A 512,850-nucleotide genomic window follows, 5' to 3' on the forward strand; every position below is an offset into this window, starting at 1 on the left:
TTTACTGCGGTTGTTAAGCAAATCTAATTTCCCCAATTGACTTGCTTGTCAGAAGCCAGCTGAGAATGTCACAGATCACAATCAAGTGACCCTGGGATGCTGCACCCATCATAAATCTGAGCTGATTGCCAAGTGCCCAAATTGTGAACATATGACTGCAGGAGAGGTGCAACAATCTTAACTTCAAGGATAGCGTGTAAGTCACTTTTTCCAAGGCTGTCATAACTTCAAGCTGTCATTAAACGAATGGTCGTAAGTCCAGGACTACCTGCACATTAATAGGAAGTATGGGGGAATAATTGCTTAAAGGAATGATGATGTGAAAGTAGCAGTGGAGGAGAAAACATGCACAGAAATGAGGCCAAAATAAAGATGTTATCTGATGAAGAGAAAAAGATGATTGCAAAGAATGTAATAAAACAAGGAACTCTGGAAGTCCAGAGAAGCAAACAAAAATGAAGAATGATTTTGACTGCTTATCTTAATAAAAGTTTTATTAAATACATGAATGTTAAAACAATCAAATGCTGGTCAAAAGATAATGGACAGCAACTAAAATGGCTGTGCAGAGGAGTCTGTGTCTATCCACTGTATTATATAGAAGTGACGATTGGGTGTGTCAAGAAAAAAAAATAAGTGGAATGAAGTGGGATTGTTAAGTAGTGGGTGTGGTGAAATGAGGAGAGACCAGGAAAAATGAGGGAGATGAATTAATGTGGATTGAATTAACAATGGCCAAGTTGGGGTGGTGAAACCACTGGTGTGATTTGGTTCAATTGAGAAAAGGAGCATTGGATTTCCAATCTTTCGAATAAAAGAAAAATTAATGGGAGAGGAGGAAGGAATGAAAATCAGGGTTGATGGAGTTTGTGAGTTGGTTGAAAGGACAGAAGTCTAAAGAACAAAACTCAATGTATGAAGAACTGTACGATTGATTTCTGGAAAAAAGGAGAGAGAGAGGTGAAGAGATACAGTGACCCCAGCCTAGTTGAAAATTACAGACCAATCTCATTATGTTGTGTCACCTGCAAAGTCATTGAATCAATCATAAACCAATCCATTACCCTCCACTTAGAGACAAACAACCTATTCTCCAACAAGCAGTCTGGTTTCAGAAAAAAAATGTCCTGCAATCTGCAACTCTTACACTTCAAAAACATATGGACTACACAACTCAACCAGGGTAAAGCAATAAACACAATTTACATAGACTTCTGTAAAGCCTTTGATTCAGTGATTACACGACATGACAAACTACTTCTAAAACTCAAATCTTATGGCATTTCCGTAGCCCTGCATAAGTGGACAGCTGCATTCCTGTCAAACGGGCAACAGGTAGCCAAAATAGGGAGCACCCTATCAAACCTTGTACCTGTTAATAGCGGTGTCCCCCAAGGCAGCGTTCTAGGTCCCACACTCTTTCTACTTTACATAAATGACCTTTGCAATCATATTATAAGCAACTGCATTCTCTTTGCTGACGATGTAAAACTATTCAACACCACCGACAATGCTGCTACCCTACAAAGAGACCTTAACTATGTGTCAGAGATCTTGGAATACTCATGTTGTGACCCAGGCCCATGTAGTTAATATTAAATGCAAAACAGTTCCAAAAACAAACAGATTTTATTAAAACAGCTGAGAATTAACTCATTCTCAGCTTATTCCAAATTAAATGAAAGCAAAGTTCTCAAAACACCTTCAGTTTATCTCTGATCTTGGGATAATTAGGCAAACTGCCAAAGGCTTTTCTTGGCAACAGTTCAGGAACAGAAGACACTGACAAGAAAGAAATACATCCAAACATGAAGCAAATCTCTCAACGGTTGTTTTCCGGCAAAGAGGCCAAGAGCCGTTGCTGGTCTTTTAAGCCTTATGGGAGGGGCCAATCATCTCTTGGCCCTACTCCAAGTCGTCCTCTCTGTTTTAGCTGCTCCTGCCTTCTGGCAGCTCTTCTCATATGTGCACTAGGAACAGGCTCCTCCTGTTCCTCTGCCTTTCTACTGTCAGCCTCTGGAGGCTCCGAAGTCCCTGCATCACTCCCAGATGGCCCTGGCTCCATCTCTGCCTCCAACACAGAGCCCTCATCCGGGCCTTCCCCGGCCTCCAGGACTGGCCCATGTTCTTCCTCAGCCTCATCGCTGTCCAACTCCGCTGCCAGCTCCGCAGGCTGCTGGTGGACCACAACAACTCATCTCAAATGATCTAAGTGCCAGAGCTCACTGCAACAACATTGCCAAAAAGGCATTAAGAGTTGTTAACCTAATATTGCAAAGCTTCTTCTCTGGTAATATTGTACGGCAAACTAGGACATGCAAAACCTTTGCTAGACCAGTTCTCGAATACAGCTCATTTGCCTGGAACCCGCACTGTATATCTGACATTAATACAATTGAGTGAGTCCAGAGATATTTCACGAGAAGAGTATTCCACTCCTCTGTTCACAACAGAGGCTTGAAATTTTGGGCTTAGACAACTTAGAACTACGCCACCTTCGGTCTGACCTAAGCATAGTACACAAAATTATCTGCTACAATGTCCTACCTGTCAATGACTTCAGTTTCAACCGCAACAGTACAGGAGCACACAATAGATACAAACTCAAGGTAAACCGCTCCAAACTCGATTGCAGAAAATACGACTTCAGCAACAGAGGGGTCAATGTCTGGAATGCACTACCTGACTCTGTAGTTTCTTTCCCAAATCCTCAAAACTTTAACCTCAGACTGTCTACTGTCAACCTCACCCCATTCCTAAAAGGTCTTTAAGGGGCATGCATAAGCGCACCAATGTGCCTATCGTCCCTGTCCTACTGTCCCCATTTATTTGTATCCATTTCCTGTACTCATAATCATGTTTATACTTATATCTGTTATCTTACGTGTTTGACAAATAAATAAATAAATAAATAAATAAATAAAAAATAAACAGTGTATGGTGGAGGAAGAATTGAAAAGTCCACAAGGCAGTCATGGCTGTTTAATCGAAGCCTTAGCCTTTGATCGCAGGCATCATCCTGGCCTTTTTAACCCTTCCTCTGAACACATTGAGAGAAAAAGAGAGAGAGGTGGGGGGGGATATATATATATATATATATATATATATATGCTTAAATCAACATTTTGGTTCATTTGATTCACAAATGTATGTGTATGCATTGTATATATGTATGTCAATTCTGAGTTTTGGACAAACTTTTTGTAATCAAACTTAACTGCAGACCCAGAATTTTCACAAAATCATCATTTTATAGGATAAATAAAATGCTTTGTCCTTAAAGAACTCAGAGTGATCCATTATTTTATCCTCCCAACAACTATGGGAAGTAGGATGGACTGCAAGAGATTTAATCCAAATCATCCAGTGAGACTCGTGAAGATGGAAGGACTTGAACCCGATTCCCCCAATCCAACACTTTAGCCGCCCCATTAGCTCTTTGTGGCCTTCATCAGTGGTGAGTTTCTAACTCATAAAAGAAAAAAGAATGCTGTCTCTTATAGTAGTGGGTGGCCTCCAAATTAAAAGTTGAAACAGCATCCTGGAAAAATCCAATGGCAAACCGCTCCCATATTATCATCTAATAAAATGATTCTTAAATGCTACATTAACTTTAGATTTCTCATACCATAACGGAGCCACCCAAATATCAATTCATGACCTTCTAATTCCAATTGCCTTTTATTTTTTAAAGTTACCCACTTTTTCATCAAGGAACTATGGACAAAGTCACCCCAGGTTCAGAGAGGAGGAGGAGGACGAGGAGGAGGAGGAGGAGGAGGAGGAGGAGGAGGAGAAAAATACTATAAAGAAAAGGGAAGAGAGACAAACTGGGTTAAAATATCCTCTCGTGAAGAAGTGCAAATCTGGGAAAGTACTTAGGTTTTTTTTTTCACTTCCTTTTCATATCTCCCTTTACTCCCAAAATGCCAAACGCGTGCCTCTAAATTTGTTTGAATTAAATAGTCAGAAGAAAGCTGTAGCTCCCACATCAACCAGGCTGATTCATCAGTGACTCCGTTCACAGAGCTGCTTTCAGTGAAGTAACACCCTTTTGTTGCACAGACTGGGTGGCTACAACACATTTGACTAATGGGCCAAGCAGAAGTAAACGGCTTGTAACATTGCTGTAATTACACTGGAGTTGAGAAAAGCTGTTTACAGCTCTGGTTTTCAGTCTTTCCATTCCTACTGGTCACTTTCTGTGAAAGCACGTGGGGTCCCACAGTGAGGAAATTAAAAAAAAACCCTTCCCCTCCCAGGACATTTGTATGGTACACTGATATTATAATTGTCTGTGGGTTAAAAGATTTCATTGAATTCCACATGATTTATTTAACAGATTAACAGAATTGGAAGGGACCTTGTAGGTCATCTAGTCCAACCCCCTGCCCAAGCAGGAGACCCTACACCATTTCTCACAGATGGCAGTCCAGTCTCTTCTTGAAAGTCTCCAGTGATGAAGCTCCCACAATTTCTGAAGGCAAGCTGTTCCATTGGTTGATTGCTCTCACTGTCAGAAAATTTCTCCTTATTTCCAAGTTGAATCTCTCCTTGTTTAGTTTCCATCTTGTGTCTCACATAGATTACTTCTGAGACTCACCGATAAAAAACTTGTTACCAGTTGAGAACTATTGTTTCATGGCACGAGGCTGCCCTAAAGACATGATTGCAATTGCATGTAGAAATCTCCAGCATTCACAGATTAGGCTGGTTCCTTCTAACTCATCAATAGAGGAAGAACATTCCCAAGGAAAGTGAAACAGTCGTGATAGCAGCCAATTTTTATTTTATTGTTGTACTAGATTGGGCAATGAGCCATCACATGTCTTTATATCAGCAAATCAAATAGTCTAACCATTTCAAAACATAGGAACATCCTTTCTTTGAAGCACTTTTTTTTTTAATGGGGTGCTTGGTGCCCTTTGAGCTTGGTTGTTTTCTCTCAGACATTTCATTATCCAACTAGGTAACATCATCAGAGCACTGATGATGTTAGCTAGTTGGGGGAAATGCCTGCAAGAAAGCAAGAAAGCTCAGAGACCATTAAGGACTCCATAAAAGCTTCCATAAAGCTCCATGAAGAAGCTTCTTGGATGAGAAGTGAAACGTCTTCAAAGCAAAACCAGAAAGCCCAGTTGCTTCTTGAAAAAGCACCTTTGGGGACAACCATGACCTGGATGACTGAGAATCTCCATAGACAAGGACTCCATAGTTCACTCCTGAGCTGCAAATATTTTCTTCTATTGATATTCTTTTCTCCTACTTACTTCTTCTTCTTCCAGTCTCTGCTGACTCTTCTCAACTCTGCCTTGTTTGCAAAGGGGGAAACAAGCTGTCATGGAACAGCAGCCACAATTTGATTTCTGGTAAATCAATGTTTTGTGGCTGCCTAAATAATTATTTAAAGGCACACATGATATGCCCTGAGAATTTCCAATATGCTCAAAGATCATCTCCTTTTTAAAAAAAGTTGCACAGAACACCTTTTTCATTCTGATGTGATGTAGAAACACAGGGTAGACCTTGTATTGGCATAGTTACTGCAATATTTAATCTTTTTCTTAACAGCCAGCATAGCTACTTTTTTTTGTTACTGAAGAAAAAATTGGCAGCAGCAGTGCGGTGTGTGTTCTCTATTATTTTTGTTAATGATTTAAGCCAGTCAGTTTGATGACTCAAACCAGTCATGTGATGGATTCATATTGCTGTTGGAGTATCTTCAATTAATCACTCATCATTTGATGCTCAAAGCAATCACGTTACTATTGGAAGTGGAATCCCCAAGGAATAAGTGTTTGAAAAACGTATTACTATTGAATAACCTTAATCGGTGACCTTAGTAATCTCCCTCTCTCCCTTTTAATGTGTATTGTTTTGCCATCAGAAATGGCAACCTAGTTTTCTGCTTATGACAGAAGGTATTCTGCTAACTCTATTTAGAGGAATTTTGGAACTTCTGCTCTATAGTCCTGCCTTGATGACATCTCTAGTAGAGATGCCCAACATTTGCTGACTCTTTGGAGGAATCCATGTGACTGCAGCGGCACTGTTTCAAGTCATAATCACACAATTTTTAGTTCTGCATAAACGGTTCCCAGATGTAGCTAACCCAACAGATTCTCCACTTCATTACAGTTTGGTTTCAACCCAAGCAACATCCAGGTTCATTCCTGCGTAGTTTATGTAGAATTCGCTGTAAAGTTCTCAGAGAAGCTGCAGTCCAGAATGTGCTTTTCAAATATAGCATTTTCCACTTGCTACAGACTGTTACTATATGGTATTTTCTGCTGCACGTTATTCTCACAATTTATCCTGTGTAAAAGGAAAATGTGGATTTAAAATTAAAATTACTAATTTGCAGCTGTTGTCATGGGGTCTTCCATCAGGTAAATTATATAGTGCTTATTGATCTTTAGGTCCTTTATGTGACTCGCAAAATGTAGACAGTCAAGTAATGGGGGCAAGTTTTAGAAGATCTTCAGATCTCACACAGGCACTTTTTTTTCAGGTTCCTGCACCTAGATTGGTTTAATCAAAGGTAGACAAGCACTGGGCTTGTGCCTGGTCCAAAATAATGATTCCATATAATTTTCAAAGGGTGTACAGGCCTAATTTTTAACACATTACTCAAAATCTATAATGTCTGAAGGGTTTTCCTTCCTAGAGGCAAGGGCATTGCATATTGTCCGATGTCAAATATTGTAAGAAAAACATACGTCAACCTACAGAGAAATAGAAATTTATTATTTGTTTTAAAGTGTGAGAAATGGGAAGTACCTTAAAGTTAGCAATAGAATTTGTCAAAGTGTAGAATGTTCGTTGGTAATCTGTTCAATCATTCGTGAAACTTTATCAGAGCCCCTAGGATGGATGGATGCCGGACGGATATATGTATTCTTCTATTTATACTTAGAGAAAATAAATCATTGGTTTATATTTTTTTTATTATAAATGCAGACCTACAACAAGATCAAACCACTAATATCTTTTTAATACAAGGTGTAACTGCAATTTTATGGAAACCTAAGCTAAGAGTAAATTTACCTAAATTCACTAAGGCTTTATTTATTCTTACTTCATAAATTCATCTGTCAGAACACACAGAAGAATTTCAGCCAATTTTAACATTGTATTATTTATGTAAAATTTGTGAAATGGTACCATTTAAGTTAGAATCTGGCAAACACGTCACAAAGAAAAAGAAATATCCAAGCTCTGCTTCCTTATGGGCTGCACTCTTGGATTTCCCCCCTTCTTCCCCCACGCCCCCCTTTCCCCCTCTTGTGACAAATGCATCTTGAAAGCTTTTCTACTAGTTTATTCGCTTGCTAGCACAAAGAGAAACTATTACCCTACTGATTTGGGAGATAACATCAACCTGCTTTGAAAAATGTCCTAAAGCTTTGTTGCCCTCCCACTTCACTCTATTTTAAGAACCTGAAGATGGATCTTGTTCATGGCACCCCATACTGTACCGCTTTACAAAAGTATGAAAGAGCTACCTAAATCCACAGGGTGAGATTTTTCTGAACCTCGTTTTGTTTCTGCATACTTGGATGTCATCTCCTAGCATTAGGAACTATTGTCAAGCTTAAGCTAGGAGAGCAGACAGGTGATGGTAATAATCTAAATCTAATAATACAATCCTATGTATATCTAATCAGAACTAAGTCCTATTTTGTTACCTGGCTTATTTCCAAATAGACATTGTTGGGCTGTTGCAACACCCTTTTCATAGGACTGCCATTCAGAGATTTCAGCTGTAGAAACTGTAGCCAGCAAGAATATGGCAGCAAAAATCAGAACTGTAAATCTATGTCTGTAATATGTATTACAATGAATTTCTCCCAATGTACTTTAGCTATAAGTGCAATTCATAGTAATTCTTACTGCAGTTAGTATAGATGTAGGATACCTAATGAGTTATCTCCGCCATGGTGGCGCAGTGATTAGAAGGCAGTATTGCAGGCTAATTCACTGCTCATTGCCAGGAGTTTGATCCTGACCGGCTCAAGGTTGACTCAGCCTTCCATCCTTCCGAGGTTTATAAAATGAGGACCCAGATTATTGAGGGCAATATGCTGATTGTTCAAACTGCTTTGAGAGGGGTTGTAAAGCACTGTGAAGTGGTGCCTAAGTGCTATTGCTTCTGGACCCTATTATTCCTTTAAATCTATGTCTTTCAAAGTCGGCAACTTGAGGATATGTGGCTGGGGAATTCTGGGAGTTGAAGTCGGCATGTTTTCAAGTTGCTAACTTTGAAAAATATTGCTTTAAATTAAGTATGGGAAATTATTTTATACATTCTGCTGATAATCACAACATAATTGTTTGTTGCACAAATCTGGGCGAATTATTCTCTTTAGCTGCACCTGATTACAGAATGGAATTTGCTTCCTGGGAAATTCAACACAAACACACCCCAATCGATGCTATTGTTCTAGCAGGCATTTTCTTTGATGAGCTGAATAGTTTCAATAGGCAAATGTCATTTCTTAAAACCCAGGTTTCCTTTTCCAGGATGATACATAGTATTGTCTGTTGTGGTATTTTATTAATTTGGCATTTGTGCATTTTTTTAAACTGTTGAAAGCCACTTGGACTGTTCTGACAAGAAGATTGAATTTTTATACAATAAAAAGTATATTTGAGCCTAATTAGCAAAGAATGCTAAAGTACTGGTTACAGTATTAGTGTTCTGTATCTGAAGCAAAGAGGATTGCTATTAAATCAAAAATAGAACTGGAGACACGCTATTAAAAAAAATTACCATCAATCATTATTAATTATTTAAATTAATTATAGCTGCCCGCACCCATAGACTCTGGGTGGCTTACAAATACAAGACAATAAAAACAGTTAAAAACATACAATCTTACAGGCAGCCAAGACTAAAACAATCAAACGATAACAAATCAAACTAAATCAAGGATCCCACAAACTCATGACCTGGGACCAAGGCCAGATTTTAAGAGCTTTCCAGAACTGTAGGAGAGAGGAGGTGTTTCAATCTTGGGGGAAGGGAAATGATGTTGTTCCAGAGAGCAAAGACTGTGGTAGATAAGGCACACACTTCCTTGGTACCACAAAATAACTGCATTTAATAGGAAGGGCCTGCACATACTCCCTCTGCCAGAACATACTGGGCAGGCAGAAACAATTGGAGATCAGTGGTCCCTCAGGTATCCAGGGTTCAGAATGCAGTGCAGGTAGTCCTCGACATACAACAGTCGAGGTCGCTTAGTGACCGTTCAAAATTACAATGGCACTGAAAAAAGTGACTTATGACCATTTTCACACTTATGACCATTGCAGCATCCCCGTGGTCATGTGATTTATATTTGGATGCTTGACAGCTGATTTTATTTATGATGGTTGCAGTGTCCCAGGGCCCTATGATCACCTTTTGCAACAAGCAAAGTCAACGGGGAATCCAGATTCACTTAATAACCGTGTTACTAATTTAACAACTGATTCATTTAACAAATGTGGCAAGAAAAGTCAAAAAATGGGGCAAAACCAGTGGTGGGATTCAGCCAGTTCGCACCACTTCGGGAGAACCTGTTGTTAACTTTCTGAGCAGTTTGGTAAACTGGTTGTTGGAAGAAATCATTAGGCCAGAGAACTGGTTGTTAAATTATTTGAATCCCACCACTGGGCAAAACTCACTTAACAAATTTCTCACTTAGCAACAGAAATGTTGGGCTCAATTGTGGCGATGAGGATTACCTGTATAACAAAGTTGGAAGGGATCCTTAGAGGTCTTCTGGTCCAATATCCTGCCCAAGTAGGAGCCCCTATATGATTCCAGACAAATGGTTGTCCTGTCATCCTTTTTTCCCCCACCCACTTCTAACCTAATGTAAATGGATAAGATCTGTCATACTCAGTTTCCTTATCAGCCTCACTGTGATCCTCATTACTCAGTGCTTTCCAGAGAGGTTGAGGCGGAAGCAGAGCACAGGGTGACAAAGAAGGAAACAAAAATACAAGAAATTGTGAAACAGAAATAAACTGCTGATTCCAATTGAAGAGTATATATGTAGCTCGGGGTTGAATTGTCAAGTCCTTGTTGCTTTCTGAGTTTGGTTGTTCACTTGCAGACATTTCATTACTTGAGTAGGTGACTGTGAGTGTGCACTCCTTATTTATATACAACAGCTTGTGCTGTTGGTGAGGGATTAGTTTTCTACTTGGTAGTTCCTTAATTAGAGTATTGTTTTCTGCTTGATTGTTAATCCCAGTTTATTTGGCTATAGGCTGCTGAAGCAGATGTATTTTTGTCTGCTTCCTTCTTAGCTTTTTTATTGTTTCTTTTGAAGAGTGTGTAAATGTAATTTATCTCTATGTGTCTATTAATGGCTGATTTGTCAGAATACTGCATTCCCAAGTATTCTCTAGTGGTTTTGAATTTGGCTTGCTCTAGGATGCTCACAGTTTCCGAGACGAAATTATGGTTGAGTCTGCCCATGTGTTGTAACTTTTCATTGTGTCTTGTGACTGTTAGTTGGTATTCATTGTTGTGCTCTGCTATCTTCTGCCTTCTATCACACATAGTGGATATTACAGTCTTTACACTTTATGTTGCAGATAACTTCTGGTTTTTTTTTTGTTTGTTTTTTTGTTTATCATTTTTGTTTAATTGCCCACCTCACATAAAAGTGATTCTGGGCAGTGTTGTTCTTGAGTGACTGGGTCTACACTGTGGTTTACTAGAGATGTTTTGAAGGGCTTTACTTGATTCATGTGCTATGGCATGTGGTTGTTTCTAAAATGTCTTTGTTGTACGGCAGTGTTATTCTTTTCATGACTTGTATTAATTGTGTCACAGTGAGTTAAATACCTAGTCAGGCACACGTTGATAATGTTGCATGGTGATCCATTCTGTTGGAAGATGCATAGGCAGTCTGTTTCCTTTTTCTGGTGTTCTAGGTTTATGCAGTGTATTTATACTCATCTGAATGATGTTCGTATATAGCTTCTCTTGTGGGAGGTTGGGTTGTTACGTTGTCAATAGAGCATTTGGTTAGTATGGGTTGTTTTTCAATTGGTTTGTTTTTCTAATTTGCTGTCATTTCTTCTGCTGGTGAAGATATGTAGGGAGGGCAGTGAATTGTTGCTTTTATTCATTTGATTGCTGTTGATTGCTTCATGTATCTTTTTCACTTGTTCCTTTTTTATTATGATAGAGATGTTGTCTACATACTGGATCCATACTTTTAGTTGCACATGTTGGAGTGCTCTGGTCTTAGACGTTGGATTATGGCCTCTACTGAGCCCTAAGTATGGTGATCCCATGGATGTTGCTCTGATTTGTTGGTCTATTTGTCCGTCAAACTGAAAATTGGTAGAGAGTCAGAGATCGATGAGGCTTATGATTCTGGTTATTTCAATCTTAGTGTATTGGACTAGGTTGGTGTTGTATAGTTGTGCTGCTGTGGACCTTTCTCTTCTTTTAGAATCTAGATCTATGGGTGTAAAGAACTCTGTGATATCAAATGAAACCATACTTTCATTTTCTATTTTTATCTCTTTGATTTTTTTTGGAGCCACTAAAGTGGGGAGTCGATAGAATATTTGCTCCCCTATATGAGATGTCCAAGTTTTGGATATGTCCAAACTGCTTATTCTGCATTTGGGAAGAGAACAAAGAATGCTAATCTGAATACAAACAGAAAAGTAGTTTATTTTTTTTTAGAGTTATTATTTAGAGCCTCACACCTTACCCCCAGGTGATTCCACTTTTAGCTGCTTGAGAAATACAGCTCCACCTCAGCATAATGTGAAGTGGACTTAAAACATCTGGTATTCTAGGCTCATATAAATAAAATCAGTCTCCTTAACTTCTGGGCCTTTCACAGGTACGTGGAATGTATGAAGTTTTCTTGGCCTCAAATAGAAGTGGTTTGCTACTGACTTCTTCTGGATATTTTTTCCACTTAAAACCTGATCCCCAGAAAGGTTATGCGTTACTATGTACTATTACTCTGCCTTTTATTTGTAATTTAATTAATAAAATGCTGAATGCTCGAACTGAGATCAATTGCTTAAGAAGTGTGGCACTTTTTATTTGTAAACCCTGGATTGTTTACACCAAAATACAAGGACTAAAAAAAAGTTTTAGTTTTGTATACTGGATATTAAACTTCTCCAGCATCCCAAAAAGAATACAACAAACTGCTTGGACCAGGACTGGTTCAAGATAAGCAGTAGAAGAAACAGAATTGACTCCCTGTAGTTCCAAAATAAAGTTGTATCTGTCATTAAATACACCCCATTTTTCAAAAGGAGGTAAGCAATTAAACATGTCTATACAATTAGCTAAAAGTTAATATTGTATCTCAGAAGCAGGGTGGAGTTTAAGTTGAAATGGTAAGGTCCAGGAAAACCAAATTTGAACTTATAGTAGTCCAGTATTACAAGTTTAACTTGAATAGTGTAGTAAAATAAAAACTAGGCATGACCACTGTTCCACACTTATTTTAGAACCTTAAAATTCTACACTAAGAAGAAGCTACTTAGGCCATGGAACCTAACCCTTCTTCAATTTAAGAAACCAAGAGAAAAAATTCTAACAGAAACTAAAACAGAATAAGAGAGAACAAAGAAGGGGGAAAAAAAGAAAAGCCAATATACAAAAAGAAAGAAGCTTCCAATTTCCTTCTTAGCAAATGAGTACAAAGCTGTATCTTACCTAATGATTACAAAAAAACCTACCCTTTTCTATTATTCACTTTTTTCTAATCATCAAAATGGCAAATCAAGAGTGCATTTTTTGTTTTATGCAAAAAAATTATGAGAGATTTTCAGTCAGCCATAAATGTAGATAAATGTATTTTCTCTAATCAAAAAAAGTTAATTTAACTGTCTCTGCAAGTTCTACCAGCTTCACCAACCATTGTGGGTAATGTTGAATCCTTCCATATGATAATCTTGCTGCAAGTGTCATATATAAGAACAAAGATTCATGGCTTTATTCCAGTTGCCTATTAATTCCAAAAGAAAGCCTCTGGTTTCAATCGTACTTTAATCTTTAAAACGTTCTTAATTAATGTACTGTTATGAATTTTGTATCCATTTTTTTTAGCTTTTTTACATGATAAAATGTCCCTTCCTGTTCTTCTCTCTACTAGCTCTTTGTACAGTATATCCAATTCTACTGTCACTGATTTATTAGGATACTTCTTCTAGAATTCAATGGTTATCTGCCTTTCTATCACTTAAATTGTTGTTCCAGGTCTTATATGATGGAATAAGAGAGAACTGGTCTTTTATTTTCTTATGTGTGGCATTCTTTCAGTATTTGAAAACTCCCCTCAGCCTTTCTTTAACCCTATGGCTCTAAGTTTATTTTATCTTTTGACAGGATTCTGTTCTTAGTCCTCTGATAATCCTCACTGCCCTTCTCTGCACCGATCCAATTCATCTAAAACAGGGGTTGGCAACCGTAAACACTCAAAAAGCCACAAGGTCCTAACCGGAAGCCCCCATTCAATTCTGGATCTGACCAGAAGTCCGGTTCCCCCATCATAGTCTCCTCCTAGCGCGGCGTCCTTTTTCTTCTCCTGACCGGAAGTCCGGTTCCCCCACTATAGTTTCCTCCTAGCACGGCATCCTTTTTCCTCTGCCAACTGGAAGTCGGTTCCCCCACCATAGTCTCCTCCTAGTGTAGCATCCTTTTTCCTCTACCTGTCCTAACGGAAAGCCCTATCAATCGTGGAGCTGACCAGCAACAGGGAGCCACACAGAGGGATGAAAGAGTCATATGTGCTCCAGAGCCGCAGGTTGTTGACCCCTGATCTAAAACCTTCTTTGAAACAAGGCATCCAGAACAGAGGGGCTGGGGCTGGGGCTGGGGCTCTGACCAAATACAGAATAAGTGGATTACTTCTTATGACTAAGAAACAGCTCTTCTGTTGATGCAGCCTAAAACTACATTTGCTGCTTTGGCAATCTCTGTTCACTCACATTCAGTTTGTAATCAACTAATATTCCAAGTTCTTCAAAAGTATCATTAGGAAGTGAGATATCCCTGATCCTCTCTCAAGTACATTTGATTTGACTCTCCTCCCCAAGACAAACAAACAAGAAAAAAATCCTTTATCTTTCAATGTTATGGGAATGAGACTGAAATTGTTCAGAGAATCAGATTGAAAAATCGGAAGCTGCCTCTGCAATTTGAGACAAGGCATCGTAAAAAATGGCCGTCTGTTTCATTAGATTCAGATTTATTTTTAATTTCCAAAAAGGTAAGATTTCAATATATCAAGTTTTATTTTTTGCAGTAATAAATACACTTCAATGAAAAAAATATTATAGAAGTATATAAAGAAAATATTATCTATATTGCTTATATTATACAATATAAATAAATGTATGAACATTTTACAACATCCTTGATATTGCACAGTAAAAAACAAACTTTGGTAGTCAGGTCTCATCTTTTCTACAATTTACCTGATGAATGGATATGCAAGATTCAGTTCAAACCAGGGATGAAATGCTCCCGGTTCGGACCGGATCGCCCAATCCGGTAGCGATGGTGGCGGGTGGTTCAGAAAACTGGTAGCAAAAATCCCTGCGCCCCCCCCAATGCCCAGCTGAGCCGCACGATCATCAGAGGCTTTTTTTTTAACTTTTAAAAGCATTTTTTCTGCAACCTCTTCTGACGAAAAAATGCTTTTAAAAGTAAAAAAAAAAGAAAAGCCTCTGATAATCGCGCGGCTCAGCTGGGATTGTCAGAGGCTTTTCAAAGCATTTTTTTCTGCAACCTCTTGCAACCGAAGAGGTGGCCAAAAAAGATGCTTTGAAAAGTCTCTAATGATCACAGCTGAGTTGCCTGATCGGCAGAGAGGTATTTTTTAAAAAGCCTCTCTGACGATCCCAGCTGAGTTGCCTGATCTGCAGAGGCTTTTCAAAGCATTAGAAAAAATGCTTTGAAAAGTTAAAAAAAAAAAAGTTGGGCACGCCCACCCAGTCACATTAACCCACCACCACCAAGCCACACCCACAGAACCGGTAGTAACAAATTTTACATTTCACCCCTGGTTCAAACATATTACTCATCCAACAAATTCATCTTAAACTCAGTTTGTATGAATCACAAACTCAAAAGTTTCCCAAACTGGATGTTTAGGAAACGGGGTCTTCCCAGTATTATAGGCATTTTGCGGAAAACTGTTGTTTAACAAACTGGTTCATCTTTTACAAAACAAAGACTGCTAAGCAGGAGAGACCTGAGAAAACAGAGGTAGTATTCAAACTCATCACTGATTTTTTTCCTTCACAAAGCTTGGTTGTTAGATTGGGCATTTGATTTCTGACTTCCTAAATATAAACTAATTGCAGATAGGATGTATCTAAACTTGATGATTTCCATGGAATTAGTGAGATGCAGCATGAAACTTGCATGGATTATTTTTGGTTACTATAGGCCTTCATTACAATAGTCACTGGTCTTACGACTTTTCACTTTTTTTGGACTTTGAATATTCTGGACTTCATATGCAATTTGGAATGAAACAGTTTATGTTCTATTGTAGATACTTCTTCATGGATGAGATAGGGCTGAACTCTCAAGAGGAAGGAAAACAGATCTAGCACAAACCGATAGGTATGGGGGAAATCCGATTCATTGTACCGTCCATGAGGACTGCGAGTCCTAACAAAGGAAGAAATAATATTGTAAGAAAAGTAGCACAAATGTATTCTAAAATTAAAATGTTCAAAAAAAAAGAGACCAAATCACAAATACTAATCATCTTGCGGGCTTAAAATAAAGAAAGACCCAAGTCAATTTCCTTGGAGGAAAAGCAAGATATGAATACAAATAAATAACATATAAGATAAATTAATTAAGACTGAGCTATTTATTTGGTTCTTAGTTTTAATGTGGGAGTGGGTTAGGAGTTGTTTGAAATGCAAACCACAAGGTATATACTACATATAATTAGCAATATTCAGCTGCTTTTGTGTAGAAGTTTTCATTCTCATTCTGGTACTGGGAAGTGTAATCTATCATTATCTCTAATGGCAAAATTAAAGGAAACAAAACTACACAATTCTCCTTAAAAATTGAGTTTAATGCCTAAGTGGGTTGACGAAGCTGTCTTAGTCCGATTGATTTTCAACAGCCACAATACTATATTCATGTAGATATATCACAGGCATGGCATTTATATAGGACTGTTCTAACCAGGCAACCCTGTAAATTTCTCAAACTCAAGAGCTGGTACAATAACTGTTTTTCCAATATTTTGAGACAGTTAAAAGTCAGAGCAGGCAAAATGATGCCATCAGAACATTAAGATTGTCATGTTAGTTTATTAGAGTTTATTAGATATGCTATTTGAGTCTATTTGATTGTTTATATGCCATTTTTGTTTGGTTTTTCCATTGAAAACTGGTGGGAAACCTCTACTGTTTATCATTTGCCACCATTTTTGCTTGCCGCATTTAACATCTATAGTATTTAAAAAGTAGATTTGGTGGCCATATGGAGTCCAAATTTCATTATTAAGTTCATAATATAATTGGTCTGATGTTTGTGGAAAATGTCTCTAAGAGTTTCTATAGCCTTACTGGAGCTTACTTTAGGAGAAGGAGTGGCAGAACCTGGGGGGCTGAGTCAAAAGAGGAATCAGCCTAGAGCCATGATGGCGAACCTATGGCACGCATGCCACAGGTGACACACGGAGCCATATCGGTGGGTACGCGAGCATTGCCCTAGCTCAGCTCCGGCCAGCTGATTTTTGGGCCTTCCAGTCCCACCAGAAGTTGGCAAACAGGCCATTTCCAGCCTCTGGAGGGCCTCCGGGGGGGAAGGCTGTTTTTGCGCTCCCCAGGCTCCTAGAAAGGCTCTGGAGCCTGGGGAGAACGAAAAACAGGCCTTCCGGTCCGACCGGAAGTCGGCAAATGGGTTGTTTCCAGCCTCCAGAGGGCCTCTGGGGTGGGTAGGGAAGGCTGTTTTGTCTCTCCCCAGGCTCCAAGAAAGCCTCTGGAGCCTGGGGAAGGAGAAAAAGGCACCGTGTGCCAAAAGCGGGAGGGCAGGGCGCACTGAATTATGGGTGTGGGCACACGCGGGCACGACCCCCTGCGCTCCCCCGGCTTTTAGCACACGAGGGCAAAAAGGTTAGTCATCACTGGCCTAGAGTCTCTATGTGGCCACAAATAGACTAAGTTCAACCCCTCTTGAATTCCATTAACCCTTATTGAGAGCCAAAATAGCGTTAACCATTAGCTGAATAGATTCCTGCGCCATAAGCATGTTGTCAGTTTAACTGGAACTTCACACCTGACACAACTTTTGGAAATCTCTCTATTGTCTCACCAACCGCACTAGGACTTCAGTTTGTGTACTGGTGCTCTAATATAGGCAATTTAATTCAGCCATTTTAAAATATAACATACATTTTCAACAAAAGCATTAAATATTTACCTCTTGCACTTTTTAACTGAACACAACCAATAGTCTCTGTTCAGAGGGGTAAAGATATCCCCTTTTTGTTGCAAAAATGCTCCAAGGCTATGACCATGGAAACAGTTTTTTTTTGTGCTTTCTCCAGTCCAGTTGAACTGGAAAAGGGAAGGTTTTCGCTTCTCAGTTAGTTCCAGGCAGCCTGTCAGGGTACGAAACTGTCTCTGAAGATCCATTACCATCTCTGTACAAAACAAAATACTACAATAATAAAGTACAACCGTTCAAGATTGTTTTAGGTACACCCAAACATTTCAGGCTGTATGAAGGAAACAACACATTCAAATCCTTTGTAAAAGTTGCCTTGAAATTCAGAAGAGATAGCGGAGGTTAAAGCATTATTAAAACCTGCAAGACTATGGGCGTCTCACAATGTGCATTTTAATTTAATGTCAATTCACACAAATAGTTCTCACAAATAGCTGAGTGGATGCAAACAAACTTGGAAAATCTCATCCTTTTAAGAAAGGATGACATACATTTCCTCCTCGTGAATTTCTATTCCTGGAGTCTCATAAGTAACTTCAAGAGGGTAGCTCCAGGAGCAAGCGAGGAAGGATACAATTTCTAATTTTGTCTCATTTGTTTATGGGTTTCAATTTAGGTACTATCTGACTCTAAACCAACCATGGGCAGCTAGTAAAATTATAAACAATAAAAACAAAATACAACACAAAACAAATGGGAACTAATTGGTCTACACAAGGACTATCCCTGTCTAAAAAAAAAAAATCTCAAGGGGAGCCATCATCTCAATTCTTAGATCAGACAAAAAGAACAGTGCAGTAGCTCAACCCAGCACTAACGTATGTCTGAAATGGAAAGCTCTAACAACTGGAGCTGTCAACAAACTAGAAGAGTTAAGCAATATAAGAAAAAAAATGCAAAACAGGAATTTCCAAGAATGCTGTTTAATGTTAATTTGTTGTTAAATTTGTGGTCCTTTGTTGTTATAACTTTCTGGTCTTAGAAAAAAAAAAGATGGCCAAATCCTTTTCATGGCATTTAAGAGAATAGAAATTGACAGTAAGGAAATTATGTATGCCTCCAGCACCCGTCTCCTCCCCCCCCCCCCCGCTTCAAAAGGAGCACTTGCAATCTCGGGATTTAAGAAAGCATTAGAAAGAAGTCTTCCAATTATCAAAAATTTCTGCACCACTACTCTCAGCCAAAACAGCTGTAGCCAGGCTAAAAAGGTTAGTAAAGAGGGTCATAATAAAACTCAAGCCCTGGTCTGCATAGCTACTATGAGGGAAGCTTAAACCACATCTAATCTATCTAGAAATGGAAATGCAAAATCTTAGTAGCCAGGGACCTCCCATGAATAACCACCAAAATACGTGGCACAATTCTTTCTGGAAGAATCCAAGTGATCTATGCAATTGTTGCCAACACTATATTTATCTTGAGGAGGAAAAGAATGCAGGCAAAGTTAAGAGTACTTTTTTGTGCATGGAGGAATTATACTGAGGATAACATAGTAGACCTCAGCAAGCAAGTATCAACTGAGAAATTTCAGTTGGAAGCCTAGTTTCTGGCCAAGGAGATGGTCAGGTGATTTCAATTACAGATGATACAGGGAAACTTCACAAGCCTATTTCTAAGGCTGCGTTGGCAACCCTACAAACGTAAAAGGTAAAGGCTGAAAAAAAAAAGAATTTTAATTCAGTGTGACAGAACATAGATAGTAAATAAAACTAAATGATCTAATCTGAATAAATGGGTGGATAAAAGGAAAAACCTACTCGGTAGAAGCTATTCACTGCTAGTTCTGATATCTTAAGGAATTAGAAGTGAAATCTTTTAACAAATCTGGCCTACAGATTATTACAAAAACCATTTCCTGAGTTCAGAGATTTTCTTAAGTGAACACCACCGAAGAAAGCTGTTCATTAGAAATTTTGGAGCGCCTACAGTAAAACGTCTCTTTGATTCTAACAACATTCAAAGCGATGAATTCTTGGGGAATTCTATTCCACTCAGCTCACAAAGTAGGACTAGTGTGGGGATCAGGATGGCTCCTTTTTTCTGTTGAGTTAAAACGAGAAATTACACTTTGTTCTTTCTGGAAGGAGATACTCTTCTAAGGTCTTCTTATTAGGGCACAGAATGGGAAAGAGAGCCTGGAAATGGATTCCCTGGAAGGAATAGTTCTAGGAAATGCTTAAAATTATCTACTCAGAAAGATTAGGGCAAGTGATCTGGCTAGAGGGGATCTGCTCCTGTAATCTTGATATGTTGCACATACTCTGGTAAATCACCTCGTAAGTCACCTGTGTAAGATGGGCAGTCATATAAATCATATAAACAAATAGTCAAATGAATAAAATTGATTTTATAATTGTAGAGCAAGTTATTTTGGCCTCTCATTCTCTGAACAAAAAAGAATATGATGTATATTTTAGGAAAGGGAAGTAACAGTAAGTTTACTCACGTTTCTTCTTGAGGACAACGTACTTTTCAGAGGCTGAATATAATAGTGGCTTCTCACATCGCCATAAACGCCTAAAAATGAAATAATGGCTGTGGGTGCATGGAGGAAACATCCCCAAATGGTCATGTTACAATCAAACCCATATACAAGTCCCCCTTCCCTTAAGTTCTGAGAGCTGAGACACACACAGAGGTTACATTATGTCATGCTCCCCACATTTTTATATGACAGTCACAGTTTTACATGACTTCTAACTTTATCATTATCTTTTTAGTATCACTATTCTTTCCTCAAATGGAAAATGTTCCAACTTGACCAGTTGACCAGTACTGGCCTTAACTGTTAGCAGGGAATATTGCATGCAGACTGGATGCAACTGAAGCTTCTAACTTAGGCTACACTTTTCCAAATCACTGGAAAACATTTGGGGAAAGTTTAATTGACCTCTAGATGGTAGAGGTGAGTACTTAATGGTTTACCTGGTGACTATGGAAAATGGAAGGCTATCACATAGAGCAGGGGTCCACAGTACCCGGCCCACTGCCCACTATCGGGCCGTGAGCTCTTCAGAACAGGGCTTCCCAAAGCAGTGTGCGAGCGCATGCACATCCCCACTTGCGCAAGCAGTGGGTGAGCGTGTGCATGTGTGTTCCATTTGCACAAGCAACAGGCGCGTCTGCCTGCCACTTGCACAAATGGAGCTATGCGTGCGGGTGCTTGCCCATCGCTCACGCAGTTACTCCCTCCCCCGGTCCGCAAAACCAAAAAGGTTGGGGAACTCTGACATAGAGAATAAGTGGACTCAATGATAGATACCATGAATTAATAATAATAATAATAACTTTATTGTCATTGTACGTATATAAACAGTATACCCATACAACAAAATTTACTTAATATCCAAAGACCAGGTCCAACACACATAACAATCCCCAAACACCCCCTCACCCACAAATTACCCGCCCCTAAACATCCACACAACAGACCAAGTAATGCTGTCCAACAGCTCACTGATGGTGGCCCTTTAGTTCATTGTTGAGTGCAATCATAGCTCTGGGATAAAAACTATTCAGAAAACGTGTGGTCCGAGTTTTAATTTTTCTGTATCTTCTGCCAGAAGGCAACAGTCCGAAAAGATTTGATATGTTGTATGTATACGAAACTAAGGGAAACCGGAAGAATGTCGATCTGAATGAGCCTTGGTGGCGCAGCAGACTAAAGCACTGTTAAGTAACACCAACTGCCTGCAATTACTGCAAGTTCAAATCTCACCAGGCTCAAGGTTGACTCAGCCTTCCATCCTTTCGAGGTAGGTAAAATGAGGACCCGGTTTGTGGGGGCAATAAGCTGACTTTGTATAAAGAAAAGAACACCGCTTAGGGGGGCCCGAAAGCCCTACTAAGCAGGTATATACAAAAGTATGAAGGCTATTGCTTTAATGCATTGTAAGCCGCCCTGAGTCTCCGGAGAAGGGCGGCATATAAATTGAACCAATAAATAAATAAATGATCTTGATATTATAGATCAAAGTTGATAAAAACAGACATGAAAGCAAAAGTATAGGTTTGATTATGAATGAAATGGCTAACCTGTGGTTTAGAGTAAAACTCCAGAAGATGAGAAAAGCTGTACATGTTAGGACATTTATTTTATTAGATTATATGAATGAGTGGGTGTGAAGAAAATGAGGAAGTACAAAACAAATTGCTTTTGGCCATTCAGAGACTCCAAAATGAATACCAATGGTGAGTATTTGATGAGCATCTGCTTGAAAAAGTCATCTTTAATAGCAATAGCAGTAACACTTAGATCTATATACCGCTTCACAGTGCTCTACAGCCCTCTCTAAGTGGTTTAGAGTCAGTATATTGCCCCCAACAATCTGGCTCCTCATTTTACCAACCTAGGAAGGATGGAAGGCTGACTCAACCTAGAGCCAGTGAGAATCAAACCGCTGGCAGTCAGCAGAATTAGTCTGCATTAATGCATTCTAACCATTGCACCACCATGGCTCATGTCTGTTTAATTGTATGTATAGTCAATAAATAAGTGTATTAAAAAAGACTGAGTGCATTAATGAACGATACGAGAACAATGAGAGTTTGAAATGTGGGATCATTAGTTGATACAGAGGGGACCTTGGGGAAAAAGGAAAAAAGAAATGGGAACCCCACCCCCACCCCCAAAATGAAAGTTGAAAGCCTGCAGGAAGATAAAATATTAACTCCATATGATAATTTCCCAACACAATAAATAGAAAATAAATAGATGAAAAGATGTGGAAACCCTTTGGAATACCCCGAAACAAATTGTAATACAGAATACCATAGAAGAGTATGGAGCTATAGATATGAAAAAGAATACTAGGCAGAATGACTAAATGTATGAGTCTTTGTGAATGAGGAATAGAACAGAACAGAATAGAATCAGTGAGAGAAATTTGTGAACTTTTTAGAATTATCTATAATGCTGTATAATATTATGGCATGCAGTGTGATCTCGGCTTCATCCAATTCCTGCTAATAGATATTCTGTTTAAATAAACCTCACAGAAACTAGTGCATTTCATTGTTTGTTTAAGCAGACTCTCTTTACTGCGAATCAGATAACCTCTGACACAGTAGTACAATATTACGTATAGTTCTGAAGAATTTACACTACAGTATATTAGCTAATGATTGTTGCAAAAATGATAAAAGAAGCATACAATATAATGTGAAATAAAGAAAGTTGCAATGAACAAAAACAAACAGAGCAAGAATTAGTTAAACAAGCTAATGCTTAAAGGAGACTGGGTAATGAAAAACAATTTAGCTTATAATAAAACATAGTTCTTCAAATGAATGAAAATAGGCAATAAGGAACCTCTAGTAGAATGAGTTGAATTAAAAATAAAAATCACAAAATAATTTGGGATAAAACTGACATGAACCAATATTTGGAATATTTTTGACATCCATAGGGGATAGTGATTTGCCAAAGAATGGGACCAAAATGCACATCCAAGCAATACACTGATGAAAAGGAAATCATAAATATACTGGGAATGTTGAAAAATCAGAAGACTACATGTGTAGAATATATATTAAAGAAATGTGAAAATACAGACATGGTTGTGAAGTGGCTGGTTAACATGTGAGTATAAAGACTGCCTGAAAATTGAAATATAACACCAACAATATCTGATAGGGAACTTAAAGTTAGAGAACAGCAGCAATGGCAAAACTAATAGCATATATCCACATCAGAAGTCTAACATGAATCCATATATACAATTTATCATGCAACTAGGCAAATACAACCATTTACAGTATGGCTTCTAAGGAACTCTAAATGTTTATACTCACTGCAAATTGGTCTGAGTACAAAAAAAGGGGAGGTTAGGGGGAGGAAAATCGCAGCATACAGAGTAGTAGTGTAGCTTGAAATAATGTTTTAGAATATGTATTAAAGATAGAAAATGAAGACATTTTAAGATGAGCCAATGATATTATGTGATTTGTTGCAAAGAATAAACATTTGTTTAAAAAGTGAAATGGCTACATTTAAGAGAAGGCTTCTGTTCAATTTGTTACCAGGAAGTGAGAGTTGGGTGTATCAGGGAAACAAGTAGAATGTCATAGAAAGCGGGTATTTAAGAAGTCTGACGTGAAAAATAAGAAATAAAAATAATGACTGAAGAAGATGGACCAAATATTAAAGTGAATGATGTATACTAAGCTGGTTTGGTCGTTTAAACAGAATAATGAGGATCGAGTTCCAAAAGAAATATATGAAGGATGAATAGGTTGAGAAGAACAAGAAAACAGATAAAACTATTTATCATTGACTGAAGTTGATGAGAAACTGAAAAAAAGGGAAGATTAAAGGATTAAAAGAATGGATGAAGCAGTGTATACATGTGAGGGAAGCAGACTGGTTCATATGGATATAAAGATAATGGGGAGATGCAATGATTGGTATTAGTGTAAACTACATTAAGCTGTATTTTCTTTTCTTATAATGCCCTATTTTCATTTTTTTTTTGGCTCACTATTTCTTACTTCTTTGCTTTGTTTTGCATAATCTAAAGGGAGTATCACAATAAATAAGAGTATGTATTTAAGAAATATACCTGATCCTTTCTTCATTATATTTCTTCTGCTCTACATCCAGGATATTCTTTACAACCATGTACCATTTTCTAATATCAAAAATTGGACAACCTGTAGAACAAAACAACTTGTAACTCTTCTCATAAAAGCATTCAATAGAGAAGCAAACTCAGAAATAGAGACAAGCCTTATTACACAAACAAACCATGCTAACTCTCTCCACTTTGTAATTAAAAGTACTACACTGATTTTCCGATATCCTAAGATTAAGAGCATATATTACCTAATATAAATAAGTCTACTTCCTAATGCAGATTTCTAAAGATAATGATTTAATCCCAAACAACCTACACCAAAGCCTATAAAATGATTTCACCAGCTTTGTCACCCTGTGACAAAACAATCTTCATTAAACCATAATAGCTCTGGGACACACAGCATTCCCCTGACCAAAACACGTAGGTCAGCAAAAGAGTTTAATACTAATCACAGCTATGAACAGCAGGAACATTTGAGGGAAACTGCATCAAAAAAGTGAGAGATTGTGAGAAAGAAAAGCATAAATTTGCAGCCAGTCTGTGAATGCCTGTGACTGAAAAACTAGTTGATTCACATAACCTCTGAACTCATTGACTCAAAACTTATATCCTATAAGTAGCATAGATACACAACTCTAAAATTCAGGCAACCCCTTGAATATTCTTAAAATAATCTGCCAACATATTCCAACTATGCAGAGTTTTTTGTTTTCTCTTTCCTAATTTCAAATATTTTTCAGATGAGTCTTCACAATTATGACAGACACTTTAAGAGGAATGGTTGAAATTACAAAACTTAATCTATATTGTTATTTTTAAAAAGCTTGGTTACCTTCTTCATTTTTTTTGTTTCTTTCCTCCGCGTAGTTTGCTAGCAGCCTGAAAGTACAAAATACTAATCAGATTGTGTTTAAACTTATCAAATGTATTTAATATTTGAATTACTACCACTGGACTGTTTAAAATTTTAACAATCCAGAAATCAACTGTAGTCTATCAGCCTTATATATACACTATGTACACATTAGCACATACTGCCATCAAAGGGGGGCATCGCTAAATTTTCACATGTTGAAATTCAGGTTGCCAGCACAGCCCAAATATTAAACTTCACTGCATCAAAACAATTTTTATCTGCCTCCACATAAGATAAATAATACTTTGATTAATGTTAGGTTCAATAAATTCTGATACTATTAAAGCTTCAATGAACACAATCTGTCATAGGAAAATGGCAAAAGAAAATGCAAGTTGCAATTTATTTTTTATTTATTAGGTTTACGTATTGTCTCTTGTACAGGAGCTCAAGATTGTACATAGTGCTGACTCCTTTTTTCCCTACAACAACAATCTGGTGAAGTAGGCTGGGCTGAGAGAAACTGCCTCACCCAAAGGTATCCAGCGAGAATCATGGTTGAAAATTAATATTAACCAAGCAAGAAGCTATTTTTTATCTAAACCAATTTCAATTTTTAAAAAGATTTTTATAATTAAGAACATTTGACTACTAATTTTGCAATTCAGAGTTGCAAAGTTAAATATTCTTTTTTTTATAAAGCAAAGGACACTTACCATTCATATTCATCATCTAACAAGAATAAAATTTTCAGCACTACTATAATAATAGCTACAGCAAGTATATCATATTTCACTTTCCAAGTGGATTTATTGCCAGGATGAAGCGTCAGAAAGTCTGTTTCACCAACACCAATTTTTTTTATCACTCTACCAGTCCATTTATTCATATCATCTGAATGGGAAAAAAAGATTGAGAGTAGCCTCAAATGTTACAGAATACAACATTCTGAAATAGTCACACCAACCAATGAGTTACATATTGTCTCTCTGAAATAGTTACATAGTTGCAAGTAAACATGTTTAGCCTTTAGGAATTAGTATTTCAGATAAAATGGAAAATCATATTATAATATCTCCCAGCACAAAGTAGACCAGGTCAGTAAAAATAAAACTCTTTAACAACTAGTTATTTTGGCATTACATAACCAAAGTAAAACTCCATAAATCTCCATCGATTTTGTTAGAAAATGTAAGTAATCAGAAACTTAATACACTAAGTAAAATTAAATTATAGTTCATGGTCATGTCTTCATATACTTCAAAAATTAAATTTAAAAAATGTATGTGTTGAGGTTTTATAACTTGATAGTATGATAGCATCAGTTGTTCTTGTTTTTTTTTTTAAATTATTACACTAAATTTAGAGCATAATATAAGAATATTTCTGACTTTTCAAACTAGCAAGGATATCACAAACCTTCACTAGATCCAGTGATGGTCTGAATAGATGTGATAGATGATAGACAGACAGACAGACAGACAGAGATCTTTATTTTTGTTTTGTGAGGGTCCAATTGGTGGTTCATTGTACCCATTATCTTGTTTTACTATAGGAGCCCGTTTCAAAAAATAAGATTTTCACCAAGAACATATAAGCAACTAGAAGATACTAAAGTAGACTACTAAATATTCCCTTACCAGGCAAGTTGATTTCCAGCATATATTTCATGCAAAGAATATTTGGATGAAGGAAGCTGCCCTCTGTTATATCTGGAAAACAAGGCAGGTCGATGAATTCTGCAAGGGCATGCATTTTTTTATAAACACCATCATACTTAGGCCAAGACTGAAAAACAAAATATGTAAATAAGTATTAGAAGATGTTGTGGGTTATGAATGTGTGTGAATGAACAAACTCATTTTCTACAGGATCATTATCCTCATCTTGCTCAAAACACACACCTATATTTTCTTAGCTACCCTACAGAGCCCCAAGTATTATGCAGAATTTCTCCAGCATCAACTTTAATCAGTCATGTTCTTTTGAACATAGACAAAACATAAATCTCACAGGAACAAATTAAATAACTTTAATTTTAAATTATTTGTTCACAATAATTTCAGACTATATAATCATTATTATCATGCACTGTAGAAACATACATACATACATTTACACACAGACACACATTATATATATAGATAGATAGATGGGGGGGGGAGAATATATAAAAAAGCAGGATAAATGTAATATTATTGTTCACCACGCAGATGTTTAAACTGGATTTCACATTTTTGTCTACTTGTCCAGGGAAAGGAAACTCTATAGGATAGATCCAGATTACCTTAATTTTACAAAGGTAAAAGAGTGAAACTAGAATAGGAAAAATATCCCATGGTTCTTCACAAATGTTGCCTTTGCTTTTTTAGACAGTTATTTTTTGTGGTGTCACACCATTTCTCCTTTTTTCTCTGACATCTCTAGAGCACTTGGGACACACAAACAACCTGTTATTATAGTTGTGTTGGGAACTAGTGGTCAGCAGACATGATGAAAACTCCTTAATTTCACAATACATGGACGGACTTAACATACTTTCCACTGGGAAACTCTGAGCATCCTAGGCCAAGCCAAGTTTCAAAATGCTAGAGAATTTCTGGAAACCTGGAAACTCAGACAAATTGGCCAGCAACAAGCACATAGATCTACATACCATTCAAAAGAGGCAATCTAAAAGCTAAAAAGGAAACAAAGACCAAAACACTTCCTCACTAGCAATCAATATTCAGATAAACAAACATTAACACCGAGATTAACACTAGACAACAATCAAAAAGTAATACCCCAATCCAGGAAGCACAAAGTAGAAAATAACATATCCAGCAACACTGACAATTAACACCTAGTAGTACATAAAATAAGAGCAAACTCCATTCCCTTCTTGTACTGATGATGTTACCCAGCATGATAATGAAACATCTACAAGGAAACAACCAAGTCTCAGCTCCTTATCTTGCATAGCACGCAGACAGCAAGAAAATGCAGCAGGACACATCAAGACGAGATTCAATGCTGGTTTAATGCTTTCGTCAGTTATGAGTTAACACCGAGCTACAAACCATTTCAAAGTTGGCGCTACGAGCGTCCGCCTTGTAGCACCTTTTATCTCGTTGCCCCACCCCTCCCTTATTGATCGAGCGGCCGCCCGTCAGCTGTAGAGGCGTCTCCCGGAAGCTCCCTCTCGTTTCCTGTTGGGTTGACTCCATCTTAGGCTTGGAGCTCCGTGGACTGATAGTGTTTCTCAGCGTGAACCTATTCCCAACACCCCACCACCTGGATCCATCCCGCCTGCACCCAGTGCCACCACCACCAGTCTCGTGTATTATTGCGTCTCCCAGGGTTTCTTTGTGCTTCATATCCAGCACCGTTCCTCCTTCCCGTCCCATTAGTGTCGAGTACACCAGGCTCGACACCAAGCTCAGAGAACACCAAGGACCTTATAAGAGCCAGCTTCCCCTGGTCTTTTCCTGCTGAAGAGGAAGTATAACACATGTGTTGGTGTAGGATAAGCAGCAACGGAAGAGAAGACATTTCACTAAAGAAACTTCCATGTGCTGAAGATTCTCCATTCCTGTTTTACAAATTATGGGATTGAACAAAATACTTGTATTACTAAATTGGACAAAAAAGGGGAAACAATGCATAAATGGGAGGAGGGGAACATTGTTATCTATGTCATAACAGTTTTTCTTCCCTTGTTTTTATTTAAAAGGCTGGTGATACAACATTCACACAAAACATTTCAAGCTTTACCGCTCATTAAATATGCTCAAGATTCTGGAGCTCAAAAACACACAATGTGTATAATTTAAAGAAAAGTTTTGTACATAAATAGAAGCTGTATTACTATAGTCATGAATGTTCAGATCAGCATTTTTTTTCAAAGTATCTTTCCTACCTGGAGGTTTTTCTTGAAAAACCAGTAATATTTGTATTACCAGACTTTTGTGCATTGGGTTTATGCTGGCCTTCAGACACTTCGGGACATTAGTCTAAAAGCAGGATTTAACCATGGGAATTACAAGCTGGAAGCAACATCCTTTCCTAATATCTATGACATCTCTGTGCATAAGCTCTCCAAAATTTTAAAAACTATAAAATAAGATTTTAATAACATAAAATGAACCAAACGTGTAGGTTTTATTCTAAAACATATGAATTGAAATAGCAATTTTTTTCAACTGTAAACAATAATGAGGCATATAAAGATTCATGTGTATATTGAAACAAATTGTTTAAGGAAGATGAAAACTTTTTTAATAGAGAACATTATACGGTCATTTTCATGACTATAAAAGTTTCTAGGCTCAGGCAAAACTGCAAGTAGTCTATTGCTTTTAAGTGACAATCCCTGGAGTAAAAGTGACACCACTATACTGTAGGAAACCAAAATTGCCACCAAATTAATTTGTGCATATTGTAGGGAAGGCATATTTCATTTCACCATATTCCACCACTGGTGGAATAAGACAGTGCACATGAAAAATGTAGCCACTTAGTAGTCATTCACAGCACCAGTCTGATCTCATAGACATTCAATGTGAAAGAGTCTATACCAGTGATGGCTAACTTTTTCCGGACCGAGTGCCCAAAGCGTGTGTGTGCCCGAACCCCCAAAATGCATTGCATGCACCCCCCGGACATGCGCTCCCCCACATGAATGTGTGTGCAGCCCCCTGCCTGGACCCCCCGCACATATGCACAAGGGCCCCCTGCATGTGCCTCACCCCCCTGCACGTGTGCCTTCTCCCCCCCACTTGTGCACAGCCACCCCACACACCCCACGCGAATGTGCAGCAGAGACCCGAAGACCAGTTGGCTGGCAGGAGGCGTGCATGCATGCACAGCAGAGCTGAACTGCAGCAACAGATCACGTGCCATTGGAGAGAGCACTGCGTGCCACCTCTGGCACGCGTGCCATAGGTTCGCCATCACGCGTCTATACTCTATAGCAAACCGTAATAGGCCTCTCTCTACACACACACATACATACCACATATATTCAGAAATACAATTTCTTACATTCAGCTTGTCTTAATGTGAGAGAACTAGAGCAACATAAAGTACATGAAAGTTCTGAGATTTTGCTTTTATAGGCAGCTTAAATATACTTTAAAGAAATAACTATCAACCTGCCTCCAGAACAAAATTTCAGAAAAATATACAATGTCACTAAGATAACTATACTATAATTATCTAAAGGTTTTAAAGAAACATTTAATATAATTTTTAGGCACTGAACAATTATATTGGGATAGAGCCATTCATTTTAAAAAAGCCAACTAACTAAAAGCCATCATGAAGCATTTAAACATATACCAAGCCATATATATATATTTGAAAAACCTGGAATATACAGGAAATGGTGACGACCACATTCTCTCCACTCAAGGCTATGTGAATGCTTTTTCTGTCACATCTATAATACTGACATTTTCACTGTATTAGCAAAAATTAGTCACATTTATAACGCGGATACAGACCTCCACAAAGACGAGAGGCAAATCAGAGATTTCTGTCAACCATATAATTTTTCTGCAGCTATTTAGCTGCCAAGTCTTTCCCTTCAAAAACAACATAAGCAGTTTGGCCATCCAGCAGGACAAATGAATAAACCTGTTCAGGCAAAGAACGCATTTATACAAATTTGGATATGCCAAATATATGCACACTAAGATGAAGATCAGAACAGAAGAACTTTAAAGCCCAATATTAACATTTAGAGCAACATAAAACAAATTGATTAGCCTATTACAAGCATGGAACTGTGATCTATTGGTAAATGTGTTAGACTAGGAGCTGGAAGAGCCAAGTTCTAGTCCATCTTCAAACAAGGAAAAATCACCAGATGACTCTAAAACCAATCTCAGGCCCACCCTCCCCCTGAATGTGTATTTTTACAAATACCAAAATACTACTGACCAGACACATCACTAGAAGCCTATCATAAGACTACATCTGATTTATTTTGGCCATGTCATGCATGCAAATTCATTGGAGAATCAATGATGCTAGGAAGAAGAGGCAAGCAAACATACTTTTGTTCAAAGTACAGCATACAGTATGTTCAAAGTACAACATACAGTATGTTCAAGCCAGAACATACTGGCTTGATAACATCAAATCTGATATAAAGGTGAACATCCAACAACTGAAAGAAGCTGCACTTGACAGGGTAGCAGGGAGAGTCCTTGTCTATAAAATCACCAAGAGTCAGACACAACTGAATGGTTAAAACAACAACAAACTAACTAAATGTGAACAGTCATTGTACCATTTCAGTACAGGCAAAAGATTATGTGTCATTTTTTTTGACTCTTCGCAATCACATAAAATAGATTTTCTCTGCAACAACCTAGGCTTAATCAGTTCTTTCAGGTCTCCCAACATTGCACTCATTGCCCCCTTGGTCCTGGCCATCCTCTTCTCTTTCCTTCCACCTTTCCCAGCATTAAAGCTTTTTCTAAAGAGCTAGGTCTTTGCGTAATGTGTCCCAAGATGAATAATTTGTCATTTGTGCTGCAAACTGCATTGTTTTGTTTAATGATACCCTGCTTTGTTTTCTTGCCGGCCACAATATTGTCAAGGAGTCTTTTCCAATACCCAAGTTTAAAAATGTCAATATTCTTCCTATCCTACCTCTATAAAATCTAACTTTCACTTTCTATAGAGTGTCATAAGGAAAACCATGGTTGCAAGATTCTGATCTTTGTAGATATGGACACATCACAACACTTGAGTATCTTTTTTAAAGACCTTCAGGTTTGCTCTACCAAATGCTAATCTGCAGTATATTTCTTGACTCCTTGTTCCTTTAATATTGATGATTGGTCCCTAAAAGCCAGAAAACGGCCAAGAAACTTCCACATCTTTGTTGCCAAATCTTAAGACCGGCTGTTCTATCTGTATTCATTGGTTTGGTCTTCAGAGTTTCAGAGTCATGTGATCCTCTTTTGCGACTTTCTGACAAGCAGTCAATGGGAAACAGATTCACTTAACAACCATGTTACTAATTTAACAACTACAGTGATTCACTTAACAAATGTGGCAAGAAAAGATGGAAAATGGGGCAAAACTCACTTAACAAATTTCTCAATAAGCAACATAAATTTTGGGCTCAATTGTGGTCGTGAGTTGAGGACTACCTATATATGAAGAAGCAACATTTCCAGGCTTCTCTTCAAAAGTAAACCAACCTTCATTGCTAGCAGTTAAAAAATTCTAATTTTCATACTTTTCAAGTAACCCTTGGCTATGTGTATCAACTTTATGGAAATAACTCATAATTTGGGAGGGGATTTCTACAGGTCTGCATTATCTCCATTTCCAACTTCTCTAGTGAGCAAAATACTGATGATTGTGTTACGTGGGTATAACTTCACCTTTTTAGACATACTATACAGGTGAAACTCAAAAAATTAGAATATTGTGCAAAAGTTCATGAGCTGTAAGTCATAATCATCAAAATTATGACAAATCAAGGCTTGAATTATCTCGCTTTGCGTGTAATGAGTCTATCTCATATATTAGTTTCACCTTTTAAGTTGCATTACTGAAATAAATGAACTTTTGCATGATATTCTAATTTTTTGAGTTTCACCTGTACTACTATGGGAAAATGCCAGGGTCTTGGCTCAAAGGAAAGTATTCTATTTCCTTGTGCCTTGAACCATGTTTATTTTTTTTCTTACAGAAACATCACTTTAGAAGCATTATTTGTCCCCTATGAATGTTTCTTTGTTTTTATTCTTTTGTGCCTTTGAATCAGTGTTGACTTGTGGCAACTGCCTGCACTAATCCTTATAGTTCCCTTGGCAAGATTTTAGAAGTACATTGCTATTGCCTCCTTTCTAGGACTGAGAGAAAGTGACTGTCCAATATCACCCAGCTGACTTTGTGCCCGAGGCAGGACCAGAACTCCCAGTTTCTAGTGTGGTACCTTGATCACTACACCAAACTGGCCCTTGGATGATATTATTATTATTATTATTATTATTATTATTATTATTATTATTATTATTATTATTATTATTATTATTTAATCTTTAGTGAGATTCACAGCCTTTGAGGCTGGTTAATAGCTCAGCAGCTCGAGTCCTAACCAAGGACCTAGGAACTGTTAAGTATCGTCGGAGGATGTAAGCTGTTCCGAGTAAGGTGGTTTTTTGTAGAGTCAAAATGTTCAAGTCCGGTAAATTTAGAATTTCTAAATAGCGGCGTAGCCCTTTAGGTATTGCTCCAAGGGCCCCAATTACAATCGGGACAACACACAATTTCTTTTTCCACAGTCGCTCAACTTCAATTTGCAAGTCCCGGTACTTTGTGATTTTTTCTTGCTGCTTATCTTCAATCCGTGCATCACCAGGTATTGCAATGTCAATGAACCATACTTTTTTCTTTTCAACTATTGTTATATCAGGTGTGTTGTGGACCAAGTGCCTGTCAGTCTGAATCCTAAAGTCCCACAAGATCTTGAGTTTCTCATTCTCTAAAACTTTCTCAACCTGATGTTCCCAATGGTTTTTGCTGTACTCAAATCCAAACTTTTGGCACAATTTCCATTGAATGATTTTAGCAACACGGTCATGGCATTGTAGGTAGTCAGTTTGTGAGATTTTGCTGCACCCACTAATCAGGTGGTCAACTGTTTCATCTTTCTCATTACAGAGGCGGCATTTGCTGTTGGTGATAACATGTTGAATTTTTGCCTTCATACAGTTTGTGGCTAGGGCTTGTTCTTGAGCTGCCAAAATAAAGCTTTCTGTTTCTTTTTTCAGTACTCCTGATCTTAACTAGTTCCAAGTTAGTTTCTGGTCAGCTTTGCCTTCAATACTTTTCAAGTATTGGCCATGCAGAGCTTTGCTTTTCCAATTTTCAGCTCGCTGCTCGATTTCTTCTTTCTTATATTCTGCTTTTGTTTTAGTTATCTTTAAAAGGCCTCCTTTATTTACTTCCTTAATCATTGGTTCTTCACTTTTCTGGATGTAATCATTCAAGCTGCGTTTTTCTTCTTCCACAGTCTGCTTTACTTGTAGGAGTCCTTGACCACCCTCTGCTCTTGGTAAATATAATCAGTCAACATCACTTTTAGGGTGCAAGGCATGATTCATTGTCATAAGCTTCCTTGTTTTTCTGTCCAAATTGTCTAACTCCATCTGGGTCCAGTCAATTATTCCTGCAGAGTATCGAATCACATGTATAGCCCAGGTATTTATGGCTTTTATGATGTTTCCTCCACTCAGTTTGGACATTAATATCTTATGAATTCGCTGAATGTATTTGGCTGAAGTTAATTCCTTGACTTTATTATGCATTAAGTCAGAGACCTCTAAAATCCCCAAGTACTTGTAGCCTTCTTCTGATTTTACTGCCTTTATCATTTCTTCATTCTCTAGTTCTATTCCATCCTCTTCTATGATCTTTCTATTATTATTATTATTATTATTATTATTATTATTATTATTATTATTATTATTATTATTATTATTATTATTATTATTATAGTACTGGAGAACTCCATTTACAGAAAGCTGTGAAGCAATGGCTTCTAGTGCAGTCAGCTGACAATTATGCAAAAGTGTATTGATAATATCATCAATGATTACACCAGACTTAACACTTATACCCAAAATAATAAATGACTTTGTGATATAACACTTTGCAAGCTTACACTGTAAAATATAGATCAGATTAAAATTCCATTCCTGATTATTCCTTTGTTATGCATTTCATTTTGGTCTTATTTTTCTGTAGCTCATGAACTTGGTGAACTAGAATGCAGCTCGTACTGCATGAACTAGGTAACATCAAAAGTCAGAATTGCTCAAATGATACACTGCTGTTTTGTAATTAGGTATATCGATCCTTTTAAGAAGCATCTTTTCTTTACAGTTGACTCTTCATTTACTTTCAATGTCTATGGCAGCAATTTTGTTTAATTGGCAGTAAAACTTATTAGTATTCCTATATTTTATATGGGAATATGCCATTTTTCCTCATTACATTCAATCCCGGAATGGTTAACCAGGTAATATTTTAATTTCTCTCTAATATGGATATTTCTGGAGGTTTTCTTTCAACTGATATATTGATTATTGATGAGGGGGTTTTAATTATTTCTCCTTGGCCAAAACAGCAGAGTACTGCAGGAGGCCGTCCAGACCGAACAGAGCGCAGGGGAGATGCACGCAGTCCCCCATGCCCTAGTTTGGCCAGCAGGGTGCTATAGGAGGCATCCATCCCGTCCCCAGTCGGCCCGCAGAGAACTACAATGCTGATCCGGCCTCAATGAAATCTAATTTGACAACCCTGTTCTAGGATGTTCTGAAGTTGCATCTCCACTACAGTTCTGACAACCTTCCCTAAAAAAAGATAGGGAACAAAACAAGGGCTATCTAATACAGCTTGATACAAGGAAGTCTTTAAAAAGGAGGCCTCTCTGAAGGTTGCAGGAAATCTGCAGAACATCACCTCCCAGATTCACCTGACCACAATCTCTTGATTCTTTAAAAGCCAGGAGAGATTCAGTCCATGTGAGGTGAATAATATACTAGCAAGTAATCTATTCACTTCATTGGAATCCATAAACCTGAAGACATCCTAATTAACATGGCAAGATATTATCCCAGTCCCTACCATAGACTCCATCCATACAGAGTCAAGACTGAGGGTGACTTTATTAGCAAAATTCTCATAAGGTGGCAGATGATATTTTCCTGCCCCAAATACAAGGTAACCAACTAACCTTGATGCCATAAGGCAGGGGTGGGGGACTTCAACTCCCAGAATTCCTGAGCCAGCCAATGGAAAAGTAGAGATACCATACTTGTTTCCTTTACCACCAAGGTGTAGACTCAACAATAAACCAATGGTTGGTTAGATTCACTTGCCAGATCTCTAGGCATCACTTCTACTACTTCATCTCCTAGAGGTCAATAAACCAAGGAGGGATAACTAGGATTGACAAGCAGAGGCTACTCTAAAGTCTGGATTGCCTCTTGTTGCCAGCAGCTAACCAGATATTTGATGGATCTACTAACCAGTTTGTAAAGAAAATCCCTATGTACCCAATGGAATCTACCATGATCTACAACAAGGGTGTCAAACTCGTGGTGTCACATTGTTGCGTGACGTATGGCGACTTTCCCCCCCTTCGCTAACCCGAGGGTGGGCGTGGCCAGCGCATAACATATCTGGCCCTTGGGCAGCGAGTTTGACACCGCTGATCTACAAAGTGCCTGGGGTGAGTTATAGGAATGGCCCCATAGTGTTTACAGCCAATATCATTAAGACGTGGAAGTGATCTAAACATGGATCAGATACTTCATTATTGGGTAATGAAAAATCAGAAACAACTGAATGACTAAACAAGAAGCCATTAGATTTGATATCAGGGACACTCCCTGAGAAGGTTCCATACATGGAGGATTACAGCTGGTATTGAATACTGAAAAGTCTCAGAAAATGGGCCTTTCACCAGAAGGATATATTTTATTTTAACCTGCAGTCTCATACAAACAACTCAAATCTGCTCTGAAGTATTGCAAAATTCCCAAGATGAGATGTGTGAGTGCAGAGATAGTTCGTTCCATGGTTTGTAAGAGGTTAATAATACCTAGTAGCCTTAGCCCAGAGGTGTCAAATTGGTGGCCCGCGAGCTGGATGTGTCACCTGCAGGGTACGCCCACCCCAGCTCTGCAAATGGGAAAATCATGAAGCGTCATGTGACGCCACAAGTTTGACACCCGTGCCTTAGCCTGACAAGCAGCCCATGTCAAAATCCAAGGGGAGAAAAAACACTAAATATGGGAAGAGGAAAAAAGAGCACTGTTGCCCACAATGTAGCCAAATTCTGCCAAGTCTGGCTACTATGAGAATGAGGCCACTAATATTGTCTACCACAACTGAATTCCTCCAATATCACTAACGTTAATTTTAATCTCAACTCTAATTCACTCTCCTTTTATTCTTTATTGTTACTTTTACGGGGATTATATGTGTATTTTATGTATACAGGTTGGTATAAGATTGTAATAAACCTTATGCTAGCTTCCTATCTCCTTTTCCTCACTGGCAATATTTGGAATAGGAGAATAGACTTCTCCCACATCATTTATATTTTTTTTAACATATACTGTAGAGGTCTGCGTAGATTAAAGTGGTCTTTCAGTAACCTAGACCCCAAGCCATAGAAGGCTTTATAGATTCAAGCCAACACTTTGGAGGTGTCCTTAAAAACCAGGAAACAGTGACATTCTTTTAGGAATTCCTTAAATCTATGGCATTATTCTCTTTTTCCATTCATCAGCATAGTTACTATATGTTGGAAACTGTAACTTAAGTACAGGTAGTCCTTGACTTACAACCACAATTGAGTCCAAAAGTTCTATTGTTAATGAAACATTTGTTAAATGAATTTTGCCCCATTTTACAATCTTTCTTGCCACAGTTGTTAAGTGAATCATTACAGTTGTTAAGTTAGTAACACGGCGGTTAAGTGAACCTGCCTTCCCTATTAACTTTGCTTATAAGGAGGTTGCGTAAGTGGATCACAGGGCACTGCAACCGTCATAAATAGGAGTCAGTTGCCAAGCATCCAAATGTTGATCATGTGACCATGGGGATGTTGCAATGGTTGTAAGTATGAAAAGTGGTCGTAAGTCACTTTTTTCACTGCTGTTGTAACATTGAATGATCATTAAATGAACTGTTGTAAGTCAAGGACTACCTCCTTGACTTAAAAGCAATTCCTAGTTCAACACAATGCTATCAGGAAGGGAGGTATTGAACATAACACATGAATGTAGCTTTTAAACAAATGACGAATTTGCACCTTCCCATTCTTAAGTTGTACTCCCTCCACTCCAAAAACAAGCAAAAAAAGAAGGGGGACGACTGTGCAGAGACAAAATTGAGCTTTATGACACCACCTTCAGTGCTTAGAAAATACTGTAATACAGCCAGTCAGAGCTACGTTTGGTATGTGTACATTTTTTCATGTCATACAATTTAATCTGGCCAAACAGGTTTGGCAGATATTTGTAAGGCTTCACAAATGTGGTTCATTAGCAATGACAGTGGAAGAAGAGAAATGAGCAGATGTAATTATTGCAAAAATAGCCTATCATACCACCTACAATGTACTTGAGAAAAAAGAACCCAAAAGTGCTACAAACCCAAAAGTGCTACAAAAGTGAGTGTAAGAACAGTGTAGTATTTCATGATCTTACATTATATTAAAACTAATTACATCTTTATTTTGATTTGATAAAAAGACTGAACATAAAACATTAATATTGCCTTACCCTGTCAATGTGATTAGTGATCCTTTCAAAATGCCTTACAATGAATACTGACGAAATAATTTTGATTGACCTATTTTATTTATGATATGTCATGTCTCTATAGTTGGCTTTTATTTCCCTTCTTCCTAAAAACCAATGCTGTTTACAACAACTACCAAAACAAACCACAATAATATGCTATGGCCATTGGCACGGGAATTAATTCCTCCCTCGGTGGAACTGTGAATATTTTTTTTAAAAAAGACTGCTCGTCTGAAATGTTGCATCTATTGTGATTCATCTACTGGCAAAACAAAACTCACTGGCAGAACAATTCTACCTTATTTCCCTATATAACCTAAACACCAAAAATGAATCCACCCACTTTTTAAAATATCTGATGAAAAAAAAATGTATACAAAACCAGACAAAACGATGTGAATAAACTGATTTACTATTTTTTTTTATTTTGTGTCACATTTGGCTCAATATTGAAAACTCCTGTAGTTTTTCCATCTTCCAATATTATTGTTTTAAAAGTGCTAAATACAGAGCAGGTATGAATTACTTAAGAAATACAGAGCAGTAAAGAAAGGGAAGACCCGTACCTTCTTAAGACTTATGAGGCACATGCTCATACGATGTAACAATTTAGGGTGTGCCATGGATTATTAAAGGACAACTGAGAGTAGAAAAGAACTATGTAGGCGAAACACCTACTGCTTAACTTGGAGAACTGCTTAATATCCTGAATCGCTCCAAGGAATAAACAATATATAGTACAAAGAGCTACAAAAGTAGCTCAGTGACAATGGAAAAATTCCAAAATTTTCTCAATGTCACAAATTACCAGGCCTGGCAATACCAGTGAAATGCAACTGTCTTGAGAGGGAGGGAGAAGAAGAAAAACAAGAGAGAGAAGGTGACAGTGGGAGAAGCAAACATAATTCATATAGATCAAGGCTTAACAAAGGAAAGCAACATTTGGGGGAGGGAGGGAAATGTTGAACTTAAAAGCAATTCAGTTGTGTTGAGCATGATAATTTTAATGGCTCAGTCTGCTCTCTCTCCCCACTTTTAACCCATTCTTATTTTAATCTGGAGCAGATACTACATCCTAATTGGGATGCTTCATCAATCATGAAAGGTATCAAAAGACTATCAGGTTCCAATTCACACTATGAAAATATAACTGCTCTGTTTTAGTCTCATTGTGTCTCTCATATGCTAAGCTTCTTTGTTGCATTCAATTCTGCAATCCAAATCGCAGATCCACTTAGGCAATCTGCACCATTAGGAAAGAAATGATGTATAGGGGCATCAGTTATGCCATGCAACTCTAAATTACCACCACAACTATTTATGAATTCTAGTGAGCAGAGGAAACATGTAAATTCTACATGGATGTTTAGAGTAGCAGCCACTGTATACTGCTATTGACAATGCTCAGATTAACGTTATTTTAACTAGCAAATATATTGGGAAGCCAATAAAGCCACAACAGTTTAAGGCAATAATGTAGCGTCACTCCCTCAGAGACACAAAGATAGATATTAAAGGACACACGTCTCAAGTCAACCCATTTTCCTTCTCTATTAAGCAATGCTTCAACAGGTAAGGACAAGCAAGAGTTTCTGTTACACAACAGCAGATTCCAATGATAAACCTGATTAAAATAAATGTCAGAAGCAAACTTCCTCCTCAGCTCTTTTTAAAAAGCCTCACCCTTGCTTACTGTCATTTTTGAAGTTGTTTCAAGAGAGAGACAATAAAATGCTACCTGCCCACCTTCTGATTTCATGATTGTAAATATTAGAAGATAAAGGATCTTTCCTTTCATTACTGGTCTATATTTCTTAAATACAACAATAGAAAATTTGAAAATACATACGAAAAAGTGCTTCCAGTTCCAAAATATTAACCGGACAGATGAGAAAGTTATTAAATGGCATGAAAGGAGGGGGAAAAAAGCCAAAATTCTGATTATTTGACGTGCTAGTTCATATAGGCATTACAAGAAAATAGCACTGGCCAAAATGTAGACAGTCTCAAGTCGCATAAGTGCCTCATTAAAATGAGCACAGTATGTCATGTTAGAGAGAACTTTAAACATTTAAAATGACAAACACCTGCATCCGGAACTTCCTGTTTATCTCCATATAGCCACCCCACATTGAGCTGGTAATCATGCTCTATTGACCAACTTGCTAAATGCTATTGACTCGAAGCAGGAGGAAGGTACTTGCAAAAACTCAACTAGATGCTGACAAACTGGACTCTAAAATTGGGCCTATGATCTGACCATTTTTATAGCCCATCAAAATCAAAAGACTCTAGATAGATAGATCGTTAACACATTAAGAATTACTTCCAAAAGTAATTCAATACACACCCACACACACACACATCACCAAGGGTCAATGTCAACTTTGAAGTCCCAGTGGAAAGTCAAATACCACTGCAAAAACAGCTTAATCAACCTTTGGAGCTACAGAGTGCCAAAGCCAGAGTTTGCCCCAGAAAATGTGTATCATCTCATCCATGCCGAGTCACTTCTGCTGAGATTGGCAACTATACAAGATGATAGATAGATAGATAGATAGATAGATAGATAGATAGATAGATAGATAGATAGATAGAGGCAGGCAGGCAGGCAGGCAGGCAGGCAAACAGGCAAACTTTCAATGGAGAGGGAGGTCTTAACAACTCTTACCAAGATGCTTTCATTGGACAGGGAGATTCAGTTTTGGAAGGGGTGCAAAGGAATTGACTTTTTTGGGGGGGGGGGGAGCTGCTTTCTTATAATTTTCAAACAATTCTTTTTTTCTCAAAACTCAGCTCTGATAAGGACCTGTGACACAAAATGATTTTGACAGAAAGGAGTAGCATGGAAGGTTGAGCCAGTTATAGAATTGTTATAAAAAATAAAATAAATGAGATGGTGCTTTACTGGAAGACAAAGAATAAACCAAGAAATGTGGATGGAAATTAGATAATAGTCTGTACAGACTCAGCTAATCATTTTGTTGAAGAATTGATGGGCAGAATGTTGTACATATAGCCCTTGTTAAGCAACTGTCTCGTTTAGCAACCATTTGGAGTTACAATGAGGATGAAAATGAAACTGTATGACCAATCCTTGCAGAGGATTGTCAATTTACAACCACAACTGGGACTGGAAAATTCAACATTAAACAGTGTGGTCAGTAAATGAGGCATTACGTTCTGCAACCTCTTTTGTTATACAAGACATCACGTCATCATGATTTGCAATCTTCCCTGTTGGCTTCCCCATTGACTTTGCTTATTGAACACCGGCTGGGAAAGTTGCAAATGGCGATCAGGTAACCCCAGGATGCTGCATCATAATCATGTGATTGTGAGGATACTGCAACAGTGTGAGTGTGAGGACTGATCGCAAGTCATTTTTTTTAGTACTGTTGTAACTTCAGACAATTGCTAAACGTTGAAGACTACCTGTAGAGCAAAGTTGAAGGAAGATTGTGAGTACAGTGGCAGTTTCATTTAATGACTGCTTTGCTTAATGACTTGAGTTGCCAGGCTCAACCCAAAAAAAGACTACCTGTAGTTTTACAAAAACCACATGAACAAAGTTGTAATGAATTGACTTCTTGTATGCACCATGGCAAGAGAATAGCAGTTGGCAATAGCACTTAAAACTTATATACCACTTCACAGTGCTTTACAACTCTAAACAGTTTACAGAGTTAGCATGTTGCTGCCAACAATCTGAGACCTCATTTTACCAGCCTCGGAAGGATGGAAGGCTGAGTCAACTTGGAGCCTGTCAGGATTAAACTCTGCAATACTGCATTCTAACCACTGTGCCACCTTTGCTTTGCTGGCTTTTGTTGGTTAGTCATACAGTTTTGCAAATGGAATAGCCACTGGATGCTGGATCCAAGTTGGTGTAATCTTGCCAGAACAAAGGAGAGATCATTGAGATTATTCATGTTATTTTGGATAGCTGCTCGTCACGAATAGACCACAGAAAGTTTTTTTTTACAGTTGGCTTATGAGTGGAGTAACTGAGAGTTACATCAACTTCCAAGTTTCAACTTGCAACGTAGTCTTTATGGATACTAGGCTTGACCTTAATCACTTTTTTGGATTATTTTCTGTATTATTTGCATTTTGCAATTTAAGATCCTTCAGCCTGGCAATGTTCTATTGCATTCATTGGATGAGTTTCCTTCTCCTTAAAAGATTATGATGCAAATTTGATTTTGATGCAGAGATTTCACAATACATCTTCTTTTGTGGTGAAATATCATCATTTTTCCCCTCCTGCCTTGTTTTCAGTATATAAATTGCAACACATACTGATTTATGTAAACCTGACTCAGCAGAAGCAATTGTGAGTAGGGCTCCTAGTAGACAAAATCATTTAAGTATAAGCCAGCAGTGTGTTGCAGCCACCAAAAAAGCCAATGCAATCCTAGGCTTCATTAACAGAGGGATAGAATCAAGATCACGTGTTACTACTGCTTTATAATGTCTTGATAAGACCATAGAATAGAATATTGCATCCAGTTTTGGTCACCACAATATAAAAAAGATGTTGAGACTCTGGAAAGAGTGCAAAGAAGAGCAACAAAGATGATTAAGGGAGGTGGAGGCTAAAACATATGAAGAATGGTTACAGGTATTGGGTACGTCTTGTCTAATGAAAAGAAGAACTAGGAGTGATATAACAGTGTTCCAATATTTGAGGTGCTGCCACAAAGAGGGGTGAACCTATTTTCCAAAACACCAGAAGACAGGACAAGAAACAATGGATGGCAACTGATCAAGGAAAGAATCAACCTAGAACTAAGGATAAATTCCCTTAGAACGATTAACTAGTGGAAAGGCTTGTCTTCAGAAGTTGTGGGTGCTCCTTCACTGGAGGTTTTTAAGAAGAGATCTGACAGCCATTTGTCTGAAATGGTATAGGGTTTCCTGCTTGAGCAGGGGGTTGGACTAGAAGACCTCCAAGGTCCTTCCAACTCTGTTAATTCTGTTATATAACCAGTATACACTTCAGTAAGAGTTGGATATATATAAAAACCTAATACAAATAATTCACATAGAAGAACACTGAAAGATTATCATTGTTAACAAAACTGCATGACCAGTTGTTGACGGTTGTAAAGAGGGTGATCAAATAATTAGATTGAATTTTATGACCTTTTTTGTGGTGGTCATAAAATGAATGTCATGGTCATTAAGTGAACTCATTGTTTGCTAAAGGCTGGTTTTTGCAGAACCAGAAATAAACGTCTGCTTCCAGCAAAACTACCATAAATCGCGCTCATGTGACTGTGGGGCACTGCAAATGGCTGTAAATAAATCCCAGTTGCCAAGTGCCCTACCAGCAATAGCATTCATATCGTCCTTTACAGCACTCTCTGAGATGTTTAAAATGTCAGCCTATTGTCCCCAACAATCTAGGTCTTCATTCTATCAACCTCGGAAGGATGGGAGGCTGAGTCAACCTTGAGCCAGTCAGGATCGAACTCCAGGCGGTGGGCAGAGTTAGCTTGCAGTTTTGCATTCTAACCACTGTGCCACCATGGCTCTTTACCTAACCTGTAAAAAGATGACTATGCAGCACTTTTAATTCAATCTCAAATCAGCTATTTTAACATGTGAAAGACATACCCCCGTGCACTCTGAAATGCCACCTAGAAATTGAATCCAAAATGCAGTAGACAAACAAATACTCATATATTACGTATCAGTAATAGTCACCTGCACATGAAAGATCTTAAAGTCAGATCCATACATCTTCATCTCCTCTGGGAACTCTTTAAAAGCATTCAAGTAAGGAATGTGACCATCCATTACCAACCTGGGTTAAGGAGATTAAAGTAAAATCAATACATGTATTACAGTTTCATTCACAACACAGAACTAATGTTAGTTTTATAAACTTTTTAAAGATGTGCTCATTTCTGACATTCCCTAATCCATGATAAATATTATATTAAAGTATCCTAACTTATCAGGGTTAGTCTTTCTGGCTGCATTCTACTAGCTGAGATAACTCTACATTCCAACATAGGCATGTTTAATAGGATAGGATAGGATAGGATAGGATAGGATAGGATAGGATAGGATAGGATAGGATAGGATAGGATAGGATAGGATAGGATAAGGTAGGGTAGGGTAGGGTAGGGTAGGGTAGGGTAGAGTAGAGTAGAGTAGAGTAGAGTAGAGTAGAGTAGAGTAGGGTAGAGTAGAGTAGAGTAGAGTAGAATAGAATAGAATAGAATAGAATTCTTTATTGGCCAAGGGTGATTGGACATAAAAGGAATTTGTCTTTGGTACATATGCTCTCAGTGTACATAAAAAGAAGATACATACGTCAAGAATCATAAGGTACAACACTTAATGATAATCATAGGGTACAAATAAGCAATCAAATCATACTAGGAAACAATATAAATCGTAAGGATACAAGCAACAAAGTTACAGTCATACAGTCATAAGTGGGAGGAGATGGGTGATAGATCATGCAGCACGGACTGAGTATTTGGAGACAGACAAATGCAGAAATGTGAATTAGTTCAATGACCCCTTTTCAAAGATAAATTAAGGCACTTCTATCCTGCTTTGGGTTTGCAATTAATGACCGGTACTAGTTCAAACTATTTTGTTTGACTAGCACATATATGTATTTGTAATTGATCCTGTAAGTTAAAAAGGCAATCAACAAATATTTTAAGTATGTACTGTAAATCTACTAATTCATAGCTGAATAAAAAAGTGACATGTTTTACTTGGTGCAACTAATGATAACTTTTCGCCCTGACGCATAAATTCAATGCAGAAGTAGAAGTAGGATTATAACCCAAATATTTATTAGACGTTATTTTTATTACCTTAAAAGATCTGATAATGTAATGGATTCCCTCAGCCATAGTAATGCCAGAGAACAGAAAGCCAGAGTCATCGGCATGGACAAGCTCAGATCCCCTTTCCTTTTTTTCTGTAAATATGAACTGCCGTCCACTGATCCGGACCAGCCAGATTTTGCTACAAAAAGAGTTCCGTAAGGTAAAGAAAGTTAACCTTTCTACAGTGCATCCAGATTGAAAAAAGCTGCAGAAATAACAAACCATGCCTGTTTAAAAGGAGTACATTAGCATCCCTCCACTGGTTTAATTTTTCAGCCTAGCAAGTAGGATAGCAAAGGGACATACATAAACTTCAAAGATTAACACAAATAATTAAGCCTACATGGCTTCACTTGAAGCTTGCATATTACCAATTAAACTGATTTATACAGTTAAAAGTAAGGAACAGAAGTATTTATTCCTCAAAAAAAAAAATTGCTACAGCTACAATCATTTAATATACATACAATGGAGGAAATATTACATCAATGAAATATGAGCATTCAATCGCAAGATCAGTAGGAGGAAAAACAGTAATTCTTTCTTGCCTCTGCACCCACATATAAAAGGCACTATAAAATTAGCATCTGTTCCACCTCAGGAACTCCTATTTAAAACTGCAGAGATTTATTGGACAGTCAATCAACAAGACACAAATTACACGAATGTTTCAGAATTATACCTGTCCACAGCTTTTATAATAAATGTACAGATTATAACATATCCATATGTGAATTAATTTACATATAGAAAGAGCGTGCTGAGAATTCAAGACAACTTCCAGATACCACAGGGGTGTCAAACTCGGGTTGTCACAGAGTCACCACGTGACATAGTATCACAACTTTCCCCCCTTCCCTAAACTGGGCATGGAAGTGGTCAGCACATCCGGCCTGTGGGCCACAAATCTGACACCCTTGAGATAGCGCAACAGTCTTGAGAAGGATGCTACCTCATCCAAGACCAGAAATAATGGAATTTTAGTTTAAAACAGCTGGAAGATATCCTATTGCCAAATTTAGCAAGTTAGCTATAAAGACTTATGATTTTTTTTGATGTATACATTTAACCTCTACCCTAAATAGTTTGAACATATATTTTATGTATTTTATAAAATATTTTTTAATCACACTGAGAGCCACTGCAATTTAGTAGGTAATAAGATTAAGGGTGGGAAGACCCATGTTCTAGTCCATCTTCAACCATGGAATCAATGGATTACTCTTACAGTTCAAAGTACCTGACAGCGTTATGGTGGGGTGATGGTGGTAAAAAACAGGAGGAGGAAACATTATGCCTTATGCTATTGAATAAAAGGCAGGACACAAATATAATAGATTAAGAGCTAGCAATATCTTACCCAGAAACATATTACAAAATCTCAATGGGACTGTAGTATAGTTTCCCATCTTTTCCAAAATCTAGCAAGGTATTCATATTTCTTATTGATCATATTTTATTTTCAATGTATATACTTAATTAAATCCATTAATAGCAGCATTCTACCACACTCAGTTTCAAGCTGCCTTTACTGTCTCTGTTTAAAGACAAAGTCCCTTTGTTTAGATTGAATATAGTTACTAAGGAAATACTCTCTAGATCATGACTTCTAAAAACTAGAAGGAACCATAAGAATTGTTTTGGGTATGATGCATATATAACTCACAAAAGAAAAACTATGAAGCTCAGTTAATCTTTTCAGGGATCTGTTCTGCCTTTTTTAACACACAGGCTGTGTCTTAAAAATATCGCTGATATAAATTCTATCACTAACTCCAGATTAAGTTCAAAATGCAATTCTTTGTGCTCTGTTTGTAGCCATCATGTTAAAAACATCACGCTAGCAGTCTTTCATTTTATTTGTTCTAGTTTATATAAAACAGATTGGACAGTCAGCACTAAATCTAATTCACCATATTATATGTCTTGACAAGCCACAAATTTAATGTGCTTCCCAACAATGTCTATGCACCTGCATCAAGTGGAAAATTTCAACTTGCCATTTTTGTTAACTAAACTAATGTTAGTTTTGTTAATTAATTAGTTAACTAATGTTAACTAATTTTAGTTAACAAACATTTTAAAACTCCAAGATCCCATAATACCTACAGTAATTAGTAAAGAAATCTCCCAACCACAAGAACAATATTAGGATTCAGATTTAATTTTCCCTGCATTATATTTACTCATATAATTTACTTTTAGACCTAGATTCTAATTTATTCAATGTACACAGTAAAAAGAAAGACTACATAGTGTTGATGGTCTTCCAGATTATATTGTTAGAACTTCTACAGTAATAATTAGATGGTTTACATGTATTTTTATACTATTTGTTAATTCTATAGGACAGCCTACATAATTTATCAACGCATATTAAATGAACCCTCAAGAAAAAAGACACATTTTGGGACAGCTGGTAGCAGTGTAATAGACTACACCTTCAGGTGGCAGCATGACCTATAAAACCTATGATTCAGTCTTCTCCCTGGTATTTGCTTTAGCCACAAAATGAGACACAAAACTCATTTTGTGTTCAAGCAGTACTCACGTTCCTTCCAAATGGGTTGGAATACATCTTCCTTCATATTGACCATACTTTGAATTGTGTACCTAAATCTACTGAGAGAATTCTAAATGGGAAATATTGCTCAAGAAAACTTCCTTGGAGCTTTCTGCAATGTACAGGAATTCCCAGTCTGGCAATCAAAAAATTGTTTCTGTATAATTTGTTTATTCCCCCATTATTCTTAGGGTTAATTCTTAGACCATGTTTTCTATAATTTTTCTACACAGACATGAAGATTGCATGCTTAAATCTCCAAAGTAATCAAATAGAAATATATTTTCATATCTCAAGTAACTACACAAAGAACTAAACAAGGTATATTTGCTCTTACCTGATGATTTACTAACAGAAGAAGCAGCAGCAGTGCTAAATTCTGATATCACATCTATATCACTTGTTGAACAAGTCAAATTAATCGGGCTAGTACTTTCAACTTCTGTTTCAGTGTCTGTGTGCTATTAAAAATAGTTTAATAATAATAATAATAACAACGTTAATCTAGAATTCAAGGGGATTCTTTCTTCTTTATTAAATCAAGCCTTATTATTCAAAAACTTTAATTTGCTAAGCAAGATATCAAACAGAACACATTTTTAGAAAGGGAGCATTTTGCCCAGTTAATGCAAAATTATTTCTGTAAAAACTAAAATTTTCAATGAATTGCTTGCTTTTTACTGATTTTCTTACAAGATGCAAGTAGAAATAAAACAAAAACAACTAAAATGTACTATCAGCAATTCAATCAAAACTATGTATTAGGAAAACTAAAGACATCAAAATAATAAGATACCAAAAAAATAAATAAATGGAATAAACATTTTATACATAGAAAGTGTAAATTAGTTGCAGATATTTTAAGACACTTTACATTTATACCAACTGATACATAGTAGATGTGAGTAAAAAAAGACACATTGTTTTCTTTGAGTTATTAAGTTCATGTCAATACAGGTAGTCCTTGCTTAACGACCCTAATTGGGACCAGCCACTCTGTCACTAACCAAAGTGGTCATTAAGTAGGAAATCATGTGACGTCCCATTGTGCTTTTGGATGGAAGGAGATAAGACTAGTCAGTTTCATATCTTCTGCTTTTGTTTGCCTCCTAACTCCTCCCTCCCTTTTGGAATGCTCCAGTGCCTGCTTATTGTCTTGTACATCAAAAGCAACTCAATCATGCCACAGCCTGGGATTGGAAGCCATTGCCATGCTATACAAATAGCCTCTTATTCTTTTGAAATACCTTGATTTCCAATCTCTGTTTCATATGGCAGCAAGAGAGAAAAAAGCAAGTAATTTCTCTCCTTTGTCTGACTTTCTCACTGCCAGCACAATTTTCATGCGTAGAAGAAACATCTTACTCTCTCAAAATTCCTTCCTTTCCTTTCCAATTTCTCTACTGTGTGTAGTGTGTGTGTGTGTGTGTGTGTGTGTGTGTGTGTGTGTGTGTGTGTGTGTGTGTCAGGCAAAACAGAGATTGCCTAGAGAAATGGCTCTACCTCCTCCCCCCCCCCCCCCCGAGCAGAGAGATTAGAGATAAAGGGATTTCAAGAGAGTACTGTAAACTGTTTGCATAGCGTGCCAATGGTTCCCAGTCCCAGTCTGCTGGCTGAATTGCATTGTTTTTGAGAAGAGCAAACAGCTTACTTTTCTGCAATCCCTTTCTCCAAGATTGCTGCTTTGAAAGGGAGAAAAGGAAGAAAAAACCCAAAGATCAGGCACAGGACATTATATACTGACTCTAATGGTGATCATGTGATTTTGAAGGTTGCAAATTTCAATAGTGTTGTAACTTCGAAGAGTGGCTAAATGAATCATCAGTAAGCAAGGGCTACTTGCACTCTCACGCAGTCACAATTATAAGCATTTATATATAATCTATGCTTAAATTACTGAATTACAGCAAGTGTGTGTATACTCTTCCAAGGCGATACTCTTCCCATCTACAGGTAGTCACTGACTTATAACCAGTCAAGGTTATAACCATTCAGTTGTAATAGCCATGGAATGGCTGTTTTATCCCAGATGTCATAAAATATTGTGTTGCCCTCCCCCAATAATGTCACTGCATTTTGGGTGCTTGGCAACCTCTCTGCATTTATAATTGGTTGCCAAGTGCCCTGTGATCACGTGATCACCATTTGCAAAATTCTCTGCCTGCTTCCCCAGAAGGTTAATGATAAAGTTCCACGTGGGAAGTGTGCATGAATAAGCATGGGAGGGTGGCTGCATCACACAAGTGTGGGAGTGTGTATGTTACAGAGTGTAGGTGGGTGGGCACATGCTATGGAGTGCAAGATTCCTGAGGGCCTCCTCCGGAGGAAAAGCAAGAGAAGCGGTTTACAGGTGTGACCTGTGACTTTCCCTGCCAGCTTCCCATTGGCTTTGTGGGAAGCTGGCAAAGGTCACAAATGCAAACCATGTAACTGCAGGACACTGCAATCATTGTTTAAGTGTGAGTTGATTCCAAGCACCTGGACCACCATCACATGAACACGAGGGAGCTGGAACAGCCAGAACTTTGAGGACTGATTATAAATCCCCCCCACATTCAGTACCATCACAAGTTTAGTTGCTGAACAAGTGGTAATTAACTGAGGACTACCTCATCATTGTACCTTTCATCACTGAAGTACCAATGCATTTAAAAAGCAATACCAAGCAGTGTGGAATCTTAAAGGATGATAAGCTATGCAACAATGTAAGTTTTCATGGACTTCAACCCGCCCATGAATTACATCGGATAATGTACAAAAAAGGTTGTGCTTCAATACCTGTCAATACTTGAGAAATCACAAGCACTGCTGTTTTTGCTACATCAAACTAATAGCCACCTTCTGGAAACACGTATCTTAGCTATTATTCAATAAGATTTAAGAAAATGTTATGGAAACCAGAAAATTTAAGAATTGTTAAAAATTACTATAAAATTAGCTTATTTTGTCAAAGATAGTAGCAAATGCATATTTTCAAGGAACTGCAAGGCAAGTGTGATTTGTACCATTTAAGTTTTGGTGTAATATGTTTATATAGCAATAGGACTTACTTAAGAGTTATATACCGCTTCACAGGGCTTTACAGCCCTCTGTAAGCAGTTTACAGAGTCACCATATTGCCCCCAACAATCTGGGTGCTCATTTTACTGACCTCAGAAGGATGGAAGGCTGAATCAACCTTGAGCAGAATTCAAACTGCCAAACTGCTGGCAGTCTTAGCGTGCAATACTGCTTTTTAATCACTGCTCCATTACGGCTCTTATATAAATGCTATATAACTGTATAGATGTAAAGAAGGTAGTTATTATTTCTCTTGAACACTATACTTACGGATGAAATATCATGAGTAACATCACCGAGAGTCTTGTCACTATAAGCCTCTTTGCTCTTGTGAAGATATCGTCTCCAAAAATTATACAGAACTTCATCCTGATAAGAACCAGCATATTATTCATTAATATTAGTACACAAGAGGCTTTGTCATTCATCCATTTTGATGAGGTTATCTATATGGTGGAACTCACATTAAACGATGGATTTTAATATTTTAATATAGAAAGGGGAAAAAAGGAAAATATAAAAAGGAAAAAAGTAGATATACAGTATTGCTGGTTTGCAATATTCCTCACTCATTCATTCAAATTGGTTAAAAATATTGATGGGTAATAAGTTCACCTTAAGCATTAATATCTCTGTTTTTAGTTTTATTGCCCAGAGTAGCTCTGTAAATGAGATGGGTGATCTCTAAGTTTGGTAAATAAATATTAGCCCATGAATTTAAAAAGGTTTACACAGTTGAGTGGGAGGTCCTTAGTTACTCATGTCCTAACCATCTCTCAACAACTCTATCACTAAAAAGATTACTCTATATGGGGCTGCCCTTGAACACCACTTGGAAGTTACAGAATGTGATGGCACAGACAGCAATGGACATGTCATGTTCTGGTTATATATCAACTCTGCTTCATGTACAGCACTGGTTGCCAGTTTGCTTCCGGGTTCAATTCATGGGCCTGGTCACTACCAGGGTCTCTTTATTTGAGGGTCCATGTGTCAGATAATTTCTGATTGCCCAGTGAGCTCAAGCGGAGTACATAGGTCCAATTAATTAAACTGAGTCTTATCAGGACCTGGGCAGTACCTCCTTTCTGTTCCAGCGCTTGCCCTCTAGAAGAGCATCCCCTGAAGATTTGTACAGCTCCAACTCTACAACTGTTTTTCAAGTACTTAAAAAGGTGATTCTGCTCCCGGGCCTGGGCTTAACTAGGGTAGGTGCCTAGCCTTTGTTAGTTTATTAATCTATGTTTTGTCCCTAATAAATTCCCTGAGAGGTCAGATAAATTTTATGTGTACCTTCTTTTTCAGGATCTAAAATAATTTACTATGCATGCAGTAGCTAAACTGTGTTGCTATGATGAACATAAGACATAATAGATTAAAAATGTATTACCTTTGTTTTAAACTTTTTTTTGTTTTATACATTGTAACTAATAAATTGTTATGGGATATATGGTTTTTAATTTTATAGCTATTAGTGTTTTAGATGTGTACCACTGGATAATAAATGCATTGATACAGTAAGAGGAATGAATGTTACATTATGTGATTATTATTTTTTTGGCCAGTTATTAGCATATCATTGTATCTACTTGTTTCATTGTTTTCATTCTTTTATATTTTGCTGGTCACTGACCAAATAAATATTATTGTATTGTATTGTCTGTTTGGTGTATGCTTAGTTATTTATTTTTTCAGGCATGGATGCTTTTTTATTGACTGATCTTTCTGTTTTTATTGTAAGCCACCCACAGTTTTCTGTGAGTTGGACAGTCTCCAAATCTAATAATAGATAAATGCTATTACATCCCAAACATCAAATAATAATTATAATACAAAGAACTTTTAGGAAAACTTTATCCTTCACATATCACTTACTTGAAATGTGCATAACAGATATTTGGGAGGTTTTTCCTTATTCTAAATCAAGATTCCAGATTATATATAAAAAAAACCCACAAAGCCATTATGTGGGCTTTTTATGTTTTGGTTTGCTTAGTGTATGTTGCAGGAACCTAACCATAGTCTAGCAGACTGTGTAAACACAGAAAAGTGCTTTATTTTTCAAATGCTTAAAAAAACTGTGATTAACTTCATTAGGAAAAAAGCAAAATACCTTCATCTGAGAAGAAACTCCTAAAGATTGCAGAGCTTCAGCTTGTTTTCGAAGAATATACTGAAAACCTTCACATATAAACCATTCCCAGCCTTTATCTGAAAATTAAGAAAAAGTGAAATCTTATGAGTAGCTTATATTTGTCAGGGATCAAATTATATCAGTTAGAAACTTTTAAGAATAGGTTGTTAAACATTATTAGGGAGCAAATATTGAAAACAGACAAATATAAATTGCACAATCAACATCTACCTACCAGATAGATCTAAAAGATGACAATGACAAACCACCTTTGTATCATCCTACATGATATGTATTATCAGCATACTGGTTATACCCAATCCCAAAATGACAGATGACCTTATCCAGGAGATTCATACTGATTTCAAACAGAAGGGTCAAGAGTATCTAGCCTTGTGGCACTCTACTTCTCAGGGGCGTTAAGCTCAATTTCTGCCTTTCAACAACAACATCTAAATGCAACCATGAAGAAAGGAGAACCCATGTACAAGTGTCTCCTACACCTCATTCCTGCAGGTGCTCCAGAAGGATACCTTGATCAATAGTTAAAGCCCTTGAAGAGTCTTCAGCAATCAAGAATTAAGGTCCTCGCACCAGCCCCTTCCCAGCTCCAATAGAAATAACTGAAAAGCATGATCTGTGCTGTTTCAGCTAACACAGGTGGTCCTTAGCTTACAACCGCTTATTCAGTGACTTTTCAAACTTGCACAAGGGAGACTTATAATAGGTCCTGAGTTCTGGTTGTTGTAGTAAGCTGCCATGATGTGATCATGACTACCAACATTCCCTGCATCACTTAAGAGATGATTATTCCAGGCCCTATCGCTATCGTAACTCGAGAACTACCTGTACTGAAGAGATTTGAGATAATCCATTTTCTCCAGGATACTTTTTTATAACTCACTATGTACCCATGTGTCTGCAAGGCTAATTTTTTAAAAACTGAATCTTAAATTTTAACACTGCGTGCTGGCCAGCTACTCCTTACACACACATGCGCACCAGAAACTGGAAGACCAGGTGACCGGCACGCATGCTGGAAAATTGCTCTTCTAGTTTCCAGTGCTCCTCTGTGCGCGCGCGCTCCCGTTTCGGCACTCGGTGCCGAAAAGGTTCACCAACACTGCCCTAGATGTTAGAGATTGAAAAAAATGGCAAAAGTTGCAGCATTGTTCTTGTTTTTAAGATGCAAGGGTAGAGAAAACTATTTAGATCCAAAAGCCAAATCAGCGCTCTGTCTCATCATCTGGAGGAGTCATAATCAATTTACATGTTTTGTTTGAATACGTTTGGCATGCTTGAATCTATTATTACTCTATATACACCACTATATATAGTTGTTTTTAATAAATACCAGTCCTAATGCACTTTTAACAGTACTGATTGTGAAACACATATCCTCAATTTTGAGTATTAAAAAAAAGATTCCGAAATGTAGTCTTGCAAAAGAAGATTTTTAGAAAACACAATAAAATTATCTCGATATAAGTTAATGACTTCAGATTCTTACCACAGTGTAACCATGTGTCTAGAGAACATTTCTGGCTCTGCAGACTGGCTGTGGGAGGGGGGATTGTTTTCTGCACACACCTGCTTATGAAAAACACCCCCCCCACACACACACACTACTTGCACAGCCTGGTTCTCAATGGGCCACAGCCTAGTACCCCTGGTCCAGAGGATTAGTTTCATAAGATGATGCTAAAACTCCAGCTATGAATAAACCTATAACCCACAGATTATATTTATTATAAACCTATAACCCACAAATTGTATTTATTACCCCCACTGAAGAACTGATATAAACAAGCACACCATATTGGATGAGAAGGCTGTAAACTTGTTCAGCATTAGCTGTATATGATGGGAAAATTATATTTTACACTTTTATAATAGACTGATAAAAAAATAAATCTTACCAAATTTATTCTTCCTTTTTCTTAATCCTCTAGAGATAGACTGTGCCCTTGCATTAGTAATAACATCACCAGTTTGAACTTCTCTAGTCTTCTGCAAGTTTTGAAAACATGTATTGTTAATACACATGCCCAAAATTATTCAGCTAAAACAATTAGATCAGATGTACAACTATTTAAGAAGTTCATAGATTGCATTCATGTATTTGATGTTAATAATTAATATTTAAAGATTTACACTTACACTTAAGGTGAATTTTAAAATTGGGAAGTAAATAACAGCAACCTTACTTCTATGACGGTGTGGCAAGATGTGCAGTAAAATCTGCCTTCTTCTGTAATGCTCCAGCTGACAGCAGAACAATATCCACAAGGTTCATTGTAGTCTCTCTAAAACAATGTGAAAATGTCCATACTTTTCATTCTATCCAAATGCACAATGCAATAAATATTTAAGGGGAAAAAAATCAGCATATAACAACAAGCACCCTATTTAGACCTAATATACCATCTGCATGTAACATGGCTTTTTAAAACTACTACTGTCCTGCATATCTGCAAATAAATTCAGGGCCGTTTCCTTCAACTAAGCATGAATATAATTGCACTTGAATTTTTGACATACAGTCCTATGTATGTTTACTAGACAAAAGCCCCTTCATTGCAGTGAAGTTTATTTTATAAAAACAAAGCGCTACCACCACTATTATGCAACTAAATATTTACTCTCACAACTGTGCTTCTTGGCTTTGCAACTCAAATCCACAAACCCTGGTAGCACAATTGGGGGAGGGCATAAAACAGTAGAGAAGGAATAGCGGATAGATACAGTCAATTCTACTCCACTATTAAGATGCATGACTTCATACACGGTTTTGAATGTTGCAAATTTTATTCCCTTTTCCCTTGCATCCAAACCATGCAAGGAACAGCAGCATAGGAAGAGGTTTGGCAACCCCAACACACCTTACAAAGGGATGAAAATTCAAGCAACACATTCAAGAAACGATGAAATTTAGTGACACAAGATCCAGACTATCATTACTAGATGGCCGTTAAAAAAGCATTCGGTGCCTCTTTACTGCTGCAACTTGGTCTTCCACAATTTTACATCCAGATCGTAGCTCCTAGAATAGATTAAATATGTCCTCAAGCTGTGTTTTTCCTCTCTCAAAAGGATCCTGAATTCAACCAATTAAACTTTCTCCAGCTTGGCGGTGAAATAAAATAAAAATTTTTAAAAAAGCAAACAGCCTCCAATAGCTACCGACGGGCTGTTACAGAGTCGTGCTTTTTTAAAAAACAAAAAACAAAACAACAGATCCCTCCTACGGGACGACATTATTTGTCTGCAAATGAATAAATTATTTTCCCGCCTTTTTCCCCTCTAATGTCCGTTGCTGAAATGCCGCCACCTCCTCCCCCCCCCTCCACCAGGTACACCCCAACCTCACCGCGTCCTCTTCCTCCATCGCGCGCACCCCGTTTTACGCGGCAGCGATCATCGCGACTGCGCCATAGCAACCAAACTCGGGATGCCGGGGAGCAACGGAAACAGCTGCCGGCCGGGAAACGAGGCGTCTTCGTCTTGGGTTCCGAGGTTGGTCATAAGAGTGTCCGCTTTCTTGCTTGAAGATTTTAAACTTGCTGTGGCTCTTAAATCGAAGTCCAACCTATCTCCGAGGGATGATGGCTGGAAATGAAAAGTAGAAATGTTTATTTTGAGTGAAAGAATGAAAGAATGGATGAATAACTATTGGACGCGTGTCATTTAGCGAAAGCCACCGCAACAAACGTTCCAGGATATATATATTGGTTATATAACTTGGTTACGTAGGAGAAACCTGGCTGAAAGAAAAACATATATATATATATATATATATATATATATATATATATATATATATATGTTATGGATTATGGATTTATCAATAACAGTGGTGTATTATTTGGCTTTCTTGGAAAAATGCAAAGTAATAAACTGAGTTTAATTTAAAATAAACATACTTCCAATCACCTCCTTGCAGCAATATTGTAAGCAAGGAAGAGTACAATGGCTCATTAGTATTTTACAGCTACAGTCCAAACATTGCTGTCTCTCTACATTGGGCTAAATTTTATTTACATTCATTTAGCCCATTTATAATCTGCATTTCTGGCAAGCAGTGAATATTCAAGACAGCTAAAAACATTAAGATAAGGAATAATCTGAAAAAATACAAATGTAATTTGATCCTAAAGGTAACTAGCAATTAAAGGCCAGGGAAGGAGGCATATCTTTAACTAAACTGTTTCACTATGAGATACTGGTGCATTTTTTTCAAACAATTATTGTTGTGAAAGTTTATAGCACTGTGTATTATAGAAATTAAATAGAAGAGTATGTCTTTTTATGTTTCTTTTCTTCCTTTTATGATTTTACTTCGAAGAGCAAAAATTGATTTCATCAGTTCAAAGATAATATAAAATGTACAGTTACTTTTTTATCTATCTGATATTTTAGGCCTCTGTAGTACTTTTAACATGCAGCATCATTTTATAATTAGTAATCAGTTTTTACCTTTTGTTGGAAGAAAAATCCAGGTCCAGGTCCAAGCCGAGAATAAAATGGAGGCTGCTTAAGAAAGAAGGTCCGTTTATTTATTTTATTTTATTTTATTTTATTTTATTTTATTTTATTTTATTTTATTTTATTTATTTTATTTTATTTATTTATTTCATCAAGCATGTATTTTATGACAGATACAAGTGTAAACATAATTATAAATACATGAAAAGGATACGAATGAAAGAAAACATTAGGACAGGGACGGTAGGCATGCTGGTGTGTTTATGTATGCCCCTTACAGACCTCTTAGGAATGGGGTGAGGTCTACAGTAGACAGTCTAAGGTTAAAGTTTTGGGGATTTGGGGAAGAAATCACAGAGTCAGGTAGTGTATTCCAGGCGTTGACAACTCTGTTACTGAAATCGTATTTTCTGCAGTCTAGTTTGGATCGGTTTACCATGACTTTATATCTATTGTGTGCTCTTGTATTGTTTTGGTTGAAGTTGAAGTATTCATTGGCTGGTAGGCCATTGTAGCAGATGATTTTATGTACTATTCTTAGATCAGACTGAAGACAGCGAAGTTCTAAGTTGTTTAAGCCCAAAATTTCAAGTCTGGTGGCATAAGGTATTTTGCTGCAAGCAGAGGAGTGGAGGAGGACTCTTCTTGTGAAATATCTCTGGACTCGTTCATTGTATTAATGTCCGATATGCAGTGCGGACTGTCCCAGAATCACAGGCTGATTCTGTTCATCAATAAACAGAATCTTTCTTTCCAATCAGCCTCCATTTTATTTCCAGCCCCTTTCTCCCAGCTTGGAACTGAACCAACACTTTAATGCATATTAATATTTTACAGATACAATTAAAATCAGTATATTTATTTTAAAAATAAAATTACAATTTTGTTTCCTTTTCCTAGTAAAGAAGTCAAAAATATGCATTTGCTGTTGGAAATGTGAATGTTCTCAGAATTACATTCTGTAATATACTACATTTTGTGCATTTGCTTCATATATTGTCAGCTTTATCAAATAAAAAGTTCAAGTCATAGATATTAACTATGAAACCTTTCTCCTGCACTTAACAATATAAAATTAGTTTTTCTAAATCCTGGTGTTTATACTGCAGACCTATTTTTATTTCTTAGACATGCTGTTTGGGATTTTACAAATTAACTGACTTAGTAGCAGGCAAAATGCATTGCTTATTGCCCACCTTGGTCATTGTACCAGAATTTGAATTACTAAACTACTGCATTCCCTGCACATTGTTTAAAATTCTCATTTATTTTAGCAAGGTTATCTGGAGTCTCAACTATTGCACAATCTGTAGCTTGGCTGGCTGGTTCCTCTTACATATGTAAAAAAATTACATATTTTTAAAGGGGGATCAGAATAACAGACTTTGAAGAGACCTTGGAAGTCTTCTAGTCCAACCAGTGGTGGGATTCAGCCAGGTCAGGCCCAAAATGGGGCACGGGGAAGACAGTGCATCCCCCTCCACATCCGGTTTTTGCTCCCAGGGAGGGTGAAGGAGGCCAAGTGCTGCCTGTCACACACCCTGGCCACGCCCATCAAGCCACGCCCACAGAACCAGTAGTAAAAAATTTTTAATCCCACCACTGAGTCCAATCCCCTGCTCAGGCAGGAAACCCTATAACCATTTCAGACAAATGGTTGTCCAATCTCTTCTTAAAAACTTGCAGTGTTGGAGCATTCACAACTTCTGGAGGCAAGTTGTTCCACTGATTAATTGTCTTAACTGTCAAGAAATTTCTCCTTTAGTTCTAGTTGTTGTTTTTTCCTTGATTAGTTTCCCTCCATTGCTGCTTGTCCTGCCTTCAGGTACTTTGGAGAAGAGGTTGACTCCCCTTCTGTGGGGCCCTTAGATATTGGAACATTGCTATCATGTCACCACTAGTCCTTCTTTTCATTAAACTAGACATACCTGGTTCCAGCAACTATTCTTTTTAACCTATGTTGATATACTGTTTTAATTCTTTTACAGCAATTAATACAGTCAGGTCCAGAAATATTGGGACATCGACACAATTCTAACATCTTTGGCTCTATACACCACCACAATGGAGTTGGAATGAAACAAACACAATGTGCGTTAACTGCAGACCGTCAGCTTTAATTTGAGGGTATATACATCCAACTCAGGTGAACGGTGTAGGACTTACAGCAGTTTGCATATGTGCCTCCCACTTGTTAAGGGACCAAAAATAATGGGACAGAATAATAATCATAAATCAAACTTTCCCTTCTTAATACTTGGTTGCAAATCTTTTGCAGTCAATCACAGCCTGAAGTCTGGAACGCATAGACATCACCAGACGCTGGGTTTCATCCCTGGTGATGCTCTGCCAGGCCTCTACTGCAACTGTCTTCAGTTCCTGCTTGTTCTTGGGGCATTTTCCCTTCAGTTTTGTCTTCAGCAAGTGAAATGCATGCTCAATGGGATTCAGGTCAGGTGATTGACTTGGCCATTGCATAACATTCCACTTCTGTCCCTTCAAAAACTCTTTGGTTGCTTTTGCAGTATGCTTTGGGTCATTGTCCATCTGCAGTGAAGTGCTGTCCAATGAGTTCTGCAGCATTTGGCTGAATGTGACCAGATAATATTGCCCAAAACACTTCAGAATTCATCCTGCTGCTTTTGTCAACAGTCACATCATCAATAAATACAAGAGAACCAGTTCCATTGGCAGCCATACATGCCCACGCCATGACACTACCACCACCATGCTTCACTGATGAGGTGGTATGCTTAGGATCATGAGCAATTCCTTTCCTTCTCCATACTCTTCTCTTCCCATCACTCTGGTACAAGTTGATCTTGGTCTCATCTGTCCATAGGATCTTGTTCCAGAACTGTGAAGGCTTTGTTAGATGTTGTTTGGCAAACTCTAATCTGGCCTTCCTGTTTTTGAAGCTCACCAATGGTTTACATCTTGTGGTGAACCCTCTATTCACTCTGGTGAAGTCTTCTCTTGATTGTTGACTTTGACACACATACACCTATGTCCTGGAGAGTGTTCTTGATCTGGCCAACTGTTGTGAAAGGTGTTTTCTTCACCAGGGAAAGAATTCTTCGGTCATCCACCACACTTGTTTTCCATGGTCTCCCAGGTCTTTTGGTGTTGCTGAGCTCACCAGTGCATTCCTTCTTTTTGAGAATGTTTCAAACAGTTGTTTTGGCCACGCCTAATGTTCTTGCTATCTCTCTGATGGGTTTGTTTTGTTTCTTCAGCCTAATGATGGCTTGCTTCACTGATAGTGACAGCTCTTTGGATCTCATCTTGAGAGTTGACAGCAACAGATTCCAAATGCAAATAGCACACTTGAAATGAACTCTGGGCCTTTTATCTGCACATTGTAATTGGGGTAATGAGGGAATATCACACACCTGGCCATGGAACAGCTGAGAAGCCAATTGTCCCATTACTTTTGGTCCCTTAACAAGTGGGAGGCACATATACAAACTGCTGTAAGTCCTACATCGTTCACCTGAGTTGGATGTACATACCCTCAAATTAAAGCTGACAGTCTGCAGTTAATGCACATTGTGTTTGTTTCATTCCAACTCCATTGTGGTGGTGTATAGAGCCAAAGATGTTAGAATTGTGTCGATGTCCCAATATTTCTGGACCTGACTGTATATCAAAACTTAAAACCTGCCATCCTGGGCCGAACATTTGGGAAACCAGGCTCTGCCTGTCACAAGCCAGGACAAAGGGTGAGTGATGGAGGAGTAACACCTCTTTAAAAAACCTTGGTCCAGCTGGCCCGGCTGGTAGCACCTTGTAAGGGCCCCTTTCCAGGGTTACAGAAGATGGTCAACGGTTTTGAAGGTAGAAGAGGACCCTATGTCCTAACAGCAGAAAAAGGACCAGAACTATCTTCACTTAGCAGCATCTGTACTTCAGTGAGCAGCTGCAAAAGGCATCTTCTCCAGTAGAGCGGCCTCTTATTAATACCTAGCAGTAGGTATAAAATGCCTTCCACGATAGATAGAGTGACACATCGGTTAGCGTTGGAGTACCTCAGTCGTATCAGTGGTAATATCTAGTCAAATTCTGGATCTGAGGGTGCAGCCTCAGCAATTTAGGCAACTAGCACTACGGTACCAATTTGGAAGGGCAAGGGTGACATGGCAGAATGCTTGAATTATTGGCTGATTCGGCTCCTGTCTCACACCATGAAAATATTTGAATGTATTATTGATGCCAGGCTCTGCAAGATTGTCTCCATCACTCTGAATCAATGTGGCTTTCTGAAAAGGAGTGGAACGATGGACGCCACACTGCTCAGTTGCTTTTGGAGAAGCACTGTGAGAAGACAAAGCCCGTCCACATGGAATTCCTTGACCTGGAAATGGCCTTCAATCACATCCCATACAACACTAATTTGGCATGCCCTATGATCTCACAATGTTCCTGAAGCCTACATTCAATGGATTCAACTATTGTACTGTGGCGTCACTATCATGGTCCGATGTGCAGTAGGAACATTGCCTCCCTTCTCCATCAACATCGGAGTACATTAGATGTTGGCACTTTCACCTCTGCTATTTGTCCTTTGCATGGATACTATGACGCTTGACCTCCAATCACCCCATCCATGGTCACTTCTCTATGCCAACAACATCTTGATGAATAAGCAACGTGAAGACTTCTGAGAGAAAACATGGCAATGGAATGAATGGCTCAGCGAATTTGGCCTTTGACTGAACATCAAGAAAACGGAATATAGCCCCCCAAACCGATGGAACTATCAAATTTGGTGGAGAAGATCTGAAAAAAGTAGAGCAATTCAAGTACCTTGAATTCTTCATAGGCAATGACAGTGATAGTTTTCCATATGGCCATGCCCATGTCAGTGCCGCCTGGATGAAGTGGCCCCAGATGATTGGAGTCCTGTGTGATGCCTCTATGCCTCAAGTCAAAGATTTACATAAGAATAGTGTGCCCAGTCGCTCTCTACAGCAACATCAAAGCATGAGCTGGCCCTACACATGATGGAAATGCAAAGGCTCCAATGGTATCTTGGACTAATGTAATTTGACACCATGAACGATGACATCTGATGTCAACTGGGAGTCACACCAGTTGTAGAAAAACTGCTGTAAGAAAGACTTAGATGGTATGGAATACATCATATGCAGTAAAGAAGACTCCGTGGCAAAGACAGCCAGTGTCTGGACCCTGGTGGTCAGTGACTCTTTGGGAAACCAAAGTATCAGTGGATGGATCGCATCAAGGAGGACATGAAATGCATGGGTGAAGATGCCATGGATTGACTCAAATGGAGATGAATATCCTGACTCAAATGGAGATGAATATGCTGACACACAGACCCTGCCATAGAGCAGGAATGCTAAGATATATCAAAACTTAACAGTATGTAATTTATCAACATACATAATTACTTTTCATAGAGAAGTTTCACACAACATAGTAACTAGTTTTGCTCACAAACTAGCCTACCATATTTTAGTCTGTTGTGTTGCATGAATATAGCCTGTGTAATAAGTTATGGTTTAATGGGTTCTGTATACAGTACCCAAGTTTAACTGAGTAAACCACTGGTTAATACAACCATGCAAACATTTGTCATGGAAATACAATCTTTTGAGTAGCAAACTAGCTAATTACATATCAGCTGGTGATATGTGAGTATAAATGTGCCGCAGAAGATCTGTATCGTATTGTCTAGTGTTTCTTCCTTTGGATGAAAGCTGGGCCAGATAATTTGGTTAAAAAGTAGACACCTATGTAATATCCACCCTTTTTATCTATTTGCTTAATTGCATCTTCAAGGAAGCATTTAAACTGTGAAAATAATACGGAGGAAGTGTTTGGTCCTGGTTTAATATGCATGGAAGTATCCAGGGCATAAAGCCAGTCTCACAAGTCAACAATTATAAACTTCCAAGCATTCAAATGTCAAGTAAACAATGTGCATCTTGAAAAAAAGGGTATTTGTATTATCAATTGATAACCATAGAGATATCTATATTACCGGGGATGGAGAATAAGCTGGTACAGTTGATTTCATGCTGACATTTTCCCCTCCCTCAAAAACAACAACAACAGACATAGTTAATTTCAGGTTGAAAAGTGCTTATGAGTGAAGAGACATTGAAATAGTTGAAAATATTTGTCAAACTGAAAAAATAAAATATTCAAATTTGGAATGCAAAATAAATGCATACTGAAAAAAATATTAATCCTGAAACAGTTATATAATTATTGGAAGTCAAATTAATCATTTCAGTTCCACCTCCATTTACTCATCTGACCTAATATGAGTAGAGACTTTCTTACGTACTCATAAGGCTGCTGGGGAAAGCAAGGCCTGCCTTTGAATAATGGCACGAATATAACTGGTTATTCAACATATAAAATTATGTGTTAACCTTTGTCCCTAATTATAGGTTACCCAAGCATACTGAGGCCCTGATAGGAATATGATAATTTTGGAGTTAGGAGACAGCCTGTCTTCTCGCTTCAGTTCAGTTTCTAATTAAAAGGATTGCAGGCAGCATATTCAAGTTGATGCACACTCTGATAAATATATGCCCGGTGGATTCTAACTAGCTACATTTCTAATGAGCAAGGTTCCATGGCTAATATTAAATTCTGATCTTTGTTTTCCCAAAGCTGCAAAACTGAATAAAGCTTATATACAGTAACTTGAATACAAACCCATTTATCTCAGAGGTGGGCGGCACATGAATTAACAACCAGTTCGCCCAGCACCGAAAATGTGAGTGCGCATGCATGTACGCGGCTTAAAAAACACAGCTAAATAGGACGGCATAGCGCTGGGGCAGGTGGGCTCACACACCCACCCCCGCAGGTCCCAACTTCTATTTCCCCCAAACCGGTCCGAACCAGCAGCAGCCCACCACTGATTTATCTCCTTCAGTGTAACGAAAGTCTGCTTTTCAGCCATATTGTTAAACGTAGCATTTGCTTTCAGAATACCGTCAGGCTCCCTCAGATAAAGCTTCAAAGCAGAATTTCAGGGAAGAGTCCCTAAGGAGCATACCAATTATTTCTTGCAAGACCCTGACAAAGAAGGGTTACAGATAATTGCTTCTCATCATAGACTTCTGAGTTCTGTATGTCTTTCTGATATACGGAGATGCCATTTTTTTTGCCTCGCAAAGCAGGCTGTATTTTTCACTTTATAGATCGCATAACACGGAGCAGAAATACTTCTCTTGCATGCTGGGTTTCTTATTTCTGGCTGCTAAGTAGGAATTGCTGTCACTACAGACTACTGCAAACTTGTTGAATGGAATGCCAATATGGGGTATCCCAAATACTGTATGTGTTTAGCAACTGAGTGTGAACCTTGAGTTTCTGGCAAAAAAACAACAACAGGCATTGAAGAAAGCTCATAATATTATCAATATCAATATATACAATGTAGGCTGGTGACCCCCAGGGGGAGGGCCTTCTCTGTAGGGGCACCTACCCTCTGGAATCAGCTGCCCCCAGAGATAAGGAGAATCCAAGACCTCAATGCCTTCCGCCGTGCCCTTAAAACCCACTTTTTCCAGCAAGCCGGGCTGGCTTAGGAAGAAATTTTTTAAAATTTTTAAATGTTTAATTGGTTTGTGGCTTTTTTAAATTTTGGGCCAAATTTATATAGATTTTAATTGTTTTTAATATTTGTATTTCATGTTTTTAATTCTGGCTGTGCACCGCCCTGAGTCCTCAGGGAGAAGGGCGGTATATAAATTGAAAATAAATAAAATAAATAAATAAAATATTATTTTTTTAAAAAAAAATTGGCAGGAAACAACAAACCAGCCATTAAGAATACTATTAAAAACATAGGAAACACTGTTAAAAGCATCAGTAACAGAGACTACACCCATCCAATTTAAGCCTGATTCAGGTCCCAACCTTGCTTACTCACCAAAGGCTGACCAGATTTTTAAAAAAACAACAAAAAAACCCAACAGGATTTTCTTGCTATTGAGTGGATAACAGGGAGGGAACTTGCCTGATCTCCATCACAGGGAATTGTAAAGCTTGAAGCAACCACTGAAAAGGCTAGTTTTGAGGTGTGGGTGTTTGGCCTACCCACCGCCAGAGACTTCACATCATAAACCCTGAATGGGATCACACTTCCCTGTTCAGGAAAGGCGTGCAATTTGAAGAGCAAATGGCAAATATGGGCAGAAGGGCTTCATCCTCTGAACCAGTTATGCCTGTTTCTGGACCATGAGGATCCCCAGATAGCTGTTCATACCATGGTCATCGTGGATGGACTATTGGAGTGTAATAGTCCGGGAGGATTTTTCATCAGGTTCGCCTGATCCGCCAGTTGCGTCCCTATCTAGATCGGGACTCCCTACACACAGTCACTCATGCCCTCGTTACTTCTCGTCTGGATTACTGCAATGCTCTCTACATGGGGCTCCCCTTGAGGTGCACTCGGAGGCTCCAACTGGCGCAGAGTGCGGCCGCGCGGGTGGTGATGGGAGTGACATGGAGTTCCCATGTGACACCTCTCCTGCGCGAGCTGCACTGGCTCCCGGTGGTCTTCCGAGTGCGCTTCAAGGTTCTGGTTATCACCTTTAAAGCGCTCCATGGCTTAGGACCTGGTTATTTACGGGACCGCCTGCTACCACCAATAGCCTCCCACCGGCCAGTACGCTCCCATAGAGAGGGGCTCCTCCGGGTGCCGTCGGCCAAACAATGTCGGCTGTCGGCCCCTAGGGGGAGAGCCTTCTCTGTGGGGGCACCTACGATTTGGAACGAGCTCCCCCCGGAGATACGTAGGATCCCGGATCTGCGCACCTTCCGCCGCGCACTTAAGACTTTTCTATTTTATCAAGCTGGCCTGGCCTAAATCTTCCCCCTTTTTAAATGTGGAAATTTTAAATTTTTAAATTTTAAATTCGTCTTTTTATAGGGGTATGGGTAAGGCATTTTAAATTGGGGAGCCATCTTAGATTTAATTCTGTTTTAAACGTATTTTAATTGTTTATATTGTATGTTTTTAACTTTGGCTGTGCACCGCCCCGAGTCCTTCGGGAGAGGGGGCGGTATAAAAATCTAATAAATAAATAAATAAATAAATAAATATTACAGCACATTCTTCATGGTACTCTTATTGAGGTCCACTTGAAAGTTGCAGCCAGTCTAGTATACTTTAGCAGTACAGGCAATTATGGTAATGCTGTGGTTTGCCCATGTTACATTTCTGCTTTGCGAGTGTACTACCGATTGTCTATAAAAGTGAAAACCAGGGGTGAGGAAATTTTGATAGTTCAGAGAACCAGCAAATACCACCTCTGGCTGGTCCCAGAGTGGGGTGGGAATGGAGATTTTGCAATATCCTTCCCCCAGGAGTGGGGAGGGAATGGGGATTTTTGTATTATGTCGGCTGGCAACACCCAGGGGGAGGGCCTTCTCTGTGGGAGCCCCTGCCCTTTGGAATGATCTGCCCCCAGAAATTCGTAAAATCTCTGATCTCCGTGTGTTTCGCTGTGCCCTCAAAACCATGTTGTTCCGCCAGGCTGGGCTATCAATGTAAAGATTTTTAATTGGTTTTAAATGGGATTTTAAATTTGGGGTTTTACAAATTGGGCCTATTATTTAATAATTTTAATTATTTTTAAATTTTGTCTATCTTTATGTTTTTAATTAGGCTGTACACCGCCCTGAGTCCTTCGGGAGAAGGGCGGTATAGAAATAAAATTAATAAATTAATAAATAAAAATAGTATCCTTCCCCTGGAGTGGGGTGGGAATGGAGATTTTGCAGTACCCTTCCCCTGCCACGCCCACCAAGCCACACCCACAGAACTGGTAGTAAAAAAATTTAGATTTCACCACTGGTGAAAACCAACATTGGACCCGTGAATAAATTCTTGAAAAATTATTTCCAATCTATCAGTCAGAATCATTGTGAACAATTTGTAGTCATTATTCAATAATGATATATAGACCATAGTTTCTTGTTAAAGTCAAATCTTGTCTCTCTTTAGGTATTAGTCCTAGATTGGCATCTTTCTTTCCTGTAAGATAGAGTTCATCATATTTTGTAAAGGTTGTAAAAGTTCATCCTCCAAACATCTATAATAAGAACCTGTAATCCATTTGGTTCAGGAACCTTAACTGGTTTAATCTTCTTTATAGCTTCAGAAATTTCATTTATAGTTATAAATCCATTCATAATCTGTTTCTGTTTCTGTTCCTTTATAATCCTCGGTAAATTTTGTTTCTTTAGATGTTCATCTATCTTCTCCAAAGAGTTGTCACTTGTTTTATACAGGTTAGAATAATATTGATGAAATACTTTTTGCATAACCACACTATCCGTTAGTACAATATCTCCCTCTTGCTGTGTCAATATAATTTTATTTTCATTTTCCTTTCTTAATTTATATGCCAACCATTTCTCTGGTTTATTTAGCAAACTCAATGTTTTATTCCTTTATATAGTTCTTTCATTTTTGTAATTTTTAATGTGGATAACTATCAATGTAAAAGCTTAATTTGTTGAGAAGTACTTATTTTCTCTGGAAATTTCTTTAATTTTTCTTTTCTCTTTATCTCAGTCAAAATAGCTTGTGTTTTCTCTTGCCTGTTCTTTTTTGAGTTCACTATTATGTTATTCAAAATAACTTCTGATAAAAGGTTTTCTTGCATCTCAACTCATTTTTAAATCAGTATTTTGTTTACCTTATTTTCAAAAAATTATTTCAATTTCTTTTCTGCTTTCTGTAATTTTTTCTTTGATCTCATATAAAAGAACCGGATTTCATTTAAATAATCAAACTTAAAGGATTATGACCTGAAAAAGTAAAAGTAATATCTCTACCTTAGAAAACTTGGTAGATAAAATTATTTGAAATCCATATCATATTTCTTGTTGAAAGGTATCTATGTCTTTTAGAAAAGAAAGTATACCCTCTTGAATTGCCATTTTTCTGTCTTCATACATTCACTAGCCCTAAATTGTCCATCAAATAAAAGAAATATTTTAGTAACTTGCCTTAAGTGACTTTAATATTTTTCTTAGAAGTTGTATTCAGTTGTGGGGAGATCACTTCCAATCCCCTGTCAAGCTCCAATTTCCATAAGAGAAATCTGTTAGTCTTTCCATAAATCCTTTATAGAGCAGTACTTTTTCTTGGGGCATAGAGTCCCAGTATCAGCCTTTTAGTCCCATGCAAATTAACATCCACTCCAATAAATCTACTGTGGTCATCAGTCAATACAAGTTCTGGTTTTACTTTGGGATTAATATAGAAAACAACTCCATTTCTTTTCTTTTCTTTGTTCCTGATGAAATAATTTTTATAAATGAAATAGTTATGCCCTTTTTTCAAATACAGTATGTGTTACTTTCATGCAAATCATATTTTATTTAATGTTTTCAAATCATTATTTTTTTTTCTCTTTTGGGGATTATTTGCTCCACTTAGATTCAGTGTTAAACATTTGTATTCCACAAACAAGCCAAAAATTCAGCGTTGGTATTTGATCAAAATTTAGATGCTTAGCAACTAGCTCATATTTATGATGGTTGCAGGGTCATGTGATCACCTTTTGGGACCTTCTAACAAGCAAAGTCAAAGGGGGAGCCAGATTCACTTAACAACCATGTTACTAACTTAACAACTGCAGTGATTCACTCAACAGTGGGAAGAAAGGTTGTAAAATGGGACAAAACTCACTTAGCAACTGTCTTGCTTAGCAACATAAGTTTTGGGCTCAATTGTCATAAATCAAGGACTATTTGTAGTGAAAACAAACCCTTAGAACAGTGATGGTGAACCTTTTAGACACCAAGCGCCCAAACTGTGCATGCGCATGCCCAAACTGAAAGATGCAAACTCATGAATGCGTGCACGTGGACATGCAGACATTTGTGAGCGTGCGCATGTGTTGACATGCATGGATGCGCAGACATGTATGGACATGCGTGAGCATGCTCAGGCATGCACATGCGCAGCAGAGACCCAAATACCAGCTGGTCAGCGGGAGGTGGGACATCCCAACACCAGCAGCGCAGCAAGAGATAAGATCTTTTTCTTTTGTGAGCTTCTGTTTTGTCATTTGCAGGGAAACAGAAGCTCACGAAAGAAACACCATGGAGATCTGACCTGGGGCGATGGCGCACATCCCAGCAGAGAGGGCTCTGTGTGCCACCTCTGGCACGCATGCCATAGGTTCGCCATCACGGCCTTAGAACATTGCTAAGAGGCATTTTGTTCTTTAGCTTTACCTGTTCAGCCTTTATATTGTAATTGGGTTTCATAGGAGCATCTCACTAGACTAGATTGTGGATGCCTAAAGTTCCCTCACACTTGGTTCAGAAACTGTTGGCAATAAATCAGTAAATTGGGTTGTTGTTGCTTTTCTGAAAAGGGAGGTGTTGCCACCTTGTGGAAATAGATTATATTACAGTAACATGCGCTGTGGGTAAGAGCTCAGTAATCCTTATTGTAGAACAGACTGACAATTTTATTTGTTTTATAATGCAGTTCATAATGGAGTATTGGAGGTATAGTTCTGTTTGTTTAATTCATTAAATGGATATTTCCAATTTTCAATTCCAGGGAGGAAAGAACGGTTTAGTGATTACATTTGATAATGTCATAATAGTGTACGTATTTCCATTCTGTTGATTGATTAGCATTAAAACTGCAAAAACTTTAATTTAGTAAAGTTGTTCTTTTCCTTTTGCTAACAGTTCTAACAAAAATTACTTTTAGTAAAAAGTAATATTTAACTTTATGATAATAGCTAGCTGACCAAATTGTCAGGGCTGTACAAACTATCAATTATTATAAAACACCCAACATTCTCTCTTAGAATTGTAAAGTATATCTAGTGTTCAAAACTGAGAAAGTCTTTCCAAATTATACACAATTACCAATATGCCTGATAACAATTGAAACAATGGAAATCTGATGGAAAGATCAAATCTGATGGAAAGCAAACAGACTTCAATTATAAAAACCTCATTATTATTAAAATAATAATAAAATGAGGTTTTTATGATATAGGTTTTTATTATTGAAGTTCGTTTCATTCCTTCAGATTTAACACTTATTTTTTTACCAATCTTTCACATTTTTTAAAAAAAAATATCTGAAAGGTGATCCAGATTTTGGGGGAGTGGGAGTAAAAATTGAAATGAGCATCAATGTTCTTCTTAGTGGCCAGTGGTTCTCACTGACTACTCTCCTGCAAATCCCATTTTTACCATGCAAGTATCTTTGTATATTTATAGAAAATCAGGCATTTTTCCCACAAAGCATTCTATTAAAAAAAAAACAATGTCAAGGAGGAATATTCACTTAGTGTTGACAATTATTCATGGAAATAATTTTCTCTGCAGACAAATCAGCTTGTTTTCAAAAATTGGTTTTTGTTGCTCTCCTGCTGTTAAACCTATCTGCATTCTCACCACTCATTTATATATTTATAAGAGATAATAATAGGGATCCGTCAACTTCCATTCTTTAAGTCAACTGTTCTCAGTCTAAATCATTTAGTGTCGTCCAAGTTCAACACTAATGTGTTCTACTATATAATTTACTATACTTTGAGTGAACATTTGCTAAATATTATTGTAGCTAGCTATTGTAACTTTCTTAATTTCTAGAGAACATTGTGCTATTGTTATGAAGTTCATGGATAAATTATATGTTCTCATTCTTATTCATATTTCTGGGATCTAGAGTTTGCATAAACAGAACAAAGGATAGCAACTATGCAACTTCCCATCTTGATGGGAAGCTCCACCATAAGTCATATTTGTTTTAAAAAAGTTTGAGTCTTGTATTATGGTGCCAAAGATTATTTGGATCAAGTGCAAATATATAACAGAAATATATGTTCTAAAGTAAGTATAACCACATACTAAAATAATAAAAATTAAGAAAAATGAGGGGCTTCCAAGGAAGTAATGGCGAACTGATGATCACTGTGGCAGAATGAAGAGCTGCTGAGTATGAAAACCAGCTCTTCATATTTGCCCTCCAGACAAGGAGAGGACCTGAGATTGCCCTCAAGTTGCTCTAGAAAGTTGCTCCTTTTGAAGGGACTGCAAGACAGCAGTCTTTGGTGGGTTTAGAGCTCTGGGAGATGAGGAAATAGCTATTTTGCTCAAAATACAGTCAGTGTCTTTAATTGATTTTGCATGTTTTCTTTTCTAACCACTTTTTAAAATGGCTTGTTAATTGTTTTTCAGCTAGTAAGAAGCTGATTTGATAAACTGGAATATTGAGTGAGTATTCTTCAGTCCTAAGCAAAAGAAAATTTAAGTATAAGGTTAGAATGCAAAACATTTTAAAAAAATAAACAGCAAAAGGGTGAAAGAGAGAATCCTTCCCATGGGGAAATGCTTTTGTTTTGAATTCTTTTTTAAAAATCATGGTAGGATGAGACTTTGAAGGTTGGACACTAGATGGAACCAGAAGGAACTAAAGATTAAAATAAAAGAAGACTTAAACTTACAAATACAGAATGAAGCAAAATACTTTAACATTGGACATATTGAAAAGTATTTTTTAATAATGGACTCAGAAGTTAATTTTAAGAATGTCTGAACAGTATTTTAAAAAATCCAAATTCCATCAAATATGAATTAGGAAGAAAATCTTACATCTTGATATACTTTTGTGATCCTTTGCTTCCAGAGTTCTGACTCATAACTCCTAAAGACAAAAGCCTTCTTCTTCCTGAATATGGAAGGGTTGGGGAAAATCTCTTACTCTCTATGTAAGCAGCACAGGTCACTCTCAAGGCCATGGGAAATTGCTGATAGTCTGGAACACTGTGAAGGTAAGCTGGTTCCCCAATACCACCTTCAACTGTACCATTACTTTCAGCCATTTTGCCTCCATGCTTTGGTATCACAATTTAAGGGTACTGGTGGAACACAAATAGGCAACTGGAGGCCATATGTGACCCATGATTTGTTAATCCTTGCTGTGCAGCCATCAAAATAGCAAAGGTTGCAATAAAAGACTTTTTAGTATCCCGGTGCATTGTATTGTGCTTTGCATGTTGGCATTTCAGAAAACAGTTCCCAAAGAACTGGGTAGAGCTGAGGATTTTGGACAATACCTGCATGATAAAATCGCCCAGATTCGGGGCGGCCTGGACTCTGATTGGATAGCCTCGGACGGGATGATGGAGGTGAGTCTTGAGAGCGTTATCTGGGAGGAGTTTGACCATGTGACTCCTGAGGACGTGGACAGGATTTTGGGGAGGCTTAATGCTACCACATGTTTACTGGACCCGTGTCCCTCCTGGTTGGTGCTGTCCTCCTGGGAGGTTACACGAGGCTGGTTTCAGGAGATTACCAACGCTCCGCTGAGTGAGGGTGTCTTCCCATCCACCCTGAAAGAGGCAGTGGTGAGGCCCCTCCTCAAGAAGCCTTCCCTGGACCCAGCTGTATTAGCTAATTATCGTCCTGTCTCCAACCTCCGCTTCGCAGCGAAGGTTGTTGAGAGTGTGGTGGCAAGACAACTTCCTCGATTCCTGGATGAAGCTGTCTATCTAGATCCGTGCCAGTTGGGCTTCAGGACGGGTTACAGCACGGAAACGGCATTGATCGCATTGGTTGATGATCTCTGGAGGGCTCGGGACAGGGATTGCTCCTCTGTTCTGGTCCTCCTAGATCTCTCAGCGGCTTTTGATACCATCGATCATGTTATCATGCTGCGTCGGCTAGAGGAGTTGGGAGTGGGGGGCACTGAGCTACGGTGGTTCTCCTTCCTCTCTGACTGTATGCAGTCTGTGTTGCCGCAAGGGTCAGTCCTCTCGCCCTCCTGTTTAACATTTATGTAAAGCCACTGGGTGAGATCATCCGTGGCTTTGGGGTAAAGTGTCAACTGTATGCTGATGACACGCAGTTGTACATTTCAACCCCAGGCCACCCTTGACGTGATGTCCTGCTGCCTGGAGGCCGTGCGGATCTGGATGGGGAGGAACAGGCTCAGACTCAACCCCTCCAAGACTGAGTGGCTGTGGCTTCCGACGGCCCGATATAGTTAGTTAACACCATCGCTGGCTATTGGGGATGAGATCTTACCCCCCTCAAAGAGGGCTCACAACTTGGGCGTCCTCCTGGACTCACGGCTGTCTTTGGATGATCATATGACGGCTGTTAGGATATGGTATAAGTCTAACAAGTTGTCCAGGCAATATATGTGTTCTATCACTTTAAATGTATTCTGTAACTCTAAGATGTAATGCTGAGTAATTGTACTGCTGAGTCATTGTAATGACTAATGACTGCTGACTGAATGCTGACTGCAATTATCATAATTGTACTGTTGAGTCATTGCACTGCTGACTTCACTTATCTTAAGTGGATAATTACTAGTGTAAACTGTATATAAGGAGGAAGCCGAGCTATAGTCATTGTTGGACCTGCTCTCATCATTGCTTGACTTGCTGCTTGAAACTGTTACTGTCGTGTGTGAAGAAGTGGATGGATCTGCTATCATCATGATTTGTTACCAGCATTGAATTGCTGTTTATTACCTACTGTTGTTTGTCTGGTAAGAAGATATCTGTAACTTCAGACTGATTTGAATGGCTAAAGACTTGGATTGACTAAAAGACTATGCAATTGTTTTTCACTACAAAGTAAAAACTTTGTTAAACCAGTTTGTATGTATTGTATTCATTGCTCTCAGTACCGTTTCTCTGTGCACTTACTCTGCTGGTTGGTAACACAACAATATCCTTAACAACGGCTGTGGCCAGGGAGGCTTTTTATCAGGTTCGCCTAATCTCCCAGTTGCGTCCATTTCTGGATCGGGACGCCGTGCACACAGTCACTCACACCCTCGTCACTTCCTGTCTGGACTATTGTAATGCTCTCTACATGGGGCTCCCCTTGAGGAGCACCCGGAGGCTCCAGCTGGTCCAGAATGCAGCCGCGCGAGTAATAATGGGGGCAACTCGTCGTTCCCATGTAACACCCCTCTTGCGCGAGCTGCACTGGCTCCCGGTGGTCTTCCGGGTGCGTTTCAAGGTGTTGGTTACCACCTTTAAAGCGCTCCATGGCTTAGGACCTGGTTATCTATAGGACCGCATTCTGCCATCGATTGCCTCCCACTGACCAGTACGCTCCCACAGAGAGGGTCTCCTCAGGGTGCCATCGGCCAAACAATGTAGGCTGGTGACCCCCAGGGGGAGAGCCTTCTCTGTGGGGGCCCCGGCCCTATGGAATGAATTGCCCCCGGACATACGAAGGATCCCCAACCTCCGCGCCTTCCGTCGTGCCCTGAAGACCCTATTATTCCAGCAAGCCGGTCTGATGGGATAAAGGATTTTAATTGGGTTTTGATAGGGGTTTTAAATAATAATTTTAGCTGGGTGTTTTAAATTTGGCCAGTGATTGAATTATTTTAATAAGTTTTTAAATTTTTTGTCTTGTATACTGTTTTTACCATGGCTGTTCACCGCCCTGAGTCCTTCGCGAGAAGGGTGGTATATAAATATAATAAAAGTAAAGTAAAGAGAACTTAAAAACATTTGGTTAACACGATTGAAATCAACAGAAGGGGGAGGGGGAGAAAAAGTCTTAAATAAACAGCAGTACATTGGAAAAATGCTATAATACTTATGTGGGGGTCCTTAGTGGTCTCTGAGCTTGACTGTTTTCTTGCAGGCATTTCATTACGCAACTAGTAATATCATCAGTGCTAGAAGGGAGGATGGGTTTGCTTTCTGTTTATATATTAGTGCCTTGCGCTGTCAGTGTTGGTTTATTTATTTAGCAATGGAAATTATGGTCGCAATTGTAGTCGTAAGTCAAGGACAAAGCATAGCACCGTGATGGTGAACCTATGGCACATATGCCACAGGTGGCATGCAGAGCCATATCTGTGGGCATGCAAGCATTGCCCTAGCTCAGCTCCACCGTGCATGCACGTGCCAGCCAGCTGATTTTCGGGCCTTCCGGGCCCACCAGAAGTCAGGAAACAGTCCGTTTCTGGCCTCCGGGGGGGGAGGCTGTTTTTGCCCTCCCCAGGCTCCAAGAAAGCCTCTGGAGCCTGGGGAGGGCGAAAAAAAACGGGCCTACTGGGCCCACCAGTAACCTTTTTGCCATCACGTGCCAAAAGCGAGGGGAGTGCGGGGGGGTCACACACACATGTGCGGGGCACAGGGGGGCATTGAATTATGGGTGTGGGCCCGCACGCGCGTGATCCCCTCACACTCCCCTTGCTTTTGGCACATGACGGCAAAAAAGTTAGCCATCACTGGCATAGCATGTCCTTGACTTACAACATCGCATCATATAGTATTTTACTGACTCAGTTTCTGAATCATATTTCACAAATAAATTGTGCCTAACAAAATGTTACGAATTATAAGATTTCCAAATTCATTTAATTTTCTCAATAACCCCCCTTGTTTCCATAATTCTTTTTTCATTGTGCTGCTTATTAGGAAGTATCAAAATCAATTCAATACATAAGAACACCCATGCAGTATGATTTTAAAAACAGGCAATTACAGTACTGCAAAATATTGTGAGCTTCTACCTTCTTTATAGCATGCTAGTTTGGTGGAAGGCAGTTAATAAGAGTTGTAGAGTGGTCATAAGGGATCAGTTGCACAAAACGTGGAATCTGGATGAACTGACTGTATATGCTGATTTATTGGTAGAATTCACTTGCAGATAGAAATTTTAATGTAGATCTAGACACATGCACAATCTCATGTGTGTCAAATTATAGCGCTATCAAAAGAATGCCACGCATACAGTGATATTGTCATCCAAGTGACACCATTGCTGTATGTACTTGCATCCCAACATTTGACACAAGTAAGTTCAGTCATGGCCATTTGCCTATTCTCTCTGGATCCATGCAGACTTCTGTCTCCAGCACTTTCAGGTCTATTATAAACACAGGAGAATCTACATTGAGCATACTGGCTAGGAATTTAGGAAGTTTACACTTCTGGGGGTGCTGAAATGGGAAAGGCAGCTCTAGGGCCTCATCGAGGGACTGATGTTTCTGACAACACTGAGGATCAAAACAGAGGTGGTGAAGCCCCAAATGCCTGGAATACGTTCTTTGTCAAGGCTCTTCAAATTAAAATCTGATTATGAAAACATTTGTTTAAAATATACAGTACAAGTTGGGTTTTTACTGTCAAACAAATCACTGGATTTGCTAAAAGCATTGTAGGAATTTGAAAAAACAAACAGCCCTTATCATATTTATCAATGTTTTTAAAAAAAAAAAAAAAAAAGACTGATTTTTTTTTTTACATTATGTCAAAAAGAAAGCCAAGTTAAAGTTATGTGTAAAAAGAGTAAAGTCTTTTTCAAGTGAAGCTTGACTTCTGGTGACTTTGTTGACACGCCCATGCAGTTTTCTTAACAACAGCACTGAAGCGGCTTACCACTGCTTTCTTTGGGGATGTTTTTCAACTTTCAACTAGACTACCAACACTCTGGTATTTCCTAGAGATTTCCCATTCAAACACTAGCCAGGCACAACCCTATTTAGTTTCCAGGCCCAGAAAAGGTACTTGTGGCTACTGAGATTATGCCTTAAAGGGGAAAAAAACTACCTTAACACAAAATTCAGTTTTTCATTCTGTGCAAAGTCCTTTGACATTCAGGATTGTTACATAGGGGCAGGTATTGGGTGGATGTTTGGCAGTAAATGTAGCAGAGAATTACTGAACCATCAAAGAGGTAGGCAGGAAAACAGATTTTGTAACCTGGCAACAATGCAAGGTTTCTGTAAGATAAGAGAAAAAAAGATAATTGGGGAGACATTTTTTGGGGAAAAATTGGCTGTTGATTATAGCTAAAGAAAAAAACTCTAGGAGGGCTACAATCATTAAAAGAATGAAAGAATGTTTGCAATCAAGTTTTTCAAATGTTAAATGCAGATACAGCTTTTTAAGTGTTACAGATAAAAACAGATGTTTCAGAAAGCTTTTACAAACACCCACACACTGTATACTTGGAGTTAGGAAAAGGAAAATCACACATACTAGACCCATCCCATATGTTGACACTGGATATTAATATAAACAGGTCTGGTGCCATACAATCACTGTTATGTTTTAAATCAATGTAGCAGTATCGTGTGCCTCTAGAATTGAGAGTTAAAACAGTTTTACAACAGCATATAAATTTGATTTTAGGGCATGTCTGAAATATCAATATATCATTGGTCTGGGTGCTGTGGAGATGATAGAAGCTGCATTCCCACACATGCTTAACTTGGATTCTGAATTAACCCATTTTCTGGATTCAAACAATATATCAAAACATAAGCTAGCCAAACATTATTGAGTCTGTACAACACAGTAAGTATTTTTTAGAAACCTAACTGAAGTTAACAGTGACCAAGCTTATGACTGTTGTCTGCAGACCAAGTTTATGACTGTTGACTGTTGAATTTTTAAACAAAATATTGTGAAAAATGTGTCACTGGCAGATAAACTGATCCATATTTTTATGGTATTTTGGTTAAAAGTTCAAGGGGCTGCTTAATGGGGATAGGCTTATACGTGAGTATATAAGGGAAATATGGGTACTTATTACCATGTTTACTTTGGGGGATACATATCCATGGCTAAACCAAACCCAATCTTTGCAGTGCATTTTGACACCTAGAATTCTTGGCTTATCCAGAAGTAAATAGGTTATATTAGGCAAATATACATGATAGGTGTAATTTATCTGATGTGCATGTTTTTGAATGCAACTGAATTGTTGGGGATCCTGCTATATATTGCTTTGATTTCGTGATAAAAATAATATTCTTTCTCACTTAAAATTTCATAATAAATATTGAAGGGGATTTAAATAATATAAAACATTGTTTCTTTTTATTTGTCCCCTGGAGGTTGAAGAGAATTTTGTACCAAAGAAGATTTGTATATTGATTGTGTTAATGTTCTAACTTTGGTCTGTCCATATGGCTAAGATGCAAAGCTGACAACACTAGAAATTTGTATTTCTCGCATGTGCTGTTTGTTTTACTCTTTGCCAGAAAGACTCCACCATTGAAAACTTGTTTAAAACTAAGTCAATACAACTTTTGAAACTCTAAATTATTATGGCTGGGCATGCTCTGAACATAACACAGAAGCAGCATTTCTAATTAAACCACCCATGTTTTTTCTTTTTCTTTTCAGATTTCCATATGGGTCAGAAAAAAAGAGGAAACTGCTTTACAGCGATGACTCATTAAAGTGATAATAGCATCTTTTTCGGATTTCTCTGAAAAGTAATAGGCTGCTTTAATCAATAGCAGCAGTGGCACTCATAGAAAGTTCAAAGTATGTTCTCCAAGACAGTTTGGAAACATGCCTCCCCCGATAAATATATATAATAACTTTTCTTTTAAAAATAGTACTTTCTATGTATCATGCTATGTACGTGTAAATTTTATTAGAAAAAGATAGCAATTACCATATTTTTCGCACTATAAGATGCACCGGACCATAAGATGCACATTAGCTTTAGAGGAGGAAAACAAGGAAAAAAATCTGCCTCTGCCTCCCAGCATCCATCTGGTATTCATCTGACAAGCATCGTTGCAGGAAACAGCAAACAGCCTGGTCAGCTTTAGCACGTTATTGCAGCCCCAGCACATGGCTTGTCAGGGCTCCGCTCCGTTGCGCCCACCACCGGTCAATTAAGATGAGCTGATGCCACTGCCGAGGAATGCTGGAGCTTTCACTGCTGAGCAGCTGATTGGTAGTTGGATTGGCCTCCTGGAATACTGCCAATCAGCTGTTCTAGGCGGCGAGGATTGCTGCTGCCTATTGCTGCCATTCGCTGCTACCGTTTGCAGTTCACCATTGATCGCTGTTTGCTGCCATCGCCAATCACCGCCATCATTTGACAATTGCCTTCGCCGATCGCTGCTGCCAAATGAAGGTTATCAGCAAATGATGGTGGCAAACAGCAATCGACAGCGAATGGCAAACAGCAGCAGCAAACAGCAGCAGTAGGCGGTGGCAATCCCCGCCGCCTAGAACAGCTGATCAATAGTATTTCGGGAGACCGATCCAACCACCAATCAGCTGCTCGGCAGCGAAGGTTCAAGTGTTACCTGCCGGTGGTGAACAGTGGCAGCAGTGACAGGTGGCAGCGGTGACCAACCCCCTCCTCCGACCTCAATATTCGCTCTATAAGACGCACAGACATTTCCACCCACTTTTTGGGGGAGAAGGAAGTGCGCCTTATAATGCGAAAAATACGGTATTTTTTGTTTTCCATTATATACTGTGTGTCAATATTTCTTCCCTGCAGCTTATACCCAGTGGAATATAAACACTATTGGGATATTAATAAGAAAGAACATTAATTTATGTTGAAAGGATATTATTTCCTGGATGTATGAATAGAAAGAAACTGCTCTCCAGTTTATAGATGATATCTTACATAAAAAGCAAACTAGTTGACCATTTTAAAAAAGAAAATCCAAAATTCCTATTAGGGTGATTGTTTTCATCACTGTAATTTATGAAATGACAGTATAATTATTTCTAATTCATTTCTAATAAAGGCTTTCAACTCTGTTTTTGGAAATCCTGCTATTTTGGTTTCTGGTGTGTTATTATGAATAAACAACAATAATTTTCTTCTGTCTTCTGAAATACACATTTCTTTCTATTTTATATAAACTGTAATCGGCTGTAGATCCATCAGACTGCATGGATATATAACAATGCAATCAATTTTGCTTTTAAAATCTGGTAACAACTTTTCCCGCTCATACCAAGTATCCCCAAATAGTCCAAATACACAAGGTTTTTTTCTTTTTTTAACCCATACATACTCTCAGTTTACAGGCATCATGATTGCACCCTGTCCAATTCTTTACAACCAGTTCAAGAATTGCCAGTAATGGAGAAATTCTATCAATTCCCGCACCCCATTCAAGCATACATTTCTAACATTTTTCCAATTAACTAGTATATAACTCATCTATCTGTTTGAATGTTTATAAACTGAATTGCAATGTGACTTTAATAAAACACAGTTATTGTTCGCTTTGTGTCAGGAAGAAGATAAAGTTAAATTAGTGTTTTATTCCTTTTTATAATAAATATTTAACCTTGAGGTAAGATTTATAAGAGGCTGGAAATAAGGATACATGTGTTTAAGTAAATCATCACTTTCTTTCCCTAAATTATTTTCAAAAGTTTAGTAGTTCTGAAGCATTGTTTGAACATAGTTCCTCAGAAGTGGAATTAAAAGCATTTATTCTAGCCATATATTATCAGCAGTATATTTCCTCACAAGGCTCTTTTATTAACTCACAAGTCATTTACAAACAACAGTTAAAATGATATTATCTGCTATTTTGTTCTCACTTACTGATGTCTTCTAGTTTCACTAACTGGATATTAGTGATACATTATCCATTATTTTTTTAATCTCTTAATTACGGCACAATGCAAGTCAGCTCCCTCTCTGCTAGTTTCCTGGGTGACCTTTGATCAGATACTCTTTCAGAATTTCTCTGTGTTGTTGTAAAAGTAAAAGGTAGATAGCAATACTCACAAAGCATGCAGGATAAAAGTATAACATTTCAAAAGGACCTCTGGGTGTTGGTATTTATATAAGTATAATATAGGTAAATTACATCTATTTACCTATCTTTTTATAAAAAAAATAGATACAGCAGTTGCTACTCCAAAGATCTTACAGTGTAAAAAGACATGGAAGAGAGAAAATGTGCCAAAACAAGAAATACATGATTGTTTCAGTTATTAGTGTTTTGGCTTTGTATCCTGAATTATAGCGCCCACATAATAATCTAAGACTTTCTAAGGCAGGGGTCCCCGGGCCATGGACCAGCACCGGACCGTGTTAGCATGCGAAACCACGGGCCCTCGGATCCACAGAAAAACCTTTCTCCACAGAATCGGTCCCTGGTGTCTAAAAGGTTGGAGGCCATTGTTCTAAGGAACAGTGATTTTGGAGGCCCTACAGCTTTACAGCAATCCTTCCCTGGTTTGGGTAAAGATAAAGGGATCCAAAATAGTGGCCATTTGAGTTTGGGAAAAGTGCTAAGTGTGAAATCTTAGAATGGCCCTGAAAGAGAGGGCACAGTGATATGACTACTAACTGACTTCTTGCAGATCATGTGCTAAGAATGCAACCCACTTTTTGCAAGTTAGTTTGTCTCCCTAGGCCCGTGATGGCGAACCTATGGCCCATGTGCCCAAAGTGGCATGTGAAGCCATGTCGCCCGGCATGCGCGACCTTGCCTGTTTGTCTTCTGGGTTTCTGGCGTACGTGCGTGCATGACGATCAGTTGTCCTTTGTGTGTGCGGCATGCCAAAAAACGGTGTGCGCATGAACGCTGGCCAGCAGATTGTTGGATGCGCCTGCATGCTAGAACCCGGAAGTTCAGCTTTTCTGGAGCATGGCTGTGATGAGCCTAAAAGGCTCGCCATCACAGGCACAGGGTGTTTTGACCTAGGCCCAAGTAGGTATTATCAGACGCAATCAGTACTAAACAGATTTTATTAGAACAGCTGAGAATTAACTCATTCTCAGCATAGTCCAAACTAATTCAAAACAAAATTCTTCATAACACAATTCTTCAGCCTTATCACCAACTTTTAGCTACTCTTGCCTTCTGGCAGCTCTTCTCATGCGTGCACTAGGAACAGGCTCCTCCTGTTCCTTTGCTTCTCTGCTGTCAGCCTCTGGAAGCTCCGGAGTCCGCACATCACTCCCAGATGGCCCTGGCCCCATCTCTGCCTCTGACGCAGAGCCTGCATCCAGGCCTTCCCCAGCCTCCAGGACTGGTCCATGTTCTTCCTCAGCCTCCTCACTGTCTGACTCTGCTGCCAGCTCTTGCCCACAACACAGGGCAAGAAGACTATTTAATGCTATCAGTCAAAGCACATTTATTTATTTGATTTTAATTCTGCTTTTATTAATTTACAAGTGACTCAAAACTGCAAATCTGCTTCTACATACCTACTCCTCCTTTCTTCTATTTTGCCCAAAGCAAGGCTATGAGGTGGTTGGGCTGAGAGAGAGCGACTGGCTCAAAGTCACCCAACTGGCATTCATGCCTAAGGTGGATCTAGAACTCTCCTGGTTTCTAGGCCAGCACCTTAACCTTAATGAATGGATGATCTACAGCATGGATGTCAAACTCAATCGCATCACATGACATATCATGACGTTTTTTGCCTTTGTGGAGCCAGGGTGGGCCTTCATGTGATGCTTCCGGCCTGTGGGCCGCCAGTTTGACAGGCCTGATCTACAGTATCTTACAGTTCAACTGATGGAGCTTTCTGGGAAATGCCAACAGCACTCACATATGATTACGTCCATCCACATCTGAGGTTCAACCAGGGTTGTTCAGTTTACCTACTGGCAAAATAAAGATTTGATGACGAGGGTACATACATTAAAGTTTTGAAAACGGGGGAAAAAACCCTGGACAGGAAGATTATTTATAAATGTAAGAACAGAGATTTCAAAGGAACAAAGGAAGGGAAATAGGAAGGGATGGGGGGAAAGCAATGGGAATGAGAGTTGGAGAAAGGATAAGCGATACCAAAATATTAAAGCACACTTTTTAGGCTGATCAAAAATACATAATTACGTATATAAAGATGTACTGACAGATTTTTATGTGTTAATAGTTAATTTATTTTTCTCTGACCAAAGGCTGGTCTTTCTTAAGAAACTTGTGAGAATCAGGATTTCTTAGTTGGCTCTAGAAACAAAGCAGGATCCAATTCAACCTGTAATTGCATGATTGCTACCAATAAACATCTGAATAATGGATGGGTTCTTATGGTAACTATGGTTTATGGGAGGAAGCCCATTTTCTGAATCCAAATGGCATACAACTATACATTTGGATCATAGAGCAAAATAGGCAAAAATATGACGGATTTGATTGTGGTTCAGTGTCTTTTGTGAACTCAACAAATCTGAATGCCTACAAATAAACACAAGTCCTCTGGAACAAGATCAGGTCATGAGAGCGCTGCTTAGCCAGGAACACTTTCAGAGAAGCCAGAGGTCTAGTTTGTGGACAAAGAGACCTTTGTAACTGAATTTACCGAATCACAGGGGCAGAACTCTGAGTAGTGTGGGTTGGCTGTGTCTAGACATCCTTGCATTTTCCCAGGACAAGCTACGTGAGGGGCTTTGTGGAAAATTAAAAGATAGCTAAATTTAGTTTAGCAAGTGGTGTTCAGAGTACCAAGCCAAAAAAAGGGGGGAATCTTCCTAGAATAGGTCTTAATTCATGGGCACGTAAAACATAGATTTATCTTGATCTGTCGTGTATGGCTATAGATCAAGATCTACCTATTGGGTCAAATGACAGCCTCTATATTCCTCGTCAGTAAAAGAGATACATCTCTACAGGTGTGTGCACATGTAGTTTTTTTAATAACTCGATTGGGCTTATAAACTTGTTACCAGCTTATTTCTTCTTTCTTTTTCAAAGAATGGTACCCAAGTAGTGTTCTGGATGAGAAACTGAAAATATGACATTATACATGATATAGCTTTGTGGCAATTAATTAGCATCTTATTGTCATTTGCCTCTGTCTGGAAAAATTCTCTGAATAGTTTCAAAAAAAAAAAAAAACTCCTAGGAAAAGGTGAAGTTCCTTCTGAGTAAAGTTCAAATCAGTGGTGGGATTCAGCCAGTTCGCACCACTTCGGGAGAACCGGTTGTTAACTTTCTGAGCAGTTTGGCAAACTGGTTGTTGGAAGAAATCATTAGGGCCGAGAACCGATTGTTAAATTACTTGAATCCCACCACTGGTTCAAATCCCAATTGCATAAAAATGTCCACATTACCAATAGAGGAGAATATTTGTAGCTCAGGGTTAAACTCTGGGGTCTTTGGAGCTCTCTGAGCTTGGTTGTTTCGTTGCAGACATTTCATTACCCAACTAAGTAACATCATTAGTCCACTGATGAAACATCTGCAAGAAAACAACCAAGCTCAGAGAGCACAAGGGCCCCACACTGTTGATGCTTTTATTTGTTTTACTTCTAAATTTAGCCTACAATCCTCCTATTTCCTGATGCTCTTGTCTCCAAATATTAATGATGTTGCTATTTAGCTTTACCCAGCAACTTTACCCCCAAGATCATTTGAGTGTTTACCACACAAAGTATTTATCACACACATTTACACCCCACTTATTTGACAGAGTTCTGAGGATGGCCAGAATGATAGAAAACCGCACCCAGTTTGCAACAATTTAATGAAGGCTCAGTGGTGAAATCCAAAAATTTTCTCTAGGGGTTCTGTGGGCGTGGCTTGGTGGGCATGGCTTGGTGGGGATGTGATTGAGTGGGCATGGCCAACTTGACATCACTGACGTCACTCACTGTTAGAGCCAGGAGCTGCACATTCTGAAGCCCATTCTGCTCTTCTGAAGTCCCCAATGCTTTGAGTTTCCCTCCGCCATCTGGCTTGACTGCCCAAGCGAACCTCTTGCCCCACTCTCCATCCTGGAGGACCATGCATCCCCCCGCCAATCCTCCGTACAAATCACCCTCCCCATTTCTGCAAAGGCAGAGCCCCCCCACCCCGCAGGGTGATCCAAAGAGAGGAGGGGGATGCTGCAGAAAAGGCTACCTTCCACCTGGGCCTGCCTGCCACCCGTGCCAGCTCCATGGGGCTTGGGGCTCCGAAGCAACCCATTGACTTCCCTCCTGGCCACCTGATTGCTCTCTTTGACTGCCGGTGCCACTCCAAGAACTCAGCCCATGGAGTCTGGTGCTCTGGGGGAAGGAGGCTCAGCCACAGCACCACTTCCCGCCGGCAAAGAAGTGGAGCAAGAGGTGCAGAAGCAGCCAGCAGGGCCACAACTCCCTGCGCGGAGAGTGGGCCAGGCCAGACTGCGACACCATGGAGCCCGCAACACTTTCCCTTTGGCCTGGGAAGCAGCACTTACCCAGGCGGGCCAGTGTGGGTATCCCTTCATCTTGGCACTTCTTTGCCCGCTGCCTTGTGCACTGCACTTGGAAGGGGCCACCGCTGCCCCTCTCGCCACCCTCCCTCCCCGCCACCCTCCCTCCCCGCCTGGCTGCAGACATCCGTTTGCCTGAAGCAACCTCCCGAAGCAACCCTGCCACCGTTTGCTTTCATTTTGCAGCGGGAGAAGGAAGAAAGTGGAGGGCAGTGGCATGGCACATGCACATGTGCAGCAACTCTGGGATGTCCGTGGCCCATCTGCCCTGCCGGAGCACCACTGCACTGCCGCCTTTTGCTTTCTTCCTTCTCCCGCCATGAAACAAAAGTGAACAGTGGCGGAGTTGCTTTGGAAGGTTGCTTCGGGCAGGCGGACATTTACATCCAGGTGGGGAGGGAGGGTGGAGAGAGTGGCGGCAGCGGCCCCTTCCATGTGCAGCACATGGAGGCAGCAGAGGCAGGCAAGGTGGCCCCGGCACGCCTGTTGCTGGGAAGATGCAGTGATCACTCGGCCAGGCCTCGGCGTGGGCTGCATCGGCCTCTCTGCCCGTGCCATGTTCCGCTCTGGCCGGCTGCAGAACTACAAGTGCGGCAACCTGATCTTCGGCAAGTTGAAGGGGTATCCTCACTGGCCCGCCTAGGTAAACACCAATGCCCAGGCCGAAGGGAAAGCACTGTTGGCTCCACGGTGGTGCAGTTGGGTCTGGCCCTCTCCCCGTGCAGGGGGCTGCTGTGCTGCTGACTGCCACCGGCTTCAACGCCTCTCGCTTCACTTCTTCGCTGGCAGGAAGCAGGACTGCAGCTGAGTCTCCTTCTCCTGGAGCATCGGACTCTGCGGGCTGAGTTCCTGGAGTGGTGCTGGTGGTCAAAGAGAGCAGGCAGGTGGCCGGGTGGGAAGCCAGTGGTCTGCTTTGGAGCCCCAAGCCCCGTGGAGCCGGCATGGGAGGCAGGCAGGCCTGGGTGGAAGGAGGCCTTTTCTGCAGCATCCCCCTCCCCTCTTTGGATTGCCCTGCAGTGGGGGGCCTTCTGCCTTTGCAGAAATGGGGCAGGGCAGGGCAGGGCGGGGCAAGCAAGCAGCAACTGAGGGACCAGTTCAGGGGCATGGCCAGCCAGCAATCGCTACCAATTCAGCAACCCAGGCCATATGTCTGCTACCGGTTAACCCAAATCAGTCCAAACCAGTAGCATTTCACCCATGTGAAGGCTTCTATGTCTGTTTGAGACACCATTTGTCTCAAATTGTATAGGGTGTCCTGCTTGAGAAGAGATTTGGACTAGAAGACCTCCAAGGTCCCTACCAGCTCTATTGTGATTGATTGATTGATTGATTTTGATTGATTGATTGACTGATGTACAATCACGAAGTTGGCTTCATTTTCTTCAGTGGGACATATTTGGGCATTTGTCAGCAATCTTGGAGAACTAGAATTTTTCACCTTATTTGTGTTTTATACTGAAGTTGCTATATCTTAAACAGAGTATTCCGAAGCACTTGAAAATTACTCAACCTTCACTGTACCTGACTTTGGTCACATAAAAATAGCATATGTTGAGAATTAGGGCAGAAAAATAATATTTCCTAATATTTGGAAGAAATTTCAGAGGTCAGCTAAGCTTCAACTATATTGATGCAACATATAAACAAAGTTTCCTGTCTTTCAAAGGTTATGCAATATATCTGCCTTATTCCAGTTCTTTGGTTTATTTCAGAAAAAGAAATAGATTACATTTTGCAATGCCAGAGTGCATCAGTTTTGACATTCTTTTTTAGGCCTTCCTTCCTCTAGTTTACCTCTTTCTATTCATGCCGCAAATTTCTTATTGGCAGTGCACTTTTTCCAATCTTCATGAATGCAAGTCACTGCTTGAAAATGGACTTATAACCGTTTTTCCCTCCCACTCATATACAATGTTTTTCCATAAATACAGTTTCTTCATTACTATAGAAACCATTGTCTTGCCAGGCTAAGCAAGTCTGACTGTTAAAATTATCTATTTGTCAAGCTCATTCCGATTAGCCATGTTGTCAATATTTTAATCCTTAGGATTTCTTTATACATGATATTTTATGTTCTTTAAGTTCTTTAAAGATACATTTTTGGTGAGGGGAAGAGATTCCCAGATGACTATAACTTATGGATGGATGGATAAATAGATAGATAGATAGATAGATAGATAGATAGATAGATAGATAGATAGATAGATAGATAGATAAATGTGCTTGACTACTACAATATAGTCCACATGGTCTATGCTTGAAGTCTCCAGAAGGTGTAATTGGTGCAAAATGCAGCAACAAGCCTGCTAATCAATATAAGGCATAGTGATTGTGAATGAAAGGATCAAAGTATAAACACCATATGATGCCTATATCAAAAAAGCTGCACTGGATTTCCTCTGCTCACCAGCTACAGTCAGATACAAAGTGTTGGCATAACCCTTCATACTCTAAATGGGTTAGAGCTTGACTATGGCCACCTCTCCTATTAGACACCCATCCAATTGTTAAGATCTGCTTTTTTGAAGATACTTCTGCTGTCCAAAGCACATTTTTCCATATGGGGACAGGGCTGCTTTCAAAAGCCTGTCCTAGGAGTGTTCATTACAGTTTGCCAAAGTCCAAATCCTGAGTGAGTAATAGATTTTCAGTTAACTGGATTGAGAAAGATCAATGGTAACTTGCTGCATTAAAACTCTAGATTTTTATCAAGGACTACTATTGATTTCTCTAGAACTCAGGCATATATCAAAGAGCAGCGCTGCCTATTAAAAATTAAAGTTGCCGTTTCACCATTTTTAATGAAAGTGGGGAAGAGATGGCAAGGGAGCATTTGATTCAGTGATTTGAGGATGAGAGACATTTTGAATTGTGCTATTAGCTCTACCTCATTGTTATGAGGTAACATAACACCTCAGGAAGTGTAACCTCACTTCCTGAGTGGTTGAAGAGCTATTTTAACTGAACTGGATATAAAGGAAACAAAAGCCGGCTCCTGGACGTTCAAGAAGAATTAGGGAAATCCCTTTCCTCTGAAGGAAATTCCCTCAAATTTGTCTGAAATTTGTCATTGGTAGCCCCAACGACATGAAATCACATCACAGTTCATCTGTAACAACGTTTTGAATGGAGCTATGAAACTCAGACACTCATGTATTGATTCTATATAATGATTCATTTTTAATTTTTTCATTTATTTATGGTGAGTCAGGTTTTTTTTAGCTCTAGGGACTGCCTGCAGTTTTCTTGACAAAGTTTTTCAGAAGTAGCTTGTCCTTGCCTTGATCCTGAAAAGGAGTGCCTGGCCCAAGGTCATCCAGCTGTCTGTGTGCCTAAGGTGAGACGAAACAGCCTTCAGTTTCTGGCCTGATGTCTTAACCACTGCACCAAACTGGCTTTCTTAATTATTCATGCTATAATAAATATCTGGTATGTCTGCAATTTAATAGTATTTGGTTGTCGGGTGGAATTACATGTTTTCCCATAGTAAGAAAGGAGTCCAATACACAGTTTTCCTCAAACTTGTCTGGATCCCAAAACTGACTATCTGGACTAGATCAACTTATTTTTGAGAATCAGATAATGTATACACTCTATATGTGAAGTTTAATAATACATTTCAAGAGTTTGCTCAAAATCATCTTAAATACATTCTTGTTCTCTTCTTGAAGAGGCTTCTTTTCTGTCTACTGATGTGTTATTTCCCTTATTTTTTTAAAAAACATAGTAATATGGGAAATATCTACATGTTGGCATAAGTTCAAATGTTTAACTTAAGTGCAAAGATTTAACAATGTCAGTGTGTCCAAGTTATTTATGTTGGTCTGGTCCCAAGAATTGGATGATATAACTGAATTCCATTGGGGAAAATAATAAATTTTAGCTCCTCTTTGTACAAGCATGGAATATTTTTTCTGGAGAAAACAAATCTATATTGTGTAAAACAATATAAAATTCAAGAGTCATACTGCATGGAACATAAGCAACTGCAATTCTTTATTATATATTTGAATATTGCAAACTTTAGGACCAATTTTAAGAAAGGCACAAAGAGTCACTTGCAAGGAAAAACTTTAAATAGAAAGGTTGCCCCTACAATAAAAATATAATAATAAATAACAAATTGGGTCTGGAGCAAGACAGCAGAACGTTTATAAAAATTGTGGAAAAACAGACTGAGAACAGCTAATTTTGGATTGTCCTTAAAATTGGTGGAATGAATTGCATCAGTTTGGGAAAAAATGTAAAAGTTGCCCATCTGAAAAATAGTTCTTCCTATTGCAGAACTCAGCATTCCGAGTAACGCATCCAAGGAAATCAGAACTCCAAGACAGGAATGTTCCTCAGAGAACTTTTTTATTGGAGACATCATATTGGCATAGCTAATGAAAACCAACTCTAAAAAGTTTCCCATATAATTAAAAAAGCAAAGTTTCCCTCCCCAGGTGTCACAGGTCACATTGTCCAATCAAAGAAGGTGGGGGGGCTCCCTTGATCACTTCTGCTTCTCCTCCAACTGCTACCTGTTGGGATGACCTTGGTTCCTTTAGCTCTTTATTTTATCTACGAGACGGTCTGGCTATTTTCCCCTCATCCTCCCCCCATAGTGCATGGCAACTGTGAACTACACAAGTTGGCTTCAGCCAGATTCGATTCAGAGTTGACAGCAGACTAACTTACTGTAGGTGTGTACATACAGATGTTATGGGCAGAAGTTTCCATTAATTAACTTTTAATATGCAGTCATAAAACAAGCCAGTATAAGTTAAGTGCTCTGCATTGTGCTATAAGGCAGTGTCTATATATGGGAGCCATACCTACACAATTATATCTTTGGTATTATTATGCAGTCCTGCACTGACATAGAAGCTCATGTGGACAAGCCATTCCCATTTGCGGAAAGGCCTGAAAATCCAAAATTATATTTATACTGATAGAGAAAGTTTGTGGTTCAGGGTTGGAATGAGGGACACTTGTTGCTCTCTGGACTTGTTTTTCTTTTCTTTAAGATGTTTCATTACCCAAAATAACATCATCAGCACTGATGACATTACCAAGTTGGATTATGAAACGCCTGCAAGAAAACAACCAAGCCCAGAGACCACCAAGTTTCCCTTATATTTATACTATTTTTTAAAAATTAATTAACCCAGAGACTTGCAAGTTCCTTTCGGATCAGTTTTGGCGCAGTGGTGAAATTCAAATTTTTTTACTACTGGTTCTGTGGGCATGAATTGGTGGGCGTGGTGTGGTTTGGTGGGCATGGGAGGGGAAGGATGCTGCAAAATCTCCATTCCCACCCCACTCCAGGGGAAGGATACCGCAAAATCTCCATTCCCACCTCACTCCTGGGGGAAGGATATTGCAAAATCTCAATTCCCACCCCACTCCAGGGAAAGGATACTACAAAATCTCCATTCCCATCCCACTTCAGGGGAAGGATACTGCAAAATCCCCAATCCCTCCCGACTCCTGGGGGAAGGATATTGCAAAATCTCCATTCCCACCCCACTCTGGGACCAGCCAGAGGTGGTATTTGCCGGTTCTCCGAACTACTCAAAATTTCCACTACCGGTTCTCCAGAACCTGTCAGAACCTACTGGATTTCATCCCTGTTTTGGGGTTGACTTTAAAACAAATATCTGAAAGGAATTAATTTCAAATTTAGCCATATTCCAATACCCTCCTTGGAATACGCCTTTTTTAAAAATTCCCAAGCTGAAGCAACACTATTGTCTTTGTGTAAGGAAAACCTGCTTAGCCCAGCAGTCTGACAGCCTACACATGCTAGGCCTTTGGCACTCCCTCCTTCCTTCTCTGTCTGTGTCATGCTGACTCACTCTGCAGTGACATTATAATAAATGATTTGAGAGCATTGTGTCTTGATACAGCATGCCCTTTGGAAGGAAAGTGCCGGTATTCACAGCCAGCAAAGCCTCCTCTTGGTAGTGCTGGCAGATTACAGTACTGCCCTGCCCTAATTAAGGGTTTATTGCCCAACAGTCAGCGACGTTGTAATATACTCCGTTTCCCTTGCGGTTATTTGTTTTAAGCAGCCAGTTGAGAAGATTCTCAGCTTCCACTTCATAAATGCTTGGACATAGTTTGATATTCGATGTCAGGGAACATGTGCTATCCACCCAAACTCAGACAACAAATAACTATATTGGCATAAAGTGTACAGTATTTTCCCTATTAATAATTTCTAAATTGTCAAAGACTTTCAATGGTGATGTCCTTATGTACTCTAAATTGAAGGTGGGGAATGATAGCCCCTTTATGACTTGTGGACTTCAACTCCCAGAATTCCTGAGCCAGCATGGAATTCCATGCATGGCTGACTCAGAAATTGTGGGAGTTGAAGTCCACAAGTCATAAAGGGGCCATCGTTCCCTAACCCTGCTCTAAATAGGCCATGTTAGGGAAAGCAACTGGTAGATTCTAATGATTTTCTTTGTTCTCCTTCTTGCCACAGCTCAGGAACTGTTTAGAAGAGAAGAGAAAGAATTAGACAAAATTGCAAAATATAAAGACCTGAAAATAGAAATAGAACAACTCTTTCAAAAGAAAGCAAAGATAGTACCATAATAATAGTGCACAGTCCCAAAACAACTGGAGCACCTCTTGAATGCCTTTGGCATTGACAAAATTGTTATTAGTCAATTGCAAAAGACAGCTTTACATGGAACAGTTTACATCCTGAGATGATATATTTAACGCCCTCAAACAAAAACATCTGCCTGTCCAGGTCCTTGGGAAGGACTCAATAGGTTGATAAAAATGCCAAATTCAGTTTAACATGTGGCTGGTTGTGTAAACTATAACAATAATATCCAATAATGAGAGACAGTTTGGGAGTAAGGTACTACCCTGTTTCCCCCAAATAAAACATCCCCGATAATAAGCCCAATTGGGCTTTTAATTGCATGGCAATAAGGCCAAGCTTATTTCAGGGTTCAAAAAAATGTAAGACAAGTCTTATTTTCGGGGAAACACGGTTGGACTAGGATGCAAAACAGAAGACTGTGAATCCTATTTCTCCCCCAGGTATGAAAACCATCTGGGTAACTTTATGCCATTCACTGTCTCTCAGCATAACCCAATTCTTAGGGTTGTTGTGAAGAAAATAGGATGCAGGGACACTGGGTATGTATGTATTTGCCTTGAGTCAACTGAAAATAAAGGTAGGCTGAAAAAAAATCTAATAAATAATATTTTTTTTCTGCCTAGGTTCCCATCAGTGGTGGGTTGCTACCGGTTTGGACCGATTCTTGCCAACCAGTAGTAACGGCAGCGGGAGGCTCCGCCCACCTGCCCAGACATCATCACGAACGATCTGCGCATGTGCAAAAGCTCCCATTGCAAACCGGTAGCGAAGGTAAGTGGAACCCACCCCTAGTTCCCATGATGTTGCCTTCATTCCATCCTCAGTCCATATGCACTGGAAGAAAAGATCCTATTTCTATCAGCAGAGGTCCCATTACCTTCTGTGCCTTTAAGTGTTTGCCAAGGGTTTTTTTTTTTTGGTGGAAATTGGAGTAACTTAGAACTATTTACCAGATTGCATCTATAAGCATCTACCTATCTTTTAGTTTGATTAATGTCATGGGTCAGAGATGCATTTAACATTTCCTGGATTCTGTGTAATGGATAAAAGCCCAGTGCTTACTAAATAAGGACATAAAACCTATTCTATCAGCATAAGAATAGATATTATATTAACCTTTTAAAAAATCCTTATTCATCCTATACCTTTCTCACATTCATAGTCTGGAGTGATTTCATTTATGCTGATCAAAAATTGACAGTGTCTGACTTTGCTAAAAAAAAAAAAAAGCTTGTCTTTCAACAGCCATCCACTATATATTTTGAAAACAACAACAGTCCCCCAAAAAACCTATTGGCTATGTAACCATTATTTAATTAAAGACACATGCCTTTTTAAAAAAGAAACCTATTCTTGAGCTAGCTCTACCTTTAACCATTTTCTATGGTTATCTATTTTGTGATCTATTTAAATTCAGTATTGGCTGTTGACATTCTCCTGAAGCAAAACATAGCAGTGAATGGTGCACTGTGCAGTTCTTAAAATAAAATTGCCGTAACCCTCCATTTTTCTAATAGTCAGCATTCTTTAAAGGGATGAAAAATGAATCATTCTTCAGCCTAACAATGCGCTCTGTAAGAAAGCTGTCAATTCTCACATAAATGACTAGAACGCTTTGAATACCCCGTAGATATCACAGGAAGCTGCAATTATTTTAATACAAAATAAATAGCACTCTCTGATTGGTTTTTTCAATGTTGAATTTATCCTGCTGTGTATATTTCATTTTATAGCACATTTTCACCAATGTGTCTATGTTCTTGGCCCTTTTCTGAAATGCAGTACTAATGATGGTTAGATTTGACAGGTTTGCATGATGAAATGGCTTATTGATGTGACTCTCCTCGTGACGGGAGACGACTGGAGTTTCACACAACATACTAATGATCACAATATTTATTCAGAATGCATGAGAGCATTGGCTGCACTGCTAAATCAGACATCAGAGGCTAGAGACAAACGGCAATGCACTCTACTGAGGGCCATGAAAAAAACATACAAGCTGGAAAGATCATAGTTAATACTGAAAAATTACAATTAAAAGGATTATAGTTAATAGTTGCTTTGTTTATTTTCACTTCACTGACATCAGGAAATATGTGCACCATACCATAGGTGAAAATTACAGATTTAAAAAAGAAATTAAATGAGAATCTATTGTAATTACCAGACAAAACATACCTGCATATTCTTTTCACTTGATCATATGCATTTTTGTACATTGTTTTCTTTAAAGCTATAGAAAAATAATCCCTTATTCCAACCAAACTGTGATTCTACTGATATTAGTCAAAGTGTAAGGGAAGCTGAAATGAGATATAGACTGAACAGCAGAATATAGACAGAATCTTAGGTAACCAACTCTGTCATACTAAAATTGAAAGGTAAATCCCAGCAACTTGAATAGAATTTATTTCTTAATAGGGAAAGATAAATCTGACCATTTTAGTTCTTCATTTCCCCTCCAGATATTTCCATTTTACTTTCTCTTGATTATTCATCTTCTATTTGTAACAGTTCTCTACTTAAACAAACAACCTCCCCAACCCCCCAAAAAAACCCTTTATAGTAAAACAGGTCTGGCCTTTGGTCCCTTTTATCCAGACATTTACTGCTTTGCCTCATCTATAATCTTAGCACTGACTAGCACTGATGATTTATCTAGTAATGAAACATTTGCAAGAAAACAATCAAGCTCAGAGAGCACCAAAGAACCCTAATTTATTATCTTATGTTAACATTTTTCCTAATATAATCATTTTTAGATGTTATATTAATTATACCTAGCTTTTACAATTTTGCATAACAGTAAAGTTTGCAACAGCAAAAATTGCAAAATTTGGAGAAATGCTAATTTTGAATCTTAATATTTTCAGTACTGGTTCCAAAATGCAAACTGGACGATTATCTCCTTCTTCTTCCCTTTCTTTGGGAAGGAGGTTTAATTTAGCAACTTTAATAGATAAATGTTGAGATTTTGATGATATAATTGGGGTAAATTGGCCAGGGGTGAAATCTAAATTTTTTTGCTACCGGTTCTGTGGGCGTGGCTTAATTAGTGGGCAGGGCTTCGTGGTAAAGTGACTGGGTGGGCATGGCCAAGTCAATGTCACTTCTTTGCCCTTTTTTAACCTACAAAACACAACACAACACAACTGGCTCACCCACAATGTAAAAGCAGCTGTGCTAGACTCAAAATGGCCCTGCAACAAGCAGGAACCTCACACAGCCACAAAAAGCCCAAAAAAACAACTTTCACACTTTACACACAACACAACACAACACAACACCCACTAAAGTGTGAAACCAACTTTCACACTTTACACACACAAAATTCCACATACAGCTTTGTGAGATTTTGTGTGTTTGTGTAGTTAGAGTGAAACACTACAGAAACACACTAAATCTCAGAAAGCTGCACAAATATTATTTTATTTTATTTTATTTTTATTTTTATATAAAAGCAGCTAAATTTAAAACTTCCTAAACTTTAAATGGCTAGGTCTAAAAAAAGAACAACTAAAAAAAACCCCAATTAACTATTTTTTTTAAAGCTCCCAAAGGGGAAAAAAACTTACCCAATAGAACAGGGGTTTCCAACCTTGGCAACTTTAAGACTTGTGGACTTCAACTCCCAGAATTCCTCAGCCAGCTTTGCTGGGAGTTGAAGTCCATAAGTCTAGGCAGGAAGGCAGGCAGGCAGGCAGAAAGAGCTGCTCACCGATGAGCTTGATTGCAGGCAGGGCGATTCAGTTGCTTGCTGATGCATGGATGGCGATCGTCATGCGATCAGCAGCTAAGGTAAGCAAGCTGGAGGCTGGGAAGGTGGGGGGAGAAAAAAAGAAACTTTTTTCTTTTACATGGCTCTGGCGATCCAAGCTGAGTTGCCTGATTAGCAGGCAACTCATCTGGGATGTCAGAGCTTGGCTGGTCAGAGCCATTTAAAAGGAAAAAAAGGCTCTGATGATCGCGGAGCTCAGCTGGGCATGGGGGGCGGGGGCAGGGATTTTTGCTACCGGTTCTCCGAACTGCCCGCCGCCATCGCTACCTACTCGCCAGACCTGGTCCAAACCAGGAGCATTTCACCCCTGAAATTGGGGTAAATTACTGAAACTGCAAGAATTAATCTTCCAGAGCCCAGAAGCGGATATATGCACAGTCCTAGGATATAAATCTCAGAAAGACTTCAGATTAGAATCTCAGCATCTGAAATGGATTTTTGCAGATGTGTTGCACCATAATTCTTATGGTTGGCCATACCAGCTGGGAGATGTGCGTTATAATGAGATGGTATCAGAAATATGGCCCCAAGATAAGCAAACATGTCTTAATATAAACACTGGTGCCAAATTGCTAATTCCTTTCTTACCTTGCTAGTGTTCTAGAGCAGCGGTTCTCAACCTGGGGGTCGCGACCCCTTTGGGGGTCGAACGGCCATTTCACAGGGGTCGCCAAAGCCCTCTCTCGCCCCCCCACGCCTTCACTCACTCTCACTTTCTGCTCTGTTGGATCGCCGGCCGTTCGCTTACCCCGCCCACTCCCAATCTATTGCTGCCTCCTGAGTCCCAGCTGATGGCTAGAGGAAAAAAAACTGTTAAAATTCTTGCCGCGGGGCTTCAAAGCCCGCCCCTTGCCCCACCCCTCTGCACCACTATTTATTGCCAATAAATAGTGGTGGGCGAGGGGCGGGCGAGCCAGCAATTTAACAAATGGTTCGCTGTTTTTTTGTAATTTTATTGGCCAGCGGAGCTTCAGCATAGGCTAATTAGCCCTTGATTAGATTGGCTCCTGACTCTCAGCTGATTTGCTCTCAGCTGTTTTGCTCAGGGCTCTGCTGCTTGCTGGAGCAGATTTTTTTTTCCCTAGCTATGCGGAAAAACGAAACTGAAAGTAAAGCAGGCTGTTGGCTTTGCTGTTGCTGCAATGTTGGAAAATTAGGCAGGCAGATTTCTTTTCTTTTTCCTCACCAAAAAAGGTAGGTGCAAACAATGGGAAATTTAGGGAAAAAGAGGAGAGTTCAAGATTTTAAAACACAAAAGAAAAAAAGCTCTATTTAACTAGGGAATTGTAATAATTGAGATACTATTAATTGTATATTGTGTTGAAAGCAGAAATGGTTAAGTTGTGGTTTGGAGGAATATATGGGGGAAATTATTTGGTTTATTATTATTGGTAAATATAATTAATTGATTTGTAAGAAATTGGATTGCATGGAAATAATTGGAATATTCATGTTCATATTGATTAATATACAAAAAAGGTAGTTATATAACTAATTGATTTATATTAAAATGTTGAATTTATATTAAACAACTGTAAAATTACATAATTAACCAATGTGAGGATGGATATAAAAATAGATGACAATGGGAAGGGGTATAATATAGAATAGAAAGGAAAAATTGAATTTGATTAAGATTAGAGATGAGGATGAAGGGTAATATTGGTTTTTTATGAAAATAGATGAGGAATAAATATGGCAAAAAGGAAATATAGAAATTGTAAATTTAATTGAAATGACTAAACACTGTTTAAATTTGTGAACCGGCCAAATACTCTGTTCAAAGAAAATACATTTTATGTTTGTATGTGTGTTTCTAATTATTGTTATTTATTCATATTTGTTCTCTTTTATTCTTTAAAGTAACAATTCATCTTTATCTTAATATCTTTATATTTGTTTGGGGTTGGCTTTCTTCCCTTTCATCTTTTTTATTGTACAGCAATCTTTCTTCTCAAACCTACCACCTCTCTCTTTTCTTTCCTTCTTACTTTCTCTTCCTCCCCCTCTTCTTCTCCTCCCTACTTCCTCTTCCTTTCTCCTTCTCCTCGTCTCTTCCTCCCTCTCTTACCCCCACTCCTACTCTAATTTCCCTTCCCTTCCTTCATCCCTCTCTATTGCTGTATCCTTTTATGCATATGGACTACTCAGAGAGCTGAAAAACTTATTTCTGACTGGTCCTCGCACTTTTGACCAGTCCTCGAACTTACGACTGTCCTCACATTTTATGTTTTTGCCCTATCTTGTCACCATGGTGAAGAGAAGCAGTTGTGAAATGAGTGACATGGTTGTTAAGAATGCTACAATGGGCATAAATGATGACCAGTCATAAGTGCAAAGACCGGTCAAAAGTGCGAGGACCTGTCAGAAATCACTTTTTCAGCCCTCTGGGTAGTCCTTTTGTGCACATGGACTACTCAGAGGGCTGAAAAAGTTATTTCTGACTGGTCCTCGCACTTTTGACCAGATCTCGAATTTACAACTATCCTCACATTTTACGTTTTTTGCCCTATCTTATACCATGTTGAAGAGAAGCAGTTGTGAAATGAGTGACATGGTTGTTAAGAATGCTGCATGGGCATAAATGTGAGGATGGTCATAACTATGAGGACCAGTCAAAAGTGCGAGGACCTGTCAGAAATGACTTTTTCCAGCCCTCTGAATAGTCCCTATACACATAGCCATGCCCACCCAGTCACATGACCTCCAAGCCATGCCCACAAAATAAGCCACGCCCACAGAACCGGTAGTAAAAAAATTTAGAACCCACCCCTGGTTGGGGGTCACCACAACATGAGGAACTGTATTAAAGGGTCGCGGCATTAGGAAGGTTGAGAACCACTATTCTAGAGTGATCTCTGCTTTCTGAAAGATAATCCAGCCTTCCTCTGGTTGTAGGTATATCCTCTGTAAATTGCATGCCAGGTGATTGGCTTCTATTTGCAACCCATCCAACGTCAGGGATCATTTTGTAATTTTACAAATACTATATTGATTTGACGATGAGACCCATTTTCCCCAATAGTTATCTAACTTATATTTTCTGAAGATATGATAATAAAAGAAATTGTTATTAAAAGCAAACAAATGGAGGTACAATAACTAAAACTGCTGTTTTTAGCAAGATGAGCAAGTATACTACCCTGCCTGTCCTCTTCTTATCATTCTCATCTATCCATGGAGGCTTTCTATATTAATGAAAAATCACGATCCTGAATTGCTTGACAGTTACTTATCCTGAAAATATGGATAACAAAAGGACTAAATGTCTTCAACATACTGAGACTAAGAACCATTAAGCTGACTGATATTTACTACAAGGTAAACATGCATAGACTTTTCTGGTTGCTTGTAATCCAGCAACAATACCTTTGTTCCCTAAAACAGTGATGGCTAACCTTTTCGGCACCGAGTGCCGAAAGCTTGTGCGCGCGTGCATGAAAGTGCACGTGCACGTGCACATACCCATAATGCAATGTGTGTGACCCCATGTGTGTCCCCTGCACATGCGTGCTCAACCCCCACATATTCGCCCTGCACATGCACATGCATCTCCCACATGCGTTCCGCCCCTGCGCATGCACAGCAGAGACCCAAAAACCAGCTGGCTGGCGGGAGGTGCATGCATGCATGCGTGGCAGAGCTGAGCTGGGGCGACGGCTGGCATGCCCACAGAGAGGGCTCTGTGTGCCACCTGTGGCACGCGTGCCATAGGTTCGCCATCACGGCCCTAGAGAGTTGCATAATAGGTAAAAAATGTTCTTTTCCAAAAATTCTAAAATGCAAAGTATTAGAAGACTGGTATTGCTCATCCATATATATGTTTTCTTACATTTTTGGGAAAAAATCATATTCCATAATAATATCTTTAAAATAAACTTTAATTATTCCCTTTGAATTCTTTTTTTTTTTAGCATGAGGATAAACTTATCCATAAATCATTATTACTACTGGTTCTAGACAACTGTCTTTAACTATTACAAGCCTGGATGTTTATTGGATCAATTATTCTAATAAATAAGGCTTGCTTCACCACCTTGCCTCTTGGATGGTAAGATCTGAATAACACTCTTTTTGCAGTTCTTTCATTGCTTCCATAATAATTTAAAAACCCCTTTTTTAAACCCTCTAAACATATCTGTTTATACAGAGGGTGTGATGGATGAGGAGACCACACAACGGGATAATGTTAAACTGATATGAATATAAGTATTATACAAACATATCACATATGGAAGCAATTAAGTATGCATAGATTCATTGCACAAGATCACATATGAGCGTCCTTGAAATAATCTTTCTTGTTCTAGAAAATTGGCGGTGACAAGAGAGAACAGATGAAACAAAATACCAGGAAAAGTTTTCACACTAGAAATCTGAAGCAGCTTTGCATGAGTCTATGAGATAAATCCTGGTCTAAAATGTCAATATGAACTTGTTTTTCTTTTCTTTTTTTTGCTTTCTTTCATTTTTCCATCTTAAGACAATATATTTTTATTTATAGTACTGAGATGCGGTCAAGAAAGCATCCTACTGAATGTCTGGCTATAATCCAGATTTTAGAAAAAAAGAGCTTTGTTCCAAAACGTTGACATCAAAATGTCTAAAGTAGTTTGTAGTGAATTTCCTGCAGGTGAACAAAGTATAGCATTGTAGCAATCATTTCTGTTGGCTTTTGGCTAATATTTGCAGAATTTTCTCTTGAATCAGCTCCAGTAGATGATAAATTCAAGGTGCCCAAAAACCAGCCTCTATTTCAAACATGCGTATAGACAAAGTGCTTCAGATGGGAAACCCTTATACAACAGTCTGCATGCTTTCCATCTATTGGCTGGTACATGAACTGAAATCAGACAGACTCCCAATCCGTGGTCCTCCCCCTAGATAAGCCCCATAGGATGCTGACTGGACATCAGTAAGGCCTTCCTGATATCTTAATTCTCTTTCAAGAGAAGAAGTGCAATTGACTTCCATACCGTCAAATGAGAAATAATGTTGCTTTAAATCTATTGTTATACTCCTACTGACTGTTTAATGTATTGGATTGTTAAAACTTTTACTGGAAGCTTTTTGTACAGCAGTGTTATAGTTGTATTATTTTGATATACCATCCAGGACAACTCTGAGAGAAAAATGCAGGAATAATAATTTAATCATTATTTACTTATTTTGTTCATATATTCCCCACATTTACTGTATTTTTCAAAGTGTAAGATGCACCTTTTTACCCCCCAAAAGGGGGTGAAAATTTAGGTATGTCTTGTACATGAAATGTAGCTCTGCCCACCCACTGGCCACCCTTTGGCCTGTGCCTCGCAGCAGTTACCTCCTTGCAAGCAAACAGCAAGAAAAAACAGCTCCTTTCAGCTTCAGCATAGACTAATTAGCACAAGTTGATTAGATCGGCCTCTGGACTCTCAGCTGATTTGCTCTCAGCTGTTTTGCGCAGGGCTCTGCTGCTTGCTGCCAAGAGCTAAATTGCTGGAGCAGATTTTTTTTTCCTTGTGCTAATCAAGCTACGCTGAAAACGAAACTGAAAGTAAAGCAGGCTGTTTGCTGCAGCGAGGCAAAATTAGGCAGAGGCAGAGGGAGATTTCTTTTTCTTCTTTTTCCTCACCAAAAAAGGAAGGTACAAACAATGGGAAATTTAGGGCAAGATTTTAAACACAAAAGAAAAAAAGGAGAAAAAAAAAGGCAAAAATAAAAATGGAAAGGAAGAAAAAGAAATGAAAGAGAAAAATGTTATACATATTTAGAATTAAAATATGAATAGTAGTAAGAAATAAATGGGAAATCATGATTGTAAAAATGAAATGAATAATAATTGGAATATTTGTCTTTGTATTTTTGAAATCTAGACAATGTTAAGGTTTTTTTTTTTTAGAAATATGAATAAGTATAAACTGTAACAATTGAAATACCTTTAATGTTATATGGTGGTGAAAGTAAAAAAGGATTAAATTGTACCTTGGATAACAGCTAGAACATTTTTAAATTTAATTAGGGAAATTGTAATGATTGAAATATTTTTAATTACATATTGTGATGAAAGTAGAAATGATTAAGTTGTGATTTGGAGGATTATATGGGCAAAACTATGTGGGATATTGGGAGAATTTAAGATGTGAAAATGAGTAACATAAGAGGGGAAATTATTTGGTTTATTATTATTGGTAAATATAACTAATTGATTGTAAGAAATTGGATTGCATGGAAATAATTGGAATATTCATGTTCATATTGATTAATATACAAAAAAGATAGTTATATAACTAATTGATTTATATTAAAATGTTGAATTTGTATTAAACAATTGTAAAATTACATAATTAACCAATGTGAGGATGGATATAAAAATAGATGACAATGGGAAGGGGTATAATATAGAATAGAAGGGAAAAATTGAATTTGATTAAGATTAGAGATGAGGATGAAGGGTAATATTGGTTTTTTAAAAAAAATAGATAAGGAATACATATGGCAAAAAGGAAATATAGAAATTGTAAATTTAATTGAAATGACTAAACACTGTTTAAATTTGTGAACCAGCCAAATACTCTGTTCAAAGAAAATACATTGTATGTTTGTATGTGTGTTTGTCTAAAAAAAACCAAAAACCTTTTTTTTAAAAAAAAAAACCCAAAAAAGGTAGGTACATCTTATACTCCGGGGTGTCTTATACTCTGAAAAATATGGTATATAGCCGACCATCTCACAAAAGTGGCTCTGAGTGACCATAAAACCAAAATCAAAACATTTCACAATAAGAACATCGGTATTGTTAACAAAGACTAGAAGAGAGTATCCTTGGTGTTTCAAAAACTCAAACATGGATTGTAAAAGATTTACATAGCCTTCAGTGAGGTTACCAGTATATGAAATAAAAATGGAGGCACTATTGGCCTTTTGGGGGGGGAGCCGCCCTTCTTGATTTCTACAAAGCATATATTTAAGAAAGACATTATAGCATTTTGATCGCCTTATCTATATACATTACTGCCCCTTAACCCTGAGACAAATGGCTCAAGTTCATAAAGAAGGAATAAAGAAACCTGAAGGGGGTTGGTAATGCAGCTCTTTTGCTCACTGAGTGGAGAACAAAAATTCACATAAAGCCGTTAGTATTTGATAGTAAACAAGTTAAGGCAACTGCTTGCAGTGCAGGATTACTGCCATCAGGACATGGAAAAATGTCAGTGTTCATGAGTGATGCCAAACCTTCTGACAAAACACGTCAACTGCTCTTGACTCATTGTGGGTGGTTTATTGCAAATCCGAAGACAGAATATCAGTTGCCCATATTCTTGTCCTCTCCACCCGTCACTTCTCCTCTTGCTTTATCAACATCACTCTCTCTTAAATAATTACCTGTTCTATATTTGAAATGTTCTCTAATGTAACAGAAGCTCTGTGGTTTCTTTCCTGTCTGTCTCCAAAATCATAAGCTTTGCACCAATGCTACCTTCACCTGAAACAACCTTAGGGTACGCACAGTAGCCTTTACTGCTGTTTTTCTTTCTCATTCCTTTCTTCCTGATATTATTCTTTTCAACCACCCTGGGCAGTCTAAACATAGATTAATACTTCTTTAAGGAAAAAATTCATACATTACGTACCAAAGCACTCTGCCATGCATGTTGATACAAAATGTCTCAAAGTCTACAGGTTGTTAAAACTTCAAGGTTTAAGTTCCTAAGCTTGTTATCATTGTTGTTCATTATTATACAAATAACTGCATTTTTAACATTTTTCTTCCTCCAAAAGGAGCTCAAAAATGCCCCTCCTCCAATAAAAACAACCAAATATAATTTAAACTCTCTTAAATCAAGGCAGTACCATTAGTTCATGAGGTAAGGCCTTTTCGCACCATTGAGCTGAAGTGCTATTCATTATACATAAGCCAGCTGAAAATTATATCAGTAAAAAATTGGTTGTCCTGATTGCAGATCCCTATCCACACAAAGGGATTTCAAGTCAGTGAAACAGGAGTAGAATTCAAAGCACTAAACATGTATTTCATGCTACCTGTACACAAGAATCTGTTCTACTAACAGTCAAGCCAAATTGGTGCTAGATAAGAGTCTATGGGATTCACAGGGGCTAGATTTAAGTCTCTTGTGGGAATGACTCTACACTGATGATGCATTTGACTCAGCGGTGAAATCCAAATTTTTTTACTACGGGTTCTGTGGGCGTGGCTTGGTGGGTGTGGTGTGGCTTGGTGAGGATGGCTTGGTGGGCATGGCAGGGGAAGGATACTGCAAAATCCCCATTCCCATCCCACTCCTAGGAGAAGGATACTGCAAAATCTCCATTCCTATCCCACTCCAGGGGAAGGATACTGCAAAATTCCCATTCCCTCCCCACTCCTGGGGGAAGGATATTGCAAAATCTCCATTCCCACCCCACTCTGGGGCCAGCTAGAGGTGGTATTTGCCAGTTCTCCGAACTACTCAAAATTTCCGCTACCGGTTCTCCAGAACCTATCAGAACCTGCTGGATTTCACCCCTGGTTTGATCCCAGCCGTTGGGCTCTGCCTGGTTATCTCCTACAGATGGTTTTGTAATAAGGAAGAAAACACAACTTGAACATGAATATAGCTAAGGATAACTTAAAGCTGTCTTGCTCATTGGCTGGGCAAGTTGAGGGCGTTTGGCTGCCCTTGAAGACTTCTAAAAACTTCAAGGAGTGCAAAATACAGCAACATGTTTATTTAAGGAATAGTTTTTTGGCTAATGTAGAACATTGCTGCTGGCACAAGAACTGCATCATCTCTCAATATGTTTCCTAGTGTAATTCAAGATACTGGTAATTAATCAATACAGCCCTATGTTTCTCTGACCTTAGGTATCTGTGAGGCTACCTATCCCAGATAGATTCTGCCTCTCCAATCAGAGTCAGCTTGCCAAAACTCCTAGCTTGTCAAGTTGGCATGCTCTGCAGGAGCATCTCCACTTTCAAACCGCTTGACCCCTGAAAGAAGAGTAGCCTCCAGCCTAGAATGTTCTGAAAGCTTTGAAATGTCTGGCTGTTTTAGAAGGCCTTTGGAGTTCCATTGCTTTTTAGCTCAGATATTTCACAGAATAACAGAGTTGTAGATCATCTAGTCCAACCCCCTGCTCAAGCAGGAGACCCTATATAATTTCTGGCAGATGGCAGTCCCGTCTCTTCTTGAAAGCTTCCAGTGATGAAGCAACAGCTTCTGAAGGCAAGCTGTTCCATTGGTTGATTATTCTCACTGTCAGAAAATTTCTCCTTATTTCTAGGTTGAATCTCTCTTTGATCAGTTTCTATCCATTATTCCTTGTCTGGCCTTCGGGTGCCTTGGAAAACAAATTGAGCCCTCCTCTCTGTGGCAGCCCTTCAAATATTGGAATATTGCTATCATGTCTCCCCTGGTCCTTCTCTTCACTAGACTAGCCATGTCCAGTTCCTGTAACCGTTCTTCAAGTCCCCTAATCATCTTTGTTGCTCTTCTCTGCACTTTCTAGATTCTCAACCATATGTTGCTTACAGCCATTCAGACTATGCTGTAAGCTATGCTGTATGTAAACCCTTCAAATAAATAGACATCCTGGGACATGCAGAAAAAATGTTTTGAGAATATATTTGCACCATGATTAAAGGCAAATGGGGAAAACCCCTTCGAAGAGATATCAGCAGGGAGATATTTCCAATGTTGACTCTAATCTTCCTTCCCAGAAATCAGTATGCATTATATACTCTCAGATGACGTGATCTTGCTGGAACTCTAGAAACACTTCGCCCATAAATGCCAATAGAGTAAAGGTCTTCTCTATGTCAGAAAGGGGGAAAAGGCTGGGTTTCAAATTGTTGCGCTTTAATAGAAACTTATGACCATGGCCATATTTGGCATGGCTGCCAAACTTTGCCAACTTTGTCATTGGAAGCTTTATTTTTTGCTCTCTCTCCCAGTTTTAGAATAGAATAGAATTCTTTATTGGCCAAGTGTGATTGGACACACAAGGAATATGTCTTGGTGCATACGCTCTCGGAGTATATAAAAGAAAAGGTACATTCGTCAAGAATCATAAGGTACAATACTTAATGATAATCATAGTCCTTTTGCCAAGGAGATGACAGAAAAGTTTCCTGGAATCCTTGGGAGCAGTGAGAAGATGAGGCAAGTTGACTCTTGCCCTTCCCTTTACCTAATGAAATAAGAAATTAAGCTTTGCCTTCCCTTTGCTGGATGGAATTGGAATTCCTTTGCTTAAGCTAAAAGGACAGTTTGCAAACTCACTATTTAACATGTTAACAGAGTCGGAAGGGACCTTGCAGCTCATCGAGTCCAAACCCCCTACCCAAGCAGGAGACCCTACATCTGCCCCTACGAAGGATCGAACTCACAACCTCCTTTTTGACCTGGTCTTGGAATTGTCCTTGTGTATTGCCTTTTGTGATTGAAGAATTTAGAAACATTGAAAACCAATGCCCAAATCAATGGCCCTATGGCTAATTGTAAAATTAGGAGGAGGCAGATAATGTTTTATTAGTGCCAAGCCTTTTCCCACAGCCTCTCTAATCCAGTTCCCACCCTCACTTTTTCCAAATAAGGTTTACAAAAAAGGTGCGGTTTCACAATGACTCATGGGTGGATTCCTGCCAAATAACAGAATGTAAAGCAACAGCGTTCTGCTTCCTCCTAGTAAAATGAGATTGTTCAAATCTCCAAAGCATGTGTTATCTGTGCGCAAATTGTATTCCTTTGTTATCACATCCTTCCTTTGAAGAACAAGGGTTGGTGTAAAAGGCTTGCCCCATTTTATCACCAGAATAGCTAGGCTGGAATGTCAATCATCAAAATCATCTCTGAAGGGATCTGAACTCAGATTTACCTTCGAAACAAGCTTATAGCAATTAGCTTTCATAAACCTTTGGGTCCTTAGAAAGTATTTTTGCAGGAGTGAAAGGTGGAAAAACAGCTTTAAGACAAATAATGTCTATACGGGTATACCTATTATTATTTTCAGGTGCCGGTCATACAATCCTTTTTCTTGTTTTGCATCCTGAAAAGTATGAATGGATCTGAAGGGTTTTTTTGATACCAATTATAGAGCATAGTTTAGTTTAGTTTACTTTATTGTCATTGCACCTTGTACAATGAAATTAAATGCCATCTTCAGTGTACATTGTAACTATAAAAATAAAACACAAGCACACATCCTTCACATTCTATACAATTGAATTGAAAACCCGATATTGCATTAAAATTGCATTATACAGTAGAATTCAAAATAGCTACTGCCCTGGGATAGAAGCTGTTTTTCAGCCTATTTGTCCTTGTTTTTATTATCCTGTACTGTCTCCCAGATGGTAATAGTTCAAAAAAAGGATGCCCAGGATGAGATGGATCTTTAAGAATGTTTTGAACTTTCTTAAAGCAGCGGGAACTATAAAGCTCTTCCAAAGAGGGGAGATGGTAACTAATCATCCTCTGGGCAATGACATTAACCCTCTGGAGTGCTGTCCTATCTGCTACTGTGCAATTGGCAAACCATACACAGATGCAGTAAGTTAAAATACTTTCTATGGTGCAGCGGTAGAAGGCCACCAGCAGTTTTTCATTCAGTTCTTGTTTCCTGAGAAGTCTCAGGTAGTATAATCTCTGATGGGCCCTTTTGACCAGTGCTGCAATGTGAGTGCCCCAGGTCAGGTCCTCTTTTATGATCACAGAAACTTAAAACTGGCCACTTGCTCCACTCGGTCTCCATAGTCTTTTTGAAACATCATTTTGTAATACTGATAATATTCAAATTTAGTCAGGATATCTCAAGAAAGACACAACACTGCCTAATACAATGCAGAAATAGCACTGTACTCTAGATTTGTCCTCTTTACTAAAGAGCACACTTTGAACCTTTTACCTCCTGTGAGAAATGATAAAGTGATCATTCTCCACATCATAGTCTGATGTTACCATCCCAACCTACTCTTCCAACATGGCTTAATTCAGCCTTTGCTTAATATTTCAAGACTCGGAGCACAGACTCGGAGACTCGGAGCATGTGCAAGATGGTGGCAGCGTTGCAAAGTGCTGCGTGATGATGGGATGGCTTCGGGACTCCAGGGGGGTACTACAGGGGCACTCGATCATCAGCGACCCCGGGTTTGGCCGGATGAGCTTGGGGTGAGGATTTTGAGACCTTCCTCGCCCCTGCGCGAGGTTACAGAAAGCTGTAGCCGCGCCAGCTCCTGGCTGAACGCGGCTGAGCCGGGAGAGCTTGGGAGAGAGGTGGAATGCTGGCTTGTCAGCCGCTCGTTGGCTGTGGTTTCCGACGTCCCGATATAGTCAGTTGACACCATCGCTGACTATTGGGGATGAATTGCTGGCCCCCACGGAGAGGGCTCACAACTTGGGCATCCTCCTGGATTCACGGCTGTCTTTAGAAGAGCATTTGACGGCCCTGACCGGGAGGGTTTTTCATCAGGTTCGCCTGATTCCCTTTCTGGACTCCTTACACACAGTCACTCATACCCTCGTCACTTCCCGCCTGAACTATTGCAACGCTCTCTACATGGGGCTCCCCTTGAGGAGCACCCAGAGGCTCCAACCGGTGCAGAGTGCAGCCGCGCGGGTGGTTATGGGAGCGACATGGTGCTCCCATGTAACACCTCTCCTGCACAAGCTGCACAGGCTCCCGGTGGTCTTCCGGGTGCGCTTCAAGGTTTTGGTTACCACCTTTAGAGTGCTCCATGGCTTATGACCTGGCTACTTACGGGACCGCCTACTACCACAAATAGCCTCCCACCACCTGGTACGCTCTCATAGAGAGGGGCTCCTCCGGGTGCCGTTGGCCAAACAGTGTTGACTGGCAGCCCCCAGGGGGAGGGCCTTCTCTGTGGGGGCACCCACTATCTGGAACGAGCTCCCCCCGGAGATATGGAGGATCCCGGATCTGCGCACTTTCCGCCACGCTCTTAAGACCTTCCTATTCCAGCAAGCTGGCCTGGCCTAACCTTTTTCCCCCTTTTCTTTTAAATTGAAATTTTTAAATCTGTTTTTAAATTATTGGGATGTTTTAAATTTGTCTCCGGCTAAATTGTTTAATCTGGTTTTATTTTTGCTTTTAAATTTTTGTATTTATGTATTTTATTTTTGTGCCTGTTCACCGCCCTGAGTCCTTCAGGAACAGGGCGGTATATAAATCTAATAAAAGAAAGAATATCTACTATGCAGCCACATTTTGCTGAATATATTGATGCATTACGTTGTGACTCACTTTTAAGGGGGCTTTAAAAACTACCTAACTTTTTTCACTGAGTAATTATTTCCCTTGCCAAATTTATTTTTATTTTTCCTGCTGTATAATGCAGAATGTCTATTAAGGATGTCCTGGCCTGTCCACAGAAATGGTCTTAGCTATATTTTAGCAATAGTTATGTATTATAAAAATGATCTGTGGGTTTGAATGTGAGATGTGAATTATGAGTGGAATGAAGATATGAAAAGCCGCAGCTATGAAGGTTTTGCAAAATATATTTAGATATTGTGATGTATTGTTAGCCTTCCCAAATTAACCAGACAGGAAATAGAACTAGGGGAATTAATTCTACTTTATTGTAAGGCTATATCACAGAATTTTGCAAATCTGAAGGCACAAATTTCCTGTTACCACATTTAACTGGTTAATCCATTAGGGTGGGTCCTTCTTAGGTTTATTTCACTTGACTGTTAAGCCACCGGAAGCTCCTGCCTGTCTTGTCCGATTGCTTCTTAGGCAGCTTCCTTTCGTCATTCCCAAAGGCCATTCACACATTCTGTGTGTCTATACCTTCAGAGATCAGAATACTGGAAGAAACAGTATTCCATGTGATACCCTATGGAAGCAAAACTTGGATTTTGAAGAAGCAGGATAGAAAAAGTTTTGGTATTTTTGCAATTTGATATTGGGGGGGATACTCCTGAGAATACCATGGACAAGAAAATAAAACAATGGATTACTGATCAACCCAGAGATCTCACTCGAGGCAAAAATGACTATACTTATTATGCAATAAATTTATTTGGACACAACTCTAATGCTGGGAAAAGGGGAAGGAATAGAAGAAGACAACTAGCAGTAAAGTGGATGGACTCAGTTATAGTGGCAATTGGTATAATATAGGAAAATTTGAAGGGCTAAGGCTACGTTAAGGATAGATCATAGTGGAGAAAATCCATCTATATGGTTCCTAAGAGTCAGCAACAACTTGATGGCACATAATCAATCAATCAAACAAACAATGGAAATGGGATGAAGTGGCAGTTACTTCTCTTCTCAAATCTCCCAAGATTATTTTCTTCATACACCTTCCAAACCTGTATTTTAAATTCTCCTATTCCACCCATTCCCGATTTGTGCCATGCAGATATTGTTGAACTAAAAATGTAATGGTCATTGATTGCGAGGATCCTTCTTGATCATAGTCCAAAACAGCTGGGGCAATCTAGCTGAAAGAATGATATTGTGTAAATATCAGCAATTATGTTCTTTTTGATAGGACATATGGTGGTTAGTAAATAAAGAAAACAAACACCAAACCCCTATCTTCTACATCAGAGGTGTGAAACTGGCAGCCCACTGGCTGGATGCATCATGCACAGGCCACGCCCACCCCAGCTCCATGAAGGGAGAAAACACCAGGAAATGTCACGTGATGGCAATGTGATGCCACGAGTTTGACACCCGTGTTCTACATATAAGAGCCATGGTGGCACAGTGGTTAGAATGCAGTATTGCAGTATGAGCCATGGTGGCGCAGTGGTTAGAGTGCAGTACTGCAGGCTATTTCTGCTGACTGTCAGCTGCCTGCAATTTAGCAGTTTGAATCTCACCAGGCTCAAGGTTGACTCAGCCTTCCATTCTTCCGAGGTGGGTAAAATGAGGACCCAGATTGTTGGGGGCAATATGCTGACTTTGTAAACTGCTTAGAAGGGGTTGTAAAGCACTGTAAAGCAGTATATAAGTCTAAGTGCTATTGCTATAAGTCTACTGACTGCCATGAGTTTGATTCTGATCAGCTCAAGCTTGACTCAGCCTTCCATCCTTTCAAGGTCAGTAAAATGACGACTCAGATTGTTGGGGGCAATAGGCTGACTATGTAAAGCACTTAGAGAGGGCTGTAAAGCGATATATAAATCTAAGTGCTATTGCTATTGCTATATCCTTCCCCATCATCAATTCAGTTCTAATGAACAGGTCAAATTTTGCATCCAAAGGTCTTTTCTATCTTTTCTCTTTTATAGCAGGTGAAGCAGAGTCAGTAAATTCCAGAGAGATAGCCAATTGGGGGTGTTGCAGGCTTTCAAGGTACCTGAAATCCAATCTCCTGGGGTGTCTTTGCCTTAATAAATGTGTTTATCATTAGACTTCTGGAGTTTTTTATTTCAAAATAACTAAATAGCCAAGAAGTTGAGGAAACCACAGTTGTCATCTCCATATGTCTTCCATGAAATTTAAATGTCAAAATCCCAGCCACCTTTTCTTCCAGCCACTTTGGAAGGAGACTGTTACCGAAAGGCCTGAGCATCAATTTAAATATCTTGACAACTTTGCAAGTGCAACCTAATATGGCCAGTAAAATGAATGACCCATCTCGTGGCATATCATTATGCATTTTGCACAAGTCATTGTGATATCTCATGCTTCTAGGTTTCTGTCTGGGATTGGATGGTGTGAGAGAGCAAAGTTGAGCTCACTGTCTGCTCTTTTCAAAAGTAGCTGCAGTCATGCAGATAAGTCACCCCCGCCTTCCCTCAGGCATTCATTCATCCATTCCCCAAGAACCGCACTCACAGGCATCCAAACCGGTGTCCTAGCCGCCTGGCTAACTGAGCCAACCCTGGTGTTTTCAAGGACATGCTGACCTGAACAGAGGCAGCGTCACCCAACTCAGTCCTTTGAGTGTACAGAAGCAAATGCAAAGACCGAGTGGGAGGAGAGGGTTGTGTGGAGCAGGAAAAGTGAAAGCACACGAGGCTTACAGATGAGGAAGCTAGGAAGTGGAGGCCACGTCTTGAGATTGGCAGCTCTCACAAGCAGGCAAGAGGACCTTCACTCAACTGCCAGGACCATAAGTATGGTGAGCAGCATATCCTGCAAAAACTGGGAAAGGAGCAGCCATAGTGACACCGCAGCTCGTCCCAACTAGTGTAAGAACACTTGAGAAAAGGCAAAGGTTGTATGTTGCTTTCAGGTCTTTGAGTCTGGTCTGAACTGCATATTAAAATAATAAGGATTAAAGGAGAGGGTGTTAAAGATGTATTTGCATAGCAATGTCACCTTGCAAAGTCCTAGAAGGGTGAAGTTGACCATGAGCAATGGCTTGTTGTTGCGGAAGGTGTGTGCTGCAATAAAGTATTGGGTACAGATTTGCTACACTGTCCAGTCCTTAGAGAGCAAAGAACCCTCATGGGTGTGTGCCTGTGGGGTGCAGTTTTCATTATTTTATTTGTTCCTAATTAGGATTTACAGCAGGAAATAATGTGCTAGACCATTACTGTTGTTTATGACTCCATATATTTGCAGCTGCTAACTAGACATCCAATCTCCTCCAATAACTTCCTTCCTCTATACTGGAATCCTCTGGCTGCCCAAACGCCTGTTATTTATTCCTGTCTCCCTTTAGAATCAAACCCTTTGTTTTTCCATTACAGTACTTCTTCCTCTTCCTGTTCATTAACAAATATTAGGAAAAAAAAGAAAGAATTTACCCCGGTTTGCTGTTGTTGTTGTTGCTGCAGCAACAACAACAATCTTGATTTATAAAAATTGAATGATTCTTCTGCATGATACTGGCTGAAGAGTTCTACTGCAAGCATTTTGCCGTTTATGCAATACATCAAACTCTGCGGTCAGAAAGAACATAAAAGAGAGCTTTCTCTCCAGGCTTTCAGTTTTGGGCAGCAAAAATCCAGATTACCAAAATAGTTGAGAGGTTTTTATCTCTTTGCTGCCGTTTGGCCATTGACCGGTTTTTTTTTCACAATCTAAACTTAACCAGTATTTTACAGGTAGTCCTCGAGTTACGACCACAATTGAGCCCAAAAATTTATGTTGTTAAGTGAGACATTTGCTAAGTGAGCTTGTCCCATTTTACCACTCTTCTTGCCACGGTTGTTGAGTGAATCACTGCAGTTGTTAAGTTAGTAACATGGTTGTTAAATGAATCTGGCTTCCCCATTGACTTTGCTTGTCAGAAGGTTCCAAAAAGTAATCACATGATCCCGGGACACTGCAACCGTCATAAATATGAGTCAGTTGCCAAGCATCTGAATTTTGATCATGTGACCATAGGGATGCTGCAACGGCTGTATTTTGGTCTTTTCCATTATGCAGCAAAGGTGTGAAGGACATTATTGTCTATGGCTGCTGGCCATACGACTTAGAAGCCTTCTCCATTATCAATCCATAATCATCACCCCAAAGGGATAAAACATCAGAGCTATAATGTCAACAAGAACTTCTTTTGAATTAGACCATACTAATTTGGGGACAAATCTCTGGGAAAGAGATAAATGCCAGTAACATGTTTACCCACAGGTTCACTTTCCCTTTGCCCCTTTCCCTATATTCACACATACTGACAAGAAGAGACTAAAGCAGCAGCATCTGAAAAAAGTCCTCTGTCTTGAGGCAAGCTCGATTTCGGATAACCGTGGCAACAGTATAGAACTGATTTGCCATTGCCCACTTTCATATTTTCTTATCTTCCTAGCTTCATCTGCAAACCTAAGATTCCCTGGTGTTCCCCATCCAAGTATTGACCAAGCCAACCTTGTTTAGCTTTTTTGGGGGGGAGGGTCAGCCAAGATCCCCTAGATGTTGTCACCAACTAGAGGTCATTAGTATTGTGAAGATTTGGAACCATAATCTACTTCGTGTGATGCACAGATCTGTTAATTTTAAGGTGCCACAACTCTCTTTGTATTTTTGCAGCCATTAGGAAATACATAACAGACTTATTTCCGAAATCTTACTGGAGAGGAGATTACAAAGAGGAGGCCCAGCATTTCTTGAGGAGACTAATTCCTCATTGCCCAGGAAGAAATCAATTTCCAGCCTAAAAATGATCCATTGGATCTGATAGAGAAATGTTAACAATTTTATCAAACCAGAAGCTGGTAACTGTGCTTATCTACAAGCAGCTATTCTTAAAACACTGGGGCCTGGGTGATGGGAACGGAGCTAATCAAGGAATCCCCGGAGGCTGCATTTGGCTCGAATGCTATTTTAGCATAAACAACTGTATTAAAAATAATTATATGCCTTTTTGTTTAAAGGATGGGGAGAGGTAAGTTGCTAGTCTATTACAGGATTATCCTGGATACGGTCCCGTCACAAACCTTGTGGCCTTCACAATTCACTCCAAAAATACTGTCAACTGACTATTTTCCCAGTGGGGAAAAATGGTAGATTTTGTGCCATGAATAGGATTTTCTTCACAACAAAGCAGTGGTTTGACAAGGCATCTGGGTTTCAAATAACAATAAGCAACTTTTGGGTATTTACTGCATATACAAAGACACACATAAATTGACAATCTGAAGCTAACGCCAAGGTAGGCAGGTAGCTTAGCATCTTTATAACTGCAAGTTGTCAGTGTGCTAATTCTAATCATTCCTGTGGTTCCTTGCCATGTCAACAGCTCATATACAGGATCACAACATCGTGTTTAGAGTCTGTGTCAAAAATAGGTCTGAATATACATAGGTTTCTGTACAAATACTGTATCATCCTCTAAAGAATTGGGCCCACCTTCTGTTCGGATTGAGGCTGTGCAACCTCAATGGAGCCTTTCAGAACAGAAAGAAAAGGGTTGTTTCATCAAAGGCAGAGGCTTCTAAATAGGGTGTGAACTCCTTTGTGGAGATACCATCATGGACATCAGGGAGTGGTGCCTTGGGAATTACAGGAGGAATATGTCTGTGCTTGTTTTGGTTTCTATGGCCTCAGGAATAAAAGGAAGCCATATAAAAAACAGAGAGCAAATCTGCAATTACACTATCCATAAATAGATACCTGAGAGAGTCTTCTCCCACCCCTGCCAACTTTTATAATTTTTTTTTAAAAGGTAGATTTTTATCATTCAAATCTTTATTTTTTAGGAGGCATGACTCTTAGAAGTTGAACTGTTTGTATCTTCAGTGATCTTATGTAAAGGCAGTGTTTATGGTTTGCAGGGGGAAAGCTCTTTTACATGGGCATTTGCTACATGCCCATGATCTGCCTTAATCATAGTTCAGAGGAGCGCTTTTGTTAATTCAACAAATAGGCCCAGCTGCACAACTGGCCTCAACTCTATGGTGTCTGTCTCTCTCCCCCATCTGTTAATAGTATCTCCCTTTTTAATACTATCATACTTGTGCCCATCCAGACACTAAGCTGTTACAGGAGAGTATCTGGAAATGACTGCTGTTGCTTTAAATCATTCTATTTTACCACAGAAATACGATTCCTGGCTTCTGCTAATCCATCCCTCAGAGTTTCAAATGTTGCGCAACAAAAGTAATAGCTTCTTCCTCTCAGAGACTTTTCAGATATTTAATGACTTCTGGCTCAACAGGTTTAAAATTCCCCTTTTACGGATGGTACACAATAATACAAACCAATACAGGTAGTCCTCGACTTACGACCGCAATTGAGCCCAAAATTTCTGTTGCTAAGTGAAACATTTGTTAAGTGAATTTTGTCCCATTTTATGACCTTTCTTGTCACAGTTGTTAAGTGAATCACTGCAGTTGTTAAGTTAGTAACATGGTTGTTAAATGAATCTGGTTTCCCCTTTGACTTTGCTTGTCAGAAGGTCGCAGAAGCTGATCACATGCCCCCCTCCAAGGCACTACAACTGTCATAAGTCAAACCAGTTGCCAAGCATCTGAATTTTGATCACATGACCATGGGGATGCTGCAACGGTCGGAAGTGTGAAAAATGGTCATAAGTCACTTTTTTCAGTGTAATCGTAACTTCGAACAGTCACTAAATGAAGTGTTGTAAGTTGAGGACCAGCTGTACAGTTCTTAGAGCAGGCAGGTGGCTAACTATTCTCCCACTTTTCCCCAGAAAACGATGTAAACGGATTACAGAGATGTGAGACTGCAAGGAAATAGGGAATGCCACAAAGAATGAATTTATCTACAAACCTTATGTTGAGCAAATGGACTAAAAAGTCTGAACTGCTATAAAGAAGATAGAAATTTGCCACTAAATAAACTGATAAATGGATCATTATTCTCAGGAGTCATCAGAGCATCCTGCTCACCGTCAGTTTATCATTTTGAAAGATTCCACCTGCGTGCAAAGTCATTTCTTTCTGTCTTTCCCATTTTCTCTTAAAATCCAGAGTTTAGTGCCTTCAAGTGAACCCACAGAGGCAAACTGTGTGTGTTTAATAAAAATGTACTTCCAAGTAAACAGTAATGACAGAATGTCTTTCCTAAAGAAATGGATGATCTCCTACCTAAGCTGAAAGTAAACTTGACATTTCCTGTTGGAGATTTTTTTTTTTTTTAGTGCCTTTCAAAAGCAAAGGCTTCATCGGTCACTTTTCAAAGGTATCGTCCCACTAAAAATCTTGTATTTTGAGAATTTAGGAAACAATGAAAAGACATTACTTATAATGTAAGCATTGTGCTTCGTCTGCAGCCTTCCCCAACTCTGTTTTGAACTACAACTTCATTTTTCTTATTCAGCATCTCTGTCTACGGCAGTCAGCACCTCTTGTGGTATCAGGCTGAAATTATGAGGGGGTAATTGTTTGATCAAATGGTGTACGGAGAAAGGAAAGAGTCAGTGAGAGATTTCAGTCCATTGGAGCTTAAGTAGGACTGAATAATGCAGTCGTGGAAGGAGATTCAGTGTTTACTTTTGAAAGGTAACATCAATCTCTTCTCTTCACTACATTGTCCTACCCTGCTCAACCTCATAGGGACTGAAATTCAACTTTTTACAGATACAGTATTTGATAGATTTTTACCCGAGGCTGAAAGTGGTTCTTATTTCCATAGTTTGGCTATATGACTATAAAATAGTTATATAGGGACTGGAAGCTAAAACTTATAAAGAACGCTTGCTGGAATTGGGCATGTCTAGTTTGATGAAAAGAAGGACTGGGGTGACATGATAGCAGTGTTCCAATATCTCAGGGATTGCCATAAAGAAGAGGGAGTCAAGCTATTCTCCAAAGCACCTGTGGGCAGGACAAGAAGCAATGGATGGAAACTATGGTAATCAAGGAGAGAAGCCACCTAGAACTAAGGAGAAATTTCCTGACAGTTAGAACAATTAATCAGTGGAACAACTTGCCTCCAGAAGTTGTAAATGCTCCAACACAGGAAGTTTAAAAGAAGAGATTGGATAACCATTTGTCTGAAATCTCTATTGTCAAGAATGATAAGATTTATATAAACCTCTCTTCTACTGTCTTTTCACCAATCCCAAATAGCAAATTGGCAGCTAATGACTACAACATCATAACCCAAACCTACCCAGAAATAAGCCTCTTTTAATTTAGTGGATGTTTTACTGTTGCTTCATCGTATCCCCCTACGATTTTTAACTGGTGAGTTCAGAATTGCCATTTTCAGATTCATAAGAGATAGAAAGTGGCAACCCCAGTTCTGGCCTTCCTATTCAAAAGAATCATTTTGCATCCTTTATGATAAATCCAGCTTTGTTTGACCAATCCTCTCTCTACAGAACCTATTCAAACTCAAGATGCTCCAGTGTGATCAAACAGGTATTTCCTGATTTTTTTAAAAATCCAGGAACATTTCCAATAGAGAGCTTACAAAATAGCCCTGTCATCTGTGTGCAAGGATGAATACTTTTTAAACAAATGATCTGAAATATAACTGGATTTTTTAAAAAAAGCTCTTCCAGGGAAGAGATGAATAAATGTCTTCTTGGCAAGCAAAAAGACATCAGAACAAAAAGTTTGTTAGATGCTTTTTTCGAAGAAACACTGGCATTTTCACATTATATTTGTTGGCAGAACAACTTCACGCAACTATAAATATTTTATAGGCAATCACTATGTTTTGCTGTTATGTTCCAGCACTACAATTGGACTCTGGGCCCTAGTTCTAATTGCTGCTTAAAGCTTCATGAATAGGCTTTCACGTATCCCTCAGTGGAATCCCACTCATAAGACAACACAAGAAAAGCAGGAAAACAGCTTTTCCTATTCCCTCTGTCCACACAGTCTCTTTTCTCCCTTTCCAGAGCTCTGAAACAGTGGAATGGGGAGATTAAAAAGGGTGTATAAAGAAACTCAATGAAAAGCATGTCTCCTCTAAACAGAAATGTCTGCTAGCTTGAAGGCCCTTCTGCGGATAGAAATAGCAATTCTTTTCATAAATTGCTGGGATCCAGGTTTGCAACACAAGTAAGCCAGATCATTTAAAATCATGATTAAAATCATTGTGCTTTGCATATATCACACAATAAGACCAGGGTAGGCAGCCTATGGCCTGCAGGTTGGTGAACACCTACCCCAGTCTAATTTTTGCAATCCTTTTGTAATGAAAGACTATGCCCTCTGTTCTCCCTCCCTCCAAACTCAGTGGCAAAACCATGAAAAAATTGCAATGTAATTTTGAGGGAGTTTGGCAACTACGATGCAAAATAATCTTGGTGTAAGTCTCCAAATCCATAATGCAAAGGTATCAATCAGCTCCTTTGGCTCTTTCTCAGCATCAAACTTTTCAGTTTTACACTAGTACTACTATGTGACTGTAATTTGGTTGTTTTACTAATATTTTCATTAAAGGGCACTCTAACTTACAGCATAGTTTCATCAGCTGCAAAAGAGAGTTTCAGTTTTGTTCGCTTTGTTATGCTTGATGCTACTCATACATCATGCATATTAAATACACTGCACAAAGCAAGCCATTCAACTATCCATAGCTATAGAACATTATCTGGACACAATCTAAGGCAAATTCTACTATGATTTCAACCATCTATGAACAATCCTCCTTGACTTTGGAGTTTGCAGTAGTATCTCCCACACAGTGTCTATGGAGATTCTCAGTCATCCAGGTCACAGTTGTCCCAAAGGTGCTTTTTTTTCAAGAGGCAACTGGACTTTCTGGGTTTTTTTTTCTTTGAAGACGTTTTGCTTCTCATCCAAGAGCTGAAGAAGCTACTTGGATGAGAAGCAAAACATTTTCAAAGAAAAAAAAATCAGAAAGGCCAGTTGCCTCTTGAAAAAAAAGCATCTTTGGGATCTCCCACACAGATGACCCAAGATGAATTGTGGTGGTGGTGGTGGTAGAGGAGGAGGAAAAGGAAGAAAGGCAGTTATGAGCTGGCTGCTCCAGTAGCCTGCATGGAAGCTTCTTGATTGCCACCATGCAGGTAATTCAGAGGTGGTATTCAGCAGGTTCTGACCAGTTCTGGAGAACTGGTAGCGGAAATTTTGAGTAGTTTGGAGAACTGGTAAATACAACCTCTGACTGGCCCCGCCCCCATCTATTCTCTGCCTCCTGAGTCCCAGCTGATCGGGAGGAAATGGGGATTTTGCAGTAACCTTCCCCTGGAGTGGGACGGGAACGGAGATTTTACAGTATCCTTCCCCTGCCAAGCCCTCCAAGCCACGCCCACAGAACCAGTAGTAAAAAAAATTGAATCCCACCACTGAGGTAATTGTTGTATATTAGTGGAGCCAGTAGGGAAAGCAGCCAAGTTCTGTATGTGAATAACAGGCACTTGTCTATATTTATGGATATTGCTGACTAATGACTCACTTTTCCTTGGAAGATCTCAGCCAGAGCCTTTGGAGCAGAAGAGTCACTGAAGACAAGAGTTCTAGGTTAACACCTTATATGGGATGAGTGGGTATTAATGCCATGGCAATGTTTATCTCCCCTTATACATAGATAAAAAGGTAACGGTTCCCCTCGCACATATGTGCTAGTCGTTCCTGACTCTAGGGGGTGGTGCTCATCTCTGTTTCAAAGCCGAAGCCGCTGTCCGAAGATGTCTCCGTGGTCATATGGCCGGCATGACTAAACACCAAAGGCGCACAGAACGCTGTTACCTTCCCACCAGAGGTGGTCCCTATTTTTCTATTTGCATTTTTATGTGCTTTTGAACGGCTAAGTTTGCAGATGCTGGGACAAGTAATGGGAGCTCACCCTGTTACATGTCTCTAGGGATTTGAACTGCTGAACTGCTGACCTTTTGATTGACAAGCTCAGTGTCTTAGCCACTGAGCCACCACATTCCCTATACATAGGCAGACAGTGGCTATTCATTATGATAGACACCACAGGGTGTTACAGACATTTGGAGCTGCAATGAATAAAAGAGCAGTCCAAATGTTCAATACATGAACAAGGATTATCCTCAAGTCATCCTACCACAGGTTGCTTTAAGGAATTTGCTGTCTGATCTCAGACTTGCTTGTTCTTCCATGCTCGGATTGTTAAATGCTTAAACAGCTTTGTCAGTGACTGGGTTGACATGTCCCAAGACTTATATGGTTTTAGTTTATCATGTTATATCACTCTACTCACTAACTTCAAAAGTGTCCTCCTTAAAACGAAAAGGAACCTCTGGAATCTTCCTTAGAATTCAGATAAGAACTAGATCCAAAGGCTGTGTTCACACTACATTCTTCTTCACTGTTAAATGTTTCATCCAGTTAATCCAATCTGTGGAGCTTGTAATCACACCAAACCACGCACTATCTACAGCCGAGGCAAGAATAACTGAGTGCATAGCTCAGTGTGTAGTCTGAACCAGCCCAAAAATGTCATGCTAGACAGTATATTTTTGGTGCATACACTTCACCTCTGTATTATTTCTATTAAATAATGAAAAAATTAAAAACCGAATACTTAAGCTATCCTATAGGAAGATCTTAGCTAGACTAACCTAATTTCTTTCTTTCATTGATAGCCTTGTTTTCTGTCAACAATTAGCTGGAAGACTCATTTGCTGTCAGTTCCTCCTGTTCTAGTTTCTTGGCAGATACATTTCCTGTTTCTTAATGTGCTGTACAAATTATATTTGCTTTTGGGTCAACAAGTCCGGAAGTCTGATGAGTGCTATTTTTGCACACCCAGCCTCCTTGTTTTCTTTTGCTAGAGACTAGCCGTGTCTTTTCCTGTAGTGAGAGCTGCCACTCTAATTCTGCCTAGTAAGAGAAGAGAAATCTCACCAGGCTCAAGGTTGACTCAGCCTTCCATCCTTTCAAAGGTAGGGTTGCCAGGTCTGCTTCCAAAAAATAGCGGACAAGCGGGGGGGGGGGTGTTAAGTAGTAAAAAAATATTTAAAAATTACAATTAAATTATATATTTCTTACAAACATTTTAACACGTATTAAAATAATCACTTCAAAACTTTACTTAAAATTCAAAACATCAAATATATTATAATAATATGTAAAATATTGAATTACATTTTACTTCGCTGTCGTGTGTATTTTTTATTTGACTGCGCAGCTTTGATCAATTCTTTGTGTTTAAAGAATAATTCTTTAATTTCAGTACAATGTTGAGAAATATTAAAAAATATACAAAGTTCACTTCGAACTGGTGGTACAAGCAGTCGGTTACGTTCGTCAGTCCACAAATTTCCCATGACGCTGAAAATTCGTTCAATGTTTGCATTTGATACCGGAATTGATGCACAATACTGGAACAGTTTCAGTAAACTCGGAGCTGGCTCTTTCTTGAAAAAGTACGTCCACTTATCAAGGGATGAATCGCCCTGCAGATGAACATAAACTTCTTCTAAGGCAGAAATTTCATCGAAGAGAGTGTTGGATGGAAGTTCTTCTCGCCATGGTGATAATAACCAGATGTTCGTCATTTCTTCTAAAGTTGGAGGATTATTGCGATCAATTACATTGAAACAACTTACCATCTCATATACTGAATCGGTGAAATTATACCACTTTTCTAGGTACGCAATGGCTCTTTGATACACGTTAATGGCTTCTTTCTTGAACTTTTGCATGGTATTCTCAGGCAAATGTTTTTTACGTAAGGCAAATAAAACTTTCATTCCTTTCAAACTGCTCTTCGTATTTTTTTTGCAAAGAATCACGCAGCTTACACATGATAATGTGAAGATCACATGCAAGAATTTTCTTGCTTTCCAGCTTCAGTAGAGTGTCTTGCATTATTGACATGAAGAAGTGCGTGAAATATAAATACAATTCTGAAATTGTTGGTTCATCATCCTTTGCAAGTTCATTTTCCTGATCTGAAATAAGGTTCCAGATAACCTTATGGCACTCATCAGATCCAAGAGAAATAAAATACAATTTTAGAGGTATCCAATTTAAAATAAGTCTTTCGACCGCTTTAAACAAACTTAACCAACGTGTTGGAACATGGCGCAAAACTTCATGGAATTCTGACTCGCAAAACTTACCAAAACTCATAAAGCTTTTGAATAAAAAAAATGTCCACTATTTTGTGAAAAAAAATAGTGAACATAATGTGAAAAAAGTGGACTGTCCGCTCAAATAGTGGACACCTGGCAACCATATAAAGGTAGGTAAAATGAGGACCCAGATTGTGGGGGCAATAAGCTAACTTTGTATAAATATACAAAAGTATGAAGGCTATTGCTTAACGCATTGTAAGCCGCCCTGAGTCTCCGCAGAAGGGCGGCATATAAATTAAAGCAAAAAAAAAAAAAAAAAGAGCACCCAGGCTGCTGGCAACAATGTAGATTACAACAAGCGTTGAGCAGTATGAACAACAGAATTTTATAACATTTATTTTTCATTGCAATATTCACTTTTGTTTTCCACTTCATAATCTTTCATCCTTTTTGGGAAAGGCACCATTGAAGGTAGCAGAACTGAGGTTTAGAGGCTGCCTGGCAGGCCCCAAACCAAGATTGTCATGTGGTGATTCTTCTAAGCTGTGTTATTTATTATAATTTTACACCAATAGAGAGAACCTTGCCAGACTGAGCACTCTTGTGTCTGCATCTATCACTTACTCTGTGAACTATTAGGGAGGGGCTGTCTTCACCCTCTTTCTCACACACAAAATATCTGAACTGAATGGTCTCATACTCCTCTGGAATGCACCCCCTCCTTCCTAGGAGTCCAGCCTACTATAGTCCTTTCAGCAGCCATAGTGGTGAAATCTGAACTGGTTTACTACTGGTTCGCTGGCTGCGCATATGCAGTGCACACCACACACCAAATGCGAGGTACGTGCGTGCAGTGCACGCCAAAAGCAGGCATGTGCTAAGTAGAACAGCGCGCGAGAGGGGGTGATCAGCTGTGGCACGCAATCTTTTTTTTACTTTTAATTAAAAGCATTGCTTTTAAAAGTAAAAAAAAAAAGCCTCTGACAATCTGGCAACTCAGCTGGGATCGTCAGAGCCTTTTAAAAGCATTTTTTTAACAACCTCTTCGGCCGAAGAGGTTGTAGAAAAAATGCTTTTAAAAGTAAAAAAAAAAAGCCTCTGACAATCTGGCAACTCAGCTGGGATCGTCAGAGCCTTTTAAAAGCATTTTTTTAACAACCTCTTCGGCTGAAGAGGTTGTAGAAAAAATGCTTTTAAAAGTAAAAAGAAGCCTCTGATGACCATGTGGCTCAGCTGGGCATGGGCGGGGGGGGAGGGATTTTTGCTACTCGTTCTCCGAACCACCCGCTGCCATCACTACCTGATCGGGTGATCCGATCTGAACTGGGAGCATTTCACCCCTGACCAGTCGCCATTTTATTTCATTGGAAGGTCCAGGACACTTCATGTTGTTCTAGTGCGTACAATGAGAGGAAACCACAGCCTCTTCTTTCTTCCCTCATACAGCTCCTGTATCATGAAGTTTATTAAAATACAAATATTAATGAAACATGAAGCTTTTCTTCTGGGTATTATGGACAAAACAAATGAAAAACAGTTTGGGATGTTTTTTCTTGGCATGGCGACCGCTGCGAGGATTGTTTATGCTAAGCTTTGGAAGGAACAGAGCACACTGATTGTTGAAGAGTAGATTTTAAAATTGACTGAATTGAGAGAGATGGAACAATTAACTGCATTGATTAGAGACAATCGATTGGACAAATTTATAAGAGACTGGAAGCCGTTTGTGGACTTTCTGTCTGTGTGTGTGTGTATCTATAGATAGATAGATAGATAGATAGATAGATAGATAGATAGATAGATAGATAGACAGACAGACAGACAGACAGACAGACAGACAGACAGACAGACAGACAGACAGATAGATAGATAGATTTCCATATCAGGGATATCTTTTATGTAATATAGTATTTTTGTTAAAATATACATGGGAGAGTTTATACCGTATTTTTTGGAGTATAAGATGTACCTTAGTTTTCGGGGAGGAAAATAGGAAAAAAAACCAATCTGCCTACCAGGTATTCGTCTGGCTATCGTCCTTAGTCTGGTCAGCTTCAGCACATTAGTTTGTTGGTTTTTTATCCTCTGCTTCTAAGGCACATCTGAGAGGAAGCAGCAATGAGAAAATCAGGCAAAGATCGCTTCAGTTAGGGCTGAAAAAAAGCTTCTAAAGAACAGCTGAGAATTGGAGCAAAGCATGGAGATCGCTTGGCTCGCTAGCGCCTTGTTAAAGCACAGAGGAGAGTCCAGCAGAGAATAGAGGTGGCAGGCAAAGCTGAGCAGGCAAAGCTGGGAAGATCACTTGCTAGTGCCTCGTTAGCGCCTCATTAGGGCTGAAAAAAAGCTTCGAAAAAGCTACATTCGGAGTATAAGACGCACCCAAATTTTCAGCTTCTTTTAGTGGGGAAAAAGATGCATCTTATCCTCTGAAAAATACGGTAATTATTTGTAGACCTATTATGGTGAGTGGAGAATACGTTAGATTTCTGATATATTTGTCAGCATTCAGCCAAGGCAGAGCACTCAGGCAACCACAGGCACCCCCCAACATGAGTGACATCATGCTGGCCACGCCCACACTGGCACTCCAAGGTCAAACACAACCCTGAGGCAGTCCTCAATGAAATCGAGTTTGACACCCCTGCTCTAGAGAATTTTGGCTTATAATGTCTATGGAGATTCTCAGTCGTCCAGGTCATGGTTCTCCCAAAGGTGGTTTTTCAAAAGGCAACTGGACTTTGTTTTTTCTTTGAAGATGTTTCGTTCCTCATCCAAGAAGCTTCTTCAGTTCTGACTGAATGGTGGGGAATGGAAGGATTTATATTCCTTGCAGTCATTTGGTTGTTAGCCTCTTTCTGAGAGTTGTTGGAACTGCTGAAAGGACTGTCTCTAATCTCCAACTACTGTAGGCATATACTGTCTCTCAACACATTTTCCTCAGCTTCTGTTGCTTTAAACACATATTCTGCAAAATATGGAAAAGGAAGCTGAACATCACAATATTAGCACAGGATTTCATAGGGCTATATAAAGCAATCTTCTCAACACAAAGGGTTTCCTTTCTGCCAAGGTTTAACTGTTAACATCGGAGCAGTTCAGACTTTCTTTTTTAAAATGTGGCAAGATGCCTAATATTTTCTATTTTAAGCAGCCTATATATACTGCACTATTCCTAGGGACATTTGCTGATTGTGAATGAAGGCCAGCAAACTCATTTTAAAAAGCAATATCCATGGAGGAACAATTTTTTTTTTGTTAGTTTCTGTAATATTAATTAGTATTAATTCCTTCCAGTCCAGGTGATTACTTGATCAGGAAACAGCATAAGACCTGTTAGAAATGACAAAAGAATATGTACATATATGTACACACACATACACCACACATTATGTATCTCATTACACAGAAAACATGAACTCCCAGCTATAAAATCCCTGGTCATAAAAAATTCTATTTCAGACAAGACTGTTTACCTTGTGTGCAACTACTGTGCTTATCCTTCCACCATCTAAAGCAGTGATGGTGAACCTTTTCTTTCTCGGGTGACAAAAGCACAAACGTGCGTGCCAACACCCATAATTCAATGCCCCTCGCAAGCCCCACCCTCCGCGCATGCACGCATGTGTGCGCAAGACCCCCCGTGCTCCCCCCACCCCTGCGCAAGCATGCATGACCTCCAGCACTCCCCCCACCCCTGTGCATGCATGTGTAACCCCCATTTTTGTGCTAGCAGGCCTCCCTGAAGCCTCCTGGAACCAAAAACATGACGTGGGGAGGTGCCATCCCCCCCACATGCACACGTGACCCCCACACCCCCATGTATGCACCAGTGGTGGGTTGTCCCCGGTTTGCACCAGTTCTATAGAACCGGTAGTAAAACTGGCGGGAGGCTCCACCCGACCCCGATGTCATCAAAACGCTTCTGTGCATGCACACGCTTCTGTTCTACGCTTGTGCAGAAGAGTGTGTGTGCAGCCCCACTGCTAACCAGTAGTAAAGGTAAGTAGAACCCACCCCTGGTATGCGCGTGCGACCACCACCCCAGCCCCCGCGCATGCACGCACGTCTCTTGGCAGAAACCCGAAAATCAGCTGGCCGGCAGGAGGTGCGCGGGCATGTGCGGTGGAGCTGACCTGGGCGTCAGTTCGCGTGCCTGCAGAGATGGCTCTGTGTGCGACCTGTGACACGCGTGCCATAGGTTCGCCATCACGGATCTAAAGTTTGGTAAAGATTAATCTCTTCAAGTAGAATTTGACTAATGGTATCTATATCAGCACAGCCATATAATTTTTCTGGTAACAGTAAAGATGTTTTTGCCACTGTGTTTTTATGAGATACGTTGTTGACTTTCTAATCCAACCTACAGTCCTGGTGTTTCCTAATCTCATTCAGATATTAGCCAGGCCTAATCCTGTTTATCTTTTCAAGATAAAAATTACCCCGAGTATTTTAATTTTGGCAGTGGTGAAGAACTACCCCACTAAGCCCTTGAGGAAATGAGGTGCCCTCCATTCACCTTGTTCTACTGTTGAAAATTATGCCTGCCTGCAGCATTTCTATGCAAAAAGCTGGAAAGCAGTTTTGGAATAACATCAGAGTAAATAGCCTGTGCAAGTGTGTGTGCAGTTAGCGCTGTTGTTAACTTAAAGACAGTTTATTACAATGTTATTAAAAGGGTATGACAACACATGTAAGGAATTATTTACATTTGATTACAGCTTTTCCCAATTTGGGATCCTCCAAATAAGTTGAACTTTGTCACATAGTCTCCATCTGATGTGATGAGAAACAGAATACATCTGAAAGAAGTATGTTTGGGAAAGCAATTTCCATTTTCATGATTTCTTAATTTGACACAAATTCAACCATTTGCAGTATCTAAAATGAGAGTGTTGAATGGTACAACCATCCCTCTGAACAGTTGAGTGGTAATTAGAAGCAGTACGTGGGAATTTGTATTAATGGAAAAGTTTGTTAATTAGACTGTTAACTGAAAAACATTCTATCTAATCCACTAGATATGTATAGAAATTTGCTTCCGGATAGAAGTATAAAACTGAAACACTAAGTTCCATCATTCTGCCTGCCTAATTCATATATTAGAAGAGCTGAAGTCATCCTGTTATAATTACAGATAGTCCTCGACTTACAACCACAATTGAGTCCAGAATTTATGTTGCTAAGTGAGAAATTTGTTAAGGGAGTTTTGCCACATTTTATGACTTTTCTTGCTGCATTTGTTACGTGAATCACTGCGGTTGTTAAATTAGTAACACGGTTGTTAAGTGAATCTGGCTTTTCTGTTGACTTTGCTTGTCAGAAGGTTGCAGGAGATGGCCACATGACTCCGGGGCCCTGCAACCGTTATAAATATGAATCAGTTGTCAAGCATCTGAATGTAAATCATATGACAGTGCAGCAACAGTCGTAAGTGTGCAAAATGGTCATAAGTCACTTTTTTCAGTGCCATTGTAACTTCGAACAGTCACTAAATGAACTGTTGTAAGTTGAGGACTATCCTGCAATAACAAAATAAAAGCAACAACAGTAAATAGCAAAGCAGCAAAAAATACCACTGAAATACGTCAGACAGAAATCAGAGCATTACCACAGAAATCAATATTTATTAGCATTCTAGTATTTCTCTTCCCGTCTTCGCATGGCATACTTTGTTTTCTTTTCAATTCTAGAGGTGTTTAATACCAAATTAAATATGATCCCCTAAATATGAGTCCCAAAGAATAGTATGGACAATATGCTTGTAACTAAAAATATGTGTGCTTGCTGTGTAAAGTTTACTATGCTTGCTGTGTAATTCTACTATGAGGGGAAAGGAGAGAAAGTAACTGTTAGGATCATAATATGATCTTGTGCTCAAGATTCCCAATAGATTTGGACGCTGATCAGTTATCAGTGTATAAGTCATCACATCAATCCACAATAACAACAGAGATCCATATTTATCAGCAGCAGGTGCGGTATCACATTACACTTTTCCACAAGAAAAATTAAGCCAATACCAAAGTGGATATGCGCAATAAAAGCACTCACCAGGCACATTCGTTTTGTTACCTTCCCAATCTTGCATCTTCAATGAGGCACATTTCAGTTTACTGGGGGAAAAATTGTTTAGGTCAGCAAGATTAGTTATCTCCAGGAGATTGCCTTACACAGAAGTTGGAAAGTTTAGATTGTCTATTTGTTTCTGGGTGAAATATGAAGTGTTAGTTACTATTTTTAAAACCTCCTGCATTAGGGCTGTGTTTTGATATACTGTATAAGGGAGACTCACGGGGTGCATGTTTTGAACTTGTGAAAGCCACTTTCCCTGGAATCATGTGACTATCCTTGGCAACTGTATATGATTCTGAGAAATGACGCATGGAGTTTTAAGAAGATACTGGCAGGTATTACGTGCATGTCTATGCACTGTTCTGGCACCTTGTTCTCTTTGACTCTGAAGTGCTGTACAGCCTTTACATAGCTAGAGTCCAAGCTACTTGAGAATATGCTTCTTTTATGTGATTTCATTGAAATCATCTGAGGTAGTTCAAGATTGGCTGAGGGCAATTCAGGGCTTCTCAGTCTTGGGCATATGGTCTTCAATATGTTGAGAGAACTGGTGCCTTTGTTAGCTTTAAGAAAGGTCTTCATACTCATCTTTTAAAAGCATTGTTTATAATATTGATTTTAATATTGATTTTGATGGTTGTTTCATACAGTATATAACAGGGGTCCCCAACACCCAGGCTGCGGCCCATTACTGGGCCATGGCCCATTCAGAACCAGGCCTTGGAAGCAGTGGGTTCACTTGTGCGTGCACTGTGCCGGCACACACGCAGCTCCATTTCTGCGAGCCGTAGGTACGCATGTCCGTCGCTTGCACAACTGCAGCTGCACATACCCGCATGCTCATCCACTGCTTGCATGGAACCATCTCCTCTCCCCTCCACACCAAGTTGCAAAGATTGGAGACCACTGGTATAAGAGTACAATCAGCAAAACAAGACAACTAAATCTTCACCTTCCTTCATCTTTGTCAAGTAGTCTTTCTCGGCAAATCCCTTCGTCATTTGGCTGGATTGTATGTGTTTAGATATTCCACTGCTATCTAGAATAATTTTTAATGGAAATTCAAACATTGAACTGAAAATGATTTTACTGCAACTATTATACAAGTCTCCCCAAATGTTGTGCCTACCAATTTTCTCAACCGAACAGAGCTGAAGAGCCCCTGAATTATACCACTGGCATTGCCTTGGAGAACGTTGAAATGTCCTGTATGCATTTACTAAGCACGTTACATGTGCTAAAGTATAGTTTGATCAGCCATAAGTGTTGAAGAAACTCCATTTGGTCAACTGGTTAACACAACTGGTTAAACCATAGACAAATATATAAAGTTAAGTTGGAGGAGCCAAGTAGAATCAGTTAAGCAGGAGAAGTTTCTGTGCAGGTAGGAAGAGAAAAACTCTTTTGAGGATAAACTCAGATCCTAATACGCTAGTGAGCTTAGCCAACATCTGCAGCCCCATTGGCAAAATATTTTTCTGGATTTCCTCCAGCATTAGGAGTTGACCGCCATTTGCTTTTTCCTGGAAAGTCGGTGGCACCTGAAGGCTGCTTATCCCATCCCTCAGGACTGCCCTATAGGGTGTTTCTGAGGGCAATTTTCCCTTCTGGGCTTCTGAACATCTACATATGAACTTGCTTAGTGACATTGTGCCAGAAACATGGAGCATAATGTCATAACGTTGTTTTTGGCTTTTATCTAGTTCAGCTGCTAGGATGTTAAAGTAGTCGCCCGAAACTGAAAATGCTCGAGATCAATTGTCCAAGTGCCAGGAAAATCAGGAGATTCAGGCAATTCAAATGAATATAAAGTTTTATTGGAAGCTTAAACTCTCCATAAGAATCCGACCAACTGGCAGTCAAGGGAAATGAGCGGGAGATAAGGAAGCATTCAAGGTGGGCTGGACTTAGATCTCTTGTGATTGCACAGGGACTCATGACTTATGATGCATTTGACCTCTCCCTTGGGCTTACGCTGGTCATGTCCTACACACCAATATGCTATATAGCATGGGAAGATCTAATACTAAAAAATAATGCTAAATCCGGCTCGGGCAAACTGGTAGCGCCGGTGGCAGGAGGCTCCGCCCACCCACCCGGACATCATCATGTCCCATTTTTGACCCTCTGTGCATGCGCAGAAGGCTCTGTGCATGCGTAGAGGCGTGCACACTCACATTTGCGAATCAGTAGTGAAGGTAAGTAAATTTCACCCCTGGTTTGGATGCTAAATATTGCTGTATGGTATAAAAGAAAAGAAAAAGAATTAATACTTTTCCCATGGACTATATTCAAGAGGCAATTAACTGGCAGTTCACCAGTAATCTCCCAGCTATGTTGAGTAATCTCCCAGGCACGTTCAACACAAAGCAATAAAACAGTGAGAACTATTAATATGCTAAAGGACCTTCTGAATACATTTTTAATAGGCAGGGGGCCTCTTAAAAGTAAGCCAGGTCAGGCTCAATTTTTGTGATTGCATCCTTCCTTTTCTTTGGCAGAGTTACAGAAGTTAATTCCCCTTGCCTTTAAAAAAAAAAAAGATTCCTTTTTTCCAGGTCCAAATCAGCATAAATTTTAGGGTCAGCTAGGTACTCTTTTCTGACAAAGTGGATATAGAACCTGGATGGCCTCATCTTTGTCTAATATGCCACAACAGGAAGTAAGTGACTATCATTTTATTTTAATGCACAGGCTCAGAGAATATGTTATTTAGATTGAGAAATCCAACCCAATCTGGCACACGTGACAAATTCTTCATCTTCATTCAATATATCCAGTAGACAGCTCCTGATCTTCCTTAGTATCTTAGATCCAGTCAAGCCCCTTTCCGTCACTTTAGAATCAAGAAAAGCAGGGTTCTCATGGATTCAGAGTTGCAATTTTATTGTAACGAGCATGTGGTTAGGCTTCAGAATTTTAAGAAGGGGATGGGTACTTATATACTTTGGTATTCATTTATGACTACACTAGGACTGGTCTTCTCTACTGCCTTTGATCTTCCTTCTACAAGAGTAATTGATCTATAATTCTACATCCTGCACCTTGGGATAACAGAGAATAAGAATTGGGTTTTGCATGACAAGTACCTTTCTTAAAGTACTTGAAAAATGCAAGGATATGTCTGCCTTTATTGTTTTTTTTCCAAAGCTAAACATGCTGGGTAAACTTAGTTTCTATTCCTGTAAACATTCATACTGTCCTTCTCTGCTTTTTAGTTTCACAGAATTTTTCTTTAAATGTGGTGCCTGGAACTAGACATGTTCATGCTTCTCTTATTCTGGGTTCCCACTGCAATTTTGCCTCTGCAGTTTTGGATTGTCTATTCCTATATGGCAACATCAGTAATGCAGCCACATAAAAAATACTATTAGTACTCTGAACGATCCTCAATGAGTCCTCAGTACCATGTGGAATGTCATCTAGCCTGAAGAATCAAGCATCTGGCGCTTCCGGTCGTACCGCAGGCGCTGACAGACGCTCCTTTTTGATCGTCAGCCCCGCGATTTTGTTAAAACCGCCAAGGCAGCGCAAATCAGCTGTCTGGTGGCTTGAAAACCTTCCCCTCGGGAGAAGAGAGGAAGGCGAGCAGCCGGACAAAGGTAGAGCTCCCCAAAAGCCCTAGGAGCAATTCAGGGGCTTGGAGGGTGAGAGCTCCCTGGTAGTTCGACTGAGCTCCGAATCCGAGGCTTTTCTGCTTCAAGCAGAACAAGACGCTGCGACCACCCCTGCAATCAACATTCAGATTCAAAATAAGCTTAAAGCAGGCAGAACAAAAACAGGAGTCCTAGCAATTACAAGTACTGAACTTTAACTCTGTGTCTATACTTCTTCCTTCTAAGACTTTTAAAACGAAAGCAAAAATGGCGCCTGAACTGTAACAGGGCGTGAAAGTGAAAGTTATAGTGAAAGTGATAGTTAACATCGTTAGCGCTTCTAAGGCTGTTTAAGATTACTGGGTTCTACAACAAAGAAAGAAAGATTTAAAGTGAAAAGACTACAGTTTGGACTTTAAATAAACTATAATACTTTAAAAAGATTTTAAAACATTTGGATTTATTGATTTGGTTGCTGTAGGAAGTATAAATTGAAAGCTAAAAATGGCTTCTAAGGAAATAAAATCTGGCTTTAAAAGTGCTGGAGGATCGCCAGCACAACCATCAAAACTACAATCTTTGTCTACTTCAAACACACAAATATTGACTTTGGAAGTTCTACAGGAATCTCTGCAGGAAGCTTTGAAGCAACAAACTTCTTTTTTAGAGGGGAAAATTAAGGGAGTGTCTGAAGAGATGGCTGAAATTAAAGAAGTCATACAAATTCGGAATAAGGAAATAAGAGAAGATATAGTAATGGCATTTCAGGGTCTGGCAAAACACATTGAACTGTTGAATGAAAGAGTAGAAGAAATTAATTAGTCTAATCTGAATTTGGAAAATAAAATGGATGAAGTTCAGTCCAAGGTGGATAGGGCAGATGATGAAGTGGTGATGTTACAGTATAGAGCGATGGAATTTGCCCTGAGAGTAAGAGCTCTGAGAGAACACAATCGAGAGAACTTGAGAGAGATCTTTGCAGAGGCTTTTGCAAAGATAACTTTGCCATCAAAACATTTCTTTTCCAGCAGGCCGGCCTGGCCTAACCTCTCTTTTAAACTTTTTAAAATTTTAAAATTCTTCAATTTTAAATTTGTTTTATGAATTTGGGGTGTTTTAAATTTTGTTTTCCGGGCCAATTATTTAATTGTGTTTTAATGCTTTTTTAACATTTGTATTATATGTATTTTATTTGGCTGTTCACCGCCCTGAGTCCTTCGGGAGTAGGGCAGTATACAAATTCAATAAATAATAATAATAATAATAACTGGGGAGCAACAAGCAGATCTCTCATTGCAAATTGACAAAACATATCGTGTTAATTCCTGGTTTGCTAGACAGAATCAATTGCCAAGAGACATTGTGATTTACTTTACAACGAGGAGGACCCGAAATGAAATTTTACAAGCTTTCTATAAAAATAAACTTTAAATTGCAGGACAAGAGGTTTTAGTGCTGAAAGAAATTCCCCCAAAAATGTTGAGAAGCAGAAAGGAGTTTGTTTTCTTGGTGGATGAACTTAGAAATCGACAGATTCAGTTTAGATGGGATGTTCCAGCTGGACTGGTGGTGAATTATAAGGGAGAAAGGTATCGTCTTAACACAATTTGGAAGGCAAGAGATTTTTATACTAATGTATTAAAGGTCAGATGCCCACCATCTCAGGAAATGAGGAGAAGAAAAGAAGAGCTGGCGATACAGGGACAGAAGGAAAGTAAACAGCCACAAGCTGCAGGAGAGACCTCACTTATTGAAGAAAATTTATTACAATTTTTTGGTACTGATCAACCTTTGGAAGTAGTAGAAAAAAGAGAAGAACCAAAAGATCAAAGGCAGACTCGCGCTGCAGCAAAGCAAAAAGAACAAGATTTAAAATTACAGCAAACCCAAACAAAAGCTCAAGAAGCTACAAAAACAGAAGCAGTGGGAGGAGCAAGGCCGAAGAGAAAGGTGAAGAAGGATCTTCAGCTGGCGCACTTAAAACTTCAAGGTGCCAAGAATGGTAACTAAATTTTTGACCTGGAATGTCAACCACAAAAGAGAAAGAAAATATTTCATTATTTGAAACAGTTTAAAAACGATGAAATTTGCCTACAAGAAACACATATTAGAGTGACAGATCAAAAATACTTGATAAATTCAAGATTGGGGACACATTTTGTTGCATCTGCTCCAGAGAAGAAAAATGGTATAGTTATATACCTAAGGACAGATTTAACAGCCAAATTAATTGAGGCAGATGCTCAAGGAAGATATATTGCAATTGAATTTCTAATAGAAGGGAAGAAAACACTTTTAATTGGAGTATATGCTCCTAACCAACAGCAAGAAAATTTTTATAAGCTTTTGCATACTAAAATAATACAATGGGATTATAAATCGTGTATATTAATGGGTGACTGGAATGGAGTATTGGATACCCAAAAGGACAAAAAAGGATTACTTCAAAATACCCAAAATTGTGCAAGATTGCCTAAATCTTTTTTTGATATAATGGATGATATGGAGTTGAGAGATATCTGGCGGGAATGAAATGTTGAAGAAAAGGATTTTACTTTTTTTTCTGATAGACATCAATCCTTTTCTAGGATTGATTTTATATTAATTATTAATGATTTCTTTTCTAGGGTAATGAAGACGAAGATATGTTCAAGAATTTTATCTGATCATAGTCCTGTGTGGATGGAATTAGAGCAGGAAAAGGGAGCCAGAAGGTCTTGGAGGCTAAATGAAAATTTGTTTAGATATGAGGAAAATGTGAAAGAATGTAAAAAACAAATGATTTTTTTTTTTTACTATGAATATGTACAAGGGTACGCCTATGGAAACGGTTTGGGATGCAAGTAAAGCATATATGAGAGGAACCTTAATATATTTGAATAATATAGACGTAGACAAGAAAAGAAACGGAGGGACTTAGAAGAGGAAATAAAAAAGAAAGAGCAGGCACTTATATTAAATCCAACAGATAAGAAAATAAAGGAAACAATAAATTTGTTGCGAGGGCAGTTTAATATGTTGATGGCAGACCAAGTGGCAACTAACTTACAATATGCTAAACATAACACTTTTTGTAATGCAAATAAACCAGGTAGATGGTTAGCCTACTTGTTAAGGAAAGAACAAAAGCTACGTACTATAGAAAAAATAGAATACAAAGGTAAAGAGGTATATCAACAAAATATGATTTAAAAAGCTTTTTTAGAATTCTATACAAAGTTATATGCTAGTAATACAATTCAAGGCAAAGATATAGATAGATATTTACAGGAGGAGAATATCCCTGTAATTACACCAGAGCAAAGGGAAGGACTGAACTAACCAATAACTTCGGAAGAAATTATTTTAGCAATTAAACAGTTAAAGGGGGGTAAAGCTCCAGGCACAGATGGACTGACAGCTGTTTATTATAAAAATTTGCAGTTAGAAATGGTAGAACCGCTTAAGGAACTATTTTGCAAGATTCAAGCTGGAGGAGATGTACCCCCTTCCTGGAGAACAGCTTTTATTTCATTGATTCCAAAGGAGGATCAAGACCGTAGTCAACCCAAGAATTATAGGCCAATATCGCTTTTAAATACTGATTATAAGATTTTTGCTAAAATATGAGCAAATAGGTTAATGGTAATCATGCAACAAATGATTCATAATGACCAATCTGGATTTATAAGTGGGAGACAAATGAAATGTAATATAAGACAAATTGTAAACTTATTGGAATATTTGGAAAGGAACAGCCAAGTCCCTGCAGTGCTTATCTTTTTGGATGCGGAGAAGGCATTTGATCGATTGAATTGGCAATTTTTATTGAAAATAATAGAAAAGATGCAGTTTGGAGAATATTTTACACAATCTATTGGAGCGATATATCAAAGACAAACAGCACAAAATAATTAATGGTGGTTTAACAGAAACTTTTAAAATTGAAAAAGGAACAAGACAGGGATGCCCTTTATCACCATTATTGTTTATTTTAACTTTGGAACCTTTATTAAATAAAATATGAGGGTCAAATAAAATAAAGGGAATTAAAATTAGACATCATGAGTATAGATTAAGAGCATTTGCAGATGACTTGGTTGTTACTTTAACTCAACCAGTACAATCAGTTACAGGTTTAATGGATATAATTAGCCAATATGGACAAATGTCTGGATTTAAAATAAACAAACAAAAAACAAAGATAATAACTAAAAACATGACGGTAAAGCAAAAAGAAGAACTAGAAAGTCTAACAGGATTTGAAATAGTAAAAAAGGTTAAATATCTAGGGGTATATATCACAGCCTCAAATGTAAAATTATATAAAAATAATTATGAATTGTTACGGCAAAAAATACAGAAAGAGATGGAGAATTGGGGAAAACTACAATTATCTCTGTTGGGAAGGATAGCAGCAATAAAAATGAATGTTCTACCTAAGTTTCTATTTTTGTTCCAAATGATACCAATAAACAAAAAAGATGAAAATTTGAGGGAATGGCAGAAGGGTATTAATAATTTTGTTTGGGCAGGGAAAAGACCGAGAATAAAGTTAAAAATAATGCAATATATACGTGAAAGAGGTGGTCTTAAAATGCCTAATCTAAGATTATACTATGAAGCAGCTGTCCTAACAATAATTAGTGATTGGATTAACTCAACAGAAGAAAGAATATTGAACATTGAAGGATATGATTTGTTATATGGCTGGCATGCTTACTTATATGATAAAAAGGTGGACAAGACCTTTAAAAGCCATATATTAAGGAATGCCTTGTTATGAGTTTGGAAAAAGTATCAATATAAGTTAAATTATAAGATACCTATATGGGCAATACCCAGACATGCAATAGAAAATATAAGTGTAGAACAAAAGCAAGAGTTGATTACTTATAAAGAGCTTCTTAAAAAGGAAGGGGGTGTATTGCAGTTAAAATCTTTAAATGCATTAAAAGAAGAAAGAATAATTCAAACTTGGTTTCAGTATGGTCAGTTGCAAGCTAGATGGAAAGAAGATCAGAGAATTGGTATCATGCAGAACGAGGAAAATTTGGTAAAACAAATTAGAGACCAAGGTCAAATGCATATAAAAAGATTATATAATGTATTGATAGAAATAGATTCAGAAACGGAATTAGTTAAGGATTGTATGATAAAATGGGCACAAAACATTCAGGAACCAATAATGATGGAAACTTGGGAAAAAAATGGGTTAGAAATGTAAAATTTACGCAAGCACAAAATTTAAGAGAAAATTTTTATAAAATGTTCTATAGATGGCATTTAGATCCTAAAAAGTTGGCTTGTATGTATCCAAATTTACAATCTAAGTGTTGGAGATGTGATTGTGATTATGCCACTTACTATCATATATGGTGGACTTGTAAAAAAGTTAAAGCATTTTGAATTAAAATATGGTGGATTATCCAAAATATTCTTAAAAAGATGATAAAGTTTACTCCACAATTGTTTTTGCTGGGTATAATTACAGATTGTACGGTTATAGAGACTAAATTGATTTTAAACTTAATAACTGCAGCTAGACTTTTGGTGGCACAATATTGGAAGAAGGAAGATTTGCTTACTATTGAAGAATGGACATTAAAAGAAGCGAATCTGGCAGAAATGGCGAAGATTTCAGCATATTTGAAAGATCACTCACAAGAAAGATATATATCGGAATGGAGAAGATGGATTGACTATATTCAAAACAAATATCGGACTAAAAAGTATCAAATAGCTTATGAATGAATAGAAAAATTAAGAGTATTTATATTTAGTTAAGTAAAAGGGGAGTTAAAGTGTGAAGGGGGGGATAGGAATCCTTAGTTAATTAGCTAAGTTTAGCATATGATTGTTAATTGTTATACCCTGTATTTTGTTCTGGGAAGTTCGGGGTGGGGGTGGGGGAGGGTAAGGAAGGGGGGCATGGGGAAATACTTGTAAAAAATTTTTTTTCTCTTTTTGTAAAACTTTAATTAAAAAAAAGAATCAATCATCTGGCAGTATATTATCAATCATTTTATCTTTATTATCCATGGGGTTTTACCATACCTTCTTTTTCATAGTATGACATGGTCCCTCAACAGTGGTGGGATTCATCCGGTTTGGGAGAAATCAGTAGTTAAATTGCTGGCTGCACCCTCCCCTTCCAGGAGTCCCCCTGTGCCCCACTTTGGCTCCTAGGTAAGTGCAGGGAGGCCTACTAGGCCCAAAAGGGGATGCGGGGGGGGAATGACGGTGCCCCCGTGGCCTGTTTTCACTCCCAGGGGGGTGCAGCAGGCCGAGTACTGCCTGTCACACCCCCTGGCCACGCCCACCATGGCCACGCCCACCAGCCGGTCATTAGGGCAGAGAACCGGTTGTTAAATTATTTGAATCCCATCACTGTCCCTCAATCAATTTCTTATATCATTATAACTCCAAGTAGGTGCTAGCTTTCTTTAGCTCGGCAGGAGGGAGAGCTTCATATATTAGGAAACCCTGCTGGAAGTACCGGTATATACACCCCAAGAACCCTCTTGGCGGTCCTCACATATCCTTCCAAAGAACAGCCTCCTACCACAATGAGGCAGCATAACAGGATTTGGTATATATGGAATAACAGGCCTAAACTTAATTTTAATGGATTAATTGGGGAAAAGAGATCTATTGGACAGCATATGAAACAAATTGCTTCATTTGCATGACATTGCCCAACTGAAATAAATTGATGCATAATGACATATATGATATAACCCCCCTTCATGTAAAATGCACTGGAATTTAGACTGCTGCATATAAAACCTGTTACATCATTGTCCAGGAAACTGGGGTTTCACTGTATCATTTCCATAATATTTAAAATATATTTTTGCTAAGGTAAATATTTCAAGCAATGCAAGCCAATACTATTAATACAAATTATAAAGAAGAAAGTTTAATGCTAGTAAAACTACTAATGTATCAAATATGTGGAATATTATTTTTAACTCCCTTCAATTAGTAACAGAAACACAATGTTTTGGGGGAGGTAAAGACTCTAGTACTGATAGGTAGCAAACTCCTTTTTGCACAAATAACACTATTACCATCCTCCAACAGAATTCTGCATTTATAACAGTTATTGAGAAACATTCATCTGCAATATCATCAGCTATGTTTGCACAACTTTCTAACCTATTGTTTACTGAGTTATTCCAACTGCTCATTTTACACAACACACTGAATCATAAACTAATCACAGTTAATAAATCTGTATCAGGTCAGATTAAAAATTATTTTAAAATCAAAATGTCAAAATGCTTTTAAATTTGAATCATTTTCTTAAAATGTCAATAAACTGTCATAGTTATTCTCATTTTCATTGGCATTTTAAGTACAGGTAAATGCTCGACTTACAACCTTAATTGAGCCCAAAATTTCTGTTGAGTGAATCACTGAAGCTGTTATGTTAGTAACACAGTTGTTAAGTGAATCTGGTTTAATTTTGCTTGTCAGAAGGTTGCAAAAGGTGATCATATGACCCCAGAATACTGCAACCATCATAAATATGAACTAGTTACCAACCATCTGAATTTTGATCACATGACCATGGAGATGCTGCAACGGTCATAAGTGTGAAAAATGGTCATAAGTGACTTTTTCGGTGCCGTTGTAACTTTGAATGGTCACTAAATGTAATCATGAATTTAATACTATTTCAGCTTGTCAATATGAACATGAGAAGTAACTCATCTGATATAGTAAATAAGATCCCTATAAAAGTGCAAAGAAAAAAATTATATTATGAATTATAGTGATGGGGTAGGTCTGTATAAGGGAGAAGAAATATTGGAGGGAAATTACTGAAGGAAGTTGTTAGGTGTTTAAGGAGAAGTGTGCAACCAAATGAGAGGCACTATATGTGTACATGCTTAACAGAAAAAGAGAGATTAAGAAATGTCCACATTGATAAATATTTACAAGAACAGCAGTAAAAATGATAAGAAACTGTCAAAAGAATGCATGCTATTCTATGCAGTTTTTCTCAGTAGGTAAAAAACAAAACAAAACAGAAAAACTGTAGCATAATTTTCATTACTTCTTTAATGCATCCTTTGTAAAACATTTAATATTTCAGATTAAAGACAGATTACTGTATGAAATATTGCAAAATTTTCACAATCAATACGGGAACAGCTGCTTGGAAAAAATTAAGTGCAATCAAATAAATTTACCAACAACACATCCAATAATGAGAAATATGAAACAGTTATAATTATTTTAAAGCCTGTTTTTGTAGCCAAAAGCGTAGAAAAGTAATTGCTTGATGTCTGAATCTGGGGAAATTTGGAAAGAATTGAGTATAACCCAAAAGACAAATAGGCAGTGACAAGAGTAAAAAAAAGAAAGGACAAGCACTGTCTTCAGTTTGATTTATTGCTAATATTTATAATACTTAGTATCAGAATTAATCTTTAATACCTCTAGTTGAAAGAAGTCAGCTGTGACATGAACATCCAACAATCCCCCCTCCATAATACCATTTATAATGTATTTTAGACAAAGGGCGACCCATTGAAGAATTTCTTGCAGGTACAGTATTTTAAGGAAAGTCACATTGTGAAATTGGGAGAAGATGCTATTAAACATTTGGATTTAGAAATCGCTTTAACAATACTCCAACTTTTATTAGCGGTATACGAGCTACTTTTGCTACAGTAGAAAAGTTCATTCAGAACTGAGAAATCTAGAAACTGGGAAAGCAGGAATACTTACCTTTCCTTGAAGACTGACTAAAGAAGTTGAATAAAGATATAAATTGAATTCCCCAGCTTCCCTTATTTTAGGTTTCCTCAGCTGACTTGGCTGAAATTGCTTGTTTTTAAATATATAAACTAATAAAATGACATGTTTTTTTGTTAAAATACTTTATTTTTACCGTTTGTTGGCAAATAGGAAATTCACATCTAATCTACTGATCTAATTAATTAGATTTAATAATCTAATTAAATCTAAATTAATTCTAATGTTTGTTCTTTTGGAACATCTTAAGAAAGGTATTCTCCAAACATCCACTAAAAGTGTACTGCAGCTGGTTCCATTGTTAATGATTTCATAAGGAAAAGTCTAATTAGTTGACGCTGATCATTTCAATTTAAATGTAAATTATTCCGAAAAAAATCTGATTAAATAACGATATTGTATACCCCCATCTGTAAAAGTGAAATTCTACAGCGTTCCGAGTGCTGAAAATGCCCATCCAGTAGGATGCATCAAATAACCCCAGTGCACTTTTACTAAAAATAATTAAACAATGTTATTGACTGGCGAATAAGTAACTATTCAACCGAGTTTTCCTGAATCGTGATTTCAATCGAATCCATCCCGGTTGGCATAACAATAGACCAAAATCCAGCCATCGCAAAAAGTTGCTGTACAAAGCGTGAAAGTGAGATAACTTTCCTGCGTCAGTCATCATCAGTGCGCTAGCCGCTTTTCCCCTGCAGCGCTCTATATAAGCCTGCAACTCGGAATTCCTTTCTCTTGGCTCGCTTGGGAGGAGCCGATCCACCCCAAACCCCCAACCGATCTCTCTGCGTCCGCCCGCCCTACAGAAACGCGGAGCGGTCGGGTCGCAGACACCGCAGCGGCACGAGACCGAGTCCGCTCGCCTCGCTTCCGCACCGTCTCGTGCCTCACCCGGCCCACCCTTCCAAAGGGCTGGAAAAGGGAACGTGTGAGGGGAAAAAAAGATGGGCGGGGCAAAAAAGGAGGAGAGGGGGGGCTGTAGCAGCATTTCCATGGCGACGATGACGTCACCTCACCCTGGATCTAATTGGAGGAAACCCCGTGCCTTAGCTGCGGCGGCCCACAGACCAACCGAACTTGTGCCCTGATTCGGTCCGCCTTCGCGGCGGCGCCCAGAAGCCGGATTGGCCGTATGAAAGTGGGAGGCGGAGTCAGGGCCCCGAGAGTGCTTCTTGATAGGTGCAGCCGCACGAGCGCGGGCCTAGCAGTGAAGAGGCTCGCTTTGTGCCAACGCCCTTTAGCAACGCTGCTTCTTTCGCTGAAAACGGAGCTGCTTTTTTCTCTTCTTCTCCCTCTCTTCCTCCTCCTTCCCCGCCTCGCCAGCCCAGTCCCGGAGCGTAGTGAGCGCAGCCGACCCAAGCAGGCGCCAGCCGGCCGGCCTAGCGCCTCAGCGGAGCCCGGTGAGAGCGAAGTGGGGGGGGGGTCTCGGCCCGGGAAAGAGCGGGGACGTCCTCGCCTCGGGCGTCTTTCCTGCTTCGCGAATCTCTGCCGCGTCGTCCATTTTGTGGAGGCGGCGCGGGACTGGGAGTCCCCTGCCGGGGAGGGGAGGCCAAGCAGTCGCGGGGGGAGAGAGAGAGAGAGAGAGAGACGCCGCCATTTCGCACCGGCCCTGCAGCCGCCGCGGCGTTTTCCGTGGGGCGGCGGGAGAGGGAAGGCAGGGCCCGGGGGATGGGAGGGGACTAGACGGTGGGTGCCCTTTTGCCTCACCGCCTCCGTCTCGGGCTTGGTCCCTTCTCCGGGGACAAAGGCCCTTCAGCTGCTGCCTTCCTGGGGGCTCCTCCGAGGGAGGAGCCGGGGGGAAAAAGGACGTTCCGATGCGGATTCCTTTTCTTCCCTCCCTTCCTTCCCACCACGTTTTTTTCCCCCCTCTGCCTGCCTTACGGTCCTACGGTTTCCGTCGCAGGCTTTCTACGGGCCTCTCCGTTGAGCCTCCGGGGCCGGGCAAGGAACCTTTTGTGTGCCTTTCGCTTCCGTCTCCCACCCCTACCCCCCCCCGCCGCCCCGGTTCGTCTCCGGGCTATTCCGCGACCCGGCCTGCGCCAAGCTGGCGCCCTCCGGGACTCTTTTAGCTTTATGGCTGCTTCACTTCGCGGGCAGCACCTACCGCTGGGCGGCGGGAGGGGTGGTGGATGTGTATGGTAGTCTCGAAAGATCTTCTGGAAGGTGCCAGTCTGTGAGCGGTTCCGTAATCTCTCCTGGGCTCTAGAGCACCAACCGCCCCGTTCCTCCTCCATTCCTCTTAGATCATCTTCCGGCCGATCCTGCTGCTCTCTCTGGCAGGTTCTGTGGCAAGATTCCTAATCGCGCTTATTCGGGTTTCTCTCTGGATGTTTCCCCATAAAATGACACTTCAAAGGCTTCTTTTTTCGAGTGGGGGCGGGGGGAAGGGAAGAAGAAACCTTGTGGGAAAGAATTTCCAGGTGGTTGAATATTATGTCACTTGGTGTTCAAACTAAGGAGTCTTTTTATTTCTGACCACCATTTCTGGTGTCTCGTTCACATAGCCCTCATCTTTGGAATAGGAGGAGCAAGCAATCAAGTTATTTTTTAGGTTTTTTTTTTTTTTTTTTTTTTTTGCTTTTGTCTCTGCTATTTTCTGGTAGACAAAAGGCATTTTTTTCTTGCTAGATTGGGTGGTTTGCAAGTTGGAAACTTACATGGTTTATTTCTTACTTAGTCTCATTAAACCCATTGCCTTTTCTATTGGTCTGACTTCCTAAATCCATGTTGGATATTGTACTTAACATTAGGTCTTTTGTCCTAGAAAAAAAATCCACAGACTTAAGAGTGTTTCTTTGGTGTTTCAGGTTTTGAGCAACTGTACTTCGATACAGTTCATCTTTCGTCCTAAATCAGTTGCCTTACCGCTCAGACCACTGCAGTCTAATATGGAAAAGACGGAGATGATCCAGAAAGCCAAGCTGGCTGAGCAGGCAGAGCGCTATGATGATATGGCAACCTGCATGAAGGCAGTGACAGAGCAAGGTGCTGAATTATCCAATGAAGAACGCAACCTTCTCTCTGTAGCCTATAAGAATGTTGTTGGGGGGCGGCGCTCTGCTTGGCGGGTGATCTCCAGCATTGAACAGAAAACGGATGGCAATGATAAGAAAATGCAACTTGTCAAGGATTATCGAGAGAAAGTAGAATCTGAGCTTAAGTCCATCTGTACTACTGTTTTGGTGAGTTGGCTATGGTCATTTTGGTTTCAAATTTTATGTGATAAAATTTTAATTAGATTAGAGGCTGATGTCTAGTGGAAGAATGAATTGCATTTCTCTTGAGATACTAATAAAAATTGTAGCATAAATCTAAGAATTTGATGACCAAAACTAGGTTTTCACTGAGGAGTCTTTAGATTCTGAAAAGTTACTGTAGGAAAAACATTGATTAAATTATACTTAAGTAATCCTATTCACAATTAAGAGCCTGCTAATAGGTAAATAAATAAAGAAATGGTTTTCTTTTGATAAATTTGAAAATGAACCAGCTGTTTTATTATTGCAGATAACATTTCTTATATCTAGAATTGAGTGAATATGGAAACTTTAATGCTAAGTGTAGTAGCAAGTGATGAAAGAAAAGATGTATACTTTCTCAAGCTGGCCAAAGCTTGAGAATTGATGTTCTGTAGCTACTGTATTTGTGACTAACTAAGCACTTTGATAAATTGTAATAGAGATGAATCAGGTAAATCACTTTAAAATATTTAAATAGTGTATAAGTTTTAACCTGCTTGTATGGCAATTAACTAGAGCCAATTTGGTGTAGTGGATTAAAGCGCCAGGTTAAAAATAAGAATATTTTGTTGTAGTCTAGTCTTAGGCATGGAAGCCAGCTGGGTGACTTTGGGCTAGTCACTGGTAATGTGGTAATGGCAAACCACTTCCAAAAATAATGCCAAGAAGATTACATGGACCTGTCAGGACAATTAACAGGAGCAGAGACTGACTTGGAGGCACACACACACATAAAGTAGTAAGTGCTTTGGTTAAGCCTGGGCAATCTGAATATTTTTGAGAGACAAACAGCTTTACCTAAACTTCCCATAATTTGGGTGTGATTTGTTCTTGAAATTCTATTAAATCTATTGTGTTTGTGCTACCTTTTAATTATGTTCCTACCTCAATATGATAAAAAAAATTGTACCACTAGTTTTCAATGATAATGTCAAAGGGTTCTTGGGAATTATTCTTTGTTTAAAAAACATAGGGGCTAACCTATATGTTTGGTGCTTCAGATGGAAAATACCTTGCATTTTATTGAAATTTCTAGTTGAATATGTTTTCAGTTAAGGTAATTTCTATACATTTTTGTTTTATTGAAATGTATTTAATTTCTAATTAAATACAATGGAAATTAAATGTATTTAATTTCCACTTGGTGGTCTGATTGATAGAATTCAGTCAGTCAACACAAATGCTTTTCTCCTTAAATGTGCAAAAATGTTTTTGTGATCCTGTTCAGCATACCATATTTTTCGGACTATAAAACGCACCAGACTATAAGACACACCTAAATTTACAGGAGGAAAACAAATAGTTTTTGGCCTCTGCGCATTGCATTTTCGCCCTCCAAGGCCCCCAGAAGAACTCTGCAGTGCTCCACACGATCTGTTTTCATCAAAAACTAGCCTGTTTTTGGGCTTCCAAGCCCTCCGTGTGTTGCGTTTTCGCCCTCCCCAGCCCCCAGAAGCACTCTGTAGGCCAAAAAGGGCACATTTTTGGTGAAAACATGCCCCTTTTTGACCTGCAGAGTGCTTCTGGGGACCTGGGAGAGCGAAAATGCAATGCACTGAGGGCTTGGAAGTCCAAAAGCGGGCCCATTTTTGGCAAAAATGAGCCTGTTTTTGATGAAAATGGGCCGTGCGCAGCACTGCAGAGGGCTTCTAGCGATTGGGGAGGGTGAAAACACAGCACATGGAGGGTTCAGGAGGCCAAAAACACCCATATTCAGTCTATAAGACACCTAAATTTTCATCCACTTTTAGGGGGAGAAAAGGTATACTCCGAAAAATACGGTATATTGTTTGTAATGCACATGTAATTTTGTGGCAGCAACAAAAATGCATGCTCTTGACACATGCCCCAAAATGACTTTTCCCCCAAAACAGCATTTCATACCATTTAGGAAAACATTTCAGAAATAAGTTTATTTTAAAAATAGTTTGATTATGGTATTTAATCTGCTTTAGAAAGAAAATGAAAAATTTACAGGCAAAGTTTATGCTCCTGGGTGTATCTTTGAAGCTTTCTGAATCCTAGCCAATCCTTAGTCATCTCTGTTATGTGCCATTAACTTCTTTAATACAAGCATGTTTCTAATTTTTTTTCAGCTTGAAATAACTAGCTTAAGAGGTAGTTATCTGACATTTTTAATCATTAGGTCATTTTTAGGAATATAACAGTCTGACTCAAATGTTTTGCCACTGTTTTCTTCTAGGATACTTTTAAAATTCCCAGTATATAGTCTACAATCCTGAAATTTCTTGGTGGTCTTCCATTCAAATCCTATCCAGTTGATTCTACTTATCGTGTTAAATCAGCCAGGATCAGCTAAGTACCACTTAGCTGGATTTCTATAAACTGCTCAGGAAGTCTAAGCGTTAGAAAAGAAGTCATTCACACTAATGTACTTAGTCTACCTTTGCCTAATGACAGATTACAATTATAGTTAGCAATACATTTTGTACAAGTCATATAGGATTGTCCAGGTTTGTAGAACATATCAAATAATATAATTCAGTTCAATATGATCTGTCTTAAATGTTCATGTATTTAAACAAAATTAATTAATCTTACAGTGATGGGATGGAATGAAATAGAATAGAGTAGAATTGAATTCTTTATTGGTCAAGAGGAAATGGACACACAAGGAATTTGTCTATAAATTTGTCCACAAATTTAATTTGTAAAACTATTCCAAAAAAGAAAGAATAGCTTATAAACCATTATGGATAACTGCTTAACATGATCAGCTCCAATAAATATTTAGTTTTGAGATACAATACACATGAATGCTTTGTTCTTTGATATCATAATGAATTTTGGTTGAAACAGCCTAGTTACTTAATATAAAATACAGTAGTAGGACATATGAGTTGAATTTTTGAAGCATAGATTCCTGTGTTAGTACTGCTAGACATTTGCTCAAATTTTGTATTGCAAAAGAATGCTAAAACATAGATGTTTGGGTTTAAACATTTGATAAGATCCAGACTGACCAGAAGGAATATTTCACAGCAAGCTTTGCAGATGATTTATAGAACAATCAAATCTTTTGAAGCTTTTCTGGGAGGTAGGAGTGCAGGACAGTATTTGCTTATCTACCTTCCTCACAGTCTTTCATATTATTTCTTGTATTCTGAGCTTTCAGTGACGATTTTCAGGAGTTAAGAAATAAATCATATAATACTATCTTTGTCCAGCATTGTTTCAGATAAATGTAATTTCAATCTACATCTGACATCTGAGGGATAGTTATTATTTCTGCTGCTTGCAGAATAATGAACACATTTCCAGTTTGTCCCCAACCTGGTAAATAAACTTAACCAGTTCAGTTTTTTAAAAAAAAATAACTTCACAAAATCCTGGAACTTGAAATATAGCAGTACCATGTATTTTATAAACTGAAACTTACTTTGGCCTTTGTATAATGTCCAAGGCACTGAAATTCAAGAGTTGATGAGGCTAGATAAAAAACTAAATTCAATTTAATTGAAATTAAGTTGAATACAGACTATTATTTCCTATGTATTTTATTCCTTTTTCTGTACATTCAAATTTACAATTCATAGGCTAATGTTTGGAGGCACTCTGGGACTATATCCCAGATTTTGATAGGATACACGTAACAGACAAGACATAATAGATAGAAGCAAATAGAAACAAAGTTTCTATAGTATATTATGCCCTGGCGAGTTATATTTAGATCACCCTTGTACCCATCCAGAACACTATTAATTTTTTTCCTATTCTGGGTAATGTACTTGAATTGCATGAACCAATCCTGATGCTCAGAGTTGCATCATGGGGTGCATTCTGGGGAATACATGGAGAAATTCTGGAAGAAAAACAATGTTCTCTTTCCTGACTAGTACATTTAGATTGTCTCTGCTACTTTTTGTGTATGTAAGTGATATATAACCTTGGATAGATCTCTAAAGGGTTAAGCTGAATAATGGTAGCAAGACATTTTGTTGTAATGAATATACTTTTATCTCAAATCTTCTCTGTTTTTGAATACGCTAACTGGGTCTCATGGGAGTTGATGTTCAAAGCATCTGGAAGCACTAAATTGCCTGTCTGCTCTATAAGATTTGAGCCATGGAGGCCAATGTGTTTTTTTTTCTTAATAGGCATTTTTGAAATTGTTTCCATTTCCCAGAATTATATGTGTCTTCATTTTATTATGAATTCTGAGCAGCCAATGTACCTATTATCCCCAAACAAAACAATAAGAATAGACAAAACAAGTATCATAAAAAGATTGTTGTTGTTGCTGAATCATTGAGTACTTAATCCCTTGAGTGGAGGGGTAGACATTCTTTTATTAACATTTGTATGAAGTATTGGAAGGCAAAAATGTTTCCCTATCCAATAGAAACAACTTTGATTATCCAGTGGTATTTCCCACATGAACCTAATTGTGAAAATTAGATTTGAGTATGGGAAGTGTTTTTGTTTTTTGTATTTATTTGTTTTTTTGTTTTTTTTGCTAAAAGCATCAAAATTGCTTTTTAGATTCAGAAACACTGTGCTAACATGGTTAGATCCCCCCAAAGTATTACCAATATCAGAATTTATAATTGGACTAATTTGGTCATTGCATGATTTGTAACTAATCTGTATGTTTCCTCTTTGCATTATCTGCCCATAAGCTTACATTACTTAAATGTATACATAAAGTTAAAAATAATGTAGAGCATTGTGTATGGACATTTATGTATGACATTTAAAGTAGTGGCATTAGCTCTAATTTGATGAGTGATTTGTCTTAGCAATAATATTTCAGGCTTCAACTTGAAATAAATTAGTATGCATTAAAGATTCTGCAAGATAATGGTATGAATTAATTGAATCTCCATTTCTTGCTTTCTTGGAATGTATCAGTGAGACTATCTTATGGGGAGCCTGGCCTTACAAATATGTTTTATTTGTAAAAAAATTTAAAAATGACAATGTGTGATCTGTGCCCTTTGAAATTTAGGGTTCAATTATGTAGCTGTTCGAAGTTAGAAGGGGCTATATAAGCATTTCAAGGTTCCTTGTTCTCCCTTGATTAATAAAATAAAATAAAATATTAAATGGTGTAAATGGTACATGATACAGTGTTGGTTAGTACAAAATTTGAATGCCAAATAGTTTGCTCTAGATGAAGATACACAGCCGTCCAAATATTGTAGCAATGTCTCCCTGAACTTGTTTACCTGGAAGGAAGTCTTGCTGCATATTCTTTATTTCAAAGGAGTAAATTAGAAAGTAAACTGTACAATTGGATTGTTAGAGTACGTATTGTTTGTTTAATCTGATTCATCTGTCTGAGAGTTTTCTGATGAAGATTATTGAGATCTTGGGTATAATTTTAAGCAATTAACAAAGGATGATGCTAATAATCTGGTTTATAGTAGGTATATAGAATTACAATTTGTGGCATAGTTAAAGTTCAAAGCCTTTGTTGTCATTGTACATCATGTATACGACGAAATTGGTTTAGCCTCTACTGGTGCAGTCCATACAAGAATACAAGTCAACATGAATAATATAAAGAATAATCCTTATACAAGTAGTTATGAAAAAAAACCTAGTCATACGTTTCCATATGTACGTCATAGTCTGTGCAACATGTATATTATTCTGGTGTATATCATGGTATATACATATTACACACTACACTGGCACCAGTGAAATTCGGCATATTAATCTTTTTGTGGTGCTATATTGTGTTTAGGACTCTGACAGCCCTTGGATAGAAGCTGTTTTTAGTACATATAGTAAGCAAATACCAAAAATTTAACAACATAGAAACTTATATAAAAAAATAAATGTTCATCAGTATGAAGACAACCGCATACTGTTCATGAATTTACAAAATGGTTGCGATTTCCCATATTTCATAATGGTGTAATGAAATTTGATACTTAGAGATTATATCACTAGCTCCTGAGCATGACTTGAGAAGGATAGATTTCACTTTTTTTTCCCTTCAATGTAAGTATTTTACTTACCTAAAAGACTTGATGACAAGTCATAGTCCAAGAGATTTAATTCCTAATGGTGACAGATCAAACCTGCAGTGTTATTGAGATAAGACAATTGGTGTTTTCAGACTTTATATTGTAAATAATAAAAGAGGATATTTCTAGTTCTATAACTGTTTATTTTTTCATTAAAAAAATGGAGCATGTAGACAGATTACAAGAGTGTTTCAGATATCAGGTTACTGGGAATAAGTTGCTGCTACAGCTGTATGAATTACTGTTATAGAGATACTAAAAGGAAAATGGGAGATGGTGCTTAAATATATGTAAGGCTCAAGAGAGGCCCACAAATAGACATTTTGATATCTCAATAGAGCATTTCATAGTTGAACATAGTGTTTCAGAATGCACAATGTTGGCAGAAATGCTTCATTGTATATCAGAGTTGTATGAATTTTCAGTTCAAAAGAATTCAATGAAGAGAATGGTGTAAGGCAGTGATGGCAAACCTTTTTGGCACAGAGTGCCCAAACTGGAAAGCGTGCGCATCACAGTGCTGGAAACCTGATGACCAGTTGGGCGGCGCACATGTCAGAAACCTGTTGACCAGCTGGCATGTGCGCTAGTCAGCTGGTTGTTGGGTTTCCGAGGCGCGCATGCACACCAGCGGGCTGGTTGCTTGGTTTCCAACATGTGCATACGCACCGGCCAGATCAAAACCCACTGGTGCCTCGGAAACCCGACAACCAGTTTGCTGGCACACATGCACACCTCGGAAACCCAACAACCAGCTGGCTGAGCTGGGCCGACTGCACGTGTGCCCAAAGAGAAGGCTCTGCGTGCCACCTCTGGCAAGTGTGCCATAGGTTTGCCATCCTGGGTATAAGGCTTCTCAGATAGCTAAATTTAAGACATTTAAACCAAATGTATGAAACTATAGAAATGTTGAAAGTAATCACTGATTGTTGAGAGAAATCATTACATAAAATGGAAAGTTAAAAGATCTTCTGGAACATTGCAAAATAAACTGGCTACTCTTCTGTATTTTCTTGCCTGGAAAGATCTGCACATAGCTTTTGCATTGAGCAGCATGGTGCTTCTACACTATTAAAGAGAATGATTTAAGTCAAAATTAGAAAAGTGAAGATAGAAATTCTGATAGAAGTTTCATTTTACCAGCAAAAAACAAACAAACAAACAAAACTGTAGGCATTATGTATCTTTATTCCTTTTGCATATTCAGTTGGGAAGGGATTCTACAGCTTGCCACACTACAGAAATACAAGTGATCACACACAATCTATTGTTTTTCAGGCTTGGATAGTTTTACAGATTAGAACAGCATATAAACATGTACAGAATGATATTAATATAATGTTCAAATGACTTTGCAAACCATTACAAAGAACCACCTATTGCCATTCAAGAATCTTTGTTGCAAAATAGTTTTTTTATTGGGCAATCTGCTTCAGTTGACACAAAATTTTCATTTAAGATACAAAATTTTCATTTAACATCAAACTCTAGACATAAATATATAAAGGGTAATTATCAAAAGATAATGCTTTTTAAAATTAATATTAGTTTTTTGATGACTCCTTTGTAAACATGAAGATGAGTTTTCAGAATAGATTGGCTAAGAATACAAGTCATGCCACCATTACAGATAGTTCTTGACTTATGACCACAATTGAGCCCAAATTTTCATTTAAATTGAATTTGCCCCCATTTTACGACTTTTCTTGCCACAGTTAAGTGAATGACTGGAGTTGATAAGTTAGCAATATGGTTGATAAGTAAATCTGGCTTCCCTGGAACTTTTTTTTAAAAGAAAGTCGCAAAAGGTGATCACATGACCCTGGGACACAGCTGTGGTCACAAATACGGACCAATTCCCAAGCATGAAAAAGGTCATATGTCACATTTTTCAATGCCATTGTAACTTTGAACAGTCACTAAATGAACTGTTGTAAGTGGAGAACTATCCGTACCTATTTATTTTATTTCAGGATTTCATTTTTAGCTTATTTATACCTTGTATTGATTTTAAGGAAGCCCACCTTGTGTTAGTTTTCATGTTCAAATCCCTGGCATTTAGATTCACCTGTTGTTACCATTCTTGTCTTTTACCTATACATCCCCTTGTAAATTAAGTCAGCTATGTTCTCTTCCTACCCAGAAGTAGATACTTCAGTCTGATCTATCCTTCTCTGGCCATTTAGAGAGGGAGGGAGAAAAAACAATGCTGAGAGAAATTTTGGGAAAATAACTCTGTTCCACCCACCTTTAGAATCATCCCTCTAGCCATATTCTTCAGAAACGCTTATTTTTATATTGTGAACACAGGGGAGACACTTATTAATTAAATTAGAAAGCAAAGTAATGTATATATTACACAGTGCTGAAAGAATAAGACAGAAAAAGAGGGTTGAGTGAACAAAAACAACAAAAGAGGATTGAGGAAGGAAAACGGGAAGGGCCAACATCTCAACTGAACCAAAGGTACTGATTCACTGCTTGATAGCTTTTTTTTTTTTTTTTTTTTTTAATCATCCTGGGTGAGCAGGCGAATAGGATTCCTGGCCCATGAATATTTCAGATCAGTTGTATTAATATTTATAATGATTAAATTTATAACCTCTAGAATGGTATAGTAATTAAGGCATTTGATTAGGAATTGGAAAATCTAGGTTCCTGTCTCAAAGTGTTCTGAGGGAAAATAGCAGGGAGAGCTATGCAGGTTGCCTTGAAACATTGAATGAAATATGGGGCAAATTTTCAATTAAATAAATGTATGATGAGTTAAATACCCTCCTAGCCTTCTGAAAAATACTTAAAAGACCTTGCTTTTTCGCCAAAAACTGGAATCGGGTGAGGTGGATGAGAGGATTTAATGAAGATATTGGAAGCCTAACTGCCAAGTTTTTAATGTTTATGGTTTTAATAGGTATAAGTATTATGCTGTTTTTTATTGATTGGAACCTGTCCAGAATTTGTTATAAGAGGGACAGCTATATAATTAATACATAGTGCGTTTATTTTGTGTTTATTTATTTTATATTTATGTGCTTTTCCTTCACTTTAAAGTGCCAGATAATAAAAGTTAATGGATATGTGTCCTCAATTTCTTGTTAATAATTTGTATAGGTGTTGCCTAGATACAATAGGCAATAGTGGGCCACGGCCTACTAGCGGACTGTGGTCTATTTGCAACTGGGCCGCATGCCCATTGCTCGCACAAATGAAACTGTACGCGCGCATGCACGCCTGCCCCTCACATAAAACCATCCCCTTTCACTCTCTCACCACACGCCAGGCTGGAAAGCTTGGCCTAGATATTGTGTATTGCACAACTAGCACAGTAACCCTAGAACATTCCTTTTATTAAAGGCATTTTCTTACCCAAAGTGCAACTGTACCCAGTTACAACATAGTACAGTAGTTTAAATGTTTTTAATGTGATCATGTAATTGAATGTGGTACCCTTTTATGGTGTTAAAATTTTATCTGAATCCAAGCAAGGTGATACATAACCAAATGGTCACTTTTATGTTCATTTTTATTGTGATAGGAACTGCTGGACAAATACTTAATAGCTAATGCAACTAATCCAGAAAGCAAGGTCTTTTATCTGAAGATGAAAGGAGACTATTTCCGTTATCTTGCAGAAGTTGCAAGTGGAGACGACAGGAAACGTGAGTACTGTGTTCATTTAAATCTCTAGTTTTCAGTTAGAACAAATGTGTATGAAGCCATTATAAAAGGCAGAGGCATTATGTATATGTCCTACTTCTGTGGATAATAGTAGTCCTAGCTAATTTTTAGGCTTTTAGGCTTTCACTTATTTTTCCTTTTTCTTCACAGAAACAATAGAAAATTCACAGGCAGCTTATCAAGAAGCATTTGACATCAGCAAGAAAGAGATGCAACCTACACATCCAATTCGTTTGGGGCTAGCGCTTAACTTTTCCGTGTTTTATTATGAGATCCTCAACAATCCAGAATTGGCCTGCACATTGGCCAAGACAGTAAGTTGTTTTTTGTATGTGTGCATTTGTAGTCCCCATCTGCTTATTTTCTTAAATGAGAATTGCATGTAGAGAACATAGTGTTTTTGTAAAATATAGTCTACAGTGATGTATATTCTCCCATGATTTGCTGTTACGTGCTAAAACATGAGACACCCATTAACAGTGAAGTGTACAAAAGGGCACTTAATTGTTCTTCAAAGTTTTTCACTTAGTGATTTCAGGATGCAGTTGCCACTATATAAGGTTGCATCTTTGCCTTTATTGATCCCAGTGAAACTTAATTGGAGGGAACAGTGTTTAGGACTGATTGCTCTCTTTTGCCTTGTTATCTAAAGTATGTATGATAAATCTTGTTCACCAGATGAAAACATTGTGGCTAAGTATCCCCCTTTTTTTGCTTGAAAGCTTCACCAAATAGATTTTGTATTAATAATTATTAGTTCCTAAATATAATTCCGAGCAGTTTTTATTAAAGAAATAAGATACACTTATGAAGAAAGCTGATTAAGCTTTCTAACTAAATGTTTACTTTGGGGAGACCTTCCTGAAATGAGTTAAGACTGGTCTTTGTGTCTCTTATAGGCTTTTGATGAAGCCATTGCTGAACTTGATACACTGAATGAAGACTCATACAAAGATAGCACACTCATCATGCAGTTGCTTAGAGACAACCTCACAGTAAGATATGCCTTTTAATTTTCTTAGAATAACTGTTTAAAGTCTAAGTTTGCAACTCTTAATTGTGAATCTTTGGCAAATACCTTTAGGAATAATAGTTGCAAGCCAGGGCTGTTTGTTATAGGAATAAGAGTAGACATACATTCTTGATGTTGTCTTTCTACGACTATTTCCCTTGGCTAAACGTAAATAGAAATGCATATAAGACATAAATTATACAAGTAATGTTAACAGTTTCACATGATGTAGGTAAAGCTATTTAAAGGAGTATGAATTCATCATTTAAAAAGCTAGTTACCTTTGTCATTACTTATTTGCCATTTAGAAGATTTCAATATATGTGGGGAGGGGGGAAGGAAGGAGTCAGGTTGTTCCAGCAGCTATTCAGGACTGAAAGGCAGAATGAGTGTATATTTAAACTGAAGGTGCTGAACTTTAGTCTGGTTGTTCTTCTTTCTAGTTATGGACATCAGACAGCGCAGGCGAAGAATGTGATGCTGCGGAAGGTGCAGAAAATTAAGCTGCACCTGGAGTGTCATTCTCCTTCTCAAGAAATCTTTTTACACGTCTCATTCCTTATAGCTCCACTTGGATTTCCTATAGCAAAGAGAACCCATCCATATGTATGGAAATCAATTTATAGTCTTTTCACACTGCAGCTTTGGGAAAAATCCATTCCTTGATTTGTGTTTGTCTTGGCCTTCCTGGTGTGCGGTTACTGCTGTAGAAAAGTATTAATACTGGCTTAAATTTCATATAAACATAAATAATTTCCAAACACTTAAGTAGCAGACTAAAGTTATTTGGTATTTTTTTAAAGAAATCTGAACCAGGTCCTTCAAGCAATTGTTTTGGTATTACAGAAAAGACACAAATGTTTGAGTAATGCAACTAAAGAGTTTTGTGCAGTACAATTCTTCACATTCCCTTATTATAATTCCCTTATTATTCAGGGGTTACTTGGTTTGATTTTTACATGCTATTGTTAATTCCTTTCTGTAGGATATGGGAGTATTGGGCTACATAGAAAGCATAGTAGTGTGGCTTCCTACATATGTGTACAGCAGGAGCTATTGAGTGTTTAAATACAGGGACTCTTCTTACTCTTCAGTTGCTGCTGTCCAATTGCTATCCCCTCCCAATAAAATATCACACTCCTGCCTTTGTAGTTCTGGTATTCACTTGATTATGTCTTAGAAGCAGCATGTTACTGCCAGAAAACAGGGAGTGCCTTTTTGGCAGACTAGATTGCATGTCATTTCTTAACACTGGAATGGGGAAAGTGGTCACATGTCCAAGTATAAAACTTTTCCATGCAGATTTGTGCACATGTATGAAGGTGTCAAGTTCGTCCAGTGATTTGTTCTGTAGGTAGATGGACCACTATTGTGTGTTGCTAATCATTGATTGTAGTCCCAAAAAAGCCTTGTGAAAATGTTAATGCCCTATGTAACAAAATAACATTAAATAAAATTACATTTTATAAACCATAAAATGTTGCTTTGTAACATTTGCATGCAGCTTCTCTAAAAATACAACTGTTAATAAGCTGGACTGCTGAATTGAAAGTAAAGACAAATTATCTATACTGAATCCTTTTCATAAACTCTGGGGACAAAATAATTCAACAGCCCCTAAGTTCAATGATCTCAATTTTTGTTAATCTCAATATTTTGAGAATGTTCTTGGGAATATTTGTTGTATCCGTTTTCCCTTTATTTATTTCAAACATTTTTATAGCCATTCATTTTATAATCCGTTCTGAATGGCTCCCAACCAAAAGTTGAAAGAACATGCAAAACCACATTAAAACTAAAACCAAGACATTAAAAACAAAAACAAAAAAAAATGGCACCAAGTGAAGCTTATGCTGTACAGTCACCTAATAGTACCTTAGCACTTGGGGAAAGAAAAACCAGGCCTTCAAAGCTTTATAGAAGTCTGGAGGATAGAGGCCTGGCCTAACTTCAATGGTGTAGAGTGTTCCATAAGGCAGGTGCTGCCACGGAAAAGGCATGCCAACCAATATGGCTGTGGCCAATGCCAAACTCGCTAACACGAGGGCTGGCAGGGTGGGAATGGGATCCGGGAGGAGGGTACGATGGAAAGGGAGATAGGCCTGCAGCTGAGGAGCGAGCACGAGCCGCGGTGGCGGCCTCCCTGAAGACCCTTCTCACACAACCCCCTAGTCGGCTGTTGTGGGGCCGGGAGGGCGTACACAAGCAGGGATATTCCCAAGGGAGTGGCCAGGCTCGTCCAAAGCGCAGCGAAGGTGCACTGAGCGGGCAGGTTGACCAGCTGACGGGTGAGTGTTTTTGGTGAGGCTTTCTCCGAGCCTGATCCCCGGGGTGGGCATGCGAGGTTCGGCGAGGCCAGATCCCTTTTCCCGCTGCCCTGATCTTTACTCCTCCAGCTGAGTGGTACCCCCAGCAGCATTGATTGAAAAGCGTCCTCTGGGCGCCCCTTGCAAGATTTAAAGCCACCAGGAGGATGCTTTTTAATCAGTGCCGCTGCCGGTGGCATCACGAGGGTATCCCCACTTGTGCATGCACACACGCATGAGAGAAATGGGAAAAAGAGAAATGAGAATGATGGAGAGAATGAGGATTTCAATTATGAAATTACAGTTGTAGGTGCTAGCGAAAAGTATGTTGAGGAATCCTACTGTCACTAATACTGACAGTATGTAGCCTGTCTCATATAAGATTTTCTATCTCTTTAAAGTTGAATACTCGTATCTCCCTTTTTCTCCAAATTAAAAAGGCCACTTTCACTGGGGAGTATGTCACTGAACATTGGATTAGGTGTAGCAAAATGATGGGTCATATTTAAGGGACAAATGTTATTGGTAGTGAAATACGATTCAAACTTAGATTTACAAATTAGAAATAGATCTATTTAGTTACCTTTATAAATAGAAGGGTACATAATTGGGTAGAAATAGTGGTAGTTCTCAACTTATGAGACTACAATTGAGCCCAAAATTTATGTCGCTAACTCAGAGATTTGTTAAGTGAGTTTTGCCTCGTTTTACAACCTTTCTTGCCACATTTGTTAAGTGAAACACTGCAGTTGTTAAATCAGTAACACGGATGTTAAGTGAATCTGGCTTCCCTATTGACTGCTTGTCAGAAGCTTGTAAAAGGTGATCACATGACCTGAATACTATAGCCATCGTAAATAAGAACCAGTTGTCAAGCATCTGAATTTAACTGTATGACCATAGAGATACTGCAGTGGTGGTAAGTGTGAAAAATGATTGTAAGTCACTTTTTTCAGTGCTGTTTATAACTGAGTAGTCACTAAAGGAACAGTTGTAAGTCAAGGACTAGCTGTACTGCAGTCCTTAAAATGCCACATTATTCCAGGCCAGATTATTCTGACATATTAAATAATTTGAAGTCAATATTATTTTTTTCTAACCTCTGCTCTCCATTAAATTAATTTACACCAAAAATTCCTAGTACAACAGATTTCTTTTGCAAAATGCTAGCCCAGGTTAGACGTTTCATATCTGCTTCATGATTGCTATTTCCTATATGCTGATAATTCAGTATTCTGGTACAGAATAGGGACTGTATAGTACTCGAACCTGTTTCCTAAAATACAATACTGATAGTGACTTGAACCTTTAGGCCTGCTTTTTTTGCTTCCTTGTAACTCCTTTGTAATTAGATTTTGAATGCTATACATCAATGATTGCAACTTTTATTTAACTTCCTGCCATACATCAAGAGTATCTCAGAAACCAAACAATTTTTGATGAGTTACTCTACTTATTACTCCACTGCATTTACTTAAAAGACATTCTGTTGAACTTAGTGTAGCTTATTTTTGAGCAGACATAAAAAAAATATTTGTGATACTATTTTTCTATTCTAGCCCTTATGAAGATTTCTCAACAACACAGAAGATGGAAGGCTTTTGGTATATAAATCTGAAGATATTAAGGATATCTCACGATTACAATCCCCCAAAATATGTGGTTATGTCAAACTAGAAGAAGAGAGTCTTTGGGGAGGAGGGCCAGAAACCATCAACAGACTACTACAAGCACATGAAATCAGCGGAGCACACAAGCCAACTATAGCCCTTCAAAACATCCTAAGCAAATCAAAAGACCCAGCAACCCCAGAAGAAAAAAACAGGAATCATCTATAAGATAGAATGTAAGAACTGCAACTACCACCATGTAGGACAAACAGGTAGAAGACCTGCAGAATACATCCATGAACAACTAGCAGTCAGAAGACATGATGAACATTCTTTAATTTCACAACATATAGACATATTTATCCAAAGTTTCAATTGGGAAAATGTGATAATTCTAGACCAGGCCAAGTCCAAAAATGCCAGGGAATTTCTAGAAGCTTGGCACTGACGAATTAGCTGTCAATAAACACATAGACATTAACATCTATATAAAAGACAATCAACCAGGCCAAAAGGGAACAAAAAGACTCGACCCCTCTCCACCAGAATCAGCACCCAGATCAGCACAGATTAACTTCAAGGTTAACTTCAGACCAACAAATCAAGTAAACAATACCCCAAATCAAGAAATTGCCAAACAGCCACTAATAAAATAGCCCAACCAAAGGATCTCTCTGACCACCCCCACCAACACTGACAGGCAAGTCACCAGAATATAAACTGACAGCAAACAGCCCTGCTAACTAGCGCTGAGGATGTTACCTAGTTTGGGTAATGAAACATCTGCAAGAAAACAAGCAAGCTCAGAGACCACCAAAGACCCCTTATTCAGGTTCCTTTCCAACCAGTCCTCCATTGCTGAATCTTACTCCAGAATTTGAGAAGAAGAAAAATCCTTTAATATTTTTAATCCTAAAGCCAAACAGAGTGATAATTGATGGGAAAGGGAACCCTCATAGGATTTCAAAACCTGTTCTCCAATAAATCCATTATATAGTAATAGAAGGCAGAATAAGGACACAATTTCAGGACATCTATGGAGATTCTCAGTCATCCAGGTCATGGTTGTCCCAAAAGTACTTTTTCAAGAGGCATCTGGACTTTCTGGTTTTTCTTTGAAGACGTTTTGCTTCAGCTGAAGAAGCTTCTTGGATGAGAAGCAAAACGTCTTCAAAGAAAAACCAGAAAGTCCAGTTGCTTCTTGAAAAAGCATCTTTGGGACAATTTCAGGACTGAAAAACACACATCAGTGCCAATGAATGCAGAGCTTTCAATTTCTGAGGAAATGCTTTAGCGAGGGCCAGGCTGCCATTGTGGTCCGTCGGCGGCCTGCGGAGCTGGCAGCAGTCGGACAGTGAAGAGGCTGGGGAGGAACATGGGCCAGTCCTGGAGTCTGGGGAAGGCTCAGACGAGGGCTCTGCATTGGAGGCAGAGATGGGGCCAGGGCCATCTGGGAGTTATGTGCAGACGTCAGAGCCTCAAATCAGACATCAGCGAGGCAGAGGAACAGGGGAGCCTGTTTCCAGTGCACACATGCACAGAGCTGCCAGAAACAAGAACAGTTAAAACAAAAGGGTCAACTCTGGAGTAGGGCTTGGAGATTATTGGTCCCTCCCATAAGACATAAAGGATGAGCAAAGGCACATGAGCCCTTTGCAGGAAGCAACTTGTTCGTGCTGGCTGGTTTCAAGACTGCAGCTCTGTGTTCACTCTGTGTTCCATGTGGCTTTGCAAAGTTAATTGCCAATTAGGTCTTGGATAAAGGTGGGTGTTTATCACAGGGGTGAAATCCAGCAGGTTCTGACAGGTTCTGGAGAACCGGTAGCGGAAATTTTGAGTAATTTGGAGAACCAGCAAATGCTACCTCTGGCTGGCCTCAGGAGTGGGGAGAGAATGGGGATTTTGCAGTATCCTTCCCCTGGAGTGGGGTGGGAATGCAGATTTTGCAGTATCCTTCCCCTGCCACGCCCACCAAGCCACGCCCACAGAACCGGTAATAAAAAAAATTGGATTTCGCCCCTGGTTTTCACCATTATCCCGAAGAACTGTGGCAGATTTCTGTCGGACTCTTTACAATTATTTGGGACTCCTCTGTGAATGAACAGATTGGGAAATGAACAGGATCTGAAACAGCAGAATTCACAGCCGTGGAAATAAAAAGAGGGTTTTGGGGACTCATTGTGTGCTTTTATTGTATCAGGAAGCCTAGGTCAGAACAGCCATCCAGATCTCAGGGTAAGAATCCCCCTGACAGTTTCAACACTCTGACCAAGGACTTGTCTTTTACAGCTAGGGGACAAGCTAAGAGACAGCTCCCTAGTGGAGTCCTTTTTCAGTAGCCCCAAATGGAAAACAAAGTCTCCTTCCAAATAAGCTCCATTCCATGTAACTTCATTAGAGACACCTCCATGAAGCTTTTCTTTCTTTTTAATTCTTCTTCAGGTTTGTAGCCCTTCCGGTCTATAGTCTGCAACTCTTACCACTCCAGATAGTCCTTGTATGGGTAGTCTTCGACTTAAAACAATTCCTTTAGTGACTGTCCAAAGTAACAGTGGCCCTGTAAAACCGTGACTTATGACTGTTTTCCAGTTACGGCCTTTGCAGCATCCCCATGATCGGGTGATCAAAACTCAAGACGCTTGGCAACTGGTTCATATTTATGACCGTTGCTGTTTCCCAGGGTCATGCGATCTCCCTTTTCTGACCTTCTGACAAGCCAAGTCAATGGGGAAGCCAGATTCATTTAACAACTGGGTTACTAACTCATCAACTGCAGTGATACACTTAATAACTGTGGCAATAAAGGTCATAAAATGGGGGGAAACTCAACAAATGTCTCAATTTTGGGCTGAATTGTCGTAAGTCGAGGACTATTTTTTATTTTTTTTTAATTAATTTTATTTTTTTTAAATTAATTTTATTTCTTCTCCCGAAGGACTCAGGGCGGTGTACAGCCTAATTAAAAACACAAAGACAGACAAAATTTAAAAATAATTAAAATTATTAAATAATAGGCCCAATTTATAAAACCCCAAATTTAAAATCCCATTTAAAACCAATTAAAATCTTTACATTGATAGCCCAGCCTGGCGGAACAACATGGTTTTGAGGGTTTTGAGACTACCTGTAATAGTCAGGGATGGCCAACTTAACTTGCCCGCCTTAGTCAAGCTGGGCGGGCTGCTGCCACCGAGCTAACAGACATCTAGGAAACCTTCGCCTGCCAAACGCTGAATTAAGCCCCAGCAGAAAGGTTTTTTTAAAAAAAAAAGCATTTATTTTTTATTCCCCAGAGACCAGAGCTAACTCTCGCGGCTCAATGGCTACGACCCTGAGCTTGTCGATCAGAAAGGTCGGCGGTTCGAATCCCTCGTATAGGTCTCCTGCGTGGGTTGGACTAGATGACCTCCAAGGTCCCTTCCAACTCTGAGAGGCTGCTTAACAAGCAGGACCGAAACCAAAAGGGAGCCGCTTTTTTTTTTTTTTTTCCCCTTTGGCGTCGCCGGGAGACGCTCCTCCCTTTCCCGAGCGGAACAAGATGGCGCCCGCTCTGCCGGCCCATCATGCTCCGCGGGAGGCCGGCTAGTCTTCCGTGTGTGGGAGAGAGCGAGAGAGAGCCGCCCTGGGGCCGGAGGAGGAAGGTTGGACGGTCGGCTGATGTGAGCGCGAAGGAAGGAAGGAAGGAGGAGAAGGAGTTCTGGCGGCGCCGCCCGGGGACCATGCCGCCTCAGTGCCGCTCCGGTCGGCCGCTGCTTCTCGCTTTGGTGCTGCTGCCAGTAGCGCTCGGGGTTTCAGCCCAGCGACCCCGGGGCGGGCATCGGGAGTCGCGATTCGGTGAGTGCTTGGAAAAAGAGGCGGAGGGCGGGGGAGAGCTTGCTTCGCTGCCCACCCCACCCCCGACGGAAACCCGAGCGGTCTTGGCCAGACGGGCTCTTTTCGTTGCGCAAAACCGGGACGAATCCTCGGCTGGATCCGACCGGGGTCTCCGGGAGGTTTCCTCCCGGCTCGAAGCCTTCATCTGGGGCTGGTGCAGTGTAAGGGGAGGCGGTTGGGTGGGGTTGGGGGAGCAAAGCGTTGGCCGTCGCGGAGACTTTCTGGAAAGAAGCTGAGCTGTTTTCTCCATCCGGGAAAAGGCCGGGCGCACCCCTGCAGTGGCGGTCGTTTTGCGAGTCTTAACGGGAGGGACGTCTGGGATCAGCCGCGGAGGTTGCCTGGGAAGAGACAATTTTGGGGGAACTTTTGAAGCGGGGGTGGGGTGGGGGACTCGTTGGCCAGGGAGGGGGCTGCTCATAGTTGTAAACCGGTTGAAGGGAGTATGTAAAAATAAAGGAGGAAGTCCTCTTCTCCTTTATGGGTGGGAGGATTATGAGTGCTGGAATTGCTCTGCTTACAAAATACACCAGTTCCACATACAGATAGTCCTCGATTTACGGCCACAATCGAACCTAAGATATTGTGAAGTGAGACGTTTGTTGAGTGAGTTTTGCCCCATGTTACGACCTTATAAATAGAAGTGGGGTACAGAATTGGGTAGAAATACAGTTAGTCCTTGACTTATGATTGCAATTGAGCCCAAGATTTATGTTGCTAAGTGAGAAATTTGTTAAGTGAGTTTTGCCCCGTTTTATGACCTTTCTTGCCACAATTGTTAGGTGAATCACTGCAGTTGTTAAGTTAATAACTCAGTTATTTATTTATTTATTTATTAGTTCGATTTATATGCTGCCCTTCTCCAGAGACTCAGGGCGGCTTACAATGCTTTAAGCAATAGCCTTCATACTTTTGTATATACCTGCTTAGTAGGGCTTTCGTGGTGTTCTTTTTTATACAAAGTCAGCTTATTGCCCCCACAATCCGGGTTCTCATTTTACCTACCTCGGAAGGATGGAAGGCTGAGTCAACCTTGAGTTGTTGAGTGAATCTGGCTTCCCCATTGACTTTGCTTGTCAGAAGGTTAATCACATGACCTCCTGGACATTGCAACTGCTCTAAATACATCATTTACCAAATGTCTCAATTTTGATCACATGACCATGGAGATGCTCTAACAGTCATAAGTGTGAAAAATGGTCATAAGTCACTTTTTTCAGTGCCATTGTAACTTTGAATGGACACTAAATGAATTGTAAGTCAAGGACTACCTGTATTGTTCCAATGCTGAGATTAATACTGTAAACAAAGCTATAGGTGATTTCATGCACAGCTAAATGTTGAAAAGTTGTAAAAACTATCCTTATGGCAGGTGAGATATATCTTTATTATAGGGAGCTTAGGGCTCCCTTTACAGTATAAGAATCACACATATAAATTAAGAGTTTTCACCTGAGGTATTATTGAACAGTATTGTATGGATAGGCACAAAATAGCTACGGATGCTCATAAAAGATCTTTTTAAAGATCTTAAATGTGTACTATTTTTTCTGGTACAAGAAACAAGTAGTTGTAACTCTTAAGAAATATCTCTGGAATGGGGTGTGGAGTTTTGAGTTTCAGTTCCTGATTCTGTTATAGTTTTCCAGTATAACAATTTATTCATGCTCCATGTCATTTCCAAAGAGTTCTTGAGAGGATATAATTACGGGTATATACATTTCATATTGGCACTTTCTTGTGAGACATTAAAAGGGAACAATATTCCACATAACAAAAACTAAATATTTTCAGGGGCATGAGTGACGAACATGGTACAGTTTTCTAAACTAAATCACAAAAGTCCAAATTAGTGAGACTGAGGCATATGACTTACATCGTGCAGCTTCAGTGAAATATATACTTGGATACTCCTTTTTAACAGTGCATCTTGTTCCATTTGGTTATAGGCCAATACTTCACTCTATCCTTCACTTTCTTTTTTCCCCCAGGGAGATTGGAGTCTGTTCTTTCAGACTATGATATTCTTTCAGTGTCCAGCATCCAACAACATTCACTAAGACGAAGAGATCTCCAACCTGAATCCCATATAGAGAAGCTTGTTAGTTTTTCAGCATTGCATAGGTATGATTTTTTTTTCTAACTAAATGCACAATTTGACTGGATCAGCCTTGTTTATGTATTGCTGCAGTCAAGTGTTATTTGACTAGTAGGGAACATTCTGTCTATTAGGAATGAAAGGGAAATTATTTTAGACCCTTTATAATGTAAGATAATAAATATGTCATTGGCTTTCACCTACAAGGTAAATGTATTGGCAAGCATGATAGTTCAGTATCTAAAGCTCAAATATATATGCAAGGTTTTAAATCTCTTTTAATAATGTATTGATGTATGTTCTTAAACATTTATCTCAGGTTTGAAAATTGAAAAACAGTTTATGCTCAAACTGTTAGTAAACATTCTTGATGCTGTTTGTCATCAATTCCATAGAGAGCCATATGCAACAATTCCTAATATTTTGTGCATTAAAAAATCATTTTAGATATATCTGAAATTAATTTTTTACAGGCATTTTAAGTTATATTTAACATCAACAGCAGACCATTTTTCAAAAAACTTTCAAGCACTTATTCTTGATGGCCAAGGCAATGAAAGAGAGTATCATGTACAATGGCAAGAATTTTTCACAGGCCATATTGTTGGTAAGTGCGTACAAGTAAGTGTTGCTTGCTAGCATTGTTCAGTTGCTAAGATGTGTACAACTCTTCACAACCCCATGGACCATAGTACACCAGACTCTCCTGTGCTCCACTGTCTCCTGGAGTTTGCCCAAATTCATGTTTGTTGTGTCGATGACATTATCCAACCATTTCATCCTCTGCAGTCTCCTTCTCCCTTTGCCTTCAATCTTTCTCAGCATCAGGGTGTTTTCCAATGAGTCCTCTCTTCTCATTAGGTGGTATTTGAGCTTCATCTGCAATATCTGCAGTCCTTCCAAAGAATATCCTGGGTTGCTTTCCTTTAGGATTAGTAGTATATGAAAAGTCATATTGGATTTTTTAAAAATGGGCAAACTGCCATGATCTGGAATACCGTAAACATCTTTCTGTTCTGGAAAAATTAATCTCAGAACACAAGGAACTGCTATTAGAACAGTCTGCAGATTTTACAGACAGCTACTGGGAAAGCATAAATAGACCTGTTACTAGAGTCTGTTGGTATAATAAATCTTTATTTCTTATATTCAAAAATGTTTTCATTAGATACCTTATGACACATTATGTCATAATTCTTAGAGGCTAAGATGACTAAGACTACATATACAGTAGAAACCTAAGTAAACTCATTACAACTTTTGATTTCAGCATATACCTTTTAAATATTAAGGTAATGAAAGGAGAGTGGAGAGAAAGAACATGGCTTACTGGTGCCTCAAAGGCAAAATTATAAGCATGCCTTATTGCATTGTCACTTATAGCATCTGAATTTGGGAAAGCATTTGGAGCAGAAGCTCCACCAACAGGTAGGAACAAATGGGCATGTGATATGGATGGTATAGTCCCCAGTAATGACGAGTTTTATAGGCTAATTTAGACTGATAGAGCTTGATTTTGGTCCAAAAATGAACTGGGAGACCATAAATATCATATAAAAATGATATAGGATGGTTATAATCCTTGAGTCCAGTTAGCAGTCTTGCTGTTATACAGGTAGTCCTTGGGTTATGACAGTGGTGCTGTACAATGGGGATTTACAATAGGTCCTCAGAGTTCCAGCCATCACAGTGTCTCTGATCCTGTGACTCTGCCTGGCTCAAAATTATGATGTTGCAGCAAGTCATGATCAGATGATTACAGCTTCCAATACTCCCTGCTAGCTTCCCAGAAGCAAAGTCAATGGAGAAGCTGACGAAATCGGACGTCATGGTAATGTGAAGTCATCATTTAACAATGGCACCTGGGACTGCGGAAATGCCATTGTTAAACGATGCAGTCCCGTGATGTTACACTTTAGAACCTTGTCGCTTAGCAACAGAATTCCCAGTCCCAATTGCCATTGTAACCCAAGGACTACCTGTATGATGGCAAGAGTGTTAATGTACCCGTAGTACAAAGTACTAAAGCAAAGTTGTTAAAACGTGGAAGGTAGTATAAATTTTAAAGAAGCTGATCATATTGTTTACAATAATAAAGTCATTGGAAATAGGTAATATTATATTACTTTATATGGCTCCCATCTCACAAGTGAGACTTTCAGGAGTTAACAAATGCTAAAACAATAAAAATACTAGCAAAGAAGAAAAAACACTACAGTGGTCACCAAGCATAAACTCAACTCAAACTGAGAAAGACTTCTCAGTGGTCCATTTTGCCTTCCAAGCCCCGAAGCATGTCTTTTGATATAGTCATTCAATATACCCCAAAGATTTTCCTTGAATTTCATGACATAACCTCAAATTCATAATATGTAACTTCTTTGCAAATGGGTCCTGACATATTACAATCTAATATGTTTGGCTTTAAATAACTCATGTAGGATATGTTGTGTATGTTTCAGTATAAAGTAGCTGCTGACTAAATTAATAGATTTTTTCCCTCATATCCAGGTCAGAGTAATTCCAAAGTTATAGCTCACATAGGTGAAGATGATTTCACAGTGAGGATCAATACAGATGAAGAAGAATATAATGTTGAGGTACATTCCATTACAAAAATCTACATGTAGCCAAATAATTGCTTAACTTTCTTTTAATAGATTGTAATATTAAATTTTGATATAAATAGTCTTATCAAGAAGTAGCCTGAATGGACTTCCTGTCTGGTTTCCGGTGCCGCCAGACGGTCCTCTGCGACCGCCGCCCCGTTGCCTGTAAAAGAGCCGCCTTTACATCTGAAAGGCGGCTCGAAAAACTCCATTTCCTGATGGAAATGTGAGTCTGAGCGGGTGGGGGTGGGTAGAGCCCTCTGTGAAGTCCCCAGAGTCTTTTTAAACTCTTGGGGACGAGCAGGTTGGCGCTCCCCCTTTTTTCCCTCGCCGCCGCTCCAGGCATCGGGTGCACTATGCACTTTTGCATAGCCAGGCGCTGGAACCGGACTAATCAATGAACTTAACAGATGGATCTACTAAAAAAAAAATATGAGATTTGGATTTGGATTTGGGACCCTAAACCGCAAGTATTCTTAATGAATTTACAAGCATTTTAAAGTGAAGAGAAGGAAAAAAAAAAAAAAGTTTTAAAATGGCCGCGGAGGCTTGGGAAGTAGAAGAAAGAAGAGTTTTTTTATAACAGATACAAAGTTGCGGAATATACAGTGCTGGCTACAATTTGAAACAACAATAGTTATTTTAGGTTCCTCTCTTCCTGGTGATTACTTGATCTTGTTTGGGGGGTAAAAGAGAAAAGTCTGCTGGAAGGATGGCGTTAATAAAAGCTGACAGACAAGAAAGGGGGGGTGCTCCCCCACTCTCTGAGCCTACAGACCCTGCAGAATGGTTGTAATTTAAAAGAATTTATTCAGGAGGAAATGGCAAAATATTATGAAACTGTGAATCAGAAATTTGAAAATTTAAGGCAGGAAATTAAAGAAATGATACAACTAAAGTATGATAATTTGCAACAAAAGATTGTAACAGTGACTAATGGTTTTTCAGAAATTGCGATAAAGTTGGATACAAATATTAAATTGCTAGAGTCTAAAATGGAGAAAATTGATAACTTGGACAATAAAATATTAAGAATTGAAAAGGACTTAGCAAATATTCGAGATAATAGCTTAGAAGTAAAGTCTAAAGAAGAAGCTGGTCACGAGACTTATAATCTAGAAGATATAAAGCAAGGAATTGAAAGAGAGGCTGTAATGTTGCAATACAGGATCACAGAATTTGCGATCAGAATTAGAGGCTTACAGGAAAATAATAGTGATGACTTAAGAAAAACATCTGCTCAAGTTTTGGCTGGGATCTTAAAGGTTCATCACGGGGACGTAATCAGTAAAATTGATAAGGCTTACAGAGTGGATTCCTGGATTGCCAAGCAAAGGCAATTGCCTAGAGATGTGGTAATTTACTTTACAGAAAAAGAGATAAGAAATGATATTCTGCAAAAATCCTTTAACTCTACTTTACAACTGAATGGGAGAAAAATTTGGATATATAAGGAATTGCCGCCCAAGATCTTAAGAGATAGAAAGAAATTTGGGCCCTTGGTGACTGAGTTAAGAAGACAGAATATCTTATACAGGTGGGATGTCCCAGTGGGTATAATATTGAGATATCAAGGAGTAAGATATCAGTTAAATACTCTTGAAAAAGCGGAAGAATTCTATTATAAGGTACTTAAAAAGCAAAATCAACAAGAGATAGAAACTCAAGAAAAGCAGAAGGAGATGGAAATAACGAAGAAACAACAAATTAAAAAGGTCTCCATAGATGAGCCGCTTTTGGATCCTCTTTCAGAGGCCTCAGCTGGATTATCTAATATAAGAGAGGCGGTTCCGGACCCTAATGCAATGATTTGTCAAGCCACAAACGAGCATGTAAGTCAATCAGCTGATATACAATTTACAGAACCAGAAAGATCTCAGCCACAGATGCAAACCCAACAGGATCAAGCTACTCTTCAGCAAAACCAAATAGTTGATACACAATCTACAGAAAGGAGTTTAGGATGGAGATCCAACCCACGAGAAGTTAAGAAAAGAAGAAGTAGGTCTCACAAACATAAAAACTTTTAAATTAAACAACAGTGTAATGCCAGTTACTTATGAGAGGACTGAATATATAAAAAGATAATGGGCAAAATATTGGCTTATTTTATCCTGAGGAGAGTGGCAGATCTCTGCAGTGCTGAATTATTGGGTGTGAAAAAGGCCTTAAACCAAATGGTTGGAAATATCTTGTTTGTTTTTTGGAGTTCCGGATAAATACGTGTATGCTGAGCTATATGGCAAGAGACTTATTGGATTGGGGCACGCAGAAGATCTGGTTGTTACCCTATTATGATGGTTGGAACCAATTATCTGGATCAAAGACACCTCCATAAACATTATATGGAATATAATTATAAAGTCACTCGGGTGGTTGTCGGGGTTTTTTCTTTTCCAATATGAAGATATTTGTTGCTGATGGGGGCAGATGGTAACTGAAGATATCGAAAATACTGTTGGAATAAGGATGCGATGTTACCCTAACATGGGTGGAGTTCATCATCCAGTTGAAAGATATTCCAGAAGATGCTATATGGATCATAAGCTTAAAGTTTTTTTTTTTTTCTTTTAGGATCTTATTTACATAAGGGAATATTTTTCTAGGGGATGGGGTAGAAGAATAAAGATATTAAGAATAATTATGGTAATTCTGTAGGAAAGTGGGTGGAGAAAGGTTAGGTTATGGATTGTCTATTTTAAAGAAATGTTTAGATGTGAATATTTGTAACGAAGGGGGGAAACGAAATGGCTACTGGAACTGAATAAGTGTTAAATTAGGACTTTTTGAATACTTAGAATAGAAGTATGTTTTGAAATATTATATTGTCTGAGGGGTAGTAAAAGGGTAGACTACGAGTAGAAATTGTTAAATTGGGAGATATAATAATATTATTATTTTAAATTAGGAGTTATTAGATAATGTTATAATAGAATGTCACTTTGAAATGCTTATTATAGCATAGTATACGGGGGGGTATGATAATCTTATTAAAATGAAAGGGTTAGTATATGGAGATTGAGTATGTGGATAGTAAAGTATGATATAATCTGTTATGAACTTGGGTTTTACTATGAGGAAGTCAAGGGGAGGGGGGTGGGGGGGAGGAGGGGGGGGGGAAAGGGGGAAAAATCTGTATTTGAAAAACTTTTTCAATAAAAAGAAGTAGCCTGAATGGAAATTATGCATATAGGTAAAATTCTTCCTGACTTTGGAATATGATGCTTATGCAAATTATAAGAAAAACAAATTACACCATACTGGTTTTCTCTCTTGCTGTAGCTATTCATCTGCTATAGGATCAGCCTTGCTAATTTTTGGCCTCTACGGCCTCTTGCAGCACTATCCGTGCCGAAAATGGGCCACGCGGAAGCCCTGGGCAGCCAGTTTTCAGCCTCTGCAGCCTCCTGCAGCACTCTGCTGGCTGAAAACAGGCCGCAGGGGTGCCGCGCACAGTCCCCCACAGCCCATTTTGGCTGGCAGAGGAACTGTGGCCCGTTTCTTTGATATTTCCAGGCCAGCCCCACAGGCCAGATATAAGCATCCCGCAGGCCGGATTCGGCCCGCAGGCCTTGAGTTTGACACCCCTGGCTTAGAAAATATTTGTTTAAAAACTGCCATAAATTTGTTTTAGCCTACAAGCTACCTGAAAAAGGGGACGTATGATCCAGATCCAAAGTTCTGACTGTCAGCCACCACCTTGCTGCCTATGGTCACATAACTGAACTTCAGGTTCTTTGCAACATTTGATTGCTTGCAGAATCCTGTGGTCATGTGACTGCATTTTAAGCCAGTTTTGGTGAGAATTGATAGGGTAGCTATTTAGCTAGATTGACTAGAAATGAAGATAATTTTACCTAATGTGAAAAAAACCTAAATCTATTGTATACTTACAAAATCCCATAAGGTGGTTTGCAACAGAATTAGATATATTCACAATCATAAATAATTATTTTGAAGAATATTAGGGTTTAGCATATTTAGATTTACAGACTTCTGAAGCAACAATTTTTGATGAGTTACTCCACTTAATACTCCACTGCATTTACTTAAAAGGTATTCTGTTGAACTTAGTGTAGCTTATTTTTGAGCAGACATAAAAAAATATCTGTGATACAATTTTTCTATTCTAGCCCTTATGGAGATTTCTCAACAACACAGAAGATGGAAGGCTTTTGGTATATAGATCTGAAGATATTAAGGATATCTCACGATTACAATCCCCCAAAATATGTGGTTATGTCAAACTAGAAGAAGAGAGTCTTTGGGGAGGAGGGCTCAAGGATAATCATGTAAATAAAGGTAAGCATCCAATTATTTGCAGTTTTTTTTCAAAATTATGTAAGATTCTTCTGTAACACCATAGGGTAGTACAGGTAATCCTCAAGTTACAACCATTTGTTCAGAGGCTGTTCAAAATTACAATAATGCTAAAAAAAAAGGACTTTTAACCCATGTCCTTGTTATGGTTATTGCAGTACACTCATCGCCATGTGATCAAAATTTGGACAGTTGGCAGCCCCCTTGCACTCAACACCTAAGAGGCCATCGTTTCTTACCCATGGCTAAAGTGCTGTCTTTATGAAGAGATTTACGAAGATAGTGTAGCTTTAGCCGTGTGTAAAAAATGGTCACTGGAAAAGCTGGATCCAAAAAGGAGACAGCAAAAGTAGTGAAAAGGGTTCAAAAAGAGGCAGCAATGTGAGGTGAGGTGTTCTTCTGCTTCAGTCAGTGGCTGGGAACAAAAGGTGAACAAAAGGTGAACGTGCGGGGAACTGGAGAGAAGGCAGCTGAGTGAATTTTGTGGTTCCGGGGCTGCTTGCCATCCCACAAAGTAAGTGAGTGGGGTGAGTTGGAAGTAGTCCATTATCTTACTGGGGGTCTGGGCTGTAGGGACCAAGCCTGGGATACTTAGATAAGGTAACCTTTATTGTCACTTTTTTCTGTGAACAAATTGGCACACATTAAAAAATGAAACACTGATTTAATTTAATTTAATTTATCACATTTCTATGCCACCCAATTCCCAAGGGACTCTGATGACCACTTTCAAAAGAAAATGTATACGTATGTATAAGTGTGTGTATATATGTGGGTATGTACCTATACCTATACATATGCTATACACGCACACACATTAATCACAGACCACACAGGTGGCACACAGAGCCATATCGGTGGGCACGTGAGCTCGGGTCCTTGATTTTCGGGTCTTCTGGGACCACCGGCAGTAGGGAAACAGGCTGTTTCCTGCCTCCAGAGGGTCTGAGGGGGGGGGAGGATAGTTTTTTGCTCTCCCCAGGCTCCAGAGCCTTTCTAGGAGCCTGGGGAGAGCAAAAATGGCCTTCCCCACCCCCCCAGAGGCAAATGGGCCATTTCCGGCCTTCGGAGAACCTCCGCGGGGGGGGGTCGCCCTCCCCAAGCTCCTAGAAAGGCTCTGGAGCCTGGGGAGAGGAAAAATTGAGCCTACTATGCCCACCATGCCATTGTGTGCCAAAAGCGGGGGGAGCGCGGGGGGTTGCGCACTCGTGTGGAGTGCATAGAATTATGGGTGATGGCGCGCGTGCGACCCCCGTGCGCTCCCCCCGCTTTTGGCACGCAATGGCAAAAAGGTTAGTCATCACTGCTATATAGTATAAAGCCATTACAAAATTTTGGTGAGCGACTTGCAATTCTTGGTTAATAACTGCAACAGAGAATGCCAGATAGCCATCATAAGTTGGTGCAGTTACATGGTACATGCAGTATGATGCAGCTTTACAACTGCATTGATTTATGACATAAATTCCGGTCCCAATTGTGGTAGTAAGTTGAGAATTACCTGTACTTAACGGCTTCACGTTGTGACATTCATGCAACAGAATGGTGTCTCTTTTTAGTACCCTGGAAGTTTATAGGAAGTTTGTGTTACAATAAAGATCAGGCTATTAGCATACAGTAGCTCATGGATAATATGCTTTCTGCCTGGAATAATACCTGACCTGTTCTCACTTTATTGGAAGAAGGCAGCACATGTATGGCTTCCACATAGTAGTAGTTGTCGTACTCTTTTATTATTTTTTTGTTTGGTTTAACATAGTATTTGTATTAATCCCCATGGTCTCTTTAACAGTCTATTATTTTTAAAATTGGCTTAGCACTATGTGCTAACACTGTCTATCTGGCATGAAGAAATGGTGTAAGAAAGATTTAAGCAAAAGATTTCTGTAAATGAATGTTCTGCTTCTGCTTTCCTTATTGTATGGGGGTGGGGAGAGAGAGAGAGAAACACTGTTAAAATAATTGCTCTTTTCACAGTCTCATTCTCTGCATAAGTCACACAGTTATGACTGTGGAGATAAAATTGAGGAAGTTGTCTTGTAAGCCCACTTGATTCTTTAAAAATGTGGGTGGGTGGTTAACAAATGAATAAATAACCATAAGCAATTTCTGCGATTCCCTAAGTTTTTCTGTTACACTTGCGCTAAACAGACAGATAGTTTTATGATTAATATGTTCACATGTTATGGAAATTCTTGATATAATAACTGTAAATAAGTTACCTAATGATATTCCAATTATCATGATAGAAAATATTCCTCGGAGGAGAAGAGCTATTCCAGACCCTTTGAAAAATACTTGCAAGATGTTAGTAGTGGCAGATCATCGTTTCTTTAAGAATATGGGCCGTGGGGAAGAAAGCACTACCATTAACTACTTAGTAAGTGTAATTATTTGCTGTCAGATGGCTGATAAAGTATGCCCAATTATTTTGCTACATTTCAGATTTGGCAGGGTTGAGCAAAAGGCATAACTAAATATTTAAGTAGTATTCAGCAGATATGATTAAGGATGTACATATGAAAAATGCTTGGAATAAACAGTATTAACATACAGATAGTCCTTAACTTACAACAGTTCATTTAACGACCATTCAAAGTTACAACGAAATTACTAAGTTACATTGAAAAATGTGACTTATGACTGTTTTTCACATTTGGGACACATTGCAGCATCCCCATGGTCACATCAGAATTCAGATCCTTGGCAACTGACTCATATTTATGACGGTTGCAGCATCCTAGGGTCATGTGATTTCCTTTTGCGATCTTCTGACAAGCAAAATCAATAGGGAAGCCAGATTCACTTAATGAATGTAGTTTTTAAATTGACTTAATTTAAAAACTACAGCGATCCACTTAACAATTGTGGCAAGAAAGGTCATAAAATGGGACAAAATTCACTTTACTACCTCACTTATCAACATAAATTTTGGGCTCAATTGTGGTCATAAATCGATGGTTACCTGTGTGTTTCTTGTAAACGGCACAAACTCACCTGTTTGTGAATTTGTGCCACTTACATTCTTTAGTCCCGTGATGGTGAACCTATGACGCGTACCACAGGTGGCATGCAGAGCCATATCTGTGGGCACGTAAGCGTTTCCCTAGCTCAGCTCCAGCGCGCCTGTGCACACCGGCCAGCTGATTTTCAGGCCTTCCGGTCCCACCGGAAGTTGGGAAACACACCATTTCCAGCCTCTGGAGGGCCTCCGGGAGGATGGGGAAGGCTGTTTTTGCCCTCCCCAGGCTCCAAGAAAGCTTCTGGAGCCTGGGGAGGGTGAAAAACGGGCCTACCGGGCCTACTGCTAAAAGCGGAGGGAGCGGGGGGGGTTGCATATGCATGTGGGGGGGGCAGGGTGCATTAAATTATGGATGTGGGCACACGCGTGCGTGATCCACCCACGCTCCCCTCACTTTTGGCACATGACAGCAAAAAGGTTAGTCATCACTGCTTTAGTTCAACGTACCTCCATTTTTATAAAGAAAAATGATGTGAAAGAAACAGTACTATTCTTTTATTTTATTTCACAGATTTTATATACTACTGAAGGCAGCAAACATACTAATACTCCTGCCTCCTCTTTTTTCCCACAACAACAATTTGTCCCATAGTCACCCGGCAATTTTTATAAGGGAGGCCTAGGATTTATAGTCTCTTGGTTTTGGGCCTACACCTTCACCATTACACCAAACTCGACTTTCATACATGAATGCTGCTTTGAACTCCTTGATTAGTGTAATACAAATGTAACCAATTCAATGACTTAAATTAGTAGAATACTAGTATTCCTTACTCATGCACAGAATGTGCATTTATGTATAAATAGCCCACAATATTAGGTTCTAATGACATGGAATCCCATGTTTTCCTTTCCACATTTAGATTGAATTAATAGACAGAGTGGATGACATCTATCGCAATACCTCGTGGGACAACGCCCAGTTCAAAGGATATGGCATACAGATAGAGCAGGTATTAAAATACCTCCCGGAAGGAATGTGAACACTTTTGCTGGATGCCAGAGTGCATTCAATTCAATATTTTATTGAATAATTTAACTGTACTGTGTGATACATGCAAAACATGGGATGAATTATGATGATCCTGAAGGTTATCGTTCTTTTTTGTTCTCCTTCCCCTTTTTCTTTCTAATAGAAATGCAGATAGAGGAAGTAGCCAGGTAGTAACTTTACACAAGAAGAAGAGAGGCAGCTATAGGCATTATTAGTGAGGAAAATATTTCTTGATATATTTTTAAAAAACAATTGGTGCTTCTACTTACTTTAAAAACATATTCAGAAAACTTTCCTTAACTTTAAATTTACATGTTAAGTTGTTAAAGAAAAGCATTAGTTGTTTTTAAAAAATTACAGCATAAACAATAAGAGACTAAGAGTAAGCATAAATTACTACCCTGCAATAAATTAGAAAAATTAAAATTGGAGCTTGCGTGTGAAGAGGGCATTATACCTCTGTTGTAATATCTCCCCAAAATTCAGCAATGTTTGTTTTATCATATTTTTCCAAATCTTCATATTTAGTAGAGACAAAGCCATGTGAGAGGATATTACAACAGACCTGGTGAGCTGGGAGTATTTCAGTCAAAAAAAAAATTGACTACAGCAATAATCATGAAGGCAAAACTCATTACAGTTGTCTTCCTTACTAACACCTCCACCCTCTCATAACAGCAAATCTTGCTTAAATTGGGAAACTAACCAGGAAAAAGTGTCCTTCAGGCATTCCTCTTTTTCTTGGTATGCGGTTCTAATTTAGTTTTAATTTTGAAACTCTCTTTTTGTTTATAGCACTAACTATATTTGTGTGAAGTAATGAATGCATATGCCTCAGTGAATTATGCTGTTCATATTAAACTTCTGCATCAAATATATTTCTTTTCATTAATAAAGATAGCAAAGAGCAGTGTCACCCATTTTTTCATTGTGAAGCAAAATCCTGACCAGATATTCAATATTTGATATGTAAAAATCAATTGTTTCCCATATAAAATAATAAAGGTAGCATATGCCTGGCAATGTTCTGATTATTTTCTTGCCACTGTTACTCCAAGAATGTTTTCTCTTTAAAATCAGACTTACTGGATATAGTTGCAAATTCTATTCAACCTTCTAAAAGTATTTATTTACCAAATTTAGAATTGTTGAGATTTAGGTGAAGCTACTGAAATTTAAAAGCTTGATATGGGCTTGCTATGCTGAAGGATTTGTTTGGATAGGCTTATTTTACCCAAGAAACAGAAATATGTTTTCTTTCACCAGATAAATCATTTTAGAAACTTTCTGTTTGAGTGATAGCTTGCTGGAGGGAAAAGTGTTTCATAATTGTAAGCATATGAGTTGCTATGAGCCTTTGCTAATGAGTAATGGTATTTTCTCTTCATTAAAAAGCATTATTTTGAACCCTTTTTTTGTTTTTTTTACAAAGTTTCTAAATATTTTATTTCTGTTTAATAAAGATTATTGTTCATAGTGAGCCAGAGAAGTCTAAAGAAAAACACTATAACATGGCAAAAAGTCAGCCTGATGAAGAGAAGGATGCCTGGGAAGTCAAGCAGCTGCTAGAGGTAGGTTTTCGTGTGTGTATGTGTGTGTGTGTGCGCGTGCATTTTAAATGATAAAATTAGGTATAAATAATTTCTTGAGACTCACTTCTCACTTAAGATTTGGGGGCATCTCCAAATTACAACATATTTTAAGGAAGTTGATAACTGAATAGTTCAGGAATAAATATATAATGTTACATCATGAAAGAACATTTTTTTAAAAACCCAAAGGAAACAGCTTTAAAATATGGCTCATGATTTAAAATAAACTAAATGCTTATCTAAGCTCTCAGAACTGTGGCAAAAATGTTGATGCAGCATGCTTTATCAAGTATATCTTAACTGTTTTACAATCCTCATTATGCAGAAATTCTATTATAGGGTGTTTACTTCCTTTCTGGAATACTTCACTATGTGATGCTGAGTAATTTATGACAGAAAAACAATCTTAGGCAAAATATTGTCTTGGGCAAGGAAAACGGATCAGAGAAAAGTGTTGTTTGGTGATGCTAGAAGTGGAATCTCTTATTTATTAATCTCCTAATTTATTGAACAAACATCTCTAAACTAAAAAAGTGTTTGTTTTATTTGTCCCCCAAAGCAATTCAGTTATGACATAGCTGAAAAAGCTGCTAAAGTGTGCCTTGCTCATCTGTTTACATACCAAGATTTTGATATGGGTACTCTCGGATTAGCTTACGTGGCATCTCAAAAACCAAACAGCCATGGTGGCATCTGTCCAAAAGGTAAGTCCCTTTCTACTTTGGATTTGGTTTTTCTTCTAGGAAATGAATGTAAATGAAGAAAAAAAAGTATGTATCTACTGTAGGCAGTTAAGTGTTGTTGGGGACCTATAGCAAAGGTCTCCGATCCTTTTTGGCCAGGAGGAACGTTTGAAATGTTTGAGGCTGTGTTCTGGCACTTGCACAAAAGGCCTGCTTGGAGATGGGCCTGCTTCTTTACAAAGTGACTGTCATGGGAAACATAAACTCATCCCACAAGCATTGCTCTATTAGAATGCTACCTGCTACCTCAATTTCTTATTAACCCTGCTTAATTTTTTCCGGGAAGATATATACATGTCCAAACATGCACTAGATTATATTTTCCCATCATTTTCATTTTTCAGGCTTATGGGCCAAAAGGCATTATTGGAAATAAAATTTATGGTAAAAGCTAGTAATTTATTTTCTAGTATTAACTTAATGCAAGTTCAGGCAGGACAGAAACATGGTAGGTGTCAAAAGACTTTCTCTTAAAAGTCAAAGCTGAAAAGAGACTTGAACTTTCCAGAATATCTAGTTTCTTTAGATTTAAATTGGTATTAAGCATTAACTCCTAAAAAACAAGTCAACAAAGAGTGGCATGTTTGCACGCTAGGAACACTCCAGTGTATGTTCCCTTCCCTGGTGAGATAGCATAATTGTGAGAAGCATCAGTCAAAGAGACTTGCCAAGATGTGTTCCTAAAATTGTGAATCCTCCTGTGTGTATCCACAATGGTCTAGCAGTGTCGAATGACTCTTGATATTTTTATCTTCTCTTCCCTAGCTTATTCTAATTCGGTACCAGGAAAAGCTGTCTATCTTAACAGTGGCTTAACCAGCACAAAAAACTATGGCAAAACAATCCTTACAAAGGTATTGCAAATTATGGATACCATTTTAAGGAAATCAATAATATTGTTTTTCTGGCTTAATTTTCTGATGATTCTTACTGTTGAAGATGATCTTTCCTACCAACTATGGTGACCGAGCTGCTAAACTGGGAAAAATGGGTCAGGCTGATTGAACCCTTCTGAACATTTTGGAACCAGGCTCCCTTTCTTCTAATTTGCACATTTTTGCCCAATTTGGTGCTTAAAAACTTAATCATGATGATATTCACTGTCAATTACATTTTGTTGGATCAGAGTATAACAATTAAGTAGTTGGGTGTTTGGAGCATTTTGTTATTTTAAAACTTAAAAGAATGCCTAAAGCAAATATAACCTGAATTGTATGTGCATGAACCAAATAAAAGCTTGCTTTTGTTTAATTCTGGTTGCCAAAACTTGGAACAGGATTCACATTGTGGTAATGCTGATTCTGTATTCTTTAAAGTTATTGGATTGTTCAGTAATTATATTTCATGGGAAAGTACTGATAGTACTCGACTTACAATTGAGCCCAAAATTTACATTGCTAAGTGAGAAATTTATGTGAATTTTGCCCCATTTTATGACTTTTCTTGCCACGTTTGTTAACTGAATCACTGCAGTTGTTAAGTTAGTAACAATGTTGTTAAGTGAATTCGGTTTCCCCATTGACTTCGCTTGTCAGAAGGTTGCAAAAAGTGATCACATCACTATGTAAATAGTATGCATTCAGATTTGTGGAAAGATGTTGTGTTTAGCTTTATTCCTTGTAGAAGTTGTGCTAGCTTCTATTCACTTAGGCATTTATTGAAATGTACAACCAAGTGTGCTTAAAATTTTGCAAACAACTCTATAATAACAGAAGTCTTTGGAGCATTGTTGGTCCTATTGTCAGCATTAGAAGTCAGCTGAATGAATAAAATTATAATGCAGTCTTCTTTTCTAATACAAGGTAATATGTCACAGTTCAGGATTGAACTGTGGTGTTCTTGGTGCTCTCTGACATCTTGCTTGCAGATGTTTCATTATCTAAGTAAGTACTGATGTAAGTAACATCAGTGCAAATGAGTGTGGATTTTGCTTCCTATTTCTATATAGTAGCTTGCTCTGCCAGTTTTGGTGGGGTGTGTTTTTCTCCTTGTTAATTCCTAGATTAAAGTATTGTTTTCAGTCTGACGGATGTTAATTCTTATTTACCTGGGAGTTGTCTGCTGAAAAGTATGTTTCAACAGCTTTTGTATTGCCTGTTTTGAATGATATATAACTATGGTTCATTTCTTGTGTCTATTGATGGCAAATCAATGCCAGCTTCCAAGAATTCGGTAGCATTTTTAGATTTAGCTTGGTCTAGGATGGGGCGGCACAATGGCTCAGTGGTTAAGATGCTGTGTTTTTCAGCTGGAAAGCTGTCAATCCAGGTTCAAGATCTGAGCTCCATGTGACGGGGTGAGCTCCCATTCATGCCCCAACTCCTGCCAATCTAGTAGTTGGAAAACGTACAAATGTGAGTAGATAAATACCTGTGTTTTCCCCAAAGACCCAGTCTTATTTTCTTTGGCTCTGAAATAAGCACTAGGGCTTATTTTTGGGATGACTTATTTTTTTTCCATGTACAGGAGGTCCATTTCTCCTTGCTCACAGTGGGGAGGGGGGTGTAGAGCTGCCACATGTGCCCCGCACCAGCTTACCTCAGGGTTCCTGTAGTCTCTGGATTGTTTCTTGGTTAATGGAGCACTTGGTTATTGTGGGTTGGTTAGACTTGAATTTCTAATTTGCTGTTGATTCCTTTGCTGATGAGGATATCCAGGAAGGGTAGTATGTTGTTTGTTTCCCTTGTGAATTGTATTCATTTGAAAATGCTTGTTGTTCCTTGCATGTATCTTCTCTAGTTCATTTTTCAATGTGACAAATAAATGTGGGAGTGCTGTAGTTTCTAGACCTTGCATTACAGTCTGTGTTATGAGTCATCAGAGTGGTGATCCCACAGGTGTTCCTCTGATTTTTCCATCAAACTGAAATTAGGTAATGAGGTTTATGATTCTAGATATTTCCATAATTGCATCTTCTTCTATATTTAGGTCTTTAACTCTCTGAAGACACTGTAGTGAAGAGTTGATGGAATATTCGCTATCCTCTGTGAGATGTACAAGCTTGTTCTAGGTTTTTTGGGGCTATGTTGTATGTTGACCTCTTTAGTAATGATGTAGTTGGATGAAGAAGTATGCTGGGCTTGTGTATTTTGGGTGTCCACAAAACCATGGCAGAACAGGTCCACAGTTTTTCATCTTCCACTGTTTTTTTTTTTTTTATGATTTGACCTTTCTTGGTTAGGTCACTGTGGGTTCTCTTGATCAGGTTGTCCACTTTCTATTATTAGGTTGATGTTTACTGGAATGTAGATTTCTTTGTCCTTGAGTAATTCTTTGGATTACACAACTAGATAACATCATCATTTTGTTTTCATTTAACAGGAAGCTGACTTAGTTACTACTCATGAGTTGGGACATAATTTTGGGGCAGAGCACGATCCTGATAGCATGCCACAATGTGCTCCCACCGAAGATCAAGGAGGAAAATACGTTATGTACCCTATTGCTGTGAGCGGGGACCATGAAAACAACAAGGTTGTTTTTTTTTTAATGTCCACGTTGTTCCATGTATAAATAATGTCTATGTGGGGAAAGATCTTTTAAGTTTTACACTTCAGTTTAATTTACCATTGCAAATATTTCAGTGTTTTATTTTTTAAAATACGGACTGATTTGAGGAAGGGTATCAAAAGAAAGGAAAGGAAAAATGTAAAATCAGGAATAAAGCAATAGAAATCAAGATGGATGCTAGAAATACCCACTCTGGTTCTGAACTGTGACAAGAGATCTAATTGATTATGTAATGGGGGGCTGACAGAGGCCTCAGGTGGGTGAATTCTATACCAAAGTTTGTAACTACCCACATTTGCAAATGACAGCATTTTACAGCTATTATTTTCCCTACTTTCTGTAACGTTTTTAGATGTTTTCGAACTGCAGTAAAGCATCCATTCTTCAGACCATACAAAGCAAGGCTCCAGAATGCTTCAAAGAACGGACCAACAAAGTATGTGGCAATTCCAGAGTGGATGAAGGGGAGGAATGTGATCCTGGCCTCCTACATCTTCAGAATGATCTTTGCTGCACATCCGACTGCAAGCTGAAGCTGAATGCAAAATGCAGGTGAGGCAGTAAACTAAACTACAGAAGAAACAAAATAAAATAATTGGCTACAGAAGGAACAAAACTGAAGATGGGTGTGTGTGTGTCACTTGAGTCTTTGTTTTCTTATATTAAAGTCAACAAATACCAGTTCTTCAAACAGGAGTTGCAACTCCAGAAAAATTCCCCTATTATGTCCACCGATTCTTGGTATGGCAGTAGAACCCCATTGAGAAAATTTGGATTTCATGGGAGGGGGCCTAAAATGTGTGGTGAGTTGAAACCTGGTCTTCCCCATCCAGTCTCCCATAGCCTCCAGGCACTCAGGAAGCACCTCAACAGCACTGCTTGTTGGCCCTAAGGTAGACATCTATAGTGTCAGCAATGTACTTAGGGCATCTAATGTCATGCCAGTGAATAATGTTACCCATTGACTTCATATACAAATGGTAAATAGGAACAGAGGATGAACAGAGCTCTGAAAGAGCCCATGGGAAAGCTTGGAGACAGGATGAAAATTGTCTAACGCAGTTTCTGTAAAAAAAAAACAAAACAGATTTTAAAAAAAGTATACAATCTTTATGGCAATCTTTGCTATTTCTTGGAGTTTATCAATCTAGATATTTTATTATTTTTTGCCCATCTGCTTAGTGATCGAAACAGCCCCTGCTGTAAAGGATGCCAATTTGAAAGTGCAGATAAGAAGTGCCAAGAAGCTATCAATGCAACCTGTAAAGGGGAATCCTATTGCACAGGTAAGTCCTTTATTTTTCTATCTAATAATAGTCCTAAACTATTTTTGCTTTTAATTTCAATTTTTCAATAGTGCACCCTGTATATTTTGGAGTGGTGCAGTGGCCTAGAGGTGGAGCTCTCGCCTCACAATCAGGAGGCTGTGAATTCGATCCTAGGTAGAGGCAGATATTTCTCTCTCTGGGCACAATGAGAATATATCTGCTGAACAGATCTCTGCATTGGTGTCAGGAAGGGCATCCGACCAGTAAACACTCCGCTAGCTCCATCCAGTTGCCCAGACTCCACCCTGCAAGGAATTATGGGATCATTAAATGAAGATGATGATACCCTGTATATTTTAGTTTGGAAAGAAAGTTATATTGTTTAAGATAATAAACAGTTTTATTAATAAATTATGAATTTTGCATTCCAAGACAAATGTGTTTCCAAAACAGAAATTGCTTGAAAAATATATTCCCAGAGTTACCTTGATGATAAGGTGGGCAGCCAATAAAGTTTATAAATAAATAAATAAATAAAATAAAATGTGCTTATGTGCTTTCTTCTCCTTGCCAGGGTTATGAACTGAACATCCTACCCAACTCTAAATCTGAGTTTATAATCTTTAACTCTTTAAAAAAAAAAAACTGAGATAAGATGTAATTCAAGGTTCTGGTAATTACCTATAAAGCCCTTCATGGTATGAAGCCTGATTATCTGTATCTTAACCCTCATAATTCTAACTCTCAAAAAAACTGAGATACACACAAAAATATTAAAGCATATTTTCAGGCTAATTTTCTTACTTATTTGTAAAATGTATAGGTTGTCCCAATTAGCAACCCTGAGGGTTGCTTATAGAATACTCAGTAAAAATGCAATAAAATACACACAAACAGAATATCTAAAATCCATAAAACAAACAAATCATTTAGAAAAACCAGAACATTACCAAAAAGTCTATCACTTGTAAGCAAGGCCTGGGGATAGTGCCAGTTTTTAAGGATTAGTTTAAATAAGGCCAGGATGGGGGCTGTACAAATCTCAGGGGAAATAGTATTTCAGGGGGGCGGGTGCCCTGATAGAGAATTTCCTCACTTTCTAGCTCTTACCAGATGGCATTGTGTAATTGATAGGACTGGGAGCAAGCCAACTTTGTCAGACAGTGTGGGATGGATAGCAATTATAAGGGTTAGGATACAGACAATCCGGCTTCATACCATGAAGAGCTTTATAAGTAATTACACCAGAACCTTGAATTGCATCTGGAAGTCTACTGGCAAGCATTGTAGTTCATGGAGCAAAAATGTCACACAGGCAGGCCATGGCATGCCCATAACTGCCTAGGCTGCTACATTCTAGACCAGCTGCAGCTTCCAAGTGGCTTTCAGGGAAGTGTAGTGTGCACTGTTGTAGTCATAAGGTAACCAACACATGAGTGAATGGGAGATACAGAGGTGGGCTGTTGGGGGTTTGCAGGGGTTCAGGAGAACCTTTAGCTAAGATTCTGTGCAGTTCGGAGAACCCCCAAATCCCACTCCTGGCTGGCCCCACCCACCCCGCTCCTCCCAGGAGTTCCCACACGGCCCGTTTTGGATGCAGGTAAGTGCAGGGTGTGCGCAGAGGCTCAGGGAGGATGAAAAATAGGGTTACCGGAAGTTTGGGAAGGCCAGAAATGGGCCCGTTTCCAGTGTCCGGAGCCTGGGAGGCTGTTTTCGCCCTCCCGGAGGCTCGAGGAAAGCTTCTGGAGCCCAGGGAGGGCAAAAACGCCCCCGGCCATGGTGCAGGAGGCCAACTAGCCATGCCTACCATAACCATGCCCACCAAGCAACCGGGCAGAGAACCCCTTGCTAAAATTTTTGAAGCCCACTCCTGGGGAGATACAGTGTTCCAGTGGTCCTCCTTTTTCTTTGGATGGGTCCAGTCAATGATGATGGGTGTGTGTGTGAGAAATTGAGCCAGAGATGCCTCCTATGTAGGACACTTCAGAACTTTTGTCCCTCTTTAAATGTCTATATGAAGCCACTAGGTGTGGTCATCTGTTGGTTTGGCGTCCAGTATCATCAGCATGTTGCCTTCTGTTGTAGGTTTTTGGAGAGGGATATTGAGCAATGCAGACTGCTTACGCATGGATATAATTGCAGCTGATCCATTTGTAGATTCACAAGTGCACTTATTAACATTCTGGAATGAAAGCAGCTTTAGTATAAAGTTTTTGTTCTGATAAATGATTTAGGAGCAAACACTGCACTTCATGCTTGATCCCTGAGATCCTTCATCTCATTCTTCGATGTTATCTATTAAAATAGTTTCACCAAAATCAGAGGTACAGGGGAAAGGAGAAAATGCTAATTGTGAGGTTTGTTTGTTCTATACAAACAAAGATTGTGCAGTAGTATCTCATGAAGAAACTTTTATATTTATAAAAATATAAAGCAAAAGGAAGTTTCCCCTCAGGTTACTGACAGAATAATAAAGCTGAACAAATGTTGGTCTGCTTAGATTTTTCAGTCATTTTGGTGGAAAAGAGAAAATTTAATCTGGTGGTAAACAAGTGATGAAAAAGTGTCCAAAGCTCAGCCTATAACATCATTTACATTATACTTTCATTTGGCAGTTGTTTACCTCAGCTCTTCCTTTTAGTAGTATGGTAGAAGTTTCTGAGATAAACCTCAAACTCAATCCATTTTCACTCCCTAGAAAATCATACAAAGTGATGTGTATTTTTCCCCAAATATGCCTATTCTGATGTCTGCCACCATTTTGTCAAATCCACTTACAGGGAATAGTAGTGATTGTCCTCCCCCTGGGAATGCCTTGGATGACACCGTCTGCGTGGATTCGGGAAAATGCAAAAGTGGTGAATGCATCCCTTTCTGTGAGTGGAGGAAGAACCTCAGTTCGTGTGCTTGCAATGGTGAGTTCAGCCTTCTTGTCTGCTTCCTTTGGACCAATGCTTCCTTTGGTCCCTGAGTGAGAGCTCTTCTTTTAGGATTTTCTCCTCAACCAGGACCTTGACCATTGAAGATGGATTCCTGGAGCTACAGGACAAAGGATAGTTTACCAAGAAATATTGGGCATAAATATGGGTGCAGCAGTTAGGGAGAGTGCCTCAGTGTACTGACAGCCCGCTGTCCGCTGAGCTTGAAGTTTTCCTTGACCTTCCTCTCAAGAAACATCTTACCCAAAATTGAAGACAGAATTAAGGACAAAAGGCAAACAGTCCCTGTTTTTCTTGGAATAAGTTTTCTGGTCCTAGATTAGAATAAAGGTAGTTTTATTTGTTCGGTGGGCCCTCTTACAGCATTTATTTCATTCAAAGGCATTTCCCCTCCCCCTTCCTTCTCTTCATATCCCATTTGGGCAACTACTTCAAGACCTCTTTCTTGGCTCTCTTCCTTGTCCTTTATCAGGATTCCTTGCTTAGCAACAAAGCAAAAATAGTGAAATCTCTTCGGTATTCTGTAGACTCCTTTGGATGTTCAGAAAACTAGCAACTCTTCCATTGTGGATCCAGATTTCCCAAGTTCTCCCTTGCAGGGAAAGCTTCCAGGCATAGAAGCAGCTCTTTTCTTCAGAGCCTGGGGTCAGGCTTTCTAGGTCAGGAAATGGGAGCGGCTGAGAGTCTTGGAAAGTCTAGGAAGATGCTGAGAGGCTTGTAACTCCATTACAAGCCTGTCAGAGGCCTTCTCTATTTCCATTCATCTCAAATCAGTCCAAAGCGGACATATGGAGTTTTTTCCCCTCAGGTTTTCTACTTTCCCACTGTATCACAGCTCCACATTCTCCTAAAATCCCATCCCGCTTGTCCTCTGTATGTGTAAGAAACCATGAAAATAGCAGGATTAGCACAGACATCCCCGTTCTTATTGAATGCCATTTTTTAATAATGCCTGCTCTCTTTGGGACTCCTTTCTGCTAAGAATCTCTCCCTGTGTGGAAGAATCACATTGTTCCCTCCTCACACCTTGAAATATCTTTTGATTTCTAATACAGATAGTCCTCGATTTATAACTGGCCACTTAGTGACTATTCGAAGTTACAACAGAACACCATCACCCCCAAAAAATACTTAAAACTTGGATTTAAAGTTCTAATGGCCATGTCCCCCAGTCACATGATCACACTTGGGGTGCTTGGCAATCACCTGCATCCATGGCCATTTGCAGTGTCCAGCAGTCATCTGATTGTGATTTACATTTTTTTGCCAGATACGTCTGGTTTCTGGTTAAAAAAAGCACCCATTGTGAGCAAGGGATTCATTTAATGACTACTGTGTTCACTTTACGACCTCTACATTCACTTAAGGACCATTGGAAAAAATTAAAATTAGGTCAATTGTGCAAGTGCCTCGACTTATGACCATCATGACATACGACAGAAAATGAAGAAGTTAACCTATCCCTAACTATGCATGATAACTACTTTAGAATTGACAAAAGGCCAGTAACCAGCAATGTGTGAGAATGATTTGAAGATTAGTGGAAACTTTTGAAGAATGATCTGTTTCCTGTTACAAACATTTCTTTACTGATTATTTATGTATCCTGTTGTTTGTGTGACAAAGCTGGTTTGTTGTGGGTCCTAGTTTTTGAGACCAATGTAATGCAACACTGTTTTAGTTGGGTTTAATTACAAAAGGAAGCCTTTGTATGACATCAAATTGTGCTTCATTTTGCTCTAGGATTTAATGAAATTCCATAGTTATTCTTGCTCTATTGGATGGGCTGCACTCCGTATTTTAAGTTTATGAAAATATTAGTTGTGATGCTCAAATACTTCATCTTTATGATCTGGATAAGTATAACCAGAGAGAGATATGATTAACAATAGAAAATGATTTGCTGTTAAGAGCCAAATAACCTTCCCTTACCACTTTTTTTAAAAAAATGAATTTCAGAAACGGATAACTCCTGCAAAATCTGTTGTCGAGATAAGTCTAAGAAATGCATCCCTTACCGTCATGATATCACCCAGGACTTCTTCTATTTGAGGAAGGGAAAGCCCTGCACTGTGGGATTCTGTGACACAAATGTGAGTATGCATACGAGATCAGAGTGTATTCTCTTTTTATCTATCCCTGGATATTGGTCCCACATTCTGTAGATTGCTTTATTCCTCTTTTTTGATCATTGTTGGTGTGTTCTAAAATACACCACCGGTAGTTGTCAGTTTAATGACCATTCTTTTCAGCAATTGTTCGAAGTTATAATGACACCGAACAAAGAAAGTTATGGCTGGTCTTCCAAATTGTGAACATTGCAGCATTCCTAGTGTCATGCGAATGTGATTTGGGTGCTAGGCCAAAATGGTCACGTGATCGCTATTTTGCCAGGCAATGGCAACAAGCAAAGCCGGTGGGGAACCCAGCAGGAGGCTGTAAATGGTAATCATGGAACATCATACCTAAAAATCTTGTGGGATTCATTGTACAACCACAAGTGCAACTGTTGTCAGTGGTCAGTGCCGTCACGTGACATTGCGCTTTATGACCGCTTCACTTAATGATGCATCTCTCAGTTCTAATTACCATTGTTAGCTGAGGATACCTGTATTAGTAGCTGTTCTAGAACCACATATCCTGTAGCTTTTGTTACGTTTTTGCTGATCATTGCATTTTCTTTTTATCCGTTTTATTTGTTTGTTAATGCCCATTTTTCTGGTGGTAGCTATATTTAGCCCAAGGAGCAAATAATTTCTTCTCTACCTCTACCTAGATCTCCTTTGTAAGGGCTGCTCCCTGCTGGGATCAAAACAATCATCCAATTAATTTGATCTATAATGAAAATAAGGTATTTTCCATGTTACATGGAAAATGTGTGTGGGTGTATGAAAGAGGGAGAGAGAGAGAGAAAGAAAGAAAGAATGAGAAGAAAGAGGGGGGGAGAGAGAAATTTGGTACAGGATGTTGCCAAGATAATTAAATTTGTAAAGGATAATTAAATTTGGCCATACCAAGCAGTTCTTTGCATTGGAAACAAAGTCTTCCAGCTAAATAGTCCACTGTGCATAAAGATGTCTAAATAACTGATTAAGCCAGTATCAGCCCTCTGTCCCTATCCTTTCCTTTCCTCTATTCTGTCATATTTTGAGGTGTTGTTATGGGAAAGAAAACCCAACAACAAAGCCTGTTTTGTAATGAAATTGCAAAGCCACCAATAGTCCTTAGTTTTTCTTATTTCAAATTGATTAATGGTATAGTTTTCTAGGAAATTAACTCACTACCAACTTTTGTTGCACTTAACCTGCCTTTTCTGTTTCTCACTATTCTTTAGATAGGTTGTTCTGTCACTAGGATGGAAACCTGGTTTTCTAAGCCAGCATTGTGTTTTACAGGGCAAATGTGATAAGCGTGTACAGGATGTGATTGAACGACTTTGGGTTTTCATTGATCAGCTTAGCATCAATACATTTGGTAAGATATGCATCTTCCACTGCTTGAAATCTTACTTTCAGCCCATCTTTTCTATTTCATGCAGTGTTCTGTTTGCTTTTTGAAATGTGATAGTTAAAAAGCAGTTTTGTCAATAAATTTGGTAGCATTAATATATCTAATATTGATCTGATTATTTAAATCATGGGTGTCCAACCTTTTGGCTTGCCTGGGCCACATTGAGTGAAGAGCAATTGTCTTGGGCTGCATATAAAATATATAATATAATTAATGTATATAAATAATTTTAAAAGTCACATAATGTTAAAAGTTTACGATCTTGTGAGGCTACACTACTAGCTGTCCAGGGCTGCATGGATGGGCCATGGGCCATGATTTGGACACACCTGATTTAAATATTTGTATTAACTAATGCACCTAAGGTTTTAATAAAACAAACAATGTCTTTCCTCCATCCAATCGTGAATAATTCTGGATTTATAATCCAATCATGGAAATTCTGGCTATGATAATAGATTCATAATTGGCATCAATCCTACTGTTATGCAGGGCTATGCAAATTGAAGGAACAGGTTTGTATGTAATTTCCAAGGGGAGTAGGAGAACTTTTTAAATGTTATGTAAAAAAAAAAGAAGTCATATAATTTGTGTAACTATTTACCCAGCAAAGGTAAAGTTGGCTTGTATTTCATTTCCAAGTTTTGCTGATTCTTCTTAATTTATTAAATTGACATATAAGAAGATGGGACGCAGTGGCTCAGTGGCTAAGACGCTGAGCTTGTTGATCGAAAGGTCGGCAGGTCAGCGGTTCGAATCCCTAGTGCCGTGTAATGGGGTGAGCTCCCGTTACTTGTCCCAGCTTCTGCCAACCTAACAGTTCAAAAGCAAAAAAGGCAAGTAGAAAAATAGGGACCTTTGGTGGGAAGGTAACAGCATTCTGTGTGTCTTTGGCATTTAGTCATGCTGGCCACATGGCCACAGAGATGTCTTCAGACAGGGCTGGCTTTTCGGCCTTGAAACTGAGATGAGCACCGCCCCCTAGAGTCGGGAACGACTAGCACATATGTGTGAGGGGAACCTTTACCTTTACCTGGGAAGACAGTATTAAATGCATACCCTGGAGAAATGTCTAGCTTCCCATTTTCTATTCTTTACTGGTAGAAAAATCTCTTTAAAGTTGATAATTTATTTCCTGATGTTTAAGGTACTTCAGTTATTTCAACATAATACGTTCCTATTTTGTCACATTGCACTAATCAATTGGTAAAAAGACATATAAAATTTTACCTATTGTATTTGTTTTTGCACTCTTTTCCATATGATTTATTTCTAAGATAGCTAGAATGTGGTGTCTTTTCTCTTTTAAACAGGGAAATTTTTAGCAGACAACATAGTAGGATCTGTAGTTGTATTCTCCTTGCTATTTTGGATTCCTCTCAGTATTCTAGTACACTGTGTGGTAAGTTTTCATTTAAACAGGTGCCTTAAATTCAAGTGCGATTTTATGAATGATCAGTCAACAGTAGATGTTTAAGAAAATTTAATTGTCTACAAAGTTTATAGTAAATTTATAGTAAAAGACATTGAGTCCATAATTACGAAAATCAGTGCTGAGTATTACACATTTGATACTTAGATCTTTTCACAGTAAGAGTATTCCCTGTTTATTCATTCCACTCCTTCCTCCCCCATCTCCAGTAATTTGGGAATGTTTTGATTCCTCGAAATTGGCTTCCTTTTCAGAACTTGAGGTTTTTAAAGAAATCATTATTTAAAAACACCTTTATTTTTTTAAAAGCAGGAAGAAGCATATTGGCTAGGTAATTTGAAACTGTTTCCAAAGTTATAATAACTTGCTTAGTGATTGACGTAACTACCCATGAGTTCTGATTATTTGTAAAATAATGATTTGTTTATAGAAATAAAGATGTGATTTCCCCCTTTTTTAACAGGACAAGAAATTGGACAGGCAATATGAAGAAAACACCAAATCTCTGTTTGGTCCAAGTGTAAGTTTGCTTGAATTAATACTTTTAGTACTGCATTTTATTGACAACAAACCTCTGCTGGATAAAGTTTTCATCAGGTAGTTCTCAACTTATGACCAGTTATTTAACAACAATTCAAAGTTACAAGAGACTCAAAAAAAGTTACTTATGACCCATCCATGAATTACAACTGCCATACCATCCCTGCAGTCATGTTATAATCACATTTTGGGCACTTTAGCAACTGGTTTGCATTTACCACCAGCTGCAGCATCCCGCAGTCAGATGATAGCGGTTTGTGACTTGTGACTAGTTTACCTAAAAAAATACCCACTGAATAAACTGGGTTCAGATTTATGACCATGTGATTTGCTTAACAACAGGTGATTCGCTTAATGACCATCATAAGAACAATCATAAAATTGAGTCCGGTTATGTGGTAACTCAATTTATGCCTACAATGAGTTACAACGAAAAGTCCCTGAATTCAATTGTCCTAATTCAAGGACTACCAGTAAAATGTATATTCAGCTGAACAAAAAAGTCAATCTATATTGGACAGGAAACTTCAAAGTTTAAATAAATCATGTACGTATAATGTCATGTTTTTGAATTGTGTTTTTAAAAAGCTACAAGGTTGGGTTACAACAGGGGTATCAAACTCCAGGCCTGTGGGCCGGATCTGGCCCGTGGGGTCCTAAGATCTGGCCCATGGGGCTACCCTGGAAACAGCGAAGGACTGGCCCACGGTGCCTCTGCCAGCGAAAAGGGAGCTCAGGAGAGCCACGCTGGGTGCTTGCCTTCTGCTGCCTAGGGCTGTGGATAGCTTGTGCCGCTGTCTCAGGGTTGTCCGTGTGGCCTGAGAGGGATGGCGAGGCTCCTCTGGAGGACAAGGGTTTGGTGCTCTCCCTGGTCTTGTCTTCCTCCGCTGGAGAGAATGGATCCTCCAGCCCCGCCCAGGCCACCACAGGTGCCGCCAACACGAGTGACGTTGAGCTGGCCATGCCCACTCCAGCCATGCTCCCCACCCCCCCTGTGGTCAAACGCAACCCTCATGCGGCCCTCAATGAAATTGAGTTTGACACCCTTGGGTTATAAGAACCCAATCCAGTTCTGAAAGATATTATTTCCAGGAAAAACTTGTTCATGCCAAACTATCAAATTCTCTCTACCGTTTCTGAGTTACTTGAGATTATATGTACCTTGTGTTTCCTGCATGAGCATAGGCTCCAGATATCCTTTCTTAATTTCATTCAACTATATTTTAGCTTAAATTAGTTTCAATTTATCCTACGGTAGTTGTAACTTTATCATACCTCCCTGTTTAAAAGTAACGTTGTAGAAATTAAGCAGTTTCATACAACTTTCCTACAGCCCATTGTAGCGAAGCTTTTAAATGGTCATCTTTCATTAAAAGTCCAGAGGTTTGTATGGGCCAGAATTCTCACAAGACTTGCCCTCTTACCACCTGTACAGGATATGTGTTAGCGGCCCTTAGAGGCAGGCCTTCTGTGAACACTTTCCTTGGATGATGTAATAAAGCAAGGAAGACGTTTAGCATCCTCTTCCGATTAATGTACCACCCGCTTGTGTCTTGCAGAACGTCGAGATGTTGAGCAGCATGGATTCAGCCTCCATCAGAATCATCAAGCCTTTCCCTGTTGTGCCCCCGGCAAGTCGGCACCAGCCTTTGCAGCCCATCGTACCCGTGTCTGTGGCAGCAGGGCCCCCAAAACTGGATCACCAAAGAATGGACACTATCCAAGAGGATCCAAGCACAGACTCGCATATGGAGGAGGATTGCTTTGAGAAAGATCCTTTTCCAAACAACAGTACAGCTGCCAAATCCTTTGAAGACCTCACAGATCATCCGGTCACCAGAAGTGAGAAAAGCTCTTTTAAACTGCAGCGCCAGCATAGAGTAGACAGCAAAGAAACCGAGTGCTAGTCTCTGCCTTCTCAGCTGCTGATTCTTCTGCACAAAACCAAGTTCAGCTAGTTGATCTAAAGCCATTTCATTATATTCTCTGCCTCTCTGTGTGTTTGTGTGTGTGTGTGTATGCATTTATACATGCATATGCATATATATGTATACTGAGAAAAAAGCAAGGAAGTGACCAACTGCAGATGCTGGCCATATGTATGATCTTCCTGATATCAGTGTGAAAGAGTACTGCCTAAAAGCATAAAAACTGATGTCAGATATATTGAGTTTTTCTGACTCTCTTCTGTATTCTCAAATTGAACCTACCTTTCAGTGGATGGAATCAAGCCATAATCTCTCTGACCCAAGATTTGTATATCGTAGTATTTTTATATTGTGCCTTCTTGGTATTAAACGGCACTGCTAAAGGAGATTTCTTTTTCCCCTCCAGAATACAGTCCTTCCAAATAAATGAAGTCGTCTTTTATTAGAGACTTCAGGAATGCTGCTGAACAGTATTGTTTTTTTTTAATGAAAGATGAAGGGAACCTTTCAATTTAATTGGTATTCAGGAAAGGCAGAGATTTCAGCTAAATTTGAAGGGAGTATCATAGCAGCTAATTATTTCAATGCAAATCTTGGAATCCAAGTAATGTTTTCCAAATAAAATATAGTGTGGCTTTAATTACGCCATTCTGATCGAACCCGACAGGAAATTAATCAAAATCCAATTGAGATAGAAGCAATGTTTTCACTGATTTTCAGATTTCTATGCACATAGGGTGCTGGGTATTAATCTCTGATGCAAAACGAACATCTTAAATGTGTAATTGTCATTTCACTTTTTTCACTTTGTGAGGAAAGAATGTAAGTCTAGAAAGGGGACTTCATAAAACTGTATTTCAAACCATGCCAGTGTACAGCATCCAGGGCATCTGCATGTTGTTTCGTCTGTGGCGTATTTCACATTGCATTTTTACGGCTGATCTGCTTCTGTGAGGAAGCAAAAGTTGTGGTTGCAATGAGGAAAAAGACCTGAGCGTCTTGTTGTGCAGGGCTCCTCTGCCACTAGCCTGGCTTATCTCAGTCCTGATCTCCGTCAAGTGCCAATTGCTGCCTTTGTGGCTTTCTCCAGGCCTTTTGCTGAGTGAGCAAAAGCAGAAACGGCACAGCCCTCTCCTTTTAATGGGAAGGGATCTCAGGAGGGATCGCCTGATCTCAGGAGTTGAGGCAGTGCATATAGAAGCGGTTGGCTCACGATCCAAAGGGTAGCATTATTTCCAATTGCACATCTAATCATGTCCTGAGTTATGCTTTATATAAAACACAACAGCTTGGGAGCTGGTCCACATATCAGAAAAAATGACTGATGAAAAATTTGTATTTTGTAGCATCTAATTAACAAACCTGTACATTTTTCATGGATATTTGTTACACTACTTGAATTTGTGTCCCTGAGGTATTTTTACCGATATTCTGTTAATTTTTTAGATTTCATGCCCAGCTGTAAAGTAACCTTTGTATGAGGAGTAAGAGCTCCCATTGCCATGTAATAAAATGATTTTCTAAAATATAAATAGTTGGTGGTAATTAAAGCTTCAAGTTTTTCAGGCCCTGGATATGTCAACCCTGGCTGGGCTCCTAAAGCTAAGTAAGATCAGGCCCGGTTAGTACCTGGATAGGACAGATTCAGCAAGAATCCCTAAACTGTAGGCTAGATTAGACATTCCAAAAACATTCTAGAAGGAGCAGGAAGAAACCACTGTCCGTATTATTGCAAAGCTACTTGAATGATTGTGTCCATTGGGTCACAAGTTAAGCTTGTATCAAGGACAACTTATAAAAGTTTTTCATGAGATGCATCTTGGCATTCATTGAATAGTTGTAAATATTGATACACAAGTCCCTTTTTCTGTGACAATTTAAAAGCTTCAATAACCCGTTAAACATTGTACTTCGATGTGTGTCGTAGTAACCAAGGCAATTAAATGCTGCAGTTGTCTATTCTATCTTGCATTCCAGAAACAGCTATGCGGGAGACTTGTAGACTGATAAGTAGTCTAAAATATTTACTTTGCCCGTTTATTTTCAATTGTATATGGAGGATGTGACTGTAACTGATAATAGGTGCAATAGCAGCAATCAAAAATAGAACATGAATGCTTGTTCTTTAAAAACTGATCAGCTCATCTTAATATGGTATTGTCAACTGCTGAACATTGGATAAAAAGGAATCTGTTGGCATACTGGTTGAGTTATTTGACTGATGATGATAGGCAGAGTTGCCCATCCTTGTTCTATTCTTTTAGCAAGGTGAGTACCATAGAAATCAGACAATGGAAGTAATCAGTAATGTAACTACTGCCTGGTGAAATATCTAAGGAGGAAGCTTGAAATGGCCTATGTCACACTTGAAGCAGAAGCTGATATTAGGAAATTGCAGAAAGCACATTTGGCTGCATTCGGGTTTGGGCCTTTGCATTTAAACTGCCTTCTTTTGGCAGCTCCAATGCATTTCCAAAGAGCTGCCTGCTCACTTCCTTCCAGCCAGCAAATGCTAGCTGCAAAGCAAATTTTTTTAGACTAAGCGCCCACATCAGCAAAGATTAATTAGCCAAAGGATCCTTTGCTTGTATTGTTATAATTGTGGTTCTTGTTTACCAAATTATCACTCATTCCAAGACCAATGCTATACATTATCAGCTTGGATTACATGTACTGTAGTTTAGAGGTAGTTTTAAACACCTTAGCTTTTTTCCAAAAAGACTTTGTGGTTCAGTATGTTTCTTACCACAATTATCTGAACGGCTCTTCCCCCTATTGTGTCTCTGCTTCCCTGCAATCAGAACATCACTTTAGTGGTAACCTACCAACCAGGTTAAGCCTTTATTGCATCTCTAAAACATTTGATTTTTTTTCTAACACTTCTCTTAGCAGGACTTCATTACTTTCTCCAGAGTGCCCGAAGACAACTTTTGCTATTATTTCATTCACATTGTTGATTGTCTCAGTCAAGGTTATCACCACCCACATTCTCAAGATTTGGTCAAGCTTGATTCAGAATTATCAATTATTGTAATCGTCTTGGATTATGATTACTATATTGTTGCATTAACTATTGTCCCGCTTTCTTTTAATTCCATATTTTAATCCCTATGCCATATGATTCTGTATCTCTTGACTGCTAATGTCCACTACAGAAATCATTAACATTTGCCAACCTATCTAAATAAGTCACTTAACTACTTACTGTATGCATGATCCTGGGCTACTTAACCGATTTGTTATTGCTAGAGGAGAAAGATTTCTTAGGGCAACAGTGAAGCCATCTAAAAGTGGACATACAACCCACTGGCATCCTTGAATGTCAATTCTAGGGTTGAGGAAATAAAATGTAGCCTTTTTTCCCTTTTGCATTTTGGAAAATCTAGAGGATGTGGAAAGCAGTTCCCCTTTAAAATCCCTCCTGAAATAGTCTTAACCCTTAAGCCAATAGTCTTTTGGAGTGCAGCCTACAAAATGCTATCCAAAATCTGGTGATCCTTCCTAACAACCCAAGTTAGACAACCAGCCCTGTTCTGAGCTTGAAATATAGTCTACAGTTCTGTAGCAATGTGGGATTGTCTGATCCATCAGGCAATCCCACATTGCCTGTTTGTCTGTTTTTTGCTTGTGTTGACAATTTTCTTATGCGTACAATGTGCATTGAAATTTTAAACAGGTAATTGCCCTACCTATGCCGGTCACGACATAATTAGAAAACTCAGCAATTCTGAGTGAATATTTATAGAGGTCTAATAATTGAGAATGCAAGTTCATATCAGTATATTCTCTTAAGAATTGGTATTGCTGATTGTGGAAAAAAAAGGAAATTTTATTTTGTATCTACATCTACAAAACCTACGGATGTTCTTCTTTTTATTGCTTCTTAGCAATGGGGATGCCCAGGAGACTAGCTTCAGGGTAGAGATGATCTACATCACGCCAATAGGGAAGCAATTGAGGAAGGCTTGACAATTTTTTTTCTAGGAGTGTCCAAAGCTGGTTTGCTAGAAAAGTATTTCCTTTTTCTGATAAATGGAGTCCATCTGACAGGTAACAGTTGAAGTCCTAAACCAGAGATTTCACAAAATATAAAATGTTGTAAATTGTTCAGATGACTTTACAGAAAGAAACTTAAGCCAAAAATACAGGCAGTCTTCAACCTACGCCCACAATTGAACCCAAAATTTCTGTTCCTAAGTGAGACATTTGTTAAATGAGTTTGCCCAGTAATGAAATTCATTTTTTTTTACTACCGGTTCTGTGGGCATGGTGTGGCTTGGTGGGCGTAGCTTGGTGGATATGGCAGGGGAAGGATACTGCAAAATCTCCATTCCCACCCCACTCTAGAGAAAGGATACTGCAAAATCTCCATTCCCATCCCACTCCTGGGGCCAGCCTGAGGTGGTATTTGCTGGTTCTCTGAACTACTCAAAATTTCCACTACCAGTTCTCCAGAACCTGTCAGAACCTGCTGGATTTCACCCCTGAGTTTGCTCCATTTTACAACCTTTCTTGCCACAGTTTTTAAGTAAATCATTGCAGTTGTTAAGTTAGTAACACGGTTGTTAAGTGAATCTGGTTTCACCATTGACTTGACTTGTCAGAAGGTTGCAAAAGCTGATCACAAGACCCCGGGACACTGCAACTGTCATAAATATGAGTTGCTAAGCATTTGAATTTTGATCACATGACCATGGAGATGCTGCCATGGCCATCAGGGTGAAAAATGGTTGTAAATCACTCTTTTCATGCCATTGTAATTTTGAACAGTCACTAAATGAACTGTTGTAAGCCGAGGACTACCTGTGTTAATCATTGCTCAACTAATCCGCCAGTCTGCAAAATAGAACATGATGAGCTTCTAAGGGAGACTTTGCACCCAGTAAGGAAATTAGCTTCACTTTGCTGCGTACACTGCTATGACAATCTCAGAAATCACACCTGGTCTCCTTTTTGCATAAGTGTCCACAGGTCGATGACATCAGCGCCACATTCTTCAGCTACTTTAACACAAGCCTTTGCATATTCCCCAGTGACAGAATTTAGCCGATTTAATTTTTCACCTGTTGAGAATTAGGGGGAAAAAATACATCAAACTTAAAAACTGAGTTCAGGTTTTGCTTTTTGAGTAACAAACATGAATCACAAATGGATCCAGATGATGAAACTCATCACCCTTAGGCTTTAATGGTGTACAGAATGTCCTCATTAAAGGACCCCAACTGTAATGGGCAACTTGGTTGTCAAGCTAAGCAGTTGCTAAATGGAACTACGAAGATACTTCAGCATTCCTTTGCTTTATAGATCTGTGAAGGTCATAAATGTGGGGATTGTTCATAAATCACTGTCACAACTGAAAACAATTGCTATGCGAGACAATCGCTAATCAAGGAGGCTCTGTAGCTATCTAAGAGGGTGAACGTGGACAAACAGAAGAACAATATAATTTCTTCATGGAGGAACTCATACGGCTCCGGCTCCAGTCCCATCCAGATGTTGACATGGGCAATTTTTGGAATTTAAGCTTGGTTTAATTTAGATCCAGAGTTAATTTTTGCTATTCTCATTACATCCAACCTATTGATCCGTTGGAACAAAAGCATGTAAAAATCAGAATTGTCCTTTCCAAAACCCTAATAAAATGGAATTAAATTTAGTGTTAGGAGAAATGTCACAGAAGAAAGATCAAAGGTAAAAATGGGTTGGTTCCAACTAGCGGCTGCAGAAAACAAAAACTGAAAAAATTCCCCCAAATGCATCTTTCCAGGAGAGGCAGCTGGATAATGAATTGGAAAACTGTGATTGGGCCAGCCTAGACTCACCTCCATTCTACTACGATCATGTGTCTTAGTGCAGTGCAGTACTCAGCCCGCCCTCTACTTCCCACTGCACACATACACAAAGAGGTGTAACATGAGGACAGAGTTGAAGTATACTTATACAGAAGAAACTCATTATTACAGAGGAGGAAACGAACATGGTCTCTGGCCATTGCTGGTAAAGAGACTGAAATGCATTCTGGAATCCATGCTCTGTGCATTCTTCCTTGCTCGCTTGCTGTATTTTGAATTTTTGCATATGAATTCATAATGGAAGGGATGTTGAGTGTGCCACATATGAATGAAAAACCAAGTTCTGTAATACCAGGACTCCTGTCTTGACTGGATTCTGTGGTGACATTACAATCCAGGAACATCCACATGTTTTGCTAACCAAATTAGATCTGATACCCATTTTTCTTTTTCCTAGCAAGAGCTATAGAACAGACAAGACTGAATGTAAATATATGTATAGTGTAGAACCAGTGTGGGGTACAGAGAATCCTTTTGCTGACCACAATATCACATGCAGTAAAGGTTAGAAGCTAATTTTGCCCTCATAGCTTCACTGCAGATTATTTTGAGCTGCTGCGTTTTGTTTTTGCTTTTTTTTAAAAAGCTATTTCCATACAGTTGTATACTTTGATTCTAATTTTAAGATGGGAATAAATAAAACATGCCAACGGTCATTTTATTTTGCAAAAAAAAAAAAAAAGACGCTAACAGGACAAATTTGGCAGAACTAATGGAAAAAGGCTAGGCCAAACATTCCTGGTATAACTTAACTAGAACATGGAATAAATCATGCAGGGAAGTTTGCTAATTCTATTCAAAAAGGAATTTAAAAAATCCTCACCTTTAGCCACACACTCTTTTTCCCAACTAGCTTCATGAAGGGGTGGTGGAGTCACTAATATAATGTCCTGTTTGGAAATGTCCACAGAGTTGAGGTAGCATATCATACTTTTCAAATTGTCAGCATATTCCTTCAGTGGAATGTGCTGTCTGGGGTTCTCATCTGTTTAACAAGATACAGGAGTTAAACTTTCTGGCAGTTGTTGTGCTCTGTTCATGTTCTGTTTCTTACACAGCTCTTCTCAAACTGGGAAAAGGTAGGACAGTTAAGTAAAATTGGGAGGCAGAAAGCAAAAAGCCCTCATTCTAAATACATTTTCACAAAGCAAAGGAAGTGCTAACTTGGCTACAAAATCAATTAGACACAAGGAACACTTAGAAAGACAGTAGGGTTCCTGTTTCCTTGAAAGATGCTCACCCCTCCCAGCATGGACTTTTTGAAGGAAAATACAGTCAGCTGCTGGCTCAGCCATACAGCCCTGGAGACCAAGAATGCTGATTCAGCAGCCTGGGAAGCAATGAAACAGCATCTCAGTAACACACATTCTAAGAGCCTTTGTTGAAATTCAAGCAAGCCATTGTATCCCCCCCCACATTACCTCAACAGTCTGACGCACTAACATGTGTTTTGCCATAACCCAAGAAAGTGGCTGGCGTGTCTGCTGATTAAACGTATCTGGACCAGTGTGTGAAGGCTTTAAAATATTTGAAGTAACATACTTTTCAATCCCAGCCTAACAAAACATTAAATTAGAAGAGTAGGATGAAGAATCCAAATTTTCTGTACCTTTCAAAGCGCTGTCATTTGCCCCGAAGAAGACAGTTACCGCCAGGGTGTTTCCAGCATTATGGTCTTTGTTGATTAATCGTGGAAGAACAATTTTAGCCCACCTGGTGTTGTAGCCAGAGAGTCCACGATTCAAGACATCGCATTTTCTAAAATGAGTATACACATAAAATTGAGTGTCTCTCTGTGTATCTCATTATGTAGTCAATCTACATCTTGAAATGGTAAAGATTGGTCAGGGAATTATTCAGTGTTGTATTCCACATAGGATATTCATAATTTTAGTCCCAAAGAATTCACAATTCATACATACTACCAGTCAAATTGGTTCAGCATTTAGCATGAATCCGACTTTCTCTTCCTCTCCTCTCCATAATGTACTATATTCCACGTTGAAAAGAAGCTTTTTGTATCTTTCATCATTTCTACCCAGAATTCTTACACATTTTCTTATTGTCAAACCTTATTTACAATGCAGAACAAATCATGAGGTTTATGTTTTCAATCCATTTCCAATGTATTTCCAGGCATTACGCATCATTATAGATGTGAAGAGCCTGAACTACTACAGAGGTCAAGTAGAGGTTTTAGAAATTGTTTAAAAATTGGTGGGAGAATTGTAGACTATAAGGAAGATAACCTTGAGGAAGATAGGCAGGAACTGTTGCCGAAGCAAAAGTGGAAGGAACACTGTTTAAGTTCAGAGGAACGAGATCCCATTCAGAAGTGGCTTAAACAGACCCCCTCCCTAATTCACTGAACCAAGAAGATAGGGAAGATATAGCGCAGCCACACTTGCACAATTCTGTTATTCTAGCAATCTCAATAAAAGTGGGTTTTGCCCTGCCATGCAGTTGATTTCATGGTCTGGTCTACCTGGTGGGGCTGGCAATGCAATAACAACAAAGTGGGATGCCAAAAGAGCCACCAAACACAGTTAGATTAATAACAGTAAAAATAAAATAAAAAATAAAAAAAGGAAGGAGTCTCCCATTTACATTAAGAGAAATTTTAATTTCACTGGTTCCATAGTGATCTCTTGTGATTTCCTATGTGTCAGATGAGAACATCATCAAGAATGCAGCCTGGAGAGATGTATCATTTGAATATTCTGACGGTGTGTTTCCTCTCAATGTGACAAAAGAACTGACAAGATGAGAGGTAAAACAAAATAAATAAAATGCTAGTATTTCTTACCTAGCTAATCTATTAGCAAGTGATGCGCCCCATCCCTTATCTTGGAAGGAAAACTAGAAGAAAGACAATTAACAATTTATGTAAATGCAGAGATCCCAATAAATGTACTCATTCTTACAGTTCAGCCTAGTGTCTCCAACATTATTGTATATTTTAAGCATCATACACAGTGACTCACTGCAATCAAGTACAGTACCAAATTTAGGGCTACCAGTTCTGAGTTGCAAAGTCCCAAGTAGATGGCAGTAAAGAAGCATAGATAATTCTCTGTCAGCATTTGACAGCCCCATATCTGGTAGCACTTGCGTAATTTCTCCGTTAGTAAAAGCCAATGCACATCAGACAACTTTATGAATTATTTACTTTGAAGAGTGACAAAATACCTGCAAGGCAGAACAGGGCATTTCCCAATCCAGAATCTAGGACTACAAAGCCCCATGTCTACTCAGAGAACTGCTTCCTCTGTTCACAGGAACGCTGGAAGTGATCACCATCATCCTCCATTTGAGCAGGAAGTTTGGCTCCTTTCTTTTCCAAAGTACACATGTAAGAAATGTTGTGGGGGGGACGTGGAATTTGGCCCTTGGATCAATTCTTCAACTTTACCTTGAGATGGATGTCATTTGAAACACTGTTGGGTGTGCAAGTACATAATAATGTAGCCTTGTACTGTACAAGTAATCCTGTACTTAGGACTGTTCATTTAAGGACAGTTTAAAATTATAACAATCTTGGAAAAATTCAGTGATGAGGTGGATGTGATGTGCCGGTGCCTGGAGGCTGTGAGGGTCTGGATGGGAGTCAATAGGCTCCCATCCAGGCTTAACCCAGACAAGACTGAGTAGCTGTGGGTATTGCCTCCTAAAGACTATGTTGATTGTCCATCCTTGGTTCTGGGGGGGGGGGGGGAATTGTCCTCCTCAGAACGGGCTCGCAATTTGGGTGTCTTCCTAGACTCACAGCTAAGACTAGAGCAACATCTGATAGCTGTGGCTAGGGGGACCTTTGCACAGGTTCGCCTTGTGCACCAATTGCGACCCTACTTGGATCAGGAGGCTCTCCTCACAGTCACTCATGCCCTTATCACCTCACGGTTAGATTATTGCAATGCGCTCTACATAGGGCTACCCTTGAAAAGTGTTTGGAGACTACAGTTGGTCCAGAACGCAGCCGCGCAAGCTGTCGTGGGGGCACCTAGGTACACCCACATTACACCAATTCTCCGCGAGCTGCACTGGCTCCCTATTGGTCTCCAGTCACAATTCAAGGTGTTGGTTATTACCTTTAAAGCCCTACATGGCTTAGGGCCAGGTTATCTTCGAGACCGCCTTCTGCCGCATAGCTCCGAGCGACCGGTAAGATCCCACAGAGTTGGTCTCCTCCGGGTCCCGTCAGCTAAACAATGCCGGCTGGCAGGCCCGCGGGGGAGGCCCTTCTCTGTGGCTGCCTCAGCTCTCTGGAACCAGTTACCTTCTGAGGTCCGGACCATCCCCACCCTATTGGCCTTCCGGAAAGTGGTGAAGACCTGGCTTTTCCGGCAGGCCTGGGGCGTTGATCTCGCTCTTGTGATCTGGCGAGATCCGGTCATGAATGGCGTGAATGAGTTTTTAATGTGTTTAATTTTTTAAAATGTATTGTGAGCCGCCCTGAGTCTTCGGAGAGGGGCAGCATATAAATTGAATTAATTAAATTAAATTAAATTAAAAGTGATTTATAACCTGTCCTCGCACTGATGACCATTGCATCACTCCTACAGTCATATGATTGCAATCTTCCCAGCCTGTTTCCTACAAAAAACAGCAATTGGGAAGATAGATTTGCTTAATGGTCATGTTTTATTTAACAACTGCAGTGATTTGTGCTAAAAATGGCTGTAAAATCAGGTCCAGTTACATGATGACTCACTTTATGACCACACTGATGATGAAATTTTGATCCCAGTTGTGGTTGTAATCAAGGACTACCTGTATAAAACATGTAGTTTATTGTATCTGATCAAGAGTTGGTTGGGAATCCTTCTGTACGAGGTGTTTTTATTTAGACCACTGGAAATGACATGTAGCCAAAATAAAGAGGTTAAAAATATCAGTGTATATCAGGGTGGATAAAAATCAATGGTTTTTTTTAAAAAAATCAGATTTTTTTGATTTAAATCGGATATTTTTTTGATTTAAATTGGATTTTTTTGATTTTATCCAATTTATTTTAATAAAAAACTTTTGGGGTAAAAATCTATCGTAAAATAGTTTTCTATTTAAGATACATAAATAATTTAGTTTATTCAGCATGAAATGGAACTTAGTTATGCAGCATGAGGCTGTATATTCTGCAACACTAGGACTATTGGTGAGTCAACAGTGGGTCAAAGGAGTAGCAGAGATGACAGTTGCTCTTTAAAAATTATGATTTAAATCGAGTTGATTTAAATTGTGATTTAAATCAACTCGATTTAAATCAAATCCACCCTGGTGTATATTAAGTCCCAAAGGTGCTTTTTCAAGAAGTAACCAGACTTTTCTTTGAAGACGTTTCACTTCTCAGAGCTGAAGAAGCTTCTTAAATAAGAAGCGAAATGTCTTCCAAAAAAAAAAAAAAAACAACCACCCACACAAGGAAGTTCAGTTGCCTCTTGAAAAAGCACCTTTGACCTGGATGACTAGAAACCTCCATAGGGCATATTAAGGTTTTCTGCAATCTGACTATACCTACAAATATTCTGACTGAATGAAAAAGCAATGTGTAAATAAAGTCATTTAAGTATGGCTATATCAAAGGTGCTATTGTCATGGACTATTATGAAATAGGGATGGATAGGCTCTTAGATCATTATGAGCAACTTCTGTTTAAGGGCAAAACAGACATGAGTTGAAAGTCCCAGCTGGAATCCTGAAAGAAGAGATATTCCTTTCCCTGTTCCCACATTCTAAGGACTATTTTAAAATGGATTAAAAAATAATAATCCAGTCTTGACATTTCAGATTAAGCATGACAATCTTGAGAGGCAGGCCAGGTTAGAGGTCATTTTTTACTTTCCCAACTATTTCAGCAAAATTAGTGACACTCCTGGCTGTATTTTCAATTACAGTCATTGTATTTTCAATTACTGGAGTGTATGCTGTCCGGTTGATGAGTGGGGCTTGCTACAGAGGGGAAGCCCATTTCCAAACTTCTCCTATCAACTTAAATTTTAAGTCAGATGTAATCACCTCCTCTTTCCCGGTATTTTTAGTTTGGCTCCAAGCCTGGCAACCAGCTGTGATCGCATTAGACTAGCACAGAGGTCTTCAAACTTGGCAGCTTTAAGACTTGTGGACTTCAACTCCCAGAATTCTCCAGCTAGCTATGCTGGAGTTGAAGTCTGGGAGTTGAAGTCCACAAGTCCTAAAGCTGCCAAGTTTGAAGACCTCTGATAGCAACCCCAATTGGCAGCCACGCTCCCCTCCCAACTCCAAAGCTACTCCTTAAAAGCTGCGCAGAAAAGCCAATTCACGTTACGCAAAGGAAGTCGTCTTTTTTTTTTTTTCCCCTCCGAGCCTCTTTGGGCAGCTCAAAAGAAAACTCCACCTGGTGAATTTCTACCTAAGAAGGGGGGGGGGAATCTGAAGTAGAATTTTTTTCTAAGAGAAAAAATTTTAGGTAGAAAAAATTTCTAAGCATTTCTACTTAAGAAGAGACTTGTCTTCAGCCACTTGTCTGAAATGGCCAGGGTTTCCTGCCTGAGCAGGGGGAGAGGGTTGGACTAGAAGACCTCCAAGGTCCCTTTCAGCTCTATTCTGAATTGAATACCTCTTCAATTCTTCAATACCTCGAGGCTGCAGGTGATTGGGAGGCGACCACTGGCTTGCGGGGGGGGGGGGCGATTGAAGTAAGTAAGTAAGACGAAAAAGGAGAACAAGTAGAATAAAAGCAAGACGTGTGAAAATCAATGGGAGGCGGGGAAGGGGAGGGAGAAGGGACACAGGGCCTTTGCGTCTGTTTTGGGGCCATGTTGTCCCACTCACCACCAACATCACCACCACCCTGAAGTACCTCAGTAATGGAGTCTCCGAAAAGCACGATCCGAGGCAGCAGAAGGAACCCCCGGGCAGCCGCCGTTTCCGACAAAGCCATGCTTTCGGTTTTGCAGAAGCGGTTGCAGGCAGAACGGCTCCACCGGGCGTGTGTGTGTTTGTGTGTTTATGTGTGCGCTGTGTGAGTGTGCAAAGGGGGCGGGGCAGCTGTGCCTGCCTATGTGCTTGAAACCAAAAAACCGCGGATCTTGCAGCGTTGAAACGCTTAGGGGACCCTGAACTGGAGAGTCTTTCGGCTCCTCCTCGGGCTCATTTGACCTCAGAGGCGGAGAGCGATGGAAGAAAATCAAAAATAGACTCGATCTTCAAAGACCGATCGGAGAGGCCCGATCTCTTTCAGGGATCCGTTTTGCACAATAGCCAGACCTTTTTTTCCCCTTCTTTGGGGTGGGCAGCCTTGCCCTTTGCAGACTTGGAAGTTCCCAACAGATCAAGACAATGGATCTTCCTTGAGCCCTTTCTTCCTTTCTGGGTCCCCAGACTGCCTGATTCAGACAATTAAAGCTCCTTTTGCAAGGAGGCAAGAGAGGCCGGTGAAAAATCACAAACTTCATTTTTGCTAACTAGAGCATGAGACATCAAAAGGAACAGAAGTAGCCCAATCGTCAGAAATAGCCCAATCGTTAGGTTTAATCGGGTGAAATCCAGCAGGTTCTGGAGAACCTGTAGCGGAAATTTTGAGTAGTTTGAAGAACCGGCAAATACCATCTCTGGTTGGCCCCAAAGTGGGGTGGGAATGAAGATTTTGCAATATACTTTCCCCAGGAGTGGGGAGGGAACGGGGATTTTGCAGTAACCTTCCTCGAGTGGGGTGGGAATGGAGATTTTGCAATATCCTTCCCCAGGAGTTGGGAGGGAATGGCGATTTTGTAGTAACCTTCCACTGCCACGCCCACCAAGCCACAGCCACGGAACTGGTAGTAAAAAAATTTGGATTTCACCACTGGGTTTAACATAACACTCAAGTTTTATGTGGAAGAAAGTTGGTGGAGATTCTCAGTCATCCAGGTCATAGTTGTCTCAAAGTTGCTTTTTTCTTTAAAAGGCAACTGGACTGTTTTTCCCTGAGGAAGAAGAAGAAAATGTTTAACTTCTCATCCAAGAAGCTTCATTAGTTATGATGGTGGGAGGGATGGAAGGACAGGTTCTGATGGGATGGTGGAAAGGGGGATGGAAGGATTGTGTTTGCGTTAGTGGCGAATATCTGTAGCTTGGGTGTAGGGTGAGGGTGGAGGTTGGTTCTCCAAGCTTGTGGGTTGGTTTCTAGACGTTTCCTTAGTAGGCTAATGTTGGATGAAAATTCATCTGATTCAGTTCCAGGCCAGGGGAATGGTGTTGGAAACAAAATGGAGGCTGATTGGAAATAAAGTTTATTGATGAACAGAACCCACAGTGTGCTGTTCTGGGACAGCTGACAAAATGGAGTTGAGAGTAGGGTGGGTTTTTATACCTTTTTGATTTCTATGGGATCATGTAGGGGTCATGGCTGGCTCTATAGGCAAAAGGGGAAATGCAAATCCTAGGTGTTTGTCTAAGCTAATCTTGTCTTGCCTAATTGCTTATCTGGAGTTTCTGTCTGACCCAGTCTGAATGGATTACCAAATCTACTAAAAGCTGGCCTCCTCAGTTTCTGCTTGGGGCAGGAAGACTGGTACTGATTTTTACCTCTCTTAAGATTTTTTTCCCATTTTTCCTTTAGCGGAAATATTCTATCCTGCCATTTTAATATTCTCCAAAATATTTCATTCTCTAGGAGGGTGAGTGGGTGCTGACTTTCTATACTAACTAATATCTTCAGCGGAATTTAGGGAATGTCAGAGTTGGCGTTCTGTTTATATGGGCTTCTGTGGTCAGTAGGTCTTGTGATGAGAGGGTCACATCAAGTGAGGGTCTTGTGAGGGGGTCAGGTGTGGGTCAGGATTGTATTTATTTGCAGTCATTGGTAGTTAACACTCTGAGAGCTGATGAGGCCACTTGGGGGTTTAACTGCTTTATCTGTTTATCTGGGTTTGATGTCCTATGTTGTACCATGCGCTTGTGAAGTGGTTGTTTTATTTCACCAATGTACAGCTCTGCACATGTCTCACTGGATTGTATTGCATATATCATCAGTTTGTGTCTGGGTATTTTATCCTTGGGGTGGACAAGCTTCTGCCTTAGTGCATTCTTGAGTTAAAAGTGTACATGTATGTTTATGTCGGTTGAAAATCTTCCTGAGGTTTTCAGATATTCCTACAACATGTGGAATAACAATGTTGCTACATTTGTTGTTCTCTTTTTTGTCTGTAATGGAGGAGCTTCTGCTGTGTCTTTTTTTAATTATTATTTAATGGATAATAACAACTTCTGAGGGATTCCTTGACATGTTTTATTTCTTTTTCTTTTCCTTCTTTAGTGGTAGGCAAACTTTCAACCCAGTCATGTAGGGTTCTAATCAGTCCCATTTTGTGCTCCAGTGGATGGTGAGAATCAAAATGTAAATACTGATGGGTGTGCAGTTTTCTGTAAGTTTCAATGTCAAAATTTCTGTCTTCCTTAATGTGCACTGTACAGTCCAGGAAAGCCAGATTGTTTCCCTTAGCAATCTATCCCATGTGAATGTAATGTATCTGTCCATAGAGTTGATGAAGGCGAGAGGCTCCCCATCTCATCCAAACCACTCTAAGTAGCTGATCAAGCGACCACTTGGAGATGCCAGACTGTTCCTTCCTTAGCTCCCCACCATCACTGCTCACCCTGCTCTCTCAATTCACCTGTATAGCACCTGGCCTAGCCAGCCCATTCTATCCATGCCAGCCATCTCTCTCCTCACACACACACACACACACACACACACACACACACACACACACACACACACAGCCACTGTGAAGCCCCAGTTCTGCAGGCGAAAAGGTGAAGGGAGCAAATGTGCCACTCAGGAGCCAAGCAGAAGATGCCTCTTTTCGGGGCAAAGCTGGAACCCTTGATGGCCTCTTCCAGCTTTGCTCTTTTGCTCAGACTAGGGCAGTGATGGCTAACCTTTTTGCTGTCGCGTGCCAAAAGTGGAGATCATGTGGGGGGATTTTGCACACGTGCCCATATCCATAATTCAATGCGCCCCACCCCTGTGCATGCGTGTGTGACCCCCCCGCACTACCCCCGCTTTTGGCATGTGATGGCACAGTGGGCCCAGTAGGCCCGTTTTTCACCCTCCCCCCTGCGGGAGGCCCTCCGGAGGCTGGAAACAGCCCATTTCCCGACTTCAGGTGGACCCAGAGTAGGGCAACACTCTCATGCCCACAGATATGGCTCCATGTGCCACCTGTGGCACCCGTGCCATAGGTTCGCCATCACAGGACTAGGGAAATGAGCCTGCAGGACTCTTTCCGTTATTTTGAAAAATTCCTTTTATATTTTATATTTTTTAGAAACTCTTTAAATACCTATTCTTTTTTGTTTTTGCTTTGTTTGTATGCCTTAGCCAATAATATATATATAATAATAATAATAATAATCATTATTATCATTATTATTATTATTATTATTATATATATTACTTATTGAAATACATATGTCTGTAAGTATATTTTTGTTTCTTCTTTTTTACTTTTTTCTCCCTTTTATAATTTTGTTTTTTGTTTTTGCATTCAGTTAGATTTTAAAAAGCTGTTCAGGCTATCATTGATTATCCAGACTTCCCTAGTTTGGTATAGGTTGGGTACCATTTTTATTTTTATTGTGCGGTCTCACCACAATGAACATGCATTAGATGCTGTCCTGGATTAGAAACTAGCTAATGAACCACAAGTCTAGATTGTTACATAAGCCCATGCTGTGTAATTTAAGATTCAGTATTTTGTATGAATTAAATAATGGCATCATCATGACTCAGCTTATCATATAAATACAGCTAGTAACAGCTAGTAATATGGGCACCAAAGTGTTTTCATGAAATACATACAGTATGTCACAGAAATGAGTACACCCCCTCACATTTTGTAAATATTTAAGTATATCTTTTCATGTGACAACACTGAAGAAATGACACCTGGTTACAATGTAAAATAGTGAGTATATAGCTTGTATAACAGTGTAAATGTGCTGTCCCCTCAAAATAACGCAACACACAGCCATTAATATCTAAACTGTTGGCAACAAAAGTGAGTGCACCCCTAAATTATAATGTCCAAATGAGGCCCAAAGGCCACCGAGGTAGCATCCATGAGTGCCACGAGGCACCATGCCTAGGTGGATGTTGTCAATCTTACCAGGGGCATGGGCGCCTTCCTTGGCACACGGAGCCCAGGCGGCATATGCCCTCCTATCCCTGTGTTCGTCTTTGGCTCGTGGCCTCTCATTGGCTGACGGGGAAGTTGGGGGCAGAGGGGGGGAAGGGCACGGAATTTTTGACAGTCGTTTGCTGGTGATGGGAATTATTCTCACCTCAGAGAAGGGAGGAACTGAAAGTCCTGGGGAAGAAAAGGAGGCAGGGCATATTCACCAGGCTAGTTTTGTTGCTTCTGGGTGGTTCCTCTAAAAGCGAAGAAAATTGCAAGTAAGGACGCCAATCAAGAAGCAATATGGAAATACCTTACATAACAGTTTTATTGTTTTCTGTCGGGTATTATTTAATATTTTTTTCATTAATATTTTAAAACTCTTTCGTATAACATAATCTAGTTTTGTGTACCTCTTTTATTGTTCTTATTTAAGTATTAAATGCATGAAATAATAAACTACCTTTTGGTATATCGTTTTTTTATACTTAAAACAATCATTAGGGCAGAGAACCGGTTTTTAAATTATTTGATTATTTGAAATTATCCCACTACTGAGCAAACTCCACTCCCTTCTACCAAGGAAGAAGTTACCTAGTGGAGTAAGGAACCGTCTGTAACCAAGTTCAAAGAGTACCAAGAACTCCACTACTCAACTTTGAGCTATATATATTGTCATCTATTACCATCATGACCAGGTGTGACCAGTTGATAAGTAGCAGACTTAATATTCAGAGTAACTGTTCCCCAGCTATTCAAGGTCAACAGGAAAAATAAGCAAAAAAACAAAATCAAACCAAAAAGCAGGGCGCAGGCTTACAATATACTATAATGAGATAAAAAAAGAATGGAGTAGAAAGGGAAAAAGAAAGGAAAATGTCACGAGTGTTTCCAGGATTGCTGTGGCTATCTGCCTACTCACAAACAGTATGGTTTTAATCAAGCCATCTGCTGTTGGCAATTACCTGCAAGCCTTCCCCGCCCTAGTTAATTGCAGGTTAACTCCCTATATAAGCAAGGACCTTTTGCTTGCTACTCGGGCCTAGTCTGATCTAGGCCTAAATGCACAGCTCCTGCAGGAAGCTTGTTGCAACGCCGCAGATGGGAGAAGAATGCAGATAAGGACTCCAGATGCCGCTACAGAGAGACTCCCACGGATGCTTGCCTTTTGCTGTTTTGTAGCACGCAAGCTATCATCGGGACTGCTGTTGCTGGACCTTCTTCCTCCCACAAGCTTCAAGCAATGTTTGCTTTTTGAACTGTTTTTACTTCAGGTGACTTTCAGCTGTGAAGCTCGTGCTGCTCCCACCATGATGGCCTTGATGATGTATCGACGCCGAAGCTGCTTACCTTCATGCTAGCTTTATTCTTTCGTGAACTGTTTTGGTATTGTGGAGAGGGATCTAGGGAGATAGCCTTGTTTCACATACCCAGATAAGACTTTGTTTTTAATGTGTTTTCTTAAAGACATAGTGCTTTTTAAATGTTTTAAAGTAAATTATATTTTTACACAAGACGCCTCTGTCAGAATCATTTCAGTCTCAGTGTGTTTACTCATGAGCTGGTTCACGGTCCGGGGTACCCCTCAACCCCATTTCGTCACAGTTGGTAGCAGAGGATGGTTTAACGAACTTACGCTCATGTGGTAACGCGCTAGACTGGAATATCTGCAGTTGAATAGATGTTGACTAGGGCAGCAGCAGCAGCACAAAGTATGAAGTCACAAACTGGACTGTCTGGGGCTCAGGCCAAAAATGTTTTGGCTGAAAAACCCCAAACTCTAATTGACTTAGAGAATAGTGGAGCTATAAGTTTTGGAGCAGAGGCCTCAACTCCTGAAGGGCCTAAGATAGTGAATAAACCATCATCACCAAAAGAAGTAGAGACTGGAAGAACGCCACTTCAGGTCTTGAAAACAAATACAGAGGTGGATGATGAGTTTAGGAAGGCAATCCTTCAGTTTTTAGGTTTGCCCACAGTAAGTCAGAACCCGACTGCTGATTCTAGTGAATTATTAAAGAATTCAGCCGTGAAAGGAAAGAAGATCGAAGTCCTACAAAACACCGGATCGGTAAGAGACTTCCAATCTTTTCCTAAAACCCCCACCTCAGACCATAAGTGGGTAAAGGGGGATTTGCCTGATTCAAATGTTCCTGCTTCTTTGTTAAACCAGCATGGCCAAGTTGACATTGCGCCACCTGCTGTTGAAGCCATCATAGATCAGGCTATAAAGACTTTAGCTCCCTTGATGACATCAGTGACTTCTGCTAAAAATTTAAGAGACTCTCATGTTGAGCGTAAGGTTGCAAGTGTGATAGAGACTTTGGCAACCATTTTAGGCGATGGTTTGCAGGCACCATCGGCTCAACAAATAGGAGCTGCGCATCCCAAAGCCCCCCTGATGTCTGCGACTAATTCAGCGCACGCCACGAGTGGGATATATCCATCCGTGACGACATCGACATCCAGGACGGTTCCGGAGGCTACCTCAACTGAAGATAGGAATTTGGGAGCGCGTCCAAAAATTCCTAGAGATGTGCACCAGAGAGGACCCTCGAGTTTTTGTGATCAAGCCAGGATGAGTTTTGCATCCGCACAACGTGAAGTTTTAATCCCTCCCATTGGGGAGGAACGATCGTCAGAATGCCAGATGGAAGACACTGTGCTGTGTGCTTCCATTCCAATGCCTTATTGCCCGTTCCAGGACGGACCACATTTTGAACATCAATTAATGTCTATTTCCATGTTTAATAATGTACAGGTCCTTCCTCCTAATTTTAAAAGTTTAAGTGTGGGTGGAGGAAATTTTAAGGAATGGGTTAAAAGTATTCAAGTAATTTTAATGAAAGAAAATGTTTTATCGTTGCTGTTAAAACCCCCACCTAGACCATGGTCCTTAGAAGTTGATATTTTACACCATAAGGCCTTTTGTATTTTATTGATGTCCATTAACCCTGCACTATATCCCAGTATACCTAGTAACCTGACTGTAACAGAAGTTTGGGTGAAACTACATAAGCTATTTTGTTCAAAAAGCTCCCATGTTACAAACAGAGTTTATAGGGAGTTCTATTCCGCAAGGTTGAAGGTGGGAGTAGATATTAATGAACACTTATGTGAGTTAAACAGGTTAAGGCAGGAATTGATGTTGAGGGGGGAAACAGTGTCTGAACAAACCCTCATTACTGTTATACTCAATTCCCTTGACCCTAGCTGGGATAATTTTATATCGCAACTGGATAATGTTAGTTGTAATAACTTATCTTTAGAAGTGTTATCTGGCAGACTGATTGCTGAAGATAACTTGCGAAAATGCAGGGCGGCTTTTCACAAAAAGGAAAAACCTTTAAGAAGGCCCGATAGTTCAGGTAGAGCATATACTATCGGAGAATGCTTCAATTGTGGTTCAAGAGAACATTATAGAAGGGATTGCCCACAAAATGTGAATGCTAGGGCATGTTCAAAGGCACCTTCTGATAATAAATGTAAAAGGAGGCCATTGCCTCCTGGCAGAAAGCCAAGTATAGATGTTCCTAACCACAGAAGGGGTAAAAAGCCAAATGGAGGCAACAAAGGGAACAATCCCAGGTTTAATGATAGCTCTGTAGGTATAGTGGAAACTACTGAGTCAGAGCTTACAAGGGAACAGCGAGAGCAACTATGGTTAATGGACAGTGGAGCCAGTAACCATGTTGTCAGTGACCGAAGGTTGTTTGCTAATATGAGAAGGCATCAATCCATGGTCAAAGTTGGAAACGGTAAAAAGGTGAATGTTGTTGGCATTGGAGATGTTTATATCCCTGGGATAGGGGAGATTCACGGAGCATTGTATGTACCAGAGATAGATCATAATCTGCTAAGCCTGATGAGGATATGCGAGAACCCTAGAGTGGAGATTCTGTTCTCAGGAGGAACAGCTGTGATCAAAAACAACAAATGTGTGATTGGGGAGGTTTTGAAGATAGGTGGCTTGCCTTATTATTCCCCCAATACGAATGCTGAGTCCTGCAGTGATAGCAATTATGCTATCTCATTTGGTAGTAACAATGAATCACAGTTAGAACTAGGTGATGAGGATCAAGACTTTCACCAGAGGAAGCCTTGTAAAGACAAATGTAAAGTTAATAAAAAGTTTTTAAATTTTAACTTAGAGTCAAATAGTAGGAAACCTGAAAATGCTAATGCAATTGCTACAGATGAGCCGTTGCACAATGAATGCGCTCACTTGATGCATCGTAGATTAGGTCACGTGAGTTTTCCTGTAGTAAAGAAGGTAACCGAACACTCAAGGGGAACCAAGATCAATGATTGTAACACATTCCTAGACTGTTCAATTTGTAGGAGTGCAAAGTTGAAGGTGAAATCTGCGCCCAAGAAGTCTCAGAGGTACTCTGAACACCCGTTTCAGCTCGTCCACATGGATTTGGTGGGTCCATTTGCACCTTCCGTGGGTAAGAGACGGTACTTTCTTACCATAGTAGACGACCATAGCAGATTTGGATTCGTTTTTCCCCTAATGTCCAAGAGTGAAACGTTGACTAAGTTTAAGGAATTTTGTAACTTAGTCCAGAACCAGCACAAGATCAGAGTTAAGAAGATCTTGACTGACAGAGGAACTGAATTTAATTTGAATCAGTTCTCCAGCTGGTTAAGGAGTAAGGGTATAGTCCACTTACGCACCGCGCCTTACTCTGCGTTTCAAAATGGCGTCGCAGAACGACGCAATGGCGTGTTACAAACTATGATGCGGTGCGCCCTAGAGGATTCCGGATTAAACTTCGCGTATTGGGTAGAAGCAGTTAGATACGCGAATTACACCTTGAACCGAGTGTGGTCTAGTGTAGTGCAGAAGACCCCATACGAGGTGCTATACGGCCATAAGCCTAGCTTGGCACACCTCCACGTTTTCGGGGTGATGGCCGATGTTCATGTCCCGAAGGAGCTCAGGAGAAAGGGAGACCCAATCTCTGTTAAACTGAGATTTGTTGGTTATGAGCAGGGCTCCAAGGCATTTAGGTTTGCCTACCCTAACGGGAAATTAATGATATCAAGGTCTGCCACTTTTCACGAAGGGGCCAACTGGAGTAAGATCCATGCCAATGAGATTCTTACTCGGAACCCTTCCCGTAGTCGTCATAGGCAATCGGAGGATGTATCGGAAAACCTACCCGAGGATAGGGATACATCTGGTTCTGGGAAGCGTGCATCCCAGGCACCCTTGAAAGGGGTATTGAAGCGCAAGATGGGGGTAGCCAGGAAGGATAGGCGCCCAGCTTCTGAGACGCATAGTGATAGTCACGAGGTAGATGACTCATCGGACGACTCTGATGTAAGTGACTCCCCTAAAGGCAGACCAGTTAGGGTTACCAGGGGCAATAAGCCTAAGAGGTACGACGACTTTGTTACCTCAGTCGACCAGGTTTTGGCCACCCCTCAGAGATATGAGGATGTGTTGGCCTTACCTGACCATGAACGACAGAAGTGGCTGGCCGCCATGGATACAGAATTAGACAGCCTGAGAAGGCTCGATGTATTCATGCCAACAAGATTGCCCAAGGACAAGAGGGTGATCGGCACCAGGTGGCTTTTCAAGCAAAAGCCCATTGAAGGTGGGGGCTTTATCTATAAGGCGAGACTAGTGGCGCAGGGATTTTCGCAGAGATTCCCTGATGATTATGAGGACACCTTCTCGCCCACGGTGCGCCCTGAGAGCGTGAGAACAGCTCTCACCATCGCTACCATGCGAGGCGAACATGTATATCAGTTCGATATTCAGACCGCGTACCTGCACGCCCAGTTAGACAAAGAGCTGTACGTGAGGATTCCTCAGGGAGTAAGCCATCGGGAAGATGATGTGTGGTTGTTGAACAAGAGCCTATACGGCTTAAAACAATCTGGTAAACGATGGTACGAGTGTCTCACAAAAAGCCTGAGAGAGATGGGCTTTTTACCATCGTCGGCTGACGAGTGTGTTTTTGTCAAGGAAGATCAGGGCATTAGGGAAACAGTACTGTTGTACGTCGATGACATACTATATATTTGTAGATCAGAGAACAGGCTTAAGAAGTTCTCTGAGGACCTAAGTAAGAGTTTCGCCCTAAAACCATTAGGTCACATTAGCAAATTTTTAGGGGTGCAATTCGTAAAAACCGAGAAGGGGTTTCGGCTCTCTCAGGAAGATAAGATTCAGGAATTGCTTAAAAAGTGTAGCATGGTAGAGGCGAAGCCATGTGATACCCCTATGGCAACAGACTTCCTTAAGAATATGTACACTGAGAGCATGGAGTTTGAGGATAAGACCCTTTACAAGTCCGTGATTGGGTCGTTGTTGTACATTGCAAATTGGACTAGACCGGACATCAGTCTAAGTGTAAATGTGTTATCTAGACATTCTGAACATCCCACACAGTACCATTGGAGCGGAATCAAACGACTCCTGAGATATTTAAAAGGTACTGTGAACTATTCATTGTTATTGGAACCAGAAGCAACTAGAGAATTAAGATTGAGTTGTTTTTCGGATGCCGATTGGGCAGGGGATGTTAGATCTAGAAAAAGTACCTCGGGGTACATTGTATATCTAAATAGTAGCCCCGTGTATTGGTACTCTGGGAAGCAGAAGTTAATTGCAACCTCCACAGCGGAAGCTGAGTATGTGAGTTTGTCCAAAGCTTCCAATAACCTAGTTTGGTTTGACGATCTTCTGGTAAGCTTATGGAGGCAGCCCATGCAACCTATAAAAGTTTATGAGAATAACATGGCTGCCATTAACATATCGGAAGCCGATGCTGTAGGCCAGAGATCGCGCCATATTGATATTAAAATCAAACATGTGAGGCAATTGATGGAAACAGGTTTCATTAAGACTGTGTATTGTGAAACCAAGGAACAGGTAGCGGACGTGTTTACCAAACCGCTGCCCCGTGACCAACACCTCTATCTTCTGGGAAAAATGTCGATGGCTATGTGAATGTACTTACCATTGATGTATATATGTACCCAATGTAGAATGTATGTTTGTTAACCAGTCAAATAGCCGCAGAGAAGGGGATTGTCACGAGTGTTTCCAGGATTGCTGTGGCTATCTGCCTACTCACAAACAGTATGGTTTTAATCAAGCCATCTGCTGTTGGCAATTACCTGCAAGCCTTCCCCGCCCTAGTTAATTGCAGGTTAACTCCCTATATAAGCAAGGACCTTTTGCTTGCTACTCGGGCCTAGTCTGATCTAGGCCTAAATGCACAGCTCCTGCAGGAAGCTTGTTGCAACGCCGCAGATGGGAGAAGAATGCAGATAAGGACTCCAGACGCCGCTACAGAGAGACTCCCACGGATGCTTGCCTTTTGCTGTTTTGTAGCACGCAAGCTATCATCGGGACTGCTGTTGCTGGACCTTCTTCCTCCCACAAGCTTCAAGCAATGTTTGCTTTTTGAACTGTTTTTACTTCAGGTGACTTTCAGCTGTGAAGCTCGTGCTGCTCCCACCATGATGGCCTTGATGATGTATCGACGCCGAAGCTGCTTACCTTCATGCTAGCTTTATTCTTTCGTGAACTGTTTTGGTATTGTGGAGGGATCTAGGGAGATAGCCTTGTTTCACATACCCAGATAAGACTTTGTTTTTAATGTGTTTTCTTAAAGACATAGTGCTTTTTAAATGTTTTAAAGTAAATTATATTTTTACACAAGACGCCTCTGTCAGAATCATTTCAGTCTCAGTGTGTTTACTCATGAGCTGGTTCACGGTCCGGGGTACCCCTCAACCCCATTTCGTCACAGAAAAACTAACTTATATGGGGCTTCAAGTGATATAAACTATTTATTTACCTATTTACTTATTTAACAATAAATATATAGCTGTCTGTCTCACCCAAAGTGATGCACAAAAGATTTAAAAAAAAGAATATAAAAATAGCAAATAAAAGACCTTAATTATAAATAACCTAAAAAACTGGCAACCACGTAATTGAAGAAATAAAAATTCCCCCTCTCCCCATAAAGAGGCCATCTAGATAGGTCTGGGTTCCAAAGAAACCCTAGTATCAGGCGAAAGCCCAGAAAAGACACAGGGAAATCCAATTAAATTCAATCTTTTATTATCTTTTATTATATATTTTTCTGTGAAAACTCTGTGCTGCCCAAACTCTCCCCTACTGCTCCTTCAGGTGTACATGCCATCAGACTCAGTCCTGGTCACCTAACCTGTCCTTAAGGCTTTTTCAAAAATCAAAAGGGATGGGGCTGAATTAACCTTGGGAAGAATATTCTGTACTGACAATCACAATTGAGAAGGTACATGTCTTAGATCCACCAAATATAGATTCGTAGCCTTCCTAAAGTTCTGTCAAGAGAAACAGGCAAGTACAGTGTGGTGGAGCAAGAGCCATACTGTAATTTACTCTGTCAAACACAGCTATCTCTCCAATTCTGCTCACTCTGCACCTCTTTTTCAGCCTAAATTCTGCATATTTCTCCAGAGATCTCCCTGCTTTTGTCAGTGGCACTCATTTTTCCTATGGTATTTTTCCTGTTAGCTCATCCTCTGTTTCCACCTAATGGATCAAAAGGATTTTGTACTTACATTTCTCCCAATATGGGAAAATAGATAAAACTCTTAAGTAGCATTCATTCAGTCAATCAGATGGCTTTGCTTTTCCTTTATGAGGTCATCCTTCATAATAGGGCTGAGAGGTAGATGAGCTCACAAAGGAGAGGGAAATAAAACTTTTTGATGGGCTGAATAAAAGCCATTCACTCAGAGTTTTTTCTCTGTGTGCTGAGTGTACTCCATACTCATTGAGGACTAGCAGTTTAGATTTGGTTTTGTTTTTTTAACTGCATTTATTAGCTTCAGTTTAGTTTACAATATTTATTTGTTTGCTTAGTTGCTAATTTATCTTATTTAATATCACACTTGTCTACTTAGTGCAGTTTAGTTTACGCACACTATTTGTTTATTTTATCATATTTAATAGATTTGTTCAGTTTAGTTTAGGAATTGAATTCGTTATGGAGACATTCCTATATTATGCTGCGAAAGCTCTTTTTGAGGTAAGAGATTCTCTGTTTTATTTATTTATTTGCTTGTCAACTTTCATGTCTGACTCTAGGATTTAGGATTCATAGAGGTAACTTGGCAGGTAGCATCAAATGAATAATAATAATAATGAAATCAAAGAGGAATCAAAGGAATCTAGGAACAGGCAAAAATTGTTTTAGAATAATTTTTAGAATAATTTTTGTACCTGAATATTTTAAAAATATTTGTTACTGCTTCTTTCAGGCCTTTCCTTGGTGAAGTGTGTTAATATCTTCAATTGAAACACATCCACAGGACAGCCTTCCAGAAAGTCTGGGAAACATGACTCTGCGGCCTTGCTTGGGGTACATAGAAAAACATACAGTGGTGGGGCCCTCAAATTAGAGCCCTCAAATCCCTCTTCCTAATTAATTTTTAACATTGCTTGCCTCTATTAAATTTTATACGTGGGGCTTATTTTTTTAATACTTGTAGAGCTCCTATAGTCTCTCTGGGAGAGAGATGGGCAGTTCTTAAATATGATAAGTAAACAAATAAAAAGGGTGTGTTCTATTCTCATGATACGCTAAACTGCATTGGCCATTAGTTGTGGTTAAGGGTCATAGGGATGAAATACCCTGCAGACAGCAGTTAGTGAACATTGTTGCTTCACAAGCCCATGTCTTGTTTAGCACTGGAGAAGGTTCAGTGCATTCATTCTTCACCCCTTTTTCAATTCACCAGGTGGATGGCCCAAAGTAGTAGCGGAGGGGCGAGAACCCCCCTTCCTACTGTTTTTGGCTGTGACAGGTAGTTACAGCCTCCAACATATACCTGCTCCCATGACAAACAACCCATTTGTTTACATCAGCGGTGTCAAACTCAAGGCCTGTGGGCCAAATCTGGCCCATGGGGTGCTTAAATCCGGCCCATAAGGCCGGCCTGGAAATATCAAAGGACCGGCCCACAGTGCCTCTACTGGCCAAAATGGGTTGCGTGCAGCCTTCCGCAGACCGTTTTGGCCATTAAAGTGCTGCAGGAGACGTCTCCCCCCCATAATCCCCCCCCCCCGGGATGGCTCATGGAGGAGAACTACAATGCTGATCCGGCCCTCAAAGAAATCCAGTTTGACAACCCTGGTTTACATCAGCTTTGTGCAAAAAAAGATATAGTTCCCTCTGCACAAATAAAACTATGATTATTTCTAGGCAGAAATATTTCCAGAAATTTAATTAATAACTAATTAATTAATTTTTTAACATTGCTTGCCTCTGTTAAATTTTATACGTGGGGCTTTTGTTTTTAAGATATAATCCTTACAATCCTGTTTAAAGCTTCTCTTTTTGCCTGTTTATTTGTATTCTATGAGTTGCCAAGGGCGAATAGGCGGCAGTATAAATCAAATAAATAAATATTTCATTTGTAGAGCTCTATAGTCTCTCTGGGAGGGAGATGGGCAGTTGAAACAACCCATTTGTGCACAAAGAGATAAGAGTTCCCTCTTCACAAACAAAACTATGATCATTTCTAAGCAGCAATATTTCCAGAAATTTATGTCTATTAAGAATTCAAATCAAATTTTAATATAGTTCTTCCATATTCCAGTTTCGAGATAAAATAGTTTCTTAGAAGGAAAGATCAAGATTGTTTTTTAAAAAAAACAACAAAAAAACATTAGAGCTAGAGGATTAAATTTTTATTCCTGACAGATTTTACATATAGAGCAAAATAATTATTCTCAACAGCTTCATTTGTAATCAGTCTGTTTAAGGATTGCTGCTAAAAATCTTAATTCACCATACTTTGTCCCACCTAACAAATATCAACATTTTGGTTTGAGAAGGCATACAGTATGTACATTATTTTGAAAACTAGGATAACTAAATTTCCCTCCTCCAGTTGGTTTGCCTTCAATGTTCAAGATGTCTTCTTCTTCTTTTTTTTTTTTGCAGTATTGTCTCCAGAAATACAAAAAACGTCAAAGAGACAAAGGTGAGCAACCAAACATATTGTCTGTGTGGTACGTGTAGCAGGAGTAGGGATAGAAGGGAAGCCCTTCCTTTGCACCCTGGAGGGAAAAAACCTTCCTTCAGAACTATCGTCTTTGGGAGAGACTCTGACCTCCCTTTAAGCCAAAGGGAAACAGATAGAAAAAGATCTGCACTAATAACACACCCTGACATTGCATTTTAAATGGACTGTGCCACTTGTAATGGCCAGGCTTAAATTGCTGTGTTGTTGGTTGTTTAATATGCAACATCTTTCATAAATATTGTGTAATAGCACAAGCAATTTTTTCATTAAAATATAGAACAAGTGGAGACAAAAGAACTGAGAGAAAACACCTGGAGAAGATGGCTAAGAAAAAAGCCGTGATAAGAGAGGTAAGTAATACATTTCCCTTACAATCCTGTTTAAAGCTTCCTTTTCTCTCTGTTTGTATTTGTATTCTATGATTGCTGAATGTTTCTTGTAATTTCTGCATTTTAGCTGGAGGAAGAAAACAACTTTTTAGCAAGTGAAGTCGCAAGCCTCGTGAAAGAAAACAAACTCTTGAAAAAGAAATTTAGAGAAAGTCAAGGCAGTACAAAAGAAGACAAGGAATGTAAGAAACTAAAAGAGGAAATCCAGAGGTTCCCCAAGGAAATAGATGAACTGAAAATCATAAGTATCTTACATGGTAGTAAGAAATTAGAACAACCTCAGTAAGTAAAATTATACAATGTATTCAAAGTTAAATTTTCTAGGCAAAAATATTTCCAGAAATTTAATTAATAACTAATTAATTAATTTTTAACATTGCTTGCCTCTGTTAAATTTTATACGTGGGGCTTTTGTTTTTAATATACAATCCTTACAATCCTGTTTAAATCTTCTCTTTTTGTCTGTTTATTTGTATTCTATGAGTTGCCAAGGGCGAATAGGCGGCAGTATAAATTAAATAAATAAATAAATAAATATTTCATTTGTAGAGCTCTATAGTCTCTCTGGGAGGGAGATGGGCTGTTGAAACAACCCATTTGCTTACATCATCGTTGTGCACAAAGAGATAAGAGTCTCCTCTGCACAAACAAAACTGATTATTTCTAAGCAGCAATATTTCCAGAAATTTATGTCTATTAAGAATTCAAATCAAATTTTAATATAATTCTTCCATATTCCAGTTTTGAGATAAAATAATTTCTTAGAAGGAAAGCTCAAGATTGTTTTTTTAAAAAAAAAAACATTAGAGCTAGAGGATTAAATTTTTATTCCTGACAGATTTTTACATATAGAGCAAAATAATTATTTTCAACAGCTTCATTTGTAATCAGTTTGTTTAAGGATTGCTGCTAAAAATCTTACTTCACCATACTTTGTCCCAGCTAACAAATATCAACGTTTTGGTTTGAGAAGGCATACAGTATGTACATTATTTTGAAAACTAGGATAACTAAATTTCCCAGCTCCAGTTGGTTTACCTTCAATGTTCAAGATGTCTTTCTTTTTTTTTGCAGTATTGTCCCCAGAAATACAAAAAACATCAAAGAGACAAAGGTGAGCAACCAAACATATTGTCTGTGTGGTATGTGTAGCAGGAGTAGGGATAGAAGGGAAGTCCTTCCTTTGCACTCTGGAGGGAAAAAAACCTTCCTTCAGAACTATCGTTTTTGGGAGAGACTCTGACTTCCCTTTAAGGTAAAGGGAAACAGATGGAAAAAGATCTGCACTAATAACACACCCTGACATTGCATTTTAAATGGACTGTGCCACTTGTAGTGGCCAGGCTTAAATTGCTGTGTTGTTGGTTGCTTAATATGCAACATCTTTCATGAATACAGAACAAGTGGAAACAAAAGAACTGAGAGAAAAACACCAGGAGAAGATGGCTAAGAAAAATGCCGTGATAAGAGAGGTAAGTAATTTTTTAGACAAAATTTTTTTCAGCGAATTTAATGCCACTATTAGGAAATTTATTTGGGGAGGAAAAAAACCAAGAATAGCAATCAGGAGTTTACAAGATAAAAAAAATAGAGGAGGGCTTGGATTACCTATATGGGAAACATATTATAAAGCAGCAATTCTTGTTTGGCTAAAAGAATGGGCGACCCTAGCGAACAAAAGAATCCTAATGCTAGAAGGGCATGATCTCCAGATGGGTTGGCATGCCTATTTATGGGAAACGGGGAAAAAAACCAAAACACATTTCAATAAACATAAATTGAGGGATATATTGAAGTCAACGTGGGAAGAAATAGGATGAAAATATTGCTGTAAAATTCCCTGCTGGCTTTCAACCATGGAGGCGATAATTTACCCAAACGTTGTTGGGTAAATTATCTTGTAATGGCCAGGCTTAAATTGCTATGTTGTTGGTTGCTTAATATGCAACATCTTTCATGAATATTGTGTAATAGCACAAGCAATTTTTCCATTAAAATATAGAACAAGTGGAGACGAAAGAACTGAGAGAAAAACACCAGAAGAAGATGGCTAAGAAAAATGCCGTGAACACATCTCCACCTGCAATCAACACTCAGATGAGCATAGATTAATACTAAGATTAATATCAATCCAGAAGTAAACAATGCTTGATGGCAGCAAGACTACTTCATACACAAAAATGGAAGATCATCTCGATCATTGATAGAGTTAGCAGCGATGGCTAAATTGACTATTTTGATCAAAGAAAAAAGAAATATAAATACTATTACTTCTACTTGGAAACCGCTTCTGCACTTTGTGCTTGAGGTGAGAAAAATTGAACTTTGATTTTTGGTTTTATAGTTTAGATAGATTTGTTGTTATAGAAATGGCTAGTTTATATTATTATGTAAAAGTAAAAAGTTGAGGTTTGATGTTAATGCCTTCTTCTACTGCACCAAAGTAAGTTGGAAGTCAATGCCTTTTTTTTCTTTTCCCCCTTTTCTTTCCCACCCTTTTCCCTTCCCTATTTTCCCTACTATTTATTTTTGTATTTTCATTGTATGCTATATTATAAACTAATAAAAAACTGTTTTTAAAAAAGGAAGTAAACAATGCCCCAATCAAGGAACTGCCAAACAACCTAGCAGTAAACAGCCCAACCAAAGAATCACCAAGATCACTCCCACTAACACTGACAGGGCAGGCCACTAGAATATAAATTGAGAGCAAACCCCACTCCTTACTAGCACTGATGATGTTACCTAGTTTGGGCAACGAAAGTTCTGCAGGAAAACCACCAAGCTCAGAGGGCACCAAGGACCCCTCATTTCAACCCTGAGCTACAAATTTTCTTTTTTATTATTACTGTCCTTTCTGCTCAAGGATGTTTCTAATATAGCGTTCAGTAGCAGTGTAGTTATTTATAAACAAATAGGATTGTGAAAGTACTTAGAACAGGGATGTCAAACTCAAGGCCAGAAAGGCACTTAAGTACCCTGGCCTTGAGTTTGACACCCCTATTCTAAATACTCTAAGTACAGGGGCATCAGCACAGGTGAGGGTCAAAAAAAAGAAAAGGTGACTTCCAGGTGAGGAATGGTGAGCTAACACATCTCTAGATAAACAAAGATGGCATCATCCTTTTTATACATTTGTGCCCCCGCCCCCCCAGATACCACTGCCAGGCCTCTAAATGCCCTTTGGTTATGTCTCCTCCCATGGAAAGAAGCTTCATGGTCAATTTGTTCTTTTGAAATTAAATTACATTGCATTAGGTCTGAACTTTTTACTTCAAATGGTTCCAGTTTCTAATGAGAATGAAGTAATAAGCAGCTGGCCCAGATAAGCAATATATTAGATATATAATGTAATAAAAAATCAAAAGTTAAATTCAATACTTAAGTACCTAAATACTCAAGGTACTTAGATTTGGCCTGTGAGGCCGCCCTGGAAACAGCAAAGGATTGACCCACGGTGCCTCTGACATCGAAAATGGGACTCCCGGGGGCTGCGCGTAACACAAGCTGGCCACGCCCACCCTGGCCACTCTTACCCCGGCCACACCCACCCCAGGCCCCTGAGGTCAAATACAACCCTGGTGCGGCCCTCAATGAAATCGAGTTTGACACCCCTGACTTAGAATGACTACAAGGCCAAACTTCTCATGACACCTCTTTTGAAAACTGGGCTGCCTGTGTGTATTTCGTATTTCCTCAGAAGTACAGGCCAGAGGCAGAAGGTCTGTTCGGGTCATCGTTGTCACAAAGGTGCTTTTTGAAAAGGCAACTGATTGTTTTTCCTTAAGGAAGAAGAAGAAAACATTTTGCTTCTCATTGAAGAAGCTTTATCAGTTGTGATGGTGGTGGGATGGAAGAATAGGTTCTGATGGGTTGGTGGGAGGGTTATGTGCTGTCTTGTAGCAGACGTTTCTTCATTATCACGACAGCTTCAGTTGTTGGAATGCAGATGAAGAGTGAAGTCACATCATAAGAAACCATAGTTTCATCCAGATCCAATTTTGGATTCCAAACGTTGGCAGACAAAGCCCTGTGAATTGTTGATGGTGGTGGTTAGGTGGTGTTGCCAACCAGAAGAGCTAATAGGGTGATTAAATATTTTGCAATGTTATAGGTGACAGAGTTGTTGCTGCTAACAATTGGTCTGAGTGGAGTTCCCTCTTTGTGGATTTTGGGAAGTCCCTATTTGCATGGAGTGGCTTTCCCAGGGTAAAGACTTGTCAGTGGCATTGTCCTTCAGTAATTGTTGCAGAAAATTGATGACCTTTTTCTTATAACTGCTGATAGGATCTTTCTTCAGAGTCTCATATGTAGCAGTGTCCTTCAGAAAAGTATCTATCTTGGCATTGTAGTCATCTGTTCAGGATCTGATCTTCCTTTATCAGCTGCCAAGATGGTGATGTTTGGGTCTCTTCCTAGGGAAATCACTGCTCTCCATTTTTTAATTGTGAGGTTGGAAAGGGGTGTTTTGGCATTGGGGAGGGTTGTCAGATACCGTCATCCATAATTGTTCTGCCCTTGGTTCTGCCAATTTATTGTCCTTCATAGCTGATTCTGTGAGGAGATCTACATTTGGTAGTTGTTCTGGTGTTAACTGCAAAATTCAATCCTTGATAAAACATTATTTTCTGTTTGAGTAAGCTCTCTATCAGACAGATTTTGTCGGTCAGTTCTCTGAGACATGTCACTGTCCTCTCTCATCTGGACTGATTCTTCTGTTTTGTGTGCTTTTTCTTATCTAAACTACAGGGTGAAACATTTGCTTTCTGTCTTTCTTTGCCCTTGTTACATTGTGCTAGAGTTGTGCCTTCTTCCTAAATTCTGTGACCTTCGCCAATACTTCTGTTGAAAGAAGTGATTTCAGCTCTTGAAGTTTGTGTTCCACTCTCTTTCAAAACCTCAATTGTAAAATTAATTTGTCTTATTCTTTCGATGAGAAGTTGGAGCTGTGCTTTCTGTAGGAGGTTTTCTGTCCCATAACCTTTCGTTGTTGAACACAGGCACAGGCTGATGGGATTGAGGCTGTTTCGTCTGCATCTCAAATTGAAGCGCAAATGGTTCCTGTAGTCTGCACGTTTTCTGGGAATCTGTTCATACTCCTGCACCATTCGAAGGGCGTTTATCCCAAAGTGTAGGGCTAAATGTCTGTGGAGATTCTCGGTCATCCAGATCATAGTTGTCTCAAAGCTGCTTTTTTTTTTCCTTCAAAAGAGGCAACTGGATTGTTTTTCCTTGAGGAGGAAGAAGAAAATATTTCGCTTCTCATCCAGGAAGCTTCATCAGTTGTGATGGTGGGAGGGAGGAATGGAAGGACAGGTTCTGACAGTTGAGACTGGAGGGGGGTGGAATGGAAGGAGAAATACTGACAGTTGAGACTGGAGGGGGGGGGTGGAAGGAGAAATACTGACAGTTGAGACTGGAGGGGGGGGTGGAAGGAGAAATACTGACAGTTGAGACTGGAGGGAGGGGGGATGGAAGGATAGGTTCTGACAGGATGGTGGGAGTGGGGGATGGAAGGATTGTATTTCTTTGCAGTCACTGGCTAGCACTGGGGTCATGTGATCACCTATTGTGGCCTGACAAGCAAAGTTAATGGGAAAGCCAGATTCACTTAACAACTACGTTACAAACTTAACAGCTGCAGTGGTTCACTTAACAACCGTGGCAAGAAATGTTGTAAAATGAGGCAAAACTCAATAATTGTCACACTTAGTAACATAAATCTTGGTCTCAATTGTCATAAATTGAGGACTACCTGTATAACGGGTCCTATGGAGGGCCCTTGCTTCTGACTAGCATTGATGATGTTACCTATTTTGGGTAATGAAATGCCTGCAAGAAAACAACCAAGCTCAGAGTGCCAGGGATCCCTTGCTTCTTGCCTACACTATTTACACAACATCTGGGGTTCACAAGGGCAATGAAACCCTTTTCTTGGGAAAAAGGGCCCAGGTGCCAGTGTATGGTTTAGTGAGGTTTAATGTGATGTAATCTCTTCATTATATTTCCAGCATTTTGTGGAAAAAGAATTAGTCATTTTAGCAATCAAGATTGAAGTTCTGATCAAAGATAAAACACTTTGTACCAACTCAAAGTATATTTGAAGTAAATTTAATTTTCCACAGCAATTCCCATTGTTCCTTCTCTATAATTGTATTCACATTGATTTAACTCATGCTCTCAATCACTTTTATAATGAATTATGAATTGTGTCCAACAAATATTCGGTATTTCTTACTGAATATAACAAATATAACATTTTCAAATTCAGCCAAGTCTGTTTTCTCATTTCCATAATTCTCTTGTTGCGATGTTATTGGAAAATAAGTGCCAGTCCTGAGGCTTATATATCATAATCATAAGTTTATTTTGTCAAGCATATATAAGATAACAGGTAAATTATAATTATAATATAAACATAATTTGAATACATGAAAAGAGTAAGTAAAAAGGAATATTAGGACAGGGACGGTAAGCACGCTGGTGTGCTTATGCACGCCCCTTACAGACCTCTTAGGAATGGGGTGAGATCAACAGTAGACAGTTTAAGGTTAACGTTTTGGGGGTTTGGGGAATATGTCACACATGTAATAGGACGTCCCAGTTTCTAAGGCAAATGGATCTGATATTGTCTACTGGTAACAATAAACAATCATGCTGTGGGATGATCCTCTTATGTTGGTTATTTGTATACAGGCTGGTTGCAATTAGTGCAAGTTCAAACAATATAATATTTGATTTAGTGCAAGTTGTAAATTGATACCAGGTCATGTTTAATGGGATCCCAAATTCAGTTAACATGAGGCTAGTGTGTGTGCAATTGAAGATAATACATGCACAGTCGCATTTGGGGTTTAAGATGCTGCTAATCTTCATGTGTGCAAAATGGAGAAAAGAAAGATTCCATCAGAGGAAAACAGTACAATTTTAAAATAGAAGATACTTGTTATTACATTAGAGCAAAAACTTAATGTTACTGTAATATTTAATAAAGAAAATTTGTTTTTTAAAAAGGAAAATACTGAAACCAATTAAATCTAAAAGAGACAGAGCTTAACTTTGCGATGATGATGATGATAATAATAAAAAATCTTGCAATCTGAACAAGTCTCAACTGATAAGTGTCTTCTTCCTCTTGTAAAAATAGGCATTTAATAATGAATTGGGGGTGGGGTGTGGAAGTCTGGACTTACTCTTTTCCTATACCTATTTTGGTATGGCTCCACCTTCCATCCTTTCTAAGGTAGGTAAAATGAGGACCCGGTTTGTGGGGGCAATAAGATGACTTTGTATAAAATATACAAAAGTATGAAGGCTATTGCTTAACGCATTGTAAGCCGCCCTGAGTGTCCGGAGAAGGGCGGCATATAAATCAAATAAATCAATAAATAAATAAATAAATAAATCAATAAATAAATTTTCCTATTCCCATTGTATCAAATATTCAATAAATTGCTTGGTATAGTCTTCAAAACTGTGTATTTCCTGTGTACATACAGCTTGATATAGCTATGCAGCATTTTTAGATGAGTGGCTTCCTTCTATTAAGAGATGGAACCGTAGGGAAATATGCATAATAGTGCAATTTGAAATCTGGTGCTACTTGACCACCTCCTCCTTTTGAAGTCCTTGAATTTAAATTTTGGCTTTGTATTACATTATATATATAATGTATTGCTTGTCTGGGCCAGCTGTTTAATACCTCATTCTCATTAGAAACTGGAACCATTTGAAGTAGAGTTCAGACCTAATGCAATGTAGCAATTTAATTTCAAAAGAGTTGACCGTGAAGTTTCTTTCCATGGGAGGAGGCATAACCAAAGGGCATTTAGAGGCCTGGCAGGGGGCATAAGTGTATAAAATAGGGTGGGGGGGCACAGGTATATAAAAAGGATGATGCCATCTTTGTTTATCCAGAGATGCGTTAGCTCACCATTCCTCACCTGGAAGTCACCTTTTCATTTTTTTGACCCTCACCTGTGCTGATGCCCCTGTGGCCTGGCATATCTAAGGACAGTTTCTGACACCTTACTGCCAGACCCCAAAGGCAGACTTACAGAACCCTTAATTTTCTCAACTCTAAATACAAGTGCAAATGATATTCTCTAGAGCAGTGATGGCTAACCTTTTTGTCGTCACATGCCAAAAGCGGGGGGAATGGGGGGGTTGTTTATGCACACATGCCCACACCCATAATTTCATTTCCCCCATGCCCCACCCCGTACATGCGCATGCGACCCCTGTGCATGCGCGCACAATCCCCCGTGCCCCGTTTTGGGCCTAGCAGGCCTCCCTGAAGCCTCCAGAGGCCGGAAACAGTCCATTTCCAACTTCCGGTAGGCCCATTTTTTGCCCTCCCTAGGCTCCAGAGGCTTCTTGGAGCCTGGGGAGGGTGAAAACGGCCTCCCCCATCCCCCCGGAGGCCCTCCAGAGTCTAAAAACGCCCTCCCAGAGAGCCCTGTACTTACCTGGTATCCAAAACAGGCTGTGTGCAGATTCCTGGGAGGGGAGGGGCAGGAGCGCACACATACACACTGGAGCTGAGGTAGGGCAACGGCTTGCGTGCCCACAGATATGGCTCCGCGTGCCATAGGTTTTATATATCGGTTGTGAAGTGAATTTGGTTTCCTCATTGACCTTGCTTGTCAGATGGTCTCAAAAGGTGATCACATGATCCTGGGACACTGGAGCCGTCATAAATATGAACCAGTTGCCAGTCATCTGAATTTTGATCACATGACCATGGGGATGCTGCAACAGTCGTAAATGTGAAAAATGGTTATATGTCAGTTTTTTCAGTGCTGTTGTAACTTCAAATGGTCACTAAATGAACTCTTGTAAGTCGAGGCCTAACTGTACACAGGCCTCATTTTCACAATAGTTCAGAAGGCTCCTTATCAAAATCATGTGATTTGGAGAAGGGTTCTTTTCAAGCTATATTGATAACAATGGTGTTTGCTAGTGTTTTCTTCTCCAGAGAGGAAATTGCTAGTGAAGCCAGCATTCTAAAAGACTCAGCATTTCAGAGTGTGGCTGTTGTGACTGCAAACAGTCATTAAACAACCATTTGTAACTTCTGAACTATCTGTACTGTAACTTCTGTGGATTCTAATGTATATGCAAGGTCAGGTTAAGATGATAAGTTCAAAACATTCTGATTCTTCTGGTAATATGAGTCTAATAACAAAAATACGCAGAAGCATTAAAAAAAAACAGATAATCCTTTTAAAATCTGTTTATGTATTTTAGTCATTCATAGCCCACTTCAGCCAACAAACCAGGAGAAATGAGGTTTTTCTATAATACATTTTTTAATTGTAGACACAAACAGCAGTTATTTTGGTCTGCCCAACTGGGGGCAAAATTATTTTAACGCAAGAACATTTTTAAAAAGTGTAAACTCATTAGAGGATCCTGATGGGTATATACAAAATCTATTAGTTTATTGTATAGGAGTGATAGCATCATAAAGCCGCTGTGCAGCCAGCTCGACCATTTCCCGAAGAGTTTCATCATCATCCTCGCATCCTGGTTCATGATCAACAGTCTAAAAGAGAACAAAACAGAAGCAACCTTAAGTAGCCTTCGTATGTAAATTCCACAGGCCTGTTTAGTATCCCAGGCCTATAACTGCTTGGGAATGCAAGGCCCACTGACACCATGGCAGCCCTGGATTCCTTGAACTCTAGTATTGGAAAAATATGATATTTATGATAAGTGGCAGCATAAAAGATGTAACAGAGAAATGTTGAGGAAGAGAATTTGAGTGTTCGCAACATGGGCGTATGACTTTTTTTTGAGAGCTGCAGATACGTATTTTGCCAACACATCATTCTGGAAAAAATAAAACGTGTCCATGAGCTAGAAGGGCTAGAGTGGTTTAGAATATTTATGGCAAGTAAAGAATTTAAGATACTGCCATTTGGATCAAACAAACAATTGGAAACATATTCATCGGTCACAAAGCATATTTTTGTTTAGAGAATATTTTTTATTTTCTCTAGCAAATGTATACATCATCATCATCATCATCATCATCATCATCATCATCATCATTATTATTATTATTATTATTATTATTATTATTATTATTATTATTATTATTATTATATTATTATTTTGCAGCAGAAGTCTTGTCTGGTGTATTTCTGTGTATGCAGACAAACTGTGAAAACCCAGGAAGCAGATATACCGAGCAGGGCAGGTCTTATTTTACTCCAAATGCTTTCAGAGTCCTTTAATGTAAGCTATCTAAAAAAATGTTGTTTATGAGACCAGGAATGCAAAAATAACAGTGCAGATGCTGAACTGAATAACTGACATGTTGTAATCTTTTGGCTCTTAAGAACTCAATGTATTTTGGCATAGTAAGGTTGCTGTAACATTCAGTAACAAAAATATTTCTATTAAACTGAAACACAATCCAAGTGCCTGTGGTGAAGCATCAATTATTATAAACCTTCAGTGTATTCAATTTACCAACATTTTTTCCTATTTTTGTCCTACCTTTTAGTTTAAAAAAACAAAACTTGTTTTTCTTAAAGGTTTAAGTGGAGATTTTTTGATACTTTTACAGGATATAACATTCTCAACTATTTTACCTGATTTCATAGTAATTTCTAGCAAGTTTCTAACTCTCCAAAATGACTACTAAATATTGAAATGTTCTAATTATAATATTTAGTCGTATTTACCCTTGTATCCAATGAGAGATTTGCTGTTTTTCCATCCACAGTGATGCTGAGCACATTATCCTTCTTTGAACTTACACAATCTTCTCCAAATATGTCCCTTCAAACAAAGACTAAATGTTAGAAATATATATGTTTTCTGGTTGCTGTTTTACATTTAGAATAGAGTCTGTTTAAGGAAACTAGCACAGTCCTGTGAACTGTTCTTTAAAAGAAAGTCCATTCAGTTCAAAGGAACATTTATTGAGGATAATTCTGGGTATTACTCTAAACCAGGGTGTGCAGACTATCAATCCGCCCTGTATTGTGGGGGCAATAAGCTGACTTTGTATGAAAAAGAACATGGGGGGGGGGGCGAAAGCCCTACTAAGCAGGTATATACAAAAGTATGAAGGCTATTGCTTAATGCATTGTAAGCCGCCCTGAGTCTCCGGAGAAGGGCGGCATATAAATCAAACCAATAAATAAATAAATAAACAAATCTTTGGTTAAGTGCGCAATCATAACTTACTGAAGCATAATTTCCATTTTTTTGTTATAATCTTCTATTTCTTCTTTTTTTGGAATTTTACGCATCATTGCTGAAAAACATAAATTGAGAATACTGTAATTTAATTGCTAATTATGCACTTTCCCCCAAGTGCGGCGGTTTGTGTGCAAAGATAGCCAGAGTAACTTCCAACCAATCTCCTGAAAGATGTGCACAGTCCCCTTTCACATGAGAAGAAGAAAGATGTGGGCACACACCCAAGTTCCTTGAAGTAGAAACAATTTTCCTTACAAAATTGAGTAAGTTACATTGTGCTTGAATCAGATACTGTATTTTTCTGAATATAAGACATTCCCGAGTATAAGACGCACATTAGTTTTGGGGGAAGAAAACAAGAAAAAAAAATCTGCTTCTGCCTACCAGCATCCATCGGGATTCATCTGGCTAGCGTCCGTGCAGCAAACAGCAAATAGGTTAGCTTCAGCACGTTATTGCAGCCTGATTCAGCACGAGCAGCTGATTGGAGGTTGGATCGGCCTCCCGGAACACCGTCAATCAGCTGTTCCAAACTGCAGGGTTCACCACAGCCCATTGCTGTATCCACGCGTCATGTTTTTGGCCTCTGCACGCTCTGTTTTTGGCCTCTGTGCATCGCATTTTGGTCTGGTTCCAGGCGGCAGCACTGCCTGGAACCAGCCGAAAACATGACATGCGGAGGTGGCGATTGGCGGCAATATGCTGTGGTGATCCCTGAAGCCTGGAATGGGTATAAAATGGAGTGTGCGGAGGCCAAAAACGGCCGGCGGGTGGGAGCCGGTGGGTAGCAGGGCTTTGGCAACATTTGCTGTATAAGACACAGACATTTCCACCCACTTTGGGGAGGGGGGAGAAGTGCGTCTTATACTCTGAAAAATACGGTAATTGTCAAGGTTCCAAGTAATACATCCCATTCAATAAGAACTCCAAAGCAGGCAATTTCCTCAAAGAACATTTTATTGGGACATATCATATTGGCACATTCTTGGTGGAAAACTGGCTCTAAGGTCCCGCTGGTTTTACACCCAATTAAAAGTAAAACTTTGTCACTTCCCCCCAGAGTCTCCAGTTACACGGTCCAATCAGCATACAGTCCAATTGCTAGGTGATCTTAGTCTCCACCGTTCGAACACCTGCACCAACGTCCTTGATTCCCAGGGGAAACAATTTTATTTTGGCTACAACACCCCAGCTATCTCTACACCCCTCTCCCTGGCCCCTTCCCTCCAGGCTATGTCAGCCCTGAAACAGTGAGAAGAGAAACTTCCCTAGAGAAAAGCTACAAAAAGAAAATGGCCACAGTTCGGCCAACTTCAGGGGTGACCCTAATTCTGAAAAAAAAAAAGATCTTCAGTTGTAGACAAACATAATGATTTCTTATATTTGTATAAACTGAAGAGATACAATAAACCCTTGATCTAATTAACTACCGTATTTTCCGGCGTATAAGACGACTTTTTAACACATGAAAATCTTCTCAAAAGTCAGGGGTCGTCTTATACACCGGGTGTCGTTCTCCTGTAATCAGGCAGACCAGCCCGAAAGACTCTGACGAGCCTTAAATGGCTCTGGCGATCCAAACTCTGATGATCCCAGCTTTGCCTGCTAATCAGGCAACTCACTGGGATGCCAGACCCATGTAAAAGGAAAAAACTTTTTTCCTTTTACGTGGCTCTGCAAGCTCTGACGATCCCAGCTGAGTTGCCTGCCAATCAGGCAACTCAGCTGGGATCGCCAGAGCCCAGAGCCCTGTAAAAGGAAAAAGTTTTCCCCCTCCAGCTTGCTTACCTTAGCTGCTAATTGCAACGCTTGCCTTGCTACCTTGCTTCGCTTGCCTGAATCGATTCCATCAGCAAGCAACTCCCTGCCTGCAATCAAGCAGGCAGAAGTTGTGGACTTCAACTCCCAGAATTCCTCAGCCAGCAAAACAAAGCTGGCTGAGGAATTCTGGGAGTTGAAGTCTACAAGTCTTAAAGTTGCCAAGGTTGGAGACCTCTGTTCTATTGGGTAAGTTTTTTTCCCCTTTGGGAGCTTTAAAAAAAATAGTTAATTGGGGTTTTTTTTAGTTGTTCTTTTTTAGACCTAGCCATTTAAAGTTTAGGAAGTTTTAAATTTAGTTTTCATATAAAAATAAAAATAAAATAATATTTGTGCAGCTTTCTGAGATTTAGTGTGTTTCTGTAGTGTTTCACTCTAACTACACAAACACACAAAATCTCATAAAGCTGTATGTGGAATTTTGTGTGTGTAAAGTGTGAAAGTTGTTTTTTGGGGCTTTTTGTGGCTGTGTGAGGTTCCTGCTTGTTGCAGGGGCCATTTTGGGTCTAGCACAGCTGCTTTTACATTGTGGGTGAGCCAGTTGATGTTTTTTAATTTTTATTTGGTGTGCGTTGGAAGAGGGGTAGTCTTATACAGTGAGTATAGCCCAAACCGTATATTTTAACAGGAAAAGTCGGGGTCGTCTTATACGCCGGAAAATACGGTAATAAAGAGGAAGAGATGATAAATCCAAGTGCCAGTTAAAGACTGAATCAGATTTTTTGAGTCCTGAAAAATACTTGTACACAAGCAAACCAATTTTATTGATAATAGGGAGTAATATTTCCAGGGGACAACATCTAGACACATTCATCAGATTTTGTGGGATTAAAACCCTGAGGAGCAGTCTATTATTGCCTGAAATCTGGACCCAAAAGATTTTGTCGATTAAATCCAGTCAGCCAAATCAACAGTTTATTCTTTGTTGAATGGGAGACTTGCAAGGAATTAGGAATGTAGGCTAGAGGGGGAGGCGAAAAACTCCATAAAACCTGAAGAGAAAACTACTTTCATAATTGCTGCCAAAAAAGTTACACGGGACATATGAAAGAAGCAACTGGGAACTGAGTTTAACATGAAGGAAACTGTATTAAAGTGATCTATTCCTAAATATAATTAATTGCAGCTGAGCTAATCGGGTTAACTAATATTGAAATAAGCTGTTAACGCCATCTCCTTCATTGATATGGGGAATAATCTACTTTAATCTCAATTACATTAATTTTAAATTGTGCATAGTAGACCATGTTACTGAAATAAGAGAAGTATTGCCCTTTAGGCTACAAAATAGCCTTGCATCCTTTCAGAACAACACATGCATTTTTGGTCTATACCTCTCAATCAAATTAAAATAATGAATACCTTTATGAACTTTAGGATTTGATTGAATTTCTAGAATCACCGTTGTTACAGTATCTGCATACATATCATTGGCAGGATTTGCTACCCACTGAAGGAAAAAAAAAGTAAACAAAGATTGTTTAAATCAAACCAGACAGCTCCATCTTCTGACCTTCAGAAAAACAAGAAAGATTTGTCCATTGGGGTTAATTTAATTATTTACTTATTAAATAAATAATAAAATATCATTAATATTTTAAAAATTATTTAATTTAATTGGCAACATAGACTGCCATTGTAGCCCCAGTTAAGTATTGCAATCTATTTATGGGATTTATTTTTAAAAGATGGCAATTGAAAAAATGGTAAGTCTGCCGCTGCAGCTGAGCATAGGCAGAGCAAAGCTAGGAATGAAATGGGAAGTTATTCCATATAGAGTGTAAGATTAGATGGACTATAACAGATTGATTTTGTCAATTCTATGCTAATAATATATTGATGCTGGACTGTTGTTTTACTGCTTTGTAAACTACAAGCCTCATGATATGACATGACATATGACATGAAATTGAAGAAGAGCCAGATAATCAAAGCCTGCTTTATATATGATAAGATAGTTTCATTCTCTGTCAAAGCAATTTACAAGATACTGTAAGAAAACCGCCAAACTGTCCTTACTTCGAGCACCACCATGCCCGGTTCTTGGACCACAGTAATGTTTTTAAAAACTTTCAAAGCTGGCTTATCCTGGACCTCTATTTCTTTTATATCACCTTAAAAAAAATAAGAACAGTAAAATTACAACAAAGTTTGTCATGTAACACACATACACACACACATATATATACACACACATTCTGCTAAATTATTATTCAATAGGTGTTTGGACTGCTGGCTCCTGTTTCCTTCTATGATACACATCCAAAAATCCTTGGAGCAGTCCAGCATGGGCAAATAATGACCAGATTCATGAAGTCCTGGCTTGCTTAACCATAGTTTATTGAATAAATGCTGTTAGTCTTGCACATGTTAAATTGCAATAATAGTGTATAAACCATAATATTTTGTTTCTAGAGAGATACTAAACTCGAACCAGGCAAATTGTGTTCTGGCTTAGCAGATGTGTACACAGTGAATGTGTCAATCAGATACATTCAAATACAAATTATGAAATCATTTTAATTTCAGAGAAGTAGAGATGATTTAAATTTAAAATGGCAATCACATGATCATGGGATGCTTGGCAATTGGTCATCAATGTGAACAGGTTGCTAAGCCCCACATTGTGATTTTGTGGCCACGAGGGGATGTTTTCTAACAACCAGAAATGCTTTACGGGTTTGTAAAGCACCCTTTCCAAGGCCATCGTAACTTTGAAGGGTCCTTAAAATGACTGCTCGCAAGCCTACTTGGAAACTTACCTGGATTTTGCTCTGATCTTATTATCCTACAGAATATTCATCATTTATCTCCCATTACATTTATTCATTCAAATTTTAATACGAAACTGAATCTTATAAAATTTAGCAATTGGAAGAGAAGCAGAGGAAAAAGAAGGTTTTTTTAAAAAATAGTCTGAAGTATTTCATCTACATACCTGTTAATTTTTGCAGATGGTAATGAAGCAGACTGAATGTGCCTGTGTACGGAATAGCTTGTGTCTGTGTCACAGTGCTCATGGCAAGATCTGTGTAATCTTGAACAATTTTAAAGGAAAAAAGACAATGTTTAGTACATGCCACATTATTCTTCAGTTGATCTAAGAGAGTGATGTGAGCTCCTTTCCACATCTATTTCATTTCGGAGGGGCCATCATAACACCGCAAAGCAGCTGCCTTAAGAAAGCAGAGATATGGCAGAGCTCAGGTGGGTTTCAGGTAGCAATCTGCAGAGAGGTCTTCAATGGCACACCTTTACTGAAGTGAAGCCTCTCTTCTTCAAGGCTTTGAACAGGTGTAATTTTTGGACTTTTATTTCAAAGAACTGTTTTAGTCTTAATTGATATTAGAGTACTGTAAAATATTTTAGTTTGGAATTTTTCTTCATTTAAAACTGATATCCTACATTTTAACTGTATAAGCTACTGTATAAACAGTATAGACTACATTTTAATTTATGAATATGAAATAATTGTCATCACTGAATATTCAATCCAAATTGAGAAATATGAATTTTGAGTAAAGAGCACACATTTGGCTTATTAAAAATATATGAACTATTGGATATGGGGTGAGGAGGATAACTTTTACTTACTGGACAGATCACAAGGAGAAAGAATATGGTAGTTAAAGTTTCTTTTCACTAGTATTCCTGAAACTCGCTGTCCCTGTTCTGGTTTCTTATCAGCTAGAGAACCCATTACCTAAGAAAAAGTACAAAATTGTAGCTATTAGGCGAGATTAGAGAAAGGCGAATCAAATATATTTAAACAATTGAAGATAGCGTTTTAGTTGCATGTTTCCCTATTAGGCTCATATATAAACATCTGTAAGTAAATGTATAGAATGACTTTAACTTCACTTAATTATTTAACAGTGATGCTAAGGAAGTATACAACATCCTTTAAGTTCTTCCATGTTTTGACTGACAAATGGATGCTTTAATCTCAGGTGATACTTCCCATTTTTATACTTTTATCACAGATTTGTCCATGTTTTAAAAACAGTGTATCTCAAGATGCTCTGCCTCAATATAATCAGGCCAAATATGCCTCTGTGGCCAATAAATAACAACTTCAAACAACAAAAAGGTTTCTAACAATTGTACCCTATAATAGCTCACACAACATTCTGAACACTCTGGATTTTACTACTGTCACCCTCCATCCATTCAGTCCTGTGTTTCTACCCCTGGAGAAAAAGCCCTGTTCTTTCCATGGTAATTTATACAATATATTATTCCTATATACAACAAGAGGAGACCATATATATTTTAAATAAGAAAAATAATGCCCTTTGACCAAGATCCAGGAAAAGATTCTTGCTAGAGCAAAAAAAAGATTAGCATTTACTTTGGCTAGTTTTTCTCCTCTGAAGTTTAGAGTCACAGCTTCAGTATTTCTAGGATTGTGAACTTCTATGTGAACTTCATCGTTATCTTCGTATTCACGTATTAAGGCAGCTTTCAGTCTGGCCATTTCATTCTGCTCACCATGCACCAATATCTGCATGACAAATACAAGCATCCACAATTAAGGTCATTCTTTTTTTTTTTTTTAATTTGATTTATATGCCGCCCTTCTCCGGAGACTCAGGGCGGCTTACAATGTGCTAAGCAATAGCCTTCATCCTTTTGTATATTTATATTTATTTATTTATATTTATTCTTGAGATAAGAGGTGGAAGAAAGAGAAGAGAAAGCAGCTACTACATACAGCGTATGATTTTAACAGTACAATTTTCCTGGTATTGAATTATATCTTCCTGGTCATCAAATGTTACTATTCTTTCCCACCTTTCTCAGCTTGGAAAGTACAAAGTAAGCAGGATATCCCTCAGTTCTCTCTGTTTTTCATAAAAGCTGTCCCCCCCAAAGCCTTTCCATTTTTCGCCAGTGAAATAAACTGCAGGAAAGTGGTGGTGGACAAGGATTGAAATGCACAATGTCTTTGGGACATGAGCCCTCATTTTAAAAAAATATTCTGATTTTCATTATATCATTGTCTTCTTATATCATTCAGATGTTCTTGTTGTTTCTTCCTTGGAACCTTTTTCCAAATTGTTATCTCAATATGCGTCATAGCATTTCCTGAAGAACCAGCTTTAAAATAATACTTTTGAGAAGTACTGATTGATTGTTTTGTGATACAATAAAAAAGGGATAATAAATATGATATTAAATACGTCTGAATGGTAAACTTGTACAGGAAAGGAGACGGTTAACATTAGATTGAGAACCTAAAATAAAATGCCTTGAACTTGTGTTGAGCACTGATCAATAATTATTCAACGTCTTGAAAAGAAGTTAGATACTAACCACATGGGGGGGCTTGAGTGCTCGAATAAACTCGCTGGTTTGCTGGTAATCTGTATGAGCGGAGAAAGAAATGTAATCCACAGACATCTTCAGTGGTAGTTTCTGTCCTGACATTGTTGTAATTTCTTCAGGCTCAGACATGATATGCTGCAACAGCAGAAAATACACAAATTCCAACTATATTTTATTATTTTATTTACAACAGAACAATATTGAACATGCCTTTTAAATGCCTAGCATAACAATTTTGGGCATCGGTCTGACCAAGTTACCAAATTTAACATCTTAAGGATTCTGCCTTTCATTACAAAATACCTGGGTCTGATGGAAATATATATAAAGAACTTATTATAATAACTGGAGAGCATCCAAACAATCATTTACCGAATTACAGTGAGTCACTGGACTCAACTGCCATGGGGCAAAGAGCCTGGATATAAGTTAATTTAAATATGTGTAAAATACACATGTACGTCCACAGGAATACTGCCAGGCCACTGCTTGGCAACAAAGGTGAGATCACCATTCTTGGATGAGCTCCTAAATCCTCTGTGTGATGCTACAAATAGTGCTTTTGTGTGCCTCTTTACAGAGTGTATGAGATTATGCAGGCCATTCAATCGTTCTTGAGATGTCTAGTGTCCTAGAACATATGCTTTCTCACAGATGAGGAATTGATGTCTGAAACCCCTTAATCGTATCTAATTGTGGGTTCCTTGATGCCCTCTGAGTGCACTGATGATGTCACCTAGTTTGGTAATGAAACGTCTTTAAGAAAACAACTGAACTCAGAGAGCACCAAGGACCCCAAAGCTCAACCCTGAGCTACAAATATTCTCGTCTTCCATGCCTAATTATTTACTATTACACAGTTAAGTTTTACCATTTGTTATATAAATTGTAAAGGAAGAATGAACATTTAATACGAAATAAATGCATAAATAAATAAGGCTGTATCTATATCCATATTATAGGATATATATTATGCATTACCATGCTACCAAATTTATTTGATTAAACTAAGTATGGGTTGTCTTTTAAGTACCAATAGAGTACTCAAGCACTAATGTCTTCCACAGAATACAGAGAGAAGATCTCACCTTGGCAAGTGTTCCTTCCACACAATAACCTGCTATGATGACTCCATTTCTTTTGTCAGTACACCAGCTCTCAAATAATTCTCTGGATAAGCCACTCTGCATCATACCAGGGGAAGCCATTACCACACTGGGACCAATGTCGTCAAAATGATCCATGCTCTAGATAAGAGAGAAGAAAAACGTCTGGTATTGTACTTCCATTTGTAAGAATCAGATTCTGTAGAGACTGCGGGTTCCATATATCTGGGCTGGGTCTGAAAGTCATGAATCCCAGAAAGACGCCTATCATTAAAATGCTCACAGCTAAGAGGAGGTGCTTCTGGTCTGGCTCTTGTGGCTTGGAGCCAGGCCATGCAAACAGTGGGCAAAGCTGCATTCGTGGAAACCATCCCCTTACCCACCTCCCCTGCTGCCAGTCTGGTAAGGTTGGGGATCGCTGCAGTAGACCACAAGAGTTACAGGAAGAGCTAATATCTGTAACCTCAAAAAGGTACTCTAATCGTGCATTTGGTAAATGGTAACCAAACCTTTGGAAATCAGGACTGTCTCATAATAGAACTTAGAAATAGCACTTAGGCTTACATACTGCTTCACAGCCCTCTCAAGTGGTTTAGAGAGTCACCTATTGCTCCCCAACAATCTGGGTCCTCATTTTACCGACCTCGGAAGGATGGAAGGCTGAGTCAACCTTGAACCTGGTGAGATTCGAACTGCCAAATAGCAGGCAGCTGGCAGTCAGCAGAATTAGCCTGCAGTGCTGCAATCTAACCACTGCGCCACCACAGCTCATCTAATTATATTAGTTACAGTTAATGAGCTATGTTTCTGATTGCTCAAAAGATCTCAAAATGTAAATTATGCTGGAGCAGAGAAGGGGAGAATGGAACTCTGTAAGCATCTGTTTCCCAATTTATTTTTAACAAACTTGCAGGCACTTGAGAGATTTATCAATAACTAGATTAGGGCATTTAAGAAGCCCAACCATAAACCAGAACTAGAGCTATTCGGAATCAACTTGCACATTCTGTAGCAGTACACTTATTCACACTGACCTTCAGATTACTAATGTGCTTGAATACAAAGGGGTTGTTGATATTGATTTGCTTGCGGATTTTATCATTCATGGCATTGACGTAGGTCTGATACACTGCCATGCACTTCTTTGCCAGGGAAGAAGCATAGTATATAGGTATCTCATGTAGTTCAGGGTGATTTTGCCAATATTCATCTAAACAGACATATAAGACATGAAGTTAATATTAAAAATTGTTCAGATATTTGAGTTCTGAAAAAATATCAGCAAAACCAGTATCGTTCCACAATATAACCTTTATATTGTCTGTATTCCTCAGCATAAAACCATAAAAATGATAATGCTTTATAGTTCATCATCAAAATAGCTAGATTTATTCCAAGTTCAGGTGCATCTCCCATTCTTGCCCAAGTTTTTTCAAAAAAATTTCTTCAAAAGAAGAGGCATGTTTTTAAAAGCTTCTTAAAATAAGGTTGCGGTTTGTCATCTAGGAAGCCATTCTACAGGAAGGGAGCTCCTGTGAGTCTCCTGTCACAAATCTTGAGAAGAAGGGACTGTTATCCAGAAGTACTTATAGGCAGTCTCTAAAATTGCAAGGCTCCTAGCCACGTTGGACTATAAAGATTATCATCAGCATCTTGAATTGATGCTGGAAACATACTGTACTGCCAACCAACACAGTTCCTTCAATACTGGTATTATACAACACTGGATTGTCTAGTGTTAATATGCAAGTTGGTGTTGTGGCCCCGCCCTCTGAGCCTATCTCATCGGAGGAAGAAAGCTCCGAACATGAGGAAGAGGAGTCAGCCAGGCCTCCCTCTCCAGGCCCCTCCCCTCTGGCACTGTCTCAGGTGCCGGCCGAGGGAGAGGAGATTAGCCAGGAGCCAGGTGTCTCGGATGAGAGCAAAGGAGAGCTGTCATTCCTGGATGCACGCCAATGAAGGCGTGATAAACAGTTGCAGCAGTTAAGGAGGCGTGCTAGGGATTAGAACTGAGTCACTGGACCACACCCCAGAGACTATATAAGAGAGGGTGGTGGCTGGTAAAACTCCGTGACGAACAAAAATGAACTTTGGCTAGTCACTTGAACAAGCTGCCGAAAGGGATATTGTTTTTGCTGGACTATTTGCAATGCGTATGTAATTTATGTTATCTGTTGCAGTAAAAGCTCTTGGCAGACGGTGATTATATTGCTGCCAAGTTTGAGATAACGACCTGTGTGCGTGCCAAGTACTTTCTTAACCTTCGGCTGGCTGTGTTTGTGTGTGTGTGTGGACGGGGACAGATCAGTTGGGTGATCTTCAAAGGCAGTTCCAGGTAGAGTGCACCTCAGATAACAAAAGTTATCTGCCCTTCAAGAGTCAAGGATTCCAATTTCCTCTATTACTATATCCAGAGACACAGACAACATGTTAAGAAAACAATTTGTATATGTTAAGTTAGAAGTATTCAGTAAATACATACCCAAAATCAAAAGCAATTCTTGAGCTCTTCCCAAAGCAAACACAGGAATGAGGCCTCGTCCTCCCCTGTTTACAATATCGTGTACAGTGTTACAGAATCGAGCCTCTCGCTCCTCCCGCTTCTCATGGATGTGGGTACCGTATGTTGATTCCTAGACAAATAGTTGCAGGATTACAACATTACAAACACACATAATAACAATTTTCAACTCTTCAACTCGCTGTGTAAAACTTCTCTAACCAGGTTGGCTGTGATAAAATAAAACAGAATTGATGTTCGCAAGTGTTAACCATTGACAAATTATTTTACAGTGCTAGGCAAACAATGGGTTGTCTTCAGAGCAAGTTGCTCCTTTGAATGATCAATGTTACTGAGTCAAAAACAAGAGACAGCTAAGTCCAACTGTCTGCTATGACTTCATCTTTAGGTAACCAAAAAGATGGACACAAATCACTGAAGAGGGAGCACCAGACCGAGGCTGTCTACACCACATTATGGCAGAGGAATTATCCAGAAAAACAAAGTGTACGTGTATCTAAATGAATCGACGTACATACCAGGATAGATCAAAAGAAGAAACTTACAATGATCAGAATATCAGGCTTAATATTGGGAATCTCAGCTGCCATCAAATGCCTGTCTTCCTGTCTTGAGAAGTCACCTGTGTATAAAAGCTTTAGGAAAGAAGTAAAATGACATTATAATTATATGATTCAATAACAAAAAGATCAACAAGAGCCTTGGTAGTACAGTGGTCTAAGGCACCCTGTTATTAAGCTGGTTATTAAGACCAGCTGCCTGCAATTACTGCAGGTTCGAATCTCGCCAAGGCTCAAAGTTGACTCAGCCTTCCATCCTTTCTAAGGTAGGTAAATTGAGGACCCAGTTGTGGGGGCAATAAGATGACTTTGTATAAATATACAAAAGGTTGAAGGCTATTGCTGAGCACATTGTAAGCTGCCCTGAGTCTCCAGAGAAAGGCGGCATATAAATCAAATTAAAAAAAAACAAAACAAAACAGTCTAATCCATGACTTTTGGTTTATTGCTATTCTGACCTAGGCTTCCTGAGACAGTAAAAAGCACACAATTAGTTCCAAAAACTCTCTTTTTATTTCAACGGCTGTGAATTCTGTTCATTCACAGCCTGTGATGAGTCACAAATAGTTTGTACAGAGTCCGACAGAAGTCTGCCACAGTCCTTCGGAATAAGGCTGATAAGCACCCACCTTTATCTCCCTTGACATGCTGCCAAAGACCTAACTGGCAATTAGCTTTGCAAGGCCACACGGAGCACAGAGTCAAAACGGAACTTCAGAATTTAAATCGACCAGCATGAACAAATTTCTTCCTGCAAAGGCTAATGTGCCTTTGCTCCTCCTTTATGTCTTATGGGAGGGGCCAATCATCTCCAAGCCTTACTCCCGAGTCGCCCCTTTTATCTTAACTGTTCTTGCCTTCTGGCAGCTCTGCGCATATGAGCACTGGGAACAGGCTCCCCCTGTTTCTCTGCCTAGCTGATGTCTCACTCTGGGGGCTCCGGAGTTAGCACATAACTCCCAGATGGCCCTGGCCCCAGCTCTGCCTCCAACGCAGAGCCCTCATCCAAGCCTTCCCCAGACTCCAGGACTGGCCCATGTTCCTCCCCAGCCTCCTCACTGTCTGATTCTGCTGCCAGCTCCGCAAGCTGCCGGTGGACCACAACAATTGCCTTAGTATGGAATTAGGAAATTCCGACCGAAATGACGGGGGCAGGTCTTAGTCCTATTGTCTGGGATGAGTTTGAGCCTGTGACTCCTGAGGAAGTGGACAAGGCTGTAGGAGTGATGAGTTCCTTCACTTGTTTTTGGACCTGTGCCCCTCCTGGCTGGTCTCGGCCAACAGGGAGGTGACACGAGGCTGGCTCCAGGCTTTAGTTAACGCGTCCTTGAGGGAAGGGGCCTTCCCGCAACCATTAAAGGAGGCGGTTGTAAGGCCCCTCCTCAAGAGGCCTTCCGTGGATCCAGCAGAATTAAAGAACTTTTGTCCAGTCTCCAACCTACCCTTTGTGGGAAAGGTTGTAGAGAAAGTGGTGGCACTTCAGCTCCTGCGGTCATTGGAGGAAACGGATTATCTAGACCCTTTTCAGTCTGGCTTCAGGCCTGGCTACAGCACGGAAACTGCTTTGGTCACACTGATGGATGATCTCTGGCAAGCCTGAGATGGGGATCATTCCTTCATCTTGGTGCTACTTGACCTCTCAGCGGCTTTCGATACCATTGACCATGGTATTCTTCTGGGACGACTAAGGGAGCTGGGAGTGGGAGGCACTGTGTTACGGTGGTTCTCCTCCTATCTCTCTGGTCGATCACAGTCGGTGTTAGTAGGATGACAGAGGTCGACCCCTAGGCCCCTTGTTTGTGGTGTGCCTCAGGGCTCAGTCCTCTCTCCCCTATTTAATATCTACATGAAGCCGCTGGGTGAGATCATCCGACGATACGGGGTGAGGTATCAGCAATACGCTGATGATACCCAGCTGTATATCTCTACCCCGCGTCAATTCAGTGATGCGGTGGATGTGATGTGCCGGTGCCTGGAGACTGTGAGGGTCTGGATAGGAGTCAAAAGGCTCAGACTTAACCCAGACAAGACCGAGTGGCTGTGGGTATTGCCTCCTAAAGACTATGTTGATTGTCCATCCTTGGTTCTGGGGGTGGGGAGAGAAACTGTCCCCCTCAGAACGGGTTCGCAATTTGGGTGTCCTCCTAGACTCACAGCTAAGATTAGAGCAACATCTGACAGCTGTGGCTAGGGGGACCTTTGCACAGGTTCACCTGGTGCACCAACTGCGCGACCCTACTTGGATTGGGATGCTCTCCTCACGGTCACTCATGCCCTTGTCAACTCACGGTTAGATTATTGCAACACGCTCTACATGGGGCTATCCTTGAAAAGTGTTCGGAGACTATAGTTGGTCCAGAACGCAGCCGCGCGAGCTGTTGTGGGGGTACCTAGGTACACCCACATTCCACCAATTCTCGGTGAGCTGCACTGGCTCCCTATTGGTCTCCGGGCACAATTCAAGGTGTTGGTTATTACCTTTAAAGCCCTACATGGCTCAACGCCAGGGTATCTTCGAGACCGCCTTCTACCACATAACCCCCAAAGACCGGTAAGATCCCACAGAATTGGTCTCCTCTGGGTCCTGTCAGCCAAACAATGCCGGCTGGCGGGCCCGCGGGGGAGGGCCTTCTCTGTGGCTGCCCCAGCTCTCTGGAACCAGTTACCTCCTGAGGTCCGGACCATCCCCACCCTATTGGCCTTCCGAAAAGCGGCGAAGACCTGGCTTTTCCGGCAGGCCTGGGGCCGTTGATCTTGCTCTTGCGATCCGGCGAGATCCAGCCATGAATGATGTGAATGAGTTTTAATGTTTTTAATTTTTAAATGTTTTTTATAATGATTTTAAATGCATTGTAAGCCGCCCTGAGTCTTCGGAGAGGGGCGGCATACAAATTGAAATAATAATAATAATAATAATAATAATAATAATAATAATAATAATAATAATAATAATAATAATAATAATAATAATAATAATATGATGTCTCCAAAAGTGTACTGTTAATACTGTGGATTAAGTGTACTGTGGATTAACAGTAAATGATGTCTCCAAAAGTGTACTGTTAATACTGTGGATTAAGTGTACTGTGGATTAACAGTAAATGCTTGACAAGGGACCAATCTGACATAGCAAGATGTAATTTCAAGCACAGTGTTCTGATACCGTTTAGATTTCTTTCCTTTCAGCGCTAAAGGAAACAGCTCATATCAGGGGCCTTTCATCTTCCAAGCTGCTGGTGTAAGAGGAAGAGAATATTCCCTCTCCCCACAAAAACCTAGTTCCTCTGAAATGGCAAACTAATAGAAATAGAGTTCTAGAGATTTCTCCACATTCTAAGGAAATACCTTCACTCCAGCTATTTCAATCATAAACATGGCTGCTCCCAGAACATGTCCGGCATGGTAACACCAGAATTTGATGCCAGCCACCTCTTTTACTTCATGAAAGTTTATTGTTTCAATTTTCTCCATGCTTTCTTCCAGGTCAGTTTCTGTGTATAGCATATCATCTGCAGAGATATTGCTAAATAAAACAATAAGGCAGATCATCATCTTATTCAACAGATTTGCAGATTTATTTTTATAATAGGGTAGGGCGTGAATAATCCAAAGTCCAAATTCATATTATTTTAGGGTCATTTTGTCTTACACTTTAAAAAGTTTAACTTACCTGACTTTGACATAATCTGAGAGCAGCCATCTATAAATTGCTTTCGTAGCATGAGTCATGAAAGTTCTTCCTTTAAAGCTGGTTTTTTGCAGAAACCATGGTAATGCCCCACAGTGATCCAAATGGAAACTGAAATAGTCAAAATAAAAAAAAATGGGGGTAGTGGATGGGAATTGATGTAGACGCTATTACAGCAAACAGCTAGACAACTTTTAAAAATTTATCTTTATGTTATTAAAATACTTAAACACAATGAGATTACATCTGCTATACTTCTTCAGCATTAAAAATTCAGTCTGACAAATGCAATAAACATTCTACACATCAGCTTTGCAACATTTACAGGACTGGGACTGACAGAGGGAGGGTGCAATCCGTTACATTTCTAAGAACAGAACAAAGCTTCAAGTCTACGGATGGAGAAAAACATTGAATATACATATACCAAAACATGGCAGGAATTCTGAGGCTCCATTTCTGGCTGATTTTGGTCTGTTTGTAGACTGAAAGAGGTCCAAGCAGAAATGTTTTGGGGTGAAAGACAATGACATGCAGCAGCAGTCTAGGGAATGTAATGAAAGGAAGGCACTGGGAAGACTGGAAGAGCTGGTGGCTGATTTGGATAGTTGCCATCAATGTCCTTGATTTCAATGCATCCTATTCAGCTGCTGTGCCCCACCTCAGCTCTCTCCTTTCAAGTCTTTCCATTTCCTACTGTCCTTTAGCTGTGGTTACAGACAAACTCTTTGTCTGAAATGCACTGAAAGAATGCACTGAAAGAATTAAGAAAAGGCAGACTACAGGAAGATCAGGGCAGTGGATAGGTTGGTTAAATATGCCATATTTAAAACCAGGAACAATGATGATTGTTCTTGGCAGGGGATGGAGAAACTCAAGGGAGGTAAGGATAGCAAGGTGATTATTCAATCAGTGGCAAGTTAGAGCACAAGCCATACATACCAGGATGGGGAAGAGGAGAAAAAGAGACAGACTTTCCTTATTCTCCCTTTAAGACCACTCTAGATTTGGCCCAAACTACCAGAATGTCCCAGGTTTTAGTTCAGCTAAATGCAGTCTTCCCAAAACAGCTTGACAGAACTTCAAAATCAGATTGGCTTGGCTTTGAAAAAGAACACATGTTCGGTTTTGTGCCTAGCCATACCCAAAAGCTATGATTTCTGTGCTGAATTCAGAAACAGTTTCTTGAAGCCTACAGCTGCCATAGTAGTGGTTAGAGGCAAGATAAATCATACATCACTTACTGACTTATCAGAAGGAGATCAGTTTCAGCTGGATCTATAAGATCAATATAAGGAAGAGCATCCATTCCCTCTAAGCCAGGGTGGATTCCACAGTCAAGCTGAAAATGCAAATTGAAATCAAGAAGAATATTACCAATCACTAGAGGTATACATACATGTACATCCTATAGTATCAAAATCAAACCAATGAAGCTTATACTGCATACTTAATGTTTTGTAACATTATTCTAATCTTAGGGTTTGCATATTATTTTCGTATGATAATAATAAAGAATTGTCCATATTTGGGCCAGTACGCTACAGAAAAAAAAAGAAAGAACTGGAGTAGAAATTTTCTATGACATTAACAGCAATGAAGATGAGATGAATTTTAACTCTATTGCCCTGAATGTAGTATACGAGTAATATTGAAATAAAGTCTAAGCTATATAATGAATAGCTTTAAACTGAAATTTCATTAAAATGGAACATTATTCAAACATTCTCATCTTTGTATAATGTACAGAAAAATGGAATAGCCAAGATAAATAAATACCTCAACATTTATTTATTTCCTTACTGAACAGCCAACAAGAATGTAGCAGTGTAAGATTTTTTATCTCTAGGACAGTCCCCTCATGCCCAAACCCACCAAATGTTAAAGATGATGTAAGTCTATGTGGAGGCTGACGGTACTAGATTGGGGTTCAAAGGATAATTTTAGGACTTCCTTTAAAAAAAAAAATTAAAGAAATTTTAGCAAAGTAAAAACCATAAAAATAGCCAAGGATATACCTTATTTATTCTACACTCCTCCACCCAAAATACATACAATTTGGGGGGAAGGATTCAGAATATACATTTAAGTGAAGACACTGAATAATATATTCTCAATAAATTGAGGATGAGAATAAATTGTGAACAAAAAAGCATTACAGCCAAATGTGGTGCATGAAAATGTATAAGAAAAGCCTTAGGTAGATCTAGCCACAACTGAATAAGCAGCTACTTTTATTACAGACATATGAGTATATTTTATTACAAATTATAATCGTATGCAATATATTTTATAAAAACTTTTATTCTTAAAAGTTGTTTTAACATAACATTGTTATTAATATTGTCCAGAGGTTGCTAATGGCTAAAAAAAGACACACATTTGAATAACCAGAAAATTAAAATTTTTACAAATAATGTAACAGAAAAATTACATTACCATTATCTTCCTTCCTTTAAATTCCAAAACAATACATGATCTTCCTACTTCTTGCCCAGCACCTCTGTAAAAGTTGTTAAAGGAAGTTAAAAAAAAAAACACCTCATTAGTTTATTGAAAATAAATAAACAAAACATGTGTAACTATTCAAGCAAGGTGAGATCTTTACCTTAATTCAATAATCTCGTTTGGGCAGAACAGTATAACTTATTTAAAGAACCCTTGGCTCTGTGAACCATTAGGCCTAAACTCTGAACTCTTAAACTTAACTCAAATATATTTAAATGACCTAAACTACATCACCGTGACATTGCCTTTTTCACTCAACTACAATTATGGTAGAATTAATCAAACTTTATCTAATTTTGGCTATACAGTACCAAACCCAGGAACAGAGGTAACTGAAGTTTGCTGTGCATACTATACTAGACAGGATTGGGAGATCAATACTAAATTATTGATCAGGGATTTGGGGTTGTTGTGGGTTTTTTTTTTGCAGATATTCTGCATCAAATTCCAGCAATTGCACAACTTTTCAACTTTCTGAAGCCTCACTCCGATATGGAACAACATTTCTGCAAGCTCTTCTCCCCACATCGATACTTGAAGCTCACTGAACCCAAATATTAAGAGTATATAACAAAAGTTGACAATTTAGTTCAAAATCTCCTTTTTGCATAAATTTCCAGGTTTCTAAAATCCAGACATTACTAGATGAAATTGATTTTTTATTCCAGTCATCTAGTGGTTATCCTGGTTTTTGCAGCACAATTCAATATTTGTTTATTTTATTTATTTATTTTATAAAATTTGTATGCCGCCCTATCTCAGGGCGGCTCACAATGACAATCGACAATCGACTAAGCGACTGTTAAAAACAACAAATATACACAAAAAATAAAAAAGTTTTTTAACAAATTTAAAATATACTACCCATCAGTCAATACCTGCATCAATCAAAGATATGCAGGAGCTTCTATGAGCATTTCAATTACTGTGAAACAGACTAACATTCCATTTGGAAAACATTTTATAGTAGAGAATTTAAATTATCTCAACAATAATCTCTTTCACCATCAGGCAGCACAGCCTTTCAGAGGCATATAATCTGTTTTTCTGACTCTTAAGTGATCTAAGGGCAACACAAAGATATGACATACAACAGAGTTGCAAGTAAATCTAAGCTGAGAGCCAAACTAATTCCTAATAATTATTACTCATTTGCCCAGACAAACTCAAACCACCTGCTGAACCCGTGGCAGCCTATCTAGAGATATCCTTTATTTTCACTCAAAAATGACATAAAAATTCCTCTAATTACAGACCCCCCCACCTCTAAAGTTACCCAACCCTGAGAATGCGTCAATCAATCAATCAATCAATCAATCAATCACCCTGACTGTTTCTGATAACACTCTCAGGATTCCACACCGAAGGAAGCCCGAGAGCCTGGATGATTAAAAATTGAGGAGGGGCGCGGGGAGAGGAACTCCGAGGACAAAAGGTAACCGTAACAGAGTTGGAAGGGACCTTGGAGGTCATCTTGTCCAACCCCCCTGCTCACGCAGGAGACCGGTACTAGGGATTCGAACCCTCGAACTGCCGACCTTTCTGATCGACAAGCTCAGCGTCTTAGCCACTGAGCCACCTAGTCAGGTAAAAAGCTTAGTTCAGTCCAAAAGCTTCGCCGTCACTCACAAGGGCCGAATTAGCAGCTGGTCGCTCTCTTCAGCCGGGACGAAGGCTTCGGTTCTCCTCCTCGCCGACATCTTTAGCAAGAGGAAGAGGAGCTCGGCTTGTCTTTCATCGGCAGGTGTACATCACTTAACCACCCCTCCCCCCACGTCTCTCTCTCTCTCTCTCATACACACACACAGATACACATGTCCTAAGACAACCGGAAATACGACATCTCCCTCGATTTATCCTTCACAGCGCATGCGTACTATAATATTGCCGCTCCTACAAGAAGGAGAAAGAGAGCGCTTGAGAAAGGCCGGAAGTTCTCTAGTATAATGAGTGGTACCCGGAAGGAGAAGGAGAAGCGGGGCTGCTCTGGCCCCAGATGTCATTGGTCGCCCGGGCGTGGAGGAGTCGTTCCGCGTAATTGCGGAGCGCTTCGAAGGCGATGCCGAGTGGGAAAGTATCTGAGCTCAGGAAAGGGCGATTTATTTATTTATTTTTGTTATCTTTGTAGGTCTGTAGAATAGGGTAGGCTTTCCCTCCGCTTCTATTCCCAGAAAGGTTTGAGCCAGTCGGCTTCTTCCATTGGGGTGGTTGTTTCATCCAGCTGGTGATGCGGACAAGGCTTCACCGGGTGGATTTCTGCCTGTGATGCGGATTTTCGGGGTGCAGAAGCAAAAGGAGAGGGGGAAAAAAGAAGGTAATATCACGAATAAAACATTTGGAAATTAAGTGGGAATGTTTCTTCCCGCTGCTTCTCAAACTACGTTGCCCGGTTAACTCTTAATAAGGAGGATATTCTTCAAACTTCGGTGTTAAGCTTTAGCAGCATTCACACAACTCGCTGAATGACGAGCTAGTACTGTGGACGTTTCAGTCCCGGGCACTCGATAAACTCTCTTGTGTGATCGGTACTGTTCAGTCATCACGCAAATCCTGAAAATTAGATTCTTGAATTAATCGGGATTAGATTAAACTGTTGGGGACTGCACAGATCCAGCCTTTCTGTCAATAGGGGTAACGATAGTTTGGTATACAATCTCTTTCAGACGAAATTTAATTTGTCAATAGTACTAAGTAAAAGTTGACATTTGCTCATATTTTGCTTCCCAGCCTCTCAAAAGCTTGTGATTAGTCGAAGCATATTGGTGTAGACCAGTGGGCGTGGCTTGGTGGGCGTGGTGTGGCTTGGTGGGCGTGGCAGGGGAAGGATACTGCAAAATCCCCATTCCCTCCCCACTCCTGGGGGAAGGATATTGCAAAAACTCCATTCCCACCCCACTCTGGGACCAGCCAGAGGTGGTATTTGCCAGTTCTCCAAACTACTCAAAGTTTCCGCTACTGGTTCTCCAGAACCTGTCAAAACCTGCTGGATTTCACCCCTGGTGTAGACTCGTTTTGATATCGCTACTTTGTTGAAGGTAAAATATTTAGGCATTATTTCCCCCAGAGAAATATGCTGCTTTCTGTATTCTTTTGGCAATTTGAGTTCTAGCCAAGTGCAGCTGTATATCTCTGCAAAGCCCAGATAGTATGTTTTTAAGATTGCACTTTCAATTGTATAAGAATCAGGATTTTCTTTTCTCTCTTTACAGTTTTGGTTTTGATTGTGAATCAGTAAAAAAATGTTCAGGAAAGGAAAAAAGCGCCATAGCAGCAGCAGCTCACAAAGCAGTGAAATCAGTACTAAAAGCAAAGTAAGCTATACCTGATATAGTTTTATTTTAAGAAAGTGTACCTTAAAACATCTTCTGTTCCATCTATGGGTTAACCAGATGTGATCTTGCTCACTTTTGCTCTAGGGATGTTGTTTTTCAGCTCCCATCAGCTCCCATCAACCTAGTCAGGAATACAAACAAAAAAATTGAGGACCTGATCCTGTCCTGTCAGAAGCTAGCTAGAGTTCAACATACTTTCTGTGAACTTAGGGTAGAATGTATGTACCTTTCACATAGTTATATAGACATCTATGCCTCTAGAAGAGATGGGCAGCACATGTACTCATTGGGAGAACTCCTCAAACTGCGAGATGCCCCCCTCTCGCAGGTCTGGCCCTCTTCTTTATCGAGGGCCTATCTCGATGACGGACTTTGGAGTCCGGAGAGATGGCATACAGCAAAAAGAGGGTTATGGGGTTTTTTAGGGAAATTTCTTAATAAGATTTTAAGGGATTCTGGGAGGGGAATAGATTACGTGGGTTCGGGGGAAGACCCGCGGGGGAGGGTATCTGGGCCAGCCGTAGGGCATGGCATGGGAGGTGTGAACTCTGGGGTCAAGGAGATGATTAGATCTTATGATACAGATGCCCATAACATCGATACTGTAGGTGGGAGGGGCAGATATGGTGGGAGCAGGGGGCCACATCATCCTACGGGAGTACGTCCTCGCTGTTTACAAGCGGTGGCACACTCCGACCCTCAAAGCTCTTCTCGTTCCCCAGGTTGTACGGAACCTCGGGCCCCAGGCCTTCGGCTGATGCTGTGCAACGCCAGGTCCATGGTAAATAAAGCCCCCCTCATTTGTGATCTTATTCAGGAGGGGGGTGCGGACCTGGCGGGTATTACGGAGACCTGGTTGGGCCAGGAAGGGGGAGCCCCCCTTGTTGATATGTGCCCACCAGGTTTCCGTGCTTTCCATCAGCCAAGGTCTCAGGGGAGGGGCGGAGGGGTGGCGGTTGTTATTAACGAGGGTCTTGGACCAAGGGAGGCCACTGTTCCTCAGACGGCTGGATGTGAGTCCCTTCTTGTGAAGTGGGGTCATAGGGTGCAGTTGGGCTTGCTAGTCACGTACCTGGCTCCCTGCCATGTGGCAGCAGCCCTGCCTGAGCTGCTTGATGTTATAGCCGCGGTGGCTGTTGACACCCCCAGGCTTATGGTCATGGGGGATTTTAACCTGTCATCAGTTGGCGAGACATCTGAGGTGGCTCGGGAGTTCATGGCTTCCATGATGGCTGTGGACCTGACCCAGTTAATTTATGGCTCTACTCACATGGGGGGACACACACTGGACCTTGTTTTTGTCTCTGGACAGTGGTTGAGTGATCTCGAGATAGGGGATATAGTGATTGAACCCTTGTCATGGTCAGATCACTCCCTCCTTCGCCTGGACCTTCGAACCGCCACACCCCGCCGCAGGGAGGCGGAACCGACCAGGTGGTTCCGCCCCAGGCGCCTGATGGATCCTGAGAGATTCCAGATGGAGCTTGGGCCATTTCCTGAGGTTCTAGCACACGACTCGGCTGAGGACTTAGTGGCCGCCTGGGATAGGGCGGCGGCTGATGCTTTAGACCGAGTCGTGCCTTTGCGGCCTCTGACCCGGCGCCGGTCTCACCTGGCTCCTTGGTATACTGAGGAGCTGAGAGAGATGAAGTGCCGGAAAAGACGCCTAGAGAGCAGTTGGAGGGCTAGTCGTTCTGAATCCGACCGAACACTGGTAAGATCTCATATTAAGAATTACCTAGTGGCGATAAGAGTAGAGAAGAGTAACTACTTTTCTACTCTTATTGCGTCATCAGATAATCGCCCAGCCGCCCTGTTTAGGGTGACCCGCTCTCTGCTCCATCAAGAGACGCGGGAAGACCCCTTGGAGGGTAGAGCTGAGGATTTTGTACAATATCTGTATGACAAAATTGCTCAGATTCGTGAACAGCTAGACTCTGACTGGATTGATCCAGAGGAGATGACAGGGGCAGGTCCTGAGAATATTATTTGGGAAGAGTTTGATCCTGTGACTCCCGAAAGCGTGGACAGGATACTGAACAGACTAAATGCGACCACATGTTTATTGGACCCGTGTCCATCCTGGTTGGTACTGGCCTCCCGGGAGGTGACACGAGGCTGGCTCCAGGAGATTATAAATGCTTCTTTGAGTGAGGGTGTCTTTCCCACCGTCTTGAAAGAGGCGGTGGTGAGGCCCCTCCTCAAGAAGCCCTCCCTGGATCCAGCTGTATTAGCAAATTATCATCCTGTCTCCAATCTTCGCTTTGTTGCAAAGGTTGTTGAGAGTGTGGTTGCACGACAACTGTCTCAGTACCTGGATGAATCGAATTATCTAGATCCGTTCCAGTCGGGATTCAGGCCCGGGTACAGCACAGAGACAGCATTGGTCGCATTGGTTGATGATCTCTGGAGGGCTCGAGACAGGGGTTGCTCCTCAGTCCTTGTCCTATTAGACCTCTCAGCGGCTTTTGATACCATCGATCATGATATCATGCTGCACCGGTTGGAAGGGTTGGGGGTGGGGGGCACTGTTCTACAGTGGTTCTCCTTTCTCTCTGACCGGTCGCAGTCTGTGTTGACGGGGGCAGAGGTCGACCCCGAGGCCCCTTATATGTGGGGTGCCACAAGGATCGGTCCTCTCGCCCCTTCTATTCAACATTTATGTGAAGCCGCTGGGTGAGATCATTCGTGGTTTTGGGGTGAAGTACCATCAGTATGCTGATGACACCCAGCTGTACATCTCCACCCCAGACCACCCCAATGATGCCCTCAAGGTGATGTCCCGGTGCCTGGAGGCCGTACGGATCTGGATGGGGAGGAACAAACTCAGACTCAACCCATCCAAGACCGAGTGGCTGTGGTTTCCGTCGTCCCGATATAATCAGTTGGCGCCATCTCTGACTATTGGGGGCAAGTCGTTGGCCCCCATAGATGGGGTTCGCAACTTGGGCATCCTCCTGGACTCACGGCTGTCTTTTGAAGAGCATATGATGGCCGTAGCCAGGAGGACTTTTTATCAGGTTCGCCTGATTCGCCAGTTGCATCCCTTTCTGGATCGGGACTCGTTACGCACGGTCACTCACGCCCTTGTCACCTCACGCCTGGATTATTGTAATGCTCTCTACATGGGGCTCCCCTTGAGAAGCACCCGAAGGCTCCAACTGGTCCAGAATGCGGCCGCGCGGGTGGTAATGGGAGCAATGTGGCGCTCTCATGTAACCCCCCTCCTGCGCGAGCTGCACTGGCTCCCTGTGGTCTTCCGGGTGCGCTTCAAGGTTTTGGTTACTATCTTTAGAGCGCTCCATGGCTCAGGACCAGGGTACTTACGAGACCGCCTCCTGCCACCAATAGCCTCTCACCGACCAGTTCGCTCCCATAGAGAGGGACTCCTCAGGGTGCCGTCGGCCAAACAATGTCGACTGACGGCCCCCAGGGGGAGAGCCTTTTCTGTGGGGGCACCTACCATCTGGAACGGGCTTCCCCCGGAGTTACGAAACATCCAAGACTTACGCATATTCCGCCGTGCCCTGAAAACATTTCTATTCCAACAAGCTGGTCTGGCCTAACTCTCCCTTTTTAATTGGCTTTTAAACTGGCTTTTAAATTGGGTTTTAAACCTCTTTAGATAAATTTGGATGTTTTTTAATCTTTGAGCCTAAATTACTTAATCTGTTTCTTAATAGTTTTTAACTTCTATATGTATTTGTATTTATTATGGCTGTTCACCGCCCTGAGTCCTTCGGGAGTAGGGCGGTATACAAATATGAAAAAATAAATAAATAAATAAATAAATAAATCCAATAAAACATACCAACCTCTGAGGTTTCTGAGCAATGATATATACAGTATTGTTTCAGCCAAAGCCATGATTCCTAAAGAGGCTTAAGTAAGTTATCTAGACAAAATATTTCTTTTGTACAGTACTATTGAATTTTAAGATGAGCTGCCTATTTTTAAATGCTAATGCCATGGAGGAGGAATTGCTGAGAATGGATTATCAATGATGAATGAGATATTGCTTAGATTGTGTGAGGATTCTTTCAGAACAATTTTGCTACAGTATGAAAAAAGGAACTGGGGGAATGCTGTGGTGATGTTCATTGCAATGGAATAGGCAAAGTGACTCTGACATCAGTTTCTGCAGGATGGAATAGGGCAGGGTTGAATAAAAACACAATGTATTTGCATCAGGCATCAAGATCAAGTATATAAGGGTGGGATTTGCATTGATGTCAAACCAGATACCATTTGCCATGATCCTGGTTTGTTGCAGATGCCCCAGATTTTTTGGGGGGAAGGGGGAAATCATGCACCCCCACTTTTATCTTCTTCCAGGATATTTTATTTCAAGTTTTTAATTTATCCTACTTCATGTGATCTGTAAACATGGGCATTTTCTCCCTGTTTTGCCACGGTTCACTAAATTTAAATAAAATCAACTTTATAAAAAAAAATTTTCAGTAGCCCAAAGTAAATGCTGGGAGGCCATGAATTCTAACCCTGCTTTAGATATGTTGTAGGGAACATAGGAGGAGGAAAGAGTGTTAAGTATGTTTGCCGCCTTGAGTTATTTATAGAAATAAAGATGTGGGTTTAAAAAAAGATTTTGAACTGAAATTTCGTCCTCGTGGTTTTACTGTAGGTTTAAGAGTAGGAAGGTGAAATGAAAGTTCACTATGCAAATATTAATCATTAAAAAAAAACACCTCAATGTATGTAATGTTGATTAGGTGATTTTTGTAACAAATAGTGATTGGACCCCAGGATGATTAGATACTACTTTCTAATATTAAGATCTGATTATTTTCTTCTTGGTTTGGTGAACCTAAGAAAGGATCTCATCTTGCCAGCTGAATTTTTTTTTTAAAAAGCCCACATTAAAAAGGCATAACCTGTTAAATAATTAGAACATCTATGGTTGTAATGCATTTCATATTTAATACAGCAGTTTTCTTTTAAAAGGACAGGTTTGACCATAATAACTTCATCTTTCTCCTTATCTAGTCAGTGGACTCTAGCCTTGGAGGTCTTTCAAGATCTAGTACTGTTGCTAGTCTGGATACAGACTCTACGAAGAGCTCAGGTATGAAACTTGTTGTGGTGTTATATCTACAAGACTGTGTAACTGAGTACAGTATTTAAAACAGTATGCTACTATATGTGGGGATGTCTACATCTGGCATTATTTTTCAAAACAGAAAATATATTTTTAACCTTATCATCTCAGCTGGGTTTTGGAGGACTTCAGATACATTGTCCTGAGATTTAGAGTTATGCATACAAGGACTATGAAATTCCTTCTAAGTGATGTTAGCCATTTTAGAAGGCAGAATATAATGGTTAAGAGAAATGCAGTGAAGATCAGCAAGGATATTCTGGCCTTACTTAAGGCACAAAAAAACTGGTCCTTCCCTTGGGCATTAGGTCAGAGTGTAGGATAATCTCACAGAAATTAAAGTTACTGAATTGAATATGCAGAGCTTGACCTCAGTTACTTTGTTATTCTTTTATGTTTTGGATGTCAATCTGCAAAACGATTTCAGCTGAAGCAAGGCTTACTCCTGCTTCGTTTCTTGGTTGCCATTCAGAGGGGAGGTGGGAGAACATGGGGGGGAAACGCAGGAATGTGGTGCCTCAGCTGGCTAGTCACAACATCTCCCAGCCGGCATGTGAACCAAGGTCATTTCAATGGACATTTGTCGAAGTTGAGCAGGAACCTACACCTGGACTGATTGGCCCATGTGACCTGAGGGACAAAGGGGAGTGGAGAGGTCTTATTCTGTTAACTATCCTTGAGCACGGGAATAATTTAGAGCTAGCTTCATCTTTCTGTGTGCCAATATGATGTACTCAATAAAGGATCTCTTGAACCTGAAAGAAGTGTCAGGAGTCCTGACTCCCTGAGTTCATTACTTGGAATGATGACACTGGATATTTGTTTTGTTTTTTTTAATTCTTTTTCTGTTTCTAAGCAATTTAAGGTATCTTAACTCTCTAGAGTTTTATGAATTTGGCAACCATAACAATCAAATAAATATGGAAGACTAGTCTTGGGGAGGGAGACCTCTAAAAAAACCTGGGTTTATTCAGCCTTAATTCTTGAAAAGACGCAATGCTTCCAGAATACGGGTGCATCACAGAAATGGGTAAAGATTCTCCACTGTAGTGGATAGATTTCAGTTTTCAGTTGACTGAGAAAAATATACTTTGACAATGAAACTAATTTGAGAATGCGAGAGTATTTTTCTCATTAGACATCTTCAAGCAGGGGCTGGAGTGTTAAGGTGTCAGGGAATGTAGAGTTAATAGCTGTAAGCTGATGGAAGGTTGTAAGCGGAGGCAACTGAAAGCTGATGCAATGGGAATGATTCAGCATCTGGCATCGCCAGGTTAAGACTCTGGTCGGATCCACACAAGACTGCTACCCTTTTAAGAGGTGTCTATATATAGGTGACCATTTGAGGGCGTATCTCTCTCTCATTGTGTATCTCATTGCTCTCCTTGTGTCTGTAGCTGTATGATAAGGTATCTACCACGTATACGTCTGTATATATTTAGTTGTATATAAACCACTGTTAATTATCTAAAGACTCTGTGTGCTGTGTGCTGTGTTTTGCTCCTGGGTTTATCTCATAATACTAGTCATTCTGCAAAACTCTGACATAAGGGATGCTTTGGATCTTTTTAAGTTCTAGATCACCGGTGTTAAACTCGATTGCATGGGCCGGATCGTGACGTATTGTGACTTTTTTGTCTTTGTGGAGCTGGGGTGGATTTGGCCTGCACGTGACATATCTGACCTACAGGCCGCCAGTTTGACAGGCCTGTTCAAGACTGAGTAAGATATTGAACTAAAGAGGCTGCAAAGGTCTTCTGTCATGGTTCTAAAGTGATAATGTGAAAATAATGCTTAAAGGTGATTTTCTTGGTATAGAGCTAAAGAGTCCTTTTAATGTCTTAAGCAGCTTGATTAACAACTAAAAATGACTTAGATGTGTGTTTAAATGTGTTTATAGGCCAAAGTAACAGCAATTCAGATACTTGTGCTGAATTTCGAGTGAAATATGTTGGTGCTATTGAAAACCTGAATCTTGATGAAAGCAAGATTTTAGAGGGACCCCTGGACTTGATTAATTATATAGATGTGGCACAGGTAAAAATTGTCTATTTTAGCTAAGTTACTTAATCATGATTTTTTAAATGAGTTGAATGGATTTGCATGAATAAGCCATAAACTAAAATTCACACACCATAATGACAGGATTCTTATAATACTTCAAAGCAAAAACAATTAAGCTACATTGGGCTTAGTCTATATAAAGCAGTTGGCTTGCCAGTTATCTCAAGAACTTAGATACCGCATGCTTTTCAATTGCTAACAAAAAGTGCTTTAACAAAACAGAGAAGAAATAGGACAAAGAAAAAAACAAAGTATGAGAAATCCTTTTAACTGTAAACAGTTACAATTCTACGAGTATTTCTCTAATCCAAATAGAGCAATTTGCCATTTATGTTTTCATGTCAGAATAATTTTTTTTATATTTTTTTTCCAAAGCAAGATGGAAAGCTGCCCTTTGTTCCTGGGGAAGAAGAATTTATTATGGGAGTTTCCAAATACGGTATTAAAGTCACATCGCTGGACCAATGTGTAAGTAATGAATGGTTTTCAAACTTGCAATTGGCACTATTATAGGAGCAATATAAATTCTTTTCTCCTTCCTCTGGGTGATTCTACAATAGTAAGTTTGCACACAACTTTATGAAGCAGGGATGACGTTCTGTGGCCTGCATATTAGGCCACAAGATTCATTTTAGCTTATGTTGCTGACCTTTTGACTACCCTTTTCAAGAAGTAACCAAAGTTTACTAAAACAAGAATTGAAATGAATGCATGAAACCGCCAAGGGGCAAAATTCCTCTATTTCTACTTCAAATACTATCCAGAAATGACCCAGTTTTTCCAGATCTGCTGACTTGCAGCTTTCCTCTACCCCATGAAATTCAATGTATTTTCAGTAAAAACCTTCCGGTTGAAAAGGATCATCTACATCTGGCTTAATACAGAAAAGGTATTACTGTAATCTTCTTCCAAGCTTGATTGCATATTTGAGTCCCTGAGATTTATAAAAATGGAGTCTGACTTGTTGCAAAACATTGCACTTGACTATGTTGCAATGTTGGAATGAGAATCGAATCATTCCTCTTTCAGAATATTCTCTTCACTCTACCTGCCAATGTCCAGTTTTTTATTGCTCTTCTCCGCAAGAGATTTTCTGTCCCTAGGTTGAGTTCTAGTTTTGGCTTTCTCTTTAATTTCCCTACTACCTAGGGCAGTGTTGGCAAACCTTTTCGGCACCGATTGCCGAAATGGGAGCACGTGCGCCAGAAACTAGAAGAGCAGCCACCCGGAGCGCATTCGCATGCCGGAAAGATTATCTTCCGGTTTCCGGCACATGCATGCGCGTTAGCCATTTGGTCTTCCAGTTTCTGTCATGCATGCATGCACGGAAGACCAGCTGGCCAGTGCGCATGTGTAGGGCGGAAACCGGAAGATTATCTTCCCAGCATGCGCATGCATGGGTTTCTTCTGGTTTCTGGTGTGTGCGTTCAGCACGTGGACTAGCTGGCTGGCTTGCCAGAACCCGGAAGAGCAATGAGTGACAGTTCTGTGTGCCACTTCTGGCATGCGTGCCATAGGTTTACCATCACGGACCTAGGGTAATTTGAACATGTTGGAAGTTATTGCTGGTTCTCTGGATAGAGAACCAGCAATAGTAGCTGATTCAAGCAGCCCAGTCAACCAGCTGAATTTTTTCCTTAGGCATAGTCTGAACTTAAGACAGGTGGTGTGTGGCTGGAATTTCCTAAGGAAATTTAGTGAATGACTTATCCCTAAAGAAAAACAATTATATCGTTCCAAAAGTAATTATTGCATTGACAGTTTTTGTCTCTTTTCATTTATCCCTGGATAAAAGGGATTTCTTTTCTCAAGAGAGATGGATGTTAGCTAATGTTTGTTATTTTCTCTCATTATTTATTGCTAACAGATGCCCCGTACATTTCAATGTTGGTTGTCTTCACTACAGCACTAATTTAGGCTCCTAAACTTGTGGTCATCACTACCTTAACTGGTAACAGGAAATTAGATTTTGCTAGCCCAGGGGTCGTCAACCTTAAACACTCAAAGAGGCACAAAGGTCCTAAGCAGAAGCCCCCCTTCAATTCTGGAGCCAACCAGTAGTTCGGTTCCCCCACCATAGAGTCTCCTCCTAGCACGGCATCCTTCTTCCTCTACCTGTTCTAACTGAAAGCCCTATCAATTGTGGAGCCGACCAGCAACAGGGAGCCCCAGCAGAGGGATGAAAGAGCCACATGCGGCTCCAGAGCCACAGGTTGCTGACCCCTGTGCTAGCCTATGAGTAACTCTTCATAATAATAATTTCAGTAAATATGGTGTAGAACAAGTCTCTTTCCAAAGGCTAGCATTGAGGGTTTGGAAGTATTGGTGATACAGTGTCTTTTTTTTTTTCTCTTTCATGATAATTTAAATTAATTAGTAGAACTTTCAGGATGTTTTGCATAGACATGCACTCTACCTAATTGTCCGGATGGTCTGCTATGATGATGGCTTAGGAGCAGGGAAGAGTTTACTGGCGTTGAAGACAACAGATTCAAACTCTGAAGAATATAATCTTTGGATTTACCAGTGCAATAGTTTGGTAAGATTTATGTATATTTTAAAAAGCCACCTACCACACATTCTTGGCAAAATATTATTTAATGTGTATTGGGCCAATTCCTATTCATTATGCCCTAATGTGCACTAGTCCAAAATGTGACAGAATTGGTGTAAGATGTTGGGGTACCATATACATTTATGCAGGAGCAGGATTGTGACAGGAGTAAGTAGCCTGGTGCCCTTAGATGCTTTTGATGCCAACTGTCCTCTGTCCCAGCCAGCAGAGCTAATGGAAAGTACATACATAGGGGTTGTACAGGTAGTCCTCAACTTACAACAGTTCATGTGACTGTTCAAAATTACAATGGCACTGAAAAAAGTGACTTATGATCATTTTTCACACTTATGACCGTTGTAGCATCCTCATGGTCATATGCTTTACATTTGGATGCTTGATAGATCACATTTATGATGGTTGCATAAAGAGTCATGTGATCCCCTTTTGTGACCTTCTGACAAGCAAAATCAATGAGGAAACCAGATTCGCTTAAGAACTGTATTACTAATTTAACAACTGCAATGACTCACTTAACAAATGTGGCAAGAAAAATCGTAAAATTGCAGCAAAACCCACTTAACAAATTTCTCACTTAACAACATAAATTTTGGGCTCAATTGTGGTTGTAAGTTTAGGACTATCTGTAGTTCATATCACTTGGAGGGATATACCATCCCACTCCTAGACTACCGTGTTTCTCCGAAAGTAAGACCCTGTCTTATATTTTTTTGAACCGTGAAATAAGTGTTTGGCCTTATTGCCATGTGCTCAAAAGCCCGATTGGGCTTATTATCAGGGGATGTCTTATTTTGGGGGAAACAGGGTAGTAGTAAAAACAGTAGAATCATTATAACCTGTGCTGATCCTCCTCAGATATTCCTCAACTTAACAAGGACTGGAAGCAGGGGTGAAATCCAGCAGGTTCTAACAGGTTCTGGAGAACCGATAACAGAAATTTTGAGTAGTTCGGAGAACCGGCAAATACCACCTCTGGCTGGCCCCAGAGTGGGGTGGGAATGGATATTTTGCAATATCCTTCCCCTGCCACGCCCACCAAGCCACGCCCACAGAACTGGTAGGGAAAAATTTTGGATTTCACCCCTGACTGGAAGCTACCCCTAAGCGAGACAGTTGCACCAGATTTTGCCATTATTATTATTTTTTTTGACTATGGTTGTTAAATTAATTTGGCTTTCCCCATTGGCTTTACTTGTCAGAAGCTCCTTGGAGGGTCACAAATGGCGATCATATGACACCCCCCCCCCCCCATAATGCTGCAATGATCGTAAATACATGCCGATTCCCAAGCACCCAAATTTCGATCTCACAACCATAGGGAACATTATGCTAGTTTAAGTGCAAGTGCTGGTTGTGACTTTTTTCAGCACTGTCGTGATTTCAGCCACTAAACAAATGATCATAAGTCAAGGACTTCTCTGTATTAACAAAGAGCAGTTGATCATTAAACCAATTCTGCTCTTTTATATCCACAAGTTACATTCTTGCAGCCACTATTACACGTATTCAACTGGAAGCTGAAGAACATCCTGTAATTGGTACAGTAAAATGTTTTGTATGCTGGTGAAAACAAAGAGCTTCTTATTGTTTTCTAAAATGCAGGAACAAGCACAAGCTATTTGTAAAGTGCTATCCACAGCCTTTGACTCAGTTTTAACATCTGAAAAGTCCTGAATACTGTATTGATACGTCATCCTGAAAAAGAAGTTCTTCTTCCAATGACTTCAACTCCTGGAGAAAAAAAGTTCATAGCCGCTCAGAGTACTTTTTAAATTATTTTGGTATATGTTTAAACTATATATAATTTTGTCATTACTGTTATTAAACAATGGCACCAAAAATCCATAGAATGTTCTCTTAGTCTGTGCTAAATTACACTATTTTAACATTTCACAAACTTGAAAAAAATTAATGAAACATTTTCTGTCTAGTCACTGCACTTTTTAAATTGCCTTAGTTCTGTGTATATTTGACTGTTAAGAAAACAGAAGCATATCATGTAAGATTAGAGATAGGAAGGCTACATATGTTGTTAGATTTCACTCTTCCATTCCAGAACTCTCAATTGTGAAGGATATTTTTCACATAAACACAAAGAGTCAATATGAGGCTTAAAGTAGTTTATTTTTTCAGTCTAATGACTGAGTTAACAGAAGTAAAATTAATCATGCTCCAATTATAAATCACTGCCTCTAGACACTAAAAAATAAGAAATGGTCTTAGGTTATACAATGTATACAGTTGCTCTGCAACTAAACAATCAAAACCATCACATTAAAAATTATACATCTCAAGTAGCATTCTGAACTGCATTTTAAGTGTCTTATGCTCCTTTAAAAATGGTTAACACAGTAATCGTATGTGCTTGGTAACAGTTTGTTGAACATGGCCATCTCTGTTGTCAGTCATGAAGTCTGAATGACCTTACAGAGTTCAGCATATTTTTTTTAAAAAAAATACAGATTATCTAACCTGTCATGAGTTAACATTACATGTCACAGAAACAGTATTTTGAAATGTTTCTTACAAGCCTATCATACTGATGTAGTGTGAGAAAATACTCTTGTTTAAGATTGTCTAGTAGCCATAATCAAGTGTTCTTCAGGATTATCTGAAACTTTTAAATTAACTCCAGCCATGTTCTTCAGATTAATCATATCTTTAGGCAAATTTCCTGACTTTTATTTTTTGTTTGTTTGACAGCTACGTGTATTATTATAGATTCTATATTTGATAGTATCCTTGGTTTCAAAAGAAGTTTTGGCATTGGAAAACCATTTTAGTCCAAGCATCTTGGAGTACGTAGCTAGTACAGTTCATTGGATCCTACCCAGTGTGAAATCTGAGGCTAAAGCTTCAAAAGGCTATTTTGCACATAGTTGTTGAAAGATTCTGTGTTAAACACTGTAAGTAATGTGCAAAATAATGTGACAAATAATTTCCTTGCATTTGCCAGGCATATAAACAAAGAGTTGAAACCCAACTGAATTAATCAGCCTCTGAATAAATGTGTAGTGGCCAACTATTCTCCTAATATACATATATATTTCAATGGGAACTTTGAATATGCAGACTTAGCTTTAAAACATACAACAAAACTAGCTTGAAAATATTCCAGTTTGCTCCTCCATCACACTGCAACCACTCACATTGTTCTTAATATCAGCCAACTGATTTGCATCAATACATCTGACAAATTGCCTCAAATGTACCACTTCAGCAAGGCAACAGAAATATCAAGATCCAGCATTTCCCCCCATCCAATATAAATATACCAAAGGGTCCTTCCCCCATCTGTTTTCACTTCCACTAGCCAATATATACATAATTTCTGTGTCAGAAATTCAAAGTTCTCTTGATAAATCTAGAGATACAATAGTCACAAAACTTGTGATCAAAGCCAATGTGACCTGGACATTGATATTCTAATTCTATGCTACCAGTGCACGTTTTGGGTAGCATATGCAAAATAAAAACTGTTACAATATCACAATATACAGACATTAAAAGGACATAGCTATGTTCTGTAAGAGTCTATTCATTTTGAATTATGAAATCTATTCACAATTATTAACAGTGTTAACTACCATGTTCTAGAATATATTTCAGTACACAATGCGAGTCCACAAACAGACTGAACTGCTTGCCAGACAGCAGTGTGTACCTTAGCACAGGGCCGTTTGGATCAGTGACTATGACACTGTTAACCATAGCAATCTCAGAATGAACATACCACTATGTGCTTTACAACTTGTTTTCAAAGAAAAGGACTGTAAGTAATATTTCATAAACTTTCCCATTTAAATTTATCAGCAGTATCATCCTGGTTTCCCCCTCCCCCCCTTACCTCGAGGGTAATTAGTGTATGGCATAAAATATTAACTGCATATTTAGTATAGAAAACTATGACCTCATACTTATAAAACGAGGTAATCAGATTTCAGGTTTTAAAATATCTACACATCAAATTACTAAAATATTTCTTTAATGCAACTGAGGACATTCCTAACCAAGCATCTTCATGAATATCTATGCATATTACTTATGTTTGCTGCTCCAAGGAAGCAGTCTTCCACTGAGATACATATGAGGGCCACGTGCAATTTTTTTTTCTCGGACTGCTTTATCTTAAAGCTTTTCTCCTGACTTCATGCACAAGGGGAGATTGGCAGGGAGAATAATACCTTCTTACTTTCCCTCATAAACTGATAATATTCCTAATTTCTTCCTTTGTATTACAAAGGTATAAAATCTTAAATGCTATTTACCAAGTAAAGGTACTCAGACCTCCATTTGTGCCAGTACAAGCCTTCATAAGGAAACAGGCTATTCAACCAATGGGAAATTGGACTAGGTTATTAGATTCCAAACTATTTTAACTGTTGCTATACCACAGGTTTTGACCTTTTCATTGGTCTCAATTGTTTCAAGCCTGCCAATGCTGCTGCCTAATGCAGAGTCATTTTCAAGCACACATTGATCACCGCTTGGGTGTAGTCATGTTTTGTCCCTGTGCATCCATAACCCTTCAACAGGAGAAAAGGATTCTACTGTTCGGAGACATGGATTTTCTTGCAACACCTAATCCTTAGGTATCTTATCTGGGGATTCTAGATTCGTTTTTCCTGTAACAAAAATGCATGCTGTGTGAATGTGTACTTATACAGATTTCCTCAAATGTGGTTAATTATTACTTAGGACATTAAACAGGGCTGGGTTTCTATCACTTTCAGTCCTTTCCATCCATGCATTTAAAAGAAAATATGATTGAGATTGCTATTTAGAAGTCTTTGGCAAAAGACTTCTCCACCCCCATCCTACTTCTCTGATTAATGAACATTGTGGATGGCTGCGGACATGGATAAGAAGAAACCCCACCATGTCACAACCGAGGGGATGTTCTTATTTTTCTCAAAGATTTTTAATGTAGTAAATAAAATGAAAAGAAACTATCATTTTTTAAAATGAAATTTCAATTTTCAGTTTACTTACAGTCCCGAGACTGATCTCAAAAGCCATACTCGCCACAAAAGTTAAATACTTATTGTAGGCCTGACATTGGCACTAAAATGTAACACATTAGTGCAGTCAAGAAAGTAATCTAGCTTTCTTAATATGCCTTTCACATTATCGTGGATTTGGGTTCTTGTGTTTTTGCAGCTTTTGGCAATCATCACAAAACATTTTTTGAGTGGCTCTGTTGTTATATAAGTCCCACAGAAAATAATTTCAAAAACTGCAATAATGAAGATTCAACTATGTTATTTTGAAGTATCCCAGTGAGGCATTTGATGATGAACAGGGAATCCCAATGAAATCTAGAAAGGGAAACTTTCCACTTGCAGGGAGCTGTTTAATCAACAATAAAGTGCACAAATGATACAGGAAAAGCACCTTTCCGATTAGGGTCTCCATCAATATGCCCAATCTGAAAAAGATAAAATATTTTAGAGTAGTTATGAATTCAATATGAGGACAACAAATAAAACAAGTTTAAAATATTCACAATTCTTTTTAGCCATATAAAATTGTTTATTATTTATACATTGATTTTGTAAAATAAATTTTCACCTAAACATTTCTTGCTATTTTGGGACTCTGTCCCCAAAACTCTAAAATTTCAGCCAGGAACTAATTATGTAGGACCATAAGTACTGATGAGGGAATTTTACTGCATGGTAGAAAGGGTTAATTATATTGGGTAAATATTCCCTTCTTCAATGCTACAAGACATATCATATTGACCTAAAAGGAAACTGATCCTGAATTAAAATAATTCCCCCAAAAGGAGGTTTAGATTAATCTTGGATCTTCACTATATTCTCAGTAAAATCATGTAAGTCAGGTGTGTCAAACTTGATTTCATTGAGGGCCGCATCAGGGTTGTGTTTGAGCTCAGGGGGCCAGGGTGGGTGTGGCCAGTTCAACGTCACTTGGGGGCACCTGTGGTGGCCCAAGTTCTCTGCCAGTCAAAACGGGCTTGAGCTCCATTTTTGGCTGCGACGGCCTCCTGCAACCCTCGGCCAGCGAAAACAGAGCTCAGGAGGGCTGCCCGTGTCCCTCCCAAGCTCCACTTTTGTTCACATGGTGGGCTAGGACAATGGCTGGGTTCACTTCCACGTGCTGAGCTATAACTGACACAACTCCATTTTAGCCTAGACTTGCATACTGTGTCAACCTCACTATTCAGCTGTTCATTCAGCTAACCTATGTGCATAGTTTCCCCTGGCAAAGATCCAATTTTCTTGCCTGAACAGGAAGGAGAGCTTAATTGGTAGAGGATGAGAGGGAGGGGCTCCCTACTCTGCAATCCTCTCCCAACTCTTTAGTAAACAATCCTACAGCAGCAAAGTGAACCTAATGTGGAACTGGCTAACCAGGAACTTCCTTTCCATGTTCCACCAAGAGAGCAAGCAAGAAGAGCCTTTAGGAGCTGTCACTAGAAATTATCTCGGCACCTTGAATTAAATATTCCTAAATGGTGATTTCACTGAATTCTGGGGACAGCAGGATAGGGCTGGCTGGGGAGGATAAGAGAGCAAACGTTACCCCACTCCTGATTTATCCAGATATGAATTCCGTACAAAAGGAATAAAAAAAATATCTCCAGTTCAAATGAGAACTTAAAGTTCACGTATTTCATTTAGTAGATACTTCTGAAACAGACTGCTTCATCCGGGAAGTCAATTCTGTTGGTTGTTGCTTTATTTTTATAACTGCAGACAGCAAACCAGTAGAGTTTACGTCAATTATTAACCTCAGCTGAAAACAAAAATACTTACCCACCACTCCTGATCTTCCTCCCCGTCAACTATGATGACGTCACCTTCTGAAAATGTTAGCTCATCGGGATTATCTGCTACACAGTTATATATTGCTTTTACTCTTTTGGGCTTTGTTTTTGACTGTAATAAACAGAGATAAAAGGAACCTGGTGTTGAAAACATAGGGCAGACACCACAGAAATAGGCTACAAAGTGACTCTTCTCAAACAGACAGAAGTAGCAGACCCACAGGAAAAAACCTTAAACCAAATCAGGTTATTCGTCCATGTAAGTTGAATATTATCTATATTGGGTAGCAACAATTCTCCAGAGTTTCAGGTCAATTTTTTAAGGTTTATCTGGGTAGCTGAATAAACCTGGGACTATCATTCAAGCATGACATTTAATGTATTATTTTTCCCTAGTCATATTCTTCAGTACATTTGCCTTCTAGTACAATTTTTCTCACTAGCAAAGGTCACACATTGGATCAGTGCAGTTCTCAGATAGCATTCCATCATAACCACGATCGTTTCAAAAGTCAACAGCCACCACTTCTATTTCTGAGAAGCAAGACATCTCTCTTTGTAGGTAAAGCTTATATGAAGTAATTCCTTCTGAAACATGTAAAAGGGTTTTCTTCTGATAAGCTATTCAAATTCTGGACATTTTACTGAATGTTAACTTATTTTCTTTGCTTTTCTAAATGGGCATTGATTAATTGAAACAATATGCATGTACAGGTAGTCCTCTACTTATAACCACAATTGAACCCAAAATTTCTGTCACCAAGCAAGACATTGTTAAGTGAATTTTACCTCATTTTATGACCTTTCTTGCCACAGTTAAGTGAATCACGGCGGTTGTTAAGTTAGTAACATATTTGTTAAGTGAATCTAACTTCCCTATTGGCTTCGGTTGTCAGAAGGTGATCACATGACCCCGGGACACTAAAACCGTCATAAATACACGTCAGTTGCCAAGCGTCCATATTTTGATCACATGGCTGTGAGGATGCTGCAATAGTTGTAAGTGTGCAAAATGGACATAAGTAATTTTTTTCAGTGCTGCTATAGCTTCTGTCACTAAATGCATGGTTTAAGTTGAGGGCTACCTGTATTGGCAACTCCATAAAATACCTCAAAAATATAAACCAACCAGATAAAAAACACAAAAGAGAGCATGACATACATAACCAAGGACAATCCACAATGATTCAATGTTCTTCGCACGAAGACCAGCTGTCCAGAAGAGCAAATGACACCAGGACACGTGCCCAGAGAGGGCTCTGCATGCCACCTCTGACACACGTGCCATAGGTTCGCCATCACGGACATAGAGCAAAGTTTCACAGCTCGTTAGCTATATTTGCAACATACAAACATTTTTCTTTAAATAGTCTCAGTCCTCCGTGTGATTTCAAGCAAAAGTTCTTCTGAAGTGAGAAATACATAAAAAGCCAAACATACTTTCTTGTTTATTTCTTGGTCAAACTGAATGTATCTGAATTCAACGGACAAAAAAGAGGGCCAATGGATTCTGAAGAAATTAAGAGTCTGTACAGTGTCTTTAAATTTCAGCATGGAGAGCTGCCAACTGCAACCTTTTTAGAGAATGACATGCTTTGCTACTTACTATTTGTGACTTTCTTGGCATTGGTGCTGGAGGTTGGATTGGCACTGATATATTGGTAGAAGGGGCAATTTGAGATCCAGCAGTCTCAGATGCAGAGGAAGACTCAACTGTTATTAAACAAACAAAAAATTAAAGTTAACTTTAAAATAACAGACATCACTCTATTCTTAATTTCTCATGTCATTACTCTTGTTAATCAAGCCAATTTTTGTAGCGCTACAAAAATAGTCATCATGTCTCACATCAAAAGCCTTTAACCAACAAATAATTCTATTTATTTTATTCTAAAGAATTCTGTTCTATATCACTGGAACCCAGGGTGCAATTCAGCATGTACTAATAATGATTTAAAAATAGATAGGGAATGGCACCTACGTCTTGCTCAAATCCCTTGTTAGTAAAATCATTATATTCATCTTCTCTGCAATTCATTTTTCACAACTACCAAGAAAATACTGGGGAGATTAGTCACTGCCTCCAAAAATGGCAAAGTTGGATTGATGGCAAAAATGTTGTTGGGTTGTTATAGTGAACCCTTCTGTGCATAAAGCACAGCACAAAGCCCACATTGTGAAGTCAGCTCATGTACCTTTTGTTACATATGAAATAAGCATGTTGGTTAGTTCTAATTGAAATTGGAATTTTTGTATGTTATAAAACAAAACAAAAAACTTATTACAAAAAAAAAAAAGTGGAAATGAACAAGATAAATTTTTAAAAATAATTACCACAGGACTGCAGAGATCCAGGGCCCTTATTCTTGTTAGTTAAGTTCGATGATTTGTCAGTCCTATTTAAAAGGGAAACAAAGGTTATTCTCTTATCATTACTTCCCATTTAGCCCGTCGTCATCATCCCATTTATTTTCTGAAACAATATTCAGCAGTTATTCTGTATTGCACTTTTAAACGTATCGACCAATGTTCAACCTCATCTTAAATATCTCCTCAAAATAAATATCTGACAAATTATAACAATAACAGCCAGAATGTTCATAAATGATCATTCTACCGACAGAATTCTAGAAATTCAAGTTGCCACGCCTGGAGAAGCCTTAGGTTAAGGAAGGCTTCTGCAAAACTTACAGGCAGTACTAGATTTCACTGCCTTTTTAATCCTCCCTTCAACTTAATTCTCCCCATGCACAGCAAACTATGAATTGGAGGTTTTGGAGAAAGCATGTCACAAGGAGAGATGCAATTTTGTTTTCCAAACTACACTTCTCTATTTAACTGAACAAGTAACAGAAACCAGAGGTAACGAGAAAATTCTGGTCAGCCTAATCCCTTTTTACAATATTTCTAATAATGCTTCTGATTGTCTCCAGTGAACCTCACAAGACTGAGATAACAGGAATTTACATAAAAATAAATATTACACCACAGATATTCTCAAGCATGACTTCAATTGAAGTCTGATGTTTTTTTTCTCATGACAGTAAGAGGTGATATCCAGACTATTCTTCCACAATTTTCTTATGAAAGGTTACCCACCTCTACACTCCCTACTTTGAAGCCTATCCTGTCAATGTCTTTTTTCTGCTTTCCCTTGTTCATCCCTTAAGAACGAATTAAATCAACAGAACAAAACCTTGAAGAGCATCCACTCAGCAGAAAGTGCAAATCATTAGTACAGTTTAACATTCAGCCACAGTTTGAGCATATCTTTTTTTAACCAGAATTTTTAGAATGTGTATCTCACAAATTACCCAGAAAGAGGCTTTTTCTGAGATATTCGACTTGGAGGCTGTGGAGGAAGTGGTGGCAGAGCAGGTTTGGTCTGTGGTATAGTTGGTTGTTTTGACTGCTGGTTCAAAGCTTCAAAACCACAGGCTGCCTTTGCAGCTGGAGGTGCTGAAGAAAGGATGTCTATAAAAATGCATGGACAACAGTATTCGGATGATGAATGCTGGAATGCTTGAAACAAGCCCCCCCACCCCACCCCACCCAATAACATAATGCTTTAGAAACTTGTTTTATTAAAAAAAAAAACAGAGGAAAATAATCTTCCCTTTATACCAAAAATGAAGGCTCAAGACTCAGGCTACAATCCTAAATACACTTTTCTGGAATTAAGTCCAATTCAATGAAATAAGAATATTTTTGCATATACATGGAAGGATTTGAATTGTAAAAAGCTAATTGTACACGGTCTTAGGTGTTGGATACATTATAGAAGTGATTTCTTGCAACTACTGCGGGCGAGTTTCGAGGAAGCAGGGGAGGACCCATATGTGGAAGACGAACTCAGGGAGGGGGAGACAGTTTAGTTGTCTCATTTGAATACACTCACTTATGGGATAACTACCTGCAACTCATTATATTAAGATAGTATGGACAAAATATGCAGAGTGCATGCATTCAGTAACAAGCTCTTCAAAATTCTTCACTGTTTTTACTGCAAGAGACTCTCATGGCTGTCCCTCTGGAAAATCATACACTGAAAGCTAAACTAAGAAAAACCTGATTAATTTAAGACGCTTACAGGAGGTTAATTTCATGGCTGGTTTATACTAACCTTCCTGAGAGGTGTTTAACATCTTTTTAAAAAATGTATTTGTTCAATTTCTATAGCTACCCATCTCAGCCAGGATCATCGCATCTGTAATAATATTTTCCATGAAATATACACAGCCCGGGTACAATTTCAGAAGCAATCAATAGCAGACCATCCCAATGCACAATCAAGATATTGAATAATATTGTATACAGTCTTTTAAAATGTGTGGACAGTCTGAACTCTTTGCAAAGCTACCCGTGTTCTCAGCCCGGCTTGAAAAAAATTATGGATATTCAGAAACTATGATAGCAAACCTATGTTCACCAGAGAGAAAGAAGAATAAGAATGAATTGTGGAATGGACAGTCAAGGCCAACCATGATTAGATGCAGCAAAAACCAAGAAAGCAGCGGAAAGAGAGAACATACTTGTAGATGTTACACGCAATGGTGGAACAGGGGGATGGACAGTTGGTGGATCTGATGAAGACCTTTGCCTGCTTATGCTTTCCATTCCTAAAGAATTTGTCTTCCACAGTGTGTTCGATGAAGGAGTTGTCTGAACAGCACTGCCAAGAAATGAAGACTGAACTAAAAAGAAAGGAGAACACTGTATTATTATTATAATTATAGTTGGCTGTGAAATGAGCAGCTCTACTTCAGTGGACTGGCTGCAATCCAGAAGTACACGTATTTTTTTTAAAATTTGATTTATATGCCGCCCTTCTCCGGAGACTTAGGGCGTTAAGCAATTTCAGATTTAAAGAAAGATAGGGCCATTTCTAAGGCACCGTTTGGACAGGTATAGCTGTCATGAATCAAGTGACATCTAGGTCTGGTTCAGGTATTACAAATGCAGAATACCTCACATTTGATGTGCCAGGCCAACATTACTCCAGTAATGTCCTTTTTTCTATAATCACGTTTTCAATATGAGCATTTAAAGCACAAATGTTTTCACTGGTACAATGTACTCATGTTGAACTGTATTCTGAAATCATGTTCATTTGCAAGAACAAAGAGGAAAGTTACTGATGGCATCACAGAGAGGGATGCAGGTCTGCATTTTTTTAAAAAAATTGGAACAGAGCTTCTGGATAACTGTGTGCCAGTTAGTCAATTCAGCTACGGCTCTCTATGGAGTCAAAACTTCCATATTACTTTCAAGCAGTAATTTTCATCAGGGCACATCATCAAGATGTAATTATATTCCTTCATCCAATTTGTTTAACACACTTTTAAAACACAGAATTATTGATGCATTATGCAGTTTTAGCTGATTTAGTCAGTATCACAAATGGTAGTATAAATCATGCTATTTAAGGAAATGGATAAACCAGGCAACTGAATTAGGATGTACAGGGAATACAATTGCTTTCTCTTATCCCAGTTGGTGAGCTGGAACTTTAAATCTTCTGATATGATATGATGGCAGACAAAGCAATGATAGTTGCTCCCACTTCCCATAATTTCTTTTTTCACATTTTTGTGGCAAGTCAGTCGCCGGATATGCCACAAAACAGATATGTAAAGGGGCAGATGACAGATGAGGAAATGAATTGGCGAGTCAAACAACTGTTATGTTTCCGGTTGCATCAGTTATCTTAAGGATTTCCGATCATGTCACAGTTAGTAAGGTGGGGCAAGGAGTGTTATATATGTGAATTCATGAATCACTTCTTTCCTGATGATGTAACAATAGCTAAGAAGTATTTTACTGATAACTCCTGAACTGTAGTAATTGGTTTTGAAAAGCAGGAACAATAGCAAGGAAAGCTGCAAAGTTCGTTAGCTAATGATGAGCAAAAGCAGCAGCCTAGTTTGCTGATAGGACCTATTTAGTTTGTGAATATAACCTGCCTAAATCTCAAAGAAAAAGAAAGGAAAACCCAAACTGATCCTGGCTGGGCTTCTACACACTTAAATGCTGTGATTTCATTTTAATTATCTGTCCTCACAAAAGATTAATTAATTAAAAGTTTGCTCCTAGAGGTACAGCACTATATTCTCTAACAGGGAGGTGGACACGGTACTATTATTATACCACAAACTCTAGGATCCCCCTCTCCTTTGGATGACCCGGATGGCACTACAGGACAATAGCTTCCTGTGGGCACAACTTCCTGACCCTGACCTCCCAGGGAGATGGACTCGGCATCCTCCATTCAAAAAGTTGGATGTTTTGCCATGCCAACTTTATTTTTTTGTTTCTGAAGAAGAACCAAGAGCTAAGAAAAAAACCACTTACATCAATCATCCATTTGTTTCAAAATGCCCACACCTATTACCTCTCAAAGGTAATTCAATTTTCAAAGTGCTTTATTGTCCCACCTTTCTGAGCTCTCAGTAGGCAGAACAATGACAAAATCCTCATTTTACCAGAATGGTTGTCATAAATTCTATGTTTTGGCGACAATATTATCTTGAAGAAAGAGCAAAAAATACATTAAAAATTGCAAAACAGAAATACGTAGCCAGCAGCCTTGGAAACACGTCAACCAGCTAGGGAGCTATTGTTGCTGCTCATATGCAACCTACATATAGAACATATAGTCCCCAATTCCCGGGCTGTGGCCCGTTGGGAACTGGGCTGCATAAGCAGTGGGCAAAGCTCAATTTGCACAAGCGGCGTGCTCGTGCACCCCCTGCTTGTGTGGAACCATCCCCTCCCCCCACTCCCCGCCACCACCAGTCTGCAGAGCCAGAGAGGTTGGGGACCAGTGGTGAAATGTAAAATTTGTTACTACTGGTTCTGTGGGCGTGGCTTGGTGGTGGTGGTGAGTAATGTGACTGAGTGGGCGTGGCCAACTTTTTTTTTTACTTTTAAAACCATTTTTTTACAACCTCTTCGACTGATGAGGTTGTAAAAAATGCTTTTAAAAGCCTCTGATGATTCCAGCTGAATTGCCTGATCGTCAGAGGCTTTTTTTTTCTTTTAAAAGCCTCTGACAATCCCAGCTGAGCCACGCAATCATCAGAGGCTTTTTTTTTTTTTTACTTATTTTCGGCCGAAGAGGTTGTAGAAAAAAATGCTTTTAAAAATTAAAAAAAAAAAAAGCCTCTGATGATTGCACTGCTCAGCTGGGCATGGGGGGGGCAGGGATTTTTGCTACCGGTTCTCCGAACCACCCACCACCCTCGCTCCGGTCCGAACGGGGAGCATTTCACCCCTGTTGGGCACTATTGATATAGAACAGTGATGGCTAACCTTTTCCGGACCAAGTGCCCAAAGCGTGCATGCATGTGCAAATGCGCACACGTGTGCCTGAGCCCCCGAAATGCAATTCATGCACAGCCCCTGCATATGTTCAGCCCCCCGCGCATGCGCGGCAGACCCAATGACCAGCTGGCCAGTGGGAGGCACACGTGCATGCACGGCGGAGCTGAACTAGGGCGATGGCTTGCGTGCCCACAGAGAGGGCGCTGCGGGCCACCTGTGGCATGTGTGCCATAGGTTTGCCATCACGGATATAGAGGATGGAGAAATGTTTCTAAGCTCATCCCTTGCAATGAGACACACACAGAGCATATACAACTTCCACTCCATCAGTGGAAAGAGACAGACATGACCCTGACACACTCAAGACCTCTGACATTCCTTGAGTTAAAGATTAGATGCACTTCTAAGACCTTCACAACTGATTTACATGTAATCCTCAACTTACAACCATTTGTTTAGTGACCATTCAAAGTTACAACAGCACTGAAAAAAGTGACTTATGACAATTTTTAAACAGTTACAACCACTGCACCATCTCCATGGTCACATTATCAAAACTCGGACGCTTGGCATGTATTTTTAACAGTTGCAGTGTCCTGGGGTCATGTGATCATTTTTGCGAACTTCTGATGATGAGAAAGCCAGATTCACTTAACAACTGTGTTACTAATTTAACAACTGCAGTGATTCACCTGTGGCAAGAAAGATAATAAAATGGGGCAAAACTCACTTAAGAACTGTCTTGCTTAGCAATGGAAGTTTTAGGCTCCACTATGGTCATAAGTAGAGGATTACCTGTATATGCTCAGACGTTGTGAAGAAGAGAAAGAAGTTATCTATCTGAGTGCATATTCTTGGTGTAAAAATAGAAAGCACACAAAGCCCTCCAAGGGAAAAATTCAAAGTGACCTTCAGATATTTTCAGCTATTAAACTTTACGTTGTACTTCTGGATTTTAAACTGATTTTCAATGTCATTTCTTGAATAAAACACTGAACCAAAAGGAAGATCTGGACAAAAGGCTGAAATCTGATTGCTCTTATTCATAAATTATACAACACTGTAAATTCATGTTGAAAATCAGATGTAACCCATTATGTGGAATAGTTCCAACTGGTAGGGAGTGAAAATTCTTCCTTTTTTCCCTTCTTGTTCCTTTTCTGTTTGGTTTCTACATCTTCAATTGAGCATTTGACCAAATCTAGAATATTATTTCCCAAGCTGACAAACATTTTTCCATGATTCTTTGTACAACTGATGCACTTACACTATCAAAGAAAGCCACTAAATTAAGGAGCCTCTCTAAACACAAGCCACATATTGTAGACAATAATCTCTACTGTTAATTATTACAAGATCAGAACTGCAGAATTTGTGACAAGGTCCAGTTAGAGAAATTGAAATCTGGGGAGATTTAGAACAGTATAGATTTGCAAGCTGCACAGCATATATCACATTTATTTCCAAAAGAAGTCATTTATACATAACAATTTGATCACTAAAATCAGTAGGAAATAAGTGGTAGATCAAATATCCTACTTTAGAACAGAGTTGTTGTTCATAGCCAGTAAATCCAAATTTCTACATTGAGAAATGATGTAAATATTTGTATTGTTGATGGCATTTAGTTCTGGCTTTTACATTCATTTGCATCTTCAAATAACACAATTAATGGAACCATTTGTTGAAGATATAAATTAGAAATCCCATGTGATATATCCTAATACAACAAAAATCGTAATAAAAACTTTACTAATGTATGTTTGCTTTTGTTGTCTGATGCCTTTTTTAAAACAAAAAATAGGTCCCAATTCTAATATAGCATTTAATTTTGACATACTTTTTTTTTCTTCTCTATTTTGAATATACCAATTTAAAAGGAAGCCATGAATATTGTTAATATTTATTTGAACAAATTGACAATCAACCCCACACCTTCAAAGGAAAAAAAAAAGAGAACTGAACAGTTTCCTGCCGTTCATCATCTTGTCAATTATGAGAGCATTAGTACCTTTCCCAATATTTCTGGGCGGCAAGGGTGGTGCATTGGTAACAGGTGCTGTAGGTTGAATGGGAGGTGGGCTGCTACTGAGAATGGCTCCATAGGTCTCATTTTGTAACAGGCTTGGCATAAAACTTCTCTGTTTGTCCTTGGCTACATTGGCAGCATCTCTTGCCAGAGAGGCGACATTAGGCTGAAGCTGGCTCGATCCTAGCTGATAGAAACTTACAGGTCTGTCCTCTCTTCGACTGGGGCTGGCTTGCTGTAAAGAAAAGAAGAATCCAAGAGAGCGCCAAGTTGTCAAGTATTTTTGTGTCCATGCTATGAATATAAGTACGCAACTCTGTGTGGCATAAGGCAAATGAAGCTGGTAACATTCAATCATGCTTCAAAATAATACTATTAGTTGTGTATTAACATTCCTTAATCTGATAAATGGGATTTTGGTGAATGACATACTAATCACAACAGCAATTTGTGAGTCTGTAACTGTATCATGATTTTGGACAGCAACCACCCATATTCTCAAAATTGTGTAATGGACAGGAAAAATTGCTTGCTCCTTATTTATCTCTTTTTTGCCTGTCTCATTCGCCATACAGGTAGTCCTCAACTTATAGCCATTAATTTAGTGACCGTTTGAAGTTACAATGGCACTGAAAAAGTGATTTATGACCCTTTTTAACACTTGCAACCATTGCAGCATCCCCGGGGTCGCATGATCAAAATTCAGATGCTTGGCAACTGGCATGTATTTATGACGGTTGCAGTGTCCCAGGATCACGTGATCAATTTTTGCAACCTTCTGACAAGCAAAGTCAATGGCGAAGCCAGATTCACTTAATAACCATGTTACTAATTTAACTGCAGTGATTCACTTAACAAGTGTAACAAGGAAGGTTGTAAAATGGGGGCAAAACTCATTTAGCAACTGTCTTGTTTAACAATATCTGGGGCTCAATTGTACTCATAAGTCGAGGGCTACCTGTAGCCTGTTACCTGAGAAATTAGAAGTATTTAAGTCAGGGGTGAAATCCAGCAGGTTCTAACAGGTTCTGGAGAACTGGTAGCAGAAATTTTGAGTAGTTTGGAGAACCGGCAAATACCACCTCCATTCCCACCGCAGAATGGGATGGGAATGGAGATTTTGCAGTATCCTTCCCCTGGAGTGGGGTGGGAATGGAGATTTTGCAATATCCTTCCCCTGCCATGCCTACCAAGCCACACCCACAGAACAGGTAGGGAAAAAAATTGTATTTCATCCCTGATTTAAGCGTGCTTTAATAAAATCACGAAGTATTTGAATACGTACCTGCAGTTTTTCATCCACATCATCGTCACTTTCATCCAAGTCTTCATGAAGTAACCGCCATTCATATTCTACGTGAACATGAGAATTAAGCCTTCCAGCCAGAGCCTGAGTAAGCTAAAGGACCAAAGTTAGGCTTTATGGAACCCAATCCATGTTAATGACTTAAAATTCCAAATCGTTAAAGAGACCTGGAATCTAATTATTTTCTATCCCTTTCTTTTTTAAGTGCAAAATTATGTTGAAGATATTTGAAGAAATTTATAAAGGTTTTGAATGTGAAGACTTTTTATAGAGCAAACAAAAAACATCCAATTGAGGATCCCGCAATAATTTTTATTTTGTTTATTTTATTTGTTTATATTTATATACCGCCCTCCTCCCGAAGGACTCGAGGCGGTGAACAGCCAACAGATAAAACACAGGAAATACAAAATTTAAAACAATATTAAAATCCAATTAAATTAATTTGGCCCACAATTAAAACACCCCTATATTAAAACCGATAATTAACAATTTAAGAATTAAAACAATTTTAAAAAGTTAGGCCAGCCCGGCTTGCTGGAATAAAAACGTCTTTAGGGAACAACGAAAGGTGCGGAGATCCGGGATCCGCCGTATATCCGGGGGCAGCTCATTCCAGAGGGTAGGTGCCCCCACAGAGAAGGGTCTCCCCCTGGGGGCCACCAGTCGACATTGTTTGACCGACGGCACCCTGAGGAGCCCCTCTCTGTGGGAGCGTACTGGTCGGTGGGAGGCTATCGGTGGCAGAAAGCGGTCTCGTAAATACCCGGGTCCTAAGCCATGGAGCGCTCTAAAGGTGGTAACCAATACCTTGAAGCGCACCCGGAGGACCACCGGGAGCCAGTGCAGGTCGCGCAGGAGAGGTGTTATATGGGACCGCTGAGTCGCCCCCATAACCACCCGCGAGGCCGCATTCTGGACCAGCTGGAGCCTCCGGGTGCTCCTCAAGGGGAGCCCCATGTAGAGAGCATTACAGTAGTCCAGGCGGGATGTGACGAGAGCATGAGTGACCGTGCATAAGGCATCCCGATCCAGAAAGGGACGCAACTGGCGTATCAGGCGAACCTGATAAAAAGCCCCCCTGGCCACAGCCGTCAAATGCTCTTCTAAAGACAGCCGTGCATCCAGGAGGACGCCCAAGTTGCGAGCCCTCTCTGTGGGGGCCAACGACTTGCCCCCAATAGTCAGCGATGGTGCCAACTGACTATATCGGGATGCCAGAAGCCACAGCCACTCGGTCTTGGACGGGTTGACCCTGAGCCTGTTCCTCCCCATCCAGATCCGCACGGCCTCCAGGCACCGGGACATCACATCAAGGGCATCACTGGGGTGGTCCGGGGTAGAGATATACAGCTGAGTGTCATCAGCGTACAGATGGCACTTCACCCCAAAACCATGGATGATCTCACCCAGCGGCTTCACATAAATGTTGAACAAAAGGGGCGAGAGAACCGACCCTTGCAGCACCCCACACACAAGGCGCCTCGAGGTTGATCTCTGTCCCCCCGTCAACACGAACTGCGACCGGTCAGAGAGGAAGGAGGAGAACCACCGCAGCACCATGCCCCCTATCCCCAGCCCCTCCAATCGGCGCAGCATGATATCATGGTCGATGGTATCAAAAGCCGCTGAGAGATCTAATAGGACCAGGACAGAGGAACAACCTCTGTCCCGAGCCCTCCAGAGATCATCAACCAACGCGACCAATGCCATTTCCATGCTGTACCCAGGCCTGAAGCCCGACTAGAACGGATCCAGATAGACCGTTTCCTCCAGGTACCGGGGAAGCTGTCGCGCCACCACTCTCTCAACAACCTTCGCCACAAAGCGAAGGTTGGAGACTGAACGATAATTCCCTAATACAGCCGGGTCCAGGGAAGGCTTCTTAAGGAGGGGCCTCACCACCGCCTCCTTCAAGGCGGCGGGGAAGTAACCCTCGCTCAAAGAAGCATTTATAATTCCCTGGAGCCAGCATCGTGTAACCTCCCGGGAGGCCAGCACCAACCAGGAGGGACCCAGGTTCAATAAACATGTGGCCGCGCTAAGCCTGCCCAGAATCCTGTCCACGTCTTCGGGAGCCACTGGATCAAACTCCTCCCAGATAACATTCTCAAGGCCCGCCTCCGTCACCCCACTGAAACCACCCAGTCAGAGTCCAGCCCTTCCCGAATCTGAGCGATTTTGTCATGCAGATATTGCACAAAGTCCTCAGCTCTACCCTGTAAGGGGTCTTCCCTCGCTCCCAGATGGAGCAGGGAGCGGGTCACCCTAAACAGGGTGGCTGGGCAGTTATCTGATGATGCAATAAGAGTGGCAAAATAATTACATTTTACATTTTACATTTTATCGCCACTAGGTAGGTCTTAATATGAGACCTCACCAGTGTCCGGTCGGATTCGGATTGGCTAGCCCTCCAATCGCTCTCTAGGCGTCTTTTCCAGCGCTTCATTTCCCTCAGCTCCTCGGAGAACCAGGGAGCCACACGGGATCGGCACCGGGTCAGAGGCCGCAAAGGCACGATGTGATCCAAGCCTCCGGCGGCCGCCCTATCCCAGGCGGCCACCAGGTCTTCAGTCGAGTTGTGAGCCAGAACCTCAGGGAATGGCCCAAGCTCCCTCTGGAATCTATCCGGATCCATCAGGTGCCTGGGGCGGAACCACCTAACTGGTTCCGCCTCCCTGCGGCGGGGGGTAGCGGTACGGAAGCCCAGTCGAAGGAGTGAATGGTCTGACCATGACAAGGGCTCAATGACTAGGTCCCCTACTTCTAGATCATTCCGCCACTGCCCTGAGACAAAAATCAAGTCCAGAGTGTGTCCCCCCGTGTGAGTAGGGCCATGAGCTAACTGGGACAGGTCCATAGCTGTCATGGAAGCCGTGAACTCCCGAACCGCTTCCGACGTTTCACCGACAGATGGCAGGTTGAAATCCCCCATGACCATAAGTCTGGGCGTATCAACCGCCACCCCAGCTATTACGTCGAGCAGCTCAGGCAGGGCCGCTGCTACGTGGCAGGGAGCCAGGTACATCATCAGCAGGTCCATCTGAACCCCACGGCCCCACTTCACAAGGAGGGATCTGAGGTACAGTGGCCTCCCTCGGACCAAGACCTTCCTTTATAACAACCGCCACCCCACCACCCCTTCCCTGAGCCCTCGGCTGATGAATTGCATGGAAACCTGGTGGGCACATTTCAACAAGGGGAACCCCCCACTCCTGGCCCAACCAGGTCTCAGTAACACCCGCCAGGTCCGCACCCCCCTCCTGTACAAGATCACAAATGAGGGGGGCTTTATTTACAACGGACCTGGCGTTGTACAACATCAGTCGAAGGCCTGGGCCCTGAGGGTCTGAGCAACCCAGGGAACAAGAAGGGCCATGGGGGCCGGAGCGCGCAATCACTCGAAGATAGCGAGTGCGCACTCCCCTAACATGATATGGCCCCCTGCTCCTGCCATATCTGCCCCTCCCCCTCACAGTACCGATGGAACAGCCCTCACCCGTATGGAAACTGGCCCTCTCCTTAGCCCCCGACTCCGCACCCCTAGTGACGTAACCCCCTGCCAGTCTAGGCCCTACCCCCCCACAACCCTCCCATCTTCTGGATCCTCTTAAAATTTGATTAAAAACTCTAATTAAAAAACCCCTCAAGCCCCGCTTAGAAGCATGCCACCACTCAGGGTTCCAAAACCCGTCCTTGAGGTAGGCCTTTGATAGATAAGAATGTTATTTAAATACTATTATGTGACACTAATTACTGTATTGTAATTCAAATGTACTAACTCCAGATATGGTTGTGTACATGGAAGGGGTTGTCCAAAGATATCATAGATTATACATCATGCGCCACTTCAGCTAATGTAAGGGAAGAACATTATGCATAAATCAAAATCTTACCAGCTCTTCACAGTGTGCATGCTTTAAGCGTTTAGCTATATCAAGTGGTGTTTCTCCAGCTTCATTTGCTATAAAATCAATGAAAGGAAAAGTTGGTTTGCAACTTTATATTACTAAAAATACAGTATAAGTAGCTTACAAAATGAAAATAACATTAGGAACAATCCAGCCAAAGACAGACATATTAGTTGCTACATATTTTAACTTGCTTTCTTTAACATGTGGCTCCTCCTATATCTCTCTCATCAGAGGTCATATTGGATGAAGATTAAGGGAACCAAAATGTAAGACATACACTGGCACATCGAATGTGTATGTGTATGTGTGTGTGTGTGTGTGTGTGTGTGTTAATTTACCAGTGGGACTAATTCATGTTTAATGCAGGGTCCACATTAAAAAATAGGATAATGAACTGAACATTCTTCTCACTTTATAGAGTCATATATTGCCATCTGATTCCTGTGAGATTGGGAACGAGACCACATGAAACTGTGATATTTTTATACTCATTGACTGAGAGTTCAAATTTTCTATCTTTTAGATAGAAAAGATATGGCTCAATAATGTGTGTGTGTGTGAGAGAGAGAGAGAGAGAGAGGGAGAGAGAGAAAGAAAGAAAGAAAGAAAGAAAGAAAGAAAGAAAGAAAGAAAGAAAGAAAGAAAGAAAGAAAACACCAACAGCAACAAATTTATCTCAGACCTTTATGTTCCTAACACCAAGGAGTACTCCTTTTTCTCTTTACCTATTTCAATTGAAGCCTTCCCCCTCAGGAGCAGTTTCAGGCACTCCACATTATCTGTTAAACAGCAGTAATGCAGAGCCGTGCTGCCTTTACACGTCTGCTTGTCAAGATTGCCACTGCACAGGAGGAGAGAACAAAATTACTTGGCACGTATAGCATAGAAGGTTCTCCAAAGCTTGCTTGGTTCGAGATATTCAGACAGTTGTTTCCATCAAACTTAACATTTACTGAAAGAGTTCTTTCTTAATTCTGAGTAATGAAACTGATATGCAAACAAGTGTTTAGACACAGATGGCTCACCTGTTCTGTACCAAGAAGTCAACTATGTGAAGTGAAGTCCGATCCACCGATCGCACCGCAAGATGAAGGGCAGTTTCATCTTGTTCCTGAAATACAAAAAAAAAAAAAAAAAGTCTTCTAACCAGTGCCAAGCAAAAACATTTTTAAAACTAAGTTTTGAGTCTATGATTTACTGTTGCACCATACAATTTTGGCCATTGTACTTCAATTTAGCTTTCAAAATTATTTGAAAGCCAGATTCAAGAAGGTAACACAAAATTAAGAGGCACCCTCTATTTATTTTACTTTGTGTTACCCTGGGTCTATTTTATAGGATAAACCCCTGGGTCTCAGAAATTTTTGTTTTGCTCTGAAGGATTTTATTAATAGATGTTGAAGGTCAACATCTTTTTTAAAAAATGCCATCTCTGCTACCTAAATGGCAGAGAACTGACAAGAGTCAAATTATAAATTAAATGGCGATGCTAGAAAGTAGTGTTTTGATTTTGTAAACTAAACAAAAAAGAGACTTCACCAAATCACAACAACACTGTATATGAGAACCTGTTTGGTGTAGTGGTGACAGTGTCTGCCTAGAAACTAGGAGATGGTAAGTTCTAGTCCTCCTTTAGGCATGAAAGCCAGCTGGGAGACTTTGGGCCAATTACTCTCTTTCAATCTCATCCACCTCACAGAGATAAAAATATAATAAGTAGACATAAGATGAACTGGACAGTTTGGATTGTAAAACAAGAAAACTGATAACTAATTTATGCATTACATAGTAATATGCAAGATCATATGCAATCATATGTGTGGAAAGAGCTTTAAATTGACTGAAAGGGTAGTGGTGCTAGGAAAAGTTGGGAGCCTCTGGTTCAGGACAATTAACACTAACACTAACATTTAATAAATCATAATCCTAAACTATTTATATTATAGATCATTTTAACATTTCAAGATCAGGGCAAACATTAAGGTGGCCAAGATGAGTCATGTTCAATCTAGAATACAATCTGCCCTTCAACATTGTTCTATCCCATTCTATAAATGGTCAGAATACTACTTCAAAGCCTATGCAAAAAATTACTGTGCACTTTCATTCTCATTTCTCCCAAGACAGGATATACACATTTGTGTATCCATCTTCCTGACATACAAAACAACTTTTGAAATGTTTTCTATACAGGTTTGTTCATAAAACTGCACCAATGGTTCTTAAAACTCTGGATTAGCTGCATTCAATGAAGCTGAAATTTAAAATCAAGTGTAATCAACAAAATTCACCCAATGGAGGTATACATGATATCTATGCATTTGGAGAAAGATATAATATGTAATATTATTTCCTATGTTTTACACTGTAATATTAAAAGCTTCCAAATTACTATAGATGAGCTGAATTGCTTAAACACAAATATGGCTATAGTGGACACATTAGAATGGAAAGTTTCAGTTGGATATTACCATTTCAATAATTTAGCTTTATAGGAAAAGACAAAAAACGTTTTTAGATGGTGTTACTCAGCTGTAGTCAAAGAAGACACAGAATCTAAAATATTATTTAGCCAATTAATCTCCTTTCAGTGCAAGAGTAAACAATAGAAAGAAATATCAAGTGCCATTCTTTTCATATATTAATCTGAGACTGGGTGTATGGTTAATACTATTCATATATATATATATATATTGTATGGGTGTGGCCTACTGATGACAGCTAACAAGCTAGAAATGGATCTATTTAGGTCTCCCACCTAGCAGTGAGAGCTTGCTAGGTGTTAGAAAAGAAAAAAGCCCAGAACCGAGTAGATGAGATTCTACTGAGCTGGAGCTACAAAAAAACCTTGGCTACGTAGGGAAAACCTGGCTAGAAGAAAAACACACATAAACCCTACGAAGAACTAAGAAAATTGATACTGTGCCTTTACAGGGAGGATATGGGTGTGGCCTACTGATGACAGCTAACGAGCTAGAAATGGATCTATTTAGGTCTCCCACCTAGCAGTGAGAGCTTGCTAGGTGTTAGAAAAGAAAAAAGCCCAGAACCGAGATATATATATATATATATATATATATTTTCTTACTTCTTCGTAGGGTTTGTGTGTGTTTTTCTTCTAGCCAGGTTTTCCCTACGTAACCAAGGTTTTTCTGCAGCACCAGCACTAAGATAGATCTAAGGTAGATAGGCCTCAAGCCTTATATAACCTGGCTAGAGAGAAATACACATAAAACCTACGAAAAAGAAAGAAAAACAAATATTGTACCTTTACAGGGAGGATACATGAGATGAGGGTGTGGCTAACTGATGAGGCCTTATAAAGCCGAAATAGATCTATCTTAATCTCCCAATGGGCAGCAAAGGGTCTGCTGGCTGCCAGAAGGAAAAAAAGCCCAGAAACTAATGAATTGTGATTTCACTGAACTAGGGCTGCATAATATCTTGGTTTACGTAGGTGGAACCTGGCTAGAGAGAAATATATATATATATATATTCAATCAACACAATATACATTTTTCACACACATCTAAACTGAGTCTCTTAACTCCCTTGCAGTACCTAGGCTGCTTTCCTGCAGGCAGCATTGAATGAGGATTCCCTATGTTTACTTATCAGAGACACAGTTACTGCAGAGGGGAGGGAGTCTCAGAACAATAACTCTGGAAGGTGTCAAAAGTGGTGAGAAGATGTCGAAGAATCTATATCCATTCCATAAAGTTGCATCTTAAAAGTTACAGATGTCATGCTCTTGGTGGATGGAGGGAGACAAATATTTATGATTAGGTTTCAATATATGTTCAGTCCTCTCCTTCAGAAAGTATTTCTGTTATGACCCAGATTGTTGGGGATAATATACTGACTTTATAAACAGCTTAAAGAGGTCTGTAAAGCACTGTGAAGTGGTATATAAGTCTTAGTGCTAGTGCTATCTAATTCTCATAGTTTTTTTAAATGTTTAGTAACAAACGGAAGGACTTTTCCTTTTATTCTTTTTAAAAGTAACACAGAGAGACTGATTGTGAGTTAGTTATGTTTGCAAAATTAGAAACACCTAACACAATAACAGAATAACAGAGTTGAAAGGGATCTTGGAGGTCTTTTAGTCCACCCCCCTGCTCAGGCAGGAAACCTTCAGTCAAATGATTGCCCAATCTCTTCTTAAAAACTTCCAGTGTTGGAGCATCCACAACTTCTGGAGGCAAGTTGTTCCACTGATTAATTATTCTAACTGTCAGGAAATTTTTCCTTAGTTCTAGGTTGGTTCTCTCCTTGATTAGTTTCCATCCGTTGCTTCTTTGCTTCTTTGAATCTAATTTCTACAAATAGAGCATTTGTGTTCAAAACTTGATTAACAGGTTTCTGTACATACATGACCATTTGCTAATGGAATTTTCTCGGTTAGATCCACCCCGTCAGCATACACTTGAACGAGTCCAAAAATGTCTCTTGCTCTGACTGCTTCACAAAGGTTTTGTAGCTTAGTCACATTGTCAGTGTATTTCTTCCTTGCATATTTTCTTTCAATATATTTGGCATTAATATAATCTTTTCTAGCATTCCTGAAATGAGATATGGCATACACTGTAAAATGATGCATGATGAGCAGCTGAAATACTTGTTCTGAAAAATATATAATGATATTCATAACTTTAACAAAAAATGGCTCATGTAAACATCATGGCTTTTATTTCAGCATTGTAATGACCTTTTGCTCCTCTGACACATCTGTGAATATGTTGCAGTTGTGAGCACTGATTTATCCATTGGGAAACAATGATCCAAATATATGGATATAAATGCCTGTAGGTATTCTTCATTTCCCCAGCTACTTGAAACAACTGATAATCAATTCAACAGATATGTTCCCTAAATTATTCAAGGGAGATTTCTAGACTGAATTTAGAAAAAACATTGCTCTAATGCTCTTTTTTACCTGAAGTCTGTTAAATCTTGAAAGTTTAACAGCTTACTGTTAATATGGAATTAACAGAAAATCCGCTACAAATTCAGAATCGCACGGTTGCATGCTAGCAAGGGAATTTTGGGAGCTGAAATCCACACACCTTGAAATTGCAAAGTTTGAAAAACATCGCCCTAAAGTTTCCCATGTGTCCAAAATCTGCTGTAGAAAGCCCCTCAACTCTCCAGAACTGATTTTGAATGTGGAAGGGATGCTGAAGACACTACAATAATAAGGGAAATTCTCTTAGCATAATAGCCCAATTCCAACTGACATGGGCAGAACCCAACAAAAGTCTGCTTCTACAACAGTCTGCTTCTACTCCCCGTCCACATATACAATTTCCTGTGCATGCTCAGACTTTGAAGAAACTTTGCCTGCAAGGTGGCAAAAGTAATTCTGTCAGAAAAAAATGGACCACAGTGATTTTAAGACTGCCAGGTGACCATTTATAGATTCCTACAGGAAAAAAAATCTCCCACCATTCCCCTCTCCTTCACACATCAGAATTTTTCAGCAATTAACAGAACGTTATTTCCAAATTAGTTTTCATATTGCAGCTTAATCCCTATTTTAATATCTTGCATACTGTCTTGGGGAAGAGTTTATTATTTGCTTTCATTTCTACCAGTCACCAACAGTTATTACTACCGGTAGATGTGATAACTACTGTAGTAAATAATTATAGAAATTGCATAGGATTCAAAAGGTTTACATTTTTCTTTAAAATAGTTTTGTGTGTTCAGATTGGTCTAATTCTTGGTTCATCTTTGTATGACTTAAAACAACAGAACCTCTTAAATATCTGAAAACGACCAATTTTCTCTTAGATTTTAAGATTCAGTACAGCCAGAAGATTAAGGAATGTGGTGGCTCAGTAGCTAAGACGCTTAGCTTGTCGATCAGTTCAGCGGTTCAAATCCCTAGTGCTGCGTGAGTGAGCTCCCATTACTTGCCCCAGCTTCTGCCAATCTAGCAGTTCAAAAGCACGTAAAAATGCAAGTAGAAAAATAGACCACTTTGGTGGGAAGGTAACAGTGCTCCATGCGCCTTTGGCATTTAGTCATGCCAGCCACATGATCTCAGAGATATCTTTGGACAGCGCTGGCTCTTCGGCTTAGAAACAGAGATGACCACCACCCCTAGAGCCGGAAACGATTAGCACACATATGTGGGGGAACCTTTACCTTTAGAGCCAGAAGAACCAATCTCTTTTAAGAGACTGCCCTTGAATCACTAAGTCAGAGCTCATATTAACTCCATTCACACATTACGCCACAACCAACACAGGTGTCACTCTGAACATTCCATCTTTCATACTTACATATCACTACTTGGATTGGGTTTGACTAGTTCATCTGCTGGCAGACAAAATTCCATAATCTCATTAAATCCTGCATTCCCGATATTCTTAGCAAGCTATTAAGATAAATGTCAACAAATCGTGTGAATGAACCCAGTGGCCACTTAAATACAATACTTTCAATTTGAGGCATCAAAAAAACCTGAACATTTCTATTTTGCAGCTGTAAATTTTATTTTACAGGCAATTTTTAAAAATTAGATTAAATAAACTAGATTAAACAGAAGCCCAATATTACCTCTGCAAGTTTACTTGAAAATAACATTGCTATACAGTAGAATTTCAGCATTCTAGACCTCAGTACAAATACCTTTATACACAATGGACCAAGTTCCTTTGCAATTTACATTATTTGCATAATAATAATCACATCATTCCCATCACCCATCTCCTTCCACTTATGACTGTATGACTGTAACTTTGTTGCTTGTATCCTTACGATTTATATTGATATTATTTTCTGATTATTTGTACCCTACGACTATCATTAAGTGTTGTACCTTATGATTCTTGATGAACGTATCTTTTCTTTTATGTACACTGAGAGCGTATGCACCAAGACAAATTCCATGTGTGTCCAATCACACTTGGCCAATAAAAAATTCTATTCTATTCTAATATCATTACAAAACTGAATGACATTCACAAATATAACCTCTATTATTGCAAAGAGGAAAGTCCATCTTCCTGTACCAGACTTTTGTGAGGTGGACAATCCCTTTCTCCAACTATCTGTTAAAATGACATTTTACTGAAATATGTTTATTTTAATATAATACAGACATTTTAAATATAGGGATTAAATCTCAAAGAAGCTGTGTAAATGAATTTTTTCTACAGATAGGCTTCTGTAGCTTTCTTATATTGCAGAAATTCAGTGGATTTACAGGTAGGACAACCACTTTGGTATGTTTTCCTCTCTGATAGAAGGTTGCTATGGGATGAAGCCTACAAAAATAGAAGACACACTTATGCCGATCCTCGCAGGTTTTGTTTTGTTTTTTAATAGAAATACTTTTAATTTACCAGCAATTCAGATGTACCCAGCACATCTAATGTAAGCGACTGCATTCTGGAATAATGGACACCAAGTTCTCGGTGTATTCCTGAACATTCAATGCAAGTCAAAATGCCCAAATTTGTTGAGAGCCAGGTTGGATCTAGAAGAGAAAAAGATAACAACAGCAATGACTCCACCGTTGAACAGGATACTGAAACCATCTATTCAAGAGACTTCTAACTCAGTTCTACTGGCAGCAATTAGGACTGTTTTATTCATAGAAATGAACAATACTGTAAAAGGGCTATTTCATCACAAAGTACTTGAATTTATACTGCATATAAATACAAAGAAGCTAAATATCAACAAAGGGCCTATGTATAATTAGTTTTCCTGACTGATGCTATTTTTTTGACAGTATTATAACTGAAAGCTTTTCCTTTATAACAGGAACTATCAAATATGCCCCCCCAATTCTTAAGCTTAATTTTAATTAAACTCCCAAAAGATTATTTTTCCTAAGTATTCCATTGTTTCCTTAAAACATTCTTCTTTGCCCTTTTCTTGCAAGTTATCAGAAAACTATTTCGTCCTACAGTATTTGTTTGTTTACTAAGTCCTTGAGCTGCATACTGGGGATTCAGGCATTGTTTTCACCGCTGTTTCCTGCTTAGACAGAAGAAGGGAAAAGACAGTAATTTTATGAGATTTTAAAGTCACCTTGTGCTCCACAGTCACAACACATGTCATTTCCAGGCATTCTTTGCACATCAGATATTATTTCTTTTGTCAGTTCTTGGACAATGTTGTTTTCTCCCGTGTTATCATCACCTTTGAAGGCATTATTTAAAGCTTCTTCTTTACTATTTTGCAGTACAGATATCCAACTTGAAAAATAAAAACATATATTATGGTGCAAAATGGAACTGACAGTTTCCTACCATCCACACAGAATGAAATTTAAATAAAGACAGAAGGTTTTCAAAGGTTGAGGTTTTCAAAGGTTGAGGCTAACCAAAAAATAACTGAGAGTCGACAAATTGCTTTCAAGTCAATTTTCTAGGGATGGATTAGAAATGCCATAAAAAGAAACTGAGAAATAAGAAATATGTTCGTTATAAAAGCTGGAAATATCTTTGAAATGAGATCAGTTTCAGTTAGTGACAGCTTCATTTAATGAACAAGTTACAAGTCCCAGCTGTGATCACTATATGACCGTGATGGCGAACCTATGGCACACGTGCCACAGGTGGCACGTGGAGCCATATTAGTGGGCACGCCAGCTCAGCTCTGGGGCGCATGCGCGCACCGACCAGCTGATTATCGGGCCTTCTGGGCCCACCAGAAGTAGGGAAACAGGCTGTTTCCTGCCTCTGGAGGGCCTGGGGCGGGGTGGGGAAGGCCCGTTTTTCTTTCTTACCTGGCTCCAGATCCTCTCTGTGTATCTGGGAAGGGCGAAAACAGCCTTTCCCACTCCCTTGGAGGCCCTACGGAAGCCCTACAGGGCCCATTTCCTGACTCCCGGTGGGACAGGAAGTGACGTTTTTTCCTGTCCCCAGCCTCCAGAGACTCCTAGAGAGGCTCCTACAGACTCCTAGAGAGGTTCTGGAGGCTGGGGACAGCAAAAAATGTCACCTCATGTCCCACCGAGAGTTGGGAAATGGGCCCTTTCAGCCTCCGTAGGGCCTCCAAGGGAGTGGGAAAGGCTGTTTTCTCCCTTCCCAGATATACAGAGAGGATCTGGAACCAGGTAAGAAAGAAAAACGGGCCTACCAGGCCATCATGTGCCAGGAGCAGGGGGGAGGGGGCTGCGCATGCATGCGCGTGGGCACGTGCGCGCGCGACCCTCCCCCGCCCCCCCTCTCCTGGCACGCGATGGCAAAACAGTTAGCCATCCCTGCTATATGAGGACTACCTCTAACATTAATGCAACTTACATTTGACAGTCCTGTTCATCCTCTCCTTGGAAATGATATGTTCTGTCATCTATAAAATAATAAAATTTCTCATTGTTCTATGTATTTAATCTTATGAATAAAAACATATGTTATTTATTCAAATTAAACATTTTAATGAACATTTAATTAATTCATTTATTAAAAAGTGAGGTCATTATTGGGGTTTAAATCATGGCCTTATACATTAAACACGGTTAAAATTAACCAGAATCTTCAAGTACAGTAGGGTTAAGCAATCTAGAGGCAATTTTTTCTACTACCATTTCATATATAAGAGCAATATTTTTTTCACCTTGCTCAGCACTAGCTAGAATAAAAAGGGTTAGTATACATTTTACATATCATTCTCAATAACATATTATTTCTCAATCCTGTTTCCCCTTATATCTGGAATATGAGTATTTAGGGCCTAAGAAGCACTCCCATAATAATACAGGTAATCCTCTATTTACAACAGTTCATTTAGTGACCGTTCAAAGTTACGATGACACCAAAAAAAGTGACTTTTTCAGTTACAACATTTGTAGCATCCCCATGATCATGTGATCAAAATTCAGATGCTTGACAAATAGTTCATACTTATGACCATTGCTGTGTCCTAGGGTCATGTGTGATCACTTTTTGCAACCTGCTGACAAGCGAAGTCAATGGGGAATCCAGAATCACCTAACAACTGGGTTACTAACTTATCAACTGCGGTGATTCATTTAACAACTGTGGCAAGAAAGGTCGTAAAATGGGGCAAAATTCACTCAACAAATGTCTCACCTAAAAACAGAAATGTTGGGCTCAATTGTGGTCGTAAGTCGAGGACTACATGTAGTTATTTGTAACAAATATCTTGCCAGGCATTACTGTGGTCTTCTTAACTAAATGGATATTTGGTTTGATCAGTTATACCAGGGGTTGTCAATCTCAGGCCACGGCCCATTACCAGGCTGTGGCCTATTTTGAACTGGGCCCTACAAGCGGTGGGCTGGTGCACATGCGCAGCTCGACCTGTGCAAGCAGCAGGCCAGCATACATGCACTCAAAGCAGCTCGCATGACCTGGTTCCCTTCCCCCTCCATCTGGGCCACCAAGCTGCCCACCATACTGATCTTTCTTTTCATAAAAGTTCCTTCTAACTCACTTTTAACATTTTTTTAAAAAATCCATTTTTACTATCAAGCTTGATTGCCAGTGGTTGGTAGTCCCCAATCTTGCAACTAAAGTAATACCAAAAGTCCAGCAAACTAAATACCCATTCCTGCTCAGAAATGCCAATATTATGAACTTGGCAGTTCCATATTAAGCACCTGGGTTGAATAAGTGGAGAACAAAATAAAAAGAATACTGTTTGCACTGTCTATCCTCCACACAAATAAACGTAATGTGGATAATGCCTACCAAAAGGAAACTGTGCATCTTTAGTATCCGTTTGAAGTTACAATGGCATTGGAAAAAGTAACTTATGACCACTTTTCACACTTGCGACCACTGCGGCATCCCCGGGGTCACATGATCAAAATTTGGACGGTGGGCAACTGTTTCATATTTATGACAGTTGCAGAGTCCTGAGGTCATGCGGTCACCTTTTGTGACTTTCTGACCAACAAACTCAATGGGGAAGCCAAATTCACTTAAACAACGATGTTACTAATTTAACAATTGCAGGAATTTCACTTAACAAATGTGGCAAGAAAGGGGGCAAAACTCATTTAACAAATTTCACACTTACCAACATAAATGTTGGGCTTAATTTTAGTTGTAAGTTGAGGATTACCTGTAATTTACAAGGTGTACAATTTAATTGAAAAACAAACTGAAATCTGAATTCGGATTTCAATTGAATTCAAATTGAATTCAGGCCGACGATCAAGTAAGCAATACCCCAATGAAGAAACTGCCAAAGAGCCATCAGTAAACAGTAAACAGCCCAACCAAAGAATCCCTAAGACTGCCCCCATCCACACAGACAAGCAAGACACTAGAATATAAACCGACAGCAAACAGTACTCCTTACTAGCACTGATGATGTTACCTAGTTAGGGTAAACATCTGCAAGAAAAAAGCAAGCTCAGAGAGCACCAAGGACCCCTCATTTCATCGCTGAGCTACAAATATGCTCCTTTACTGAAACTGAAATCTTTCAGGGAGCAACTGTATGTACATCTTGGTCCCACCTCATGCTATCAAGGTTCTAGTGACTAGACTTGGCTGGGGGAGAACTGACTCAGGCTCAATCCTAAAAAGATTGAGTGGTTGTGGATATTTGATTGCATGGGGTCTAAGGAGCTTCTACCTTTGGTTTTGGATGGGGCCATGCTTCCCAATTTGAGACTGTTGCGCACTATGAGGATAGTGCATGGATTCACAGCTCTTGCTTGAAGAGCAGGTGGTAGCTGTGGGCAAAAGGGCTTTTGCAGAGGTGTATCTAGTGGGCTTCCTGGACCAGAAGGTCCTCTAGTCATTCATGCCCTTAGTCATCTCACAAACAGATCCCTATAATGCACTCTGCTCTTGAAAACCACTCGGTAGGGATGGAAAAAAGATTTCTTGCAAAAGCAAAATATAGTGACTGAACAGCAAGGAAGCACTCAAGCACTAAATAACAGAACTGAGTTAACAGGGCCAACTTATATCTTACACTTCATCATTTTTATGAACTATCTTAAAGATAAGTATATAAATCTTATAAATATAAATCCTCCATCCATTCCCACCTGAAAAAAGCAGGAGACAGGAGAAGAAGAGACATGTAAATATTGGCAAACAACAAAGGATCAGAATGTTTGCAGCCAGTGAGGGAAATTTCAGGAACCAAGAGAAACGGGTTGGGATTGGAAGGGAACAATAAATAAGATCAATATTTTAGCTCACTCAGGGAATAAAGGGCCTAAATTGATATAGGTAGTCATTGACTTGGGACCAGTCGTTTAGCAAGTGTTTTAAGTTATGACAGACCCACCCAAAACTACTTATGACGTAGCATAGAAGTTCTGTCATTGCCCCCCCACGTCATGTGATTTCATTTTGGTTGCTTGGCAACCGGGCCACATTTATGGCCATTTGCAGTGCCCCATGGCCATGTGACTGTGATTTTCAGTGTTTGGTGTTTTTTTTGCAAAGATGCTCCATAACGATCAATGGGTTTCCTTAACGACTGTGACATTCCTCAATAATCACCATGAAAAAAGTTGCAAAATCAGATCCAATCACATGGTGAATTACCTTATGACCATCACAATTTATAACTGTAATTGCCAGGCTCAATTACCATCATAACTCGAGAAATACCTGTACTTTTTTTAAAAAAAAAATCAAGACATTTCAGAATATCTAATGATAAGTATATAGTACCTATTAGCACTCCTAAACAAAATATCTATTTTCTGAGTAGCAGGCAGTTTTTGGGAAAAGACACAGCTCCTTTGGCTTCTAGATATGTGCTGGGTTTATACCTCCACATGCCAGGAAGCACTACACTTGTAATGAGCATCTGTAATGAAGTTATAATGAATGTGGAAAAATATGTTAGGCATAATCAAACAAGGAGGGAAGGAAATAGTTCTAATTCCAAGAGTAAACTCTTGATTTTCAGTTAATAAGATTCAGATGGGTAAGAAAATAAATTGTGGCTAAATCATTTTTTATCCACATTCATCGGAAGCAGGATGACTGCAATGGCTTTATGTTTAACAATGCAAAAAACAAAAACACCTAAGCAATAATCCTAAACAGTTGTAGGATCCACCCTATTGACTAAATATCAGAAAAACAATATTAAAAAGAAAGAAAAAAAGTTGCAATCATTTTCTTTGCCATATCATGAAGGTGTACAAAATAGAATATAGCAAAAAAAAAAAAAAAAAAAAAAAAAAGAGAGCATTACATGAAGAAAAGGTCATAGGATTGGAAGGACCATAGAAGTTATCTAATCCAACTCCCTTCAATGAAAGGGCCACTGGATAATTTTCAATGACCATCTACCCTTTCTTTAAAGGCCTGCTAGCAAAGGCAAAACTACCACATCATGTGGCAACATATTCCACTGGATAACAGATCAAACAATTGGGAAGGTAATTCAGATGTGTAACATGGAATTTCTCCCTGGCAGCTTTAGCTTATTGATTACATCCAATTCAGGACACTAATTTTCTACTTGTAACAAACTAGATGTGGATAAACAACGTCAAATCTAGCGTCATTTGGAGAGTGACAAACAGCAACCGGAGTAAAAACATAAAAAGTAACCAAAGCAAAACCTTTTCTTAAACTTGGCTGTTTTCTTATTATTGGGGAGCTATGGAATAATTAAACAGCAGTTATAAAAAAAAATAAGAATCTGGAGATAAAGAAAATCAATTCTAACTCATCAAAGGAGTCTATATGCTCATAGTTTAAGCAATATGCCCTTCAAAAATGAATAAAATAGGTCTTTCTCAACAATTTATAAACATGACTCCATAATGTTTCTGATGTCCACATTATATCCGCAGACTACTTCCTGAATATCCACTCTGAGTGTCCAAATAAGTTTCCTTTCTGACAAAAAATATACAATCTAAAAGCATAGAGATAAAGCAGCACTAAATCAATCAAAATACAGATGAAAACTACAAAAAAATAAACCAGCAGTGTTATGGATGTGTGCCAGGATTTCATTGCCCATTTTTCTGTCTCCCTGCTCATCTCTATTTCTTTTCCTCCAAAGAAAACTTCAATAATAATTTAACTTCTTATCTCAGTGCATCCTGGCAACAACCATTGTTTCCAAACTTATAATGGGGTCTTGAATTGGGCTTAGATTTGAACTAACCTTAATTATGGCTGTTATATTGAAACCATTCCAATTATGAATAAAGCAAATAGTGAAGCAAAGATTCATGCACGTAAAAGGAGATAAAAGAATCAGCACATCTGTAACATGTACTCAAATTTTCAAAGTAATCTGCATAGGTTCATGAACAAACCAACATAAACAAACAAAGTATTCGGTAATTCAGAAGTTCGTATTAAGATTTTTTTAAGCGTGTGGTCATTATTTTCATTTTTCTTTGCATTTCTGTATTTTATATTTTGATAAACTAATAAAATTTTAACAAAAAGTGTTTGGTCTACCAAGCAGTTTTAGAATACAATGAAGGTGATACCTAAAAAGTTTCAATAGAACCAAAAATTCATTAACGTTAATCCCAAACCGTATTTTAATTCTAAAAAAGCGAAGATTGTTATAAATACAGTTATGTGTGTGTGAATGTATATAGACAGAAAATGCTGTTTAAATGTTATTATTTCTAGCATCTTATTTACACAAATCAGTAAAATCCAATGAACCATCAGATACTCTGAATCTCATTTTATTAATCCCTTGCATAATGCATCAGAGTATCTGGGATTCTGTTATTGCAATATGTGGAACTATACAGTTTCTAACAAAATATATAGCTATTTACTGTGAAATTCAAAATACACTCTCTTCTTCTTATAACAATTTCTTTTGACCACATTTTATTTCTCAATTTTGTGGTTTGCCCATTTGGTTCCCTGCTCTAGTTCTTTGCTGTAGGTAAAACACCCTTTTAAGCTGTAGTGACCTTTCCATTTCCTTTACAAAAGTTGCACTGCATGGACAGATTAGTCTTCTTCCAGAGTAACCATGCTTACAACTGTTTTGTGCCAAACAAGCAGCAAGAAATGGGCCGCTGCCGATGAGAGAAAATGTTTACCCTTTGAGATCTGTTAATATGCTCTGTCATTTCCTGGTACAAAAGAAGAAATCCTACGCTCAAGAAAAACTACAGTGATAGTTATATATAATTTTATCATTTGCCTTTCAAATGTTTTTTTTAAAAATCCTCTGCATTATACTACATGATGACTGAGATTTAATTCTGTAGCAACATCAGGAAAACACAGTTGAATCCAATTTGAAAAATGTATAAAGTTGCATCTCACAGTTAGCGTAGCAATGATAACAGATAAAAGCAACAGATAGCTTCATTGACACACATGTACAATTATATATGAAAAGACAAATGTTTATGCATGGCAAGATGCAGTAAATATATTCTAACTATATTTGGACTGAAAACGGAATCTCTTGTCAATTCCTTTTCTGAGACAATATGGAAGTAAGTAGAACTAACTAAAATCAGAGTACCTACAAAACTGAACAACAAACCTACGTGATATGAGGTCAAAACATTTTTTCTCTTCTGGATTTGTTTTCACTTGGCAAGTTAACAGATTGAGCTTTGCAGGAGGTCGGTTTGCCTAATTAAAGAAAAACAAAACAAAAAGGAAATCCCTTAGTAAGAGCATATAAAGAATATAGACATTTTCTGTTACCATTGATTCCGAAAGGAAAAATCCTCCTGCAATTAAGTGCACCAAAGTTGTGCTTGCAGAAATTAATGAAATATACAGATAGCCAGTGTTTTTGAATAATATATCACAAGTTGAATTACTATTTTAGGGTGGGTTTGGATCAACTTGAAATTTTAAAGTTTTGGTGTGATAATAAAATCATCTTTCTACTTGAGTACTTTTTCAAATGTGGCAAATTATTCTTCTAAGCAACTCATACCGATGTGTTTTATATTTTTATGATAAAAAATGGGCAAGTAATTACTTATGGGCAGTTTTCCTGCTGTAAAACTTGACTAATGGATTTTAACTTGTAGAGGAAACATCTGGCTTATATCTGGTAATAAAATTAATGGTGACCAATTAAAATAGAGCATACTTTTATAAGAGACCTAATAGGACTGGAAAGAAATGCAGGACTCCCTTATGTTTAAACACCACATATTACAATTAACATTTAGTTTTTATATTAATAATAGAAGATCAACAGAATTCAAGACGAAATACTTTGGTAACTGACAGAACAATACAAAATTACATATAAAGCTTAACCATTAAAACAAGACAGAGCAGTTCCATAATATGCATAGCAAGAAAAAATATCCTGTTATTAATTGCAGCCATAGACCTCAAGCAGACATTAGTGGCATTCATAATCAAAGATAAAGTGTATTCCATTGTTAAGAATGTAGCTGATATTGATGAGGAAAAATGGGACAAAAATTATCTTGATGTATTATTTTCTCCTGCTACTATGTAAAGACGTCTTTGTATGCTACTGCAGGTAGTGGAATGAACTTAATTCCAAACTCTGCTCTAAAGAAATGAATAAAAGCCAGAAGTTGAATTGAAATGTGGCAACAGGAGATAAAACTGAACCAAGATTTATTTTCCGGGCTAAAAGAAAAAAAGCTTTTAGAAGCCAATGAAGCAACTTTAGCAATGTTATACGATCAGTTTCCAGGGTTTTTAATTATGAGTATGATCTGAAGGGTCTTATTAAAACTGCAGTCAGTGGGCTTAGTGCTGTGCAAACCTACTTCTAAATCAATGCAATGTTATGTTGGCACAGTAAATGGAAAAATTTGTGGACATAAAAAAAATAACAACCTTTTTTTTTTTTTGCACAGCTTTTGTTCCCTTTTTTTCTTCCTGAGAACACAATAATCCTTTTTGGTCCCTTACTACATAAATATATGCTTCCTGGAAATGATGTTCTAATCAGAAAACATTCTTGACCTTAATCTTTAAAAAGATGGATTTTTTTTAATTGATGGAAGGAAGAAAAATAACCAGACCTATTTGTTTCCAAATTAGCAATGCTAGGAATGCATGTCACTGCTGGTAGAAACTTTATCCATTCTTTTTTTCATTCTGAAAGGGAGCATACCTTACCAGGAAATATATCAAAATACTCCCACTCATATTTAGCCAGATATATATCTCTACAAGCAAGCACAGCTGCTACTAGCTAACTTGGCATTTATTGAACAAACCAAAAATGGCTTGGGTTTGCACAATATGATCTGCCAGAATACCTCACTGGCTGTATTTTACAGCACTCCAAGCCAGGTGAGCGAAGTATGGACTGCATGCAACCTCATGGGGTCATCACCTATGACACAAACTGCCCCTCACCTCTTACAATGTGGTCTCCCTCTACAGCCACACAGTGCTTTGCCTGAGATTACAGTTCTTTCTGCTGCCATTAGTCTTCCTCCCATGTTCCTACAAATCTTTTCTACCTGCTCCTTGCCTCCCCAACAGTTTTCCTGTCTCTCTGTTGCTTCTCTGAATTTATCTTTTTCTCCACTTTCCCATTTGACTTCTCTGATCCTTCATTCTCCCAGTCTTTCTACTTTTTCTCTCTGACCTCCATTTCCTTATTCTATCCTCAATCTCTCCTATCTACCCGTGTTTCCTCGAAAATAAGACTGGGTTTTATTTTCTTTTGGGCCCCAAAATATGCACTAGGGCTTATCTTTGGGGGTTGTCTTATTTTTTTCCCCATGTACGGGAGGCCCATTTCTGCTTGCTTGTGGCAGGGCAGGCGGCCAGGAGGTGTGGCCCCGCACCAGTTTACCTCAGGGTCCCCGCAGCCAGGTCATCCATGCCCTGAGGTAAGCCAGTGCAGGATGTGGGGCAGCTCCACTCCCTCCTGCCTTGCCCCGTGGCCGCAGCACCATGAGTAGCCAGCCAGAATGGGCAGGCGGCTAGCTGCGCAGGCTCTTAAATAGGGCTTATTTTGGGGGTAGGGTTTATGTTAGGTGCACACATAAAAACATGCTAGGGATTATTTTTGGGATAGGCTTTATTTTCAGGGAAGGAGGGTACCAGCATCTCTACCTTCTCCAGTTTTTCTTTTTCATTATCCCCAGCACTATATTTCTTTCCAGTGGTGGAATTTCGGTCTTTGTGCTATGAAGTGGAAGACCACAGTATAGTGGCTTAAATTATCGTACAGTCTATCTTTAGAAAATTAAAGGTATTTTTTTTTAAAAAAACCACTTATTTTGTCCAGTTTTAAGTTGTTTTCATTACAATCTATATTATTATCACAAAAAAGCTTGTCAAAAATCCTTTAACAATGTCAATCACCAGTTGAAGGCGGTCTGAAAAATTCAGAAAGAAAGCTTAATAAAAATAGATCTTTATCAAGTGAGCATATAGAATAGAGTTTTTTTTCTCTTTTGAAAGCCACAAATCTTAAATCTAATCTGTTGATAATAGCAAACTGCCAGAGCCCCATAGGGATATCCACATCCTCAAATTGTCTCTTTTTCCCACTCTGTTCTAAATTTTCCTCCATAGCATGGGGAACAGTGAAGAAATGATAGATTATTCCAGTGGTGAAATCCAATTTTTTTTACTCCCGGTTCTGTGGGCGTGGCTTGGTGGGTGTGGTGTGGCTTGGTGGGCGTGGCAAGGGAATGATACTGCAAAATCCCCATTCCCTCCCCACTCCAGGGGTAGGATACTGCAAAATCTCCATTCCCACCCCACTCTGGGGCCAGCCAGAGGTGGTATTTGCCGGTTCTCTGAACTACTCAAAATTTCCACTATTCGTTCTCCAAAACCTATCATAATCTGCTGAATAGCACCCCTGTTTCTTTCCCTTTGTCTCTCCCTAACACTAACCCTTCCCTATCCAATCTCTGCTTTCTCCTTCTTCTTTCCTTTCTTCGATATCTACTGGAATACTTTTGCTGTGATAAATACAGAACATCTTTTGGGGTCTAGGAAAAGTCGCATTCAGCATAAAATAAAGATTTTATATCCACTCACTCTGGATCCTTAATCCTTTCCAGTATGGCAGTCTTTAAAATGATAGAAGCTGAAATCTAATAAAATCACATCATGGCTTTGCATGATGTAGGAACTCACTGATAATGAGCATCTGTCCTTTCCTGTTTGTAAAAGTAATTTTTGCCTGAATGTTGAAGTGAGTTTTATCCCAAATGTGTCAGGTTAATTAATTCAAAATAGAAGCTGTTCCAGATGAGGTAGTGCCTATTTAGAAAATGTATTTGACAGCAGATTTAAAGGGACAGAGTGGATGGGTGGAATAAGATTAAGATGGCAGAAATGCTGCTGTGCCCTATTCCCTTCTTTCCAACCTAGCTCCTCTAAAACAACAACACATACAGCAACACATTTAATGCAAAATCAGAGGAAGAAAGAAGCCATTTTTCCTGAATAGAACATAACAATAGGAGGCATGAGGATCACTGAAAACCAAATATAAAATGTCAGAAAGAAATGATATTGCACCAGATAGGTTTTCATGATCTAAACTTGAAGAACCCAAAGTCTAATTTGATCTAAACCTCAATCTCAGAACATCTGTAGCAATAATTAACAGAGGCATTCTCAACACAAAATATATTCACTTGAGTAAATTTGAGCTGCGCTGATATTAAAGCAAAATATGCAAGTTATAACACAGCAGAGTATCTTTGGCACTACTGTATGTAGAATAATTGCTGCAAGTGCTTGGAAAGATGGCCTGATTGTTACCTGGAAGCACAAGCCACCTTTTAAAGAGATTGTTTTGCTACAGCTCACTAAGGCATGATCTGTTATAATATAATTAATTGAGTAAGGCATAATAGCTTATTGCATATTATGTAAGAGTTCAAGAGCTTTACCCAACATTGTTTAGAAGAGATAAAATAGGTGTTTCAAATCTGTTAGGTTTAAGGCACCCATTTTTGCTCCTCTAACCACCCTAATATGCCAAAGAAAGCCCATATTCTTGGCCGCTCCCACTCTGGCACCATGCATTCCTCAGATAACAATTTTGCACATTTGTATACACATTAAGCCATTGTTTAGAAGCCATGGTGACTAGCTTAGAGCATGGGTAGAATCAGCCAGTATGAAAGAAAAGAACTCACAATTGTAATTTCTTCTTTCTGCAAATTACCATTGCAAGATACCAGTGAAAAACAAGGCATTTTAAAAGTTCTAAAACCCAGAGTAAAAGAAAGTTGGGAATTAACGTCAAAGTCAAGTATCAGTTGATCAAGTCTATGGGACTGATACCTATCCAAAAAGGAAAAGGAGCTGTGAGTAGTTATTAGAGAAAGAAAGCAGCAGCAGTATTGAAAACTGGAAATTGAATAGATGCTTTTAGTATTTCAATTGATTTTAAAATGAAGTGCAAATATAAAATTAAATACATTATTACCGTATTATGAAAATATCATTTGGACATAACTAATTATTTCAATTACTTTAATAATTAAAAGGGTACCTAAATGAGATCAGCCAATTTCATGGTGACAAAAATAAGAAATATGACTGACATTCTTTTAATAACTAGTCTCCAAAAGATTGAGTCATCATCTTAACTTTCTTAGAGAATCAGTGATGTAATCTATGGATGGAAAGTAAAGTACAGTACTTTTGTAAGGTACTTTTCTTTACAAATTGAATGTAAAATACCATTAAATCTCAAGAAACAAAACATATCCTACATATTATCATAAAAAAAATATTCCAATTGAAACACAGATCCTTTGAAACACAGACCTACTACACAGAAGCTGTGCAGGGCTGTAATCCATATCATTTTATCTGGGAGGTTGACCCACTGCATTTAAAAGAATTTGCATTCTAACGAGATGCATACAGGAATGCTACAAATGATAGAAACTAGTTTTGTAGCAGCTTGGAAGAAAACAGTAGTTCATACTTCAGATAAACTTCCAAATAAGGGCTTATAGGTGTAGAAAGGAAGTACGGTGTTGTGTGCTTTTGCCTGCAGCTGTCCTTCCAATTTCCTATTTAGCACAATCTCTAAGTGCTGTTCTGTCCATTTGAACAATTTATGGCATTCTCCTCCGAACCAATTACTCTTAATTAAAGATTTCTTCCATGCCTTTGGCAAGAAGTGGTTGGCCGCTGACTATTTCCGGGAAGTTTTTTCAACTACCATACTAGATCCAGTCCTCCTTAGCTTTTTGGGGATCAGCCAGGCGCTAGTACTTGCTGTGACTACTCCTTAATTATAGTTTGACAATCTAATCTGCTGTGCTACCCACTAAACAGGATGAGAGGGAGAAGCCAAATATGAAAAAAAAAGGAGATATATGTTCAAATTTCCGTATGTTCATAATCCTTTAAAAATGAACTACTACCTTAGTAACACACCTGAATAGAAAAGAAAACCATTTTGAAAAGAAAAACGATCAAATGGCTTACTATTCCTTTAATGTCAAAAACTAAGAAGGAACACTCAGCACAAAATGAAATGTTATTTCATTACAATACAGTCCTTGGTTAACAACAGTAATTGGGACACAAGTTGCCATCATTAAGTGATGTGGTCATAAAGTGCGACATCATGTGATCATATCAGTTCATGACGACAATCCTGGCAGTCCCTGTTACCATCCTTAAGCAAGGTTCCTGGGTCATTAAACAAGGGCATCCTCATGTCTTTCTGTTGGCTTCCAACAACCCAAGTCAGTAAGGAAGCAGACAGGATGTTACAAGCCCGGAAAGCTTGCAAACAGGCCGGCAGGCAAGTAAATGGCTGCCAGGTGGGGAAGAGTGTGTGATGGTGTGTAAGTATAGTGTGAAGATAAAGAGACTTGGAGTGACTGAAGCCAACTGTGGGAGGGCATAAGAGTTTGCATGAGGGGCCAACTACCACGCAGCACAGCACAAGTGCATCAAGGCTTGGGGCAGTTGTTCTCAATTATTACTATTCATTTTTTATCAATTGTAAGTTCTCCTAAGAAAATTTTATTTAAATGATTTTTTTTTTTACAATTATAAAGTATATATTCTATTATTGGGTACATGAGGTAGCCTTATTTGGTTGTTAGGATTTCACTGTTTTCTTCTTTTTATAAAATGAGCATAGAATGTCTTGTGCATATGCACATATTGTGAAAACATTTGTATCAGGGAGGTCTTTGCATAGATATTGATTGAACCTTGCAAAACCATGGTAGAACCAAATCTGCAAAAAGTTACACATGTAAAGAATTCAGTGCAGATGTTCACAGCAAATGCATGGCTGAGCCTTCTAAAATAACATCATTATTGCTTGTATGAATTCAACACTTTGCAAAACTACTATTATAGGTTCTTCTAATATGTTTCTGAAGAAGAGGAAATTAGAACAGAAATATGCTACTTTGAATGAAACTTTATCAAAATATTTGATCTTAACATTGCATTTCTGTTCACATAAAGTCTGAGTATTCACAATCAACAGTACAGTTATTTATGCTTTATATTAGGCAAATTAACTGACAGCATAATAACAAATAGACCTTGCTTTCAGAAACCTCTGATCATGAATGATCTCATTAGCATCGTAACAGGTGTACAGAAAGAACTAAATGTACTTTTTTTACAATTTATAAATAAGTAAATACAAACTCCCAAATGAAAAAGTCCATCAACTATGAAACCAGAAAATACAGGAACCAGAACCTAAAAATCAGCTCTCGTTCTTCATCAAATAAAGCACCTCCATTTCCTCAATCTGACTTTCTGATACCATAATAATAATATTCTATCTTTCTCATGATCATGCTTGAAAAGTTGTTCAGCAGATTTCTCTTTCATCCTTGGTGCTGGACATGTACAATGCACATGAACTAATGATTTTAAAATGTAACAGTCATAGAGTATCAAAGACATTTTTCTACAGAATTAAGACTTCACTCTTTTGTATCTACATAAAGCATGCAATTATTTTTAGAATTCCTCATCAAGCATAGTAGGAAAACATGAGCAAATTCCGTATCAATGGTATTGAATTCTCTAATCATCTGCTCTGGAAAAAATATGGGAAATACTAGACGTACAAAAATAATTGCAGATTAATATGGCTTTTTTATATAAGCAACCATCTGTATGCATAGAATGCTGTAAACAAATACTTACTGTACCATGGGAAATAGTTAGGAAGCCATTTTTAATAATGCACTTTCTCTTCTGCCACACCTTCCTGATCCTGTTTTGTTAAAAAATAAAAAGAGACAGAGTGATCTATATTGCAAATTAATTTGAGCTGTTGGAGAAATCCCAATTTTTATTTTTATTTTTAAATTCAAAATACTGCAGCATTACTGTACATACCCATCACTTTTCTTATAGAGGCTGCCATCTCTTTCAGTGCCATGCTCCTTATTTCCCTGAGGTTGGTGTAAACTGTACGTTGTACTTTGACGGAGTTGAGAATCCTACAAGAGTAGTGGTTAGAGATTATTGTGGCTTGGTAATTAGTTTTATTATTTAATAAATATGTTTGCCGCCCATCCTGCCCCAAGGCTAATCCAATCATTTCAGAATCATTTCTTCCTAACTTCATTATTCATATTTGAATATGAAATATGAATTGCTAAGTTTACTAAGGATATATAATGAACAATTCAAGTCCCAAACATAATCATCATCTAAATACACCCTTGGCTGTAAATGTGATGGGGAGATAATCCCACAAAAATTTGAAAAACCATATTTGCAATGCTAAAGCCTCTTTCAATTATATGAGACTAGTATATAGACTTAACAATTACTGGCAATTCATCTTTGTCTCATTTAGAGAGCAAGTTTAAAAAAGAAACTACATGAATGTTTAACACTTCAGATTAGTATACTATCGAACTGGTTTGGCTGACTTTCATTCTCCTAAACAAAATAATTTCAGCAACTAATTCTCTGGAAATGCTATGCTGCAAGTGTACTGTATACATTTTGCAACGAGACTAGAGATTCATAAAATTGTAAGCCGCCTTTTGCTCACAAGAAACAAGAGATTCATCCTTCATAAACAACCATTAGTCTGAATATTTCAAGCAGTAAATACACAGCAAAAACAATATAAAGCATTTCTGTTAATCTTTATACAAGCAAATGTCTCTACATAATAAAACACCAAACACAAGAAAACTCCAACAATGACAAAAACCAAGCCTGTGGATTTCGATACAGAAAATAATTTTCAACAAAGTGGGCTTCAGTGCAGGATACTCTCATTCAGAAATGTAATTACTTATCAAATTTCTATCTCAATGAATAACTCTGGGTGGCGATCAGAATTAAAACAGAATAAAAACAATAACAAACATTATAAAAATTAAAAATACAGGCAAGCTGAGAAAAACAACCCAAATCACTAACATAACCAAAAAGAGGGTCCCTATATCCACTTGGGGCCCTTGTAGAAACCCAGGCCTTTGAGGCCTTACAAAAGACCAACAGGGTCTGGGCCATTCTGAGTTCCAGAAGGAGAATGTTCCATAAAGACAGCGCTACAGTAGACAAGGCACACGTCTTCTAGGCCCTGCTGACTGGCATTCTTTGGCCAATAGAACCTAAAGCATGCCTATCCTACCTGACCAGATCAGACAGATAAAAACAATTGGGGGGGGGGGATGGTCCCTCTGGTAAATCCTATTATGATTTATGTTGATATTTATGATTTACAATTTATTAAAAAATATTATAATTAATTTATAAAAAATCATAAATTAAATCCTATGATTTTTTAATGTCAAAAAATCCTATTATGATTTAGGCTGATTGCATATTTACTACCCTATGACTATCACTGAGTGTTGTGTCTTATGATTTATGATGATTGTATTTTATGATCATGATTTATCACTTGTTGCTTATATGAACAATGACAGCGTATGCACCAGAGACAAATTCCTTGTGTGTCCAATCACACTTGGCGAATAAAGAATCATTTTCTATTTTCTATTCTGTTCTGTTCTGAAGAGCTTTCAAGGTGACCACCAGCACCTGGAGTTGCACCTGGAACACAGACAACCAATGCATCTCATGGAGTAGTGATGTTACACATGGTGAGTAACTGGCAGTATTTACGACCAATGCTGTGGTATTCTGCACCAGTTGAAGATTCTAAATGCTCTTTGAGGGCAGTCCTATTAGAGGGGGTTGAAGAAATTCAGACAATAGGTCACGTGGGCATGAGGTATGAGTGACAGTGAGCAGGGCCTCCTGGTACAGGAATTGGGCACAAATGGCACACAGCCCAAAGGTATGCAAAGGCCCTTCTAGCCATCTACACTTCAAGGTACTTGCCCTTTAGGTAGGAGCTATCAGTCCAGGAGTATCCCCATATTCTGCATTGGGTCTGTCTAAAGCATTGTCACCTATCTAAAACCAAAAATGGAAGTTTCTTGGCACCAGGAGGTCTAAACACCCAAAGCCACTCAGTTTTGCTTGGGTTGAGGTGAAGCCTGTTGCATCCCATCCAGGACTTCACAGCCTCCAAACACCGGGAAGGGCATCCATGGCATCATTCAGGGGACTTGGAGTGGAGATATAAAGCTGAGTATCATCAACATATTTGTGATATCACACCCCAAACCATTGGAAAAACCTTACTCAGTGGCCTCATAAACAGCAAGGGAGAAAGGACCGAGCCAAGCAGCCCAGCACAAAGTAGGGGGTTCTGACTGGGCCTCTCCTGCTCTATCAACACTAACTAGAACCAGTTCCAGAGGAAGGAAGAGAGCCAATACAACACTGTGCTGCCCACCCCTAACTCTTAGAGCCAGTCCAAAAATGTACCATGACCAATGGTATGGGAAGCTGCTGCAATGTCAGACGAGTAAGGATGCAAATACTACCCCCATCCTCTTCCCACCAGAGGTCATCTAACAGTGTGACCAATGCCATCTCTTTCCCATATTCTTGTCTGAAACCCAACTGAAAGGGGCCTAGATAATTCCCAAGCTACTTTAGACCCCCAACTCCAGAAAAAGTAAGTTGACATCCCCCAAGACCATAAGCCTGGGGAATTCTAAAACCAACCTGACCATGGACTCAGGGAGATCCAGCAAGGAGGTTCTTATGCAGCAGGGCAGCTGGTACAATTGCAACATTCCCTATGGATTCCCACAGCCCAACTTAATAAATAAGATCTTGCACCCAGTAACCTGTGGGGCAGTACCCCAAGAGGTCTCCCAAGAATCTAAAATGACCATCAAGAATTGATTCCATGTACCCTCCCATGCTGGCCTTCCAGTTACTGGCAACCATCAATATTCCATGCTATTATATAGGCTCAGTCCTCATTCAGTGTTGGTCTTTTTTTTTGTCTTTGGGTGGTATTTCTGGAATTCTGCTAATATGAATATGATTTATCTTATTTTGGCTATAGAAGTGCCAGTATAAAAAGAACTGAGACTACTACTAATAGCCTGTATAAACTTTCGACCTGTGTCCAACTGATCTATGTTAAATAACTAAATGTATGATCTCACAAAATGCAAAACAGAAGAAGTTATTGACATGCTGGTCACTTAAGAAAAAATACAAGTTTCTTAACAATACGTGACAATCATGCAGAGTATTTTTTATAAAAAAATATTTAAAAGACTTACTCTCCTAGACTTCGGTCACAAAAGGCAAATGCATTTTAGGAAGAAAAGTAGATCAGTTGCAATGCAAAAACACATGTAGCACAGAGCATAGCAGAAGACTACATAACAGGACACTGTATATATACAGCTTTGAAAGCATACTTTTCTTTACTTGCTCAGGTTTCAAAGTTGTGTATCCCAAACTACCACTAAACAGATACCACTGAACAGGAAGTCCTCAACTTACAACCATTTGTTTACAAATGGCTCAAAGCTACAATAGCACTGAAAAAAGTGACTTACACGCACTTACAATTGTCGCAGCATCCCCACAATCACCTGATCAAAATTTGGACACTTAGCAACCACCATGTATTTATGATGGCTGCAGTGTCCTAAGGACATCTTTCATCTTTCAGCAAGCAAAATCTATGGGGGAAGCCAGATTCACTTAACATGATTTGCTTAAAAACAGTAGTTAAAAAAAAGTTGTAAAATCAGGCACAACTTACTTAATAACAATTTGATCCCAACTGTGGTTGTAAATCAAGGACTACCTGTACTAAAATCTTTACATTAAGTTTAAGGATACATGGGTGGGCACATGGTGATTAGCACTCAGAAGCAGCAGATAATAATGTGCTAACAGCTAAATATTTTGTTTCCTACTCCAGGTGATTCATCCCAATCTGAAAAGACTAGAAGCCTTCAGGGGAGTTTTCCAACTAAAATTATAATCCAATAAAGTAATCCAAATTTACAGAAGTATTGCTGTGTGCTCAACTAGAGTGTCTATGAAGTTTGTATGCATTTATAATTCTAATAGTCCCACTATTTTCCCCCTTCAGGCAAGATTCAGTAATCTTGCCTGAAGCTAGACACAATAATTATTTTCAACAGAGTAATAGGTTGAAAACTTTGGGGGGGGGGACTTGTCTAGAGATGGTCGTGGTGAAGATTGCAGAGGGTCTACCCATGAACACTAATGTAGGGTCTGTATCTAATAGATAAGGTAGAATGTGCAGTCTTTTTCAGGCTGATGTGACTTAGCTTCTGAGTGGAAATGCCAGGATCTGAACTTCTCCAAATGATTCGGATGAGTATAAAGTGGGTGAGGCCAGGACAAAAATTACATGTATTAGAATTTCTAATTTAATTAGCCATTTAATGTAATTACTCACCATATACTTAATAATTTCTCCTTGTTTTCACATATATAAAAATTATAGTTCTGAAATAAATTCTGGGAGGAGTCTGGGAGTTAAAGATTTTATATATAAAGACATATAAGACTCTAAGAATCCAGTGGCATCTTTGCAGAAAAAGGCAAGAGAGATTTGACACTTTCAGTAGAAACCTTTTGTGTTTGTTTGTTTGTTTGTGTTTGTTTGTTTGTTGGCACGCACTCTGGGAGCCATTCCAAAAGCCATTAACAAAGCCTACAGAACAATGTACTGAACTTTCCCAGAAATAAGTTTTAAAATCCTGCAATTCTGTATGGCAGTGCCCCAGTTAAAAATAAGTCAGAAAAGCTTTGGCCACAAAATGAATAAGCCATGCAGAAATGTTCTAAGAAATCTGAACAAATCATGTTGAATCTAATGTAAATTATATTAATTTTCATACAATCAATAAATCCGTAAATTGTTCCATTATACCTGAACAGTACATTGTATCGGTTTATATGCTCACCTCCTTCTGATCAACCTGAAGTGCAGATTTTAAAATATCCCTAAGTTGAATTAATTGCTTTCTTTCTTCATCCTGCACTTGCTTTATCTGGAGTGGAGACATAACAGTTCAAAATAAAATTGTCAATGCACATTTTGTATGGGTGTAGGGAAAATGCTTCTTGCCTTTAGAGAACAGAACAACTCAGAGACCAGAAACATACTCGCATCAGTAGTTACTGTGAAGGCTTCACTAGCAGAATCAGCATAGTTCTCAGCATCTGTTGCTAAGAAACACAATGGGGCAAGGATTCTAATATTCTCATGTCTCGACTGTAGGCTTCCTCAAAGAATCTTGTTAGACATCGTGAAAAATAGTGTTGGACTTGGCACTTTTTCAGTCTGAGGAGGCAATTCCATCTCCCTTTTCCTGTCAGCAGTAATTCTGATTAACATTAATTTTAACTATTGTATTGTCCTAGAAAAAAATGTATTTATCTGATCATTAACAGTTGATACCAACTTGATGGCACATAATCAGTTATCACAACTAGCTTCTTCCTTATCAAAGTTTGATTTAAAAAATTAGGGCTAATAAGGAGGAGCTAATAAGGAGAGTATATGCTGAGGGGTTACAACAGGACAAAATTCTGACTCAGTAGTCTATGCCTTATCCCTATTATTGTTGTCATTATTAGTATTTAATCTCCTCAATAACCAATACATTCTATTTGGATTAGAAAGGTACTAGTATAAAAGAGGTAGCTCCTTTTAGCATGATTAGATTACAACAACTTCTAGAAGCTACCAGAAAACAGACTACTCTTCAGCACATCAACACCGCTAACCTCTGGTAGACCATTACTAATCTCATCCCCAGACATTTATGACCCAGAAATGTGTCTGCAATCATTTAAAGGATTGGAAATTTCCCAAAACTTTTTGTCTTTCCAGGCCATGGTCTTCTGTATCTTTACATCCATCCACAACAATGTATGGAAGAACACTAAACATATTCCTTGGTAATTAAATTAATAAAACAATTGAAATCACCAAACCCAAAAGACAATAAAAAACTAAATTGTGTACAAGGTTAATTTTTAAAAATATCTAGAAGGTAATATATTCCCGAAGCAGCTTTTACCATACAAATGACTGAATAAATAAGCATATCTTCATTTGTTTGGATTAGAATAATTTATAACAGGGTTTCTCAATCTTATCAACTGTAAGATGTGTGAACTTCAACTCTCTGAATTCCTCAGCCAGCATCTAAACATTGCTGAGGTTGAGAAAACACTGACTTAGAGCGGGGGTCCCCAACCCCCGGTCCGTGGACCGGCATTGGGCCACAGCATGCCAGAAACCGGTCCCAGCAAACAAGCTAAACCCCTTCTGCAGGATGCAGGCAGCACACGGAACCATGTCCCCTCCAGTTCATGGAAAAACTCTCTCCATGGGACCGGTTCCTGGTGCCCAAAAGGTTGGGGGACACTGTCTTAAGAGGACCAGATATGCCTCTGTCAGAAAAGAGGTCTGCTATTTGCTATGCTGCTACTGAGGTCTTGTTCATGGCCACCAAACTGCCAGATCATCTCATGAACAAGGCCTCTCCATGTGATCTCAGTCCATAGATAGGGTACTATTGGGAAAGGTAATCTTTTATGCACTTGGTTTCAATTCATCTATCCCTTCCTATATCACCATGGCCATCCAATTATTTTGCATGATTTACAGGAAAGCCAGCCAGCCAGAATACCATCACAATATCTGTTGCTGTTTCACTTAATATGGAGACCAAGGAAAAAGACAAATTTTTAAAAATGTAGACATTTTGTTTCTCCTTTTTTTAAAAAAAACTCTTTCAATTCAGAAATTTCAAATCTGGTTTTTTTCCACCAAGATATATATATATATAGCTGCCTTTAAATTATTTACTTTCTTGTTTCTAAACTTTAAATAAACATGTCTTTTGTTTTTGTTGCTTCTGCTGACTTATTTTCAAATTTACAATTTTGTGTTTTATGAATATTTATTTATTTATTTATTTATTTATTTATTTATTTATTCATTCATTCATTCATTCATTCATTCATTCATTCATTCATTCATTCATTCAATTTGTATCCCGCCCTTCTCCTAGTGGACTCAGGGCGGTTCATTGAGTTCATTCAGAAAGTCCAATTCAGAAATTGAGAACAGTCCAAAAATATGATGAATATTCCACTACTTACAGTGTGAAGATCTGTCGAGAGCTTTTCTATTGAGGGTTTGAGGCTTTCAACTGCTTTCAGACCATCCTGAAAGAAGCTGTGAAAGAAAGAAAAAAGTTTTCAAAAGGAACTAATAAAACTTAATGTAAGGTATCCAGAGTTTTGTAAAAGACGTAAAAGATTAGCCAATTCAAAGTGTTAGCTTTGCTTAATATACATTTATGCATTTTATGATGCTCAAGGGACTACTGAAATCAGGAAATTTTTGAAAAGACTTCAGCATATCTACATTTAAAATTTTTTGCAGTAAGAAATCTTTTAATAGGCATAAAGATAGGCAAGAGTCAGAAATCCAGGGATAAAAGCAATGGCTGAGTTCAAACAAAACAAGTTTTGATCACGATTTGCTAAAAAGGAAAATGCTTTGGGATTTTTAATGGTAAGTAGTATACAAATGTTTCAAAGAAACACATATATTAGAAATAGTCCACAAAGGATCGGTTTATGCATCTTCCTTTATGTACACTGAGAGCATATGCACCAAGATATGTGTGTCCAATCACACTTGGCCAATAAAAAAATTCTTCTAAGAGGGCTGTGAAAATATTTACAGACCCCTCACATCCTGGACATAAACTGTTTCAACTCCTACCCTCAAAATGATGCTATAGAGCACTGCACACCAGAATAACTAGACACAAGAACAGTTTTTTCCCAAATGCCATCACTCTGCTAAACAAATAATTCCCTCAACACTGTCAAACTATTCACTAAGTCTGCACTACTATTAATTTTCTCATCGTTCCCACCACCCATCTCCTTCCACTTATGACTGTATGACTGTAAATTTGTTGCTTGTATCCTTACGATTTATATTGATATTGTTTCCTGATTGCTTATTTGTACCCTCTGACTATCATTAAGTGTTGTACCTTGATTCTTGATGAATGTATCTTTTATGTACACTGAGAGCATATGCACCAAAGACAAATTCCTTGTGTGTCCAATCACACTTGGCCAAAGTAAAAAATTCTATTCTATTCTATTCTATTCTATTCTATTCTATTCTATTCTATTCTATTCTATTCTATTCTATTCTATTCTATTCTATCCTATCCTATCCTATCCTATCCTATCCTATCCTATCTTAATGCTATGCTATGCTATTCTACCAAGCCAAAGACTAGGAGTTATATCACTGGAAAGCAGTTTTCTTTCGTCCCCATTTTTTTTTGGGGGGGGGGTCTGAGTGGGATTTAATAAACCTTATTTATTTCCAGGATACACTTGCTACTTATATCTAAGTTTGGAGGCAGAGCTATCCTCACCCTCTGTTGAAGAAGTCCAGTTTGCACTGCTAAGGTACTATTCAAAATTAGAATGACTTCAAGATGAAGTTTGTTACTTGTGTTATTGGCAGGGAAAAAAAGGTATCAAACTTTTGTCTCGCATTCTCTAACTATATAGGTAGTCCTCGATTTACAACAGTTCATTTAGTCACCATTTAAAGTTACAACAGCACTGAAAAAAGTGACTTATGACTGTTTTTTATACCTACAGCAATCACAGCATCCCCGTGGTCACGTTATCAAAATTCAGATGTTTGGCAACATATCTATGACGGTTACGGTGTCGGGGGATCACGTGATCTTCCCCCTTTTTGCAAACCTCTGACAAGGAAAGTCAATGGGGAAGCCAGATTCACTTAACAACCGTGTTACTAACTTAACGGCTGCAGTGTTTCACTTAACGTGGCAATAAGAGTCGCAAAATTCACTTAAGAAATGTTTCGCTTAGCAACAGAAATTTTGGGCTCAATTGTGGTCATAAGCCGAGGACTGCCTGTACTCCCTGCTTCCCATGGAAGAACTTAAAATTTTGGACCAGAAAAAACTGTGGAGATCGACTCTTCAAAAGGGATACCAGTAGAGACATTGTTGTAGTAGTGATCCAAATATTCAGTCTAACCCCCCCTAGTTACAAGAAACACAGAAGCCTCTTCCAGTATTTGATTACTGTTATCTGTGTACCACTCAAGAAAGCTTTACATTCATTCACTCACAGATTATGCCTTCAGCCTATCTTGAAAGAGAAGGACATTCTGCAAACACTTCATAAAGCAACGCTATTGTCCCTGCGTCACCTGCGAAGTGGAGGCTATCATTCACCATATCCTCTACTGCCCTATCTATGAGATCAGAGGAAAAATATTGATAAGAGAAACTTAAAAGGATGAGATACAAAAGGACTGGATTATCTTCTTCCGGATGCAATTCTATTAGTTAACAGTTGGGTCTTTATTTTTGCTGCTACTCTCTTTCAAGCTCAGAAAGAAATGAATATGATCAAAATTACAGCAATGGGTAGTTAATGTTAATTTCCTTATATGTTGCACATCAGTTTATGCAGGCGGCATTTTTTTTTCATGTCATGCTACATTTTAAAAAACTGCAATCACAACAATAATCTGATATTTATTCACTCCAACTCTTGAAGCTTAATTGCTTAATTTTAATGAAATTACCTAAAGTTCTCCAGTCAACAGAATATTCTGGAAAGCAATATTGTTATCATTTTTGCTGTACTTATGATTTACAAAGCTCAGTGTCTGGATTCATACACATTAAAATAAACACAATACAAATGGGTTTATTTAATAAACTATGGTTAGACAAACCATACTTCCACATTTCCCACCTATAATCTTCTATGAGAGGTTACAGATAGTCCTCGTTTAATGATCATTCATTCAGCAATTGTTCAATGTTATGACAGCACTGAACATATGGTACTTACACCTGGTCCACAAAAGAACAGCCACTGCAATGCCCGTGCAGTCACACGATCAAAACTCCCCCGGACTCTGCACTCCTGCTGCACTGCACCCCACCATTCTGCACTCAGCTACCCCTCCCGTCCTGTATTCCACCATCCTGCCACCTCTTGCCCTGAGCTCCTCTGTCCTTGCCACCCTTATGTTCTTTCTCCCACTGCTGATGAGGTGCACCTGGCCTGGCCCTGGGCAAGGCAGCTCTTGACCGCACAAGGTTGGGCTTCCAGCAGGGGAAGAAGAGCACAGTGTAGCAGAATGCAGGGTGCCAGAAGTGCAGGTCGGGGCATATGATGGGAAGGGCAGTGGAGCACAGAACAGGAGAAACAGCAGTAGTGGCAGAGTGCAGGGCAGCCAGAGTGCAGGGCAGCCAAACAGGCAAAGATAGGGAGAAATAGGGTGGGTGGGTAGAGGTGACACAGTGGCAAGCATGGCAGGGCAGGAGAAACATGAGATCCTTGCCTAATGATAGCACAATTCTGGCCTAATGATCGCAACCAGAACTAGCAAAAGTTGACATTGTTAAAAGGTGTGGTCATGTGATGTTTCAGTTAATGACATCGCTTAGCGACAGAAACCCAAAGATGAGATGATGAAAATCAAAATTCTACAGTTTTCCTTGCTTATTTTAGCCAAGTGAATGAGTGTAAGGTTTCAATCCTTCTCCCAGTTAGTAATCTGACAGATTCTACAAAATATGGTATAGAAATGCACTATAAAACATGAAGTATTTTGAGCTTAAAATGCATTGTGAACTCTTTGGAGCTTAGAACACTTTCAGAGTGCTTAGAACGCTTCTGACAAAGTTGAAACAACTTGTCTTAAATGCAAAGGGTTTGTTTTGAATTAATTGGAAATAATGAATCCTTAAGACAACAATCAGCCTTTCAAATCTCTGTGCTTGATAGAATACCTGTGAAAGATGAACAGTTGAGGTATACAGATGTATGTATGTATGTATGTATGTATGTAGGTATGTATGTATGTACACACACACACATACAGTATGAATATATATATATATATATATATATATATATATATATATATATATGCGATATTTTTGCAATCAGGGTTTTTTCCTATGTTGAAAGATGTTAAAATGGCCATGGTGGGATGAAATCTCTATTCATCACTTTCAGACCTGTCAGACATTTTATGTTGTTTCTTCTGTGACTTATGGGAGACTGGGATAGCACTATTTCGGCCTTTTTAGACCTCTTCAGCCAGACACACCCATATTTTGTGACTCCTCCCTGTAGAGGTCAAATATTTATTTCTTTTGATTCATAGATATAAATGTGCGATATTTTTGCAATCAGGGTTTTTTCCTATGTTGAAAGATGTTAAAATGGCCATGGTGGGATGAAATCTCTATTCATCACTTTCAGACCTGTCAGACATTTTATGTTGTTTCTTCTGTGACTTATGGGAGACTGGGATAGCACTATTTCGGCCTTTTTAGACCTCTTCAGCCAGACACACCCATATTTTGTTTATATTTGACCTCTACAGGGAGGAGTCACAAAATATGGGTGTGTCTGGCTGAAGAGGTCTAAAAAGGCCGAAATAGTGCTATCCCAGTCTCCCATAAGTCACAGAAGAAACAACATAAAATGTCTGACAGGTCTGAAAGTGATGAATAGAGATTTCATCCCACCATGGCCATTTTAACATCTTTCAACATAGGAAAAAAACCCTGATTGCAAAAATATCGCACATTTATACCTATGAATCAAAATAAATAAATAAATAAATAAATAAATAAATAAATAAATAAATAAATAAATATATATATATATATATATATATATATATATATGTTTTCTCAGGTTTTCGCGGGTCTTTGTATGTAGGTCTTTGGTTATTCGGGTCTTCTCCCACGTAAAATTGGAAGTGTCTTGGCGACGTTTCGACGAAGTCTCATTCGTCATCTTCAGGCTGGTGTTCTCGGCTTCGTGCTTCCTGGAAGCACGAAGCCGAGAACACCAGCCTGAAGATGACGAATGAGACTTCGTCGAAACGTCGCCAAGACACTTCCAATTTTACGTGGGAGAAGACCCGAATAACCAAAGACCTACATATATATATATATATATATATATATATATATATAGAGAGAGAGAGAGAGAGAGAGAGAGAGAGAGAGAGAGAGAGAGAGAGAGAGAGAGAGATCTATATCTCTATCTATCTATCTATCTATGTATCTATCTATCTATCTATCTATCTATCTATCTATCTATCTATCTATCTATATCAGTGATGCAATCTGCCATACAAACTAATAAGGACACTGTTTTCAGAGACCATAGCATTATCATGATGAAAAACATACTTGCACTGTGCATGGAAATACTTGATTAGATTTTGAAGCAAGTCAACTCCTTTTTTAATCTTGATTTCATTGACTTTCAGCAGATACTGTTGATAAAAGGAAAAAAAATTACTCTTTTTGAATTAAGAATAGCGAACAAGTGATATTCAAGTCTTTTAAATCGGTTCAAACAGCATAGGCATTGCAGAGTATATGCTGCCTGAGAAGGTTCCCTTAGGTATTAAGCTTAATAAATAAACTTATAATAATAATTAAATAATAATTTAATAGTGATTTAATTATTAATTATGTGTTCATTAAATAAAGAAAGCTATGGGCACTTGATTCACAACTAAAGTATTTGAATCCATTATTTTCCTCCCACAGCCCTACATAAACATTGCATATGACTGTTAAAAAGAAGGTACTAACTATAGTAAAGCTGCTAGTCAATTTCTTTAAATAATAAAAAAAATGACTGTGTCCAAAATTCAAATATATTTTCTATATGCAAGCCACTCTAGAAAACACTTCCCACCTAAAACTATTACTATATTGAACAAACGTATCTTTTATACAAGCTACACATAAACTAAAACAAATAATTTATCATAAACACCCAGCATTGTTCATGTCTGCTCAGATGAACAACCAATTTCTTTTTGCTTAACTAATCTTAGAATCTAACAAAAAAAAAAAAAAAAAAAAAAAAAAAAAAAAACCACCAACAGTAAAGACACACAGAGATGCAATAAACTTTTTATAACCACAATTCTCTTGTGTCCTAACAAGAAGATTCTTCTAACGGGTATTTTAAGTATGAAGTTTTTTTTTATTATTATTATTGTGAAAAATGAGACAACAGGGAAAAAAATAACAGAAGAATCCCAAAGCACACACACTGGAATAGAGAACTGAAGCATTCCTACACAATTGCAGAGATATCTTCTGCTTTATTTATATCATTCACACAGTTCTAACTTTTTGTCATAATTCCTCAGTTTGCTACTCCACAAGTAGTCCTCGACATGACCTCTATTTTTCCTGTCCTTTTATAATGCACCAATTTCCTATATTATAATCTGAACTCTTTTACTGATTTTTGGGGGTCACATTCAAATTGGTAAGACTTGGATTAGTATTTATTTCCAAACCAAGATTTGTAAGGCAGTTTCAAAATAGTTCTAATCACTATGCTAACAAGAGTTGATCTGATTTAGACATGATGCCATATTTTTAATTTAATTAGTAGACATGTGTGGGAAGACAACAGGAATGGAAGAAAAGAGGAGAAAGTTACCCACTGGACTCCCTATCTTTTCCCCAAATATAATTTCAAACAGCAGGAGAGGAACCTAAAGAACAACCAAGTTGAAAACCAAAATTAGCCCATCAAATTGTTCCAGAACAACCCAAAGGCTGAAGAGCCATTACAACTCTTCCAGGCATCAGCAGCATTTTCTCAACAGCTGTTAAACATCGCTGCTTAACTAAATCAACTGAAAATTTCATTTTCTAGCACTACTATGCAGCAGATGGTAACTTAAATGCATAAAAGAGACAATCCTCTAAGCCTAGGATGACATGGTTATATAAAGATTTTGAGTAAGGGGGGCTGGTTTATAATCTGCAAATCTGTTTGGTTTATCATGGATAAAATGGAAAGTAATTGTGCCAACAGAAGAAATACCCCGAAATAAAAATCAGAAGAATCAAAGTTCTCTTCAGAGTTTTCCCACAGAGCTTGTATAACACAAATCATTTGTGTTAGGGAAGAGTAAAAATTGTTCCATGTTTTACCTCACACATCTGCAATTGGAAAAATCTTCGCTCTTTTTCCATCTCTTCTGCTATTTCGGCCCCACTAATTTCTGTACGAATCATTCCATGTAACTTAGCATGTTCTTTTTTCTCTTTTTCTATTTTTGTCCTATATGGAAGAAAAACAATAAAATTATGCTTTACCCTAAACTTTCATTGTTAACTGTTATAGTTTTAGAACAGCAGAACCAATTTTAAATGGAAGTACAAAGTATCGTCAAGATTAGTGAGGTAATACTGTTGTCTACAATTCTGGAACAACAACAAAACAAAAATGACTCAGGACAGACCAAAATCTGCCAAATTGGGAATGGTCAAAACATGTGAGTTGCATAGTTCAGAAATAAGCAGACAGTTTGAAGAATGTTTGGTTTCCTACAAATACATTCATCTGTAACAGAATGAAATTATAATTATAAAAATGATCTTTAAAAGGATGCCATAGAAAAGAAAAATAAGACACTGAAAGCAAGTTTTGATTACTCAGGAAAATCGTTGCCAATGAAGCTTACTGCTCTCAGGGTATCAACACTAATGCATGAAGGACAATGCAAGCTCAGATGCAAACCCAGATTTCAAAACAGAATTCCTACTTTTTAATACTGGGGAAGAATCATGCAACATTACTACCTTCATGCAATATTGAGTAAGAGTAAATGTGACACATGAATCTCTTTCTCTTTTGCCTCCCCAAATCCTGATTCATTTATTTATTTGAGAACTAAGAAAAAGAACCCAAAATGCTATTATTCAGTTCATGCAGTTCCAGTTTAGTACTTCTGCATTAACCCAATGCTAAGAACCAGGACTTTACCTTTCTGAACTAGCTCTCAGAAGCTCCATATGGTGTCTAGACCTCCCCTTAATAACTGAAAAGTCCAAGAGGAAACTGTATTATGGAGAGCCTTTCCATAATCTACAGGCAAAGTGACATATGTTACGGAAATGTCCCCATAACTTGGCCTACTTTTACTACATTTCACTATCGTCTGCCGTCTTTTCATAATCAGCATTCTATCAAGCTCTGAGCTTTATGCAGCTTTTCCTTGTTGGAGATCACTTTGCCTTCACCCCAATCTGCCCAGACCACAGCTGTCACCTCTTCCTGTTCCTGAGCCAAGTGGCGCTGTAAACGCAAGCCAGAAGGCAAGGACTAAAGGCTTCCAGGTTTTAGCAAGCCAGCTGCCCAGACTACCCCAAGGTCTCTGCCAATATTTTAGGTTGAATACAGGCAGTAATCATACACTGAAATCTGAACATGAAACCTACAAATCAAAATTAAATTCAGGGAGTGAAAGGAGTCACTAACAGTTTGTGCATTAGTTCCAAATTATTGTTCTTGAAATGAGAGAGTCACCTCTCAAAAACAAAATACCATATCATATATTGATAGCGTATTTATCTGATTTGTTAGCCGATAGTGCTCTAATACGCTCATATATTTTTTTTAAAAAAACAGACCTCCTTACAAATTTGTAATCCAGACATCATGATCAGGGGATGGGGAGGGAAGTATAAAAATCAATTCTTAAATAAAGAATAACTTGCAGAATCCAATCTGGGTCAATCACCTGGACCAGAGGTTTGAGCTTTCAAATTCATATGGGAGCCCATTGTCAGGGAAGTCTGAAAATTCGGAAGACTAAATCTCTGGTCCTGGTGACTGACCCAGATTGGATCCTGCAACATTACCCTGGAACAACATATATTTGCCTTCATTTGTGAAAGAACAATACAATATAATTCAGAGTGACATTGTTTCCCTTGTCATTTTCCTCACCTGTAACCTGATGAATGACTACCACTGGATTCTTTTTAAAAAATATTTATGTGCAGAAGTGTTTATGTGCAAAAATCCTTTGAAAACATTTGGAAGAAGATTTTCCAGGGAGGAGGAAAGACCGTGTAGAATAGGAGGAACAAACTGTGCTTCTGAGAAGAACGAAGTGACTTACTGATTGGGCTGCTTTGCAGGTCAGACACTACAGACTAGCCATATTCCAACTTGGAATGACCCCAAGAATTTTCAGCCAGCATCATGTGTGATGATTTTAGGAGTTGTTCTCGTATAACACACCTGGAGGCATTGCTAAGTCTTGTACCAGAGAACCAACTTCCAATATATGTAATTTCATACAGCACATATCATTAAGAGAATGCTGAGACATCTTTATTCACAGGATGTAGATTACAGGCATTGTTTTGTTCGAATTTATCAAGAGTTTCCATAACAACTAGCATTATGATTAATAACACATCCTTCCTACTATCATGTTCCCAGCATGATAGTATCCCAGCAGTGCCACCGTTGGATGTTTCAGTGTTTTAGTAACACAAGGCACTGGGAAAACTATTCTGTTTTTTATCATGCATTCTCAATTCTGGCAATAAAACGTTTTATAAAATATACTAATGATGTACAATACTTTCTCCTGTTTCCTCTATAATGCCCAGCCACTATAATTTTAATTCAGGAGTTATTTAGGCTGGCTACGACCAACACTAATATCAGTACCAATAGAAAAGAATATACTGTAAGTAGTTCAGGATTGAACCTTGGTGCTCTCTGAGTTTGGTTTTTGCTTGGAGATGTTTCATTATCCCACTAGGTGATATCACTGATGATGTTATCTAGTGGGGTAATAAAACGTCTATAAAAAAAATAACCAAGCTCAGAGAGCATCAGGGTTAACATCAGTGCTGATGCTAAACTAATCATAGTTTTAGCTGTGAAACCTAGCTGGAGAGGGCAATATTCATCCCTCTGTGATGTGATAGTTGTGTAATCTTCCAAATATTAGAATCAAGGGAGATACTTCTGGACCAGCTCTTATAAATAGTATGTTCTTTGAAAGATGCCAAAAGAGACAATATCATTGAAAATTCAGAGTTGTTTTATCTGATCATAGGGGAAAGAATGATCATCAAATTAATATCTGTTGTTACCTAGAGATGCTGAGCTAAATTAGTAAAGGCAATTAATTGGTTCACTGCTTACTTGGATTAAAGAATTCAGAATGTATACAGCTGTAATACAAGCCCACAGGCAAGAAAGCAAACACTAAAGGGATGTTCAGAAACAATCTAATTTGTATCACAGGACTAATGCTTTTCTTTGTCTCTAGAAATTGCTTGGGAAAAATGGGATGCACAAAAGTATGAAAGACTATGAAAGCAGCCTATGCCAATTGAAAGATTTTGAAATTCATATCCTGTTAATTACAAAGGTTGCACATACTGTACATACTCATTACAATTATCTTTTAATACTGTATGTTGCTAGCATAATCTTGAGTCCAGTGGGATTGTAACTTAAACTGCATATTGTATCCTGAAATCTGCAGAATCTTTAAGATTGCAATCAAGTTGAAAAACCAAGATCATAATAACTGGCCTGACCTAAGTCTTTCCCCTTTTTAAATGGAAATTTTAAATTTGTTTTTAAATTATTGGGGTTTTAAATTTGTTCAGCCAAATTATTTAATTCCTTTTATTTTATTTTAAATTTTGTATTTATATGTTTTATTCTATGGCTGTTCACCGCCCTGAGTCCTTCGGGAGTAGGGCGGTATATAAATTCAATAAAAACAAAACAAAACAAAAACAAACTCAATAACTTATTACTGGCATTGCATACTAAAAATTCATCTGATTCTTGTGTCAGGCTTAATGACCAGGAGTGATGCAGATTTGAAAATATGGGAAACTGCCATACGCCGAGCCAGACCATTGGCCAACATAGCTCAGTATTCCCTCCATTGATGGTCAGTATCTTCAAAATGAAGCATTTCCAAGCCCCACCTAAGGATACCAGAGATAGAAACTGGGTGCTTCGTGGGCAAACGTCACACTCTGTCACTGATTTTACACTTTGTACCTAAGTTAACTTCCCTCCTAGACTTGAAAACTAAAACTGGAGAAGGACATTCAAATACACTCACAAACATCACCTAAATTATTCCTTCTTTTCATGATTTCCTCATCACATGGAGATTACATCTACAGTAATCATGTTCAGGCCTAGACAAACAAAAGTCTCCTTTAAACTGCCTCATTCAGTGGCCTATCATACATTTAGTGCAATGCATTCAGTAAGTGTTTGACTCAGACTATCTCCTCTATCATGACAATATTCGTCTGTCATAGCAATTTCTTCCAAATACAAGTAGTCCTCGACTTATGACCACAATTGAGCCCAAATTTTCAGTTGCTAAGTGAGACATATGTTAAGTGAGTTTTGCCCCACTTTATGACCTTTCTTGTTGAGTGAATCACTGCAATTGTTAAGTTAGTTACAGTTATTAAGTGAATCTGGCTTCCCCATTGACTTTGCTTGTCAGAGGGTTGCAAAAAGGGATCACATGACACCAGGACACTGTCATAAATATGAGTCGCCAAGCATTTTGAATTTTGATTACTGTGACCACAGGGATGCTCAACCGTTGTTAAGTGTGAAAAACTGTCATGTCACTTTTTCAGTACTGTCATAACTTTGAACAGTCACTAAATGAACGATTGTAAGTCAAGGACTACCTATATGCTATTATTAGCTATTAATGTTTAAGTGTACTTGGTTACCACAATCAGTCCTTACCAGAAATAGTATAAAGTAACACAGATAAAGCTGTCACATGTTCTATAGTGCTGACGTAATACCAAATGAATCAATCATAGGCTAATTATTTCAGAGAACAGCTCCTTGCTCAAAAAACCTAGTGAACAGATTTATTTTCTATATTTTTTTGGTTTCTTCACTTCATTCATTCAAAACAGTTATAAAGCCACCCATCTTCTAACCAACTCTGCGTGCCTCCCCTTCAAACAGGTGCCATGCTTATTCAGGAAAAGTAGCAGTTTTGTTATTAATATAAAGAGATATACAGGGATCCAGTATATTCATGCATGCTAGATAGATAGATATTCTCATTATTTTGACTCTGGAGCGAAGGAATAGATACTGGGAATAGGTGCTGTTAAGTATTATCAATCTTCAGAATATTCAATAGAGTGATTAACTAGGTATTAAATTGTAGTAGTCTCAATGGGATAAATATCTGGCTCATCAAACAGCATGTTTATACAAACAGACAGGATTTTGGTTTTAGTATCAAGTTGTCTCAGCTCCTTCAAAATATACCTTTTCAATTTTCAAGCGTTTTTCAATTCAGGCATGCACATTGTTTTTGGTAAGCATAATGCTATTGCACATTTAAGAGGCTACAATGTAGTGCAGGCAGGTCCAATCAGTGGCCCATGGCCACAGGCAGCCCCGGGCGGCTAGTAATGTGGCCTCACAAGAGCGCAAACTTTTAACATTATGTGATTTTTATATACATTATAAAACTACATTATGCTAACACATTATTAAATCATATGTGGCCCAAGACAATTCCTCTTCTCTCAGTGAGGCAAGCCAAAAGGTTGGACACCTGTGATATAGTGTAAACATAAATTTTATATGCATTGAAAACTGAAACATTTGTGTGACTTGTTTTTATTGCAGTATTCACTTTATGGATCCAAACTCTCCATACCTTGGAGGTAACTGACTACTGTACAGCTAACAATAGCAAATCAACCTCAGGCAGTTAGACTGGAACTAAATAGGTAAAGATGAAGTCTTTTTTAAAACAGAGTATGAATCTTGGTGATTATAGAGATACAAACAGGTTTCTAGGCAAGTGTACAGAAGTGGTTGTCACTGTCTTCTTCCAATTTCCCCGGAATCTTCCATCCAAGTGCTTCTTAGAGCTTAATCAACCCTAGATTACGTAGGCAACAAATCTTGCATGGAACCAAAATATGGCACATGGTAATCCTATGTATCGAATCAACTCAACGACCCTTATTTTTGGATGAACAAGCACAGAAAATGTATACAAATTTGTTATGTATCAGAAAGGAAGTACGTACACTTTGGTTTCATAGTCTTTCCATGCTTTATCAAATGGCTTCTTCAAATCCTGTAGAAAGGAGAAGAAACCTACGTTAAACAGGCAAGTGACCATTTCTGCTGAAATTTTTTATTGTCCTAATCACTTGAATTAAGAGACGGTGAAGTAATCTTTGGAATAAACAGCCCAGTTTTAATTGGCTTCTTTAGTTTTTCTCAAATTACACTTTATACATTTGGAAGTCCAAGTACAGTATACTGGAAGAAGACTCAGTTTAGAGCTGTGCAAAGCCTTCAGAGAAAAAACTTTGCAAACATTTTTTCTGAGAGTAAAACACCTCTCCTTGAAGTGTTAATTGAAACAGCTACTTCCTTTAAAAGGCTTGTACTGCTGTTCTGAAGGCTGCCTTGAATGTATCCACACAGCTATCATGCCCTTTTGCTGCACACACTGATTACATCTAGACAACCATGGGTAGTTTACAAAACATTTATGTGAACCTCCTCGATGCAGCAGCTTTATTACTTCAAGGAATAAGAACGTGTTCCCACTTTCAAACCTGTCTTTCAAATGTTTTGCAGAGTCTGACTCATTACTCTCACATTTAACACTAATGTGAGTTTCTAGATGCCTCAAGTCTTGTTAGAACTAAGCAGAGATCTGTTCATGTGAAAAATGCTTGTTTGGTCCACATTAAAAGATTTTGTAACCCACCAAAACAAATACAGTGCATTCAAGCAACTCACTGGAATTAATGAGTTGACCTTAGCAATCAAAATGTACGGCTGGAGAAGTGGTTTTGGTTGGATTTACATGTCATGTCATACCAAAAGGTCTACACAAAGGTTTAATGTGATTGTATGAACCCAACCTTTTCGTCATAAACTTTAGGTAAAGGTAAAGGTTCCCCTTGCACATATGTGCTAGTCGTTCCCGACTCTAGGGGGCGGTGCTCATCTCCGTTTCAAAGCCGAAGAGCCAGTGCTGTCCGAAGACATCTCTGTGGTCCTGTGGCCGGCATGACTAAACGCCAAAGGTGCATGGAATGCTGTTACTTTCCCACCAAAGGTGGTCCCTATTTTTCTACTTGCATTTTTTACATGCTTTCTAACTGCTAAGTTGGCAGAAGCTGGGACAAGTAACGGGAGCTCACCCCATTACGCGGCACTAGGGATTTGAACTGCTGAACTGCTGATCTTTCGATCGACAAGCTCAGCATCTTAGCCACTGAGAGTGAGAAGCTAATCAGAATTTTTTTCTAATAGCATTCTTTATCTACATTTCTGATTTAAGTAGCAACATAGAACGCTCTATCTGTCTGGCGTCTCTCTGAGTCACAACCCCTCTTGCTGTCTAATGCAAAATTAAACTAATCCCTGACTTGACAGCGGGTGTGATTGCATTATACAATAACCCTAACTTAGCACCAGTCAGGCATATGGTATTTATTTATGGGTGCTGGCACCATAGGATATGAGAAACCAAAGTCAGCCATGGTTTGCTAGTCAACCTCTGCATCAGCCAGTATCCCAGTCAGCTCTGCAGTTCACAATTAGGTCATTTATTTATTTTTTTGCCTTTTTAAATGTTTCCTTAAAGCATAATCCAATTGGAGTCATAAGACACTGCACATGTGTTGAAGAAAAACTGAACTCCTACCCTTTCATGGCATCATTATTTCAATATTTTTGGATCCGGAACTAGTCATTTCTATGACTAGAGGGCAAATCACTATTGCCATCCTTCAGTGAATAAATGAACAAGTATAATGTTTATGACCCATTTATTTAATTGGGTTCTCTTTGTTTTTAAAATTTGTGTGGAGAACAGATGTGTTAGGTCATATATATGCAGAAATTTGAAAGGGTTCATAAACTTTTAAATACCACTGTACATTAGTCCAAAATAAATCACTGCATCCAAGATGAAAAATTATCCATCTAGAAGGACAGGGCAGCTGGATATGATAGCAGAGAAATATCTTTTTCTCCAGTACAAATTATAACATGTACTTATGCTAATAATTAAATAATAATTTTTAAAAATAGAAACACTTAACATACCCCTTTTACGCCTTTTAGATCTCCCTTGAGCAAACTGTCCAGTGGAAAGGTGATTATATTGTTCATGTTCTGGATCTATAACCAAAAAAAAAATGGTTGTCATTTAAATATTTCTAAACGAACTCCTAGTAGACTTTGCAAGAAAGAGATGCAAGATACCCATTTGTGCAGAGAGGGAAAAGGATAACGAAGAGTGCATTTCCCACATTTTTGTTGGATTTAGGAATGCTTGGTTTCCCCAATCCATTGTTTATAGTTGTGATGTCACTATTACTTTCATTCATTAAAACACAGCCTATGTTGCACGGAACCTCATCTACTTCCTCAGGAATTCCATGCTCATTCTCATCCTAATAACCTAGCAAGGCACAATCTTGCTTCCTAATCAGGACTTGCCCTGCTGGCATCTAGCTCCATATGTCTAGAAATTTCTGCTCTTTCTCAGTGTAAACTCAAACTTGATTCATACCCAAGTTCAATCCGATTTGCTCCTTTACCACCAGCAATTTAGGCCTCTCCCGATTCGCTTCATCGCCCAAAACTGCTCAATAAAACTAGGAACACTGTTGGATCAGCAAACCAGAAAAGACTTACTGGGGTACTATCTTATCCAAGGCCCTTGTTGGTTCTATTTTCCAGCAGGCAACTAAAGTCTTAGCAGAACTGTTCACCACAGAAACTCCTCATATACTTCCTATAAGCAAAGTGCTTCCAAATAAACTTTTTTTTTTTTTGAGGGGAGACTAACTGAATAGTTTTGCCTTCCCTGCAAAATTTGGCAGCAACAGTCATATCCATAACAATGTGACAGTGATCTGATCATGACGCAGAATAAAAACTATTGTCTGCTACCCTCAGATGATGTCGTAACTCCCCCCCCCCCAAGATATATATGGTCTTCTGTGCAAGTTAGGTATCGAATGATCTGAGACTGTTTCACCATCCTCAATGGCATCCATGAATCCTGAGCCACCTCTAATCCATGAGAAATCTTGGATGAGGAGAGCTTTATTACAGGCAAATCTGATATTCAGCAATAACAACCGGAGATTAAGTGCACCTGAGGTAGCCTGCTGACTCAAGCTACCTCAGATGCACTTAATGCACCGACAGGAATTGGTACCAGGAGCCCAATCTCTGTTTGCCCCTCACTACATCCCATCCTCTATTAGAAAGTACATCTAAAACATAGAGATTATGGGAAAGCACTGCATTGCACAAAGCATTTATCTGGGAAGAGTCAGACATGAGAAATGTGGGCAGAAGGGCATTTCAAAGAAACTCTACCTTAATTGACTCTTGCAGTTCTCAAGGATCTGTATTTAAACCCAGATTGGTTTTAAAGAAACTTTCCTGAAATCTGTGTCATTCTTGCTTCCTTGGTTTTGCTAACTACAAGTAGTCCTTCACATACAACAGTTCGTTTAGTGACTGTTCGAAGTTACAACAGCACTGAAAAAAGTGACTTATGACCGTTTTTCACACTTACAATCCCTGTGGCCTTCCCGTGGTCACGTGATCAAAATTCAGACACTTGGCAGCTGATTCATATTTATGACGGTTGCACTGTCTTGGGGTCATGTGATCCCCTTTTGCGACATATTGCCAACCAAGTCAATAGGGAAGTCAGATTCACTTAACAACCGTATTACTAATTTAACAACTGAAGTGATTCACTTAACAACTGTGGCAAGAAAGGTTGTAAAATGAGACAAAATTTACTTAAAATTGTTTCACTTAGCAACAGAAAATTTGGGCTCAATTGTGGTCGTAAGGTGAGGACTACCCTATTATCTGCATACAAGCTATTCACTCAGTGTTGGAGGATCTTCCAGATTAATATGAAGAAACTATAGCAAGTGTGAACAAAGGAAAGCTGACAGGTAAATAGCATTAAGTTAATGTTTCTTATACCTTGAAATAATCTGAAGCCATCATCATATACATCTTCAATAGCTGGAGGCTGTTAATATTACTATTACCAAATGTCAGATAAACTAACAGAGAATTTGACAAGAAAAAACAGCATGAATTGCCAAGGACCATGTTAACTTACTATTTTAGAAAGGTATCCCAGGAATCGGCTCCAAATAAAGCAATGCAAAGATCTTTTTTATTACAGAGGAAATGGGAAATGAGAGCCCAAGGTGCAAAAAGAGAAGTTAAATATCACCTAGTATGAAAAAATAGTGCATCTGTTTGACTTTATACATAAACCCACCTGTATTTAAATTTTATTTTCGTGCACAGATTCTAAAACAGAACAAGAGTTAAGAAACATGGTAAAAAGTATTTAAACAATAAAGCCTGTATTACAATTTCTAAAACAATAAAAGCTACGTCTTATTTGTTTTTCAAGTTGTGTACTTTCAGAATCTGTTTAACAATTTTGTAACTTTAATAATACCATACTCCTCATTGGTAAGACTTACTCTTACGTAAGGCTACATTTGTTTACTGTCAATCCTAATTATTCTATAAAATAAAAAGCAACCAGAGGGGTAGAAAAGATACTTCCAAATATAGGATACTGAAATATACCTTTACAACAATCCATGTCATAATTTAACTTGAGAAGTATAATATGCCTTTAAATAATATCATATATACTCTCACATAAGCCCATGGATGGATAAGCAGATCCTCGTATTTTTAACCAAAATACTATGAAAAATATATCACCAGCACATAACCCAACCCTTGAAATTTTCATATTGTTTAATTTTGGTACCTAAAATTCCTGGCTTATCTGTGAGTATATATGGTAAATATATTTACAACCAGGCTAAGCTTCCACAAAGAGCAAAGTACAAATTTATAAATTGTGTCCTCTCCTCCTCCCCTCCCCACCCGCATTTGCTGAATGCAGGTTTAATACAGCAAGTGGAATGTTCGGGATGACACTATCTAGGTCAAGTGGTGTTTAATCCATAGCCAGTTCTTATATTAATGCATTTTTTTTACTTGCTACTCCAATCATCTGATTATAAGCGGACCTCTTATGACTATGTTTAGATTCTAGACATTTACATGTTTGAAGTAAGTATTCAGGATAGAATATATTTGCTAATGCTTTACCCCAGTGCTTTAATGGGGCAGAGATTTTAAGCTACCACTATAAGCAGTTCATCATAATTTAACCATAATCAGATATTACAGGGAAAGGTGTTTTTCAGCCATGACACAGTTTAGAAAGTAATATAACAATACTGGAAAAAAAATGTTCCTATCTACCAGACAGTAACTATTATTTGATAAAATATGAAATAAAGTATTATTTAACTGCTATAATAATGGGAAGAGTTGACAGCTTCTTAAGAGCACACCCAATGCCTTTTTGGGGTATCCTCTTCCACCTTTAGTTCAAACACAATCAATGTTATCCCAATGATGCTCTGCTGGATGAGATGGATTGTGTCTCTGAAGGGGAAGGTGGTATGATGGACTTCCTAGGAAGGAAGAAACACATTCCAAGACATGGGTGTGGGGGAGACAAGAGACAACACAGTTGGATCAGAGTCAGAGATTTAGGATGGCCACTCTCCCAGTGTGTATCCATTAGGGTTAGAGCGGTATAGGTTTAGTCTGTTAAGATTCTGTCTATATGGTGTGAGCAAATAAAGAACTGAATTTGGCTTGATTCTATGTCGTTTTTCAGATGGGCCTGAGCAGGTCAAAATAGGTCGTCTCCTCTTCACTGGATTCCCAACTCCCATGCCAAAGCTTCCCTACCACTTTTTTTTTTTTTTACGCCTCAGAAGCAGGTATTCAGTCCTTTTTCGTCCCCAGAAAACAGCTTAGTGTCTATCAAACCTCTGGCTTTATAGGCGATCAAGTTTTTATATTTAGTAGTTAGTAATTTTTATATTTAGCAGTTATATATTTTATATTAAACTTAAAAGCTATACTGTATGATTTCAATTCTGCAATACATACTTTCATTGTTTCTTACCAAGTTTTTGAAGAGCGCTGTCAATTCCTTTGTAAATACAGCAAATTTTAAAAATGCTGTTCCTAAATCTGGATCATCCCTACAGACGCAGTTGCCTCCAAATTTCTCCAAAGCTTGCGTATACTGCTCTTCATTTTCCACATGCGCTTCAAAGAGAACAAACAGTATGCTAATTCCAGTAACTGTCAACAAGTCCTCCACTGATTTAAAATTACAAGTACATTGAATACATTCATTTAAATTCAAGTGTTTTTTTATGGTTTTAAATTTCAAAACAATAGGATAGTCCATAGTGTACAACAGGTTTCTTTAAAAAAAAAATAAACATCTGAATAAAGAAAAGCAAGAGCATTAAATTGCTATACTAGTACATGCATTTATTTTCCTAATTCAGGATTGGAAGTTTTTCAACCCTGTGGTTACATTTCCTGGTACAAGATATGTGTACCAGGAGTACACATACAACTTATTCTCTCCTTCCAGCAAGCTTGGTGCAGATTATTACTTCTCTGCGAACTTTGCCTATAGGGAAAGTAGGAGAGGGACCTTGCTTCTCCTATTTTATCTTAGCATTAAAGCCTGAATCTATTTACCTGCTGTCGAATGCAGCCTGAACTGCAGGATGGGAAAAACATTGCCCAGGATCCTAGGCCAGTAATTCAGTGGTTAAGCACTGTAGACTGATTCTCGCTTATTCCCTAAATAACTATGTCTTATCTAGCTTCATTCATAACCAATGTTCCCTTTGATTTCTGACATGCTGTGTATGGGAAAGAAATATTCTGTGCAGCTTTTCTCAAACCAAGTACAAATGTGTGTACACATCAGTATATAACGAAACATCAAGTAAATTTAAGAGCAACATGTTAAAATGTTTACATGTTTCTTGATTACAGTTAGAAGCTAGAAAGTATAATATGTCACATACATGCTTAAAAGTTACGCCTTTGAGTAATTTTTGAGTCTTGGTGAATACATTTATTATTATTATTTGAAGTTTCTTTTCCGTGTGGCTGTATTGTGATTGGTGGTGACTATTTATTTGGACTTTTCTGACTCTTCATGAGTTGTGTGCATTCACATACACATCTTAGTAACACTATAAAGAATGGCTAGTCAGAAATCAGAAGTGAAAATCTCATTGCAGGGAAAGAGGGGGAGGTCTGCTTATGAACCAAAGTGATCACCTAACGAGGATGATGATGCAATCCTGCATTTGAATAAAACAGTTCCCATCTTTCCTTACTCCAGCGTTGTTTCTCTTTCCCCTATCAATATGAATTATAGTTTCACCTTACTACTAAAGCTAAAATTAGTCTTAAAAATCTGTTCAACCATATTTTCAATTTCTGACTTAAAAGGGGAAAGTAGCTTTTGTTAAATGTAACTTACATCAGTTAACATTTAACAACAAAAAAAAAAAAAATCATTAGCACCAGGAAGGTAAAAGGGTCTCAAAAGAAGAAACAAGCATTCTTTTGTGAACTATCATGGAGTTGAATCTGCATCACTCAGTGAACATTTGACAAGCACTGAATATTGCAATGTGTATTTTAGAAATATAGGACAGCAATAAAACGTTTACATACCCAAACCAGAAACATTTATGGCTTTTACAGATTTCTTCATCTTATAAAGAACAGTTCGGTCAACATCCAGGGCCTAAAAATGAAAGCAAAAAAAAAAAAGTTAGGTAATACTTATTAATTATATGAGCTCAACAGCATACCAAGCAATATATCAAGTCCATGCTACTTGATAACTGAAAATGCTACATATTGTTTTTAATATAAATTTTTCTATTATTTTTATTCCCTTCAGAAAAAAAATGAAGTAGCAACCTCCATGTCTTCAACCCCAAAGAATTTTCCTTCCATTCAATTGTGCCCAATACTCAGAGACTGCCTGAAGGTTTTTCAGGAGTGATTTACTATTGACTCCTTCCTAAACCCGAGAGTCACTGACCCAAGGTCACCCAATTGGCTGCGTACCTCAGGTGGACTAAACTCACAGTATCCCGATTTCTAGCCTGATGCCTTAATCATCATTACACCAAAGTGATTCTCACAAAGAAAATACATGATTGTTAATATTAGCTTATTGTCAATTATTTAATTAGTATTCATATATTAATGACTTAGAATTGAAATTTCTAACAAAACTTGGGCTCCCACGTTGATGACAAAGAATATTAAGTCACTGTTTTAAGAGCAACACTAATGATTGTGTTTCATTTGTTTTATGTATTTATGTATGTATTGTGGGGATTTTTTTTTAATTAGCACACCTGACTATATTAATTTGTTGTCTGCTGTGATCCAAGTAGCTCGAGGCAACTTTCAGCAATGCAGGGTTTTTCATTAATGACATCGAAATGATACTCGCAAGCTTCCAAGAGCATCTTAAATGTCCTCTTGAAGAAATTATATGATACTATAATGATCATGCCACCATGCATGAATAGTAAAATAGAACAAGCCCACATTAGGTACAGAGAGGAAAATCCACTGCAAGAAGTCACCACACACCCTTTGAAATAGGGGGAAATCATGTATACCTTACAGAAAACTGACATGTTAAATGCATAATGCGCTATGTATTCAAAATACTACATACACAACAGACTACAAACAATGACAGTACAGAGTTCACAAAATGTACTGTGGTCAAGGAAAATATAAGAACACATCAATAGTCTAGGTAGCTTAGAATGCCCAGATGGCATTCTGTTTTATCTCATATTTAAAGCAATTTCTGTAAAATCAACTTGCTTATTGAACTGCAAAAAATCCTATCAGTGAGTTGCCCCAAAATAATATTTTGCATGACTTCCATTCTTTAGTTATCAGAAATCTCATCTCAAAAAGTATAATCCTAGCAAGAATATACCTGTATTACTTACAAATTGAAAAAATAATAATAGTGAAACATACGTTCTAACATTACAAAACTCAAAATATTGCAGGAAACAATTCCTAGCACTGAACATGGGCACAATAATTTAACAGTCAATATAAAGCAGTGTATCAATGTTATTCTCAACATTTATCCATGGGCTTAACAAGATTTGTGTCACACAGTCACAAATGGCAATAACTGTACATGCTTTTTTTTTTTTTTTTACCCAGAACGTGGTAAGCATTTTAAATGATGGCCAAACCCTGCTGGTTATGTTATGTTATTTCAGTATCTTGAGTAGTTATTCATTACAAAACTGGATGAAACAAACAAAAGCAATAAAATAACAAAACCCTGGAGTTTTCAACAAAGCCATCATGGCCGCTTTGTAAAAAGCATGCCTTACGTTTTGGGCTATTGTTTTTTAGTCATTTCTCTTAATATATTTTTTAAAATAATAGTTTCAGCGGAATTTTTTGTCGTGACGCCATTAAGGTAATTGAGTGGCTAATAAAACCAGCTTTTACATGTTTTAATAGGCTTCTCTCTTTGTCTTTTTCTGCTCTTGTGTGAAAAGCACTCCCTTATAAAGCGTCCTAGGGCCCTTTTCTATTAGTTTCAAGAAAGCGCATGCATTTGTCTCAAGCTTAATTCTGCAACCAAATGGATATTTTAGCATAGTCATATACAGATTCTAAAGTGCTTTCAAATTAACGTTCTTCATAATTCACTGTCTATTGTTTCCGATCAAGTGTCAATGAGACATAGAATGTCAGAAGTCATTTTATATTCTGGCACTAATCAATGTGCTTGTATAAGGTTCTTCTCATAAGTCTTGATCTGGAAAGAAGGCGAAATAGCATTGTTTTGTACATGTGTGTAATTTTTTTAATGTCTAAATGTCACATCAAGCTTTACTAAATGATACAGCATCTGCTCCTGTTTTAAGAAGATCTATGTGGTGTTTATTTTTATATAATTATTATTATATGCAGGTCTATCACTACAGCATTTTTAAACTAAAAAGGCAGCATTTCGATTCTGTATCAACAATACTTTAATATCCTTCCTTTAATACAAAAAAGTACTTTTAACTCATTTTTAAGTTTAATTTATTAAGGAGATGAGCAGAATGGCTGTATTATGAACTGCAGGTGCTGTACAACCTACTGAATTTAGAAAGACTTACTTTCACTGAGACTGTCATCATTCTGTTTATTGTTACCATTCTAGATTGCAAGCAAAAAGTACAGTAATCTTATTTACACTATGAAGTCAAGTCCAGTATAGATCAATATGCCCTGACAAACATACTAGGTTCTAATATGTTAGAGAAAAATTATTTTTCTATTGCTGTGCCTATTAATGGCTTTTAGAATGCACAGATACTTAAGCCAATCAAAGGGCAGCTAATAGGTTTGAATCTCCCGGGCTTTTATGTTCCCTCCCCTCTCACAATTAGCAGTATAAAAGGAGATTCTTGTCAGAAACCCCTGCTCTGGCTCTGGCTCTGGCTCTGTTGTTGTTGTTGTCTTCAGTCTTCTCTCAGCTCTTCTGTATTGTATTGTATTGTATTATATTCTCTTCTCTTCCGTTAGACAACTGTGAGCAGTTTGGAAGTCTGTTAGAAGAGCAGTTCTGGTGGTTTATAATACTATTTCTTCTGAGGAAGAATAGTCAGATATAACATCGCTTAGAGCGAATAGATATAGATAAAGATATATAGCTGACAGGATAAATATTTAAAGCTTTTCACTTAACTAAGTTTAGAAAACCTCAAGATCATTAGATTGAATATTACTTATCATTGCAAACAATGACAACCTAGTGTTAATCAATAATCAACACTAGAAAAAACAAATTTTTTAAAAGATCTCAAATTGCAGTTTTTAATCAATTCCAGCACCCAAATTCAAGCCTAGTTATATGCTAACAATATAATCCTACCCACTATGAGCTCCCAGATCTATAAGAATATACACCTTACCACACCACCCAGTTAGCATCCCATTTCCCCAGAAATGTGGGAAGGGAGAAATCTCATTAGAAGAGCATTAAGAAACATCCAATCCAGTTACACTGGTATCTTGAAAATGCATTATAACCATAAAAAGTACATGCACCTTAGAAAATACAATTTTCCAGAGTTTTAAGGTCTTTAGTATAAATATGGTAGCCTAGAAACAATAACAGGATAGGACTGAACATGTTCAAAAATGCACCACAGGCACTGAAGCCGTAAACAGGATGTAAATAAAAGCCAGGCATGGATGTTTCAAAGATATCTGTGAATCAGAAAGCTGTTCTCCCAGCATTAAGAAACCAGAAGGGGAAAAAAATCAAAGAGCAATCAGATGGAATATATTCAAGTATAGGTAGACCTCGATGCAAGTTCATTTAATGACAGTTTGAAATTTCAGTGCACTGAAAACAGTGATTTAGGATTGAGCTTTAATACATTCATGTTTTTACATTTCCTAAATGAATACAAATTGATTACACTGGTGAACCACAGGATGGATTGACTGAAGAAATATAGTTTATTTCTTTGTTGCATCTCTCCTGTCACACAAATTACTACAGGAAATCCTCGACTTACAACCATTCAAAGTTATAATGGCACTGAAAATAGTGACATGACTGTTTTTCACGCTTACAACCATAGCAAAATCTCCATGGTCATGTGATCAAAATTCAGGCACTTGGCAACTGGCATGTAGTTTATGACCACTGAACTGTCCTGGGATCATGTCATCACCCTTTGTAACCTCCCTAGCTGGCTTCTGACAGGCAAAGTCAATGGGGGCAGGCCGATTCGCTTAACAACCACGATTTACTCAACAACTGCAGCAATTCATTTAACTGTGGTAAAAAAGGTCATAAAATGGGGAAAACTCACTTAACAACGCCCTTGCTTAGAGACAGAAATTTGGAGCTCAATTGTAAGTCAAGGACTACCTGTCCTATTAGCACAAGACAAATGATAATATTGTAATTCTTTCCCAGTCAATTTACCCATCTGAACACCGACTGGACTGGCCAACAATCATATTTCATCCTCTCCTGGTTTGTAGCCTGGTGTCTTAATCACTACATCAAAGTGACTCTCTTTTCATTCTCTGAACAACCACAGAGCATGATTATTCACTGTTACCTGCTCCACCGTTTCTTGTCTTGTCATTGCTTTGCCCTTAGGACACGGGTGTCAAATTCGCTGCGTCACGTTGCGGTCATGTGACTTTTGCAATGTTTTTCCCAGTCACGAAACTGGAGTGGGCGTGGCCTGCGTGTGATGCATCTGGCCCATGGGCTTGCCTTAGCGTTTGACACAGTGATAGATTGCTAGCGGTTCACCCTGGTTTGGGCGAACCGGTAGCAGCAGCAGTGGGAGGCTCCGCCCACTTGCCCAGACATCATCAAATACGCTCTACGCATGCACAGAAGTAGCATGCACGCAAGCAAGCGAACCGGTAGCAAAGGTAAGTGAAATCCACCCCTGGTTTGACACTCTTGCCTTGGGGGGGGCGGCAACTAAAAATCCATGATGACACAGTCAGAATCACTCTGGACAAACTCAAAGGAGATTCAGCTACCTGCATCAGTTCTGTCCCTTTCATTGCTTTCATGACATTGGGAAATACAACCTAAAGAAGCCATAGAGATGGAGTACCTAGGTAAGCTTTATTTTTACAGGGACTCTCTTAGACTTCACTTTACTCATGGTCACTGAAATAAATAGCTAGATATCAGGTAATTTACATGCCAGTGGAAGACCAGATCTGTAGATTCATTCTCTACTAACTTTGATGCAGTTTCTGTGAAACATTTCAAACAAATATAGAAAATAATCATTAAACTATAGTAAATCACATAGACTGTCATATGCAGGTGTAGTAGGTTACTTCTTGCTGCCAATTTAAGTACAACAATACTCCTGTAAGCTGTTCTGGTTAATTAGCCATAATTAGAAGTTACAGTTTCCACAGTAACCCTAGCTATGACAAAGATGTTTCAGTTATAGTCTGAACAGTTATTCCAATGTAAAAGCTTTGAATTTCAAATTCAATAGTAATAAGCGTAACATATAATCCATACAATGTTCATTCCAGACATGAAATTTAGGGTACAGGATTATTTTTGTTAAATTAAATTGGATCTCTGGATATTCAAAAAAAATCTTATTGTTATTTTGAGTATGACAAATGTAATCCTAATTTTTATGCTTTCTTGGCTAGTTTTTTTCAACTCCACATTCACAAGTCTTATTTATCTAAAAAAAAATGTAGCAATTCATGAGAAAAAAATATCTTCAATTCATAGTCAAGTAATAATTTTATGAAGATTAACAAAAAAAAAAAAATATGCTCCCCCCCCACAAGCAACCATCCACACTTTCTATGTGGTTTCCCTCCCTCATATACAGGAAGTATGTTCTCACCTTATATGCATGGGCGAGCAGTAGGAAGTTTTAAAAAACACAATAAAAGCTTTACATTTTGTAGTCTCCTGACCCTCTTTTGACTAATTTATTTACAATTGCTAGGATAAAGCCAGTATTGTAAATACAGTCTGAATTCAAAAGAAATATAGTCCTTGACTTATAACTGTTCATTTAACAACAGCTCAAAGCTACAACTGTTTTGTAGTGACTTATGAACTGTCCTCAAAATTATGACATGTCATGATCCTTCAGTCATGTGATCGCAATTTAGGTGCTGGGCAATAGGCTCACATTTGCAATGGCTGCTGTAAATGGGGGTCACTTGATGCAATTTGCACCACCTCGGCTGTTATCCAACAAGCAAAGTCAATTGGAGAAGGTGCATTCGCTCATCAACTGTGTAATTCCCTTAATGACCACAGTAAAAATGATAGTAATCAGGTCTGATTATGTGATGAGTCACTTAACAATCACATTGCTTAGTGACCGAAGTTCCTGTAGTGAAAGCTCACCTGTAAAGCAGTGTTCATCTTCCTGTTTCTGAGAAAGCTTTGTGTCAGGGGTTAGATAACACAAAAGGTTGCTACAACACAAGCATACCAGGCTGGGCTACCCTGGAGAATTGTTCTCATGCCAGACTGCTCTCAGACAGGACCTTAAATGCAAGCAGCTCTCAGCTTCTTGATGAGGCTGTACAGAGCTAGAATTGATGCATTCTGACTGGCAGCACCAGCCTGCTCTCAAATAGCTTTCCCTGCACCAGATGATTCTTTGAGCAAGTCCACTTCCTTCTGCCCCCCTGCTTTTCACATGACAATAAGAGTGTTCTTGTGAACTAAATGAACGAATGTTCTAACTCACAAGGGACAAGAACAACTGCATCACGATGTCATTTCTTCTTACTAGGAGGAGATGGTATCTCCCAGGGCCATGATGGTTAAACTTTTGGGCTTGTCGTGTCAAATATTTAGAATATGCCTAAATTGAATCTGCTGGCGTGCCACTATCCCTACCCCGCAAAACAAAAGAGAAATAATTCTTTACTTATTCATTTATCTTTTAAAAAACACAACCCAATAATGTGTGGCATTTTGTATTATATATAGATAAGTGGTGAAATCCAGATTTTTTTACTACCGGTTCTGTGGACGTAGTTTGGTGGCCGTGGTGTGGCTTGGTGGGTGTGGCTTGGTGGGCATGTCAAGGAAAGGATACTGCAAAATCTCTGTTCCCATCCCACTCCAGGAGAAGGATATTGCAAAATCTCCATTCCTACCCCCCTCTGGGGCCAGCCAGAGGTGGCATTTGCCGGTTCTCCGAACTACTCAAACTTTCTGCTACTGGTTTTCCGGACTGCTCAAAATTTCCGCTACCGGTTCTCCAGAACCTGTCAGAACCTGCTGGATTTCACCCCTGATATAGATATAAAAAAATCAAATGATTACAAAAATGAAATAGAAGCAAAACAAACCCATTTGCAGAGGGACTGGAGGCCGTGCAACAGCACAAGGGTTTGGAGGTTGTGCAAAACCATACCACATTTTCATGCATCCCCCATAGTTTCCAAAAATCACTCAAAAAATGGGACATGCTTTTGAAAATAGTTTTTTGTCAGATGTTGATGAATACTAACATGTCCTCCTGTATGTCAGGCATCTTTGATATATGTGTCATAGGTTCGCCATCACTGTCTTAGGACCTTAATTCTGTGTCTGATTTCCTTGGTCTTTCTTCTCCTATGAAAAATATTCTTCAATCATGGACCTGACTGTTTCTCATATGAAAGTCCATATACAGACAAGTATAAATCAACTATAGCCTGCTAGTGAAGAAACACTGCTCCGTATCTGAATAATAGCTGTTTAATAGTAACAGCTCTAAGCATATAGGACAGATATGTCAACAACTGTCCACATACATTCTTTCTGGTCATCAATCTACACCGGGGTGTCAAACTGGCGGCCCATGGGCCGGATGCGTCACACGCAGGCCACACCCACCCGAGCTCTGCAAAGGCAAAAAATGTCACAATGTCACATGATGTGATTGAGTTTGACACACATATACCCTTCATGTTTCACGAATTGCCTGCTTTCTTCCACCAAATAGCAATGATATGATACCTCGCCATGTACAATTTATATACCTACACCAGAGGTGTCAAACTTGATTTGATTGAGGGCCTCATCAGGGTGTTTGACCTCGGGGGGCCGGGGTGGGTGTGGCCAGCTTGATGTCACTCGTGTCGGGGGTGCCTGTTGTGACCCAAGCACTATGTCAATGAAAATTGACTCCCAAGCTCCGTTTTCACTGGCAGAGGCACCGTGGGCTGGTACTTCATTTTTTCCAGGCCAGTCCCACGGGCCAGATCTAAGCAAACTGTGGGCTGGATCCAGCCCCGGGGCCTTGAGTTTGACATCCCTGATCTAGACTGTGTTGTTTCTTTGTGTCATATAATATATGCAGGTATATGCATAATTTTTTATTTATTTATTTATACTTTTGTCATGTTTATGTAGTATGTATTGGAGGTGGTGAGCTTTGAGAGCTGTATGCAACAAAATTTCATTTTAATGTATGTCAATTAATGTACATTTAAAGTGACAAAAAAGTAATTCTAAGTCTAGGTCTACCTAGTATGGTGTAAAATTAAGGCATAAAAGTCCAGCCCTTCATTGTTATTCTGAGTTTAAGGGCAAGCAAATTGAGTTTATTGCTCACCTTAATGATTAAGAGTCTTCATTGCTTCAATTTGTGCAAATGTCCTCACTCTAAATAATCAGAAATTAAAACGTTGCTGGATAGGGAATGCTGTATATGTAAATGGTAGGTTTGCTCTTCATTTCTAGATACTTTTCAAGTCAAAGAATAACTTCCCTGGTAGCTTTATAAGGTTTAATAATAATTGCTTGAAGGGGCAGTTAAAAAAGCAAGCCAATTGAAGTTTACAAAAATATGGTTTATAATCATTTTAATGGAGGAACCTGATGGAAATTTACTTTATTTCCATAGTTTAGCCAAGTGGATTTGTAAGGGAAAATGTATTTTATAGTCCCATGATGGCGAACCTATGGCACGCATGCCACAGGTGGCACGTGGAGCCATATTGGTGGGTACGCGAGCTCAGCTCCAGCTGATTCTTGGGCCTTCTGGGCCTACTGCAAGTCAACAAACAAGCCGTTTCTGGCCTTCAGAAGGCCTCCGGGGAAGTGGGGAAGGCCGTTTTTGCCCTCCCCAGGCTCCTAGAAAGGCTCTGAAGCCTGGAGAGGGCGAAAAATGGGCCTACTGGGCCCACCGTGCCATCGTGTGCCAAAAGTGGGGGAAGCACGGAGGGGTCGCATACACATGCACGGGGTGAAGCGCATACAATTATGGGTGTGGGGACACGCGTGTGCGACCCTGCCACCCCATCCCCCGCTTTTGGCACGCGATGGCAAAAAGGTTAGCCATCACTGTTATAGTCCAAGAACCAACATTTTTAAAAAGTATAAAAGTTAATTTTACTTGTAGCATGTCTTAGAATGAGAGCAAAGTCTAACAGAAGGAAGGTGGACTGGCTGTAGAGCTCTTTCGTCACCCAATAGATTAAGACTGTCTTCTGATTCAGAATCTGTGGTCAGGCAAAGAACAGAGATAACGCCCACTAAGTAAGTTATCTGATGATTTAAACCTCATTTGTTGCTGCAAAACCTAAATCTAACCCAGTAACCGGAAAAGCTTTATTTTGTTATATATAGTATTCTCATCCTGTTCATTTAAATCCTATTCTTTGAAAACTAAGTCACCAATTAATAAATCTTTCTCTTACAAAAGTCTAGGTTTTGTTTTAGATCCCATACATAATTTCTGAAGGAAATCTTCTAAAATATTTCTTTATATCACAATTGATAAAAACAGCAAGAGTTTAATATCTTATCCTAACCTTGCCAGTTTGTAGTAGTGGCTGAAGTGCTGGGCTAGATAATTGGGAGACTGCGAGCTGTAATCCTCCTTTAGGATTGAAAAGTGGCCCGGTGACTTTGGGTCAGTCACCGCCCAACCCAACCAACAACTTAGCATTGTTGTTGTAGCGAAAATGAGAAGCATTACATATGCCAACTGGAACTGTACAAAAAAAAAGATATGAATCTAATAATGTCTTAAAATACATATTCCTAATGCCATCTCTTGCTTCCACTAGTCATAATTTAGAATTATGATCTAAATTACCATAAATTATTTGCGATACTGTGTTTTAACATGATTTACTGATTTATTATGACTATGATTTACTGAGCAACAGACTGGCTTGATTCACATATAAACTGAAATCAGAGGTACATAATGAAGGACCCAGAATCTCTTCTGCAGGGCAACAATAAGTGAACAGAGTCTAAAATAATTCAGTCATTTGTGTTTGTGTTGAGGGTCATGTTTAAGGGAAAAACTGATGCTTTAAGCCTGCAACAGATCAACAACACACACAGCAAAACTGGGTCTACTTGGGAACTTAGAACTTACCTCTGGAATGTACAAAGCTGAGTGCAACTCTTAAGACAATAACAGTTATGCATTCCATAACCCATAGTTTATAAACTATAGTCAATAGGTTCATATGTCATGCAAAACCAAAATAAACAAATTACACTACAGTATGTGTTAGCCCAATATGTGAACCCAAGATATGAATATCTCAGAAAGGACGATACTCAGACTAAGGTTTTGATTTTGAGAATTTAACAAAGAAAGCAAGCCCTTTACTTTTTCTAAAAGAGCCATATTCTAATTTTACATTTTTTATTTTCCTGAAGGGGTCAACTTTTACATATATCAAGTTATCTCAGATCATACAATTCTTCTATCTTTCCTTGGGCAGCTGACAATTACAGAAAGAGAAAGAAAAGACAACGTTATACAGCAACCTGTTCTATGCCCAACCCAATCCATACGGTGGAACAGCTGCATTCAGAAGTTCCATGGCTGGACTGAACCATATGTGTTTTGGATATGGAATGTGCATGGAATGAACCAAAATATATGTGCATAGCACAGACCAAAATACATTTGTTCTAAGCACAATTAATTGGGGAAGAGAAGGAAATCAGCTCATTGGCAGCTGAAAGGAAGGAGACAAGGGAAGGCATTGGAAAGATCCAGGCAGTAGAATCCTGGTCTGGTCTGTTGGATGATGTCAGACTGATCAGCATTGCAGAAAGGAAAAGTTGCAAAGGCTAGTATGACATTTGTGAGGACAGAGAAGAAAGAGAAAGTGTTAGGAAGAGCAGCAAGTGGGCTGCTGGGATAAGCCAGATTGGGATATTGATAGTTAAAGAGAAAGAAGGCTTTAGAACAGGGGTGGGCAATTGTGTCTCTTTTACAACCTGTGGACTTCAACCTGTGGACTGGACAGCTTGGCTGTCTCAGGAATTCTGGGAGTTGAAGTCCACAGGTTGTAAAAGAGACACAACTGCCCACCCCTGCTTTAGAGCAAACATGGGGGAGGTGGGAATATTGCCTTAGGAAAGAATAGGCAATGACTACTAATCTTCCCTATTCACTCTATAAATCATTCTGGCTTCTGCCTTAATTTTGTTTCAAACTTTCCGGTTTTGTTTCTGCCAAATTCCAGCTGATCTGAAATGATTTGGCAGAACTTCCGGAGCAAATGATTAGTTCAAAGTTCAAAACAAAAGATATTTTCTGTCTCAAGTACACTCTTGTTATTACAGAATAGCAAGTCAAGCCACAGTCAGCACTGAGCAGAAACAACTTCCAGTGGGGGAACTTCCCAGCCTAACTATTCGCCTGAACACTGAAGAAAGTAAAGCTTGTTTGTTTGTTTTATTAAACAAATCTATATAGTCATCCAACTCACACATTGTTGACTCCGGGCAGTTTCCAACATTTAAAAAATCTACAATATAATAAAAACCAGGGTGGATTTGATTTAAATCGAGTTGATTTAAATCACAATTTAAATCATGATTTAAATCACTAGTAAAAAGGCTTGATTTAAATCAACTCGATTTAAATCATAATTTTTAAAGACCAACTGTCATCTCTGCTATTCCTTTGACCCACTGTTGACTCACCGATAGTGTTGCAGAATATACAGCCTCATGCTACATAACTAAGCTCCATTTCATGCTGAATAAATTAAATTATTTATTTATCTTAAATAGAAAACTATCTTGCGATAGATTTTTACCCCAAAAGTTTTTTATTAAAATAAATTCAATAAAAATAAAAATAAATCCGATTTAAATAAAAAAAATCTGATTTTTTTAATATTTTTTAAAAAATCATTAATTTTTATCCACCCTGATAAAAACTCATTTTAAAAAACCACCCTCCACTTCTCATGGCAGCAATGCAATCAGATTAGCCATTTGATCAGCTCCTTCACTATTCATGGTCCCCAGGCCTGCTGACAAAACCATGGTTTTTGTGGTTCACCACATATGCTTTACAACTGACCTAAAATGGTTTCTGGCAGCTGAAAATGATGGCAGCAGATGTTAGGTAAAGTAACTTGAAAAAGGACTGACATTTTAACAGATGAGATTGAATATTATTTGACAGGCCTCATTAACAAATCTGAGCATTATCCTCTTTTCTGGTTGTACTACCAATAGCTATCCTGTATTGTAAAGCAACATTTCTGAGAACATTTTTTGAATTTTGAAAAAAAACCCAGTACTTTTATAAAGCAGTTCCATAACTTTGAGAATATTTGGAATTGTTACTGTATTGTTGTAGGAAGTTTATTGTACTGAATATTATTTTCAAAACTAGTTATCATCGTACATATATACCTAGAAACTCATAATGCTATTCTCTTTACGGTAAGCAGCATTATCCAAAATACAGAATGGAAATTAGAACAAATAAATATGAATAATTAATATATAAAGGCAAATAAAGGCATGGTTTTAAAAAAAGGGAAATATTTCATATATCTAGTTTCCACTAACATCCTTTATCATCTCTCTCCAAAATTTTTAGACCATCCTTGCTTCTACTACATCCATCCATGGTTTCATACACTGACTTTTCTTTTAAACTTTTCACCTCTATTTTTCCCAGGTTCTTAACGATTTGATTTAGTCATAATCTTCTCAGTCTTGCCATGCCTCTCAACTCACTCATTCAATTTGCCTTAATATATTTGTTTTGCAATTCAATTATTTATTCCTTTATATGACCAAAACACCTCATATACAAGTACAGGTTGTTCTCAACGTTTAACACTTTTTTAGCAACTGTTTATAGTTTCCATAAGCTTAGAAAGGACACTTTCTGGCCTGTACAGCATTTCTGGCCATTGTACAATGTTGTACCACCTCCTACATGGTCAGATGACTGTATTTTGGGCACTTGGCAATCTGTTTGCATTTTCAACCAGTTGCCAGCTACCTTGTGATCATGTGATCACCATTTGCAACCTTCTCTGGTGGCTTCCCCAGAAAGTCAATGGAGCACTATTTAGAAGGCTCTTTTATGGAGTCTTCCAAACAAGAACAGCACTCTTGTATCTGCATTTTTTTCATCTATAACCTTCTCACTGTTCCAAGCAGCTTTCACTTCCTCTTTCCTTATGTCCACTTTCCCTCCATTCTGTTGGAAAATTAATCTAGCTGTCTTCTGCTTACATATTTTTTCATATAGGACTCATACTTTCTCTTCCTATATAGTTGCTATATTGTCACTTTAGTTTCTTCCTCTTCGTTGCTTTTTTTATATATTAATTTTTCTCAATATTTTCACAAATGGAAACTTCAGATAAACCCAAGTAAGACTGAAGTAATGTGCTTCCACCTCAACAAGATGGCCCACCATGAACTAAATGTACAGTTTGAGAATACTCGTCTTGCTCATAACGAATACCCAAAATACCTTGAGGTTACTCTAGATAAAACATTATCCTTCAGAGAACTTCTCAAGAAGACTGCAGCCAAACTATGATCAAGAAATAACATCCTGCAAAAGCTGTATGGTCTACCTGGGGTTCCTCAGCTTCCACCTTGCGATCCTCAGCTCTTGACCTCATCTTTTCAACAGCAGACTATTGTGTTCCCCGGTCTAGATAAATAGTAGCCATACCAGACCAATCCACACACACAGCTGAATCATACTATGTGCATCATATTGGGCACAATAAGATCTACCCGCACTTTCTGATCACCAGTTTTTAGCCATATTCCTCCACCACATCTATGAAAACACTCTGCTCCAAGTGTATAAGACAATAATTAGTAATATTCACCTGCCGATATCACTGATGCTATAAACAACAGGCTTTGTTCCAGACATCCACCTATTGAGACAAACAGAAACTTGCTGGATAACAACGGCACTCTGCTTGAAGTCTGGGCGCATAAAAGTCCTCCACTGCTTCTCCAGAGTGTTGGCTACTGTGCTACTCTCCTCCATAAATGGGGAAAGCTCTCCTTTTTGGAATGTAACTGTGGTGCTCCAAAGCACACAGAGCAACATATTGTGGACGTCTAAATGCATATCAGGGAAACCCCAGAGAGTTTCTATATGCAACTCCATTATATATTGACTATATAAAATAGAAATGGTCTATCTTTGAATTTGTACGTAGTAAAGAGTTCCCTATTTGTTCATTGAGAATGTAATTCTGATGTGCTTTTTAACATTTTTGCCATATGCTACATAAATAAAATTTCTCAATCCTACTCATGACACTACCAGAAAAAAAAGTCTATATATTCAGCATCTTGGATAATCTGTTTTATTTAGATTTTCATAGCCCCCTCCCCAGTTGAATAATTGTGATTCAAGGTAGTATATATTGAATAAAAATCAATAAAAAACCCAACAATTATAGGTAACCATAAGACAAAAAAATAAACCAAAATCCACACCCAACATGTGAAATGACATATTTCTGAGGTCAGCCAGACACGGACTCCCAGAAAATGAGCCCATCTACTATCCTGGTCCAGTACCTGAGGGAAAGCAGGATTTCAATGCTTTCTAGAAGGCCAGCAGGTTTTTCCTTTTATCCTCTGTATCTTTCATCATAAACAATCCAATAAATCACGATTTTATATTTATATTCATTCCTTTGCTACAAATAAACCAAGTATTTGAAACAGACTCAACTGTAGATGTTCCCCAGTTATTATTCTCAATCATTGTTGAATTTCTGAATGGTTCAATCACTTTTTCTGAATTTTCCTATCGTTTCACACCTTACAGAGCATTTTTCATTAGATTGCTTTCCCCTAAAATTCATCACTGATTCTTCCATTATCACTATTCACTGGAGTGCCATATGCTATTATTACTAACCGGTGGATTTGTTTTTTAATATAATTTTATTAACAAAGTTTTCAACGTAATAAAATATTGCAGATTTTGAATTACAGAGAAGACTAGGGAAAAGTAATTTTAAAAAGAAATAAAAATAAAAAAACTAATAAAGAAGTTGCTTCTGATCATCTTAACAGCAGTTATAAGAGCATTTATATTTTACCCTCTTCCTTCCTTCCATAATCTATCCTTTCTAATCATCAAATCCATAATTCACCAATTCACTTCTTTTTTCAGCAAAAAAACTCCACAAGGGGGTTTCCAGTCACTAATAAATGTAATTGTTGATCTTTCTCTCAGCAAACAAGTTAATTTTGCCATCTCTGCTAGTTGCATCATCTTCACAAATCATTCCGCCACTGTGGATATTTCAGAATCTTTTCATTTATGCACATATAGTAGTCTTGCAGCAGTAAATTAATATGTGAATTTCTATTTTTATATAAGTAACTATCTATAGATAGTTTTTGACTTAAGACCTCAATTGAGCCCCAAATTTCCATTACTAAGGAAGACAGTTGTTGTGGGTTTTGCCCCATTTTACAACATGTCTTGCCAGTTGTTAAATGAATCACTGCAGTTAAGATAGTAACACAGTTGAGAATCTGGCTTCTCCACTGACATTGTCAGAAGGTCGCAAAAGATAATCACATAACCTTGGGACACTGCAACCGTCATAAATGCATGCCAGTTGCCAAGCATCTGAATTTTGCCATGTGACCATGGGCATGCTGCAGGGATGGGTTCTACTTACCTTTACTACCGGTTTGCAGCGGGACAGCGTGCGCGCGCTCTTCTGCGCATGCGCAGTGTTCTGATAATGTTGGGGTCGGTGGGCAGTGCCTCCCGCCAGTTTTACTACCGGTTCTATAGAACCGGTGCGAATCAGGGGCAACCCACCACTGGCATGCTGCAATGGTCATAAGTGTGAAAACTGGTCATGAGTCACTTTTTTCAGTGTCATAACTTTAATGGTCCCTAAGCAAATGGTCGAGGACTACGTGTATATGATATTAATTCATATTTCCAATATTCATTTTACCTCTTTCATTGTTAATTCAACAATAGTTAAATTTCAGGAATTGTTCCAATCTTGTTCTACGCATTATAAAAAGCCCCAATCAAGTCATCAATTCAGCTCAATAAGATCAGATCTCCATCATTCAGATCTATTGCTTCCTTGCCCTTAATTTGACAGACTTCCAACATACTATTCTTATTTCATGCATTCAGTTATATTATTTTCCATTCACTCTTCTAACATTCCAAATAGAAATCTCCTATTTGACATACACATGTCCTCCACTGGCCAACATAGCTCTGGTCAACTAAGGTTTTTAAAAATAAGGAAACAATTTTATCTTGATGCAAAAGAGAGATGAATGAAACATTTTTGCTGCTGAACAATTATATTCCATTTACTAAAGAAGTCAATCTCATACAAATTAAAAGAGGTTTGAAAACTCTAATTGGAGTGGTCTTTTGTGTATTATGAATCTTCATATCCACAGAACAAAACTGTATCAAATAACAGTTTGGCTGTACTCTATATTGAAATTGAGGGAGGAGAACCTAAAAGACTGATCTACACATTGTAAGGAAATTTTCAATCTTTTGCTTTTGTTCAAATAATCATGTTATCTGACTGATAGGGATTAAAATGATTAGTGAATGTATATTGTTTGCTAAATGAGTTTCTTTAAAATAGATTTCACTAGTATCTTCAAAGAAAATGAAACAACCCCCCCAACCAACAGTTTTAATGGAAAATGAATCACAGCAAGTAACACATAATAAAGTTTATTCTGCTTTCATGCTTCCATAGTCTATGTTTTAATTTGGGGGGAGGGGGAGGAGGGGTTGCTATAATTCAGATATGAACACTAAAGATTTAGCTGTAAGAATTGGCATTAAAGAAATATGACTGCTTAGAAGAATTATTATAACACTTGCACAAATGCATTTGATATTACTAGAAAATTTTAGGAAATCTTTTTGTTATTAAACAAAAAGAAAGAGGCGGTGGTGAGGCCTCTCCTCAAGAAGCCGTCCCTGGATCCGGCAATATTGGCCAACTATCGTCCTGTCTCCAACCTTCGCTTTATGGCGAAGGTTGTTGAGAGTGTGGTCGCACGACAGTTTCCGCAATTCCTGGAGGAAACATCTTATCTAGATCCGTTCCAGTCAGGTTTCAGGTCTGGGCACAGCACAGAAACGGCATTGGTCGCGTTGGTTGATGATCTCTGGAGGGCTCGGGACAGGGGTTGTTCCTCTGTTCTGGTCCTGTTAGACCTCTCAGCGGCTTTTGATACCATCGACCATGGTATCATGCTGCACCGGCTGGAAGAGTTGGGGGTGGGAGGCACCGTGTTGCGGTGGTTCTCCTCCTTTCTCTCCGACCGGTCGCAGTTTGTGTTGGCAGGGGGGCAGAGGTCGACCTCGAGGCCTCTCATTTGTGGAGTGCCGCAGGGATCGGTCCTCTCGCCTCTCCTGTTCAACATTTATGTGAAGCCGCTGGGTGAGATCATCCGTGGCTTTGGGGTGAGATACCACCAGTACGCTGATGACACCCAGCTGTACATCTCCACCCCAGGCCACCCCAATGATGCCCTTGAAGTGATGTCCCAGTGCCTGGAGGCTGTACGGATCTGGATGGGGAGGAACAGGCTCAAGCTCAACCCTTCCAAGACTGAGTGGCTGTGGCTCCTGGCATCCCGATATAGTCAGTTGACTCCATCACTGACTATTGGGGGCGAGTCATTGGCCCCCACAGAGAGGGCTCGCAATCTGGGAGTCCTCCTGGATATGCAGCTGTCCTTGGAGGAACATCTGACGGCTGTAACCAGGGGGACCTTTTGTCAGGTTCGCCTGATTCGCCAGTTGCGGCCCTTTCTTGATCGGGATTCCCTGTGCACAGTCACTCACGCCCTCGTCACCTCTCGCCTTGACTATTGCAACGCTCTCTACATGGGGCTCCCCTTGAGGAGCACCCGGAGGCTCCAGCTGGTCCAGAACGCAGCAGCGCGGGTAGTGACGGGAGCAGCATGGCGCTCCCATGTAACACCGCTCCTGCGCGAGCTGCACTGGCTCCCAGTTGTCTTCCGGGTGCGCTTCAAGGTGTTGGTTATCACCTTTAAAGCGCTCCATGGCATAGGGCCTAGCTATCTTCGAGACCGCCTGCTGCTACCAACGACCTCCCATCGACCCGTGCGCTCCCACAGAGAGGGCCTCCTCGGGGTGCCATCAGCCAGACAATGTAGGCTGGTGACCCCCAGGGGGAGAGCCTTCTCTGTGGGGGCACCTACCCTCTGGAATCAGCTCCCCCCAGAGATAAGGAGAATCCAAGACCTCAGTGCCTTCCGTCGCGCCCTTAAAACCCATTTATTTAAACAAGCCAGGCTGGCTTAAGATGAAATTTTTAACTGTTTTTAAATGTTTTAAACGTTTTTAATTGGTAAATGAGTTTTAATTGGGCCAAATTTATATATCTTTTAATTGTTTTTAATATTTGTTCTGCATGTTTTTTAATCTGGCTGTACACCGCCCTGAGTCCTCAGGGAGAAGGGCGGTATAGAAATCCAATATAAAATAAAATAAAATAAAATAAAATTAATTATGAATTGTATCCCGACCCTTGTAAATTACCAAAAATACAGTTTCAACTACAGGTACTCTTCAACTTACAACTGGTTGCTTAGCTACCTTTCCAAGTTACAACTGACCGCCCCTGCAAAAGGACTTACAACCTAGTTTTGACATTGCCCAACCCCTACAGTCATGTGATACATGGGCACTTGTAGCACCCCACAGTCACATGACTACAAATTATGACAGTTTTGCCTGAAGCAGTATTTATTTCCAGTTTCTGGCAAAAACCGGCCATAGAGAAAAATAGGTTCACTCAATGACTGCCAAGTTCACTTAATGTCTACCCAAAAAAAAGGTCATAAAATTGGGTCTGGTCTGGTTACATGGTGACAACCGATGCTGCTGTTTAATAATGACATCGTATCAAATAAGTAGAAGCAAATCCTATCTACCTTATTTTGCTATTATTAATAGCATCTTAGTAAATCACTTCAGATTAGCCAATGTGTCAGTAATAGAGCACATGGCTACACTCTCCATAAGTCTGTTGTGACATTCATTCTGGGCAGTTTGCAATGATGCATAGCTCACAAGCAGCTGAAGTGACTATTTCTTTCTTTCTTTTTCTTTCTACATATACATACATACATACATACATACATACATACATACATACATACATACAGTACAGGAATTCCTTCACAAAATACAGGGAGGGATTATATCTGTGTAAATCAAAACAAATGGTGGAGAAAGACAGACTATTTTCAAATGTAGTGCTAGCTAGGATTTTTAAATCACAATTTGTTGAACAAGATTTCAGAGTTTGGTTTGCCCATGCCATACTATCAGTTGACTGGTTGGTTTGGAATATGTAAGCCATTCACAGTTAACAGAAGTGGGATGTAAACCTACAGAAATAGCTTCATTTTCAAAGTGAAGTAGGCTCTGAAGGAGAACCTTTTTTCATGTAAAAACAGCATCTTGATCACCCATCTGTTTTGGAAAACTATCAATATACTAAAAATATTTATGAATATGGCAGTTGTGTTTAAAGTCAGCATGAAATTGACTTTTGAATATAATTTACTGTAGTTTATTGTGAACAGACACTACGAAAAGCCACAGATGAAACTGCAAGCCTGACACACATACACACACACACATACAACTACTAAAAATTGTAGTCTAAATTGTTCATGTTATACCACTGCTACATATAATTCCTAGCAAGTAAATAGCTAACACTAAACTTGTCCCAGTTAAGTAATTTAATATAACTGATTCAGAAGAACTTGTATCAATAGAAAATAATCCTGAATTTTAACCCTTTAAGAAAGAAAAGCATTAGAAACAAATTCCTATACACAAATTCTGTCCTATGATACTAGCCTGGTTTTTGTGTCATTCCAAAATAATTTGTTTAAACTAAGGTTTCCCAGGAATCAAGACACTATCTAGAGAAATCTGGAGTATGTAAGAGCTGCAGTGAGGAAAGAAAATTGGAATATTTTGTTATATGAGTAAAAACCTCATTTTTCATATCACTATTCATGATAGTGGCAACTACTGTATGTCATCCAACAAAAATCAAGAGGCTTCTAGATTTTTTGGCTGAAAAATGATCAGGTTTTGCTATTTTACAGATTACCTCAAGCAAAACAGATTATTGCATTTTTTTCCTTTGTACAACGGCTAATACTACTTGGAAACACCACCACAGTTTCCCAAATTTTAATAGAACACTGACTGTTGCACTGTTGACCTTTTAATATGCTAAATATAAATACTAAAATATATCCCTTCAGTCATCAGCATTAACAGAAAGTCCAATCTACACTAGTTTAAGAATTTTCACATTGTTTCTTTTTTACCCATTGTTGCTCACAGAAAATATAACCATATTTAAAATCATTTCTACTTCTCTATTCTGGTATCCTCCAAATGTGATCACACACAACAGCCAGCATTGGCATTAGGAATATTGGGAATTATAATACACAGTGGGTTATGGGGTCCCAGTCCCAGAGATTACATAATTGTTTCCACAAATGGTATGGGCAGGATGTATTTCTCCTCAAAGGAAGTAAGAATAAAATACTAACATATTCAATTTAAAGAGTACATTTAAACAAAAAACAAAAGATGAAATATTTTAGCTTTCAAAGATAGCATGTAATTTATTTATATTTATACTTATTACACTATTCTGTAATTATTTCTATTTGGTGTAACATTGAATAATTTTCTTCTGAGCTGTGTAACTTTGCAATGATTCATAAAAACATAGCTTAAAAGTTTCACAAACAACAAAAGTATCATATCTTTTAGGGAATTGATCACTATTATGGATTTTGTCAAGAGTGGTTATTGGTATATTTAGAAATGTAAATTTTCAATACAAGAAAATACAATAAGGGAAAAATGATAGAATACTGCAAAACATTTAAAACTTCATATCTTAATTGCAGAGATGATTTTAAATGAAATCATCCATTTAAAAGAAAAAAAATGTATTTAAAAGAAATATCCATTTAAAAACATCTCTCCCCTCAACTAAGACACAAATATTTAATGCCTTTCATTTGGGATGTAAGATTATTTTATGTGATGTGGCCCCACTTAGTGTCTGCAATAATACTATCCTATTCCTGAGGTTTCTCACCTGATTTTGAGCTGATCCTTCAAAAATAACACTTGTGTTTACCAATTTATTCTGGTGATGCGCATCTGCTATTCCAATCCAGCAAGACTCAAATTAGATTTTTATTCGTACTTCCAGATATCAAACCATCACTTTAAAAAAAAACTAAATTCAGATTTTCCACTACCTACCTCTAGTAAAACTGAGGGGAAAATAATCTGATAAACCAACTATACTGCTTTATAAATAAATTTAAATTATAAAGTATCACATTTGCAAACATCCCAACACACAAAATTCAGAAATTATATCTGTAAATTAGTGTTGCAGATTAAACAGAGTTGATTAGTTATAACAACTTCTCCCCTTCTGGGTAACTTGATCAACAGGTTTTTCATTTGCATGCAGCAAAATCTTAACCAATCACCTCATCTAGGATCAGAAAGGAATCCCCTCCAGGACAAATGTAATCTTACTACTGCAAATATGCTCTAATGGTTTGGGTCTGATTTACTAACTTTATTATCTGAAACAGAGAAAACTCCTGTTCACTGTACAACATTGTATACTGTATGTATTTTATAATGAAGTGAGACAATGAAAAATGTTTCACAAAGACATTTTACTTTTTAGTTCAGCAAACTATGTAGGATTACTGCTAAGTGTAGTTATTCCATAAATATATTTAAGAAACTTTCTTAAGTTAGAAATTGTTTCTTAGTTAGAACAAGTGATTAAAACAATAATTTTCAAGAAATTTTACAGCAGCTTCAAATCTGAAACAAGTTGAGCTCAAAATGGGGCAATTTTGAACATAAAACACTCCCAGAATCACTGAACACTGAACAACATCAAACAGTTGTTTTTTTACTTGAACCAGAATGCTTTATACTCAAATTTATAATACAAAGGATTTTCCATATCTCTTCTCTAGAACATGTTCAAAATTTAGTAATGAAATCTTATGATTATCAATTTATATGAAAGATAATACTACAATTAAAGCAACAGGTTTTTACTATTTTTATTTATTTTCTTTTATTCAAATTTATAAGGCTGCTGTTTGCATATTTTTATAATACTAACATGTAAATACTAATAATACTAAAATTTTAGTCAAATTACTTCTTTGTGTAAGTAGATCATAAGAGTCGCCTAGTCGCAGAACGGCAGTTGAAGCAATTTTAGAAATGAAACAAAAACATGTTTTTTATTGTCTCAAATTATTAACACTGAAGCAGTTAAAATAGGAGATCAAATTCCGTTCAATAGAGTTCATCAGTGTTCAATACAGGCAAGAAATATTTTGGACCATCACAATGAACTCTCCTTTGAATTATCCCCACTTGTAAACATAGACCTTCAGTCATCAGACATATTACCTAAAGTTTCTATTATTTTAGTGACTCATATAGTGCAGTCTAATTACTATTTTAAATAAAGTCTGTGGAGATAGTAGTCTGGCTGGCAAGTTCTTGTTGTGCACAGCATAATACACAAACAAGCATCATGCAGAATCAGATTCAGATAATAGACTACCACTTCCTTTTTGCAATTGGGAGAATGACAGTCATTTTCTGATGACATCTCCACAGACTTTATTTAAAGAGGATTAGCACTGTAAATGCTGCAAACAGTAATATGTATCATAGAAAGATGGGGTGTGTGGAGAATGAACTACTTTTTAAATAATAGCAATGTTGATTGATTTTTAACATAAACACAGTTTAATGAAGCCATTTCAGAACTCCTCTACAAGCAATTCAGAACACTGGCCTTCATTGTAAAGAAAGCAATACTAGCAGATACTGCTATACCAATTTATGAAATTTAGCATACTCTGAGTAATTCTTAATGAGCAATTCTTAGCAGATTAGTGGAATATTGGTAGTATTATCACCCTCTATTATGTCAAAGATGATCTCAATGTATAACAATTATTTTTCTCTATCAAGTATCCAAAATCAAGAGATTTGAGGTAAGAAACTCGGCCCTGCTTTGAAATCCACTTTCAGCACTATGTTTGACCTGCAAGAAATAGCTGATAAAGAATCAAGTATATTTCAATATTAATTTTTGCTTGCTTTCTTGCTTGTTTAAATTATCTGCTTTCCCATTTATAATTATAGTTTTTTGCATTTTAAGCTATCAAAACCACACTAAGCATTCACATTTACCTCACCAGAACTGAGAATGACGCTTATTCACAAATCAGGATGTCCCGGTGTCTGACTCATAAGATTAAAAAAAGAAATCCCATGATTGAAGTGGTAATTCAAATGCATTTCTTCTCTACAGTACTTATTCATGTTTTCATCCTTTATTGTTTAAGCCATGAAGAAGCTATTGCTGGTAAGGGTATGAAAGTTAATCCAACCATAAGATTCCCTATAAGCATCATTCATGTATTTCCAGTTTTAGACAGTATTTTAGAAAATGTACCTTGAACTTTCATAGCATACACAGGAGCATTTTGCAGAAATATAACTCTGTCATGTGTTAAAGAATGACAGGCAGATAGCACTTCTAAAAAATAAGTATAAATTCTATAAACTTTTAAAATTAAAACACTATTGTTCTGTGAAAAATTTATAATACAGGAAATGCTACTGAATAGCATAAGAGTTATTTATGGAATTGATACATGAAAAGATTCTGTTATAAATATAAAATTTATTTAAAAATTATCTTTGGATGTCCTCCAACACTGTGCTTCAATGTTCACCAGAAACCTCCATGGATTCAGGAGAAATGGCATGCTTGTTTACAAAAGCTTAAGAAGGAAATGGACAGTATGTTGGCCATTCCAAATATTTCTTCCATCTTATATCTATTCACTTTCTATCAGACAACCTGAGAAAAAAGAGTTAATGGTTATCTGTAGGGCGAGATGGGACTTTCAAATATCAAGTTGCTCTTGCTTCACAGCACATCTACTTAAATGCCTATATAGACCTATGCATGTCTACTCAAAAGTAACTTTCACTGTATTCCATGCAGATTTATGTAAGAGAAATTTCCACGGTTTAACTGCAGCAGCAGAGATTGGAAACTCATGCTAATTTTTAAATGGTAGAGGCAAACTTCCTAAAGACTGCTTTGTATTTCTTAAGATCTTAACAACATACATATTGAAAAAAGTTGAAGAACTAATTAGGGTACCATAGCTGAAGAGGTAAACAGTAATTCTACAAATATAATATGCATAAACTAGCTTGTTTTAAAATGCCAGGCACTAGTATATGAGCCCACCATAACAAATTACACATCAATTTACAATATAATGAATACTGATGAAGCAAGTCTAAAGAGACCAGTACTAAGTTAAAAAATGCAAAACAACTTCATACTTTATTTATATCAAAGAGGTACAACTACTGTCAATAATATTTGGATAAGTTTCAAAATTAACAGAGGGGGAAGATAGTATTGTGTTAATCCAAGCAAGTAAAAGAAAAACTTGCAACCTACATATAATGTTGAAAATAATAAACTTTTTTTTTAAATCCTGACACAGGCTCACAAAGAATTCCCAACTAAGATTTAACATTTTCTAACCTGTTTCAGAGCAGATACACTTTTTGTGAGGACTGGTATGAACAAAAGCAGAGTCCAAAATCAAATCCCTCTGCCTTTAAAAACACCATGCATGCAATATCCACTTTTCTTTTGTCTGAAGGGAACACTTAAAACCAAGAGCCAGGGTCTCCCAATTAACTAAGAGGCGAATGGTGTAGATTTTGTGATGTCAGCAAAAGAGAAGCATGAAAGAACAGTTGTTGCTTTGGTTAAAAAAAAAAAAATCAACCCCAAAGCTGATGTTAGTTAGTGGTCAGGAACTCAGGCCCTTTGTTTAGAAATAAATGCCTTTCCATTCCTGAAGGAAGGATGCCATTCAAAGATAATAGAGAGGAATGAACACTTAAAAGTGTGAAAAGACGGATAAAGCCCCTACACTCTAGAAACATTTAACTTTACATTTGCTTTACATGTTTGCTCAAAAATAAGCCCCCTTCAGTTCAGTGGGGCTCCCTCCTAAAAGAACGAGGCACAGCATGGTGGCTCCTAAAGCACCCCCATTGAGGGGGGGGCAGTATATCCTGCTGCACAAACTCCTCAATCTCACAATGGTGGTCCCTTTCTATCCAGAACACAAGAACTACACTGAAGAAAGGAAAGTAACTACGGACTCAGTTGTTTCGTCAGCGGCTCTTCCCGCCCTCTCCCGCAGAGAAGCTGCAATCTATCAGGAACACTTAAAAGGTGCCTCCGATAGCTTTGCGCCTTCTCTCCCCCACGGTTAACAGAAGACAGGTTGAAATGGTGGTGGGGGGAAAGATGTGCAAATACAGGTGGTTCCACACCGCCCCCTCCCTGAAAGGCCGAGGGAAGCCCAGCCATTGTGGCAGGAGTCTATTAGCAGGATTGGAGCTGCGGGATTAGAAACGCCGAGGCTAATTTTGCGGAGAGCAAAGAAGCGCCAGAGAGAGGGAAAATCACACCACAGTCACACACACACACACAAAAAGGAAAAAAAAAATATCAAAAAGGCGGGCAAAAAGGGGAGCAGGAGAAAAGCCGCGCGAAGCTTCTTCCCAGCCGGGCATAATTTCCCCCCCAAAGGCTTCAAGGGAGCTGAGCTGGGCACGAAGCCCCCTTTGTGCCAGAAAGACGCAGGTCTGAAAGAGAGGGAAGGAGGGAACCCGGGCACGGCTCGAGGCTCCGCTCCTCCATCTTCCAAGCCCAGCTTTCTCTCCCCCCCCCCACCCGAGACCGACCCACACAGACGAGCCCGAAGCTGCCGCGGGCGGGCAAGCGAGCGAGCCGCCTTTTGCAGGCCAGGCAGAGGGGCAGGGCTGAAGCAAGGGCTGGGCTCTGGCTGCCCCCGCTGGCGACTCCCGCTCACCTCCTCGATGGCCGTCACGGTGTTCCGGCACTGAACCATCCGGGTGGTGAAGTTGGAAGCGGTGGGCGACTTGTAATCCTCATTGGTCTCGGACACGAATTCCGACACGGAGATCTGGTCCGGCATGGCGGGGAGGGAGGGAAGGAAGGAAAGGGAAGAGTAAGGAGAGCGGCGGCGGGGCGGCTCCAGGAGAGGAGGGGACGGGGAAAAGGGATTGGAAAGGCAGCGAGCGAGAGGCAGGCAGGCAGGCGGGAGGGGGAGCCTCCCCGCCTTACATCGTTCAACAACCCGCCGCTGCTGCAGGGCTTTCTCCTTGCAAGCTAAGCAGCTGGGAAGCGTTGAAGGGGCTATTATGGTGACCTACGCGCAGATACACCCCGCACGGACACAGGCACACACGGAAATGCCCTAGTTTTGGGGAGGGAAAGGAGACCGAGCGAGCCACGCCGCCCTGCCTTCTAATCACGCACACGCGGGGAGGGGAGGGGGGGAAGGTTAAGCCAAACCAGCACTCCTCCCACAAAATCACGCACTGGGGGAGAACCCAACGCAGCGCCCGCCCCTCCGAAGGCCACAGCAAGTTGGGCGCCGTGGTCAGAACCAGGCGGGGAGGTAGAAAGACCCGGTGTGAGTTTGTGTGTGTATTTGGGAAAGGGTATTTGCACTCCCGGGCCCTGGTACTCTGGCAATGCCAAGGCACGGCTCTGCCCCCTTTTCAAAACCATCTTGCAAGGTAGGGAAGGTTGGAAAGGAGTGGCCCTAGAGATGGCTAAACCTGGGAGGGGTACGCGCAGGGTCTTACCTGAACTTCAAGCAGGTGCTCCTACATTGTTTTGTGTTCTTAAATGTTTTGTACTGGGGGAGGGGGGACATGATAGCAGTATTCCAGTATTTGAGAGGCTGCCACAAAGAAGAAGGGGTCAACTTATTTTCCAAAGCACTAGATGGCAAGACAAGAAACAATGGGTGGAATCTAATCAAGGAGAGAAGCAACCTGGAATTAAGGAGAAACTTCCTAACAGTGAGAACAATTAACCTGTGGAACAGCTTGTCTGCAGACATTGTGGGGTTCAACACTTAAGAGAAGACTGGACAGCCACTTGTCTGAAATGGTATACAGTCTCCTACTCTAGCAGGGGGTTGGACTAGAAGACCTCAAAGGTCCCTTCCAGCTCTTTTGATTGTATAGATAGTAGGATCTACTCCTTTGTAATATGATGTGTAGACTGGCTCACCCCTGAAGGTGGGCTCCTCTGTCTACTTTCAGTTTCTTGTAAGTGTGAGTTTTCACCTTTACTGAAACCACAGTCCGTTTGATTGTTCTGAGGAGTCGGTTCACACAGCGCTGAAGCACACTACACTAGCCAATCACAGGCTTTGGTGTGAATCTAGTTTGTATGATTAATAGCATAGTGTGTCATCTGGTTAATTTCCAAATTGTGGGTGTGTTGTGTGAACATAGCCAGTTACTAGTGAAGTACAAATGAATTATGTACATAAGTGTGTCTGTAAATGTCACCTTATATTTTGCTGTGCTTTTCAAAACAGGAATAAACAATGCCATGAAAATAATTAATGTCTGAACAAGTTCTTGATGGAAGAGTGAAATTATTGGAAAAGTACTTTTAAATGATGTACTAAATATGTTGAAATTATATTTGTAGTAATTTATTCACCCATGCCATTTAATAATCCTTTTATATTGCCATCAATAAGTGATGAATACAAGAAGACATCTAACAAGAAAAATATTTTGTACAGTAATACTGTGTTGGTAGGCAGCCAGTTTGGCAGAAGCCATCTAGTGTACAGGTAGCTTCCCCATCAATCTCTGAAGTAAAGCATTCTCGTTCCATGGGGAAAGGTGGATTTGAAACCATTAGAGTTTTCAGCAATCCAACCAGCACACAAGTAAACAATTCATCAGGATATATTTATAGAAGAAACTTGTTTATGTACAATAATATAAAGTATGATGTATGTATACAATACCCATCAACAGAAGCCAGAACCAGAAATCACAGAAGCACAGAACAACAGAAGTAATAATACAGAGACTATATTACAAGGACAAAGCAACTCTTCTATACAAATCAGTCAAGCTAAGCCACGCCCAGGCCGGAGCTGTTTGGGTCACCAAACAGTCCCCATTGGCTGACCTGTTACCATGTCTATTCCAATTCATGAACTCTCATACACTGATAGGAACCAGTGGTGTGATGGGTGTACACTCTAAAAAATGTGTGGAGCTGGACAAATCCTGTATTAACTTAATTCTAATGAATGCTAAAGTAGTGGAAAGTAGTTAATAACATATATAATTATGTTCTGTCATTCAAATGTTGCTGTTTAATAATAATATTTGCAAGGAGAGTGAAGATGACAGCAGAATCTAACACCTTGGGACTGTTGATTTAGTAAAAGAAGTTGAGTAAAAAAAAGTAGGCAGCATCTCTCAAAGAATTATCAAGGCAGGAATTATTTTTCTTTGAAAGGAAGGAAGGGATCTTATATTTTTCACTATAAATCCAGGATGCTGAGAAAAACATAGTTCCTAGTGAATAAATACCTCATGCAAAGAACCAATGGTGAATGGAACTGTACAGGTAGTCTGTTTCCAAAATTATGACAACCGCAACCTCATCCTCCAATCATGTGATCACATTTTGAGCAGTTGGCAACCAGCTCACCCTTATGACTGTTTGCAGCGTCTCTCAGTTACATGATTGCAATTTGTGGTGTTTTTTTGTGGGTTTCCAGCATTTTTTATTTCTGACAAATACCATTCATTGGGGAAAATCCACTTAATGGCCATTACAAAAAATGTGGAAAAATCGGTTCTGGACACATGGTGTCTTGATTTACAGCTGCAACAACATATGACTAATTGGGCCCAGAATTACGTTCATAAATCAAGAATTACCTGTATTACAGGCTAGTTGTAAAAACCAATAGTCTTAAGAAGACAAAATGAATTAATTAAGCCAGGTGTGTCTAACCGCTAGTAATGCAACTCCGCAAGATAATATTTAAAAAATAAAGGAAGTTTGTTATTTATGTACATTAATTATATTATACATTTTGCATCCTGCCGAAGACAATTCCCCTTCACTTAATGCAGCCCAGGCAAGCCAAACCGTTGGACACCAATGAACTAAAAGTTCTCAAGCTTGCGAGGCACAAAACAGCAGTTCTCAGTCTAGAACCGAACTGCTGTGTATATGCTGAGCAAGAATCTCCCACTCTTGGGATCGGGAACAAAATGGCCATATGTCCATTGACTCAAAAAAGACCTGGAATTTTAACTCCAGAGCAGAGAAAGAAAGTATTACAGAGAAAGACCAAGATTGCTGTGTTCTGCAATAGGCAGATCTGTGCATAAATAAGCTCTGTCTTGTCTACATACAGTAAATTCTCTTAACCATTTCATGCATGTGAGCTTCTCTGGTAAGTAGTTTCTAAATATGTTCCGCTGCAGTATCCGGTGTATCGAGTTTTATTGCTACGCATGCTGGCATGAAGTCTTGAAAGCTAAGCATTGATTACAAAAAGAAGGTAGGCAAAACATGCAGAGTTTCTGAAATTCTTTCCATTCTCTTAGTAGGAGCACCTGTCTGGGTCACATGAGCTGGAGGAGGGGAATTTAAGAATGGAACAATCGAAACTGCCTAAGATATTCTCCAATGGATTCTCCCACAGGGTGCCTTGGGAAGATTTCTTCTAGATTTCTTTCCACCATAGCCCCAGGCATATTTAGCCCACTTTCAGACAGTCTTTATTTTTTGTGGCTTTTCTTCAATGCACGGAATTCAGTCCAATTCTATTTAGTTCCAGAGAATTATTCTGCTGATGGATGGACAGATGGATTCTCCCAGCTGTTGACATAACTTACTGCCAACGATCTATTAGTTTGGGGGACGGGACATGTTTCCCCCATATTATTTTCTGTGACACAACTACATGTAATAAGCAATGTAAAACAACATGTGTGCACAAAATATGACCAAGTTGTTTCCATTCGTACAATGCTATACTGTCATATATGGCTTGCACATGCACAACTCCATCTGGGATCAACCTGTGCAATACAGAAGAAGCTGTTGGTGGTTTTTGATTCCTCTAAGGTATGTTTGGGGAAGAACAGAAGTTAAAGGCTCTTAAGCACTGCTTTGCTATAGCAACATATATTTTGTGAAGCGCCTTTAGAAATTAAGTTGGTTCCCACTTCCTGACCTTCTGAAACTCCTGATAACTGAGCTATTCTGGAGGTCCAATATGTTTAGTCTATGGAGATTCTCAGTCATCCAGGTCATGTTTTTCCCAAAGGTGTTTTTTCAAGAGGCAACTGGACTTCCTTTGCTTTTCCTTGAAGATGTTTTGTTTCTCATCCAAGAAGCTTCTTCAGTTCTTCAGAACTGAAGAAGCTTCTTGGATGAGAAGTGAAGCCTCTTCAAGGAAAAACAAAGTCCAGTTGCCTCTTGAAAAAAAAAAAGCATTTTTAGGACATTCAATATGTTTTGCTACCTAAAGTCAAACTTTTGTTATTGGAGATATTCTACTAAGTCTTGTTAAAATATTCAGACAGTGGTTCCAATCTTCATCAACCTTATTTCTCATAAACTGACCTCATATTTGTACAATCCATATGCCCTTTCCCTATTAGATCCCAATATGGCCTGAAATTTATACTCAAAATTGCTTGAATACAAATTCAACTCTGCACCTGACATAGAAGCCCTCTTCCCTAAATGCAAGGAGAATGAGAAAAGGGGAGGGGGAATTAAAGGGGAAAAGCCCACAGATATAATCCTTTAAGTATTGATTAAGAATGCATGAAGAAAACTACTGCATACTGTTATCTAACTAAAATGAATTACTCCAACTTGCTGCACTGCAGGGCTGACTCTAAGAATTTTAATCTCACCATCCCAAAGATAAAAGACATTGTAAAATTGACTTTAATATGATTCCATCCAGGCAGTTTGCCACCACTTACTTAACATATATTTTTTTTCAATTTCCCTATCAACCCTACAACTCTGGAATTCCCTGGCAATCTCCCATCTAACCAGCCCAATCCTCTTATCTCCTATACAACCACAATGTTGGCCTGGTGCTGCTGCAAAATTCTTTTGCAGAGTAAAACAATCTAACATCATGCAGTGATTCTAGATTTTGTGTCCATCCAGCAGGCTTAAACATGATTTATTCAATCCAATTTTTGGAATTCAACTTAGTGAGCCAGAAATTAAAAACATGGTTTATGGATCCACACAATACTGAGCTAAAATACAGCTATTTTGTGGTTGAGTGTATGAGTGAACACAAAAGAATTGCCCAGGGTAAAGGAATGCATCCCCTCCCAATTGCATTCTTTAGCTCTGTTGTAGGGAAAAGTAATACAGCCATATAAATGATTGCAGAATTAATTAGGTGGTAGTAACTACTACGCATGAAATTTCCTAATGCAATTCATTAGCTATGTATTCTGTATCACATTCTTTAAATACCTTTAGCTTTCTTGTTTCAGAAGTTGATTATACAATGAAGGATATTAGACAAGGTGCGTAGGACAATTTATTAATGATTTAATTATTTTAGGTTTCTTTTTCAGAATCACAAATTATGCCACTTAAAAAGCAATGTGTGACAAAATGTATTTGGGTTTTTTCTTTGGACATTTATGACATTTGTGCTTAGGGGAAAGGCCAGGTCTTCATACTCACTTCCAGAAATTGGAGGGATGGGTGGGTTGCTGGATCTTGGAGGGAGGAATATTCCAGATGAAAGGGGCTATTGTGGAAAAAACAGACATCCTATGTCTCACTAGATGACAATATTTAACAAAAGGGATCTGGCTGCCCACTCTATCCAACCTGGTAGAATGGGCAGGGGACGGGGTTCTCACAAATTCCCTGGGCCCATGTTATGTAGATCTTGAAAGTGATGATTATCACCTATAAATGTATCCAGGAGATAATGAGAGCCAGTGCAGCTTTTACCATGGCAGTATAATATGGGCAAACAGTATAATATGAATGCATTGCTGTAGTGTAGACCATTTGTATCTTCCAGGGCAACCCCAAGTAGAGTGTGTCACAGAAGTCTGATCCTGAAATGAAGCAAGGTATGAGTGACCACAAGGAAGACCATGTGGTCCAGAAATGACCAAAATTGGTGCACAAGATAAATCTGTGCAAAAGCCCCCTTGGCCATGGCTGCCACCTGTTCTAACTTGCCTTCAGTTAAGATATTTGATCTATGACACGGGTGTCAAACTTCATCGCGTCATGTGACATCACATGACGTATTGCAATGTTTTTTGCCTTTGGGGATCTGGGGTGGGCGTGACCTGCGCATGCTGCATCCAGCCCGCAGGCCAGCAGTTTGACACCCCTGATTTATGAGAATACATTCAACAGATGATTTGCATACAGTCTCATTACACTTGCTGACTGTCTTGCCATTTTTGAGAGAATGTTTTACTCAAATTAGGCTGGCCTCTTTCCTAAGTAATTATAATATGGCATAACGTGCTATAATTAATGTGAAATTCAGAGATTTATATAGTATGCAGCATTATACTGAATTTTGTTGTTGTTGGCATCACGTACTTAATTTAGTAATAATTATTTTACAGAGATTTTGTTATCTTTCTAATGATTTCCCTCCTTTCTCTGTTCATACACTTTCCCAATAGCAATATGGCTTACGGATAAAGCCAAACTTCAATTGAAGAGTCACATTATAGTTTTTACACTACTGGGGAAGTAAGAGATTAATCAGCTCTAACTTGTGCTGCACTTTCCCTCATTAATCCTTTCATCTGTCTTTTTCCTTAGAGTGATAAGATTCTAATAATGCCACACAACTGGATGGCAAGACATGGAGAAGATGGAAAGTAACACAAAGCAGAATCTGTATCTTCTATGTTAGGATATTAAGTTTAGTAGCTGGCACAGTAAAGTGTACAGTGGGCCAGAACACAATTGCAGTTGGAGAATGCTGGCTCATGTATCAGGCAATCTATGCTATGATTGGTTGCTGTGGGTATAAAGGCGGAGTTTCCCTTTCCCCCCGCCTTTTCTTCTTCTTCTGTGTGTACTGTATGCTGATTGATTTACCTCATGATGTTCCTGTGTTCCGGACTATCTTGTCTTAATATAAATGTTAAATATATTTATTTATATAAAACTACAAGTTTGTGTCAGTGTCTCTGACTTCATCTGGACAGTTGCTGCGCAATTCCTAGACATTCTATCAACTGATTATCTGAGTGAATCAGAACAAAATCTGCAAATTCGTCAATAATCCTTTCATTAAGCTTTGCATAGAGTTGTGAGATAATGCTGAGCTCAATACATATTTCTAGTGAAATCCACAAAATATATGTATGTAAAAGAACAGCATAAGATAGTGCATGCTTCAGAGGTGGGTTTCAGCAGGTTCTGACCAGTTCTAGAGAACCGGTAGCGGAAATTTTGAGTAGTTCGGAGAACCGGTAGTAAAAATTCTGACTGGCCCCGCCCCCATCTATTCTCTGCCTCCCAAGTCCCAGCTGATCAGGATGAAATGGGGATTTTGCAGTATCCTTCCCCTGGAGTAAGATGAGAATGGAGATTTTACATGCCATGCCCACCAAGCCACGCCCACCAAACCATGCCACGCCCACCCACAGAACCAGTAGTAAAAAATTTTGAAACCCACCACTGGCATGCTTACCAGAAGGGTCATTTTCAGCTGTTTTTCTTGCATGCACCAATAAAGACCTCATCATACTTACTGAATGAAACTGGGTTGAATTGAAGGGGACAAATCGGGGTTCAGTTGCTGCTTGCTGAAATGTCTCCTTGCTTGTGTGTGGGGGTGGGGGTGTAATTTTTTCACAGGCATAGCTCTGCATTCTCATCCATTCTTTCAATGCGTCAATCTGGGTATTTGACTAAAATAGTGCACAGTGTGCACTATTGTATTAGTGACTATTTTTGTTTCAAAAAGCAACAGTCAGTCTGCGAATGAAACAGACGGTCTTTACATTTGATAAATAAATAAAATAATAAATAATAAGACATGTGCTTATCTCATATTTTCCAAAAATAATTATCTGAATTTCCTTGATATTTCCTTGATCTGAAATTTGAAAAGCTTCCATTCTACATAGCAAATACAGGGAGATGATTGTGCCAGGAAATCCTTCATGAATATGGTATATTTGTTAGATTTCTATCCCCCTTGTCAGGTGCAAGAAGTCAGGAGCCAGGATAGAGGGGGTCCTCGACTTACAACAGTTCATTTAGTGACCATTCAAACAATGGCACTGAAAAAAGTGACATGACCATTTTTCACACTTACCACCATTGCAGCATCCCTATAATCACATGATCAAATTTGGACATTTGGCAACTGAGTTGTATTTATGACAGTGTCCCAGGGTCATGTGATCCCCTTTTGAAACCTTCTGACAGGCAAAGTCAATGGGGAAGCCAGATTCAATTAACTTAACAATCATGTTACTAACTTAACAACTGCAATGATTCACTTAACAACTATGGCAAAACCGGTCGTAAAATGGGCCAAAACTCACTTATAAATTTTGGGCTCAATTATGATCATAAGTTGAGGACTACCTGTACTGCAAGTTTATTTCATGCTACCATACTTATACACAAGAATCTGAACTATTAAGGGTCAAGATAAATTTGTGCCAGATAAGAATCAATGGATTTCAAGTGGGGCTGGACTTAGATCTCTTACGGCACGGGTATCAAACTGGCGGCCCATGGGCCAGATTCGTCACACACAGCTCCGCAAATGGGAAAAAGTCACGAAATGTCACGTGACACAGCAAGTTTGACACCCGTGTCTTATGAGGTGTAGAGACTCTAAACTGATGATACATTTGACCCCATGCTCGGGCTCAGCTTAGTCACCTCCTATACTACTTTTAATTCAGGAACTCAAGGTAATAAATGCTGTCATCTCCAATTGATCTCTTTTGAAGCAGGTTGAGTTCACAGAGGGAAAGTGTCAGAGAAAGATGGCCCAAAGTGAACAATGAACTTCTGTTGATGGTGAACTAGAAGCTGTGTCTGGTTTCTAGTCCAGCATCTTAACCACTACAGAAACTGGCTCTTATATTTGCTGCACTTTCTGAGTCAATTTGCATATAGACACAAGTGGAAAGGCATAATGGGAGTATCTGGATTTGGCTGTATGTTGTACAAACCCAGACACTGCAATTTGTTTAGTAAAATATGATTTTAATAAATTTGATGTAAAATGATCTGAAAAGCTACTCATAATCATTCAAATGTTACCAATACTCTGTTGTTTGATTTATATACATTCACGTTTTTTGTCATTTTGGTTTTCATCATACCTCAGTAAAAGTTACTATAGTTCAAATCATAATAAAGGTGTCACTTATAATACCATGTGTATATTTTGTGAATTGCAAGACCACTGAAGCATTGTAACCTTTAGATGTTAAGAAGGGTTAAGAAATTAAATACTCAAAACAACAGGTTAACGTGGGATAAATCTTAAGGGTTGTAGGCTCATACATGGAATTGCATTAAATTATAAAATAATAAATGGGTGTTTAAAATTAAGCTGAGCATCATAACATACTAGGATTAGCCACAATCACTGAATGCATTTTGTTAATATGAGACAGAAAAGCTAACCCAAGAAAGTTACAAAATACGTGAATTTTTTGGCTATAAAGAAGTAAATGCCTTTTTAACATCCAAATTATATTACCCACTGTTGAAGTCATAAAAGTTGTCAGAAATTAAGATATATATTGTATACACTTCCTGCAAGACAGGAAATCCTTAATTCTATTTTTTCCCATAAGTTAAATATAGTATATAGCTGATACCATTCTCTTGTTTTGTAAAATTCCATACAGTAATAGTTACAGTTGTTGCAACTATATTAAATAATACATTGAGGAGTAATGTAACACACACACACACACACAAATGCACACACACAAATACATTCTGTTCCTTAGTAGTCACATGCACTAAATGTCTACAACATGTTGCCCATGTGCGTATAAGCAACTGTCAACCTTCCAGAAGTTTTTGGATCTCAATTCTCTAGCCAGTTTGTTCAATGACAAGAGATTTGGAGCAATGCAACCCCAAGCATTCTTGGATATTTACCATGTATGTTGTATTTTCTTCTGTTCAATCATTTTCAATTCTTGGAGACTACCTGGACAAGCCTCTGCAGTTTGTTAGCAAAGTTTTTCAGAAGTAATTTGCCATTGCCTCCTTCCTAGGGTTGAGAGAGAGTGATTGGCCGAAGGTCACCTAGTTGGCTTTGTGCCTAAGATGAAACTAGAAGTCACTGTCTCCTGGTTTCTAAACAGATGTTATAATCACTACACCAAACTGGGCCTCTATAAACACAGACACACACGCCTTTAGCATATATTATGCTAATTCTTTCCAATGACAGTAAGACATAAATTTTGAACATGAAATGACTTTCCTTTCACTATGCTGATGAGTACTGTGACAATTCTTTTTATTCCTCTCTTGGAGCACATAGGCTGCATAGGATAAGACAAGGATTCCCCAACCCCTGGGTTGTGGACCAGCACTGGTCTGCAGCTTGCTAGGAACTGGGCTACGCAAGTGAGTGAAGCCCCATTCACACATGCATGGGATCCAGACAGCACATGAAATCATGCCTTCCAATCCATAGAACAACCACCCTCCACAGAACTGGTCCCTGGTGCCCAAAATGTTGGCAGCTGCTGGGATAAAAAGAATTGAGGAGGGACTTGTAAATTCAAGTAGGAGGACAGCAGAGAATATGACAGACTAAGCATCCTTGTTGATTCTCAGAAAATAAGTCATCCATTAAAGCTTATATAAGATGGAAAATTGCAGTATTATAACTAATGTTTCATTGTGAACCACCAAGTAAGAGTCAGGCACACGGGCATAATGATTATTTTTGTCATTGAAAATATCAATCAAAATTTTTATTAATTTTTCACTATAATTGGTGGCACATGCTAGCTCTACAATCCAAGTAACAAAATAACAATTCCAGTGGAAGGCATAATTGCTAGTTCTTTGGATTTATTGCTTCCCCCTTTTTAAATCATTTCAAGACTTCCAGTGGATTATTCCAATCAAAATGATCATTATTGCACTTTGAGGATTTATTTTTCCTTCTGGATTCTTAATGAAAAATTGTAGCCATGACATCTGTTAACAGCAGAAACAAGATTAACATAGTAATTCTGGGGCATCTTTGGATTTAGTGCCACAACAACCTTTATATTCCTTTGCATTCCTTTTTTGCTTTTAGACAAAAAATATAGTTTTTACAATACAGATTATGCCATGTACTTACATCACATAAAGTATTTGAAATGTACAAATATTAAGAAATGACTTGTACAACCATATAACTACAATCCATTTATCGTAAAAAGAAAAGAAAAAAAATAAGGAAAAAAACGGCCTAGGGAAAGAAGACGTACCATATGACACATCCTCCTGCCAAAAATAACAATTCAATCATTTTTTAAATAAACCACTAGACTTGACTATATAAAACTGTATTCAGTAGTGTTTCATTGCATCAGTGAAGTGCCAATACATACATGAAAATTGAACACATATCTGTAATTCAAGACCTTATGTCAGAAATAATCCTGACTTTCCAATACTGAATAATTCTTTTCTTTGCCATTTTTCCTGGCAGATATATCCATAGTTCTTAACATATGATTCCAAAATGTTGATATCTGTCAAAAAACATTCACATTCAGATATTTTAAATATATTATCCTTGTTACTTTGTATTATAGTCATGACATTGTGAATCTAGAATGAAAATGGCATCGTATTTGAAGAACCCCATAGAGAGGAGAAGATCTTTTTTAAAAAAATTAATAGTTGGTTTGGGTAGAATTCAACACATCTGCACAACATGTGTTGGATTTTTTTTCCTCCCAGGGAGTCTTCAACCCCAATAAAGTATTATAGATGCTTTCTGTGGGCTTTCTTGTAGACACAACTGATTGTTATGTTGTTGGGCATTTGCACCCCTTTGTGAGCCATTCCAAAATGAGAACAAGGTAAGGGGTGGGAGATTCCGCCCAGTAGTGGGATTCAAATAATTTAACAACCGGTTCTTTGCCCTAATGACCAGCTGGGTAGGCGTGGCTCGGTGGCCATGTGACTGTGTGGGCGTGACCAACTCAACGTCACTCACGTCAATGGGTGCTTCACCTTAGCTGTTACAATGTAATAAGGGTTAAGCAGAGAGGCAGTTTCTGTAAGGAGGGCAATAAAGATTAGGCTAGAAACACCACCAGAATGTTTCCTTCCTGCCTTCCTTACAGGATTAGCCCTATAAAATAAAAAAAACAAAATAAGATTTCTTCCAACAACTGGTTCTCTGAACTGCTTGGAAAGTTAACAACGGTTCTCATGAATAAGTGCAAATTGTCTGAATCCCACCACTGATTCCGCCTATGTATGGCTATTTGAAGGCTCATCATATAGGAGTTGTTGTCACTTTTGCTGCTTGCAGATCTATTGTGATGCAGAGTAAGAAGATTTACTTCAGGCTGAAGTTTTTCAGTATCATGAAAGTACAGCAACTTATTAGTCATTTAACAGTTATGGGCAGGAATGTAACTGTGAGGTTGTCTGCCCGATCTGTGAAAATAAGTTGGGTGATTTGAGATAGGATACATTTTACTTGAATAGCAGGAGAAGGCAAGAAAAGTCATAAAATGGGACAAAACTCACTAAACAAATTTCTCACTTAGCAACATAAATTTCGGGCTCAATTGTGGTCATAAGTCAAGGACTACCTGCATAACATGCCTATTTGGATGGGCCTTTTCCAAAATTAACTTTGATACCCTCCCATTGGTTTTACTGGTGGTAAAATTTCGGTGATATTCCTTATTTTCAAAGACTTTGCTGTTCTGGACCTAGGGAGGTAAAACCTCCTGCTCATGTCCTCATATAGTAACTTTTCTACGAGGCTCCAAGATGTGTTCTGATCACCCCAATCATTTCCAAATATGAGAGATACACAATAATGTAATGTTTATTAATTTTTAAAGGGTACAGTCCGTGCGCAAACATCAGGTAGCCAAATATCTTCACTAAGTTGAAGAACTGCATAGAACTGTTAATTAGCAATAGCAGTAGCACTTAAACTTGTATACTACTCCACTGTGCTTTACAGCCCTCTCTAAACTGTTTCCAGAGTCAGCCTATTGCCCCCAATAATCTGGGCCCTCATTTTACCAACCTCGGAAGGATGGAAGGCTGAGTCAACCTTGAGCCGGTGAGGATCGAACTGCTGAACTGCAGGCAGCCAGCAGGCAGCAGAATTAGCCTGCAGTACTGCATTCTAACCATTACGCCACTACGGCTCTTGATGTGTTAGATATGTTATTTATTGCTTTATTATTTATTTTCCTTTCCCAGTAGCCAATGGTTGTCTTAAATTGTTTTTCTTTTTTACTGTACTTTTTTTTTTAATTCTAAAGGCTGGCCAAAGATCGTAATAAAGATACTTGGTTTGATTTGAATATACCTATTTTAGTGTTTACACTATCATTTCTGGCACAATAGCACAGTCAGAGATGGTTCCAAAGGCTGCAGAAAAATGACTTTATATTTGCCTATGCCTAGCACAATGGCTAAGCTGGGGCACTGTACAATACTATCAAATACTATGGAATAGAAAGACTTTGATGTTACTCTATGTATAATGGTAGTCCCTCCATTACCACAAACTGTATTGTGGTTAACCGTTATATCCTTAAGGCATAATTTTACTGTGCTCATTGACACTAACCATGTGAGAGCAGCATATGGATAGATGACATTGCTATCACGGTCCCTAATGAATGATGGCAATTCCTTCATGGATGTGCAAGGCATTATGCCATATTTTTTTGGGCCAAAATTTGGGCTTATCCCAAATTTTTAAAAGTATATTAGATATGGTGGCCATTCTTTTAACATAGCATTGGTTTTAGAGAATTGCTCTGCCCATTAAGAAACCTGTATCTGATTATATATTCTAGTGTGCTCTTGGGAAACAATCAAATATCTTTAGGGGTAGGTTGCAAATAAACTAATTACAATAATGTCCATATGGAATTGCTGAGAGTGATGTTTTACTGTGATGCAAAGCATTTATTTCTATAAGACTGTCTAGCAGCTACTGAAATTTATTGACCTTGAATTCTAGCAGTGTTTTCTTCAAAGAATTTTTTCCCCCTGTATCCCAGAGGCAGATTTTTATGCGACTTCAAATTAAATGAGCAGCCAGACTCAAACCAATCATTTTTTGTTTTTGTTTTTCATAAACAGATAATGGATTTGGGTGCAAATATTCTTAGGAATTTCCCAAACTCCAGTGTCCTGAGAGATTTAGCAGGAAGGGAAGTGTTGGAAGAAATGTCCATCTGGGTTCCGTTCCAAGTGGGGAGAAAGATACTGGAAACATTGAGACTATTTGGAAAGATGGTTTAATGGTGGACAGGACTATACAGTTTCAGGTCCTGGGCAAAATGAGCACGTGGGAGAAAAAGAGAGAGAGATTTATACCCTCTCTTAGGCCCCGCCTTGGAGCTTTCTCCAAGAAATGTATTCTGTGTAAGAAATGTATTCTGATTGGTTGTCAGACTGCCATGGGGCCATGCAGGGGTAACTTTGTACGTTGACTTGAGTCCCAGGCTTGGTTGAATATTGCTGAGTGATGCAATCTCCCCAGGTGCCATGTGGTGAGATGGGTAGAGGGCTAATCATATTACATCCTGAGGGTGAAGGTCTTTTGTATTGTAGATAAACTGGCCCAGCCTTTTGTCTTGTAGAGTGATTAATTGATTGATTGATTGATTGGATTTATATGCCGCCCTTCTCCAGAGACTCAGGGCGGCTTACAATGTGTTAAGCAATAGCCTTCATACTTTTGTATATACCTGCTTAGTAGGGCTTTCACCCCCACCCAAGCGGTGTTCTTTTTTATACAAAGTCAGTTTATTGCCCCCACAATCCAGGTCCTCATTTTACCTACCTCGAAAGGATGGAAGGCTGAGTCAACCTTGAGCCTGGTGAGATTTGAACTTGCAGTAATTGCAGGCAGCTGGTGCTACTTAACAGCACTTTAGTCCGCTGCACCACCAAGGCTCTTCCTCATTCAACCTCAAGATAGGTTGGCACCAGTCTTTCTGGGGCTATTAGCAAAGGTGGGGGCTGCTTTCCAAGAGCATGTTTCTCCTTTTCTCATCCAGGGAGGTATAAAATTCTGCCTTTTTAATATTTCCTAGAATATTTCATTCTTCTAGGAGAGGGGTGGGTGTTAACTTCCTACAGAAGCAATACCCATAACAGGAATATCCCATCCAGCAGAGCAACATTATGTTTTAACTAGAACCAGAAAAACTGATTCTCATTAAGGCAGACATGAGCAATCTGGGATTAAATGTCATGGGCTTGACTATTCCGATATTTTGCAAAGGCAGCCAAGTTGTAAGTAAGTAAATAAATAAATATCCAGAAGGAACTTAGTTCAGTGATAGGTCATATGCTTTGCAAGCAAAACATAATAATAATCCTAGTTTCAGTTCTCAGTATCTTCAAGTAGAGTTTGAAGAGAATTAACTGAAACCCTGGAGCAATCACAATATGTGTACATCATCCAGTAGCTATATTCCTTCAACTTGCTTATCCACGATTAACTTCAGCATAGTCTATCAAATCCAGTTGTGTTCACATGGCACACTAAATTGTAAATGAACGATATGGACTACAGTCGCATGACATGCTTGGCTAAAATGTGGATCGTGAGTATGTAGCTCAGAACTGCGAACCCAAGCAGTGACTGAGTTCTTGGATAGCATAAGAGCACAATTAGCTTAGCTATAGTTTATTTTATAACTTCATGACTGACATGGTTCACTCATGCTAAGATAAACCATGCCACACAAACCGTATGCATAGCTTCATATAACATCTTAAAACAAAGCCAAGAAAATTACATTATAGTTTTCCCAAAGGTGCTTTTTCAGGAAGCAACTGGAACTTCTTATTTTTTCTTTGAAGACGTTTTGCTTCTCATCCAAGAAGCTTCTTCAGCTCTGACTGGATGATGGGGAAAGGAAGGATTTATAATAAGATTTATAGATTTAATATACAATAAGATTTATTTATATTTTTATGGAAGGATTTATAATAATAATAAGTCAGAGCTGAAGAAGCTTCTTGGATGAGAAGCAAAACATCTTCAAAGAAAAAACAAGGAAGTCCAGTTGCCTCCTGGAAAAAAGCACCTTTGGGACAACCACGACCTGGATGACTGAGAATCTATGGAGATACATTATAGTTTATTGTGTGTGTATGCCCAGCTGATAAACAACAGCTTCCTAAACAGGCACCCAATGATGATTTTGGTGAAAGCATTTCTGCTGTTGCAAAGTGGGACATTTGCTCTGCAGCAACACATCTGCCCCTGTACTCCCATACTCCCCAAACTTCAGGACCGGTCTTATTGGCAGCAGAAATAGATAGCACACATCCATGATGGCGAACCGATGGCATGCGTGCCCAAAGTAGCACACGGAGCCATGTCACCTGGCACATGCAGCTTACCTATTCCTCTTCCAGGTTTATGGCCCGCATGTGCACACGATAATCAGCTAGGTTTTGTGTGTGCGGCAGTGCTGGAAACTGGAAGAGCTGGTCTTCTGTTTTCTGGCGGGAGCATGCTCGCCGGCCAGCTGATCGGCGCATGCGCATGTGCGGCAGTAACCGGAAAACTTGCTGGTCAGAAGCCGGAAGTACCTTATCTGGTGCGCGTATGCCCCCTGGGCAGCTCTTCCTGGTTGCAGCCCTGAGGAGCTCATGCGCGATGTGCTCCCTTTTTGACACTTGGTGCCGAAAAGGTTCGCCATCACTGGCACACATCCATGGAAAAAGATGCTCCACCTTTAATTTAAACATACTGCTTGTTCGACACAATCGTTACTCACTTCACTCAGTTGGCGTGTTGTCACATAAGGCCAGCCTATCTTGAAGATGCCTTGGGGGAAATCCCCTCTCAGAGTCGACATGATAAAATTAGATTTAGCTGGCTCAGTAGCAGAAATGGCAAGAGAAGCTATTTATCCGTGGCCAGGTTTAAAGACATGGTAGGAAGCTGAAATACTGATTCCAAAATGTCCATGACAAAAAGCTTCAGAGCAACAGTGGCGGTTCTGTGTTTGCAGGGCAGACATCAGTGCAGCAATACACCTTGCCAGAGCGCTAGGGATCAACGGCAGCATTCATCATTAAGGATTAAAAACGATCTAAAGTTTTAATGGAAGCTAATGGTTTTGCACGTAGTATTTCTGCTTACGTTCATTCTATATGCGGAACTGTTCCTCTCTAGACAGCCTGTTTATTCATGGGACTGTAATGAAAAGGTAGTTTCAGGTGGGAGTCGTCAATAAATCCTATTTATGGCATATTGGTTTAATAGAGTGATCAGAAGAGAAGCAAATTCTGTCTGTAGAAGATAGACACCAATGCTGCATTGGAACAAGGCGAGAGCTGTTTTCTGCAATATCCCCTTCTCACCTGCTTATATTGAGTGCTATTTCAAAAGCTTAGATCATTTAGCTCCATCATGTCCACCAAGCCAATGAAAACTGAAATGAAAAAACGTTAAGGGAAAATGGAGTTATTTATCGAGTGAGGCAAGCAGCTGAAAACGATGACAGGCCAGGACTTTGAAATGATTCAGAATGGATGCCCCTAATTCCTTATGCCACCCTTGTAGATACTATAAGATTTGATTAAGAAAAGAAGCCTATCTGTAAAGAGAGCTGGGCTTACATAAAGGGATGACAATATACCTCAAAATAAATTCCTGTGTGAGAAAGAAATGTACGCAGAATTTCTAGTTGAAAACAAGAAGGATAAATCTATATTTTTAAATAAGGACAGCAATTACCAGAAAGGCATCCAGTTTCCCGAGGGACGCGAGTTTGTTTATTATTCAGAGTTCCATCTCTGAATTAAGTCACTTTATGTTTCATGACATTGGGCAATACAAAAAGAATGTTTGAACATTTTCAGTCTTTTTCGCCTCTAGGGACTAAGATTTGCTTGACTCATGCTCCGTTGCAGCTGCATAAACTTTGGCAGAAGGGTCTGAGAACAAGGTTTTGGCTCTTCAAATTTAAAATGACCATACAATTTTAACATGGACAAAGTTACTAACAGGATATCTCAGTAGAGCATAAAATGGGCAGGGGGGAAATGCACTTAAAAGGGTTTTCTAAAATAAGTCATTGCTAAGTGTTCTAGCTGGGGTCCCTTCAGTTGTAAGCCAAAATGTTTAGAAGGGCCCAAGTTGAGGCAAATGATTAGATTATGGCAGAGATGGGATTCAAATCCCGACGCTACCAGTTTGGTATTGGTAGCGTATGCGAGCGCATGGCGCTTCTGTGCATGCGCAGAGTGTTTTTGATGATGTCTGGGGGGGTGGGCGGAGCCTCCTGCTGCCAACAATTTGCCCAAACCAGGGTGAACCAGTAGAAACCTGGATTATGGTGGATGATAGAAGAAAGAGAACTTTTTCATTAAATATTTGAAATAATGTGTGTGCGTGTGTATATGTGTGTGTATGTGAAGGATAAAGAAGCAGAAGAGGAGGAGGATAGCAATAGCAATAGCACTTAGACTTATATACCACTTCACAGTGCTTTACAGCCCTCTCTAAGCAGTTTACAGAGTCAGCTTATTGCCCCCCAACAATCTGGGTCCTTATTTTACCGACCTCGGAAGGATGGAAGGCTGAGTCAACCTTGAGCCGGTCAAGATCGAACTACTGTGGGCAGAGTTAATCTGCAATAGTGCATTCTAACCACTGTGCCACCACGGCTCATAAGTAATCCTTTCTTGCCTAATACTTCAATTACCGACCATTTTAAAGTATGATGGTATAAAAAAACCCCAACCATCAGAGTTTTCCATGGTCACAGGACTACCATCCGTGTGCTTCACAACTGACTTGTGACAAGCAAGGATTCTAGAGTCACAGAAGTAAAACTGAAAGTTGCAATCATGCAATGCTTTGGTTAGTGACCACACTGCTATGTGTAATGACTAAATGAGAAGTAAAGGCATAAGCCCTTCGCAATCACCTGACATTCAATTCAGCTAATACAGCATTTAGTGACTGAATTGCTGGTCCCAATCTTGGTCGCAAAATGAGGACTACTTGTAAAGATTAAACAAGAAATGTACAAACATTGTGAAACTGAACAAATTGAAGTTTAGATCAGAACTTTCGCTGTAGCACTACTTTGGTTTTGAATAGCTGTATCTCATATTGTTTTAAAAACTGAAGGTCATTATTATGGTAAACCAGTGGTGGGATTCAGCGAGTTCTCACCAGTTTGCACAAACCGGTAGCTAACTTTTTCTGCAGTTCAGCAAACTGGCTGATCCCACCATTGGCTGGCCCCGCCCCTTGCCCCTCTCCTCCCAGCCACTCCTTGCCTAGCTAGCTTTTTGCCAGGTTTGTCTGGCTGTTGGGGAAAACGGACGGGGCCCCAGTCAGGGTGGAGTGTGGGAGTGCCTGGCCTCCCGGCCACCAGCCAAGGGGGAAGAGACCAAACAGTGCCGGGCGAGGAGTAATGGGGGAGAGGAGGGGGGAGGGGAGGCACCCTTTGACATGAGTGACATCGAGTTGGGCATGCCCACCCAGTCACATGCCCACCCAGTCACACCTACCCAGCCGGTCATTAGGGCAGAGAACTGGTTGTTAAATTATTTGAATCCCACCACTGTGGTAAACTCAAATTAGTACGCAAGAATCAATAATAGTAATAAACATAATGTAAAATGTGAACCAAAATATTAAGGTTACAGTACACTATAATGACCTTCACTTGATAAAAGTTCTATCCCTATTTAACAGTTCATTGAGGACTAAAATATTAAGATCTCGCATTTAAGGAAATTCAAATTTCAAATGTAGCACAAGCTCATGTATGAAATTATAGTCTAAAAATGTTTTCTTTGCTGAATTGAATTCTGAGTCAATTTTGCTTCTCAAACCCAAAGTTATATAAAATATTGAGGATACTCACACAATGAGATTTGTCATTCTTCTATATGATGAATTGTACTAAGGGAGCAGGATCTCCAGATAGTTTCATAACTTTCTTTGAATTGATTCAAACAAATAGACAATTTATACGAGATCATTCGCATATTATTTATATGGTTTATACAGTCAATCGCATGTTAAAAGGCTGGGGCAAATGCAGGGAAAGAGTTAGTTGAGATTGATCACCTCTTGCTTCATTTAAAAAACATTTATTTTCAAAAAGAGGAAAGTCCAAAGAAATTTGTTCAGAAGAGAGAGATCAAAATGCGTGGACTGCAGGATCCAATTATTAAGACACAAATAAAGAAGAGAGAGTTTTGATAGGAAAAAAATTGAAGCTTTGGCTCTAGTCTATTAGCATAATTATGTGGGCATTAAGTCACTACAGTGAGACACACAACCCCATATGGCACTTGCCATGGCCCCCAGTTTAGGCACATACACAGTTTTATAGATTAGATTAGATTAGATTAGATTAGATTAGATTAGATTAGATTAGAATTCTTTATTGGCCAAGTGTGATTGGACACACAAGGAATTTGTCTTTGGTGCATATGCTCTCAGTGTACATAAAAAGAAAAGATATATTCGTTAAGAATCATAAGGTATAAGTATTGTAAAAGTGTTGTAAAAAGAAAAGATATATTCGTTAAGAATCATAAAGTACAACACTTAATGATAGTCATAGGGTACAAATAAGCAATCAAATCATACTAGGAAACAATCAATATAAATTGTAAGGATACAGTAACAAGTTACAGTCATACAGTCCAGGGGCAGGTTTCAAAACCCGTCGCTACCAATTCGACCATGGGTGCGTGCATGCTTGCGCATGTACGTGTTGCTTCTGCACATGCGCAGAAGCATCCGGGTGGGGGGGAGCCTCCCGCCGCTGCCACCGGTTCGCCCGATCCAGGGCGAACTGGTAGCAACCCACCACTGATACAGTCATAACTGGGAGGAGATGGGTGATAGGAACAATGAGAAGATTAATAGTAATGCAGACTTAGTGAATAGTTTGACAGTGTTGAGGGAATTATTTGTTTAGCAGAGTGATGGTGTTTGGGAAAAAACTGTTCTTGTGTCTAGTTGTTCTGGTGTGCAGTGCTCTATAGTGTCGTTTTGAGGGTAGGAGTTGAAACAATTTATGTCCAGGATGCGAAGGATCTGTAAATATTTTCACAGCCCTTTTTTTGACTCGTGCAGTATACAGGTCCTCAATGGAAGGCAGGTTGGTAGTAATTGTTTTTTGTTGAGAGCCAATTTGCTGTAGTGGTTAAAACTCCAGGCTAGAAACTGGGAGACTGTGAATTCTAGTTCTGCCATGGGCACAAAGCCAACTGTGTGACCTTGGGCCAGTCACTCTCCCTCGTCCCCAGGAAGGATGCAATGGCAAATCATTTCTGAAAAACCTTTTTAGTCCGGGCAGTCACCAAAATCAACACTGACTCAAGGGCACTACAAAAAAAATAAAAAAAAATAAGCCACTCTTAGATCCAAATGCACTGCTAAAAGATCTTTAATAAAATGAAGACTGCTTGTTTTAAAGGCCCCTGCACTTGCAGGATCCCCAATTTAGATCTGAGACAAAATGCTATAGGAAGAGAATCTTCCTCCTTTTTTCTCTAGATGCCATTTTCCCATTTTAAGTGGCACTTTCCTGTCTCATGAACTGTACAGGTAATGGAAAGAAGTATGTTTGTGTTTATACTCACATGCCTATTTATTATGTCTTCCTCTCAAGTTTGTTCTTAAAGCTGTATCATAACTCAATAATCAGAGATAATGCCTTCATCATCTTATAATGGGACACCCATGAAAAATTAATTCCAATAAATTCAAGGGAATGGCTCTCAGCTTAATATGTTTAGGACTGTAGACTTAATTAGTTAAATTAAGTTATATTATTAATCCTTCAACCCCAAAAGGGCTCCCTGGCAGCAAACTATAGTATGACAAACAGGAAAACTATTACTAAATCCTGAACAAATAAGTCATTTAATTCAAGGAAATGCCAAAAATAAGAAATAAAACATTAAGGCGTAATGAAGGTTGGCGTGGCAGGATTTACCTCTGTTTAAACGTTTATGACAAAATGCCGAGAGTAAATAAAAGTTTTTGCGTGGTGCCAAAAAGAGACGATGGTTGACAAATCTTCCTAAGGAGTGAGCAAACATCATTTTTTGTAATGATTGCATTTGCTTAATTTGTATGGATGGCAGAACCTAGAGAAGGATCTCTAATTATGAATACAACACGATCAGACTGGAGAAGGTGGTGCTTACAGGCCTCATGTCCCAATTTGTTGGCAAGATTTAAAGGTTACATTTAATATCTACTCATGCTGCTACACCAGTTAACAGAACTCTTCACATGAAAAAAAAAAGATAATTATGTTTATTTAGTAGCCTATTTTTAAATAGAGTTACACTAATTTTTTAAAATATATTGTATAACCCTCCCTTTTTCTAAGTCTTGGTGAACATGAGAACATACTGGATCAAGCCAAACTCTATCTTAATCTTGGTTCCCCCCCACCCCTTGCAGTAACTAATTTGGTATTTCTGGGAACTCAATATTTACAGAATTTAGGGAGACATAACTCTATTCCTGTGTTTGTTCTGATGCAACTGGTATTTGGAGGCATGGCTTCCCCATCCCTGGGTGGCATTCAGTCTACAGTGGTTCTCAACCTTCCTAATGCCACGACCCTTTAATACAGTTCCTCATGTTGTGGTGACCCCCAACCAGGGGTGGGTTCTAAAATTTTTTACTACCGGTTCTGTGGGTGTGGCTTATTTTGTGGGTGTGGCTTTGAGGTCATGTGACTAGGTGGGTGTGGCTAGCTGGTCATGTGACCGGGTGGCCATGGCTATGTGTATAGGGACTACTCAGAGGGCTGAAAAAAGTCATTTCTGACAGCTCCTTGCACTTTTGACTGGTCCTCACACTTATGACCATCTTCACATTTATGCCCGTGCAGCATTCTTAACAACCATGTAATTCATTTCACAACTGCTTCTCTTCACCATGGTGACAAGATAGGGCAAAAACGTAAAATGTGAGGACAGTCGTAAGTTCGAGGACTGGTCAAAAGTGCGAGGACCAGTCAAAAATAACTTTTTCAGCCCTCTGAGTAGTCCATACGCATAAAAGGATACAGCAATAGAGTCGGATGAAGGAAGGGAAGGGAAATTAGAGTAGGAGTCAGGGTAAGAGAGGGAGGAAGACAGGAGGAGAAGGAGAAAGGAAGAGGAAGTAGGGAGGAGAAGAAGAGTGGGGAAGAGAAAGTAAGAAGGAAAGAAAAGAGAGAGGTGGTAGGTTTGAGGAGAAAGATTGCTGTACAATAAAAAAGATGAAAGGGAAGAAAGCCAACCCCAAACAAATATAAAGATATTAAGAGAAAGAATGAATTGTTAAACTTTAAAGAATAAAAGAGAACATATATGAATGAAAAGCAATAATTAGAAACACACATACAAACATACAATGTATTTTCTTTGAACAGAGTATTTGGCCGGTTCACAAATTTAAACAGTGTTTAGTCATTTCAATTAAATTTACAATTTCTATATTTCCTTTTTACCATATTTATTCCTCATCTATTTTTTAAAAAAACCAATATTACCCTTCATCCTCATCTCTAATCTTAATCAAATTCAATTTTTCCCTTCTATTCTATATTATACCCCTTCACATTGTCATCTATTTTTATATCCATCCTCACATTGGTTAGTTATGTAATTATGTAATACAGTTGTTTAATACAAATTCAACATTTTAATATAAATCAATTAGTTATATAATTATCTTTTTTGTATATTAATCAATATGAACATGAATATTCCAATTATTTCCATGCAATCCAATTTCTTACAAATCAATTAATTATATTTACCAATAATAATGAACCAAATAATTTCCCCCATATATTCGTCCAAACCACAACTTAACCATTTCTGCTTCCAACACAATATACAATTAATAGTATCTCAATTATTACAATTCTCTAGTTAAATAGAGCTTTCTTTCTTTTGTGTTTTAAAATCTTGAACCTCCTCTTTTGCCCTAAATTTCCCATTGTTTGCAGTTTTGCACCTACCTTTTTTGGTGAGGAAAAAGAAAAAGAAATCTCTCTCTGCCTCATTTTGTCATATTGCAGCAAAGACCCTGCTTTACTTTCAGTTTTCAGCATAGCTCCAGGAATTTACCTCTTTGCAGCTAGCTAGCAACAGAGCCCTGAGCAAATCAGCTGAGAGTCGGGAGGCTGATCCAATCAACTTATGGTAATTAACCTATGCTGAAGCTGAAAGGGGCTGTTTTTTCTATTTATGCAGGCATCGGTCTACTCATTTGTTTTCTTTTAACACTGATCGGCTGTAGGGCGGCCCTTTGAAGCCCTGCGGCAAGAATTTAAACAGTTTTTTTCCCTCTAGCCATTAGCTGGGACTCAGGAGGCAGCAATAGATTGGGAGTGGGCGGGGTAAGCAACCGGCGACCGGCGATCCAACAGAGGCAGAGGGTGACGGTGAGTGAAGGTGTGGGGGGGTGAGAGAGGGCTTTGGCGACCCCTGTGAAATGGCCATTCGACCCCCAAACGGGTCGCGACCCCCAGGTTGAGAACTGCTGGTCTACAGGGATTGCCGAGCTGGATGGGGGAGTAGGGAAGATATTCAGGGTAGTCACATGCTTGAATCTTTCAAGATAGATCTAGCATGTTGGAAGGCGATAGATTTAGTCTGGCAAGATTCTATCCATTAGATGTAAGTCAATAAAGGGCTAGACTTGATTGAATATCACCGTCGCATCTCTGGGCTTGGGTCTGATGCCAAGCCTCCCATTCCTCTTATCAGGAGGGGAGTTGTCATCCACCGGAGTCTGCCACCCAGGCTTCCTAACAAAGTCACTTGTTTTTGAAAAAAGAAGGGTCAATGTGATTCTACCCATTGCCTCTCTTACATAGCTTCTTTGTTTCTGTTTGCCTTCCTGTTCACAATCTCCCAACAGTCTTCCCTCTTTATGAATGATGCTGGCTGAAACTGAGCGGTTGTCTGAGAAATGTGATGGCGCCCACTACCTAATCATTTGATCATGAGTCAACTGCAGCTTCATGTGCTTCGCAAGCAAGCAAGCTCACATCCTACATAGCCAACCATCTCATAAACTTTCTGTGATTGCCTACTCAGTAGCCTGCCCACCGACCAGCTGCAAAACCCCACTTGCTGCTGAATGCTATCTACATTTTCCACTGTAGACAAAAGGGGGAAAAAGACCATCAGAGGTTTACTTTTACAGGCCCAAAGATCCCTCCTCAGTGAGGGATTGTGGGTGATGAGGCCCTGAAATTTCCAGGAGTACTGTAGAATGTAGAGTACTAATAGGTCTAGCAGCTACCGGTAATAGCAGTAGCTAGCTCCACTCCTACAACATAAGGCAGTACCGATCAGCACAAAGAAGCATGTCATACAAAGCATATTCATCCTCAACCTATCTTACCAGAGCCAGACCTGGACACTTACAATAAAATATAAACAAAGTTAGTCACCATGGAAATAAGATGTCTCAGAAAAGCTGCTGGAGTGACCAGAAGAGATAAAATGAGAAATGAGACCATAAGAGAAAGAACAGAACCAATCATAAACTACATAAAAAAATGGGCAAGGACCAAAACTTCGTCTCTCCCTCGACACCTGAAGTGGTAAAAGGAGGAGGAGGAGGAGGAGGAGGAGGAGGAGGAGGAGGAGGAGGAAGAGGAGAAGAAGAAGGAGGAGGAGAGGAAGAAGATGAGGAGGAGAAGAAGAAGAAGGAGAGGAGGAGGAGGAGAAGAAGTGGAGGAGGAGGAGGAAGAGGAGGAGGAGAAGTAGAGGAAGAAGAGGAGGACGAGGAGAACAACAAGAAGAAGGGGAGGGGGGAGGGGGGAGGGGGGAGGAGGAGGAGTAAGAGAAGAAGAAGAAGAATGGGGGAGGAGGAGTGGGAGGAGGAGGAGGAGTGGGAGGAGGAGGAGGAGGAGGAGGAGGAGAAGAAGAAGAAGAAGAAGAAGAAGAAGAAGAAGAAGAAGAAGAAGAAGAAGAAGAAGAAGAAGAAGAAGAAGAAGAAGAAGAAGAAATATGCATAAATATGCATAAATGTTAAAGCTGGTGAGGCAGGAGCACAAGTATCCTGTAGCAGGTTGAAGGCGATCCCATGAACCGTTGGGAAAGTCGTGAGGGATTATCCAAGGCCCTTTTTTTATCTTTTTTAAAAAAAGATAAAACTTAAAAGAAATTACCTTGATCAAAATGTTAGCTCTTGTGAAAAGGAATAGACAAAGCATGTTTTTGTTTCTTGAAGTGAAACCAAATGAAACCAATCAATCTATCATTGCAGAACAGATGGCTGGTCCATCAGTGGTGATAAAGCAGAAGACTCATGCACTCCAACAATAAACTCATGTGAAATTTCAGATTGTTGTCTCAAATCCAGATAAAATATTTCAGGAGAGAATATAAATTGTTAGTTGTTAAAAATAAATATTTAGGCTGAAATGTATTTCCAAACATTCATGGTTTTTTTAGTTCAGAAACATGTGTCCAGTGTTTGGGAATTCAAATGGAAAAATCTAAAAATGTCAGCAGACATGTTTAAGGAAAAAGTGAAGGAAAAAAACATTTACATTGAAAAATTATGAATATTTTAGAAAAAATAGAAAAGCCTTATTCAATCATTGATGGCATTAATAGAAAAGAGGATATTACAAATCATCCCCAAATTTCAAAGATTCAAAATATTTGCAATCATGACCCTCAGCAGCCCATCACTGAATGTATTTTGTTTTAGAAAACAAATGCATTCAGAAAAATGACTAACAAAAATGCAAAGATATGTGTCATAACTGATGAAGCATCAACCATTAACAAACAGTCCATTAGTATTATCTTTATGGTATGAAATTGATTCAACAACCAACCCAAGAATTATTTTTATCATAGTAATAAAACTTCTGCAACAGATGAGAGTGTAGACAAGAGCTTTTATTGCATATCTAAAGATGCATGGCACTGATGAGCAGGATCTGTAAAAAAAATCTCTCAAAGCATTTTGTCATGGTGATGGCATCATTCAGCTATGTGTCAGATGTTGTTAACATAAAGTAGTAGGAACAAAAAAAGATCGGAAAATTAAGATGCGGTGAAGTGATGTTACTTAAGGAAACATCCATCATTTATGGTAAAGCTACTCTATGCAGAAAGTCTAATATAATTCTCTAGAACTAAATTAACTAGAACTAAATATATGAGCTGTGGTGGCACAGTGGTTAGAATGCAGCATTGACCTATGGACGAAGAAAAATGTCTTCCTTAATCTTGGCATCTCTTATTCTTGGAAACATCTATCTCAAATTATGACTTCCTTCACCACTCTTGTTCATCACTTTCACAAAATTTTCATCGGCGAGAGTTTTATGTGAAGCAGGGACAAAAAATATCTTTGTTAGGTCAATAAATGGTCCATGTGCTATGTTTTTTTTTTAACCTTGGAACCAAATTCCTTTGGAGTGTCTATTTCTTTTTAATCTAATGTTACTCTCTTGCATAACTGTCCCATCACATATGTAACAACAATGCTTGGCATATCTAAGCTGCATTCTAAGCAGCAGAGCCACTACTTTTAGATTTCCACAGATACTCCAGTTGTACTTGGCTTACTGGATGTGCTTCAACAACAATTCCCTGTTTTCATATGTTCATTTCATGTGTGTATCATAGCCAACAGGTACTAAAAGGTGTACAGTTCAGTGCTATTATGCAAAAACAGACAATTTCTATCAAATGGTATTTGATAGATTAAATTATGTTATTTTCATGATTCGCAGCCCAAAATCTATAAGCTACACTCAAAAGTGTTAGGGAAGCAAAATCTTTCTTGTCTTTCTTTATACCAGACTCTAGTGGCAGGCTTTAATAAATGTATTCTAATGCAATATGCAATTTTACTGGTTCACCCATTGCATGCAAATACTCTGTATTTATAAAGCCTACTTACCTTTCAAGTTTGGTTAAAACTATTCATGGCCAATTCCTAGGCTTGGGTATAGTAACCAAGTATTGTAGCTTATCACCATTTGATTGCCATGGGTCCCTCCATTTCTATTTGGCTTTCCCCTTATATTTCAAGTTCTAGGAATCACTCACAATTCACACATTGTTTAGAACTATTATTTGGGACAACATAATTCAGTTCTCCTTATTATAAGATAGATATTGTGGTTGGCAAGGTTTCAAAACTTGATAACTGCAGTGAGATTATTTTGTGAATAAAGATGGAAAGATTTGGCATTACCCACAAGGGGGAAATGGTTGATGAAGGCGATGGAAACCACCGAGATGGCCAAATTGACTCCTTTGATCAGAGAAAAACAATATCTACACTTACTGTTGATTGGAAACCCTTTATGGACTTTTTGCGTAAAACAGAATAAAACGAACTTATAATTTATGGTTTTGATGATGAGAAAGAATAGATTATAGAAAAAAGAGAATTGTGTTCCAACCTTGTAGTAAGAGGTAAATTTATAATTGTACTTACAGCTGTGGTAAAAAAAGATCAGAAGTCGTGGCTTGTATTTCTTTTCTTTCTTTTTCTATTTTTCTATTTTTTCTATTTTCTATTACTTTTTTTGCACTTTTTGCTTTGTTTATGGTATTTTTTCTTTTTCTTCTTCCTTTATATTTGTATTAGTGTTTATCTCTCCCTTAAAAACCTTTAAGGAAATTAAAACCTTTAAGGAAATTATATTAAAAAGATTTAAAACCTTTAAGGAAATTATATTAAAAAGATTTTACAAATTCATTTAATTCATACCTTCTAATGTATCACAGTGATCTGCTACCACAGGAGGTGGTCAGAGACTGGGTCACAAGAATTTCCTTGCAACAATCCAGAGTTTCAAAGAGAATTCCCTAAACCTGTCCATATGTCACACCTTTGGTCTAAATAAAGAGGAAGAAGCAAGTGTGACAGTAATGCAGATCCAGGGACTTGTTTCCAACAGATGGCCTGAAGACTAGCCTTATATAACCCCAAGTTATGACGTGGCTTGATTAAGGATGTTTATGCTCTGTCCTCTCAAGGGGATGAGCTGACTGCCTTTGCTCAATCCTTACTAGCTGCCTGTTTCTACCCTGCTGGAACCTGGACCATCATTGTCTGAATTTGGACTTGCTCATTCGGATCTCCTGAAATTGTAACATGCATCTGATTGCTTGTTGCCTCATCAGGTTCATGGTCTATCTCAATGTTTCTCAACCTTAGCAACTTTAAGATACCGTACTTTTGGGAGTACAAGATTCAATTTTTACCCTCTAAAAGGGGGTGAAAATTTGGGTGCGTCTTATACACCGAATGGAGCCCCACCTACCCACCGGCTCCCACCCTTCAGCCATTTTTGGAGGCAGCAATCAACAGCGATTTGCTGTCCCCGCAGCCTGGAACATGTTTAAAATGGAGGCCAAAACTGCGAGGCACTGAGACCAAAAACATGAGGCACGGAGGCAGTGATGGTCTGTGGCAATCCCTGTAGCCTAGAACAGCTGATTGGGGATATTCCGGGAGGCCGATCCAACTGCCAATCAGCTGCTCGTGCTGAATCAGGCTGCGATAACGTGCTGAAGCTGACCAGGCTGTTTGCTATTCGCTGCAAGGACGCTAGCCAGATGAATACCGATGGATGCTGGTAGGCAGAGGCAGAATTTTATTCCCATTGTTTTCCTCCCCAAAAACTAATGTGCGACTTATACTCCGAAAAATACGGTAAGTGGATTTAAATTCCAGAATTCCTCATCCAGGAATTTCTACCTCTGCTTCAGATGAAGCCATAACATTCTCCCACCTGAGGGCATAACAGGTTGAGAATTTTTCACTTTTAGGTAGGAGGAGCAATATTTTTGATACATGTATATTCTACTAATAATGGTTTAGTTTTGTCTCAGAATCTTTGCTTCCAACCTTGCTCAAATCATCCCTGACAAACATTGGAAAGGCACAGTAATTATTGTCCTTCATTTTTTTTTTAATTCAAAAACGATCCTCTCAGCTAATTGCTGAAGCTGAATATTGGCACTTGAAATCTTTTGAGATGCAGGGTTTTCCCCCCCTCCCCCATCCCTATGTAATATCTTTGTCATTTTGTGCATAGAATCATTTGATTATTTAAGTAGGAAGAAAAAGAGATTATTTGGCATGCTGGAAAAATTGTTCTATGTAAACAATTCATATAAGTAAGAATCAGCAAAAAAAAAGTCATATAATTTACAAAGGAAGCTTTATTCTACGATTCAGATGGCTTTTGGAGAGCAGAGAAATTTAAAACACTTTTGTAGAGCACAAGGTTAGAAAAAGCTGATATAAATATTCCTCTTCAACTTTATTCAATATTGTTTCAGAAATCTGATAATCTGGTTAGTAGAAACATATTTGAGGATTTTCTTTCAAAATGAATTCTACCGTATTATTATTTACCAACTGTTAAAATAAAGGGGAATAACATCAAGTAGAAGACGGATACAATTAATTTTACAACACAACAATGTGGTTTTAGCTAACTCTCTTGGGATGTTCAAGAGGCTTACTAATGCAGTCTTCAAATCATCAGTTAATTAATATTGAAAACTCTTTAGACCAAACGCTTTTTATTGATAAAGGCATAAATCTTTAAAATGCCAAAGTTGAAAATATGCAGTTTATGATTCTGCCTTTCAGGGAATTTTACCTTGTAAAGATCATTTTAATAATGGTACGGCTTGAAAAATGTATCCTAGTGTACAGTTTGTTTATTTGTGTATTGTAACACATCTACATAAAATATTGGTTTATACAGGTTTTACACAATTAATCAAGTTAAACTCTATTCTCTCTCTTGTGTTGGTATGCGATTCAGATTAATATGTTTCTCTAGATTAGCAGATTTTTTGATAACATTAAACAAATACACACAGTCATCTCTCAGGAATTATTTACTCTTGAGTGATGACTATGCACATTTGCTTCATATTTTATTTAAAGTCTCCGCATATGTCTTACTGTAGTCTTCTGAAATATACTAAGTTAATAGAATTAATTTGAAATAACATTTTTTTCTGTTAAGATTCAGCATCTGTTACTAATTTCCACTTCTGGTTCTGTGACAAATTATCTTGTTTAGCATTCCCAATCTGAAAACTATTGCTTAGAGCTGATATTATGCCTTTTTAAATTTCATTATGGCCAAGCTTGTGTACAAGAACTTCAGCTTTACTTTTCCATCCAACTGAGTCAGCAGCATTCTTTTTTTTTTTTCATGAAAGCAATCACACCCACACCCACACACAGACCCACACACAATTAACAAAAAATGATCAACCTTAAAAATCTTTTTAAAAATTGAAAAGAGACAACTCTAAATAAACTAAAAATCCAAAAGAAGAAAGAAAATAAATTTGATTAATTTCACTAGTTCTCTTACTCGTCTCTTCTACTTTTGGCTTTCTGTTTCATCTTCCTCTTTATACTGGTTGGTTTGCCATTCTGTTCTGCAGCGATTACTTTGCTTTGAACCATCAACATCTGTGAGCCAGCAACTCCTTGTACTTCAAATACAGATGGGCATCCTTAATTGTTAACGATCCCTTTATCACAAAAAGCACTGCAGGTCCAGATAACATCAGCATGTTACACAAACATCAATATACTTAAATGCAAATGCAGAAATAATTTATGATAAAGTCAATAGAAATAAATCTCGCCGTAGCTTGTTACAAGTAGCCTGTGTGTCGATTCTGTTTGCTATCTGAATGTGTAATGGTGATAGGTTGTTTGAAGCGCCAACATAGTTTTCTTAGAATACTTAATCTTTAACCTGGATACAATTGGACAGTCCTTTGGATTGAAGTCATCTTCAAAAAGAGAATTTTCCAGCTGCTATTGATATAGCAGTCAACTTCCTGTATAGTAGGAGATATTGCTACCTTAGCTATTTTCTACACATTTTTGTCAAATCATCCCTCTCTTTCAACAAGCAGTTGTCTTTCATTTTAAGGCGTGAGTTTAGATTCCCAGTGTGTGGCACTATGGCAGCCCTTAAAATTTATTAAATTGGAATTGGATAACTGCCCTTGCTTGCCTCAACCCATGGTAGCAGATGGCCAACCTTCCAGTTCAGCAAGAACAGGACTTATTAAGTACTTAAAGAGATATAGAGATGGGAGATGATCAGGGAATTCCAAGCTAGACTGGAAAATCAAAAAGCATCCCAGAAGGCAGCTATCAGCCTTATGAGGTAGACCAGTCAGGAAGCATGACCAGATGAGTTAATTCTACTTTATTGTAAGGTCATACTGATATTGCAAAATCTGAAAGTACTTTTATTCCGACATCCCTTTAACAGCCCAAGAAACTAAGGAGGGTTGTTTTGTATATCTTGCCCCAAACACATTCCTGCTAAGAGCTAAGCTGCATTTTATCTGACCGTTCCCTCCTGTGTCTCATTGCCTGTCTCTCAAGGTTATTCCCATACATGCCATTCCAATAATACGAAAACTACATCTTTATGCCATCTTGTCAGCAAAGGTTGAGCTCAACTGAGGGCATCTTTACATTTTGTGTCATTTAGCAATGAGCTATGGTTCTCTGTGGACTCCCACTGGAACCTAGAGTAAGATAAATGGATACATATGCCCCAATTTAACCCTTGGATGCTGCATGCATGAAAGAAGGCTCATCCACAAGTGGCATTTGCTGTGATCTTAGCTAAGGGTCATGCCTTGATGTATTACCATGTACTTGGCTTCTACAATTCTTCTCCAGTTCAGCCAGTTAACTTCCAGCTCTATCTTGGTGTCAGATACTACAAGTATGTAGTTGTAGCTACAAAGTGGGCAGAGTGTTTGAAACAAGGGTTTCATAATGAGTAGAAGCATATTTGCAGCACTGTTTTCAGAATTATTACAGCACTCATGGCTTTTGCAAGCCTTGTGAAGCTACTTCAAAAGTTAATCCTTGTTAACTCTGCATGTGAAGTGAAGTGAGACTTAAACAATATGTAGCTGCTTTAGTGATTTGAAAAGCCTCAATTGCCTCTTTTGAACATTATGCCCAGTCGTGGGATTCAAATAATTTAATAACCGGTTCTCTGCTCTAATGACTGGCTGGGTGGGCGTGGCCAGGGGCTGTGATAGGCAGCACTCAGCCTCCTGCACCCCCCGGGAGCAAAAATGGGTTGTGGGAGGGACATGTCCCCCTGTGCCCGATTTTGGGCCTAGTAGGCCTCCCAGCGGCCTTCTGAGAGTGAAAATGGGCCACGGGGGGGGAAACGTACTGCACTCCCCACGCCCATTTTTGGGCTTAGTAGGCCTCCCTGTAGCTTCTTGGGAGGGAAAACGGGCCACAGGGAAGATGTGCCACCCTCATGCCCTGTTTTGGGCCTAGGAGGCCTCCCTGCAGCCTCCTGGGAGCCAAAATTGGGTGCGTGGGAACTCCTGGAAGGGGAGGGTGGAGTGGAGCCAGCCAGCAATTTAACTACCAGTTCGCCCAAACTGGCCCAAACCGGCCCGAACCAGCTGAATCCCACCACTGATTATGCACAATCCTAGTAAAAAGAGATTAATCAGCGAAGAATGCTTATGAAATTTCCATAAATCTGCAGTTTCTGAATGAAGCAATGGAAAGGCATAGATGCATTAATTATTTGTCACAATTCCATTTTATTTTATTGTATTTTAGTTAACTCTACTTTTTTCTCTTAGTGCTTATTAATATAATATATACGCACACTTGAATTCAATCATTGTGCTATAAAGAATAGTAGTCATTTGATGCCAAATAAATTCCTCCTTTATATTGGAATCTTGTTTCAGTTGATGTAATATAAAATCTTATTTCCTCCCTGTACAGTCTAATGAGGCTACACAGATGTTGTATAGCAGTGCCACTTGGTGGTAGAAATTAATTCTGCATCTTTTATTTCTACAGCTGGGTTTGCTATTTTTAATTAGCTATGTGATTTTGTGTTAGTTAATTGTGATTTTCTTTTTTGGCTTTTTTCTACACTGTCCCAGAATCACATAGGTAGAACTGGGCAACCATATAAATGGATGCACACATTAAGAAATGCATCTATACATAAAGGTAACCAATTTAGGGATTTCTTTTAAAACTGCTTGCAGGAGATATAAAGTGGAGATGCCCAGCACTTTTGATGACCTGATTCAGAAAGATGTTCTGATCCAAATGGAATACCTGCAGGGGTGAAATCCAGCAGGTTCTGACAAGTTCTGGAAAACCGGTAGTGGAAATTTTGAGTAGTTCGGAGAACCGGCAAATATCACCTTTGGCTGGCCCCAGAGTGGGGTGGGAATGGAGATTTTGCAATATCCTTCCCCCAGGAGTGGGGAGGGAATGGGGATTTTGCAGTACTCCTTCCCCTGGAGTGGGGTGGGAATGGAGATTTTGCAGTATCCTTCCCCTGCCACGCCCACTGACACACCATACCCACCAAGCCATGCCCACAGAACCGGTAGTAAAAAAAAAATTGGACTTCACCACTGAATACCTGTTTGCAACTTACTAAACAGCTGTGCTATAACCATTTATTGTAATCCAGGGAAAAAAAACATGGTTGCTTTAAAGAGAGCAGGTTACATTCATGCCTCGATTTTTTTTTTCAACCAAACCTGAAGACTGCTGCAGCTCTAATATAAAATATATTCCATTGTACTATTGTAATAGTTCTGCACACAAGGAAGCAGACCCTTTGTTTTTTTGTTTAAAAATGCATTTTTGTTAAATAATTTAATAATAATAATTGGTAAGAAATCAGTTGGCAAGTAAAGGATTGAATACAGCAGCAAAGCGAAGTGTTCTGGAACTCACACCGGTTTCACAAAAAAACTAATGAAATACAGACAAAAAGGAAACTATCAGATGGGAAAGTCCAATTAAATTGATGTATTACTACTCAGACCTATGCATAGGAATCTTGTGATCTAATGGTTAACACCAGTATTACTACTGGTGTTCACTTACCTTTGCTACTGGTTTGCCAATGGGAGCGCGCGCGTACCACCTCACATGCACAGAGCATCCTTAATGACATCCGGGCGGGTGGAGACTCCCACCACCGCTACAAGTTCGCCCGAACTGGGGAGAACCTGTAGAATGCCACCACTGGTTAACACCTGATTAGAGTTAGATAAGGGGCAATAGAATTCCTTGGAGGTTGGACTTAAGTTTGCTTGTGACTCTGTAGGGATTCTCGACTGATCCCTCTTTTAACTCTGCCCCCAGATTCTGCCATACCTCCTACACAAACTTAACATAGGGAGCGTAAATCCATTTTCTTAAATGTCTCTATATTAATGCATAACCTATGAGTTATGAGCAAGATGAACTGGATGTCATAAAGCACAAAGTGAAATATGATAGAGATCACAAAAATGTAATATTAGGCTTGGTTGATGCACCTTGTTATAGCGGAACCCACAAAAGAGAACATGGTGTAGCATTGTATTTCAGGGATGCATCAACTCTTTTGTATCATTGTATCAATGGTAAAATAAGCACGGAAGGCATCTGGGTTAAATTAAAAGGGAAATTTTAACAGAAATTAGGAGGAGACAGCTACAGACCACCAAACCAATCCTAACAGACAAGTGCAGAATTACTAAAGCAGGTAACTGAAGTTTCAAAAAGTCATGAAGTCAAGGGATACCAATGTGATTTTTGTTTGTTTGTTTGTGCTTTCAAATTAATGTTGCCTCCTGGTAACTGCCTGGACATATCCTCGCAGTTTTCTTGACAAGGTTTTTCAGAAGTTGTTTGCCTTTGTCTATTTCCTAGGGCTGATAGAGAGGGACTTGCCCAAGCCCCACGATCACCCAGCTGGCTTTGTGCCTCAGACTGGACTAGAACTCTCAGTTTCCCAGTTCCTATCCTCGTATTTTAAATGCTACACACCAAATTGGCATTACCTGACTTTTATTGGAAGATTAATTTTGCCAAATTCTGTATTGAATAAGATAGAGTGGGAACAATTAGCAGAAGAGGTGCAGATCCACAAGGACATTGTAGTAAAGGATATTCCAGCTAGAAAAATGCATCATAGAATCAGGGGTGAAATGCTCCCAGTTTGGACCGGATCACCCAATCCGGTAGCGATGGCGGTGGGTGGTTCAGAGAACCGGTAGCAAAAATCCCTGCCTCCCCGCCCCCCCATGCCCAACTGAGCCATGTGATCATCAGAGGTTTTTTTTTTTTACTTTTAAAAGCATTTTTTCTAAAACCTCTTCAGCCCACCCAGTCACATTACTCCCCACCAAGCCACGCCCACAGAACCGGTAGTAACAAATTTTACATTTCACCACTGCATAGAATAATGAAGGAAGTGAATGAAAAGCTGTTTAGGCCTCTGTTAATTATTTTTGGGGAATCCTGGAAACCAGAGTAATGTTAGAAGACTGAAGAATAGCAAATGTAGTCACATCACACCTCCCTAGGTCAAAGGAATATAAGGAGGAGGACATAACGCACTATCAGGCTTGCAAGACTTTATTATTGTTGCCAATCTCAACAAATATAGCTTTAACCTTCCCGTGAACTTGATTTCCTGGTCTGGTTTACCTAATGGAAATGACACCAGGCCATTTGTAAGCAACTGAAAGACAATGTTGTGATGAGGAATAAATGTCACCTGCTACCAGTAGTGGGTTTCACTTACCTTCGCTACCCCTTCAGAACTGTGAGCCCGTGTGGTGTGTGCTCGCTCATGCACGGTGCTTCTACGCATGCGCAGAGCATCCGTGATGACATCTGGGTGGGTGGGTGGAGCCTCCCACCGCTGCCGCTACCGGTTCGCTTGAACAGGGGCGAACCAGTAGAAACCCACCAATGGCTGATACTTTAACAAAATCATTACTACAGTAAATAAGGGAAATGATTCTAACTTAACATTAACAAAACCTCAGAGGAATGGCTGAGGCAGCAGAGGTGATGGCGGCAGGGGAGAGGAGATGGTTTCTCACATGCTCACCCACCACTTCCGTGACCTGGTTCTGGATGGGCTGTGGCCTGGCACTGTGTTGCAGACTGGGGATTGGTGACCCCTGTTCTACATGACATTCTCCTTTAATAAAAAGTGTGGCAAAGTACAACTACAACTAGTCAGCTAACTAACACTAATGGCTCTACATCATGGCTGCCAAATTCACCGCGTCACATGGCTGTCATGTCACGTATCATGACCTTTTTTCCCTTTGTGGAGCTGGGGTGGGTGTGGTCTGTGTGTGACACATCTGGCCTGGGGGCCGCCAGTTTGACACTCTGCTCTATATCAAGGGGGGAACTTACTCTCATTAGTCATGCCTTCAAGCCCATAGATACTAGGATCAGGAATAATGGGTAAAATTGTTCCTACCTAGGTTTTTCCTAAATATTTTTAACTGTTTTCTTTTACAACTTGTTGGCAACAACAAAGAAGAAGGAATTAAGTGACTAATACAATAAGCATCTTTGCACGAGTATAAATCAGGAAGAATTTCCATCTGAGATCAACAGAGTTAACTTTCCTCTTTCAAAACATATGATTTAATTGGGTTGCGAAATCCAAAACACTGACTTGGTTTCTGTGTTTCTTTCCTAGGTGTGGTAGCTTGTTGATCAAGAAGGACAACTCCATCAATCATTTTCCCAAGGTGGGTTGGGCTGAGCTAGAGTGATTGGCCCCAAGTCATCCATCCAGCTTTCATGCCTAAGGCGGGACTAGAACTCACCATCTCCTGATTTCTAGCCTAGTGCCTTAAACCAGGGGTGAAATCTACTTACCTTCTCTACTGGTTCAGAAGTGCATGCACCATATATGGGCGCGGGCAGACCCTCTGCACATGCACAAACCCTTCTGTGCATGCACAGAGGGTAAAAAACAGGTTACTTCCTGTTTAAAACCAGGAAATAATGATGATCGGGCGGGTAGGTGGAGCCTTGTGCTGCCGTCGCTACTGGTTTGGCCGAACCAGTAGCATTTCACCCCTTAGACCAAACTGACAAAATTTGCAGGGAAAGAAGGGATGGGGAACATAAAATTTCTCAGATTCTCAGATTCACCTGCAAGCTGGCATGTAGGTTAAGTAGAAAGAAACCACAACAAGTAGACAAAAAAGGAGGGGTGTCTTCTATATTTGACAGGAAATGCTGCTGGAGCGAGAGATGACTTGTCAAGGCATAGAACATAGGAAGCAACAGCTATGGGCTGGGGGGGCAGAAGCCAGACAATCCAAGACCAGGAAGAGAAACCAGGAAGGTACCGGAAGCCACTGAAGTAAAAAAAGAACCTTCAGAAAGAAAATGCACACCTGGTGGCAGAAAGACATCCCCATGGCTCAAGTGCTGGATAAATATGCAAGAAAATATTAAGGAGACACACTGTTAGTGTCCCTAAGCCTGTATAGAAATAAATGTGGGAGGAGGAATAAGTGAATAGGAAGCATTTGTCAATTACAGATAGTCCTTATTTATTTATTTATTTATTATTTATTTGATTTATATGCCGCCCTTCTTTGGAGACTCAGGGCGGCTTACAATGTGTTAAGCAATAGCCTTCATCCTTTTGTATATTTATACAAAGTCAGCTTATTGCCCCCACAAACTGGGTCCTCATTTAACCTACCTTAGAAAGGATGGAAGGCTGAGTCAACCTTGAGCCTGGTAAGATTCGAACCTACAGAAATTGCAGGCAGCTGTGTTAATTACAGGGTGCATTAAACCACTGTACTACCAAGGCTACTACATTTAGCGACTGCCTCATTTAGTAACTGTTGGGAATTACGTTAGTGATGAAAAAGTTGTAGGCCAGTCCTCGCATTTATGACCTTTGCAGGCCTGTAAAGTAAAGCAAAATTGAAGTAAGATCATAGGCAGTTGCAGTTTCGCTTAGCAGCACCTTTGCTTAACAACTAAGTTCCTGGTGTTAATTATGCTCATTAAACACGGATTATTTGTATAAGGAAAGTAGTAAAAATTTAAATAATTTAGTTAAGGTCTAAGTATTAGATTAAATAAGGGTACCTATTTAGTTTGATCAATATATACACACATGTATATAAAGTCTTGTAAATATTCTTTGCGTTATGTTTGTATAGGAATGAGCTCCACTGTTTTCACTTGTTAGCTCTGTGTTTATGCTGGCTTTGTTCCTGTTCATTTCCACCCTCCAAAGCAACATTTTGGGAAAATACAATATTTATCAGTGGAATGCTAATTCCGACCCCCATCATTTGCTTTGGGTGATTACATTTTTAAAGAGATTGCCACAGATATTCTACTCATCCAGCTCTCTAGATGCTCTTTGCAACTGGCAATTCTACTCAGCAACCTAAAATACACCTGGCTGGTCTTGAAGCCCATTTAACAAACTCAGTCTGGACTGTAGTGGTTTGGAAATGGGGCTGGTGCTCCATTCATGCCACAACCACCACAGGCTTCAATTATTCTTTCCTACCTTGCAAGCATCTCTAAGGTGGGCAAGTGTACCAATGTCTGCCCTTTCCTTTAGAGACCTCCTCGTTAGTTCCCATTCTTGGTTTTCAGACATATGGTGGATTCCTCCATATCCCCTTCCCACTGTCCTATTTTGGGTTTCAAATTCACATACACTGAGTTGCTAGGTGAAAATAGCATTTCACTCAAGGTTAAGTAGATAACAGCAAACAACAAAAGGAATGTAAATCAAAATAGAGTCTTTAAGAAAGAAGTTTGCTTGGGTAGTTTTGCTTTCAATAGGAATGTGCAGCAAAGAAGTCAAATCCAGTCCCAAGTTCAAAGAGTCAAGACAGATCTGTCAGTCAATCCAAAGGCCAGGTTTCAGGAATCACAAACAGAATCACAGGAACACACCAGGCAAGAGATAAGGCAGGTGCTTCTAGCAGAAAAGCATGAGTCAGGGCTGCCTCTTAAATTAGACTGCAGCTGGCTGTCTTTAATCAAAAAATTTACTCCCTTGCTTGGCAAGGCCGCAAGGACCCATATTGAAGGTTTTCGCTCTGTTCTCCACTGTACTAGCAAAGTGCAAGGAGGCCACATATCATCAGAATATGACTGTTCCAGCTGTTCTGATGGTGTTTGATCAGCCTCCGGTGATCCTCGGCTTGGTGTTTTCTACATTTCATTGCTTTAGATGTAGCAGCTTCTTCAAAATCAGAATCCTGGGCCATGATACCCACATTTTCATATGTGATACTAACATAGATCTTCTTTCCCTCCTTATTATAATTTTTGTTTGATGCTATAATGATTAAAGCAAAGGGAACACATTGTTCCTTCATTCCGCTGAAAGTCAGAGACAGTTTGTTACAAGCAACAAAGAACTGATGGTTAAGCTTCATAGAAGCAATGTAGTAGCATTTCTTGAAACTTTGTAAGTTCATTCCAAAATGCCAGCATTGCAAGTTAAAATTAATGTAAAAGAGGGGGAGGAAGAAAATGAGCAATTACAATACTGGGGCACAAAATTGGAAAGGAGAGTGTAGTTCACTTATGCTAGTTAGGAACCCAAAGGATACCCACAAGGATAGAATGGAGGTGTGCTGGCAGAGGTAGGATGAACTTTGTGGCAAAGAGGGTTTACTGAACTCCCTGGTCTTTATGGACCAGCAAGGGAAGGGGGTGGGGAGAAGCAAGCATGAATGATTCTGCAGCTAGAGTTGGGGGTGGAGTTAAGAGAGTGGGTAGCTTGGAATCCTTGATACAGAATTGACAGAGACCACTCACTACTGGAAGTGGTTGACGAAGTAACAAGACATCATCTCTGTGCTGCTAACGCTGGGGTGGGTGGGGGGGTTTGTATAGTTTTTAACATTTTAATTTACATAGTTTTAAATTTTTAATAGCTTTTCTATTTATCTTTTTATAATCTGTAAGCCGTCCAGAATCGCATGTGATCCTGTTGCGAACTGGTAGAAAAGGTAAGTAGAACCCACCCCCGCTGTGCACCCACAAGAGATCTAAGTCCAGCCCATCTTCAATGCCTTCCTTATCTCCTGCTCATTTCCCTTGATCACTAGTTGGTCAGATTCTTGTAGAGAGCTTAAGTTTGCATTAAATCTTTATACTCATTTGAACTGCCTGAATCTCCTGATTTCCTTGGTGCTTGACAGCAGTGGTGGGATTCAGCCAGTTCATACCACTTCGGGAGAACTGGTTGTTAACTTTCTGAGCAGTTTGGCAAACTGGTTGTTGGAAGAAATCATTAGGGCAGAGAACCCTAACTGTTGTTAAATTACTTGAATCCCACCACTGGCTTGACAGATAATATTTTCAGCAACAAGGGGCGCCTTTAATTAGTGTTTCTATTTCTTTGACTTACACAAAGCAAGAATGTGGATTTTGATGGCAAGAATCTATATTCTGATAAGAACCGAGTATTGCTCATAAAGTTAACTCAAAAGCTCATTTTAATGTAAAAACCACACCTCTTGGAATATTCAAGTAATAATTAGCAAGATCATGCTAAGAATATTATGGGATGCTATGAATTGTTACATGGAACCTGTGTAGTTGCTGGGAATACTCTATGACTCAAATGATAGTAGCTAATGAGAGAACACATTCCAAACCCACTATGTTTGAACTGAATATAAAGTGGTGTTTTCCTTTTTTAAAGGATGTTTCTACCTTGTACCTGTGGGAGGCATATCCTTTAGTTATGCATAAATAAAGAGATATTAATCTACCTTTCCAGGTTGGGTCCTGTCTAGCAGATGGCACATCGGGCTAAGAACCTTGGCATAATTTATGGCTTATAAGGGTTATTCTTACAAAGTGGGCAGCTATAAGTCAAATAAACAAACTGAAACACAAGTTCAGAGAACAGACCAAAAGCACCATGGTACAAGATGTACTTTGGGCACAGAACATATTGGCTTCTCAAGGGATATCGTTCTCATTGAATTTTTTTTGTTCTTGTCAGGAAACAAAAGATCTGGCAAAATCAGTATCCCTATTTGAAGAGTGAGGATCAGACTTGATTCTGACCTGATGCCCCAAAATAGGGCTCAGTGATTTTCCCCACTGTTGAGTTTAAATGATAATCACCTGTTCCTGAGTTGTCAGAAAGCAGCAATGTCTCAACATTTGCTCCTCCTGGTGCCTTATTCTCCATCTTTTGTCTCTGGTTAGGTCTTTGGAATGAACGGTGATAATCTGACTTTATGCAAAGGATGTTAAGCAAGCAAATTTTTTAAGCCCTGTGATTTTGTTGTCCTTTGCCTTTTAGAATGTCACCAGCTGGAGGGAAATCATTTGCCATGTGAGGATGAGGTGGAGATTATTTTTGCAAGACTTTCCTTTCTTGCTTTGCTGAGCAGAGCAAATTAGGAGATGGCGGGTCGAGTCATCGACTCCGCAAGCCTTCTATGGCTTCAGCAAGTGTGGGAAACTGGTGACTTTTGACAGGTGGCTTGTCCCATTTTCCACTTTTTCATGCCAGAGATTCCTGGCTTACTGTCCTTTCAAAATTCTGCACCTTGGATGTTCTCAGGAGGGCATGGTGCTTTCAAAACCTGGCGTCACTTGCTGTTTGGTGGGCTTTTAGAAGTTTGTGTTTTAAATAAGCCCTGTTCTTCTTCTTTCAAGAAGGGATGGTTCTTTTAAACCCTGGTACCCCCACAGTGTATCTCTCTTTCTCTCTCTGTGTGTGTGTATGTGTGTGTGGTGCGTGAAAAAAAATAATGATGGTAGAAGAAATTACCTGGAGCCTAGAAATTATATAGAGAGGTCTGTATCTGAAATGCTGAATAGACACCAACCTGGTCCTGCTTTTATTATCACTTGATACACCTTGAGAGCATAGGCAGTGAGGATTATTAGAGTTAACACACTCTGAATTTTCCATTGGTTACCACTGACTTAAGGGGGAATTATTCGACACCATTGTAACTGAGGATGACTCTATGCTAACTCAATAAATCTGCTAGCAGAATTAGCCTACGGTGGCAGATTCTCAGTCTGTTATGCCCCAGCTCCGGATTCCCAAGGATTGTGACACACACCAACGGTCCTTATCAAAGTTATAACGTACCAAGAATAAACAAAGTCCGGCAAAGGTTGGCAACCAGCCCAGAAAAGAAGATACGATAAGACACTCACTCTTCAAAAATGCTCTGTAATAATTACACGTTGTTTCCAGTAAGAAGTACTTACTTCCAGTCACAAGTACTTGTGACTTAAATAGGCTAAGGGAGTGGCCAATTATCCTCAAACCTTATTCTTGAGGAGACCTCCTTCTTCTGAGTAGCCACTCTTGCCTTTTGGCACCCCTGCATGCTCGAGCATTGAGGAGAGGCTCCTCCACTTCGCTCTCTCCACTTGAAGGAGCCTCTGGAGGTTCTGAAGGCCCTGGCTGAGTCTCTGCCTCTGGCACCACATCCTCTTCAGCCTCCTCGCTGTCCGACACGAGCACCAGTTGCGCAGGCTGCTGGCGCGACCCACCAGCCTCCTCTTCATTGGGATCAGCAACGATCCATGCAGGCTGCTGGCAGGCCACAACACAGTCCAAGCTGATCACTAAGTGCCAGAAGGATCTAGTTATATCTCCCAAACTCCATCATGTGTGGGAAGTGGATCGTATTTTGCTTCCCATTTCTCTTTACATGGTTGTGAGAACCCAACCCTCCTTTTCCCTGACTCCCAATTAGGCAAAACCAGTATTTTTAGCTTAGTTGTTTTAGTGGACTACAGAGATTTAAGGAGTGAAATGCCTACCTTATTCTGGGAGCAAATGCTAAGCAAAATCTATAGCCTGGTAAATTCAGCAAAGCAAAACTGTCTTGCCAATGGGAATAATTCTTAATCCTTAAATTCTTTAGGTTTTAGGCAAAATAAACTTTTTTTAAAAAAGGAGAGTGATTTTTTTTCTCTTCTATTTTCCCAATTTTTTAAATGAAGTACTAATTCAAATTTGATTTGATTGCTCACTTTTAACCTACAGAAGATGTAAAACTTATACGATGATATTTAATTTGGAAAAATAAAGATTTTTTAAATATCCAAATTATCTGTGCATTTAATATTGTGCCCTTGTCCAAGGTATTAGGTCACCAATATCTTAGATTACTTTTGAATAAATGAACAATTTTGCTTTTACAATAAGAAACAAGATGGCATTTTAAAAGTGTGAATGACAACTGGTGCGACAGAAAATATTTATTCCCAATAAACGTTTTAAGATTACAAATTATAATGGCTGTGAGCACTATTTCTGAAAAAATAATTATATAGTAACAGCTTAATTGCTGTATAATTGGAACAGCAATGGTTCAAAGGCAACAACATATTCATTATATATTTCATAATTCCCTATTTTCTGACATGACCCAGAACTATTCTGATTTTCTGAAGCATTAGCCAAATACATCCCTGCCTCAGAAATGGGCTAGAAAGCTTGATGGGTTCATCTGAAAACCTCCATGAGCAGAGAAAACTATAGATAACAGGTTCATTAATTCCTGATGTAAAACTTTATGGACAGGTACAGTGTACTAAGAATTCTTTTCCTTATCTAAATGAACAATTTCCAACCCTATTGAAATTAATATTCCTAATTGATATTCCTAATCCTTTACCTGTACCCCTAAATTTGGGGTACAGGTAAAGAAAACAATATGTCCCAGATATTTTTCACCAATATTGTCAGGAGTAAAATTATCAAAACAGAGACCAGTATTAATGAAGTTCGGTATTTTTTAATTTATTATTTAACATTTTTTAAAATGGAAAAGGATTTTATGAGCGGCAAGAGAAAAGCGAAAGGAGGATAATCTATTGGTATTGTTCTACTAATAAAAGTTAGTCTAAATCAAGAAAGTTTCATGAAAGTTATGTATCTTGAGGGATGTATTGTGATTAGTTCTTGTCCAACTTATCTTGATTGAAATCATTAGATTTCTGACAGGGTTGCACAAATTCATGTATCACTCGTGGTGCTATAGTATCACAAAACCTGAGAACTTGCTGCGCTGATATCTGTTTCAAAGATAATCCATCATTCCACTCATCATAGGCCAGGTTGTAGCTGTTTGATTAACACAAAGCTTGGTATTTCTCAAAGAAACTGGAGTTTTGTGATCGATGCAGAACATCTTATACAGTATTTCTCAACCTTGGAAGCTTGAAGATGGGTGGACTTCAACTCCCAGAATCCCCCAGCCAGCGCTGCTGGCTGGGGGATTCTGAGAGTTGAAGTCCACCCATCTTCAAGCTACCAAGGTTGAGAAACATTGTCTTAGTAGATGGTAAGAAAGAGTGCAGAGTCTATTCCTCCCCATTTTATAGATTACTTAGGATTCCCACAGCACCCTTGCCACCTTTACCACAAGTTTGTGGGTAGAGTGAGCATACAGCTGGCAATTCTTGAAAACAATGTGAATTATTCTGATTTATCATTTACATCAACAATTTAAAATATGTAAAGTACTGACAGGAACTGGAGATGAAACACGAACTGGTAGTATATTTCATATCATTTGTTTCAAACTTAAAAAAACAACAACTTGAGCCCATTTTAATTGTCAACATACTTGAATGTAGTGCAAACAGAGTTGAACCTTTCCCTGGGCTCATAAAAACAACTGGGATGGGAGAGGTCAGGACAAGGGTTCTTCCTTGCCTTCAATCTTCTGATTTTCCTAAACATTCTTTAGCAACTACGTAAGACTAGACCCGGATTTTATTTACTTTTAGCCAGCAGATTCAGCATTTATATTTCTGATTCTGCTGGCCAGTATGTCTAAATCAACACCTGGGAAATGTCACAACAAATGAAACAATATTATACAAACCAAATGTTATTGTGTAAAGGATATGTTGTTTCTAAGACACAACCGTGGTACATGGTTATTATCGGCAATTCAATTTGGGTTGTATCCTTAATTAGGATAGTCTTCACCTTGGATCTTTTTATTTTTGTGCAACAGTGGCTTCTGACTCCATTGGTTTACTTTCTGTATTGTTCAGACTCTAATGCTTGACTACTGGCTGTTTCTTCTGATCTTATTTAGAGTTGAATTGTGATTGTTCTGCTTTGTTGCCTTACCATTCCTGCAACACTTAGCATACAGATATTAAAAATGAATGACAAACACATGGAATCTTTCAGAACTCTACAAGTTACCAGCCATAGAACAAAACAAAAAAATTCTTAGTGCAACTTTGGGTCAAAAGTAGAATTTGTAGAACATGACCAGATTTTAAGACTAGTGTGTGCTTGTTGTAGCCACTAAGAAATCCTAATGGTAGCTCCTAGTGTGATTCCAACTGGGATACTGAAATCCCACAAGACACATATCCTATGATTCTGCAATGTAATACCAGAAACCATTTTTTCCCCTTTAAACAGGACGGGTGTATATCAGCAGAATCCATCAGAAATTCTTTTATCCAACATCAACATTCAAGTGAACTGGTCTTCTAATGTGAAAATGACCCAGCATATAAGGAAGCTATTACTTCCAAATATGAGCATTTTAGTTTTTCCCTAAAAAAAGATTTACAAATAATGGATAAAAAGAGAGATTGCAAAAATCATAAATGCTTATCTTGTTAAAGATTATAAAAAGACAAGATACGAGGTGGATTAGAGGAATAATAACAACCTTGGAAAGCTCTACAAAGCCAGAACACAGTGTTCACAGCTTAAAAAACAGCTTGTGTTCTTCCTTGGGAAGAAAGAGGAAAATAACATAATGGAGCCTTCTCATTTTTATTATCCTTACAAACAAGTACTACTAGTAAAGCATGTGGAGCATTTGTAACAAAACATTATTGTGACTATTGGCCCACTGTTTCTTCATTTAGCACCGCATGTTGTTCAGAACAGCTACCTGTTGAAGAACATTTCTGATAAAAGATCAATCTTACTGACAGACTGAGAAGGTATGTCTTGTACACCTTTTCTCAGTTGCACATAGATTTGTGCAATCCAGAAAAAAAAAGCAAATGTATAGATTTTGCACATATATATAAAAAAAGGGGAGGCAAAAAGAGGGAGAAAGAGAAATGAACTGGTTGAGTGCCTTGCTTGCAAATCTAATATGAAGTAGATTGGCTGGTTTGTAAGAAAGCTTGTTTGTCTCCATGAATGGTCCACTTGTGTATCTGTAAATATAACAAATTCTCCATTCAGTTTATGAAACCAACCATCAAAAAAACATGCTTTCTGAAAGTAATGGTTAAGTGAATGAAAACATTCAAGTCATTATTTACTTTCACAAGGTAACTTCTTCTCAGCTTATTATTTTACAAGTAGAAAATATACAACTACAAATACTTTTGGCAATGTCCTGATTAAAAGAACAACTTCAGCAAAACTCCCAATCTGCTGTTGTGTATCATATTGGATATTTTGTAGATATATTTGTAGATATTTGGAAACTTCTTCACAGAATACAGGGTTCCCCCCCCCAAAAAAATAGGTGATAGTTATCAACACAGAAATGAAACTGAATGTGCGTCACCATGAATATATAACTAAACATTTCCTTTGTCAATAAAACTCTGGGTTAGTTGCTGTCTTTCAATCTTGTTTCTTCATCAGTTTGTTTATAACATAGGAACCCTGGTTAATATATATATCTTGCCCAGTGGTGAAATCTGAACCGGTTTACTACTGGTTCGCTGCTGCGCATGTGCAGTGCGCACCACGCACCAAATGCGAGGTGCGCGCATGCTTGCGGGCAGTATATGCCAAAAGGAGGCATGGGGTAAGTAGAACAACGCGGGGTGATCAGCTGTGGTGCACAATCTTTTTTTACTTTTAAAAGCATTTCTTTTTACAATCTATTCGGCCGAATAGGTTGTAAAAAAAAGTTTTTAAAAGTTAAAAAAAAAGGCTCTGATGATCGCACTGCTCAGCTGGCATTGTCAGAGCCTTTTTTTTACCTTTTAAAAGCATTTTTTAAAAGAAGCGGCAAGCGGGCAAGAGGGGAACCGGGCAATTGGGTGGGCATGGGTGGTGGTGGGGGGGCAGAGATTTTTGCTACTGGTTCTCCTAACCACCCGCCGCTGCAGTTGTTGAATTATTAACATGGTTGTTAAGTGAAAAGAGTTTCCCCTTTGACTTTGCTTGTCAGGTGGTCGCAAAGGGGGAATCACATGACCCGGGACACTGCAACCATCATAAATATGAGTCTGTTGCCAACTGTCTGAATTTTGATCACATGACCATAGGGATGCTGCAATGGTCATAAGTGTGAAAAATGGTCATAAGTTACTTTTTTGTAACTTTGAATGCTCACTAAATGAACTGTTGTAAATCGAGGACTACCTGTATTGCACACTTTAAGCTGCTATGGCCATGCCGCTCATCTCAGGTGCTGGGAGCTGCCTTGCCCTGCAGGAGAGATTGAAAACTTGCCATTACCAGATGACCATGGCCCATGTAAAGCCTCAAGAGATTATTACGTCTTATCCAGGATTCCTATAGGTAGCAATCTGACTTAGGAGAAGAGACATCTAAAGTTTTGCTGGCACTCAATAAGGGACAAACTTAACCAAACACAGCTTAAAGCTGCTATAAAAGCCTATCTTTTGGCAGTAAGATCTGCAAGGCACCACTATTTCTCTGCCCTGATTGCATCTGTGGATAGCATCCCATGGCCCTGTTTTGGGTAACACATACCCACTTGGGTAGTGGGGTCCAGAGAACCTCTTGGAGGGGCATGCAAGAATTTCTGGGCATTAATTCCTGTACTGAATTATCCCATAGTCTTTGTCTGATACAATTAAGTGTTGTTGACATAGCCCTGGAAAATAAATAATCAGGATCAATGCCAATCTGACTAATCTTTTGAGTCACCATTGAATCACGTAATTACAAAGGACATATTTGGGATCTCCTGAAGCAATCTTTCCTTGTCTTTAAAATAATAGTTTGGCAACCAAAGCTTCTTAACACTTAAGCAAGCCTTTGTTTTCAAAGGGCATTGTCGAGCTTCCAAGAGAGTAACAGCATTTGGAACACAGCTTCTAACACTTAAAAGAAATGTTTAAAATTTCATCTGCAGTTGTGCTATGTGGTTGTTAGTAAATGTGATCCAACTTGAAGCTGCATATAAAATTTGCAATACGATTTTGGCATTAAAAATGCATATTGCTACAGGAACAAAACTTCCTCCTTTCGAATAAAAATATTGAGACAAGACTATTATAGTAAATTTTGCCTTCAGAAATATTGCCTTGCAATGAGGTAGCATCTTAAAGCATGGTAAATACAATGACCAGATAACTAAACTTCTCTGTTGCATCTCACTTACATTAATACTATCTTGATATAGTGCAGTACAGGTAATCCTCAAGTTATGGCAGTTCACTTAGTGACCATTCAAAGTTACACAATAAGCCCCCCCAAGTGCTTATGACAAAGTGCCAAAATTATGAATATTGCAGCACCACAGTTTGCCCTTACGAATTACCACAGAGGCATTGCCACATTCCCCCTATTCCCCCTCCACTCCCCACAATTGCTTCCCCCTCCCATCCTTCTGCACCAGACTTACTTATCTTGCAAAGATCTGTCTCCTCTCTGCTGCAATTTCTTTGCCTTTGAGGGAGAGGAGAGCAGGACGATTTCCCTTCCAGCCTACTGATCAGCTTGCAAATGCTTTTCACACTGAGAGTAAAATATTTGGGGGTGAGGGGGAGGCTGTGATCTTGCGCGACTTCAGGCACCCATTCTCTGCAAAAGTAGATGGGTACTTGAAGTCGCCCAAGATCACAGTCCCAGAACCTTTCACTCTTGGTGCAGAAAGCATTTGCAAACCGATTGGACACTAGAAGCGAAATCGCATTGCTTCCAGCCTACCGGACAGCTTGCGAACCCTTTTCGCACTGAAAATGAAATGTTCTGGGAGCTGTGATCTCGTGTGACTTTAGGCACCCATCCGCTTTTGCAGAGAATGGATTGCTAAAGTCTCTTGAGATCACGGCCCCTAGAACTTTCACTCTCGGTGCGAAAAACATTTGCAAGCCAACTGATAGGCTGGAAAGGAAATCGTCCTGATCTCCTCTCCCGCAAAGGAAAAGAAACCGTGGCAAAGAGGAGACAGATCTTTGTAAGGTGAGTCTGGCGCGGCAGGGAGAGGGAAGCATGAGGTATCTCAGTGGGTAGGGGAGACCTTGGATGGCCTGTTCCATCACTAGCCCTCCCCCATTGCCTTCCCCACCCTGAGATTAACAAATGTGTTAATTTTTCATTTAAATGTCTGGCATACAGTTTTCCCAGTAGTAATAGGAAACTGATAGGTCTATAATTGGAAGAGTTATTTGTATCTCTCTTTTTATACAGGAGGACTATTATAGCCTTATTAAACAACAGATTCAAGACCTGAGCACCACACAATGGGGCAAGCTCCCATCCTCACCCCAGTTCCTGCCAACCTAGCAGTTTGAAAGCATGCAAATGCAAGTAGATAAATAGGTACTGCTTCGGTGGGAAGGTAACAACACTCCATGACATGATTGCAGAAATGTCTTTGGACAGCACTGGCTCAACAGCTGTGAAACGGAGATGAGCACTGCCACTTATACTCGGCAATGACCAGCAGAGTAAAATCCACAGGGGCTCCTTTACCTTATCTATTACAGTGAATAGAGCTGCTAATAAAGCACCCCACCAATCTAGATTTTGTTTTAGGACTTCAATAGGTATGTTATTTTGTCCAGGAGCCTTGATAGGTTTAAAGTTTCATATACAGTTGAAAGGGTCATAATTTTCTCCTCTAACGCTGGTTTCCACACTGTGGAAAGAAAGTGTAAGGCTCGGCCTCTCCTCTTTATTCAATAAAGTAAAGACTCTTGAAACTTGGCCTTTCAAAAGGAACCTTTTATTGAATAGAGGTGATAGCAGGGCAAAAAGAAAGCTGGCTGTGAGGGGCCCTCAGGCCATGCAGTTAGAATAAAGGAATTAGAAACCCCTCCCAACAGTCAAATGTGGATTCAGCCAATCCACAGGTGCGAAGATGTTATTGTACTGGCCACTCTGGGAAAAAGATAAAGGAACTTTCTCAGAGTCATCCTCCACCGGCTCTCGAGCAATACAACCCACATGGCCCTCCCTCCCCTTACATTCCCTAAAAGGTGCAAAAATGCCAGGGCGTTATAAATCAATAAATTGCAGGTTACAGGATATATAGGAAAGAGAGTAATAAGTAAAGAAAGTAATTTAAAAAACTCCTTCCCCTGAAGAATGGCAGATACACGGATCTGACATACTGCCCTCTTTAGAAAAAAGGATAATCCATCTGGAAAGAAACAAGGAAAACATATATATGTTAAGATGATTTACTTGGGTATTTCAGGTGGAATTTCCTTGAGAGTGTGTGGGCTTTTACATGTTTTTAGCCACCCATTCATTTTGAGATACTCAGGTACCACTCATGCAAGCGGTTGGGGGCTCCCCTCAAACAAGTGATGTATAGGTCATCATTCAGCCCATCCTTAAACCAGCTCATCAAGATGTCCTCTGGCCAGTCCACACGGCAGGCTAGATTGCGGAATTCCTCTGTGTATTTGGCTACTGGCTGGCAACCCTGTTTCATGACTCTGATGCGATCTTGGGCTTTGTGGTCAGCTAATGGGTCCTCAAAACGCTAGCGCATGGTCACCATGAAGCAGTCAAAGTTTCACAGCTCAAGGGCATCGGCATTGTGGAGGGTTACCATCCAGCGGGCAGCTACCCCCTCCAGGGCCAGGGTGACAACTCAAACTCAGACCCCCTGGGTTGGGAAATTCCAGCCATATTCCTGCATATACGTGGGGACTTGGGCTGGTTTCTGGGGGTCTTCATTGTACTTTACACCCTAGGGGGAGTATTCCTTTCCAAATGAGGTCTCCTAAGTTGGTTGAAAACGTGACGCGCTGAGGTGGCGATCGGTGGCGATGTGCTGTGGTGATCCCCACAGCCTGGAACGGGTCTAAAACAGAGCATGCGAAGGCCAAAAATGTGATGCGCGGAAGCCAAGAACACGATGTATGGAGGTAGCAATAGGCTCTGGCGAGCCCTGAAGCCTGGAACAACTGTATTCCGGGAGGCCAATCCAACCGCCAATCAGCTGTTCATGCTAAATCAGGCTGAAGCTTAGCAGACTGTTTGCTGTTGCTCCAAGCACGCTAGCCAGATAAATACTGATGGATGCTGGTAGGGAGAGGCAGAATTTTTTATTGTTGTTTTCCTCCCCAAAAACGAATGTGCGTCTTATACTCCTGAGTGTCTTATACTCTGAAAAATACGGGTACATATAGATATAGAGATACATATATAGAGAGATGTAAAACTGCTAATATTGTGCGTACACATACACACAGTTCTATATATATGTAAACTGCATTCATATATATATACAGCATTCATATATATATGAAAAACGCTAAGAGTTTCTGCCTGCAGGAGGAATAAAGTAGTAAATACATAGCAAATAAGAGAGGGTGGGGAATTTATGAAACCTCCCAGGGAAGGAAAGATATATGTCATTCATAGTTTCCGTGCAACACCATGTATATTTAGAGATGCATTGCTTAATCTTTGAAACTAAATTAGATGACTGCTTGCATGATGACAAATGTTGTCACTGGTTCAGAAACATGACTCAGAAAATAAAAAGCTTTACCTTTCCATAGAAAGGTAAAGTGCCTTATTTATTTATTTATTTTTCTTACTAGAAATAATTTAAATGCAGCCAACTGTATTTATTGAAATGAATATGGTACTATTTTTTTAAAGAAATCAAAATAGGGTAAAATTAACTTGATAAAACATGCAAAATTTTTAAGAAATCAATGCAAATGTTTTCATATTATTTTCTTTTAAAAACTAATTTATTAAAATGCTATAACCTTGTCTTTTACCAGAACAGAATTCTCTCTCTCTCTTTCTCTCTCTCTGTATTGACATGAAAGATTAGGTTTTTTTAATCAATGCTCTATTAAATATGTTTTTAAAACAACAGTAACATTTCTTGTTTCTTTCAACAGTATGAACAATGAGAGTGGCTGGATTTTGCACAACACTGCAAACTTGCATGTTAACCACGCTTTAGCTTAGCACATTGAGAACACCACATCCACATGAACACCCAGCAAATAATTTAGATTTAGAAGTTGTATTAGAAGATTATTAGAAAATGTATTAGAAGATTATCCAGGAATAATTCCCCTTTGGGGACTTTCCAAATGTTGGAACTGTTGCCTTGTGGGGCTCCTCAGAACTATCTTGCTAGCCTCAATCTCCCCCAGGTAATTCAAACCAAAGGCTATGTGGTAAACAAGTGTTTCTTTACCTCAGCGATTTTAAGACACATGGCATTCAACTCCCAGAATTCCTGAAGAATTCTGGGAGTTGAAGTCTATAAATCCTAAAGTTGTGAGGTTGAGAAATGGTATGATAAACCAATGGCCTCTTAAGAGCTCAGACCAGAGGTGGTATTCAGCAGGTTCTGACCAGTTCTGGAGAACCAGTAGTGGAAATTTTGAGTAGTTTGGAGAACCAGTAAATACCACCTCTGACTGGCCCCACCCCCATCCATTCTCTGCCTCCCGAGTCCCAGCTGATCGGGAGGAAATGGGGCTTTTGCAGTAACCTTCCCCTGGAGTGGGGATGGAATGGAGATTTTACAGTATCCTTCCCCTGCCACGCCCACCAAGCCATGCCAGGAGACTCTCTAGGAGTCTCTGGAGGCTGGGGACAGCAAAAAACATCACTTCCTGTCCCACCAGGAGTTGGGAAATGGGCCCTTTCAGGCCTCCGGAGGGCCTCCGAGGGAGTGGGAAAGGCTGTTTTTGCCCTCCGCAGATGCATAAAGACGATCTGGAGCCAGTAAGAAAGAAAAACGGGCCTTCCCCACCCACCCCCAGGCCCTCTGGTGGCAGGAAACAGCCTGTTTTCCTACTTCTGGTGGGCCCAGAAGGCCTGAATATCAGTTGGCTGGGGCGCACATGCGGGCCAGAGCTGAGCTGGTGTGCCCACTGATATGGCTATGTGTGCCACCTGTGGCACGCGTGCCATAGGTTCATCAGCACGGTTATAGGTCATCTAGTCCAACCCCCGCTCAAGCAGGAGACCCTATACCATAATACTATATTTCATAAACTCCTTTGTTGCAAGAATAGTTCACCTAACACAGGAAGGCAAAATCAGACACTTGGAATACAAGGTTTAAAGGGAAAATAATTGACATGAAGTGGTTTGTCATTGCCTTCTTCCTGGGACTGAGAGGGATTGGCTCAACATCGCCTAACTGGTTTTATGCCTAAAGCAGGACTAGAATTCACAGACTCCCAGTTTCCAGCCTGATGCCTTAATCATTACACTAAACTTTAGTCATACTTCTCCTTAACCAAGCATAACTTGGCATTGTTAATTGGATTGTGATCTTGGAATGGAATGGGATTCGATAGGACAGAAGCCTTTACTATCCTGTTGGCTTTGTACAAGTCCTCTAGATGGGTGAATGTTATGAAATTTGTTGGGTAGATGCCATGATGCCATGTATCATGCCAGTTAAGCTCTTCCTGTTGCTCTGTTTTCAGATTGCAATATTTTGACTTAAAACTGTCTATCAGATGCCAAGCTCTTTGGGAGTAAGCTCTTTTGAACCAAGCTGGATTATGCTGTTTATATTATGCTCTGAAAACAAATAACCCACAGGAGTACTGTAACTGTAGCTAATTTTACAAACATCATTTTGAAATCACCAGAGGGTGCATTTTATAGTCAAACTATACATTCATCTAACAATCGCTTCAGTTTGCATACAGATGGCTTTGCAAAGACACATCTTAAAATTGTGTTATCCTTTTTATTTGTTAAGAAGGAATTCCAAAGAAGTTCAGCAAATTCCTTCTGGAGTGGGCATCATACAGTTATCTACAATTATCACCTACTCTTGGGAATTAATATTATTAGGAATTATTAATGGATCAGATAAAATTCTGACAGCAATTTTTATCCAAAATATGTAACAGAAAATTTATTAATAGTTTAAGAAGCAGACCAAAAAATGTTGGTAATAGTTCTGGTCCATTATGGAAAAATGCAAAACAAACCAGAAAAAAATAGTTGATGCTTGTTTTTTCTGGGACATAAATTCTAGAGAATATTGAGGATCTTTTAAAAATGCTAGACTACATGAGAGATAGTCAAGCTCACAAACGCCCCTCCCCCCCACCTGTCACCTAACATCCCAGACTTAACAATTGTCAAGAAAGACGAAAAAAGTCTGGATTGTGGCATTACAGTACCTGGAAATAACAGAAGAGAAGAGAAAGAACTGGAGAAAATTACAAAATACAAAGACCTGCAAATAGAAGTAGAATGACTATTGCAAAAGAAAGCAAATATTGTACGAATAGTAATAGGTGTTTTGAGTGCAATCATACAAAACATTACAGAACAACCATCAGTCAATTGCAAAACGCAGCTCTACTTGCAACAGTTTATACCCTGCAATGACGCCTTTTCTTGTTGTTGTTCAGTCTCTGTGTCTGACTCTTTGCAGCCCCATGGACCATAGCATGCCAGGCACTTGTCTTCCACTGTCTCCTGACTAATTTCATAAACAAGGATGGCTGAGCTGTGAGAGTTGGATTATCAGCCAGTTTGCTCAAATTCATTTCATTGAGTTGATGATACCAACTAACCATCTCATCCTCTGCGGTCCCCTTCCTCTTTTACCTTCAATCTTTCCCAACTTCAGGGTCTTTTCCCCAATCAGTCCTCTCTTCCCATTAGGTGGCCAAAGTCTTTGAGCTTCAGCTCCAGTTTCTGTCCTTCCAAAGAACAGTCTGGGGCTGATTTCCTTTAAGGATTGACTGATCTCCTTGCAGTCCAAGGGACTCTCAAGCATCTTCTCCAACACCACAATTCGAAAGCATCAATTCTTCAACGCTCAGCCTTCCTTGTGGTCTAACTCTCACAGCCATACATTACTATTGGGAAAACCATAGTTTTGACTATAGATGATACCTTTAACACAGTGGTGGGTTTCAAATTTTTTTACTACCGGTTCTGTGGGTGTGGCTTGGTAGGGGTGTCATGGCTTTGTGGTCATGGCTTTGTGGCCGTGGCAGGAGAAAGATACTGTAAAAATCTCCATTCCCACCCCACTCCAGGGAAAGGTTACTACAAAAACCCCATTTCCTCCTGATCAGCTGGGACTCGGGAGGCAGAGAATAGATGGGGGTGGGGCCAGTCAGAATTTTGATTACCGGTTCTTTGAAGTACTCAAAATTTCTGCTACCTGTTCTCCAGAACTGGTCAGAACCTGCTGAAACCCACCTCTGCTTTAACACCATCAAATAAGAACATCTGTCTATCTGAAGTCCTTGGGAAGGACTTGATAGACAGATATAAATGACAACTTCAGGCTTAACATCTGGCTGATTGGTGGTGAATAACAACAATAATAATGATAATCCATCCATCCTTGTGTATGAATTAGCCACTGTGCCTTGTTTCTTTCCATATCCACATTTTATCAATGGGGACATTCCTGTTTAAATAATACATCCCCCTCCTCTTTCTTTAAACAGCCGCTGCTTCCCTCCCAGCCGAGGAGCCTCCCATTCAACCCGCGCTGTTCCAAAGCGGGAGAGGGTGGGACCCCTCAGCCAAGCGTGCCTGACCCGCCTCCGCAAGCGACGGCGGCGGCGGCGGCGGCGTCTTGCTGAGGAAGGCGGCCGAGCCCAAGGCTGCCTGATCCTACCTCGGCTAGCCGGCCATTGGGCGCCTTTTCCCCCTTCCCCCATCACGCAACGCCAGAGTAGCGCCAGCATTCAACCCCGGCACTGTCACTTAGCAGCCGCCGGGCTCCGCCTCGTCGGTCGGTCGGTCGGTGGGTGGTGGGTGGGTGGGTGGGTGTCGATCGGTCCCGCCTCTTCTCGATCGATTGGGGCCGGGGCTGCCTCGGGATTGGTCAAGGAAGCCGTCATTTGCCCGGGCGAGTTTTGCTGCCCTCTTCTTGTCACGCCGCCGCCACTCGGGGTTGGGGCGTTTTTGCGCGCTGCCGCTGCCCTTCTCCGCTTCCTCCTCCTCCTGCCGCTGCTGCTGCTGCTTTCGATGTTTTGAGGCAGAAGAGAGGGGAGCGGTGGCGGCCGCTGGACCTTCTCCCCTTTCCTCTCTCTCTCTGTCTCTCTCCCTCTCCCTCTCCCTCTTGTATCATCTTGGCTTGGCCCCCGGCTTGGGGGTGGGGTGGGGTGGGGGAGCGCCTTCTCCGCCATGGCCACCAGCACCACAGGCTCCACGCTGCTGCAGCCTCTCAGCAACGCCATTCGGCTACCCATAGACCAGGTGAGGAGCCCGGGCGCGCGCAGGGAAAGCAGCCCCTTTCTAAAGAGGGGAGGGGGGAGAGTAAGGGCGAGCCGGCCCGAAGGATGCAGCCATCCCGTTCCCCCCCACCACCACCTCAGCTCCACTGCCTCGCGCCCCATCCCCCTCGCCGTCTCCGAGACCTTTTATTCCTGCCTCCCCCGCCGGCTGCCTCGCAATTGCATCCCGCGTTGCCCGCATCCTGAAGTAGCAAGCCTTTCTAAATGCATCGAGTGTGGCTTGCCAAAAAAAAAAAAAAAAGCTCTTCCTTTTCGGTGCCCAACGGTGCGCGAAGGTCTGGTGTTGGGGGGTGTTAGGGATGAGGAGGTCGTGATTTATGGGCCGCCTTCGTCCTTTTGTATATGTGGAGTCCTGTGCCCAGGGTGTGTGTGTGTGTGTATATTTGCTTGCTTGCCTACCGTTCAACCCCTTTTCCCCGTGGTTAAATAGATGTCCTGGCTAACCTGGCTTGTTTGCTCAAATGGGGAGAAAAACGTGGAAGTTCAAAACGCCTACTTGAAAGTCTTTGTTAGGCAGGTAATTAAAACAGACTTTAAAATTGTATGCCTGGAACCCAAAGGTCTTGACTTGTATTTTTTTTATTTTTTTTTAAAGTGGTGAGAAATTCAGGCTCCTTTAAAACCTGGGGTCAGATTCCTGTTGATCCTCCTCTGGAGGGTTAGGATTTCATAGGTATCCGTTTGGCCTTAAAGAAGTCATAAGTGGCACCTTGCATCGCCTGGCTGTGTGAGAGAGGTTGAGATGCTAGATATTTGCAGGGCTTTAACAATTTGTGCTTAACAAATGGACAACGTGTTGTATGAATGGCACATACTTTATTCTGTTATCTTTAAATAACTGCAGGGTATTCTGATATTTGCAGAGGAATACTATCCTCGTATTTACACTATGCTTTGTAGGAAAAGATGCAATGTTAGGTGTCTGTAAAGTTCATAAATGTCACCAGTTATTTATTTCCCAGAAACAGAGCCATACCTACTCCGGATGATTAAAATTCACAGCAAAATTAGTGTATGTTTTAATTAAGTTTACATCTTACTGAAAGTGGTACATTTTGTCACACAGTGCAGGAACGATAGGTGTGAAAATCTTAATTTTAAACTTCTTTAGGTTTTCCATTGTATTAAAGTTTACAGTGATCCAATATGGATGCGAGCTTATTAAGGAAAATTAAATAGAAAATTATCTTCCTTTTCACCCCAAACCGCTTCTGATAGCAAGTATTTTACCAATGTAAAGAACATTTTAAACCAAACCATTGATAATGAAGAATAGGAAAAGGAACAGTAGAGAGTTAACACAGTTTGTTGAAATTTTTCTGAGTAGTATTTATATATTAACACTAGATTCCTATAATATGATTTGAATAAAGTGGGACTGAATCACTTTTAAATTCAGCTGCCATTTTATTTACAAGTAGATAGTTAGATCACTGGCTTCTTGTTACAAAAAATATTTTTGAAAGAATGAAATCCCCAATATACAACATGGAAGAAAATCACACTGTGTATACATAAGGGAATGTTTGAGATAGTGGCAAATATCTAACTTGGGTGTAGGATGAGGGTGGAGGTTCATTCTTTGAGCTTGTGGGTTGGTTTCCCACAGGGGAATGTTGCTGAGGGATGCTATGAAACATTAGGATATTTAAATCCCATTAATTTCATTGGAAGATAGTTTTACAGAGAGCAGTGGAGCCACAAACTCCTTAGCTTGGATGAATGTTATGCATTGTATGGTTTTTTTCATGTTGAAAAAGTTTGAGCAACATTGTATCCTGCACGCTTAACTTGAGATAGGTTGCATTTACATAGCTTAGATTTACTCCCCACACTACTAAACGGACTGATATTCAAACAATTGGCTGTCTTGTCAAAAAAGTATCACGCTGTACTTTACAGGAACATTCAGTGTTGGGTGTATTAGCATTATGTCTCCAATATTTCTTCTTTTGCAGACAGTATGGATGTTACTAATATTTGCTGAGCATTCAGGGACTATATATCATTCATACACCTATCTTATTGCTATTTCTTATAACAAAACAGTTGTGGAAAATAAAATTCTCAGTAGTAAGGACTAAACATGTAAAAGCCGTTTACAATAAGACGAACAGATCTGGTTTGCAAACATTTGGATGATCGCTAGATGGCAGATGGGAGTTAGAATTTTTGTATCTCTTTGCTACCATCTACTGCTCCTCATCTAGATTTTTGCTGCCTAGATACAGTAGCCCTGTTTATGCAATATTTTTTGTAAAAGTTGTTGGTGAATTACCTCTAAATTTTGTGATAAATATATTAAAATGCTTTCTAAAATTCTCTTACGGTGGACTAATAAGTAATTGAATAATAATTCTTCATCTACAATGACTGTTGAAATATAATTAACAGTTATAATGCTGTGTACGATATTTAAACTGTCCAAAATTTTCAGCTTTATTTACTGTCTAAGAACTTGTTTAAAACTTTCATTAGAGAAGTTTCAGCAAGTCCTGAGTTGAACATACATTTGTGACGCTCCTCTGCACAAAACACATATGCACATGCAGATGTCACTATAAATAGTGACATCTTAGGGCTATTTTTCAAATGTTTTGAATTGGAAGCTGATATTATTTATATCATCTATGTACTCCATTTGTACATTTTCATGTACTGAAACCTTTAATTCCTATACTGTACATTGTTTCATCTATATCCTTGGCTACCTTTGGAGCCAATTTTAATAGGTGATTGTGCAATAGCATCCCTTGTTCCCAACTTTGGATACATATGATTTGTTATTTCTTCGTTTCCTATACTTGTTACCTTGAATTCCTGCTTCCTTTATATCTTTATTTCTCCATTGTTTTAAGCAGCAGCAGCAACAACAAGGTAAAGATTTAAAGGACAAATAATTTTATTGTAACCTAAGCTGTCTCTTCCATTTACTGATTTTGGGGAATAGTTACTCATGCTCAAGCCAATTATGAACAACTAATAAAGATTCATATTGCCATGTTTAGGATGGCAGTAAGTAGTCTATAGTTGTAATAAATGTGGGGATATGGCTTAGATTGAATTTTGTTCATTTTGAAGCTGCAAAGAGTGAATCAAAATCAAAGAACAGATGGAATGACTTGCAGTGCTATAAAGAGGGTAGTCCAGAAATATATTAATAATTTTTGGATGGCACTGAGAAAATGAGCAGTGATGTCTTGCTTTTATCTTTGATATAAAGGGCAGTGATTTTATTCTCCATTTGCTAAAAAAGCTCTCTAGTTCAGTTGAAGTATACTTTTCCTTTTTGCAATTTGTTTGATATCTAAAATTGCAATCAAGGGCTTGTTCCTGACTTTAAAATAGAAGCTGAACATCTGGTTTGGTTCTTTTTTCTGATTTGAAGGATGTATGCTAAGCATACTTTATCTTTTTGGGCAACAAAATAAGCTATGGTTTGCTTAGCATTAATATGCTAATTTAACATAATACAGTACTGTATCAGTATTACAATTCAAGTTCTTTGTTAGGCTAGCAATTATCTTAAAAGTTAAATCAAATTTTGCTTAGGGTATAGAATTGTCACTACTTTGATCACAAATGTAGATGGCCTACATTGGAAACCTGAAGAAGGTACAGTTTTATTACCTTTGGACTTACTGGCAGATTTCAATCCTGATAGTCATAGCTTCTTTCTGGGTAACCTGCAGAATTATGTTTTGGAACATTGTATTTCGATTGCACATGCTTTTTCTACTGGAGTGTGGTTAGACGGGGAGATGATCTGTTTGGCGCCAGGCTTTGTTTGCCTTATGGTATTCTATAGGGCTATTTTATCTCCTGTGTTTTGTATCCCCAAACTTTAGTATTTAATATTTTAAGAGGAAGTTGTTGGTACACTAAGGAAAAGTTGCTGTAGTATGTTTGCCCATTTGCAAAATCCTTATAAATCTATGCAGGCTTCTAAGATTTACAGAAGATGCAGGCATATGGGAAAAAAGATATTAACTTAAATTGCCCACACACAATGGCACCTGTTTGGAGTTCTGATTAGTTGCTACTCTTATTACTTTCTGAAAGAGTGCCCAGCTGCATCTTTTTTAATGTATCCTCTAAATGGTTATTGGTTTTAATGCTTTTGTAATATATTGCATTGTCCTGCTATGTGATTATTTGAACTGAATACATTATTTTAATAGTACTATTAAAATTTTAATTAAGGTTCCGTTTCCAATGTAACCTGTCTACAGCAATGGAGAAAGCTTAACTCTTCATTAAGACTTTGCTTATTAGTGATTTTCCTTATGGAACTGTAGGCAATAGAACTAGGCAGAAATAATTTTCTCCATTCTTACTGAAATGAGTTCAAAAGGCAGACAGTTCATGGACAGACATATGATACATGCTTATCAGTGATACATTTTTTCAACATTGTAAAAGATAACTTGTTAACTAGTTTCTAGATCTATTCCATTATTATTTTGTTTTTTTCCTTTGTGCTTTAAAACCAGTCTTGACCCTGGGCAAGTTCCTGCATTTTTTAATGGCACTTTAAAAAGTGGTTTGCCATTGTCTCTTTCCTAGGGCTGAGAGAGAGCCCAAAGTCACCGGCTATTTTTTTTTGCCTAAGGCACAACTAGTATACACAATCACTTGGTTTGTAGCCTGGTGCCTTAACACTACTTACTCTAAATTGTCTCTGTCTGCTTTTAATAGTTCTTGTTCAGTGTGTAGACTAATATTATGGATGCAACTCAGTAAAAGAACCTGATTAATAGTACCCTATAATTACTTGAAACAATTCAGGGATATGAATAGATGGAGGGGAAATCCTATATTTTATATTTCTCTTGAACAATGGCATCCAGATAAATCTCTTTGAATGAAATAATAAAACTGCTTCATGAATAGTCTTTGAAAGTGGACAAAGTAGAGACAATAAACTGCATTGTAAAGTTAACTAAAATGCTTAATTTCCAATATTGTTGTGGCAATTTATCAGTACGTTGTTAGATAGTTGTTCAAAATGCTGGTGTGTTTCAATTATAGGGAGTTGGATTTCCCCCCCTGAAGCATGAAAAAAGACATGAAGAATCTAACCTAGTGACTCATGTGTCAGATAAGTTGTGGTCTGTCTAACCTGTTTGTTATTAATTGTGAAACATCCCAAACATCCCAACTATCTTTAGGGACAATTCTCATCCTCGAAGAATTCTAATTTTTATTATCACCTGTCATGTCCTTGTTGTATGAAGATTTTCTTTGCTCCAAGGGTCGGTAGGCCTATGTTTGGTCTTTGTTTGGTCTGACCCCAGTGACTGCAACAGGCAGAAGTATCTTCTGGCATTGGTGGGGGTTTTTTTTGTTGCCATAGAAATGGGTTGCTCTGATAGACAAGAGGTTCCCTACGGCTGCTAATCTCATGGTGGCAGGCAAAAATCATTATCACAGATTCTAGAAATCAGGACAAAGACAATCTAAAATCTTCCATCTCAAACTGGGAACAAGTTTTGAACTTAGTTTGTGAAGACTCTAAGAGTTCTAAGCCAAAACTGCCTACAGCTATAAAAGTGAGCTGTGAAGAATAATCGGGCTTATTAGAATCACTTATTGTGTTTTTGGCTGTGGGGAATAAATATACTCAGCCTAAGAAAAAGATTACTTTATTTGTACTAAAATGAGCAGGTGCAAAAGAATTATTAGCTTCACTGTAATAACGTATTCACTTTGCATTGAAGCAAATTAAATGAAACATATGCTTTTATCTCTTATAAAGGTGAATACTCTCCTATTCTGTGCTCATATAGCAGCTTTACCCTTCACTTGCTACAGCACTAATGGTACACCAGAAGAAAACGTGTGAGAAATAGGAAAACTTTAGCAACAGAGATTTAGTATAATAAGGCTAATTTGCACTGTTTATTAGCAGGAGCAATTTAATATGACTCCTAGTTAACTTGTAAATGTCATCCTTTTGATTCGGCACAACTGATACTGCAGAAGTTGTCTACTTAGAAGTTTCTGTTACAACCTGGAATCTTTCTGATTGAAATAATAGTAATACAGGATTGTTGTAAGGCACGGGTATCAAACTCATAGCCCGTGGGCTGGATGCATCATGTGCTGGCCACTCCCACCTCCGGTTTAGCAAAGGGGAAAAAAGTTGCGATACATCATATGACAATGTGATGCCGTGAGCTTGACACCCCTGCTCTAAAGTCTAATACTGATAGAATATATGGGAACAGTGTTTTGTCCTTTGACTGAAATTATTGCTCAAGCCTATACCAAGAATCTGGTCAACTAACAATCAACACTAAATTGGTGTTAGATAAGAGTTAATGGAATATAAGGGGGAGTGAACTTGGACCATTTGTGGGAACCAAATGATTCCAGGCTGAGTCCTCTCTTGGCTCTGCCTTCTTTACGTGCTAGTTGTCGAGTACCCAAATTTTGATCACCTGACAATGGGAACACTCCAACAGTTGTACAATATGAGGACCGGTTATAAATCTTTTTTTCAGTGCTGTTGTAACCTGGACCAACTGTCAGCCTGTGGGACTCACTGGCGCTATGTTCCATCACTATTCTGAACCCCCCTGACTCAGGAGAGGGCTATTTCCACCTGAATGGGAGGCTGGTACATGGCTGCATCCCATTGGCTGAGGGGGCTAGACATTTCTCCAACCACTGTGAGAGGGTGGCCAGGTGTCGGAGCCTCCTGGGGGCTGAACCGGGAGGTTTTTTACATATATGCACTTTGCCAGCGGGGGGACCTCACCTTCGGACCAACCGCCGTGAGAGGGCGATTTTTGGACCTGACCCCCGGACGCTGTCTATACGCATCGGTTCATCGCTACCATCTCACCACAAGAGGGGGCTGTCCAGCTGACCTAACCACCGTGAGAGGGTGGTTGGATCTATTTCCCCCTTGGAATGTGGTCGTCTTGGTTTTGGACTATGTCCTCTGTTTTGAGGGGACAGTGGACTTGGTCCTGCGAATATGTCTCTGAGATCCCCCATTCCTTTGTCTTCTCCCTGGTCCTTTTTATATAGACCCTCAGGATATGGTCGTGTTACCCGTTATGGTCAATGTACTCAGCAGCGGAGCTTCTTGGTCTGCGAGACTCCCCCTCTCGCAGGCTTGGCCCTCCATTCTATTGAGGGCCTACCTCAATGACGGGCTTTGGAACCCCAAGAGGTGGCATGCCGCAAAGAGGGGGCTGTGGGGATTTTTAAAATTGTCTTTGTCTAAACTTTTAAGGGGTCCGGGGAGGGGGGAGGGGGGAGGGGGGTGGGATTGGAATTAGGGCTGTGGGTTTGGGGGATAATCCACCAAGGGGAGGGTTGGGCCTGGCCAGGACATTCAGCGGGGGGGGGGATCTGGAGGGGGTCGAGCTTGTCCAGACTGTGTTTCTACCATCAGTACTGTGTGTGGGAGGGGTAGATATGGCGGGAGCAGGGGGCCATATCATGTTAAGGGAGCACGCACCCGCTGTCTTCAAGCGGTAGGGTGCTTCGGCCCCCAAGGCTCCACTCGTTCTCCAGGTAGTACAGAACTTCAGGGCCCGGGCCTTCGTCTGATGCTGTGCAACACCAGGTCCGTAGTAAATAAAGCCCCCCTCATCTGTGATCTTGTTTATGAGGGGGGAGCGGACCTGGCGGGTATTACGGAGACCTGGCTGGGCCCGGAGGGAAGGGTCCCTCTGGTAGAAATGTGCCCACCAGGTTTCCACGCATTCCATCAGTCGAGGTCACAGGGGAGGGGTGGGGGAGTAGCGGTTATTATTAGAGAAGGCCTTAGGCCGAGGGAGACCACTGTTCCTCAGACGGCCGATTGTGAGTCCCTCCTTATGAAGTGGGGCCATGGGGTTCAGATGGGTTTGCTGATCACGTACCTGGCTCCCTGCCACGTGGCAGCAGCCCTGCCCGAGCTACTCAACGTTATCGCCGCGGTGGCGGTTGATACCCCCAGACTTATGGTCATGGGGGATTTCAACCTGCCATCCGTGGGTGAGGCAACTGAGGTGGCTCGGGAGTTCATGGCTTCCATGACGGCCATGGACCTGACCCAACTAATTCATGGCCTTACGCACACTGGGGGAAACACACTGGACTTGGTTTTTGTCTCTGGACAGTGGTTGAGTGATCTCGAGATAGAGGATATAGTCATTGAGCCCTTGTCATGGTCAGATCACTCTCTCCTTCGCCTTGACCTTCGAACTGCGGCACCCCGCTGCAGGGAGGCGGAACCGATAAGATGGTACTGCCCCAGGCTCCTGATGGAGCCTGATAGGTTCCAGATGGAGCTTGGGCCAATCCCGGAGGTTCTGGCTCACGCCTCGACTGGAGACCTAGTGGCCGCCTGGGATAGGGCGGCTGCTGGAGCCCTGGATCGAGTCGTGCCTTTGCGGCCTCTGACCCGGCGCCGATCTCGCCTGGCTCCTTGGTTTACCGAGGAGCTGAGGGAGATGAAGCGCCGGAAAAGACGCCTAGAGAGCTGTTGGAGGGCTAGTCTTTCTGAATCCGACCGAACACTGGTAAGATCTCATATTAGGAATTACCTAGTGGCGATAAAAGCAGCAAAATGTACTCATTTTGCTGCTCTTATTGCGTCATCAGATAATCACCCAGCCACCCTGTTTAGGGTGACCCGCTCCCTGCTCCACCAGGAAGCGCAGGAGGACCCCTTGGAGGGAAGAGCCGAGGATTTTGTTCAGTATCTGCATGACAAAATCACTCAGATTCGGGCAGGTCTGGACTCCGACTGGATAGATCCAGCGAAGGTGACTGAGGCAGGTCTTGAGACTGTTATCTGGGATGAGTTTGATCCTGTGACCCCAGATGACGTGGATAGGATTCTGGGTAGATTGAACGCGACCACATGCTTGTTGGACCCGTGCCCCTCCTGGTTAGTGCTGGCTTCCCAGGAGGTGATGCGAGGCTGGCTCCAGGGGATTATAAATGCTTCATTGGGTGAGGGTGTCTTCCCCGCCGCCCTGAAAGAGGCGGTGGTAAGGCCCCTCCACAAGACGCCTTCCCTGGACCCGGCAGTATTGGCTAATTATCGTCCAGTCTCCAATCTTTGCTTCGTTGCGAAGGTTGCTGAGAGTGTGGTTGCGCGACAGTTTCCCCAGTACCTGGATGAAGCATCGTATCTGGATCCATTCCAGTCGGGCTTCAGGCCTGGGTACAGCATGGAAACGGCATTGGTCGCGTTGGTTGATGATCTCTGGAGGGCTCGGGACAGGGGTTGTTCCTCTGTCCTAATCCTGTTAGATCTCTCAGTGGCTTTTGATACCATCGACCATGGTATCATGCTGCACCGGCTGGAAGGGTTGGGGGTGGGAGGCACCGTTTTATGGTGGTTCTCCTCCTTTCTCTCTGACCGGTCGCAGTCTGTGTTGACAGGGGGGCAGAGATAGACCCCGAAGCCCCTTATATGTGGGGTGCCGCAGGGATCGGTTCTCTCGCCCCTTTTGTTCAACATTTATGTAAAGCCGCTGGGCGAGATCATCCGTGGTTTCGGGGTGAAGTACCATCAGTACGCTGACGACACCCAGCTGTACATCTCCACCCCGGACCACCCCAATGATGCCCTTGAAGTGATGTCCCAGTGCCTGGAGGCCGTACGGATCTGGATGGGGAGAAACGGGCTCAGGCTCAACCCATCCAAGACCGAGTGGCTGTGGTTTCCGACGTCCCGATATAGTCAGCTGGCGCGATCGCTGGCTATTGGGGGCGAACCACGGAAAGGGCTCGTAACTTGGGCGTCCTCCTGGATTCACGGCTGTCTTTAGAAGAGCACTTGACGGCCGTGACCGGGAGGATTTTTCATCAGGTTCGCCTGATTCGCCAGTTGCATCCCTTTCTAGATCGGGACTCGCTACGCACAGTCACTCATGCCCTCGTCACCTCTCGTCTGGACTATTGTAATGCTCTCTACATGGGGCTCCCCTTGAGGTGCACTCGGAGGCTCCAACTGGCGTAGAGTGCAGCCGCGCGGGTGGTTATGGGAGCGGCATGGAGCTCCCATGTAACACCTCTCCTGCGCGAGCTGCACTGGCTCCCGGTGGTCTTCCGGGTGCGCTTCAAGGTTCTGGTTACCACCTTTAAAGCGCTCCATGGCTTAGGACCTGGTTATTTACAGGACCGCCTACTACCATCAATAGCCTCCCACCGACCAGTACGCTCCCACAGAGAGGGGCTCCTCCAGGTGCCATCGGCCAAACAATGTAGGCTGTCGGCCACTAGGGGGAGAGCCTTCTCTGTGGGGGCACCGACGATCTGGAACGAGCTCCCCCCAGAGATACGGAGGATCCCGGATCTGCACACCTTCCGCCATGAGCTGAAGACTCTTTTATTTCATCAAGCTGCCCTCGCCTAAATCTTCTCCCTTTTAAGTGCAAATTTTAAATTTTAATGTGTTTTAAAATATGGGTATTTTAAATTATGGGTATTAATTCAGCCAAATTTATCTAATTCATTTTATTCGATTTTAAATTTTTATATGTATGTGTTTTATTTCGTGGCTATTCACTGCCCTGAGTCCTCCAGGAGTAGGGCGGTATAGAAATTCAATAAAACTAAACTAAACTAAACTAACTTTGAACGGTCACTAAACAAGTGGTGGTAAGTCAACAACTACCTATTATTATGTGTTTTTCCGGTGAAACCAGTCTATCAGGGCATAGTTATGTACTGTTGTTTGCTTAGCTGCAGGCTATACTTAAAATAACTTCTAATGCTGTAGAAAAATGTATAAATATTTTGATTTTAGAAATATGGGTGTCAATAGATGTTTAGGGAACAAAGCAATGAGAATTTATATACTATCTGGATGAATGAAGAGCTAGCAGCTGAATTCAGACTGGAATCAAGCAAACCTTTGGGTGATGGGCAGTTTTAGCAAATTGAGAGTTTATTGTACATGCTGACACAAAATGGCTCTTGTGGAGGAGCTTATACACAAAATGAGCTTGTGTTATAATGGGCAGCCACAATCAGTTTATAAAGGAAGAAAAAAAAACCCTAAATATTGTTCTTGATCTCTCTCAGATATGAGGGCAATCCTAGAAAAACAGAGAACACCATGCATACTCAACATAAGCTGATCCTCAAAATTTTTGTATATTTTCATTTTCACAATTGGTTTATCACGGAACGCTGTTACCTTTCCACCAAAGTTGTTCCCTGTTTTTCTACTTGCATTTTTTATGTGCTTTCGAACTGCTAGGTGTTCTGTCCCCAACCCCACGCACACCAACAGACGTTCAGGAGTTAAAGACCAAACCAGCTGGCAAAATCCTTTTCCTTATGATAACGGAACTTAGCAACAACCTAGTGGCTGCCTCCCAAGAGTTTATTATTTACAAAGAGGAGAGATAACTTGTCCCCACTTCTGATACATCAAAGGAAAGCAGCTCAATAATTACAGAATTAATCAAGTCCAGAGATACTCCAGCAAAGTCTTAAAGCAAAAGTCCGGCAATGCAGAATGGTGTGGAAGCTTTCAGCTTTGTTTGTCACAAGGTTTGACTGGCCACCATGCTCCCTTTTATATCCTGTGGGGTGTGGTCCAGTGACTCAGCCTAATCTCAGGCACGCCCTTTCTTCTGTTGCGCGCGCTTATCTCTGCGACGCTGGTGTGGGTCCAGCCAAGACTCATTACCTTCATCACTGTCCATCTGTGGCTGCGTGGACGTGCTTGGCCCTGGCCCTATCTCTTGCCCTTCGGCGGACACCGAAGGCATTGCCAGAGAGGAGGGTCCTGGAGAGGGAGGCCTTGCCAACTCCTCCCCTTCACTCTCGGAGTCCTCTCCTGACGATGACACAGGCTCCGGTAACGGAGCCACAACACTAGGTTGGCAGAAGCTGGGACAAGTAACGGGAGCTCACCCTGTTACGTGGTGCTAGGGATTCGAATTGCTGAACTGCCAACCTTTTGATCGACAAGCTCGGTGTCTTAGCCACTGAACCACCTCATCCCCCTCCGTTTTCATGGTATTTTGATTAAAATTTGAGAGCTGACTTATTCATGTGAGTATATATGAGAAGCATATACAGGAAACCTGCAACTATTAGTTTATCAGGTAGTTACCATTAGTATAGAAATTATAGAAGAAGCATATGAGCTCTAGACTCCAGTTATATCGGTACTTGTAATGTTAAATTTTATTATTATATTTGAGTTGATACAGAAGGAGGGAGGGCCCCTCTCTTAAAATGCTGTTTTATATTAAGTTTTAATAGTTGAGTAGCTGGTATAGATTTCTTGCAATGCAAAATATTTATAAAGGAAATACATCCAATATGTTCTATCATTTCTCCCCCAAGTCTACACAAACCAAAATCTACCATATAACTGTTGCTTCTTGTAAATATTCCGAATATTGTTTTTTATGACTGCTATGTATTTTGTACTTTCACTAGAGTAAGACAATGCTTCTTTTTTGTTTTTTAAATAGTAATTTTATTGAAAACTATTAACTATAATGATAAAAACTAATACAAATGTTAACAATTAAAAAGGTGTAGAAAAAGAAAAAAGTAGTCTTCAACCTCCGACTGCAGTTGAGACCAGAAATCTGGTCATAAATCATTACGGTTGTAAATTGAAACACCCATGTACTGGAAGTGATTTTTGTGATTTTTTTGCCACAGTTGTTAAGTGTGGCAATCATTAAGGTAATCCATTCATTTGAATAGCTTTTTTGGTTTGTTATTTATATATCTCTTTTACCTATTAAGACATCAATTTCTTTTGTATGCCCAGTTTAATATCTTTTTCTATATTAGTCTTGGAACTTGTCATTTTTTAATTCACTTTCGGATCAGTTTCAAACTTGCTGTGTAAAACTTGTTTCTCTTCCCTAGCATCTTTTAAACACAGCCTATTTACAGAGGCAAACACTCCTAAAATTAATTTCTGGGTCCATTGTTCAAAACTATTCTGGAATATGTCCAATGTTAAAATATTTTGCTCCATTGTGTATCAGTAAGTGAAATTTAAGTATTATTCTCCTTTAATTGTAATCTTTAATTGCTTCTGGTTCCCTGTAGTGTCCAACTTTCAAAGTCCTGTCCTATGATTTTTTTAAAAAATTAAAAACAAAAGTATTTTTCCAAAGGAAGCATTCTTATAATTCTGTGGACCTCATGATACAATGGGAGTAACGCAAAGAACAAGAGGGATTCTTATAATTATTTCCTAAATTTTATACCTTTAGTTTGTAAAAACATCAACATTTTATACTTTTAGTTTGTAAAAAATCAATATTTTGATCACCTATTGGCTTTTTATTCCAGATTTTGTTTAAATCCTTGAACTTCTATTAAAAGTTTCTTTTCACTAAGGATAGAAGGAACCCCTACTGTTACTGAAAAACACTTTGACCCAAAAGTTCCTAATAGCTGAAAAGCAATTAACAAGCAATTTCTAAAAGTGATTAGAAAAGGAAGTACAGTATATCAAACCAGTGTCCTTAACGGTGCCAATAGTGCTTGGAACAAGACCAGATAGCTATTTCTTTGCTTCCCACAGTTTGTTGTCTTGTGGACTCCTTTCAAGCAGCAACTATATGGACACTTTTGGGCAAACTCAAGTCCACTCCTTGTCTGGAGAGGAATTGCTTTTCCTTTTATAACAGTTGTCTAAAAGTGGAGGTGTCTTCCGTTTGTGTGTGTGTGAAAGAGAGAGGGAGAGGAAGAGAGAGAGGAGAAAGAGAGAGAGAGAGAGAGCGACTGTCTGCCTCTGTGGGTATCATATGTGTATGAATTTATGAAGTTTTTAAGGATTCAATGGCAAAATGCATCTGTGTTTTGTATTTATGGCTCTTCATCTTTTCCCCTCCAGGTTTGAAAGGCAGACTTTGAATTAATATGTTGGTTTTATATTGTGAACAAAGAAAATCACCATATGGTTTTTAAAACAAACAGCTGAATCAAACAATATAAATGCTGACTAGTAACAAAACTTAGCACTGACAACTTTATTTAAAACATGTTTTTCTGTAAAAACACAACTCACCATTATATTTCTAATTAAATAGCCTCACTAAATTTTAGTGGTAGTTAGGTTTTTTGTTGTTGTTGAACTGAGGCATCTCATTTTAGAGAACTCAAAAGGGAGAAATGTATCTCTGTTCCCGCTTCTAGAGTTGGAGTGTTTAATTTAGGTTATTTCAGTGCTTAAAATGGGTTCTGTTAGGAATGTATAAATGTATGTTCTACTCCTCTCTCCATATTTTTGAAGGAAATATGGATTACAACCAGCTATGCAAGGTAAGAACAGTTAATTTCATGTTCAAGTTTGCAATGTAGTGTAAAAATACGGTTTTTTAAAAGGTGAGAGACAAGGTATTAGAAGATCTTTTTTGCAGATGACATATTGAATTTCTGCCTAATGCTAGGCTAATACACTTACATGATTTGATCTCTGCTTCCTTGGCTTTCAGTAAGTATAATTACAGCCATTTTTACCCATTCTATAAGCTAGGCAATTTCACTGCTGATGGCTGCCATACTCCATCTAATTTCTTTTATTAATTTTCAGAAATATTCTGATGAGGAAATCATCACATTCCAGAGCTGTTGGCACTGGGACCAATTTCAAGTGAGCCCTGATGGCACAGTGATTAGAATGTAGTATTGCAGGCTAACTCTACTCACTGCCAGGAGTTTGACCTTGACTATCTCAAGGTTGGCTCAGCCTTCCATCCTTTTGAGGACCCAGATTGTTGGGGGCAATATGCTGACTCTGTAAATTGCTTAGAGAAGCTTGTAAAACACTGTGAAGCGGTATATAAATCCAAATGCTATTGCTGTTTAAGTGAGGACAGAATTATATCCATATTTGCAGGATTCCATGGGAGAATTTAGCAGGCTCCAAAGTTCATTAAAGTGACAATTTTTTTAAAAATCTTGCAATAATTATGATTCTTGTAACCACTAAATAAGTATTTTTAGGAATCATAACTTGGAAGGGCAGACATGATTTATTCATTTATTTGTTCATTGTCATCTTTGTGATCTGATGGAGATCATTGATTGTCAATCGTTAATTGGGTCTAAACAATTAAGTCTTCTGTTGACCTATTTTTGATTGTCTTCAATTTTTCTAAATTTCTGGGTCTTTTCCAGTGTCTTTCTGTCATATTATGTGTCCAGAATGTTTAAGCTTTAGCTTCATTATTAGTGCTTCCAGAATCTAGTGTTGAGATTTGTTCTTCTTGCTGTCCTATGTAGTTTTAGTCATTTTTCTATAGCACTACAATTCAAAGGGATATTTTATTTCTTTTTTCAGGTTTGAGCTGATTATAGAAATAGATATCCTAAAAAGTTACTGTGTATTGTCTAAATTCTTAGGCAGAGATGGGGTACAAATAGCAATGGTATTTTATGCATTTAGGCAGTTGATTAAAACGTTAAAGTCATCCAAAGTTTTGTATATGGCAAATTGCCAGAATTGGAGGCAATTAGATTTTTTTTGAAAACTCTGCTGATTGCTAGGAAGTATTGCTCTCAGTCCCTTATCCCTATCAGATCAGCTGTGTGAAGCAAAATAATATTTTTGTCATGTTCCTGTATAACCTGGCAGAGATTTTGCTTGAATAGAGCTGTATTGGACACTAAATTTGCATGTCATCATTTTCAGGCATTTACACCATGGGCTTCAGTTCTTGATAATGTTGGGATTTAAGATTACCATCTTAATCGGCTGGACTGTTGGTTTTAGAAACTAAAATATGTAATATAATTGTATAATAAAATGCAATAAAATGCTTTTATTAGCAAGAATCTAACGACATGAACAAATTGCTAAGCCAGAACACCTAAATACCAAGGAGTAAGAGACTTAAAACTCTAAAATAATATGAACTCCCATATATTATTTGTTCAAACAGGAGGAAAATTGCATCTTAAAATGAGGGCAAGAAAGCGTGAAATATGCCACCCATGTCTCTTTAGGATGGTGCCACTTTGAGAACTGTGTGCTTTTAATCAGTAAATTAATCAAGTGCAGATAGCAACAGTTTGAGTCACTTTATTCAACAGTGAGTGTTTGCTTTCTGTGGGCAGGACTGTACTTTCTAATAAAATTATTATTTGGCATACTGAGAACAGCAGGCGACTGGTGGCAAATAAGAAAGGATGGAATTTTCCTTTTTTGGGGGGGATGGGAAATATTTTTTAAAATAAGTTTAAAGCTTTCAAAGTGAGAGCTCATCAACTGTACTGTATTTTGTTTTCTGTCCTGTCCCAAATCAGCAGGAAATTGTGCTATTGTTTTTTGTGCTTCTGAATGTTGGCAGCATGTTCTTCAAGAGGCCGCAAAAAGGATTTTAAAGGTTATACAAGTAGTCCTTAATGACTACAACTGGAACTACCTGTACGTCTGTCACACTTTTGAAATGGGATACTTAAATGTTTTATGAATGGCAGCATTTGGTTTTGATCAATATTTATCTTTAGCCTGTAAGAAATAATAGGCAAGGAGAATATTGAGTAGAAACTATTGTAATATTTTGAAATAATCTACTTTTCTGGCTTGGGATGACAGAATAACAGAGTTGGAAAAAACCCTATAGTTCATCTGGTCCAGAGGTCGGCAACTTTAAACACTCAAAGAGCCACAAAGGTCTTAACTGGAAGCCCCCGTTCAAGCCTGGAGCCGACCGGAAGTCCGGTTCCCCCATCATAGTCTCCTCCTAGTGCGGCATCCTTTTTCCTCTACCTGTCCTAACCAAAAGCCCTATCAATTGTGGAGCCGACCAACAACAGGGAGCTGCAGTAGAGGGATGAAAGAGCCATGTGCGGCTCTAGAGCTGCGGATTGCTGACCCCTGATCTAGTCCAACCCCCTGCCCAAACAGACTGCACCATTTCTGACAGGTAGATGATCACATATATGGGAAGAAACAGAACTGGAAGATTTGGGCAATCCTAGAATGGTTTTATTAAGGTTTTATACAAGGCCAGTCTTTGGCCTTGTATTTCAAAAAGGACTGTTATAATTCCACTCTCTTCAGTGTTTCAAGGATTCTACTCTAGATTTCCACAGCCAATAAAGCAGAGAGAGAGATAGGCTTCTCATGTTTATGTAATGAATAGAAACTGCCCCCAAATTCCAGCCCCCAGTGATAGTTTTAAATAGCTCCTTTATGTGAAAGCTTTGTTTTCTCTTCTGAATTTCTTTTCCCTTTCTGTAAATAAGTAGCCTTGGGTTGGCATGGCATATCAAATTGTAAAGAATTAATTCTCATTTTCATACGAAATGTAGTGCCGTAGTTGTTTTCAGACTTGTCAACAGTTGAAGCCTGCACTATTTTCACAAAACAAAATCTTGTCTCTTTTATACTGAAAAAGCTTGAGAAAATAAATGAGAATCTTGCCACCTTTAATCACCTATGTACTTTTCTCATCTGAAAGTAGAATCTGTGGTGGAATAATTATATTAAATGTTTTATCTTTATTAAAATTAAGATCACTACTAGAGTTCACTGGTAGGCTTGCTCTTTGACTTAACCATTTAACATCTCACTACAAAATAAGTTAGACAAAGTCTAGGAATGAGTTTGTATGCTATTTAATATCAGTGATAGCTTAGTGTGAGATTCATTCATTCATTCATTCATTCATTCATTCATTCATTCATTCATTCATTCATTCATTTGATTTATGTCCTGCCTGATTTCACTTGAATGCATGTTTGGAATATTGAGCTACACATGGAAAGGCAGGATATAAACCTAACAAACTGAGTTTTAAAATAACTCTGGGAAAAAGGCCTTCCCCATTTACAAAATGTTGGCAATGAGGGGAGGGACATATTTGAGAATAAAGTATTAGTATACCAGAATTATTTTTAGATAGGTCTACCTACTACTGTGCTCTACGGAAGCTAGCAGGAAGCTTGGAGTGTACCAAAAGAGATATCAGCAGGTACTTTGGCAACTTTAGGCAGCCTGCTGGGAATTCCAAAGATAATCCCTTTTTAGCAATTCTATTAGGGCTGTAAAATATATTTGATGTGATTTCAAACTCTTGCCAATCTCCTTCCATTTGCTTATTTGAATCTTGAGTTCCCTCTTTAGTTAGGGTTTGAAAAGTCCAGTGGAACAACAGTGGTTGAAAAAGTGTCTCCAGAATGGATAACTTTGCATCTTCTCCCATGCCTATTTTCCCCCTATTGCTCCAAACTTTGTTCTCTTTTGCCCTTTGTAAGATAAAGAATATGGTTAAAGATTTCAAGTGTTTCCATCATTTTGTAAGTCATCCTTTAATGGTGATGATGATTATTAAATGGCTATTAAAAGAGCAGTAACATCTCATGTAGTCCTCAACTTACAATCACAATTGAGCCCAAACTTCCTGCTGTTAAGCCTGTTGTTAAATGAGTTTTTCTTGTTTTGCAACCTTTTTGCCACAGCTGTTAAGCAAATCACAGCAGTTAAGTGAATCATTCAGTCATTACGCAAATCTGACTTCCCCCAATGACTTTGCTTGTTGGAAGCTGGCTGGGAAGGTTACAAATGATGATTACATGACCAGTGCAAGCATAAATATGTGCCAGTTGCCAAGCATTCAAATCTTGATCATATGGCCATGGGGACGCAGCAACAGTTGTTAAGTGTGAAAACCGGTCATGTCACTTTTTTCAATGCCATTGTAAATTTGAATGGTCACTAAATGAACGGTTTTAAGTCATGGATTACCTGTATCTGGTTGACCTTGACTGTTTGTCTTATTGGCAGGTGTTTAATTTTTTAAAAAGTTGCTTTACTCAACACTGTTGTATAGAAAGGCAGGCTATGCATTGAAATGATGAATTAAAAAAGTGAAAAATCCAGCCTAAAATATTTTGCAGAGTGTAGTTACCTCGTCCTCTAAAGGTAAAGGTAAAGGTTCTCCTCACACATATGTGCTAGTTGTTCCTGACTCTAGGGGGCGGTGCTCATCTCCATTTCAAAGCCAGCACTGTCCGAAGACATCTCTGTGGTCATGACTAAACACCAAAGGCGCATGGAACGCTATTACCTTCCCACCAAAGGTGGTCACTATTTTTCTATTTGCATTTTTCACGCGCTTCCTCTGAACTGCTAGGTTAGCATAAGCTGGGACAAGTAACAGGAGCTCACCCCGTTACTCAGTGCTAGGGATTCGAACTGCTGAACTGCTGACCTTCGATCGACAAGCTCGGCATCTTAGCCACTGAGCCACCACGTCCCTCTCAAAATAAAAGTACAAAATGAAGATTGCATTTGAAGGAAGGTGAACTTTCTTTCAAAGGAAATTCAGCATGAATTTCTTTTGTCACCACCCACCTGGCTTCAAGAGGTGGTAGGAATATAAAAATCAATCCTGTTTGCCTTAGTAACCATTCACCAGATGGGAAAAGTACATATTTTCCCCATTGGTTTTGCCCATTTTTGTTTATATAGTGGTTAGACAGGCATTCATCAAACCTTTATATGGCTATTCATTTCTGAATCATAGCCTTAACAATGGCCCTTTCTAATGCTAGATAAAATATGCGGGGTTCCTCCCCTTTGCAAAAGATACTGTAATCAGTTTGTATTCTTTTTAAAGGTGTGACCTATCTCCCTAGATAGAAGTGTAACAAAATTGGGTCAAATGCTACCCTAATAAGTCCTGCATTAGTAACTTAAATCTGTAATGGGAAAAGCATCTGGCATGTGTACTGGCTGAGATATTTTAATTGTTGTAAATTGAAAAAAAAACTGCAATAAGTCAGCATTCTTATATATAACACATACAAAAGTAAGGCGGGATGGAGAATTTTTAATCAATGTTCTTAAAACTTGAAAACTCTTTATATGTATATGTAAAAAAAATAATTAGGTGGCATGGTAATTTCTTTACTTTTGCATTTGTAATGGCATTTACAAATAAAGTATGAAATTGACTTTACATCTTGCTCCTTGGTGCATAAAATACTAAGCCCCAAACTTTATCTGAGCAGTGAACTGTGTAGGTTCCTCACTATCTCCTTTATAAGTATTTGAATGTTGCTGTTTCTTTTGTGTTTGCATGGATGTGAGAAAATGAGAAAGAGAGTGAAAGTGTTATGTGAGCCTTTGAAAGGCAGGAGCAGAATCAAGATACCTCTACTGAATTTCTTAGTTTGATAACACTTGCTTTTGAATTACCCGACCACTGTTTCATGATCATTCTGTTACTTTTGCCAGGAATTTGAAAAACTTTGAAGCTACATTTAAATCTGATTTGAAAAGTGTCATACAAGAATTGAGTTCAATCATTACAGATGGTTTTAGAATTATAGAAAGCATTCAATTAGGCATTTTCAGGTACTCTTCATTTAGTGATCGTCTCATTTAAGCGACTGCTCATAGTTACGATGTAATGAAAAAATAACTTGACAATCAATCCTTGCATTTACAACCTTTGCAGGTCAGTTGGGGTGGCAGAGGGCAGGGTGATGAGGGTGTGCACCAAGTGTGTGCCTCCCAGTGCACCCAAGTAGTCCCTTTTCACGGCATTGCTGGGCTAGGCTGGGTTGGGTTTTATTTATTCATTTATTTATTGGTTCGATTTATATGCCGCCCTTCTCCAGAGACTCAGGGTGTCTTACAATGCGTAAAAATATGGAACACTTCACAAATTTGTATGTTTTACCCTATTGCAGCTCAAGGTTCTAACAGCCAGAGAGCCTCAGTGCACAAGTAGCCCCTTTGCACTTCCTGGACATGTTGGGGCTTCCTGTGGTGTGGTGGTTTTGTGTTGTTTCCCATGGTTTCTGTGCTGGGCCAGCCTGTAACTTCTTGCAGTCCCAGAGCTGTGATGTACCAGGAAATGCCTGAGCTGCAGCATATTCTTTCTCTGGCCTCCCTGAGCTCATGATACACTGATACACTCATTGTCCTGGTGCTAAATTTCCTACTCCTAAGTAGATCATACTTAGTCTAGGTCTGTGGCTTGCTTGCTATGGATTACTCAAAATATATATACTGTACTTTCAACAGTATTGTTCACAGTGTTATTGGGATATAAGTTTCTTTACCAGTATGAAATAAAGATAGGTGAGAACGAAATTGATTTAAAATTGACATATATGAACAGTGAGTTAATAGCTAACTTCTTAAATGAAGACGTTAATTCATACAACATTACGTTGTAGGTTACCTTAAAGAAAAACTGGGACCCTCTCCTCTTAGCCATGTCCTCTTAGCCAGGAACAGAGGACAAATACCCGTTTTTGTCTATAAACATTAACCTTTTTTCCTTTGAGATCTTGCTAGGTCAAAGTTGATGAATCAAGTGTGTTCAAATGCCTTTTCTTGTCCAACTTGTTACTGTTATGTTCAATTAAACCATGGCAACATCTAATGTTTGTGTAGTATTATTTTAAGCAGACTGTTTTTCTATTGTTGTGACTTAGATGAAGTTCAGAGCACATTTTATGACCAATTCATGCAAAACTCCACGTAATCCCAAGGGGTTCACATACTTTTTCTTGCAACTGTATATTATAGTATTTTCTTAATGTGTTGTTAATTATCTACAATTTATATTTTCTCCTCTTAATTACATTATTTGTCCCTCAAATATTTCAATAGAAATATGTTTTGAATAGAAATTTGTAATGAAGTTTCATAGTCCTTTAAATTTTTAATGGTGTCTAGAGTCTATTGCATGTGTGATTTACCTTAGATGGTTGGCTCTCTGTCACAATTTTATTATTATTATTTTTAATCATCAAAATCATGTTTGCTATCTCTTTTTCAGTATTCTCTTCGGTCTGTGTTTGTACAGGTAGTCCTATACATGAACTTACAATAGTTCATTTAGTGAATGCTTGAAGTTACAATGGCACTGAAAAAAGTGCCTTACGATGTTTTTCATCTTTATGACCGTTGCAGCATCCCCATGGTCATGTGATCAAAATTCAGATGCTTCGCAACTGACTCATATTTATGATGCTTGCTGTGTCCCGGGGTTATGTGATCCCCTTTTATTACCTTCTGACATGTCAGGTCAATGGGGAAGCCAGATTCACTTAATAACCATGTTATTAACAATTCCAGTGATTCACTTAACAATTGTGGCAATAAAGATCATAAAATGGGGAAAAACTCACTTAACAAATGACTCACTTACCAACAGAAATTTTGGACTCAATTGTGATCATAAATCGAGGATTATCTATATTAGTATTATACATTTTCTTACCCAGCTTGTAAGAAACAATAAATAAATTGGAACAGACTAATCCCCACCCCCCCCACCCCGCAAAAATAAATCTTGCTGCCCTAATGATGGACATCTACTCTCTACAGAAAAATGCTACTAAATGCCTTATTTTCTGTGTATAGGACAACTTAAGGAAAAGGCTTGAGGGATTCATGAAACTTCCCCTTCCACAAATGTCACTAGGAAGTGCAAAACATCCACCAGTCACTTTCTTAACTGAGTTGGGAGTGACTAGGAGGCAAGTTTTGAGACATGGCTAGATTGTTAGATCCCAATATACAACACCTGGCAACTGTTTTCTGGCTACTTTGAAAGAGGGAAAATTGTTCTTTTGAAAGAGCACTTAAATTGGATTGAGGCTTCTTTTGAACACTACCTTAGTGTCCTTGCATAGTTCTTCCAGCCCCCCTCTTCAAAACTAGCCTAAAACAGTTGATGGACACCGGGGAGGAGATTGTTGCATAATCAGATAACAGAGGGCCTCTTTTCTGCTTCATCCTGCACCTCTTCCTCTTCCTTCTCTACTGATCTTCTGCTCTTTGGACTGATATAGATCCAGGATCTGTAGATCCTGGAGGGCAGGGGAGAGGATAATTGGTTTGAAAGATCCAGAAACTTCTGCTTCCTAAACCCAACTGGCCATAGAGGGAAGGGCTCAGAGTTTGGAAGGCACTAAAGTGGTTGATTCCACTCCCGTAGCGTCATCTGATGAAGTAATGAACAAGTAGTGGGTGAAATACAATACAATACAATACAATACAATACAATACAATACAATACAATACAATACAATACAATACAATACAATACAATACAATACAATACATTACAATTACAATTACAATTACAATTACAATTACAATACAATTACAATACAATTACAATACAATTACAATACAATTACAATACAATACAATTACAATACAATACAATTACAATACCAGAGTTGAAAGGGAGATCTTCCAACTCCCTGCTTAGGCAGGAAAACCTACACCACTTCAGACAAATGGTTATCCAATCTCTTCTTAAAAACTTCCAGTGCTGGAGATTTCCAACTTCTGGAGGCAAGTTGTTCCACTGATTAATTGTTCTAACTGTCAGGAAATTTCTCCTTAGTTCTAAGTTGCTTCTGTCCTTGATTACTGTATTTTTCAGACTATAAGATGCTCCGGACTATAATATGCACCTAGCTTTTGGGGTGGAAAACAAGAAAAAAAAAATCTGCCTCTGCCTCCCAGCAATTTGCCTCCTTTCACCAAACAGCCTGGTCAGCTTCAGCACAGCCTGATTTAGCACGAGCAGCTGATTGGCAGTTGGATTGGCCTCCCGGAATACCACCGATCAGCTGTTCCAGGCTGTGGGGATGCACCACACTGCTGGCTCATTTAAATGATAGTCCACTAGGACTCCAAGATCCCTCTACTGTCAGGATATACCCAAGTATCTTTCTTTTTTAAAAAAGGGAAATGTTGCCTGACAATGAATTTCAGAGCCTAAGGATCAGCAAGTTCTTAGATCACAAGGTGTTTTAAGGAAAACCATAAAGTGAAAGCAGAGTGAAATGTTTTTAAGTGAGAGTTGAGTGAAGAACCTTTGACCTAAATGTTACTGAAAAACATGTTGGTGAGGAAGGATTCTGAAAATTGTAGTTCAGCAATACCTGGAAAGTTACAAGATCCCCACTTGCATTGCAGAGTGAATCTTGGAGAGCTTGTCGAAGACAAAGAAGAGGATTAGACATAGCTGATAGTAAAAAACATAATGAAAAAATTCCCTTTTAGAAAAGGTGTCAATTTACAATACAGTACTCCTTTTATTGGCATTTAGTTTTGGAAAGTCTGATTCTCAAGTAATATTTTCTTTCAGTTTCAGTGGTCTTCCAGATGCATTATTTAGTGTACTTAATGGGATTTTTGCCTTTTCTATAGGTTTTCATCTTTGCTCTTTGCATTTTTCACTGATATGAAACACACATGCACACAGACACAATATGCTGTATTGGGGACTATTTTATATCAAAGAAATGGAAAAAAAGACCCCTTAAATTCTCCTAGGGAAGGATTAATTGTAGGCAAGTACAAATGAATGTGAGTCTAAGAAGTGTTGATCCTTTTCTTTGCAATATGTGTTTATTAGAACAAATAATACTTTTTTTTTGTTTGAAACAGTTTGGAAGAGTCATTTAATTTTATGAAGCTATGACCTCCGGTTTATCACAGGCTTTCTAAATCATTCTTTGTTTTTATATAAAGTTAAACTTTATTGGTTGCATGTCAGGTGAGATGAAGTTTATTATCTGTAGTACAATCTATGCATGGCATATTTTACAAATCAAGAGCCTATTCTTAGTTTTGATCACTAGAGGATTTGGGCTTCTCAGTTTTAATATGGATTCTCTTTAAGGATTCACTGTGTCTCTTGTAAGTTGCAGTGTCTTTGAATAGTAGCTTGCATTACTACAGTGAGGTTGAGCCAGCCTTAGTATTTCAAGCTTTGCAAGAATGATTTCAAAAGCCTCCCTGAGCTTGGAAAGTAGGAAATTTGATTCCCTTCCCATCCCGCCCCCACTCTGGATAATTCTGTAAAGAAGACACAGTAAGAAGCATTGTGTCTTAAATAGTTTAATGGCCACACATTCTAGACATAAGATTGTTTGTTCAGATGCTGCACTTGGTAATGGTGCAACCAAGTGAAATGGTGTTGGGATGCTGAACAGCTTTCCTTACTTTCTGTAACTAGACATAAGAGAAAAATGGCTCGGATAGAAATCTCTGGGAAATATTCCATTCAGTACACAGATTCTTAAGCCTTGGCAAATCTTCTACCATGCTGTGCCAAAGGTGACTATGGATCTACCCTGATTCTTTTGAGAATCGCAGCCTAATTTGCTCTATTTACATGTTAAACAAACACCCCAAAAGAAAAGGGGAAATGTCTAAATTACTTTATAGCTCTGCGGAGATGGGCCAGAGATCTGAGAGAGGATGAAAGTTGTTTTGTGGATATACTTGAGAATGGCAAATAGATATAACTAGCTTGACGAAATAACGTGTGTGTGTGTGTGTGTGTGTGTGTGTGTGTGTGTGTGTGTGTGAGAGAGAGAGAGAGAGAGAGAGAGAGAGAGAGAGAGAGGGAGAAATGGGATTTGGATCCAAATTCTTTTTCTTCTACCTCTCCATCCAAGGATATTTCCTGAGTTTGTTTCTAACTTTGAATCACTTGGCACAATATCTGTTGGAGAACAACAAGTAGATAAAGCCACTCCTTCATTCTGTCCTCACCCTTGCACTTATAAATAAGTGCCAATATCAATTCTGCACTGAAACTGTGTTCTGATGTTATTTTGTATATGCGCAAGGCTCCGGCAGTATTCTTCAAATAGCCTTTCCCTCAGGCCTAGCTGCCATCTTGGGTGGGCCTTCTTAGGATTCCTTTGTTTACACTTCCCTTTTTAAATTAGGGGTAGTAATAAATTGGCGACAGGTGGCCCTTGACTTATGATTACAACTGGGACCAGAATTTCTATTGCTAAGAAGGTTGTTAAATGAAGCCACACCCAATTTAATGACCGGTTTTGCCATCGTTATTAAGTGAATCACTGCAGTAGATAAGTGAATCACATGGTCATTAAAAAAAACCAGCTTTCCTCATTGACTTTGCTTGTTGGAAGCTGACTGGGAAGGTTACAAAGGGTGATGACATGAGCCCAGGATACTGCAGCGTACAGATTGCCATATGCCCTATTTCTGATCACGTGACTTACAGTTATATTATAAGTTTGAAACCCGGCCATAAGTAACTTTTTTCAGTATTGTTATACTTCAAATAGTCACTAAACAAATGGTTGTAAATCAAAGATTACCTATATTTAGAAATTACATAATTCACAAAACGTCTGACTATCTACAATAATTAACAGTTAAATCATAAATCAAACACAACAAAGCTAAAAAAGCAATAATCATATAAGAAAAAAATCCCATTTACCAAAACACCAAATGGCAACTACAGGACATGTGCTGCCATTTCACTGTACAGTTGATGGCATCTGCTGTAAACAAATTTCTAAACCGAGTCATGGTTTTAAACAAACATACGGGATAAATTAGATGCTTCGTAACATGAGTACGCTGCCCGTTCTTGGCACAATATTTTATTGTCTTTTTTTTTATTTATTTACCGGTAATCCATTTATATGGTTGCCCAACTTGCAGTAGCAATTTCGTGTATGCTAACAGAGTTTAAAAACTAAGGATGCAAAATAAACAAAGTAAAAAACACATAATGGCAACCAAGGACAACATCAGCCAACAGTTAAATTGACAGCTCCTGACAGGTTCATCTAACTAGTTATCCAAGCTTTTAAGGCTTTCTGAAAAGCCAGAAGGCCAGTTGAAACTCAATACTGTGTTTGATTTAATAAAAAGGAATTAGACTCCCTTTGGTTTTTCTTCACCTTATTTGTAAGGTTGCTGTGCAATTTCTGTATGTTGCCATTTCTGCTAAGTCAGAAATAGGCATCTGGTGCTATATGCACCTTCTTTCCAATAATGTTTGGAGCTCCCTTTGCACGGAATCACAATGCATGCGATTACTAAATATGCCCTTACTTCAGTGGTGAAATGTAAAATTTGTTACTACCGGTTCTGTGGGCGTGGCTTGGTGGGGGGGGGTGTAATATGACTGAGTGGACGTGGCCAACTTTTTTTTTTTTTTTTTACTTTTAAACCATTTTTTAAACCATTTGGCTGAAGAGGTTGTAAAAAAATGTTTTTAAAAGCCTCTGACGATCCCAGCTGACTTGCTTGATCGGCAGATGCTTTTCTTTCTTTTTTTTAAGCCTCTGACCATCCCAACTGACTTGCCTGATCGGCAGAGGCTTTGTTTTTACTTGTAAAAGCATTTTTTCGGCCGAAGAGGTTGCAGAAAAAATGCTTTTAAAAATAAAATAAAAAGCCTCTGATGATTGTGCGGCACAGCCAGGGATGTGGGGGGGAGGGATTTTTGCTACCGGTTCTCCTAACCACCCACCGCCATCGCTACTGGATTGGGCGATCCGGTCCGAACCGGAAGCATTTTACCCCTGCCTTACTTTGCATTTTTATCTATGGCAGCTATGCTTTAAACATTGTTCTCCTTTTCTTTATTGTCTTCTCCTCGCTTTAAATTTTTTAGCACTTGAAACGGTGAAAAGGCTGCTGAGCAATATCTTCAGGTATTAGCTATCTGCTTTGAGACCTGTTCTGAAAAAAGAATCCATTTCAACTCGACTATAACTCTTCAGCCTTTTTAAAAGCTACAGCTGCCGTTGCAATACCTACAGAATACAAGATTCTGAAATAAATTCTTAATACCATTCTTTTACAACACAGACAGTTCCCCTGCAATCTATTTTATTGAAGAAGCTCATCCTCTTTAAAGTCCAAATACAGCAAAGAGTTGCTTTTTTTTCTGTGTATGAACAATAATGCAAATGTGCATTATTTGCAGATTTGGAACTTTTATTGTGAAAGTGTGAGTTAAAACCCCAATCCCAGCCCTACTTGAAACAGTTGAATACAGTAGATTTCAATGAGTTCTTCTCATCGTTCTTCTGATTCTTCATAACGCTATAGGACCATGGTGGCGAACATCTGGCACGTGTGCCAGAGGTGGCACACAGCACCCTCTCTGTGGGCACGTGAGCCATTGCCCCAGTTAAGCTTATGTGCGCATGCCTCCCACCAGCCAGGTGGGTTTCAGGTCTCTGCCGCACAAGCATGGGGAGGGAGGCGTGGTGCATATGGAGAGCATGTGCATGCGGGGAGTGTGCGGGGGCATGCATGCATGCATGGGGGCATGCGTGGGGGTGCGTGCATGCATGGGGGCAGGGCACATGCAAAGGCCCCACACGTGCATTGCATTTTGGGGGTTCGGTTGCGCACTTGGGCATTCACGCATGTGCGCTTTGGGCTCTGAGTCCGGAGAAGGTTAGGCATCACTGCTATAGGATAATGGCACAATAAAGTAGATAAGGGAAATCCACAGTTTGGGGGTGGGTGGGGGGCATTTGCATCTGTTCCAGTGGTGAAATCCTCCCGGTTTGCCACTGGTTTGCTGCCCGTGCATGTGCAGTGCGCACCAAACGGTAGCATTTCACTGCTGATCTGTTCCCTTTGATTGATTAGCTCTACTATATGCTGCATGTGTGTTCCTGTGCTTCACAGTTCCCTTTTTTACCCTGGAAAATATGATACTATGCTTACAGATAGTCCTTGACTTATGACAATTTATTTAATGACCATTTGAAGTTACAATACTGAAAAAAGTGACTTCTGATCAGCTCTTCCACTTATGACTGTTGTAGTTTCCCAATAGTGTTATGTGATCAGAATTTAGGTGTTGGGTAACCAGCATGTATATATGATGGTTGCAGCATCCCGTGATCACATGATTGCCATTTGCCACCTTCCTAGGTGGTTTCTAACAAGCAAAGTCAATGGGGGAAGCTGGATCCTCTTAAGAACTGTATGATCCGCTTAACGACTGTGGCAAAAAAAGTTGCAAAATCAGGGGTCACTTAACAATCACATCGCTTAGTGATGGAAGTTCAGTCTCAAATGTGGTTGTAAGTTAATGGCTACCTATACAGCTATAAATAATGCACTATATGGACACAGAAATGAGTTAGGTATTTACCTACACTGTACTTAATTTATAATTATAACATTTATTTTTCTATCTTGGTTCAGTGAAAAAATATTAGGCAATACAGTTCTTACATATCACCAACAGTTCTTTCCTTACATGAGTTTTACCCTATACATTTAATTATAATTCCATAAAAATCATGATGTTAGTTAATAGTTAACTTTTTTATACTTTTAATGTATAAAGTGCTTTAATTATTGTTGTTGTTCATATTGTTGATGATTACTTGGCATCCGACCAGTTTCCTCAACAATTCCTATGACTATCAAGTATGACTTTTTAAAAGTTTGCCATTGGTTTTTTTTGTTGTTGTTATATAAACAGAAAATCAACTTCAATATATAATTATATGAATATTAATGTTTTTAATAATCATTGTCTCTTCTCCGCAGGTCAACTTTGTAGTGTGCCAACTGTTTGCCTTGCTGGCTGCTATGTGGTTTCGAACTTACCTTCATTCAAGCAAAACTAGTCCGTTCATAAGGCATGTTGTTGCCACACTATTGGGCCTTTATCTTGCACTTTTTTGTTTTGGATGGTAAGTAACTTGAGCTTTCATTTCAGTGCTTTTATTTCTTAGAGTTACTATTAGAGTGCTGGATTTTATTCTCTAAATATTGTATTAGTTAGTATATTCTCAAAAGAAAGGGATTGTGACAGGATACAATGGGTGAAAATGGCTTTAGAGAGTAATTTCTGTGTCTCTGAAATTCTAATTTAATTCTAATAGATAACAGTTTATCAACAAAGGAGCAGATCAGGCAGTGTTTTATTTCTCTCTGTTAACTTAAAACTGAATTGGTACTTGGATTAATAAGACATTATCATAATATTTCCTTCCTAGGTATGCCTTACATTTTGTTATACAAAGTGGAATTTCATACTATATCATGATCATTATAGGAGTGGAAAATATGCACAAGTGAGTATTGAGCCATTCATATATCCTTAAGTGAAGCATAGAGGGTGATATAGTTTGCAGGTGAATGGGATTTTAGGTGAAACGTTATATATGTTATCCTAGTGCATTCTATATCTTTAATATACATTGTCTTATGAGTATTTTAGAATCGCTTCCGGTGCCTAGATTCACCTTCAGGTACCTTGTTTGCCTGCCTTGTCTGCTGTTTAAAGTGCCAGAAGCTTATCACACCTACTGTTTGCAGATACAAACCCTGGAGAGATGCTGTAATTCTCTGTACTGAGTTGCTAACATGTTTTCATTGCTTCATCATCAGTGTTCTGACTTCCACATTCTTACTCTATCTAAGTACAAAAATCTGTAACAATCGAGATTGTAAAGAAATTTGAGTTTTAATTCATTAGTTTTAAAGAAAGAAAAAGGCCTAGTACTTATATCCATAATTTGATTCAGCTCTGGCAGTCTTCTGGTTGTCTCTTCATTTCCAGTTGCATAGTATATCCTACATATTGCTTCCTTGTCTTCTTAATCTGAATTACTATAATATCTATCATCGTGAGCAATGTATGTTTATTATGTGTTTGATAAAGCAGAAATGGGTTGTTAAAGGTCAGAAGAGCTTTCTCTAGACTTTTCCTGCCTTTTTTTGTTCTGGATATGATAAGACTTCACCTCCTGAAATTCCCTAGTTATTCTGGGCTGGTATTGAAAGAATTTTAATCCCAATATATTTGGGAAGCATCTGATGGGGAATTTGTGGCCTTTGGTAAAAGTACTGACAATATTAATGCATGTTCAGCTTTATACTCAAATTAAGATGCTTTAGTGCTTCAGTGTTGGTATATAGAATTTATGTAGCAGGGGGAAAAAAATCTAGTGATTTTTTGTGTGTATTGTAATTATGGTAGCAGAATTACTGGTTATAATAACCTCATTTCTTCTGTATAATTAAGTACCAATTAAGTATAGTATAAAATCAACATTGTGTTTAGCATCATGTTACTACATGAATTGGTATTGTAATGTGTAGGTTTTTGCCTCCTACAGTACTCTTGACTGTAAACTCTGTTGGTTCTGAAAAGCAGTTGTAAGCAATTCTGAGGCACATTTTCCTGAGGGACATAATGTCATGTGGGACATTATAGAGCCCTCAGAAAGAAGAAATGAAAACCATCAGTTCTCAAAACATTAGTAAAGTGAAATCAATATACCTATATTGCAGCTCCTGGGATATGTGACAGCAAACAGATCTGAGAATGAGGGCCCTCATGTGCTATTGAATTTTTATCTCTTTTTTTAATTCTTCATTTTAACTTGTCAGAGAACCTGAATACAAACATCAGTGCTGAAATAAATTGCTACCTTCATTAAACACTTTGTAAGAGGGATGGTCTAATAACCGACTGAATGATTATTGTAATTCAGAAAAAAAAAGCCCTTATGGAAAACTTGAAGTTGTCTTCTTAGATTAAGAATTTTTAATCCTCATAATGTTACAATACTGTTGCTTTTTTATTTATAATTGGGAAATCTAGATGCTTGTATTTCTTGTTCTACCATGTTTTCCTGAAAATAAGACCTTGTCTTATATTTTTTTGAACCCTGAAATAAGCGCTTGGCCTTATTGCCATGCACTCAAAAGCCTGATTGGGCTTATTATCAGGGGATGTCTTATTTTGGGGAAACAGGGTATATGTTTAAAAAAAAATGAAGAGTGATATTTGTCAATCAATCAGTCAGTCAGTCACACTTATCATAATATATCTTCTGGATTTGTAGTTCTAGCTTGAAGAGCAAGTGTAAGCTGTGGCTAGGAAGGGCTGTGCAGAATTGGTGTGCCAGTTGTGTCTTTTTCTAGATGGGGGGAGGCTTCAACCAGTCACTCATACCATAGTCCTCTTGAGGCTTGACTACTTCAATGCTCTTTATGTGGGGCTGTTCTTGAAGACCATCTGGAAGCTTCAACTGGTCCAGAATGTGGTAGCATGAAAATAACGGACATGACTTGGTGTGCCTATATAACACTTCGGGTTACCAGTTTGCCTTTAGGTGTGATTCAAGGTGCTGGTTGTTACCTATAAAGCCCTACATGGCATAGGGTCTGGTTGCTTGAGCCACTGCCTATCTTCCATAATATCTGCCTAGCCAATTCAATCCTGAGGGGTTAGTATTCTCTGGGCTTCTTTGATTAAACAATCAAAGGATCAGGACTCCAGAAGCACCCCTTCTCTGTAAAATAACCTGCCCTTTGGAACAATGCCGCCTCTTAAGACCTGGATGGCTATCTCTCTGCTGTTGTTCAGAAGAGCAGTAAAGATCTGGGTCTTCATCCATTCTCGGTTGGCAAGAGAGAGTGAGACCCCCTCACTTCATTGCACTTGCCATCTTCTATTGATTTTATTCTAATTTTTTCATTTGATTGATCGGAGCTGCTCAAAGTCTTTGGGCATCATGAATAAAAATTTAATACATTATTATAAATTTAAATTTACCAACAAAGAATTAAAGGGAGACTATTTCAAGCTGTTTAGCTCTCATCAGCTAGCCATACCCTCCAGGAGTGGTATTCACTTACCTTCACTACCAGTTTGTAAATGGGAGCACGTGTGCAACACCTCTGTGCATGCGCAGGACCTTCTGTGCATACGCAGAGGATCAAAAATGGGATGTGATGATGTCTGGGCAGGTGGGCGGAGCTTCCCGCAGCTGCCGCTACCGGTTCGCCCAAACAGGATAGAACCAGCTGAATACCACCACTGATGCCCTCTGATGAGAGCTAAACAGCTTGAAATAGCTATACTAGTCCCCCTTTAATTCTTTATTGGTAATTTTAAATTTAAGACAAATAGTTTGTTGCAGAAGCGACTGCCTGTAAATGCTCCTGGATTGGGGCGGAAAGCGGAAGCAGTGTGCTCCGTCCCATATTTGGGTAAGGCAAGGTTGCCCTGATAGACGGGTCTCACTGAAAAAACACAATGCATTATTATAGCTGCTGCTGCTGCTGTTATGATTGGTCACACAGTCAGCCAGATGTTTAGTGTGGGTTTGCCATTTTTAATCCACTTTATTGAGACTTTCCCAAGGACCTGGGCTAGCAGGTATGGCTGTTTGATAGTATTAGAGGTATGGTCATAGCAGTGGTGATATCCAATTTTTTTTTACTACCAGTTCTGTGGGCATGGCTTGGTGGGTGTGGCAGGGGAAAGATACTGCAAAATCTCCATTCCCATCCCACTCCAGGGGAAGGATACTGCAAAATCTCCATTCCCATCCCACTCCTGGGGAAGGATATTACGAAACCTCCATTCCCACCCCACTCTGGGGCCAGCCAGAGGTGGTATTTGCCGGTTCTCCAAACTACTCAATATTTCCGCTACTGGTTCTCTGAAGTACTCAAAATTTCCGCTACCGATTCTCCAGAACCTGTCAGAACCTGCTGGATTTCACCCCTGGATCATAGGATGTAGGCTACTCCAAGTACAGCTGATTTTTGCCCCTGACTGATGGTGATTTTGTCAAATTATTTTTAATATATTAATGGTGTTTATAATCTTTTCTCATTTTCTATTCTATTCTTATTTTCTAATTTGATTCTCATAACAATAACCCGTGAGATAGGTGGGGTGGAAAGAAAATGCCTGCCCCTGAATCACCCAGTGAGCTTTGTGGCTGTGTGGGATTTCAGCCTGTGTGTCTCAGACTATAGCAGGCTTTATAGGGAGGGAAAAGGCGACAAAGGAAGAGCAGTTCTGTGGCATTAGCATCGGCACTGGCAGTGACTATGGTTCTTGGAGATGTTGGTGCTTGGCAGATGTCTTTTGAGGTATGAGGTGCTCTGAAAACCTGGGTGGCAACAACAGATCCTTCCTAGTGGTGGCAATAGTTGGCAGCAATGCATTACTTATTTTTTCAGAAAATTCCATCGGGATGCATAAGGCTGTTTGACAAACTGCACATTGTGGAGGTCTGGACTGCAGCACCATCTTAACAGCAGCTGAGGCATTGTAGCACTTTGCATTCCTGAGTACTTAGGCAATGTAAATGATAATAGGATTGCACTGTTGTGTAGCTTGGTTTAGCAAGAGCTCATTTAGGAATATGAATGAATCCATTTTTTTTACATATTCTATTTCTTCTTTCATACTGCTTTCTGAGAAGGAAAAATGAATTAATGAGTAATGTCAGGTAAAAGACCAGGTCCACAGGGGAAAGTCCAATTAAACTGATGTATTGCTAATCATGCCTATTTACAGAAGTCTTCTCAACTAAGGGTTAGCATCAACTTGGGGTTAGGTAAGGGTCAATGAAATTCAAGTGGGGGTTGGACTTAGTTCGCTTGTGGCCACATAGGGATGCTAGGCTCAGCCCTCTTTTAACCCTGCCCCCAGATTCTGCCTCTCCTTCTCTACAAGTAACTTGCTTCTCCCTGCAAAAAAACAACAACATCATCATTAATCAGAAATGTCATATTGACGAGAGAAGGACTGTTACAACTTATTGCCGTCTGGACAGTCTTCTAAATGTACGTTGCTGCTATTTGATATTGTATTTTTGTATTTTTATTCTGTTCTATAAACTAATAAAATGTTAAAATGAAAGGAAATATAACTTCAGGTTGTTTGTATAATTGGCTGGAGCAAATTATTCAATATTTCCTTGGGAGATGATTGCATTATTAAATATAACAAGCTTAGTAATTTATATTTTATCTTGTTCAAATATTATTTTCAGTTCAGCTGCCCTGTCTTATCTTGTTTCAGATTTTTTTTAAAAATAAATTAACAGTGCTGAGACAGGTTTTCAGCATCTAAATTGAACCAATGTACTTTATGACCTTCAGCCAGCACCAGCATACAAGAAGAATAAATATAAACTTAAAACAACGGGATAAAGATACACTGAGTGTATCTATCTCTAACATGCTGGAGTTGATGGGATGCGGGCCAGTGTTTTGGCTTGCAAGATGGTTTCCAGATTAGATATTCTAGTTTGAATGCATGTGAGCATGCTTGGAGTAACCTGGACTTTGGTTGTGTTAAAACTGACCATTGCTGTCTTATCAGCAGAGTAATGCTCTATATCCGTAATGGTGAACCTATGGCATGCATGCCACACAGTGCCCTCTCTGTGGGCGTGCGAGCCTTCGCCCTAGTTCCACACTGCTGCACATTTATGCATGCCTCCCGCTGGCCACCTGGTCTTCGGGTCTCTGCCACACGTATGCATGGGGGCAGGGGCCATGTGTGGGGCAGCGCACACGTGCAGGGGTGCATTCAAGATGCGTGCGTGCAGGTGGGTGTGCATGCAGGTGGCCTGCACATGCATGCGCGGGGTGGGGTGTATCCACGGGGGTACGCATGCATTGCATTTTTGGGGTTCAGGCGCACATTTGCACCCACTCACATGCACTTTGGGTACTCGGTCTGGAAAAGGTTAGCCATCACTGCTCTATATGATTTGGGTATGATTGAGGCTGATGCAGTAGATGCAGTACCTTCTATATCTCACTAAAAAGTATTACTGTATGTGAAAAATTAGAAAACCAGTCATGATGAGTGGTGGAGATCAGTATGTCGGTGGTGATAACCAGATCCACAGAAAACTGAATTTTGGAATAGAGAGAGTAAATGATAAAAGTGTGTAAAAGTACAGATCCTGCATGAAAAAGTATTAGAAGATAGATTATTCTCCCAACAGAATGGAAGAAAACTAGACAAAGAAATAGGATGCAGAAGCCTTTTGGAAAATGATGAAAAGGTATCATATTACAGAGTGACACAAAAGTGCAGTTACACAAATGGAAAGTATGAAAATATCCCATCAATTTTAAATACAGAGGATGCCAGGTTGTTGACTGATAACAAAGTGATTTGCAGAAAACATTGGGTAGAAAGTGTAAGGCAATAAGATGTGAATTTGAAAATTAAAAAACCAAGAGCAAAATGGACTAGAAGATATACCTTATTTGCAAAAAATTAGATGAATTTTTATATGTTGTTAATGGAATGTTTGGAGGTACAATGGTTCAGTGGTTAAAGATGCTGAGCTTGTCAGCTGGAAAGCTGATAGCTTGGGTTCAAGACCTGAGTGACATGTGATGGGGTGAGCTCATCTTACTCATGTTACTTGCCCCAGCTCCTGCCCACCTAGCAGTTTGAAAGTATGCAAATCAGTGGTGGGTTGCTACCAGTTCACCCCAGATCTGGTGAACCGGTAGTGGCGGCAGCGGGAGGCTCTGCCCACCCACCCATGTGTGTATGAACATGTGCGCGCCCATGAGCGAACCAGTAGTTACTGGTTTTGAAACCTGCCCCTGATGCAAAGACAAGTAGATTAATAGGTACCACTTTGGTGGGAAGGTAACAGCATTCCGTGCGGCTCAGCATATGGTCATGCTGGCCACATGACCGCAGAAGTGTCTTTGGACAATGCTGGTTGGCTTCATCTGCTAAGAACCAGAGATGAGCACCACCTGCTAGAGTCGGACATGACTGGACAGGGGAAACCTTTATCTTTAATGGAATGTTTACTAAAAACGGGGAATGGGTGAAGAAATATTAAGACACACAACTGCTAGCAGGAATATAATGGGTGTGTGGTCTGTCATTTTAGTTGATGATTAATTACATCAAGACAAACAAAATGTTTGTTGGGAATTTAATGAAATTTTTCTAGCTAATAAAGAGAGTGATTCTACAAAGAATAAGTATTGAATGAAAGTGTATTAAATAAAAAGTGAGTGACTAGTATGAAACATTTATTTGAGGTGGTTTGGTCATATAGCACAAATAATTGAGGGTAAAATTGCAAAATACATTGAAGAATGAATGGGTTAAGAGGAAGAAAAACACTAGAAAGTTTTGATTGGATCAATTGATGAAACCTCAGAGAGAGAGAGAGAGAGAGAGAGAGAGAGAGAGAGAGAGAGAGAGAGAGAGAGAGAGAGAGAAATGTTTAAAGAACAAAAGGCAGTGCAGGAAGGCATGTACAAACATGCTGGAAGCAAGCGTGATATGGAAGGCTAGACTGATAATGAGAGACTCTGTATAATAAATGGTGTTGGTATAAATTAGATCCCTTCCCTTCCCCATACTTAAATTTCTTTGACTTTTATTTTTTTGCTTCTGAAAGGGAATTATATGATTGGTATTTTTATTATACATACTGTATATGCAGATGAAAAATGTGAGAATTTTTCACACCGATAAAAAGATTTGTTTCAATTCTGAAACAAATACTCTTCCACCTTCACAATAGAAAATGGACAAGAATTTTATATGCACGTGTACTTTCAAGTTAGTCATGACTCCTGCAAACTGCCTGGATTAGTGTCTGCATTTTTCTTGGCAAGCTTTTCAGAAGTGGATTTCTATTCCCTTCTTGTTAGGACTTCGAGAGAGTGGCCCAAAATCACTCAGGTGATTTTGTGGCTAAGGAGACTCACTAGAACTCATGGTTTCTAGCCTGGTAATTACTGCACCAAACTGGCTCTTTATTAAATATTTGCAATCAATAATATTGAATAAATTATTTCCAGCCCAGACTGATTGGAGATAGTATGACTAATTCCAGTGAGACTTTTATTATAAGGGAGGTAAAAGTGCTTCAAGTTCTTAGACTTGGAGCGTGGCAACTGATCCTCTTGCTATGCTATTGAGTGCTGAGCTGGTCTCTAATACCTTCTGATGATATAAAAATTGAGTGAACCTGTGCCAAAATTGGGTAAATGCTCAGATTAGCTATTTGACTCAAGCAATCAACCAAGAGACTCAACTACCACTTATTGGTGGTTGAGCCTGATGGCTCAGCAGACTTATTGAGCCTGGTGGCTCAGCAGACTTATTGAGCCTGGTGGCTCAGCAGACTGATAGCATTGTGATTAACACCAGCTGTCTGCAATTACTGTAAGTTCGAATCTCACCAGGCTCAAGGTTGACTCAGCCTTCCATCCTTTCTAAGGTAGGTAAATTGAGGAACCAGTTTGTGGGGGCAATAAGCTGACTTTGTATAAATATACAAAAGTATGAAGGCTATTGCTTAATGCATTGTAAGCCGCCCTGAGTCCCCAGAGAAGGGCGGCATATAAATCAAATTTTAAAAAAAAATAATTGTTGTGCTGTCTACTACACTGCTTCCTGCAGTTGTGTGACTTTAGTCCCTTCATTTCGTGCCTGATAAATAGGTCAGATGTCCAGAAAAATTCAAAGTATTCATCATTCAAAAAGATTGAAGTGTATGTATCCTTTAAAATTGTGATTTATCTCAGATCATTCTTGGGTGAGATTTATACTTGGACTTTTGACAAAGCTGCCAAATGGCCATTCTAAATCTAGAAAACAATCCTGTTCTGGATAATTATGTCAATGTTCTGCTTAAATTTACATCCGCCTTTCGTGACTTGGCCAGAATGGCAATATCTACTGATGAAATTACACTTATAAAATATGGACATTTATTGTTGATTTCCATTTTTTTTTGGCTTGGAATGGAGTGTAATGAACTGGTTTCATCTGACTAATTTAAAAAGAGAGTAGCTAATGAATTGTGAGATGAGTTGGTTTTAGAGGATATGCCAAACATTAAAAAATTAAACCAGTACTTGACTGTAGATGGAAGACTACAAGAATTTTATTTTTCTTTACGAAATTTATCCAGTGCCTCAGTCTTGGTGAACTCTAGACAAAATACACATTCAAATTATAATAAAGCAGTAGTACAATAAATTAAAGCAAAAATTAACAGTGATAAAACAGTTATAAAAACACTCTAACATACATGCCTTGAGTAATCAGTCCCAAAGCTGTGTCGGAAAGACCAAGTCTTTATAGGTTTCTGCAAGGCCATGGAGCTACCTTTGCCTTATGTGGCAAGTTGTTCCAGAATAGGAGAGCCTCCATGGAGAATACCCACCATTGTCCTTCAACTTTTGGGATTTTACACTGAATTTTTTTGTGTAGTCCCAGGTGCAACTCCATAGAAAACAAATCACTGTAATCAATGTAACAAAATGACAAAAGCACAAAACAAAAGATTGTCTTCAAGGAGGAATCAGTCCTGATGGATCCCCAGTTTTCAAGCATGCTCTCCCTGAGAAGCATAACCCCATCAAAAATCAATATAGATAATCCCTTGAAATCAGAAGACTTTTGAATCAGCAGTCCTTCCATCTTGCCTGGGATGAGTCTGAATCTCTTTCTCCTCATTCAGACAGTCTCCAGGCATTGAGTTTTAACTGCCTTATATCCCATTTGGCCTAGGGTGGAGATGTGCAATTGAATATTGTTAGCGTATCAAATGCATTTGACCTTGAACCAATAACCCTCCTAGCAACTCCCTGGTGATGTTAAACAGAATTGGGAAGAAGAATGAGCCCTGCATTCCATACAATTCTCAGCCCTTAGTCATTTGGTGGCATTCTAGAACATATTATGGTTGACAATAATGAAGGCTGTTGAGAGGTTCAGCAGCACCATAGTAGTTTGTTTCTGTTATCCAAGCTTCTCCAGTCATCAATCATGAATGTGATTGGTGCAGTTACTGTTTCATATACAGATCTGAATCCAGATTGTAAGTCCAGATAATTTTACAACCCTTTATTATCTCTTACACTCTTTCTCAACAACCTTCCTCCAAAGAAGGGAGGCTTGAGATGGAAGAGTAGTTGTCTAGTACTGTTGGATCTATGCCTGGCTTCTTGAAGATTAGATGAACCAGTTCCTTCTTCAAAGCGGTTGGAACATCTCCCTCTTTCAAAGTGGCATTGACTACCATCTAGAACCACCTCATCTCTTGGCTTGTGGAACAAGTTCCATTATTATTTGAGGGAAATATTAGGATTCAATTTTTTGTATATAATTTAATTTGGCAAGTAAATAAGAATTCAATGAGAAATATTTTTTTGTTGCTTTTCCCCCTTACTGTTCAGTTTCTATAGTGGCTTTTAATTCACTTGTGCTGTGCAATGTTTTGATTGCAAATGAATTCTAGGTTATATGTATGCTTTTTAAACAAGAATTCTGTGAGATAAATCAGTCTCTAAATAGACAGGATTAAGACATTTAGGGAAAAAGTGGAAACCTACATTTCTGTTCATACTAATCATGACATGAAGTCATTTGTGAAATGAAATTGGGGGTTATTTGTGAAAGTTGCTCTGTGTGTAATGAACAGACCTGACGCTTCTTGGAAATATTGATTCCTTAACTGAGATAATCCTCGTTGAGAAGGCTTCATGTGTTTAGAGATGCACATGATATTTGCTGAGATAAAAGTTGTAGGTAGTTCTTAAAATATTGTTTTGTGTGATACATTATGCTTGGGGCTAGCTTAACAAAACAAGTGTGAGTCATCCAGCTAATACAGTTCCTACAAATATGGTACTGGAATAGAACTGCTCTGTATACCTGTATATCTCAACTTATGACCACAATGTGGATCAGAATTTCCATTGTTAAGCAAGGCAGGTGTTAGAGTCTCACCCAATTTTACAGCCTTTTTTGCCATGTTGTTTATCATTTTCTCTAAAAATACCACAAAAATTATCTTCCCGTATCTTATCTAATAACAAATCTTTAAAGCCTCATTATTCAGTTATGGTATTGAAAAAAAACACTCAAAGCTGGTAAGAAAAGAAAATCATACACATTTTAACCTTGGTCAAAAAAGTCAACTTTATAAATTTGCTTTTCACTTTTAAAAGTCTGGGTACTTATTCTTTTATAGTAGTGTCCCGGAAGCTGATTTCTTTTCATTCTTTCTTTTATCTTTTCTCAGGAACTCTTTTGTGAGTAAAACACATCTCTTTTGTGCATGCCAAGTGAGAAAGTTGTCCAAGTCACTCTTCTGACTCATTATTTGTGTGTCCTTTTAAGCTATGAAACTTCCAGCAGTTTTCACTTGTAAAGCCTGTAGAGCATCTTTGTCAATATCATTCCTATATCCTGTCAATTTTAAATCCATATCTAAAACAGCCTGATTTTCTCTTCTGTGTCCCCTTTTGAACCCATTTTCAAAGGACAAACTCAGAAAGTTCTGAGTAAATTATTGATAAATATCCTTGATTTTTTTCAGAGTTGGCATAATTTTCTCTATTTTGTATTAGTGGGTCTTCTTTCATTATCTTAAATTTGTTCTGGTTTCCTCTAGTAACCAGCTTTCAAAGTCTCCCCTTACCATGTTTTTTTCTAATCTGCAATATTTTCCTGGAGAAAGATTTTTTTTTACTTAAATTCAAAATCTTCATGTAATTTTAATAGAGTTTTAAAAACAAAGGAATTATTCTAATTATTTCATAAACTTTTTTCCAATTAATCTGGCCCCTTAATCCATTTAAAAAACTTTCTAAAATTAATGTTCTAGCTACTGTTGTGCTACTTATTTCCAAATATTTATTTCCACTGAGGAGTGGAAGAAATCACCCTATGTAATATAATTTATCCTTCTGAAGGTTCTTAATATCAAAAAATCAATCAATCAATCAATGTCTCTTTGAAATCTGGCTTGGTCAGAGCTGACTATTCCAGCTCCCAGTGCTCTAAAGCCCTTCAGAAACCGCTGTTTTATGATCTTGTTGGGGGGAGCATCAGTATGAAGCATTATGAGCAATCCCTGGTCCTCTCCTTATTCAGGAAAGGATTCTGGGGAGCTGATTCATTCACTGGCTTCTCTTTCCACACAGTTGTCAGCTCCGTTTGCACAAAGACATGTTTAGTGCACCATGCTTCCCTGGAAGACTGACTAATTTGAGACTGCAGTGATATTTTCAAGCAATTATTGTAAGAGCTGTGGCATGATTGTAGCATTATTAATATAAAAATTAATTCTAGCTCACCCTTGTGGAACTCTGCATCTCCTAACCCGAAATAATTCTAGTTCTGAGTTTAGTTTTGTTTCAGCCACTGCTGGTAGGCAGTGTGATCCTTGATAGGAATGTCTCCTGTCCTATTTTACTCATTATTGTTATATTTTTGGCTTCGAATCTTCAAAAGGGTTCAGGGAATGAAAGTTTGGCTCCAGTTACCAAAACAGTATAAATGACTGCTGTGCCAATCCCTCACAAAACCAAGAAGAACATTTCCAAAGGTAATAATGAAATGCTGTTTATTTGCAGAAATGGTTCTGCATTTCCTAAATGTATCGGCTCTTTTCTATTCTTTTTTCCCCACAGAGAGAGAGTGAGTTCATTCTCTTTTTTGTTTTGGTTTCTTTCTTTTCCCACCTCTTCTTTCCCAGTTGCATTTTGTGACAGCATACACTGAGCAAACTTGCAAAAAGGTAGCACTGCTTGGAAACCTGCTTTAAAATTCATGTCTAATAATAAAACTGTTTTTTTACAAGGTAAATTGAAATACTTTTTATGTGGAGAATATGATTATATTTGATTAAGAGCCATCATGCTTTTCCCTTACCCAGATATAAATAACTTAAAAATGTTTGAAGATGTTCAGATAATGTGAAATGGTCCTTAAAATGTAAAAAAGAGAATGTCGACCAGAGGACATCAAAGAGAAGTAAAATGTAATGATAAAAGAGTTTATATTCTGTTCATATCTTTAAAACAAAATAGGAAAAACTACTTTAATATTGATGGCACTAACTGATTCAGTTCCTTCAGAAAGCATATTTAGAGGTAGTGTTCTAAGTACATTCTCTGCATTTCCTGTGTTACAGCCAATGATCTGTTTGGCTGCTTTCTTTAATGTTACAGAAGCTTTCAAAGTATGAGCCAGCTGTTTTATGTGCTGCCATCCTGAGGCCAAATTGTGGACATGTTGAAACACATGGAAATGAAAGATGAGAACAGGCTGGGATGGAATGAAGAGCCCATTGCATGTGTAAACATAGAACGGCATCTGATCTTTTTTCAATGAGAGAATTCAATACAACTATTTGCACAAATTTGTTGTTCTCTGAAACCCCATAGCATCACTAATGAAGTGGGCTTTAGTCTATACACATTTATTCTGTAAGTTGTTAGTTAAACCTTCATATGTCACAGGATTGATAATGATTTGATTTTTCCTATGCATCAATATCCCCCCCCCCCAAAATGTAAAATTGACTGGCTGTTTTCTAATGTGTCAAATTCTCTTTACCTTCTCAGCTGTTTATTGCTCAGAGATGCCCCACCCTAGTTGAGATAACAGTTAAAGAGAGATTCCCTCTCCATACACATATACAGTATACATGTGCATGTACGTATATATACATATTAATGATGATTATTTTGGAGAGCAGAATCTCTGGCAGATCCCTGCTATGACAAAGGTGATCAGACACAGAATTCTATTTTGGAGTTATGGGGGCAATGCCTGTTACTTTTCAAAAGTTGATTTGGTTTCATTCTTTTCTTTTAACCCAATTTGCTGGTGGCTTTGTGTTCCCAGAGAAGACAGAACCAACAGAAGGCCCTCAGTATGGCAAAATAGCATTCTTCCCTTTAGTGGCAAAAAAGAAAAGGGTAACTCTGTCTTGCCACACAGTTCTGGCAGACAGTCAGTCCCTATGAACCGGCATGCAAAAGGCTATGCCATTGTTCTGTTTTTGCTGCTGTTATTTCTCAGGATCTCAAATGTATGTGTTTAAACTGTCATAGACCCATGTTGCATTACTTGCAGTGGAATATAGCAATAAACAGCAAGGGATATTCTGGTGCAGCTCCTATTGAAAGCAAGAAGCCGTGCTTGGGAGACAATGAGGGTATTAAATTTTTTCAGCATGGTTGATTGTGAGTCCTGGCTTTTGATTTAGTGCTGAATTCCTTATGGAAATCATTTCTTGTTTGCTTCTGAGAAGTCAGTTGTTAAAAAGAAATGACCATTTGGGAGAAAAGATTGACTGAACTGCAGGGACACCAAACAGTGTGGCAAAGAAGAAACAGAATAGAAAGGACAGCCAAGGAGAAGAGAGATTGCAGACTGTAGCTGCTGATTGTTTGCTAGCTGCTGCTAATCAATAGGCAGCTCAAGAGGACATATAGAATATGGAATCAGTTTTCAGATTGCAAGGTCAATGAAAGAATGAAGAAATGTCCAGAATAGTCAGGAGGTCATGGGGAATACCTCTTTTTCTGTCCCATTCCCCCCGCCAATCTTCTTTCAGTCCAGATTAGTTCTTGTCCAGAGAAGCAACAGCAGACTAACTAGGAAGATTGGTATGGAAATTTGGCTAGGGAATTTGCAGGGGAAACTTTTCAAGCAACAGGAACAGCAAAGGAAGCATGATTGTGACCTGCAGAAGACATGTAATGATTGTATTTCTACCTGAAGAAGAATCAGACTATACCTTCTCCAAGGGCAACCTTGTTTCCTTGTTAAGGAGAAAGTGGAGGGACTAGAAGAGAAAGTTGCTACACTGAAGTGGATCAGGGAAGATGAGATATTGATTTTAATGCTGGAAAAAATCCTGGCAGATCCTCACCCTGTATTATGGGAGTCAACAAGTGGTCAGCCACTTGAAAATAATGACTCCGAACAGACCCAATGCTGGTACCTGCTGATTGAGCGAACAAGGACTCAGATGCTGAATTTGAGAGATTGTCAAGGGCTAAAATAAACAATCAGCTAAGTAGGGCTGAGGAGTGCAATCTCAGTGGAGAGGAAGGAGTGTCAGCTTCTCTAGGAAAGGCTACACACACTGTAGGCTATCTAAGGCTCCCCTTCCTTGTTGAAAATTTACTTTCTGCTAGTAAACTAGTATTCTTCAGTGCTCTCATTCTTGGTTTCTCCTCATTCCTTGCCTTACAAATAGATCTTTATCTTACAAAGCCCAGACTGGACATCTGCATCCACGCTGTTGGAGCTGCTTTTCTTGATTGTATTTAAGTTACTGCTATGAGTTACAGACAAGAGGTACTTTCTCTGCATAGCATTCTCTAATTAAGTTACATCATTCAGCTCTAGCAATACTGTCAACTGATTTATGGCCAGGCTAATTAAGTTCACCGGAAACTTGCTAATTGCTTCTGTTTTCTGCCTCTCAGACTATTGCAGGAGGCATGCTTAGATAATTTGGATAGGCATGCTACAATTAACAGGAGCCAACATGCTTTTGCCTCAAGTTTAGAATCCTTCCAATTTGTGATTCGCTTCTGATGTTACTCTACCTTTCTTTTGTCCTTTTTTTTTTTTTAGTAATGTGATGATGTAAGGTATTTCATAATACTAAATGGATGGGAAAAGAATATTCTATATAACAGCTAACGAGTATTTTCTAATTGCATGGCTATTCATTTTCATGATAAATACATTTTACCCTATCCATATGAATAAAAGTCATTCAAGTGGGCCAACTCAGAAAAGTGGTCAGATCATGCCGGTGCAAAGAAGGCTTGGCCCATTTGCACCGCACACAAAAACCCCTTTCAGCATTCAGATTGAACTAGTATGGCTGTGGCATTGTAGTAAGTGAATGGAGCCCCTTTGCATAAGGTACAATTGTGTACACTTTTATGATAGGCACAGTTCTGTCAACAAAGGATGTTCTTTCTTTCCTTTTTTTATTTCCGTTTCATTCTTAAACAATCTGGACTGGGATGATTTCTCAAATGTATAATCACTGAGGGACAGTATTCATGCTTTTGTTTTATTACTGAAATAGTTTACTATAAACAAAGATTGTAATTAATGCAGCTTATTATTAACTATTATAAGTATTATATTGGTACTGCAAGTTGACTTTTGGCCAAGTTATGTCGGCTGGCGACACCCAGGGGGAGGGCCTTCTCTGTGGGAGCCCCAGCCCTGTGGAATGAACTGCCCCCGGAAATACGTAAGATCTCCGACCTCCGGGTATTTCGCTGTGCACTGAAGACCCTGTTGTTCCTCCAGGCCGGACTATCAACATAATAATTTTAAATTGGGGTATTTTAAATTTCTGGGGTTTTAAATTGAGCCGAATTTATTTAATAATTTTAAATTTTTAATTGATGTTTGTCTTGTGTTTTTAAATAGGCTGTACACCGCCCTGAGTCCTTCAGGAGAAGGGCGGTATAGAAATAAAATTATACTTATACTTTTATGGAAAGCACGCATGTCCATATTCATTTTCATAATAGAATTTCTAGTAAAGAAATTCTAATAATTGTGTAAAGTTCTGTGCACCCAATTATTATGCATACAGGAAGTCCACTAGGTGATGCGGTTGTAAAGCATGATGTCATATGACTCTATCATTTAGTGACAATAATCCCAGCAGTCCTGGTGGTTGTCGTAACCCAGAGATTAAAGTCCTAGGCAAGCAAACCAGTAGATGAGTACTTAGATGGGAAGGTGAATGCCGCCAGTGGGAGCTACTGAGTGTGGGTGGGCTGTAAGGATTGTAGATGGGCTGTCAGAGGCCATTATGGAGTGTGGGCAGGGAAGGTTGTGCTACGGAGGATGACAGCCCTGTGATCCCATACCATGTAACACGACTGCTCTGGAGAAAAACCAACACCCACTCTTTCATCCAGATCAAATAGCAAGCTGCAAAATACAATTTCAAATCAGGTAAACCCAATCTTCCTTTTTTCCTTCGCATCTTCTGACATCTTAGATTTAATTTGTGGGTTTTTCCCTTGCCATAGAAACAAATTTAAATAAATCATTTTGCCACTCTTTAAATGGTGAATCAGTTTGAAACAAAAGCATCACTCTTGGCAAAACATTCATTTTTATTACAGACATTCTTCACAATGACAATTGTAATTTTTTTAAAAATTCTCATCTTTATTATTCTGTTTCCTTGACTCAGATACCTAGGGAAATGGCCAGACTTCTTCAGTGCCTTCAGAAAGGCTAATAGACCATCCAAATCTCCAGAAAACATGTTGTTCCATAAGGCAAGTGTGGCCACTTAGAAGGCATGATTCCAGGGTCCAATAAGATTATATTGTTTGATAGAAAGGACATAGAGCTTGTCCTCTCTATTGATGTAGATCTCTGGCAGAGCAAAGACAATGGGAGAAGAGTAGTCTGGCCCTACGACATATAGAGCTTTATAAACAGCTGTGGTGGCACAGTGGTTAGAAAGCAGTATTGCAGGCTGACTTTGCCCACAGCCAGCAATTCAATCCTCACTGGTTCAAGGTTGACTCAGCCTTCCATCCTTCCGAGGTGGGTAAAATGAGGACCCAGATTGTTGGGGGCAATATGCTGATTCTGTACACCACTTAGAGAGGGCTGTAAAGAACTATAAGTATATAAATCTAAGTGCTATTGCTATATTTAATAACTGTAAATACAGTACATGGGCAACCCATGTACTGTACTCCATCATCCAATTTGTGGCTGCTCAGATGGTGCTGCCAAAATGTCATGTTAAATCTCATTGGTGCAATTTGAGGCTATTTTATCTGTTAGCTGGAAGGTTAGGGAATAGGCAATGGAGCAGTTTGCCTCCTAGAAATTTTCTACTTTTATTTTAAACTTAATCTACCCTCAAAAAACCTAGGGGGGAAAAACCTGAAAAAAAATTGCCCCCACTGTGAGATTGTCAAAACATCGTGCAACTATTTTCTAGAGGTTCAGAGGTCAAAATACAACTCCTAGCCTCTCACATATTATTTTTATTTACAGCATTAGAGGTCAATTTATTAACAATTATCATTACTTATTAACAATTCCCATTAGAGTAGCTTAAAGAAAAACAAACACTTAATGACATTATAACAAGGAAAGTTTGTGAAGCTATAAAAAAATTAAAATAAGGAAAACACCTGGACTAGATGGTACCAGCCGCTTATTATAAACATTTTAATGATGAGCTACTACAATCATTGTTAACACATGATGAACTCTATTTTAAAGGCTGGAAAGATACAGGACAGTTGGATAGAGACCAATATATCATTAATACATAAAGAAGGTCAAGATTTGACCTCATCAAAAAATTATTACCCAGTATCATTACTAAAGAATGAGTCACTGTAACAGAACCTCTGTGTGCATGTGTGTTCAAAGATTCAAAGCTGGTTGGTTAAAGTTCCAATTACAATATTTTGATAACAAATAAAAAAAAGTGTCACCGCTCTCAGGCAATAAAGCTGGTACTATGCTATATTATCCATATTGCATGTTGTGTTTACCAAGAATGCCAAAATTGAAATCTCATTAGAACAGTTTTTTTTTTCAATCTTACAAATAAATATTGCCTGATAATAGAAGTTCCTTTTTCATGTTACTCGGTAGATTTCACAAATTAATATTTTCATGTCTTTATAAAACTGTATGTACTTTAAAAGATTTACCTGTTTGTTGATTTTTTTTTGCACTTCATATTTCATATGAATCCCAGTTTACAGTAATAAAGTAGAACATGACACAGTACAGAAAAATAAAATAATTAAAACTGCAATCATCCAAGAAGACAAAAAGTCAGTGATGCCAAACCTTTTGGGCTTGGCATGTCACAAATTTGGAAAATGCCTCACTTGATTCAACTGGTGTGTCTCCCCCCACACCACAAAAAAAGGAAAAACAATTCTTTATCTCCCCTTCCCCATCTAGGCCACCCTGAGACTGGACCTAAATGAGAGGCCTGGTGCTAAACTTCAGGCCCAGCACTACCACTGGTACTTAATAAGGCCACTTTGTGCTGTTCCTCAAGGCGCATGAGCCTTGGGCAACTCCACAAGTGCCCCCGTGGCCCAGCACCCCCCAGGATCTGCTTCACACTGCTTACCTTCAGGAGGTGTTAGGTTTCTGATGACTATAAGAGGCTGCTCCAGGTTACACAAAGCCTTCATTCTTGAAGCAGCTTCGAAGAATGTTCTTCCATGATATCAGCAGTCTCTGAAAACCATGCAAAAGCATACCCCATTCTTGTATGACTTGTGGAGACTGCATAAGAGTGCACCCCATTCTCATGCCGCCTCTGAAAATTGTGCACGAATGGGGCATGCTTTCAAGAGTTGCTGCTGTTGGGTTTAGTGAATGCTTGTGTGCCATCCAAAAAATATGGCATGTCATCATATGTTTGCCATGAGTGCCTAGTATACCAAGTAGGCTACTATTAACACAAGTAGTCTTAAATAGCAAAGGCATATGGAACAGTTCAGTTTTTACTGTTTGTAGTTTGCTGTTAAAGTATATAGAAATAAAAATCAATCAATCAAACAAGCAAATAAATAAATATACCATTCTAGCCTCTGAGGGAGGTGGTAGTGGTTACTCTCATTCTTGGTTTCTCCTCATTCCTTGCCTTGCAAATAGATCTTTATCTTATAAAGTCCAGACTGGACATCTGCATCCATGCTACTTTTTTGCATCTCCGTTTTTCTCTTTCGTATAAGGATTAGATAACCTCATCTCCTGAGATGAATTCACTGGACAGGATGGTTCTGCCTGGAGAAGGTGGTCCTGAAGCCAAACTATGCAGGGCTTTCAAGGTTGGAACTAATACTTTAGCTTACTTGAAAACCTACTAGCAACCAGTGCAATACTAATGTAATGTGATTGAAGTTGATCTGTTTCACCACTATGCATGCAGCTGCATTTGTATTCATTGTAGTTTCTGAGTAGTCCTCAAAGTTAGTCATATTTAGAGCTGGTTGCAGAAGTCTATCCTGGTAGTGATGAGGGCATAAATTAAAGTTACCATGTCACCTCAGGGTTGATATGGCTACATCTGACATAGAAGTTGAAGCTAGGCAAAGGTCCTCCTGGTTGCAGCCTCCAGATAGCAATAACCATAAGTCCAGGAGGAAATCTCAGTCACAGGGATTTAAGGAGGAAAGCCACCTATCCACTGTTGCAACTGTTACAGAAAACAAAGTCATTTGGGGGCAAATAACTCCATTTTGTTAGGATTTCATTTCAGCTTATTTCTTCTACCTGGCCCCTGGCTATCTGGCTTTCAGGCCCTAGATTAAGACTTTCATGGCATCTCCAGCTTGACCCAGGGTGTAATATACGGTATCATTAGCATGCTGATGGCATCTTATCAATGATGCCCATTAGCAATAGGTTCATTGAAAGCCACTTTGGTGTAGCACAGGGGTCAGTAACCTGCGGCTCTGGAGCCACATGTGGCTCTTTCACCTCTCTGCTGTGGCTCCCTGTTGCTCAAAATATGCGTCACAACTGCCAATGTGCGACACCCGTCGGTACGCAATTTATTGAACTTTTCAAACCCCCCCCCCCCGGTAGGCCAACCATGGATAAATCCAAGAAAAGAAAAGTTTCAGAAGAAAACAGAACGTTTAATTCGATTACATATGCTAGTTTTGTGGCCGCTCAAGAAATAGTTAGGCACGGGAAGGGTTTTGTGGCTCCCGGTGTTTTCTTTTCTGTGGGAAACGGGTCCAAATGATTCTTTGAGTGTTTAAGGTTGCAGACCCCTGGTGTAGCAGTTAATGTCCTTGACCAGAGACCATGAATCCTACCTGTTCTTTTGGTTATAAAAGCTGGCTGGATAACTTTAGGCCAAATATTCACTCTCAGTGAATATTTCACTTCACTGCTCCACATGACAGTTGTTGTGGAGAAAATAGTAGACAGGGGTATGTTCACCACCTAGAATTTTACAAATTAAGGTAGGATACGTATAAATTAAAGATTTTGTAAATTAAAAATGTGCAGTATATACAGAAGCGTAGGAAGAAAACGATCATGCCTTGTGGGACACTTCATGGAAAACTTTTTCCCTATTGATCCGACTTTTCTGCTCAGGAAAGGGGACGATTAATGTAAAATAGAGGTTCCTAACTTTCATCACCAGTCTTGATCAATGATCTCAACTCAAGAAGGTCAGGAAGAGTGCGCTCCCTTCATCCAGGCCCTAACAGAAGTCATCTAGGCCAATATTGCATGCCTGAGCCTTACCCTTGATTGAAAAGGATACAGATAAACTTTTTTTTTGTGGGCATTTTGCAATTGACGCCGCACATGAACGACTTTCTCTAAAAGGGTGAGGTTGGAGGCTTAGGGTGGTAGCGGTCCAAATAATTCAATCCAGGGAAGTCTTCTTCACAAGAAGACACACCAACACCTTAAAATCATCAGGCATATTTCCTTTCCCCAAACAGGCATTGATCAGTTGCTGGACCCAACCACTCACACCTTCCTGAGCTATCTGAGGAGGGCCATGGATCTAGACAGCAGATGATAGAGCCATGCTGGAGAGCGCCCTGGCACTTCCATCAGAGCCCACAAGCTGAACAGCATTCCAGATAACAATGTAAGACGCTGCCCAGCCACACCTCAAGACTCCAGCCACTAGAACTTTGCAGATATCAGCTTTACAGGTAGTCCTCGACTTAAAACCACAATTGGGACTAGGATTTTGATTGCTAAGCACTGTGATCATTAAGCAAGCTATCACATGACCGAGCCCAATTTTTATAACCATTTTACCATGGTTGCAGGGCCGGATTTTCCTATAGGCTAACTAGGCTTCAGCCTAGGGCCTCAAGATCAAGAGGGGCCTACATTCAAATTGTTAGCAAAAGTAAAATTACACTTTCACTATAGGTGAAAGGGCCTCATAAGTGGAATAGCCTAGGGCCTCTTTTCATCTAAATCCGGCCCTGCATGGTTGTTAAGCAAATCATCACAGTGAATCACGTGGTCATTAAATAATGCAATTGTTAAGCGAATCCAGCTTCCCCAATTGACTTTGCTTGTCAGAAGCTGGCTGGGAAAGTTGCAAATCACAATCATGTTCACAAGATGTTGCAGATGTCGTGTATGTGAGCTGGATGCCAAGCGCCCAAATTGCAATTTGACCGTGGGGGGTGTTATGAATGTTGTAACTTTGAGAATAGGCCATATATTACTTTTTCCAAGGCTATCATAATTTCAAACTGTCATTAAATAGTTGCAAATCAAGGAGTACCTGTATCAGCAAAATGTACAAAAGCATCCAAGCACAGTTCCTGCCTATCCTTCCCAAGAAGGGTCCAATTAACTATAGACAAAGTTATCCTTATGACTGTAGTACAAGCTGAAATATGAGCTCTTTGTTTAGTATTATTTGTGTATCCTAATTTTTGTGATGCTTACTGCTGGAGAAGAATCGGGTGAAGAAGGTGGAAATTTGTTGTCCATATGTTTAATTATAACGAAACATTCCATATACTCCAAGCCTTAATACATTACATTATTCTTGTAATTTATCTGCCAATAATATAAAAAGGGTGGTGGTTGTATTGGAGCAATAAAAAAATAGTGGAAATGGCCTCTTTCCACTTTGGTTTAATTATATAGAATGTGAATTTGAGTGATAAATGTCTTATTTTTTTGGCAGAATAATTGGTTAAAATAAAGTGGTGCGTTATGATTAATTTTAGTTGCATGCTTCTGTTTTATTGAAATTGCTTCAGGTTGTATGATATCATTTGAAATGTGCTTTTGCTATTCACATGCAAAATTTTATAAACTACATGTCCAATATGTGCGTGAGGGCACTATTTTTAAGTGAACTGTGCTTATTTCTTCTAGTCTGAGGCATGCTGAGTCCCGAGTTGACAGTAATGTGCATTAGAGTGCTTAATATCTAAATCTTAGTCATTTCAATCTGTATATGAGATGTTGCATATACAGATTAATTGCATTTATGTATGTTCATGCTTCTCTATTTATTTGCCTTGCAAATATATTATGCAGTGTATGTGTAGAAGAAATTTCTACACATATGAATTATTTTAATAACAGAGACCAGAGTACTCCTCAATACAAGCATAGAGTGAGTTAATTTCAATACTGGAGCTTCAATAGCAAATCTAAAAATGGGCCTTATGTGGGTTTTTGTAACAAAGTATATATGTAATCCATAAGGTCAGAGATAATAATGTAATGAAGGTGGAAGTGGAAAGACAGTGATTTTATTAATACTATAGAGATTGCATATTAGAATAATAGTTATCATCCAAAGTTTCTATTTCTGTTATCTTGCCTTGTCCTTGGTTCACATCGCTTTCTTCGATTGCAAGTATCCTTTTTTATTGTCAACATTCCTTTCCTTTCTAAGCACTTTTGTCCTTGTGCCAGCATTGTTATTGCTTCTCTAAGGGATCTAGGGAAAGCAACTGCAGAGTAGGGAACTGATTTGTTTAGCCTAGCAAACTCCATTTTGTTTTACTTCATCTCTTTCTCTCTCTCAGACATGTGAACCCCTGCTGATTTTAGTCAAGTAAAGCATATTTCAATAAATAACAGCACACAGAATTTATTATGAAGTAACCTCAATCTGCAAGGATTTAGGTTTCTCATAGTTGAAAGTGGTGGCTGATAATAAGTTAATGTATTTGTTTTCGGATATGATGCAGGAATCTTTTTTCAAAGTGTGGTGACTAAGTTTTGATGTCAAAACTAGAGCTTTTTAGGAGGATTTTGTTTTTGTTAGTAGAGTAGTTGTGAATATCACTAATTTTAGTTGTTTGAATATATTCTATCCTACTTCTTTTTTTTCTGCAGGAGCTTAACTTTAAGTGCTATCTCAATAGCAAAAGGTAGTGGCAAATATCCCCTTAGTGTGTTAAAAGATTTTGCTATATTTTAACTTAGAATGGACACATGTTCATATATTACATTTTTTATTTGATTTTCCTTTTGGGAATTCAGGGTAATGCACATGGGGAACTCCCCTTGTTTTTTATCCTCACAAGAACCACACTGTGATGTAGTAGGACTGAGAGGTAGTGAACTAGTCATCCAGTTTGCTCATGGCCAAAACAGATTGAGGTGTCTTTTGGCTCTAGTTTAGAGCAGGCTATTTTGGAGCTCTTCATATATCTTCTGAAACAGAGTAGTTCTTAGCCCTAAGACATCTGATTTTTTACAGACCTTTCCTTACTTGTCTGATTATATTTGCGACCTTCTAATAAGCTCCTTCTAAAAGGAAAGCATATTGCTACGATAACCTCAACCTGGAAGACTGGTCATAAGTGCTGTTATAACTTTGAATGGTTTCTAAATGAGTAGTCAGTAAGTGAGGGCTACCTGTAATTTGAGCCATCTTGAAGTTAAACATTAGTTTGACTCAAAGCTGAACTAATACCCAATTTTCTAAATTTGTACAGTGACCTAAGAATATTACACTTGCTTTAGTTCTGCATAGAAAAAAATGCAAGGAAAAAAATTAAACATAGCTAGACTTTATACAGGTATTCCTTAACTTATGATCATAATTGAGCCCAACATTTCTGTTGTTAGGTGAGGCATTTGTTAAGTGAATTTTGCCCCATTTTATGACCTTTCTTGCCTCAGTTGTTAAGTAAATCACTGCAGTTGATAAGTTAGTAACTTGGTTGTTAAGTGAATCTGATTTTCCCATTGACGTTGCTCGTCAGAAAGGTGCAATACATGATCACATGATCTTGGGACATAGCAACAGTCATAGATATGAATCAGTTGGCAAGCATCTGAATTTTGATCACACAATCATGAGGATGCTGGAAAGGTCATAACTGAAAAACTGTCATAAATTACTTTTTTCCAGTGCCATTGAACGGTCACTGAATGAACTGTTGTAAGTCAAGGATTACTTGTATATATGTCTTCAAAAAACCACCGCTTTTCCAAAACAATGGTTCTTTTGCTTAATTTACCGTATTTTTCGGAGTATAAGATGCACCGGAGTATAAGACGCAGCCTAGTTTTGGGGAGGAAAATAGGGGGGGGGAAATCTGCCTACCAGGTATTTATCTGGCTAGCATACTTAGTCTGGTCAGCTTCAGCACATTAGTTTGCTGGTTTTTTATCCCCTGCTTGGGGATAAAAAACAGCTTCTAAGGCACAGCTGAGAGGAAGCAGCAATGAGAAAAGCAGGCAAAGCACGGGGAGATCGCTTCACTCGGCTAGCGCCTTGTTAGGGCTGAAAAAAAGCTTCGAAAAAGCTACATTTGGAGTATAAGACACACCCAAATTTTCAGCCTCTTTTAGGGGGGAAAAAGGTGCATCTTATACTCTGAAAAATACGGTACTTAGACTTTCTCTAGCAATTTAGGGAGACTCCACTTTATTCAGAGGCTGCTGAACAGATGGTCAGCCTCCATTCTTGACCAGCCTTGCTCCTGGCTTGTCCTCTGATTTTGTACATTATTAGTCTCACTCATGGAGATGGATTGACTGTCTGGCACGAGGCCGGTAGCTGTGAAGGTCAGAATTTGGAGCCTGCTCAATTACAACAGCAATCTTTTAGTTAGTGAGATGAGGAAAATGGATGATCAATGGGGCTTATGCTCCCTCCACTTTAATTAAATGATTTGTGCTTCTCTTTCCCATTTCTGACAATACCTCAGGGGAAGTACAGCAGAACTAACTGCTGAGGAATAAGATGTATATGGCCTGAATATGCAAGGGTATGTGGGAAACGTCAGTTGATTTCGGTACAGTTAAAACAACTTAAATGGGTGGTTATTCAGTCATTATAATTTGGTCATGGTAATAAAATATAATAAGAGGCATGTATTCTAGTGCAAAATGCTTTAAAAGTACATCAGAGAAGAAAGGATATGAAAAAAAGGTTGTCCTTTGTTCAGCAAATGCAACAGTTTGCTAGAAAAGTTGATAAATGCTATTTAATGCAGAATTAAGGTTCGCTGTCTGCATATTAGAAAAAGAAAGAAATATTTATCTTTTTTAATTTGCTGAAAGAGGGTATTTGTATGGATCTTTTTTGATTATATGGATTAATAAAATCTCTGTAAAACGATTATTTTTTAGAAGTTTCAAATATGCAGATTGGAGCTCTGAATGCTTATTTGGGTGTAAGACTCAGTGAAATTTAAAATAGTACTATGACTTACAGCCACAGCCACAGGCACATTTTAAATCTTATTGAGAGGTGTTTCAGAGAGTCCTTACTTGTATAGGTAGTCCTCATCTTATAACCACAATTGAGCCCAAAATTTCTGTTGTTAAGCGAGACATTTGTTAAGTGAATTTTGCCCCATTTTACGACTTTTCTTGCCACAGTTGTTAAGTGAATCATTGCAGTCGCTAAGTTAATAACACGGTTGTAAAGTGAATCTGGCTTCCCCATTGACTTTGCCTGTCAGAAGGTCGCAAAAGGTGATCGCATCACCCCAGGACACTGAAACCGTCATAAATATGAGTCAGTTGTTAAGGGGATGAACTTTCATCACATGACCATGCTGCAATGGTCGTGTTAAAAACAGCCATAAGTAAATTTTTTCAGTGCCATTGTAACTTTGAACGGTCACTAAATAAACTTTTGTAAGTTGAGGACTACCTGTATTGATTGTTACTGCCATGGGGCAAATTGTACAGGATGTCATTTCCACACTGTACCTCATTCCAGAATGTTCTCTGAGCTTTCAGACTGTAGTGAGAAAGTCTCATGGTGATAGCTGAGCTCTTGGCTTTCTGATTTTTAGATCCAGTGCATGTATAATGTATAATATCTTTAAATTTTAAAATAGTGTGCTGTAATGACAGATCAATGCAGAATTTGTAGTGGGTGGCAAAATACTGAACAATTTGTGAAAGCATTTTTAAACCATTACTAGGTTAACTTTTTTCACAGTGCAGTGCCACATTATTATTATTTTTTTGCAAAGCAGCTTTACTTAAAAGAAATGAAAATAAAGGTGCTTTTCCAAAAGGCAACTGGACTTTTTTGTTTTGTTTTTTCCTTGAAAAGGTTTTGCTTCTCATCCAAGAAGCTTCTTCAGTTCAACATTTTCAAGGAAAGGAAAAAAAAAGTCCAGTTGCCTTTTGGAAAAGCACCTTTGGGACAACCGTGGCCTAGAAGATGATTGAGAATCTCTATAGAAATTAAAAAAACATGCTTAAAAATACAAGAACTGTAATGTAGATTCTGTTGTAACTAAATGGGGGGAGTTTAAAAATAACAGTGATTGGCTTGTGGTTCAAAGGCTTTGAGGATATTGAAAAAGTTTGGTCTTTAACCACCATTGTGTGAATATACCACAACTCTTGTGTCTGTTTGTTTATAACCTTCAGTTGGGCAATACTGGAAGGTATAGAGCAACAATAATTGAACCAACTTAAATGAACTATAAATTACCGAATGCTGGAACCCGTGACTCTATTGGGAATTACATTTGGAAAGGTTGTGGCCACTTCAGACCACTACCATGTTTCCCTGAAAATAAGACCCTGCCTTATATTTTTTTTTTTGAACCCTGAAATAAGCGCTTGGCCTTATTGCCATGCGCTCAAAAGCCCGATTGGGCTTATTATCAGGGGATGTCTTATTTTGGGGAAAACAGGGTATATCTTCTGGCTATTCTTCCCAGAAACCTGTAGGTTGCACGGCAGGGGGGCAAATGGGAAGGCCATATCCCCGGTCTTTTCCCCATCTCCCTGTGGCCCCTGCATCTAATTGGCTGATGGCAAGGTACAATTGGCAAGTGGCAATTGGCCGCTTTGGATCAGAAGCTGAAACGTGAACTCTCTTAATGGCAATGGCTGGTGAGAGAAGGGTGAGGAAGCAATTCAGATGCCTGCTGATGAGATATGGCTGGCTGGGGTGGGGTGAGGCTGGCAGTCAATGAATGTGCCTCTTCCTCCCTGGAGGGAGGGGGCCCTTGCTGCACTGGTTTAAGGAACAGGGTTGCAATTTTCTTTGTGGTCCATGGCTTCTTTTGTTCGGCCTTCCCTTAGCAAAATGTCAGAATATTCTGTGGGTCAGCTTCAAGTCCCTGCCAGCTTCCCACAAAGCAACTCAGTGTGGAAGCCAGCAAAAAGTTGGAAATTGCTCCTGCTCCCTTTGCATTTTTGTTGTCTGTAGTCATTCTGTGTCTCTGTTTAAGTAAGGAAATATCTGTGAAAAGAGATCCAATGAGTCACAGGTGTTGAGGGTAAAACTGCCCTCTGCAAAGTGGTGCAAGGGACCAGACAGCGAATAGATACGTTGCTTAGCAAAACACACAGATACTCACAGACTCTGAACATTTGAAGAAAAATAAACAGTCTTTACTTGTAGTAAAAATAACAAACTTGGCTTCTCAAAACAAAGATAACACTTCTTCAAATAATCACGGTTCAACACAAAAACATAGTTTGCTTACAATTCCAGTTCTCTTCAGTAACACACAGACACAGTTCCTTTCAGCAGTTCAACCTTGCAGGAGCAGAAGTGAATGAACTTCCTGCTTTCTTTTATGTCTGCTTAGCACAACCAATTAGTCATCTTGTAGCAGTTAAAGTTACAGAACATAGTTTTCTATATATTATCTACCCAACCGTAGGATAAGCATCCAACAACAGGTTGTCTAGCTTTTTATATATGTTAATACCTATAGGTTCTGTGAGCAATAACCCAATGACTTTTATTTTTCTTTTCCAGATATTGTTTTGTTTTTGCTTTGGGATACCTCACTGTGTGCCAAATTTCTAGAGTTTATATATTTGACTATGGACAATATTCTGCTGATTTTTCAGGGTAAGAATAACAATTTTCAGTACTCACAATTGTTTTTGTAGATTGATATAGTTAAGTCTGAATTAAGTATAATTTACCTGAGACTTCATAGATGTCTGATTTTTTAAATAAAAAATAAGAATGTATGCATGTTATCTGTTCGTTTATTGCAACAGAAGAGTATGAGGTAATATAATTCAGGGATGTGACTTAACATGGAAAAATGTGTATACATATATATGGTAAAGGCTGCCCTATCACAATTTTCTATCTAGCTCCTTCATAACTATATAGTTCAAAATAGAATTATATCTGAAATAGGATGTTTATGAAAATGATTTCTCTGTGGGCTAAAAATCCATCCAGCTGATCTAGCTGATGCTGGTTGGACAGAATAAATTCAGATCAAACCACTTGTGTCATCTCCTGATTAAAATATACAGGCAGTTCTTGACTTATGACCACAGTTGAAAATAGAATTTCAGTCATAAGTCATTGTGGTCCTAAATTGAGTCAGACTCAGACTGACTCAAATTGACCAGACTCAATTTTACAATGTTTTTATGATGGCCATTAAGCATGTCATCGTGATCATTAAATGAATTATGTCAGTCTGAATTCAGCTTATCCAATGGGTGTTTTTTTGCCAGAAAATGGCAAAAAATTCACATAATGCTATCTTATATGATTGCAGTATGCTGCAACCAGTCATAAATGTGAGCTGGTTGACAAGCACCTAAAATACGATGATGTAACTATGGGGATAGTGTGGCAGCCATAATTCTGAGGATGGGTGGTAAGTAACTTTTTTCAAGTTAGTCATATATATTTGTTAAGCGATCGGACATAAGTCCAGGACTACCTGTACCTTTTTGCATCTGACAAAACACCTGTATATGTCTCTGGAAATGTCCAGTGCAATCATGAACATTGAGAGATTTCCTTTCTGCAGTTCCTTTTCCCTTCTTTCCTCGTCTCTCCTTTTTAAAAGTTTGGATTTGTATTTGAGTTCACAAATTAATCTTTTTTGTACTGGGGAAGTGTATGAAAGCTAATAAATCTTGCCTCTTTTCCTATGATTCTCTTGGAACAAGACACCAAAGTTACTTTTAGAAGAAATCATTTATATTGCAAGACGGTGTCTTTATTTCTCTACTTTTGAGTTATGTAATTGGAAAACGGCATTCTCTAGGGTACTTGTGAATTTCTGTTATATTGCTTTCTCTGATGTTACCATTACGTATGTGTCTAAAAGAAAATCTTCTGTGTGATGTAGAAATGGCAAAGTACTCCTTGCAGACTGTTGGTTCAATTTTTCAAGGTTGATTATGTTCTAATATTTATGGAGCAAATGTATGTACAATTGAAATAAAATTAGATTTTAGTGGTCCATTATTTACATGGGTCAGTGTTATTTTTTTCCTGTTGCTTCTCTATCTGCTTAATGATATTGTATTATTCTGGTTTGATTAACAAATTTGGTGAAAATCTTTAGATTTTAATCTCAAACATGTGTCAAAGGGCGGGAGCAACAGTGGGGAATGGTGCATATGCATGTAGCTGACTGCTTACATAATGAGAATAAGCATGTCTGAAAGTCAAGCTCGTGCATGCTTCTCTTTCTCCTCTCCTTTTTGTGCCTGAAGGAAAGAACTTAAAATGTCCTGTTTTTAATTTGTGATTAATTTTGTCCTCAAATCAGGATATCCCCATTTGAAACATAATTAGACATTTTGTGGACTTAATCAAATAAAGCTTTGTGATAAAGGAAGGATGGAAGCTTCCTCCATTATGGAGGGAGGAATAATTGAGCTGAAATGTGTTCATTTTCTGAACAGTCTCTGTGACTTCTCAAGCAAATCAGCTATAAACCTTTTGAAAATATATCATTTCCTGTCAGTGTAAATGCCATTGGTTTCTTTGTTTCTCTCTGCCTGAGCCTACCAATGAAGAATTATTTTGAGTGGCAAATTAAAAAAACAAACACACACTCATGAATATTCTCATTCAGCCTTATCTTGCCATAGAGAAGTACTATTTTATTTTTTAAAAATCTAAATTCCCTGTCCTTTCTCCATCTTTGTTACAGCCCAATGATGATAATTACTCAGAAAATTACAAGTTTGGCGTATGAAATTCATGATGGTAAGAATTGGGGGTGAGAAAAGACTTCCTTCTTTAAATTTTTAACACAAATTGGGGAGGAGAATTTTTTCTTTAAATTTGTGGGTAGAACAATGTGTTCTGGCCAGCTATTCATTTAACTTTCAATCTTGGAAAACCCTTTTATTTTCTATCCATATACCGGATATTCAATCAGTTGAATATATGATACTTTTCTTCTTATAAAGCCAGTGGAATTTTATTGACAAAACCAGTATTTGTGATGATTTCATTAAACCAATATTTCTTTTATTTAGTTCTTGCTGCCTTGTATAATTATTTTTAAATGGGCAAATTGTATTGCTGAATATTTTTATTCATTAAATCAATAATGTCAACTTTTTTTCAGATTTAACACAAGAAAATTTACATCTTAAAAACTCCATAGAATACAAAAGCACCGTAGATGAAAATTAAACTAAGCTACAAATTGGAAAAAATAAGCAGTAAAAATTGTATAGAGTTATGAAAATACTTACAAGTCTAAATAAATAATGATAATTAGGTGTTTAGTTTAGACAACTGAGGAGCTAAAAAGAGAATGCTTTTAAACCAGAAAAGTCAGTTGGTTTTATTTGTAAATAAACAGAGATAATGGCTGCATTAGAATATAGCATTAATCGTAGATCAGCATTAAGTGGGTAGGTTGCTATAAGCCTCATGCTTGCATCCTCCCTCCCTCCCTCCCTCCCTCTCTGAAATATTAGAGACAGCAATGGGCAGTCTTCCAAGTTGCATTAACATTAAACTAGCAAATTTCTTATAGTAGGTGTATCCTTTTTTTAGCTCATGCAGAAGCATTAAGAATTTGGGAGTCTTTAATGAACAGCAGGAAGTTGCTGTGCTCTCATGAAATCTGAATCATTTCATTCAAATAATTTTTCAGTTCTCCACAGCCCTATAATAGTGTAGTCTCTTGCCACTTAAAGCTGTCCATTACTGCAAAAATCTGGACAATCATTAGATAGCAGCAGAGAGTTAGGATTTTCATGACTCTTTGCTCCCAGTTAGCAGTCATCTGATTATGCCATCTGATATGGAGCCATGTACATTGGCTCTACTCACTGTTTTAAATCAATCTCAGTTTACATTTCTAGTTGTGTGGTTTCTTTCCCCTTCTGTTCAATGGTGTCTGATTCTTGAAAACTGCCTGCAGTTTTCTTGGCAAAGTTTTTTTTTAAGTGGCTTGCCATTGCCTCTTTCCTAGGGCTGAGATAAAGTGACTGGCCCAAGGTCACGCTTTGCTTAAAGTGGGACTAGGACTCGGCCTCTGTTTCTAACTTGAGGCCTTAACCGCTACACCAAACTGGTTGTCAAGCTATATTGCAACATGCTTAAAATTACATATGATTATTTGAGGAGGGACAGAAACATACACTAGGAGTTTGACATTATTTTGTTTCAGTTAATTACTTAAGATTAAATCATAGTCTCTCTGATCCAAAGGTACAAGAAATAGCACTTTTGCATGATATACTAAACCATGTTTTGATTTGGCCTAGCTTGTCATCTGAAAACAGATCGTGGAAGCAATCACGGTTAAGACTGAGTTTGTAGCCATGGCATGTTTTGATTAGCTTGCTTGATCTGAACATGAAAACAAGAAATAATGGCAATCTTTTCATTAAATAGCATTTAGATCTTGAAGAAAATAGCCTGATGATTCAGTGGCTTCTGCTCATGCACAGAACGGCCTTTTCCCCCTAAAGTGAATCAAAATTCTGAATCATCTCAAGCATCTGGATGTAATAATCTGATTAGGAAATTTGGACTGATAACGCTGTCCCAATCTATGCCCATCCTAGATTAATCACAAAGAGGATTAGAATGCTGGCAACGTGTCCTCTCAAATCCCTGCTAGCATCAGTTGCTCTTATTGTTTGGTCTCAGATTGCAATTACTTCTCTTCATGACTATCCTGCAAAAAAAAAAAAGAGAGAGAGAGAGAGCGAGAGTGAGAGAAACAGAACATAGTCCCAGCTCTGTGGTTCTTGCAGCAGCCCCAATGGGTTACCTTTTTCTTTCTTGCTCATGTGCAGGAATGTTCCGAAAGGAGGAAGAACTGTCGCCATCACAGCAATGCTTAGCCGTGAGGTAAGTGCTTCTCTGTTTTAATGTCAACGGCTGCCTCAGATTCCATCTGTCAGTCAGCCTTTCAGCAGCTTTGCAGGAGACAGATGCATTTGGATTCCGTGCATTTGGGTGCTTTCCATCTTTTTTTACAATGATATGAAGATAGCGCTTTGGGCCAAACTAAACAAAGCAGCATAAAGGCAAACTAAATAACTACTTGGTGTGCTACAAGTAGTCGTCGACTTACGATCACAACTGAGACCAGAATTTTAGTTGTTAAGCAAGGCAATTATTAAGCTGATCACTGCGGTAGTTAAATGAATCACATGGTCATTAAGCAAATCTGGTTTCCCTTGACACTGCTTGTTGTGAGCAGGGCTGGGAAAGTTGCAAATGTCAATGACATAACCTTTGGATACTGCAAGCATCGTAAATACATGCCATTTTGATCATGTGACTGTGGGGATGCTTCAACAGTTCTAAGATCAAGGACAAGTTGTAAATCACTTTTTTCAGGCCACTGTAACTTCAAATGGTCACTAAACCAATGGTTGTAAATCGAGGACTACCTGTATTAACGCTGAAGAAAGATCAATTTGCATTTCATTGTTGGAGTATGACTCCCATGTCCTTGTTTTATTGAAGTAAATTTCTAGTAGCATGCTATTGAATTAGTCTGATTTCCTGGGTTTTCTCCAGTAACTAGAAATCAGATTGCCTAATGAATCACGTACCATATTGTGCCTATTATATCCAAGGAGGAAATGATGAGTGATGAACCATAACTACCATTGGCTAAAACTGATCAAGATTGTTTAATTCAGCAATCTTTATTAGGGCCACAAATTTTCCATTCCTGCTTGATCTTTTGACTAGTATAGGATCCTTTATAAACAACTAATCAACTAGTTTTGGATCCCAACTTTTTTATCTATGAAGTTTTCTGTCAGCTAGACAGTTCATCTATAACCAATCACTGTATGGTATTTTAATATCTTGTAGCAGAGTCCTTGTTATTAAAATAGAGGTAAAATCTCACCAGTTGCTTGTCTTTGAATTACAGACGCATGCCAAGTCTACTGGAATATTTAAGTTACAACTGTAATTTCATGGGTATCCTGGCAGGCCCATTATGCTCTTATAAAGACTATATTACTTTCATTGAAGGCAGATCATATCAACTGACACAGTCGGAAGCAAATGGGAAAGAAGAAATAAAATATGAACAAACAGACCCCTCCCCAAATGTAAGATCTATTGTTATTGCGATGGTGCTGTTGTGTTTGCATGGGAAGTCTAGTTTGCATTCTGCATTTTTCACAGGCATAACTCTCAAGCTGTATCTGGATCATTTTCATAAATGACATAGTTCTCTCTTCAATAATCAAGCACTGAGTTCATCTAAAGGTCAATATTCTTCATAGATACATAATTTTGGACCTTGTGGGCTGTGAAAAGCTTGGGACTTGTGTTTATCTCATCCCACGTACTGCCATCAAAATTATCAGTAAAAAATCAATGCAAGTTGCTTTTATTTCTCTAACTTTTGCTGGTATTTGATTTCCATTCAATAAGCACTGCCTTAACTTTGTAGACTTTTCATTCCTCTCCTAGTGTTTCTAAGACTTTTTAAGACCTCTTAAATATCCCATTGAACTTGTAACTAAGTTTTAAAACAAGAACCAAAAGATATTTACAGAGTTTAATTTAAAAATCACACTCGGATATAAAATATAAACAATATATATCTTGCTTATCTGTTCTTCATTTAATTATTAATTAAAAGTGCTGCATAGCATTTCAGATTCAAAGGCAGAAATGTGATTTGAAGTGCATATGGATGCTCATCTGCCAGGACCTTTTTCAAGACCTTGATTTTTTTTTCTGGGCTCAGATGGCTGCCTTCTTTAACTGAGTACAAGGTGGGAAAAACTAACTCCTTGAATTGTTTCCATCATTTGAAATATTCTATATACTCCAAATCAGACTTTTCTCTTGAAATCTGAAACTTTAATTAACCATATGTTTAATTAAATATATACAGGTAGACCTCAACTTATGACTAGTCGCTTAGCGACCATTTGAAGTTATGATGGACTGACCAGAAGGTTCTAACAACCTGGATTCAAAGTTCTGATGGAAGGAACCACCTGTGGTCACGTGATCACATTTTGGGCGCTTGACCACTGACCTGCATTTAAGGCCGTTTAGAACATCCCATGATCATGTGACCACAATTTATGACATTTCTTCCTGGAAACTGCTGTTTACTTCCGGTTTCCAGCAAAAAAAACAATCCACTGCAGACAGTGGGTTCATTTAACAACTGTGAATTTGCAGAACGACCACTGATTTGCTTAATAACCACAAGGAAATATGGTAAAATTGGGTCACTCTCATGATGACTCAGTTAACAATCAGCACAACTTATAAATTGTGTAAATTTCAGGCTCAATTTTGATTGTAAATCAGGAACTATCTGTATTTAAATCAAAAGCCTGTCTCCTCTGACTTTCTCCCCTCCAATTAGTATTTATCAATTTGACTTCATTTTTCTTAGCTGAAGTCTTTGCTCAGCTTTGCTTTAATACATACCTTCCATTAGAATTTCTCTCTGAAAAGAGGCTTTCACCTCCCTTAAAAGAGCCATGCTGAAGATTCTGGATTTAGCCTTGGATGCTTCCTTACAAGACGAGAGTATAACTTCTTTAGACTTGTTTTATTTTTAAATTTTTTTTTAAACTATGCATCCTTTCCCTTCTTTTTGGTTTTTTTCCCTCTCCCCTTTCTAAGTTCTCATAGTGCTGTACAATGTCTTCTCAAGTCCACATGTATGCTTTCCAGCATTCCCCCTTCTTCCTTCTCTCAAATTCTTTTTTAGCCACTATTGGCCATTTCTGAAGACTAGTCCAGCCTATTTATTTTCTGTTAGCTGCATACCTCGCTTAGTAATATCAGGCAACATTAAGGGATTCCCCTTCCGTTATTTTTTAGTCAAGGATGAAGAGAAGTTGTTTTATAGTGATGTGCAAACACTGGTTTTAGTAATCGCTGATAAATATAAATGCCAGTTGTATTAGTTTTCAAAACCATAAACCACTAAATGTTCTGCAATTGTTGGCTATTGTAAACACTTCCTCATACGCTGTAAGGTTTGCAGTGGTTACAGGCATTAGATGTACTTTGGCGTCATTGCTTTAAGCTGAAGTATACGATCATTTTATAGAACAAATAACTAATCATAACACTGAATATCTCTGTACATTAAACAAAAATGCATTTTCTCAAGGATTAATTAATCAAAAGCAGTTTCACATAGCACCATTTCATTTTAAACAAAAATTTCATGCATGTGGATATGCAATATGAATGTGGGGAAATAAATATTGTTTGTAATGTCTTAAAACCTATAAGCTTGTAATTCCAGGACTTGTGTCCAAAATATTAAGTTTACCAAGTGACAAGTTTTTTAAAAAAAATTGTCTTGTGTTGCAAGCCCTTATAATGCTGAATCCAACCCAGTCTCTGCTATTTTAAGAAGCTTTATTTTAACAATTACTTATAATGTAAAAAAAATAATAATACTTAACGCACTGCACTTTGTAATGAAAGGAAAAGAATGCAATTCTACTTTGTATTTTTTTTACATTATTCTCATTCTCCCAGAGCTATCATATACTTATAGTATTTGAAAACAAGCATCATTATTTTTCATAATACTCTCTAATAATTGTCATAAAAATGCATTTTTAGTTTAGATTTCAATGGAAAATCAAACACATTTTATTTGTAGTTTAAATGAAAACTTTAATCCATGTTACGATTCTTATGGCATAAAAATTATAACATCATTTAGCATATTTTAATAATAATAACTTTATTGTCATTGTACGTGTATACAGAGTATACCCATACAACAAAATTCACTTAACACCCAAAGACCAGGTCCAACATACATAACAATCCCCAAACACACTCCCACCCACCACAATTCCCCACCCCTATTTAAGTATTCAGTAAAATGTTCTTTGTGCAGCTATAGGTTGGTTTATCGGAATGCTCTCTGTGAAGCCACAAAATGTTATATTTTGAGTCAGAAAAGGTATTGAAAAAGTATGATTTATTTTTGATGTATTCAAGTACAGGTAGTCCTTGACTTATGAGCATAACAGAGCCCAAAATTTCTGTTGGTAAGTGAGATAGTTGCTAAGTGAGTTTTGCACATTTTACAACCTTTCTTACCACAGTTGCTAAATAGAACAGAATAGAATAAAAGAGTTGGAAGGGACCTTGGAAGTCTTCTAGTCCAACCCCCTGCTCAGGCAGGAAACCCTATATCATTTCAGACAAATGATTGTCCAATCTCTTCTTTAAAAGTTCCAGTGTTGGAGAATTCACAACTTCTGGAGGTTGAAATGAAGTACTACAGTTTTTAAGTTAGTAACACGGTTGTTAAGTGAATCTGGATTTCCTATTGACTTTGCTTAACAGAAGATTGCAAAAGGTAATCATGTGACCCTGGGACACTGAAACCATCATAAATATGAGTCAGTTGCCAAGTGTCTGAATTTTGATCATGTGTCCATAGGGATGATGCAATGGTTGTAAGTCACTTATTTCAGCGCCATTTTAACTTTGAACTGTCACTAAATGAACTGTTGTAAGTCGAAGACTATCTGTATTACAATCAAAATTAATTGATATTTTGAAGCAGATACCAGTTTATTTTAGCATAATGGGGGTAACTGTGCACAAATCTTCCAGTATCTGACTTGAATGATAAAGGAAATTTATTCCCTCCCCCCAAAAAGTTGCAGTTTACATGTTCTGATGCATTCAAATTTACTTGTAATTAAATAACTCTTCGCTGAATGATCAGTGCACTTATTCCAAATAAAGGATGTACAGAATTGCAATATTCTACAGTTGCAGAACTGAAGCAGTATTTTATTTGAATTTCATTAATTGGTACAACCACCTTTTTCTTAAAACACTTATAGAATAGGTTAGCTGATAGAATTTAAGATGTGGATGCAAAATAATAATAGATAAAGCAACAAAAGCCAAAATGTTTTGGATGCTGTTTTTCTGCACGTTGTTTTAATAAGGTGACCTCTTTATAGTTGTTTTGTTAAAGTTTAGATAGGATTTTCATTTTTTATTTCATAGGGTTCTATTTTTCTTCATACATTCAAAGAATGTTTTTTGATAAAACATTGAGAATTTTTAAATGTTTGTTTTTTTTTTTACTTGCAATTCCTCTCCCATTTGGTTGATTCTGATTTGGGGCAATAAAAATATCTTTCCCTCTTTTCTTCATTCCTTGGGAAAGTTTGCATCTTTCCCAACAGAGAGAGGCTTTAAACAACAATAACAAGAAGAATTTGCAAAGTGATGTAACTAATGCATCCCATGGATGTTGAGTCACAAAATGTCACTATAGTCTGCTGTGCACCAGACTATCCACGGCATTAAGATTCTACTTTCACCATTTCTACAGCCAATATTCAAACAAATTTGTTGGCTGGTTTCTTGTATTAAAAATGAAGATGATGGTATGTTGGTTTTATTTATTGGCAAATACCAGTTTCCACTCACAGAAGCCAAAAAAGTGGAATTTTAGAACGTCATTCTCAGTTCTGACTTCAGATATAAAAATTGTTTTTGATTCCTAATATAAACAAATAATGATAAATGGGTGATGTTTACTTCCTCTCTATAAAGACTTATTAGAAAATGCTGTATAAATAAGTGCATCTATCAGTGAGGATCTATAAATAACACTACTTTAAAATGTGATTTAATTACTCAGAACAGGTAAGGTTTTTTTTCATTGTATTGCTTATCTGCTTAACATATTTTGTTGTTTATGCTGCCTTATCTTTCTGACATCAAACAAAACTGTGTGCTCTTCATCCTTCACCCATTCCCAATGGTGTTAAGAGAAACCTGGCTGTCTTTCATAGCGTATTATGTGCTTTGGGGAAACCCTTTGAATGGTGCGGCTCTTGACTTTCTGCATTTTCCCTTCGCAACTTGCAGTTTTATATGGTTATGTAAAAGTTTCACTTCTGCTTTGTGTTGATGAAACGCTTGTGTAAAATAGGGTGGTGTATTATTTTTTTGCTGGATTCTCATGCTGGTTTAAAAAACAAAGAATACACAAAGACATTTTTAGATTAAAGTTTACATTTCTTGCATCATGAGGATCAGCAAATGGGAAGCTCTAGTTGAAAGAACGGTGTCCTGCCTAATCTAATAAGCTTCCTTTTTTTGGTTTGAATTTCATTTTTGTAACATAAAATTAACGAATGCCCCATTTCCTTTTGTTAGGTGCATGATACAAGTTTAAAATAACATTGTCTATTTGCTAATTGCATGTTAACTGAACACTAGCCAACATTTTAAAATGATTTTCATATCTCACTCCTATTATACCTTTTTACAAGCTATCATTTGTTGGTGCTCAAAGTTGGTGTCAACTGTCTGAAATTATTGTCTATCTTCGTAAGTTTCTTCTTCTTACAGCTTTCAGCTACTCTTATATTCCCATGTTCCTAGGGAACAAATCCCCTTTGCTTCTGGCTTCATATAAATATTTTTGGCTCTTGATTCCTTGCAGTTTAATCATCAGTATTTAATGAATCCAAGTACAACAAACTTTATTACACTTGGAAGATTTTACTGAAGTAATGACATTTTCTGAGGAGGCAACCAACCATTGAAATGGTTTAATTAAAACATCATTTAATTAATTCAGTCATTAAGAGCCTGAGTTAAAGTCCAGTGGGCTGAGGGTTAGTTACTGTATTTCAGCTGATTTCAGTGAGATGCAAAATTGAGGCACCTGATGTAAGCACTTCACTTAACTAATTTCTAAAAGAAGAAATACTGTAAAGCAGATACCACATGGTACAATAGCCTTCCCCAACTTGCTGCCCTCCAGATCGATTGAACTTGCAACCTCTACAATCCCAAACTAGGAAAATGAATTATGAGAATTGTAGTCAACATATTTGGAAAGTGCATTACATCGGGAATGGCTGCTTTTACTATATATAATGTTATTGGTTCATGTATTTAGCCTATGATAGGAGCTAACAACTTAAGTGGAAGTTCATGAATTAGAACTAGGGCTAGGCAATACTTTAGATCTCAAGCACAGTCATGAATTTACTTTTCAACATTAAACAAGACCAAAAAAAGCTCCTTTCCATATAAATAGTTTATTACTAAACATTGACATACATAGTTGAAATAATGGTATATCAGAAATAAGGTATTTGATACATCGATTATCATGTTCATCAGTATTATTCATCTTATTTATAAAGAAAATGAAATAACTACTTGCCCAGGACCTTATGAATGAGTTCAGCATGGACCAAAAACAGGTTTCTTGAATCCTGTTGCCAAATATACTGTACATAGTATAAAACCTTCATTTTTCTAATCTAAAGATAACAGTACTTTACACAAAAAAGAAAAAGAGTAGACCTCTTACATTCAGTTAAAAATGAAAATGAGCCAACTGCAAATGTATGTTATTTATTTATTTAACTGTGATCACGTTTCTGTACTGTTTATTGATGCCATTATTTTAATTGATTGTGCTGGGTCTTATATTTTCATTTTGACTTTCTTGTACCCTATCCAGAATTTGGGGGGAGTGGTCCATTAAATATTGCAAATGTACATTATTTATTTATTTTACAATATTTAATGGACCACTCCCCCCAAATTCTGGATAGGGTACAAGAAAGTCAAAATGAAAATATAAGACCCAGCACAATCAATTAAAATAATGGCATCAGTAAACAGTACAGAAACGTGATCACAGTTGCCCATAAATAAATCAACTGAAGAGCCAAATTGATGCTGGGACAAACTCTTTTGGTTTGTTTGGGAAATGTTGGTAGTGCTGGGAACATCTGTCTCTCTTGGGGAAGACTATTCCACAGAAAGGGAGCTGCTACAGAGAAAGTGGGTGCCAGTCCACATCTCATGTGCCTCACAGAGGAGATTTGCAATAGACCCTCTGTAAAAGACCAGATTTAAGGACAGGCAGATTTAAGTCTGGTAAATACAACCCCATGCAGTGCCTTAAAGCACTTGAATAATGAGCCCCTTTGATTGGATCTAGAAATCTAGCAGCCAATGCAGCATTTTAAGGATAAAGATTATTCTCACATGTCAGGAGTATCTTGTTAGAAGTATGACTGTATGTTTGTGCTAGCTGTAGCTTTTATTGATGATCCAAGTCTTACCCCAGGAGAGCTTATTTCACAATATGAGGACCACCACAGAAAACCCCATTTCTTGGTTGGGAACCCTTAGCATCCTAACTAAAATGAGCAAATACATATTAATTCTACCAGAAAATAAACTACTACCATATTTTAAAAGGGTAGTCTATCTAGAGCTCTCTTTTCTGGAGCAGAATATAAATTCAATGAATGAAAAGATACATGGTTATCAGTTCTGAGTTTCTCATGGGAACGGCAGTTAGAGTTACCAAAGTAAGCTATTTTCCCATCAATAAGTAGATTTTTTCTATGAACAATTGTTCTTAAATTGAAACATTGTAGACAACCTTTTATCATTTTAGGAGGTTGCTCTTCTAAATTATCTCCTCCAGGAAACAAATGTCTATTTAGAGCAGGCAGGTGTATATTTTATGTATGATGTGCTACAGCATACTAAATATAATGATACATTTTCTATAATAATTTAAAATTTCTAACAAATTGATTGGCATAGTGATTCAACAATGTAATCTGCAAAATTATTGTATGTGGGTGTGAGGATTATATACATGGTCATGTATTAGCTTACTGTACTACTATAATTATTATTTGTAACTGCTGATCCAATATTTTAGTTGAGCAAAAGATATTGGATCTATTAACCTTGTATAGAGGCAAGAACTTCTTGAACTTCTATTTAGAATTTGGGGGGGGGATGATATTATGTCATCAGAAATTACAGTGGAGGAATTACAGAAAATGGCTTTGCTTTGCTAAACATATCAAAACAAACATTGACAAAATATACATTCAGAAGATCAATCATCAAATAGCAGGAGCAGGAGCTCACGGGCTTCCTGTCTACTTTTATGGCTGCCTGATAATAGCACAGCCAATCATTCTTCCTATAACATTTAAAGACACAAACATAGATTTTTTATATATTACCTACCCAACCGTAGGATAAATATCCAACATTGCTGATGAAACTTATCTTTTACATGAATCTTGCTTCATTTTAAAATTGTATCCTATTGGAATTACCTATAAAATGCTGCTTGCATTTTTGTTACCATGAGTTACTGTCTCATAAATTAAAGCTCACAATCCTGACTTCTCATAAATTAATTCAAAGTATCTTCTGGGATCAATTATTAATCTTGAATCATCTCTCTGATAAAATATTTAATTACCGTAATTTCTAGATATCAAACAGCTTATGTTCAAAATATATTGTTAACCCCTCCAAATAAAATTTTCTTTCTTTCTTCAAATTTTCTTTCTATGGTTGCTATTGAATTTAATTACCCATTTATACATCCTTTCAGTTGCATATTCATTTTGTATATTTGCAGTTGGACCTTTTATTTTCTTTGCTGGATTTACCAGTAAAAATGGAATAGCATATTTAATCATTGTTTCTGTTTAAACACCGCAATTCTTAATACTTTAGACCTAGAAATAAAATGCCCTAATAACAAGATAAAAGTATGTTTTTGATTAATATCCCTTACAGTTTACAATTTAGTAACATAGAATTTAAATGCTGACATATATAGTACTATTTGATATCCTATTTAGCTCAATTGAATTAAAACTCTAAAATACTATTTCATTTTCCTCTGTGATTAGTAATTTTAGATAGGATATATTAATGGTTGGCCTTTCTGATGTCGTTATTGTCTTCCTATAATTTGTGTTAGGTGTTATAGTAAACAAAGTTTATGATTGTGTGAAATTTTGAGAGAAGCAAATGTAAGAAATGAGAAAGGACATCTGTGGGTTCATTTTTAAGGAAGAAAGATAGAAAAGCAAAGCCTTAGCCTTAGCCTTGTCATAAAGCAATTTCTTTTTTCTTTTTTTAAGTCTAATGCATTTTGATGAGAACTTTTTTCAGAGGCAGAGAAGTGAGGTTTTCTTTCCAAACTATGTCGTCTTATATTGCCTCTGAAAAAGATTCTCTACTGAAGTTTATTTGGCTTCTTAGACTAAGGATTCTCATTATTTCAATAAATACCATTTTCAGGTTTTGCTTACCCCCCCCCCAGGGATTTGTTGTTTTTGTTTCTTCCTTAAATTGCTTTTTTTGCACTTATATAGCCAAGCCGAATAAACTTCTCTTAATATATTTCAAATACATAGAGTCTGAGAGCATATTGCAAGCTGCTAGTTAAAACATATTAAGATTGCAATTTCATGTGTACATATTTAGCATCAAACCAGACTAAGCAATTGAGATTTATTTTTGACAAGGCATGCATAAATTTGCATCATGTTGTTTGCACAGGACAAGGAAATAAAATCATATACAGTAATTAACTGAATCACAACCTACATAGATATGCAGAAATATCAACAATAGCAAAATGAATTAGTGTAGCAAGAGTAAAAAAATAATAACAACAAAGAACAAGGGTCAGGATGCTAATAAAATTCCAGAAAGCTACACATCACCTGCATACTGGAATAAAAGTTATAGTTTTAGCATACTTACATTCAATTGTAAGAAATATTTTTTTAAATCACTATTATATTTACCAAGTTGCACATCATGTAGATTGATGTACTATAACTATAGGCCATTCTTGTTTTTTAAATTTTATTCTGTGGTTATATTGATAGAATGCTAATTTATGGTCACATAATTCTAAATTAAATGTGTTAAAATGATTATCTATTGCTGATATGTAGTGGGCTATTAAATATTTTCATATCACATGTGTAGCTCAACTTTTCTTTAAAGGTATAAAATATTCTTATAAAAGGTTGAAGAATATAATCTCTAGTTGCGCATTACATAGCTGTATGTTTTGTGATATGATTAAGGAATATACAAAACTAATCAGTTCAATAACAATGCCCCATGCCCTAATAGATGAGTGCTATGCATCCCTAATATGTACAAGAAATCCAAAATGGCCTTTAAAAACAGCGACTCCTACATTGACTAGAAATAATAGTAATAATAATAATAAAAAAAAAAACACCCCAAGGAAACAACCCTTCCATTAATCATGGCGGTTAGGATCCTAAAGATTATATTTATTTCCATTTTTTTTTTGGTAGCCAGGTTTTTAGATACATGTTTATATAGAAGAGAGCTAAGGAAGCTATATTATTTCTATCGGCACACACAGTTAAGTGCCATGTCTTCAGAAGCATCAGGCCTTGGATTCCTCCGTTTCTCCTGGTCTTTCTTTTGACACTTTTGCAAGTCAATAGATGTTCTTTTCTTTTTAGCCAAGTAGTCCACCCTCCCTGTCTTAATTTGGTATTGGAAAGGTAGGGTTTAAAGCAGAGGTGGGAAACGATGGCCCCTTTATGATTTGTGGACTTCAGCTTCCAGAATTCCTGAACCAAAATGGCTGGCTCAGGAATTCTGGGAGTTGAAGTCCACAAGTCATAAAGGGGCCATTGTTCCCCATCTCTGAAAGTCTATTTTATTTTAATCATGCAAGAGCAATATGGTTCATATATTAAATCAGTCATAAATAATTCAATTTAAAAGGTTTTTGTATAAAAGATGCTCACAATGTCTTATATCTTGCATGTTTCAGATAGCTGTGGCGCAGAAACTTGTAGTGTGTGGACTATCCTTATTATTTCATATGACTGTTAGCAAAACTTTCCCTGTAGAATACAACATTGATGACCAATTCAGAGCAACAGCATCTTTTCCTACAAAGATTATCTACCTATACCTGTCACTAATGGCTGCCAGGCCGAAGTATTATTTTGCATGGACTTTGGGTAAGAAGTTTGGGGGGAAGGGAAGGGGAGAGTGTTCCTTTTACAAGTTTTATAACAATGCTGAAAGAATATGTTTAATAGAGTGCCCTCTTGTGGGCCAAGGAAGAACTATGTTCAAAGGAATTCTTTTAGAAGCACTAGTTTTTTAATGGCAAGTAAAGTGTTTTATTAGGTGTTTTGAGCTCAGATTTAAACATAAAAATATGATTTGTGAGAGTGTGGTAGCTAAGCAGAATGTCTTAAGAAAGATTGCTCGGGATACACAATATCATTCATTCTTTATTTTGATTGCTTGGGAGCCTTTGATGGAAATGATGATTTTCATCTTAATCCAGGTAATACCCAATTATTAATTGTTAATGAAATATTAAAAGTTGTATTTCTTTTGTTTAAATTTACCCCAAATTGTTTTGATAATCTTAATTCACATTAAGATTAAACAGACTGCAGGAAATTCTTTATATCTGACTTTGAAATCCATTTTTAAAATTTAAATCCAGTTTGTGGAATGGCAAATGAGTCAAAATGAATCATACTTAATTTCCACACTGGTAGTAATAAGGATCCTACTGTTTTACTCAGTTATCTGTATTTTAATTTGATATAAAAACATAGAAAATATAGAAATAAATATTTCTTTCTATTTTCTCTTTTTAAAAACCCATTAGTCATATGAATCATATGATTTAACACTTTCAATTATCGTAACTTCTAGGAAAATAATTCCTTTAATAGTTTTACAATTTATTTTTAATATAAAATATTGCCAACATCCAGACTGTACTGAGTCTAAAATGTATTTTTTCATAATTTATGTTATATATTGTAGAAATAGGGAGAAATTGAGTATTTGGTGTTTAGTAATAACTTCAACAGTAGTTGCAAAATTTACTTTTTAAAAGTTCTTTGTGAAAAGCAATGCTACCATTTATAATATTTTTATAGCTTTCTACAATTCCTTATTTTTCCTTGCAGCAGAGGCAATTAATAATGCAGCTGGATTTGGCTTTAGAGGTTACGATAAAAATGGAGTCCCACACTGGGATTTGATTTCAAATCTACGAATTCTGCATATAGAGGTTAGTTCAAAACTTTCCAAATGGGGATATTATTTACATAATGTGTATAGTACTACTTTGTTGCAATGTGTTACCCTGATGAAATGCGCTTAATATGAGTAAGAATTTCACTATCCTTATTGCAATGATGTACAGGTAGTCCTTGACTTACAACAGTTCATTTAGTGACCGTTCAAATTACAACAGCACTGAAAAAAAGTGATGTGACCATTTTTCACAGTTACAACCATTGCAGCATCCCCACGCTCACGTGAACAAAACTCAGATGCTTGCCAACTGACTCATATTTATGACGATTGCAGTATCCTGAGGTCATGTGATCACCTTTTGCGATCTTCTGACAAGCAAAGTCAATGGAGAAGCCAGATTCATTTAACAACCATGTTACTAACTTAACAACTGCAATGATTCACTTAACAACTGTGGCAAGAAAATAGGTTAAAATTCACTTAACAATTATCTCACTTAAATTTTTCAATTATGATCCTAAGTCAATGACTACCTGTACTATTTGCACTCCCATATGGAAGTTTCAATATGTCTCTTAATACAGATGCTAGAAAATCTAAGCAGAAGGATCTTATTGTATTAAAGTTCTGTTACTGATTTCTCATAAGCATCTGGACACTATTAAAATAGAGATAAACTAGTTAGGCCTTTGGTTTGAGCCAATTCAGCTCTTTTACATTCACATTTTAAGCTCAATTGTGATCATAAACCGAGGATTACCTGTATTAAAAAAAAAAGACCAGGAGGTCATTATACCTCCTTGTCATCAACTTTCCTTTCCTTTCCTTTCCTTTCCTTTCCTTTCCTTTCCTTTCCTTTCCTTTCCTTTCCTTTCCTTTCCTTTCCTTTCCTTTCCTTTCCTTTCCTTTCTCCTCTCCTCTCCTCTCCTCTCCTCTCCTCTCCTCTCCTCTCCTCCCTCCCTTGATTTAGGTACTACCCATTCTCCTCACAGAGGTTGTGTACAAATAGAAATAAATAATACAAATAATACTTCTTATTTTTCTACTCCAGTAGAGGAAGTTGACTTTTCTTCCTTTTCTTTTATCTTATGAATAGAATGAGTAACATTTATATATAGAACATCTCTATATGAAGGCATAGTTGCATTAATCTGTTCCAACAAAATTGAAGAGTTTTCTGGCACATTAAAACTGACTACATTTTGCTTTGTTTCCGTTTTAAAAAAAATGTATGGACAATTCTCTGTGGTTTTAAATTTCACTTGCTCAACAAGAATATAAGCAAGCACCATATGTTTACTGAAATTAATGGAGAAAAGAAAATTCTCCCTTTACTATATGTGCACACTGTTATTGTTTTAGTAAGAAACCCCTTCTCTATGACAAGCTGCTTCTAATCTGTTGGAGACAGATGTTTTGATTAATATAAAGACTTCTCAGAAGAATTTATGCTACAGAAGACCTGTATAATCAGGGTTTTCACCAGAATTATATGACTTGAAAATACAGATTTGCCCCTTCCAATGACAGAACCTCATAAAAGCAAAATCTCCTAGAAATCAGGTTATGTACTTCAGTACTTCAGAAGTACACTTTTTAAAATAATGTGTGGTTCATTTTCTTTTTTTCAAAGAAACACTTAAATGCCTTGTGAAGATAGAAGTTATTTACAAATAAAAAATTTAAAAACTAAAACGCCTATAGCCTCTTGAAAATATTTATTTGATTTATTACTCTATAGTATAAACCCACTGACTTACATAAGTACATTCACTTATTAATGGTCAAGATCATGCCCTACCACCAGTCACCTTTTCTAGCCTTTATTTATTGTTTTCTCAGCTGTAATATTTCACCTTTCTACACTAGGCAAGATTTCAGACCTAGCATATTACTTATAATTACAAACTATATTATATAAAGCAGGCCTGGGGGCTGAATCCAGCCTGCGGGGTGCTTAGATCTGCTCTGTTTTCGCTGGCAGAGGGTTGCAGGAGGACATCGCAGCCAAAAACAGAACTTAGGAATCTGTTTTCTCTGGCAGAGCACTTGGGCCCCCACAGGTGCCCCTGACATGAGTGATGTTGAGCTCGCCATGCCCACCCTGGCCACGCCATGCCCCCACAAGGTCAAACACAACCCTGATGCGGCCCTCAATGAAATCAAGTTTGACACCCCTGATACAGAGTATACAACATACTATTTGAATGTTATTGGAAAGAATGCGATACATGTTTGATTCATAGCCTAATAAAGATATAAAACGTAGCTATGTAGATAGCTATAGAGATAACCTTCTCTATTATTACTGCATCCTCCCTGGAATGTGGAGAGTTGTTAGAAAGAAATAACTAAAAAAAATTATCTGCCGTAATAAATTGGGACAACTTAATTTAAAATGGGAAATGTCCAGTTGCTGAAATTCTTGTTACCATGTCCTTTTCATATTAGTAAATCTTGCTAATGAATACTCTATAAGAATATTGTTTTAAAAAGATGGTTTAAGGTGGCTGCCAAAGACCCTGAAATATTTATTTATTTATTACATTATTATGCTGCCCATCTCACTGGGAAACAGTTTATATTTGCTGAAATAATATAATCTTCTATTCATGTTACAGTTTTCAACAAGTTTCAAGATGTTTCTTGATAACTGGAATATACAGACAGCACTTTGGCTCAAAAGGTACATTGATTGATTGATGTACATTCCATTGTAATAAAAATTACTCTCAGAAATTTATATATTATTCTCTTGCTAATAATTCAGTATTATGAAGCTGCCCCAAAGATTTGTGGATTATCGTGTCGCTAATAATAAAGGTTTAGCCTGACTCTATTCTGTTTGCTTATCCATTGTCCTTTTCCTTTGCTTCAGGAAGACTAATTTCAAAGGCAGGTATATGGTTATAAATCAGAGTTGGAATCTCTAGAAATCCCTCAGAATCTAGGTCCCTTTGGGTCCCAGTTGCTAGAATGAGTGTAACAGTGTGCCATTTTCAAGAAACACATTTTTCCAGATTCCTTGGTTTTGGAAGTTCTGCATTGGAATAATGATTTTAGACCCTAAATGTATAGTAGAACTGTTTTGTTTTCCTTCCAGCATTCTCCAGTTTCTTGTACTCAAGAATCTATTGGTGGTCAAAGAACCTTCCTAACAGTGTGGGGTAGATATATGGATTTGACTGGGGCAACTCTCCTCCCAGCAGTCTCAGCATCTCATTCTATCTTGGTCATCAGGATCGCCTGACTTTCTAGGGTGGCATTTTGGCAGTGCACAAGAGAAAAATGGGGATAAATTCTGAATTTTGCTTATCTAGGATATTATTTAGTCAAGGTGGTATAGTTTACTACTGATTGCTATTCTCTTAGTAGTATATCTACATACTATTATTATTATGAGCTTTAACTGGGCAAAACAGTGCATTATAGGACACCAATTTCTGAACCAAGGCACCTCAGATGGGCCATTTTACAGAATGTGTCCAAAATAGAAGGAGGAAGCTGTGCTGGGTATGTTTGCTACCCTCAGTTTTTATAAAAATAGTAAAGGCAGGATACAAATTGTGTGTATATGTATATATATAATATATATATAAATAAAAAATCTGGGATCAGTGACTCCTGAGAGAATTAAATTTGGGGCAGTTGTGGCTGCTTCGGTGCTGCTCTGTACCTCTTGAGCACTCCCATGCACTGTTCCTACTCCGTGCCCCCCCTCCGTGTTTTCCCAGATCTGTGCAGTACCTAATAAGCAACACCCACCCTCAAGCAGCATGTCTGCATATACCCACACATACTTCCCAAACCACACAGTACCTCTTGCTCACATCACATACCATTCCTGACCCACACTTCTGCACACTCCTTTGCTCCCACCCCACTCCACTTCCTTTTGGCCTTGGACTTGCAAGTTTTTGATAGCCTCCACACTGACTTTCTCCCTGCAAGCTTCCCACAAGCACAGTAAATGGAGAAGGGGGCAGGAATTGGAGGGAGGGAGGGAAGGAGGGAGGAAGATTTCTGAAGCTCCTTGTCAGCTTTTCACAAAGAAACTCAATGGGGAAGCTGGCAGGAAATCAATAGTTGCTTCCACTCCCAATGCTTTTTTGCCCACCCGTGGTCATTCTGTTTCTGTTTAGGTGAGCAAATATTTCTGAAAAGATGACACATTGGGGCATGGATTGTCTAGTTAACTTTAAATATTTCCAATAATTTTTATTTTATGGAAAAATCACTTCTTAAAAGTGATTTTATAACCTGAATAATAACTCAGCTGCTTGGAACTTTCAAGGATTTTTTTAAAAAATGTTATTTCTGGCAGGCCTTGGTATTGCAAAAATGCACTTCTTGCCTTTCTACAAAATGCTTTATCTTTTTTTTTTTTTTTTTAACTTTCAGGGTATGCTATGAACGAGCCTCTTTCAGTCCAACAATACAAACTTTTATCTTATCAGCCATTTGGCATGGGGTATATCCTGGATATTATTTAACCTTCTTAACAGGGGTACTAATGACACTTGCAGCACGAACAGTAAGTATCCCTTATATATCAGTTAAAGTGTAGTTGTGCTCTTTTTTTGAATTAGATGTATGAATTAAAAACTTGCCTAGTATTTATTTTTAAAATTTTAGATTAGTTTTTTATAAAAACAATTGTTTTATAATAAAAAGACTTTTGAAAATCATTAAATTGCTTTAAAGTATTACAGGTAGTCCTGGACCTATGACCACAATTGAGTCCAAAATTTCTGTTAAGTGACATATTTTTTAAGTGAATTTGCCCCATTTTACCACCTTTCTTGCTACAGTTGTTAAGTGAATCACTACAGATGATAAGTTAGTAATACAATTGTTAAGTGGATCTGGCTTCCCTATTACTTTGCTTGTCAAAATGTTGCAAAAGATCATAACATGACACAGCGGCAGTCATAAGTATGAGTCAATTGCCAAGCATCTGGATTTTGATCACATGATCATGAGGATGCTACAAAGATCGTAAGTGTGAAAAACAGTTCACAAGTCACTTTTTTCAGGGCTGTTATAACTTTGAATGGTCCCTAAATGAACTGTTTTAAATTGAGGACTATCTGTATTTGATTATTTACAGATTCAATGTATATGGCTGTCACAGATGTAACTGTAGCAGTTAACATCAAGTTAAACAAAGATATCAAACAACACTTTGTGCCTAAAGCTCTTCACACATTTTTCTGATTAATACCTTAATAATGAGTTCATGCCTCAGGGCAAAAAAAAAAAAAAAAGATATTTAATATCTTATACATAGACCAGTAAGATTGGGACTATCTGGATTTTGAAGGCTATGCTATTCCGCAGGGCAGGCATAATGCCAGAGAAGAGACTGTTTGCAAATATGATGGTAATAATAAATAAACAATTTCCCAGCCAAATGTCTTACATTTTCAACCAAGTTTCAACTTTTCATAGGTGTTTATTAGTCTGTCTGTTTTATTTTGTTTCTGCATTATTTTATTTAAAAAAAGTCCATCTACAAATGGTAACACTTACTTTAAGCATACTTTAAGAAATTATTTTTCTTAAGTATTAGTTCTCAAACCTCATATTTAAAAGGTATTGTAATTTTTTTTGAGCTGAAAATGCAGCACAGATTTCAGAGAAGTATAAAATCTCAAGATTAGACATGTTTTAATCCTCTTATTGTACAAGAAGGATCTATCAGACCAGTTTTTATTGAAATTTACAAAAGGTGTGTCTCTCAAGTAACCAATTGAGGTAATGTTGTCTATTTTTTTATTTATCTGCCTTTAAATATAGCTTTTTCTAAGATCTATCTAGATATTACCTGTTCTATAAAAATGTTTATTTACTAATTAAACATCTCTTTCTTTAAATTTAGATTAGAAAGAACATTAGAAATTATTTTCTTGATTCTCCAGCCATTAAATTATGTTATGATATCATGACATGGATCACAACTCAAATAGCAATAAGTTACACAGTTGTGCCATTTGTACTTCTCTCTATAAAACCCTCCTACACATTTTACAGGTAAGCTGATCCTTTATCCTTTTTTAAAATGCCACTTTAAATAGAAAGGAAGTTATTTACATGTGCTGACAGTTGAAAAAGCAATACTGTAATCCATTTTTTAATTTCATATGCCTAGAATGTTATGTGATGTTTGGTGCCTGATTGAGATTTAGGAAATTAACACAGAATCAGAGATTTCCTTTAAATAAAATGAATGCACAAACAAAGAAAATGTTTTGTTCATCATGGTAGTGGAAGACACTGGAAAAACAGAAAAAATACTAGAGGAATAAGTACTTTCAAAAAGTTTATAAAGAGTTTCCGGCCAGCAAATTCAGTCCTGTCAACCACATATTTTCCCACTGTTCCATTTGTATATTTTAACCACATTTATTTATTTATTTATTGGATCGATTTATATGCCACCCTTTTCCGGAGACTCAGGGTGGCTTAACAATGCGTTAAGCAATAGCCTTCATACTTTTGTATATACCTGCTTAGTAGGGCTTTCGCCCCCCCCAAAGCGGTGTTCTTTTTTATACAAAGTCAGTTTATTGCCCCCACAAACCGGGTCCTCATTTTACCTACCTCAAAAGGATGGAAGGCTGAGTCAACCTTGAGCCTGGTGAGATTTGAACTTGCAGTAATTGCAGGCAGCTGGTGTTACTTAACAGTGCTTTAGTCTGCTGCGCCACCAAGGCTCTTATACATGATGGTGTTTCTGGCATTAGAAAATGGCCAGGCTTTCTCAGTATGGGAAAATTGGAAGGGGAGAAGGATAATAAGCTATTTATTTTCTACAATCTGAGATAGCCAAATAATCTCCTATATTCACACTCACACACACACACACACACACACACACACACAAACACACACAGGCTGCATTGTACTGCTGGTTTTCTGACAAGTAGATAAATATAGAAGTGTTGAAACATTATCATATAATGATCAAAACTCTTTATTTCTGTCTCTTTGCTTAGTTCCTGGTATTTCTCCCTTCATATTGCCTGCATTTTAGTGCTGATGTTTCCAATGACAAGAACTCAAAAAGGGAATAATGAGCAAGAAAGCATCCAGCCTTCATGGTTCAAACAGCAAGAAGAAGGAAAAGAAAAAAGAATTATGGGACATAATAGTTATTCTGTGGCAAATAGCTTCAATCAAAGAAGAGACATCACATCTAGAAATACAGCAACAAAACAATGATTACAGATGCTATAGATGCTATATTTTATATTTTCAAGACCATTTATAGCACCTTTTAAAAGGGGTTTGTATTTGTCTGAAAAGATGGTTAGAAAAGAATGCTATATCTCTAGGGAATATACCAGTAAGATGAAAGCAAAGCTAATTAACCACACCTATGGATCATGCCTTATATGGAAATATTACAATTATTTCAGTGGGCACTCAGGACCAACAGCATATGTCATCGGCGTGCCCCTATGCTGAATGTACATTGTAAATCCCTAGGCACTATGGGGGTGGGAAACCATTGTGTCAATCTGGAATACCAGAAGGAAAAAATCTTGCATTGCCTTAAACCCTCCATCTACTGAAAAGTAATGTTTCTAAATAGTATTTTCATGTTTAGTATAATATATTTAAAGTATAATTCAAAAATAAGCTTTGGGTTCTGAGGGACAAAACAAGAAATGGAAGCAGAAAACCCTGCTGCCTGAAGTCAAAAGAAGAAGGAACTGCAATAAGCACCTCACTATCTGGTGGGTTTTCGTAGTATATCAGGTTTATACAGTAGAGAATGGAAAGCACTGCTAATGCTAAATTATAGTTGGTTTCTCTGATTAAAAACAGTGGTGAAAGGAAAGCGCTCTGAAAACTTTTTTTAAAAATATGAAAAGTCACCCTTTCTAGAGCCAAATGTTTTAATTTAATTTTGCTCTTTAGGATGAGTAAGCTTTGCAGCAACCTTCACAAAATGTGCACGGAATTCCTATTAAAGCTGCAACTTTCCAATAACAATTCTCCTTCTAATCCTATAGAAATCATTTCACGGGGGGCACTAGTAAAGATGGGTCAGATATAGAATTAGTGTGAAAAGGTGCTTAAGATGGCCACTTATGGTTATAATTCAGTTTATATTAAACAAAAAGTGAAATTGTTAAATTGGTACTGTCTAGTTGAACGCCATAAACTCTGTAACACCAGAATACCTGAGATTTAGAAGAAAATTAAAGTGGGATGTAATATATGGGGACCATAGTGTAATATTTGATAAAACTTTCCCAACCAATTCTTTTGTTTCATAATTTTACCTTGAAAATATGTCACGGGAATTGATAAATTATTAATTGCTTTCTGTTGAAAATTTACAATTGGTAAAGAAATGATGTGCTAAAGGGCTATAACTTTCATTTGCTTGCTTGTCTATCTGTTAGATTTTTTTTACTGAATGGAAAAGATGTTATCTTTAAAATACACAGAAAATGACTCACGGTAAGAAATGAAAAATGGCATTTTGTTATTATTAAAATAAGCTGATTTTTCATTCCTACTTTGTTTTAAAACCTAAATGTTATATACCACATATCCAAATATTTAATGAACCCACAAAGAGAGAAATAGATCCTGGCTATTGTCAGGAACCCTGGAAAGAAATGATAGACACATTTCAGTAGAAATGTCACATTATCGTAAATTTGATCTTCCAATCTGTCTTTCAATGACAAATAACGAGTAAGCTATATTTCTTGTTTGGGGTGTTCATTCTGTTCTGAAATCTTCCTTCTAGAGAGAACTACAGACAGATGTGTTTTGTGGGAGGAAACAAATGATGTGAGTTAATAATTTCCCTAGCAAATGTAGTGTTCATTTGGAGAGTAGGTAATTGAATATTAAAAAGGGCTTTCATGTTGGTGAAAATAAACATTATCATTAGGAGAAATAGGCTTACTGTATCTCCTGATGTAAACACAAAAACTCTTAGTTTATTGCAGAACATGATGGAGCAACATGCAAATAGGTTTATGATGGTTTTATTTGTGCCAAATTACTTCTTCCTTCCCCCCCTCAAATTCAGATTATATAATGGAAGCTCCAGCTGAATAAATGAAGTCTTCTTTATGCAGAAATCAGCATCATATGAGCATCAGGAAGAAACTATGTTGGGTATATGCAATGAAGCTGGATAATATAGCCTGCAATGATACCTTGCTATAACTACTTTCTATAATGGCTGCACATGGCTGCCCAGTTGTTCACTTAACATTATATTAAAGGTATCTGTGGCTATTCATGATAAAGAGGAAGATATAAATATATTTTGGTGCATTCTCTGCAATGGTATATATCTGTTATCTGTATAAAAAATGTCAACATCAGTAGAGGTAGCTCCTATTTACTGAAGACTAGTTTCCCTATCTATAGCCTTGTTCAATGCTATTTCAAGAAAAGCTATTTCTTAGATACCAGATGAATAGCATCTTTCTCTCTTCCTCTCCCTCCCTCCCTCCCTCCTTCCTTCTCTCTCACACAATTACTCAGTTTCAGAATTTACAAGGAAACTCACTTCCGGTGCATAAAAAAGCAGCTCTTTATTTTACTCGTAGAAATCAGTGGAAACCACTGAAAACTTGAAAAACCTGCTTTGTCCACTTTTTATCTATTCCTATGTGTCTAGTCATGTTTAATCTTTTGGGAATGAATAACAAGTTCCACAGGGATAGTGAAGATGAAGGATCAAGAGTTCTTTTCATTTTCTGGCTTATCTGTTAATAAACGAAAGCAAGGCCAAGCTTGCTGTTGCAATCTAACCTCAAGCCCTGAAAAGGAAACATGAAATCCATCCTGTAGTTTGAAGCTTCCCCTGTCTATCAATTGACTATAATGTTAGTATTTGGATTCATGAAATGTATGAGCTTCGTACTTGTATAATATTTACATTAATAGAATTTGCAAAATATGCTCTGTACTCTTTTAATATTCTCTTATCAGAGTACAAATTCTTTCATCTGGCACAAACAATTGAACTCACTTATTAACTTAATTATTTATAACTTTGTGCATAGTTACATGGAAGCAGATAATTGAATATAATCTGATTAACTTCAGAATAAATAGACAAAAACCCCGTTTTATTTCTTCCTCTGTGATAGAAGATGAACATATTAAATCTTTTTTACGGTCATAGACCAGCAAAACATAGTTAATACTGAATTTAGTTAGAATATATCCAGTCAGTACTAAGGATCTTAAACCAACTAAAGTTGTAACAAGCAAAGTTATGGGATGAAATGATACTAATTTATTTTTGTAGGCTTGAAACCAGGGAGTAGAAGACAAAAAACATTTTTTTTTAGTTTTTAAGTTAATTCCAAATAGAGAGTTCTTTGTAAATGAAGTGAACTTGACATGCCTCACAGTAAGCGCTCTCAGCTCCTGAAGAAAGTGATAAAAAATAAGATTTTGTAAGTTTTGACACCTTTTAGAAATCTGATACTTTTAAGTTCCTTGAAAGGTATTAGTTATTTTCCCAAAATGTATTTATTTTTCATTATTTATTATTTGAGAAGTACGGGTAGTCCTCGACATACAACAGTTCATTTAGTGACTGATCAAAATTATAATGGCACTGAAAAAAGCGATTTATGACTGTTTTTCACACTTATAACAGTTGCAGCATTCCTATGGTCACATGATCAAAATTTGGATGCTTGGCAACTGGTTCATATTTATGATGATTGCAGTGTCCTGGGGTCATGTGCTCCCCTTTTGCAACTTTCTGACAAGCCAAGTCAATGGGGAAACCAGATTCACTTAACTGGATTACTAAATTAACAACTGCAATTATTCATTTAACAATTGTGGCAAGAAAAGTCGTAAAATGGAGCAAAACTCAATGTCTTGCAAAGCAATATAAATTTTGAGCTCAATTGTGGTCGTAAGTCAAGGACTACCTGTATTTGAGTTTTTATCCTTGCCCACAAAGGAATTTCCAGACTCACATTTTGGAAATTATTATTAGAGCTATGCAAAGCACTAGCACTACAGAACATATTAGTTATTATGGAACACCTTTTGCTGGTGCGTCAGAGGAGCTGTGTCCTTTACAAAGTTCACGGGGCTGCTTTGAAAGTTGTCCCTAGTTGTTTCCAAAGACGGGGGTGGGGTGGGGTGGGGGAGAAGAGAGAGACAGACAAAGCTGGGACCCCCAAGGAAGCTATGTGGCTGCTTTAGTACTGTATACAGTACTTCCAACAGAGGTACTTCATTTGCACAAACATGCCTTGAAGTCAGTAGTTTAAATGCTCAAGTATAGCATAAAGTGTTTTACGTAAACTGGGGGCCAACCTATGAAAACCCTCTCTTAGTTCCTTGAGGTTCTACCACCAAATTCTGTGGCATAATGACTGATATTCAGCAGTGCAGTTCTTGAAAATACAGAGCAGAAACAAAAGGACTTTGGGATGCAAATTTCTTCAAACCCCCAAACCCAAAATCACATTATAAAAATGTGCCTGTTTTGCAATTAAAAAATTAACAACATGACTTGATATTAGATGGAACTAACATTTTCGCCCCAAAAAGGTCTTCCAGTTAGAAGACTCCAATGCAGAAAAATATCTACCCCTTGATTTTAGAAAAAGATCACTATGGATACTGGTTCACCCAGTGTAGTTCTACTGGGTGAACATTACATTAGAACAACCTGCTGTGTGAAAGGAAAAATTAAATGAGAATTTTGCAAGGCAAAACATTTTATTTTTTTAGCCAAAGTTCAATTATGAAATATGTATCTTCCCACAGTAATTCCTATGTGTCCTGAAAACCTCTGCTAGGAAACCAATCTAAAAGGCCTGGGACGTGGAGTAGTAAGTTCTGGGTGTGCAAATTTTCATAAACCCGGATATTTGTAATAATTGTAATTATTTTTCTATAGTATGTAATTTCCATTCTGGGCCAACTTGAAAATACTGGAAATTTGTATTGCCCTTTGTCTTTAACAGGTTTCAATCTTATTGTCACACCAGTTTTCTACTTCCTTTTTTAAAATATTTTTTTCTTTGGCATTGATTCAAGTTGAGTCCCTGGGATCATTGTCTAGTTCACTATAGCAATTTGATGGGCAGCTCCACTCATGTTGGCTTTTCTGTTTCCATTGCACATACTTGTAAAATTGTCCCTTTATGGCAGAAGTCTCAAACATTGCTTAGAACAGTGCATATCATAATTGCATCCGAACTCATCAGGTTTTGTAACAACCTACATTTGTTTTTCTTTTCAGTTTTGTCCTGCTATATATAATTTCATGTCCTTTTGCTTTTCATGATTATTGATTCTGTCTAGTTTTCTGCTACCTATGATCTTAACATTGGCAAAAAGATACCATTTTTTAAATATACCAGTAGTATATAAAAATACTATTGAAACCAAACCTCAAATATGTTTGCTAGCTCTACAAAAATATTCTACAGGTACTGAATGGAAACCATCAACACCATGGACATAATAGTCACTAAAGTTAATATAAATGTTAATCAGTGCAAAAATATGAATGTGGAATTCAGTACACATTTGGATACAGATTAAAGGGATTTTCCTTAGTTGAATGTGGAAAGAGTTATGTTTTTTGCCCCTCCAGTATCTGCTTTTTAAGAGGAAAATATGCTTCAGAAGTGGATAGTTGCAGTATTTCCTCAAATTGCCTTCCCCATTTCAAAGTATAAAGACCTTATCCATGGATTTCATTTTTTCCAATCTTTCTATATTTTTAAAAAATTGTTATTTTTGAACAGATCCATACAATTAGGTCTTGGTGTATGGTAATTTAAGATACCACTGTGTTAGTTTACACTGTGATGTGATATTTTAATAATTACTTATTTCTAGTTTTGTCTTGGAGATGCTACAATTATGTAGCATACTGCTGTTTTAAAGGTGTTTTTAACTTACCTATAAATGTTTTTCTAATTTGCAAATTTCAAATCTGATTAAACAATAGCAAAAAAAGGTCTTGTTTTCTCTATATCATAATTGTTAATTATTACATTAATTTAAATATAACGCCTTACAAATAAGCTGTAATGTCTCATTGATAAGTCATTAGAAATAGCAATTTAATTTCTATATTGCAGAAATACAGGTGACTTTTGCAGCATCCCCATGATCGTGTGATCAAAATTCAGTCATAGGTCGAGGACTATCTCTGTATAATGAATGGTGCCCCCAAAATAAAAAATTTGCAATGTGATTTCCATAAAAATAGTTGTGAAATACAAACTGATAATTGACAGTTGGGATTTAATAAATAATAAATTAGTCTGGTTCCAACTGAGACACCAAATATATAGTTCTAAATATAATATCCTGATCTATGGATGAAAAAGAATAGATTGTGAAAAAGATTAGCATTTAAGCCTGATGGTGTTTCCATACAAATTGTTCTTTCAAATTTAATGGTCCCTTTCCAGAATAATCCAAATGGGAAGGGGTAATTTTATGTTTGATAATAGTAAATACCAAAGCTGCACAACAGATACTCAAGATGCTTCAGTGAAATCATTAAAAAAAAATAGGGTTGAAAACTGAAAACTTGGCTCAAGCACTTTTAATGAGAAGAAATATATATATATATTTCTCTTGACAAAGATTTACAAAGTAATGCATGGTGATTTGCTTTTATGAGGTCAGCATCATTGGGCATGCACTTGATGGTTGAACCTACAATCTTGTTTTCTCAGCCTTGATTTTTATGAAGTGTAGATCCCATTTTAATGCTGTTGGCACATACTCTTTCCTCAAGATAAGCGGTAGAGGTAAGAGCCCCAGCTGCAATTTCTGAAGGGGATCTCAGATAACAGGTTCTTTTTCTCCTTGGGATGTTCTTTTACACCTAAGTTAAAATTCAGGAAGCTGTGATGACCCACTATTTCCATTCTTAGTTATGACACCATGGGTTGATTTTAGACTAGTTGCAACTCTGCTGAGCTTGCATTTATAGTTGTACAGCTAAATTGCAAGATGGAGAAAGATTTGGGGCATTTTGCTAATGTTTTGTCTGGATTATTAAATTGCTGAAGTGAACACATTGTTGTGCCTTATTACCTGTTCACTGGGCTTCTCCAAAGCACCTGAGGGCAGGTCAAGAAGTAACAGATGGAAACCTATCAAGGAGAGATCCAACTTGGAAATAAGGAGAAATTTCCTGTGGGTGCTCCATCAGTGGAGGTTTTTAATAAGAGATTGGACAGCCATTTGCCAGGAATGGTACAGGTTCCCTGTTTGACCAAGTGGTTTTGAGTAGACGACCTCCATAATCCCTTCCAATTTTGTTATTAACCTTTTTCTTGTGGCAAACAGTGAGGCAAGGACAAAGACCAGAGAAAGCAATGGTTGGATGCAGACTTCTATACTCCCCATTGGTCAGCAAGCAGGATTGTAGGTGATACTGAGCATTATGAGATGGCAAGTATTTTCCACTCTCTCTGGCCTATGGAAATATTTATGTCCTTTGTTGAGGAAGTGGAGACACAGAAAAAGGGGAGGCAGAAATTGCGTATCAGATGTTGACTCAAAACTGTGTGGCTAGTCTAGTGATGAACTATAATCTTCTAAAACACATACTCCTAACAGTTCTATTCTCAATTTTGATTTTCCCCCCAAAGCAGTGAAAAAGTAGAAAAATTCACATGGCTGGTTACAATACAGGTTAGTCCTTGACTTACAAGAGTGCATTTAGTGACCATACGAACTTACAACAACACTGAAAAGAGAGACTTATCAACATTTTTCACATGACCTTTGCAGCATCCCCATGGTCAGGTGGTCTAAATCCAGCCACTTGATAACTGATTCATATTTATGACAGTTGCAGTATCCCAAGGTCACGTGATTACCTTTTGCAAACTTCTGATGAGCAAAGTCAGTGGGAAAGCCAGATTGACTTAACAACTTTAGCAAGAAAAGTTGTAAAATGGGGCAAAACTCAACAAATGTTACACTTAGCAACAGAAATTTTGGGCTCAATTGTGGCTGATATGTCTTAGCTTAGTATTAAACTTGTAAGGGGAAGAAGCTTTCGTTAAGATGAAAATTGTGAACTTGAAAATAAGATTTTGCATCTGTATTCTAAAAATACGATCTACACCACGGGTGAAATTCAGCAGGTTCTGACCGGTTCTGGAGAACCAGTGGTGGAAATTTTGAGTAGTTCAGAGAACCGGCAAATGCCACCTCTGGCTGGCCCCAGAGTGGGGTGGGAATGGAGATTTTGCAATATCCTTCCCCAAGAATGGGGAGGGGATGGGGATTTTGCAGTATCTTTCCCATGGAGTGGGGTGGGAATGGAGATTTTACAGTATCCTTCCCCTGCCATGCCTACCAAGCCACGCCCACAGAACCAATAGTAAAAAAATTTGAATTCCACCACTGATATACACCTGCAATTTTTCTTTCCCTTGGGGCAGCAATGAATGTCTCATAATTCTGCCATGCCTCTCTCTGCCTGATGGTTCTATAAAAGGTATTTTAGATGCTAAGCATGGTTCTCCTTCACTATTCTTATAACTGGTGTGCATACTGACCATAAGATTCCGTTCAGGGATCATTTTGTTACTTTGAAAAGAGCTCACTTCAACTCAGATTTTTTAAAAAAACCTGGTTTGGTTCACTGCTCAGTTTGAGATTAAAGTTGTAGTATTGCACAGTACAGGAAAAACAAACAGATGTAACATTTCTTTTCCCAATAAAATGAGATTCAACATTATAGAGTAAGACAGTTTTGAAGGGATCACAAGTTGCATATTTTAGAAATACAAGTAAAGAAATTTTAGAACTAGCATTCTTTAAACTGTGATCGTTTAATGAAAAATGCCCATAATGTTCTTTTAGGGCAGAATTTGGTGACTCTGGAAGCAGATTTGCAGATTCTATGGAAATATTAGATTTTAGAGAAGATTGAAAAGTTTGGTTTTGCAAAAGAAGTTCTTAAAAATAGAAAGTTGTAAACACAGATTAATCGATCCTGGTAAACAAATTGGTTACAATGAAAGAGAAGTTAACCAGCCTCCTTAATCCTCCAACCAGCCTTACGAGATATCATCTAGACTGGCAAATTGTATTTCAATGAAGGAGAAATAATTTTCTTTCCCATAATCGTTCTAAGCATTACTGAGAAGGGGCTTGGCTTACTATAGTACTCTTTCCTCTTTCCATACTCTTGCTTACTCTTTAATAAGGCATTGAGAGAAATGGATCTAAGGGTTTGGTTGACTGGGCATAACTACATTTGCTGGAGAGTTTGAATTGAGAATATTTTCTTAGAATATGCTAATGTTTTACAGACAGTAACTTGTAAATTTCAATTTCAGCAGTCCTTAAAAACATTATGTATGACAATTGGGAATTAAACCGTATTACACAGGGGTGGGTTCTAACCGGCTTTACTACCGGTTCTCTTTATGCGCGCGCTTTGCGCGCGATCGCCTTTTTGATCGGGCCGAACCAGGAGCAACCCACCACTGGTATTACAGCAAGGATGTTGAAGTTCTGTCAAGGATTTTATACAATATGCAGAGCCTAAATTCAGATTACTTGGTGGTTCTAGGTTAAGGACTGAAATGAATAGCTTAAGCTTTTCTACTTACTTAACCTTCTCCACAATCCTCCTCCAAACAAAACAGCATTTTTTTGTCCACTCAGGAGATGCCTCTGGGGCCATAAAAGGGGTCCAAATAGTCACATGCAAGTTATACTTTTCACTTCCTTACATTACTGCATACTTTTCTTGTGTATTTACGTATATCTTTCTCTTTAGATAAAGGTCCCATGCAATGCAAAGTAATTTAAAGTTCTTGTTAGTTGTGTTGCATGTAAATATTCTGTATGATTAAAAGGCAGGTACTTAGTCACTTTCAAAATTGTCTCAGATTTTTGTTCAGGCTGCCCTTTTGTTTTAAAGGTGCCCATGTCTACTGATACCTCCTGAACGGCGACTATATTCATCTATTTTAAAACAAATCTGTCTCAAAAAATCCTGTAATATTTTATTGTGTTTGCTTGCCTGAAACTTTGGTTAAGCAGGTAGTTTGAATTCTTACTTAACTATGGCAAATGATTGCTAGCTATTTGGCAAATAGTTTGTGTCAATCAGCATCAATTCCTTTAAAACACATGTTTATGGAGATTTTGCAAAACCCTTGAGAAGGAGATTAATATCAGCTAGCCAAACTTTCTGCTATCTTTACTAATGCCAGTATAAGAAAAGCGCGGAGCTAATTAACCAATCTTAAACATTTTCATATTACTGTAAAATAGCTCATAAAATTAGTGTGGGAGGAGTTTGGCTTATGTAATTTAGCACCACTGATTAGAAGTCAGACTCATTCAAATGTGTATAAAATTCTGATGCTATTTAAGGACAAAAATCTACTTTCTGTAGAGGAAGAATTGGAGAACCTTGTGGTGTATTCATGCTTGTTTAGAGTTAATTGGACCATGGTTTAAATAATGCTGAGTCAAAACTCCTAACAGTATTGCTACTTGCTAGTAGTAGTCCGTGTATGATTTGTTTGTTTGTTTATATCCCACCTTTATTATTTTTACAAGGCAGTGAATGTTACACCACAGCTTCTGCCTCCTACTTTCCAACAACCCTGTGAGGTGTGTTGGGCTGAGAGAGAGGGACTGGCTGAAAATTGCCCAACTGTCTTTTGTGGCAAATGCGGGACTTTAAAGTCTCTTGTTTTCTAGCCTTTTGTCTTAGACCAAACTGGCTGTTTTTTTTTTTTCCTAGGACTTGAATCTAGCCTCAAAAGACTTTTTTCACTGCTAGAGTTTATTTTAGATTTTTGTATATTTGATTCTATATACAAATGAAGTAATTCTAAATCATGGTTTTACAGTTAGCATTACAGATGACTCACAGGGACTATTAGTAAGTGACATAATCTTAGTCGTGCAGCCAGCTTCTGATGGTAGCAGTTAACCTTACCCTTCTTTTAACTTGTTTATAAAGTCAAGCCTCCTTCAAGGTGAGCTCACCTCCTGGGAACTTGACAAACACACCCATGTAAGCTTCTTGGCAACAGCACGAGAAATATAGAAATAATTCAACCTACCTATTTGGGGGACCTGTTTCAACTTCCCAGACTAGGCTACAGCCTTGAGATTTCTTGAGTTTGATTCTGCTTGTGCCCGCATGCCCCCCGCCCCCAGCATGCGGGGCCCCCTGCATATCCCCTCCGTGCATGTGTGGCAGAGACCCGACAACTAGTTGGCTGGCGGGAGGGACACATGCATGCATGGTGGAGCTGAACTGGGGCGATGGCTCACGTGCCCACAGAGGGTGCTGTGTGCCACCTGTAGCACGGGTGCCATAGGTTTGCCATCATGGTACTATGATTTGTTTGGGCAAAGCATGCTAATGTGTTGCGTTAACCTGCATTTAGTACTTAAAGTTATGAACTTGGCTCCTCTATATAAAGGCCAGATATAAGCTTTTCAAAATAATTATTCTTTCCTGGATGGACCCAATTTGGTCTGGTGGTTAAGGCTAAAAATTGGGAGACACTGAGT

The 512,850-nt window shown here is 38.9% G+C and overlaps 8 protein-coding genes, 4 long non-coding RNA genes and 2 pseudogenes across 27 annotated transcripts; 7 read left to right on the plus strand and 7 right to left on the minus strand.

The window, feature by feature from the left end:
• Positions 1 to 14,214: 14,214 nt before the first annotated feature.
• TAF1B (TATA-box binding protein associated factor, RNA polymerase I subunit B) lies at positions 14,215 to 56,323 on the minus strand. 2 transcript variants are annotated; one of them, XM_034432074.3, is made up of 15 exons: positions 56,217 to 56,323; positions 55,054 to 55,152; positions 54,766 to 54,856; positions 52,826 to 52,923; positions 50,983 to 51,081; positions 47,990 to 48,113; positions 45,075 to 45,228; positions 43,942 to 44,041; positions 26,542 to 26,689; positions 25,618 to 25,795; positions 24,878 to 24,924; positions 24,028 to 24,118; positions 19,914 to 19,984; positions 17,441 to 17,663; positions 14,215 to 15,664 (listed from the first exon to the last, which is right to left on the minus strand). In XM_034432074.3, the coding sequence occupies exons 1-15, from the start codon at positions 56,232 to 56,234 to the stop codon at positions 15,472 to 15,474; spliced, it is 1,734 nt and encodes a 577-aa protein (XP_034287965.2). In that variant the 5' UTR covers positions 56,235 to 56,323; the 3' UTR covers positions 14,215 to 15,471. The 2 variants fall into 2 exon arrangements, with proteins under 2 accessions (XP_034287965.2, XP_087738530.1); XM_087882404.1 differs by lacking the exon at positions 56,217 to 56,323 and adding an exon at positions 55,729 to 56,065.
• Positions 56,223 to 73,976, plus strand: LOC148116766 (uncharacterized). 2 transcript variants are annotated; one of them, XR_015731315.1, is made up of 2 exons: positions 56,223 to 56,362; positions 71,997 to 73,976. It is a non-coding gene; the product is annotated as an uncharacterized LOC148116766 (long non-coding RNA). The 2 variants fall into 2 exon arrangements; XR_015731314.1 differs by lacking the exon at positions 56,223 to 56,362 and adding an exon at positions 60,952 to 62,716.
• Positions 73,977 to 141,164: 67,188 nt separating this feature from the next.
• YWHAQ (tyrosine 3-monooxygenase/tryptophan 5-monooxygenase activation protein theta) lies at positions 141,165 to 155,835 on the plus strand. The gene is made up of 6 exons (XM_034432073.3): positions 141,165 to 141,832; positions 143,240 to 143,614; positions 153,203 to 153,326; positions 153,496 to 153,659; positions 154,245 to 154,340; positions 154,801 to 155,835. The coding sequence occupies exons 2-6, from the start codon at positions 143,321 to 143,323 to the stop codon at positions 154,858 to 154,860; spliced, it is 738 nt and encodes a 245-aa protein (XP_034287964.1). The 5' UTR covers positions 141,165 to 141,832; positions 143,240 to 143,320; the 3' UTR covers positions 154,861 to 155,835.
• Positions 155,836 to 161,700: 5,865 nt separating this feature from the next.
• ADAM17 (ADAM metallopeptidase domain 17) lies at positions 161,701 to 194,180 on the plus strand. Of its 2 annotated transcripts, none has more exons than XM_034432069.3 (19): positions 161,701 to 162,107; positions 164,135 to 164,267; positions 164,715 to 164,848; positions 166,753 to 166,841; positions 170,984 to 171,152; positions 173,420 to 173,550; positions 175,056 to 175,145; positions 176,650 to 176,757; positions 177,338 to 177,482; positions 178,287 to 178,375; positions 180,843 to 180,995; positions 181,384 to 181,583; positions 182,214 to 182,317; positions 185,080 to 185,214; positions 187,198 to 187,331; positions 188,634 to 188,712; positions 190,062 to 190,150; positions 190,644 to 190,700; positions 192,280 to 194,180. In XM_034432069.3, exons 1-19 carry the CDS (start codon positions 161,837 to 161,839, stop codon positions 192,625 to 192,627), a joined length of 2,658 nt encoding a protein of 885 aa, XP_034287960.2. In that variant the 5' UTR covers positions 161,701 to 161,836; the 3' UTR covers positions 192,628 to 194,180. The 2 variants fall into 2 exon arrangements, with proteins under 2 accessions (XP_034287960.2, XP_087738534.1); XM_087882408.1 differs by lacking the exon at positions 161,701 to 162,107 and adding an exon at positions 162,149 to 162,479.
• A 2,276-nt stretch (positions 194,181 to 196,456) lies between these two features.
• On the minus strand, positions 196,457 to 205,566 carry IAH1 (isoamyl acetate hydrolyzing esterase 1 (putative)). 3 transcript variants are annotated; one of them, XM_087882410.1, is made up of 6 exons: positions 205,336 to 205,566; positions 201,690 to 201,937; positions 200,110 to 200,258; positions 199,324 to 199,485; positions 197,590 to 197,711; positions 196,457 to 196,713 (listed from the first exon to the last, which is right to left on the minus strand). In XM_087882410.1, the coding sequence occupies exons 2-6, from the start codon at positions 201,743 to 201,745 to the stop codon at positions 196,522 to 196,524; spliced, it is 681 nt and encodes a 226-aa protein (XP_087738536.1). In that variant the 5' UTR covers positions 201,746 to 201,937; positions 205,336 to 205,566; the 3' UTR covers positions 196,457 to 196,521. The 3 variants fall into 3 exon arrangements, with proteins under 3 accessions (XP_087738536.1, XP_034287962.2, XP_087738535.1); XM_034432071.3 differs by lacking the exon at positions 201,690 to 201,937 and adding an exon at positions 201,307 to 201,359 and having other exon boundaries at positions 205,336 to 205,549; XM_087882409.1 differs by lacking the exon at positions 205,336 to 205,566 and adding an exon at positions 201,307 to 201,359 and having other exon boundaries at positions 201,690 to 201,844.
• A 1,736-nt stretch (positions 205,567 to 207,302) lies between these two features.
• Positions 207,303 to 209,635, minus strand: LOC148116767 (uncharacterized; annotated as a pseudogene).
• A 9,310-nt stretch (positions 209,636 to 218,945) lies between these two features.
• Positions 218,946 to 221,037, plus strand: LOC148116768 (uncharacterized). Its single transcript, XR_015731317.1, has 3 exons — positions 218,946 to 219,018; positions 220,606 to 220,645; positions 220,965 to 221,037. It is a non-coding gene; the product is annotated as an uncharacterized LOC148116768 (long non-coding RNA).
• Positions 221,038 to 221,222: 185 nt separating this feature from the next.
• On the plus strand, positions 221,223 to 223,257 carry LOC132711124 (uncharacterized). 2 transcript variants are annotated; one of them, XR_015731316.1, is made up of 3 exons: positions 221,223 to 221,358; positions 222,151 to 222,190; positions 223,079 to 223,257. It is a non-coding gene; the product is annotated as an uncharacterized LOC132711124 (long non-coding RNA). The 2 variants fall into 2 exon arrangements; XR_009621934.2 differs by lacking the exon at positions 223,079 to 223,257 and adding an exon at positions 222,475 to 222,532.
• Positions 223,258 to 225,038: 1,781 nt separating this feature from the next.
• LOC148116769 (uncharacterized) lies at positions 225,039 to 225,859 on the minus strand (annotated as a pseudogene).
• Positions 225,860 to 230,368: 4,509 nt separating this feature from the next.
• CPSF3 (cleavage and polyadenylation specific factor 3) lies at positions 230,369 to 251,770 on the minus strand. Its single transcript, XM_034432067.3, has 18 exons — positions 251,452 to 251,770; positions 249,754 to 249,817; positions 248,559 to 248,656; positions 247,297 to 247,425; positions 246,972 to 247,149; positions 243,612 to 243,701; positions 243,028 to 243,178; positions 241,580 to 241,755; positions 240,528 to 240,686; positions 239,428 to 239,574; positions 238,463 to 238,615; positions 237,706 to 237,814; positions 237,050 to 237,148; positions 236,131 to 236,225; positions 235,474 to 235,561; positions 232,279 to 232,348; positions 231,771 to 231,867; positions 230,369 to 230,623 (listed from the first exon to the last, which is right to left on the minus strand). Exons 1-18 carry the CDS (start codon positions 251,520 to 251,522, stop codon positions 230,519 to 230,521), a joined length of 2,079 nt encoding a protein of 692 aa, XP_034287958.1. The 5' UTR covers positions 251,523 to 251,770; the 3' UTR covers positions 230,369 to 230,518.
• Positions 251,771 to 251,774: 4 nt separating this feature from the next.
• Positions 251,775 to 264,750, plus strand: ITGB1BP1 (integrin subunit beta 1 binding protein 1). The gene is made up of 7 exons (XM_034432068.3): positions 251,775 to 252,136; positions 253,032 to 253,133; positions 258,159 to 258,237; positions 260,171 to 260,307; positions 260,710 to 260,802; positions 262,724 to 262,873; positions 264,512 to 264,750. The coding sequence occupies exons 2-7, from the start codon at positions 253,062 to 253,064 to the stop codon at positions 264,581 to 264,583; spliced, it is 603 nt and encodes a 200-aa protein (XP_034287959.1). The 5' UTR covers positions 251,775 to 252,136; positions 253,032 to 253,061; the 3' UTR covers positions 264,584 to 264,750.
• A 264-nt stretch (positions 264,751 to 265,014) lies between these two features.
• On the minus strand, positions 265,015 to 361,860 carry ASAP2 (ArfGAP with SH3 domain, ankyrin repeat and PH domain 2). Of its 4 annotated transcripts, XM_087882405.1 has the most exons (29): positions 361,327 to 361,860; positions 335,118 to 335,190; positions 333,529 to 333,674; positions 329,577 to 329,651; positions 327,533 to 327,582; positions 321,599 to 321,728; positions 319,820 to 319,905; positions 314,676 to 314,751; positions 312,464 to 312,550; positions 307,512 to 307,615; positions 307,317 to 307,386; positions 299,729 to 299,816; positions 293,538 to 293,586; positions 292,321 to 292,487; positions 291,627 to 291,760; positions 290,562 to 290,656; positions 289,341 to 289,460; positions 288,647 to 288,836; positions 285,300 to 285,385; positions 285,000 to 285,115; positions 284,257 to 284,324; positions 280,340 to 280,453; positions 279,037 to 279,289; positions 274,235 to 274,396; positions 273,017 to 273,176; positions 272,037 to 272,098; positions 271,309 to 271,415; positions 269,692 to 269,814; positions 265,015 to 268,337 (listed from the first exon to the last, which is right to left on the minus strand). In XM_087882405.1, exons 1-29 carry the CDS (start codon positions 361,450 to 361,452, stop codon positions 268,263 to 268,265), a joined length of 3,192 nt encoding a protein of 1,063 aa, XP_087738531.1. In that variant the 5' UTR covers positions 361,453 to 361,860; the 3' UTR covers positions 265,015 to 268,262. The 4 variants fall into 4 exon arrangements, with proteins under 4 accessions (XP_087738531.1, XP_034287956.2, XP_087738532.1 ...); XM_034432065.2 differs by lacking the exon at positions 289,341 to 289,460; XM_087882406.1 differs by lacking the exon at positions 274,235 to 274,396.
• Positions 361,861 to 408,233: 46,373 nt separating this feature from the next.
• On the minus strand, positions 408,234 to 418,380 carry LOC117674209 (uncharacterized). The gene is made up of 3 exons (XR_004593757.2): positions 418,242 to 418,380; positions 409,811 to 409,876; positions 408,234 to 408,642 (listed from the first exon to the last, which is right to left on the minus strand). It is a non-coding gene; the product is annotated as an uncharacterized LOC117674209 (long non-coding RNA).
• Positions 418,177 to 502,831, plus strand: MBOAT2 (membrane bound glycerophospholipid O-acyltransferase 2). Of its 7 annotated transcripts, none has more exons than XM_087882413.1 (14): positions 418,422 to 418,825; positions 448,160 to 448,305; positions 448,612 to 448,689; positions 469,694 to 469,912; positions 476,944 to 477,039; positions 479,108 to 479,163; positions 481,221 to 481,275; positions 482,318 to 482,501; positions 493,058 to 493,250; positions 494,226 to 494,329; positions 496,920 to 496,984; positions 498,700 to 498,832; positions 500,180 to 500,331; positions 501,297 to 502,831. In XM_087882413.1, exons 6-14 carry the CDS (start codon positions 479,112 to 479,114, stop codon positions 501,520 to 501,522), a joined length of 1,164 nt encoding a protein of 387 aa, XP_087738539.1. In that variant the 5' UTR covers positions 418,422 to 418,825; positions 448,160 to 448,305; positions 448,612 to 448,689; positions 469,694 to 469,912; positions 476,944 to 477,039; positions 479,108 to 479,111; the 3' UTR covers positions 501,523 to 502,831. The 7 variants fall into 7 exon arrangements, with proteins under 7 accessions (XP_034287947.1, XP_087738539.1, XP_087738537.1 ...); XM_087882414.1 differs by having other exon boundaries at positions 418,448 to 418,825; positions 469,694 to 469,845; XM_034432056.3 differs by lacking the exon at positions 469,694 to 469,912 and having other exon boundaries at positions 418,177 to 418,825.
• The last annotated feature ends 10,019 nt before the right edge of the window (positions 502,832 to 512,850 follow it).

Source organism: Pantherophis guttatus, chromosome 1 (genome assembly GCF_059756535.1).
Source record: "Pantherophis guttatus breed Tessera chromosome 1, ASM5975653v1, whole genome shotgun sequence".
Taxonomy (NCBI): domain Eukaryota; kingdom Metazoa; phylum Chordata; class Lepidosauria; order Squamata; family Colubridae; genus Pantherophis; species Pantherophis guttatus.

Coding starts and splice junctions, on each gene's coding strand:
- MBOAT2 (XM_087882411.1), top strand. CDS start 419,294: ATGTCCTGGCTAACCTGGCTTGTTTGCTCAAATGGGGAGAAAAACGTG. Junction 448,690..476,943: donor GGAGTGGAAAATATGCACAA/GTGAGTATTGAG, acceptor TTTCTTTTCCAG/ATATTGTTTTGTTTTTGCTT. Junction 498,833..500,179: donor TGACACTTGCAGCACGAACA/GTAAGTATCCCT, acceptor CTTTAAATTTAG/ATTAGAAAGAACATTAGAAA.
- ADAM17 (XM_034432069.3), top strand. CDS start 161,837: ATGCTCCGCGGGAGGCCGGCTAGTCTTCCGTGTGTGGGAGAGAGCGAG. Junction 166,842..170,983: donor AAGAAGAATATAATGTTGAG/GTACATTCCATT, acceptor TTTCTATTCTAG/CCCTTATGGAGATTTCTCAA. Junction 177,483..178,286: donor TGGTGGCATCTGTCCAAAAG/GTAAGTCCCTTT, acceptor TCTCTTCCCTAG/CTTATTCTAATTCGGTACCA.
- CPSF3 (XM_034432067.3), bottom strand. CDS start 251,522: ATGTCGGCGAGGAGGAGAACCGAAGCCTTCGTCCCGGCTGAAGAGAGC. Junction 240,687..241,579: donor AGCACATTAGTAATCTGAAG/GTCAGTGTGAAT, acceptor TCTCTTATCTAG/AGCATGGATCATTTTGACGA. Junction 231,868..232,278: donor AAAATGGAAATTATGCTTCA/GTAAGTTATGAT, acceptor CTTTGTTTGAAG/GGACATATTTGGAGAAGATT.
- IAH1 (XM_034432071.3), bottom strand. CDS start 205,416: ATGGCTTTGTCGGAAACGGCGGCTGCCCGGGGGTTCCTTCTGCTGCCT. Junction 201,360..205,335: donor TCGGAGACTCCATTACTGAG/GTACTTCAGGGT, acceptor TCTTTCTTCTAG/TTTTCCTTCCAAGATAAGGG. Junction 196,714..197,589: donor TTATGCAAAAAGGAGACCAG/GTGTGATTTCTG, acceptor TCTCTGGTTTAG/GACTTCAACTGTTACCTGTC.
- ITGB1BP1 (XM_034432068.3), top strand. CDS start 253,062: ATGTTCAGGAAAGGAAAAAAGCGCCATAGCAGCAGCAGCTCACAAAGC. Junction 258,238..260,170: donor AGACTCTACGAAGAGCTCAG/GTATGAAACTTG, acceptor ATGTGTTTATAG/GCCAAAGTAACAGCAATTCA. Junction 260,308..260,709: donor ATTATATAGATGTGGCACAG/GTAAAAATTGTC, acceptor TTTTTTCCAAAG/CAAGATGGAAAGCTGCCCTT.
- ASAP2 (XM_087882405.1), bottom strand. CDS start 361,452: ATGCCGGACCAGATCTCCGTGTCGGAATTCGTGTCCGAGACCAATGAG. Junction 274,397..279,036: donor GCCCAGAAATATTGGGAAAG/GTACTAATGCTC, acceptor CTTTCTTTTTAG/TTCAGTCTTCATTTCTTGGC. Junction 273,177..274,234: donor ATTGCGTGTAACATCTACAA/GTATGTTCTCTC, acceptor GCATTTTTATAG/ACATCCTTTCTTCAGCACCT.
- TAF1B (XM_034432074.3), bottom strand. Junction 44,042..45,074: donor ACATTATCAGATCTTTTAAG/GTAATAAAAATA, acceptor TCCTTAACCCAG/GTTGGTAATGGATGGTCACA. Junction 15,665..17,440: donor TCAGTTAAAAAGTGCAAGAG/GTAAATATTTAA, acceptor TTCCTTTGTTAG/GACTCGCAGTCCTCATGGAC.
- YWHAQ (XM_034432073.3), top strand. CDS start 143,321: ATGGAAAAGACGGAGATGATCCAGAAAGCCAAGCTGGCTGAGCAGGCA. Junction 143,615..153,202: donor CCATCTGTACTACTGTTTTG/GTGAGTTGGCTA, acceptor TTATTGTGATAG/GAACTGCTGGACAAATACTT. Junction 154,341..154,800: donor TGCTTAGAGACAACCTCACA/GTAAGATATGCC, acceptor TCTTCTTTCTAG/TTATGGACATCAGACAGCGC.